The sequence below is a fragment of the Manis javanica genome, chromosome 6, assembly GCF_040802235.1.
Source record: "Manis javanica isolate MJ-LG chromosome 6, MJ_LKY, whole genome shotgun sequence".
NCBI lineage: Eukaryota > Metazoa > Chordata > Mammalia > Pholidota > Manidae > Manis > Manis javanica.
The window spans coordinates 135,504,533-136,081,248 of record NC_133161.1 but is presented as its reverse complement, the minus strand read 5'-3'; the positions used below and the strand labels follow the sequence as shown (position 1 = coordinate 136,081,248).

The 576,716-nt window shown below is 41.7% G+C and overlaps 6 protein-coding genes, 2 long non-coding RNA genes and 1 pseudogene across 21 annotated transcripts; 5 read left to right on the top strand and 4 right to left on the bottom strand.

The window, feature by feature from the left end:
* Positions 1 to 18,153: 18,153 nt before the first annotated feature.
* On the top strand, positions 18,154 to 82,479 carry BARX2 (BARX homeobox 2). Of its 2 annotated transcripts, XM_017667857.3 has the most exons (5): positions 18,154 to 18,649; positions 67,396 to 67,437; positions 68,473 to 68,773; positions 73,442 to 73,526; positions 81,506 to 82,479. In XM_017667857.3, exons 1-5 carry the CDS (start codon positions 18,463 to 18,465, stop codon positions 81,734 to 81,736), a joined length of 846 nt encoding a protein of 281 aa, XP_017523346.1. In that variant the 5' UTR covers positions 18,154 to 18,462; the 3' UTR covers positions 81,737 to 82,479. The 2 variants fall into 2 exon arrangements, with proteins under 2 accessions (XP_017523346.1, XP_017523347.1); XM_017667858.3 differs by lacking the exon at positions 67,396 to 67,437 and having other exon boundaries at positions 18,160 to 18,649.
* A 61,995-nt stretch (positions 82,480 to 144,474) lies between these two features.
* Positions 144,475 to 291,350, bottom strand: LOC140850013 (uncharacterized). Of its 3 annotated transcripts, none has more exons than XR_012132635.1 (5): positions 255,077 to 263,037; positions 247,745 to 247,844; positions 206,942 to 206,998; positions 147,509 to 152,675; positions 144,475 to 147,061 (listed from the first exon to the last, which is right to left on the bottom strand). XR_012132635.1 is itself a non-coding variant. In XM_073239486.1 (5 exons), exons 2-5 carry the CDS (start codon positions 290,992 to 290,994, stop codon positions 241,321 to 241,323), a joined length of 633 nt encoding a protein of 210 aa, XP_073095587.1. In that variant the 5' UTR covers positions 290,995 to 291,075; positions 291,289 to 291,350; the 3' UTR covers positions 235,725 to 241,320. The 3 variants fall into 3 exon arrangements, 2 of the variants coding, with proteins under 2 accessions (XP_073095587.1, XP_073095588.1); XM_073239486.1 differs by lacking the exons at positions 144,475 to 147,061; positions 147,509 to 152,675; positions 206,942 to 206,998; positions 255,077 to 263,037 and adding exons at positions 235,725 to 241,713; positions 263,044 to 263,171; positions 290,983 to 291,075; positions 291,289 to 291,350; XM_073239487.1 differs by lacking the exons at positions 144,475 to 147,061; positions 147,509 to 152,675; positions 206,942 to 206,998 and adding an exon at positions 235,725 to 241,713.
* On the top strand, positions 273,177 to 275,650 carry LOC140850014 (uncharacterized). The gene is made up of 3 exons (XR_012132636.1): positions 273,177 to 273,611; positions 274,836 to 275,043; positions 275,235 to 275,650. It is a non-coding gene; the product is annotated as an uncharacterized lncRNA (long non-coding RNA).
* Positions 291,351 to 291,437: 87 nt separating the features above from the next.
* TMEM45B (transmembrane protein 45B) lies at positions 291,438 to 319,489 on the top strand. The gene is made up of 6 exons (XM_017679982.3): positions 291,438 to 291,586; positions 313,813 to 314,009; positions 315,740 to 315,946; positions 316,731 to 316,915; positions 317,397 to 317,542; positions 318,578 to 319,489. The coding sequence occupies exons 2-6, from the start codon at positions 313,829 to 313,831 to the stop codon at positions 318,684 to 318,686; spliced, it is 828 nt and encodes a 275-aa protein (XP_017535471.1). The 5' UTR covers positions 291,438 to 291,586; positions 313,813 to 313,828; the 3' UTR covers positions 318,687 to 319,489.
* A 2,508-nt stretch (positions 319,490 to 321,997) lies between these two features.
* Positions 321,998 to 357,173, bottom strand: NFRKB (nuclear factor related to kappaB binding protein). 5 transcript variants are annotated; one of them, XM_073239484.1, is made up of 27 exons: positions 357,066 to 357,173; positions 355,975 to 356,011; positions 354,649 to 354,822; positions 352,187 to 352,388; positions 346,852 to 346,979; positions 345,994 to 346,168; positions 345,320 to 345,457; positions 344,694 to 344,767; positions 343,782 to 343,866; positions 343,232 to 343,412; positions 342,893 to 343,001; positions 342,538 to 342,664; positions 342,222 to 342,287; positions 335,401 to 335,480; positions 335,246 to 335,292; positions 334,306 to 334,366; positions 333,733 to 333,907; positions 332,765 to 332,871; positions 332,222 to 332,345; positions 331,932 to 332,011; positions 331,552 to 331,772; positions 331,162 to 331,450; positions 330,350 to 330,562; positions 326,977 to 327,744; positions 323,944 to 324,050; positions 323,057 to 323,192; positions 321,998 to 322,938 (listed from the first exon to the last, which is right to left on the bottom strand). In XM_073239484.1, exons 3-27 carry the CDS (start codon positions 354,781 to 354,783, stop codon positions 322,813 to 322,815), a joined length of 3,954 nt encoding a protein of 1,317 aa, XP_073095585.1. In that variant the 5' UTR covers positions 354,784 to 354,822; positions 355,975 to 356,011; positions 357,066 to 357,173; the 3' UTR covers positions 321,998 to 322,812. The 5 variants fall into 5 exon arrangements, with proteins under 5 accessions (XP_073095585.1, XP_017535467.3, XP_017535468.3 ...); XM_017679978.3 differs by having other exon boundaries at positions 354,649 to 354,804; XM_017679979.3 differs by having other exon boundaries at positions 345,320 to 345,421; positions 354,649 to 354,804.
* A 934-nt stretch (positions 357,174 to 358,107) lies between these two features.
* On the bottom strand, positions 358,108 to 450,864 carry PRDM10 (PR/SET domain 10). Of its 4 annotated transcripts, XM_073239481.1 has the most exons (23): positions 450,643 to 450,864; positions 420,449 to 420,509; positions 417,165 to 417,268; positions 414,640 to 414,804; positions 412,869 to 412,928; positions 402,448 to 402,673; positions 400,553 to 400,794; positions 398,899 to 399,102; positions 394,463 to 394,535; positions 392,362 to 392,479; positions 388,338 to 388,467; positions 387,599 to 387,841; positions 382,219 to 382,566; positions 380,654 to 380,809; positions 376,507 to 376,686; positions 375,503 to 375,613; positions 374,323 to 374,523; positions 373,515 to 373,658; positions 372,915 to 373,085; positions 371,527 to 371,664; positions 369,091 to 369,262; positions 363,114 to 363,217; positions 358,108 to 361,075 (listed from the first exon to the last, which is right to left on the bottom strand). In XM_073239481.1, exons 3-23 carry the CDS (start codon positions 417,231 to 417,233, stop codon positions 360,875 to 360,877), a joined length of 3,456 nt encoding a protein of 1,151 aa, XP_073095582.1. In that variant the 5' UTR covers positions 417,234 to 417,268; positions 420,449 to 420,509; positions 450,643 to 450,864; the 3' UTR covers positions 358,108 to 360,874. The 4 variants fall into 4 exon arrangements, with proteins under 4 accessions (XP_073095582.1, XP_073095580.1, XP_073095581.1 ...); XM_073239479.1 differs by lacking the exon at positions 420,449 to 420,509 and having other exon boundaries at positions 417,165 to 417,348; XM_073239480.1 differs by lacking the exon at positions 420,449 to 420,509.
* LOC118968816 (uncharacterized) lies at positions 449,943 to 453,106 on the top strand. The gene is made up of 2 exons (XR_012132634.1): positions 449,943 to 450,204; positions 450,863 to 453,106. It is a non-coding gene; the product is annotated as an uncharacterized lncRNA (long non-coding RNA).
* Positions 453,107 to 491,060: 37,954 nt separating this feature from the next.
* APLP2 (amyloid beta precursor like protein 2) lies at positions 491,061 to 576,198 on the top strand. Of its 4 annotated transcripts, XM_037000806.2 has the most exons (18): positions 491,062 to 491,267; positions 538,124 to 538,297; positions 539,171 to 539,294; positions 550,050 to 550,162; positions 550,941 to 551,137; positions 551,526 to 551,734; positions 552,844 to 553,011; positions 556,121 to 556,251; positions 557,259 to 557,333; positions 558,502 to 558,660; positions 559,465 to 559,593; positions 563,692 to 563,791; positions 565,225 to 565,377; positions 566,798 to 566,833; positions 569,628 to 569,716; positions 570,398 to 570,472; positions 570,776 to 570,931; positions 574,739 to 576,198. In XM_037000806.2, the coding sequence occupies exons 1-18, from the start codon at positions 491,163 to 491,165 to the stop codon at positions 574,838 to 574,840; spliced, it is 2,295 nt and encodes a 764-aa protein (XP_036856701.2). In that variant the 5' UTR covers positions 491,062 to 491,162; the 3' UTR covers positions 574,841 to 576,198. The 4 variants fall into 4 exon arrangements, with proteins under 4 accessions (XP_036856703.2, XP_036856701.2, XP_036856704.2 ...); XM_037000808.2 differs by lacking the exon at positions 552,844 to 553,011 and having other exon boundaries at positions 491,061 to 491,267; XM_037000807.2 differs by lacking the exon at positions 566,798 to 566,833 and having other exon boundaries at positions 491,063 to 491,267.
* LOC108387242 (small ribosomal subunit protein eS24 pseudogene) lies at positions 510,250 to 518,185 on the bottom strand (annotated as a pseudogene).
* Positions 576,199 to 576,716: the final 518 nt, after the last annotated feature.

Genomic DNA, 576,716 nt, shown 5'->3' with positions numbered 1-576,716 from the left:
TTACCTGAAGAAAACAAAATCCCTGATTAGAAAAGATATAGGCACCCCTATGTTTATTGCCACATTATTTACAATAGCCAAGATATAGAAGCAACCAAAGTGTCCATCAGGAGATGAATGGGTAAAGAAGTGGTATATATGCACAATGGAATACTATTTGAGCCATAAAAAAGAAATCCTGCCATTTTTGACAGTATGGATGGACCTAGAGAGTATTATGCTAAGTAAAATAAGCCAGGCAGAGAAAGACAAATACCATATGATATCACTTATTTGTGAAATCTAAAAATAAGACAAAACAAAATGAACAAAATAGCAGTAGACTCATAGACACTGAGAAGTAACTGTTGGTTGCCGTGGGGGTTACCATGGAGAAGTTACTTTTGGGGTGGCTGGATGAGTGGGGAAGGTGAGGGGGATAAAGGGACACAAAACTTCTCAATCATAATATAAATTGGTCATGGGGATGCTCATACAGCATGGAGAAGACAGCCAATGATTCTGTAACATCTTTCTATGCTGACAGATAGTAAACACACTAGTGAGGGTGAGGATTTAATAATACGGTTATTAAACAGTGGTAAACAAACCAGTGTTTGTTTACTTGAAACCAATGTAAGATTGTATATCAACTATACTTCAAAAAAATGTGGTGGCTTGTTTACTGAGATTTCCTTTCCCCCTACTTTATCTGGGTCTTTTCTTCCTGTGCCTTTGTTATCTTTGTCCTGTGAAATACTGATTTCACTCCAGGACTTTCCCTTCAGTGCAGGCCCTGTTCTGTAAGGTAGTCTTGCTGGAGTTGGTTCTGAGAATTACAGCGGCTAGCTCTCCAGACCTGTCTTCACCTTGCACTCCTTGTGCTCACCTTCTGCTAGGTTAAGCAACACTGCTTGGTTTCAGCTGCTGTTTTTAAGATAGGCCATCAACTTCCCAGGGACACCGGTTGCTATTTTGGTGTTCACCTGTTGTCAACTTGTCAGATACCCCACATTGCTTCTGTCTGAGTTCTCTCACGAATACACAAATACCCTGCTGCTCTGCTGCTATTGGTGGTTTGCCCCTACCACTTGCATTTTGCACTTCAAGAGAAAACCTTGTCACTTAGTTTCCCCGCAGATGTTATCCATGAATTTTGGTTTTTCTGCTAATGACTCCATTTTATTAGAAAGAGTGAAAAAACTATGCCTTGGTTATTGCAACATCTTTCTCCTGTTTCTGCATCCCTTTCCTGTTTAGTTTATGCAACAGTCAGATGAATAGTTACAAATGACTATACATTAAATCTAATCAGGTAGTAATGCTGGTCCCAGATGCATTTCTGGATATAGCAGCTTTTCAGGAGCAAATCAAGATGGCCTTTGGCTCCTGGTATGCAACTAATGACCAAACACACTTCCCCTCCTTCCACTCCTATCAAAAAACATAATCAGATGCAGTTTGCCTTCATATGCAGGAATAATAGTATTACCTTTACTGTACTGTCTCAGAGCCATGTCAGGTCTCCTGGTCTCTTTCAAAACACAATCTGGAGGAATTTGATCATCACACTTATTGACATTAATGACATTTATGTAGTTGCATCTGGAGAAAGGGATCAGGAAGCACTCTGGGTGCCTTAGTAAGACACATACATGCTAGAGGGTGGGAGCTCAAAGTACCTGCTACATCGGGGAAATGACTAGGGCCCTGGGGCATGGTGGGATATCCACTTTCAGGCAAGGCACAGCTTGCTGTACCTTGCACCACCCACCACAAATGGAGGTACGCAGTTTGTGAGCCACTTTGGATCACATGGTATGTGACTGTGTTGCTCTGACTCATGCATTGGGTAACCCTTCAGGTTGCAAATTTGGGGAGAGGAGGGTGGCCAGTACAAGAAGTCTTGAGAAAGGTCCAGTCTTCATTTCAAACTACCCCACCAATTTCACTATGAAATCCAGTAGACCTAAAATTATATTTCAGCAGACACTTTTGTGTCTGTCAGAAACTTTTGAAAAGCTCTAATTTGAGACCCCAAGGCAAGGCCACACCCTTTTCTGTGGACAACTATTCTCTGTTTGGAAATACCCCCTACTGGCTACTGGCCTTGACAGAGATGGAGTGTCTAACTGGACAACACATGATTACACAGCCTGAACTGTTCTCCTCGGGCAGAGTCTTAACTGCTTGCCTAAACTATAACATTGGGCCCACAGAGCAGCTTGTCACTGTAGGATGGAAATAGTATACGAGGCCAGGACCGAACAAGTCCAGAAGGCAGAAGGTTCAGTTATGTATTGCTGTGCAAAAAACCACCTCAGAATTGACTGGTTCAAAACAATGACTTATTCTTTCTCATGATTCTGTGGGTCAGGAATTCAGGGAGGACTTGGTTGGGTAGTTCACCTGCTCCTTGTTGAGCCTTCATGTTGTGAGGTTACTAGCTGGGCTGGGCGAGTTAATCCAAAGGAGTTTCACTCACGTGCTTGGCCCCTCGGGGCTCCTCCACGTGGCCAATCTCTTGCCACATGACTGGGCTGGGTCTCCTCACAGCACTGTGGTCTCTCAAGGCAGCTAGACTTCCTACATGGTGACTGACTTCCGAGGGAGAGAAAGTGGGTTCTCTGAAGCACTAAGGCCAGAACTGTCCCAGAGTCCCTGCTGCCAAGTTCTGTTGGTGAAAGTGAGTCAAAGGCCAACTCAGGCAACTCAGATTCATGGGATAAAGGGAGCAGACTCTACCCCTGGATGACAGAAACAGCAAAGAATCTGTGGCCACTGCAGCAAGCAGACTACATGGAGAGGTGTCTCAGATTCCCACGTGTCTTTTATCATCAGCTATTGCACAGGTAGCTTCCCCCAAACTCAGCGACTTAAAACAACAATCATGTGTGCGTGCGATTGGCATGTTGGCTGAGGGTTGACTGATTTGGGCTGAACTGACTGGATAATACGATTCATCTCTACACATCCTTCTTCCTCCTTCTGAGAGCAGTGACCTGGCCAAGTATATTCTGCTCATGGTGATCTCAGAAGTAAAAGAGTGTAAGTAGAAACTGGGAAGGTCTTGAGTCCACACAGACGGAACAGAAACATCACTTCTGCTTCATCCTATTGGCCAACCGAGTCGTATTGCTGAGTGGAAAGGTACAGAAAAATCACATGAGAGCAGCATGGATACAGGGAAAGGTGAAGCATTGAGGCAAATAATGCAAATTCCAACAGCCCTTGAAGAGAAGAGAGGTAGAGTGTGGGAAATGTAAGCACCAACCAGTTCTTGTAGTGCCTAAGGAGTTGAATTTTATTGCATGTGGAGGGTGATAAGCAGGGAAGGTTTGGATTCTGAAGACCTGCTTTCCCCTCCTCAACAACCCTTTCCACCTGATGCTCCATGAATGTGGGACTTGTAGCTCTCGGTGTCGCCCTGACGTCAGGCTGAGGCAACTTAGAGACTTCCACACATTCATGAATCCCAACTTAAGCTCTACTTTCTCAGGGGAACTCGTCATGAATTCCTCAGAAAGATTTAGCATTTCCTTCCCCAGTGCATCTTATAGAAACATATCTCCATCATATGACACTGTCATTGCTAGTTTACATGGTTATAATAGCTACCACTGGTTGAGTACCTTTGTTGTACTTGTTTTATGTACATAATTTCTAAACCTATGACAAATTTATTAGTTTTCTTTTGCCATGTATCAGATCATCACAAACTCTGCTGCTTAGACCGGCACCCATGTATTAGCCCGTAGTTCTGTGGGTCAAAGTCCTGCATGCAAAGGCTGGATACTCTCCTCAAGGTATCACAAGGGTGCATCCAGGTGGCAACTGAATTCTTATCTGGAGGGCCAGGTGACGAATTTGTTTCCAAGCTCAGTCTTGCTGTCACCAGAATTCAGTTCCTTGCAGCGGTAGTACTGAGGTCCCAGACTCTTTGCTGGCTCTCAGACTATCAGACAAGGACTGCCTGGAGCTTGGAGAGGCTGCCTGCATTCCTTAGCATGTGGGCCTCTCAATCTTAATGGCAGCAACAGCCCATTGAACTCTCCTTGGGCTTCAGATCTCTGCTCTGACCTTTATGCCCCAATTTAAAGGCTCATGTGATTAGGCCAGACCCACCCAGATTATCTTCATATCTTAAAGTCAATTGATTTGGGAACGTAACAACCTCTGCAAAATCCGTTTTGCCATATAATCCCAGGAGTGATATTGCACCGTAATCACAGTGACAGGCACTATCCAGGGTGCACACACCAGGGGACAGGCATCTAGGGGACGTCTTAGAATTTCATCACACCTGCCAAGGACTATTTAACTTTTTTGTGTCATCTAGGAAATACCCCTGACTTCATAGGGAAATGATGATTTGGCCCCTTCAGTTTTCTACAGGTCACTTTTAGACTTCTTCAAATTGGAAACATTATTGGTATGGACTGAAATCCATTCCCTCCAAATTCATATGTTGAAGCCTTAACCTCCATTGTGCTGGTATTTGGATATGGGACCTTTGGGAGGTAATTAGATTTAGATGAGGTCCTGAAGGACCCACCTATATGGTGGGATTAGTGCCCTTGGAAGAAGGGACACGAGAGAGCCCGCTTGCTCTGTTTTCTCCACTTACGCACACCTAGGGAAGCCCGTATGAGAACACAGCGAGGAGACAGCCATCTGCTGCCCGAGGAGAGCTCTCATGAGACACACACCCTGCTGGGACGTCGATGTTGAACTTCCAGTCTCCTGAACTGTGAGAAACAAATTCCTATTGTTTAAGCAGCCCCCCACCGCCCCAACACACACACACACACACACACACACACACTGTGGTATTTTGTTATGGCAACACGAGCTAAGGCAACAACTTCCACTGAGTATCAGCAAGGCCAACACTAGATAACACTGAGGCTGGCTCCCCTTTCTAGGATATTTTGTTCATTCTATAATTTGTCTAAATAAGCCAGCCAATGACTTTTAAAGGCATTTTGAAGCATCTTAAAATTGAGATATAATACACGTAAAGTACACAGATCTTATGTGTGTAGCTCCTTGGGTTTTTATAAAAACATCAATCCATGCAACTCCCCACCAAGTCAAGGCATGGGGTAGTTCCAACACTCAGTTAGACTCCCTCGTGCTCTGCCCAGACAATACCATCTGCCAAAGGAGACACTGTTCTGATTTATTTCACTGTAGATTGGTTTAGCCTGTTCCTAAAAATAATAGAAATGGAACCATACTTTATTAAGCTGACATGTCCAACTTCTATCAGCCAAAATTTCATCTATGAAATTCATGCTTGTGTGTCTAGCAGATGTTATGTGTCTGTAATTGCTGTGAAGCAGTTTGTTGTATGAATGAAACAATTTATTTATCCACTCTCTGGTTGATGAACATTTGGGTTGTTTCCACCTTTTGGCTATTAAGAATAATGCCACTATGAATATTCATATATAAAATTTTGTATGATCATGTAGTTTCAATTATCTTGAGTATATACTCACTCTGGTCCCCTGTTTTGAATTATTTTGGGTACTGTGTATACCTAGGGTCTGAATTGTTGGGCCATATGGTAACTCTATGTTTAGCTTTTTGAGGAACTGTTTTCCTCAGCAGCTGAAACATTTTATATTCCCTCCAGCAATGTACAAGGGATCTAATTTCTCCACATCCTTTCCCTTGCTATTTTCCATTTTCTTTGATCATAGCCATCCTAGTAGGTGTGAAACAATATCTCACTGTGGTTTCTGATTTGCATTGTCCTAATGATGAATCATGTTGAATATTTTTAATGTGCTTATTAGTCACTTGTGTATCTTCTTTGGAGAAATATCTGTTTAAGCTGCTTGCTCACTTTCTGAGTCATTTTTGTTGTTGTTGTTACTCTAAGAGTTTTTTTTTATTCTGGATATTAAATGATCATTTTTTACTTTGACTTCTTCATTTCCCCACATCAAAGTAACCCTAGAGTCTCATGAATTCTATTTTCTTAAAACCATGTCAATCTTTGCTTTTTTCCACCCATTACTTCAGAAGACCACTACTTCTCGTTGGATTATTGTAGTAACTTTTTAAACAGTTTCCCTGCCTCCATTCCTGCTTTTGTCGAATCTATGCTCTACAAACACCGTGGCCTGGGCTTCCAGAAGCACAAAAATGATTATTCTCCTGCTATAAATTATTTGGTGCCCCTCCATGTTTTCAGAATAAAATATAAATAAGTGACAGCTTAAAGATGCTTTATGATCTAGCCCTACTTTTCTTCTCTCGCTCTCTCTTAATACTCTCCTCTCCAAACCTATGCTGAAGCCACACTCAAATTCTGCAGGTCCCAGCACATGAGACACTTTCACTGGACTCTAGGCTTTGGATATTTTTCCATCTGCCTTGAATGCTTTCCCCATTTCTTTACCTCTTACTGACTCAGACTTTCCCTTCAGGTCTCAGATAGGACGACAGCTCCTCCTGAAATCCTTTCCTGATCCATCTTAAGACTGGGCTGTGTGCCCCTCTTTTGTGCTCCTATAGTTCCCAGGACCTAACCTTGAGAGTAGCCACCTGTTGACCCTCTTATCCCCAATACAGGTCTAGTACTCTGAGGACAAGATATGTGTATTGTGCACCATTGTATTTCTTTGAATCAGCACAGGGCCTGAGGCAAAGAGGATGGATGCTCAATAAATATTTGTAGGATAAATTTTCTCTGTATCCAATTTGTAAACATTTATCTCCATCACAAAATTCCAGTACACTGCCACAGTTAAGGCTATGCGATGCAATGAAGAGAAGAAAATCCTGCCATTCCAGAATGGGTCATTAATAACAATAACCTACCCCCAAAGTCAGTTATCTGACTGGCTGACAGTCCTTAAGAAGGCAGCAGCTTAATCACTGTCCATAGTTTCTTGGAAGCAAGTCATGTGAGTTGAAATTTTGTTTTGAGAATTTTGTTGAGGAGGGTGCTGTAATTATGTACAAATTTGATTTTCATACCTGGCAAGTCTGATTTGCTCCCGACAATCCACTGCAAGAAAAGAGGATAAGGAAATAGGTTTTTTAAATGAGAAAAATAGCAAAATCACGGGCAGTTTTGAATTTACAATTTATAGAGTCAGGGCTTTCACTCCTGGTAGGAAAAACTAAGTTCTTTCTATCTCTCTTCTTTTATGTTCATCCCACTATTAATATTTTAGCTTCTACAGTTCCCTTTTTCAGCCAGACCCTCAACTCTTTTTTCAAGAGGATTTGCAACCTAAGTTAAAGGAGACCAGGTGTCATATATAAATTTTGGGTACTGTAAATGCACCCAATCTGTAAAAAATGAATCTATTAAAATATGGTGTATGTAAAACTTAATTAACATATGCCATTAAAAATTAGTATGTACATATTCCTGAATATATGAGAGGTCTACCACCATAAGCTAATTAGATCTCTGAGACCAACTGACTTGGAAAGGTGGGCCTTTTCCGCATGGTTGAGGTCCCCAAAACTCAGTTGGGCTAGAGCTGAGTTATGTCAAGCAGTGAGATGGGGGCACAGTCCTGGGTCTCGTAATGGTGTGCTGTAGCCTTTCTACTTCTTGTATTACATGCTCTTTGCATATCCTCCCTTGTTAAATGTCCTTATTAAAAGAAGTAGACTTAAGCTCTGTAAGATTATTTTAGGTGGAGCTTTTGGTATTCTTGACAGTGAAATTATTAAGATTAAAAGTAGAGTTTAGGACCAAGCAAAGATGAAGAGTGTCCTTTGACTTTCTTCACTTTTTAAGGAAAGAATAGCAACTAGTGATACTTCTGACACAGAATTGAGCTTAAGGAGTCCACATGGTGGAGAGGAGGAGAGCATATCAGCCATTGGTAGAAATGCTAAATTGAATACCGATCAAAAGATACCTACTGAAGACCACGGGCGCTTCTCTGCGCAGGGACAATAAGACTGGGGTCAGTTACCAGGCCGCTGGGCGCCTCGCGGACACCTGTTCTTGATGCTGTGATCTCTTCTGCCAATAGAGGGCGACCTGATTCCACAGCACTAGCGCTCCGCTTCCTCTTTGTCCGCTAGAGGGCAGTGACCGCCACAGCGCCGCCCGGGAGTTGGCGCTCCCTTTGAATCCGCCGCTGATTGCAGGCATGGTCAAAAGCCAAGTTCGCCTGGACCTAACGCTCCGTCAGACGCCCGGGGCTTGATTGCTAGGGGGTGGAAAACGTGAGAGAACTCAGAGAAACCCGGCTGACAGTCCACATTCTGCATAATTATTAACTTATTTTCTTTGCCCACTAAATTTCTGTTAGCTTTTAACAGGTGATTGGGACTGTCTATATTTAGAGGATTGCCTGGTAGGTAACCAAAGCTGCAGGGCACATGAGATGGCTAGGGTTTCTACCGGAGACCTATCTTTGAAATTTCCTGACTTTAAGATGTTTTCACGTCAGCCTTCTTAATATTCAATTGATCTTAGTTTTATCAAGTGATTAGCATTTTTTTTAATGCACAGAATAAATGAAAAATAGACGTTTATAAGACTGGAATCCCATTTTTTTTTTATTTTTTGTTTTGGAATCCCATTAAAATAAATAAAAAAATAACTGGGATCAGTGAGGAAAAGTCGTCCAGTAGAAGGTATGGGGAACTTGGGCTCCAAACACCAAATCTGAGTTTGAGACTAGGCTTTGCAACTCTGAACAGTGTGGGGGTGCTCTCAAGTCAACCAGGGAAGCCTCAGTTTCCTCACCTGTAAAACAGGAACGATACATGTCCTTTTTCATTCCCAGGACTCACATGAATTAAGGTATTTGGAAATTTTCTACAAGTGTAAGATACTGTTGAAGTATGCTTTGTTTTTTTGAACTGTTTAAATTCTAACTTTTTTAACTTATCATTTTGGGAAAAAATGATAAAGTTTAGTTGTGAGACAATTCAAAGAATACTTAAAACAATAAAAAGAAAAACTATAGAAAGGAAAGTCTTTTGGAATTCCACTTTCCAAAAGTTTTGCCTGTTACTTTTTCAGGACATCTCTACGTGCACATATATGCATATGCACATATGAATAATGCATATGAATAATGTTTCAAAATTGAATTGTATTATACATCCTATTATTTAAATGCCTTTTCCCCCACTCAACATTGCATAATAATAACTAACATTTGTTTATCTTGAACAACACATCAGGCATTGTCTGAGCTTAGTATGTGAATCTTCATTTCATCTCACACCCATGGCATTGAGTGTGTTTTTTCATTGTAAAGACAGGGAACTGAGGTTCAGAAAGGTGAAATAATGGGATTTTTCCATTTCCTACAATTTTAAGAAATCTTACAACTAACATATTTGCTCTACTTACAGTTTTTTTCCACTTTTATTATTATCTCTTTAGCACCCTGTTTGCTAGACGGTAGCAAAATCAAGAGGGTTGCTTACTGAAAAATGTCAATTCTCACAGCCAAAAATCTCTGGGGGGAAAAGAGTAAACAGTTGGGAATTTTTAAACAAGCTCTTGTAGGAAGTTGTTATGTATACAATCATGTTTTAGAACCATAACCTTGGTTTAAATTCCCAGATTGGACTGATGGATAGATTTTGAATTTGAGACATAATGTCAAACTGCCCTCCAGAAATGTCATACCAGTTACATTACCACAAACAGTGTGTGACTAATTTAAGTTCTTTTGTTTAGGTCTCTCTGTGTTCTACAGTATTACCTTGTAAATTACTTCCTAGTTTGTCATCAGGACAGTAACCTAGTTATAGGCTATTTAGTGTGTATGCGTGTGTGTGTGTGTGTGTGTGTGTGTGTGTGTGTGTTTTCTAAAGCTTGAATTCCAGGTTGAGTGCTTTTCAAGGATGTTGACCATTTGAAGGTTTTCAGAAACCTATCTGCATGTTCTGTTCAACGATACCCTCTGTTTCATCTCTTCAATGCCCTCCCTCGTGTTCTGCTCCTTTTCTGGTCTCCAAGCCATTGTCTCTAGGGCTGTAAAACCTTACTTTTCTAAAATTACACTGGAAAAATGAAGGTATAAACTCTGCATAATTAATCCTCAGAGATGGAAAACAAATTCTGGTTCTTTCCAAAAGAAGTCAGCTGTGCTCTCTCCTCCACCCCACTGCTTGACCTCCTCGTGTATCCGATTCCTTGTCCAGAATATTTCCTAATTTCCAAAATCTTTTGATCCTTCCAGCTTCCAGTCTCTCCCATGACAAAACTAAAACCCCTACCCTTGGCTACATGAATGTCATTTCTTTACTGGACCCCAGATTTTATAAAACATGAGTCTCTAATACTTAGTACTGAAGTTCTAAATAAAACTCCTTTTCTCTCTTTAAAAGTATGTTCCTCCTACCAAGGAGACTGGATCGCTTTTGATTTCTTCACCATTGAAGTGAAGAGCTAATTTCTCTCCTAAGACTAACTCATTAACAATTAACCCTTAACAATCAAGCTACAGACATTTAACAAGTTCTACACAGACATCAGCCAAAGAGATCATATACTCTAGAATATTCAGTAGGAGGGTGAATCATCTCAGGCTTAATATAAAGTGTATATTATTTAGTTATGACAATAATTATTTCTAATTGTTCGTGGCTTAAAAAAAAAACTTCAAATATATACACAGAGAACAAAGCCATATAAAATTAGACATGAGTAGGTTAATGTCCCAAGTGGATATAAAGTTATTTTCTTCCTCTGGTGTATTTGTTCAAGTGAAAGCTTGCATTGTAATACAGATTTCTGAACCAAATCATTTCATAGAATGTTTCAGATCAGAGGAATTTTAGTTCTTCAGTGAGAACCTTAGTGCAAAAGGAAAATAAGGTAATATGGATAGAAGGTTGGGCTGGGATTCTGAATGAGACTCTCCCCTTCTCTGAGCATTTCTTTCTTTGTGGGGCTCTATGAGATCCATAAAGATAATATTTTAAAATTCTAAATATCCCCTGAAGAGATCATATAAGGGACTGAAGAAATAAAAATATATGTATTATATTTATTTTACAGAGAAGCATTTTGTGTAATAGCGGTTCACATGAAAAGCTACTTATTTACCTATATCTGGTAATTCAAATCATGTGTCAGATTTTCTTAAAATGAGGACACATACTTACAAGAATGCTAGTAAGTTCCAGGGGAATAAATATTCTGTGATTTCTAATACTACTACTTTTATTTTTCCACATTTAGCAAATACCAGGCTGGCTTAATTGTGGTGTGGTCTCAATCTGGAGAACATAGAATTCAAATGAGCACAGAATTGTCTCAAGGACACGGCTAAGGCATCTTCATACCCATGACGTTTTAGACTGAAGATCTGTCAGAGCACTTTCCAAACATTAACTGATAAAAATCACAACCCCCTGCAGGAACTATGGGCAGTATTCTGGTTTCAAAAAAGAAAACCAAAACCTTTTGAGCTGTATCCACTTACTTTCTACCCAGAGAAAACAACCCATTTGCCTAACAAATGACTAATTTGACTAATTCCCCCCCACCCCCACCCCGTGGCTTGGCAGAATCTTTTATTGAACTGATTGAAAAGACCAGATGTTTTGGCAGCTTATGCAGACATAATCTAAGAGACTCAATAATTGACTTAAGTAAACGTATCAGGATGTGGACTGGCAGTAGTATTGGGGATTCTCTGTTCTGTGATGACTTCAAATCCCTTTTAAAAGGTCAGGCTGCTTGTGTAATTGAAATGCATTGAGACTGGCACCATTTCATTATTTACTTTGGTAATTTATAGCCTATTTAGATCCGAGCATCCCCTTAACTTTTGAAAGTAAGCAAGGAAAAGCTTCAGCATTAGAGATCTGTAAAACTTGTCCTTGAGGCTGTCTGCTCCCAGTAAAATGACATATATTTTCTCTGCATCAAAATTCCCAGATGAAAAAAATGTAAGCAAAACTTCATTTGACTCAGGTTACCTAGAAAATGACACGATTGCATTTGCCTTAAGTTTTTGAGCATTTTATATGAGAATGTTTAATAACAGAATTTTCCATATTGTTTTTTGATTCTCTGCTTTGAGCACATTTGCTATGTAATCTCTATTGATGATGTAAGCATTCTGACTAGCTCACAGAGGACGTGTTTCTCTTAAGAGCCTATCACTATAAGAAAGATTTTAAATTATAGTTTATTTTAGAAAGGGAAACAGTCTCCATGTCTTCCCATGCACGAAAGCCTGCCAACCTGGGCTGAGCAAGGGCAGAACGACCCTACAAATGTTTCATTCCGGATGGATACTTTCCTCTGTTATCTTTCTTTTCCCTTCTCTAAGATTAAGAATTTCTCTTGAATTTGTTTAGTAAACAAGATTTTCAACCATCTCTCTTTTCCCTTTTTTTCATTCCCATTTCCTACTTTAAAAACGAAAGTTTACAGAGTATGGCACACAAGCACCCGTCTACCTTAGACCTAAGTAGGTGATTAGCACCTGTGCCCAGGAGTTTATACAAACTTCCTCTTTCTTAAGAACCTGGAGAGCAGAGACCATCACCTTCTCTGATTGGCACGCTGCACTCAGTGCTTAGTAAATATTGTTCTGTATTAGCATAACAACAATCACGCCAGCAAATTTCTTTAATCATACAAAGCTCTCTGTGAGTGTTGTTTTTTTTTCCATGTGTTCAGAAGGCAGGCTGGCTCCATGAGTCTTTGCCTGCGTTGGCTGACACAGGAACCTTCTTGTCCTTGATAACAGGCGATCCGAATGACCTACCGACTGCTTGTCCTCTTTGAAATCCTGCTTCACTGAGTTGCTGACTGGTCCTGTGTTAAGAGACAGTTACAGAGAATTCACATGAAACCCAACCGAGGCCTGCTTGAGGCAAAGGAGAGAATAAAAATATTTTATGACGTGATTTGGATGAGATGTCACCCAGTGGGTACAGGATCATGGATTTTTTTTTTCCCAGACCAAAAAATTGTAGCAACTATAAATGAGCCAGTCTCTTGTGAAGTGCTGGTTAGAGTGATTGACGCCTGCAGATGTGCCCCGTCCGTGCCTGTAGGTATCAGATGTAAAGTACCCCTTAGGGACTCTTGGTGGCCAGGGTCATTTCCTTTAGTTAACAATAGTCCCGTACACCTACGCCTGACCTTCCCTCTCCTTAATTCTTAGTTGATCCTGGATTTTGAACACCGAGAAAAGCCCAGCCCTAAACAGCAGCAGCTCTGATGCTTTTTAAAATGCAGTTTTATTTTGTAATCTTTCTTACAGAAAATTGCTTTTTTAAAAAAAATTTGAATTCAAGGGAAATGTGGTGTGAAGATTAGTATTTCGTGAATTTTCATGTGTTCAGAAGGCAGACTGGCTCCATGAGTCTTTGCCTGCACACAATCTTCCATGGAACCCTCCAGCAAACCTCAGAGTTGGCTATCATCACCCCATGTTATGGATAAAGTACAGAGATCAGGAAAATTACTAAGTGATTAGGCTGGGGATGGATCCCAGGTTTGCCTGGCTCAAAAGTTCTTTCCTCTTACCCTGGACAGCCATTACATACTACGTCATCTTCTCTCTGGTTGCAACTTTCTCATTAGTGAAGCGATATCATGTAGAAGAAAATCTCAAAACCAATGATGCTCCAAACTTCATTATCTGTTTTCACAACATTATAACAAAATACAGGAGAGAATAAATTTTATCTTCCTGGATATATCAACTGGGGGTAATTCAGGCTCACAAGTTATTGGCAGAAATAGGACTGTTTAATGTCAGGATGGCACCAGATAAAAAGGAAAATAATCAGCAAAATAAACAGTTTTAATCTGCATACCAGGCTTCTAAAACTTTGGAAACATTTGGCTGGTTTACTGCATTTTCACTCCTCATGTAAATTTCAGTTCTCTTTAGATACAGCCCTTGTCTTACTATTTTTTTTTTTCAGTTTAAACTTTTCCTCCAGAAAGATGTTTTGAGAAAGGATAGAAGGACCTATTCAAACCTATCCCAGCCCATCTGTCAAGTGCAATGCATTTGTGCCCTCTCTTAAAAAGATGCTTTTCAATGCATGAGCACAGTTTTAGCAAATTAATATCATCATTACAAATAAGCTAGCCTCCTGGTACACCTCCTTTAACTTGTTTTGCAAAGCTGCTGTGCTGGGCTCCACACACAGCAGTTTTGGCATGGCCTGGGGCCCAGGGCCCAGGGGAATATTAACTTACAAGGCTTTCCCTATTTTGCTTTTACATGTCTGAAACAATTTCAAAACTTAGCGACTGAAACACAAGTTATTAAATACACTTTACTAGGGTGTAAGAAGTGTATTCGTTCCCCTTCCCCCTTTGGAGAATAGATGGTCAGGAATGAATTAGTGTACTTGTAAGACTTATTTCCTGGCTGCTTCTGAGTATCTGCATGGACACATAGACCAAGATTATAAAAGGATAAACTAAAAATCAAGCTGCATTCATCTGGGGTTAGATCCTAGATGCAATTTAAAGGCAACCCTAGGCTTTAAAAAAAACATTTGTTTTATTAAATTTTATGCATTCTGGTTGGGTGAGACACTGGATGTGAAATGAAATGGGAAAGAGGGGATTCTTTGGTTTCTAGTTGTCAGTGCCTCCTAACTTTGCAAGGGTATCCTTGTCCCCTTCTTTCTGGCTGGGCTGTATTCCCAGGAATCAGGGGCCGGATGGGAGGTTCATCTCCTGAAGCCTTCTGGAGGGTATGAATTTTTATCCCCTTCCATGCCTGCCCATGCGTGGCTGGGTATGGGTCTGTTCCTCTGTGTGGTGGTCCTCTTGGGTTCAGGGGCAGACACTGCCTGGGTACAGTCACAGGACGCTGGGAAGTGTCTGTGGCTCTCCAGCAGCTGGAAAAGGTTTGAGTCTCTTTGGCAGATGTTTACTGTTCCAGCCACTTCATTAATGTTGGAAACGTAAACTCCTGACTATTCCTGACTGAAGCCCCACTTCATGATTGACAGCTGGTGTGTGCTTCCTCCCACAGAAGCCCTTAAAAGTCTGAGAGCAGGAAAACGGGAGTGAAAAGAGGGAGATGGGAGCAAAATGAGAATTGGGGTAAATGCCATTGCTAAAAAAAACAAAAAAAAATCACGGAAGAAGAGAGGGAAAGACTGGCTTAAGGAGAAAGACATTCAGTACAAGTTCAGATTTGATGTTCCATGATGTGCTTGGATCTTTCACACACATTATATAATTATACCAGCTTTCATGCATTCATTTATTCATGACACCTTTACTGGGAACCTACTAGTGCCAGGTGCTGTGCTGATATTGGTGACACTAGGAGTTCATTGTCCAGTGGGTGATACCTACATATAAGAGAGAATACAGTAAAGGAGCCACTGGGATAGAGGTAGGAATCAACAGCCTGGGAGAGTAGAGAAACTTTCACAGAGGAGGTGACATCTGAGATGGGTCTTAAACTAGATTTCCAGGTAGAGAAGGAGGCAGGGAGTAGGGTGCGGAGGGCAGTCCCATAAAGGGAATGGCTTGTATAAAGGCATAGATTATGAAAAGCCAACCTTCTGAAGTAGTTATTATGATTACCTTTTATAAATGAAAAACTAAGCTCAGCTTTGCTTATACTCAGCTGAGATCTGGAGGCTCCTGTCTCCACTACACCTGGGGCCTTGTGCCTGCAGATCTCCCCTCTGAGATTTCTTTTGAATTTCCAAACGATGGAAAATCCAAGCAGTTGAATCAAAGTGTGTTCCTTCTTTTAACTACTTAAAACTCTGCTGACCGCAAATCAAAGGCTGGTCTGCCTGCCGAGAGTGAGAGCATTTGTGCCCATGGTCGAGCGGGAGCAGGGAGGAGTGAGGGGGACGGAGGGTGAGGCCGCAGAGGTCAGGCCCGTTCCACCCAGCCAGGCGGCAGGACTTCGGCGCTGTGCTGGCCTGGGAGCTGCAGAGCCGCGACGCAGGGGGCACAAGAGCGCGGCTCCAGATCTGGTTTTGAAGAGCGGGAAGGAAGAGAGGAAAAGGGGAAGGAGCAAGGAAACGGAGAGATGTAAAGAAAGAGAAAAACCCGGATGGAAGATGGGGTGAAGATGCGGGAAGGAGGAAGAGAGAAAAGGGAAGGGCAAGTTCCGCAGAGAGGAGGACGAAGGTGCGGGGAGCAGTGGGGGCAAGGGAGAAATTAGAGGGCGAGGGAAGGGGAGGGTGGGGGGAAGAACCTGAGAGGGGCAAGTCAGCCAGAGGGGGAGGAAGGGCAAGTTCCGCAGAGGAGAGGAGGACCAAGGTGCGGGGAGCAGTGGGGGCAAGGGAGAAATTGGAGGGCGAGGGAAGGGGAGGGTGGGGGGAAGAACCTGAGAGGGGCAAGTCAGCCCAGAGGGGGAGGAAAGAGGTTGAGGGAAAGCGGGCTGCGCACAGACAGGCCCGGGAAGGACTGGTGGGGAGCGCCCGTCGCGATCGCACCGCAGGAGTCTCCTGGCCGGCCGCGCTGCCCCTGGGGTCGCCCCGCGCCGCGCGCTCCCGAAGCCCCCCAAACACTCAGGGTCTCCGCGGCAGCCAACAACGCCACACTCTTCGGGGAAAATATAACCGCGCACCCAGGAGTGATCTTGGCGCTCGCTGAGCCGCAGGTCCTGCTCCCCGCGCGCCCAGCAGACCCCCTCGGTGGCGGCGGCGGCGGCGGGGCTGGGCCGGGCGCGGTCCTTCGCCCAGCGCCCGACAGCGGACGGGCGGCGGGGGACCGGTCATCCAGCGCGGCGACCTCCGGGCCTTGCGGCGGGATGCGCGCCGCCGCCGGGACACCTGGCCTGGGCTCCCGCGGGCCCCCCGGCTGCCTCTGCTCGGACGAGGAGAAGAAACGCAAATCCTTAACAGAGAGGCGAGGTGGAGGGGGGAGCAAGTCAGACACAGACACTTTGGGAATAAAGTCCCTCAAAAACGCATGGTGGGCCACATCTAATTCGAGGCTCTGATTCGGTTTATTACTCTTTTCGCAAAGCGTCTGATCATTAGTTCTCCAGGTGTGCCCCTTCCCTGGGAGTTGACCAGCCCGCCCAGGCGCGCGGTGGCCTGTTCCCGGGGCGACCGGAGCACCGACTCCAGGTTCTGAGCGGGACGGTTGTCACCGGCCCCAGACTCGGTCTCGAAGACGGCCATCCGCAACCACACAGTCTCCCAATCATGTGTTTTCCTTCCGATCCCGCGCGCGCCAGCTCGGAGACAAAAACGTGGGAACGCGGCGCCACCGGGCTGTTTCCCCCGACCGCCGGGCGCGGTAGCAGGCGGGACCCTGGCAGCGGGAGCCGTCGCCGGGGCGGAGGCTCTTGGGGGACCCCCTCTCCCACCCATTCCAATTAAAAACGAGTGTTCGTAGACAATGAGCGGAACACACTCGGTGGTCAGGAGCCCAGGGAGAAGACGGCAAACTACCCAGCAAACATGGGTCTTCGCGGGCCCGCGGGTGCTCAGCGTGGGGAGGGACCCGGGCGAAAGCCGCGCTGCCGGGAGCGTCTGGCCCCCGGAGACGCCGGGAGTGGCGATGTTTGCCCGAGAGCCGCCGGCGCTCCGGAATCGCGCTGCACTGGCCCCTCCGGCGACGCAAGAAAAGTTTGTCAGGGAGCTAGAATATAAAAAACGCATGCATTTAAAACACTTAGTGAATATTTTAATTTTTACAGTTCATTACTGGGATAACGGTCAGGGCAAGGGTTATTTATGATTTGTGATATCCATGGGGAGGTTAACTTCGGCGCGCACGCCGGGTCCTCGGAGCGGCTGGCTCGACGCGGAACGGGCGGGGAGGCCGCTGTCGTGGGGAGACGGCCGCGGGGGTCCACGCGGGGAAGGAGAAAGGTACGCGGGTCCTCGGGGGGCGCGGGCTCTGTGGCCCACAGCCTCGGGAGTCTCGTCGAGGAGTCGATTTCGTTCTAGTAAGAGACCTAGCGTGCCCGCTCCCCGGTTGCCGGCGTGGGAGACTGCGCCGGGGAGGTGGCGGGACTGGGGCGGAGGACGTGCGCCGCGGCCGCGACCGCCAGGAGCCCGCCGAAGCGCGGCGGGAAGGCGGGGTGGCGCGCGCACCGCGCGCACTCATGAGCGCGCACACTCAGCACACACACCTGGAGCTCGTCCCGGGAGGGGGGGCGGGGAGGAGAGCCAGAGCGAGTGTCTTAAAATAGAGAGGCAGGCAGAGCAGCGCGAGACGACAGAGGCGGGAGGAGGCGAGCGTGAGCGGCGGGCACGAGGCGGGCAGGCCCGCACCCGGGCTGCAAGGCGGGCAGGGCGGGGTGGGCGCCGACGCCCCTCGGCGCTACTCCGCACCCGGCGCTGCAGGAAACGCGCGCTGATTGACAGCTGCGCTATCCCAAAAAGGCAAGGCGAAGATGCTGATCGGCTGGTGGGACTAGACGCGCGGCCGGCGTGCCGGGTGCCCGCTCCCCTCTGCGCGCCTCCTGAGCCCCGCCGCCTCCCGGCTGCTCAGGCGGAGGCCCCCGGCGGCGCGCCAGGCCCCGCGGCCCCGGCTGGCGGGCGCTCGCCCGGCTCACCATGCACTGCCACGCGGAGCTGAGGCTGAGCTCGCCCGGCCAGCTCAAAGCAGCCAGGCGGCGCTACAAGACTTTCATGATCGACGAGATCCTCTCCAAGGAGACCTGCGACTACTTTGAGAAACTTTCCCTCTACTCCGTGTGCCCGTCGCTGGTCGTGCGACCCAAGCCCCTGCATTCCTGCCCGGGTAAGACGCCGCGCCGGGGCATTGGTCGGGTGCTGCGGCTTTGGAGCCGGCGTAGGGCGCTTTGCCGTCTGCGTCGTCACAGCGGAGGGCGAGGGGAATGGGCCCGGGGAGGCTTCTCCTTTGCCTGCGCAAGGGGACTGGACTCCTTCCCGACGGGCATTGCCGAGGCGTGTGCCACCTGGGGAGGGCCAGGCGAGGTGTCAATCGCAAGGTTGGAAATGCAGCGAAGGCAGCGCGCCCCTGGGAGCGGGCGCCACGCCTGCCGATCCTGCACGCAGGGCCAAGCTTCCTCCTTCCCAGAGACGCCGTGGTTTTCGGTCAGAAAGTTCAAACACTGGACCTGATTCAGCGCCTAAATCATTGTTTCGGGAAGCGGTGTTGCTTCTCACCTTGAGTTTAAATTCTCCAACCTCCTCCGGGCTCCCCTGGGAATTTGACAAGTAAATCCTGAGCTCACCGAACTTTACTTAACAGGATCTCTCTCTGGGGAAGTAGCTCCGAAATATGTTGCGGGCTGAAAGGTCACCTCATTTTGTTTTAAGTGACTAAAAACAGCAGTGGTAACAATAAAAACACCCCTCAAATCCGATTTCCTTTCCACAAGAGTTAAGACCAATAGGAAAGATAAAAGGCAGTTATAAATACATTGAACAAGTCGTACGTAGATTTGTGTAGAAAATAAATTTAAAAAAATTTTTTTAAACCTTGCATTAAGAGAAGCTCCACATTTCAGAGTGTACTGGCTTTGTAAGGATTTAGGCTACCGAAATGTAGGCATAGTAAAAAAAAAAAAAAATTATTGACTGTGCTTTCAACCAAAGGTATTCCCAAACCAAAAGAACCTTTGAGGTTATGTCTGCTGCATGGGTGGCATGAAATCATTTAATTAGAGTCATATTGAAAAGGTAAAGGGAAGAACTAGTAGTGTTTTTGAAAGATATTTTTGGAACATTCAAGCCAGAAGCTTCTAGTGCACAATCTTGGAGGCCCCTATTTTCTGTCAGTTCCATCAGTTAAGAACAATAAGTTAATACGTTTGTAAATTCAACCAGTAAAATTTTCTTAAAACCAAGTTGTTCCTTCATGTATTTGGTTATAAAATGAATACTACATATTCAGTTTTACCTTTGTACAATAAATTGGGCCTGACAGCTCATATCAAGACTTGTAAGATTGAATTGCAAAACCAAGAAATATGCGAAACAAGAAACATAAGAGATTTTAGAAACAAAATTGATATCCTCGATGTGAATATTTTTACATTTGTCTGTCATGTGTGAATGCTTGGTTGAATAGTCTGCAGGTATATTGGATAGGGGAGGTAGGCTGAATCTTGTTTGAGCATAATCATTTGCTAAAATAACTCAAATGCCTTTGAGGAAAAGGAGGGGACCTGTTTTAAATCACAAATATCAATGCATCCTGCTAAGACATTGCATAGTACAGGTTCCCAGGACAAAACAGAATAGCTTCTCTTAAACACCTAGATAGAGGGTAGTGCTGGCAAAATTTTTGTGACCACCCCGCACATTGACTTGAAAGTCACTTTTCCTGGCTTTTAGGAGTCACAGAATTGTCTCATAGAAGAAAACATGCCAGAAAAAGAGTAATAAACAGCCTCAGAAAACAGTTATCCAGTCATCAGCTGAGGCTGAGTAAGATATGTGTTTCATTGCACCTTGTATGGGAAATAAATCAGAGGAAAATAAAATGATTCATTTGTAGTTTGATCACTGTTGAAAGTGAATTGCACATATATCACGTACTAAAAGTTTTGCTCAGTCTTGTGCTTTTGAAATTCATTGATGGTTTGTGGGAGAGGGTGGTTGTCAGTAATGGTTTTCTTACACTATCACTCTCGTGCTTGCTTTCTTGAGATTGTTCTTTTGAAAATGCATCATGATTTTGTTCTAGTTGAGATTTAAAATCTAGAAACTGGGATTTGCCCGTGGAATTAAACCCATAAAAACTGGCTACAATAGTCCATACTTTCAGATTATACACCTTCAGTGGGTTTACGTTTACATTTAAAGCCTTACATGTTTAATCTCATTAGTGACTTCTCAAGGGTTTTGCAAATAACACACTTTCAAAGTATCTTTTGTTGCTTTTAACAGTTATATTCAAGATTTTAAAATCTTAGCTTGGATGACCTTGTTAATCTTGTTTTATTAATTTTTAAAAAGGCAGTATGTTGCTGGAATCTAATGAAACTATATATTTTTTTCTTTTTTGCTGGATAGAGAGAAATGTTTAGCATTTTTGATGGAACCAATGCAAAAAAAGTTCAAATCAAATGAAAGCCATATATTGGAATTAAAATTATTGAACTTCCTCATCCTTTGGTTTTGCTGTCTGAACATTAAAATAACTAACAGAAGTGAAATTTGTTAGGTAAAATAATGAAGACTAGGATAAAAAAAGTTACCACCCTTCACAGTAAGTACATAAAATAGGGGTGGAGAGAAAGCTACCGCATTTATTAAGCCTCTACATAATTAAGCCGTCCGTGCTTAGATTTAGAAATCCAAATGTCAATTTATGATACAGAATCTCCTTAGGCAAAAGAACATGTATTAAGGTAAACTAAGAAATGGAAACATCAGGCAAATAGTCACCTGACAGTAATTCATTATTAGATACTCTAACCTTGATGAAATACTTATCTTAAAAAAATTACTGTTTAACATGCCCTTTCTTATTATAAATGAAGTAATTTTAGTCTTAGAAGACTATCTGTATATTTGTTTGAGTTTCTCAGTAAATCTCCTGCATCATATAATGGACATTGAGAAAGGAAATCCTTTCCTTTCAAGCCAAACTAAAGGAATGTTTGTCATTAAATTTAAAATAAAATTTAAAAACCTAAGTCTGAAGAGATCCTCCATTTGAAAAAACATTTGTTATTCAGACCATTAGTGAGGTGTAAAATATGTTTAGAATTAATTTAGTGTATAACATGGTCTTATTTTAAGATCTGAAAATAATAATCCCCACTAGGAATGGAAATATATTACCATTTAAAAATAAGTAAAAATGTCTTCTAATATTAGAACGTTGCCAGTGATTGAAGGCCAAAAGTGAGGTACAGTTTATGATATCATAAATTCTATATAAGTCTTAAGTGCATTGTTTTATTTTTCTGGTTGTGATTAATGTTTCTTGGTGGAAGACCCACTTGAATAAGCCTGGCTTCTCAGGGTGACAGTAAGTAACTTGTTTCACAAAAACAAGGATGTAACAATTTACCCTGAGTTTTCATATGAGTGTACTAAGAAACCAACCTACTGTGTTATTTATAATTTATTATGACTATACATACAACCTAGAATTACCAAGACTTACACATTACATATGTGGGGAGATGAATGTAGGTATTTGGACATTTTACCACGTGCAACCAGTATATGACTTTTAATTATTCCACTAAAACGTGTAGTCTTATTTCTTTCCCCATTTCTGGCAGAATGGTTTACTTTTATCTCTCCATGACCTTCAGTGGCCAGTCACACAGCTGACCCTTGAGTTTCAGAGCTGGAAGGGATCATGGAGATCACAGTCTCCCAAGTAGAAGATACTTTTTTCCAAAGTGTTAGGGTCACATGAGTGATCGAACACAGTTTCATTCCACCCCACACACTGCTGTCCTTCTTGTTAGATCTCAGAGATAAGGAAGACTTTTCCAACTTGGTTGTACACCCGGAATAAATCCGTGCGGTCACACCCAAGGGACAGTCAACCAGCCAATTAAAGGGGGCACTTGGGGAAAGGTGTTTATCTTGGGAGGTGACATTGAGAACATTTTATCCTTTGGTGGGTCCGAGAGAAACAAGTTCTTTAGGGTGGCGTCCTTGGGCTCATTTTTATCACAAAGATTGGGTGTCATCCCAGTGAAAAACGAAATGAGGTGTGGACGTGTATAATGACTTCTTTGGGAGTTGAGGAGCTGGCTATTGCTTCACGGAACTGGCTCCAATGATTCCCCAAATCTCGGCTCAGTCTTTTACTCTGAGATCAAAACCAACAGGATCTTGAGAACCCTGAGAGTTGGGCCCTGGAATGTTAATGGAGAAGTGTAGACTGGGGTTTGGGAAAATGATCGTTAACAGCAAGCGTCTGTATTTCTGCCAGAGGCAAATAGGCTTTTATTAGCAATTACTCATAACTGCTTCTCCTGTTCCCATTCTAAGGGTAAATAAATGGAGGATGCACAGGATACCGGACTCGAGTCGGCAGGGTCAGAACCTATTGGATGCTGAGCTCTTTGGGGATCCTAAGCTGTTTCATTTTCTCACTCCTTAAATTTTCTTTCTCCTTTGTTAAACAGAGAGGCTGAGGGGCTCCGTAGGAGTCAGTTTTTACTAGTGAGTAGTTCATTAGCAGCTTCTCTGGTTCTGATTTTTATAGTAACAAGTGGGAAAGTGATTAGAAATTTAGTTCACAAGTTAAAGTGCCTCTGCAAATGTCTATGATCTTCAGTATGATTTAATGCAAAAATTTCCTTCAGCAAATATTTATACTTGCTTGATGATGGTACTGTTCTTGAGTCCATTATTTTTAAGTTTATTTTAAATCTTGACTAACATTGGGATATTTAAAAAATTTCTCTAAACCACTTGTAGAACCACTTCCAAGCCCTTCTTTGTTGTTTTCAGGAGTATATGATAGACAGTTTGGAATTGGGATATGGGAACATTATGACAGTTTAATACTTTTGCTGACCATCTGGAATTTTCTCTTTTGAACCCTACCTAAAAGGTGTTGTCACCAGCAAAACTGTCATATTAACCTTGTTAAATACAACACAAACGAAATTGTGTATATAGTAGCTCTTTTATGCGGCCTATCTGCTAGTGTCCATTGTGGGTTGTACTTCTGGACTGAAAATGAATTTTTGATACAGGTGTGGATAGTGTAAAGATGCCAGTTTTAACATAACCTCAGGAATCTAAGTGAAGATTGTTAGGTTTACTATGTCCCAGGAATCTATAGGAAAAGCAGTAAGGATTGTGAAAATCTGTTTAAATTCTAAAGAGATTGAAATGAAAGAAAAGGAAGGAATGGGGAGAAAGAAAAAGTGGGTTTCTCTGAAACTCTTGAACCACTGATTCAGGCTTGTGAGTAGCCTGTGTCCTTCAGGGCAAAACTAAAGTAGCTTCTGAAATTCTTTCAGTGCTTGGAGAGTGAATGGATTGAGTTGATGTCACTTAGGCACATGTTGGGCCCCTTCGGGAAAGAGATGCAGAGTGTGGGCCCTGCCCAGCATTTAGCCTTCACTGTGGAGAATTGAATACATGTTAAGCCAGAAGCATTTTTAGGTGTCGTGTGCACTTTGGAGGTCAGGGAGGAAGAGGAACAGAGATGAGAAGGTAGGCCGCTTGATCTGAGGCTCCCCCGTTTGTATTAAGCTGACATGCTTTTGCAGGTGTTGTGGGCCTACCCCTGCCTTGCTGGCCATTAAGTGAAGAGAATCGGGTCCTGTGGCTAGACCTGTGGACGAACCCTTTTGGAATATGAGCAGGGAACTGCAAGGATTTGGATGAGATGTGATTTCCGCCTCGTTTTTTCACTCTCCTGTGGGGAATACTGTCTTGCACTCGGCTTGGTGCTGTTGGTGGTTTTAGTGTGGCACCAAAGGTGAAGGCCATGCTCACAGCTGGGTCGGCTGTCTTCCAACAGAGAATTTCCCAAGGTCCCCGGGTGCTCACAAAACTGTCAGGACCCACCCTGCTGCAAGTGGCATACTTCTCTGAAGCAGCATGACAAAGAGAAAAGAAAAGGACTGAGGCCATTTGGGTGCGGGCTCTCCACATGCGGTGAAGGCCCTCTGTGCTGCTTCGAGGGTGTCTGCCTCCGCCTTAGCTGCCTGTGAGTTTGGAATGGTTGTGTAAAGATTAGAATTGACATTAGAATTTATTAATAATGGGGTTCAGATCAGGACCTTGCACAAAATAAGTGGTTCCAGAGAGTTTTTTTTTTTTAGCCAGAAAACCTTTGCAAACCCTCAGGATTCAATTTATTTTTATTGCAGCTTAATGACAATTAGAAAAAGAAGTCTTGTTGAAATGAATGCTCTAAATAAAAACACAGTTAATTTTCCATTACGGTGTCTAATTACTCATCATCACCAGGGCATTTTTATATGGCAATTTAACTTCTTAAAAGCGGAAACTTGGCACACATTTAAGGAAGAAAGCAGTGCATCTAGATAGATATCAGAAGATGGTCTAATTATATTTGGGTTAGTTGACTCTTACATGATTGCCCTGAAGAAGCTAGGAGGATAGAGGGCTTGTTTCTTTAATCACTAAGGAAAGTCTCTAGTTTCATTAGTGCCAGTTGAAATTGAATACAGAGGGAGATAATTCTGAACCTTAGGTGGTGTACAAGTACATCTGAAAAGGGACCCTGCCAGTCACCAGTTGAAGCTGATGTCAGGACTACTTGATAGGCTTGGAGGACAGCTATCTATGCTTTCTTACTCCCCTGGCAGAGTTCACAAAGATGAGCATGGCCATTCTCCAAAAGAAGGTCAAGATGCAACTAAATAGAAGCCAATCTGGGAGGATCTCAACACAAAACTAAATATGTTAAGCGTCCAAGCAGACAGAGAAGCTTAAGTGATTCCTTTCCCTTGCATCTTTTTAGGTTACCAAGGTGTCCTTAGGAACACGTTCTTCTGGATATTGGGGTAGATAAATATTTTCACAGTGTGTATTGAAAAGTGTTGCCTGCCACCTTGGTGATATCAGTGTACTTCTTGGTCATTAGTAAAAAAAACTCAAGTTTGGAATAAGTGATATGATTGCCTTTTACTTCTCTTGAATTCAAGGATTGTTTATAACATATGGGGAAATGGAGTGGTCTTGGACCTGGTGGAATCTCATGAAGTTATGGCTGCATTTCCATCCCAGGAACACCTGCCAGGTGCCTAATACTGAGTAACTTGGTAGCCTCCACCACCCACTCCTCTCTTCCCAGAGTTCTTTTTCACTCTGTAACTTAACCGTTGTTGAAATTTAGGATCACAGATATTTCACAGTTGAGATCACAGTCGATCACAGATATTTCACAGTTGAGGTCACAGTCACTTTAGATTGAAAGAAGTGTAACTTCAGTGTTTAGTTTAAACAATATTGAGGAGAATCAACTGCACATTCCTCTAACTTATAAAGAGCAGAGTCCTGCTATTACGTCTTTATATCATGGGGAAACAGCCTGGGCAAGGACAGTTGCTGAGACTCCTTTTCCTGAGCCCTACAGTATTTACTCCAAAGGGAGCCACAAACTTGTTAGAAATGCTAGAACTACTTTATACCCTGCACCTTCTTATTAAATAGTGGCTGTTTTGGGAGTGCTAACATGCACTAGGCTCTGGACCAAGTGCTATATGATCAACTTCAGATCATCCCTAAGGGGTAGGTATTATTATCTCCACTTTACTAATGGGAAGCTGAGAAGTTAGTAACTTTCCCAAAGCCACAGTACAAATAAAGATCTCTTACAAAGCAATAAGAAAAAAGGCAAGTAGAAAAATTGGCAGTTTGTAGAAATGAAGATCCAGATGGCCAGCACACATGCCTCACTGGTAATCAGGAAAACACAGATTAAGATGTGCTACCATGTCTTAGCCATCAGATAGGCAAAAATGAAAGAATCTGCAGTATCAGTTGACAAGGATGTACAGCATTTGATGTTGTCATACACTGACTGTGGGAGTATTTTTTGGTTCACTTACTATGGAGGGCAGAATGGCAACACCCAATAAAGCTGCAGATATGCACATATCCTGCAACTCAGCAGTTTCAGCTCTGTGTTTATGCTTTGAGAAATTACTGTATGTGTGCAAAAGGATATGTGTATCAGAATTATCATCTCAGCATTGTTTATGATAGTGAAACATCTAACAGAATCTAACTGCCTTTCAAGGAGAAAAGGATAAAATCATATGTACTATATTCATGCAATGAAATTCTATACATAAAAATTCTATATGATGAAAATGAATGAACAGATTCACTTGTATGAATATGGATCTGTGTTAGAAATATGTTGCTGAGAAAAAAACAGTTGTAGATTGATACTTACAGTTTGGTATCATTTGTATAATTTATATATTCAAACTAATACAAATGTAAATTATTTAGGGAGGCAAGGGCATGGAATGGGGAGAACTACCCACAGGTTTTTATTTTCCTGTGTAATAATTTATTTATTAAGGAAAAGAAAAGGCCTAAAGTTAATGTCAGTGTACTTTGAGCCAATAATTAAGATTTGACAAAGCTTGGTCATGGGTACATAGGTGTTTATTACATTATTATTTGTGTTTTCTGTATGTCTGAATTTTTTATAATACAAACATTGAAAAATGATAGTACGGGGGACCTAACATATCCATGAAACTCTTGACCTTGTGGAACTTTTGGTGGCTTTCTTAATAGGTTTTGTGTCCTGGAACAGGAGTTTTTTAAGTGCAGAGCCGGTAAGCAGTCTCACTGTAAAGAGATAAAGACACTTTGTAATGAGATACATGTGGACACCTCACACTGAAACAACCACTGCAGCTTCTGAAATTGGCTTTTGGATCTCGCCTACCTCCTGTGGCTACATGGAAATTTATTTATCACCCAGATAACTGCTCTTCCCCCAAGGAATGCTTTGGCATATGAGTAGATGGGCACTGATCTGGGCACTAGGCCTGGAAGGAACTGCTGGTGACGTATTTGTTTTTTCCAAATACACAATAATCATGCAAGCAAGAGTTGTTAGTTTTTTCCCCCCTTCTTTTAACTTATATTTAAAATCACAATAAATTGCCTTTTTTGCACTTGGTTTTATATTATTTGCTGGTATGATACACCACGCTTGGCTTTTGACCAGCGGTCCACTGCTGTGGATAATTTAACTTAAAAAAATTGCCTAGGGACAGCTGTGAATACCAAAGAATCTAAAAATGTTAAATGTAACTTCTTACCATGGAAGAATAATGTTGATATTGGCATATAAATTGGCTGAGTTCTCTTTATATTCTGTAACCATGATTTAATTTTTAAACTTTGTTTGATGTGTGGTATCAGGGACTGTTAAGAAGGATGAGAACTCTTTCCATGGTAGTGGCACAAAGAGCTGCCTGTTAGGCATAAGGGGTTATCCTATGGTTTGGAGAAGTGAACCCAGACCACATCACTCTACAGTGACAGCTATGGTGGCAGGCACTTTGTTCAGCCAAGACATCTTTCTTTTCTCTGCAGAATAGTTCCAGTGTAGAAATATTGCCTTAAGACATTTTGATGAAAATGTGGCCCTTTGAGACCTTTATCTTTCTGTGTCCCTTCAGAGTGAAAGAACTTCTCACGGTGGATGAAATAGTTTGTAATGTCAAGAGTTTGCCAAAGCATGTCCCCTGTCTAGATTACCCCTCTTTGTCTAGCTACATACATAAGCAGGAAGGAAATAAACCAAAACACTCCAGGACCCACACCCCACCCATGTGACCCATAGCCAGTATCACTGTACTTCCTTTAGTGTTTGATAGTACAGCGCTGGTCAGCAAGAATTAATGACCACATCTAGAGGATTGTGACCAAATTGGACATGACTGAAAGGACGGTGGATCTATCAGATTTATTGCCAGTGAACAAACTTTAATGTGGCAGGAACAAGTCCTTCTGCATTTTATTTCACCTACGTAGATGCACGTGATGTCTGGGGTAAATCGAGTGAGCTGAAACTGTCGCTGTGTCTGATTCCCGTCAGCATTCTGGACCTCTTCAGTGAAATCTTATTCGCCAGAATATGGACCACCTCAGCTTAACGCTGTGAATGGAGGAAACATATCAAGAAAGATATTCCAAAGAGCTGCCATGTGACTGTATAATTAAGGGACAAGGTGGAGGGACTTACTCCTGTAGCCCAAAAGAGTCTGTTCACTGGCAACAAATCTGACAGATCCACCTTGAATCTTCTCTTTGGAACGACTTGGGAAAAGACAAGTGAGAATTTAGGATTTATGATAACTTTTAATAAGCTTCACTGACCAAGAGTGAGGAATATATTTTAAGAAAATTTCAATCCAAGTCCTTTCTTTTTCATGGCTGAAGATTTATTGAAATAATTGGTACATCACCCCAGAGGAGATTTTTGGGGAGGAGTTGTTAATTTTGTTATCCCTGGATATCATGACAACCCATTATTGCTCTGAGCACATTAGACAGCTGTGTTATCTTAGAAGCATGCTTTTCAATCCTCACTGGAGAGCACAACACGAAGCATCATTCTACTGGAGTGCTGACTTTTTTTTTTTACTGGGACATTGAGTCTTGGCAGTTAGAACAGTTAGCTGCATAAACAGAAAGTGTTTCACTTTTTAGGAACTGCAAAATAGAAATAACAATAATTATAAACGGTAACTGTGCCAGGCACCAGGTACCTGTCTACATGAAGGCACTTAAGCTAAATGGAGACCCGATATGAAGTTGTTATTATCACTGCTTTTCAGGCAAGGAAAGTGAAATTTGGGGAAGTTAAGAAATGATAACAAGGGAGCTGAAAGTATAGCATAAGGAATATAGCTAATAATACTGTAATTTCCTTGTATGTTGACTGATGGTAACTATACTTATAGAGAGACTGTACTGATGTATATAATTGTCAAATCACTATGTTGTACACCTGAAATCAAATAATACTGTATGTTAACTATACTTTAATAAAAAAGAAAAAATAAATGGTAACAAGGTCACATGAATAAGTGGCAGAGTTGAGACTGGGACTCAGGTCTGCCTCTTTCATTGTAAAGCTCCATACTTTATATAATCAAATGAAAATTAGGAGTCAGTCTGTCCCTTTCCACATGCTATATATAAAGCAAAGTCCAATGAATGTGCCTGCTGATGGGAATTTATTTTGAACCTGTCAACTCCTTTACACATATTTATAATCATTTAACATGTGCCAGTCAGTCTTTCATTTCCTGTGAGTATTTGGGTTTCTGGATGATTCCAGATGAATTCTAAGATGCAGAGCTTTGGAGGAAGTGAGGTGGTTGGGAGACTGTGTACCTGCTGCTGTCCAGCTATGTGGTTCTGAGCTTATCTCATGGCATCTGGATGTCAGTGTCCTTACCTGTGTGACATCCCCACGGCTCTTGGGTCACTGTGCTTCCAAGAGCTGTGTGGTTCTCTGAATAAAGCTCTTCTACGGGAGTCAAAGGTGCAATTCTCATTCATTCATTCATTCATTCATATATTATCATAAACCAAAAAGAAAACACTCAATCATTAAATGCTAGCCAGTTGCCTTGGGAGGTAAGATTTGAAATATTTCTCATGAACTACACATTATTAAATTCGATGGAAAAAAAAGTCCAGCCATTTGCTTGGCATCATTTAAAAGAATAAGAGACTAATTTTTTAACTGAAGTATCATTGATACACAATCTTATCTTGGTTCCAAATGTACAGCACAGTGGTTCAGCAATTACCCATGTTATTAAATCCTCACCCCCTCTAGTGTGGTTACTACCTATCAGTGTAGAAAGATGTTACAGAATTATTGACTATATAGGAGACTGATCTTTTTCACATTATATCTAGTTGGGCTGGGGTGGGTTCTGGGCATCTCTATTTTAAAAAAGAGATTGTAATGAAAACCCTATGATTGTAATGAAAACTCTGGTTTGGGAACCATTATACTGTAGATAACAGCTTCAAGATGAGATTGATGTAATTTATATGCCATGACTCAAATATATGAATCCATTTAATGGAGGGATCCTCATGGATGGATTTGTTTGCATTTTATTGTCTCTGTGACCTTAGGCAAGTCTTTAAACCTTGCTGATACTCAGTTTCCTCATCTATAAAAGGAAGATAATACTAACTACCTAATGGGGTTAGTCATGTAGGTTAAATGAGATAATGTATAAAAAGCTCTTAGCATACATACTTCCTGGCACATAAGAGCTCAGTAATTGATAGCTTCTATTAAAAATAATTATCTTATAATAATAACCTCATCTTGGTTGACTGAACCACAGCCCTTTAGAGAAAGATCACTATTCGTGGTGAATTAAACTCAAGAAAAATGTCCTTAAAAAACTACTTCATTCTGGGGCATTCTTGTGAGTTATGTCATTGCACTAAGCTGCCTTTTAAGGCTGCTTGCAACCTGGGTGGTCTGTGAGCTGTTTAAGTTCAAGTCTTCATGAATAGGTGTGTTTTATTTCCCCCACCTTTCTGTTCTATAAAGTAAGTGAACTCAGAGTTTTGTAAATGCATAAATGAGTGGTACAAACAGGTCACCACAACAGCATCACAAGATGTGCTTTCTTTTTGTTTTTTACAAGAATTGCTCAGGATTAATTACCCTCAGGTAATGTTACATCATGCAGCTGTGTATCTCAAAAACTTGTAGAAAAGGGGCAGAATTTCTCAAGTGAAATTTCTTTTCTCCTTTGAAGAGTAGAGTTAGGGATAGGTTTTTTTTTTTTAAATATGAATATTCTGATCCTCTTATTTTAGAGTCCTGAGAGGGAAAAATAATTCAACTAGAAAAATAATTCAATTTTTTCTAGTTGGTGGTGTGGAAAAAGGTCACAGTGTAGGGATAATCATTGTCCTACCATATTATCAGGTCTTTGACGGAGCTCCAAATGAAGCTCTTATTTTACAGCTTTTAAATGCTGGTGGGGCTAGTTTATGATAGCATTCTAAGTGGTAGTGGTGACCATTGTGTGGAAGGGGCTGCATGGACAAGGGTTCTATGTGGATTTTTTCTGAAATTGTGTTTCTCAATGAGTTATGGGTATCTTAGGAAGTCAAGTTCAGTATCTGCTTATGAAATTCTTTCATTGGAGAATCCCCTGCATAATATGAGAAAAATTCTCTTTTTCTCATTCCAGCAGGAGTTCTCCCATTCCATGATGTGAGGGAAGCCCCAGTGAATGGGGCAGTATCTTCACCCATCTATTTATAATGATTCCTACAAGCAATCGCTGGTGACATCATCTGGGTCCAGTGGTTGGTGAGGCCAAGTGGAAGCAGGTGGCCCAAGACATGTGGTGGTGCCATCATGGCTACCACGGAGCAGAACTGATGTGTGCAGAGAACTTGGTGCCCTAAGTTCCTCAGAACCATTGTTGAAACAGGACTCAGTTGGAGATAAGATCTTTGGCAGCTTGCTGAGAATATTCTGTTAAACCTATGAATCAGAGAAGCAAAGTATACATGTTTATATTTGGTAGGAGGGGAGTAGGCAAGCATGGGTGAGGGTGGGAGATGAGTAAGTATGTTGGCAAAGGGTGGAAGAAGAGCCCCAGGGGTAAGGAAACAAAAGTTACTCTGCTGAAACACAAATCCTTAGACGCTTGTTTAGCATTTGTTGTCCCCAGCAGGAAAAACAAATTTAAAAATGAGAAGAGTGGAATATTTTACTTTGGAAATTGCCCTTTGAGTATGTGCTTATTGTCAGAGGCGTTCCTCATAACTGACAGTAGTCGATGACTTCTGATTGGGCAATGGCCTGCCCAGCCACACATGTTGCCTAATTATCATATATATTAATGATTCAGAGTTTCATCATCCTGGGTCACAAAAGATCATTATTATTAGAGTGTAATGTAGTAATAGTATGCATGCAGGGCCATGCAGGAAATCAAGTACTTGATGTAAAGAGGCAATGTGGGGGCAGAGTTCACAGTAGAAATGCTGCCAGAAAACTCTCTCTTGGGCCCTCCACTTACTCATTCTGTGATGTTTCAGTACCTCACTGTCTGCTTTTGCTAAAGCATTAATTTAAAGCTTGGAAAAATAAAAGTGCATAGAACATGCGAAGACTTAGTATGAGGGACCCATGCAGTCTCAGCCTAATCATACACAGTTTGACCTGTTTTTGTACTACCATGGGCTAAGAATGGTTTTCACATTTGTAAATGGAAGAAAAGAAACTAAAAGAAGAAGAAGAATTCACGCATGTGAAAATGACACCAAGTCCAAATATCATGGCCGTAAAGTTTTATTGGGGCACAGCCATGCCCATTATGCAAACTGGTTTACATACTGTGGCTTTCATGCTTCAGCTGCAGAAGCGAGTGGTTTTGGCAGAGATGGGATGGCCCACAAAACCTAAAATATTTACTATCTGGCCCCTTACTGGAAGAGTTTGCAGGCTCTTGAACTAGGCTATTGGAAGCAACATTCCTCAGTTGTCAAATAAGGTTATTACTGATCCACAGCATATGTCATTCTCGGAGGCAAAAATACCTCCTTTGATTCATCACAGACCAGGGTATTGTTGTCATCCTGTGACGTGTGAAAGGCATGGGAGTTTAGTGGGGAATTTTGCAGGGACTCTCTAAAATTGATATCAGTCTCTTGCTCTCAGGATAAATTTCCAAACCTTTCTAGAATTAACGTAAGATTTTTCTGGACCAAGAAAGGGGTTAAAAATATTTACAGTAAAGGGTTGTGATTGGGGGAACTTTTCCCTGCTGTCCCAAGCCTCTGACGGTTTTCCTGGAGGAAATCTGAGGATGACAACCTAAAGAGAGGCTGGGAGTTTGAAAATTACTGACATATTTCAGTTTGAAGTTTAGGTGACATTTTATATTCTTCTTATTTGACTAAGTTGTTGCCCATCCCCTGAAGTAATAGTAATAATAATAAAAGTTATGCAATCACTTGGCCCCAGCTCCACCCAGAAGAGTTTGCATAGCTGGGTGCTGGGTGAAACACTTAATTGTGTTTCACACAATTATTAGATGTACATTCTAGATGTATTAGAATGTACAGATGGTACATTCTGCTGTGGAAATGCATGTCTGTGTGTGTGCCTGTTGGAATTTTCAACTAGCTGGACAGTGGCTATCAGGCTTTTCAGGAAGGATTCCCTCCATGCTTCATTCACACTTTTCTCATTTAGGCTCTTGGGTTAGGATGAGGCTTCGTGCCTGCAAGGCAGGCTTTGAGCTAATGAAGCCCAGTGGGATGTGGGAGGTTGCAATTAACCTGATTGGGCTATAATTTGCTATCCATTGTTGGATTTGTCCAGTCACTAGGCTGAGAAACCTTCAGGTTTAGCCTTTACCGCCAAAATGTAGTTGGAGATGGGTGTGTGCATGTGGAAGGTTAAGTCAGCTTCAGAGGAAGAAATTACTGATGTCGCTAGATAAAATTCTACCTCAGGAGAAGTAGAAGTGATACATGCTACATCTGAATTTCTTACTCCAAATCAGAGGTGAAGTTTACCAAATGACAGTAATAACAATAATAGACAAAGTAAATATAAAAACAAAAATACGTAAAAGAGCAAACATCTATATAATCCTTATCAAGTACCAGGTATGGCTCTGAATGCCTTTCGGAAATTAACGTATTTAATTACTACCACAATCATATGAGATACTATTATTATTCTCATTTAAAAATGAGGCAACAGAGAGAAGTAGAGAGATAAACCTCTTCTTGGGTGGGAGAGTATGGCAGAGAAGAAAATAACATTCTAGCCTGTAGAAATGAACTACATTAAGGGATAATCTCTGATTTCTACCATGTTAGTAGAGAAAAAGAAAAATCCCTGCTAAAGAAGTATGGGTGGGTGGGTGGAGGAGCAGAAGGGAAATCCAAACCCTGTCACACACAGGGAACTCTGTTGCTTAATTTGGAGCTTGGAATCTTGAGGAATTTCCTATTTTTCAAAGGGTGGTACTGGGTACAGAGTAAATGTTTCGCAATATTTTTAAAACATTTATGATTTTCTTTTATTATGACTCATTGGACTTTCCTTGCCTCCTTCTTTATTTCCAGGCTATAAAACTACCCCTAGAATGATTCAGAAGCAGTAAAGTTCTTACATGGCCTAAGACTTGGGGGATGTGTTCGTGTCCAAATTTGCAAAGTGAATTAATGATGGATGCAGCTCAGTAGTTTATCCATGATGCCCCACTGCCTTAGGTACCATACCAGCACAGACATCATTTAAATAAATTTTGTCTTATTGATAAAATTTTTAAAAATTAAATGGACTTCTAAAAGAGTTAAAAATGGAAGGACTAAAACAGATAAAACTATAAAATATATGTAGGATATAAAGGATAACAATACAATGAATACTTGTGTACGCACCACTCAGTCCTAAGAAGAACATTTCTTCTGAGGGTGCCCTGTGCCCTTCCCTGGCACCGCCTTCTTCTTTTCCCCCGTAGAGGTAACCAGTACCTTAGTTCTCTGCTCATACCCTGTTTTCTCTGTAGTTTCACCGTATGTTTATTTCCCTAAATCATTTATTATTTAGCTTTGTTTGTTTTTGAACTTTATATAAAAATAGTCGTGCTGCTTGTATTTTTGGTGCCTCGTGTTTTCACACAGCATTGCATTTCCAAGATTCCTCTGGGTTATGTGGAGCTGTGGTTCGCATAATTTTCCATTGCTGTGTAGTATCCAGTGTAAAAATATACCACAGGATATTTGCCCATCTTGTTGATGGACTTTGGGTTGTTTCCAGTTCTTATTATAGATATTGCTGCTTTGCACATTCTTATAAATTCTTTTTTTTAAATCAGTCATCAGGAGGAATATGACTCATTTAAATAATTTTTCTATGAAAAGAGTAATCTTACAGTTTATTGAAAATTCTAATAGCTATTCTTTGTACAGATAGAGGTAGCTTTTATTTTGGGATGAGTACTACATAGTAAATTTACTTTTAAGTGCCTTTCTGGTTAATTTTTTTTCCAGAATTGACAATGATTTGTATATTTTATTTTCTAAGTGAATCAAAGCATATATTGAAAAAAATCACTGGAAACTGTCTGCCCAGTTTTATAGTATTAAGTTTTATAATATAATAATATAAAAATACTAATTTTGATTAGATTGTGAAGTACTGTCTTTTCTAAATTAAACATTAAATAAGCTTTTGCAATCCAGAGCAAAAACAAAAAATGTTGCATTATATAGGTAAGATGGTCTTTGCCCCAGTCTTGTTTATTTGTAGACTAGAGCAGAAATTTTTATCTGTAACATTTTCCACCTAAAAAAGATAGAACTGAAAAACTTTTTTGAAATAATCTCTAGTTGCACAAAAGCACAGAGGTTTAAAGCAGGTAAGACTCTATAGTCCATTTTGTGTTTTTGACTGGAAAGCAACCCAAAACCCAGAGTAATTAAGTTACTTAACTAAGATCACAGTGAGGCCTGCTATGCCTTTTATTTTATTTATTTATTTTTCTGCTATGCCTTTTCAGTACAACTTCTCTAAAAGTGGTTATTTGAATCTGTAGCTTTATTTTTAAATTAGAAGCCACATCTTCTTTTCAAAATAATACTTTCTGCTTCAGTGCATCTTAAATTTAGTATTTTTTAAAAGATAAAATCATTAGTAATAATATCTGTCTTGACAATTTGAGATTTGATTTTTCAAATTGCTTGCCTCTACCCTGTCAACAGTGCAGACCCTACAGAGATTTTATTTAGTTCCCATAGCCTGGTTTCTGTCATTGACAACATTCCCATTGTTTCACAGATGAGCAGCCGCCAGTGGTGTTCAAAGTAATGCACTAAGCTTGAGGGATTCAGTTGTAGGGTCAACAAATAATGGCACAGGCATCTCTTCCTCAGCTTGTCCACAAATTGTCCTGGGCTTTCTTTCCCTCTTAAGGAAGTGGTGGCTTTGCAAGGGAGACCTTAATGAGGTCGTTGGATTAGACTGGGTTAGTAGGCCGTGAGTTCCGAGCATTTAGGGTTTGGGTACGAGGCTTTTAATGTTCTTGGAATCTCCCCTGGCTCTGCAAACACACCCCTCTAGGGACACATCCAGCGCTTTCCCTCTGCCGCCAACCTGAGACAGCTGTGGTTTGGCGTGGGAGAAATGGACTCCTCCCCTCCGATCTTCATGGCCTGGTGCCTCTGCCAGGGGAGTGGATTTTGACTTTCTTCTCCTTAGGGAGAATCTCTGAAAGCTTAGAATCTGTTTCAGGAACACAATAGGACATAGAGTCACACCGCGCAGATTGAGTTTCCAGCTCTGCTCCTCCCTTCGTTGGTGGCTTTGGACAAGCTGCTATACTTTTCCCAGCCTCTATTTCCTCACCTGTGAAATGGGTACAGCACCAGTGCTTCTGGGTGTGCTGTGGAGATGGCATGAGTGAAATCTCCTGAATTTTACATGGACAAAAGATTTCATTTCTGATATGAATTTTTAAAAAGAATATAAACGTATATATTTATGATATATATTATATATATACACATAGGTTATATGTAATATGTAACCTACATTTCTTATGCTTCTACATCAGAAAGCCAGGGAACACATCTCCAAGAAGCCGGAGCGATTGCTAGATTCGTACCATGCCCCAGGCGCCACCACACCCAGCTGCCCTCTTTGCCTGGGCTCTGTGGGCTTAGTCAATGTGCGGTATTGAAATTTTTTGTTTACTTGACTTTTCTCTCCTGTGGGGCTCTGAGCTTCCATCAGGCAAGAGTGGTATCTTATTCATCTTTATGCCCCTAGCATGTAACATATTTTTTGGCAAATAGTTGGTGCTCAAAACAGGTTGGTTTCGAACCTTACTGAGCTATTGATATTTGTCTCTGCCCCGTCTTTCTTTTGGTACTTTGCTTACAGTCGGCAATCTGATTTCCTCTTGCTCAACCTCTCCCAGTTTTCTCCACACAATTGAACTTTCTCCTGTCTAGGGATTATTTGATCACCTGGATTCTACACCTGAAGTTTCCAGATGTTGCTGCTCCTTTCCCTACTCACATTTATTGATTTATTTCCTGTTTTTGTTTTTGTTTTATTTTGTCTAAGAATTTATAACATGCAGCTGTCACACTTGGGTAATAGACTTCATTATCTGGAATGGTCTGCTGCAGCATGAGCATCCTTAACTTTAAGTCCTTACTTATCTATATTATAGTGTTGGCTGTTTTTTAAATTCTCTCAGTTCATATTGCTTATACTTCACCGGGAGGGATAATGATTCATTTCAAGTTGATCTATAAGACTCAAGGGTAACCTGTTTGGGTGGAGAATAGGAGTTCAATGGCAGCTGCTAAACAGTGTATAGCAATTCCTCACAGGGCTTACACATGAAAAAGGAATGGGGGTAATAGAATATGCTGGAATTTGATGAGGACACTGAGTGCTGCAGGACACGGGATTTGACCTTGCAGTTGTAGACTATGACTTTGCCTCCTAAGGCCAGAGCTCCTAAATCTTGAACCCCATGACACCCTAGAAGAAAGACTGGTGGAATTCCCAGGAAGGTTCCAGCGCAACTGGAGGAGTTTTACTCTCTGTGATCCCACAACATCCATTCCTTACTTCCTTAGTTAAACTTTAGTAAAATAGAGATATACAGCTCTTCCCACCTTCATGTCCCGTAAAATGGATGATCAGAATAATAATGGCAAAACCTTTTAGAACTTTCAGAGGTGTGAAAGTGCTAAGAAACTCAAAGAATCAAGTTATCAAATACATACAGCTGGTTTTAAGCATCTTTTCATGTTCATTCTAGCAGATACTGGAAAATGCCCTTAAAAAATATCATTTAAAGGTGCTGATAAATTTGGCAATAAAATTATCAACCAATTTGCTTGCCTCTTTTTGCGCACAGGAAATCGTATAGATGGCTGTAATGTTTTGAATTTTATACAAACCCAGATTCTGAACAAGTCAAAAACTTACAATGTTTACATTAAAAACCATCATGAATTAAATTTAACCCTTAAATGATAGGTGAGTCACACTCAACTTTATGACTAAAAAGAAAAGCTAACAGCCCTTTATTGTTTCAGTGAATGTTAACTGGAAAGGACTGCTGTGCACTCACCCCCCAGATGTTATGCTTGGATTGGACAGATGATAGAGATGGAGCTTCAAAGTTCCAGCCTTCATTCTGGGGGGAAGATGCAGATAAGTGAGTACAGAGTCACCAGTGCAACATCATCTGGCAGATTCCTCAATGGAGGAAGGTTGGTGTGCTGCAGGGCACCTAACCCAGGCTGGCGCTTGGGGTGGCAGTTAGGGAAGGCGGCCTCCTAGCTGAGGCCCAAGAAAAAATAGGCAAGCTGAGAGGGAGAATCTAACAGAGGCAGGATGTTTCTAAAATTAGTTCCTACTCCTGAATGCTACAATGAATATAGTTGAACATGTTTTGATGGTTGAAGATTTCATGACCTCCAGGGTAATTATTTTTATGACCAGTCTTTATATAGTGTTGCAGATGTAGGTGTATGAAATAGTAGTAGAATATTAATGAAAACACTATCTGAAATGCATCTTTAGTGGTTGTATTTTAAAAACCAACCTGCATAAACTCAACCTAATACTTGTGTAATAGAAGGACACTGTAAACCATTAGTGTGAACTGTGTTTTTGAATCACGACTTATTGTTGCTTCATAAATCCATTCATTTTCCTCTTTTTCATCACTGCTGCCTTGGAGAGTCAGGACGTTAGCCATGTTTCTTGATGAAATTAGGGCTTTGAGGGTTGGAGGTTCATTTGATGTGCTGAGTTTACTTTTAAATCTGTAAATGAGTCCCTCAAGGAACATGGGTAAGTTGTTTCACTTCTTTTGAACTGGTTATCTTTTGAACAGAGATATCATGCTTATCAGTGAAGTACTTATCAGTGAATATCAAATAGGAAACTTAGGAAAACACAGAATATGATTACGTACGTACCCCTGTTTGCCTGATCCCAGCAGATGCTCAATACATGTTTGCTGAGATAAATTTAACCATTCAGAGTTCATTGTAAAGTGTTAGAATCCTTATTGCAACAGGTGAATTTCTCACTGGAATTTCAGAGCCTCGTGTTATTTTTGCTTCTGGTTCATTCATCATTTGGTTAGCTGAGTTCATCAGAATCTGCATGGGAGGTCAGGAAATGTTTCAACTCACTTTGTACAGAACCCAGGTCAGCACCACTGACAAAAGCTGAGTTTGATTTCATTCTAATACTTGGGTTATGAAACTTCAAGAGAGCCAAGTGACCACGATGGGGTCTGTGTGAGAAGAGACTTAAGTAGCTATGAGTTTTCTTGTTCCCAAAGGCTTGGGATAGCTGGGTTTTGTTCCTTAGTAACAGAGCGGCTTAGAGAAAATAATGCCAGACTACTTTACCCACCATTTAACTTACGATTTTGGGATTGCATTTCAGCCATAGGGATGCTTTTAGGAAGAGAAAAAGCATAACCACTTTTGTCAATAACTATTCAAAGAACATCACAACGGACTACCTCTGTGAGGATCCGTATACCTCTGTGATGGTCTGTGTACCTCTGTGAGGATCCATGCACCTCTGTGAGAGTCTGTGTACCTCTATGAGGGTCCGTGTACCTCTGTGAGGGTCTGTGTACCTCTGTGACGATCTGTGCACCTCTGTGAGGGTCCATGTACCTCTGTGAGGGTCCGTGTGCCTCTGTGAGGGTCCGTGTACCTCTGTGAGGATCCGTGCACCTCTGTGAGGGTCTGTGCACCTCTGTGAGGGTCTGTGTACCTCTGTGATGGTCTATGTACCTCTGTGAGGATCAGTTCACCTCTGTGAGGGTCCGTGTACCTCTGTGAGGGTCCGTGTACATCTGTGAAGATCAGTGCACCTCTGTGAGGATCAGTTCACTTCTGTGAGGGTCCGTGTACCTCTGTGAGAGGCCGTGTACCTCTGTGAGGGTCTGTGTACCTCTGTGAGGGTCCGTGTGCCTCTGTGAGTGTCAGTGCACCTCTGTGAGGGTCCGTGTACCTCTGTGAGGGTCTGTGTACCTCTGTAATAGTCTGTGTACCTCTGTGAGGATCAGTGCACCTCTGTGAGGGTCCGTGTACCTCTGTGAGGGTCAGTGCACCTCTGTGAGGGTCTGTGTACCTCTGTGAGGATCTGTGCACTTCTGTGAGGGTCCGTGTACCTCTGTGAGGATCAGTTCACCTTTGTGAGGGTCCGTGTACCTCTGTGAGGGTCCGTGTGTCTCTGTGAGGGTCAGTGCACCTCTGTGAGGGTCCATGTACCTCTGTGAGGGTCCGTGTACCTCTGTGAGGATCAGTGCACCTCTGTGAGGGTCCGTGTACCTCTGTGAGGGTCAGTGCACCTCTGTGAGGGTCTGTGCACCTCTGTGAGGGTCCGTGTACCTCTGTGAGGATCCGTGCACTTCTGTGAGGGTCCGTGTACCTCTGTGAGGATCAGTGCACCTCTGTGAGGGTCCGTGTACCTCTGTGAGGGTCCGTGTACCTCTGTGAGGGTCAGTGCACCTCTGTGAGGGTCCGTGTACCTCTGTGAGGGTCAGTGCACCTCTCTGAGAGTCCGTGTACCTCTGTGAGGGTCAGTGCACCTCTGTGAGGGTCCGTGTACCTCTGTGAGGGTCAGTGCACCTCTGTGAGGGTCCGTGTACCTCTGTGAGGGTCAGTGCACCTCTGTGAGGGTCCGTGTACCTCTGTGAGGGTCAGTGCACCTCTGTGAGGGTCCGTGTACCTCTGTGAGGATCTGTGCACTTCTGTGAGGGTCCGTGTACCTCTGTGAGGGTCTGTGTACCTCTGTGAGAATCAGTGTGCCTCTATGACGGTCCCTGAATAGGCTCAGTCTGCCAGGATTAGCCCCTCAGTGCTGTATTTTTGACGTACAGAGCCTCTGCACTGTAGGATCTCCTGGAGTGCAGGTGACAGACAGCTGATTACTATTCCCTTAGGAAGACGTTCAGATCAACTAAGAGAGGCCAAGGCATGAGGACAAGTGGTTCTGGGGAGTCAAGAGAACAAGTTTGACTTTCACCTAGCTGCTGCTTCTCTTGAATCTGGAGAGCAGGTTCTTTGACTGGAACCACAGACCTCTAGAGCCAGAGGGTACTTTTGGCAGCTCATCTAGTAAGACCTTCATTCAGCAGAGGAGAAATAGAGGTGTAAGTCAGCTCAGAAAACATTCATTGGATGCCTACTCTTTGTCACGTTGAGGAGCAGCTACAAAAATGAATTATCCCCTCAAAGAGCTTACTGAGCAGTAAAGGGATACAAATATATTGTTAGTCAACTTAACACTGTGGAGCCACTGTAAGAGGTAAGCATGGACGCCCTGTGGGAGCACAGAGGAAGGCATTCAGCTCAATCTTTGTAGAAAGCATCAGAAAAAGGTGGGGGGAGGTTTTAGGGGTGAGAACCCCTTAGCCAAATCTTACAGGATGGATGAGAATTAGCCAGGGCAATGAGACTCCAGGGGGTGAAACTGGGGGCCTTCTAGGAAGAGGGGGAAACATGACCAGAAATAAAGTGGCTGGAGACAGCAATGTATGTGTCTGGGGTCTGTGGGCAGGGTGATATTAATAGCACTGTGGGCAGGGTGATATTAATAATAAGTGCAAAGAGAAGTGTGAAAAGGGCAGGTTGGAAAGGAAGGGGTCCACCGAGGTTTATGCTGCAGGCTCTGGAGAAGCACACATGGGTCTAAGCAAGGGGATCACAATTGCATTTGGGTTTGGGGAGAACCATTTTGGAAGATGACTTTGACAGGGACAAGGCCAAAGACAGGAGAACCAGGTAGGAGGCTCTTGCCTTCATCCAGGCAAGGATGAAGAGCTAGGGCAGCAGTAGGAGTGGGCCAAGGATGGGGCCTTGGGGAATCCCAGCATTTAATGGGCAGGAGAAAATTAGGAGCCTGTGCAAAACCCCCAGACACAGATGAAAGAAACTCAGAAAAGAGTGTCAAGAAGAAATTTCAGGAGTAAGTGATCAGTGGTGTTAAATGCAGCTGAGGGAATCCAACTGACTAAAGACCAGAACGTGTCAAGAGCAGCACCGCTAAAGTGGTCCGTGGGCCGCCAGCAGCACTGGGGAGCTTGTTAGATTGCAAACTCGCCATTTACACTTCAGAGGCAAATCTGGATGTGAAAGTGGTTGTTATGACCTTGACATCATTTTCATTAGAATGGTAGGGACAGACTCAACATTGTAGTAAATTTGGGGATCAGCATGAAATGAGAAAGTGGAAATATTATACCCTTACAAGAAACTTGTTTAAGATAATGAAAGAGAAATCGTTAAGACGGATGTAAGTTAAGAAAACCCATTTTTTAGCATGGCGGAGACTTGAGCTCCTGTTTTTTGGCTTAAAGGAAAGTAGAAAGATTGAGGTTTTTGATAAGGAAAGTAGATGAAGAAAAAAATATGTTGAAGACATAAATATCCTTACATAGAAGTGTATGAACAATGTAAAGTAGTGTGGGATGACAGGAAGTGGCTGCTGCCCTGGAGTCGTGACGCTTGGCTTGCTGTTCTGGCTCTGCCTTACAAGGTTCTTTGAGAAATGTCATTGTGTCTTTGTGTATTAATGATAGCCTACAGCTTTTTAAGAACAAACATGGTTTGAATTCTTGGGTCCTTCACTGTTAGGTGTCTTAATTTGGGCAACTCATTTAGGCACTCTAAGCTTTCGTTTCATCACCTCTAAAAAAGGCCTAATACCCCCTATATAGGATTATTATGGTAATTAAATGAGAAAGTGTGTATGTAAACATACTAGTACAGACCTGATAAGCAGATTAAGTGAGTTGATGATAAAAATAAGATAAATCACTGATAAAAATCAGTGTGTGACTCGTAAGGCCATTTAATGTTGGAATGTCATAGTTTCTCCATGTATAAAAAAGGGCTGATAATCCCTCGTATTTATAGGATTTTTACAAAGAGAAGAAAAACGAACTATTTATGAACACTTTTATGAAATTTAATGTTTCAGAATTTAAAGGAAATGCTTCGCTATGTTTGTAAATACTGAGATTTTAGTGATCAGAAGTTACCTGGTTGGTTAACCCCTTTTGTGACAGGTTCTAGCAGATTCTTTAAAGGAGAAACCAATCGATCAGTCAGGCAACAACTGCTAAAACAATGCCTAAAGTATGTAAGGTAACATTCTAGACACTGAGGAGATCCAAAACTAACAAACAGCAACAACAAAAATCTAGAGCTTAAAATCTATCGAAAGACAAGACGTTCCAGCAAGGAGGTGATTGACAGCAAGTGAAGCGCTCGAACAGTGCACAGTGAAGACGCAGTTCAGGGGAGAAGGCAGTTGCATATCACTTTTTTATGCAAATGCACAATGGAGAAATTGGCACATAATTAGGCCAGTGGTGGAATGCTAGTGGTGCCCTAGGAATAATGTGTCGAGCTGTCCTTGAGCTCAAGTGGCCTCCCCTGCAGCTCTGCTGCTTTCTAGAGCTCTGAGCTCCAAAGGTTTCCTCATCAGGAGTTGGCTGTTTGGAATGGTAGTCACTGCCAGTTACTCACTTAGGAATTGTTTCCTCTGTTGCACTCCTTGTCTACCGGATAGGTGGTGGAAGTAGTAGAAGTGGATATGTTAGGGCAGTGTTTCAATCTTAATTTTTATCATGGAAATTAGGAGATTCCTGCACTGTCTTCACCAAAAGGCTGTCTGCAGTCTGGATCTCTCTCTGGATGTTATTCCCAATTCATCCATGAGGCTGCTATTGGTTTCTCAGACTTCAGTTCCAATGGCAGCCTCTGTTCTTGGGTGGCCATGTCCCAACATGGCCTACTGCCTTTGGCCATGGTGCACACTCAGCACTCGTGTTTTGAGGCCCCTGGTGATTGTGCAAAACATATTCAGCTACCACATTGTCCATTTTATGTTTACCGTATACTGACTGGCATTTCTCACTGTAGACTTGCTGTGGAACTGGGGGTGCTTGGCCATGAAGGCAGTAAGTTAGCCTCTACCCTGTTTCTTGCTAAGGTAGTTTTTGTTGCTACTACTACAAGCAGATTTTGTATCACATGCCAACTTGTACTTTTCTGAAGCCACAGCAAGGTTAGGAGTGGTCAGGACAGCACCAGAATAAGGGTCAGGGTGTTGAACCAGGAACCCATTCTGTATAATGGTTTGATCACAACTTCTATGGGAGATAAGCTAGTATCCATTTCACCCTGAAACTTCCCAGAAGGATAACTGCCACGCCTATAGCTACACATGCTGCCACACAGCTATTTTGTTGGTAGTTTTGACTGTATTGCTAATCCTGAAGTAAACCCGGTCTGATTGGAGACGGCATATGGGAAGGCCAGAGGCTGACATGGTGAACAGTGCCCTAGTCACCGGTTACAAGGGCAGGCCCGTCTCATGCACCAACCAAAATGGTGCTGGAATAGATGTCACTCTAGCGTCTTGCTGCAGGTGGTTAGAACCAATTAAGAGGGTGATACACAGTAGAGACAGCGAAATAGAACAGAGAAGGTGTCAACTTTTTCCCCTTGGTCCAAGAGAGAGGGCAAGTGTTTGCCATTTGCCTGCTTCCTGCCGTCTACTTATAAACCCCTGGACACCTTCAGCTTGTCAGTTAACTCTCCGGGCTCTTGTCTCCTTTGATTATAAAACAACAGTGATGGTCCTGCTCCCTGACAGTAATGTTGTCTTACTAAACGTGGTGGGAAATGCTTTTCTCTTTGGAGAGCCTAACTATTGGTTCATGTTTCATTCCCAGGAAAACACAAAGCCTGTCCATTTGGTGTGAGCTGGGATAGGAGGATTCCAACAGGTGCCATTGTAAGCTTTCTGGTGGCGGAGCCATTAGGAGAGCACAAGGCTTGTTTTGATCTTGGCTCAGATGGAAAGCTTTAGTGGAATACCCTCTCAGGCTGGGAAAGGGACTCTTTGATCTCCCTTTGCCTAATAGGCAGAACCCTCTTCTCTGTTTCCTCTAAGGACAAAAATAAACAGAGAAGCTGGGTTCGTGAACAGCTGCATAAACAATGCAATTTGGAAGTATGCAAAAAAATACGTGGGTTATATATACATTCATACATATATCCTCTTGATCCATGTTTTGTCTCCTTGTGACCATCACTTGATCTGAGAGATTTCCTTCGGATGCAGTGAAATCCAGTCCTTTGATGCTCTGAGAGGTTTAAGGCCTCAGAGCATTTGAGCAGAAGCATTTCTTTCCTCTGGACATGGAGCAGTTCTGAGACATTCCAACTGCAGTATAATAAGACAGCCCTCTAATATGCCAGGGGTATGCCACTCACATTCCGGAGGGTAGGTAACTTGAGTTGATTGTCTAGTACAGGTGATGAGTTTTCTCTTGGATGGTAAGAGTCTGCAAGTCTGCATTCAAATTCATCTTCTTTCCTGTGCCCCTCCCTCCCAAGAGACCTTTCTCTTGACATGTCTTGTGTATTTAATAGGTCACCGTTTGCCTGCTCGCAGGCATGAACCTCTGGGGTGTCTTTGCTTTGTCTCCTCCACTTCCCACTTCTGATCAGTCTCCGCAGACTGTGTAGCTTTTCTTTTTTGTCTGTCTCTTCATTGGCATCCTATGTTCAGGCCATTATTACCAGGACTAACGTAACCATTTCCTAATTGGTAATATGACTACATTTGAAAATGATAAGTAAAAACTGCTTTGGTCATGCATATGACAGAAAGGAAAGCTCAGACATAAGTTTTAGGCTCCCAGAACATAGAGGAAACAATGACTTTCACAAATGGAGGCTAAAAAGCTCAGAAACTCTGTTTCACACTCGAATTCTAGTCCCTGCTTGTCTTCCCTGACTTTCCCTCCCTCGCCTGTCTTGTATGTTTTTGTCTTGATACCTCTGTCACAATGCACTCCTCTGCATGGAATGCTTACATTCCTTCCTAGTGCCGATCAAAATCCTCTGTTGTGCAGAGAGCTCACGGCCGTCTGCTTCCCTGAACATTTCAGGTAGTTTTTACTCCCTCTACTGAATTTCCAGATGCTTATATTCTTCATTCCACATTTAATTGAATGCCTTGCTTTATAGGTACCTATGGACCTATGGATGTTACTTGAGAATCTCCTGACTCAAGTGTAAATTCTTGGACAAAAGGATTCATTTTTCATTTTTCCTTAAACATATTGGTTACCTACAGAGCATAACATCATGCCTCCGTAAGATAGCTACTCAATACGTATGTTAAAAAAAAAAGAGTGATAACAGCACATTCATCTGATACCTCTGAGTCCACTGTTTTTTTTCCAGCTTTACTGAGGTGTGATTGGCAAATAAAATGAGAAATTTAAAGAGTACAACATGGTGATCTAATATACACATACATTGTGAAAGGACTCCCCCATCCAGTTCATGAACACACCCATCACCTCACATATTTACCTTTTGTTTTGCAAGAACATTTAAGCTCTCTCTTAGCAAATTTTTTTATGCCTTCATTTCTGTTTCATTCTTGGAAAATGGTTTTGACAGTTACAGAATTCTTGGATGATAATTTTTTTTTCTTTCAGAACTTTAAATATGTCATCTCACTGCCTCTAGCCTTCATTTTTTTTAATGGAGGTACATACAATAAAATGCACAAATCTTAGTGTACAACTTGATGAATTTTGACATGTATATACACTCATATAACCATTGCCCAGATCAAGATATCAAACATTCTCATGAATTCTCTTGGCAAATTTCAATTATGCAATAAGTGTGATCAACAGTAGTCACCACGTTATACATTAAATCTTCGGAACTTTTTTATCTTATAACTGAAAGTTTGTATCCTTCAGCCCATCTCTCCTGTTTCTCCTACCTCCCAGCCCCTGGCAACCACTTTTCTACCCTCTATTTCTGTTAGTTTGACTATTTTTTAGATCCTACATGTAAGTGATACCATGCAGTATTGGTCTTGCTCTTTGTGCCCATTATTTTAAGCAAATATTTAGGGAAATCTTCATTCACAAAAATAAAAAAGTGTAATTTAATTCTCACCATAATCTTATGGCATAATTATTACTTTTGTCCTCATTTCAGAAAAGTAGGGCTCAGAAAGATTAAATAATTCCTCCAGGACCACCCAACTTGTCAGTGACAGAGTTCAAACTCAAACTCAGGTCTGACTCCAAAATGCACACCTTTATTCCCGGGCTGTGTTGTCCCTCAGGTATCCTCCAGGGAGAGACATGGTGAGTAAGCTTGATTCCTCCTTCCCAGGAGCTTCGGGCTGGTGGGGAAGAGGGGGGTGTAAGCAGCAGCTGCAGAGCCATGAGTTGGCTCCCAGTGGAGGGGAGCCTGTTGGAGAAGCGCTGCGGAGACACAGAGGAGCAGCCCTGGCAGGGGCATGTCACGGGCGTTCGCAGGCTGCATCTGAGATGGCACTGTCAAGGGGAGGGGACATGCTTTTTTCTCTGTGCTGGGCTCAGCAGCCTCAACAGAGACTGAATCTAAAACTGCTTCTTAAAGCCTTAGTCCAGTTAGTCTGCATCTCATGGTAAACAATGGGATTTGCCCTAAGTCTTTGGATTTTTATGATTCTGGGGTAATAGGTAAGTCTGTAAAATGCATAAAATAGATAATGATGAGAGAGAGGTGGCGGGAGGCAGAAAGACTATTGGAAAGAGACCATTGCAGAGATTACAGAAGTATCTACAGGAATTTTTAAAAGCCAGATAAGAAAAAGATGCAACTGTAAATTTCTATTGTTTTCAAGTATTCAAGCTATGGGGGAAAAGCCAAGGAAGGACTGAGTAGGGGTCTAATGAGGGAAATGAAAAGGTTGTTCTAGATTTTGCTGGGCACACACCTCTTCTCTTTCTCACGTTCAAGTGTAGACTCTGTGAGTCCTAGAGCTCATTGGATGGGACCTGAAAAGCCCCTTGGTTGAAGCTCCCACAGAGCACAGAGCCTTCCTTCACAGAACCCCTGCGGTGGTCCCAGCAGAGGTCCCAGCCTCTGCTCACACACGTGCAGTGGGGAGGAAGGCCCTTGCTCTGTAGGCAGCCCATCCCTTTGTCAGTGCCTGGAAAGTTGAAGCCAACCTACTCAAAGTCTTCATTTCACACTCTGGAGCCACACATTAGAAATCTAATTTTTCAGGTGAAGGCCTCTCAAATATTTGAACATAGCTTCTTATAGCCATGCCAAGTCACATTAAGTCCAAGCCCACTACATCCTCAATTAACACATGTGATGGACCTAAATACAGCACTTACTTTGTGTATTGTGCTATTTGCTCGGGATACAAAGAGGAATGAGACACTGCTTTTTCCCCTCTGGGAGCTCATGGCCCAGTTCTGTTAGAAATTCCTGATGTAGTGTTGTTTCTTATCACTATCTCCTCAAAAGTCAAGTCTCATTTCAAGGATGGTTTCAACAACTGAACCCAGCACCCTACATACAGTCTGTGTCTTACACTTCTGGTAATGAAACCTTGGCTTGGGCTGGCTCCCTTTGAACTGTGATCATCTCTGGTCCCACCTGTCACCCATCCCTGCCCACAAACAGCTATGTAGTCAGACATTTTCCATGTAATTAATTTATTCATTCGGTTAACTTTGAGTATCTACTGAATACCCAGCATTGTACTAGACACTGCATCTAGGAGTTCTGGACTAAGATGACATTTTGGAATCAAGCTGTCTAGTAGGAAAGCTACAGAAACACACAGAAATCACTCATTGCTGTGATAGGAATGTATGCAAGATACCAGATGATTTTACCCTCTCTGGACATGGAAGAGGGTAGGGAGAGGGATGGGGAAGAATTCCTGGAGGGTTTGTTACCTCTGTGGAAGCACAAATACACGTTACCCAGGTAAGGAAGGAGAGCCAGGCTGACAGAGCCGTGCCTGCAAGGCTATGGGGTGTGAGAAAACCCAGGAGTATTTGGAGGCTGACCTGAACGATAGGCTCCAGGATGAGGACGGAAGCTGGGAAGGTGGGCAGAGCTTTGCATGCCTTGCTAAAGAGTGGATTTTCTCCCGAAAGCCCTGAAGGATGTATTTCTATCTGTTGATTTCAGTCCATTCCAAGCTTGAAAAATCCTGCTTATATCATGCAACATACTACTTTTTTGTGACATGAGGATTTGTTAAGACTATCTTGTTTCTAAACTAATTTTGGATAAAATTATTGAAGAAGGAATAATAAAACAAAGGCTGAGCACCCTAACATGCCCTGGAAGGTAGCCGTTAGCCACACTGAGCATGGCTGGTCAGGGAGCAGTGAGCAGGTCTTGCAAAGCCTGCTTCACCCTGTAGGACCTGGCCCTTACCTGTCTCTCCAAGCTCCTGTTGTGCTTCATCCACTTCCTCACTGCTCTTCCTGGGACATGCTAAGCTTTTCCCTGTTACTGGTCCTTTGCTTATGCTATTCCCCTACCCCAGGATACTCTTTCCATGACTGGGAAGAGTCTTCTCAACTCTCAAATCTCTTCTAAAAGGTCTCCTCTTCAGAGACTCGTCTGTCTAGCCTCCCATCTCCCAGACCTCACCGGGTATTCTCCATCACTCAGCCTTTTTATTTTTTCATAGTACTTAATCACAAGTTGTGATTATATAGTTGTTTGTTCAGTGTATTACTGATATACATTTGCTTCTCTAGATTATAAGCTAAGAAGAAAGTCCATGTCTGTTTTATCTACCACAGGCATTCAGTAAATGCTAAAGTGCCATTAAATGAAAATGTTTCTATGTGAACACCCACTGAATATGGGGAACATGAACCCTAAGAAATGGGTAATGACCTTTGTTACCCTCAGGCTAATCAAAGGGGAGGCTACTTCACTATCCAGAATCCAGAGTGATGTCTGCATTATAGACAAACCTGAATTATAACAAGATTCTTTCCAAGTACATTCTGGACAGGCATGAAATAGGTCTGTAATACAGCAGATTTCATAATCTCTCCAGTTGTGTGATGGTGACCCTCCTCTTGAGCTGAGAGTCTATAAAGAAAGGCAAAAACTAGATATAAATGAGAGTAATACAATGGAGTTATGTTCTGTAAATAGCCCCTTAAATCTTTGGGGTGCCGTGCTTACATGGAAGTTCTGTAACTGAATTGTGGACTGATGGGATAGGTAGAACCACAAGAATGGTAAGAACTGAGATGAGGCTCATGTAAGGCAAAATTCAGAGAAAATGGTTTTATTAACAGAGACAAGACAGGAAGACAGGGGGGCTTCCTCATTGTCCCTGAGCACATCAGTCCGTAAAACAACAAGAATTTGTTGATTTGTGGTTTGTACTTGGTGACGAGTTACTTCTCAGCCTTGGCCACGTGAAAGAATCACCAGGACCCAGCAGAGGTCAGATAAATCAGGACCTCTTGGAGAGGGACCTGAGGACTCATATTTTTTAAAAGCTCCCAAGGTCATTTTAATTTGCAAGTGGGATTGACACTCATATGAATGAAGTCTCTGCAGATGATAATAAAATAAAAATAGGGCTCCTGTCCTTAAGGTGCTTGATTGGAACTTAACATTTAATGCTGAAAACTTAAAGGTTAATATAAGGTGTACCCAATAAGTGGCTTACAAAATTTATGTAAACAATCTTGGACTAGAAAGATATTTTTGTGATTGAGATAGAGAACATGAATTGAGCGCCAAAAATGTACCTGGCCCAAAAATAAGTTCTGAAGGAGATACAGAGAAGAATAACACTGAAGAAACTTCAACTTTAGACAGAGGGCACAAAAGTAACAAGCTTGAAGAAAAAGTATTTACTTCTAAATTATGATTGGAAATTTTAAGGGCACTACGACTGTGAAGAGGTATCCTTAGACAGATATATTTGGGAAAAGTCTCTAATTGCAGGTGACATTTGAATTTTGCCTTAAAAATCACAAATAATTAATTTAATATAATTCTTTAAAAAGCAAATAATGAGGATACACTTCTTCCCAGGCACCCTGCTCAGCACTTGACATGGCTCATCTCATTTAATTCTCACAGTATACTTATGAGCCATGTGTTATTACCTCTGGTCTGCAGGTGGAGAAACCAAGGCTTATCGAGATTAAAGAGATTGGTCAAAGGTTACCCAAGTTATTCAGTGGTGGAGTTAAACTCAAAACCAGGGCTATATGGCTCTTGAGCCGGGCTTATAACCACTTTATGTAGGACCAGTGTCCGTAAAAGAGGAAGGCCACTGTAGGCAGAGGGTGTTTCTTGCACATCTAGTGAGGTAGCAGGTTAGGTTGAGTAGACAGTTGATTGGAAAGGTGAGCTGGGGCCCAGTTCAGTATGTTAGGGGTTTTGATTGCCCTTCAGAGAACTTAACTCTAGCTGCTGGACACAAGTGTTCCTGAAAGTTTTTGAGGCAGGGAGTGCAATGATGAGAAGAGTTTTTAGGAGGACCTTAAAGCCTGAAGACATGGAGACAAGTTAAAAAGATATCTCAGCGGTCAAGTCATGAAGGCTGAAGGGCCTCAACAAAGTCAGTGACAGTGGGACAGGGAAGGGTGGGAAGGGTGTGCGGCACTTTAGAGAAGGATACCGTTCTTTACGTCCAAAGATAGCAGGGCACGTGGGATTGGACAGCAAATATGTCAGGGGTTATTTAGGTTTGAGATCAGCTTGAATTTACTTGCATGCAACGTAGAGAGGTTTTGGAGTTAAGAATGTATACTGTTCAGGTACTTTAAAAGTAAGGGCAAGCAGTGACTTTTCTAAAATTAGGTTCTATCTATCTTTAAGGATTGTATGACCTTGGATGCAATTCAGTTCTGGATATTATTTCATTGAGGCCCTGTGATGAAGCTACTTGATGTGGTTTACCTAGAGCTTCTGAGGTAAAGGAATTATTGCACAAGTACCATCTTTGATTCTAATGTAGGACTGGTAATATTTGTCAGCTTGCCGGTGAGCCTTCTTTCTCACTCCCCTCCTTTCTTCTCTTTAGTATTAATTCTAGCTATGAGGTGGGGCGCAGATCTTTCTTTAGCCACCTGAGCCCTTTCTCTGTGGAATGAGATCTCCTCCAAATCTGGGCTGGGAAATGGCCACGGATCCTTTTAGGCTTCCATCGTGCTGTGGTGATGCCAACGCCGGCCATTCGCAGGAAGGACAGCAGGACAAAGAGGGAATGACTGAGTGCTGGGGCTCTGTTGTGATTGATGTCCCATGCTGGCCTGAGAAAGCCCCTGCGCCTTGAGTACATGAATATCCTCGGATGTGAAAATACTACCCGAGCGAGGTGTGCAAAATTCAAATGCATTACCACTAATGATTTTTAGAAGGGCTAAGGAGTGGAGGCCAAAATAATTAGAGTGAACAATAGGGCTGGCAGCTAGGCTCCCAAATAATGAGATAGCAATTAATGAATGGGCTCATTGTTCTCTTTGGCCTAGGGCATGAAGCATCTCATTTTAAGGCATGGTAAGTAGGACAATATTACTCATCTATACCTCCATTTAAAACTGTTATTTTGATTTTATTTTACTTTCATTTTTTTAATGCAATAGTAAATCTTTTAATTTAGAAATTAGATGATCCCCACCCCCACTCCATTATAAACCTTACAATGAGGAGTGGTTATCAGTACTGAGTTGCTTGATCAGTTCACCCCCTATGACAGGCCCCAGGATTAAGCTTTTACTAAATGATTTGATGGTGGTAATGATGATCAAGCCGAGTTGTAGGTGTGCTCGTGTTGCCTGGTAAGACAGACTCATATTTTCGATGACTTCGTTGTGTGGGGCCAGGCTAGCCAGCTGCTCTCCTTGTGGCCCTTTTCCCCTTTTGGACCCAGAAGCATCAGGAAAAGCCTTTCACCTTATTGTTTAGCAAAGCCTGCAGGATGTCATGGGAAATGTTCTCACCTAACTGTTCTAGGCAGCAAGCTTCCCTTCCAGAGATTTCGACGAAGCAGTGGTGGCGGCCCTGCCAGGTCTATCGGGTACAACTCGTATATTAAGTGCATCTTCCTGCACCTTCAGCATCACCACTTCTCAAGATGGCCAGGTGCTTGCAGGCCATTTTCCAAATCACAGAGCATTGGTTCCTGGAATCTTTTTGCACTTTCTTCTAACCAAATTGTTCAGAGTTGTAAGCTGAAAAATGAACGTATCCTTCATTGCACAAGGTATGTTTAGGCAGGACATCATCAAGACTTGGATAAATAAATTTCTTTCCCCTTCCCAGCTTTCCCTTGTATCCATTCTCCTGAGGAAAAGAGGCCTTGTTAGGTCTTCTCTGAAGCCATAGATGGCCCCAGATGTTTCTGAAATGAATAGGTCTCCTTAGTCCTGCTGATTTCTCTGTATCTTCCAATGATAGTGTTTCTTGAGGCTTCTTACCATGGGGTCTGACATCACCTGGGCTTTTTGCTCCCTTATTAGGCTTCTCAGAGTCCATGCCCAGAAGGATCCATCCACTTTCAAAGGTGTGGATTTTTTAAGAGTCCCCTGTCCTTTGTTTTATCTTTGTCTTTTATGGGAAGGATTGGGTTCGAGGGGCTGGCCGTTTTCCATGTGGGTGCTCGAAATGCAAGGCTTTCCCGTTTGGTGTGCAGGTGGGTTCAGGGCCAGGGGCTGGCACAGAGAATAAGGCTGAATGGGTCTTTTAAATCCTCCCACGGTGACTGTGAGCTCTGCCTCCTTTTCTCTCAGTGTCCGGGAATCATGCCTGTGTCTGGGTCCTAGACTGACAGGCAGGTGGGTGATGCCCAGTGGTCACTGTGGGGAGAGTAGGGTGAGGTTAGGGGTAGAGGTTGGAACACTGGTTAAGAAAAACTAGCAAATGTGAATATGTCAAAAAGTAGGAACAGTACAGGGATATGGAGAAGTTTGGCAGGACAGCTTCTACAGAAATTATCAGAAATTACTCAGGAGAAAAACGTTGGTTCAGTATTTCTAACTGATAATCTTTGGCCACAGTGCCCAAAGAATTTTGAAACTAAGGGTAGAGTAGATCATCACTAGTTAAGAATAAGAAATTGTAGGGTCCGTCAACTGTACTTGGAATTGATATGGTGGGACTGATGATTTCCCCCTTGAACTCTGCCCAGCCAGAAGCCCTAATCAGTAAATGAGTGGGTTAGCAAGGTGTTCACCACTAGTTTAGATACAGTTACTACCTTAGGAAAGTGGCAAGTTGAACCTGACCCTGATAACTTCATTAGAGGCCTAAAAATATAAAAGACCAACTGTGGTTCCTCGTCTCCTCTGAGGATGGATGGTTTCCTCTGAGATTTCCGTATGATCTAATTTGGCTGCTGTTGGAGGCTATTCTGGGAGGCTTTTGGAGTATCCTCGGAGTATGTCTTTCCAATGTCTCTATTTGTGCTGTGAAAGACATTACAACACTCCAGCCTTCCGCCAGCCCTTTGCTGAGTTGTGGAGAAATCGTGTGGACACAGCCAGAGAGGGACAGACTTGCTCAGCCCTGTTTCCCAGGACGACTTCTCCTGGAGTAGCTCTCTGCTCATCCTCTCAGATGTGTGATGAGAAGGGAAGGCAGGATCTGGCCTGAAGGGACCTCAGTGGGCATCTGGATGGAGAGCCAGAGAGGCTGGGCCACTAGAAAGGAGCCATGGAAGCCAGTCAAAGGAACATGTGCCTACGGGGCAAACTGCTCATTGAAGCTCTTCTCTTTGGGGGCCTAGAAGTTGCTCTTGTCAAAAGTCCTGTTTCTGTGCCGCATCTGCTTAGCAGAGATGGATACACATTGCAGTGCTTGGAGGGATGCGGGCCTGTTGCAGGATCACGTGGAGTCTACCCTGGTAGTTTCCCTGTGTGGGACCTGGGTTCTGAAATGTCGACAGCAAGAAGGAAGGCGTTCGGGAAAGAACTCTGCTAGCCCAGAGGTGCCCTGCCAGATAATTACAAGAACCTACATTTGTACTGCCCTTTCTGGTTTATAATAGTACATATATAAAATGAAATATGTCAGTTAATTTATTTACATTTTCATAATTTTCCATTTTCTGCTTATGTTTCAGCATCTTGTTCTAATATCCATCTTAAGTAGGCCAAAGAGATCCTAAATTTTAAAAACATACACTTATTTTCAAAATCTGTACTTTGAATCAATCTTAGTAAAACTCTACACTGCAATTTATTGACCTTAATTTTTTTTCAGTTGATACAATGACAATGTTTAAGCCTATAATCCTGAGCTCAGAACCTGCTGAGGAGAGGGGGTACTTATTTGTTTTTGCACCTACTTTTGGGCAGTCTTTGCTAACTTGTTGCCATCTGGGGAAGTAAGTAAGACTAAAGACGGGAAACCCAAAGCAATACTGATAAATCTCTGGGAATAATGGTTGCAAGTTAAATACAAATGACTCTGTTTCTCACATAGTCAATGGGGAAATGGCTCTTGGGCAAAGAGGAAATACCTGCACATCTGGCTACAAATCTGAGTTCTTTGCCCATGTGTGTGGCTTGACTCAGCTCTTTGGTCTTGCTAATAGGGTCATTATTTCTGTGTCATATGGATTTCAGCATGTCACATGTTGTTCCCACCCAGGCTGTATCCCCAAGAAACACAACTCGGTCCTTTTACCTCGTCTGGACTAAACCCATGGTGCCATCTTTCTTCTAAGCAGAGCACAGCGTGTCCAAAAAGGACCTCCATTATCTTTCAGAAATCTGTGAATGTCACTGGTTTTCCTGTATGTGGGGATATACACAACCTTTTTTTGGTGGACATCCTTCTGTAGATTTAAATTTTCTTCACTGAAACATAATGTTTTCTATTGGGAAAAAATTAATGTTATTCAAAAAGAAACAAAAACATGTCCCTTGCCTGCCTTTTTCTTTTGAGAATTGGCCACTGTGTCATGAAAATTACAGGTCTTTGAGATAACTATTAACTGTCCTTACACAATATGAGCCAGCACCAGGCATAACTCATTAGCACCCCCTGGAAGAAGCAGAAGATTTTATAACTATGAATGTGCATCAACTGTCTGCAACACTAGAATCTCGGGAAGGAAAGTCCCTGGTAAGCTGGATGGTACAGTTTTGGAAGATAGCATAATATTTAAAAGAGCATGGCTATGAATCAGATTTCTGATCAGATTCCAGATATATGCCCTAGTCACCGGATAATTTTTGTGAGGAGTTAAATAGGTGTGTATGTGCAAAGCCTTGCCCCCTAGTAGTGCTCAGTGAGCTTTCTTTCCTTTGGCCTTTCTGTCTATGCATTACCTTGAGATTAGGGGGGAGATTTAAGAGACATGAGTTTGATTTAGTGGCTTGTCCAGCCTTTCTTCTTTTGGAGAGACTGACCCTTCCTAAGGCCCTTACCATCAGGGAGTTGTTGCTTTCAATGAACAAATTGACACCACTGTTGCGGATCATTGAGTTGTAATATAATCAAGGTCTACCCTCACTTCTCTCCTCCTAAATGTGTATTAGCCTGATTCAGGAGCAAATTCCAAGCAGACGTCTTTCAAATTGGCTGATAATATATCAGATTATTAGCTGTTAATCTCTAATACATTCAGCTTCCTAAACTATGTACCACATGATTACAGCCAGTATGCAAAACTGTGGAAGTTCCTCCAGAAATGAAAAATAGAACCACCATATGACACAGAAGTTCCACCTGTGGGTATATAGCCAAAGGAAATAAAGTCATTATCTTGAAGAGATAGCTGTACCTTCATTTTCACTGCAACATTATTCATAATAGCCAAGATAGGGAAACAACCTACATGTCCACTGACAGATAAATGGGTAAGGAAAATGTATGATCATGTATGTGTGTGTGTGTGTGTGTGTGTGTGTATATAATTGCATATACAGTGAACTTCTATTCAACCTTAAAAAAGGAAATCCTGCCATTATGGAGGACATTACGCTAAGTGAAATAAGCCAGGCACAGAAATAGAAATACTGCATCGATCTCACTTATATGTGCAGTCTAAAAAAGTTGAATTTAGAGAAACAGGAGTGGGGAGATGCTGGTCAAAGTGTTCAAACTTTCAGTTTTAAGATGAATACACTCTAGAGACCTAAAGTACAGCATGGACACCAATATTCATGAACACCTAATGTATAGTTAATAATCATGTATTGTGTACTGGAAATTTCCCAAGAGAGAGTAGATGTTATGCGCTCTTACCACCCACACGCTCAAAAGGCAATCGTGTGAGGTGATGGCTATGTTAATTAACTTGATTGTGGTAATTATTTCACAATGTATACATATATCAAATCATCACATTGTACATTATATATATATATATATGTACAATTTTTATTGGTCAATCATGCTTCAGAAAAACTGGGAGGGAAAACAATATTTCAAAAGCCCAGAAACTTCCAAGGTAATATTTACCAAGTTTTCTCAGATTATTAAAATCTAAGTGCTTTAACACTGGGTTGCAGAGTTAAAGAGTTAACCATAAAAAGAAAAAGTAGACCACACAAAGGAGGGCAATAAGTGGGGCCAAGCAGTGCTCAGCATTTTGGAGGATCTTGCCCAAAAAGGCAGTACAGTGACATGAACATAACATTCATCTTCACCTCTAGAGGTCTGGGCTCTGGTCCTAGATCAGACACGGACTTCCTCTGTGACTTTGTTTAATACTGTCTGCTTCACCCATCAAAGGCTAGGTTAGAAAAAAATCATCTTGGTGTTGTTATTCAGTGTGTCATTCACTATAAATCACATAGCTCAAAGTCTTAATGGTGCATGGTGAGATGTGTGCAAAGATAGTCTTTTGCCTTTAGTAGTTACAATCTGGATCACCTATGGGGATATCAGATGAGTAAATAGTTTATCACTCACTGCCTTGTGAACTGAGAAGATTTAGTAGTGCTGGAGAAGGTTACATATGTACATTAATACTCTTGTTCTTGGCACACACATTTAATTCAGCTGTTATTCAGTTGATATGGTGTAAAATATGGGAAGTACACTTTGGGAGACGGGTATAAGGCAGAAACTTTACAGTCAAGTTGAGAAATGTAAGAAAGACACACAGTATCTGAGTGACGTAATTGCTTATAAACTTATGGTATGTTAAAAGGCACCTTAGAAATCATCTAACTCCCTCATTTACAGAAGAGGAAAACTGAGAGCAAGAGAGAGCTCATGTGGACTGCAAGCAGGCTCAGTGTCATTGCTGGGGGTAGAGTGGGATCTTAATAGACTCAGGCTCAGTGCAGAGAAAGCAAAGGTCTTCCTGCAGGAGGGAGCAAATGTTTTTGATCCTGGTTGGCCAGTTGCATAACCATGGTTCTCATGATTCATGTTGACTGTGTAGTAGAATCTTATAGCTGTTATTACTACCATTATCCTTTATTACTGTTTTCCCTTATTACCTGCAAGAGTAAGACTCAAACACGAGGAAATACTGATGTCTGCTGTATAAATTTTCTCCTACTGTTGGATACACTGGCTGCCGTTTGATCTTAAAGGTGGAGTAAAAGAGAAGGGGAGAGGAACTCATTCATTCTACCCAAAGGTCCTTCCATCAGATACAGAACTTCTCTTTCCTCCTGTCTTTCATGGGGTACATTTCTCCAAAGTTTGAGTCCTTTTTGCAGTGTAGTTCTGTGTCCCCTGACCTCATTAGCTCCATAACCTTAAAGGTATGCTTTTATCAAAAAACAAGGGCATACCAGGAAAAGGAGATGTAACCATAGAAATGACATGACCGCCTGCATGCTTCTGAGACCTCCTGATGAAAATGCCTGTAAATGCCATCATGGCAAAGGGAAATATCCTGATCACTGACTGTGTTTTGTAGGCCTTACCAGACACTGTTTGAAGTGCTCGGTTTAATGACTCATCTCCTTGTTGCAGCAGAGAACTCTTCCCACTTGTCCCGCTCAGTGGAACCAGTTTCAACAGCAGAATTTCTTTAGGTATTCTTCAGTAAGGCCCAAATGCCATTTCAACTTGTGTTCTTTTGTTTTGCTTAAAAACACTTTTTTACTGTTAGTGTTTGGCAAATTCGTATACTTTCAGTTCTTCCTTCTTATTCTCTACTCACTTCTGACTGGAGAATCTCAGCTAACGTCATCCTTCAGGGGCATCCTGACAGTCTGTGCTTGGTGAAATCCTCCTGCCAAATGCTCCTTATAGCATCTGAATTACTTCTTCTTAACTCTATGCTATCCTGGCCAGACTGTAAACTGGGCAAAGACCTGGTCTGCCCTGGGGTACCATTTTATCCTCAGTTCTTGGCACGGTGTCTATGCTAGGTATTCCATAATTCATTAAATTGCATTCAGATGTTATTCTTTGATATTCCACTTTGTTTCTAATCTTTGCAACTAAAGGCAAGCTATAGAGAGCATATTTAAAACAGGATTAGAATGCATAGGAGAGGAAGGAAATTGAACTGGATTTAGAAAATTGCATTTTGGCATGAGATGTTTAGAGTTTGGCAGATGATTCTCCCTCTGGGTAATCAGGAGTTGCCTGTGGACCTATGGGGCCACTTACAGAAAGGTAATCTCCTTTTTGGTTTTTCCAGAAACTTTTCTCAGTGCCTTGGCATTATGCACATTTTCCCAGCCTGCCTGGGGAGATTCCTATACCATGAAGATAGGTCTGGAAGTATCAGATAAGGGGGGAATGTTTCCAAACTAATGTCAAAAGATTTCCTAGTGAGTAACCTGGCTGAAAGTTGATCATTCTTGAAATTCTCCTTGGCCACTTTCATTGGCTCTGGGCTACTTGGTCCGGAGGCCACCATGTCTGTCTTGTTTCTTGGTTCTATTTCCTTTTCCTGCCCCATTGATGAAGGTGGAGCCCAATGCCCAGGCCTCCATTCTCTGTTCTTAAGCCTTTCCTCTTGGGCAAAGAAGTCTAATTTCAATCCTCGGACTCTGGGTCTGTGTAAAATCTGCACTCCAGTCTCAGAGCCCTTCTGGGAAGCTCCAGCTGTAGACTGTCCCTGTCTGTTAGGTGTCCCTGCATGGGTTTCTAATTGTTACCTCAAGCTAGGTGAGCTTCCATAAGCCTTATCTTTTCAACCAAAATATTCTCACACAGCAGAGGGGCTCCAGTTCTGCAGTTGCTCCTGGAGCCTTTGAGTCTTCCCACACCTTCTCTGTGTCTGCCCCTCCACTCCTGCCCCGAGCTAGTGGCTTTCCAGATCTGGTGGCCCTTTGATGGCACGTCTGGGATCCATTCCTTCCTTTCCTTCATAACCCAGCTTCTCCTCTTTTTATGACTAGAACACAGCATTCTGTCCTGAACTCTTACGGTTCTTAGGCTATCCAGCATTTGCCACATGCATGTTTTCCTATTTACCCTTTGTTTTAACACGTCATTTCCCCATTTATTAGTGTTCTGAGGGCAGAGATGAGGCATGGTTCTCTTCCTGTTTCTAGCAGAACAGGGCCGAGTAGCTGTTTGGTAGATTCATCGTTGATGGTGACAGTGAACCAGAGGATTCCTTCTGGTCAGATTCTGTCCAGGTGACACTAGAACCTTCATTAGAAATTGTGAAGCAAAAGGATGAATTACATCAGCACAAGAGAGCAGGGTTGTGAATTCTTAGTGAAGAGAGGCATCTCTAAAATACGGGAAATTGGTGCATTTTGAGTGTTTGAAAAAAGTAGTACCTTTTCGGGGTATGTTCCTTCCTTGTTTAAAGCTATTTTTTCATAGTCATTATCCAGTATTACCCTTCAGCAGCCTTATGGAGAAATATTATTATTGCCATCTTACAGAAGAGAAAACAGAAGCTTGGAAGTATGGTTTCACCGGGGTCGTAGAGCCCAAAGGTGTCAGAGCCACATCAGGGGTCCTAATCGAATTCAGGTAAAATCAGTTCCAGTAAGGCATGTACTTAACACCAGGAAGAGGCACTTTTTTATTTTTGTCCTAAGGAAGTTTAGTGAGAAATAGAAGGGTAAACAAGTTAACTCTTACTACAAGGTGCGAATAAGTAAGGGTGAAAAGTGTGCACAAAGATAGGGGTAATTAATTCAGTCTTTGTGCTAAACAACAGCTGCTCCAGGAAGCTTTCCATCAGTGAGGGTTTATGAGGTATGGATGGAAACAGGTGTGGGTGGGTGTAGAAAACAATCACCAGGAGGAAAAAGACAATGCCATCTCCAGTGTGTTTTTCAGTTGCGGGAGATGGGGAGCAGTGAAGGCTAGAGGGTGGCTGATGACCACATTTAGGTGATATGACAGCCTAGGCAGCGTGGGAAGGTCCCCAAACTTGTCTATTTGGGCTGTGAATTGCTTTCACTTAGTTCCCAGTGTAACCTGGTGGTTCCGTGGATGCCCAGTTTTGGTGACACTGTGGTAAGACTGAGCTTGTCTCTGCAAAATCAAGAATCTGAAAAGATGGCATGATGCAGTCAGCCTACCAGAGTTGCTCTGATGTCCTCTGCTTATTGTCCAGACTTCCTTCATTTTTCTAAAATCCCAAGATATTTTCTCCTTACTCCCTTTATGTTTTTCAACCTTTGTGAACCTTCTTAAGGTTTTATTTAGCTAGAGGCTTATTCCAGAGTTTACATTACGGCAGCCTCATGTGGATTTCAGAATAAATTTACTTCATATGTTTCTAATTTATTTTAACTTAATGCATCAGAATGCCCCCCTTTTTTTAATGATGTAGGTAGCTAATAGCTAAGGCATTTTGCCAGCTGTTGTGCTGGCCTCTTAAAACATTGTCTCTTTTTTTCAGTCACACAAAGCCACAACCTGTAAAGGGTACATCTATTCCATTAACTCTTGCTGGCCTAGAACCTTGTGTATCACAAAGTTAAAAGACCACTCAGAGCCTCTTGGTATTTCCTTCCCCCCACCGTCCCCTTCTTTCCCATGCTTACTGTGTCATCCTTATAGACACACAACATGGAGCTTTCAGCTCAGCCTTTCCTTAGCCCATTTCAACATAAGACAGGGCACATTAATTTAAACCACCCCATACCTGCTTTCGCTGAGGTTTTTTTAGAAATTGATTTTGGTTCCATCTGTGTCCTAACTCCATCCTTTTTTGCCAATGAAGGGCCCCCACCAGTAAGATGGCGAACTTCCGGCTTCTCTTCTGGGTCCTCGGTTCCCGACGGCGCCACCTGAAGCCCAATCACCTCTCGCCCCCCTCCCACTCCTAGCACCTAGCCAATAGCTACCAGCCCCATAGAAGTGACCCCCTCAATCAATTCATGCCCCTTCCTATATAACCCAGCGCCTTTCCCTAATAAAACGGAATTCTCCGGTGAATTGCTGCTGTGTGTCGCTCCTTTCCTTTCAGCCAGCAATTACCCCAGGAAGGGCTGTGCTGCAGTCCTCTGAAGCTGTTCTGTGTGTGAAGTTTTTACACAGGTGTGCATACCCAAGGTAATTAATTGTAGAGTCTTTAGAATTAATAGCTTTAGAGGGTATCTGGCCAGGTCAGCCCTTCCACTGATTTCCTTTAGCTCTCTTGTTGCTGTCAGTCTCAGTGCATAAGTATCTATGAGGGCATTTCAAGACTTCCATTTGGCAATTCTGGCAAATCCACTGGCAGATTCTGGGATTGCTGAAATCACATATCAATGTACAGATGACAAGATACACAGGCACAGTTCACAAGTCTGCTTTCTTGATAAGAAAACTCATCAACTTTACGCTCTCTCACTGTGCATTAAGCATCTAACTGAAGGGAGGAAAGAAAAGGGAGCTAATTGTAATTTGAGTGTTCATTGGGTTCTTCAAATACATCAATGCATTTAATCCACACAGTTATCTACAGGGGAGAATTATTATTAGCCCTGCTTTATAGAAGAGGAAATTGAACCAAAGAAAGTTCTGGTAACCTGCTCAAGATCACTCCATGACTCAGAACTGGAGGTCGTATTCTTTGCCCAGTGCAGAATTACCAGTGAATTTGTAGGCATGTGAACCAGTGGGAATAATTCGGTGTGGATGATTTTATGTGTTTTTCCCAGGAAACTCGGATGAGCTTCCCAGTTGTTCCACTGAGTCTCTCAGGTTATCTAAATGTATCTGTGCCCACGTCTTGTGTGTGTTTGCTGTCTGTGTCCCTCCGAAGCTTTCTGCGGGTATATAGGTCACACATTCCTGGAACATAAATCAGTCGAGCAGGCAGCTTAGAGATTCTTATCCGCTTAGACCTTTGGCCCTTGCTTGAGTCAAGCGGAAATGTGGGTGTGGCGAGTCAATATGGGGACTGGAATGCTGGAGGAATGGAGAGGCCCACAGGAGGTGTGTAGGACAAGAACTGTTCTTCGGGCATTCTGCTCTGAAGTTCAATTACAGCTGCAGCTGGAGAGGACTGACTTTTGCTATGAAGGAGAACTTACACTGAGATGTGTGCCTGGAATTGGCAACCCTGGACTCCGCCTGTGGCTGGCCCTCGCACGTTCACATGCATGAGTTTTACAGGTGATTTTCAGCATCAGTGTGACGGCTACTCAGTTTAACCTACAAATGTTGATCTCCCTTAACTCCCTGGGATGTCCCAAGGCCTCAGCCTACCCGTAATGTACTCAGGTTTTCTCATCCAACAACAGATCTTCAAAATGGCCAGCCATTTAGCAGGGAATGATTTCTAGGTATACAATACACAAGGTTATGTGATAACCACCCTACAGCAAAACACTGGTTAGGGGGATGGGTCAAAGGAAAACAACTATTAGGAAATACATTCATTGAGGTCATGTTTACACTCCCTTTGTCAACGAAGAATGTGTTTGCTTAAACAGTGCCTTTGCTTTGCTAGTCATTACTCCCTCTCAGTAGCAGATAATGTGCTTGAATCTCACAAGTGTATGTAAATGATCCAGTGTGGCAGGCAGCTGTCTTCAATCAGCATTTCCACATAGTGATAATTCTTAGGAAAAGAGAAAGACGTGCTTAATACATAGCATTATACATGATCTGCCTTCTCAGGAACCCCTAATGTGTGCATTAATTTATCATTTCCCTCCTATTTTTAAAACCGAAATTGGACTTTCAGCCAAAATATAAATATATGGCTGGATGATCTCGTAGTACCTTTGTGAGAATATGAAATGAGGGTGTGCAAGCGCTTTGGGAAATTAGAGCCATGGGCCAAGGCTGTTTTGTTGGAAATCAGGTCATATATTAAAACAAGAAAAGACAGCAACCAGCTGGCAAAAGTATGTTTTGTTTCATTTTGCTCCCCTTTGGTTTGCTTTGCAGGAGACTCAGTACTTTGTAGCACATACATTATCTACCCTGACTTCTTTTCCAGCCATACTTGTTCCTTCCTAATCTCAGAGATACATATCAAATACCAAAAACTCAACATAGGGCCTCACTGCAATTATATTTATTTATAATGGAGGTCCTCCTGAAATTGCCAGACATTTATCAGCGTCATAGTGACTCTGTGTGTGCCTCCAGTGTCAGCCAGGGGCTCTCAGGCACTGGGGTAGAGTGCAATTTTGTCACTGAATTTGCATCAGCACTGAGTCAAAATTCCTGAAACTCTAGACTTCGGTGAAGGAAGTTGCCATAAATCATTATCATTCATCAGAAGTTTTTTTTTTAAATGAGAGTTTCCAGTAGGTTTAAACTTTATGGAATCAAATTGCATACATCTCAAAAGCCATATAAAAATAACAGCAATGCCTTTCAACCTCCAGAGGACAGGATCATCAAAAGAACAGTCTTTCCCTAAATTAACCTGTAAGGTTAGTGTAATTCTAATCAAATTTTTAGTTGGATTTGCTTTTTAGAGAGCAAACACACCTACCATGTGTAATAGCAACCTGTCGAACACAGAAATCTTGGTTTCCCCTGATCCTGCTCTTTGCCCTTCTTATGAACTGGCACCATCATTCCTCTAGTTGCTCAGGCCAAAACCCCAGACCTCACGTGGCAGCTCTCTCTCTCTCGGACCTGACTCAGTCTTTTCACAAGTTTTCAGCTGTAACCGTAAAGCACACTCCGACTCTGACGACTCTCGCTACTGCAGGTGCTGCCCCTCTGGCCCATACTACAGTCTAGAGTATTGCCTCACCTCCTAAGTTATGTCTCTGCTTCCATGTCTACTCCTACAGGCAGTCTTCCCCTGCACACTAGCTGTAAGGATTTTAAAGACATAGATCAATCATGTCCTTCTCCAGTTCAAATCTCACCAATGGCTTTTTCTCATGTTATGAGTAAAATTCAAGTTCTTTGCCCAAGACTATGAATCATGCCCAACCCTACATGATCAGACTGCAGCAGATTTCTCCAGATTTGTATTCTGTGGGACTCTCCGCCATACTCGCTCTGCCTTTTTGCTTTTCTTTAAACACAAGCTCATTCCCACTATGGGCTTTGCATGAGCTGGTTCTCTGCCTGGGGTGCTTCCCTGTATTTCCTCAAGGTTATCCTCTCCATTGAGTCACTTACCTGCTGAAATGTCCCCTTTTCCACAGAGGCTTTGCCATGACTTCCCTCCTAAAATACCTGCCCTCCTACTTACCTGCCCCATCTTCACAATTGACTGCATTCTTTTTTCTTCGTTGAATATATCACTACCTGGCATTAGATATCTACTTGTTTTTTGCTGTCCACCTCCCCAACCAAAACGTAAGCTCCACAAAGGAAAGATTTTATATTATTCTCTGCTATATCCCCAGCTTCTCGAATGAAGTACAGCCTATAGTAGATGCTCCATAAACGTGTATGGCAGGGTCGCTTACAGGATTAGGTTAATACATGTAGATTCCTTTCACCCTAGTTTACTCCACTCCTCCAGAGGCAATTGCTGTTAATAGTTTGGTGACCACATTCCTGGACTTCAAAAAAGTGTATTTATAAATGCAGATATGCATAAATATTTTTTTAATATTATGCAAATTGTTTTATGCCTTTATTTTCTCTCAATGTTTTAGATATTTTCCCATCTAAGATTATATATAGTCTGTGTATCAGTTTATATAGATCTTTTTAATAGTCACATTGTAGTCCATTCTATAAATGTACCACAAATTATTTAATCACTTTCCTATTGATATGGAGGTTATTTTACCTTTTTCACTATTATAAACAAGGCCACAGTGAATATACTTGGACATAAATCTTTGTGTATGTGGACACATTGGTCTTAAATTATAGAACTGCCCGGTCAATAACTTGGTAGATTTGCTTAGTTTTATCTTCTAAGAGACAATACTGTTTTACACTCTCACCAACAATACATGAGTGCCCGTTTCCTCATATCCTTGCCAACACTAGATATTACCACTGCCAAAATATTTTTCAATGTTACACACAAAAAATATCTAACTCTCTTACAAAAGAGAAAGCTGAAACTTTCATGATTAAAAGCCTTATTGACAGGTAACTAGCCACTTCCTGCATCGGTAAGTCCTGAGTTTCTAGATTATAAACTAGCCTCATCAATACAGACAGTGCCTTTGAAAGAAATGGCAGAATTAAAGGAGTAAAGTGATTTGAGGTGAGAAACATCTTATGTCTGTATAAGAAGCTTTCAGATACTTTTTTTCAAAAAGTGGCATTTCATAATGTATATGAGGAGATCCAAAACCACCAGCCCAGGTATCCTAATTTTCTTCCTATAAAATATCATTCCCAGGTGATTTTGTTTTTCCTTAAAAAGAATCCCACAACCCAAAGCCTCAAGTGTTAGCCTTGGTTGGCAAGTTCACGAAAGTCATAGCCCTTGGTGATTTATTCTTTAATAGCTGTGGTTTCTGCTGGGGAGGTGGGGGTGGGGGTGGGGAGGTTCACTAGAAGTTGTTGAAGAACAAGTGAAGTTATCTGTTTTAATAACTGATCAGGGTCCAAAACAGAAGCGTGGGAGTGAAAAAGAGGAGATGTGCCAACTGGGGGAGGGAGCGAGAATACAAGGAGCACATGCGGCTTCTGTGACTCCGAGGGGTTTACACCCAGAACTGGTGCTTAGCTCTGACATTGCTCTTGCAGGGGGTTGTCAGAACTGGGGCCGAGTCCCACACGGCAGCCCCTGGGGCTTCTCTCTTATCATCAGCTATCAAGATGGGCTTGGGATGAGAGGTACTTTTGTGGCATAAATATATTAAAATTTGAATAATTCTTTTAAATTATGTGCTTTTCCTCACTCCACAGATGACAAAACTGAGGCCCAGAGATATAAAATGATTTACAAAGGTAAATGATCATGACATTTGAAACCTGATACCATTGAATCATGAAAGGGAAGAACTCTTTTACTTGAGATTTGAAGGCATAACAGATTCTTGGACAAAAAAGTACTTCTAAAGTAGGAATGGCATCTATATTAGGTTTGTCACTATACCCCCACCTCCCACGCCCGTGGCCAACACTGTTACTCAACCTCAGCCCTCTTGTCTCATCCAAGCTCTGACCCAGCCTGATAATCCTCAACACAGTGCTGTAGGCCGCCAGTCATTAATGGATCTGAGTTTTTGTGTAAATTAAAAGTTCTTTGGTCCCATCTTCTGAATAATGTATCTATGTGTGTTGTGATTCATGAGGTGGTGATAAGAGCGCTAGACTTTTAGCCAGAAGAACTTGGTTTGACACCTGAATATTTTTGTTTCTAGCTTTGTGATCTTAGGCAAGTCACTTCACTTTTCTGGGACTGTTTCCTTGTTTCTGAAGTAAAGGAGATGAGTTAAAAAATCTTTACACATCCTTCCATCTCTGCAAAATGTTAGGACTCAAGGTATATAGACCTCTCACAAGGAATTAATAGTTACACAACCATATCCATATATTTTTATAAAGACATAGGTGATTCTCAGCAAGCTTGCATACTACATGTCTGTTTTGTGTTTCCTAAGTATGTGTTCCTTGCTTTTTATGACTGCTTCTTTTCATCTAATAAGTCCCATGGGCCCATATCTCTGAAACCAGAATTTAGGGGGTTAAGAGGGAGAGAGAAGAGAAAGGTTTACTTAAAACCAGAGCAATTGCAGGACCTTCTTGCTGGCTGTGGAGGGCTCGAATGCTCATACACCAGGGCAAGCAAATCTGCACGTTTCCTGCCCACTCAGCGGTTATAGGTCTCGAGTTGTTTATTCTTCCTCTTCTGCCATTTGTACCTCCTTCTAATCACAAGCACCCCAAGTCAGACCCATCTCAGCGAGTGGTCCTCTGAGGGTGCTCAGCCTCCTTGCACCCCTGCTCCTCATGTGACCTGCCTCCCTGTTTGTCTTCCAGGCCCCACTTCCCTCCGGGCATATCCCCTCCTCTCGGTGATCACTCGACAGCCCGCAGTCATCTCCCACCTGGTCCCTGCCACCCCAGGAATTGCCCAGGCACTGTCCCACCACCCGGCTGCAGAGGCTGCCTCCACTGAGGCCTCAGGGGCTGAGGTTCTGGGCAGCAGCGAGTCGGAGACGGAGCAGCCGACACCCCGGCAGAAGAAGCCCCGCCGGAGCCGTACCATCTTCACCGAGCTTCAGCTCATGGGCCTAGAGAAGAAATTCCAGAAGCAGAAGTACTTGTCTACCCCAGACAGGTGAGGACTGTCCGCAGTTCAGGCCCTTGAGAAGGGGAGACTCCTGTGCCCTTGGTGGGGATGTGTGGCTGCGAGGCCTGTACCCTCGACGCTGTAGCAGGAATCTGTTCCTTGGCTCGTGTGACTTCAGCCTTGGGTCAGCAGAGCCCCGCCCACATGAACTCATCGCACTTCATCCCCAGGAGCCTGCCTGTGGCTGAATCTATACTCCTCACTGTACCCTCATACTTTAACTCTGGTCCGGCATAACAAGGGGAAGCTTAGTAAATGGTTGCCCAGGCTCTCGGCTGGGAAATGGTTGGTTTTTAAAGCTGCTTACATGTATGGTCAGGTGCCGTGGGACTCCCATCTGGAACTGGGGTCCATGGTCTTCTCAGTCTTCTCTCTACTGCCCACCTCCCAGCGGGCCCAGTCAGCTGGCCTGGCTCTTGCATGGAAAGGGCTGGATTGATTCAGTGGAGGGGCTGTCCGACGTCCTGGCAAATATGTGGCTATTAAGTCAGAACACTTGGCTGATACTGAGGAGGGCCTGGATGAGTGTCCCTTCTTTAAACTCCTTTGAGATCCAGATGAGAAAGGCTGTGACCCCTGCTTTACCCGGAAGTCCCAACACCTCACCCCCTTTCTTTACTTTTTTATCTTAACTGCAAAATAGGTCAGAGTGTGTGTCTGACTTTGTTCCTTCAAACTCACTGTAGAGATGGTTAAGCTAATGGTGTGATTCTATCTATTGGGAGGATTTTCCGGGTCTGTTTTCTCTGTTGACCTTAGTCCTGTTAAAGAGAAAGGGAAGAAACTCAAATGCATCTCTTAAGCTGTTCAGTAGAGGTGTGATAAAAATTCATGTGAGAGCGGAGTCTGCAAATCACTGACCCAAAGGGAATTTGTCTGCCGATTCAGTCACCTGAGAGTTCATCAGATGTTTGTGGAGGGTCTTCTGTGTGCCAGGCACTGGGGCAGGGATTACGGTTCCAGTAAGTAGTAGACAAGCTTCCTGCTCTGGAGGAGGTGGTGCAGAAGGAAACTGCAGCAATCGCTACAGCACAGTGTGCTGGGTGCTGGTGCCAGGATATGGCCCAGGGCCACAGGAGCACAGGGATGTTGCCGAGTGCGTCAGATGGGGTTAGGGAAGGCTTCACAGAGGGGGGCAACATTTAAGAAGAGCTTTGATTCCAGGAGAGAGCAGGCATTCCACAGAGGGAATGCCACACAGAAGCACAGAGGCATGTCTCACTGGGCATGTTGGGGGAACTGGCAAGGGCTTGGGGAATCGCCAACTTAAGTTATGAGTCGGGGTGTGGTGGGGGAATGAGGCTGCAGAGGTGAGGAGAGCTCAGTTTGGGAAGGACCTTGTAGGTGTGGCCAAAGAATGCAGACTTTGTTGATTATGCTGTGAGCAGCCATTAAGAGCTGGAAGGGACATGGCCTGATTCACAATAGAGACTCCTCGCTTTGGTGGCACCATAAGTGATCAATGAGAGAGAAGAAATGGAGCATGGAAACCAGTTAGGAGAGAGCCCCAGGACCGTTGCTGAAGATCTGAATTGAGGGGGAGACAGTGGGAACAGAGAGGAGAAAATGACTGGAGACGAATGGACAGAATTGACGTTGGCATGAGGAAAAGCGAAGAATTGGGAATTGTGTGGTTCCTGGATTGGGCCACCAGCTAACAAGGAATGCCATTAAATAAAATTAAAGGCAGAGGACAGGGTGGGTTTGGTGGGGGAAGAGTACATTCTGCTGTGGACATGAGCATTTGGGGTGCCTTCGGGGGGGACAATGTAGACAGCTCTGTGAATTAGGGATTGATAATTGGGATCTCCAGTTATTAAATGACTTTAGATGCTCCCAGCCTACAATGGAGAGCCTCATGAATGTGGGTAGCCAGATGAAGTGGGCACCATTATTTATGAATTGTGTGGTGGTATGCCAAAAGTGCTTCAACATGCAAGGGTAAAATCTAGACTTATTTTCTAGAAGTCAGAGAATTTTTTAACAGAAATGTTAATTCCTAGTAAGCCTGCTGGGGCTTCCTGATACCTGCCCAGACACCTCTCAGGTAACCTACACAGGACTGAGTCACTTGCCCGGGGAGGAGGACACCATGTGATTGGCATGGAAGCGGCCTCTTTAACCCACCCTTTGGGATGTTCCTCACCTCCGTACCTACGTGACCAGGGCCATGACACTCCCACCTCCCACAGCTCTCTCCCTCCTTCTCTTTGTTTGTTTCTCCAGTTTCCTAGGTGACCACAGTTAAGTGAAAATGCAGGGAAGTGAGAATTTGTAACGGTGGCAGGTAATGAGAGAAAGCTGATGACAGTGAAGTGTGTTTCTGTGGCCAGAGTGAGTCAAGGGTGCATTTTTCCCAAGTGAGCTAACCATTTACTAACATACAGGCAAAGCTGTGAGCCAAACTTTCCGCTGACTGTCGCACCTGATGGCCTCAGGTGAGCCGGCAGGAGGGCACACTGGGAGCAGGGGAGGACCTGTCCCCAGGGAGGTCTGGGAGACCCGAAGTCTGTGGGACGGCCCCCTGGGCTCTTGGTTCTCAGTGAATGACTGCTTGGGAAGCAGTGCTTTGTTAGCAGGAAGAGCAAAGTGGTACTGGCACAGGGAATTCATTAGCTTCAGTCTGCTAATCGTTTTCAATAAAACTGTCAGCTTGCAGTCGCCTTTTTACTGTGACAACCAGATATATGTGAATGCAGATTTAAGGCAGGTTCTCAAGTTCCTTGAAGGAAGACTTTTTATTATTAGAGATTTAAATTGTGATACTCTGGGCAGAGCAGGGGGCCAGACAGCTGCTTCTGGGGTACCGAGATTTAGCACCTGAACCTTCACTGGTGAAACCCGTTGTTCTCCCTGATGGTGAGATCTTGCTCACCCTGCCGTAGGTGCACCTGGGAGTCCCTGTGGCTCATGCTTGCAGCTGTACAGGCTCGTGTGAGATAATGGGGTTTGCATCCACAAATTACAATTCACAAGACCCTGGGGGCCTTGAAAAGTGGTCACTGCTCCAGCTGTATCAAGGGTGCTCATCCCAAGTCGCTGCTTTAGAAGTCCACACTGCTGCAGTGATCAGTGCTGGAGCCACAGGGAGGCAGCTAATGCTGGCTCAAGGAGACACTTCTTCCAGTGCTCAGACAGAACTGGGGTTCTTACCAGTATAGGTCAACAGTTAACGGTTTTCAGGACTGAGGTTGAAAGCCTAGTTTCCTTTCTCATTTCATTTGCTCCACTAGGGTTGTTTGTTACTCCTTGAGATGTAGTATCCCTACATTTTCTCCACAAAAGCCTGGGCAAGAGCTCCCCTTTAACAGATCTAACTTGTACGAAAATATGGTAGGTGGAAAGGAGCCCCTACGTAGGAAGATGCACACAAGTCAGACCTAGAGAGAGATGAATCCTGGCTCTGCCTTTTACTGTAGGATCATCTACCAGGGGTCAGCAAAGTTTTTCTTGTGCAGGGCCAGAGAGTATATACTTGAACCTTTGTGGGCCATATGGCCTCTGTCACAACTAAACTCTGAGATTGTAGCATGAAAGCAGCCATAGACAAAATGAAAATATCTCTGTGTCTGTGCCTGAATAAAACTTGATTTACAAAAACAAGTGGCAGATGGGATTTGGCCATGGTTGCTGAGAGATTCTAATCTCTCCAAGCCTCAGATCTCTCCTATGTAAAGTGGGAATAATTATACCAACTTCATAGCATTGCAAAAGGAATAAGTATGATACCATATGTCAGGGGCTTAGCACGTGGCTTGGGATGGTGTGGTACTCAGGAAATGGTTGCTATGCTGTTGGAATTAGCTCCAACTGCACACTTCCCAGGAATGGCTTTGACATTCAGGAATTTTCAGAAGGTGACAGATAAATGCAGAGCCATGGTTAGCAAGAGAATGGGAAGAAGGAGCTATGGATTTGATCTTTTGTTTTTTTTGAAGGTGGCATTTTAACAGTTTAGGAGACTTAAATGAATCAACCAATGCATCAGAAAGTATTTGGAACCCTTGTTCTGGATTTAGAATATGATAGGCACTTTTGTGGTTATAAAAGCAGTGGAAGGCATACTGTGTTCTTGCAGCTGAGTCAGGGAGGCAGAAATAACTCATGTACAACAATTAGAGAACGGTTGAAAACTTGGAGCCACCAGAATGACAGCTGACCTGTGGGAAGACACAGAGGAGAGAACCCGGCCATCTGGGGAGGCCCAGGAGGATCACCTGAGGGGGTTGGCACTTGCGCTGGACGTGCAGCAATGAGAAGGTTTCCATAAGGAAGATACGGCTTTACCTTTCCTTTCCAGTAAGGATTTTGGGTCAGAGTCTTCATTTTGTATAGCATCACATCAGAGTAAAGACGCTGTCAAGTCAGGAAAAGGACTTTGCAGTCACAGCTCAGAAATCCTTTGAGGCACAACGTGGAGAGTAGATGTTTCCAGGATGATTGCCCCAGGTGTCCTGAGATAGGCATCTGTTTCTTCGCTTCCTAAAGTTTCATCCGCCAGATCCTTAGAAGGAAAGTAAAGCTCTTTTGGGAAGAATTGGTTTAATGGGGGAAGTTCAAGTTTTGATAGCAGTGCCTGGAACTAGTCAACAGAAATCCCATACCTACCTACCTTTCTCATCTTCCTAATCCTTCCTTTGTGTCTTGTGCCTCTAGGTTGGACCTGGCCCAGTCTCTGGGACTTACTCAACTGCAGGTGAAGACTTGGTATCAGAACCGCAGGATGAAATGGAAGAAAATGGTAAGAAAGAAGAGAGTGAGTCTAAGCACACGCCCAGCATGATGGGGACAGCTCTTGCTACGGGAACAAGTAGGGAGGCAGGAGGAACCATTTGGTGGTTTGAGCTCCAGAGAATGGAGGATCTTTTGTGAGGCTGGCTGGGAGGGAGGCATTAGGACAGTTGGGTAAGCCATTCCTCCTGACCTGGATTTCCCGACCACAAAGAGATTCTTTCTCACAGTTTCCTTAGAAATGTAAGTAAAAGAAAGCCCACAAGCTTCTCAGTTGCTAGTTTTAACCCCACCTGCTATCCTTTTCAAAGAACTTCCTTCCCCCTCCCACGAAGACCTAAGAATAGAAGTCTTTTGTTTATGATGACATATAGAGCACATCTGTTTCTGTAGCTGTGCGTCCCCTAATGCAATGATTCTCAAACTTCAGTGGGCATCAAAGTAACCTGAGCTGCAGGTAAAAATGCAGAATTTCAGGCCCCTCCCAAGATTCTGATTCCAGAGGTCTGTGACAAGCCTGGGAATGTGCATGTTAACAAGTGCCCAGATTCCTCTGATGCACATGGTATAATGAAAAGGTTTCCCTAATATGCTCTAGGGCCTGCTAATGAATCGTTCCATCTTTGGTTTTTAAATGGACTTGTTTGAATAAACATCTATCTAAAATAAATAAGTAAATAAACAGCTCTACATTTGGAGGAACTCAATTTCATATAGTTCACTTAAAAAAAAAATAAGAGCACTGTTAAATCCAATTTTCTCAGAGTAGTTGAGTGTTCCGTTTCCAGTTCTGTAAACCACAAGGAACAAGGTCAAAGCCCAGTTAAATGAGGCTGTGTGGGAAAAGAGGTTGGGAGGAAGCCCTGCCCCATTCTTCAGAGACCAGGTATACCGTGACCTCTGATCTGGGCCTTTCTCACCTCCCCGCTGACTCTTAAGGGGCCCTTTCTCCGATCGTATGGACCACGTGGCCCTAGCTTGCCTGCATGACATTCTAATTTGCTAGCCATATTTCCGAGTGTTTCCAGGACTGAAATATGAAAAATATGAAGAATATGATGTTTGTCACAATCACCAAATAACTAAGGTCCTCCCCTCTCACCCCCAGTTTTCAGAAAAAAAAACAAGTTAATAGATATTTTTAATAGATACTAGATACTGAGAGATTTTCTCTGTATTTTTGTCCAATAATGTTTTTCCTTAAAACTTTGGTTCTTGCTATTGCCTGCTAACAAGAAAATAGATAAGTTGTAAATGAATATTAATGGAAAAATTAGAAAAAAAGCCAACCAGGCAGCATGTATTCTAGTCCCACAAGGGAATTACTTGGCAAATCTCATAATTTCCTCCACGGGGACCAGACTCTGAGATGGAAGGAGTTTCAGATGGAGGCCGTTTTGCTCAGGAAGTGCTTTTGAAGTGACGTGGAGATACCAGTGACATGTACAAACACACATATACTGGATGAACCAGCAAATATGTATTTAGTGTTTCTTGTGAACCATGTCTTGTCCTAGGTACTATAGGAAGTGATGAAATAAATATAACCCTGCCTTCACGAGATTTATGATCTATTTGCAGAATCAAGGTCCAGGAAGCAGGTGGGAGCACATTATAATTAAGTGCTGGTTTAGAATAGATTTAAAAGTCTGTTAATGTTCAGAGGAGCTGTATTAGGGAAGGTTGCAAAGAAGTTGAAGGTGAAGGATAAATGGGTTCATTAAATGGATAGTCATTCCAAAACCTCTAGATTGCTGACACACATGAAAGTGATGGTGGAAGTTTTTTTGGGGCTTGATCTCTTAAAGACCATATTCAGGAGTCAGGAACACCGGGCCCTGTTCCCATGCCTGCCCCTCCCCGCCTGCCTTTGGGCAAATCCCTTGGCACAGCAAGTCCGTTCCCTGCTTTCTGTGCAAGTTCCACCACCCACCTCCTTCCTCGTCAGCCATCTCCACCAAAATCAATGCCTCCTGAGTGGCAGAGGCATTGTTTAAGTTGGTTATCAGAAATCTTTTCCTGAGTCAGACGATTAAGAAGCTGACGGCGGCCATCTTCCCAGCCCCGCCCACAACACCTGCGGGACGCGCATGCGTGGTGGCGCTGATGTCACCTATTTTTCCTGCAGGGGGCGGGAGCTGGTACCGTGGTTATCAGTCACTGACCGTAAACCAAAACGGAGACTATTGCCCACCTGCACCATAAGGCATTCCCCGGGCCAACCCAGTTCAGGTCTGTTTGAGAAAAGAGTGCACCATGGTTCCCCTTAGCACGTATTCGTTGAGCCCTTGCTTTCACAAGGCAGTGGAGATGCGAAGATAAGACATGAAGCCATCCATTAAAAACTAAAACTAAAAAAAGATATACTCATTCGAGGGGGCAAGACTGACCTGCAAACCAGTAATTATATATTGTGATCAGGCTGCTGGCGGAAGCAATTACCAGGTTCAGAATCAGGATAGAGAAGGCAGGGCTTCACGGAAAGGGTGTCATCTAAATTGGTTTTAGTGGATAAACAGAAATGTGCCAAGTGAAGGTGGGTAGTGTGTCACAGGCAAAAAGAAGGGACAGAAGTACCTCGGAGCACTCAAGAGTATTTCAGAATGCTGGAGACGAAACGTGAGGCATGTTGTTGGGTGTAGGTCTGGATTCTGACTCCCCCAGAACAGTCAGGCGTTGTTGTGCATCTATTGCTTCATATATTTTCCTGGTAAAACTCTTCCAAGGCTCTCTCTTCAGGTACTGGGGAGGAAAAGAAAAAGATAATTGGGTAATAAAGATGTCTCAAGGCTAGTAACCTAATTGGAACTGGAAAAAGATTAGCACTTGATTCTCAAGAGTTATCCACACGGCTGCCAAGGAGAGCGCTGCCAAAACTAAGATAGCATCTCTGACTCGTTTTTACTGGTCAGCATGTGTAACCTATAGCGGGGTTGAGAAAATTTAATCGTGTACCTTAGATGGGACACTCAGCCTCTATTCCATTTCTGTTTGGCTTTAGTTCCAGTAGGACCTACAGTGTTCTGCAACAGGCTGAAAGTACGTCATGATGCAGTGTTGTTTCTCAGCTCTAAAATACAATTCTGTTCTGGGACAGAATCCAAATGGATACCACCTTCCTCTCTCCGGTATAGAATTGGGTTGACCACCTACCATGCACATCACTGAAAGTCTCCAGATAGTCAACAATTCTGTGAAATTGCTACCCATTGCTGCCTATGTAATCTTGAGCAGGTTACTTAACCTCTGTGTTTCCTCATCAGTAAAATGCCTAATACATACCTTATACATTGTGGTATTAACTGAGCTAAATAAAGCGCTTAAAACACTGCCTGCCAAATAATATGCAACCAAGAAATGGTAGCTGCTGTTCTTTTTATTATTAGCTGATCCACAAAATTCATGTCTCCAGAGAATTCAGAATTTTGGAGGCCAGGAAAAAGAAGCTGAAAATGAATTCTACAGGTCTCTAGGGCTCTGAGCTTTTGTTTCAGTGAAAGCAGTCCTGGGTATTTGTCACTTCTCAATCCCAGCTCACCAGGCTTCCTGCTGTGAGGACCTCAGCAGTCAGGGCCCTATGTGGAACTGTCCATTTTCAGGCAGAGAGAGTCTGCTAACCAGTGTGCTGAGAAGAGATTTATGCTAGAGAATCTGAACTTGCTTCATGGGAAAGAGTTTATATGACTGTCACTGTTCCATAGTTACAGATAAGACAGAGAAAAAGGAGCAAAAACCACCCTAGTTAGTGAGTCTGCTGGAAGATTGGATAATTACAGACAAATACTGGAATCAGAAATTACAATGGCACATTTTATGTATCCTTTGCACGTTATGCACAATGAGATACTAGTAAGTGTTAGAGTTGAGTGGTCAAGGGTTATGTGTTCAAATCCCAGCCCTGCAGTTCGCTTGCTTTTTGTCTGAATAGGAAGGGAGATAGAAAATTCCTCCCTGAGCTGATGTTTAGTGCTCTCCAAACTGCCTGTCTTCCACCTAAGCTCATTGGGAAGGAAGCAAAGGCCTCCTGACATCTTCAGCAATAGTAGATTTGAATGTCTAGCTTTACAGTTCTGAAGGGAGCTGGCAGCAGGCCTGGCTAATAAAAGTAGATGGTGTGCTGTGCAATTCAGCAAGAGGCATGTGACCTCATGTGCAATGGGTTGTCTGGACTCTCTGGACCAAGGGGACTAAATTGACGCCAGGAATAATTGGGGAGGAGGGTCTTGGCAGAAGGGCCACAGGGTGCATGAGAATGTGTAGCTCCTGGTGTGGGGTGGTTGTGAGATAATTGCATGTCTCAGGTGTGCTGGAAGGCAGGGGGCCAGAGGTCGACTGTGGAAAGCAGCCAACAGAGTGCCTCCCGCCTGCCTGATTATTGCCGGCACTGAAATGTTTTATTCCATTTAGAAAATGGTCTGATTGTTTTAGTTTTTGTGTGTGCTGTAGGACAACAGCCAGGTGGGGTCTATCCAAGCTGTGTGGGTGGTGGTCTCTAATTGCTGGGCTAGACTTTCTTTTGCCAATTAGGTGGCTTCCTTAGACCTGCCCTTTTATAACTTGATTACTACATGGGGTGATTTAATTTTGTATAACCTCTTTCATACCGAGTGGAGCCGCTTTCAACATGTAAATTCCATCTTGGCACATTTTAGGTGCTTTCAACAGCCCGTGCTTAGACTGAAATAAAAATCAGATACTGACTTATGTGAAAGAAATCTAGGGACGTCTTCCCCCAGAGGTAGAGTCTGTCAGCATTTGTACCTTTTTAGAAGTCCCCTTCATATCTGTGTGTTAGCTATTTGGGTGGAAAACACAGGGGCTGAGCAGATTACCATCTAAATGGAGGTGTTTATTGAGAATGTAGGGTTTTCCTCATACCATACACAAAAGTTAACTCAAGGTGAATCATAGACCTAAATGAAGGAGCTAAAACTATAAAACGCACAGAAGAAAATTTAAAAGTATTCACAACCTTGGATTAGGCAAAACATTCTTTAAATATGACACCAAAAGCACAAGCAACAAAAGAAAAATTTAATTGCATTTCAACAAAATTAAAAATGTTTGTACTGTGAAGCACATCATCAAGAAAGTGGAAAGACAACCCACTGAATGCAAGAAATTTTTGCATGTAATAACGAACTTGTATCCACAATATATAAGGAAATTTTACAATTCAGTAATAAAAAGACAACCAAATGTTTAAATTGCAAAGGATTTGAATAGACATATCACCAAAGAAGATAGATGTACAGCTGGCCCATAAGCACATGAAAAGATGCTCAGCTTTGTTAGTCATTGGGGAATTGCAAATCAAAAAACACAGTGAGATACCACTTTACACCCACCAGGATGGCTGTAATCAAAAAGATATAACAAGGGCTGGGGAGGGTATGGAGAACTGGAACCCTCATATACTGCCGATTGGAACATGGTGCAGGTGCTTTGGAAAAACAGTCTGGAAGCTCCTCAAAATGTTAAACAAAGTTACTATATGACCTGAAATTCCACTTCTAGGCATAGTCCCAAAAGAAGTGAAAGCAGGGACTTAAACAGGTATTTGCCCACCTGTGTCATAGCAGCAGCATTCACAATAGCCAAAAAGTGGAAACAACCCAAGTGTCCATCAGTTGTGAATGTGTGAAAAGAATGTGGTCTTATCCATACAAGGACTATTAGTTGGACATACAAAGGAATGAAATGCTGACACATGTTATGTGGGTAACCCATGAAAAATATTATGCTGAGTCAAAGAAGCCTGTCACTAAGCATGACATATTGTATGTTTCCATTTGTATGAAATGTCCAGAATAGGCAAATCTGTGGAGACAGAAAGCAAATTGATGGTTGCCTAGAGTTGAGGGAAGGGGCTGGGGAGAAATAGGGAATGGCTGGTGATGGATGTGGGGTTCCTTTATGGAAGTGATGAAAATGTTCTAAAATTGGGATTCTGGTGATAGTTGCACCATTCTGTGGCTATACTAAAAATCACTAAATTGTTGCTATAAAAGGTGTACAGTACGTGAATTACATCTCAGTAAAGCCAACTTTTTTAAAAAGAACTTTAAAAAAAGAATAGTTTATCAAGTTACTACATTCATTGATACAATTCAGCACCCAGAAGTCCTGGGCTTCTCTTAAAGGAAAGCGATGTAGTCATTAGCTCTTCAGTGACTATATAGAAAGTTACTTGGAAGTTATTTACTTGAAGCTGGAAGCAAGGGGTAGATGTAGGATTTACCTCCAAGGAGCTTCTGTTCAAATGGGGAAGATAAAATTAAATTACATATATATATATATATATATATATATATATATATATATATGTAAGTAGCAAAAATATGCCCCACTCCTAATTATCTGCGCTAGTCCAGGTCCTCCTGAAGCACTTCTCACTAGCTGCCCAGGAAATCCACAAGTGCGCCAAGCCAGGGTTCAGAGCCAATGGAGGAAGGACTGTCTATTAGGTTCCAAAGTAACATATAAATGTGTTTTAAATCATCCCTGCCTACTTCATAGGATTCTTGTGTAAGTCACAAGTTGGGATAATAAATGTGCAAGTCCTTGGAAATCAGCCAAGGTCGTTCTGGGTACTATTATTTTGCTTTATATCTTTTCTCAAATCTAGGGAATAGCTTGTTGAGAAAGGTTCATTCATTCAGTATCAGTTGTTGAGGGCCTGCAGGGACTGAGGGGGAGAAGCAGGCAGTGACAGTCATTTATGAAAAGTGCCCTGATGGAGAGTGGATAGAGCTCTCCGAGGGCATTTAACTTAGACTTGGGAGATCAGAAAAGGCTCCCAGGAGAGGAACTGTCTAGGCTGAGCTAACTAGGTGAGGAGGGTGGAAGCATATTCTTGGCAGAGGCAATCTGCCATTCAGGAAAGTTCTGGCCCTTTCCTGTACATTTCCTGTTAGTCACTTTCACCATCACCCAGTGAGATAAGGGATTATTATCCCCATTTTACAGATTAGGAAATTGATGCTCAGAGTCTTAAAAGGACTCTCCCAAAAGACAAAACTGATGTGTAGCAGAGTTGGAATTATTCTAGTTCGTCTACTTTGAAAGCTAGAACACTTTTCTGTTATCCTCTGCTACTTCTTCGAACAATACAATGCATGTTTTCTAACACTTTTTTCTGATCACAGAAATACTTATTCATGATCATTGTTGGAAAGTTAGAAAATATAGGAAAAAAACAAAGAAAAAAATATAATTATCCATGATCCTGACACTGCAGACAGGGTGGTATATAGTTATCTAGCCTCCAGATTGGATTATGTTGGTTTTTAACCAACATATTTTCCAACATATTCACCAAAATATGTTAATATTTCCCATACCAGTAAACATTTTCCTACATAATACTTGTAATGGTTATCAAGTACTTTATTTTGGGGATATACTATAATTATCTACCCAGTCATGTGGCAGAAACTTTGGGGTATTCCCCCATTGCAATTTTTGCTATTATAACCAATTTTGTGATGAGTATTTTTGCAGATCAATCTTTGTCTTGATCTTTGATGACTTCCTTAGGCTTAATTATCTAAATTATTAGAAGTGGGATTTCTGTGTCAGAGTATGTATATTTTAAGACTTTCAATTTGAATCCTCAGACTGCCTTTTGAAAAAGTTGTACCAGTTACACTTTCTCACTGGAGTGTGTCTGTTTTCCTGCTCGCTACACAAACTATCTTTTTCTTTTAACTTGTTAACTTGATAGATACCTCAGTAGTATTTTCATTCTCATTTCTTTCCCTGTTGTTGAAGTTGTATTTTTTATGTGATCACTTTATGTAATGTCAAAATATATGATACTGACTAAAAATGCATCTAACGTGTAAAGAATGAAGACCTCCTTGTAGCCTGGAGGTGACAGATTGACGGTACTGCTGGGAAGGAACGGTGCAGATGCTATTGAGCAGGAAAGTGCGGGGACGGAGTGAGTTATTTCTTAGATTTAATGACCGGGTTTCTTCCGTGTAGGTTCTTAAAGGTGGGCAAGAAGCACCTACAAAACCCAAAGGCCGCCCCAAGAAGAACTCCATCCCCACCTCAGAAGAGATTGAAGCTGAAGAGAAAATGAACAGCCAGGCCCAGAGCCAGGAGCTCCTGTCACCATCCCAGGAACAGGAGGCGCCCTGTGACCCTCAGGAGCCCCCTGGGCAGCCCCAGGCATTGCCAGTAGCCCCTGTGGAGCCCCCACCGTCAAGCTAAAATAAAACTCTTTGGGTTCAGTGGGCATCTGGGAAGCAGGGGTAGAGAAGGCAGGGAAAATAGGGAGAGAACAGCTTCCAAAGCCCGGTACACAGGGAGGAGAGGTCCACCGTCTCCCTCCCGCCATGGGTGTCAGTGGCATTTTCATCACAAGCGTTTGAGGGTGACTTGCTTGCCTTAGGCCTTTCTCTTCCTGAGAGTCCGCTTTCGCCACGGGATGCCCTTGATGAAGGGAGACAGTGCCTTGGATCTGCCTGAGCAGCTGGGGTGAGAGCCATGGGCTGGGCACGAGAAGCTGTCCGTGCGGCAGGCCCCACCCTGCTGGGGAGGAGGGTGGCTCCAGCCCTCTCCCAGCCGGCCTCTGGGCAGCCAGTCAGCAAAGCAGGGAGACGCGGTGGGGCCCAGGCAGTGTGCCTGGGTTCCTTGCTGACTCAGCACTTATTTCTGTAGCTTTCAGAGAATTTACTGTTTGGGGTTGGTTTTTTTTCGCGGGGGGTGGCAGTTGGTAAGGGCAGGCAAAAAAAGAGTTGGGGGAAGGGACTGGTGCATTATTGGAATTCTTTCTGAATAAAATTAGTTTGTTTGAAGACACGCGTGCCTTTGTACCCATGGTAGGACGGTCAGGTGACCCAGGAGCCACTAGGCCTTGTTTTTCTTGCTTCATTAATGCCATCCCTGAAGATGCAATGCAGATGTGTTAAGATAACTATTATTTTTTAATGAAAATAAATCTTTCGAAAGGACTGAGTGTTTTGTTTCTTCTTTTCTGGGGAGTGTATTTAGCCCTTTCTGAATACGTCCTGTGCAAAGAGAGACCCAGAGAGCTAGCCCAGCGTCCTGGGCTTGAATTTCTTCAGCTATAAAATAAGGTTGGGCCGTGCCCACCCCTCCCACCACCTGCTGGCAGAGCAGCTCCACTGTCAGCCACTTCATACTGTGGGCTTCCAAGGGTGAAGACTTTTACTTTTCTGAAGAGATAGTAAATGAATAAGCTTCAGAACTCAAATTATATAAAAAGTCTTGCCTCTCCCTCCCATTCCCCCTACTTCCCACCCCCAGAGGTACCCATTGTCATTGGTATCTTGTGTATCTTTATTTATTAAATATCCGCTTGGATGATGGGCCCTGCAACTTTCAACAGAGGAAGATTTGAGACCTAGCTGTGCTTTGATTTTAAGTTTAAAACGATGTCCCACCTGTAATAAGACCAGGAAAGAGGTCGGCTCCAGGCTTCACAAGTGAGATCTCTGACTCCTTTCTGGTCTGACTGTCGTGCCGAGTGTCCCAGGGGCCTATCCCACAGGGGGTTTGTTTATCGCCAGCTCCCCAGCGTGCCCTTGTGATGTTCTACAGGCGGCATGTCCATCTCGTGGGCTGTCAGTTATTAATTACACAGTAACTGCCCCATCATGGCCTCGGAAAATATAAAACTGACCTTAATAACGGCCTCAATTCGGAAGTAAAACCTGTTACTCGTTCTGCAAGACAAAATTAAACAGGATCTCCTCGTGTTCCCTTGCTTCTCCATTAATTCAGGCGATCAGGAAGTGACTGCCGTTTTGACTTTGCTAAGGCAGCACCTTCATTCCCTTGGCAAATGAGATCAGCAAGGAGAAAGCAGTCTTTTTCTTAACTCTTGTGAATAGACAAAGGAGGTAAGTATTTGGCCTCTGAGAACCAGTTTGCTCAGACCGCGCCCAGCTGTCTGGGAGGCTTCTCCTACTGTGCAGGCTGAAAGCTGTCTCCTTCACCTCTAGCCCACCCCACGGCAGTTTTGTGATCTGCCTACCAGGTGGTGACACAGTGAGCCAAAGGGTGCGTGCAGTGGCCAAAATAAGCAGGTGGGTGTGTGCCAGTTTAGTCTCCCTCCTCGGGAACAGTTCTGTCCCATCCACCCCAGCCCAGAAAGACCTTTCATTTGGGTGCTGCTTTCCCATCTTGCTCTGGGCTCTCATACTCTCCTCTTCTGGGGTGTCTGATAGTGACTGTCATTGCACAGATGTGGTGGATACACACACAGAGGTTTTCTGAGTCTGGGTTCTGGACACTGTTTCTGACTTTCAGCCCTTAGTCCTTGGCCTGTCATTTCTGGTATTATTTCTAGGGGTTGGAGGTATTTCAGTGAAGGGCTTAAGACCTCAGATTACCTTTCTTCCTGTTTTGGAAGCCCTGAGCCAAAGGTCACATCCACTGACAAGCTCTGGGCTTGTCCCCGGGGCCGCAGCTCTGTGTAGCTTTGCCCTGTGACTCAGGCATGGACTGTGGCTGGGCCTTTCAAATGTGAGTTGCAGATGACAGGCCAAGGCCAGCTCTCCCTCCAACCCCATCTTCCTTTTTCCCTCCAGTTCCCAAGACTTTACTGGCATCGAGAAACCATCTCCACGTATTTTCTATGAATTGCGATGAAAAGGAGGTGGTTCTGTGCAGCCATTCAGTGACCCCCAAGCCCAGGGTTTTCCCTGTGCAGATTCCTCACTTTCTTAGCTTCTTTCTCGAGGCCTCTTGACTTTCCTTTTCCCATAGGCACCTTCTCGTGCAGCCCTGCTAAACAAAACCATCGTCGCCCTCCTCTGGCATCCAGGATGGTTCCCCTTTGAGGGTTCAGGGCCTTGTTTTAGGGTCCAGTCTCCTGCTGCCTTTTGGAGATTTCCAGAGGAAGGGAGAGACCCGAGACAAACCGGCCATGGAGCGCAGCCGGCCCCACAGACTTCGGCCCTCCTCTCTCTGGCCACGTCTCCTCTGTGAGGACTGGAAAGCACTTTTAGCTGGTGCTGGTCCTCAAGCTGTGAAGTGGGCTCATTTCTTCTAGTTTTACAAGAATCCCATTAATCAGAGAGGCTAATTGTCTCCCTCAGTCAGGCAGCTGGTCAGGAGCCACGCGGTGAACCACATCCAGGTGCCACAGGGCCTGCCAGGGGCCTCCGTCATTAGCAGGCCTGCTCTCCCTGGACAAGCTTCCCACAGCAGTACGCACCCTGCACTCCGCTTTGGACTAGAGCAGGGATTTGGAAGGTGGGGGTGCTCCCCTGGGACCTACCACAAGGAGGGGCAGCTGCCTCTGCTCCCACCACCTGACTCTTTGGTGTTAGAAAGCAAGGATTCCTTAGCAGGGGTCCGAGTGTGCTTGCCTACTGATGAGTTTGTGCTCTGGGTTGCTGTGCCCTCCGACTTGCTGCTGCAGAGTCTACGGAGGGGAGCTGGGACACAGCAGCCAGATGGACCTCGTGCTGTGAGCTGCTAACCCCCAAACTCACTGAACAGATCTGTCAGAAGCCAACCCTCACTGGGCTGGTTCTAAGTTTTCCTTAGAGATTTCTCAGTTCTAGAACATTTTACAGAGGCACTTTGGGGACCTCTGTGATCCCCTCCGCCCCTCCACAGGCGTTTACAGTTGCCCTGCCCTCCACAGGACCTTTCACCTTCCTTCCACCTGGCCTCGCCACGCCCTGGGCCGGTCATAGGCTGGGGCTGGACTGCAGGCATGAGGCACTTTCCTCAATAGGGTGTGCTTTGTCAGCCTGCTCACGTGTTGTCCACTCAGCAGAAAATGAGCAGGGACCTCGCAGGACCAGATGAATCGCTTCTCCCCAGTCTCTGCTGGGGCAGCCCCTAGGGGACTGCCAGATCGCCCTGCACTTTTCTGTCGGTGTGGCGTGAATCTCACCTCCGCCCCCCATCGTATTTGAAGGGCAGGAAGTATTAGGTCAGAGAGCTGAAATTAGCTTCGAAAAAAAAAAGCAAACTTGTTTTTCAGGATTTCTATGCACTGAATGTCTGTTTGCCTAAAGCCCGCAGGAGCTGCGCCTCTGTCCGGGTAAACAGCCCCCTCACTCCTCTCCTGTTGGCTGCCTTGGCTGAGCATCGTGTCTTCAGGCACAGTCTTCCCTCTCCTCTCTGACTCCGCCACGCTGCCACGAGGCTGTGCCCAGACTGCTCTGTGCTCCGGAGACGTGTCCCTTTTCCCACCTGCCCAGCTCCCCTCTCCCTTACTCTGCTCAGCATAGAGTTTGAAGCCACCCCTTCCTGGTGAACCTCACCTCTTCTCCAGTCTAACCTGTTAGATCCTCTCCACCTCTTTCTCCTAATGCACCTTGGTCATCATCACTGCAGTCCCACCGTATTTCCAAAGACACGGTTTCGTTTTGTCTCCCTATCAGAGCCTAAATTCCTTGAGGCTATTTTGCAGTTGACATGTTCTGGGTTCCTTCTCCTGTGCTGAGTACTCTGAAGGCCTTAGACAGGCAGCTAACAATCTGGAAGCTGCTGGTCTTCCTGTGGGCCTTTCTTGGAAGCTCAGAGGCTTTGCGTCCTCGGCAGTGTGGTGGGGACAGCTCCCTGTCACAAAGCCTTGAGGCCCCAAATCGTGAAGCGACTCTGCTGGTCACTGCCGTTGTTAGAGCCACACTCATCGACTGCAGGGTTGGGCCTGCCAGGACTTTTCAGAGACAAGAGAGAAGGCAAAATACCTTTATCACCTGTGAAACATTCCCATCACCCACAGAAAACAATGCTGGGCCCTTTCCCCAGAGACAAAGAGGACAGAGGGTGGTGGGAAGCCCATACTTGGAGGCCCTCAGGGCCAAGGGCTAGTTTGCCCCCCACTGTGCTAATTCCTTTTGGGAAAAGGGATTGACAGGGCTCTTAAGATGCCCTCAGAAGATTCTCTCTCAAGGAGATGACAGGCAGTATTGTAGCAGACTGCCTGGCAGGAGGACCCTGCTACTGAGGCATTTGTAGAAAACAAACATAAAAACCCTGCCTAGACCAAAGTTGTATTTGGAGCTAGTGGCTGGTTGGTAAGGCTGTTGACCTGGTCATGATGTGGTATTAGGAAATGGCTGAAGGGAGATGAGTGCAACCTGGAGAAGGCTGGGAGGACAATGGCGGGAGGTTGCAGCTGTACTCAGGGGCTCCGCTTTGAGGATTAGAGCCAGATCTAAAACCAGTGTTGGCCACAGTTCAAGAGCAGGTGTTTCTTTGACCTCTGTCTTGTGCCTAGCACTGTACTGGTGCTGGGGAGGGGGCACAGGAGGGAGGCAAAGTAATACATCCCTGCCCTCAAATAAACTAAAACCTTGTTAGAGAAACTTCTACTTTAGGGAGTTTGGGACATGGGCAGGGATTCCAGTGAGGGTTTTGAGGCATTTACACCTGCCCTTATTCTGTGGGTTGGCGTTCTTTCAGGGCAAGGGAGGGAGGAGATCTATGAAAGATACATCTCTAAGCATGTCCTCACCAGGCAAGGCCTGATGAGAAAGGGTTGATATCTTAGCTTGGCCCCTTGCACACCTGAAAGGGTGATTAACACTGGAACAACAGGTGTTTGCTAAATTCACCTGAACATGCTCTAATCCCAGATTGTCACCCAAATCCTGGGTGGTTTGGGGCAGGCAGAAAGGTCCCGGTAATACATCTGTAATCTGGGTGCGGATCCTGAAGGGGAGGTGGTTCAGCATCAGCCTGTTTCTGCCTCCTTGCGATTTGCACTTGATGTGTTCTTGCCTCACCACCAGCTGGTGGATGCAGTGGCCTTGCCTGCCTCTTCTGCTGCCCCCTGTTTGTGCCTATCACCTGGGCTCCAGAGTAGCCTCCACCTGGCTGCTCTGCTGCTGGCCTCAGTGTCTCCAGGTCAGCAGCTGCCCAGAGGGGATGGGCCCACGCTGCCTGCTGCAGGGGGATGGGGAAGGACACTGTCGTAAATTAAATAATTGTGACAGGCTCCTTTCATACCTGACCTCCTTCCTTTCCCAAACCCTTATCCCTTCTGTTTATTTTTGTTGCAGATTTATTAGACACAGAGTTAAGTGCCCATTTAGCTCTGCAAACTGTCATCACGTCTGCTTTATGAATAAGATCATTCACTGACAAAACCCTTTAAACATTTTTTAAAAAGAAGGTGGGGAGGGATGGGGGAGAGAAAAGGAGGAGGAAATAGCGCCCCAGGTCAGTGAGGAGGCCAAGAACAATCGAAACCCAAGCCGAGGCCTCTCCTATAGCTTAAGAATGTAACAAGGGCCCTAAGAGTTGCCTTGAATTCGCCCTGTTCATCAAGACATGTGTCATCTCCCCTGCAGGACTCCGGGGTCCAGAGTTCACTCCTTTGTCTCGGCCTCCCGAGAGCGTACCTCTTGGGGCAGGCTGAGTGGCAGCCATGCACCTGCTCAAGATGGTTGCCAAGAACCTCAAGGCATGTCGGGCCTTGTCCTTGCCTCTGGGATCCTCACTCAATGTCCTTGATCTGAACCCTTCTGGTTCTACCAGGGCTTCCCTTCTTTAGGTGGCCTTTCTTCCCCAGCACCTGGCTCCTCAAATACATACCTAGCTCTGCTCAAGGTAGTGAGCCCCTGATTCAGTGTCTTTTTATGCACTCTGACAACCAATCCACCAGGCCCTGGAATAAGGGTTGTTCCCATCAGCACATTTAGTCATCTCAGCAGCCCTGTGAGGCAGGCACTGTTACTGTCTCCATGTCAGAAATGGGGAAGCTGAGGCCACGTGGTGAGTGACTTGCACAGTCACTAACCCAGCTGGAGGACTTCTCACCGCGGAGCTGGGCCTGTGCCTGTTCGCGGGAAGGCCGAGCTGACTGAGCCTGGCTCAGAGGAAAGCACTGAGGGAGGCAGACCTCCTTGTCCCTCAGCTTGCCCTGTTCCCAGACAGCTGTACCTGGGGGTATCTTTCACAACAGGCCCTCATGGTGTGAGGGGCAGATGTACATGACAGTCAGTGCCTCAAGAGTGAATTCTCAAGCCCTCCGTCCCCCCACTCATACCAACAACAAGTGCCGGCCCTCTGCCACCTCCTATTGTGTGTCCAGAGGCTAGGGAATAGTCAGGACTGTTGGAGTGTACTGTCATTTGCAGTGACCTTAGAAAGGGGTGCTGGCATCTGGAGGAACCTAGGGGAGGGGTCACATCTGAGGCCCGGTAGTAAGACAGCATCCTCACTATGGAGTGGCAAGCAGAGGTACTGGCTTCCAGGGAGGGGGCCCAAGTAGAAGCCTGTAGACCCTTGGTAGAAGCTGCTGACATGATGAGTCCTCGCCCTGTACGTGAATGTTGTGCTTTCTCAGCAGATATCTGAGTGACCTCTAGGGCTTAAGCCAGCCTTGGAGCCCTGGCTCTGGACCCAGATCACCATGCTTCCGGTCTCAGAGGCCTCTGAGCTAATCTTCCTTTTCCTGCTTTTCCTTCTCCTCCTCTTTCTTCTTGGTTTCTCTTTCAGCTAATTGTTTCTTTTTATTTGCATTTTGTGTTCAATGCAAATACATTCCATAATACGAGAAAGTCTCCATGAATCAAAACATAGTTATGCAGATGCAAGGTACTATCAAAGCAGATGTTCAGCCTGCACAGATGAAGCAAGGAGTGTTCGCTCACACATACAAAAGCCGTAGATGTGTTGGAGCTCGTTGTTTCGAATTGCTTTCTAAGGATGGCAAACATTTGCTTTTGTTATGAAGGCTACTGTGCCTGTTTGGACCTTGGAACACCAGTGTGTGGTCATGGCAATCAAAGAATTCAATGACTGCATATTTCTAAAGAAGGGTTTTGTATACAGAGGCAGCTGTACAAGACTTACTTTCCAAAATCAAGCCAGTTTTGGACTCTTTTTCTAACAATTTAAAATACCAGCTGATACAGAGTATGTTCCAAAGGTAGCTAGTGTTACTCATAAAGGTGGAAAACATTTATTTACAGAAATAGCATAAGAGAATTTTTGTGAGCTCAATTCAGATGAGTTTCCAATGTCCAATTTACCTTATTTTTTACTTCTTTCAAAATTTATGAAGTGTTCAAAATGGATCTTCTCAATGTTTATATATTATTTTATAAATGCTAAAATAAAAAGCACAAATTTAAAATTATTTAGGGGTTATATTATTCCTATAGCTAAAAGAATCTCTTCTTTGGTGAATGGAAATGTATGAAGGGAAATGCCCAACTTGTAACCTTTTTAGCTTAGAAGCAATATTTCATAATTATCTTTGGATTTGGGGTAGATCCTAACTAACCCATTATTGCCCTGGCACATGTCAATTACTTGCAGCAAGTTAAGTGTAAAACCCTGGAGAAAACAATTTAGTTCCTAAGAGAATGGAGAGATCTTTGCAATAGAAAACTAACTAGAGTACATCAGCAGTAAATTACTGTTGCTGAAACAATTCACAGAGGATTTATAGTAGAATCTGGAAGTTCCTTCCATTGTACTCCTAAAAAAACCCATGGAGGCTTCCCATACTAGCTAAAAATTTTACAGCCTTATAGATTTAACAAGCCACAGTGAAAACTGAGTCTCCATTCCACATTCTATTCTTTCTAGATTAAAGTGAAACCTTTTCCTTTTATTTCCAAGGTAGTTTTAGGTGTCCATATTTCCATAGCTATATTTAATAAATTTAGGTCTCTTTTCAGTCTTGTACAAGAAATTCCATCTACTGGATTTAACACTGGCATCCACCACCCAGTTAAATCCTTTAGATGTTCTTCAAACCAGTCATATTTGGGATTCTCAATATTTTCTGAATCGTATTTGTGTCAATAAAAATAGGGAGTGAAATTTGGTAGAGTTGGTAAGGATATTTTGATTCTTGACTTCTTTTCTTGCCATTCTGGACTTCAGGAAACAGCCATCTCAATTCTGAAGATGGGATAGGGAAGCATAGCTGTTTTTGAGCCAGAGCCAAAGCTTTAAGTCTGAGCATAAGAGCTGGCTTGTCCTTTAAGTCTCTCTTTATATATAGACTTCACTTCTATCCCTTTGTTACCACTTGCAATTTATTTGTAAATTGGACACATTGTTTCCATGAATGTTAAACTGACATCAGGATGAACTCATGATGTATTTTTTAAAAAGTGTTTCCTATCTCTGCCTTTGGAAAAGACCAAGAAACAGTGGTTAACCCACTGGCAATGAACACTCGTGGCACCTAGATGATGGTCTCTAAATTCTATTTCCCACTGAAAGGAACTGGGACTCCTTGAACTGGTTCATTCCAGGTCTGGGCAGAAATCACATAAGTTTGGTTTGGAATATCTTGTTGTGCCAGAAGGCAAGAAACTATCAAACACCACCAGGTCATGTTAAAAGGATGGAGGGAACAGAGGAGATAACTTGAAGAGGAATCCATGACTGAAAATGGGACAATGCTAGTGTCATTAAGAATAATACACGTAATGGATTGAAGTACATCAAATATGTATAAATCCATGCATGCAGCATTTTCAAAATAAAAGAAGTTTTATGCCAGGAAACTAACTCATGACTATGAAAACTGGTAATTAAAGGTACACATCAAGCATTTACCCTGTATGAACTCCAGGTAACTAAGTGATCGATGAGGGAAATTTGTCTTTATAGAAGATGGTAAGTGAAAAAGGGATGATTGATTTTTTTGTTGTTTAATCTTTACTTTCTCTTTTATTTTATGTGTTTGTTTTAAGTAGGCAATGCTTGCATGGTAAAAGACTCAGAAGTACAAAAGGCATAGGAAGAAAAGTAGATTTCTTTTCACCACTAACTACCAGGACCTCCCACTATTTATCTTTTGCACTATAAACTCTTCCACTGGCTGACCTTGCAAAGTACCACCTGCCCCATCCTCCCCCCACAAAAAAAAACAAGAAGTGGTTACTGCTGTGACTATTTCTTTTCTAGGGAGGAAATTTCTGTTTTATTTCACGAAAATCAAGTGGTTTAGGAAAGAATAACCCTATATCATGGGGAGCATTATGTCCTTACCCAGGAAAAATCTTCTTTCTAATTTAGTGGTAACACTCCATTCCTGCTGAAACTTAAAATTAATCATCTTGCCTCCAACTACTTATATCTTTCTCCAGTTATGCTTTTTAACCCTTCCATTTTATTTAATTTTTAAATTGACTCATACCATTATATTAGTTTCAGGTGTACAACATAATAACTCAATATTTGTATATTTTGTGAGATTAACATCCATCATCATGCATAGTTAAAAACATTTTTTTCCTTGGGATAAGAACTTTTAAGGTCTACTCTCTTAGCAACTTCCAAATATGCAATAGAGTAAAATTAACTACAGTCACCATGCTGTATATCACATCCCCATGACTTATTTTATAACTGGAAGTTTATACCTTTTAACTCCTTTCAGCCATTTCACTCACCCGCCACCCCACCCCAGCTCCCCACCCCTGGCAACCACCAATCTGTTCTCGGTACCTGTGAGCTTGGTGTTTTTCTTTTTTCTTCCCTTTCCTTTAGGGTTCACATTTGAGTGAGATCATAAGGTGTTTGTCTTTCTCTGTCTGACTTATTTCACTTAGCATAATGCCCTAAAATTCCATCTATGTCGTTGCAGATGACAAGATAGGAATGATTGCTTTAGGATGTCACCATTCAGAACTTCACTGAGTTAGTGAATCTGGCTGAACATCATCAGCGTAGGCTAGTATCACACACACAGACATAACCACACATTACATAGGTTCTGATAGAAGTACACACCACTCCCTATGAAGGGCTCTTGCAAAGGAAAAAAAATCAAGCCTGAACCTGATCAAACTTCTACATCAAAGCATCAATTTACTGGAAATAAAGGGGCAGATAATGCGGCTCCAAGATGCAATCACCAAAATCCAGACGATCTTCCCACTAACACACCTACATGGACTTTCTTACCTGCCCCCCACCCATCCCATCAAGTCACCCGCAGTATGACTTCATCTTCAAGTCACACCGTGAACCTTGTCACCATCCCAAACCTACCCACCTGGAAAATGACTAACTCAAGCATGTTAGTGTCTGCTCTCTGATCACAGCTTTCAATTCTTCCCATTCTTAATTCAAGTGTTTCCCTACAACTATCCTAAGAGGCCACCAGACCTCTATTCCAGAAGTTTATTGTCTCATAAAATATTAGCTTTCTCTGTTCTTCCTTTCACTCCTTATTCACCTTAGATTTCATGCTCCATCAGGACCCTCAACTTCCTTCCTAATTATCTTCAGTCAGTGCTGTCTAGCAAATTCTCCACCTCCCCTACTTGCTCGATGTGTGCATGGCATTGCTGATGGAGAAATACCCTGGAAGAGCCAAGGGGTCCCACTGTCCAGTCATACTGAGTAACCTTAGCGGAGCCCTCAGCACTTCCCCGAAACCATTCTTCATTTCCTCAACATGCTGCGTTGCATCTGCAATGACTATTTCCAACTTTCTCCACTTGACTCTCGGCAGATGATTTCACTTCCAACTTTCCATTAAAAAAGAAGTCATTAGCTGGGGATTCCCTCAGCTTCCTACTCGCAAACCTAAAAACCTGTCCTCAGCGCCTCTCTCCTCCCCACTGTTACTGAAGAAGTGTCCCTACCCCTATGCAAAACTACTTCTTTGACCTGTGTTTTGCACACCCTCCCTCCAATTTATTTATAGATCACAACCTTCTCATTTCCTCTTCTTCAATCTCTGCATCTATTGCCCAGGTATTATTATAAATAGTTTTACTGAAGTATAATTGACATGTAGTAAACTTCACATAAATTATATAATTTGACCAGTTTTGACATACATATATACATGTAAACCCAATACCACAATCAAGATAGTTTTAATTCCTGTGGCTTTATAATAAATCTTGAAATCAGCTAGCATTCACCCTCCAATTTTTTTCTTCTTTTGCAAACTGTGTTGTATTATTTTAGGTCCTTTGCATTTCCATATGAGTTTTAGAATCATCTTGTTAGTTTCTACAGAAAAGCCTGCTGAGATTTTGGTTGGAAACACAAGTAATCTACAGATCAGTCTGTGTTGAATTGACATCTTAACAACTTTGAGTTTCCCCACCCATGAATGAAGTATGGCCCTCCATTTATGTAGGTCTTTCATTTCTTTCAGCAATGTTTTGTAATTTTTAGTGTACAAGTTTGATTCATTGTTAGTCAGATTTATCCCTAAGTTTTTCATAATTCTGATATTATTGTAAATAATCAATGTTCTGCTGAACATTCAAGGGGGCGTCTGCAGTTTGTGGGATTCTCCCCTAGAGCAGCATTCTCCTTCTTGGTATTCTGTTCTGCAAACTCAGGTGCCTTGGTTCCCCCAGACTCTTGGCTTTGTTCCTTCAACTGAGGGAATCTACCAAGTGTTGCCTGAATTCCCTGTCCCTGAACCAGAGCCTAGAAACTCTCTCAAGGCAATAAGCTGGCACAATCATATGGCTCACTCCATTTATTTCCCATTTTCCAGGGTTCTCTGTCTTTGTTTCCTATACTTTGTTTCATGTATTCTGTCTGGTTGTTGTTTCAGGCAGGAGGGCATATCTGTCACTGCTAATCCATCTTGGACAGAAACAGAAATCAATCTTATAAGTAATTAAGTATCAATGATCCCATTTTAAGAAACCAACGACCTTTCTGCAGATACCTTTATCTCCAGCTATTGACCATGTCCTTCCCCAGCCATGTTTCCTGGAAGAGTTGCCTGTATTCACAACTTCCATTTCTTGGCTTCACATTCATGGCCCAGTTGACTTCAACCAGCTTCTGTGCCATCACTTTACTCACTGGGCTGCACTGAGGACAGTAAAGATCGGTGTCTCTAAGCTGGTAGACAATTCTCAGCCCTCTCTGTGCTTCACCTGGCCACACATTTGACCACCCCCTCATTCTTGAGTCCTTTCTCTTAGACTTGAAGACACCGTATACTTCTACTCTCCCTCTTCCGGCATCTCTTTCATGTGTTCCTTTGCAGGCTCATTCTCATCTAACAAAACCATTAAATTCTTGCATCTCTCCAGGCCCTACACAGGTCCTCTATTTTCTTTATAATCTATATTAACTCCCTATATATAATCTATATTAAAGCTAATATTTTATAGACCATCTCATAAAAATGAATTGCCTCACCTATACTCTAGCTGTCTACTCGACATCTACACTTTGCGAAAAATGTCATAAACTCAACATATTAAAATTAAACTCACGATTTCCTCCCAGACTTGATCTTCCTTTCTTCTTGAAAAATAGACAGTAAAGACAGATTATGCTGTGTCTCTGTGAATGGTGTTATCATCCATGTAGGTATACAGGGCAGAAAGCATTCCTGACTCTTTCTAGTCCTTCATGCTCCTTATCCCGTATGTTACCTCTCTCCCACCACTTTTTTCACACTACCGTTTTCTCTCTCCTGCATTTCTACGTAGCTATATAACAGCGCTCCCTGCATCTACTTTTTTTCCATTTGCATCTACTTCAAACTGCACCCTGGGTGATTATGTTACTCCCTTGCTTAAAACTCTTCAGTGGCTTTCAGTTGCTCTTAAGAGACCAAACTCCTTAACACAGCCTACAAAGTCTGGCCCTTTCCAGCTCCCCCACCCCCCTCCTACCCTGCACTCCAATGATACCCGTCCCATGGGTATCTTGAGGTGAGTTTTTTCCTTTCCTATCCTTACTCTCAAATTCTCCTCTCTGTGCTTTCTGGTGAACAGGACCACAGTGCACTCAACCAGCCTTATCAAAATCCTGGGAGTTATTCTCAACTCCTCTCTCTGCATTATGCTTCTACAGCCAAACCACTACCAGTTCTGTCAGTTGTTCCTAAACATTTCAGTTTCTGGTTGGCACATCCACCCTGATCCAGGCCTTCATCATCTTTCACTATTGCAATAACCTGCTAATCTATTGCCTGGCTTCTTGTCTCACCTCTTTCCCATTCATTCTTTACTCTGCCCTAAAAGTGATCCTTCTAAAATACATATCTGGACATGTAACTCCAGGATTTAAATACCTCTATGACTCCTGACATCCTGCAAGATAATGTCTGGACTCTATGTGTGCTCCGCAAGGACTTCACAATCGTCCCCTTCCTATCCTGGATTTACATACCTCCCCTACCCATGCCCACTCCTTAAGGACCACATTCAACAGCCACACTAAACTACCTGCAGCTCCCCTGACATCTGTGTAGTTTCAGGCCTAAGTTGCTAATCAGCTGCTGAGTCTTAGGATACTAGGCTTGCTTACAGACCTGCTGAGCTCCACTATATTTCCTAATGATTTGTTTATGTGTCTATGTCCTCCCTCCAACCCCCACCAACACTGTAAATTGTTCAAGAGTAGGAGCTATTTTTCACTTTCAACTTCGTTTCCCAAGAGCCTATCCTGGTGCCTGGAAGTGTTTGTTGAAAGAATGGAAGGTATAGGTGACAGAGATAGGTTTCTAAAGAGAAAAGCGGTGCTGGTGGAAGGTGCACAGCACGTGGGAAGACCATCCGGAGGGACCATCCACTTCCTGGTGCATCATATCCTTCTAGATCCAGTCACTCATGAGATGCAGCAGCAGTCAGTCCATACCAGCACTCTGGTCCTGCTTCCACCAAATACAGGCCCTACAATTGTGCTTGTTGAGACCTGTTTTGGGGTCTCAGTTTCCACATTTGTAAAATAAATGAGTTGGACCTGCTAAATCTCTTTGCTCCCTTCCAGCTCCGCAAGTTTGTTTTCCTGCAATGAGGACAGAAACGTGGCAGGCTCCGATGACTCACAGACAGGAACGGTTAGAAAGGTGAACAAATTGCAAGTGAGAAGAAGGAAGGAGGCATACGTGCATTGAGAAAAGCTTGATTATTTTCCCTGAAGAAAGCAAAAGAATGATGAGGCAAGAGAAAAAATGGTTTGAACCAAGAGAAGATGGACCTACAAAGGAATTAGAGATTTTGAGAAAAGGAGGAGAATTGTAGTCACTGGAAAAGATGGAGGCAAGGTTAAAACCAGGAGATCAAATGGAAGAAAACCCAAAAGTTCTTGGAAGTCTAACTGGCCAGAAAAAAAACACAGGATTACTTGACGTTTGTTGCAGAAACAGCAAGGCTTGAAGAGAAGAACAAAAAGTAGGCTCCTCCTTTATGTCCCAGACAGACTAGTTAGTATGTTAACTAAATAACAACCAATAGATGTCGTGTGTCATGCCTTCACCACTAGGTGCCCGCCTTGGCGTTGTTCCTCCTGGTTAACGCCCAGAACACTGCAGATAAAGAATGAAGGGTCTGGTTACGGAGCTAATTGGGCAGAGCCAGGTTTCCATGAGCGGCTGGACCATCGTTAGTGTCGCTACCATTACTTACAGATTTTACACTAATGAAAGGGAATAAGATAAGTCAAACACTCAAAAGTCAAGAGAAAAAGAATAATTAGTTGAGGAAAAGTTGATTTGCACAGAGTGCTTCAGGAAACATACCCAGTAAAGTAAGATCACTTTTCATTCTCTCTGGGCCACACTAGCCACCTCCGTTAAAATGAAGAAGTCACATCAAATGGATCTTGTGTGTTTCCTTCTGTTCTGGTGTTGGATGACTGTAATTAACATAAACATGATACAAGAGCAGTTGGTCACTTTCAGAGCTTGCCTCTAGACACCCAAGTGTAGAGCTGATTGGGTAAAAAAAAAAAAAAGCCTTTAAAATTTGTAACCAGATACTTGGACCGCAGAATTGCTTTACTCTGACAGTTACCACCTTCATGAAGCCTTGCAAGGCTTTGCCGTTTGTCTTTCTTTTTACTGGTTTGTTCAGAACCAAAACAAGAAGGATGAGAATATAAGGACTTTCAAAGTAGCATAAACGTGAACATAGTCGCAGGAGGAGAAAGGAGTCATTTTCAATTTTCAATCCTATTTTCTATGAGTTCATTGTGATAGCCATTTCATTTTACTTTCCTGCTAGCCAGTCCTTTTCAAATTATACCATGATATTTCTAGGTTTAAGGCAGATTTGAAATGGATATCACATTGAATAGAAAAACTGACAGGAAAAAATGAGAACCCTATGTGTTAAAATAATAGATTTAAATCACTATGAAGCCAAAGGGGAGACCAGCAGAAAGCTGGAAGCATCAACAAGAGGGGAACTGGAAGATGGGGGGTCCCACCGGCCTAGAGATGATCCTCAGCCTTCTTGGGCTAAGCTTCCCTCTCCCTGATTGTTCTGCTGAAGGGGTTTCCCTGAAGCTCCAGGTCGGTTCACTTAGCAAGACCCTCCAGTTTCCTGTGAACTTAAAGCACTAGGTCTGCCTGTTAGTCTGACTCGGATGTACACTCTGGGATCTGGGAGCATGTCTGCCTTGCTCACTTCTGTGTCCTAGAGGCTGAATAAATATATTCTGAATGACTGGAGGAGGGATTGGCTGTCTGCTGCCATGCAACTTTTGGCATGCTTCAGAATCACCAAGGAACAAGTTAAAAGCACATGTAAAAGCCAAGTATTCATACCTTCCAGATTAAAATCTTCGGAGGGTAAGGTATGGGCATGTGGTTTTTGTAGAGACCACAAGCTAAGAATGGCTTTATACTTATAAGGGTTTGATAAAAAGAAGGAGAGGGAGAAAGAGAATGAGAAAAATATGCAACAGGGACAATACACAGCCTGGAAAGTCTAACATATATACTATCTGGCTAATAACCGAAAAAAATTGCCAGCCATTCTAGAAAAATCACGGTCTGGAGATTGAGACTACGACCTCGGAACTTGGCAGACCTAGCTGTATAATTGTAACACCATGCTTCAGTTTCTTCATCTAAGGGGACTGATGATAGTAAACACTCAATGATTGTTATGAATATTTTTCAAGTGCTTAGAAAAGTGCCTAACACAGAGTAAGTGCCATGTGTGCTTGATATATAAGACAGAAACTACAGTGAGACCCTGTGATGAATAATTTTGTGTGTCACCTTATCTAAGCTATGTGCCCAGTTATTAGGTCAAACACCAGTCTAGACATTGCGTGAAGATATTGTTTAGATGTGCTTAAAATTTACAATCAATGGATTTAGAGTGAAGCATATCCTACATAATGTGGGTGGGCCCTGTCCAATCAGTTGAAGGCTTTAAGAAAAACTTAGGTCTTCCAGAACTAAGAAATTCTTCCTCTAGACTGCCTTTAGATTCAATACTACATCAACTTCTGCTGACATTGCCAGGCTTAGGGGTTGCCAGTCCCACAATTGCATAGGCCAATTAGTTCTATTTCTCTACAGAACCTTGAGACCCCAGATCCCATGCACAGCTCCCACTTGACTGACTGCTAGGGAAAGAGTTGGTTTTCCCACCAGCCACTCCCCCCTCCCTCCTGCCCACCTCCCACACACATACATTTTCCTTTTGCTTCTGCCTTCTTTCATTGTTCACTTTGTGTCTCTCTCTCTCATGTTGGGGACTTTCTTCATATATCCATAATCCTTGTCTACTTTTATAAATGCTGCCCTAGATGATTGAAAACTGCAGATACGGTTGTGAACTGGTGGGCTTTATTTCCCTAGTGTTTTTCAGGCATGGACCTGGCCTTTTTCCTGGGGATCTAATACTTGTCATTGTTTGACATGAAGCAGTTTATCAAAGAAATAATATTCCAAGAATTTAAGTACATTAATTTATAAATTAAGGAAGTCTACTGCAGGCCCAGCACATGAATGAAAAAAGACCCACATCAAAGCAATTCTCATGGAAGTTTAGAACACTGAGAATATAGAAAAAATGCTTATATGTATTTCCTTGAGCCTGTTTGCAAATATTTCTAGAACAGACACCTAGAGCTGCTAGTGTCTGCTAGTATTCACATCTGCAACTTAATAAATATTGCCAAATTGCTCTCCTAAGTGACCCAACTGACAGCTGAATGAGAGTGTTATCAGATTTAATATTTTGCAATCTAATTAATGTGAAATGGTATTTAATTGTTGTTATAATTTTCATTATTCTGTTTATTAGTGAGGTGGGGCATGTTTTCACATGTTTATTGTTCAGATTTATTTTTCTGTGAACTGTCTGTAAACATTCTTTGTTCATTTTTCATACTGATTTGAGTAGTTCTTATATATTATGGATACCAATCCCTTTTTAGTTATAATGTGTTGCAAAATTCTTTTCCTGGTTTGTAGTTTTTCTTTTGTGTTTTTAATGTTCTCTGTATTTTCTTCTATGCTTTAAATGTTTCTTTTCAAAAAATTACTCTTTCTGCTTTCTTTGTGTGTATCATGTAAGATAGGGATTCAGTTTTTCTCCCGTATAGATTGGCATATTCATTAAATAGCCATTTTTCACAGATTTGTAATGACACCTCCATCATACACAAAGCATATATAGATAGATAGATATACATATATCTGTGTCTAGGCTTTCTCTCTCTCCATTTGTCTGTTTTCAATCCTTGTGACAGTACCATACCAACATCATTTAATTATTTGGCTTTTTAGGGAGTAAATCTAGTAAGATTAATTCTTCTTTCTAGTCTCATCTACACAATTATTTTAGATATTTTTAAATATTAAATTTAGAATTAAACAATCAAGTTACGTGAAAAAAACTATTGATAATTCGATTGAAATTGCATGGAATTTGCACATTAATTTGGAGAATATAGTCTTGTTTAAGTTCTTTAAATTTCTTTCGCTTCCTTCTCATAATTTAAAAAATAGTTTTCTCCACAAATGTATTGTGTATCATTGCTAGAATTATTCCTAGGTGCTTCATCATTTTTGTTGATGTTGCAAATGATATCTCTTCTTTAAATTGTATTTTCCATTTTTAAATTGTTGGTCTGTAAGAACACTGGTGATTTTTTTTTTTTTTTGAGAGGGCATCTCTCATATTTATTGATCAAATGGTTGTTAACAACAATAAAATTCAGTATAGGGGGGTCAACGCTCAATGTACAATCATTAATCCATCTCAAGCCTAATTCTCGTCAGTCTCCAATCTTCTGAAGCATAACGAACAAGTTCTTACATGGTGAACGAATTCTTACATAGTGAATAAATTCTTACATGGTGAATAGTACAAGGGCATTCATCACAGAAACTTTCGGTTTTGATCATGCATTATGACCTATAAACAATCAGGTCAAATATGAATATTCGTTTGATTTTTGTACTTGATTTATATGTTGATCCCACATTTCTCCTATTATTATTATTATATAATAATAGGAAGTGGTAGGTAGATGCAAGATAAAGGTAGAAAACATAGTTTAGTGCTGTAAGAGGGCAAATGTAGATGATCAGATGATCAGGTGTGTGCCTATGGACTAAGTATTAATCCAGGCTAGACAAGGGCAGCAAAACATCCACGGATGCAGAAGATTTCTCTCAAAGCAGGGGGGGTGAGGTTCTGAGCCTCACCTCTGTTGATCCCCAAATTCTCACCTGATGGCCCCCCTGCGACTCTGCCTGTCTTAGGTTGTTCCTCCCTTGAGGAATCTTACCCGTCTCTGGCTAACCAGTCATCTTCCGGGGCCATACAGGGAAATGTAAAGTTGGTAAGTGAGAGAGAAGCCATATTGTTTGAAAAGGTTAGCTTTTTACTTCTTTGCAGATTTATGCCCTGTGGCTTCTATGCCCAGCACTTGTCTCGAGGTATCTTTACCACCTGGAGGAATTCGATATGAGGCACGAATTCTATTTAAGGGTTGTAATTAGGAAGGAAGAAGAAAAGCTATAGATGTAGCATATGAAGGAAACATGGGAGGATTGATTATTTCTTTGACATATCTTCTTGTATAGTACCTTAAGTATGTATAGGTTTTAAACTACTAACTAATTTGCACACACATATTAATATAATAGGAATACGGTGACATAAACAAAGCAAATCTATAATTACCATCCATCTCCAGTGAAGCCAAGAAAATCATTTAGACACCCTAGGCATTTGTGAAAATTTGTCTATGATATGATGGATATTGTCCAACTGTACTTGAACCATCAGACAAATTAAAGCAGCCCATTTCTGGGATCTGTTCACATCCCATATGTTCTTTTAACCATAGATAGTCTATAGTCATGAGATTTTGGAGTGCTACAACTTGCACCCCTCCCAACTCCTAGTTGAGTTCCAACAGTACAGATCCCGTCAAATTCGTTGTCGCACTGTATGCACATGCCAGCCTAGACATCTCCCTCCTCATTCCTATGGCAAGTCCAGGAGACGGTGGGCTGGATGCAGCCACAACCGCAGCATCGTCCGGATCCCTGTGGAGGCTTTTTGATGATCATCCCCCGGCACAAGTCCTCCAGAGAGTGCTGATGCCGGAAGCTCCTCCTCATATCGTATCTTAGTTCATTTTCTGGGTATCCAAGCTAGGCCTTGATCTTCTGCATAGAAACAAACAGACCCTTTGCCCACACTTTGACATGCCCTCTATACCACTGTGCAGAACTCATTGGAGGTCAGCACACAGTAACTGCTTTTTTTTTTTTTAATTAAGAGAAAGGAATATTATCAGAAAAGAGTACCTCCATAGCTGATCATCTGACACCCTTTAAGTGATCAACATTAAGGATATTTAAAGCATGCGTTGATCTTTGATTTACCAATAGTTTTATCCTGTCGAGGAGTAATCCCCCTTTTCTTTCTTTCTTCCTTTTTTTTTTTTTTAATTTTTAATCTACACTTACATGAAGAATACTATGTTTACTATGCTCTCCCCTATATCAGGTCCCCCCTAACAACCACATTACGGTTACTGTCCATCAGCTTAGCAAAATGTTGTAGAGTCACTACTTGTCCTCTCTGTGTTGTGCAGCCCACCCTCCAGAACACTGGTGATTTTTGTATATTAATTTTATATACAACTTTGCTAAAATCTCGCATTAGCCCTGATATTGGGAATATAGATACTCTCAGGTGCTCTAGAGAGACAATTGTATTTTCTGTGAACAATGACAGTTTTATTTTATTCTTTCCAATTTTCTTCCTCCCACGGTGCCTCCCACCCTTGCTCCTTCTAGCCTTTTCTCCCTCCCTCCTACCTTCTCTGCCTCCCTCCCCCTGCCCTATACCCCTCGTTCTTTCTTTTTGTATTCCTGGGATAGCATCTCAGTGCAATACAGCACTAAAGTAATGACAGCAGGAATTCTTGCCTTCTTCACAATTACAAATGGAATATTTCTAATTTTTACCACCAAGTTTTTGCCATATACTCTTTATCAGTTTAAAAGGTTTTGTTCTTTTCCTGCTTGCTAATAATTTTTTTCTTTTTGGCAACCATGTGTGGATGTCGTATTTCATCAAATGCTTCTTTAAAGGGGGATGACTGTACAATCATATATTTTTTTCCTTTCATCTGTTAATGTGGTGAATTAGATTTATAGATTTCCTACTATTAAACTATACTTGCATTAGAGAGAAGTCTGCTTGGATATGGTGTGTTTGTTTATATACATTGATGGATTTGATTTGATAATATTTTATTTGGATTTTGCATTTATTTTTTATAAATGACATGAGCCTATATATTTTTTTAATTTTATTAACCTAAAAATATGTTATGTCTCTTTCTCAATTTTTCTCCTCTTTAGAAATTTTATGCGAGCTAGAGATTGTTTCTTAAACATTTGAAAGAAATTGAATGTAAAATCCTCTGAACATGGTCAATTTCTTTGTGCATACAAATTTAACTACTGAATAAATTAAGGTGACTATAGGTTGATTCATGTTCTGTTTCTTTTCTTGAATTAATTTTTAAAATTCTATTGTCTGGAGAAATTGTCCATTTTGGCTAAGATTTTTTCTTCTGGTTGTTTTAATATTTTCACAGCATTCTCCTAAAATGAAAAATTATTTTTTATCTGTAGTTACTTTTAAAATTACTAATACTATTTATTGTATTTAATTTTTTACTCTTACCTTCGTTGTAGTTTCTTCTTTTTTCCCCTCTGTGTGTCTATGCATGTGTATTTAGTCCTTTGATTATTTCTAACTTTTTATTTGTGTCTTTGGTTTTTAATGTTTAGGATATCTTTCACTTTAATATATGCATGTTAGGCTATGAATTTCCCTATAAGAACTGCCTTATCAACATCCTATAAGTTTTGAAATATGCTGTATTCCTTATCAGTTAGTAGTAATTATTTTATAATTTCAATATTCATTCCTTCTTTGACATGAATGTTTTAAATGTTAGAAAATGAGTATGTTTCAAATATTGGAAAATACTTTTGCTGTTGTCAGAAAACATGGTTTTGTGATGTTGATTCTTTTGATATTTGTTGAGATTTGCTCTGCAGTATAGAAGTGGTCAGTTTTTAGAAACACTGTATGTGTAATTAATAAGAAAATATTTGTCTATTAGGTGCCATTTCTTGTGTGTTTTACTTAATTATATTCTAAACATCCCAAACTACGTAGATTTTTTCTATTTCATCAGAATATAGCTATGTTAAAATCTCCCACTACATGAATTTTTCTATTAATCCTTGTCATTCTGTTCATTTTAAAAATGTTATGGAGGCATCTGTACTGTGGGCCACCAAAATTCGTATGTTGAATTCCTAACCCTCAGCACCTTAGAGTGTAACTATATTTGGAATAGAGTCTTTAAAGAGGTAATTAAGGACACGGGAAAGGCAGTATACTCAGAGAAGACAAGTAATGATTCTATAGCATCTTACACTGATTGGCAGTGACTGTAATGGGGTATGTGGTGGGGACTTGATGATGGGGGGAGTCTAGTAACCATAATGTTGTTCAAGTAACTGTACATTAACAATATCAAAATAAAAAATATAAAAATAAATAAATAAATAAATAAATAAATAGAGGTAATTCAGTTAAGATGAGGTCATTAGGTTGGACCCTAATCCAGTACAACTGCTGTCCTTCTAAGAAAAGGAAATTAGGATATAGACACATACAGAAGAAAGAGCAGGTAAGGACACAGAGAGGAGACAGCCATATCCACGCCAACGAGAGAGGCTTCAGAAGAAACCAATCCTGTTGACAACTTGACTTTGGACTTTCTGTCTCCAAAATTGTTGAGAAAATAAATGTCTGTTGTTTAAGCCACCCAGTCTGTGATACTTTGTCATGGCAGTCCTAGAAAATGAATACAAATACATACTATGTTACTAGACTCATAGATGTTCAGAATTGTTATATCCTACTTTGAACAGTCCCTTTTGTTACGAAGGCCTTACCTTTTATCTCTACCTTTTTTTCTTAAAGTCCATTTTTTTTCTGATAGCAATATATTTATACAAACATCATTTTAGTATTGTCTAATACATGTTTTCCAGTCAAATGTTAATTTCAACTTTTCTGTGCCCTTTTGTTTCTGGTATGTTCTTATAAAGACTATTTTTTTAACCCATTATTTAGTGGTTTTTCTTTAACATCAGTATTTCTTAGGTCCTCAAACTAAATTAGGAAGTTCCCCAGGGAAGTACGGCCTTTATTTTTTATTTGATGCTAGAACTTTAGATTGAAACTATTCAGGAACAGAGTAATATGAAGAAATGTTGAATTTTTCAGACTGTAGAAAAAAGCTGGTTATTTTTATGGGCATGAACTTCTAAAGATGCAGTCTGTGGTTGGGCCACAGTTTTAAATGTTGAGCATAAATATTTTTAATATGAGTTTCTATAATTACATTTTAGATATTATTCATTTACTATGACATTTATTTTTAAAATAGGTTTATGTTATTGCATCTGGAGTATAAATAGTTGTTCTGTACACTACAGAAGTGTTTTAGAGAATAGCTAGAAAGTAGATATGATGTTTTTGACTGTCATTATATCAACCAACAAGATAAGTTGGGCAATTTCTGTTCAAGACAGTTTCCTAGGGTTTTGGGAGTATAAATCAACATTTATTGAATTTCTTTAACCATTCAACAGGATTAAACCATTCAACCAGGCCTCAGGATTTGCCACTGTGAGTCTAATTACCCAGTGCGAAAATTTTCTACAAGTCTTCCAGGTCCTGCCCCTCTAGTATGTCCTACCCACCAATTTTCTCATTCTCGGGGCCTCTGCTCTGCTTCCCGCCCTTGCTGGCTCCCGCTTGTACTGTTTAAATGTCCCTAGTGGTTGCCTTGCCTTATCCTTTTTAACACAGCATGTATGCTGGAACCAGACCGCCTTTTCTTTTCCAAGAAATGATTGTATAAACCAATGATGATAGTGTGTTCTTAACCAAGTATTATTGTTAACTAAGGTATGTACAAAAAAAGTAGTAATTACATAAATTATAAAACATAATAAATACCCATGAATTCACCATCTAATCTACTTGCATCTGCTATGTGTTCCTCTCCATCCCAATCCCTCTTCCTCATCCCTGCCCCCTTCTAGAGGTAACTATGTCCTGACTCTTACGTTTTTCATTGCCTTTCTTGAAAAAATGCATAAACATATATGCCTAAGCAATACATTATTTACTTTTGCTCTTTTTGAGCTTTTCATGATGTCATATTCTATATGGCCTTCTGGAACTTGCCTTTTCACCTAATAAAATTTCTCCAAGATTTAAACATGTGGTGGTACTTAACTATAATTATTTTCACTACTCTGCGTTAATGTAATGCAGTAGTCCCCCTTTATTCACTGGGGATGTGTTCCAAGGCCCCCAGTGGAAGCCTGAAGCTGCTGATACATAATCCTATATAAACTATGTTTTTTATTACAGTATATTGTTATAATTGTTCTATTTTATTATTAGTTATTATTGTTACTGTTACTGTCTTACTGTGCCTAATTTATACATTAAAGTTTACCATAGGTATGTATGTATGGGGAAAAAAACATAGCATATATACACAGGATTCAGTGCTATATATGGTTTCCCCTGTGGATAAGTGGGAACTACTGTAAGGGCTCAAGTTTTATATAGTCCTGGGGCATGGAGTAAGGGAAGGAAGGAAGTAGAAGGCAAATAATTCCTTTCATACAAATGACAAAGAAGTTGTGCACATCACTTCCACTTATATTTGACTGATGTGAATGTAGCCATATGGTGAATCCTAGCTGCAAGGGAGGCTAGCAATTGTGGCCACTGTTTGAGAGGCCATGTGCTCAACTAAAACTCTTGTTACTATGCAAGAAGTGGAGAAAGGATTTTGGATGACAACTAGCACTCTGATCTTCCTGACACCACAGGTTTTGCTCTTCACTCATATATACTACAGCTTCTTAGCTATTCAGAACATGGAATAGCTTAAGAATTGTGTGTATTAGTTGATTGGTGGATGTAACATCGTTGCAAAACAATGGACTCAAGCTTCTGCAGGGCATCTTCCAGGGTTAATATAATTATATTTTCCAGAGTTTGTATGCTGTTGTGTCCAAACAATGAATCAGCTATTGTTTCAATTTGCCATAAGAGTATCAATTAACCCATGTGTATTTTTCCAAATAGAAATAGAAGAAAATCAGAAAATGATCTTTCAACAAGAGGTTTCACTTAACCAAAATTTCCATGGAGCCATTTAAAAAAAATTCTAACCATCCTCTAGGAATCTGTCCTTACATTCACAGGGGGAAGGCAGACTTAAAACATGAGGAATAAAAAAAAAGTGATAAAGAAATCTTGGATATTTAGCTTGGTAAAGGAAAGACAGTGGGTGGAGATATGACAGTTTCTTCAAATGTTTGAACATCTGCCAAGTTGAAAATTTGGATTCTTTTTTATGTGTGTGCAACTCTAGAGAGTAGAACAAGACTGGGTGGGTGGAAGGGAATGGATCCACCACTCAAATGAATTAATCAGAATAGGTCAACTTGTATAACAAACTCCTAAATTTTGGTAGCTTTATTACAAAGAAAAATATTATTTCTTGCTATGGCAACAGTTCAGTGGAGTGCTCCTGACTGGGTCATTACTGTAGCAGGGATGTGCAGGGACCCAGACTCCTTCTAAGAAGGCTGCATTCCTTAGGGCTCCATGGTCCTCCTCTGCATACCCTCTGTTTGGCAGCAAAACCAGGAAGAAGCATAGCTGTGGGAGATTAGAAGTTTAATGGACAAGTCTTAGAAGTGGTGTTTGTTAGTTCCAACCACATTCTATGGGCTAGAACTCAATTATAAGGCCAAACATGATTGCAAGAAAGATTGCAAAATGTGGTCCACCCAGTAATACGAGGAAATATGTTCATTGGTATTTACCCAGTCTGTGTCATGGACTGACCTTATAGTCACCAAATACTTTTTCAACTTTCTTCCCACACACAGAATATATTCCCACCTTCTCAAAGAAAACAATCCAAAATTTAATTCTGCCATGACAACCTGCTCTAATCCATTGTCCCTAAATATTGTACAGACCTCTGACAGATCCATTTGAGGCCTCCTGTGGTTTGAAAAATCTATGAACTAAAAAGATGAGTTGAGTTGTCTGCTGTCCCCAACCTCCTAACATCCACACGTACCTAATAGACTATGATGGAATGGCAACCGGATAACCTCAGTAGTTACCCTACTTGCAAAAGGAAGAACAGGAGACACAGCAATCATTGGTCTATAATAATTGTGAAAGCATGCTCAGCAGGCATTATGAAATCCTACAGCAGAGGGATGGAGAGGGAGGCATGTTCCTTGCTTAGACTTGATTCTGCTTTGGGAGAGTCTCCCTTGTCCATTGCCCCTGAATCCACCCAGGGCAATGTTCTCCATGTCTGCCAGAGGGTATCTGAGGTCGATCTTTCGTGGATCTTTCACAGGATGTCTCCTTGGGGGTTGTAGAACCTTAGTACCTCATTCATGCTGATGTAAGTTTTGGGGGCCAAGGATTACTTTGAGGCTTTTGAACAGTTAGCATGGGTTTTTAGTTTCTTTGGTAAAATAATAACCTTAAAAGTTTACTGGGCTTCTGTTCTATTTGTTTCTAGTCAGTTCTGTGTACTAGTAACTATACCTAAATTTCTTTCCTGAGCAGAATTCTAAACCTTGATTTGTTTCTTTGCTTCCTCACAAAGCTTATTTGTTCCTGTGAGGCTCACTGAGCTAATAGGCTTGGGTGCAAAGACCACAACCCTTAATCTCATCTTTGCTGAAGGCGAAGTGTTTCTGAGTTCGTCTCTCTTGCACCATGTGTCCAACGCAGGCAATATTTTTACCAAATATTTTGCCATTGTAAATGCTTTTCTGAGCCTTCAGTATCATTTTTGTTGCTGCTTATCATCTCACTGCTAAGCTAGTGTCACATATTTTAGTATTTTTTTCTTTTTGAGATGGCATCACTCTCTTTCAAGGTACCAGGTCTTTTTTTTTTTTTTTGCAACCTCCAAATTCCTGGTACTTAGCACAATGAAATGGATTGCTTGCTCATGCAGTGGTCCAGTGTGCATATTCCTAGTCAGGTGATTCTCCTATGTGTTTTTTTCTCCAAGCTGAGCCCCTGGGACCCCTCATTTTAGGGGATCTGCCATCTCCTATTGCCTCTTTGAATCCTCTGTATCCAGCTGGGGGATGAGGGGCAGAGAACACAGTAGAGATTTCAGTGGCTAAAACCTAGAAGTGGGACACATTCCTTTACCGAGAGAGTCTGAACTTAGTTACATATCATATCTAATTGAAGGAAACCCAGGAAATAGAGTCTAACTGTGCTTCCAGAAAGAAGAGGAAATGGGTTTGCTGAGCGTCTAGCCCGATTGCCAAATCAAGGATGATTTTCATAATGCTTACAGCTATCTGAAAATGATAGTACACCGTCACTGAAAGTTCTCAGGAGTCAGATAACCATCCATCAGATCTAGCAGAGGTGAAGATACTGGGTAGAAAGTTGGACAAGATTGCGGTTGAGTCGCTTTCAGCTTTATGACCGGAGAAGACTGAAAGTCAACTAATACCCACAGGAAGAGAAGATAATTAACATGTTCACAAATCATGGTCCTGTTTGCCCTTCCAATCTTAGGCTAATTAGTTGTTTAAGTAAGGTTCTCACGCTTACTGGTGAGCCTGGCTAGATTTGAGAATTTCAGACTTACTTGAGAAATGTGAGTTAGCCTTTGTTTATTATTACCTATAATCAAGCCAAAACACTCACTTAAGTAATAATTGCCTCTACATATGAAAATATAAACTAAAGCACAGTGAATACGTTTGCTAATTACCAGCTTTTGTTGAGCCTTTAGCCATGGCATTAACATGGCCCCGGGAGTGGAGCTGCCTTAACAGAGCAAGCAGTCTTTATACGAGCCCATCATCACAAAATGTTAGAGGGCATTGTAAACGCAAAAAGATTATCTTTCACCCCTCCAAGGATTCAAGGAACTCCTATTTTTTAAGGGAGGCTTTATCATCACAGGTCTCACCCTGAATTGTCTTTCAGCAAACTTCCTTTGTCCCTGAAAACTTGGTCATTATACTGCTCAGCCATTAGAACCCCAAAATACTGCAAAAGGCATATGTTTATAAAAGGAATGGAAGGAGTTACTCACATTTTTACAGTGTTCTATATTATATATAATATTTTATATTGTTGTATATACATGCATTTATATTATAAAGCATATTCATTCTTTCTGTCATTCAACAGTTATTTATTGAGTTTTCAGTTGGACCAGACAGTGCATTAGACACTGGAACTTAACATGAGTACGATATAGGGTTTTTCTCAAGGAGCTCTTAGTCTGGTAGAGGGATATAAGCATGTAAAAGATGGGTTAAAAATCTCTACAAAACACAAGAGGTCAAAAGGGTGAAGTGATTATTTCACTTAGGGCATCAGGAAGCTGAGAACAGAGAAGTTTCATAGAAAGGATCATGGTTGAGCCGAGTAAGTCATCTTATCTACTAATTCAAACAACATTCCTGGGAGGCAGATATTGCTCCCATCATTCAGACGAAGAAAGTGAGGCTCTGTGAAGTCATGTGACTTGTCCAAGTAGAGCTGGGAATTTAATCCGGTCCCCCCTCCAAAGCCCTTTCTGCTCCACTCCATTTATGCAATCTATGCACAGGTTGCTAATTACAGACACACAGCAGAGGTACAGAGCCCCATTTTAGAGCTCAGCTGGTACTACTGATATTTGCTCTTATTTCCTTTTCCTTTTTCACTGGGTTATTTAAGTTCTGATTGGGGACAAGGCTAGCTAAATTCTCTCTTGAGGACACAAGGCTCTTTGGGGCTGGCGATGCTCATGCATCATCATCGCCCCACAGTCACATGGCCTCCCTCCCCTCCCTTGGTTTCCCATTCACAGAGCTCATCCCAGGCCTTCCCCCATGCCCCTGAACCTGCAGAGCCGCCTCCTGCTCTGACCTTCCCTAGTACTGTTGAAATGGAGTTGAACTGTTCTTCAGTTAATGACTCTTAACCTTTGTTCCCCACCTCCCCCAGTTGTAGGCCACACAGGCAGGGACTATCTTACAGTGTCACTCATACTCCAGGACCTGGGCAAGGGTTGAGCCCACACTCAGGCTCAGCCACATAAGGATCAAGCTGATGGCTTTTTCAAGGAGATGCAAAGAACAATATCCTTTTCTCCTGATGTTTTACAATATTCTTATTGAGCAAAATGTAGTTGGCAGCCTACATTGAGCCCTTCAATTGTGTGTGTGTGTGTGTGTGTGTGTGTGTGTGTGTGTGTGTGTGTTGCACATGCATTTGTAAATCTTGTTGGCCTGTAAAATCCAAAAGTCTAGTGACTGGTTATTAAGTCTGTGAGATATAAGAATAATTTGAGGCAATAAAAAATAGATTTCTGGGCTTTGTCCCAAAACTAAGGAACTAGAGAATGAGAGCCCAGGGAATCCATTCTTTTAAAAAGACCTGGAGATGATTCTGATATTGGGTGGCATTTAAATTATGCTTCAAATGATTGAAAGGGCTTGGGCAGATGATTATGGAGGGAGAGGAGTAAGAAAAGGCCTTTAGAGAAAGAAAAGTGTGAGCAAAGGTTTGGAAGTAGAGAAGCAAGCTTTCGGAATGGCAGGTGGACCAAATAGGATAAATATCCTATAAAAGGGAAAGGCGGGCTTCTGGTCAGAAAGGTAGGTGGTGGCTAACTAGTGACAAATTTGAGGACTATACCAAAAATTGCACAACCTCCAAGGGAGGATGGGACAAGAAAAGGAGATTTCCTGACTATTACATAGCTTTTAGTTATTTTTAGCAGATCACACATTGTACTTTCCATTATGCGGGAAGCTATGAATTTTTTAACCAAAAGATCGAGAACAGCTCATGGGAACAGGAGGATCCCCTGGAGGATTTTAAGAAGAGCGCTGGGTGCCCAGGGAGATGAGGCAGGGAGCACTTGAAGGCAGAAAGACCAGCAAGGAGGTGCCTGCATAGCTCCAGGATGAGGTTGAGGACTTGCATGGAGGTGAACAAGTTGATGTCAGCGCCGTATGTTGTGGTCCGGCTATGACTCAGCTTCTCCTTGCACCTCTTCTTCACATGTCTGTCCTGTACAGACCCATCCAAGCCCCCACGTCTGCACTGAATTATATGCCCCCACAGCAGGGATGTGCTTCCTGCTTCTTTTTGTGCAGAACCCTGGCAGAGAAGCTGGTAATACAGTTTTTTATGACTGTGCCTAGCTAATGTGGATCTTCCCACATAGTCCTCAGGCTTGAAAAGATCTTCCTGAACATAGAGATCGATTTCTTAGTATCAAATTACAGTCCTGAATGAATTATGGTAGAAAAATGGGCCAAAGAACAGCCTAGTAATAACTCTGAGGGATCAGATTTAAAGAGGCGGCAATCCTTTAATCCCAGGCGATTTTGCTTCCCCTTGTACACCCAGGAGTCCTCATCACCAGGCAGAAGAGCCCTGGCTGCAGCCCCCGCCACCTGATCCCCAGAACAGGCAGGGAACATTAGCTGCTCCAAAGGTGGGCATGATGGATTGGCTACTGGGGGTCAGGTGGGGCTGGGCCCTGTAATTATAGCCACAGCTTGCCTGAGCCTCTTCTGGGAGTGATTGGTGTGATCAAGATACAGACAACCCTAATCTGATCTTGGCATAGAGGCAGTGTGACATTCACCAAGACTCTTCTACCCAGAAATTCTGCTTTATAAATAGAGAAACCAGTAGGCAAAATTGTAGCAGGGGTCACTGAGGCATATTGCATGGTGATAGAGAGATGTAATTTCCAGGAGGGAGGAGCATTCTTGGAACCATGTGGAGACTTCCTGTCTTAGGCAAGACTATGTTGGGCTATGGCTTCTTTTCTATCACCTGCACTTCCATTTTAGTGGAAGGAAGTAGTATATGGATATAAAATCTAAAATGAGGCTTTCACTGATCTCTAAAGCTCAAAGATCTCTGGGAAACTGAAATTGTGTGTCTATGTATATTAACTCATAAGTGTGCACCACGGGTAACTATGGTCACCAATTGATACTTAATATCAATTATGATATAGTGTACTGAATATTAATTATTTGTAGTCATCCTACAACTTTCAACTCCTCCCTACATTTTGGTAACTTACCATAATATGAATCCTTTCTTCCCAAGGTAGAAGCCAGGAAATTCACAACTGCAGACCTCACTCAGCTACAGTACTGTCATATGACCTAGGTTCTGGCAATCAGACACATCCTCTTGAGACCTGGGTTCAGAAGTAAGAAATCTGAGGAGATAGCTGCACATGAGCAATCAATCTTAAAGCAGGTGCAGAAAGATCAGCCTCCAGACTTTTAGGACTGGCAGTGGTAGAGTTTCTGGTTGTAAACTGTTAAAAGACCAAGTGGCTGGACCTTGTTTCTGGCTGCTTCACCTTCGGTGTCTGACTCTCTTGGCCTCCAGGATATTTGATGAGTTAGCTAATATTCTTAAACCTTTTTAAGTGCCAGAATAGCTTCTGCTGTTTGCATCGGAAGACCCTGCAGATGTACTGACTGGTACTTGGAATGGTTACCAGCAACAGACCCTCAGGGAGATGGGAACATGGCAGCTGGTTATCTGAATTTGAAGGCAAGGCAGTGGTTATTTAGTTCCAAGTATTAGTGTATGGGAATCTGGTAGCCCATGAAGAATAGTGATGACACAATTACTTAAACAATCACCTGACCTACCTATCAAGGCTTCGGTGGCCTCCATGATGGAGAACCTGAGGAATGCAAGTACTGTGGGCTCACCTTGCTGCTTCTAACTCTCTTGGAGGTTTTTAAAGGTAGATAATGATAAGTCAAAAGTTAAAAATTTTAGCCCATCCTGCAATCTTTCTCTGCTATCTCTTGCAGCCACAGGACTGATGTAACTGAAATCAAACTCACAGTGGGATGGTGAATTACAAAATAGGTTGAATTCATAGTTCTAAGAATATTCTTATGTGAATATTAGGACACTGACTGAGAAAGAGGGAGACACAGAGAATTGGTGATGGGGATAGTTAGGAGCATTCAGTTCCCAAAGTCATAGCAGGAAAAGCTTTCTCCCTTCTTCACTGAAGCTGTTCCTGCCTTGACTAAATGCCTGTAATGATGTCAAGGATGTTATTTTAGATGTAACATTTTGTCCTCATGCACAATGCTAACCACCTCTCATTGCCTCCAGATCTATAACTAAAGTCAAATCCTAGGATATGTCAGGGGGGCACTTACAAAGTCAGTCTGGGGAAGTGAAGTCTTACATGACAAAATACTAATAAGGTTTTACTAGTTTATATTGTTAAAAATTGGGAAATATACATGGTAATAGATGATAAAAGGCTGGATGAGGTTGGAGGTAGAAATAGAATTTTAGATAGGGCCAAATTCATTAACATGGGTTCACATAGTGGGGATTTTGGATTGAATGTGCACAGCTCAAATAGATGGTAGTAATTTTAACAGTTCCTCATTTGATTGGTTAAAATTTAGTCTCAACAGGGCCTACACCAAATGGAAGTTGAGATAATAGACATTGTTAGGGAAAATATAGAAAGAAAGAAATCCCAAGACTTCAGGAAAGAAGTCTTGGAGTGATTTAATTACATGTGACCCACTCACAAATCCTTAACTATGTCCTTGAAAGATCCCAGAAGACACTCCATTCTCTAAGATCCTGAGATATAACATTAGTGAAGGAAGCACCAATAGACTGGTGTTATATCATAGCTGCTATTTTCTGTAGGCTGGGGAACTATGTGGAAAATGTTACCTCATCTTTCTGATTGACTGAGATATTATGGGAATACTGTGGTGGCAGAAGTCAAATAGCAGAATTTAACCAACAAGAGGCAAGGCAAAGTTGGCAGCCATGTCAGTCAAAGTTCAATGGTGGATAATAAGGACTTTGACTTCTGGCCAAGATGGGAGAGCAGGGACCAGATTTAGCATCCCACCTGAAATTTCTAAAAAATGAGACAAAATATAAGAAATAATTGTTTAGAAAATTGAAAATTGGGTAGTAAAGATAAGTTATCCCCGGACCTGAAAAACAAACAGGGCAACCCCTATAATGATATCAATTTATATCCTGGAAAGAATTTCTGGGAAACTGTCCCTTGGTACAGAAAAGGAGGGGCAAATTTCAGGCAGAATTTGGTGATGTCCCTGAGTGGAAGACAAAGCTGGAAGTGTAAAGAGAACAAGATGATTAGAGTTTGCAAAGCAAAGTACCAAGAAGAAGGAGTTGCATGGACAGAAAGAACTCCGCAGATCAGCAGCAGATCCCCCTTGAGTCTGAACCAGAAAAAAGATTAGTGAATGCATGTGAGGAAACTACCCAAGGCGAGGGAACGAACCACATTAAAGGATTAGAGTGAAGAATGTTTGGAGTTCACACAGGGCTGAGAATAGTTCCTATTTTCATCTGTCAGAATGGAAAACCTCACAATTCATGGGACATCAAGTAGAGTATTCAGAAGGTTTTGCTTTAGGGGTGGGAAAGATTTAATCCTAAATGCTGCTCTGATGCCAACAAGCTAAACAAAAAAACAACCTTGAGAGAAACACTATTTCCAAATAATTTAACCAGATTCTACAGAAAAATTTTAGGAATATAAAAAATATTTAGCATAAAACATAGTAATATATACAATGTCTGCCATCCAATAAAACCTTTACCAGACATACAAAGGAACAGGAAAATATGACCTGTAATGATGAAAACAAAACTAGTTAAAAGAAGCTGACACAGAAATGACACAGATGATGGAATTAGAAGACAAGGTTATTAAAACACTTGTTGTAACTGTTGTAATGTAGGAGATAAAAAATTCATTAGATCAGATTAACAGCAAATTAGGTATTGCAGAAAAAAAGATTAGTAAACTTTTGGACGTTGCAAAAGAAACCATCCAAAGTGAAACATTTTAAAGAAGAAGACTGAAAAAAATACATCGCAGGGGTGGGTGGCAGAGAAAACATTTGAAGAAATAATGGCAGGAAATTTTCCAAATTTGAGGAAAACTTTAAGTCCACAGATTGAGCAAGTTCAACAAATCCCAAACACGAGAAACATGAAGAAAAGCAAGTCAAGAAATATTCTGGTTAATTACTTAAAATGTGTGATAAAGATAAAATCTTTAAAGTAAACAGAAAAATGTCATTATGTACAAAAAGGCAGACAACAATGACTGCAAGTTTCTTGTAATCAATGCAAGCCAAAGACCACAAAACAACATTCTCGGTATACTGAAAGAAAACAACAACTTTCAACCTAGAATTATACACCCAGCAAAACTATATTTCAAAAATCCAGGTGAAATAGACTTTTTCAGAAATCCAAGAGCTGAAAGACTTTATGAGTACCAGACCCATCCTACAATAAATGTTAAAGAAAATATTCCAGGCAAAAGACAAATGAAATCTGATTGAAATCAGTATCTACACAAAAAAATGAAGAGCACTGGAGCGGATGTGGAGAAAGCGGAACCTCCTACACTGTTGGTGGGAGTGTAAATTAGTTCAACCATTGTGGAAAGCAGGATGGAGGGTCCTCAAAAAACTAAAAATAGAAATACTATTTGACCCAGGAATTCCACTTCTAGGAATTTACCCAAAGAAAATAAGATCCCAAATTCAAAAAAGCATATGCACCCCTATGTTTATCGCAGCACTATTTACAAAAGCCAAGACATGGAAGCAACCTAAGTGTATATCAGTAGATGAATGGATAAAGAAGACGTGGTACGTATACACAATGGAATACTATTCAACCTTAAGAAGAAAACAAATCTTACCATTTGCAACAACATGGATGGAGTTAGAGGGTATTATGTTCAGTGAAATAAGCCAGGTGGAGAAAGACAAGTACCAAATGATTCCACTCATTTGTGGAGTATAACAACAAAGTAAAACTGAAGGAACAAAACAGCAGCAGACTCACAGACTCCAAGAAGAGACTAGTGGTTATCAAAAGGAAGGGGGTGGGTGTTTTGAGAGAAATCTTCTGCATCCGTGGATGTTTTATTGCCCTTGTCTAGCTTGGATTAATACTTAGTCTATAGGCACACACCTGATCATCTACATTTGCCCTCTTACAGCACTACACTATGTTTTCTACCTTTATCTTGCATCTACCTACCACTTCAGCATTTTATTAAAAATAATAATAATAATAATAACAATAATAAGGGAGAAATGTGGGACTCACATATGAATCAAGTATAAAAATCAAACGAATAATCATAATTGACCTGATTGTTCATAGTTCATGATGCGTGATCAAAACCGAAAGTTTCTGTGATGACTGCCCTTGCACTGTCCACCATGTAAGAACTTATTCACTATGTGGGAACTTGTTCACCATGTAAGAGCTTGTCCGTTATGCTTCAGAAGATCGGAGACTGTTGAGAATTAGGCTTGGGGTTGATTAATGATTGTGCATGGAGTCCCCTATACAGAATTTTATTGTTGTTAACAACCATGTGATCAATAAATATGAGAGATACCCTCTCAAAAAAAAAAAGAAAAAAAAAAGGAAGGGGGTGGGTAGGGAGGGAGGGATAAGGGGATTAAGGGGCATTATAAGAGCACACATAATATAGGTAGGTCACGGGGAAGGCAGTATAGTGCAGAGAAGACAAGTAGTGACTATAATATCTTACGCTGATGGACAGTGACTGCAGTGGGGTGTGTCAGGGACTCTATAATATGGGTGAATATAGTAATCACAATGTTGCTCATGTGAAACCTTCATAAGATTGTATATCAATGATATCTTAATAAAAAATGTTTAAAAAAATGAAGAACACTGAAATGGTAACTATATGAATCAATAAAAATTATTATTTTCCTGTTTAAATTTCTTTAAAAGATAATTAGCAGGAAAAGCAAAAGTAATAACAATGTATTATGGAGTTTATAATGTGTACCAATAAAAGTACAGATAAAAATTTGAATCTATAGATGATTGAAGAGGCCTGGAAATGGTAACTATATAGATAAACATAAAGGACTTTTTTTTTTCTTCTTTTTAAAATGTAAGTGGCTATTTAAGCAAAAACAACAATGCATGACAGAAATTACAACATATGTAGAGAAAAAAATGTATGCAACACAAAGGCCAAGAAGAGAGAAATGGAAGTATGTTGCAGTATAATCTGAAAGAGGCTACAAAAGAGGAAAAATTAACTAAAGATCAGGTGGAACAAACAGAAGAGAAATAGTAAGATAAAATATTCAATTAATTGTCAATGATCTCAGCTCTCCAATTAAAAAGCAGAGATTGTAAGATTGGAATACAAAAAATTAAGACCAAACTATATGCTGTCTTTAAGAAATCCACTTCAAACACACAACTAGGTTAAAAGTAAAAGGATGGACAAAGATATACCATACTGACACTAATTCAAAGAAAACTAGAGTGGCTATTTTAATATTAGACAAAGTAGATTTCAGAGCAAAGAATATTACCAAGGGTGAAATAGAGTATATGTGTTATGATAAAGGGGCCAGTTCATCAAAGGACATGACAATCCTCAATGTTCATGCCTCTAATAACATAGCTTTAAAATATATGAAGAAAAACTAACAGATGCAAGAGATAGACAAACCTCAAGTATAGTTGGGGATTTTTAACATGCCTCTTTCAGTAACTTATAGAACAAGTAGACATAAAATCAGTAAAGGATAAGTAACACTTGAACAACACTATCTAGCAAACTTTTAACAACATACAAGGATTTATACAACATTCATCCAACAGCAGCAGATTACACATTATTTTCAAGGGGATACAGAACAAGATAAAGCATATTCTAGGTCAAAAACAAGTCTTGATAAATATAAAAGGATTCAAATAAAAGTTTGCTGAGGAGGAGAATTTCCAGATATTTGGAAACTAAATAACATGTGATTAAATTGCCCATAGAAATAGAGTAAATAATCCTAAAATTTGTGTAGAACCAGAAAAAACTCCAAATAGCCAAAACAATTTTGAGAAAGAAGATCAAAGCTGAGGCATCACAAGTCCAAAGCAGTATGGTGCTGGCATAACAACAAACACATAGATAAACGAGACAGAACAAAGAGCCCAAAAATAAACCCATGCATATGTGGTGAATTAACTTATGACAAAGGTGCCTAGCATACACAATGGAGAAAGAATAGTCTCTTCAATAAATGGTGTTGAAAAACTGGACAGCCACATGCAAAAGAATAAAATTGTACCCTTATCTTTCACCACACATAAAAATGGACTCATAATGGATTAAAGACTTGAACATAAGACATGAAACAATAAAACTCAAAGAACTTGCATATAAGACCTGAGACCTCAGTGCGACCCAGGTTGGACTTCTGAATTAAAGAACCATAAAATAATAAGTTTGTCTTGTTTAAGCCATGAAGGTTGTGGTGATTTGTTATAGCAGCAACAGAAAACTAAACCAGGGCTCATGGAAAGCTCTGAAGATGGAGTAATATAGACTCTATGAGCTCTTAAAACCAACAAAGCAAATAACCTTTCCAGGACAAAGCTCCTCAAGAAGAAAATGGCAGAAGAAATCAAACTGACCAGACCAGAGACAATAGGAGCAAAGGAAAAAAGAAGACCTAGGTAAAAGTGGTAAGGGTAGCAAATAAGATTGAGTTTATAAGGCAATTAAAAATCACTTGGGGAAATATCTATTAATGTACATAATTTTCAAATCATTATGTTGTACATCTGAAATAAATATAATATTGTATATCAACCGTATTTCATTAAAAAATATGTAGAAGAGGAAATTTTAGAGCCATGAAGCCAGAAAAGCTATCTTGAAACACTCCTCCAACCTAAACCTAGAGAAAAATTATGTCACTTAAAAAGAAGCAACAGAGTAGCAATCCCACATATAATTATTAGAAGAATCAAGAGAATAAGGAGTCCAAAGACACCCCTGCCATCAATGAAAGAATGCCAGAAAGACATATCCATTAAACAGATGAAAATGCTAACCTAAGCCGAAACCTACACTGAATCCTCTTCCTAACACTGAACCCTAAATCTAACCCTACCCATAACCATATCCTCACCTTACATGCAGTGGGAACACCAATCCTAACCCTAACCCCACACCTAACCCCTAACCCTCACCTGTAACCTCACTCACACAGAACTGGAACCCCAAACCTCATTCTAACCATAACGCTCACCCTAAACCCTAAATCTAAATCTAACCATAATTTTTTAGCTCATTTCATAATGAGCTAAAAAATTTTTAAGAAAATGATAGTCTCTATGAAAGAACGACTTAAACCTAATTAGAACAAGTTAGAAATGAAGTGCTTGGAGAATGGGAGATAGGAAAATAAGTTGGAAGAGCAGAATTGGCAATAAAAGAAAAATCATTTCAGGAGTAAAAACTGTAAAGAGCAAATAAACTGAACAGATAATTCATAAAATGAAATTAAAAGGTTTCAAAAGGAAGTGCTTAACAAGAGAAGACAGGCAAAGAGTAGCCAACATACAGATAATAGAAGTCTCTGAGTAAGAAAACTGAAACAATGTAACAGAACAAACGGTAAAAACTAATTTGAGAAAGTTCTCCTGAAATAAAAAAATTTTAAACTACATATTGAAATAACACATTATGCACCTATGAAAACTGACCCAAAACAATCAACTGGGTCTGATAGTGTCTGATATTATTAGACTGTAAGTTGAGAAAAAGGTTTGACAAAGTAGGTAAATTATGGGAATATATAAGATATAAGAATAAGAAAAACAGATTGTTATTAGAATTTTTTACTGTAGCTCTTTATGTCAGAAGATACAGTAATGTGTTTAATATACTCGAGGAAAAATATCTAAGTCAAGGATTTCATATCTAACCAAATATACTTTTAAATGTGACAGCTTCAGACAACTGTTAGGAACACACAGGAACTTAGGGAATATTAGCTCCTATGTGACCTTCCTAAGGAATCTACTAGAGAATGAACTTTGACAATAAAATGACTAGAGGACCATTGGTATAAGTCTGGTGTTCAATGGGACAACAGAAACTCCAGGTTTCTGTTTTCTTCTCAGCAAAGGCCTTGCTTGAAGGGGAAAAACTGTTGGTGAAAATCTTATTCACACCAATGTATTGTCTTTTCTTGGAAATGTCGGTTCCTTGAGTTGTAGTTGATTTTGTTTTTCTCCAGTGCCAAAAACAGCTTTGTTCTTTCTAAATCCAACTTTCATTGTTGTTTTTACTGAAATAGTTGCTCCTATAGACCATACTTTATCATAGTTTGACAAAGTGTCTGAATTTGTAAGTGTGAGTATGAACTGATATATTTTATCTTGAAAGTTTTTTCCTATCACTGTCCACCAAAAGGGCCTAGAAACAATGACCAGCTCAGTATTACCCTAGTGCTCAGGTTGTCATTTCTAAATATTATTTCCTACTCTAAGGAACCATTGGAGAAATGATTTTCCCAGGCAGATAGCATTATTTACAAAAGATGAGCCTAGGATATTTTGTCAGAAAGCTAGAATGCTGTCAAATACTATGTCAAGAGGACTCTGGAACCACTCATAGATGGGACAACTTGACTAATGGATTAAAACACATGACAGATGTTTAAATCCATGAGTACATACATAACACACCTGACTGGTGCATTTGGAGGATGCCAGTGAACCAAATCATTGTTTGGAAAACTGGCAAATAAAAGGAAAATATCAAGCATTTATCTTGTCTTTTTTTAAAAATAAGAATTGTGCCTCAGATCAACCTAAGAGTCAACTAGAGAGAGACTCTCCTCATGGAATTATAAGGACTAGTTAATAAGGAAGGAATGATAGAATTAGAATGGAATCCCTATTGAATTAATGTATCTACACAATAATCACCAATGGCTCCTGACATCACAAAAGGATAAGCAGACGTGATATATTCCCTGAAGGAAGGCTATAATACCTTCTATGAGACAGTCTGGTAGAAAAAAATGAATATATGTTTGATCAAGCATCTGTTTTACAAGGAGTGCAGGGAAAGAGAAACATGCAAATAATTCCACATGATTTCTTTCTTTCAAACCACAGAAATTACAAAGTAAAAAAGATAGAAAAGGAATCTACAGCTCAAATGAGATTTTTAAAAGACATCTAAAACAGATTTGAATTTGCTTGAATTCAAGCAAATGAGCTGAAAAAACCAGCCAGCTACAAGCAAATACAACAAAAAATTACAACATTATATGGACACTGATAGGACATTTGATAATACTAAGGAATTATTTTGAATATTTTGTGACAATTTAGATGAAATTATATAAAACCTAGGCTTTGCTTCGAAATAATCCAGAGGAAAGTGATAAGGAAACAGGTTATATATGAAACAAGACTGGTCATGAATTGGTAATTGCTGAAGTCCAGTGCTGAATGTGTGGGAGTTCACTGTACTATATGTACAAATGTTTGAAATTTCCTGTAATAAAAAGATAAAAATGCAATACAACTTCTTCCAGAGTTTATTTTCTAAATGGGAAGATAAAGGTATAATTGGATGACTTTAATGCAGTCATCTATGAGCCACTCATAGATGGATCAATTTGACTAATGGATTAAAACATATTATATATGTTTAAATCCATGGGTACATAGTAAAACAAACCACACCTTATTGGTGCTACATGTATATGCATATCTGCTATAAGAGCTATGTGCTTTGGGAAAGCTGAGGGGGCGAGAAAGAAGTGTGGGAAGTAGGGAGGAATTAACAGTTAACACCTTTGTGTACCTGGCACTTTCCATATGTTAACTATGGCAAAAATACCGAAATTAATGAATCTCCATGTAACACTTTGTAAATCACTTTTAAAAATATATGTTTATATTAAGTATTTTAGTTGCCCTTTTATCAATGAGGAACTGAAGCTCACCAAAGATAAATCATGTCACATGAGGAAAGGGTTATGATCTTCATTTTGCAAGGACAGTGAAAAGCTTATAGAGGTTAACTTGATAAATATTTCACATAACTTGTAAACAGAAGACCTGCAGTGTGAGCATGAGATTCTCTTATTCTAAGCCCCTTGCCAAGAATTTTGCTACAGCAGGAGGGAAAGAGGAAGCTGGGGGTCCTTTACTTACAAATACTGGGTAAACTCGGCTCTGACATTTCAGTAAAATTGAGTCAACTAGAGGGTAAGTGAGCAGCCAGCTGGGGGAAGAGTACCCAGCAAAAAAGTGCCAACAAAATATCAAGACACAACCACACTTGGCATATTTAGGAAATTGGGAAAAGAATTGCATGGCTGGGTTCAGAGTGCAAAGAAGGTGGCTTTGGGGGATAAGGCCAATAACATGGGCTGGAATTAGATTTAGCAGATCCTTGAAAAACATGCTCTTTGTTCTGTAAACAATGGGTGGTTGTTGCTGGATGTGAAGAAGATCATTCTGGAAGGAGTGTGGAGCAAGGACTGGAAAAAAAGAGAGACTGATAACAGGGAGACAGTCAGGGGACTATCGCAAGAAATAATTCAAGCAGAAGAGAATGGTGGTTCAAACTCCTTAGCAGGACATCTGTGCCGGGCCACGTGGCCTTGGGTGCTTCTGAGAAATGAAGTTAGGCCTCACCTCCCTACCCCCAGGTTCTTGACTGTATCTGCCAGTGTGCACAGGACTCTTTCTCCCTGAAGAAAATTCACCCATGGGAAGAAGCAGGAGGCTTGGGGAAAGAAGAGGGAACAGTGAGGAGAACCGCTGAATGGCCTCAAAGCTGTCTGTTAGACTGGTTTGGAAACTCTGGGGAGAAAATAGTAAGACTAAAAGGTAAAGGAGCCATTTCTGCAAGGAACTCTGGGAAACTCCAGGCACAAGCTGTGACCAAGAATGGCATAGTGGGCAGAGAGAAGAACTTTCTCCCCAACTCAGAATAGTACCTTATACCCTTGGGTCAACCATGCCCATTCTTACTGTAACCGTTAGTAACAGAGCCAGGAGGGGGAGGGGGAGATACTGATGAGATGTCTGCACTCGTTATGAGCATCTATGCCAAACCTGAAGAATCCCAGCCACCTGGGGTGACTTTGGGAAGAGCTGGGTTTCCTCGTGGCAGGTGAGCGTTCAGGCCTGGGAAGAGCAGTGTTCACATAAATGTGTTCTCACTTGCATTTGTAGACCTGTGACACCTTGGGACAGTTCACTGGAGTAGAGGCAGAAAGGTTTAGAAAGTAGGAAATGGAATCATGAAGTATTTTAAAGGTGGAACTCACAAGGCTGAGTGACCCACTGGGTGATCCTTTTATCCAGGAAAGGCTGAAGGTCTGCCTAGAGCACACACATATGAAGTGTGTCCCTTGGTTACTAGCTATGGACATCCGTGCCTCAGACATTTAGGCTTCTTGAGTTGTCACTTCCTGTCCCTTTTGAGTCTTGAGTTGTCCTCATTTCCAGAATCAAATCTTACCCCCACCCTCAACGCTGGCTCCTGCTGTCATGCACTGGATTCCACATCTTCAAACCCATCTTCCAAAAGGAGATGTACTCAGGCATCAAACTGAAAATAAGTCTTCTCTGCACAAGCCACAAGAAATAGTCTAACTAAAACACTACGGTCTAAAAAAGCTGGAAAGGAGGAATTAGAAGTCTACTAGGTATGAAATTGGAAGAAATTTCTGTCTTTTATTAGTTTGTTTTGAAAAGAAATTGAGGAGGGGCCATAGGGTGAGCATTTGGTTGTTTCATGCCACCCAGATGGTAAAGCGACTTGTTCAAAGACGTGTCATGCTTAGCCCTACCTGCAAGTAAAGGAAGGATGAAGCAGAGCCTCATGCTCTCTGGCGTAACATGGGCTATGTCCTCTCTTTCTTATTGGATTCAAAGCCAGTTAGATGAGACTGGACGTGTCAGACATCAAGTCACAGTCCACCTTTCTCCAGCATGTTTGATGATTGGGCCTTGCTGGTATGTCTCTGTGGTATCTAAGCTCAGGGCAGCTGATGAAGCTTCCTCAGCTTATCCAGGCTTACACTGCGGGTCCCCAAAACACCAAGAAAGATAATTCCAGTTCCCAATACTAGGGTTTTTCCCACTGGAAAAATAAAAACCCAAATACCCACTAAGCCATGGTTTTGCTTTTGGTTCTAGAGTTCTAAGCAAAATGGTCCTTGTCCTTGAGAGGCTTACAAGGGGGTAGGGAGTCAGGCATGGAGATGATACAGAAAGATGCAGAATTAAAGAATTTTATAGCTAGGAGGGAACCTGGAGATCATCAGTTCAACCCTTCACTAAAGAAGAGGAAACTGAGCCCCAAAGAGATTAAGCAACTTGCTCAAGGTCACAGGGCCAAGAAAGACAGAATTCAGGTTTCAAGCTGGAGTGCTCGGTACAAAATTCTTGCATTACATCATTACCACTAACTGAAGAAGTGCTGTATACTAAGTACTTTGTAACATACTCATGACACCTTCCTGAGGTAACTACTACAAATCTCATTTACAGATGAAGAAATATAGTTTAGATAAAGGTGAATAAACTTTTCTGAGAGCGTCCAATAAATAAATAGTTCCAGGATGTGAACCCATCTGGGCCACCTGACCTCAAATTCATCCCCTGAAACGCTGCTCTTTGCAGTGTCCCCTGCACTAGATGCCTCTTTCTGGTATCCTGATAGTGAGAGCTCATAAGCGATGGAGAATAAAACACAAGCCATGTAAGCTTCCTGTCTCATTGCCTTTCTTAAGTCTGGTTGTTTTTGTAGCCTAACCTTAATGTCACAATGTCGTAAGTCCTTGACAGTTCCTGCTTGGAGAAGGGGAGGGCTAGGGCCTGAAGCAGTGAGGACCTCCATTTAAATACTCCTATAACACCCCCAGGAGTCCAGAAAGACAGAGTCCACTGAATTTGAGTGAATTGGGCTGTGGTTGAGCACTGAGCACTGTGTGGGAATAGCCTGAAGCCTGCAGATGGACTTGGCCTCTCCACTGGGCACCAGAAACTAAAGAAATTTATTTCAGAGTATTTTGTGGACCAGAGAGCTTGGTGGGCCGGGAAGAACACAGTGTTTTGATTGAGTCTTGGCTTTGAATTTATTTCCGACCCAAGCATGTGCCCCTTTTCTGTACATTCAATGGTCTATGCAATGCCTCAGGGGGAGAGGCATCACTGCATGCCAGCCGGAGAGGACACAGTCAGAGCAGAAATGGGAAGAGTCGGGGGGCTTCCTTTAGGAGGTGAGTCTTATGAAAGACTTTGAAAGTGCTCGGGCACTCTCAGCCTGGAAAACACACCGGTGTCAAGGCTACCCCCAGAGCCAGCCAGCAGGTCCCCAGCACCCAGCACCTGTCACAGAAGCCTCCACCTCCTCTGAGCCCATCCTCCTTGGCTCCCACTCTAGGCCTTTGGGAAACACTGACATTAAAAAACAAAGGGATTCTTTGAAAACCCTGGGAGGCCAGAAAGAAAGGCACAAACTAGACTCTCCATCTGCCTGCTTGGTTGTTGTGTAAGAGCTGGAGGGGGAAAAGGAGTGGCCAGGGCAGGGTAGCTCACAGTGGCCACAGTCAGTCCCAGCGGCAGAGAAGCCAGCTCTGCTGCCAGGCTGGGCCCCTCCCACAGGTCTTCCCTGGGCCTACACAGAAGAGGGCTAGAGAGCCGGAAGAGGGTGGAGGCCTCAAAAAAAATTAATTAACACTATCTATTTTTCTTTCTTTTCCTAAAGGTAATCTCTTAATCCTAAGAACCGGGATTTATGTGTGCCCTTTGGTCTATAACCAGACAGGGAAGAGTCAGGAGGAATCCCTCATGTTCAAGGCTTCAACTATTAGATTTCCTTTTCTCAATGGCTCTTTGTGTAGCAATATCCTATGAAGTGAAAAAGGCCTTTAGCCTCCGACTAAGATGAGGTAATCATGGCAAGGTTTGCCATCACCAGGCAAGCCTTGACGTGGAGAGATTTGGGAACTGCAGCGAAATTGGCATTTCAACACAAGAGTTACCAAGGGAAAGGGGGCACTGTTATTGTTCTCAGCGGCTATTCAAAATAACTTTATCCCGTCTATAGATTTTGGGCAAATCACTTTACCTCTTAAAACCTCCATGCGATGTTGGACTTATTGAGACACTGGATCTAGTGAAGGCACAATAATATGTTTCAGTGCTGGAGGAGACACTGCGACACTGGACTTACGGAAACACTGGATTGCATTCTCTAATGTAGTGCATCCCCAAGGAATTTTCAAAAGAAATCTAGGCTATATTTAATTTTTGCTTTCTGTATGACTTAAGAATTAACACCCCTATCCATTCTACCAGCCAAGCTTGCCTCCTTTCTCTTGACAACTGCATCCTCATCTCATCTAGATGGCTGTTAGAGGAACTGCACGTTCTCACCTGACGCAAGAGAGGTCAACAAATATCTTCTCCAAGATTATTAAGTTCAAGATCCAGATAAGGGAAAGCACGTTCTCTCCTATGGGTGAAGCTGCACGATGAAGAAGTCAGCAAATAGCAAAGTCAGTCCAGTGAAAGGAAAAGACAAGATGGAGAGAAGTGGCCTGAAATGGCAGAGGCTCCTTCAGCGGGGGTGTGCTCCTTGTACTGGAGGGTAGTGGTAGCAAGGGCTGGGTAGTGGGGGTGAGGGTGAGACTACTAAATAGCTATATGCTTCCTTGGGCTGATCTTAGCCATACAAGGAAGGATGGCTGCCCTGGTGAGCTTTAAGCCTGAGTCTGTGTGATTCTAAGGGGTGTCATAAAAGGTGAGGACCAGTAAATGTGAAAAATGAGAGCCATCTCAAGAGAAAGGACAGGGTGACAAGGAGAGTGGTGAGTGAGAATGGGAGAGAAAACTGAGCTAAATGGGACAGGAGAGGAAGTAGTGTGGATTGAGATGGAGGACAGGTAGGAAATGGAGGAAATTATGCCTTGGAGAAGCTAATGACCCCAAAGTAATGCAGTTGCTAAAGTAGCAGAGCCCAGATTTGAATTGTTATCTATGTAACTCTGAGTCTATGTTTACAAATCATCTGGTCTAATCCCTTCTTATATATACAGATGAAGACATGAGGTTTTAAGAGGTAAAGTGACATGCCCAAGGACACCAAGATATTCCAGTAAAACCCATCTTAGAACCACCAAATCCCAGTTAAATTCTCCTTCTAGGCCATTCATTGTTTCCTATCACTTATCAAAAAGGAAAGGTGAAGTTACTGAATCCTTACAAGGCTCTGAAAGAGCCTCTTCCTTTATCTGTGTCCCTCATCTCCATAAACTAGGGAGGATACTGACAAGGTGTCACAGGGAGTATGAGACACTTGGAAAACACAAATCCCTCTATTAGGAGACTCCAAGCCATTATTTACTTGTCAACTTAGGAGAGTAGGGCAAGATTAATTTGAGCTCAAAGGATCAGGGTGAAAACAAGGTGTAATTATTATGATGATGATGATAATCATTTATTAATCTTCAGATTCTATACAAATATTACTCCACCCTCAAGTAGCTTACCTGTTATAATAGGGGATAAGCCAGTGGTGATGGTGGGATGGGAAGGAGAGAGGTAACCAGCACAGCAATGGACAGAGAGTAGAAAACCAAACTGAAGAAAGCATGATGCTTTGCTAGTGAAAGAAGGTTGAAGATAGTCTGACAGGCAAGAGATTCTATATTAAGTCATAAACTATTTGAATTAGGGAAATTTTTTTCAATGGAGCCCAAATTTTGCATTTTAAAGAAACTAAAGACAATAATGTTAAGTGACTTCCTAAGATAACATAGCTTGCTGGTGACATAACTTGAGCTAGAACTTTGATCTCTTTGCATTTAATTCTGTGCTGGTCCTCTGAGAGCCCACATGGGTGACAGAGAATGCAGCAGATTAGTGAAGAGAAAGACTAGAAGATGTTGGGATCTAGACCAAAGGGGCTAACCCAGTAGGATCATATGCCTATCTCTGTTTTCCATCTGCACCTCCCCCAATGCATTTCAAAAAAATGAGAGAATCCAAGTATGGGTAATTGCCTTTAAACCTCCATATCTGGGGCTTCTCCAAATTAAACTGGCTTATGAGAGTAGTAGAGAAATTGTTGGCTCACAATAAGGTAATGTGGTATTACCATTGGAATTTTTTTTTGTTTTTCTAGAAGTGAGAATCCATATAAATGAAGAGCAAAGTAAAAGACACCATGAATGCCCTCTAATAATTGTGCACCTATTATATGCTAACTTCCACACCATTTCTCATTTAAATCCCAGAACTCCATCAATCCCACAAACATTTATTTGTGACCTACTATGTGTCAGGCACTGTGCAGGGCCTTGGAGGTTTACTGGTAAAACAGAGCTTTGATGCTTGCCCTCAAGGAGCTTCTGATCCAGTGGGTAACATTAACAATAAATTAAAATTATGTAACTAATTACAATACAGCTGGGGCTATTAAAGAGGAATACTCAGTAAAATATGGCAAACATTCTTTTAAATTCATAGCTGAGCTTGCATAGAATTAGAGAAATTTCTAGGTTCTCGAAGCAAAAAATAGAGTAAAAACAAGATTAAAAAGTATACACCAACAATTTCTCTACTACTCTCATAAGCCAGTTTAATACTTTGCCTGGGGCATGCAGTGGGAGTAGGGTACATAGGGCAGAAAGAACGGAGGTTATCATCTCAGTAATCATGGAGCTTAGATTGAAATGTCCATACTGATTCAAGAAACAGAACCACTTGGCACTTCCCCAATGGCCAAGAGTTAGAACTGAGACTCATGTAATCTAGGACATTCACAAGGTCATACTACTAGATAGGCTAAAAAAAAACTCTGCCAGCAAGTAAGAGAAGATAAGAACATTTATCAGTCTTAGCTTGGGTCCTGGTGGAAGGGAGTAAATTCCCATGAAACTCCATAATTACAGAAATGTGGAGAATTTGGAGTTTTAAATATGCATGACCTTGAGGGAGAAATTAACAAAAAGGTTGGTCCCAGGATAATGTACTTGGCAAAAGCATACAGAAATTCCATGGAAGGACACAGACTGTCCTTTTCACATCAATGTAAATATAGATGTAGTCCAGGCTTCCACAGATTTTCTACAAATAAAATAATATTGAGATGAGCTTACAATCTAAAATTACCAAATACACAAAGAAACAAGATTTTGGAAGCATTTTTTTTTTTTTTAGAAAATCACACCTACCCAACAAAATTAGACTCTTAAAAATTTCAGTATTAACAAAATTTTTAAGGCCATAAGATAAATAGATTTAAAATTATTAAAGACACAAAATGAGGATTGAAAAAGATGGGACAAAAAAAGGTGCTTTTTTAAAAACTAGAAAAATCTGAAAAGGAACTTAATAAACATTTTAGAAGTAAAAAATACAGTATTGAGATTAAAATGAATTAAGTAGATTAGAGGCTGCTGAAGAGAGAATTCATAAACTGGAAGATAGGGTGAAAATTAGAGTAAAAATTTTAAAGAAAATGAAGTTCAGAAAGATAAAGCAATGGAAAATAGACTAAAAATGCCTAGTTACATCTATTATGGGTTTTAGAATGAGAGAATTGAGAAAAAAAGGAAAGAGATTGTTCAAAGACAGTTTCCTAGAATAGATAAAGATATGAATTGTCAGATATAGGGAGCATAATGAGTACATATGATTAAAGAAACTCCATACCCAGATACAATGTAATAAAACACAAAGACAAAGAATATATTTGAAATGGAGTGAAAGACATAGAAAAATGTTTTTAAACAGAGAGAAAGATAAGATACTGTCAGAGGAGTGACATGTAGACTGACAATTAAATTACAACATTAACCATGTGATGAGAGAAAAATCATCATAAACCTAGAATCCTGTATCCAATTAAAGTATCATGAACTAATGAGAGTGAAATTAAGATATTATCAGAAAAATGAACACTGAGGATTGATCATAAAAAGAAACTCACTGAAAGAACTATTAAATTGTGCATATGATAAAGAAGGAACTAAATTTAAAAAGTACCAGAAGGAACTGAGCAAAGAAATTGGTGGGCCTGTAGGTAAATAGATGCATTGACTAAACAAAATGGGAAAAATAATAATGGTTCATACGGTAGGGTATAAAAACAATGAAACTAAAATATTGGGCAACAATGACATACAATATGAGAAAATGCCGTTGGTAGCTAAAACACTATATTCATACAAAATACTAATAGAATTAGAGTATATACTTTATAAATCAGTAAGGTATAGGAAGGCAAAAAGAAAGTTGAATTAACCCAATGGATGGCAGAAAATGAGGAGACAAATCTAAAATATGAGTGGGAGGAGTCAGTTTGGGTGTGAGGGTACGGGGAAGAGAGAATTGAGGTGAGGCTGGAGAGACAAACATGGGCCAGATCTTGCAAAGTAGATTAAGAATTTTGATTTTGACTTGAAAGATAGATGTCCTTTTTTAAAAAGGGGGAAATTGACTCTCAGCAGTTAACTAATGCATTTAACTTTACACTCCTAAGTGAATGACGGAGCTGTTAAGGTATGTCCAGGTCCACCGCCTTCCCTCATTCGACCATGCTATTCTATAATTGTCATGAAGGCATCCAGACACCAAAACATCTGACTCAGCACTGGTGGGGCCTACAACAATAAAATTAATCAGCAACATTTACTAAGCATTTACTATATGCCACAGACCAGAAGGACATAATTTATTGCATTAAATCCCCACAATTATGAAGGAATAATCATTATTATCCCCATTGTATATATTTGAGAAAACCAAGACATAGACAGTAAAATGTCTAACCAAGCAAGTGGCAAAGCAAGCTGTGAACCCAGATTCATCTGTTTACATACTATGTGGCTAGAATTTCTGGCCCTGAACAAAAAAGAACTCATTCATCTTTTCCAAAAGGCATTTCTTATTATTAAGTACTTTTACAATAATAATCTGAATTTAATCTTGCTCCACTAACATAAGAACTTTTTATTCTTCTTTATTCCTATCTAAATTTTATGCATATAGACACATTGTTTACATAGTTATTAGCACAGTAAAATAATTTTGTGTGTCTCCTTTCTGTACAGTGTAAAATATTCCACTGAGTTAAGGTTCATTATGTGCTTCATTACTCCTTTCTTGTTAGACATTTAATTGCACTCATTCCCTTTCCTACAACTTGAACCTCTCCCTCTTAATTAGCCCTTTCCTCTCAGCATATTGATATGCTCTCATCTCTCCTATCCTATAATTAAATATCCAAACCCTCCATATGCCCTTCCTACTGACCCATCTTTCTCCCTCCCTTTCATATCAAGTTTTCTGAATAAGCATCAACTGTTAGCATCTCCACTTCACTACTCATTCATGCCTCAGTCTTCCTCAATCTAGTTTCTTCCTTCCCATCCTCCACTCTCCTTGAGCAACCTCATCCATGTGCATATCACAACCACTGTCTTTGAAGGTGAACCACACCCAGGCTTCTCCAAAGATCAGTCCAGGTCTTGGGGTGAGACTGAGGTTGAAGACTAGTTTACACAACCTGGTAAATTTCTCCAGCAGTGTACAGCGATCTGGGAGAAGTAAGAGGAGAAGGTATGGTTAGGATTGATCCTGGTTTGGGCTTTGCTTAACATAAAGAAGGACAAAGCTGGAAGGGAATTGAGAGTGTCGGTGAACATGGACACTGAAACACCAAATTCAAGGTTATACACAGACAAAGTAGTGCATTGTGGAGATTGCATTAAATCCCCACAATTTTGTAAGCTGGGAAGGAAGAAAGTGAGGTCAGTAGTGGCTGCTGGACAGGACCCAGAATAGAAGTCAAAGGAGTAAAATTAAGAGCAAGCTAGAAGGATACAAGATTCCACTGAGTTAAGGTTCATTATCCCAGAGTGTAGTGCATGATATTTAAGATCTGACACAGAGCAGTTTGGGGGCCTAGAGGCTAAGGTGTACACACAGGAGTGAGTAGCTGAGGCAAAGGGGAATCAAGGACACCCAGGCATTCACATAAACACAAAGGCCACCCAGAATGACAACATGATGTGAAATAGGAAGACTGGGCCACAAGCCAAAATCCTCAACAAATATGGGGAGGGACCAAGAGGTGAGTCAGTACTTGTTGGTGATAAGGCAGGGCAATAATACAGCCCAGCTGGGAAGAATAAGCTGCCGAGGGGCAGGTCTGTGCACAAAGATGGAGAGAATCCTGTGGTCTCCTCTTAGACCACACATGGAACAACTCTTCCCAGCATCTTAACATTCCATATCCTTCACTAATATTTCAGTGAGGATCACCATTCCTTACCACTGGTACAAGGCAGAAACCTAGCAGTCATCCCAAACATCTTTCTCTCCCCCACTGCCATGTCCAATCCATCACCAGGTCTGGTTAAATATCTGTTAAATCGCTCTGGAACACACCATTTTCCTCTATCTCCTCTATCATCACCCAGACCATTTCTGCTGTAATGAGTGCTTCCTGCCTGGCCTCTCTGATAATATCTGGTCTCCATGCTACTCTCATGGCAATATGCCTCTCTCCTTCAAATGCAATTTCAACCAGTCACTGCCACCCTGACCCATAACACTCCCTTTCTTCAAACTCTGGTGGCATTCTGTTGTTGTTCTACGGATAAAACCAAAACCTTTCACATTCCCCACAGCACAGCATCTGCTACCACCTCCCCAGTCTCATGCTGTACCTTGTCCTCTTCTCTCTCCAGTTCTTGCCTCATTGGCTTCCTTTCTCTTTGTTAAATGCACACCATGCAACTTTTGCACATGCTGTTCTCTCTGTCCTGAATATTGTTCTCCACTCTCAGCTCAAGCACATTCAGGCCTCCCCTCCACGTGGTCTTCTGGTAACATGGACCTCCTCTTGGCAGCACTTTCCACTGAAGGGAAGATTTTTCCCAGTTGTGGGTTTATATGATTGATACCTGTCTCCTCCTGCTAGAAGGCAAGCATGATAAGGACAGGAACTCTCTCTGATTTTATCACCACTTTGTTTTCGAGTCTTCGTGTGGAGCCTGGCTATGTGTAGTACATAAGACCCCCCTTCAAGGAAGAACTTGCTGCCCATCTGTGGGAAACATAGCCAGCAGATGGTCTCCAGCTGCAGAGAGTGGCATCTCTGAAGGCCATACCCTCCGCAGGGCAGTACGCATTTGCTGAGTGAGTGAAGCAGGGTATAGGGAGTTGAATGACCCCAGAAAGATATGCCCATGTCCACCCCCAGAACTTGTGAGTGAGGCCTTGCTTGGGAAGAGTCTGCAGATGTAATTAAGTTAAGGATCCTGAGATGAGATCATCTTGGATTTAGAGAGACCCCTAAATCCAGTGACAGATGTCCTTGTAAGAAAAAGACAGAGGGAGACTTGGAACTCAGACACACAGAGGAGGCTGTGTAAAGACAGAGGCGGAGAGTGGAGTGTTGCAGCCGCAAGTCAGGGAACACCTGCAGCCACCCAGAGCTGGAGGAAGCAAGGAAGGATCCTTCCCTAGAGCCTCCGGAGGGAGCGCAGCCCTGCTGACACCGTGGGGTAGGACTTCTGGCCTCCAGACCTGAGAAGGAATACATATCTGTTGTAATTTTTTAAGGCCTCCCTAAGAAAGTAACGCATAGGGGCGTTTGGGGCACCATAGCGTGACTCTGATGAGCAGTTGCTGCTCCAGCATTCACTGCTGGGTTCCCGAGGTTCTGTCGGACCTGAATCACATTCGGCTTTTTCTTCCACCCAATCCTGCTTTCTTCCTTCCTCCTTTAACAGATTCTGATCCCTAATAAACACCCCAAACTCCAAACTGTGTCTCAGTGATTTTTGCCAGGGAACCTAGCATGATACACTATAAGAAGATATTTGTTAAGTGAGTACATTAAAACACAATGAATTTCTGGCAAGAAATAGGTCTTACACACATTTACAACCTTAAAGCTTAGCACGGTGCCTCACACATAATACATGCTTAGTAACAATTTGTTATATGAAGGAATGAATGCATGAACATCTAAATAGATTGAATTGATTTTATAGAGTGAAATGAGTTTTGGTAAAATACTTTTTGTGTATTTCTTGTGAGCCTCCATTGAGGAAGGAAAGGAGGCAGATTGACTGATTTTTGCTTGCTCTGTCATGAGCTCAGCTACGCACTGTCATCGGGCCCCCGTCAGGGTGGGGTGGAGAGGATGCAGCCCCCCTGAAGGACAGCTTTTCCCCTTGAGGGCAACATTTTTGTTCTCACAGAGCTGAGACTCTCCCTATCAACATGCAGAAGTAATTTCACCACCCTGCCCCCAGCCATTCTGACATAAATCCTTATGGATAAACGCTTTTTGTGTAAAGAGCAAAAATAAAACAGAAAAGACAGGTTCATACACGGCAGTGGAATGTGGGTAAAGGAGAAAGAATTGCCACTGTTTTCAACAGTTGAAAAGTCTCTGTGAAGGAGATGGGATTTCAGAACCACGCTGCATCCCTGCATGTTGCATCCCTTAGAAGTCATCTATTGCAATGCCCTATTTATTGATGAAGAAACCAAAGCTCAAAGAGAGCAAGTGATTTTGCTGAAGGAGCTGCTGCTAGGTCAGGGGCAAAGATGAGGCTAGAACCTGAGCTCTTTCCAATAAATCTTAATGCGGCAGCAGGAAGGAAGGGAAGGAAGAAGGGAGGGAGGGGATCCTGGCAAAATGAACAGGACTTGAGCATACACAGGGGGAAGGAAATAATCAGGTTCTAGCTAGGTGCTTTGGAGGGATTGTATCATTTATTCCCTTCAACAGCTACGTGAGGCAATGTGTGCTGTCTTCATTCTATCACCGAGGATGGTGAACACTGGGAGCACCGGCTGAGTTTCCCAAGTAAACAGTGGAGCTCGGATTAAACTCAGTCTGACTCCAAAAACCATACCTTTCCAGGCCAGCATGGTATAAGGAAAAAGAGGAGATTAAAGTAGAAATTTGAATGATGGGATGGTGATAGGTGGGTTATGTAGGGGAGACTGGAAGGGAGAACAGGAGTGGGTTTGAGTAACCCAGGGACCCCCAGAAAAGACTCTTGATGCTCAGAGTGATAGTAATAGGCTTCTGGAAGCTGTATTTTTGTCCTCAAATGTCTCTAAGGAGAGAGAAGAAGATGGCAGCAGTATCTGTGCGTGGAGTTGGAGGTAAGGGTTGATGTTAAAGACGGAACACTGCATAGGTAGAAGGGCAACAATTACCCCTGTGGGGAGATAACTGTCACTCGGCAATATGAAGGGCACGACTCTGGAAATGGTGATAAATAGGGAGATGTGGAAGGTGGTATAAAAGAATGGGAAAAAGTCGGGTGAGTAGAGCAAAGGGCCATGTGGAGTTCCAAGTGATGACTGAGGGATTTCCTCCTTGACACGTTGGAGAACAAGGCATGCTTCTCATGGTGACAAGAAAGCTTCACTTGGAGATGGTTTCAAAGTGGCCAGAAAGGGCCTGAAACAGGAGGACAACATGTTTGAATCCAGAGTGATGAAAAATAGAAAGACACTGAGGGTTGCTGACCAATGCAGTAGAGTTTTAGAAATCTTAAGAGTCAGCAGGTAGCAGAGATGCTTTCATTCCCAGCTATGATGGAGTAGCTTCTATCAGGCCAACCCACCTGGTAAGAACAATAAGAAAAGGCAGACAAGATGCAGACTTTCTTTTTTGAAATGGTAGTGGAGGAGTCCTATTTAGCAGTCAGGAAACCTGAGCTCTCATCTGTATGATGTTGAATAAGCACCCACTTGCTCTGGCCTCAGTTTTCTCATCTGTAAAATGGCTGCTTGGGGCCCAGGTCTGACCCAGGATCTTATCACAAATGTCATGTGTGCTTTAAGTGGGAAAGCCTTGGTCTCTTCTGCCACAATCTATACTCATGCATAATTCATCACTATTTGTAAAATATTTTCTTAAAGAGAGGACATCAGCAATCCTGACATACAAAATGGGGCTACACAAGTCACGTGATTAGTTGTGTCAGAGGCAGGTGCTATGGTTTCACAACTTGTACTTCATATGTCCAAGTCATGCTTACACACTCTGTACAGATTCTGTATAGAAACCTCTTCAGGCACTGTATGTGCACAAGTTCCCCACAGAATACATACACCCACGTGTGCAAACAACAGCACATATTTACACATCACGTGCATGCACAGATACATGCACACATCCATACATTCAGGGGAGTTAGGGAATCAGCAGTCAAACTCATCTTAAGCTGCCAGTGGCTCAGAGAAAGTGACTGAGAGACAGTGGTCCGTGAATATTTTTTCATTTCTTCATGGTCCAGGTTTCCTGAGCAAATAGTACCGTAACCTGGGTTACAGGATGATGGAATGGTCAGACATGCCTTGGAAGTTGGAGGTAGTGAATTGCTCTGCGGAAGCAAGTAAGGGCATATCTCCGCAGAGCTTGCATTCCAGGCATAACAGACCCAGAGACCTTCCTCTCTCCCCAGAGAGATCTGCTTATATTCCAGAGCAAAGGTCTCTCTCCTCTGCCCTCTCTCTCTTCCTACCTCTCTTCTCCCCCTCCCTCTCCCTCTCTTTCTTTCTCCAGATGCCTCAGAGAAGCTCTGACTCACAGGCATACCCTATTATATTGTGCTTTGCTTTATTGCCCTTGGGAGAAACCATGTTTTTTACAAAGTGAAGATCATGACCTGCGTCAAGCAAGTCTATTGGTGCCATTTTTCTAACAGCATTTGCTCACTTCATGTCCCCATGTCACATTTTGGTAATTCTTGCCATATTTCAAACTTTTTCATTATTTTTCTTATCAGTAACTAGTACTTACTTCTAAGACATTATTCTGAATGATCCATTCAGATAAAAAGTTCTGTTTCTGACTGATACATTTTCACATTATTCAGCATATTCAGTAGGTACCATTAGCAGGCACAGCAGATGACAGATGATACACAAGGAACATAGAGTCTCATAGGAGCTTTATCACATGTGGTCCTAGGCTGAGAGGCCCTTCCTTATACTTCTTGGTAGGTGGAGTATATGGCATTATTATTATATTTGTTGTAGCGATCTGCGATCAGTGATTATAACTCCCTGAAAGCTCAGGTGATAGTTAACATTTTTGAGCAATATAGTATTTTTAAATTAAAGGACATACATTTTTTAGACATAGTGCTATTGCACACTTAATAGACTACAGTATAGTGTAAACATAACTGTCAAGTACACAGCGAAACCAAAACGCTCATTTGACTTGCTTTATTGTGATATTCGCTCTATTGCAGTGGTCTGAGTCTGAACCTGCGATATCTCTGAGATGTGCCTATAAATACGAGGTTCCTCTCCTGTGGTACAAACCTCACTGCACAAGCAGGTCAAAATCTAGCCCTCATCACACTGCCCTGTGGAAACTGAGGCATGGGAACGGGCGCCACTAAGATGCTCTGTGAATAAATAAGAAGTCTCCACTTGGATCCAGAGATCTTGCATCAGGATAAATAGACATAGATACAAAAAGAAAGGCTATCTGTCCTAAGCCTCTATTATGTGTTTTTCTAGAGCTGTCTGCACCAATAATAATAATATCATTATTATATGTCATTACATAATATATATAATACATATAATATATATATATATCATTGTATTATATATTATTATAATGTATATTATAATAATAGCCACATTTACTGAGTGCTTACTCTGTTGCAGGCGCAGGATTACAGGCTGTACTTGCCCAAGGTCACACACCTGGCCAGTGGCGCAGCCCTGGGGAATGGGTGCCTTTGCCCAGGGCAATGCTGCATTCGGTTGGCTGCCTTACTGTGGAGCAAGGCAGCAATGGGTATTTTGGACAAAGCACAGGTGAACAGGCTTCTTAGCTGCAGGCAGGAGTGCCAAGTCGCAGACAAGGTGTACAGAAATGGGGGCTTGCCCTGCGGGACATGATTCCCCACTAGCTAAGCTGATGGCCTTTCCCATTTTCTTGCCATGGGGTTTGCCTGTTATGAGACTAATTACTGTAACAGTCCTCCATTTCCAGGAGAGTGAAGATGCCACGCCTGCCAGATGGCTTCCCTTGCTGCCCCGGGCCAGTCACAGATTAAGGAAGGACCCATCAGCAAGAGCCGCCCACTGAGCTGGGCTCCTGGGTGTGGGGCCACAGCAGGACCTCAGAGAGGCCTTGAGTTGGAGAAGTGGGATGTGACAGAAAGAAAGGAGAATGGAAAACAGAAAGAACGGAGCATCCTGCCCTCCAGCCCCACATGTGCCCTTTCTCCACGCCTCCCTCTCCTCTTCCTTCTAGGAACAGCGATGCAATGCAAGGCATCGCCTAAACTCAGTAGGCATTTGTCAAGCCCAGGGCCCTGTGCTGGGCAGTTACTGGTCCCAGCGTGCACAGAATGCACTCTCGCCTCTGCACTTGTGCTCACGCTGTGCTTCCCCTTGCTTCCTCCCTTCCCCTAAACCAGTCCAAACTGCCAGGACCCTCTCAGTCCTGCCCCTCTCTGAAGCTCTCCCTTCTCTGAATTCCCTAACACTTTCCCTCTGGCATGGAGTTTAACACAGGTTGGACCTCTAGTCTAGATTCAGTCCAGCTCTTCAGTAAGGGCAGTATGTATAGATGGCCTCATCACTGCTGTGCTACGTGCTGGTAGCTAATAAAACTCAGCCCCTGGCCCATCGAGTTTACAGTCCAGCGGGGAAGACACATTAAACAAAGAATTTCAAGTAGGAGTGCTAAGACAGGTAAAGACTGCTTGTTGGGTGCAGGGAATGAAGGAGTTGATCTGAATCAAAGGAACCAAGGAAAGCCCACCAGATTATGAATTTTCTTACTCTTGAGTCACTGTGAGTGTAATTCTTGTCCTCTGTAGAAACTGCATATGCTTCAAGAACATATGTGAGTTAGCCCACGAGAAATCATGAGAAAACACTGTCTAGTTTGAACAAGACCAAAGTGAAAAGCATCTACAAAGAACTCACCATCCGCCCTTCCCTAACACATTCGGTCCCTGTTCTTGCTGAGCGCACCTGAAGTAGGAGTTAGGAGACTGGGGCGGAAGAAGACATACATTTCTATAAACTTTGCTGCTCCAGTTTGTTGCTTTGCTTCCTATCTTAGCCTCCTCTCTTGGAGCTGCCTGGCATAGGCCTAGGAGGAATCCTAACCCCAAATAAAGGACGAGTGCGGGTCCCACACAGGCCTGCGTGGTCACTCAACAGCAAAGTGCCAGGATTCTTGAAATCCAACAATCTGAGCAGATGGGAGAAATGCTGCCTTTCTTCCTGAAAAAGTCAACAATTGACTCACCTGCATAAAATGAATTTCATTCAACTTTATGAAAAATCATACTTTGTGCTAGGGAAGTGTGCAGGCACTGGAAGGGCCCACAGGGGCCTGGGATGTGGTGAGCCCTCAAGGAGTTTACAGGTGAGTCAGGAAATGAAGCCCCTCAGAGAGAATAATGCCAACAGTGTCCCATCAGTGGGTGTGCCCCAGGGGCCAGGCGCTGAGGGCTTTGAGTCTGTTGGCTTCCCCCTCACCGCAAGCCCTCAGGTAAGGGGGTAAGGGATTAAGGTGCCCGTTTTCAGCATGAGGGTACTGAGATTTTGACTTGCCCAGAGTCATAGCAGGCTAGTTGCAAAGGCACCATCTAACACCACTTCTTTGTTTAGCTGTATTTTTCTTTTTCGCTACAGCATGCTGGCCACAGATCAGAATGGACTTGTGTCACTTTATTAAGTAGAATGATATAAGTGCTGCGCTAGCGAGTCAGAAGGTGTCACAGGAATACAGGGGGTTGGGTGGCTTCAAAACAGAGGGGTTGGGAAAGCTCTTATATGAAGGTAGCGATTTGGGGGTATTCATTTTTGTTTTGTTTTTATTTTTTGGATCCAGAGAGTCTTTAGAGATGAACTAGTCCAGCAGTTTCCTGGGTGTGTTCTACAGGGCAAGATTTTCTTTTAAAGTCTGTATGTGTGTAAGTTTTAAAAGCCTGGGAAAGGTTGCAAATCAGACCTCCTCTTAGTGGCTCATAATGCCCATTAGCAAATCAAAGTCTCTGAAAGGTCCTGTGGTAAGGAGATCTGTTTAATCCAGGGTTTCCCAAACTTCCTTGACCATGTCACCCTCTTCTGAAAAATGCTTCCAAGGGATTCCTATTGTTCAGAATATCCCAGTAGTCCAATCCCATCATTTTAGGAGAGAGGAAAGCAAGACCAGAGAGGGTGAGTGCTGAGCCTGAGATTCCAGAGGGTCAGGAGTCAGGCTGGGCTGGCTCTGAGAGGTCTGTGATGGTCGGGTAGATTTGGACAGCTGCAGGGACCTAGGTGAGTCAATTCATGGAGGCAGGGAAGCAGTCCTTCAGTTTGGGGAAAGGTGTAGAGCCTTGTTTGGCCTCTGTAAAGTGCCAGAGGAGCTCACAGAGGGATGGTATAGGGCACAAAAGGTAGGGGAGGGTGCTATCCTTTATTGAGTAGCAGGGAGCCACTGCAGGTTTGGATGTGAAAGAGATGTGATCAGACCTGGGCCTTAGAAAGTTCCAGTGAAATGTGTGCCCTACAGTGGCTGGGTGAGGAGAGACTGGGGGCAGAGAATGAAGGCAGGCAAGAGGCAGAGAGGGCTCTGTGAACTAGACATGGATGGTCTCTTCCATTCCAGAGAGGAGACCAAGGCAGGAAGGTGAAGCTGTGCAGCCCATGTCACAGAGCCAGCCTCAAGCCGAGCCGACAAATTGCTACCATAATGATTTTCCCACTGTAAGTGTTATAAAAATCTGCTACAATTTTTAACACCTTTACTGGTAGATATGTGATATATAAGTCACACACCACACAATTCACCCACTTAAGGGATATAATTCAGAGGCTTTTAATACACATTCACAGAGATGGACATCAATCACCTCAAGAAGAAACCCCATGCCGCTGAGTTAGCATATCCCTGCCTCTCCGCACCCTCCAGCCCTAAGCAACCACAAATCTGCTTTCTGTCTCCAAAGATCTCCCTACTCTGGACATTGCATGTTAATACCACCACATACCCCTGGCCTTTGTGATTGGATTCTTTGACTTAGCATAATGTTTTCCACGTTCCTCTGTGTTGAGGCATGCACCATTCTTCCTCCTGTATTCATTCTTCAGTACTTCATTCCCTTTTATGCCCAAATAATATTCCATTGTATATCCTGCTCCGTTTTACTTGTCCACTCATCTGTTGAGGGGCATTTGAGCTGTTCCCACCTTCTAGCTATTATGAATGAGGCTCCTATGAACATTCACGCACGCATTTTTGCATGGACAAATGTTGTCATTTCCTTGTATATATACCTTGGATGGAATTGCTGGATCATATGGTAACTCTAGGTTTAACATTCTGAGGAACTGCCAGACTGTTTCCCAAACCTGCACCCCTTCACAGTCCCACCGGCAGTGTGTATGGGCTCAGTTTTTCCACATCCTCTCCTCCACTTGCCGTCATCTTCCTTTTTTATTTTAGCCATCTTAGAGGTAGTACCTCATTAGAGGTAGTTTTGCTGTGCATTCCTTAATTGGCTAATGCTGTTGAACATCTTGTCACATGCTCATTTTTATATATGTCCTGGGGAAATGTCTATTCAGATCCTTTGCACATTTTTAATTTGTTTATTTGTCCTTTTTTATTGATTTGCATAAATTTATCATGTATTCTAAATATAAGTCCCTTGTCAGACATATGATTTATCAGCATTTTCTTCCTTTCTGTGGGTCGTCTTTGGTGTTCTTTGAAGAACATAAGTTTTTAATTTTGGGGGAGTCCAATCTGTCTATTTTTTCTTTTGTTACTTGTGCTTTTGGGGTCATAAAGGAACCGTTGACTAAACCAAGGTCACAAAGAGGTAGCCAGTATCATTTGTTGAAGGACCTATTTTTCCCCATTGAATTGTCTTGACATTGGTGTTGAAAATCAATTGGCCATAAATGTAGAGATTTATTTCTAGACTCCCAATTCTATTCCATCAATCTGTAAATCTAGCTTTACGCCTGGGCCACACTGTCTCAATTACTACAGTGTCGTAGTAAGTTTGGAGTCAGGAAGAGTGAGTCCTGCAACTCTTCTTGCTTAATATTATTTTCACCATTCTGGGTCTCTTGCATTTCTGTAAGAATTTTAGAACCAGACTGTCAGTTTCTGTAAACACTGCAGCTGGGATTTCTATAGATTGTGTTAATTTACAGGTCATTTAGGGGATTACTACCATCTTAAAAATATTAAGTCTTCCAATCTAATATGGGATGTCTTTCCATATTTCATTCCTTTTTATTGCAGAATACCATTCCATTGTAGGGACAGACCACATTTTATTTATCCATCTGGGTTGTTTTCACTCCTTAGCTATTACGAATGTTAAGAATTCATGAAGCTATGAAGGTTTGTGTACACGTTTATGTGTGGATATATGTCTTCATTTTTCTTGGGTATGTATCTAGGATGGAATTGCTGGGTTATATGGTAACTCTATGTCTAATATCTTGAGAAACTGCCAGACTGTTTTCCAAAGCAGCTATGCTATTTGACATTCACCATTCACATCCTTAGCAATTTAGGAGAGTTCCAATGTCCACATCCTAATTAACATTTGCCATCCTCTGCCTGAACCATCCTAGTGGGTGTGAGGTGACACATCATTGTGGTTTTGATCTGCATTTCCCTAATGGCTAATGATGCGGAGTATCTTTTCATATGTTTGTTGACTGTCCCTTCATTCACTTCAAGGGCTGTAGGCAATGAAGAGCAGTAGGCAGCCCAGGATGGTTGGCTGGCCACATTCAGCTTGAGGCATCACCATCTAAGCACAGTGAGCGATGCCCACTGCCTCTCTAGTGCAGTCAGCTGCCCAGAGCATGCAAGGTATGGTATTTGAAATGCCCAAAGCAGCTCTCTTTAGGCACAGGGCCGCAAGTAGTCCCAACAAGGTAGGTGGAAAAGCCCTGAAATAGGAAGTGTTTTTCTTCTAAAACAAGCTATTTGCTCAGCTGCTTCCAAAGGAATCTGCCTGTTTCTTCAGTGTAAGACAGATAACGCATAAAACCACATGGATCTTTGAAACCTTGAAGACAAACAAGTGACAAACACATGGCATCCCGGAAGATTCTGGTAGGTGCATCAGACCCAGGCTTGTCAGAAAAAGAGGTCCAGAGAATGGGTACTGCCTCTGAGCGTTGGAAGAGCACAGAAAGGAGGCAGGTGGTTGCCTGGACACTTGCTGGGCCCCCAGGAGGGCTCTGCTAAACAAGAGGTCCAGCTCTGCTCTCAGAGCCCCTCGATGAGGCTGCCCAGAGAAAGTGCCAGTCGTGAGGTCCCTCGGACACCATCAGCCAGTGCTGCAGCCCAGCCAAAACCAGCTGTGGGAGGAAGTGCAGAACCCAACTGTTCCCTTCTCTGCTTGGGAATGTCCCAAGGCCCAGAGGGAAGCTGTGGGCTGCGGCTGACAGGGTTGACCACAAGCTCTGTGTTCTTGGTTTGCGTGCTGTTTGCTTATGTGTCATTCATAGAAAGTGGGTGTCCAGGGAAAGTGAGGCAGCAGCCCACCAAACCCCACACTGGAGGGGCCTGGCTTTTAAGTGACCTCAGTAATGTGATGGACACTCAGAGGAGAGAGACCAGGGGGTGAAAGTCTTGTTATGTCATGGAGATCTTAAAAATGTTACTTCATTTGGATAAAGAGAAGACATAAGAAGATGCAGTAACTGAAATTGCTTAAAGCAAAGCTGTTACGTGGTCTGGGAACCAGGTTATACGTGTTTGTCTCTTGGGGGCAGAACCAGGAGCCACTGGCAGAAATGACACTGGCATGATTTGAATTCATTCTCAGTAAGAACTTTAAGAACATGAACAATCTGAAAATGGAACTGACCACCTTTAGGGAACAATTTCCCTGATGTGAGAGGTGCTTAAGCAGAGGTTGGGCAATTGTTTATAGAGGATGACGTAAGGACATTCAGACATGTGAACAAGGGCCCAGTGGAGCCTCACAACCTCTGACTCTGAATCCACTTAGGCTGAGCCATATGGAAGTGCACCTTTTCCTCTCTCTGGCCAGTTAGACCTCTTTAACTTGAGAATAGTCCAGTCCACTCCCGGTCTTCTGCAGCAGAGGAAAACCACGGTACTACATAACAGCTCAACTAACAGCAATTTGCCAAACCGACTGGATTTGATCTTACTCTATGTTTAGTTTGGGAGCATCTCATAATGCTTTATTTAGACAAACAGTTTGGAGATTTTTTTTCTTACTCCATCAGATGCCACACTGTGTAATGATGTTACAAGAGATCAACTATCTGTTCATAGCAAGACCTTCTGGTATTTCTGACAACTAAACCATCCAGCCCAGTCTGAGATGGAGCTGTGCTGGGCTGAATTACCAGCTAGCGGAATGTCTGTTTGGAAAGGTATGTGCTAAGGGACCACTGGGCTAGATGAGCTGGATAGTGTTGGAGGCTACTCTAAAAATAAATCTTGCCAGATTGGAACCTTGTGGAATTCTTCAAACCCTGTGGAACAGGGAGATGCTGCTTGAAATCTTTCTCAGAACATTCCCTGGACCTGAGTCAGACTCATTCACGAACAGCACGTATTCCTGCTGCAGACCCTTCCAGTGCAAAGAGCTGCTGAATGGGTAGATGGAGTAGAAAGTAGAAAGACAAGGCACACACGGGTGAGCGGCACACACAACTTTTATCACTGTTGGTTTTTGAAACAGAAGTGAACTTGATCCATAAGAACAACAAAAACTCAGACTGAAAAAATGGTGCGTCAATTTAAAACATAGGTTTTAATTGGAAAGAAAGAATTTCCTTCATCCTTGTCCAGATTGCTGCTGTCACTGGCATTGCACAGGGAAGCTATAGGATGTAATGTTTAAGAGAGTGGGCTCCAGGATCCGGCTTAAGTGACAGGCTCTGTCACTTGCTGGCTGTGTCACCTATGGCAAGTCACCGTACCTCTCTAGGCTTCAGTTTCACATATGTGAAAAAAGATGAGGATGGTAACAGACTCTACCTCATGGGGTACTATGAAATTTAAATGTAATGTATTTAGAATAATATCTATTTTATGGTCAATACTCAATAAAGGTTATTTTTTATTATTATATGATACTAACAACAGCTAATTTTTCTCACAAAAAGAAATTAAATCCCAGGTCAACTGGAGGGACAGGTAGGACAGTGAAGGTGTGGTCTTTCCTGATAGTTTGAATGAGAAAGATGTAAAATCAAGGTATTCAATTAAAGCTGTAGTTTTCAAGACTTACTACTCACTAGAATCAGCTGAACAGCTTTTTAGACCAATAAACACTGGCTGTATCCCGGCCAGTTAAATGAAACATCTGGAGTGAAGCCCAGGCCGCACATGTTTCAAAAGCTCACCAGGTGATACTGATGTACATAGTAAGGGGTGAGAATCGCTGGACTAGATTCTTGTCTCTTAAAGTGTGGTTCAGGGATCAGCATCATCGATATCACCTGGGCAGGTGTTAGAGCTGTAATCCAGGCCCTTCATCACCCAGGATCTAGTGCATCAGAAGCTGTATTTCAGAGGGATCACCCGGCAGTTCCCAGGCACATTGCCGTTGAGGAGCACTGGATTAGATGACTCCCAAGGTCACTTCTTGCTCTGAACTAGGTGTCCAATAAATGCTAAGTGAAATAATGGCATAGGTATCTGACACCTCCGAGAAGTCCTGGGCAGGAAAGGCCTTTGGAACCTGAAGCAGTGGGGAGGCCGTCAGAACCAAAAACGGATGTTTTCCCCAGCCATGGAAATCTTGACAAGAGCTCACCTGTGCTCACAGCCCAGGTAGTGAACAAGCAGGGTACCCCCAGCACTCATGCTTCTGGGGCCAGTGGGTGAAGGGGAGTGACATAGACTGATAGGAACCAGAGACAGAGAGCAAAGAGGTAAGATAACTTCATTTTCCTGAGTTCTCAATGAACTTTGGTTTTGACAGAATTGCAGTGCCATGGATGGCTCATATGAGTCATACCCATTTGGAACTGGCAACCTCCAAAGCAGGGTGCTTACCACTTACAAAGGAACCCTTATCTCCCATTTACTGTCTGTTTCCCTTGCTGTTCTCTCCCTTTCTTAACCACTAGAGCACAGCTTCACACTCCCGTTGACCCCAGTTATTTCTGTCTTATCATTTGACCCTCCAAATCCACCTCCTCTTACCCTGAGTTTCTTAATCACTGAGTCACAACCTTGGTGAGCAAGGCACTGTTCGGTGTGATAACAGCCATCTCAGGAGCCCACGGAAGTCCACTATAAAAAAAAAACATCAAAAATTCAAAACAAAGTCAAGGATCAACATAATCTATTAACTATGCAAATGAGAATTCACCAGAGCTGGTGACAAATTCAACAAACCAGAATTTGATAACCTGGCTAAAGAAATCCACTACAGGACAAAACCGGGTTCCTTTGTGCAAGGATTTAGCCCTCCACTTTTTAAAATTGCGGTGAAAATATGTAACATAAAATTTACCATTTTAAAGTGTACAGTTCTGTAGCATTAAATATTCACACCATGTGCAACTATCACCACCATCCATCTCCAGAAAAGTTTCATCTTCCCAAACTAAAATTCTATACCAATTAAACACTAACTCCACACACACACCGCTCCCAGCCCTTTGAAATCTCTAGCTTACTTTATCTCTATAAATATATTACTCTAGGTACTTCATGTAAGTAGACTCGTACACTTACGTCCTTTTGTGGCAGGCTTACTTCACTTAGCACAAGGTTCCCAATGTTCATCCATACTGGGGCATGTGTCGGAATCTGAGTTTTACCCAACATCTTGCCACTCTGGGAGACAAGGAATAATTAATCTATCCAAGCAAGGTCATTCTGTGTTGTGGGGCGAGGTCATCGGAGGCATACAATTAATTGTCTCTGCTTTGTTAACAACAGCAATCAAGACAAGAAAAAGGATCTTAGAGGAGTCTGAGCTTTCGTCTGTGAGTATAATTGGAAAAGATGAGAGAAATGGAAGGAGTCCATAAATAAGAGATTGGGGTCAAAGCCCCAAGGGTGGGCACGAAGCTGGTGGGTGTGCATTTGTGTCATGAGAAAAATTCCTACTAGTTTAGCCTCCTAAATTTCACCTGCTCATGTGTGGAGCACAGGGTGCTGGCCGCCTCTGGGTAGCACCGTTTGTTCTAGAGCACTGGTCTGCAGATGCCATCCATCCCCTCGGGCAATTCCTAGTCTTGGTGGGCTGCTGTCACGGGTTTGCGGCTGGACCAGTTGCTGACTCCAGTTGGCTCAGACCCCACTCCCTTCCCTCCCTACCCCCAGGGCTCTGCTCACTGGGTCACCCAGAACTCAGCCCAGGCCAGGGTGACAGCCCCAGACTTCAGGGAGCTGCCTTGCGGGAGGGAACAAGAGTGGGAAGCTTAGGGTCCTAGAATAAGATGTCAGACCTGGAAGGAACGTTTTCTGGACACATTCTGAGGGAACTGGGGCCCAGAAGGGTGGCATACCTCTCCCAAAGTCACACAGTGGAACAGAGACAAGAATTCAAGTCCCTGCTGTTTGCCCAAGCCCCAGTTTCGTCTTCTAAGTTGTGATCACCTCAGCAACAATGCGTTCTCATTTTCTCCACCTTGGCCAGCCTCCAGGCTCTGCAGTCGGCTCAGTACCACTGCCACGTCTCCAGAGACCGAAGATTAGAAAACCCCTTTCAGAGGAAGCCCTGGAAGCTGCCCCCATGTCCTCATCCCCTGTTAGCCCCACCCTCCCCAGGCTGTGGTCCTCTCTGACCCTCTGAGACCCCTCTTCCTTTTGTTATGGTTGTTTACTTTTTCAACTAAAACTGCTGTGAGGCCTCAGACATACCAAGTGTGGTGCAAAATCTCAACTAGAATAAGAAATGATGGAGCAAATTGAATGTTGCCATTTAGGACCTGGAATCCCTTTCTCACCTGAGAAACCAACTCCAGCCCCGCCCCATCCTCTTTACAGACCTTTGTTTCTAGGGCCCCTGAGCTGCTGTCTTGTTTCCGTGAAATGACTGAAATGCCCTAGCAGGGACAGTTTAAGATTCGAAATCACTATGATATTGACTCAGGCAAGTTCTTGCCTTCGGAATTTTGGACTGATCTGGGCAAAAATGTTTGAAAGTTCCAGCACACCGTCTTTAATCTCTTTAGCGCGCATCCGGCTGACAGGCGCTGCAGCAAGCCCAGGGGCGGGGGGCCTGGGCCCCGCTAACACTTACAAGGGCAATTTCCTTCGCACCTGGAGATGAGATGGGAAATCACAGTTGTCAGTCCTTGCTTTGAAAGACGGCAAGATGGGTGATAAAGTCAGAGCTGCATGTGGAGAACGGACACATTCCATCCCCTCCGGGGGAGGGAGGAGCCGCGCAGGGAAACAGCTAGCAGGGAAAAGGAGCACACGGTACAGGAGAGACCCGGAGGCCTCTTGAATAGTTCACACCTCTCAAGGGAGAAACCGGGGATTAAAGCCGTCAAAACAAATCAAACTGCCTCTCCCCGCACTTCCCCGGAGCCTCCGTTGTAGGCATGGGCTACCTCTGCTATCCTCGTGCGCAGAAATTGTTTGGAAGTTCCAAATCTTTGCCTGTCCTCCTAAGAGTTAAGTAATCAGCGTTGTGCCTGTCCACGCTGTGCCTGTCCCTTATTTCCACGTATCACAATGACTCTCCAGCAACAACTCCAAGTATTTGGACCTGGAAACTTCCCTTCCGACATAGAATTGCCAGATCTTTATTTTGTCAACTAAAGTTACTAAAGCAAAATGGCATGAAATACAAACAACTATCATCTCTATGACGTTTTTTAAAAGACATTTTAATATCAGATAAATAAATAAAGCTCTTTACGTAGATCTTAACTTTCTCTTTGTGACACGGTGCTTAGCATTTGGACCCAGGGAATAAAGGCCTAAAGCCTTTGGACAACTTCCCTCCCTACCACTGACCCCGATCTGCTTCCCTCTGAAACGTGCCCATTTTGCTGTCTCAACAAAGCAACGTATATACTACCTCTTCTCACGCTCTACACCCACGCTGGTAACTCTTGCTAATCCTGGAGCTCCTCTTCCTCAGAAGCCTCCCCTTCCTCTGCAGGCAGTCAGCCACCTCTCCTCTGTACCTTTATGATACAGTTAATCATATTGCATTATCATTGCTTACATTTACACCTTTACCTCTCTCACTCTGCCAACTCCTTGAGGGCAGAGGTGACCCCTCACCCTCCTCCTAGTCCTAAACAGGCGGCAGAAAGTCCCCTCCCCAGCAAAGGGCTCAGCCCCTCACTGGTGGAGGAAGGAATGACTGACACATGGGCCCCTCAATTCACCAAACACATACCCAGGACTGTGCCGGCACTGCTGAGGCTACACCAAAGTAGAAAATAAGGTCCTTGCCCTTGGGGAGTTTACTTTTAGGGAATTGGGTAAGTCAAACAGACTTCAATGAGACAATGTAACCCGTTTGGAATTGGTGTGACTCAGACTGTGGGCATAATAGCTGAGTGGATTTTAAATGAAGGGAAGTCATCTCAGGGTGGGGTTTGCCAGAGATGGTTTCATGGAAGAGTTGAGTTTTAATCTGGGCCTTGAAAGAAGTATAGAATTCAAATTGGCAGTGGAAAGCAAGGATAATCAAGGAAGGGTAAAGAGCAGGAGGGAAGGCTGGAAGGAATTATGCAGTGGCAGAAACAAGCCGAGCACCAGGGTTAGAGCATGGTGTGAGAACAAAGGACCCCAAAGGGGGAGTTCCGCAAGGGACGAGGGGCGCCGGCTGGGCATATGAACTCGGACTAGCTAATAGGAGAAACTCAATGCCAAGCACAGTAATGGAATTTTATTGCTGGAAATAAAAGTTTATTTTATTTTTATTGGAAAGATTAGGCATCATCCAGTCTGATTCACTCATTTTACAGATGAGAAAACTGAGGCACGGAGAGGAAGCATGCCTTTGTCCAGATAGCAGGAACAGCAGAATCAGTCATTAAAACAAATGCAACGACTAACTTGATAAAACTCTTAGGGCATGTTGAGCATTGCTCTAAGCACTTCATATGCACATCTTACTTAATCCTTAAAACCACTCTGTGAGGTATGTACTGTATTTATCCCCATTTTGTGGATTAGGAAACTGAGAAGTTAAGCAGCTTGCTCAAGTTCACAAGGTAACACGGACTAAAGGATGGAGTCAGCACTTTAGAATTGATCTCATAGGGTGCTGGTGCAGTGGAAAGAACATAGGATTTGGAATCAAAGGTTATGCCTTCAGATTCTGGCTCCACCCCAGGAGTCATGTGACCTCAGGCAAGTTACCTAACCTTGCTGATCCTCTGTTTCCTCATTGGTTAAAGGCAATAATAACCCTTACCTCACAGGATTTCTGTGGGGATTAAATAAGCTTATATGTGTCAGGTTTCTGGCATATAATATGTGCTCAGTAAACATTGTTTCCCCCATCTCTTTCCTCTCAGGAGCCTTGACACCATATCTCTGGTCCTATGACTGCAACACCCCCACATGGCATGTCTGCCCACCCCCACCTCTGCACACTGGGCTTCCAGGCTCAGTGTCCAGCCCTGGAAGTAGCTGTGGGGTGACATCAGGGCCAGGGGAGGAGGAATCTGGTTTTCCTGATAGATTGGCACCATTCTCACTTGGCTCTGGAGATGCCAGCAGCTTGGGTGGCGGAGCAAACTGCTGCCTGCTTGGATGAGGTGTGGGAAGCCCACAGTGAATGAGTGGAGAGACACAAGCTAAACCTTTCCAGTCTTTTCATGGAACAACTTCTCCCTGACCCATGCCCTTGGCTTCCTAGGTTTCGTGAGTTCCTAACTTCATCAAACTTTTTTACGTGCTGAGCTGTGCTACTTAATTGTTTAACAAGAGGCCTCCAATCATACATACAGGGAGACTATTTGGTAGAAGTCAAGCAATCGTAGCAAGAACTCTTCTCAAACTAGGTTGCCCAAGATGGAGAGATAAGATGCCTATTTTCATTCCTGCTAAGGGATGGGATAGGATATGCATTCCTCCATGTAAATTTTAAGTGTTTAGGTCATTTCACAGGTTGTTGGCCTCTTGGTTGCAAAGCACCACCATCTATCCCCTTAAGTGTTAGGAAGTCTGAGCACACCTGGAAGTTAGCGTTTGGGGTCTCTTAACGTGAATTAACCGGTTATCAAGTACCTTCGAAAAAAAGGTCATTTTAGATGAACCAGGACCTAACAAATCTGAGTGTCATGGACTACATTTTCTATTGGATGTAAGTGAAGGTGAAAGGCTCAAGAAAGTGTCTGGCAATGGCACTTCATGTTTTGGAAGCAGCCGCTGCATACAAGGCACTAGACTAGTGCTGTGCAGGTTGTGTTGCTTGGTCTTTCCAACCACCTGATGGAGCTGATGAAACCCAAGCCCTGGGCCAGCCAGTCCTCAGCCTTTAATCATGAACTTTAATCACAGTCTCACCTTCTAGCTTATACCAAGGCACATTGACTTCTCAGCCTTAATTTCCACATCTGAAAGCAGGGCTAATGGCACCCCTCTCCTAGGGGAACCACAGGTGCAGTGAGGAACACAGCACCCTTCCGGCTCAGGGTGGGTGGCATAGGGTTGGCAGGTCCTGTGAGCAGGAACGGTAGGATCAGTCTTCAGGGATGGCGAGGACTCACTTAGTTGGCTCAGAAGCTTGGGAAGGATTTGCCTTTGCCTTGTTGCATCTGAGTCTAATTCAGCTGAAAAGAAGGGCAAGCAGTTTGTTTGACTCTGTAGGGTTGCAGAAAGCATGAGGTTGCCTGGGGTGGAAGTCAGGAGCCCAGGGTTCTGCTTCCAGCTGTACCAGGGCTATCTTGTCCAGGACCCAGGCCCTCAGTTGCCACATCTGTAAAATAAAACCGCTAGACTTGGCACTCTCGAAGCCTCCTGCCCTGCGAAGAACCTGGTGCTCCAAAATGTAAATTAATTTATATAATCTTAACAGTCCCATCCTGCTTTTCAGAGGTGACAGGCAGCTTAGGAGTTGCAAAAAAAAAAATTCTCAAACAATTTCAAAACAAAACAAAACCAGTACAGGTGCTGCCTCTGGGTCGGATAGGTTTTCCAGTTCTTGCCCTTTGTACAGGGAACAAAAACAAGAAACTTTATTTCCTTTTCTTTTTTTTTCCTTTTAATAACACACACATTGTCTTTCTACCTGGCTTTTCATTTGGGCTATGTGCCAGCAGTGTGGATAAGATCTTTCAGGAACTTTTATAATGTCACATACTTAAGCAAATTGGCCAAGTGTTTGTAGCAACCGGCACCACAACAGCACCCTGAGGTTTCAATTAGTGAGAAGCGGCCAGGCAACCTCAGCAGCTTTGAGCACCGTCCATACAGGAGGACCACTCCAGAGAGAGGAGGGTGGGGTTAGATCTGCAGAAAGGACAGATTCTGGAGCTTTCTAGGCTTCAACGTGCTGCTGCTACGTCAGACCACACGGGTCAAAACCATTCCATCTCTTGAGTCTGGTTTCCTATCTGTCCAGTGAAAGGGTGAAGCAGACCCATTTCATGGGTCCCTGGATTGCTATGGGCCACACACTGGGTTGGCTGCCCACTGATCCAATTCCATTTTCTATCATATAGACTCCAGATTAGAGGCCAGGTCTCAGAAACCTCTAGTCCAAGGACCCACATGAAGTCAGGCCCACATGTGCGGTAAATAGGCAGGGCCTTTAAAGTTAGAGCTGGATGCAAGGCCTGGGGCATGGACCAGCGCCACCACTTACTAGCTGTGTGGCCTCAGCAAAATACTTTGCTTCCTTGAGCCTCATTTTCCTGATCTGTAAAATAGAGATAGCCGGCCTGTGTTCTGGGCACAGTCTCACTTTCTTGCTCCATACAAAGCCCCCATCTCAGTGGGTAGTTTGGGAGTTAGATGATTATATAAAGAACTGCCACAGTGCCTGATACTCAGTCCACGGGCTTCACCTTATTCTATCACCATCATCTAGGATATTTCCCAAGTGGCATTTATGGTGGAGGGGGGTTGATGGTGGGCAATATTTGAAAAGTATGTTCTGTGGTCAAATTAATTAGAGAAGTACTCACTAATTAAGAAGCAATGGTAGACAAGCCTCACCCCCGCTTCTGCAAGACTTCTCAAAACTCTCATGGGAATGATGACTTTCTAAAAGGGGGTCATGGTGCTCATTATTTCTTAAATTGATTTGTCTATAGAATCCCCTTTGGTTGTGGTCCATTTGGGGTCCATGAAATATCTTTGGGAAATCCTAATGAAGGCCTAGAATGGGAGAAAAGGGATCTCAAAGAGAAGCACATGGTGAGAGGTGATGAGCAGGACATCGAGGAAGGAGTAAAAGGAAAGGACTTGAGGAGAAAGGACATGGATGATGGCAAGCCCTGGAGGGAGCCCCCAGGCCCACCCCAGGACACGAGCACCCAGTGTGACCTCCGCTTCTCAGAGAGCTCTCCATCACTGGAGCTTGTTCTGAATCTCTACACAAACCATAGAGGGAGCCAGGCCTGATTGTCCCCATTTTACAGATGATGGTAGCCAGGCACTGACAGCAGAAGCTTCACGCCCGGGATCACGTAATCAGTAGGCGGTGCATTAAGCCCAGGTTCCCTAACTTCAAGTTCTAGAGTCTCTGTGTGAGTGAGAATGTTGATTCCAGCAGGCAGATCATTCAAACTCCACTTACCCTGAGGGAGTTTAGTAATTAAGATCAATTTTGGCTTATTTTTGGCTTTAGGTGTCACCTCATTGTTTTTATTTGCAGCCTCTTTCCAAACTTTACATTCAGAACATTGTAAAGATTTACTCTGTTGAGAAGCATGATTGGAACCTTACCAAAAAAGTTTAATGAGTTTTAGATTTAGTTGAACCAAATTCCCCCTTCCTGCCTCTCTTTCTCTCTAACACCATCCCTACCTTAAAAGCTCAGTGGCCTTGAGTACCGTCTCCTGAGCTCAGGTAACCCTCCTAGCACCCCATGACCTCACTGCAGAAATTGCTGAAGTCAGTCTTTTCCCTTCGAAGTCCTTTGCGGGTAAGGAAAAATCCCAGGGGCCTGTAAATAGTGCAAGAAACAGCATCCACCCAGTGTTCTATTTAGCTTGGATGAAAAATGTACATGGTGACAATGCAAAGTGCCCTGGGCTGCACCAGGGCACAGCTATGTTCCTATACCTCATCACTTGTTCATTAATTACTATGCTATATATAGAGTGGCATTGGTTGTGGAGCTAGAGAGGGTGCTGTGGGTGCTGTAGGGCTGTTGTTCTCTCTCCCGCTGTGTTTGCTGAACTAGAGAACCCTCCCTGCCAAGGGGTGAGAGGCGCTGGCAGTAAACACCCCAGCCAGGTGGTGGTGATCAATTAGGGGCCAAGTGGGAGTCCGGCGGTCACACCCAGGCTTCTCAAAGCCAGCTAGGGGCACCTGGGAAAGCATGTGGAGAAAGGCCTTTCTCTCCTTTCTCTTTTATTGGCTGGCTTCTGTTTTTTGTTTTTGTTTTTACTGGGCAACCAAAATCAAACAAAACCAAAAGGCTTGCTCTTAAGTCCAAGACCCTGAGAACTGGGACTCTTCCCCTCACTCAGTCATTCAAAGATCACTGATCAAAGCTTTGCTGGGGACACAGCACTGCAGGTGAAGAAGTTAAGGGCTGCCCACCAAGAGCTGGCAGCCAGCTAAAGTAACAAGACCCTTAAACCAAGTGTTTTGAGTGAAAAAAATAAGACAGGATAATATCTTAGGATGCTGTAATGGACATTGTCATTTTTGTCTGCTTTTGGGGGGAGCTCTCTGTGACCTTCCACAATTCAGAGGGTCCAACTGGGGTGGGCCACCACAGGCTGCTCTGCCCCAGCCCCTAGCACAGAAGCAAATGAGCAAGCCCCTCTTCTACCAAGGATTTGCTTATCGAGTGGGGACAGAGGGAGAAACTGAGGCACCGAAAGGGCTTAATTTCCCCAAGGTTGTTGTGTGGTAGAACACCGAGTGCTTAAAACCAGGTCTGTCTGGCACAAAGTCTACCCTCTTTTCCACAGTGTCACTTTACCCTCCAGGAAATGAGGAATAAATAAGTAGAACCCAGAGGTCACCATTGGAACCCCCCTGAGAACCTGCCAATGCCAAAAGATTACCTCAAATGTGCTGCCACAAAACTAAAAGGCGAGGGGACCATTTGAAAAGGACCCAGTGTAGTTCCTTAGCTCTTGATGAGGGGAAGCAGCCTGAGGGCAGAAACTGGCCTCATTCCTCTTTCCTCCCTGAGACTAGCACCTGTCATCATGCAGCCTGTTGCCATGCCATCTTTTCTTGGACTAGCAAAGTGGGAAAGCCCATGTGCTTTCAAGGTTTAAATCCTTCCTTCACTGGAAAAAGCTGCCTTTTTACCTGGAAATAATTTAAAAATTGATCCCTATCTCACCACCTAAAACCAACACCAAATGAAGTAAGAATATAAACATCAAAGAAAAATCTGAAAACTTTCAGAAGAAAGGCATAAGTGAGTATCTTTATGACATTGGCATAAGAACAGGTTACTCAATGAAGACACAGACACTGTTAACTATCAAAGGAAAAGATATGTAAAATGTGACTATTGAAAGTAAAGGGTTTCTGTTTGTCAGAAGAGTGTCCAATGAAAGGGAAAACACAAGCTACAAATTTGAAGAAAATATTTGAAATAAGATAGCCAACAAAAGATCACTTTCAAAAATATATAAAGCACTCCTACAAATAAGAAAAAAATCAAATTAATATGGGCAGAAACAATAAAGAAGCATTTCATAGAACGAGAAACACATATTAAACCAGTCAGTACAACCTATGGATATGAAGGAGTTAATGAGATGAAATGAAGCAACATTTTAGGTTTGCTTCAAGTTTAAATAAAAGTTGAGTTTCATTATTTATATTTTTAAAAAGAAATATAGAGAAAGCCTATAAAGAGATGCCCACCTTACCAATAATCAGGAAATACAGATCACATTTCATCACCATGAAATGCCAGTTTACCAATCTACCAAGTCTGACAAAACCAAATGTTGGATGTCAACAGGGTCTCACACATGTTGCGGATGGGAAATTGGAAAACCATTTAGCAATAGCTTATAAAGTTAAATGCTTGTGTACCCTGAAAACCTACTAGGTAGATGCCCAGTTTCTGTAAGTATATATCCAAGAGAAAATTTAGCACATGTATACCAGGAGACATAAAAAATAATAGTTGAACTTATCAAAATAGCAAAAACTGTAAACAATCTAAAGAACCATTGAAAAAAGAATGCACAAATAAATCATAGTATATTCATAAAACGGCATGAAAACAAAAGACCTACAGGGGTACTCTTTCACATGAATGAAACTAAGTAACATCATGTTGAATGAACAAAAAATGCAAGTCCCAGAAGACCACATACAGTGTGACAGATTTTTTATCAAGTTTGAAAACTATACAAAATTAAAAGTAAACTAAGCCAAGCTAAATAATATACCATTTAGACACACATATGGCTATGAAAAAAAAAAACTTTTTAAAAGAGGCTAGGAAATGTTAAGCATAATATTCAAAGTAGTACTTATGTCTGGCAAGGAGATGGGGGTAGGGAAGAAGAAAACTCACAGGGACCTGTAAGTTACTGGTTATATTCTAGCCCTGGCTTGGGCAGTGGGTTCAGAAGTGTTTATTATATTACTTAGCATGCATGCATACATACAATACAGTAAAATAAATGATGACCTTCAATGTGCCAATGGGGATAATGTGCCATGAACCAATGGTTATGACAAATCCAATTCTGTGAATCTAAAATCCAACTAATCAATCAATGAACAGGAAATCATGGGCCCATCACATGCTAATTATATGGCCCAGGTTAAATTGCCTGACATATCTTAATCTCAGTTTTCTTGATGGTGGGGAACTAAAATGCATGGGCTATTATAAGGATTAACTGAATGATAAATGGGAGCTAATATATTTTTATAACAGCTTTACTGAGATACTGAGATGTAATTTACATCTCATACAATTCACCCATTTAAAGTCTATAATTTCATGTTTTTTTTAGTATATTCAGAGCTGTCTGACCATCACCACAATTTTAGGACATTGTCATCCTCCAAAAAGGAACTCTGGTACCCATTAGCATGCACACCCCATATACCCAATCCCCACGACCCAGCCTCAGGTGACCACTAATCTGTTTTCTTCTCTGTGGATTTGTTGGCTCTGGACAGTTTCCATAAATGGAATCATACACTATGTGGGTTTTTTGTAATGATACCTAATTATTTTTATCTTTCCCTAGAGCAGAAATTCTTAGAGTGTAACTCTGTGACTCCTTGTTGGCCTACAGATATTTGCAGCTTGGCTGCCCATTTTAGTGTTAACTATAAGCATGCCATCAAGATAATTTTCTTTTAAGTGATTAATCGCTATGTATCATCTAGACATTGTTGTCTTATTCAGGTTTAACAATGGCCTATGAGGTAGGTGTGGAGAAGCCAAGTCACTTGGTGAAACTTACGTGGTCCTCACTGGTTCCAAGCAGGCATGGGTGCCTGGGTCTGTCCAACTGCAGAGTCCAGGATCTTAATCACTACCCAATAGCACCTGCATATGTGATGGAACACTATTCCTTTTGAGGGGCAGTGGGATATAATCAGCTTACTTTTTATACAATGTCTTTTTGTTGTTTTTCTAGGGAAGCTAATTTGCAGTTTCTATTAGAATAAGAAGGGCTAAGCGTTTGAGGTATTCTTTGGCTGGCTAAAGTCATCCAATATTGAACACTTTTTCTAGAAAAACTTAGTCATGGGAAAAGTGGCTATTATCATTCAAGAGAAAATGTGCCAATGAATGAGTAGTAAACTGTTGACTTAAGAGTTGGTGAAACAGAGGGCTAAGTCCTGAACGACTAGTGTTCAGGTGAACGTGCACTTCCCTGTGCCAAGGGTGCTGGGAGCATCAAGTCAGAGAAACGGGAGCTGCTATTTCATGGGCATTGGCATCGACTTTTTCTGAGTGTCCAGCAGCTCCCATTGCTTACAGGAAATATCAAAGAAATGAGATGGGGAGACCAGTGCCACCTAATTTGATTTAACAAATATATTTATACTACTGTGTATATTGTGACTTTGCTAGGCCATAGAGATTCCAGAATTTCCATAAAGGAAGGGTGGGTATCTTTGGTAAAGGACTCAGGAGGGTATTTTTACAAAGCAGGGAACACCTTTCTCTTTGATTATACGTTTATTTGGAGGAAGAGTCGTTGCTTTTGGAAGTCATATATTTCCACAGAAAGACACAAAATTCATGGCCCCTTTTTTCCTATTTAGCCTCAAGGTAGCTTAACAGGGCACGATTAAGCAAAGCTAGTCATCAAACTTCCCTGGACAGCTCTGAAACCCCTGGGGTTGGGTTGAGTTTTAGGTGAAGGTTCATGGTGGTGTCAGATGGGTTCCTGCCATCTCATTGCCGTCCACACTTGACAAGACTATAGTTTCACTGCACTCACGCTGACAGCCGGGGGCAAGCATTCACGGTTGAGGCCTGAAGAAAGAAACACCTGGCTGGGATTACCTGCAATGCCACCGCTAACTTTTTATTAAAAAGCTTCATGATCTATTTCCAGGAGAGCAGGTTCTTCAAACAGAGCCCAGGCTCTAAGGGTCCATATTTCTGTCCCTGTCCTCTGGCCTCCTTCCCACTACCTATTTCAGAGATTTCTAGCTTTTTCCACTTTGCTGAGCACCACAGGCTTCCTTTTTCTTCCCATGTAAAAGGAGAAAATGGAAAACAAGCCATTGCGTTACATGGCAACTTCAGCCCAAAGTGGCACAACAATTCTCAGTCTGCCCCAAATCCAAAAGGCAGGAAAGACAGGCTGAATTGAATCCTTACTTAATCAGGGAAACAGCCCTTCCACTCTTGAGAAAAAATAAAATAGCCTTAGAAAAAAACTTGGTAAGGTGGCTCATTCCTGGTGATAGGAGAAAATCACACATGACAGGTGTGTATCCATGCAGGGCTTTACATTGTTGCCTCGGTTTATTCTCCCCTGGTACAGGTTGGGCTGGAGACTGGATGGTAGCTTAAAGCAATAAAGATGAGGGTATGAAAGAACTATGTTACTCTGGGGTGACCCAGGGCTTTTTTTTCCAAAAGCCCCATGAAGGCAGGGATTTTGTTGTTTGGAACTTACCAGATTCTCACTAAAAAATTATTAATGAATCCTTGAAACCCAGTATGGACCAATGATGGGGGTCATGGGCAAACCTGTTTCCATCTGCTGATGGGATTTATAGTGAGGAGAGAAGGTCTATGGTCAGCCCTCTCACTTCTGCCCCCAGGAAGGCCTTTGCACCCATCACGGCCAGCCCCCCACTGCCCCTACTACTTCTCTGAGTATGGCTAACTATATAATTGTTATTATTAATTGTCTATTCTATGCCAGACATCATACCAGGCGATTTACATGTATTTCATATTTAAATTGCACTTCACAATAACTCTGTGAGGTATTATCATTCCCATTTCATAGACAAGGAAATTAAAGCTCACAGAAGTAACTGGTTCACAGTCTGTTCATAGTTAACAAACAGCAAAATAGGGACTTTTAACATAGATTTGACTGACCCCAAAGCACAGTGTATTTAACTACAATACCAAAATATAAAGGGGAGAATGATGTCTATTTCTGTGCTATTGTTAAGAGGCTCTAAAGGGAAACCATGTGACTTGTTATGAAGAGAAAATTATCCTCAGTCACTTCCAACATGAGTCAACCATTTCCATTTTAATGTGATTATGTATGTATTGATGTTATGCGCTACTACTGTATTCTTCTAGAACTCAAGTTTGTAAAACATGATCAGACATTTCTACACATTCTCACTAATTTGTATATTCTGTTAGGCATAGATGTCTTATCTTCTCTGAGAACAGGAGTCACGTCTTCTGATGTATGCTTTATCATACTTAGAAGAGCATTAGCCACTGTGTAAATATTCACAGAAAGATCAAGCATCTGGCACTAACCTTCAAAGAATTAAAGACTATTTACATAGTTCCTTGGTGCAACATCCTTATTGATTAATCATTGTAGAAGATTACTTACCATATTGTGCCTATCCTGGAAGTGATAAGTCACTTCACCACATAATTACCAGATTACATTATAACGCATGAATCAGGTATTAATGCATCCAATGATTTATATACCCAAATACCAGGCTCCTAGAAGAGAGACGGCATGGCATGGTAGATAGGCTTTGAATATGAAGTGGCAGGTGGTTTCCTTTGTCTGTGAAGTGCCAAAGAGACTAGAAATCTGCAGAAGATGTTGATTTGCAAATGAACACATCTTTCTCCATTTATTGGAGGGCAAAGGAAGAACTGGGAAGGCAGGGCAGCCTTTCCTCTCTCTCTTCTCCTGGCCCTGGGCTAAGCTCTCAAAATATGTGCCAATGGCCCCCTTAATTAACTAATGAGTTAATTCAATTTTGACCCACTTTTCCTCCATCTAATGATCTGTCTCTCTGCTCACCTTTCCAGCGAAATACCTCTAGAGTTGCTTATATGAACCACCTCTTCTTTCTCTTTCACAGCTCCCTCTTGAACCTCTGAAACTACTTTTGACACGGTCACCAGTGGCCTCTGAGCTGCCAGATTCAGGTCAGTCCCCAGTCCTTAACCTGTCAGCTGTAGTTGATGGCCAATCAGTCTGTCCTTCAAAAAACACTTTCTTCGCTTGACTTTCACAACAGCGCTCTCACTTGCTGATCCTTCTCAACATCTTCCTTATCCCTTAACCTTTAAATGTTGGAGATTCCCAAGGTTCAGTCTTTGACAGTCTTATCCAGCCCTCCTTCTTTACATACAATTTATAGATCAACAATCCCAAATTCATTTTAGATCATTATTATGGCCTAAGTCTGACCACCCCCAGAATGCCAGACAGGCTTACCTACTGTTTGCTCTAAATCTCCATTTGGACATCTACTAGCACGTCAAGCAGAACTTGCCTGAAACTGAACCCCTGATCTTCCCCACCCACCCCCAAACGTGCTTCACTCATTATCATCTCTATCTTAGCGGATACAACTCCATTCTCTTGATTGTTCTAACCAATACCTTGGTGCCTTGCCTGACTCCTCCAGTTCTCCTACATCTTTTGGGAAATCCTGTTGCTCTATATTCAAAATACCCCCAGATTCTGACCACTCCTCTTGATCTCCATAGCTGCTGCCCTAGACAACCTCCTGTTATTGTGAGCCTAGATTACTGAAGTTGTCTCCGTACTGATCTTCTCACTTCTACCCTTGTCCCCAGTCTACTCTCGTTAAAGCAGCCAGAATGATCCTATTAAAGCCTGAGTCTGATTATGTCACTGCTCTGTTAAAAATCATCCAGTGACTTATTGGTGAAAGTCAAGCCCTTACAAGGGTCCGCAACCCCGTGTGGTCTTGTCCCCCATTACTTCTTACTACTTGTTTCCTTACCACTGTTCCCTCTGTTCATTCACCTCCAGTTTCACTAGCTTGTTGCTTTTCTAAACATCGCAAACCCACTATACCTCAGGGCCTTTGCACTTACTGCTCTTTCTACCTGAAATGCTTAGTCATGTTGCTTGCTCTCTAACTTTCAAGTCCCCGCTTAATTGCCACTGCCTGAGGGAGCCTTCTTGTCCAAAACTATATTCCTTCACTCTTTGCCCTCTTCTCTGACTTTTCCTTCATTGCATGCGTCACCGGTTCATACTTCATGTATTTATGTACCTGTGTGGTCTGTCTGGCCCTGTTCATTGTAATCTCTGTGAAGACTGGAATTTGGAGATATTTAGTTCACTGTTGTATCCTGGTTTCTAGAATAGTCCCTGGTGCTTAGTAGGTGTATAATAAATATTTACTGAATGAAAGGCTCACTTCTTGGAGGAAGGTGAATCTTAAAGAACAGGTAAGAAAACCAGGCAGGTCAGAATGGAAATGGGTTGGGCCCAGGAAATAGCCCCTCAAAGCCACAGAGGCCAGAGGGAGCTTGGCAGATTCAATAATTTACAAGTAGTTCTGAATGACTCTGAAGGACCCTCTCTATTAATTCCCATGTACTTTCAAGTATCTCTTAAAAAGTGAGACCCTCATTCCAGGGTTAACAGGCCATTGACAGACTTGCTCTATGGAGAAGGTCTTGGAATCTGAGCTAATTGCCTTCCCTTCCTGGCTCAGGAGCCCCCACCTGAGGAGCAGAAAGGGGGTGGGGAGCATGGGAAGGGAGGAAGTGAAGGCAGAAGAGGAGAGAGGAGCTCTCAGATGAGTCCTGTGGGTTCATAATGCCATAAAGGTGGGTCCAGGAGAGCCAGCCAGGTTTGGCAGTTAACGGGCCTTGCCTGGGTGACTCAGCAGCCTCCAGCATGGCAGCCAGGCAGAGTCTGAAGGAAGCATAGCTCCCCAGGGCCTGCGGAGTGAGTTATAAAGAGCTCACTGAAACACATTGCAAAACCATTCACTGTCCCAGGAAGATGCTTCAAACCAGGCTCAGAACTAATCCAGAAAGAGGGTGTCTTGATCCATCTTCACAATGCATGTGAACAAGTCACCCAGCATCTGCCAGGAGGCCTCAGTTTCACGCAAACTGGTAAACTAACCCAGTCCCGCTGAGTGTGTGGCCCATTAGCAAAGGGCCACTGGCTCCCAAAGGCTCTGGGATTAGATACTCAGCCACCACAATGAGGCTGCTTCACGCTCCTCTGGATTCTATTACTGAAGCATCCCCCAGTGCTTTCTCAGATGGATTATTTGTCCCATTACATGGATGAGGCTCAGAGAAGCCAAGTCTTGCCAGCAGCCACCCAGCAAGTCAGTTCCTGATGTCAGAATTGAGACCCAGACCTCCCAGCTCTATTGGGTGGCCACTGAGGGACTCCATAGGACACAGAGGCCATGGGGAAGCCTTTTTGCATGGGGATTGTGGTGGATAAAGGGGATGGAGCAGGCGTGGGCATGGAGAACTGCAGATCCAAGCCCAGCAGGAAAAATGGCTCAGGACACACATCCTACCTGAGGTGTATCAGTGGCATTTTCTTTATAAATAAAGACATCAGTGTTGAGATTAGTAGTTGTATAACTGTAAAATATTGGAGTTGGAAGGGGGCCGGGGAGAGCATCATTCCAATTTCTTTTGTTTCCTGGTGAGGAAATGGGGATCCAAAGAGGCTAGCTCGCTGGTCAATGTCACACAGTCGGTCATGCCAGAGCAAGGATCAGAGCCCATGTGTCATAAGCACGGGCCCTGTGCTCTTTCCCGGTGCCATAGTCTTGTTCTATGACAGCACCTTGAACCTAAGCAAATCACTGGCCCTAACATTAACCGGTTTCCCCTGTGTGCCGTCCTGCCATCGGAACTGGAATGGCATAAAGTAACCAGAGGGGCAGGGCTGGTGGGCACAGCTCAGACCTGTAATCTAAGACTTAAAACCTCCTGAATCACCTAGTCTTTTAGTCTCAGAGCCAAAATTAACACAGCCAAGGAAAGAAATGCTGGAACATCTCAGGGAGGCTCTTGAAGAGCCAGCCTCTGAGGGCTGGGAAGCCAGTCTCACTGGCGAGGTCAGGCCCACACTGAGGCCAGTTTCTAAGGGAAACGTGTCTGGAACAGGGTTCTCAGGCTTCTTGCCTGGGCCTTCCATTCCACTGAGCGGTGATCACGGCTCTTGGCAGAGGTGGCAGCTGCCAGTGGGAGGCTGTCCCATCACCCACCCACCAGGTGTTCTTCCCAGAGCCACAGAGCCTGGCAGGGAGAGCACAGCCGGGGTGCTGGGATGGGCAAAGAGGCGCAGCTCTCTCTCCCCTGCCGGCCAGGTGTCAACAGATGGGATGTGGATCTGCCCCTCCCTTAACAAATAAATAGAGTTTTATGGGCTGAGTAATCCCACATGGGTGAAGTCAGTTATCCCAGGTTTTCTAGCCAGGGTCTAACCATCTCAGTCCTGGACCACAGAGTTCGTTGCCCTTCTTGTAAGGAGCAGCGTTTCTGGAATACTGGCCACCCCCTAGGCCACAGTGCATGATCCCCCACTGGAATTACAGGGACCCACGTATTCCTGGAGCTGCTGCTGGTCCTTTAAACTCCCCCAAATGTTTTACCCAGTTCCCACCGTCTTTGCTTGTGGTTCTGTGCCAGCAATGTGCCCCACTCAGCCCCGAAAGAGACAAGAGTGACATTGCCAAGGAGATGGCTTGTTAAGAACCACACCAGCCCCACACTTTTCATTCTGCTCCTAACTCCATTCTGACTCAGTGAAATGGGCCAGGAGACAGGCTCTCGGGCCATTTCCTCCTCTCCTCGAGTCCCTTCCAATGCCGAGCCTTAGGTGAGAGGGCAGACTGGTGGGGTCCTGACAAGCGAGAAGGGGGCACTGGCAGGAGGACAAAGATGACGTAAGAAGTCAAGTCCTTGAGGTCTGCAGGACTAACCATGAATGAGAGACTTAGCTGAACCATGAGTGAGAGACAGAGAGAGAGACAGAGAGAGAGACAGAGAGAGAGAGAGAGAGAGAGAGAGCTTGTGGCGTCAGCACGGGGAGGGCGCACTAGACGAGGAATCGGAACCACTGGGATCTGGGCACTTGCTTGCTTAGGTGTCACTGAACCTTCCTGAACCTCAGTTTCTTCTCTCACCTCCTGACTTCACTTAATTATGAGAACTAAATGAGTTAGAATACATGGCAGCCTCAAAATGTGGATAAATAGTCCACCACCATGAGCCCGCGCTCGGCTCCCGGGAGCCGTCGCCGTGTTCGCAGCTTGGCTGGCTTAGCCACTTCTGCCCACTGCCGAGTGCCCCAAGAGAGGGTAAAGGAGATGGGTCCGGGGGTGCTCATCTGCCCTCCCTCTTTCCTATAAACATTCTACCAGCACTGTGCCAGGCACTGTCCAAAGGAAAAATGGACAAAAATCCCAATTTCAAGGAAGAACAATAGAACTAAATTGTTCTATTGTTCATCATCAGCTAGACCCAGCTGATGATGGCGATTGCCTGATGGAGGAGGGACAACCTTCAACTTGCACCTGATTGATAAATACCTATAATGGTAAAAGATCCTTCTGGATCTTTCAGGCCTGAACACCCGCTGAGAACCTGGGCACCCAGCAATCCAACCCCCTCTGCGTGGTCACCCACCCTTCCCACTGCATCAGAAGAGCTGGAGTCTTTGACTCACACAAGTCTGTTTTACTATGGGGTCACTTTAGGGCCAGCCATCAATCCCCAATGCTGCAGAAGCTCACTTCTGACTTAGTCAGAACCTCCAGATTTTATCTACTAAGCAATGCACTGGCACTTTTCACCAAGGATGTCTCCCGGGCCCTTTAGAACCTCATTAAGCTCCATGATTTAATGGCTCTTCTGTTTAATGGAAGCAAAGCCCTGTAAGTGGCCAGAGCTGCCAGGAACTTGGTAAAAGAGTGAAACTTTACGCGCAGGTCGGGGAGCAGCGGCACCCATCTCCCCCTCCCCCGCTTCCCCCGCGCTTATCTCAGGCTTGTTTTGACAGCTCACAGAGCCGGTACCGCAAGAAGAACAAGAGTATTGCTCCTTTCCTTTTCGCGTCTTTTGCTCCAGCCCATCGTTTGCCGCAGGGGGGAGGAAGAAACAATCAAGCATTGTCTTGTTCTGGCCGGTGTGTCAGGGCCTCATGGAATAAATATTATTTGCCTGGGAGGGGAACTGGCTGGGAGACAGCACAGAGTGTAAAATGAGGGCTGGGGGGAGGAGCAGGAGGGCGGTGGTGTTTGGGTTTGGTTTTATTATGAGTTTAATCTTTTTCTCCCTTAGGTCTGCCGATCCCGCCCACTCCCCCCACCCCACCGCCACTGAACAGGCCATTAAGCATGAAGCCAGTGGCGTTCAAGGCCTCTGCCATGAAGAAACCAGAGATTTTCTGCAGCATGTGCCCTCAGTCATTCTCTGTCCAGCGCTGGGTGAGCAAGAGGTCCGTGCTCCAGGGACCCTCACAGGTTGAGAAGACCTTACTGGAGAGTTCTGCCTGCCCTGGCAGCCCTTTGGCACCCCAGATGTCTAACCCGATATGGCTTAGGGCTCTCTCCCTTAACTCTGGGGCAGGTATTATCAGGACAGCAGCCCCCGCTGTGGGTTTGGGGAGATTGGGGCCCCAGATGCTCCAGTCAGTCTGCATTTCTTGAATCCCTGCTGTATGCGGCTCAGCAGAAGTTCTTGCATGCTGCATTTCACTCCTCTTTTGTGTCTTTTGCATCTAGAAAGCCTCACATCTCTCTGGAATAAAGAACTAAAAACCAACCACTGACTAAGACACAGACATTTGAGGGGCTGTTGCAGAAGGGCCAAGCAGCCTGGCCATCTCAGAAGGAGTAAGTAAGAAGCACAAGGGCCTCACTACCCTGTGACAGCTACCAAGCACGGGGGGGTGAAGGGGTCTCTGCGATGCAATCAGAAGGTCCCCACCTCCGCAATTACAAAGCTTCCCCTCATCCCTCAAAGCCATTTGCTTTAATAATAGCAATTCATGATTGAAAGCTTCCTGTGCACCAGTCATTGCACTATATGCTTTACACATACCATCTCGTTGAACAGAATGGGACCCCTATCAGTCCCGTTCCATGGATGGGAACCCGAAGCTGGCCAGGTGCAAGTAACTTGTCCAAGGTTACATTGCCAAGAAGGCTTCAGACCCACCTCTACCCACCTCCAAAGTCTTAACCACTCAGGGGCACTTCTCAGAAATGGGGATGGATTTGTGAAGACCCTCCCACCCATGCACACAGCCCCTTGTCAGCCGGGACACACCTGTATTGGGAGGTGGAATGGGACACATCTGGGACAGGGGAAAAGCTGACTAGCCTCAGAGAATGGCAGCCACAACCTGGGCTTTTCAGGTCACATGCCATCTTCACAAGCTGGGGACCCTCTGTTCCCAGAGGGCAAAGCCCCTGTCTGTGCACTTTACTTAAGTGTTTTTGTGTACATAGTAATTCTGTGCTTTGCTCGAGGCCGTGTACAGTTAGGGATTTGATACATGTTTCTGAGGATGATAAGGATCTCACCATCGCAGCCAGTGAAGTAAACATTGGCCCCCTTCTCCCAAGGAGAAACAAAGAGCCACAGCCGTGCGCGCAGGCCAGGCCACTGTGGGTATGGGCACAAAGTGTGAAACGCAAGGTCGCAGACCTGGCTCTGCATCCTGGCTCAGCCACACCCCAGCCGGGTGCCTGGAGCAAGCCAGCTGACCTCTTCCCAGCCACATTTCCCTAACCATGGAGGAATGTTGCCACACCTACCCTCCAGGTTATTGTGAAGATTCAGTGAGAAAATGCCCACCCAGCTCCATGCCGGCCAGGGTAGGTTTCCTCATGCAGTGCATCTTTCTTTCAGTGGAGCAGTCATCATTCAAGCATCTTGACCCACCTCTGCCTTGGGGATGTTCCCACCACCACACGCTGCTGGCACCATAGCAGGCTGGCCAGTATAAGGCCCGGACTCAGGTCTACTGTTGTCTGTGGCACTACTGAGACCAGGCTGGAACTTCCTAATGAGATGTGACTCAAGTGAGGAATAACAAAAGGGACAGAAAGTATCGCCAGGGTTGCTCTGCACCTTGTGGCCCACCTCTGTCCAGCCCATCCATCCCCAAGAGGCACCCCCCAAGTGGTGTGCAGTCCTCAAGGTCCAGGCTGAGGAGAAAGAGGCCAAGGTCCCAAAACTCTCTCTCCCACCCCAGACCTACTCTTAGACTTTATACTTCCAGTCTGAAGAAGGCCTGCTTCCCAAATGATAACTGGAGTTAAGTCTTCCCTTCAGAGGGACCCCACCACCTTACATTCAGGAGTATGGGCCCACCAGGATAACCGTATCAATTCAACACATAAACCCGGCAAGTGTCCAGCAGATGCTCGCCTGGAACCGCAGGGGAAAGAGAAGAAAGAGGATGTTTACTGTTGGAGCTCTACCCTTACACTATCTCATAGCATCCTCACAACAGCCCTGTCAGGTATTTTTGAATCATCATTCCTAATCTGCATAGAAAGACAATTTTCCTTGGAGAAATTATTGACCAAGGGCACACTTGGCTGACAAATGGCAGACCTATTTCTCCAAAAAGAAACTACTTGCCTTCTGCTTGTTTTTGCTTGTTCTATTTTCAATTTTAGACCAATGCTTTTGTGTTCTGTGTCTGTTTCCATTTCATCAAGTTATCCTCAGTCGCTGCCTACCACAGGCCTTGTAAAAGAAGCGGTGCCTGGCCTAAGTAGTCCTTGGATGCCGTAGTGTGAACAGAGAACACAATTCATCTCTGTCTCTTGTTCCCAGGTAACCCAGGTGGAATCTTTGACCGTCTGGAGGAACCAGGCAGGCAAGCCAGTCAGTATGGGGGAGTTGCTGCTGGCTGATTAATAGCTGAAAGCCCAGTAATACCACCCCCAAGGTCTTGTAGCAAAAGCTCTGTGGCCCACATTTTGCCAGGTTTGGAAGGTGTCTGATCATTAGCCAAACGAGAGTTTCCAAGTACAACTTTGTCCCGGCACCATGCTGGAAACACTGGGGTGTGTAAGGGAAACGTCCATGCCATGCTTCCTGCCCTTCTGGAGATCTTTCTGGCTCGTGGAATAAGACCAATAAAACTAAAACAATGAGAGAATCATGAAAGACAATGGTATAATACAGGGATAGATTTGATAGCACAGAATGAAAATGTTGGAGTAAAGGGAGACAGATGAAAGCTTGAGGGGCAGGAAAAGGCTCATGCAAGAGGTTTGGTAGCTGGGCCTTGATGGGTGTGTAGGAGTTGCATTCATGGAAGGGAGAGTGGCATTCCAAGTGGCAGAAACTTGTTAGAGAAATCCAGAAGGTAGGAAAGAGCCAGGACTGCTTATAGGGCAGAGGTGAAACTGGCATGACTGGAGAAGACAGCATGCATTCTAATTCCCAAACTTACCGACTGCTTTGCAAGAACCAGGAAAAATGAATCCTTATTGGTGATACAAGTAGTTGAAGCTGACTAGTTTGTCCAATTCTACCTCCCACATTTATAGGTATACCTGAACTTTGGCAAGTCACTTAATCCCTTTGAAACTCACTCTCTTTCCCTGTGACATGGAGATGCTAATGCAGGTCTCACAGAATCAGTGTTGGACTTTAAAGAGATGATGTGTGCAGGCTCCCAGAGGTGAGTGCTTATAGGCAAGGCCCCAATTCCCCTCAAAGTCCCAGCAGGAGCACGCAGCACAGGTTCACATAGAGAAGACCCCAGCCTTCCCAACAGCCTCAGAGGTTGCTTTGTTTCTTTAGCCCTCCAACTAAATTTCAGGCAGAAAAATATAGGGTTCTTTTTGCTCTTGGAACTCACTTCTGTCCTGCCAAGGGGAGAAGCCAGACTCTGTATGAGTCTCTTGCTATTGGCACTGATCCTTAGGAGGTGTAGGGGGACACTGCCTGGGGCCACCTGCCCAGAAAGCATGACTGTACCTGACCTTACGGGCTGGGGTGGATGCCTTCTGCCTTGATGGGGACCTTCACAGCAGGCCTGTCTGAACGGAGCCCGCTGTCCTAGGGGCAGGTGGCACCCTTCTCCTGTCTTGCCCCTCTCTTCTTTTTCCTCCTTGGGAGGACAGGAAGGTGAAAACGACCTTGGAAAAGCTTCTCAGAAGTGCTGACTGACCGAAGGAAACGAAGGTGGCCTTGTAAGGGGTTGCCCCACATTGGGAGCACGTGTGAAAGGTGGAGCCTGGGAAGAAATGAGGGCTCTGGAGAAGCTGCAGTGGGCAGTTGCTAGGGTTGGAAACAAACAACAGGCTGAATGTGTTTTGGGAGGAGGGAACGTCTAATCAATCAGCCCAGAGGGACAGGCCTGCATCTCCTGATGATGCTCTTCAACCTGGTTTCAGGCCACTGAGTCCAAGTTTCTGCCACAGACCTGGGGCTGAGGCTGTTTCCATAGAGCCTGATAATTGTTTTCCACCTGTGCCTTGCCCAAGAGCCAGGGCTGAGTGCACCTTCCCTGTCCCCTCCCGTCAGGCCGGCTGCAGAAATAATTACTGAGTAGGGAATAATCAGTTCAGAGAGGCCAGAGAGGTCGAGGCCTGGGCCAGGCAGGGAAACGCGGGCCTCCCCAGGGCGCTGCTGGTGGGTGGGGGCCAAGCTCTCTGGAGGGAGCTCCGCCTGCCCCCACCCCCGCCACGAGCCACGGGGGCAGGGGGGCGGGGGGAGGGGACGCCGGGCAGGTGTATCTCCATGGGAATCTGGCTCCTGGGGCTCAGTGCCCGCCTCCTTGCTTCCTCCCCAGCCCGGGTTCGCTGTGTAGCACACAGCCGACTGCAGGGGCATTGGGCCGCTTCTCTCGGGAAGGGGGCGGGCTGCCGGGTGCAGGGTTCCAGGGCGCACTTGTGCGGTGGGCGCCTGCACCTCTGCCCCGAGCCCTCGGCATGTGAGGTTGCAAGGCAAGGGACAGGGTGTGTGTGCGTGAGTACGCGTGTGTCCGTGCTGTGCACTTGCGCGCGTGCATGAGCATGAGAGGGGTTGTAGGGCAGAGCGGCGTTACATGCGTCTGTGCGTGTGCACGCACTTATGTGTGTGTGAGCATAAGAGAGGGCAGGGCGTCTGTATGGTGTGCGTGCGGGTGTGCTTGAGAACGCGTGTGTACACACATGTACGTGTGAGCGCGTATATGAGCCCGTGTGTGTCAGTGAGCGTGAGGGGGCCTGTAAATGGGAACCGGAGGGAGCACGCTAATAGAGAATTCTTAGCAGCCTAAAGACGGCCTGAAGCCACTGGATAGGAACCCCTAGGATGTAAGCTCCTGACAAGGGATTTGTGTGTGTTCACTGCCCATTAGTGTTCCTGGTGCCTAATAAACAGTTGTTAATGCGGGGATCTCGGGAATGTTGGGAGGCCATTCTGAACTGAAGACCGTGAGAACAAGGCCACTTCTCACCTGCTTGGATTCTGGGCGCCAGCCCGAGCTCTCCCTCCCAGGCAACCCTTCTCCACTCTCCCTCCCAGACAACCCTTCTCCACGTCCAGGTCCTACCAAGTTTCCCTGCCCCTGCTCTTACACCTTCTCCCCTCGACCTGTACCTCTCTGTGCCTGCCTGTTAGCCCATAGCTGCCACAGAGCCGGAGAGAGGAAGACAGAGGAGCAGAGAGAGCTCTTGTGACAGAGAGCCCCCTAGGTGGCCCTCTCCTCTTCTGGAAGCGTATGCTGTGTAGGCGACACTGGGCTCGGTCTCTCTGCAAATCCACAGTGGGAATTTAGCCTTTGAGCTTCAGTTTCCCCACCTGAAAATAGCAGCAGTTAAATTAGCCTGGTGGAGTGGCGGTGAGGAGTCAAGGAGACAGCAGAAGGGAAAGTTCTGGAACACGCGGTAGGTCCTATAGAGATGTTAGTTCTTTTCCTGATGAGCAGGCAGCAATCTGGGAGCGCCCTGTGTGTGACTGGGGATTGGCTATAGCTGGATCATCCCCACCAGAACACCCCTCCTTTTTTCACAGGACGCCTTGAGGGGAATTTAATGGTTGCTGAAAACTGAGGCAAGCTGCACTTCTAAAACCTTTAGTTATATGCTATGAGTCATGTATTCGGCTGGGGCCTCCTCACACTCAGGAGGGAGGTTTTCCAAGTAATTAAACCATCACATTGGGACCAACCTGAAGTGCCCCCTCTCTGGCCTTTCCACTCAGGAACCTTCCCTTGCCAAACACTGCCTCCACGACTGCCATGGCGGAGATTAACAAATCCTTCCTTCAGCCGTAGGAGACACCACTGTGAAAATCTAACGCTGCAATAGCATTTTCATCACCAAAGGAAGGATCAGATTTCACCCTTCTCAACCTGATTTAAGGACCCACCAGAAATAACAATCTTCACGGAGTAATTAGGAAATTATCTTCTTACAAATTGGTAGATGACTCCCTTCCTTTCCTTGGGACAAGGTGGAAAGGGTGTTGTTTTTCTTTCACCATGGCAAAGCTGCTGTGATTAACCACACCACCCGGGTAATTGTTCACTTGTGGGTAAGCCGATAGCTTGCTGTTCCAGGATGCACCTGCCAACGCACTCCAGAATAACACATTACATCCTCTGTGCAGCCCTTCCTGATGAAAGGAAAACTTCAATCATATTTAGTTAAAGGAACTCTTTAACCTGGCCTGTCAATACCCTGGAGGTGGAGAATTACACCAAGGTTAAGAAAAGGTTTCCTGGTACTAACTAGACACAAATTTATTTGAAGGGATTGGGTGTGCTCAGTTAGTGCCTGATCAATACTTCCTATTTGGGGCTTACTAAAATACTCTAAAAGCCCCAGGAAGGATTTTCATTTGAAAGTAAAGAGAAATCCCCAACTGTAAGGTTTCTAAATCCTGCTCTCTTTTAATTTAGAAATCTTCTAAAACTTTATTGGAAATAAAACCAGAAGTCCAAAGGTAAAAAATAAAATTAGTATATGTCTCATTCTTCCTCTATGACATTCTATCCCACTCCTCCCCTGCTTTCTCTCTCTCTCTCTCACACACACATACAGCACAACTAACAGACTTGACATACCTCTCAGAAGCATAAACAGTCTTCTGGAATTTTCAGTATGCTAAACAAAGTACTAAAAGGTGTGTGCATGTATTTGCATATCTTCTAGCACTTCTGTTTAGCATTTGATATACTCCAAAAGCTCTTACACATTCTCCCACTAATGCAGTCATAAAAAAAAAAAAGACCGCTGTGTGGCAGCTATTTTTATTATCCCCAGTTTCACCAAGAAGGAAACTGAAACTAAGACTCAGGAAGGTGAACTGCCTTGGATAATACCATGCCATCAGGGTACACTGTTGGGCCCACGTGCCCTCCCAGGTCATTGAAAATGACCAGCATCTCAGTTGGCTTTGTGTAAAAAGGATTTCATTAAATTAACACTCTATAGTAAACGGCTGTTAGCAATTTCACATGCTGCCCTTTCCAGAAGTATTTGCATTTAAATAGGAAATTATTGCATAATCCAAATGAAGAAACCTCAATGGTATAAAACTCAGGCCCCAGCAACAGGCTAGTAAAGGAAATAAACACAAGGGCTCAAGATGAATCAGGGTCTCCTGAGCTACAAAAGTTGTCAGAAGTTTTATTCCTCGCAGCCTCTGCAAACCTCTAGAGATGCCTCTCTGCCTGCACCCTGCTGTCCACTTCCAATCTGCTCTGTGAAGTGCCAACTGCTCAAAGCAGCAACAGAACAGTGGACTCCCCAGCAAAAAGGTCCCCGAAGTGTGCTCCCAGGGCTAGTAGCATCTGCAGTAGCTGAGAGCTTGTTAGAGAGGTACATCCTCAGGCCTTGCCCCAGACCTGTGCAATCAGAAACTCCACTGGGGGGGTGGGAGGGACTCAGCAGCCTGGGTCCTAACCAGCTGTCCAGGTAATGCTGGTGCAGATTTGAGAACCACTGCCGCACAGCCTTAAAGAGGATGCCAGACACCTCCCCCAGACGACCTGACCCCAATAGGTCCCTTACAGTCTAACTACACCCACGTAACACTGACTGTTCCCTACATATTTCTTTTTCCTGTTATTTTGAATGGCATTTCTTCTTCTCTGTCTCACAAACTCCTATGAATCACTTAAAGCCCAATTCAAAGATCTCCCCCTCTGAAGACTTCACCTGTCTTCTCCCAGCACAGTTTCCCTGTCCTACAGCCCCTGTACATATCTCAACAGCACTGTTACAGCATGTTCTTTTGGTTTCTCTGCATTGCCCTTATAGTGGATTGTGATAAGGTCAGGGACTTTGTCTTATTCCTCTTGGGATTCCTAGCACCCAGCATTGTGCCAGGAATACCATAGGTGTTTAATAAATATGTATGGAATAAATGAATAAGTGAGCCCAACTATTATAACAAGCACATTGAGTAATCAAGTCAGAGACTGGCCTGTGGGCACCTGGTTGCTTGGGAGTCTAGTCTGACCCCCAGGCATCCTGACTCCCAGCCCAGGATAGTAATTGTTTAATTTGTTTCACTTAGACTCCAGTGTCTTTAGGTAATGTAATTGTTGAACAAGAAAGTCGTTTTGGCTACTTTGTGACAGTTAATTATGCCAAACACACAAAATAGCTAAGATTCTTCCCTTCAGGCTATGACTGTTCCTTGATGAGGTCACAGGCTCTCAGCTATCTCCGCATCTCTCTGTATTTGTATTTATATAAGGAACCGACCTATCGCAATGGTATCTAGACCAACTATTAAACCATTTATAATGCCCAGGAACCAATTTGTGGCAGCCAGCAATTAGCTCCATTCATCTTTTTAATTTTTCTCTCTTTGAAGTTTAATAGATGATTATTATGTAGTCTTTACTGCCTCCAAGTCTGCAGGCAGTTTGTAGCCTAAATCTGCAGTTTAAGATTAGACTCTAGAGGGAAACTTGGATATAATCTGAAGTGACGCTCTGGGTTCTGTTTCTGAGTCTGCTGCTTTACCTGGGTCTTCTTTCTCTATGAAGACAGGATAAAAAGGTTAAGGCATGTACCCATTTGTCATTACTCATGAACTTACTATGCTTTGTGTATTGAGGACGTGCAGAGGACAAGACATGGTGACTACCCTCACAGAGCTTCTAGCCTCCTGCAGGAAATGACCACCTGGTGTGATGAGTGCTGTGATAGAGGAGGCACAGGGTGGGAAGGATATGTGCCTGAGGGCTGAGATGGCGGCAGAGTGCTCCAGGCAGCAGCAGCTCGGGAGTAAGGAGAAGGCACTCATGAGGCACTGAAAGTAGTTCCTGTTTGCAGTTGGCAGTTAGTTAGACATAAGCAGGAGAAAAGGGCCAGCCCATCACCAAGAAAGACTCCTCCCTGACCAGCCCCTAAGCCCTCCTTAGTTCTCAGTTCCACAGTGAAGGATGCCTGGCTTCACAGGAGGCCCAGACAGTCAAGGTCACCTAGATTGTCCATGGGGCCAGGACCACAGGGGCTTCCCTGATTACAGGGTCTGCATAAGATCCAAAGACCTTGTCTGAAAGTAACCCCATTTTATTAAACTCCCAACTAAATCTGATCAGCATTGTGGTTTTGACCACCCTGTGGGCTTCACTTAAGTACTTGTGGGTAAGGTATCTACGCACTGAGAAAAAGGTTATATAACCTAGAGCTGTCAGTCAACCTGTCAATCAAATGACATAAGATGCAGGGCAGGACTTCCTACCATTTTAAGATAAAATAAAAGCCAACCTAACCCTACTAGCAATGCTGTTTCTGGTTTCCAGACAGCGTGTTCTCCATACTTACACTTTGCTTAATAAACTCCTGCTGTTTAAAACTGTCCTAAGTCTGTCTCTTGACTGAATTCTTTCCTTTGAGAAGCATTTGCCTGTAATAGTTCCCATGGCTGGACTCATCGTGGCAGACACTGGCACTGCATGTTGGGTGGGATGCTGTGATATCCAGGAATGCTTGAGAGGCCCAGGCTATGAATGACGGAGATAAATTACAGTCCAGTACTAGGATAGAAGGAGACAGTAAGAAGCATAATTTTTCAGCAGTGTCTTCCTTGTGAGTGATGGTCACAGCCACCAGTTTGTCCAAAATATACTTTATATCAAGGGAAATCTATTTCTTCAAGTCATTTGTGGCTTTGGGGACTAAGGAGGTTGCAGATGACAGAGTTGTGAATAAAAGGACTTGAATTCTTTATGATTGCCAACCTTTCTCTTTTCTAACAGCATCTTCCCCAGAGCTTAAAAACCATACTCGAGTCTTTCATCCTAAAAAGAAAAATTGGCCTCACTAAATAAAACACTCCCTCACCCTGTGATAGTTGCAAGATATCTCTTTACATCTTCTCTTCCTTTGATAATCAGTTCCTCCAAACTATGTACCTTGCCCTCTGCCTTCATTCGCTTTTCCAATACATAGCCGTGTCCCTATACTCCACAGAACCACTATAACAGAGGTGATGAATGGCCTTCAATGCCCATATCCAATGGACATATTCATTCATTCAAGAAGACTATTATGTATCTACTCTGAACCAGGCACTGCTGCAGGCCCTAGGATATGGTGGCATAAAGACATTTTAGTAGACTCCTTTTACCTCTTAGATCTCTGTAGCATTTGCTGTCATTGAGTTTTACTATCCGGAAATAGTCTCTTGCTTTCCATAAAATCAATCTCCTGTGGTTCTTTTTTATATTATTATTATGCCTTCTCAATCTCCTCTGTGGATTCCTTTCCCTTTTCCAAACTCTATGTGCCATGCCTCCAGGCTGCTCCTCCTGAGTTTCTCATCTCAATGAATCCTGACATGCAGTCACGAAAGCTGAGTGTGATACTGGACTCATTTTTCTAGTTCCTATGTTCCCTATGCCTATGGCCTCTCTCTTGGTTCAGGACCTTCATCATCTCTCCTGGAACACTGCCCCCAGTGTCCTTTTCTCCAAACTGATCCCATCCAACTCATTTTCCAGGTTGCTGTCCCAGTGATCTTCCTAGGTTGCAAATTTGACCATATCCCTCCCCTGTATGCTCTATCTCCTCTAGCAGCAGTTCTCAAAGTATAGAGACCCCAAGACATTTTTAGAAGGTCCACAAGGTCAAAGATTTTTTTTATCATCATAATTAGACATTATATACCCTTTCACTGTGTTGACATTTGCACTGATGGCACAAAAACAATGGTGGGTAAAACAGCAGGTGCCTTAGCACAAATCAAGACCATGGAACCAAATGGTACTATGTACCAGTAGTTGTAGTCTTTGCACTATTCACTCACAAAGAAAAAAAGGCAGTTTCACTTAGTGACCCTGATGAAGCAATATAAAATGTTAGTTTTAATAAATTACAGCCCTTGGAAAAACATCTTTTTAATATTCTGTGTGTTAATATGTGAAGTATGCATAAGGTAATTCTGCTACATGCCAAATTATGGTTGTCTTAGGGGAAAGCGTTTGTATGATAATTTGAGTTACAAGCTAAACTAGCCATTTTCCCCAACCTAACACAATTTTTATTTGAAAGCATTACTAATGGACAATCTATTATTCAGTCCTGGGTATTTGGCAGGTATGTTAAAAATTAATGAAGCAAGCTTGTCACTTTAAGGAAAACATCTGACAGTGTTGCTAATGACAAAATTCAATATTTCAAGGAAAAATTAGAATTTTGGAAAACATGCATCTGCCACTCTGAGCATGACAGCTTCCCAATACTTAACACCGTTTCTGATGAGACTGATGGTGATGTTAACAAATGTGCAGGGTTTGTCTTGGATCTTGTATAATGAGATGTGTCAACATTTGGCAGATTTACATAACTCAGTGAGTCAATATTTTCCAAATGGCCAATTGTCAATGTTACAAAATCATGCATAAATAAAAAAAGATGTATTCAGTGCAAGATGGACCAATGGATTTTAATGTAACAGTTTGAATGGCCATTAATATGTCTTCAGATTCTCCATTGAAACTAACCTTTAAGAAACTACCACCAATAAAATTTTAGTGTAAGATTAAAGAATATCCATAATTATCTAAAAAGCCTATTAAAATGGTTTTCCCTTTCTCAACTACATATCTGTATGAAGCAAGATTTTCTTCATATACTTCAACCAAAATATTACATTGCAAAAAAAAAATTGGATACAGTATGAGAATCCAGCTATCTTCCATTAAACCAAACATGTCTTACAAATTTTTTGTCTTGGACAATACAAATATGTTATTTATGTTAATACGTAATGGGCCTATTATTATTTTTAGATGAACAGCAAAAAAGTAACCATTCTTAATTTCAACTTTGGATATAATAAATATCAATATATATACTCCACATAAAAACAAACCTTTTGAATCCTCAATAATTTGTTTAAATGTAAAGGAATCTTAAAGCCAAAAGTTTGAGAATTGTTGACCTGCAAGATTAAGGTCTCAATTTCTTTTCTTTTCCTAGGCATTTTTTTAAGCTTTATTTTAATTCTACAGATTAATATGACTCTATTCAGTGTTAAAATACTGACAGCTGATAAGTTACAGTAGTTTTGGAAATGATTATGACAAAAGCTAAATCTCAAAATTGAGAAATGTTAATCCTTAAAATAAATGATGATTTGCCCTGCTGATTAAAGAATTTTTTATTTTGATGTATAGACCTGTTTATTAACCTGTTGACAGTTCCCCAGTGTTAGGCAAATGGTTTGTTTCTGATTATTTTTGTTTCTACCAAAGCCACCTTGGACATGCTTGGACATGTCCCCTTGGGCACTTGTACAAGCAGCTATCAAGAGGAGATTCCTGAAAGGGAGATTTCTGGGTCACAGGGTGTGTGTTTCTTCACCTTAACAAGAATGGCAAAGTTGTTCTCCAAACTGGTTGTACCAACATATATCACCACTAGCAATGAAGAAAATCTTTGGATTTCCCCAAATTCTTGTCAACACTGCATGTAATCGGACTAAAATTTTTTTGGCTAATGGCTGTGAAATTACCTTATTGTTATTTATTGAAATTTTTCATTTTCCTAATTACTAATGAGGTAAAAATCTTTCTAAAACCCACTCCTCACAGAAGGATTCCTCTTTTGTGAACTACCCTTTCAGAAATATCCTTTGTTTTTCTTTTGAGTTGTCTGTCTTTTTCTTACTAATTTGTAATTCTTTATATATTCTGGATACTAACTCTTTTCTGCTATATGCATTGCAAATCTCTCCTCACTTTGCATGACTGGTCTTTTAACCAGTCATGGAGTTGGCCTATGGAGTCTTCTATCACACAGAAGTTTCCATTTTTAGTATAATCAAATGTATCAATCTTTTTCTTTATAATTTAAGCTTTTATGTATTGTTTAACAGATTCTTTCCCATCTCAAGTTCAGAAGATATTGCATATATTTTTGTCTAAAACTTTGACAGTTTTGCTTTCACATTTAGGTCTTTAGTCCTATAATTAGTTTTTCCGGGGGGTAAGGTGTAAAGGATGGGATCTACTTTTATCTTTTCCCATATGCGTAATCAATTGGTCCAAATCCGCTAATGGAATATTTCATCCATCCCATTTGCCATTGGCCTTTTATTTTTTGTCATTGGTCTATTTCAAGGGTTGGCAAACTTTTCCTGTGTTTTGGACCAGGGGGTAAATATTTTATGATTCGTGGGTCATAGACTCTCTGTCACAATAGCTCAGCACTGCTATTATAGTGCAAGAGTGACTAACAATGTGACTGTGTGCCAAAAAAACTTTGTTTACAAAACAGGGGGCTAGATTTGGCACACAGGCCATAGTTTGATGACCACTAGTCTATTTGTCTACCCTTTCACCAATCTGAATTTATGTGTAGCTTTGATCTTTTATGTTTCTATTTGGTAGAGTCAGTGTCCTCTCCTTCTTCAAGATTGTCAGAACTAGCATTGACCCTTTTTATACTTCCATATAAATAGGTCTTAGAAATTCCATCATAACCCTTGATTTGAAGGGATGAGACGTTTCTTCTATTTTACTCTTCTAACTTCTTGACCTGGACAGTTAACTCTTTGATGTCTAGTCTTTCTTCTTGTTGCACATTTTCATTTAGCTCTTGGCGTATCTACAGTTCACAGATTTGGTCGCTATTGTTTTCATTGTTGCTGTAAGTACTTTCTAACACCCATTATGATTTCTGGTCTGAACTAAGCATTATTTAGAGGTGTGTTTCAGTTGTCAAAATGTAAGGGAGTGATGAGATTTGTCTATTTTTTAGTTCTTAATTTCATATTCACTCACATTGCTCTTGGAGAATCTGGCCTAATTACATACACTGGATGGGGTTGGGAGTTTTTTTTGTTTTTGTTTTTGGTATTTATTGAACCTTACTTTGTGGCCTAGCACATGATAAAATTTTATAAATATCCCAGAATGTTTGGGAGAATGTCCTCTAGCTGTTGGGACTCATGTTCTGTATTCTTTCATTTAGATCAAACTTATTGCTTGTAATGTTCTAAATGTTCCAATATGATTATAGATTTCTCAATTTTTCCTCCTAGTTCTGTACATTTTTGCTCTTTATATATTTAAGGCTATGTGACTGTGTGCTGTTGGGTTTCTGATGAGGTCTCCAATAAATAACACCCTCTTTCCTCCCTGAGTCTGAGTACTTTGGTGGTGGTGGTAGGAATTGTTGAGCAAGTTTATCTTCTCCCAGTCTGGCTTGTATTTTATTTATTCTACAGTGTCTTTGAAAAAGCAATCTTTTTCTATTTGTAAAAGGTCCAGTTTGTCCATTTTTTCTTTTATGGTTTGTGCCTTTAGTATTCTAAGAAATATTTGCTTGACCTAAAATTACGAAGATTTTTCTCTTAGAAGGTTTTGGTTTTAGGTTTTATATTTAGATATCTGATTAATTTTCAATTTATTTTTACATATGGTGTGAAATATAGATTGATGTTTATTTTTTTCTCAAGTGGATACCCAGTTATAGCACCATTTCTTAAGAAGATTTTCCTTTCTCCAGATTTGCCTTTGCATCTTTGTTGAAAATAATTGAATTTATATTTGTATCTCTATTGCTGGACTGTCTATCCGTCCTATTAATCTACATGTCTGCTGTCTTGCCAGTACCAAATATCTTGATTATTAAAGGTTTATATTAAGTTTTGAAACTAGGTAGTATATCTTCCAACTTTGTCCTTTTTAAATATTGTTTTGGTTATCCTAGGCCCTTTGTATTTTCATGTATGTTTTAGAACCAGTTTGTCAATTTCTACATAAAAGCTTGTTACAGTTCTGATTGGGATTGTGTTGACTCTATCTATTTAGGGAGAATTGTAATGTCATTAATTTTGAGCCTTCTAATACATGAACATGGTGAGTCTCTCCACTTGCATGGTGGTCTAATTTCTTACAGTTTTTGTTATATTTATTCCTAAGTGTCTCAGCTTCTTTGGTGCTATTGTAAATGAAACTTTTAAAATTTCATTTTCCACTTGTTTGCTACTGGTATACAAAATTACAATTAGTTTTCGCATGTCAACTTTATACCTCTGACTTTGCTAAATTCACTTATTAGTTCTAGGAATTGTTTAGTAGATTCCATTGAATTTTCCTTGTAAACAATCATATCATGTGCAAACAGGGACTGTTTTACTTCTTCCTTTCCCATCTGGATGTCTTTTATTTATTTTTATTACCTTATTGCAATGGCTAGGATTTCCAATACAAGGCTGAATGGAAGTAATGAAAGTGAGGTCTTTGCCTTGCCCAATCTTAGTGGCAATTTAGTCTTTCATCATTAAGAATGGTGTTAGCTGCAAGTTTTTTGTAGCTGCCCTTTGTCGGATTGAGGAAGATCCATAGTTTGCTGAGTTTTAAACATCATTCTTTCAACACTTACCAGCCTGTGTTCTTTTATAAAAAAGGACCCTCCTCTTTCTTACACTTCTATCTCTCCTTTAAGAAAAGAATGACTATTAGCTTGTAAATTATTTTTTGATTTGTTGTAATCTATTGCCATCTTTCTGATATTTAAATTATCCCAGTTCTGGCCACTGGGAACTTCTTCATGTCAACTCTTGTGTCCTTTTAATATGATCCCATTAATCTTTGAGCATTTCCTTGCCTAATAGCACAATAAATGTGCCACGTTCACCTTGTGCTTTCCTTGCCCCAGAGAGTCACTCATTTCTATAAGCAACTGCACCTTCTTTTAGTGAGGAGTGATATTTAGAAACCAAGAGGGCGTTGCTAAGCATACTCATTGCTACCTTAGAGGTCATCACTTCTAGATACTTTCAGAAGACAGAGGTAATATGCATGCAGACACACACACACACTTTACATCAGTAACTCCAAATAAAATCCAGTACTACAGGTTCCTCCTTACCTTCACCTACTCCACGTTTGATCCTCCCTCCTCCTAAACACCATGTTTTCCCAAACACAATATTTTTACTCTTCATTTTATCCCCTATGACTATGGGATGGTGCATGGGGATGGTAAAGGGAACTCTAGTGAATCCCCTCAGTTCTAGATATAATTCCTCCTTGTCCTCATTACGTAGAAAAAAAAAGTTTCCTTTCACCAATTTAAGCCAATCATTCCAGCCAGTAGAGTAGCTTCCTTTTCTGAGACCAAAAGGCCCCACATGGCCACTGGGATGTCTCAGCTTCCCATTTAACCATTTTTCATGGTGAAAATATTTCTGTCTTGGGCATTATGATCACCAATCCCACAAAGACCCAGGATGTGTGGAGAAAAAGCAGAAAGCCTTAAATGGGGTTTTTTTAGATATAAAAGTAAAAGTGGCCCTTCCATCTCCACCCTCATTTCCTGGGTCCATGGATTCTGGCCTTGGAAGATGGCCTATAAAGAAGCAATATAGAGTGCTTTCTGGTCCTGCGCTTGGACAACATCTTAGCCTTGCAAAATGCTGTCCCAGTTGATTCCATACATGACCCTTTCTGTCATTCTACCGAGCGTGAAGGTGACGGGCCATGTGACAAGGCCTTTGAAATCTGAGGCTATGAGCACTTTGCCACTCTGTTCACTGTAAATATTTTCTCTTATCGAAGGTGTTTGGAATCCCATGCCAATGAATGAGGTATTTTTTCTGTCAATGAATGGTTATGCTGACAAAAAAGATAAATCTATATCTGTTCTTATAAAAACAAATCACTGCCATTCAATGATGGAAGGTATCTAATGTAATCAGCCTGCCATCAGGTGGCTGGCTGCTGTCCCTAGATAATGGAGCCTTACTGGGGACTCAGTGTTGCTCTTCGTTATTGGCATCATTCACCAGTGGTGGTAGCCAGTGCATCCTTGGTGAGGAAAAGTACAGCTCCTTGCATGCATGGATATCCTCCCTCCTGCCACCAAGCTAACTATTTTTCATGGGCCTGTTGAGTAAGCACCAGGGCAACGGGGGAAGGAAGCTGAATGGTAGTCACAGGATGGGCCCACAGTCCACTTGATTATTGACTGCCACCTCCTCCAAGTGGATTCATGCTCTAGTACAAAAGATCCACCAAATCTGTCTCCCACATCCTGTTAACAATCTTCCAGTCCTGTCTTTCCAACTCCCTGATCAGCTGATCAGCCTATTAGTAAGCGCCCTTAAATCGGTGGAGCGTCACACTCCAGCCATCCTTCCTTCCACACAGAGAGCAACCAGATGTATTTGCAGATATTCTGCCTACCGAGGGGACTTCCCCTCACCACAGTCTTTCAGGACATTCTTGCATGGTGGCACTGCCATGCAGGAGCTGTCCACTTCTGGCCACTGCCACTAAACTGTGCACACCTATTTTACAACTGGGCCTGAGAACCAGTGTGGAGATCTTGTTAGTTACTAAGCATGCTTAATGTTCCACCACACATTCAGGGGTCAGGGAAATAACAATTGGGTTCTTGATTTCACTGGACCCACCAAGGACTTATTTTCATTTTTAAAAATTCTATTTTTTCCCTTTTCTTTGAAAATTGTGTTTTCTTTATAGCTTCTATCCTTCCTTTTATCTCTATAATTATTTTTCAATAAAGGACAGTTTCAATAAAGACAGGACAAATAAACCTCTGCCTAAAACTTTGCCAGCTCTTAGTCGTGGTAAGTTATTTCCTTGTGTGTTTTCTAGTTTTTATTGTGGGTTCATCTTCAGTGGGACTGTACCTTCTTGCAAGTCCTGTACAACCTGAGTTAGGGAGCTGTTTCCTCCAAAGTGGTCCTATATTTGCTTTGCCAAATGAGCTACAGTTATTATTGGCCAAGTTTCAAATTTAATTTCTCAGCCTTGGGATTCCTAAACCAGATGATTCAGTAACATTTAGACTCCAATTCTGTGCATGGTACAGGCTTGGCCTCTAATTTCTCATAAAGGAAATGTTCTTTCCACTCAGTATTCTTGAAAGCAACAAGCTCTTTGCCACCCTCAGAGACGGCCTTCTTTCTTCACATGTTTGCACAAACTTAAGCTTGATTCCTGGTCTGAAGCTGCACCATCCTTCCAGACTCCCTCATCGTTCTCCTCTCCCCCAGCCTCTAGCCTGCCCCAACCCCTGCCGTGGCAATGCCAGCTGCAGGGCCTACAGCTCAGCCTTGCAGGGTTGGTTTGCTTTCTGTTTGTCTGTGGCACCTGAAGACTACCTTGGTTTTTCTTCTCAGCATATCTCTGTTTTTATACATTATTAGTTATATGTTACCTATAATTTCTAGAAATTTGTAGTGGGGGAGGTGTTTTCTTGTCTCAGCTCACCAGATTTCCAGAATCAGGACTCCTCCCTAATCTTTCTCTTTCAAATAAATGCATTTTAATTCATCTACATTCATCTTGACCTTACTGAGAACCTAAAATATGTCAATTCATTGCTATCTATTAGAAATAAAGAGCTGAATAAGACTCAGTCCCTGCTTTTAAGAAGTTTGCAGTTAAGTGGAAAACACAAACATATTGAAAAATTACAATTCGATTTGGTAAGTGTATTTCCATTTTACAGAAAAAGCAGAGTAGAGGATGGATTGAAAGGAAACATGTCAAGATTCCAAAGGCCACTAAAGTGATTATTTGATCAAGGGATTATGGGAATCTGTACTAATATTTCCATGTGGAAATTCCTTCCATTTCTTAAGAAATGTTATGTTTTACTAACTCCTGAACCTCCAAGTAATAATAATGGTAATCAGTTGAGAAGTCAGAGAAATGAAAGTATTACAAATCTCCGATAAGAATTAGAGTTTAACTATTAACATAAAGACATTGCTGACTCAAAGAAATCTACTCAACATCAAGTCAAAAGCAAGAGCAGGGAACAGCCACAGAATCAAATACTAAACTGACATTTCTCGGAACTGGGGCAGTAGCATTAAGAGAAGCAATCATGAGGTAATTGGTGAGTCTGGCCTATAGCTGTCTACATGGTATATGATTTTGTGGTCCTGTCTGCTAATAATAAGTCATTCTTGCAAATAAAATAAATGTTAATATGTTTATAAACATAGTATACTTTATAAAATTTTATGAGTGGTTTGCTAAGAAATACCACATTTTGTAAGTCAAATAAGTCCCTAAAGGGGCAATTTTGGCATCCAGTTCTGCAGGGTGCTGTTAACCTTGTTAGAGATATCAATTTTACATTACTTGAATATTTCCAAGTGTTTGTTGGCATCTCTAGGGTTCAAGTATTCACATAAATCACAGGCGTTTGCAAATACATTGACAAAAGAAATACAAAAAGAAGAATAGATTAATTTTGTTATATAATGCTGTAATAAGAGACCAAAAACTGATCTCAAATTTGAATTTTAAAAAAGCAGTATCTACTTCAATGGCAAAACAAAAACTAGGGCAAGTGGATAAAATATTTAAATTATTAAAGTTAAAATTATTTAAAGTTAAAAAAGAAAATGAACTTATTTGAAGCATCATGCTCCCTAATATCCAGTTTGAAGATGCTTTTGAACACATGTTCAACCAACTGATACAACTAATGTCAATGCAAGATGAAAGACATTTTTCTATATCTGGAATGCTTGTGTCACAACAAAGATCTATTGGACAGTGAAATTCATGCTTGTGTGCCTTATAATTTAATTTTAAGATAATATTTAAATAATTATTAAATAAAAATATTTCAATAATAAATATTTGTTATATTATCTTTCAATTTTTAAAATGATTTTTACTTGACATATCTATTAGGTTAGTGTTCCCTTCTATTAATTTTATCTTCTAGTTATTTCATAATAATTTTCAATGTCTGTATTAGGCAGAGGTCATCTTTACATGTTAATGAAATACATGATTTTATCACAATATTTTGGTTCATAGTAATAATAATTAAGCATTTATTATTATGTCTTTTTCTTCTTCACAGAAAACCTTTCAAATGTTTAGTATAACCCTATCACTGAAGAACTATTCATTGTTAATTATTGTGGCCAATCTTTGCTACTTAAAAACACATAAAGAAATGTGGAGACTTAGAATTTGGGGAATTCTAATGTCTTGCTTCTGCATCACAAAAAAAATTATCATTTGTCAAGAATTTGGAAATACTGGCCTGTACTGAGGTAGCCTTAGTGGAAATAGAGAGAAAAGCAAAGGAGAAAGAGGTATTTAAGAAGTCAGGATTCAGTGGCTTATCAGCTGTAGGAATGGGAGAGAAAGGAATCTAGAATAATGTCTGGTTTTGATGACTTGGTTGATGAAGACTGCAGGAGGCAAAGCAATGTGGGCTGGAGATTTTGCTCGAACATAGAAAGTTCCAGGAGCCTGGGCCATTCTGCTGAGGACGTTCTCCTGTCCGGAGCTCAGCAAAGAGCTTTGTTCTGGAGATGCAAGCTTGAGGCTCAGCAGCAGACAGACAGGTGTTGGAATCATGGGCAAGTCAGTATTTGTTTCCAACTGTTTCAGACTTGTTTAGTACATCTAAAATATAACAGGAGAGGTGGGTGTTTGGGAGCAACCTGGGATGATTATTTTACAGCTTTCCCAACCCTTACACATTATCTTAGTCATTTTGGCAAAAAAAATATGGCAGCTGGTTGTGGCTTTCAGCCTCTAGAACTTACAGAGTTACAGATTTATATACCTCAAAAAGTAAACCTGAAACGCCTTCTGGTTTTACTTTAAACTCAAACAAAATTTTAGTTGGGGGGATAAATCTTATTTACACTTTCCTTTTCCTTTAATTACAACAGGATTTGCACAAATACAGAGGAAAAACTGTTGAGACTAAATCAACTAGAAAATACTACACTATGGAATAAGAGATGAAGAGAGCTCAGCAGAACAATGGCTATAGAAATATAAAATGGCAATCTTGTGTGCCACAAGTGCCTCATTCTATCATTTTTTAAATATTGAACATTTGTGACTGTGTTCTTGATCTTCATGCTACAGTGCTTAGAGTTCAAAGCAAACGCTCCAAAGTTAGACTAATTAAGGTCTGAATCCTGACTGCACTGCTTCTGTGCTTTGTGACCTGAGGTGAGCTGTGTAATCCCTCTAAGCTTCAGTTTCCATACATGTGAGATGAGTCATCCGAGACCACTCCCATCCTATAACTCCTCCAACGGTCATGTACTCAACATTCCTCCCATCTGCTGCCATGTCTCCACCCGCACTGCCAGGACCCACGTGCAGGCTATGGACGTTTCATATAAAGACCATCACAACAGCCTCCTAATTGGTCTCCCACATCCAATCTTGCTCTCTTGGAATCCGTTCTTGATCCTATAGCCAGAGTGATCATTTGAAATCATAAACCTGATCATGTCACTCCACTATTTAAAAGTCTGCAATTTCTCCCCATGGCCCTTGAGGTTTACCACTCATCTCCCCACCTCAATGGGGCACCTACCAACACTCTCCGAGCTCCCTCTGGCCTCCGGTTCTTGGCACAAACTGAAGACAACCTTCATCTGCTCCACTCTGCCCTTGACTCTCTAACCCCCTTTCCTACTTCAATTCTCAGCTTGGAGGCCACTTTCTCAAGAAGTCTCCCTTCTACTACCACCCCGCCAGCTCTGGATCAGGCCCCCACAGCAGGGTCCTTGAACACAACATACTTCTCTCATTCATTCTGCTGTTCCTAATTTTGCATTAAATTACTCAAGAATTACTTAGTGTATCAGTTAGGGTTTTATCAGGAAAAGAGAAGCTACTCTGTACATTCCAAGTAGTAAGTGTTTTAAGATGGAAAAGTAAGGCTTGTGCAACCATTGGGGAAGGGAAGATCAAGCAAGTCATCATTAATGCTCTCGGCCTGCAGTGTTGAAGCCTATGATTTCCAAGAGCTCATCTGGGAAACTACAAAACTTATGAATGTCTAAGTTGCTCCCGTAACTATTTCAGCCTGAAGGCTGTTTGAAACCTGAATTTCTCTGTTCATCTGCTATATCTGCCTCCGGAGACTATGTTCTCTCCACCTCTTCCCACTCCTCACATAAGTGCCTCTCATTGGATGATCTGTCTTGCAAACACACAGAAAAGCAGTTCTGAGAAATGGAGCTTCTCATCTACAAAGCAGGAGGACATCAGGAGGGGATGTCACTGATGTTCAGTTGACAACCCAAAGTTCAGCACACTGGTCCTAGGACCACCAAAAACAGTTATGTTAATGACGTTGATGATATGGAACTTAATATTTTTTTCCCACAGGGCACCAATGCCCATTTTCCTGTAATATCCCAGGAACTAAATGGTAATGCACATTCAATATAGTCCATACAATGAGGGTTATGACTGACGCTGAGTTGTTTATGTACTTTTTTATGACTGTTAAGTGCATAGGTGAGTCACATCCTTGTATACACATAACCCATTAAAACCAAGAGGCCTCCACAGACCTGTGAAAAAACAGGGCATTCATTTACTCTTAGATTTCATTCCTGGCAGAGGTGCCGTAAGTCAAAATGATGTAAGCTGAATCAGATTTTCCAGTAGAAACTAAGCCACAGGCATTACCGACTTTTTATCGAAAATACCCACAAATGTCACAACTAACTAAATGCAAATTATGTACACAAGTCAGTATAAAGCTTTGCAAAATGTATAGACAAGAAACAGGGCAATATAGAAGCCAACCACTGTAATATAAAAATCAATTGTACCTTCAATATCTTTTAATGATGTTTGTTATATTTACCACAACAAGTAAAAAGTGAAGTGGCATTTCTCATTTCTCTAGGGAATCTTTGAGTCTATTCTAATAAGAATCTCCAAATAGGACTCTGAGCAAACTTAGGAGGTTGTGATGGTTTCTGAGAAATAAATCCAGGGATGTATGCTTCTACTGCCAAGTTGTCAGCACAAATGTGCTTGCAGCCAGCAAATGTACAAGGCAACATATAATCAGTCTCTTGGTATTTGAATTCCGTTTTGCTTACCGAATTGCAGCTCTATAAGCACTAGCCACTTATTACCTGGTACACTATCTTATGCTGGACATGAATTCTTTTTTAATTTTGCTTTTAAGATACACACTCTAACCTTTGTTTGCACTGAACTTTCCATCATTTAATCTCCTATTACATTGCTTCACAGTGTCAAGGATGCTCTGTTCCTGAAGAGGAATTATAGCCAGACTCACTAATATATGTCATTATGTTGGTTCTGAATCCAGAAGTAATCCTTTTGCAGCTATAGTTGAATTGAATCCTCAAATGGAGAAATGTACTTCCATTTAAAAAACAAAAAAACTGGAAGAGTGAATAGTTATAATATTTACAAGGTAAAGAGCTGCTTCTTTTCTCCATAAACGTACTGGGACATAGTCCAAATTCACAGTATTCTTCAGAAGCGGCTGCCTTGGTCTAACCTTACCTGGAGCTCCTCTGTGAACTGCCGTTAGAATCAGTGTAATCAAGGTGATTAGCCTCACTCACTTTATAATCACAAGACAATTTCCATGTGTTTGAAGCCTTTTCTTTCTCTTCCTCCACTGTATCTGCTGAAGTCCAGTTTTTCCTCCCACTTGGCTGCCTTCATGCTGAAACCCAACAGGAGAGGCCTGTGGAGGGGACGGGGGGGAGTGCCAGGGCACAGAGATGGTGGAGGCAGACAAGGCTGCCTGGGACAGGGAAGGGAAGCTGCTGGGGGCACCTCAGCAAAGCAGACCCAGGTCAGCGTCACAGCACTGAAAATGTGACATGGGTGCTCCCAAATTAGGGCACATTTTACCAGGTCCCCCGTCACTTCAGTGTTCTCCTCCGAGAAATGAGTGGACTAGAGTAGTCAGTCCTTCTCCTCTAACATCCTACGACTATACGTGTATTGTCTGCATGTTCAAAGAACACAGGAGTTAGGATTTACTAGGTCACTAAATGTAAATCCCTCAGAGGCTTGTGTGAATTTAGGTAGAGTGAGAAGATTTAATGTATCCATTTGAATTCTGATACCATGTGGATCTGGTTGGAGACATCTTGGGAGGGTCTCCAGAGACATCTGAATCCTGATAGGAAGAATCAACTTAGCAGCTTGTCAGTTCCAGCAGCCACATGCTCCACAGCTCTGGGAACTGCTGGCCCCCATCAGATGAGCTCGTCCACTCTGCCTCCACCTCCTTCCTGGCACCACCCCCTCTCCTCCCAAGTTGCCACATCAAGGCAACCCTGTTGACTTCCTGGAATTCCCTCCAGCATGGAAACTTTCCTAACTTACTGGCACAAAATACTGATTTTTCCTGCTGAGAGCTCTGCCCTGTATCGAACCCCAAAGCCCTCACCCCACCCCGAATGCATCAAAAGCCCCTGAAGTGAAGCCAGGATATAATCAACATCAATATTGGACTCCAGCGCTCCTGAAGGCTGTCCAGGGTTTGTTTCCCCACTGTGGGTTTGTGCCGTTTAATTTAGATTATAAACTCTTAGAGAGAAGATGCCGCATCTGTTTATTTCATCTGGTTTGGCTCTGAATTTGTGTGCTTAACAGGTTCTGTTTGGATTAACTGTTGAAGGAAAATGATGGCTTCAGGCTTAATAGAGGTTGAGCACAGCTCAATCATCCTCCAAAATTATGGCTGTGGAAATGATCTGGGCAGGCATTCCTTCTGCAACATTCTGTAATGTAAAAGTGACAACGGTCCCACAGGGACTGGTGGGTGAGCCCTGCTGTCCTAGGCTACAGACTGGCTGTCCTGGGGTCCCACGTTTGAGCTACTCTCCTTGTCTGCTTCATTTTCCTCCTCCCAAGAAAGGAAGGGCCCACCTGTGCTTGTGTGGATCTTCCTTCCGGGATCTGGCTGTGCTCTGGAGATTTTTCAGGAAGGGATGGGCCAAATCACCTTTCCTGTCTGAGATGCTCAGATTGCTTGCCAGTGCTTCTGGGTAGAAAAGGACCAGTGTGTGGGTCCCTACTCTGCAGTGAGAGAACATGAGGTCAGGGAGGCACAGAGGAACTCCCTCTGGGATTGTAGTGAATAGATGGAAGGGATGAAAATAAGATGAGCAAAAGGCCCCAGCTGAGGGTGGATGCGTGGACAGCTAGCTAGACCTAGCAGACCTTAGTATCTAAGCCAGCCTCTTCGTTTCATAGGAAACTGAAATCCATAGAGGAGCAATGGCTTGCTGTCTTACACTACTTAAAGTCCCCCTGCTGGGACTCAATCTTTGTGCTTCTACTAGAGATATAATCAGGCTAATTCTAAAACAACAGCATTTCTTCCGGGGTCCCAAAGAGCTAAGGAACACTGGCAAGATCAATATTATTACCCTACGTCCATACCCAAAGTTCCAACCAATTAAATCAGCCAATAATAAGTGAATTTCAGCTAAATAAATAATCACAAAGTATATGTTTTTAATTCAAGGCCAGTGAGGTCACAGAATAATCTAGAAGAAGGAAAAAGCTAAGTGAAAGCACATACTGTAAAACACAACTGGAATAATTGACTGACTATAAGAAAGAAAAACAAATCTGAGACTATGTCCACAAAACCCAAAGGAGTATCTCACTGATGGTAAACAAAACATATACATTTTTCTCTGATTGTGCTTTTATGTTTGTATCCTTTCTGGTGATCATTTCCAACCAGCTGGTCCCATGGTTCATGAAAGCCCAACTTTAAGACAAATTTCCTAGCCTCCACTTCGAATATTGGCACCCCTCAAGCCCTCTTCTACAGCAATTCTGTAGTCACTGCTGTGAGGGAACATGTGGTACACTCCAGCTTCCTAGGGAAATGGGCTGTGGCTTGTACTGAGAAGTCTGAGAAAAGCTTGTAGATCCTCAGATGTTTGCAGTGCTGGGGCCAGGCTACAAGCATAGGAATGGTCTCCATGCTGATATCATTGACCAACATGACCCTCAGCACTGATGGAAACCCCCTACAGCTGGGTGACAGAGAATGGGAACGCTCATGAAATTCCCCCAGGGAACTCAAGATTCCTGCTTTGAAAAAGAGCACAGGGATGACTCGGCCCCTCATCTGACTGACCAAATGGCATGTGCAGAAAAGCACCTTTCCCTCCGCCCGGGCTCTGAACAGAGTGTGCTGCCTGCGGAGAGCTGACTCTAGGTGCTGGGCAGAGAGAGGCTCAGGATCCACTCGCCTCAGGTGCAGAACTTGAGGACCTCCAGCCCCAGTTTTTGCTGTCTTGCTGGGATGGAACAGGGCCTGTAGACCAAGGCCTCCTCCATTTGTCTGCCCTGTGTCAGTGTTTGCTGAGTCCTGAAGTCAAAGGCAAGTTGCAACAGCGTGGAGACTTTGGCAAAAGGCTTGTTCCCCCCTCGCCAGCTCCCCACTTTAATGAAACAATCCTAGGGTGAGGTTGGCCCTAGGAATTATGTCTCTGACTCATATTGCCTTTGCTCTTTTCACACACTCAGAATGCAACACCTGAGTACCTCGTAGCCCTGGGCAGAGAGAGGCCAGGGTTGGGGCAAAGCCCTGCTGGGGCCTACTCCCCAGCTCAGTACAAACAGGGAGGCGTCTCACCCAAGCTGATTTCTTTCCTCACCCCAAGCTATCTGGGGACACCATTGCCACACACTTCATGAAGAAGCCTCAAACTGGTTCTTGCTCTCAGAGGAGGGAATAGGTCTACTTACTCTTTTTTGTAGTAAAGCATATTTAATAGAAATAATAAAATAATCATGACATTTCCCTTTCATTGCCGAAACCAGGAAAGAATATCCCCCCTCTGTCAAAGTCATCACTTTTTTATCACACAAAAATGTATTTTTTTGTCACTGCATTCATAAGTAGAAACCGAAGTGGATAGAGAATTCAGCTAAGCAAGGACGGAGGCAGTTGGCTTGGCATCTGCATCTTCAGAGACGCAGACTAACCTGAGTGACACAGATCCTGGCCCAGAAAAGCAGCTGGATTGTTTGGGGGCATCTTGTCTCATGTTTCCTGTTTGATCATCTGCAAATATTCACCCTCTTGGCACTGAGGGTTCAATGATGATGAAGACATCATGCCCACCTTCAAGTAACTCCCAGTTTGCTCAGGGAGGCAGACACATAGACAGCTTCAGTGGGATTGGTAGGCATGGAGGCAGTCATGTGTGGGTGCTGCTTGTCCTCTCCCAAGAACACAGGCAGTACTGCACACATTATGCACACATGGGTGCGCATGTGTGTGCATGCATGCATGTGTTACACACACGTGCTCTCTCGGGACATTAGCTCTGGATCGTTACAGATCCTCATTCATGACTGGAATGGCAGGAATATTTCAGATGGAGAAACTAAAGCTCCGGTAGCATGGCGAGTGGGAGAGTTTGCACAAAAGCCACCTATGTTCTGCCATTGTCTTGGAGGTGTTCTCACTCCTGAAATTTCACAATGCCTGGGCCCACTTCATCTGAACCGAAAAGTGAGTGTACAAATCCTATAAAATGTGTAGCACACTGCCTCCGTGTGGCAGCTGTTCTGCCCTCTCACGCTCCCCAGAGAACACAGACAAACTGTCAGCTATCCAGGGCTCAGGATGCCTAGTCTCTGCCCTGTTCCTTGACTGGTCATCTGTGACCTTGAACAAGTCTCTGCCTTTCTATACCTTGGATTTTCTTTGAGTAAAATGTGGAAATGGGGTCTTAGCGGAAGGTGAACTTGGAGTATACTAAGATGGTGATGCCAGGGGGCAGTCATTCATTAAGTTGGTCATTCATTGCATCTGCATTTCACAATTACATTTGGATGTGTATTATGTTGTTAATATGTCAGGGCAAAAGTCATGTCTGTCTGTGCAGGAGACAAAGATGAATGAAATGTGCCTGCCCTCAAGGAGTTTGGCCCGATGTGAGACCTGTATTAATCAATTAACAAAAATCTCAAGGAGGAATGACAAAAAATGCTCTAATAAATGGGTATCAGTAGAATTTCTAGTGACAAGCCTGCCTGCATTGACTTGAGCTTTTCCCCTTATTTCATAGAAATGCTGGCTAACTAAAAGAACAAAAGAGAAACTCAAACTCAGAAAGAGTAGAAAGCAGAAGCTAATATTTTAATGCCTGCATACAAGCCCCAGGGGCTGTGGACTGGTTTCCACATCTGTACTCTGCATAGTAGAGCTGGTCTTGGGCGTGCATAAATTTGGAAACTAGAATTGAATCCCCTTCATAAAGCCCAGTGACTTGGAGGGTTCCTAGTCCCTGGAAAGGCAACTAGGAAAACTTCATCCATCAACCAGTGGAAGCGGCAAGGAATCTTGATGTCCACATTAAGCTTTTTTGTTTGTCCAAAAAGCAAAATAAGCAAGTGATCATCTAAGAGAAGGCAAAACTCCAGGCCTGTGCCATGTTAGGGCATGGGGTTTAAATGTGTGCTGTGCACACATACAGGAGCCCTAAACCAGCACCTCAACATACCATAAAACACACATCCTAAACCATTGAGATCCCTGTACCTCCAGCAGAAGCATCTGAAAAGTCACTCTGTAGAGGCACTTAAGCCAGAGTAGCAGGATTTCCCCATGGGCAAAAAAAGGTGGGCTAAAGATAAGTTTGCAACCAAAATTTATGAACCCCATGAAGATACAAACAACCATGGTAGGTGATGGGGTACATGGAGTAAGCAGATGAAACAAACAGACTTAGCCCCTCACCAAATAGAGATAATTACAGTTTGAAAAAGATTATAATGTATGGATGTTTAAACTGATCAGACAGATAAAGGAGGGAATGGAGGCTACAATGACTGCAGAAGACAGCTGGGAAACATAAAAGCAAATTTAATAAAGAACTGCATGATACTTTTACAAGTGAAAAACATGGTCACTGAGAATTAAAAACTCAATAGTCAAGTTTAATAGCAGGTTTGTTTAGTATGACCATCTTGGAAAAGAGGGCACTATAGTTTTGAAAGTTGAGCATTCGTGTATTCTGTATCTCAGCAATTCCCTGTCTTGGAACATAACCAGGAGAAACCCAGGAGACAGGAATAATGATGCTTATGGGAAACGCCTGGAAGCAACCCAAATCCTATTGACTGGAGAGTAGGTAAATCAACTGTGATGGTCACATCATGACACAGTGCAATGTTATAGTGCGCGCAAGACAAATGAAGTACAGCTATATAGGCAGCAAGGTGCGTGCCTCTTAACAATAAAATTGTGAATGGAAAAATAGGCCCCCGAAGACTATTTCAGAATACAACCATTTTTATAAAGTTACAAAGTTTCCTAAAGTTAAAAACCAAACCTGAGTGATGTGCTTTTTAAAAATAAATGTATTCTTTAAATATGATTTAAAATTTTTTTCTAAAGCGAAGGAATAATAAGCACAAGTTTCAGGGTAGTGGTTACCTTGGATGAGAGGAAGCATTGAAACAGGATTGGGAACACACGTAGGTGGATTTATGTTATCACTAACATTCTGATCCCTTCCTTTTTATATTATTAATAAATAGATACTTATATAAACATACATCTCTTTAACATCCCAGGAGCATAAAACAGAGACAAAAAAGCATAAAATAGAGAATAAGAGGAGACATTTAATATTTGTTATTATGACTGAGAACTTTCCAGAATTGAAGAAAAACGTAAAACCCTAGATTAAAGAACTATACCAAGTTCCAAGCAGGATCAATAAAAGCCAGTACAAACAGACATTTAGTATTGATTCCAAAGGACATCAAAGATGAAGAGAAAACCTTAAAAGATAACATACCTCTCCCCAAAGGGCAACCAAAAGGATAAAGAAAAAAATACCAGTTTTAAGAGGAGATGATTAATGACCCCATGACAGAGGGAGAGGGTCGCCATGAGGAAGAGCATGGCAGGAGACAGGCATTTTGAGTTGAACCTGAAAAATGTGTAGGATTTCAGGGGACGGAAGGAGGAAGGAAGCATTTCACCCATAGGTAGGGGCATGAACAGAGGTTTAGAGGAGGAATCTGGTGGTTCAGCCCCTACAGAGCTTCCCCTGGAGGCTAAGAGCAATCCTGGATATTTGGAATAAAAAAGGCCCCAGCTTTTGATCCCACAATCATTAGTGTACTTTGCCACGTATGCTAGTATGGCACGTGGCACACCCAGGCAGGGAGAAGGCCTGCTCAGGAGCCATCTGGAAGGGTTCTTGCTGTACCACCCACTCGGAGCACTAACATCTTCACTGCAGTAGATGACTGTGGCTCCGTGTGACCAAGATTCGGAATATCTGAAGGGGTTTTTAGGCTGGATAAACCCAGCAGAAGGGGGTAGATGAGAATGATTGAATTCATACGACTGAGTGAATTATGGATAATATGCTATACTTTACATAGTAAAGGTTATCTCTATAATAAACTTGAAGCAATATACTTCATTTCTATGTTTCAGTTCATTGCACTTCTTTATCCCTGTTTCATCCCTTTATCTCTCTGCATGTGCAATTTCAATGACCCTTCAGTTCACTAAGTGTCTTTAGCTGTGTCTGATCAACTATAGATTTTAAAACCCTCAGGTACACAGTATCAGATTGATGTCAGTCCTTGGTTTGTGATTCATTCCAGTCCCTCCTCATTAAGGAACTGGTGAAAGTCAGCCTGGTTTTTCTCAACTTTATTCATGTCCTCTTCTTTCTTCCTCCTGACCCCGCCTTACCTCTTTTCCTTCTCTGTGTCCCATGAGACTCCCATTGGTATGAACTGGACCTGGCATTTCTATATAGTAGATAGTTGACTAATCGCAGAAAATTATCATATTCCGTCTGCCACTTTCTAAGTTCTCAATTTAAATAAACACAAATATAACAATGCATTTTTATAGTTCCAGGTTTTGCTATCCTATTTTAGAACTGCACACTCATGTGCAAGGCTAGAACAAAGGGAGTTTGGCTTTTAGTGTGTGCTTTGCATTCCCCTAGAAAGGCTTCTTCCTCCTCTGATTTGCTAAGTGGTGGTGAAAGAGGTTCTACGGGGGTCCTTGATGGATAAAATTGACTTTCAGGATGAGCACCACCGCATGGGAGTCGCTGACCATTCCAAATAACAGGTGCATTGCATCAGCATCAAGGAAGCCTCCGACGGGAAGGGGAGTTCCTTATATAGCGTGACACGAGGGCCTGTCCCCAACAGATCTCTTCTGCCAATGTCATTTCCTCCTCTTCTTCAGGCCTAAAATGCCTGCTACTTGTGGAAGCGGTGAGGTTGGTGGGGGGGGCAACCAAGAATCACATTGTAACTTTATACTGTTTTATGTTTTAAATTCATATACAGTATTACATTGGTTTCAGGTGTGCAACATAGTGATTCAACAACTACATACATGCACATCATTGAGTGCTCACCACAATAAGTGTAGGTCCTGTAACTTTACATTAAAACTTTGTTATATCCTATTTATACTAGGCTTTTTTCAAGTTAGGTCTAATAGAAGCTGGAATTTCAGCAACTCTAAGTACCTTTAAAAGAGATGAGCCTGTCACAAGAAAAACAATTCCGTACACTGACCAATGTTAACAAGACTTACTATGGCGATCATTTTGCAATATATACAATACTATGCTGTACACCCGAAAGGGCAAAGCTTGAACAAACCATAAAATGTAAGACCTAAATGGGACTTCAGAAATCATGTAATTCTAGTTCAGTCTTTTCAGTTAACAGATAAAGGAAGTGAGGCCCAGACAGGCAAATGATGTATTATCCATTTCATGTCTTTCAGGTCTTCATTTACGAATATGTTGTTAAGGATTTTGGGCTCTACCTTCTTGGGAAATGCTCTTGTTTCTTTATCTTGTAATGTCTTTGTCTAATTTTGGTATCAGGGTGATTCTGATTTTTTTTTTATTTTGGTTTCATTAATCTACAATTACATGAGCAACATTATGTTTACTAGACTCCCCCCATCAGTCAAGTCCCCACCACATACCCCATTGCAGTCACTGTCCATCAGCATAGTAAGATGCTATAGAATCAGGGTGATTCTGATTTTATCAGAATAAAATGAGGTGGAAAGTGCTCCCTCTTTGTCTATTTTCTGAAAAACTTGTGTTGAATTCATAGCATTTTTCCTTGTTTGTTAGAATTCATATATGAAATTGTTTGGGCCTGGGGTTTCTTTATGGGAAGGTTTGTAGTTACAAATTCAATTTATGTCATAGCTACAGGGTTATACATATTTTCTATTTCTTTTTGGTTTCAGTTTTGGTAATTTGTGTCTTTCAAGGAATTTGCCCATTTTATTTATATTACCAAATTTCTTCTGATATTATTCATAATATATCCCCTTATCATTTTACTGCCTCCAAGTTCTGCAAGGATATTCTCTCTTTCTTTCCTGATATTGGTAATTTGTATCTTCTCTTTTCCTAGCAGTCTAGCCAGAAGTTTATCAGTTTTATTAATCTTCTCAAAGAAACTACTTTTGATTTCATTGAGTTTTCTCTTTTCTATTTCACTAATTTCCACTTTTTATTATTTCCTTTCTTCTATTCACTTTGAATTTAATTTGCTCTTTTTCTTGCTTTTAAGTGACAGCTTAAGTCATTTTATGCCTTTCTTTTGTAAGATAAACATTAAAGCTGTAATTTTTTTCTAGGCACTATTTGACATCTCACAATTTTTATATATTATGTTTTCGTTTGCATTTAGTTTAATTTGTTTTATAATCTTCTTTGTGATTTCTTCTTTGACCTGTAAGTTATTTAGAAGTATGTTGCTTGATTTTCAAATATTTGGGGAATTTTTCAAATACATTTTTGTTACTGAATTGCAATTTCAATTCTGTGATCAGAGAACATGATTTCAGTCCTTTTAAATATATCAGGAATTAATCTTGTAGTCCAGCATGTAATCAATTTTGATTAATATTCCATATGTACTAAAAAAGAATGTGTATTCTGCCACTGTTGGATGCATTGTTTCAGAAATGTTATTAGGTCAAGTTCATTGCTGGCACTTTCCGGGCTTCCACATTCCTACTACTTTATTGTTTTATCTATTACTGAGAGAAGAGTTCTGAAATCTCCAACTGTGAATATGGATTCATCCATTTCTCTTTTCAGTTCAGTAGGGTTTTACCTAATGAATTTTGAAACTGTCATTAGGTGCATAGACATTTAGAAATATGTTTTTTTAAATTAATTTGCCCCATTATTATTATTATGAAATACCCTTTCTTATCTCTGGCAATATACCTGTCTTGAAATCTACTTTGCCCATTATTAATATAGCCACTCCAGCAATCTTATGATTAGTGTTTGCATGATATATATTTTTCCATTATTTTATTTTTAACCTGTTTTTCTTAAAAAATTTCATGGAGATATGATTGACATACAAAAAGCTGTGCATACTTAATGTATACAACTTGATGAGTTTGGTGATAAGTATATACCCATGAAACCATCACCACAATCTATGCCATAGATATATCCATCATCTCCAGAGGCTCCCTCCTGCCTTCATTATTATTATTATTACTATTATTATTTTATGATAAGAACACAACATAAATCTACACTCTTAGCAAATTGTAGGTAACAATATTGTTAACTATAGGCTCTGTGCTGTGCAGCAGGTCTCTAGAAGTTATCCCCCCTGTGTGACCAAGGCTGTATACCCTCTGGCTGATACCTGTCTGTTTCCTCCTATTCCCAACCTCTGGCAACTATCAGATACTCTCTGCTTCTATGAATTTGATTATTTTAGATTTGTCGTGTAAGTGATGTCATGTGGCATTTGTCCTTCTGTGACTGGCTTCACATAGCAGTGTCCTCCAGGTTTATCCCTGCCATCACAAATGACAAGATTTCCTTCTCTTTTAAGAATGGACAATATTCCGTTGTATGTACCGACCACATTTTCTTTATCCACCCTTCCATTAATGGACGCTTGGGTTGCTTCCCTGTCTTCGCTATTGTGAATGATTCTGCAGTGGCCATGGGAGAGCAGATATCCCTTCAAGGTCTTGATTTCAGTATCCTTTTTTTCTTTGTATTTGAGTACATTTCTCACAGGCAGGATACAGTTGCTTCTTGCTATTTTTTTTTTTGAGAGGGCATCTCTCATATTTATTGATCATATGGTTGTTAACAACAATAAAATTCTGTATAGGGGACTCAATGCACAATCATTAATCAACCCCAAGCCTAATTCTCAACAGTCTCCAATCTTTTGAAGCATAACGAACAAGTTCTTACATGGTGAACAAGTTCCCACATAGTGAATAAGTTCTTACATGGTGAACAGTGCAAGGGCAGTCATCACAGAAACTTTCGGTTTTGATCATGCATCATGAACTATAAACAATCGGGTCAATTATGATTATTCGTTTGATTTTTATACTTGATTTATACGTGAATCCCACATTTCTCCCTTATTATTATTATTATTATTATCTTTTTAATAAAATGCTGAAGTGGTAGGTAGATGCAAGATAAAGGTAGAAAACATAGTTTAGTGCTGTAAGAGGGCAAATGTAGATGATCAGGTGTGTGCCTGTAGACTAAGTATTAATCCAAGCTAGACAAGGGCAACAAAACATCCACGGATGCAGAAGATGTCTCTCAAAACAGGGGGGGTGAGGTTCTAAGCCTCACCTCTGTTGATCCCCAATTTCTCACCTGATGGCCCCCCTGCGACTGTGCCTGTCTTAGGTTGTTCCTCCCTTGAGGAATCTTACCCGTCTCTGGCTAACCAGTCATCTTCCGGGGCCATACAGGGAAATGTAAAGTTGGTAAGTGAGAGAGAAGCAATATTGTTTGCAAAGGTTAGCTTTTTACTTTTTTGCAGATTTATGCCCTGTGGCTTCTATGCCCAGCATTTGTCTTGAGGTATCTTTACCACTTGGAAAAATTATGATACTTGGTAATTTCAATATGAGGCACGAATTCTACTTAGGGGTTGTAATTATGAAGGAAGAAGAGAAGCTATAGAAGTAGCAGATGGAAGAAAACATGGGAAGATTGATTATTTCTTTGACATATCTTCTTGTAGTGTAACATAAGCGTGTATAGGTTTTAAATTACTAATTAAATTGCGTGCACACATTAACATAATAGGAATACAGCTACATAACCAAAGCAGACCTACAATTACCAGCCGACGCTTCTTGCTATTTTTAACAAGTCTGACAACTAGTGTTTTATTTGAACTATTGAAACCTTCAGTCAGTGGGCAGCACAGGGAAAAGCTAACGCCTCCTTCTCCTAGCATTTGATTGTCTTCTCTGGTCTGTGTATCAATGGTCCTAGCACTTGATTTTTATCCTGAGTTTCTCAACACATATGTCCAGGTGCATTGATCCAATGGCACAAATGACAATATCTGCCTGCCTGAGTACACTGAGCCCTAGAAGTTCTGGGAACATTAGCTGCGAACAGCTCCAGCTGGGCTCTTTCTTGTTTCTAGCTGGTGCTGAGGAAGGGATCCCAGCCGGATTTCTCAAGGCTAAGAGAGGCTCAGCTTCTAACCAGCTATGGGCCATCTGGCAAGTTTTTGACATTCTGGGTATCACTGTCTGGCAAGTTTTTGACATTCTGCATATCACTGTCATCAGTTATGATAAAATGAGTTGATTGCACCCGAGGCTCTAAAGCCCCTCCCAGTTCTAATCTTCTGCAGGGCTATTAATTCTTCTTAGGGATCGCTATAGGCAAACAGCAGGCAGCGTGAACTAAACTAGTTCTGAGAACCTGTTAAGAAAAGTGCTGCGGAGCACTAGTGTAGAATAATGAGTTGGACCTCATCCACCCCGTTTCAACACAGGCTTCTTTCTCCTAATGATTTCGGCTCAGTTGCATCTGTGACAACAAGCCCTTTCCAAGGTATTTTGAGGTTGGCACCAGCACATCACTGGGGATTGGCTGGATTGAGCTCAGTACCTCCTTCTTCCCTTTTTGTTCTTCCTCTGTCCCCACCCTCCCCACCCCAGCTCCCAATGTAACCGCATTTGCATTTGCTGAAAAAGGCTCTAGGAAACAAGTCCAGGGTCCTTAGGCCCTGATGTGGGACCTCTAGGAGACTCAAACTCCCCGAGAATCTTTAGAGCTGCACTCTCAAATATGGTAGCCACTAGTCACCTGTGTTTACTGAGCCTTGGATTATGGCTAGTCCTAACTGAGATGTGTCATAAGCATGAAATACATACCAGATATATCTTAATCAGGAGATGGTTACATGAGTGTATACGCATGTCAAAATTCATCAACCTGCACATTAAGATTTGTGGATTTTATTGTATGTATCTCAATAAAAAGAGAAATACACAACAGATACATGACTTAGTATGAAAAAATGTGTAAAATATCTCATTAATGATTTTTACATTATTAGCATATTGAAATAATACTTATTATATATTGGGTTAAGATATAACATTAAAAGTTTTCCTGTGTCTTTTTATGTTTTTAAGGAGCTCCTAGAAAAATTTGAATTATGAATAAGGCCCACCTTACACTTCTGTGGTCTAGAGTATTACATTTAATACCTTTTAGTGATAGTAATAAATTTATTTATAAAGGGAAATATCCTGTAATTGGACACTCATTACATTAAATCACTTTAGCTACTCTATTGGTTTTCTCACCCCTCTCAAAGAATTAAAAGAAAAAAATCAGTCTTCAAAGACAAAAGGAATAAATATCACAGTTCTCTCTTTTTTTCTTTCAAATTACTGGGGTCTTTGGGTAAAGGAGTGATAGCAGGACACTGGCTATATTAGCAAAGAGTGAGCCTTTGGGTAAATTTTTGTTGTTATCCAGGACAGGGCAATGTGGCCGGAAGCCAATTGTTCATCTAGAAATGAATTGCAAAACCACCTGTGTACATCTGTACACCTTTAGCTTCCCCAGCTGCACTTTGCTGAGATTAAACACACAGACACACATACACAACTGACATTATATATCAGTGTTAGGCAATTTTCCTCCTGGCTATTTTTTTCTCTATTACTCTTATCAGTATTGGTATTGTCCCTCTTCTTTCTGTTTCTTGCGAACTGGGTGAACCAGGGACTTGTTTCCTTCACACAGCAGCTGCTTCAGAAATAACAGGATTTGCAGGAAAAGAATTTGTGAGCTAAATCTTCACCTTGAAGTGTTTTGAAGTGGGCAGGGGGCTCTAGGGTATGAGAGTAGCAAGAGTTTTCAGTATTCTGGCAAAGAACTGTTTGGGGTAGAATAACTTGTCTCCAGGAAGAACTCTCAAAATGAGATGTGTTGTCTGTCCTTCATTTTGTGCAGGAACAGTGTCCTGGGTGTGGCAAGGGCAATAGTGCATAGTCAGCTGGCACCATGCCCTGTGAGATACTGTTCTCTCCTCCATCACAAGCATCCAAGACGAGGCAGGCAGGGGTTCCCCGGGTCTTGGAGGAGACACCAAGACATTGGTTGCTGCCTAATACCTCTGTGTGTGCAGGGGAGGCAGTGCGTGGAGAATTTCCCCCAAATCTATGGCTACAGATAGAAATGACCACTCCTGGTGAGCAGCAGGCCTTACTACAGGTTCTCACCCTATGTCCTGGGGGCTGTTGCAAGAGCCTCTGTCTGGCTGCTCTGCTTCCAGTTCAGCCCACCTATGGAACCACTACATTAGAGTCCGAGGGGTCTCCCAAGACACTGATCTGACACCACTGACCCTATCATGCCCAAAACCCTTCAAACAACCCTCTGTAACTTCTGGGAAAAGTTTGAATCTGCAGCATGTCTAACATGGCCTTCCACATCTGTTTCTTTTCTAGCAGCATCTCTTATCCTATACTGGCAGCCCCCCAAAGACATCTTTCTCTCTTCTTTCGGAACCTTTTCTGACATTATTCTGAAATAATTCCAGTTCAATTTTACAGATACTTATTGAGCATTTATCATGTCTCGGGCACTGTTCTGAGGTTACAAATGTGGAAAGGACAAGGCCCTGACCTAAAGAAATCTGTAACACCTGGAATGCTCTTCACTACTCCATCTGTCTGGTGAAGAGCTCAGCCTGTGTCACAGCAGCCTTGCCAAGATGAACTGTCCCCATGCCTGTTTCTGTAACAGCTACAACAGGGCTGCACAAAGTGCCAGTCCACTATGAGGAAAGGAGTGTGTGCCAGAATTTGAGTCAATGCACCGCTGCTTTTTCTTTGAGACTTGATTAAAACATCCTGTCAGCAGAACTGAATAATGTATTTAATGATGCTCGCCAGTGATAAACACTTTGAAGGCCAACCGCAGGGTGTCAGACCCCAGAAGGAAAAAATAAAGAGAATAAGAGAAAAGGTAGAACTTTGAACATAAAGTTGCTGAAAATTTGGAAACTATATAATACAAAAGGAGTTGTAGCTAGTGGGGTAGAACTTGTAGCTAGTACGCCAACAAGGAAAATAAAGTGGAATCATAAAAAATAGCCCATAAGAGAATATAGTCAATGATTCTGAAACATCTTTCTACATTGATAGATAGCAACCACACTAGAGGGGATGAGGATTTGATAACATGGGTAACTGTTGAACCACTGTGTTGTACATTTGAAACCAACATAACATTATATATCAATGATACTTCAATCTAGAAAAATAGTCCATAAGAAGACAGAAAATAAAGGGGAAAAAGAACAAGGAACACACAGATATGAAGTGAGTAGTCTAAATAACCCAATTAGAAAATTTTCAGAGATCATGATATTGGATGAAAACGAAGAACCAACTATATGCCACCTACAAGAAACCTACTTTAAACATAAAGACACAAAGGAGTTAAAAGTAAATGAATGATAAAAGATGAGCCATAGTAACACTCATCAAAATAAAGCCAAAGTGGGTATATTAATATCATACAAAAAAGATTTCAGAGCAAAGAATATTTCCAGGGATAATGAGGGGAATTTTACAATGGTAAAGAGGCTGATTCATAAAGACAACCTCAAATCTTATGCTCATTCCCCTAATAGCAAAGCTTCAAACACAAAGAAAAAACTGATTGCATTGCAAGAGAAATAAGAGTCCACAATTACACTTGGAGATTTCAACACCCATCTCTCAATAACTGATGGAACAAGAAGACAGAGTCAGTAAGCATACAGAAGATTTGAACAACACTCTCAACTGACCTGACTTACATGACATTCATAGAACATACCGTCCAACAGCAGCAGGACATACATTCTTGTCAACATTTGCCATGTATGTAATGGTAATGGGCCATCAATACATTTCAAAAGATTCAAGTCATAAAAATGTCTGTTGTTTGGCCACAGTGGAATTAAATTAGAAATTGGTAACAAAGTTCTCTGGAAAAATCCCCAAATATTCGTAAACTAACTAATGGAGTTCTAAACAACCCATCAAGTAAAATAGATCAAGTGGGAAATTAGAAAGCATTTTAAATGGAATGAAAGTGAAAAAAGCAACATGTCTAAAGAACAGAATACAGCTAAAGCAGTACTTAAAGGGAAATGTGCAGTACTAAATACCTATATTAGAAAAGAGAAAGGTCTCTAATCAATTACTTCACCTGCTACCTTAAGAAACAAGAAGAAGAGCAAATAAAATTCAAAGTAAGAAGAAAGTAATATGTAATAGAGCAGAAACATATAAAATAAAAATAGAATATAGAGAAAATCAATGAAACCAAAAGTTAGCTCTTTGAGATGATTAATAAAATTGACAAACCTCTAGCCAGACTGATTGGGGGGGGGGAACACATCACAAATTACCAATATAGATAAGAGAATATTATGAATAACTTTGCTGAAAAATTTGCATCTAAATGAAATGGGAAAATTCCTTTAAAGAAACAAACTACCAAAATTCATTCAAGACATAGATAACATGAATAACCATATATACGTCTTGGAGAAATTAAAACATTACTGAAAAACTTTAAAGAAAAATACAGGTTCAAATGACTTCACTGGCTGAATTCTATCAAACATTTAAAGAAGACAGAATAAATTCTACAAAAACTCTTCCAGGAAATTGAACTGGCAAGAATACTTCCAAGTCCTTCTTTCAGGTGAGCATAACTATGATATTAAATCTAAGATATTACAGGAATCAAAAACCAGAGAGCAATATCCTTGATGACCTTAATAAATCACACAAAACAGATGCAAAAATTCTAAACAACATTTTAACAAATAGAGTTCAAAAATACATAAAATGGGTAATGATCACACAGAGCTTAACCCAGGAATGCAAAGTTAGGTTAACATTTGAAAATCAATCAATGTAATTTACCATGCTGACATATATATTTTTAAACCATTTGATTATCTCAATATATGCAGAAGAATCTTATAAAATCTAGTATCTTACCTGATAGGTAGGAGTCTGTCTATTAGGTGTGTTCAAGGAACCGCAAGGTCAGTGTGGCTGGTGTGGAATGAACGAGAAAGAGAAGATGAGGCGATGAGAGAGGTGGCAAGGGTTAGATCATATACGATCTCCTAAAGACTGGCTTTTCCCTTTCTCAGTGACTTGAAATGCTTTGGGGGGATTTCAGGAGAGGAGTGACATTGTTTCAATTTAGATGTTAACCAGATGGCCCTTACTGCTGTATTGAGAACAGGGATGTGAAGAATACAGAAATCTGGAGACATTTGTTTTGCAATTATACATGTGATAGATGACAGTGGTTTGACCAAGGGCTATGGAAGTGGAGGTGGTAAGAAGTGTTAGGATTTTGGATTTGGTGTTGAAGGATTGCCTGAATGCAAGGTATAATAAAGAGGGACGAGTCAAACATGAGTCCCGCATTTCTGTCCTGAGCAAGTGAAAGACTGGAATTACCATTAAGTATAATAGTGAAGATTTTAAGAGGAGCAGGTGCAGGGGAGGGGGGTACTGAAGATGAGGAGGTTGGTTTTGAATATATTAAGTCTGAGACGTCTATTAGACACGCAAGTGAAATGTTAAGTAAGCAGTAAGAAATACAAGCCCAGAGAGTAGGAGAGAAGCCCAAACTGAACACAGGAATTTGAAAGTCATCAGCTTATGAATGCTAATAACACCACAATAGAGGAAGAGATCGCCGAAGGAGTTGGTGTAGATAGAGAAGAGGTCTAAGGACTGAGGGTGTGGCCACCAACTTAAAAGTTGAGGAGGTAAGAGCCTCTCTCCCTCTGGATATTAGCCCTTAGGGTGTGCCCAGCACTGTTTCCAGCACTTTGCACTTTATAGCTCATTTAATGCTCACCCTGTAAAGTAAGTACTATTATTATTACAATTTTATAGTGGACCAAACTAAGAAACAGAAAGTTTAAGTAACTAACAAAGAATAAGAAATCATACTGTAAGAATAGAAACCAGCAACACTGAAGAGAAGACACCAGGGCTCAGATGCATTGCAATGAAAACTAAATAACACAGATTCACGTTACACACAGGCATATGGTGTGCACTGACAGCTGCTTACAATACATTGTTTAAAGGAATAAAAGTTACAGCCACTCTACAAAGATGTTAAAACAAAAATAGGAAGAAATGTTGTCTAAGTAGATGAGTGAAGGATTCATTCTTAAAAATAACATAACCCTAAGAAACAGGAATCCAAAATACATGCCCTGTACTTCAGAGAAAAGTAAGGAAAACATGAATTCAATGAAATAAAAATAAGCGATAAGATGAGACTACAAAATGAGATGGAAAATGATCATTACAGAGCTAAGAAAAAAGCTGAGGAGCAAAACAATTATGAAGCTAACAGTAAGAGACAAAATTAACATATCTAACTGCTAAATTCATCACATCCAGTGAAAGCTTGGATATAATTCACAGAAAATGCACAGGAAATGACAAAGTTGAAGAGCCTACGAGGAAGATAAAGATTTGGAGAGTTGCTAATGATCTAACACATGACCTTCGTGTCCCCAAGGGAAATATCACAACATATGAAATAGAAAAAATATTTTCTAATATAAAAGAATAGGAAGAAGAATTGTGTCAGGAAATCCAAAGGATACATTGGGATCTGGGAAAATGATGCTAAATGCTCAACTCTGAGACACATCTTGATGAACTTGCTACACTTCTGAGTAAAAGAAAAAGGTCTTCTGTACCCAAGAACAAAAAGTAATTCACTTAAAATGGTGAGGAGTAGGGTGGGAGAAGGCAATGAGAATCAGGTAACATTTCATGCAAGAAGATGGTAGAAGAAAATCCATAAAGCTCTGAGGAAAAGCAAATGAACACAAGAATTTTCCACCAGACAAGTTGTTGTTAAAACATTAGACAATGTCAAACATATAAAAACTCAGGAAATATAATATCACTGAGCAATTCTTATAAATGAAAATGAATCACACTCAACCAAGAGATGAATCAGAAATAGACTAGTATGGGCATCAAAATTTTCCTTATAGAGGGCACTTTACTTAGAGAAAACATACTTTGATAAGCTTCTAGAGATAATATTATTTTCTACCTTAACGGACTTTTCTGTGTCTGTGATATTATCGCTACTGTTATTTACTTACTATGTTTTTTAAGGTAATTCACTTTTTTTAGAGTCATTTTTGAAAAAGGAACCTTGCTACCATAAGCCTGAAAGAAAAATTGGCATCGCTTACAATAGAAAACAGCAAAAAATAAAAATAAATTCAATGAAACCAAAACAATGCTATTAATTGATTGATCTAACAAAAACTGTTGCCAGTTTTCAAAGAGATGAGCCTGAAGCCTGCTTTCTCTTTGATAAAAAAGGATTGTTGTTACAGGTTATATGCCTATTCCCACCAAAACGGAGGCTTTCTCTTTAACTAACCTTACTAACAGACAGAGTGTAATGTCTCATCGTGTGATTCAACTTAATTTAATCCCATGTCCTTTTATCACATTAAATCTCTCATTTTGGGAAATACAGATAAAGGATGAGACCCTGTAAACAAAGCAAATAAAATATCCTGCTTGGGAAAGGAAGAGAAAACTGTTTCACTTGTCTTACAGGAGAGATAGGAAGATACAAAGGAAAAAGAAGCAAGAATGGGTGCATTAGTTACCTAGGACGGCCATAACTAATTGTCACAAAGTTGGTGGCTTAAAATACGAGAAATTTGTTCTCTCACAGTTATGGAAGCCACAAGTCCCAAATCAAAGTGCTGGCAGGGCCGTGATCCTTCTAAAGTCTCTAGGGGAGATTCCTTCCTTGGTTCTTCCAGCTGTTGGTGGCTCCAGGTGTTCGGTGGCTTGTGGCCACGTAACTCCAATCTCTGCCTCTGTCTTCACATCACCTTCTCCTCCTCACTATGGGCCTCCCTTCCGTGTGTCTCTTACAAGGATACCTGTTACTGGATCAGCGCCCCGAAGTCCAGGATGACCTCCTCTCAAGATCCTTAATTACAACTGCAAAGACACTTTCTCCAAGTAAGGTCAAATTCACAGATTCCACTAGGGTTGGAACATACAACTATCTTTTGGAGGTCCTCATTGAATCTACTACAGTAGACAAGGAGAAAAAAGAATCAGTGAGATGCTTTTTTTTTTTTTGAGAGGGCATCTCTCATATTTATTCATCAAATGGTTGTTAACAACAATAAAATTCTGTATAGGGGGGTCAATGCTCAATGCATAATCATTAATCCATCTCAAGCCTAATTCTCATCAGTCTCCAATCTTCTGAAGCATAACGAACAAGTTCTTACATGGTGAACGAATTCTTACCTAGTGAATAAGTTCTTACATGGTGAACAGTACAAGGGCATTCATCACAGAAACTTTCGGTTTTGATCATGCAATATGACCTATAAACAATCAGGTCAAATATGAATATTCGTTTGATTTTTATACTTGATTTATATGTGGATCCCACATTTCTCCCTTTATTATTATTATTATTTTTATTTTTAATAAACTGCTGAAGTGGTAGGTAGATGCAAGATAAAGGTAGAAAACATAGGTTAGTGTTGTAAGAGAGCAATTGTAGATGATCAGGTGTGTGCCTGTAGACTATGTGCTAATCCGAGCTAGACAAGGGCAACAAAACATCCATGGATGCAGAAGCTTTCTCTCAACACAGGGGGGGTGAGGTTCTAAGCTTCACCACTGTTGTTCCCCAATTTCTCACCTGATGGCCCCCCTGCGACTGTGCCTGTCTTAGGTTGTTCCTCCCTTGAGGAATCTTACCCGTCTCTGGCTAACCAGTCATCTTCCGGGGCCATACAGGGAAATGTAAAGTTGGTAAGTGAGAGAGAAGCCATATTGTTTGAAAGAGATGCTTTTAAGATGGGAATTTATTTGAATGAAATTCCCTGGTGGCTAATCAGCAAAATGATCAATCCTTTCAGCATGCGGATGTTGAATGTTCCTTTTCCAATTATTAAATTGCTAGAATGTACAGCTTCCTTTCTCTTTCTCTAAATTTTCTGTCATGCTATTACAAACACACACCCACATGCACAACTTTTCAAACTCACCTGTTGTATGTGTGCATGTATATTTTTATCTCAAGTGCACTCGTTTAAGTAGATCATATTCTTCCTTTCATGAAATGCTATCATTTGTCCATGCAAAACCCCCTTTTGTCTTAATCTGTTTTTTATTTTACACAACATTATATTTTTGAGACCTATCCACATTTTACATGTATCTCAAGTTCATTCCTTCCAAATACTAGCAGTATTCCATCATAGTCATACAATACATTTTACTACTACTAGGCTTCCCTAAATGACATGTCCACCTGTAAGGGATGTCTATCTCTCCACTACGACAGTCCAATGTGATAAACATACTCTTGATGTCTCCTTCTGCACTTAAATTTGAGTTTTCCTACTGTGGAACTGCTTGGTTATAGGATATATGCACACTGAAGTTCAAGACAGCTAGCTCTCCAAAATGTCTGTGCCAATTTACTCTTTCACCAGCCATGCATTAGGGTTTCCATTTCTTCACATCCTTGCCAGCACTTAATATTATGTAGCTTTATAATTTTTGCCAATCAAATGAGTGTAAAGTGTCACTTTATTCCTTTTTATAGGTTTGCATTTCTCTGGTTATTAGAAAGATTAAGCATATTTCCATATACCTACCAGTAGGTCGTGTTTCCTTTTTTGGGTATTGCCTATTCACAGGCTTTTCCTAGTTTTCCATGGGTGTCTCTATTTTTCTGGCTGATATGCCACATATCAGTCCTTTGTTACTTTTAGAAACAGCAAATATCTTCCCCCTTATCAGCTTTCTGTTAATGTCGCATAGCATCCTTCATTGAACAGAATTCTTTCTTTTTATTGTGTTCAAATATATCAATTTACCCCTTTCTGTATTGTGTTGGGGGAGGACTTCCTTGACCCCAATGTCAAAAAATATATTCTTCTAAATTTTCTCTCATTAGCTTTGTAGTAAGACCTTTTATATTTAGATATTTGTTCCATACAGAATCTTTATTTTCCTATGTGATGTAAAGTATGAGTTCAAATTAATTTTTTGCCATTGGAAGAGCTAAATTTTCCAAAACCATTAACCAAATAACATGTTTTAAAATTTTTTTGAAGGATTTTGGTCTTTTGAAAACCAGTTTCTACTCACAAAATAATAAAGAATAAAAAAAGGAGATATCAAACTGAGCAAGGATATGAGTTAGCAATTCATAACAACAAATGCAAATAGCCAAAGACTATGTTCAAACTCACTAGTGAACAAAGAACTTAAAATCAAAACAACAGTGAAATATTTTCAATCCTCAAGTTGGCAAAGATTTAAAAATTAAAATACTGCTTGGTGTTGGTAAGAAAATGGGAAAATGAATATTCATAATCTACCAATGGGAAAGTTGGTAAAAACATTTTAGGGGGATATTTTGAAATATTAAATACCCTTGCCTGTGATTACATTTTTATTTACAAAATTCCTTTCAGGAGAATGTAATCTATGGAGAAAATCATAGCAATGTCCATGCAATCAGAGAGTGCTTCATGAAGGAAGAAGCTCTAAACTGACATTTAAGGAAATCTCTGTCGTGTCACAGAGGGACCACAGAGACTATGGAACAGAAACTTCATTGACCACAGGCAAAAATATAAAAGTTGCAAAAATAGTTTGGAAAAGTCATTATACAAACAGATGACTGATGCCCCAAAACCCATCCCTGAAGAGGAATAGAATCTGATTCCCAGAGTTACCAGTTTTCACCAACTAGTTTCCAACAAAAAAAAATTACAAAGCAAACAAAAAAACCCAGGAAGATATATGACTCATTCACAGGCAACGAAGAACTTGACAGAAACTATACTTAAGGAAAGCTGGATATTAAAATTACTTGTCAAAGACATTAAATCAACTGTCTTAGATATGCTCAATGAGCCAAGGGAAACCAAAGACAAAAAACTAAAAGAAATCAGGAGAGTAGTGTACGAACAAATAGGGAATCTCACTAAAGAAACAGAAATTATGAAAAGAACTCAGTAAAAATTCTGGAGCTGAAAAATATAACTGAAGTAAAAATTCATTACAGGAATTTGATGGCGGATTTGGGCTGGCAGAATAATGAACTGGCAAACTTGAAGATAAGGCAACTGAAATTATCTACCTCTGAAGAGCTAAAAGAAAAATAAACAAATAAATATGAACAAAAGCTGTGGGAACACCATCAAACATACCAACATCTGTAGCATCAAAGCCCAGAAGAGACAGAAAAAGGGAAAGAAAAAATAGTTGAAGAAATAATGGCTGAAAGCGTCCCAAATTTGATCCAAGACTTGAAAATAAACACATCCAAGAAGTTCAACAAACTGCAAGCAGGATAAACTCAAAGAGATCCACACCAAAACACTAGTCAAATTGTCAAAAGACACAGAGAGAGTCTTGAAATCAGAAAAGAGAAGCAATTCATCACATACAGGCAATCCTCAGTAAGATTAATGGCTGACTTTCACCAGAATGAAGAAACCACGGAGGCCAGAAAGCTCTGAGACTTTATGTATATATTTAAAGGGCTTAGAGAAAAAACACTACCAACTAGTATTTTTTCATATCTGCCAAATTCTGTATCTGGCAAAACTATTCTTTGAGAATGATGGAAAATTTAAGACATCCCCAGATAAACAAAAACTGAGGAAGTTAGTTATTTGAAGACCTGGTAAAACTCTCTAGGCTGACATGAAGGGACACTCAAAAGTAAAAAGCAATATGAAGAAATAAAGAACACTGATAAAGGGAACTACATAGACAAATACAACAGTCAGTATTATTTTACTTTTTGTTTGTAACTCCTCCCTTTTTCCATATAATTTAAAAAGTAAATGCTTAAAACAATAATTATAATCTATGTTAATGGGCATACAATATATAAAGATATTATATGTAACAATAACAATATAAAGGGGAGGGACAAAGATGTATTAGGGTAAGGGGTTTGTATTCTATTGAAACTAAGTTGGTATTATTCAAACTAGGTTGTTAAACTTTAAGAGGTTAGTTGTAATCCCTAAGGTAACCACAAAGAAAATAACTAAAAAATATACAGAAAGGGAAAAGGAATCAAAATGATGTACTATAAAAAATAAACAATCAACTAAATGCCAAAAAAATTAGTAATGGAGAACTTCGGGAACAAAAAGCATATAAGACATAAAGGAAACAGCTAACTGGCAGAGCCAAGACTTTTGTTATCAGCAATTACTTTAAATGAAAATGAATTAAACTCTGTAATCAAAAGGCATGCATAGGCTGTGCTATAGACCGAATGTATACCCCCAAAATTCATATGTTGAAACCTAACCTATAATGTGATGGTATTAGCAGGTAGGGCCTTTGGGAGATAATTAGGTCATGAGGGTAGAATCCTCATGAATGGAATTAGAGACTCCAGAGACTTAAAAAGAGACTCCAGAGAGCTCCCTCACCCCTTCCACCTTGTGAGGGCACAGTGAAAAAATATTGCCTACAAACCAGTGAGTGGGTCCTCACCAGATACCAAATCTGCCAGCACCTTTAGAACTGTAAGAAATAAATTTTTGTTGTCTATAAGCTACCCAGTCTAACATATTTTGTTATGGCAGCCCAAACAGACTAGAACAGGCAGATGAACAAAAATCATGATCCAACTACATGCTCTCTACAAAATACTCACTTTATCTAAGGACACAGATAGGTGGAAAGTGAAAGGGTAGACAAAATAGCCCATGCAAACAGTCAGAAATCAAAAGAGAGCTGGTGTGGCTATACTAATATCAGACAAAGTAAACATTAAGTCAAAAACTGTTACAAAAGACAAAGAAGGACATTACGCTGATAAAAAGATAAATTCCCCAAGAAGATATAACAAGCATATATGTACCAAACCTTAGAGACCCTAAATATATGAAGCAAACATTGACGGAGTTGAAGGGAGAAATAGACAACTCTACAGTAATAACTGGAGACTTCCATACCTCTCTTTCAATAATGGATAGAATACCTAGACAAAGGAACAATAAGGAAACAGAAACCTTGAACAGTGCTATAAACCTACTGCACCTAGTGGACGTACAGAACACTCCACTCAACAACAGCGATGCACATGGAACAAGTCTCCAAGATAGGCCATATGTTAGGCCACAAAACAAGCATTAATAAACTTTGAAAGATAGAAATCACAGGAAGATTAAAGATGGCAGCTTGAGAAGCGAGTTAGAAACCTCTTCCCCAAACCACATATAATATGAAAATATAGCAAACACAACTAATCCTGAAAGGGTGACAGGAAAGAAGATTACGACAGACTGCCTACATCTGGGGAAAAGAAAAGCTCTCACAGAAAAGGGAAGCTTGTGAGGATGTAAACTGAGAGAGAATATGTGGAGCAAGAGTGGAGGAGATCCACCAGAGGACCGAAGAGAAGGGACTTGCATGATGGATGATGTTGATGCTCAGAGACCTGGAACGACACTATGTAGCAGTCATGGCAAGAAACCGGGAAGCTGAAGAGATTCAGAAGGGACTTTTCCCCATATAAAATGAAACATATACATTACCTGATGTGTTTGGACATACTGAACAAAATTTATAGTTTTCTTTGAGAGTATGAGGATGAATTAGTAATAGGTACATAGAAAACCAAGCAAATAAAACAAATGAGGCAATCATGAATGCCAGGAAAAATAAACAAAGAAAATTGTACAATAATGAAAATGCTATTATAGTGCACATATATATAGATGACATATATACATAAGGTCTATATATAGATTCCTCTATTAAAAAATTTATTTAATCATAGTAATGTAAACACTGAATATTGATTTAACCCCAAATTGTGATACAACTATATTGAAAAGATGGAGAAAGAGAGTTTGCAAGAGGAGACATATATAACAGAGATAAAATAGTTACCCTTCAAAGTAGGATGTCAATAGTTATTATCTAAAATGTTTTTTTGAAAAATCAAGAAATACTAGTTTAACCCATTTCTATTTAGAAAGTTAAATACTAAGAGAAAAAACTGACAGACTTGAATATTGTGGCTGTTAGAGATCTGGAATCAGGGGTGAGGAGAGGTGGGTTAGAAGACTTCTGTTTTTTGTTTTTCTCATTAAAAATCCTGTCCCATTATCTGATTGTTCAAATCATTTATGCATATTATTAAGCATTGTATTACATAGTTATTCAGTGAAGATTATGAATACTGCATATAGCATGAGTGAAAATAACTGCCTGAATCTTACTTTCCAATTAGAGCATATTACAGATTCAATAAATACTTAGTTTTAAGCAGCTTAGAAGAAAGTGAAGATAGTGTGCTAGAAAATTATGATGATGATATAAAATGTGGTTCTAAGGATGACAAAAACCCTGATGTTGGAAATGCTCATGAAGAGTTTGAATAAAATTGTTTAATGAATATATATGAGTAGAAAACATTGTAAAATAATATTAAATAATATGACATTATAAGTATATATTTGTAAATTTTAAAAAAAGATAGAAATCATATAAAATATCTTTTCCAACCACAATGGAATGAGATTGGAAGCCAATAACAAGAGTAAACTGGAAAAATCACAAATAGGCATAAATTAAATAACACACTCTCAGACACTGAATGGGTCAAAGAAGAATCACAGAAGACACCTGAAAATATCTTTAAAAAACAAAACCAAATACACAACATACCCAAACTTACAGTAGACAGTGCTAAAGAGGAAGTTTATGGCTATAAATACTTACATTAACAAGGAAGAGAGAGCTCAAAAACCTAACCTTACAACTTAAGTAAGGAGAAGAACAAACTTAAACTAAAGCTTAATCAGCTTTCAAAGGAAGGAAATACTAAAGATTAGAGCAGAGATAAAGCAGAGAATAGAAAAACAATCAAGAAAATCAATGAAGCCAAGAGTTGGCTCTTCAAAAGATCAGCAACATTGACAAACTTTTAGCTAGAGTAACAAAAAAAAAAAAGAGAGAGAGAGAATATGCTCAGATTACTAAAATCAGAAATGAAAGTAGGGACATTATGACCAATGTTACAGAAATAAAAAAGATTAAAAGAGAGTACGATGAACAGTTGTACACCAACAAACCAGACAACCAAGACTAATTAGACAAAAATCTAGAAATACTACCAGGACTGAATCATGAAAAAAATAGAAGAATCTAGATAAACCTGTAACTAGCAAGGACATTGAATCAATAATCACAAACCTCCAAACAAAGAACAGCCCTGGAGCAGATGGCTTCACTGGTAAATTCTATCAAACATCCAAAGAAGAGTAAATACTAATCCTGAAACTGTTCTAAAAAGCTGAAGAGGATGGATACTTCCTAACTCACTCTATGAGGTCAGCATTTTCAAGCTAAAGACACCACAAGAAAAGTGTGGACAAGTATCCCTTGTTAATACAGACGCAAAATTCTTCACAAAATATTATCAAACCAAATCCAGAGCATATTAAAAAGATTAATCACTATGAACAAAATAGATAAGGTGACTTCATCAAAATTAAAAACTTGTGTGTGTCATAGGGCACCACAGAAAGGGAGAAAATATTTGCAAATCACATATCTAATAAGGGTTGAAAATCCAGAATATGTAAGAATTCCTACAACTCAATAACAAAATGATATTCAAACTTGGTCAAAAGACTTGAATAAACATTTCTCCAAAGAAGATGTATAAATGGCCATTAGGAGCATGAAAACATCTTATCTTCAGTCAGTAAGATGTAATCAAAACCACAATGAGACACTACTTTGCATCTACTATGGTGACCATGATTTTTTTGTAATAGGAAATAACAAAGGTTGGCAAGAATGTAGAGAAATTGGAACCCTCATGCATTGCTGTTAAATGGTGCAGCCACTGTGGAAAAGCTTTAGTATTTCCTCAAAAAGTTAAATACAGAATTACATTATGACCTGACAGTTCCATCCTGAATATGTACGTTTTTTTTTCATTGAAAAGAGGGATTCAGTACTTGTAAGACAATGTTCATAGCAGCATTATTCACAATATCCAAATGGTAGAAGTAATCCAAATATCCAACAACTGATGAACTGAATATAAAACATGATAGATATGTACAGTGGAATATTACTCAGCCATAATAATGAATGAAATTCTGATACATGCTGCAACTTGGATGAAGACATTATGCTAATTGAAATAAGTCAGACACAATAACACAAATGTATGATTCCATCTGTATAAAATACATAGAATAGAGAACCTTATAGAGGTAGAAAATACACTAGAGGTGTCAGGTAAATGGGGAGTTATGGGTTGGTTAATGGATACAGAGCTTCTTTTGGGGGTGATGAAGAATTTTAGAAATAGTGGTGATGGTTGTACAACATATGAATATAATCAAAAGCACTGAATTGTAGCCTTAACATGGTTAAAAAGGCAAATTTTATGTTATATATATTTTACTGCAATAAAAATAAATACATAAATAAATAAAGTGATGGCCCTTCATGGCAATAAGAAAGAAGGAATTACTGATTCATACAAGTTAGATGATTCTCAAAAACATAATGTCAACTGAAAGTTAGATGCAAAGACATTAAGAGAAAAGGGAGAATATGATTCAGTGTGGTTTAGGAAAATAATCCTGGCAGAGGCTGGGAATGAGGAAGAATTGAATACAAAGGGGCAAGGGGGAACTTTCTGGGGGTGGTAGAAATATACTTTGTTTGTGGTGGTGTTTGCATGACTGTTTATATTTATCAAAACTCACTGACCTCTACACCTAAAAATAATTAACTTTACTCCATGTAAATTTTGCATCAATAAATTTGCTTTTCTAAATCCCTTTGCAGAAAGGCCTTTGCATTCGGAAGCTGCAGATCCAGTCCAATCCCAGCACTTAACATGCTCCTGCAATTTGATTCTCTTCTCCAGGGCAGCCCGAACAGCCATGCCCACTGATTGCTGTGAATTTGAAAGCCCTTGGCTTGATGATATTTTTTATTTCCAACAAGTGTCCAGGTTGGGGTCATTTCCAGCTGTAGAAACCTGGCTGCTGGGGACCTGTAAGCAGGCAATGGGGAGGTGGAGGTGACAGTCCACCGGAGGCAGGAGACTCATGGAACCACGGTAAGGCCAGAGCTGGGCAGGGAAACAGAGAAGGAGAGAGGAGCCCCTGGCACTCCTGTGCTTCCGCTCCTACCCCTCTACCCAGGAAAGGGAAATTCCTCCTTTCCTATAATCCTACATCAAAAGAGTTTTTGGCAGCTGCTCCAGCAAACAAATGGGGAATGCATGCTCTCTCCTGGCTGAGGCGCTTGTCTCTGACCCCTCATAGTAAAACAGATACACCTCTGGTGATTCTGGTGACAGGCAGGCTGCCCTGGCCTTCCCCTGATGGCCCGTCACTGACGTGGCACCCAGATCCTGTCACACTCCCCAGGAAAGGACACTGCCCGCCTCGTCCTGCTCCCCTCCCTGGGGGGCTAGTCCAGACCTGTCCCTGGCTTCCTCTCTCGGTCCTAATCCTGCAAGCCCAGCAGGGGTTGCTGGGGGCAGGCCATGGGCGTGCCTCGCCATGGGAAACCGCTCTACTGTAGTCCCAGCCAGGAAAAGTAAGTGCCTTGGACAGAGTCGTACTGGGCTCCTGCAGGCGTGGCAGAGACTTCAGCCATTTCTCCCAATGCCAGTGGCTCTCACTTCCAGATGCACTCGGGGACCCTGGGTTTGCCCCTGGGGCAAACTGGGAAAGGACAGCAAGGAAAATGCCTTAGCCAGGGAGCCATGGCATTTCCTGCAGCGGACGGAGAAAATGATGAAGAGCTTTCCTGACTTGGTCTGCATCTAACACCATAAGCTTTAGGAGGGACATCTGAAACATGCCAATCCCATCATTTCATCTCGCTCCTAAAGCAAGTAGAGCCAGAGAGATTGCTTGATTTTCCCAAAGTGTCACAGCCAGACCTGGAGTTCCAGCACTGGAATGAGTTCTCCTGGCTGACCTTGTCTAGATTCAAAACCCCCCAGTGCCTTTATGTCCCCTCTGAGGCCCCACGTGGTCTGCCATCTCCCCTTCCCAGAACCTCTCTGGCTTCCCTCTTTCTCCTCCCCCTGCTTCCTCCACCACACCACACCAGCTGGTCCCTGACACCCCAGGCCTGCTCTACATCATGTCCCCACATCAGTGACATTAGCCCCTAGCAGTCCCCGAGTCTCAGCTAAGTCTCACCTTTTCCATGAGGTTCCCTGGGCCTCCTACTTAACAATTCAAGCAGTCCTCCGTGCCCCACTGGTACTCCTCTCCCCCTTACCCAGCTCTCCCTCATCTTTCTCAGGGCCTCCCACCTCCTAACATACCCTTCAGTGTCCTTATTTCTGACACTTCCTGCTGTTGTCTGCCTCTTGCACCAAAACATTAGCTCCACACGGCAAGGTGCCATCTGTTATGTTCACTTCTGTGACCCCAGATTCTACAGGGAGGCCTTCACTCAACCCATATTTTCTGAATTAGTAATGAAATAAGCTTTTTAACAGTGCATGTGTACTATATGTTCACTTCTCTTCCCTCCCCCAGCCCCAGGAGGCTTAACTCACCAAATGATACACCTGCTTTTTAAATTTATACCTACCAATAGCAATGCCTAAAACTGAAGCCCCCCTCCCATGCCCCAACATTCCCTGTCCAGGAGCCCAGGGGGATGAAGAGGCACCGTGTTTTTGAGTTAGAATGGGCTGGCACCCCACAGCGGTGGTGCTGGCAGAGATGGAACACTCACTTGTTCATGTGGCATCACCTGGCCGCTGTGCAGCTGAGCACCCAGGGGCCCTGCCACAGGATGCAGAATACCTCCCTCACTTACTCCTGTTAGAGATGGCGCTGCTGGTGGCTCAGTCATAAATTCTAGCAACTGTTTTCAGTTCAGGATTTGCAATGGGTCCGTGGTTCAATTAAAATGTATAGTGTTCTCTTTTGCTTTGTTTGGAGGGCAGCATAGTAAGTCCGTATTATCCCATTGCTGCTTGGTATTTGGTAAGCTTATCTGATTGACAGCAGCAGATTTGGAGAAGGATTCACTTGAATGGGGCTCCGTTCAAGTCTTGTGATCCCCCAAGTCTTGTGAGCATCAGCCTTGATTTTTACACACATTCTGTCTTGTCATCCCCCATCGACCTGTAGTGTAGGTGTCATCCCCATTTTATATTTTAGGAAACTGAAGCTCAGAGAAGGCAAAGGACTTGCCTGGAGTCATGGCCTAGGAGATAAGGCAAAAGTTTCAAACTCATGTTCTTCCTAATACATGAGGAGTCCTCTTCAGGGCACCCAATATACACTTATTACCAGAATAAATAATTGAAAGCATAAGAATCTGAAAGACTGAAGCAGAGAATAGGTAAGTCATAAGGGGAGGGGTCAGAAACAAAGGTCAGAGCATAGAGAACAGACATATTTGGGACACAGAATGGGCAAATGTCAAGAACACTCGAAGGAGATGCTAAAAAGAAGCAGGTGTGGAAGGAAAGAGTGAAGGCAGAGTTGTGGCCCAGCAGTCCACTTGGCTACCCTGCTTGCTTCTTCCCTAAGTATTGCAGGGTCTCATCTCATGTATGCACTGCTTTTTGTGGCTCTCAAAATGTTTCTTTAGAGCCTCAGTACAATCTTGTGGGATGGTGTTATCTTCCCCATTCCACAGATGAGAAAATTGAGGCTCAGAGAGGTCAAGTAATTAGCTCAAGTCCACAGAGCCAACTTAGGGGAAGGCCAGAGACTTCATTCAAATACTGTGATCCCCCAAGTCCAGTCCTATTACCCTTCCTAAATAAAGAGAATTACTGCCTCATTGTAACAATAAATAGCAGCCACAGTCAGAGAGAGAGGGGCCTAGGGAGGGACACTAATATGGCTGGAACACTTTCCATATTAAGTCCTGGAGGGTAAGGCCTAGGACTATTTACAGATTTTACAGCACCCAGCTCAGCTGACCATACTATGGAGTATTTGTGCTGAATGGCCCCTGCCAGGTGTATTACTAGATATAATACTATAATCAATATTGCAAAATGTTCATACTACCCAAAGCAATCTACATATTCAATGCAATCCCTATCAAAATTCCAATAATATTTTTCACAGAAATAGAACAAACAATTATAAAATCAGTATGGAATCACAAAAGACCCTGAATAGCCAAAGCAATCTTGAGAAAGAAAAACATAGCTGGAGACATCATGCTCCCTGATTTAAACTATACTACAAAGCTATAGTAATCAAAACAGTATGGTATTGTCATTAAAAACAGACACACAGATTAATGAAACAGAACAGAGAGACCAAACAAAAATCCACACCTATATGGTCAATTAATCTATGAGAAAGGAGCCAAGCATATATAATGGGGAAAAGAGAGTCTCTTCAATAAATGGCATTGGGAAAAATGGGCAGCCACATGCAAAAGTATGAAATTAGACTACTATCTTATACCATACATAAAAATTAGCTCAAAATGGATTGAAGATCTGCATGTAAGACCTGAAAGAATAAAACTCCTGGAAGAAAACAAGCACTAAGCCACTTGACTTCAGTCTTGACAATGATTTCTTGGATTTGACACCAAAAGCAAAGGCAAGAAAATCAAAAATAAGCAGGTGGGATGACATCAATCCAAAAAGCTTCTGCACAGCAAAGGACACCAACAACTAAATGAAAAGGCTAACTATGGAATGGGAGAAAATATTTGCAAATCATATATCTGATAAGGGGTAATTTCCAAAGTATATAAAAAATCCATATATCTCAATAGCAAAAAACACTCTGATTAAAAAATGGGCAGAGGATATGAAAAGACATTTTTCCAAAGAAGACCCGCAGATGGTCAATGGGTACGTGAAAGATGCTCAAAATTACGAACCATCAGATAAATGCAAACCAAAAGCACAATGAGATATTACCTCACACCTGTTAGAAAGGCTATTATCAAAAAGACAAGAATCACAGTGTTGGCAAGGATGTAGGGAAAAGGGAATCCTTGTATGCTGTTGATGGGAATGTAAATGGATAAAGTCACTGTGGAAAAAAAGCATGGAGTTTCCTCAAAAAAGTAAAAGTAGAAATGCCATATGATCCAGCAATTCTACTTCTGGTATATATACAAAGAAAATGAAAGCACTAATTCTACAAGATATATGCAGCCCCATGTTCATTACAGCATTATTTTCAATAGCCAAGATGAGGAAGCAACCTAAATAACTGTGCACTGCTGGATGAATGGATAAAGAAGACGTGGTACATATGTACAATGGAATACTCTTCAGCCATAAAAAAGAATGAACTCTCGTCATTTGCAACAACATAGATGCAACTTGAAGGCTTAGTAAACTAACAAATAATGTATGATCTCACTTGTACATGGAATTAATAAAAAAGAAAGCTTATACGTGGAGAACAGGTTGGTAGTTGCCAGAGGTGGGAGGTGGGAGGAATCGGTGAAGGGGATCAAAGGTACAAACCTCCAGTTATAAAAAAATTAAGCCATGCAGATGTAATGTAAAGTGTAATGATGATAGTTACTAATACTCCATTGTAAATTTGTAAGTTGCTAAGAGAATAGATCTTAAAAGTCCTCATCACAAGAAAAAATAATTTATAATTATGTATTGTGATGGATGTTAACTGGACTTATTATGGTGATCATTTTGCAATATATACAAATATTGAATCATTAGGTTATATACCTAAAACTAATATAATGTTATATATCAACTATACCTTTACACCCTTGTACCTTTATTCAAAAAATATCTCCTGGCACTTTCCACAGAGAGGGAAGTGAGAGCTGAGCATCCTGAACTGCTGAGGCACTGGCGCATTGCCCCTAAACAGTAGAGTCACACTCTCACATGCCACAGCTCACAAACTCTGGTCCAAGAAATCATTTTAAATATGCCTGACCTTCAAACAAATCCAAAGAACCATAAATGTAAACACACACACATGGGGTCCTCCAAGAGGTCTGAAATGCCCCCACGAAGGGAGGCCTGGGGAAAGCACTGTCCTCACGCTCCGGAGTTGCCTCTCCCGGGTTTTCACATCTTCAGGTGCTCGTCTCTCACTCCCCTCCCCCCAAGTGGGCTACTTGCCTCTTCCCTCGGGCTGCTGGGCTGCCCAGCTTTGCTGCCACAGAGCCCAACAATCAGGCAGATTCATCCACATCAAGTTGCTTGCATGGTAGGCTAGATAACAGAGAGGACACCAAACGGAGAGGCAGGAGACCTGGAGCTGGTGCCGCTGACTTTGGGTGGGTCTTCAAGTCACCCCTCTGTGCACACAGTACTTGCCCTCCAGAAATATCAGGAGATACATCAGACCTGTATGCACAGGCACTTACATACTGAGAACAGCAAAATTAGCTCCTACTGGTGATTTTTAAAGGATGCCTTGAAGTGAGGATGTTTCCCAACCTGAACTGATTAATTTCCAAATGATAGAAGTTTTAGTGACTGAATCTCTGTGAGGTAGAGACTTTGGTTCTATGGAACCTCCTTGACGTTTCTCCAGTCACAAGCTCACCCACTTTGCCAAGATGTGGAGATGGGTTTGGAGGGAACCTGCCCTGTTCTGTTCTTTCCCCTCTGAGACAGGCCCTGGGAGTGCCGGCCAGAAGCTTGGGGCAAGGAGCCCTTCCTGACCCAAGGGGGACTCGGATGCCCTCAGCCGCGGGGAAGGAGGTGGCTGCCACCGCTGAGAGGAAAGCAAACTCACTCAGGGCTTTATCACAGAGTGCAGGTGCAAGCTGGAAACGGAGCCCAAAATAGTTTGCATCATTCCAGGTTTGGATTCTCCATCTCACGTTGCACCTTCAGACCCTGCCTGACGGCTGGGAGAACTGTGTGAAAGTAGCTCCCTGGTGACCCTAGGGAAGATAATGGGGCTAAACGCAGAGGCCCCAAGGCCGGCAGGGTCACCCCACAAAAAGCTCACTTTAGGATACCAGGACTGGCCTGGCCAGAAGTGCTCCCTCCCACCTCCCTGTGTAGCATGACTAGGCACCTTATACCCTCCTGTGACCTGGGCCTCTGGAGACAGATGTTGGCTCCTCTAGGCACTGACAGAAAGGCATACGCTTCGCACCCTTTTTTCTGCGAGGTACTTGCTTATGCGAGGCCAGACACAACCAGGCCCCCTGGTGGTCAGAGGGGTCATTTGCAGGCTGGGAGGGTTCAAGGATTGGAGGAACTTACTCCCCACGTGGGAAGGGACTCCAAGGCCTAAAGGACACCGAGTTGCACTAATATCACTCCCTCGGGAGGCTTGCTCTGGTCGGACTCTGTTGGGGTCTCCTTATTACAAGACATCATAACAGCAGCGTTTTCCTTCACCATGTGCCTCCCAAACATAATTACATAGTTACTAGTTTGCTGATCTCCTATGCCCACCGCCATGAAGAAAGCCTCGACTGCCACTATACGTTTGAAAGGATGTGTAAACATCTCAGGCCTCCCAGCCCGCTGCACCCAGGCAGTAGAGTGGAGGAGAGGGTGTTTCAGGCAGAGCCTCACCTGAAGGGGTGCAGAAGCCCGGAGTGGGAAGGCAGCACCTCCGGTGGGGACTCAAGAGCCCCTGCTGGGCAGTGCAGGCAAAGGGAAGGGAGACCAGAAAGCCTCCTGATCACTTTGAAATGTCAAGCAAGGGATGGATTAGGGGAAGTGAGGGGCTGTGGAAGGATTTCAGGAGAGTGTGTGAGACCATGAGGTTTGTTTCCAAGATGATCTCTTTGACAGCGTTATAGAAAGAGGGCTGGAGAAGAAGCATCCAGAGGCAGGAGGCTGTGGGGGTGCCACTGCCACAGTCCAAGCAAGACACAACGAAGGCCCAGAGCAGGACACGGCAGTGGGGCTGGAGCCCGGAGGATGGAGTCAGGAGAGAGAACAAAGCACCAGGCGCTCAGTTGGGGGGCAGTCAGAAATGCACAGAAGCCAAGCAATCCAGTTCCTCCTGCCCCGTCCTCACCTCCAGTCCTCACTCACTGAGCCATGTCCCATCAGAAGTCAGAGGCCCTGCTCTTGATCAGGTCCTGTATATCTCAGCGGTTTTCTCTGACACAAGGGATATTTCCGAAACCCTAGAATATGCTATATAGATCATCTCATTGGTAACAATATTGTAGATAGCACATGACAGGCACTTCAAAATTTGAATAAATGAATGACTAAATGAATTCTTCACAAGTTATCCTAAGATAGCTTCTGACAGTTTTGTCCTTGGTCAAAAGAGAACCTCCTTTCTTCCCTGCCCTGCTGTGAGCCTGTGTGCCAGGGCTTGCTGGCCACCCTGGCTCACCTGTGAGGTGCAGTGTTTTCTCCACTTGCCTCGTCTGGAGGTCAGAACTGCAGACCTAGGATGGAGGTCGGGTTCTAGAGCTTGCTTTTTCTGTGCAGGGGCTAGAAGGATTGAAAGATAGGGAGGTGGAAACCCATAGATTTCTAACCAGACTCTGACTGCCCTGAGAGACAGTGAAAAGTTACTCCTCACTTCCTAAATGATCAACCATTGCCTGGAGATGACTGCATGACCTTCAAGCAAAAGCAGATAGCAACCAAGAGCTGAGATTATTGAAGAGATTAATTTCCCCATACAGGGCAATTTTCCCCCCTTTTTTAGCATAGGCAGCAGTTCAATAAATAATTAATGCTTGTTAATCTTTTAGCTATTTCTCCTGTTGTAAAAAATTAATTGGTCTTCCATCATCTAGTGCATTGTAACACAGAGGTATTTGGCCCCTGTCCACCACCTGCTGAAACATGCTCCTACTGATACCCATTGGTGTGTGGCGGTTACACTCGGCAGTCATGCCCAGCTCCCAGGTTCAAGGCACGGAGTGAGTGCACAGCGCTGTTGCAGGCACCTGCAGGAGAGCCTTGCATAAACACTGCCTCTTTCTTCCAGAAAGCTTGAGGAGCTTGCAGGCACTCCTCACATCTCCTCCTGAGTTGCTGAGACTCCCGTTTTGCAAAAGAGGTGGAGCAAGATGAATGATGGAGTCAGGGAACAGCTGCCTATGCAAAGAAAGGAGAAAAAATTGCCCTGTACAGGGAAATTTATCTCTTCAATAATCTCTCTCCAGGCCTCAGACTAGGGACATCAAATGTCTTAGGATCTCTTTCTGAACTTTGCCTCTGAGCTGTGCAGTTTACCTGAGCAGGATTATGAAATCGATAGGAGAGAAGATGGGGAGGGTCAGAAACGGAGGGAATACTCCCTTGATGGCTTCATTCCTCCAGTATAAGTATTACATGTTTCCCTCTTTTAAATCATAAATCAATTGTACTACCTCCTCCAGGAAATTCTCCTAGATTAAACCAGTCCGACTACCCCTACGCCAGTGCTTGACTCACACCTTCCCACTCAGTGCCCTTGGGTAATTATCCTAATGACAAAGTTGTGTTGATAACTAGTTTGCCTCCTTTGTTTTCTTTTATTAGAATGTAAACCCTGGTAGAGCAGTAGTCGTGTTTGTTCTGTATCCAATATAACCAAGCACTGTGCGGCTGCGGAGTCTTATAGGAGAGACGGGGGCATCTGCTGGAGCAGCTGAGAAGCTCCACAAAAGCAGACCATGGATCTGCGCTTGGAATTGTCCCTTTTGGAAAAGCCATGACGCTGTTAGCCCATGGGTCCTGGGGACATGCACGTCAGGGGCTCGTTCAGGTTTGAGTCCCAGCCCTGACACTTCTGCTGTGTCTGAGTAATGTCGCTTCACCTCTCCCAGCCCTGGGATCTCATCTGAAAAAATGCCTTCTTCAGAATGCCGTGGTAGGGATGCCATGAGATGAGGAGTATAGACAGTGTTTGCAAACTGTGGAGCTCAGAGTAGGTATGAGGATTTCTTGTTACCACATCTGCCTGGTCTTCTCTCTCTGGCACCCTGACCTAGAGCCATCTCCAGACACCACCCTGTGCCCTCCTCGGAAGCAGCCTGAGCCTGGATTCCAACGTGCTGCTTCACCATCCCTTCCTTCTGGTGTCTTAAGGTAGTTTGGTGATAGAATAGTATAATATCAGAGCTGGAACAATCCCTTAGGGTCAGCCATTTCCCCACTCCTTAGATAGAAAAACTGAGGTCCAAGGGGCTGATGCAATTGATGTGGGCTTGCATGGCTGCTCAGTGTAGCTCTGCCCCAGACCCCGCAGTTCCTGACTCCATGCTGCGGGACAGGGCATTCCTTAATGAAAGCACTTTCAGTACATACTTGCCTTGTGCAGAATCTCTGCTAAGCACTTTCCACGAATTATATAATGTAGTCCCCATACAACTCCGTGGGGCCAGTACAGTTAGTATCCTCATTGTACAGACAAGATAACTGAGGCACCAAAGGCCACCAGCTAACAGTGTGGAAGCCAGGTCTCAGGGAGTGCAGAGCCTGTGCTCTTAATGCACTGCACTCTGCTGCCTCTATACACTGTCTTCTCCTAGGCTGACTCTCACTAGGAAAGAAACCCTGTGAAAAATACAGTGCTGGTACTGACAGAAGATTGATTGATGCAATGCACTGATCAAATGAATAAAGATATTAAGACTAACGGAGCCACATCTTTCTCTATCAGTAAAGGGAGCTAGAAACAAAAAAAAGGGAAAATATTAGAATGAACCTTGTAGTTTGGAGCTGGAGCTGGAGGTACTGCTGTGAATTCATGGATTTGAACACATGCTTAAAGGAACAGTGACTACATGGAGGAATTTGTTTCTTGGGGGAATCCCATTTGTTCTGGAGGTATGGAAAGTCTACGTGCAGGGAAAACAATCTGTGCATCCTAAAAGATGCTGGACAGTGGGCCCTGCCAGCCCTCCTGCCCATCTGAGAAGGTGCTCCACCTAACATCTCTTCTCAGCTCAGCAGCAGTGTCCAAAGCTCACCTTGCCCCTCCTCGTGGGGGCTGTGTGCTATCCCTGAGAACCACTCACAGTCTACATCTTAGACCTGTGGTTCCCAAGCCACGGCGAGTATGAGGATCACTTGGGTAGCTTACTGACGATAGAGCCCTTGGGTGCCATCCCAGAACCACCAAATCAAACTCAACCAGGTGGGGCTTGGGAAGCTGCATTCACGCTCAGCTCCCAATTCATTCTTGTTCAGTCAGCCCATGAGTTACGGATCAGAAATGGGAGCCACTGGCTTAGAAAGTGGCAAAGACTCCTGAGCATTTGTAGAGCTGAACAGAAAGCCTTCACTCTCCATTAAGGGAGGAAGAAGAGAGGGAGGAAAAAATGGCAACTTGACATAACTAGGGCATCTGTCTTTCAGGCATCACAGATAGTATCCCATCTAAATTCATTTTCCATCAACCTCTGCATATCACTCTGTGTTGGGTACTCTTCCCACGGCGAGTGACTCCAGACTACAGCGCTGAATCATGGCTTTCAGAAGGGGGAAAAGTGGAGTGAACAATTCAAAAATTCTGCATGGCCTTTAAACGCCTCATGCCACCATTCCGTACCATTAGCAGAATTCTACTCTGTCCATCGCCTAAAACATTTGCCCATCCGAAGTCAACAGCCCAAGGCTCCTGAAGTCCAGTTGGCTGCACCAATGCAAATGGGACTTTTCCAACAAGTCCCCCCAGACTTCCCACCACAGTTATCTGCTGGGCAGATATTTGTGAGGAAACAGCATTAGAGCTTTGGAATATTCAAAGATGGGATTTTTGAGGTGGCTTTTTGTGGCTCACTGAGTACCTCTCTTCACTCTCAACATAAAGAGGGGGGCTGTGAAAGGAAGGCAGACAGAAGCGCGGGACCAGAGCATGAGGCTGGAGTGTGAAGGCGTATGCATGAAACAAATAAACAGCCCTAATAGCCCAAAGAACAGGCATCTCTGAGAGAGGATATCGTAAGGAAGCAAGAAGCTGAGGGCTACATACATGTTTGTGCCTCTGGAGATCTTGCCTGGTCATGAGATTGTGGGGTTGGGGGGCATTCACTTTTCCACACTCTCTGCATGACCCAATGGTTCAGATACCATCCCCATTGGTGCTGTGTCCACATACCTTACACAGTTTAAAAGGGACAGGGCATGGTCCAAGGCAGGGGAGGGTGGGAGAGATTGCAAGCCTGTGTACACCCCTCAAGCACCAGCATATTCTACCTGCATTTGGTAATCCCACTGAACACAGAGTCACTCTCGACCAGCTCTGAGTCCCAGCCCTGGTTCTGTCACTTGTTTGCTGTGTGACTCTGGATAGACCTCAGAGTCTCTGTGAACCTTGAATCCCTCACCTGTAAGTTGTAGAAAGTGTGTCCTGCTGACTTCACAGGTTTCTGTGGGTGAGGCAATGCACAGAGGCCTTCATCAACCACAAAGCATTAGCGAAACATAACATGCTATTGTTATGATTCTAGGTAGACATAATCCCCCTCTGTGTCCTGCCTCTTGCCCTCTGCAGGCTGTTCACCTCTCCTCCCTTCCATGGGACCCTCTGTGAGCCAGGGACGGTCTCTCTCCACTGCAGTGTTTGCCCACGAGCCCATCTATCTGAGTCGACCATGAAGAGGCATGTGTGACTCTTATCTGGGGCCCCCAGCCCAGACACATGAGTCCCATACCACCGAGGGCACCACACATCATAGGGGAAACACCTTGGCCACATCTTATTTTCCTCTTGCCCAAAACCACAGAGCCAACCAAACTATCAGAGGCATGAAGTTCTCCTTGGTGAATGGGGTTCTTGTCACTCTTTTGTTAGTTGTTGGGGGCATAGCTACTGCTGTGCTTTTGTTTATCCAGCTTAAGGTTCTTTTTTCCCCAAGATGTTTTTCTTGTATTCTATCCAGAACTGACTTGTTAAGAGCCCAAGACTGCTAAAGACAGCAGGGCCCTGCCAAGGACCTCCTAGTGTTTACTCTAGGAAAACCCATAGTAAGGGAGAACTTTAGTACGCCCAGTTGCTGAAAGAGGGAAAAGGCCTTTCTGATCCTCTCCCTATGCAGGCTCCAAGTTCCTTTCTTTCTCCCAGAGAGAAGATCATGGATTGTGAAATGCCTTAATGGAAAAAACAGCCACAGGGCACCAGCTCCACGGCATTGCATCCAAAAGCATTACGTCATGAAAAGTTTCTTCTCCCAGGTACACACAGGCTGCCTTCCAGCGCTTATCCCGAATAACTTTTATAGGGAGATGGGGCTGAGGAGGTAGGTTAGCAAGCTGTTTATAGCCAGGGAGATGCACAATCCCCCAGTTCATCCGGAGCCTCTACGTTAATAAGGGGTCATGCCCCAGCCCTAAGACACCGTGTTTTCCTCTCATCGGTTTCTTACAGTCATCCCTTTTTACTCATGTAGAGGGACTTTTGACTCAAGATTTGCTAAGTTGGCATTTGCATTTATCATATTTCACAAAGTCTTGAATAGAGCAAGCCCTCTAAAGTTGGGAATGAAAACAGTATTCTTTCTGTATAGGATACACAATGGGCTGGGCACCCCAGGAAGGGGTAATTCACCTGGGAGAGGATGGTGAGACACAGTGGTGAGACCCGCTAGTCGGGGAGTCGCGGTTCCAGCTCCATCAGGACATAACAGCTCACTTACAGGATCTGCGTCTCCAAGGTTCCACCTAGTTAGAAAACTCCGTGAGTCTCGGAAAGGACTGGTCTTGTCACTGTCAGCCTGATGGGGCTAAACAGAGCGCAGTTAAGCCTGGTGGACACTGGCACCTTCTCAGGGTCCAAAATTTCATGACTCTTCACAAAGGGGAAGCACAGAATGTGGCTGCAGAGTAGCAGGATGGAGAGGTAGGTCTAGGTGTGCGGAGAGGCAGGGGCAGGGGACAGGAGACAGTCATTTTCTACAGATGATTTGAGAGATAATAAGTCCAGGGATTAGCCACGCAGTTTAGGGGCCAGCTGAAATGACCTGGAGGGAATCAGTAAGAAAATCAAGGGAAGGGGTGGAATCTCAAGAGTGAGGTCACTGCCTACTCACCTGTAACAGGGAGGATCATTGGTAGCAAAGGATTCGGAGAGAGCCATGTGGGTAAAGGTAGCTGAGTTCAGGAATGGACCTGAGCGGTAAGCGCGGGCCTGCCTTACCGACGTGAAGATCGCCAGGTTTCAACAAATTCCAGCTTTTTGTATCAGATGCTAGGTTGATTCTTATAAGCATATTACGAAGTTGGCTATAAAAACACAACAGCTATGGCTGGATTTTATGCAGCTTTGAGAAGCTAGGATCAGCGATAGGATCCTAGCTTTAATAGCCCTCTAATGCACGGCCAGATCCTTCTGGGGATAATGTCTGTAGCAACGGGGAATTCCCAAAATCCACTCAATCCAGCTTCTGCCTAAATATTAATATCAATGCTGTGATGATGTGATATAGACATCATTAATAAGTTTCCTGGTTTCAGCACTCTGGCAAGAGTAAGGAAAGTCTGGGAGTAGAACAAAGTTCAATTGCTTTACTTCCCACTCTCACACTGTTCTGCAAATAGTCCTCGGCATCTACAGCTGGAGAACCCAGGCTTACTCCCAGGGACCCTCAGAGAAGGGAAGGATCAGGCCTCCTCAGGGGGCTGGAGCTACTGCAACACTAGACCTAGGAGGCAGCTGAGCCAAACAGTGGTCAGTTCGATGCCAAGAACAGCATCCACATTTTGGTATTTTTTGCAAAGAAGGATATTTCCCTACATAATAACAGCGCAATGTAAAAATCAGGAAATTTGCTCATATCCATTATTATCATTGAGTCCCCATACCCCATTCAAGTCATGCAAATTTTCCCAATAATGTCCAAGACCACACATTGCTTTAGTTGTCATGTCTTCTTAGCTCTCTTCAATCTGGAACATTTCCTCAGTCTGTCCTTGACTTTCAAGACCGGGACAGCTTTGAAGATTACATGACAATGATTTTGTAGAATGTCCCTCCATTTGGATTTGTCTGATGTTCCCTCATGGTTACACACAGGAATGCCACAGAAGTGATGTGTTCATCTATTTGATGAGATGGGGCCTGATTACAGTTTGCCTTATTAGAGTTGATGTTAACTTTGATCACTTGTTTAAGCTAGTGTCTACCAGGCTTCTACACTACAAAACTGCTCTTTTTTCCCTTTATAGGTATAAGACTATTTGAGACTAAGAAAATACTCCATCCTCATCAAACTTTCACCCACTAGCTGTCACACTCATCAATGTGTCTTGGCTGAATTAACTACTATGATGGTTGCCAAGTGATGATTTTCTAATTTCATCATTCCTTCTAAGTTATTCCTTGGCATTCCACTGAAAAGAAAAACTTTCTCTTCTCTTCACTTATATACTTATTCACTTTTTATTCACATATATAATGACATCAGTTAAGACTCATGGGTGGTATTTTATTCAATGGGATAAAACATTATTTGTTTTCCTGTTCAAATTGTACCTGATTTGGTCATGAGGGGCCCCTTCAGGCTGGCTTCTATGTCCTTCTGACCAGTTTCCATCATTCTTTCTGCACTTCCTTACTGTCCAGCCCAACAAAATATTCCAGGGTCATTATATCCTTTCCCTGCCACACCCATTATGTCCTTTCCCTGTCACTGTTCCCAGGATCTCTCCATGGAGAGGATGTGCACACACACAGAGTATATTTAATCCGTCATAACAGAAACCAGATCAGTGGTTGCATGGGGTGATGGGTATGGGTGGCAGAGAGAAATGATAAAGGGGTACAAGGAAACTTTTGGGGTGTCAAAACTTATCAAAATGTACATTTTAAGTATATGCAATTAACCACATGTAAATAATACCTCAATAAATCTATCCAAATTTTTTACATCCTGAATTCACATTGTGTGAAGAAAACAATACTCTGGATATCGAATGCTTCTGAAGTGTTGTTTAAAGGAAAATAATGAGTAGAATTTTTAAGTCAAGAAATTCATCTTAAGTTCAATGAATGCAAAGTAAAAGTGATGTTTAAAATTCTCTAAACATTTTTATTGGATTATGACATAGAAGGTGGAGTTTGATTTTTTGGAATTTTTTATAATGTTTCACAAATGGGAATGTATTCTGAATAGATTTTTATTCTACATATAAATGAATTCCCTAAAATGATGATAATGAGTAAAATCAATAACTATGTAAGCAAAGTAATTTGCATGCATGAAAAACATTTAGCAATATTTTTGGTAAACTTTGTGACAAAAAATATACTTCAAATACACTCTTTTAAAATATGTTATGTATCCTTTAACCCAGTAATTCCACATCTAGTAATTTATCCTACATAAGAAATCAGAGACACCCCCAAAAATATATGGATTAGTACATTTATTACAATGTTATTTTTAAAAGAATTGTAATCAACCTAAATGTTTGATAAATTATGGTGCAATAATACAATAAAACTCAAAATAGACATTAGACTATTATAGAATATATAATGACATGAAAAGTGTTCATTATATATTTTAAGTGAAAAAAACAGTGTGATATTTCCCCATTTCTGTGGAGGGGTAATAAATAATCAAGCATTTTACACATATGCATATGTATATTTTTCTTAAATATGTGTGTGCATTTTTTTATATATGTAGACACATCAAAGTGTTGACAGCTGTTACTTCTGAATGGTAGAATTGTATTTTTCTCGGTGGTTTTCAGTATTTTCCAACTTTTATCCAATTAAATGTATATATATATGTATCTATATAAGCCCATCATCCCTAACCTATAATTCAAAAATCCAAAGAAGCTTTCAAAATGAAAATTTTTCATAAAGTTAGTGCAAACCTGTTCAGCACAAAACCTGGCCTGAACTGAAAAGAGCCTTTACAGACTCTATAATTTATTAGTTTTTACATAGCCTATCTGTATCCCATTTTGTGTGGACATGCTTACATTTCACTGACCAATGGATGCTGCCCCAGAACTCCTGGAAGTATTCCATAATATTCAGTATATGAATCATTCTAATAACCAAAAACATCTGCACCGCAGAGCATCTGTCCCCAAGAGTTTCAGATAAGGAATTACAGACAATATTTTGTGATTAGGAGGAAAAGGGGACAGGAGGGAAGGAGGAAAAGAGAAAAGGTAGGAAATGTTTATTATTATCTGGAAGGAATTAAAAAGTCCTGGCCCAAGCGCCAAGGGCAAATTAAATGTACTAGGAGGTTAAAATGTGACTTGCTTGTTTCTCAAAGTTCTTCAGCCAAAGGCCCCCAGAGCACACAGTTGTGTTTGGTACTTGTTCAGGGAGGGAGAAGGTTTGTTACTTGTTCAGAGGAGGAAGCAGAGGGCGTCTCAACAAGGCAACTGTGTTACAAAGAACTTGCAGGCTGGGCTTTCATTGTGATTTGGGGGAGTCTAAGGGAGGAGGGGCTCACTCTCAAGGGGGTGCTGGGTATGACTGGGGAAAGTGATAAGTCATACCACTCAGGAGAGGAGATTGAACCGAGGGTACACCTGTAATTGGTATGGGAGCAACAGTCATTTATTTTGACCAAGAGAGGGGGAGTTTGGCGTTTTGTGTGAAGCGCAGTGATTGTGTTTGTCTGGGCGTAGACACAGTTACCAAGTGACCTAGCTCTGCCTCCACAACCATGGTGTCAGAGCTCTCTGAGGGCCAATAAGAGGATGAGGCAGCCCAGCCAGCTTCCAAATGTCAGGGGCTATGCATTTGTCTTCTTATCTCCGTGTCAGCTGAGCCCCAGAGCTGTTAAAAAAGGGTAGTGTTAGGGGCTCCACATTTGAAAGAGGGGAGATGAAGCATCAGTGCAGAACTCGCTAAGCATGTTCCAAATACCAACCCAGGGACTCTTAGACCTTCCGCCACTTGGGGCTTGAAGGGTGGGCAGGTCGGAGTCTATCAATCTATTGACGACAGGATTTCATTAGGCAGGTAGGACGGACTCCTCACTGTCAGCCACAAACCATGACATGCCTCAAGGGGCAAACCTCAGAAATCTCTAAAGGTGAGAGGCTGGCTGCAGAGAAGGGAAGAAGGCGGACAGGGAAAGAGCCGTGTGGGGCCCGAGGACAGGGGAATGGCCTGGAACCCAGCCTAGTACCACCTTCAGGGCACAGGAAACCACCAGGTGAGGGGCCTCAGAAGACACAAGGGGCCTAAGCCTGCCCAAGACCCCCGCACAGAGGCCCCCAGAAACCACAGGCACTGGGCCCCACAGAGCCAGGCCTGGGGCAGCTGCCACTCCATAGGCCATGGGAGCCAGGTCACGATTGTCACCTCTCCTGCTCCGCATTCTCCACCACCAGAGACTGTCAAAAGCAGCTGAGCACAGACAAAAAAATGGAGGAAAAGAAGAAAACAGCGAGGTGTCCACCTGCATCCCTCTCCACCCCAGGCCCACAGTGGGGACAAAATGAGCTTGGACAGGCCAGAGTCCGAAGCCCAATTTTAAAATGTTTAAATTTTAAACTTTGCAGTACCTCCAAAATGAGATTTTTTTTTTAATATTTGAGAGGGACAAGAAAGTTACAGGATCTACCAAAGATAGCAGCAAGGAGAGGAAAACGAGGTTCAGACAAAGGCCGTGGTGAGAAAGAAAAAGCCTCTGCCTGTACCCAACACGCGTTCATTTGAGAAGTCATCACGTATACACGGTGCATGAATATTCTTTTAATTAAAAGACTTGCTGTTCAGAGCAGTTCAAGGATTCCAGGAAAAAAACTGACAGTAAGTACAGAGAGTTCCTATATACTCCCCCACCACATCCACCCACCGTTCCCACTATGGGACGAGCTTGCAATAAATACCATGAGACCGAGGAATCAATATTGATACAGTATTATCAACTAAAATCCATAGTTTACATTAGGGTGACTCTTTGTGTTGTGCATTCTGTGGGCTTTGGCAGGTGATGAAGATGTGTATCCACCATTACTGTTATCATACAGAATAGCTTCATCGCCTTAAAAATCCCCTGTGCTCAACCTAGTCACCCATCTCCACCTGTCCCTAGCTCCTGGCAACCACTGATAGTCACACTTCCTCAAAGCTTTGCTCTGACACCATGATAGAAGGAGGCACCGCTGGTTCACTTCACAATGTGTCTAAGCACAGACAAACACAATTGCTGCGCTTCACACAAAATCCCAAACTCCCCTTCTCTTGGCCAAAAGAAATGACTGCTGCTCCCATACCAATTACAGGTCATATAGTGAAATCATACAATGTATGGTAGCCTTTTCAGACTGGCATCTTGCCAGTAGTAATACTCATTTAAAACTCCTCCATGTCTTTTCATGGCTTGCTAGCTTACTTCTTTTTATCACCGAATAATACTGCATTGTACATATTCCAAATTTTGTATTCCACAGTTTGTGTATCCATTCACCTACCAAAAGACTCATGGTTGATTCTAAGTTTTGGCAAGCATGAGTAAAACTGACGAAAACATTAGCATGCAGGTTTTTATGTAGACATAAGTTTTTAACTCATTTGGGTAAATAACTAGGAATGGGACTTTGGATCCTACGGTAAGACTGGCTTTGTAAGAAGCTGCCAAACTGTCTTCCAAAGCAGCTGCACCATCCTGCACCCCCGCCAGCAGTGAAAGAGATCTCCTGTTGCTCCACATCCTCATCAGCATTTGGTGTTGCCAGCTTTTTGGATTTTAGCCATTCTCACTGTTGTGCTGGTAAAAATTCTAAGCCAACTCTCCACCAAAAGGAAAGCCCTGAATTGCTTGCTGATTTTCACTGTGTAAATCCACCCACCATGGCCCATTTCAGGGAACCAAAGTGATGTCCCTGTGCCCAGGGTAGGGAAGGGGTGTGCAGGTATGTGCCCTGGCTCTCGCACACCCCTACCTGTACTGACAGTCACGCACAGAGGGCACAGCCATGCCTGGCAAATCTTATTGTTATTTCTTAGACTGGATGGCTATGACTTGCTCATTAAGGATCATATAAGCATCTTCCTCTACAGAACCCAGGCTTAACCAGGCTGACTGCTGTCTTAATGACAAAGATGTTAAGGGTGGTAATCACTAAGTCATTTCTATCAATGCTTGGCACTAACAGCAGATCCTCCAATCTCTATAAAATCATCCCCCAAGTCATCCAGAATGGTTTATGCCAGCAAGACCAAATCCTTGCCACACTATACCTTTCTCTGTTCACCTCCTGCTAGAGAGCCATTTGGGGGAACCTCCTTCTTCCCTTTTCTCCCGGAACCTTTTCCTCATTTCTCCCACCGTGCTGAACAATTTAGTTGGTGACTATTTGACAGTATAATTTAGATGGAAAAATACTAACCTAGAAGGCAGGAAAAACCCCTGTCCCCTCACCCAGCCTCTTTCTTACTCTGGCCCTATGCTACTCAGCTCTGCCATAACCATTCTGGGGTCATTCTCTTTATCTCCACAGCCAGTGTGGGGTTTTAATAGCTTCTAAGAGGACACCTGATATAGGTGTTAAGCTTTCCAAAATAAGACAATTGTACGCACCCAGGACTATTAAAACCCCCATGAGGTTCAATTACATAACCAATTCCTCTCTTCCTAGAGGCTTCTTTCCTAGTCACCAATGATCGGAGTTTGTAATGATCGTTTGATGATTTAGTGCACAGCAATTATTCAATTAAAGCTAAATTTAGCCTTTCTTTGTGAGATTATGCTTTGAAGTGTAACCAAGGCTCGGCAAGAATGGAACAGGTGCCACATGAAGTCAAGCAGGGGTGTGGGAGCAGGGCTCTTGGGTCCTGTGCCCAGTCCTGTCCCATTAATCCTAATCCACTTGTATGGAGGGGAAACTTCAGTACAATTAGCAGACAGGATTAGCAGGGGTGATCATCTCAGAAAAGTGAAGTAATTTGTCTAAAAGGAAAGCAGCTCCCCAGCCAGTGGCCTGCTCCCTGCTGGCATCTGTTCCCTATTCTGAGCACCCTCCATTCAGCCCAGGTCTGACCTTGGGCAGATTGTGCAACCCCTTGAGGTTAATGTCCCCATGTGTTACCTGAGACCACATGCCTTTCATGATGGACAGGTGGTCTGACTCAAAGAGTACAGCCACAGGCTGGAAGCAGCGACATGGAATTTAAAACCAGTTTGTCACTATTAGTGCAATGTGACCTTGACTGAGCAAAGCACTTCACTTGAACCTGTTCCTCTCTCTACTAAATAAGGATGATAATCATCAACATCGCAGGCTAGCGAGTCACAAGATGCCCACTGCAATGCCCCAGCCCACATTCTGTTAACCCTGACCCAAACCACAGTTCCTTGGCATAAAGAGGTCCAACGTCCTCCCCACAGTTCCTGTGAATTCCTGAGCTTACATCCTCATGATTCTCCTGCCTCCAGGTGCCCCACTGGTGCTTGTGACCTCTGTTCTGTTCAACCCAGATGTGAGTCTACCCAGCACAAGTGTCATGAAAAATTCACTTATACAAGCATCTTGTGAATTCAGATCAAATGAATATGGAGAAAGTGGCTGTGGAGTGGGGGTCACATTGGGCCCCACGTAGCCTTTCATCACCTCCCCACTGAAACTCCCTACGACAACGCACAAACCCGCCCTGTGCTTGTGCACCAGATTCCAGCTTCTCTTTCAGATTTTTTTCTACATTTCAGCTTCTCTCCCAAAGCACAGATCAAAGAATTTCTCCCAACAAATCAGCTTTCTCCTTCTAAGGGAAATGCTGGTAAATAAACTTCTCTCCATCTTGTTACATTTACAGCACATATAAAATGCATTTCATTTGTAGGGCACTTTACAGACCATCTCATCTATCCTCACAACAGCCCTGAGAAGTGTAATTTTACAGATGGGGAAACTGAGGCCCAGAGATGTTAAGTAGCCAACAGTGTGCACCCTGGCAAGGTGGGGGCCTGAATTCAAAGCCAGGCTGATGCCAACCCCGTGTTTGCTTCCACCACCTGCCCCTTGGTTTCCAATCCTGAGGATGCTGAACACCTGCTCTCAGCAAGACCTTGGCAAGCTGCCCCGTCCCTGCTGGAAAAACGGAAATCCTTGTTTCTACACCACCCTCTCCCCAGCAGAAAGCCTTGTTCTCTGACCACCATGGAACCACCAACAGTCTTCCAAAGGCCTTTCTAAGGAGCAGCAGGAAACGGCTTAAAAGAGAACTCAGCTTTCTCTGGCCTTTCTCCTTCCTGTATTTGTTCTTCCTTGTCTCTAACCAACCTCCCTGCTCCATCTTCCCTCAATGCCACAGATCCAAGCCAGACATCCATGCCTGACAGCAAAGAGGAACGATGTGGTATGGGACACAGACGGAGAGCAAAAGGCAAAAAGGCAACCGCAGTCCCAGCCAACAGGAGAAAAGCTCTGCAGATACCATTTAGGGAAAGATAAAAGTGGAAGTTAATAGTGGGATGGAAACAGAGTGCCCCTAAGTACATATTATAGGTAAAACTATTCCAAGGTTGACAATGAATTCTCAGGGAACAAGGATAATGAGGAGAGAAGTGGGACTATAGCTTAGCAAAATACCCCTCAGAAATCTATTTGCCTTTGGAATGCAGAGTGTCTCTTACAGGACTTTCAGTCTCTAAGTTTGGCCCAGGCTGCTAATAAAATGCAGTTGTAACCTCCTGAGCACACTCCAGTCAGCTGACCGTGGTGGGAGGTGGCAAAGAAATGTGGTGGGTGGTCTGGATAAATCAGCCTTGGATTAAAGATTGGCTATGGATAATATACAAAATAAATCCGGCAAAAAGTCGGCAGTTGACAAAACTACCTAACGCAAGGGCTGCGCGAGGGCCAAGGGAGAAGGCTGAAGGCACTGTACGGAAGTGAAGTTTGTGTTTAGATTATACAACTCCTTACCTTTACCCAGCACCTTAAATGCATCCAACGATTGCATGTATGTCATAGTTGACCCACCTTGTTTAAATGTCAGCCCTACCACATGCTTTCCTATGACTTTATGAAAATGACTTTCTTCCCTAAGTCTTGGGTTTCCCATTTGTACAACGGAGGTGCTAATGATTCCCGCCTCCTTGAGCTGTGAGGAGGACTAAATGAGATACCCATTCATTCATTCAACAGATATTTTTGAGCATCTCCTACATACCAAACACGGATCTAAGCCTAGGGAAAAGCATTCTCTTTGTGAACCTTTCTCCCTAGTCCGGGAGACAGAAACTTGACATAATAAGTGAGTGTTGTCTATTAGGAGGTGATGCAAGCTAGGAGAAAAACTGGGCAGGTGAGTGTGACCTCAGAGCACTGGACAGACACCAGCAGTTACTGCCCCTCTCCCAGCAACCCCCTGTGGACACAGGTTTACACCTCGAGTGTCATAGCTGAGTAACTGGAGGTCTGAGAGGCTAATACCTTGCCCAGGGCTGCACAGCTAGCAAAGGCAGCACCGGGACTCAGAGCCCCTCTGCAGACTCCTGCTCCAGTGCTCCCTCCCTGCCTCTTTTGAGGCTCCCTGCAGAGGAGACAGGAAAGCAGCTATCCTAGGACTGGGGATGCTTGGAGGGGACTCACCCACAGAGAAGCTGCTGCCACCGCAGCGCGGACACCTCCCACCCCGCCCAGCGAGCCGCCAGAACTTGCCGCACAGAGCACTCCGGGGCAGCTGACAGCAGGGGCTGGCCCAGGCTCCGAGTGCCTGTTCGGAGGCCTGTTCCAAAAGGAGCCTCCTGGACAAGGGTTCCCACGGTGTGGAGGCTGTCAGGGTGCCAAGGGGAGAAACGCCAGCTTGTTTTATTGACTTTCCACCCAGTCGAGTCCTCCAAGCCTGTGGTTAGGAGACAATGAACAGAAGGCAGAGAAGTGCCTGTGCAGGGAGCCCTTGATGGCACCCCTTCTCCTGGCTGGGCAGCCGCAGTACATGATGTCCATCCCCCAGACTCTCCTGGACTTGTGAGCAAGCTCCCAACACCAGTCCTGCAGATGGGCAGGAACAGACTTCCTGCACACACAGTGCAGAGGGAGCCCATCTGGGCTGGAGCACCTACAGACTTCAAAGTGGGGGGCAGGGGCAGCAGTTTCCATTCCAGGCCACAGCTGTATGGGGCACAGCCTCATTATGAGACTCTACCGCCCTGCTTCCCCACAGCCGGGGCCAGCTGACTCTCACTATAGGCCTGGCCCCACCTGCCTCTGGGAGTCATCTGAACACACTGGGAGTCAGCGCTGAGGCACCCTCACTACCAGGCACCACTGACACCAGCCAGGCACCTGCCACCTGGCTTCTGCTTGTACTGCTGATGACTGGTCTCTGAATTTTTCTCCATGCCTTAACAACTTGCTGATCCCTCTAGGAATCCTGATGTCTCTAGTCTTGCTCTTTCCGCTCTCCTCTCCCATTCATTCAGGTGTCAGCCTTGTGCGCCTGGCGTCTAAGGCTCTGAGACATCTTGACAAGCTTCCAGATGCTGCCTGCCTACCTTTTAGGTCTTGGAACAGCACAACCAGAGCTGACATACCCCCTGGGTCCCAAGCGCCTCCCTGTGACTGCTGTGGAGGCCTGGCCACCTGACATCATGCTTACATGGCCAGATAGAAGCTCCCCCAGGACCTATGGTCCTATGTGTTACCCTCATACTGTTTTCCCCACCCCAGGGAGCAGAACTAAGCCCAGGTCCGAGCCTGCATCATACCACTGCACCTAACTGGTCCCTGCCAGACCAAGATACGTGTTTGAGTCTGGGATTCCTAGCTCTAAGAGAGCAGTACAAAGATGGTGTTGCATATTCTCTTTTGTAAATATCTGTTTTTAAGCTTTTATCACAAAATTTCAAATGATAAAATGTGCACATAGTAAAAATCAATAACTCTGAAATGGGTAAAGGGGGTCAAAATGTACAAACTTTCAGTTATAAAACAAGTAAGTCATCAGGATGTAACGTACAGCATGGCAGTATAGTTAACCATACAGTATTGCAAGTACGAAAGTTGCTAAAAGAGTAGATCATAAACGCTCTCATCGCAAGAAAAAAATCCATGACTATGTATGATGATGGATGTTAACCAGGCTTATAATTGTGATCATTTTGCAATATACACGAATCTTGAATCATTACATTGTGTACCTGAAACTAATATAATGTTATATGTCCATTATACCTCAATAAAAAAATTAATTGCTCCCCCACACTCCTCCTTAATCACAATCCCCAGAAGTTCCCAGTCTTGGCCGTTTGATAGGTATCCCTGCACTCTTTAACACACACACACACTCCACAGAGAATTCTTTTACACCAACAGGAACATATACAAATTGTTTTGAACCTTGTTTTTTTCAGTATTATCAAGGACATTTTTCCTATTCAGGACACTTAAAGCTAACTTCTTGCTTTAGTGGTTTTGCTGGAGTGTACAGTATAGTGATGTCCTATGTTTAATCATTCCCCTGTTGACCTACAGTTAAATCCTTTCCATTTATTCACTACAACAAACAATACTGCAGTGAACATCTTTGTGCACATGTCTTTTTGTATTTTTGTTTTTTCCCAGGTTAGTTTCCAGAGATCTTTGTTATCCTGTTTCATTTTGCATTCTCTGATCATTAGTGAGATCAGTGTATTTTCATCAGTTGGTTGGCACTTTGCATTTCTTCTGTGCATTTCTTGCTTACATACTCTGATGCCTATTGTTAGATTGAACTCTCCAGCCTTCCACTTCTACAGACCCTCTATTTCAGCCACTACTAACTCTAACCTTCCATTGCATCAACCCAGAGTGGAATCTACATTTCTCATACCTAGTTTGGCTCTAACAGGGCCATGGTAAAAGCCCACCTCTCTCATAGAGCTTCCCAAACAGAGATTGAAGAACCTGCCACCCGCTGCTCATCTATGCTCCCCTCCAAAGCCACGCAGAGCCTAGGTAAGGAGGGCTCCACCATCATGCAGCCAATGACGAAAGCGCAAGGACATCTGTTATCACACAGGGTGGATGGCCCAAATGAAAGGTGAGGGTTTCAGCCAGGGACTGTGGAGAAACATGAGGAGGGACTGGAGAAAAGCTGGGAATGAGCATAATGAAGCAGTTTTGTCACCAACCCTTTGCAAAGCCCTGAGTGGTGAGGACTTGTCCCATCTCTTCTTCCCCCAGCCCCTACTATGTGGCAAAAGGTGATGAGTGGGCTACATAACACCATCTGTCCTAATTCTCTGATGCTGTGTTACTTTGCAATACCCTGGGAACCCACTGGGAGATGATGTACTTGACCTGGGGAAGACAGGCATGGTGGTATTTGGGACAAGGGACAATCCCAAACCCGGGCAAGCCATGCATCAGCCCCTCCCCTGCAGCAGAGATGATCATAGGCCTGAGATACTCCATCAGCTTGAGGCCCATTCCACTTCCTCCTCCCTGCTCCCCGTCAGAAGCTAGTCAAGGACGACCTCCTGCTGCACAACTTATACTATTATTACAGAAAATGTAAGCGCTGAGCAGCAAGAAAAGGACTACTGCCATACCCTCCCATACAAACCTCATCTCACACGGCATTCTGAAAACTCCCATCCTGTCCTTCATGGCCCCCTCCCCTCAGAACCCTTTCAGAGGCCATAGCACTGCTCTTACATTGAATGATCAACTCTCCTTGGACCACAGCCAAGGCAGATGCTTGGACAGTAACCTTGGCCTTGTTCCTGGGCCGAAGAGGTAATGGGCTGACACTCCATTACCTCTTCAGAGGAAATATGTGAACTTCACATATGAAAAAGCCACTCTAGATCTAGAAAATATCTAAAGAAGGGGAAGAATTAGCGTATGAGTTTTCATGTGCCATCCTCAGAATACCTGTCTTGACAAATAAGGAAACATTGATGTCCCCATTGACAAATAAGGACATTTGAATCTCAAAGACATTAGGGAACTCGCGGAGGTCATATGACTGGTGAGTGGGGAAGCACAGATCCAAGCCCAGGTCTTCTAATTCTGTGCCCAGAACTCTTTCCATCACATGATGTTGATTATACAATCTAACTATCTTCCAAGTGGTACGTAATGAGCAAAACGAATTTGTTTTTCTTTCCTCATCTCTCTATTCCCATAAATAAGCAACCCAACTGGGCAATGGAGAAGGAGTCAGAGCGAGGATGGGGCAGTTGGTCTACAGACTGAGGGACAGCCCACACAGCGGGTGTTACACCAGCGGGGATGCAAGTGCGCCCTCAGGGCAGGATGATGGACAGAAGGGAGGCTGTCTAAACTGTCACAACGTCCCCGCCAACCCCAGGGCCCCTGCCTGTGCTGCCTTTAGAATCAGGGACACCCACACAGCTGAGGTGAGTAGGGAAAAAGCAACCAATTCAAACACAGAGACGAGCTCCCAACCAGCCACCCTGAGACGGGGAGAAATTACATGCCCCAGTTAGACAGGAGCTAGCCACCTCAGGGTGCAGAGAAGCCCTCCACCAGCAGGGACCGGGGCTGCTGGCCTGAGTCACACCACTGAGTGGCAGGCAGTGGTGTGCTGGTAAATGTTTAACAGCTAGTTCTCCAGGAAAAGGAAAGCCCTGAATGACAGCAGCATTCGCTTGATTTCCGTGGTATACATTTTCACCCTACAATTTCAAACTCGCATGTGACGTCACCGGTGGTAGAGCTGGGAAGAGATGAGTGCCAGAGGCTCCGGGAGGGGCATGGACCAGGAAAGGGGGTGGTACACCACGGAGAGGAGGGACTGTCACCTCACATGCCCCATATTCTTCTCATCTGTCCTTCGCTACTTGGGCAAGATCATACATACCCATAGGTGATGAGGGGGCAAGAGGGTGGCAGCAGACAATGTTCTCTGTTGTTTGAAAGTTCTTTTCAAAGAGAACAGTAGATTCTTTTATTGTCCTTCCTACTCCCGAGCCCAGAGCTGAGCCAGCTTGAGCTCTAAGAGTTGACTTGGTGAAGCCCTCCACCTGAATCTTTCTAGCAGAAAAATCTAATCACATCACTCTCCTGCTTAATATCTTTTACTAAATATCTTCCACTTCTCTTCTTTTGACCTAAATTTTAGTGATAATGAGTGTCTTGTAGCTGCTCCAACTGACCACTGCATCTCCACTTTCTACATTCCCATGTGTCATTCTTCCTGCCTGGGACTCCCTCCCTCCCCACTGCCCCAAACTCCATGCTAGTTCCTCCAGTTAATTCCCTTCCCCAAGGAGGGAAATCCTTAATTTCTAGCCCTGATGAGATCTTGATGCCCTAAGTCATCAAGATCCCATCTCCTCCACTGAAGCACGTCCACCTGCACAGCTGTTGCTACTCACTTGTTGTCCATCTTCCCCACCAAACTAAAGTCCTCCAGGGCAGGGACCTTCTCTGCCTTGCTCACTGCTGTATTCTACTCTATAATGGTGTTTGGCACACATAGGCACTCAGGAAATAGCTGTTAAATGAATCCCCAACTTCTAATAACTACTGCATTCATTACATTTTTTAAGCACCTCAATATGCTAAGAACTGAACTAGGCCCTAGAGATTCAGAATCAGTAGGCACCGTGGGTGCTGCAGGATGTGCCCCACTTCTCCCCGTAATACACTGAGCAGAAACAAGAGCCGGGGAGCCAGTGCCCCCCAGTGGGGGAGCAGCCGGGGGCAGAGTGGGAAACAAGACGAAAACTATGGATTCCAGCTATAAATTATACAAATGCTGGGCATTAAAAAATTATTTTAACACATCAAATATTAAGTCATTCGTATGCTCTGCAATTACTTTATCTGTCATCAGCACACTCAAGCTATTTGAAGCGGTGACAGATGGAAAGGAATCTATGCCAATTTTTCCTGCAGGTGTGCATCTGGGCAGGAGGGGAGGGTTCTGTACGTGCAGGAAGGGAGGGGCAGGGGAAGGGTGACTGAGGTTATGAAACTGGAGCTGATGTGAGAGGCTTGGCAAAAAATAAAAATCACAAATTTGCATCCTGGAGAGCTGCAGGGCACTGCACTCCCTGGAACTCAGAGTGATAATTAATTGGGCAGTTCAAGGGAGGCGAAACAGCATGTCGCCCACATTACAGAAGGGAAAAATCAAGGCCCAGCAGAACTAAGGCATTTCATATGGCAGAGCTAATGACCAGATCCAGGAGCCCCAGCTCCTCTCACCTTGTTTTGAACCTAATCAGTTAGGCTAATCAATTAATTCTCTGAGTGCAGCAACCTGGAGAAATCAGGCAAGTGGGGATGGTGGGGAGAAGGGGGTATAACATTGCCTGAAGACTAGCGCTCCCCAGAGGACATCAGGAGGGATGGAGGGAAGATCACACCCAAAATGTCTGATCCAGACCAAAGGATTTTCTAGGAAGTTTCCTAATACAAGATAGAGATCCACTATGGAAGGGATCAAATCGTACATTTAAAACCAGGCTGATGCAGTACTTCCCAGCTCTGAAGGGGTACTCTGGCCAGGTGACATTACACGTTTGCCCATATCCACCTCCTCCCCACCGCCTCCCGCCAATCCCCAGAGCCTCGGTTCAGCTACAGACCCAGTGTCCTGAGCTGCCTTCTGACAAGTGAGAATCTGTCGCCCATTCCAGGAGGGGGCTAACTGCCCTCCCCTCCTGCGACCTCAGCAATGACTTCCATACCTGGCCACCCAGCAACCATGTCCCCCCTTCCACAGTCTGTACTTTGTCCATTCACTCTGGTTTCAGATCACACTCCCTTAATTCCCAAACTTTGATACCTGAGCTCACTCCTCCCCCTCCCTTCCAACCCTCCCTCCTGAATCTGGACAAGTAAAATGACCTTGTAGGTAAACCGAATCCCCACCTGTACCCCCTTCCCCCTGCTCTCACACACACACACACACTCACTTGGTTGCACGCTGCCAACTGTAAAGGCAGATTCACTCTGTGGAGCTCCATCCCTGAAGCAACGCCTGGTGGGCACAGGATGATGCTGGTTTTCTTCCATCTGCTCAGGCGGAAGAGGAGGGAAATGACTTAGAGCCTCACCTAAAGAAATTAAGGTTGATACGCAAAAATCTTCCAGCTGAGTTGTATAGTTCAGGCTTAATGACGTTCCGAAAGTACCTTTTGCAAGTGATTGTGGAGAGATTGTTCAGGTCTGGAGAAGGCTTGGTAGGGCCTTTCCTGGCAGATGGATTAGGGGTCTTCCCGACACCAGGGTGCTCTCTGGCCGTGACGGGGCAGTGGGCCATTTCACTGAAAGTCACGTGCCAGAAGGCCCAAGTGCCAAAAACCAGCTGACTTTCAGCAAATGGACTTTCAGGGAAAGACCCCGGGGCCCTAGCAGGATGATGGCCGTGAAGGCAGAGGGAGGATTGGATGGTAAGAATGTTCAGAATCCCATCGCTTTGACTTGGTTTAATAATAGTGTTTGACTTGTTAAGTTCAGCACCATTAAAGCTACGGAAAAGAGTTTTATGCTTCTCATGAGAGAGAGAAATTTTGTTCTTGGAGGACAACCTGCATCTTTATTAAAGCAATGGATGGACTGAGATTCCTGCTTAATTCATTCCTTTGTTGGTTCATTTCTACAAGAAGTGGGAAGTCATTTCCTTCTGCACGTAAAACACTCCCCTGGGCCTGGGATTATGAAGATAAATGAGAGGACCTGAGCCAGTCTGCAGGGGCAGTGAGCATGGGGGCAAATAATGACCAGCAGGTGGGCAGAAGCCTCCCCACATAGGCCAAAAATGCCCCAAGTGGCTTATGACTGAATAACAAGGAGAGAGTAGTAGGGGCTGATCAGGCGGCAGGGGCAGGGACAGTCTCAAGGGGAGCCCTGGGCACTGAACTGAAGAGTCGTCCAGGTTTGCTATAAGGGGATAGGAATCCACAAGAGAACTTTAAGGAGGGGAGAGACACAACTGGATCGAGATCTGGGGAAATCTCCCTGTGAAGGATGGACTGGAGAGAAGGCCAGCTGTGTCTATAGGGAGGTGGCAGAGGAATTCAGAGACTATTGCAATAATCTGGGTGGAGAGGTCTGTGTACTGGAATCTACTCCACACTGGAGATAAGAGTGTGTTACACAACTTTGAATCCAGTGACCTTAAAATTCATAGGATTTCAAGTAGAAGTTGAGAATATAATTGACCTAAAAATGCAATAAACCCGGGTGGTGGAGGGAGGGATAGGGAGTTACTGAAAGAGAGAGAGGTTCAAAGGGATGAAGAGTACTTTAAGAAAGAATTTAAGGGAACCAGGAAGAACCAGGGCAGAAATATCCTCCCAGTCCATGAAGAACTCAGAGCTGTATTCCAAAAGCATGTCTGGGGACCCTTGAGTGTCTAATTCTAAGGAGTCCCAGGTAGGGGGGCCTCTGGTCTGAAGGTCATCTATGCCTTGGAAGACACTCCTCTAGAACCCCCAGCCCATGGGGTTCTGTTTGCTGGCTGGCTCTGCCCAATCCCTATGTGGGTCATGAACAGAACTGACCTTCCTAACTCAGCGGCTTGGCTCTGACAAGATCTCTGCCCCAGGAGGCCAGGCTCCCTGGCAGGCACTTGCTCCCTCGCCACACCTGATGCCAAGACAGAATGATGCATCCTCCTGAATGGATTGGGCTGAATTGGGAGACCAAGCCCTTGCCAGTCAAGTATCAACAAGGCAGTTCTAAACCTGCCAGGCTGGGTGAGTCATCCCCCTTATAAAATAAAATGCCCCAATAATTAATACAGGACAGATTAATTAAAGGAAGTGGGAGCATTGCAGGGCCCATTATGAACTGGGTGATAATTATTAGCAAACACAGGAAGAGGTGTACTAAGTGTCCCTGACTCCCGCTTCATTGGCAATAAACTAAACCTTGAAATTAACTCCTGCTTCACTGACAATAAACTGAACCCTAAAATCTCACCTCTAAAGGTCAGCAGGAAGCAGTGGAGCCCATGTGACTGTAATATGCCAGGTTGACAGCACGTGCTCGGCCCTCTGCTTGATCATTTTACCCATGTGAGAATTTTCTAAGCACCTCTGTCCCCTGGTTGGTTACAATTCTAGCCTTCCAGAAAGAGCCACTGGCTACTCCCTTCATTTTCGATGGAGAGAGCAAAAATAAAGGGACATTAATCCCATAACAACCAAGCCACTTGTTCAGCCAATGCCTTCCCTTGTTCAGCCATCATATTTCCCAGGTCTGGGGCAATTACTGCAGCTCTCTGACATTGATCACATTTATCAAGACCAAATTTGAAAGACTTCTGGATAAAACTTCGTGGATGATTGGGAACAGGGACCATATCTAACTTAATCAGCTCTAATTTTTTTTCTTTTACCATCTGACTCACCTCCTCATAAACCACATAAATTACTGATCTACTCATTAGCTCCACTCTCTCTCCCCAGACCACAAACACAGCTGACTTTCCTAATTCAGCACCACACAGAGAAGGTCTCTTGCCCAGCACTGAGGACCTGGCAAACAATGGCCCCCTCACCATGCCCGATGTCATGAGACAATGTTACATCCTCCTGAATGGATTGAATGGAGAATAAGCCCTCCCAAAGGGTCAAAATATTGTATTTAGTGGTGATTACCTGTCATCTTCACTAAAATGAAAAGGCCACAAGGAAATTTTGTCTTTTTGACAGATATAGTCCATGAACCTAGACCAGTGCCTGGCACATAGTAGGCACTCAATAAATATTTTTCTGAATAACAAATGAATAAGATAATGACAATAAATTTCCAGGAGCATACTGTATATGTTCTGTAGAATTCCTGGACTGAACTAGTGCCCAGTCACAACAGCATGTCTATTCCCATCTGCATCACTGTCCACCTACTGTGGTGGGAAGTACAGGGCAGAAGGAAAGGACATGGGGCCACAGCAGCCTTGGTACCATCCAAGTTTATGAGGTTGTCTGTGGTCCTTGCGAACCTGCTGGAGCCTGTAAGGAGACTAGACGTCACTCAGAGAGGAGTGCTTCACATAACTGAGGCTTCTCATGCTCCTTGGCCGGAAGCAGCCATGCGGTTATCTCTCACTAGGAAAAGAGCACCCTCGTCTCCCAGGTCAATGCTTCAAGTGGAATCCCTGCTCTGCCATTATCTCTGGTGAAAACAGCTGGGCTTCAAAAAATTGACAGACCCCAGAAGGAGAAATTGTTTACTAAATGGAATTGAGAGACTTTGCAAGCATTCCCTGGTCATAGACACCATTGCATTTCTCCAGGTCTCTGGTAACTGGCCAACTAGAATGTCATCTCTTCCTTTAATGAGACTGAAATTACCAGAATATTTTAGTTGTGAAGCAAATAGGGCCCCTGACGAAGAATGGCAGGTCTCTATGGTTTCCTGCCCACACAGAGGCAGCAATTTGACTCAGTGGGGAAAGAGGTCCCACTGGAAGCAAGTATGTCTCCATATCATCTACACTGCTTGAGGAGAGCACAGTATTATTACTTTTGCTTGTTTGTCATTGAAGCCACAAGTTTGGGTCAAAAAAATCCTAAGTTCTTTAGCTACAACCCAGAATGACTGCCTCCTAAATACGTCCCAATCCCCTCCATTTCTCCCAAACCACTCCTGCCCACACTTTCTTTCATCTGGATGACCACGACCACTCTTAACTGGCTTCTCTTACTGCATTCTGCTCCCATCCAATCCATTATCCACTCCTGCTGAAAAGGTGTCCCTGAACCCCTTCCCTAAAACTTTCCAGTGGCTTCCATTTTCAGTAGGGTTGAGTTCTGCCTTCTCCCTCACTGCCTTCAACCCGCCTCTTCACTTACTAACTGCTGCTTATCCTTCCAGCCTGCTGCCTTCAGAAGAGCGTCTCTGATCCCCAGACCAGGTTACACCTCCCCTGCTATCTATTACCACCTGTCTGGATTTAGCCTTCATTAACACTTCCCAGGGACACCCAGCCCTAGTCCGTCTCACTTGCTCACCACTGCTTTACCAGTCAATGCCCAGCATATCCCTGCATCAATAAATGTGTGCTAAATGAAAACATAAACTCATTTTCAGAATAGCTATGAAGCTCCGCCTTCCTGCTACCTCCCCAAAACTCTTGTCCACTATTAGCCTTGGTTCTAAACTCATTTCTTATCTTTTATTCAATCCCAGTAAACCAATTCACCTGTTGTGCTCCCCCATGAAATACCTTTTCGTCACTTTTCCTTATGCCCTCACTAATTCACCTCATATTCCTCCCCTTGCAGTAAATTCCATCCCACCAAGGAACTCACAAGTTCCCAGAGACTTTGTGAAATGCTGGTGTGGCTACTAAACTATAGGGAGGGTTGGCACGCCCCCTAGAGGTGACGAGGAGGACTTTTATAAAAATCATACGGCCTCTTCCTGGACGCCGCCGGTCAGCGATCTCCAGAATTTCCAGATTCACTAGATGTAAATCTGGAAAGACTGTTAGGAGCTAGCCTCGCTGCCTACATTTACAGATGGAAAACTTGACCCATAAGAGCTTGACGAGGAGCAATATTGAAAATACTGGTTTGATCTTCCTCTCGGTGAGCCCCCGGCTCTGTCCCTGGCGTTCCCATCCCACTCTAATTTCAGAGACGCAGCCAAGGCAAACCCCTGGGGGTGGACACAAATCTGATTTCCTTTCCTCTCTACCAGGGGTGAGACTGTAACTGTCACTAATGACAGTTTGTCTTACAGCCAAAGAAACAGGTCTAAAATACCGAATGAGAGCCTAGGTCCATTTTGTGGGTGAATATCCAAGAACCCTATTCCTGAATCTCTTTCCCAGAATTACGTGACATGAAACAGCATTGCAAAACCTCATTTTCAACCAATATCAATCACTTACATAATAAAACACCTGGAACACTCTGGTCAAACTTAGTAATCATAGGAAATAAGAAATATTTACTTAGCACCTACATAATAAAATGAATGATATTTCCAGATTTTTTTCTCACATCAGATGCAGCTCTACTCCACTTCTGCAAAGTTTGAAGTGAGATGATCCTAGTCCACTGTAAATACTCTGGGGCGATATTAGAGTTTGAGAAAGGTAAAGGGGAGCTGTGATTTTAATATATATTAATGTGTAGCAAAATGGTAACTGTGCAATGAGCGTAGACGTGGTGATTCATGGGCAAGAGACTTTGCCATGAGGAGACTTTCCCTAATCACACATGTTGCATGCTAAATTGATCGGATTGCTTTTTCTAACACAATGCAACTGTGAGTCAAGACAGTAACTGTTTATATAGTTTGAACCCTCAGTAATTCATGTCAGTTTTTCTCAAAGTGTGATCTACAGACCACTAAGGGGTCTCCAGAACTCTTCTGACGGGCTTCAGGGTCAGAACTATTTTCAAAATAATACTAAGATTTATTTGTCTTTTCCACTGTGTTTGCAGTTGCATTGGTGGGTAAAACTGCTGGCGCCTTAACACCAACCACAGTGGTAACACCAAGCTTTACTAGTGGTCACTGCATCCTTCTTACTACACACTCACAGAGAATCAAAATGTCAGTTTCCCTTAAAAATGTTCTTGATGGAGAAGATAAGTAATGACTCTATAGCATGTTACTATGCTGACAGATAGTGACTGCAATGGTGGGGGACGCAGTGGGGACTCGATAATATGGGTCAATGTTGAAACCACAATGTTGTTCATATGAAACCTTCAGAAGATTGTGTACCAATGATATTTTAATTAAAAAAAAAAAGAATTTCCTTGGTGAACAGTCAACTCAACCCTTAAAGACTTTTCTAATGAAGTCAGTGTTGTTTTTAACAAATGTTGTGTAATGAAGTTAGTCAAGATCTGCCTCCCTCAGTGAGAGATTTGGAAGATCTGCCTGACTCAGTGAGTCACTCTCTTCCACGTGACCAATGCATGGTGTTACAAAATCACTCAAGGACAAGCATGCATTGTGATTGTCTGATGTATTTTAATGTAACAGAGTATGAGACTCATTGACACTGTTTCAAATTCCACACTGCAACTACCCTTCAAGAAAATTACTACATCAATTTTTCGTGTAGGAAAATACCCATAATTCTCTATGAAATACTCCCCTTCTTCACAACTATATATCTGTATAAATACAGATTTTCTCCATAGATTTCAACCGAAACAACACATCACATGAGAAACAACTGTCTTCTTTTAAGCCAAACATTAGAGAGGGTTGCAAATATGTAACAGAGTGCCACTCTTCTTATTTAAATATCTTTGATTTGGAAAAGAGAGGGTTTGTTTTTAATAAAAATCACCTTATCTATGTTAATATATAATGAGTTCATTAATGTTATTTTCAATTAATCAATGCTTTGTAGAATTTCTTGGTTTTAATTTCAAATATATATGAATAGAAATATACTTCTCTCTTGTGCTTAATTCCACAACAGCTGTAATAGAGGCCAAGCTGTACCACCCCCCTACTGGATCTTTCAGTGGATTCCCACTGCTATGAGAATACAATCCAAACCCTATTCTGCAGCCAACAGAGCACTGAACAAGGCCCATGACCTGGTTCTCCCCACCCCGTGCCCCAATGCAGCCCCTGCCCCCAATGCAGCCCCTGAGCGTTCCATTCCAGAGCAAATGGAGCTTGCTCTCGCTTTGGGCCTTTGCACTTCCTTTATCCCCTTGCAGGTCCTTGCTTGGTGGCCTGGTAAGCATGCCAGCTACGGCCACTGCCTCAGGGCCTTCCACTAGGCATCCTTTCCAAAGCATCACTGATGTGTGGTACCCATAGTCCTTGAAGCCATTGCACCACTTTGTATTTTTATGGCCATGTTTATAGTCTGCTTCCCACACCAGAATGAAAGCTCCCCGAGAGCAGTGGCCTTGTCTGCCTTGCTCGCGCCCACATCCTCAGTGTGTGCAATTAGGCAAGTCCTAGGATCTCGGTATTCATCTCTGAATTAATAAATCTTTCCTGGGCCAACAGATACCTTAGAAAGGGAGAAAGAATGAAGAGGAATTGAGTGCGAGGACTCTGGGCAGGCACATCAGTCAAGAATCAAGTTCGTTATAATGTGGTGGAAGCTTCATAAATTGCTCTGCCTTCTGTAAACATCTTAAAAGGGGACTCGTGAGAACTCTTCTTACTCTGACCCAGGAGCATGCAATCCCCCTTTCTCCTGTACAAGTTCACATGCCCTCAACCTCAGGGACATGTGCACACGCATGCTAATATGCTGATTAATGTGTGTAAACACACATTCGCCCACACAGGCATGCACCCACCTTCGTACACATTTCTTCCTCTTCCTTTCCTGAAATGCTGTCCTTCTCATTCTTTCTGCTCCTTCCAGATCTTTGAGTCACCACATTTTTTTTAATTAAGGACTTGTTTAATTCCTTGGGTGCTCCAGGTGCTCAGGTCATGACAGAGTGAACACTCGTTTCTCAGGCAATGTTTTCTCTTCTCTTGTCAGCGTTCCAGTGAAGCAACCCCGTGTCCACAAAAAGATGTCCTCCCTCCCAGAGCAATTAATGGGCTTGGTTTTAGAAAGCATTTTACATACCAGTGCAACTTTTCACTGAGCACATCATGAAGTTAACAAAAGGTAACAAAATAAAAGTAGAAATAACTGAAACGCCAACCAGTGTTCCGTTTGCACACCCCATCCTTGCACCGGAGAGGCCTCCACACCCAAATCGCTGAGGCAAGTGACCACTGATTGACGCCATGGCTGGATTTAGGAAGTCACCAAAAGGCAAGGGAATTTGTTCACAACAGACTGCAAATCTTTACCCAAAACGTTTAAAGTAATGTGATTCTTTTCTGCACATCGGTGTAAAGGAGGGGTCAGGAAGCTAACATAAATGGGAGACTTTAGGCCATGACAGGCATGTGTTGTGTAAGGCACGTGAGTCGTGGGACTCTGCTGAACCGGAACCCCGCACAGGCAGCCACACTCAGGGTCAGTGATTGTTCCATGATGAATACAGATTGTGTGTGGCCAGACAGGCCAATTTTGCAAGAGAAGTTACAGTAACTAGATTTTTATTTAAATTCTCAATTTTCAATGGTACCTCATAATCTTTAGAAGCATTTTTAATAAAATGTTTAAAACCTATCTGTAGGTCAGATTTGACCAGAAGGTCACCCGTTTGTAACTTTTGTTCTAGAAGTTCAGAGAAAAAGAGGTCAAAAGCCATGGGAAGGAGGTACGAGGGGACAAAGAAGAAGAAACAAGCTGTTAGCAAAGATTTAAAAACGCAGGAGTGCGAGAAACACTGGGCTTAAGGACAACGGGCTTGTCTCTGACTTAATTTCAATACTGTCAGAACCCAGCCAGGTCTTTTCTGGGCCACCTGGTGAAACAGGAACATGAAGAACTTGAGGTTAGAAAAACGAGGCCCACATGTACCAATCAAAGAGACTTGAATTGCTTAGCCCCAAAGGTCCCAGGGAGAAAAAAGCTGGAAGATAATTGAAGAGTAATTTCACAAAGCTGGAAATGTAAAAAGAATAGCCATAGAGTCTTGAAGAACATGAAAGATATCCTGATTCCCAAGACTTCGCAGGGAGGGACAGGCGGGGACCCTTCCCGAGCTTTCCACTGCCAATCTTCTAACGGAGCACTGCCTCTGAATCCCCAGGGCAAGAGGGAGACCAGGCATCCTTTGGCAACAACACACACATCAGAGCTGCTGAGAGAGGCCCGGGGAGGTCCCTGGGATGGAATCCAGCCCCAGCCGGCTCATCTTGGGGCTGGATAGGAAAACTACACCCCCTCAGTGCCCCCTGGCTTTGGGAGACTGAGGGACAGCTGAAGAACGTTGGCTTTAGGGAGTGAGTGCGGTCTCCACTATCAACTTTTCTTTCCTATTTTTCTTCCCCGAAGCAGGCTTTTCCCTACTCAGTGATCTGACTTTTCTATTCCTTGTCTTGTTTTATTTTCCAGAAGAGAGGATGAGGAGTAGGGGGGAGGTGAGAACCCCAAGCACAAACATTCGGGAATGTAGGAGCATCTGCCACTGAAAAACAGTATAATATCCAAAAGAATTCAAAACAGGTTTTCCAGAAAAGATGGGCATGAATATTCATTGCTGCACTGCTCAATCTGGCCAAAAGGGGGAAACGACAGAAACACCCCTCAGATGAATGATAAACAAAATGTGATAGAGCCATACAATGGAATATTACTCAGCCATGAAAAGAAATGAAATGCTGATACATGCTACAGACCTTGCAGATGTTTTGCTAAATGAGAGAAGTCAGACACAGAGGTCACATATTGTATGATTCCGTTTATATACAATATCTAGAATAGGCAAATCCTTAGAGGCAGGAAGTAGATTAGAGGTTGCCAGGGGCAGGAAGAGGGGAAACTGCTAATGGGTAGGGGGTTTTCCTTAGGGGTGATGAAATGTTTTGGAACAAGATAGAGGCAGTGGTTATACAATATTGTGAATATATTACATATCCCTGGACTACCTTTTTTAACTTATGTTCTCTGAATTTTACCTCCATTTTAAAAATAAAAGTCAGCATAGTGTGTTGGCTAAGTTCTGCCCATCTGTTTAAGAATCCTGACTCTGCCATCTGCCAGCTGTGTGATGTTGGGCAATTTGCTTAAGTTCTCTGTGCCTGTTTCCTCATCTGAAATTGGGGATGCCAGAATTTCTTTCCCCACAGCGTTGTTAGGAGGAATAAATGAGTTAATATTTGTAAAGCACCTCGACCAGGACTTTCAGGTTCTGCATGCCTTACAAATGTGTTTAATGGATCTGTGAACCCCACAGCCCACTCCCAGAAGGCTGCCTGGACCCAGGGTGAGTCTCTCCACATCTGCAGTTGTTGGTCTCACAGGACGGCCTCTCTGGGGACCTGGTATCGAGTAGGGCCTGAAGTGGAGCTGGGTGGAATGAGGATCAGCCTGGGGCATTGCTTCTTTAAAGATTCTCATGCAATGAAAATGACGAAGAGCCTCCAGTTGGGACCCAAATTATCAAATGCCTTAGGGTATGGGACTCTTAGTGGGCACAGCTTTGTTTTTAAGGACTGGTGAGATTCCTATGAAGAAAGGGAATATGTAGGACCATTGAAGCCACACACGAATACTTAGAGGCATGAATTACCCCAGCTGGAATCCAGGAGGCTTGAGTTCACCCACTCCAGCCCCCTTCCCAGGCCGAGTAGGATGAGGCAAATTAGGACAGGGGCCTGCAAAAGGACAGACAGCCAGAGTGACCCCCTTCGCCGCCCAGCCTCTCGGAGTCCAGGCACGTGAACACCTGGAGGGCATTCTCTGCTGATCTTCACCCAGACCAGCAGGGCTCAGTGGCCTCATTGTTGGGTTTGGGGTCATGTTTTCATTGTGTTTTATTTTGCCTTCTACATGAAGTAGTTTTATTTCATTTGGGAATAGGTATTACATGGATACAAAATGAATTCTCATGGAAAGGGATACAGGGAAGCCTCACTCCCCAGCGACAGCACCCACCCCCAGCTAGTCCCTTTCACTAGCAACCTGGTGCCCTTGCCGAAGTCTCTTTAAGAGAATATAAAAATTGATGTTTTCTTACTTTCTCTCTTACATACAAGAAGGATAGCTTGTTGTATCCACTCTACTGCACTTTGATTTTTTTCACTTAATATGCCTTGGAAATCAGTCACCAGATACTGTCCTCATTCTTTTTTATAGTTGTATAGTACTCCACTTCAGGGAAGCACCTTAATTTATTTAACCATTCCCCATTTCATGAATATGTGAATTGATTGGTTCCAGTTTTTGGCTATTAAAAACCATGGCAATTAAAAAATTTTGCACCTCATTATGCAAGTGTACAATAGTTTATAAGGTAAATTTCCAAGGGTGTTATTACTGAGTCAAAGGTTACATGCATTTGTGATTTTGATAGATATCGCCAAATTATGCTCCATTTTACCTGCCAACATTAATGTTAGAGAATTCTATTTTCTCACAGATACACCAACACAGTGTGTTATCAAATTTTTGGACTTTTTCCAATCGGATGGATGAAAATGGTATATCAGAGGAATTTTAATTTGCATTGTTCCCATTACAAGTCAGGTTGAGTATTGTTTGTATATATCAAGAAGCCATTTCTGTTTTCTATCCTATAAACTGTCTGTTCCCATCCTTCACCCATTTTTCTTTTGAGTTTTTGCTCTTTTTCTAATTGGAATCTATATCTATCATGAAGATTAGCACTTTTCTATAATTTGAGTTGCAATATTTTTCCCAGTTAATAATATTTGCAAGTGGCATTTTTGCCATGCAGAATTTTTTATAGTGTTTAATGTATCAATCTTCTATGGCTTCTGTGATTTCTAGATTTTGAATCATACTTAGAAACACATTACCCATCTCAAGGTTAAAGACATTTTTCATAAGAATTAGCCCAAGTTTTTTTTTCATCTAATATTTTTTGGATTTTTTTTTTAACATTTAAATGTTTGGTCTGTTTGGAGCTATCTTTTTTCAGACTTTGCTCCCATGGGGATGGGGATTCCTTGTGTCCTCTCTTTCCATCCAGCCACTCTCATAACCCCCCTTTCATCTGAACCTGAACTTGGCCCTGGCAGTTCACTTAGACATTACAACAGCTGCCAGCAATGTAGACTCTAGGGCCAGGAGGCAACCCCAAGGCACCTCCCAGAGTGATTCGAATTTCCACACGAATCGGAGCTGTCTGGCATGAAATGAGGTTTGGGGGAATGGAAGGAAGCAACTGAAAGGAACCCAAGAGCAGGGACCCCAAAGTTGGTTGCTTCAGCCATTTAAAATTCTTGGAAGCACTGAACAGAGTCACTCGGAAAGGGAGAAAAACCGACTTAAAAAGCAACTCCAGGGTTTCAACATGTGTTCTTCGTTGGTAGAATTCAGGATGAGGATTTGAAGGACCCTGTGGGAGTATCCTTTCCTGCTGCCCCCTAATCCTCTCCAAATCGCCCAGGCTCTACAGCTGTTGGTTAGCCAGATAAACTATTTGTTCAATTATTCTTGGCCTCGATGGGGCGGCCGGCCTCAAAGGCTTCTGGCTTCATAATTCGGGCTACTTCAATCAGCCCAGGCCCTCCTAGGGCTGCCTAGAGGAGACAGGGCCCGTTTGAAGAGAGCCTAGGGCAGCTTTCCTGTCCACTCCCTTTTCATCTGCACCCAGACGGGGCTGAGGCGCTGACACCTCCCCACGGACCCCGGTGTCGGGGAGCTGAGTTAGCTTTGGGAACAGTGCCAAAGCCGAGAATCAAGGCGATAAAATAATTACAGATGAAAGGGAGATTAGCAGACACTGTCGAGACAAATGCTTCCAAAATGGCTCCTAAAATCTCAGGCAGCACATTCTCAAAGGAGACGGAGGGACAGCGGCTGTCTCCATGGCAATGGGGGACAACAGACGCCGGGCTGGGAGCCCTCGCTGCAAATGTCAGGCCCGACAAACACCAGCCCCGGGGACGGAGATGACAGACCGGGTCACCTTTGCATCATGGAAATGGACTGGTAATTAACACAATTTTATTTTCTCCATTCGTCTGCTCTCCCTCCCCCTTCCCCTGGCTTCAGTAGAGTCCCACTAATAAATGGCTAACAGCTGTTGAGAGATGGGTCTAGTCTGGCGGCTGCTATGAGAAGTATTCTTTTGGGTCTGATCCCGCATGGCTACAAAGTCCTCATCAGGGCTGGTATGCTCTCTCTCATCAGCTAAATTCTCATCCTCCCTCCTCAGTTCATTACTCTCCGGTTTGTTACCATTTCCTCAAAACTTTATTTTGCTTTCCTCATGAGATCCTGAGGCAGCACTAAGACGTGGCTTGGGATAGTGGTATACTTACCTACACCCCATAATCTCCATCATTTCAAACAAAATCTAAGTATCAGGAATGTAATTGCTGTATAAGTCCCCAAGCCCCGTCCTTCCAAAGAGACTGCTACACCTATGCACTTTCTATGCAAAAATTCTAGTACTGCCAATAGTGCATGCTGTTTATATATCATGATAAATTCTGACAGTCTCACATTCCAAACCAGCATAGGCATTCCTACAAAGTACTTCCCCTAGAAGCGGTGGTCAGGAATCTCAGCAACATAAGCAAAGAGTATGAAGAGGTACTTTTTAAATACTCATCAAGAGACCCTTCTTGAAATAATGCACTTGTCATATAGTTACTGACCTGGAGTCAAATAAACCAGACACAACCTCAACTCAAATCCATTCACAACAAAACACCTAGTGTGCACAAGATTAAACTGTGAGCTCCCAGAGAGTAAGAACTACACAAATTGCATGTGTGTTTATCTCCAATGCCTAGCAGAATACTCAGAGCAAGCACCAAAAGAAAACCAGGGATGTTCGATTAGGGCAGGGTACTCAAACTTTTAACATCATGTGTCCTTATCAGTAAGTTTATAACAGGCTTCCCCCATATTGGCATGCTTATTTAAATAATGTGACCTAATAATACAGTGAGCATGAAAGAACATACAGAAAATTTCAAACTAAAAGGAGCGAGATTAAAAATACATTCAAGTTCTGAAATTTTCTTCTTATACTGGATGGATCATCTTGCCCTCCACTTCAGAGAGCTGTTTAAAAGATACACAGTTTCTATACTCAAAAGACTTATGGTCTAGTTTTAAAAACACACTGGAACTTCTGTAAAAAATATGAAATAAAGGCGCAGAGCGGGAAGTGATTACCCAGTTCATGGATGGGCTTCACGGAGCCTAAGAACCCCATGGAAGCTGAATGCTAGAGTTAATAGGTATGTGTGTATGGGAACGTTTTTCTAAGGAAGGATCCTAAGCTTCCACATGGTTCTGAAATGGATCAGAACACTAAAAAATTACAGAACAGTGGCTTAAAGGGAGGAAAGAAACCAGGGATGCAGAAGCGTCCTCCCCGAAGATGCTCTGCTTTTGCAGTCCAACAGCTGGTGGAATACAGCTCCAAAAACTACCCAAAGAGATTAAGATATTTCCTAGGACAGAAAATTTGTCTTTAAGTTACTGATTCTTCACCCTCTTTTAGCAGTGCCCACTTTTCAAATGAAATCTGACATGGGCCCACATATATAAAAGTGATCAGGGTGAAAATCTCTGGGTGAAGTAGAGTTGACCGCAAGCCATCATTCCCTCACCATCCCCAGCCCCTGCAGCCCCACGCTGGTGACTCCAGAAGATACAGGTCTCCTTCAAATATGGCCAGAAATCCCCGCACTGGCTACTCTTGAGTCTGTGATCTAACAGATTTCTTTAATTTCCTCTTCAGTCAGTTTGAGACCCAGAGTCCCCACTAGCTGTTCTTTCTGAAAGTGTAGTCCACGATCTGCCCTCGTCAGAATTACCTGGTTTGCTTGTTAAAGATGCAGGTTCCTGGGCATCACCCCAGGCCTACTGACCCATAATCACGGGGCATGAGGTCCCATCGTGTGCAATTTCAGCAAGCTCCTCACATGATTCCTATGAGCCCCTGAGTCTGGGATCTACCACAGGGCTCTTGCCACGGCACCACACTCAGCCAGGGACTCCTACCAGCTGGCCCTTAACTGATGAAGCACCAAAACTGGCTCAGTTTCACTTGAGCCTGCCCAAAAGCTAAAGATAGAGTCAGAAGGAGAGGGAAATTCCAGGACTGTGTGTCCATGGCTCTGAAGTGACCAATAACTGAGTGTCCTCTGAGGTGACAATCCCCTTTCTCCGATCTGGATGCACAATGGCAGGCATTTTTCTTTAAATATAGTGCCTAATACTTTGCAGACTTCTGGAACAAGGGAAGCTCAGAGGTGTGGAATTTACCGACCTGGAAGTCACTCATCTGCAGCTATGGTGCAGGTGGACCCAGCAGGGAGGCTGAACCCCAGAGCTGGACCGTTTGTTCCTGGCGGCATTCCATGGAATGGGAAAGCCCCGGAACCTCTGGCATTTTCCCCACAGTTAAAAACACAACAGTGACCTCAGCCTATGTATAAGCTACTTGGTGAACTGGCATTGCGGGAATTCCCCTGAGCTAAGTGGTAAAAGCTGTTCTGACACAGGAGCAAGAACACTTCAGAGAGCTGCAAATGGCGGGGTGCAAAGTCCTAAAATCTGTGCTCTGTACTCTGCCCTCCTCTAGACCCAGATCCAGTTCTGCTTATTTGAGGAAGCCTTCTTCAACTCACACTTAATTCAACTGTCTCCTTCTTTTGAACCCCTAACCCTTATATACCAGGGGCACATATTTTAGCACAAACTTACTCGTTTAGTATTTTGCTTTTGTCTTCACATCTCCACATCATGAGCCCCGGGAGAGCAGAGACCGCATCGGATCCTCTCCGGTGTCCCTCCGTGCCATCAGCATTCCACACAGGCGCTTCAGGGAGCACCTGTGGGACATAGCGACCACACTGAAGGGAAAGCGCTGGGGGAGGAGAGGGTGACAGCGAGCGTTCCCTGAGCACCGACGAAATGCCAGGACATTGGAAGCATTTAACACGTATTAATCTGATTTTCACCACCCTTTGAGGTGAATCCCACATTTCAGAAGCAATTATTTAGTTACAGAGAAGGTAAGTGAATTGCCCAAAGTCACACAGCTACCAAGAACAGTGCCAGGATTTGAACCCAGGGAGAGACTGTGCTTGTACACACGCCCTAATCCTGCACAAGGGAAGTGATCCCCTGTAGACATGTGAGAAGATGGGGTCAGGGAAAGAGAGGAAGTATATGGCTCTTTGGAAAAAGAAATTAGACTCCAGAATCCTTACCCCAGCTCAGCTCATTTCAGAACAACCAGCAGTATAAGGCTGTGAGCTTTCCCAGGGTCCCAGCTCTGCTCCCGGCTCCTGACAAGCCTACCCAGAGGGCAGCTTTTCCCTCTGCTGCATCATCTATGGCTATGGCCTCCCCTTTCTGCACCTCCCAGAGATCCTTCCTGCCTCTGCATGAACTGAGCAGGGGGTGGCATTTGTCAGTGGACAGTAGCTCCAGATCAGGCACCGTGGAGTCACTGTTGGGGAGTAAACCCCACCCAGTCTGCAAGTGGAAGGAACTCTCAGGGCCCCAGAAACACAGCCCCAACATTCAAACAGTCCCTCACCCCTGCTGCCCTTTGCTATAGACTTTCTCTCAAATGCTAAGGAAGCAGATTATCTGATGTCCCTGAGTCCCACCCGTGCAGCCCAGTCCCAGCTGGCCATGACCACAACCACCTGAGGCACTCCCAGCTCTGGTCCAGGCCAGGAGACGAGGTGGCATTTCCAGCCTTTCAAGAAGGGACCTTGCCACTAGAGCCTGACGGGAAACTTTCAGTGAGAGAGAGGGAAGGATTTCCTTGGAAGGTGGTGACTACTAAACGGATCGACCATATGAAGTCACAGTGAACTTCTTCCTTTGGTAATAATTTTAAAACTTAAAGATGTTCACGGATATACACAGCAACCATGCATAAAGCATCAGACCAGTTGTCCACAACATAAAATATCAGTATGGTTCAAAGAGACACTGGTTTCGTGTGGTTTTCATGGAACTCTCCACATTACGTAAGTTCTTTCTAAATGAGAAGTGAAGCAATGCTTTTATCCCTTCATTCATTCCCTCAACAAACTTGTACTGAGTGCCTGCTGGGTGCTGGGCTCTTCCTCGGGCTGCAGGCTGAGATATGAAGGTGAATATGCCCTCAGGGAGAGGAGGGCCTAGAAGACACAGACAGGCAAATAAATAAGTACCATGAGAGTGTCAGCTTTCTGGAATGGACGTCTATAAAGGGAATCGATCATGAAGGCGTCAAGGAGGGAATGATCAGATCTACCAAGGGCATTACTGGGCAGGGAGTGCTTTTGGAAATCTGAAGAGCACGTAGGTATTCACAGCAAGAGTAGATGCAGGGAAACAGGAGCCATGCAGCAAGAGTGAGGATGAGGGGAAAACAGAAAGTTAATCTCGGAGAGGTGGACAGGGGTCAGATCACAGATTTAAAGAATCGTTCCATTAACTCCACCTGTGTAAGCACTTCCATCTGAAGTAGCCAAGAACTTGATTCAAAGTCCCTTTTTGGTCTAAATTATCTGGATTCTTCAAGGGAGGAAACAAGGTATCCCCTCTCAGAAGAGAATATCTGGCCATGGTGAGACCCAGGCCCTGGGAGACTGGCCAAGGGGCTGAGCAGGAAGCAGTGAGTGAGCCAGGCGCCCCTGAGCCTCCATGGGGCCTGCAGGGCCAGCTCATGTCAAAGTCCAGGCTGCTTCACACACCTGGTCCTGCCTAAAGTTCAAGGATTTCCTTTCTCCACTTCTCCCCACGGTACTCAAATACTTTTCATACCGTAAGTGTTAACTGGCCCCAAGTTAGGTGATTTTTCACGTGATCACTTTTGGATCTAGACGTGTGTTTTCTCTGAATAATTCTCTAAGGTTGAGCAGAGGTACTAAACTGAGAGCAGCAAAATACAGAGATCAGCACTGTTACTGCTGGGCCAGCTCACTGCCAGGCCCCATGCTAATGGCCTTATGTATCTTTATCTTATTTAATGCTCACAACAAACTTACAAGCTAGAATTGCCATCCATGTTCCACAGGTAAGAACACCAGCCTCAGTCTTCAGTGAAACTCTGCAAAAGTTGTGATCAGGGACTCAAATTGAGGTCCGCTTGACCCAGACTCCTTCCACTCCATTACTGTCCCTGGGACTCACACCAGGCACAGAAGGTTCCATTCAAACTTCTAAAAAGGGAGTTCAGAGATTATAGCACTCTTTTCTTCTCCCCTTCTTCCATCACACCTGGAAATGGGGCAAAGGTTCAAGGAGGCACCATTTCTTAGGTTCCTCCCTGTCCAAAATTTTATTCACTCCTGTGACATTGGGACTGGTCCACTCGCTACCTGATTCACATCCTTCCATTTTCATTACTGGAGATTCCCTCTCCCTCCTGTCCCTTCCTGAGAGAGGGGGACTTCCTGGATGTCAAACACCTGTGGAGGTAAATAAAAGACCTTTTGGACTCCATGAAACTGCTGACTTCACAGCTAAAGCAACTTGGGAGGGAAGGCACCACTAAGCCCCCAGTGCTCTTTGCTCTGACTGAGGCCAGTCGGAGAGGATGCCTGTGGAAAGGATACCCAGGCTGGCAGCATTCACCTGCAACAGAGTCTCACATCCCTGGTGAGACCGATCTGACATTTCTACCCCTTCCTGACGAAACCTCCAGGGTGCTCACTCGGTGAGAACAGGGAAAGGGGCTGTGCCCCTTTTCCCCTTGAAAAGAAGGATTGGCCAAAGAAATGCATGTTTGCATTAAGTGACGACATTTTCACAGGATCCAGTTTTGTTTCTCAATGACAGGTTTCTGCTAACAGACAAATACCAGGGTGGCTGGGACCCTTCTGTGGATCAGCATGCCTGGCTTGTTCAGGATACCCATGCATGCCTTGACTTTTTCAAAACCTGGCGTCCTCGCGTCCTCTCACCTTTCAGAGTGGTAAGAGCCCAAGAATCCAGGAGAGAATACTTCTGTGAAACCATCTTAGACTTGGGATGTGTAGGATCAAAGACAACCTTGGAAGATGAAGAGGAAAAGAAAAGAGTTGGGCTTTCTCCCAGTGACAGGTACAGAGCGGGTCTGCAGTTTTGTACTTTTCCAGGAGAGCTGAACATAAATCTGCCTCATGGTAGAACCTGGTCCAGAAACGTTTTCATACAGAGCCCTCTCTGGGCTTCTTTTTTTTTTTTGTATCATTAATCTACAATTACATGAGGAACATTATGTTTACTAGACTCCCCCCTTCACCAAGTCCCCCCCACATACCCCATTAGTCACTGTCCATCAGTGTAGTGAGATGCTGTAAAATCACTACTAGTCTTCTCTGTGTATAAAGAATATCTGGTACATATACACAATGGAATATTGTTCAGCCATAAGAAGAAAACAAATCCTACCATTTGCAATGACATGAATGGAGCTAGAGGGTATTATGCTCAGTGAAATAAGCCAGGCAGAGAAAGACAAGTACCAAATGATTTCACTCATCTGTGGAGTATAAGAACAAAGGAAAAACTAAAGGAACAAAACAGCAGCAGAATCACAGAACCCAAGAATGGACTAACAGTTACCAAAGGGAAAGGGACTGGGGAGGGTGGGTGGGAAGGGAGGGAGAAGGGGGAGAAGAAGAAAGGGGTCCTTACAATTAGCATGTATAATGTGTGTGGGGGGCACAGGGAGGGCTGTGCAACACATAGAGCCCTCTTTGGATGGAGACACAGGGAAATGGGACTGCTGAGGTCCACACTGGGGGAAAAGAGCACACAGACACTGGTGTCGGCCCTGCGGTCAGGGATAGAGGGCACACTCTCTGGAGTAATACTTGTCCAGGAGCCACATGGCGCCTCCTGGTGACAGAAGGTGTGGATGTCGTTGCAAAATGGTGGAAACAGCGCCACCTGCTGAATACTCTGATAACACGCTGATTTGCCAACTCCTTTCGGCACTTCAATTTGCCTACTTAAATTAGTCAGTATTGGGCCTATTTACTGAAAGTGTACTAGTGAAATGAAAAAAGAAAGTGAAAGTACAAGAATACTTGCTTACTGGAACAATGGGAATCAAAGAAAAGTGGGCAGCAATTACTGCAATTTGTGCTGCCTGTCTGTTCTGAGGCAGCATGTGGCAATGAAAAAAGCAGGAATTCCGGAATCAGACAACTGAGATCAAATTCCCAGTAGGTTTTTGAACTTGGGAGACTTATGTAACATCTCTGAATTTCAGTTTTTCTTACCTTAAATGGGTGGGAGTTTACCATGTTCCCTTGGCATTATAGCAAAAGTTAAATGAGATAAATTAAAAATGAGATGTGCATAAAGTAAATCAGGTACTTAAAAGAATAACATAAAAAACTTGGCATAGAAATTCTTTCCTAACTGTTAGGATTGAGAAATATTCCTGAAATGGATGTATCACATGAGAAGATGGCATCTTTGAGGTTTTATGAAATAGTCTAGATTTTCATTTTTCTAGAGTAGTTAATTCTAACCCTTCTCTAAAAGACAATCTATTTCTGGTCACAGGGCCCAGAAACAAAATTTTACTGAACGGAGGTTCCACTAACATTTCTTGAATGTCAGCCACATTCTAGACACTTTCAGAGATGTTCTTTTACTCTCACCAGTAAAATCTAAAGCTTCAACATCTGCTCCTTCTTTCCACCAGAAAAGTCTTTGCCAAGAATATTAGAACCTCCTGCTTTCAGAGCCTCCCAGCTACTTTTAAGAAGACTCAGAAAAGCCCAACTCTGGAAAGAACCCAAATGTCCATAACAGAATGATAGCTTACAATCCATCCCCACGATGAAATACTACACAAAACAGGAAGGACAACCAGCCAGATAAACGTAACAATATGAGTGACTGTCAGCCAAAAAAAGCCAGACCAAACATATACATACACACATATACTGCATTTTTATGAAGTTCTAGAATACAAAAGTTTAATCTGTGGTAGTAGAAATAGAACCGTACTCTGCACAGGACTGGGGTGGGGACTGACTATAAGGAGGCACTGGGGAACTGGGAGGTGATGGGAACATTCTAAGTCCTGATTTGGGTGGTGGTTACACAGGCAATGGTGTACTGGAGCCCACTGGAACCATCAAGAGTGTTGATTGTTAGATTTTCAGCAAGTTTGCAAACCAGTTGACAGTGGAAGCTTGGAATCCACCATGGTGAAAGGATTTATGCTACCAAAATTCAAACACTACAAAACAGGGTTTTTTTAATCCCACCAGAGAACCAGTTGTTAAACAATATATGAACAAACCGCCATACACATCTGTCAAAGCTCATCAGACTATACATTTAAGACCTATGTATTATACCATATGAAAAGTACACCTCAGTAATGGGGGGAACTCTCTCTGCTATCAAAGTGCACAGAAGAACACAGCTATTGACCCAGGCTGAGCACTTGGTTGAGAGAGGAAGATTGCTGGCCGCTTTCCTGGAGTTGACAAGAAAACCTTAAGGCTTTCTGTTTGGTCACAATGGATCCAAAGCAAGAATCCAAATCAAAACATGTGGATCTCAGAGAAGAGGTACAAGGCCAAATCAACATTTTTATAGTAGCCGCAGAGGTGATAGATCATCAGCCTCACCTTAGTGTGGAGGAACTGGAGCCCCATGTCGGAATCTACCCCCCATCCTCTATAATCATATAGGAAGATCCTCTGGTAAAGAGTTGTTGAAGTTTAACACATGTAGTTCCTTCATGTTCTCTCTTTAAAATCACAGCCCCCAACCCCTTACTCCTAGAAACCACTGATATATTTTCCATCACTGTCTTCAGAAATGTCATGTAAATGACACACAAATGAGAAATTTACAATATGTAAGCTTTTGAGACTACGTCTTCCACTCAGCATGCCTTAAAGTGCCATCAGTTGTTCATTATTTCTTATTGCTGAGTAGTATTCCATTGTATATACCACAGTCTATCCATTCACCCACTGAAGGACATCTGGATGTTTCCACTTCGGGGTAATTATGAATAGAGAATCAGTAAACATTCAGATACAGGTTTTTATGTGAACATAGTTATAATTTCTCTAGGGAGTGGAGTGTATGGAAAATGTATGTTGACTTTATAAAAAAAACAACCAAGCTGTTTACCAAAATAGCTATACCATTTTTCATTTCCACCAGCAATGTATGAGAATTGAAGTTGCTCCATATTCTTGTCAGCACTTGGTATCACCAGTGATTTTTGTTTTAGCAATTCTACAAGATGTGTAGTGATATCTTATTTGTGGGTTTAATTTACAATCTCCTAATACCTAATGATACTGAACTTATTTGTGTGTGTTTATCTGTACTCATATATTCTACACACAAATCCTCTGACAGATATGTGATTTGCAAATATTTTCCCCCACACTACTAGGTTTAGTGCTTTCATTCTTTTAAGAGCACCTTTCATAGAGTAAACGTTTTTAATTTTGATGAAGACCAATTAGTCAAAAAAATTTTCTAAGAACTGTTCTCCTAACTTTAGGTTACAGAGAATTTCTTCTGCAAGTTTTACAGTTTTGCATTTTACATTTAGATCTATGATTCACACTGAGTTAATTTTTGTATAAGCTGTGAAGTCAGTGTTCTTTTTCATATATTTACTTTGCATATAGATGTCCAGTTGCTTGAACATCATTTGTTGAACAAATGATCCTTTTCCTACTGAAAAGTTTTTGCACCTTTGTCAAAAATCAATTGGCCATGGTTATGTGAATCTCTTTGTGGGTTTTCTATTTTGTCCCGTTGACCAGTGTGTATCTACATGCAATACCACACTGACTTGATTACCACACAGCTTTACAGTATGTCATACAATCAGGCAGTGTGATTCCTACAACAATATTCTTATTTTTCAATTTTGTTTTAGCCATTCTAATCCTTTGCCTTCCTGTGTAAGTTTTAGAACCAGCTTACCTATATCAACAAATGTTCTGGTGGGATTCTGACTAGACCTGTGTTAAATCTATAGATCGATTTTGGCAGAATTGACAACTTTTTTATGTTAACTTCCAATTCATGAACATAGTATGTCTTTATTTATGCAGGTCTTCTTTGAGTTCTTTCAACATTTGTAGTTTCCAGTGATATTTTTGCCTAGGTATTTCAGCTTTTGAAGCTTTTTAAGTGGTATTATTTTTTACTTTTGTTTTCCAATCACAGATTTCTGGTTGTGATAGTTCATTTTATATCAACCTGGCTAGGTCTTCATACCCAGTTTTGGGTCAAACACCAGTCTAGATGTTGACTTGAAGGTATTTTTTTAATGTGATTAACCTTTAAATCACTAGACCTTGAGTAAAATAGATCACACTCCATAATGAAGGTGGGCTTCATCCAATCAGTTAAAGGTGTTAAGAGAAAAAAACTGAGATTCCCCCAAGGAAGAAGGAATTCTGCCTCCAAATAGCCTTCATCCAAGCTGCAACATCAGCTCTTCCCTGGGTCTCCAGGCTGCTGGCCTGGCATGCAGATTTCAGACTTGCTAGTGCCTTTATGTACACACACACACATCCTATCTTTTCTGTGTCTGGAGAACTCCAACTAAAAGATTGGTATATAGAAATATAATTGATTTTTTAATGTAGTAACATTAAATCCTAGACCCTTGCTAAATTCACTTACTAGTTCTAGGAAATTGTTTTTGCAGACTCCTGAGGACTTTCTACATGCACAGTGAAGTCAACCATGAGTAGGAAGCATTTTATTTTGAATAAAAAGGTAGCATCTCTGTGAGATTTTCTTTTTAGGTTAGAAAGTTAATGTCTCTGCTCCTTTTGAGAAACATGAAAATTCTGAGCGAATGCAATAGAGACCAAGTTTTCTCAATTGCGAGGTGGTAAGGAAGGGGGATTCAAACAGTAGATTAGAACGAATAAGCCAGACAGTGGGGCAGGAGGCAAGTGGAAGGAAAAAGCTCAAAGACAAACCTAGCCTCTTCCACAGTAAGGGCAGGAAGAATCTGAGTTTAAACTGAGCCTGGGTCAATCACAGGATCCAAGTAAGTCTGCCATATTGACAGGAAGCCCAGTCTCTGTAAGGTGCGGGTAGGGGTGTCGCTAAGTTTTCTGAGCTGGAACTCATTATAAGAAGCAGCAGGCACTGCAAGCTTACACAAGAGCATAACCTTAGCACATTCTGAGTACAACAGAATTTTCACTTAAAGTCTATAAAATTCTGGGGCATAAGCACTCCTTCTTGGGAGCCCCTCTAAACTGTTAAGTCCAGATGAGAGAAGATCCCCATAGACCAAAACAAAGCATTGGCCTCAGCACCCAGCTGAGCAGTGGTGGAGCAGCTCTGCAAAGTGCATGCTCCTTGGGCAGGGATGCGCCCAGCCCCTGTGACACAGCCTCTGTCCTGTGGTAGATAATACGCACATGAGCACATGAAATGCTCCCATAGCAACCTAAGATTCTGATCACCAATTCCAGCTTCGATTCTGCACCCAATTCCAACGTGGGGGCAGGGGGCTGCCACGCCAATCAGTTCTCAGGCACCAGGTGGGTGTCCCACAATTCAACTCAATTCTGACACTATCTACATGGAGATAGTGTCAGATACCGCAGGTGAAGGGCTCAGTGCTACAAGACTGTCCCCCTTCATGTGCCAGTTGTAAGCCCAGGTTGTCACCTGTGCTTCTGACAGCCCACCTACACATCAGAGGTTCCCACAACCCTGTCCTCAGGTTTAACTAATTTGCTAGAGCAGCTCACAGAACTCAGAGAAACAGTTTCTTAACTAGAGTGCCAGTTTATTATAAAAGGATAGAACTCAGGAACCGCCGAGGGGAAGAGATGCAAGGGCCAGGTACGTGGCAGGGGCACAGAGCTCCATGCCTGCCCAGCACCTCTCCATGTTCACCCACCCAGAAGTTCTCCAAATCTCACCCTGATCTTTTGGGTTTTATGGAGGCTTCTTTACACGGACATGGTTGATTAAATCATTGACCATTGGTAATTGATCTCAATCTCCAGGGCTGAGGAGGGACTCAAAGCCCCAACCCTTTAGTCATATATTTGTTTCCCTGACAACCAGCCCCATCCTTAGGTTATCTGGGGGCTCCAGTCACCTCATTAACATAACAATAGACCCTTTCTTTGCTCTCCACACGGGAAATTCCAAAGAGTTGTAGGTGCTCTGTGCTGGGAATGGGGATCAAGATGAAATATCTATTTCCTATATAAATTACAAGAGCCCCAGACACTTGGTGCATACTTTGAAGAGGCTCTAGGGACCCTGTGAGGTCATGGAGGGTCAAGACGCAGTGATATTCTGCTTCCATAGGCCTGTGACCTCAAAGGAAATTTTTAATGGAAAGGGGTATTTCACCTTTGTCGCCTTAGCACTCATCTGCCCCGTCTTTCCTCACGGCACCTGCCGGGTCTGCGTTTGCCCGTTTCCACAGATCTAGGAGCGGCGAAGCTGTCCATCTAATGATGGGAGGTTGGCGTCCAACTCCACCTCCCGCCTGCTAATCACCACGATGCCTCGCCCCCACGCACTTTTCTATCACCCCACAGAAGGTTCTGAACCCCTGTGCCCACGTTCTCCCAGGCTGTGGAAATCGCTCTTCAAACTATATGCCCATTAGTGGCCCTGGGCATCCACTCCTTTGCCCCTTCCCCCTCCTCCGCTCTCTCCCCCAGCTCCACTCACCCTCCAGGTTCCCTACACCCTGCACCCGATCCTTCCCATGCTCTCCCCTCCTTTCCCGATTGCCCACACCGAGACTGTACACCCGCCAGAATCCATGCTACACTGGGCCCCTCGGAACCTCCTGCGCCCAGTCCCCGGGACTTACTACCCGCCCCCGGTGCCCTGGCGTCCCCCCCGCTTCCCGACAGCTGGGACCCTCCTGGATCCCTTCTCATCACCGAGCTAAGCCAGTGTTCCAAACAGCGGCCTGAACAATGATGACAACTGTACAGTTATTTTGGAAGTTCTGTGTAGCCAAGACACAGAACAGGGCAGAAAGGACAGTAGCGTGCGGGGCAGCGGGAGGCTGCAAGGGCAGCTGCTCGTGCGGATGACCTCAGAAGCCGGGGCTTCTCCCAAAGGATGAGCAGTGGGGATAAAGTCGAAACCAGTCCTTAGCGTCCCATCCCTTAGATTACAAGGACTATAAAGACACAGAAGTAGCTTCCTTTACAATTAGCTTTACTGTGGACCAGGACCCAGGCCTGGATTAACACAGGTCAGGGCCTATTCTAGGCACAAGCACTCTTCAAACTGCAGTTTTCCAAACAGCCACGAATGGAGTCCAATTATACATGGTAATGTATTTCTTCTTTTTGTGTGTGTGTTAAACAAGAAAAATTCAACAGAGTAATTTAAAAGATCAAATTTACTTTATTGAAGAATTCATGAACCAGAAACCATCCCATCTAATAAATAGAAACTACATCAAGCTACAGCAAAGGAAGGGTTTTTGAACATAGAGAGGGAGCAAGTAAAAAGGAAATTATTATAGAATTCATTGTTTTAGACAAGGTCACTTTTCTAAGGTGAATGGAGGAGGTTTATCAGTAAATTTCCTGGTGCTGACTAGGAATGTCCAGGTTGGCTGGTTAAAGATTACATGGTGGGGGTTTGTTTGCAGTTGTGGGGCCCTTAATTAAGTGACTCTATTTGGGGCCTGTGGTTTTGTTTTTAACATTTTAAGTTTTATAAAACATACATATAGAAACTTACATAAATCACACAGTTGCAGCTCAATGGATTTTCACCAGGTAAACACATCTGTGAAAGCAACACCCAGATTAAAAAACTGATTAAAAACTCCAGAACCACCGAGACCCCACATCAGGTCACTACTCCATCCCCAACCCCAGGGCAGCTTCCATCTTGAGTCCTAACATTGTACATTAGTTTTCCTGTCTCTTGAGCTTTAGATAGTAAAATCAGAGACTGTCACTTTAATGCTGGCTCTTTTCACTCATGTGTGTGAGATTCATCCTTTTTGTGTATAGTTTTAGTTAATTCATTCTTACTGTTGTACAGTATTTCATTGAGTAAATATACCACAATTTATTCATCCATTCTACTGTTGGGCAGTTTCCAGTTTGAAGACATTGATAATAGTAGTGTGAACATTCTAGAACATGTTTTCCGATAAACATATTCATGCATTTATGCCACATGTACACCCTGAAGTGGGACTGCAGTTCCGAGGACTATATTTCAAAGAAAAGAAAACAAAATCAAGTTTGATATAGATTTGATTGTTACAAGAAATGAATCCTGTGATCATAGTGAATCCAAGTTCACCACAAGCAGTCATTGGAGTGTGCTTGTTTTAGGACAACTATAATATCAGGAGACACATACAAATTGCAAGGAGATGATTCAGAGAAACACTAGATTTATTTAAAATTATGGGAAAGAGCTCTGAAAAAGATCATACAATCATTCAGATAAGTAAGGCTGATGAGTGTGGCAATACTATCTTCAGTGTACCTGTGTAAGTTCATGCAGTTACTATTCATTCTTACATGCAGAATTTTCTGACAGTGAGAACCGTGAATCATTGGAAAAGGAGACACACAGGAAGTGAGGAGGTTATGGTATGTGCATGTGGGCTCTAAAATCTGCACTAGAGTTTTTTTAACAAGCCTGGATGGAGGGAAGGAGGCAGATGAGAGTCTACGATCTGAAGGAAAGAAGATTTCATGTCACCATTCTCTGTCCTGGACCCTCATCCTGTGTGTGAGTGGAATAGTTTCATTAATGCTATCAGATGCCCTCACTAGGATATGTAAAACATTTATGAACAATTTTATGTCATCCCACTTTCTTTGAATTAGGTGACAGAATTAATCTTCCCATTTGAAAAACAGAAAAGCAAAGCCCCAAGGAAATCTGCATTTTCTAATTTCAGTTTCAATTTCTGATTTCAGTTTCCTGCAAGTTCTGTCCTAGTAACCGATGGGATCCAACCTGTGAACCAGACTGAGACGGGCTCATTGCCCACCACCAGGCAGTGTGGCTGAGCCTACAGCACCACCTTGTGTTCACAGTGAGACAGTGACATTTTTTACGTCTCATTCAGTTACTCCGTATTGAGTGCTATTCCTCACTCATCATGACAGGTGCAGGTCATTCAAAGATGAGTGGGACGGTGTTAGAGTTCAGATTTTAATCACTAGATGGCTTTGGACAACTTAGTTGACTCAATATCCGAAACCTGAAAATGGAGATACTCATGCCGTTTCTCAGAGGAGTATATAAGTTAAGCAACGTAAGTCATATAAAATGTTTGTTAACTCTGTAATCACTCCACACATGGTAACCACAAGGCTGGATCCCTTGAAGAGCTGACATTCCTACTGGGGAGGCAGGCATGTAAATGGAAAACAGAAAATACATGATAAATAATGAAATGGAAATGGAAAATTTCTCCATCAATATTTCATCCACCCTGATAAGCATCAAAGCTAATATTGCTCTCACATGTGATTTTTTGGCAGAAGGTGGTAAGACTTCTTGGATCTCAGTCAAAAACATCAGTAGGTGCTAAAATAATAGTAAGGGACCTCCTTTGTGTCCAAAGAACTTCCAGATATAGGTTATCTAGCATCATTCCGTTTCCAAGCTGTATTTCTCAAGTCTCAGATGCTACATATTAACATGATGTCACATATATGCAAAGTAACATTTCAGAACTTTATTTCATCTATAACAGATATTCTCTAAATTCATGAACCTTAGAGGGTTAATTTCAAAGCATATAGTTGATAAAACAGCATAGCCTCTGTCTTTGCCACCCTAGCAAAGCCTGTGGAAGTCGAGGTTTCTTCCAATCTTGCCTATCCCTAGCAGAGTTCCTGGAGAGTTCAAGAACGATCCCTATAGTGTCTAGACACTATCAACCACATACTTTGCAAGCAGCTCCTCTCCTCTGGTCAGTTGGTTCTTCTCGTTGCTAAAGCTACTTCTCCTGTCTTTCTTGTGGCTCACTTTGCTGATACTAAAATCTCTCACCTGGCCCCCTCACTTGAGCTCTACTGTAATCCTGAGGCTGGGACCACCAGCTTCCCCATAGAACTTTTCTTTTCTAGTCACCATCACTGCTTCTGGACTGAGCCACAGACCCTCGGCTAAGCCGTAATGTGAGAGTGGGTGCCTCAGTCCAAAGTGAGACTGGAGGCTGCTGCTCCAGAAGAAAATGGCCACTTTTCTTCCTTTTTTGCTGCATCCACAAGAGGGAGCCTCGTGCCAGCCTTTCCAGGCAGAGCCGTAGTCCCCCAGACACTTCCTCTTTCGTATTGTAGGTGCAGCACACAGTGAGGTAAAATTTACAGTGTCTTGCATCCAATCAAAAATTATCACGCATACCAACACACACACAGAAAAATACCACCCATAATAAAGAGAACCACCCCAGAAATGACACAGATTATAGAATTATAGAATTAGTGGGCAAGGGCATTAAAATAGTCAGTATAACTATATCCTCTATGTTGAAGAAGCTTGAGAAAAAACTGAACATGTTGGAAGAGACATGGAAGATTTTTTTAAAATACCCAAATTGATCTCCTGAGAATAAACTACAATGTCTGAGATGAAAATACACTGGGTAAAATTAACAGCAGATTAGACATTGAAAAAGATTAGTAAACTTGAAGACACAGAAACATAAACCATCCACAATGAAATAAAGAGAGAAAAAATACTGAAAAAAACATGAAAAGAGGACCAGTATACTGTGGGGCAACTTCAAGCAGTCTGATATATGGAAAAAAAGACACTAGAAATGCTTCCAAATGTAAGAAGAAATACTCTAAAATGCCAGAAAGCCATCAGAATTCTTAAATAGCTTAAGTGGAGAAAAAAAAAAAATTAGTTTGATGCCCATGATCCCAACATGTAAGTCTTTGTGATGCGATCTCAGGTTCTCACTCCTCAGAAGCCCAGTCTGTGGTTAGGCTGGCACAGCTGTCACCCCAGGACTTAACATCACATTGCTCATTGATTAATTTTTAATAAAATAAATAATAATATGACCAATAAAGGTTCATTCCAGGAATAAAAACAGTGTTCAACTATGGGAATCCCATTAACAAAAATCATTAAATTTATATACTAAAGAAGAAACCCACATGATTTTATGAAGAAATGCAAAGAAAGTTTTTGCCTAATATTTAATAGCATTTTAAATAAAAACACTAACTAAAATAGGAATATAAAGAAACTACTTAAACATGATGAAAACTGTTTACTAAAACCAACATTAGATTTCTCCTTTTAATCATGATGGAATAACAGAGATTGGATTTATCCTCCCTCCTTAAACAACCAGATACTGGACAAAATATATGAAATAAAAGTTTTCAGACATTGCACAACAGGCAATGCAGGGCAGTGACCCCCAAGAGAAGGAAAATAAATGGATGAGCCCTAAAAGTGCCACAGCTCAGCACCTGGAGAAAGTTTCCAGGCTGAACACAGAAAGGGGAGAAACCAAAATGGAGCCCAACATTCTCCCAGGGTTAGAGAGACAAGGTTCAGGGCTTGAGCAGGGCAAGATGCTGAAAATTTGCAAGGCAAAGTAGAGAGGGGGAACTGAAGAAAAAGAAGGCCCCTGAGATCTGCAGAGGGATCCCTCAAGTCCTGAGCTGAGGACTATGATGCGCATGTGTCAGGAAACTCCCAGGGCTGGGAAAAGAACACCAAAAAGGGGGAGGCACATCAACCCTAGGAGCTCACTTGGGGCCACACACCATGCTCTCACCAGCCAGGGTGGAAAGACTGCCTAATACCTGAGACATTGGAAACAGGTCTCAGAAGCAATTTGCCTCAGTAGCGCCAAATTAGCCCTCAATCATAAGTTGTGCTGCCCTATCCTGTCAAAGCTTAAAAGCAAGCCTCAAAAGAACCAAACTGACTCCAAGTAACCTACTGCATTCTAAACCAAGCCCATAAAAATGGAAAGGAATTTTAAAAATCCAGCACCTGGTAACATAAAATGTATAATGTATGGCAACCAATCAAACATTACCAGGTATGTAAATAAGTAGAGCAATGATTTATAACCAGGGAGAAAAAAAAAACCAATCCACTGATCCAAAAAAAATCTATCCAGAAGAGCACAAAGAACACGCATTAACTATATTGTAGTTAATGTTTCACACTCTTTCATCATCAGGGATTTTAGCAGCAGATGCTAACTCAAAAATTTAAGAATTGGCAGATTTCCTTTCTCTGAGTTTTGATGCTAATAAACTAAGAGTTACTAAGAAGAAAGAAAAACAAAAGCCTGGCTGAGAGATACAGAATTCTCTAATCTTCAAAATTTCAAACTCTAACAGTTTAACCTCACACTAAAGAAATTAGAAAAAGAAGAACAAACGAAGCCCAAAGTCAGTAGAAGGAGGGACATAATAAAGATCAGAGCATAAATAAATAAAATAGAAAAAAAATCAATGAAACAAAGAGCTGGTTCTTTAAGAAAATAAATGAAATAGACATACTCCTAGTCAGACTTACTAAGAAAAAAAGATAGTACACACATAAACAAAATCAGAAATGAAAAGGGAATAGTCACGCCAGATACCATAGTAATACAAAGAATTACTAGAGAATTCTATGATAAATTATATGCAAATAAATTGGACAATCTAGAAGAAATTGACAAATTCCCATAAAAATACAACCTTCCAAGACTGACCCATGAAGAAACAGAAAATCTGAACAGACCAATTACCAGCAATGAAATCAAATTGGTAATCAAAACACTCCCAATAAACAAAATTCAAGGACCAGATGGTTTCACTGCTGAATTCTACCAAACATTTAAAGAAGAGCTAATATCCTTCTTAAAGTATTCCAGAAAGTAGAAGAGGTGGGAATACTTCCAAACACATTCTATGAGGCCAGCATCACTCTAATACCAAAACCAGACAAAGACACTACAAAAAAAGAAAATTATAGACCAATACCCCTGATGAACATAGATGCAAAAATCCTCAACAAAATATTATCAAACCAAATTCAAACATACATCAAAAGGAACCACAATGTTGTTCATGTGAAACTTTCATAAGATTGTATATTGATGATACTTTAATTTTAAAAAATACATCAAAAGGATCATCCATCACAACCAAGTGGGATTTAATCAGGGATGCAAGGATGGTATAATATTCATAAATCAATCAATATTATAGACCATATTAACAAAAAGAAGGGTAAAAACCACATCGTCATCTCAATAGATGTTGAGAAAGCATCTGACAAAATTCAACATCCATTTATGATAAAAACTCTCAACAAAATCAGCATAGAGGGTAAATGCCTCAACGTAATAATAAAAGCCATCTGTGATAAGTGAACAGCTAACATACTCTATCGTGAAAAGATGAAAGCTTTTCCTCTAATATCAAGAACGAGAAAAAGACATCCACTCTCACCACTTTCCTTCAACATAGTACTGGAAGTCCTAGCCACACCAATCAGACAACACAAAGAGATAAAAGGCATCCAGATTGGTAAAGGAAGAAGTTAAACTCTCACCACTTGCAGATGACATGAAAACCCTAAAGACACTATCAAAAAAACCTATTAGAACTAAACTAAATTCAGCAAAGTTGCAGGACACAAAATTCATACCCAGAAATCTGTTGTGTTCCTAAATACCAACAATGAAGTAGTAGAAATAGAAATCAGGAAAACAGCTCCATTTAAAATTGCATCAAAAAGAGTAAAATACCTAGGAATATACTTAACCGAGGATGTGAAATACCTGTACTCTGAAAACTATAACACACTCATGAGAGAAATTAAAGAAGATACAAATAAATGGTATCTATACTGTGTTCATGGATAGGAAGAATTAGTATTGTCAAAATGGCCATCCTGCCCAAAGCAATTTACAGAGTCGATGCAATTCCTATCAGAATACCAATGGCAGTTTTCAATAAACAAATAATTCTAAAATTCACAAAGACCCTGAATAGCCAAATGTATACTGAGAAAGAAGAACAAAACTGGAGGTATTACTCTCCCTGACTTTAAGCTATACTACAAAGCTATAGTAATCAAAACAGTATGGTACTAGCTTGAGAACAGACCCATAGATCAAAGGAACAAAATAGCACAGAAATAAAACCACTCATATATAGTCAATTAATACTCAAAAAGGAGCCATGAATATTCATGGAGAAAAGACAAGGGGGAAAAGACACCCTCTTCAATAAATGGTGTTGGGAAAACTGGACAGCTACATGCAAGAGAATGAAACCGGATTACTGTCTAACTCCATACACAAAAGTAAACTCAAAATGGATCAAAGACCTGAATGTAAGATATGAAACCATAAAACTCTTAGAAGAAAACAGACAAAAATCTCTTGAACATAAGCATGAGTAATTTTTTTCCTGGACACATCTCCTCAGGCAAGGGAAACAAAATAAAAAATGAAGAAGTGGGACTACATCAAAATAAAAAGCTCTGTACAGCTAAGGACACCATCAGCAGAACAAAAGGCAATCTACTGTATGGGAGAATATCCTCTTAAATGATTCATCTGATAAGAGGTTAACATCCAAAATATATAAAGAACTAATGTGCCTCAACACCCAAAAAACAAATAACCTGATTAAAAAATAGGTGGAGGACCTGAAAAGACACTTCTCCAAAGAATAAATACAGATGGCCAACAGGCACATGAAAAGATGCTCCACATCACTAACCATCAGGGAAATGCAAATCAAAACCACAATTAGATAGCACCTCAAACCAATTAGAATGGCCACTATCCAAAGACAAGAAATAAGTGTTGACAAGAATGTGGAGAAATTGGAAACCTCTGCACTGTTGGTGGGAATGTAAATTGGTGCAACCACTGTGGAAAGCACTATGGAGGTTCCTCAAAAAACTAAAAAGAGAAATACCATTGGACCCAGTAATTCCACTACTAGGAATTTACCCAAAGAAAACAAAATCTCTGATTCAAAAAGATCTATGCACTCTTACATTTATCACCACAGTATTTACAATAGCCAAAATATGGAAGCAACAAAAAGTGCCTATCAACAGATGAATGGATAAAGAGGTGGTACATATACACAATGGAATATTACTCAGCCATAAAAAAAGAAATCCTGCCATTTGTAACAACATGGATGGACCTAGAGGGTATGATGCTGAATGAAATAATCCAGGTGGAGAAAGACAAATGCCATATGATTTCACTTATTTATGGCATATAAAACAAAGCAAAACAAAATGAACAAACCAACAGTAGACTCATAGACACTGAGAAGTGACTGTAAGTTACCATGGAGAAGCAGTTGGAGTGGGAAGGAGGGAGGGTGAGGGGGATAAAGAGGCACAAAATCTCAATCATTATGCAAGTTGATCACAGGTTTGGAAATGCAACATGGACAAGATAGTCAAATGGGTCCATAACATCTTTCTATGTTGACAGATAGTAACTGCACTAGTGGGGGCAAGGATTTAATAATATGGGCAACTGCTGAACCACTGTGTTGTATAATTGAAACCAATGTGAGATTGGTTTATATTCAATTCTTATATTTGATACTTCAGTTAAAAAAAGAAAAGTCCTAGTTATTCTTATCCTTTTTGCATTTCCATATTTGTTTTAAAATCAGCTTACTGTTTCTCACACACAAAGCTTCCAGTGATAGACTGAGATTGCATTGAATCCATAGATCAGTCTGGAGAGGATTAAGTCATTATTATACTAAGTCAGTATATGAACATGGTATGTCCCTCCTTTACATAGGTCTTGTTTAAATTCTCTCAATATTGTTTTACAGGTTTCAGTGTAGATGTCTTGGATGTAGTTTATTAGATTTACTTATTTATGATTATTACCTGAATCAGTTATTCCTTAGAAATTGCCAAATGGTAATATTCTAATTCTATTACTCATTTTGCACTTACTAGCTAGAATTTTTCTTCAAATACTCTCCTATATCCTCTAAGACTGTTTAATTTCCTTTCTATACAGTTCATACCAGAAAAGCATGATTAATGACTAGTACTTTTCCTTTAATTTTATTTTATTTTATTTTTTAAAAATTTTGTTGTCATTAATCTACAATTACATGAAGAACATTATGTTTCCTAGGGTCCCCCCTTCACCAAGTCCCCCCCACAAACCCCATTACAGTACTGTCCATCAGCATAGTAAGATGCTGTAGAATCATTGCTTCTCTTCTCTGTGTTGCACAGCCCTCCCCATGCCCCCCCAACATTATACATACTAATCATAATACCCTCTTTCTTTTTCCCCACCCTCATCCCTCCCTTCCCTCCCATTCTCCCCAGTCCCTTTCCCTTTGGTAACTGTTAGTCCATTCTTAGGTTCTGTGATTCTGCTGCTGTTTTGTTCCTTCAGTCTTCCTTTGTTCCTATACTCCACATATGAGTGAAATCATTTGGTGTTTGTCTTTCTCCACCTGGCTTATTTATACCCTCTAGCTCCATCCATGTTGTTGCAAATGGTAGGATCCATTCTCTTCCTATGGCTGAATAATATTCCATTGTGTATATGTACCACATCTTCTCCATCCATTCATCCACTGATGGACACTTAGGTTGCCACCATTTCTTGGCTGTTGTAAATAGTGGCTTTTGGGTGTAGAGTTCTATAGATGTCTACTGGTCCATCTGTTCTAGTGTGTTGTTCAGTGCCTCTGTGTCCTTACTTATTTTTTGTCCGGTGGATCTATCCTATGGAGTGAGTGGCGTGTTGAAGTCTCCTAAAATGAATGCATTGCATTCTCTTTCCTCCTTTAGTTCTGTTAGTATTTGTTTCACATATGTTGGTGCTTTTGTGTTGGGTGCATATATATTTATAATGGTTATATCCTCTTGTTGGACTGAGCCCTTTATCATTATGAAATGTCTTTCTTCATCTTTTGTTACTTTCTTTGTTTTGAGGTGTATTTTGTCTGATACTAGTACTGCATCAACTGCTTTTTTCTCCCTGTTGTTTGATGAAATATCTTTTTCCATCCATTGACTTTTAGTCTGTGCATGTCTTTGGGTTTGAGGTGAGTCTCTTGTAAGCATCATGGAGATGGGTCTTGCTTTTTTATCTATTCTATTACTCTGTGTCTTTTGATTGGTGCATTCAGTCCATTTACATTTAGGGTGATTATTGAAAGATATGCACTTATTGCCATTGCAGGCTTTAGATTCGTGGTTACCAAAGGTTCAAGGTTATCTTCTTTAGTATCTTATTGTCTAACTTAACTTGCTTATTGAGCTATTTTAAACACTGTCTGGTCATTCTTTATTTTTCTCCCTTCTTATTCCTCCTCCTCCATTCTTTATATGTTGGTTGTTTTATTCTGTACTCTTTTGTGTTTCCTTTAACTGCTTTTATGGGTAGTAGATTTTATTTTTTGCCTTTAGCTACTGTTTGGTTGGTCTGCTTTCTTTGCTGTGATTTTATTTTCTCTGGTGACATCTATTTAGCCTTAGGAGTGCTTCCATCTAGAGCAGTCCCTCTAAAATACCCTGTAGAGGTAATTTGTGGGAGGCAAATTCCCTCAACTTTTGCTTGTCTGGGAATTGTTTAATCCCTCCTTAATATTTAAATGATAATCGTGCTGGATACAGTATCCTTGGTTCAAGACCCTTCTCTTTCATTGCATTAAATATATCATGCCATTCTCTTCTGGCCTGTAAGGTTTCTGTTGAGAAGTCTGATGATAGCCTGATGGGTTTTCCTTTGTAGGTGATCTTTTTCCTCTCTCTGGCTGCCTTTAAAACTCTGTCCTTGTCCTTGATCTTTGTCATTTTAATTATTATGTGTCTTGGTGTTGTCCTCCTTGGGTCCCTTCTGTGTACTTCCATGGTCTGATTGATTATTTCCTTCCCCAGTTTGGGGAAGTTTTCAGCAATTATTTCTTCAAATACACTTTCTATCCCTTTTTCTCTCTCTTCTTCTTCTGGCACCCCTATAATGCAGATATTGTTCCTTTTGGCTTGGTCACACAGTTCTCTTAATATTGTTTCATTCCTGGAGATCATTTTATCTCTCTCTGTGTCAGCTTCTATGCATTCCTGTTCTCTGGTTTCTATTCCATCAGTGGCCTCTTGCATCTTATCCATTATGCTTATAAATCCTTCCTGAGATTGTTTCATTTCTGTAATCTCCTTCTGGACATTATCCCTTAGCTCTTGCATATTTCTCTGCAGCTCCATCAGCATGGTTATGAGCTTTATTTTTAATTCTTTTTCAGGGAGATGGGTTAGGTCTATCCCCTTCTCAGGGTTTGCCTCTGTGATCTTGATCTGTATCAAATTCTTCTGCCTTTTCATGGCGATAGAGGTATTTGTGGGGAGCTGGCGGTGTGTTGGCTAAGGGAAAGTCCCTTCTTGCTGGTTTGTGGCCTTCCTCTCCTATGGGAACAGTGACCCCTAGTGGCTTGTGCTGGGCAGCTGCATGCAGATGGGGTTTCTATTCTTGCCCAGCCACTGTGGAGCTCCGTGGCTGCTGTGGACGTGGCCAGCCTCAGGCTGCTTCTCCAATATGGCAGAGCCGCGTCGGATGGGCAACAGGCAGGAGGCCGTTTATGTCCATGAGGGGCCTCTGAGCTGCACTGCTGCCCAGGGGATTAGTTCCCTGGGATTCCCAGCTGCTGGGCTAAGTGTCCCAGGATGCTTCCGTCCAGCTGTGGGTCCCTGTCCCTTTAAGACTTTCAAAAGCACTCGCTTTTCTTTGTCCCCAGGGTGCTGGCTGCAGGGATCTGCCCACAGGTCTTACTGTCCTGTTTCCCTAGTATCCAGGACCCCATGCATGCACTGTGTCTGTGCTCCGGTGCGGATGGCTAGGGCTGGGTGTTAAGCAGTCCTGGGCTCCCTCTCCCTCCCCGCTCTGACTCCTCTCCTCCCGCTGGGAGCTGGGGTGAGGGGAGCTCGGGTCCCGCCAGGCTGGGGCTTGTATCTTACCCCCTTCATGAGGTGCTGGGTTCTCGCAGGTGTGGATGTAGTCTGGCTGTTGTCCTGTGTTTTCTGGTCTCTCTTTTAGGAATAGTTGTATTTGTTGTATTTTCAAAAATATATCTGGTTTTGGGAGGAGATTTCCACTGCTCTACTCATGCCGCCATCTTGGTTCCATCTCTAGTTAATAATTTTTAAGCAAATGAGTTGGTACCCACCAAACCTCAAAGCTATCTAATCAGTTTTGGTTTTGCTGGGAAAGGCAGTCTGATGGACAGTCTTTCGAACCCTGACTCAGCCCCATAGGAACGGGCCTTGGGCCATCCTTTCCAAGAGACAAAGAGCCCACACAGCTGTACAGGGCTGATAGCCTTGTGGAACATCTTTCCCTGACTCAGACTCAATGTGCGTTTCTTTATTCTGTTTCAGTCTGTGTGTCAATCTCTCAGACACACCCCTAGCTTTCAGTATTTCAGATTCCACAGGGGAGGAGTCCAAGTCTTTCTGCTCTGCCACACGATGGGTGCACACAGACCAACAGCCCTGCGACGGCTGCCAGGGGTGGAGAGGGACACCGCTGGCCATGCGGGACCAACGCACACCATTGCAGGTGATCTTGCTGTCTCTTCTCTATGTGGGTAAAGCGCTATTCCATCCAGTAATCTACTGTGTTGTGTTGTCCTTGGCAATTCTGATACCAAGATACTGTGCAGCAAGCAGATATTTGGTTCGTAGTCTTGGTGGCTGGCGTTGTGATGGGTTTTGCTATTCTCCATATAGCTGGAGTCCTCCCCCAGGACTGGTAATGGGTTCACTATGTTCTGCTTGACAGTTTGGCACACTGAGCAGGATCACCAACTTTGGCATGGTGGAAACACAGGGGTTTGTCAGCCCCATTGCCCCAGGGCAAGAATGATGGGCAGACTGAGATGCTTGCTCTCTCTGGCCATATGGGGATAAACGGGATGTAGATAATCTCCCAGTCAATAGGGATGAGCTGGTGTAATGGAGGAGGGCAGAGAGAAAAGAGGTGGATCCTAAGAAGAGGAGGAAAACTATACCCTGGCTTTTGCCACCCTTCAAGTCCCATGGTGCCCCAGAGGAGTGTGTGGAAGAAGGTCATCAAGAGGACATGTTGGAGAAGGACATCACTGTTGACCCATGAGCTGGACCCAGGCAATAAAAGACTCCTCAGCCCCTCCCCTGTCCTCGGAATGTGAATTCCACATGCTTTGCCCGCACACAGAAGCTGCCCCAAGGACACAACTTTGAGGTGGTCATGTGGTGGTGAAAACATGACTGTACCCAGTTACAGGCTCTATATAAACTTCTAAGATTCTGGTGGATGGGTGCAGAGATCTGTACATCTTGTGCTTCCAAGACAAGCCTGGTGTGTAAGTTCCCTTGCTTATTTAACCTGACTTCTACCAGTGTGAGTGGGCTGCCTCTTTCTTCAGTCTTTCCATGCCCTCCACATATGGAGGCCAGTTTCAGATTACATCTGGGAATCTCCCAAGGTGTCGAGACAACAGAGTGACAGGTGATTTCCACGGGAATTAAGTGGGTCCTGAGCAGAGAGCTCCACCCAGTCCAGGTCACTTGCCAGCTTCATATAAGATCTATTTTCATTCAGTGCAAAACCACTGATGGTATTGCTGAAAATAAAACTGTTGAAATGAGATCCTCCTCTGGGAATGAAATATAAAGACTGAAGGACAAATACAGACAAAAGCCAGAGGAATCTCATACAGCCTTTATGGTGTGTCTATTTGGTAAGGGGATATTGCAGACCCAAATGTCTGAGGCTGAATATGCTAAGGACAGGGTCAACGTCTCCAGGTCTCCACTGTGGACCAATGGCCTTATACCTCTGTCAGGATAAAAGGGTAAAATAGGGGAATTCAGACTTTTATGGGGCTCTGGGATACTGGTGCCCACATGACAATATTTCCAGGTCCCCACAGGAGTAAGATTAAACTGTTGACATTGGAGAATTTGGGGGTGAACACAGTGACCCATGGCAGACAGGTCCTCATCTGCTTGTGGGTGGGGCCCTTTGGGTCATTTGAGTTACCAGGAACCATGGTTCCAGTGTAGAATGCAAATAGGCATTAACATTGCAGCCATGTGCATTACTGGACACTATCACCATCATGAAGGGAATGTACCCCAATAAGCACTGGAGCCACTGTGGTGGCCAAGTGCATTTCTACCCCTCCAGAAATGCCCAGGCCATGGTGCATCGTCGAACAGAAATAATTCCACATACCAGGTGGGGAGAAGGATATTACTTTGTTAATACAGGCCTTGCTGAAGACAGGAGAGTTATAAATCACTCTGTCACAATTTAACAGCCTGCTTTAGCCACTCAAAAAGGCCTCCAGAGCATAGAGACTGACAGCAGACTCTCACAGGCTGAACGCTAAGGTTCTGCCCCTGGCTGCTGTGAGACAGCAGTAACCCACCCTGGAGATCAGTATGCTGTCATTGACTTGGCTAATCAGGATAAACCTCAGGACCAAATCACAATCACATGAACAGCCTGCTGTATATTTCAATATGTTCCATAGGAACACGTCAATTCCCTTGCAATATGCCACCAGTGAGTGGGGCTTGACCTTCAAAGAGCCCAGGTTACCACAAGAGTTTGGTCCTTCATTACATCCCACCAAAAAACAGGTGAAGGTGGCTCTGCAATTAGTCGCTGACATGATGACTAGTGGGACTTGAGCTATAAGTCCAGATAAAGTCCAGGACCAAGCACAGCAGGTGCAATTTCTAGAAGCTACTTGGGTGTGAAGCCAAAGAAGTATATGAGATACAGCGAAGCAAGAATTGTTGGCCTTGGCATCACCAATTAATAAAAAAGAGGCCCAACTTCTGGTAGGCCTCTATGGATACTACAGGTAGCATATACCCCACCTGGGTGTTCTTGTGGCCCCTAGTTAAGGTGACCCTAGTTAAGGCCACCAATTTTGAATGAGGCCCTTTGCAGCAGCAAGTCTTGGAAGCTGTTCAAAAAGCTGTGGCCTCACCACTGCCTTTGGGGCCTTTGGAGCCTACAAGTCTGGACACCATGGAACTATATTGCCCACAACCTCCACAGATGCTGACTGAAGTACAGCAACAAGAAACTGCCACTAGGGCATGCTGGCCTCTGGGATTTTGAAACCACAGATTTCCTGAGGCAGCCACCAGATGCACTCCTTTTGAAGAATAATTCCTTGCATGCTGCTGGGCAGTGGATGGAGACTGAGCATCTCAGAGCCAGAGCAACAAACATGACACTATGACCTGAACTACCCACTCTTACTTGGGTGATTACAAATCTCACCAATAAAATTGGACAGGCTCAAGAGAGATCAATTATTAAATGGAAATGGTGTACCGAGGTCCAAGGTCAAGCCAAACCAAGACCCCAACAGACCAGTGGCCTCCATGAACAACTACAAACAACTAGCAAGCTTACAGATGGGACCGAGCACCCCACAGGAATGCTCTGGCAAGGCATGTTTCACTGATGGCTCTGCAAAACTGAAAGCAGATAGGGTCCACACAGCTATGGCCACCATCCAGCCAATAGAGACTATCTTTTGGCTGAGACTGGATATAGATGTGCTCTCAGTGGGATGAACTACATGAAGTGGTAATGGCTGTGCAGACCACCCATACCACCACACTTTGCTACATTTTCTCTGACTCACGGGCCATTGCCAATGGCCTAGCCATCTAGTCAGGAGATATACCATAACCTAGTGGGATTTATTCCTGACATGCAAGGATAGTTCAACACATGAAAATCAATCAATATAATAATCCACATTAACAGAATTAAAGGGGGAAAAATCCATATGATCATTTTAATCAATGCAGGAATAAACTATTTTATAAAATTCAATGCCCTTGCATGAAAGTAACACTTAACAAACTTAGAAGGAAACTACCTCCACATAATAAGGCCACATATGAAAACCCACAGCTAACATGATACTCGGTGGTGAAAGACTGCAAGCTTTTCCTCTAAGATCAGGAACAAGACAAGGATGCTCAACTTTTTCTAAGTTGACTCAACATAGTATTAGAAGTTCTAATCAAAGTAATTAGGCAAGAAAAAGAAAGAAAAGCATCCAAGGAAAAAATAAAATGACCTCTCTTCACAGATGACACAATTTGTATGTTGAAAACCCTAAGTATTCCACACACACACACACAAACTGTTAGAAGAAATAACGAATTTAGCAAGGTAGCAGAACCAATGCTCATATATCAAATATCAGTACAAAACCAACATTCAAATATCAATTGTATTTCTAACAAAAATCAGTAAAGGAAATTAAAAAACAATTCAACTTACAATAGCATCAAAAAGAGTAAAATACGAAGTTGCCCGTATCACTTCCACTTGTAGCCTACAGTCTTGAGCTCAGTCACAAAACCTATCTTAGCTAAAAGAGAGCCTGGGAAAAATAGTACTTATTCTGGGTGGCCGTGTGCCCAATCAGTGTGAAGATGGCCAAGGGAAGATTGGCTAATGGGCACTCCATGATAAGATCTCCAAAAGAACAATTATGGCAGCAATATCTATAAAATTTCCTGTTGAATTAAAATGGCACCCTTGTGTTTACTAGGTTCCACCTATAACTGGATCTGTTTCTAGATGCTAATCTGCTCCACTGCTGTATTAAAATGGTTTTATAATCATTAGCTCTTCTTGTTGTATTAATTTATTACTATTGGCATATCAATTTATCTTTTGTGAATTGTTTGACTTAAGCTATTTGATTTATGTTATTTTTACCGATCAAATTAAAGACAGTCAGACTTAATTGTAAAAACAGGTTTTTACAATATCCTGTAACTGGGATATTAAAATTTGAGGTAGAGATGATTTTCTTAGCTCCAATTTTTCAATGTTCAGAAGCATCTCTACCCATCAGTAACCACAACTAAGAGATCACAAATTTGTTTCATCACAGCCTTAGAGGAAAAGAAAACATTACTAAGGAGAAAGCATGACCATGGCCAGGATCTGGTGACAGGGAACAGCATTTTCCCAGGGTAACAGACATCTAGAACCCCACCCTATCATCCATTTCAAAAACAACGGGTGTGAGCAAGTGCCCAGATGAGGCCTGATAGGTAAATGAATCCCCAAGGTGATGGGAAATGAAAGCAGTACTCTCCCAGCTCCTCCCTCTGCCACATTATCCATCTGAAGTGTGTGAAGTGTGGGGCTCAATTAGCCGTTTAATGAGAGCAGTGCCTCTGCCATCATCTCCTTCACCAGGCCTCTTCACTTTGTTTTATAGGGGAAAAATTTGCTCAGCTTTATGCCTGATCCTCAAAAATGCCTTCCTTTGACTTTATAGGAAAGAAAAGCTATTTGATCAAAAGAAGCTGCACTTGGGATCGCAACCCCTCCCCCTGTGCTAGTGTGTATCTTCTGCCTTTCTTTAAAACCTAAATACAGCATCCCTTCCAGGAAGCCTTTCTTGGTTTTCAGTGCCCTCAACAATGGAATAGGCTGAAGGCACTTAAGAGATGGAGAGGTGAGATTCTCAGCCCTGCCTCCTACGGTCCCGGGAGGAGCCTTTTTCACAGGCTCTGCCGTACTCTCCCCAGAGTCTGATAGTAGGTCTGAGATGGAGCCTTAGGTCTGGCATCCTTTTAACTTCCACAGGGGGTTATGAGAAACTGTTCACCTAGGCCAGCCCCTTAACTCACAGATGAGGGCATTGAGACTACTGCGAAGTCCTGCGATCCTTAGTAGGAAGGCGCTGCGCAGCGTTATCTCCAGCACCTAGAACTCGGTCCCGCCTAGGAAAGAAAGGGAGGCAGGAAGGAGTGACTGCATCCGTGTGACACAGAGCTGAAACTAGAAGACTGGATTCTGGCCCAGGATGCGACACCAGAGTCTTCCTTTGCTGAAGGGTGATCCGTGACTACTTCACCCCACCGCTAGCGAGGGAACCAGGCTAGGACTTGAAACAGCCTGTGCTCCGAGTCCCCGCCGCCTCCCAGGCCCCTTACTTGCTGTGCATCACAGGAGGTCACGGTTGGTTGGCGGGTAGCAATCTACTTTTGGGTGCCCGGAACCGGCCCCAGTCGGAGCACACGCCTTAGGGCGTATCTGGGATCAGGGGCACCTGGGCGGGAGTGTCAAGGGCGTGGAGAGAACTGCGAGCAGGGACGGGAGGCCCCGCGCGCCCGCGGGGCGGGGCGCTCCGTGTGGGCGGCGGGCGGGGCCGGGCGGGACACCTGCACAGGCTGGTGGCTGCAGCACCCGGCGTGCGGCGCGGGTAGCTTCCAGCTCGGAGGAGCTCGGCAGGTGAGACGGCCGCTGCGGGCAGGGGCTCGGACGGAGGGGGCTCGGGCAGGGCAGGGGCTAGCGGGGCTGAGGGCGCAGCACTGGGGACGCTGAGCTGGGGTCCCACGGGCTGGAGGCCGGCGCACCCTACCGCTCCCTCAGGCGGCGCGCTCTGTCCTCCCCGCGGCCCTGGAATGAATACGCTCCATCCCCAGCCCGTCGGGTCGACCGTGTTGCCGGCGGAGAGGAGTTTCGAGGTGTGAAGCCCCCGCCTTCCGTTGTGCCCCAGGATACGGGGACACCCCGCCGGGGATGTCTGACCCAGAGGCCCAGAGCTGGCCTCACTTCGCTCCACACAGAGGTGGGCGCTGAACCCCTCCTGTGTCTCCTCGACAGCGCCAACCCACCAATACGCCGACCAGAGACCTTCCTCAGGCCGGGGAGCCTGGAATCTAGTAACAAGAGGCGATTGATTGATAAAAGTCCCTGAGCCATTATTTAGCTTCCACTAATAGGCCTGTGGGTAGAAAAGGATGTCGGGGAGCAAAGCGGTTAGGAAGTTTATGCCCCACCTAAAGTAGTTTTTGGTGACCCTGCCTGGTGCCTGGTGCCTGGTGCAGAGGGGATAGCCTCTGGAGATGGGATCTAGCCCTGGCTGTAAGAAAGATCTGTGTTTCAGCAAGGGAAACCAAGCATTTTGTGAAATAGATCGTTTAAAAATTTTAGCGAGGCACCTGCTCTGAAAGTCACAGAAATTACTATTTCCTTTACACTCTCTGCCGCCCCTTCCCTCAGGGCCATTTGCTTCCCATCCCCAACCACTTGCCCCATTGCCCCCCCCCCCAACCCCTCCCCCACCCCACCCCCCCAGCTCTGTTTGGCTCATAAAGTGGCACAAGTATTTTACCTGTATGTTTACATTCATTTTAATAGGTAGCATGGCTTATTGTTCATAAGAAACAGGTACTGGTTTTCACCAGATGTGCAATGCATTCAGCATCATCTGGGTTTTGTACTGTATTAAACAGTGCAAGGGAGAATGATAATACACTCAGATGGGGCCAGAGGCGCTTCAGACGAAGTTCTTCCTGACTGAGGGTTCATGGGCTTAATAATGATGCAGTTACCCTCTGTTCTAGAGTTTCTGGAAAAGATATGGAATTGATATGAAGGCTTTATTGAACATGGTGCCTTTATTTTACGAGAGGAGAGTGCCTGACCGAAGCAGAGAGGGAAGCAGTATTTCTGGCTCTGCATTATTTGTTGTGGTATTACCAGAGCCAAACATTCAATTTCCTCTTTAAAGAGCTTTAATTTCCTCTCACTTCTTCCATGGGAGGTGGAAGCACTACCACCACTTATCTCATCCTGCACATTTTCCTTATATTCTCTGGGCTCCTCCCTCACCCTTCTGGTGGATTTGGGTTGTGATGGCCTGGGTGAAGCTACTGAATCTCACATTTGGCACCAGTTATGCTATTTGAGGTCTTCCCCATTACATCCCTGGTTATGTCTCTTTCCTAATCTTAGCAAAGGGCACTCTGAGGTCATCAAGATTTGGCAAGGGCTGGGGGGCAAAGGGGTGAAGAGAGACTTCTGCTTTCTTATTTCCCCACCATCTTCAAGTTAACATTGGCTGTCATGCTTAGTTGGTCAGTATAGATGTTATACACTGGTTATAATCAAAGGATTATCTCTTTTTCTTAAACGCGTTTGCTTGTTGAAAATGGATGAAGGGTAGATTTACCATAATTAGATCCACTCCCATAGCCAAAATCCTGGTTATTGCAAAACTTTTTATAACTGTGGGTAAGAGCCTGGCAGTCACTTCTGAGTCATTAACTAATGAATACATAGGTAGATTTCAGATCTACATTTCTTCCTATAGACAGGTCACTGGCCAAAAGCTAGACTTTTCACAATACTGTGTAATACTCAATGTGAACATTAGAGACCACAAAGCGCTAGAATACCCACACGGCGTTTGAACTCAGCTTCCTTTTAACCAGCCAGCCCTCTCCCCCTAATCTTTACTGGGGCTAGAAACAGAAATGATTTGAATTTCAGCTAGTTTTGATCCTCTTGTCTGTTCTCATTTGTAAAAATAAAATAGGTCACAAGGTGCACTATTGGAAGGAGAAGGAAACTCAAAAGAATTATCAGCCTTATGTGATGAAGAAGTAAATGAAGATATCAGAGCACACTCATGTATTTCCCTTGCAGAATTTAAATATTATAAGCCATTATCCATTATCTTGCTGGCAGCCAATCATAATGGGGCTTTACAGAGTATAAAGTGATTTCCATACTCAGCAGTGAGGTAAGAGTAATAGCCTATATCATAAATAAGGAAACTGAAAGAGATTTGGAGTATCTGTCCTGGGTTACCTGCTGTCAAGTGGCAGAGCTGGGACTCAAACCAGAACTTCTTTCATAAAACCACAGCTCCCTCCAGGGTGGTTTGTTTTGTTTTGATTTGGTTTTGGTTTTTTGTTTGTTTAATTTTGGGGTGGGGAGTTGTTTGTGATTTGTTTTTTCTGAACATTTATTTATTTTCTGACTTGAAGTATTAGAATCTAAATTCATAAACCATCTAGTGTGGTATTATTTCATGTCCATTTTTGTTCAGTGTAACCACAAAAATATTTAAGAGCTGAGGATAGCCTTAAAGATTATCAAGCCCAATCTTTTTGTTTTTTTAAAGAAAATTGGATTCAGAAAAAGAAACAAACTTCCCCAGAGTCTATGTTACTTCCCTAAATCTACTTTGCTGAAGAATTACACCTAAAACCTAGCTCTCCCAATGTGGTCTCTTAGCGATTTCCTAGATGCATGAATCAAGTGGTTTAGTTTGATTTACTCTGTTGCTTTATGGTCTGTGACAGCAAATCATCGCTTTGCTGAGTCCTGGACTTAGATATCTGTCGATTCTTCCACCTGGACTATATGGTCCCTGAGGGAACGTGCCTTATTTGCCTGGCCCGTTGTATTATTCATAGCACAGTGCTCACAGCAGGCATTCAATAAAATGTATTCAATATCTATCAAACATTTGAACACATATGCTATGTCATTAGCACTCCATTCAGCTACATGTAACAGAAAACCCTACTACAGTGACTTGATAAGGAAGGAGTTGTTTTTTCTCAAATAATCAGGTGTCTGGAGGCTATTTCCGTGGCTTATCCTTCTGTCTCTAGCAGCTTTCCAGGGCTGAGATAAGCCGCTTCTGCCTTCCTGCTCTTCCATCCTTAGTGTACTGAGGCTTTCGTCCTCACTCAGAGACAGGCACCTCTTCTACACCAATCAGAAGGATCATACTATGTTTTATGAGTCATTGAGTCATTGGGTCATTGGCTCTTTGTTTTGTTATTACTTTTGTTTTTCTTCTTGCTCTTTCATTTACTAAAAAGCAATAGGTAAAGTAGTGGGTCTAGGGGAACTTCTTCAAATTACAGATTCTGAGCCCACCTGGTAAAATGCTCATGATTTAAGTCTGGGAAGTGTCTATAAATCTGAATTATAAACTGGCACTCCAGGTAATTTGAATGCAGCTGGTCACAGGACCACAACTTGAAAACCACTGACTCTGGGGTAGTTTAGCAGACACCTGCATTTTATTTCCAGCAGCTTTCTGTCTCACTCCTCTTGAGAATATCCCTTTCCCTTTGAATTTTCTATTTTGGTCAACGTAAGTAAAGATATAGTCTAAAAAGTCGTAAGTTCTACATGGGTCTTTAAAGAGTCTATCCTGAGCTGCCTCTGTAGAGAAACTGCTTTCCAAAACTATTTGCCAGTATATTTCCACATTACATGCCAATACTGGCTATTTCTTTCTCTTTCCAGTTCTAGTCTATGGACAACCTACCTGGGAAGATGAGGATGTAGTTCTAGAACCCTGTTATTCTATCTCATATTCACCTCCCTTTCTTGCAAGGTTTTTTTATATAGCAATGTGTAGTGTTTAAATGGTTGTGACTATGGAAGTATTACTCACAACTGAGCCATATTATGATAAACCATGATTTTTACACTTCCTTTCTTGTCTAACTTTTTCTATCCCCCAGAGTAAGTAATTGCTACATTTTCTTCAATTGCATAGTTTTTAGAGTACTTGTTAACAATTCCTGTGCAAACTTTGACAGGATGGTAAAATTCCTCTCAATAGAGTTAGACATCAAAAAGTAGCCAGTTTGACTTTTTTCTTGGAAACACCCGAGCTCAGCAGACACACCCCCATTCTCTGGGACTGGTTATTCTCTGCACGCCTTGTTATACTGGGAGCTACCCTGGCTACTACCCTATGAATGGTACTGGATTCCCATTTCTCATTTCTTGATTTTGCTGGAGCACAGCTTCTGGAGAAAGGGTGCATGAAGAAAGAGGCAGATTTATCCCTAAGCTGATGAAGCTCATGGGGTGCCTGTCCAGACTGCAAATTGGTGTAAGTTGTAATGTGGGTAGGTAGAGCCTGGTTTCCATCAAGAAGCATTTTGGTTACATTTTCTAAAAAGATTTTAGAAGACAGAGTCCGGAACCTCAATGGTCCCCTTGTGTTGTGGTTTCTTTTCTCAGTGTAAATAAATATTCACTTTCACACCCTGTTTTGCATGTGTAATTTAATGACTTTTTCTTAAGGAAGCTCCCAAAATTATGTAAGATTCAGGCCCCACAAGACCTGGCTGCTTTTTGGGACCTTGCATGTTTAAGATATCATTTTTCTTCCTTCCCACTTGATTGATGGTTTGCCTAGGCATGGACCTTTACTGGAAATAATTTCCACTCAGAATTTTGAAAGCATGGCTCCATTTTCTTCTGCCTTCTTACTGCTGTTGAGAAGTTGATGCCATTCTGATTTCTGATCCCTTGTATTTTGCTTTCATCTTTGGAAGTTTGTAGGGTTTTTTCTTTATTCCTCATGTTCTGATGTTGATATTGGTTGCTTTTGTTTTTTTCCAGTCATTGTTCTAGGTACTTTAAAGACCTTTCCAATCTAAAAATTGTATTTTTCAGTTCTGTTGGTTTTCTTCTGTTACATAATTTCCACTGTTGTCTTTCTGCAACTTACATTAAATTGTTTAGATGTGGGATCTCGTGCCTCTGTCCTCTAATTTTCTCTTCTGTTGAAAAAAATCTCTCATCCTCTAATTCTAATGAATCTTGCAACCCTTCTATTAAATTTTTACATTTCTACCATCATATTTTTAATTCCCAAATGCTTTTATTTGGGGGGGGCTTCCAAATGTAGTTTTTAAATAGCATCCTGTTCTTATTTTGTGGAGGCAGTCAATATCTTCTCATTTGTCTCTGAGAGTATTAACTCTGTATTTTTTTTTCTGCATTTAGAAAGTTTTCTTCGGCTGCCTACAATGTCTGTTTATTTTCAAACTCTTTTCTGCTGTTTTTGGCTCTGCCTCTCATGTTGGAAGCTTTATTCCAATGTCCATGTGTAAGAATGGGGCACTAACCTGCAAGCTGAGTGTGGCTGTAGATGGGCAAGCTTCACTGCAGGGTGTTAGGCAGAGCAGGCTATTTCCATGGCTTATCATTATGTCTCTAGCAGCTTTCTAGTATAGTTTCTCATTAGAAAGGCCCCATCTCTAGCCATCTATTCCTTTAGAGAAAAGAGAGCCATTAGAAACTTGATAGATAGGTAAATAGATAGATTCATTCATTTATAGTAGAAGTTCTCGCTTTGAGGTAGGTAAGGGGTAGCCTAGGGCTTGAAAATCAGAATTTTGTTCCTGACCCTTCCCCACTTTGAAATACCTGAGGCTTCCATGCACCTCTGTGCTTCTCTGTGCATCTTTTGTCAGCAGCATGGAGAAAGTCAGAAGCTTCCATGGAGACTGAGTTCTTTTCTTTTAAAAAAGAAAAAGCTCTGAGATCCTGGAGTAATGAAAGGCCCATGAACATATGTACAATTAATTGTTATAAAATAACCATTTGCAAAACATTTATTACCCACCTACAATGAAATACTTACTAATCCAGAATAAATTAGAGCCTTTGGAGAAGTTCCATATTATGCCTCTGTTTATCTTAACAGGTTATATAGGAGAAGATTAATTAAGATGGAAAAGTATAATTAGCCTAGTATTTTTCTTTAAGAGGTTCTATTGGGAAAGTATTTTCCTAATACCTCTAGAGAATGTCTTGGTTATAGGACTTGGGAGGGATTTCTGCCCTTGGAGGTCACTCTCCAAATCCATACCATTTTTTCCCTTGTGCAGCCTGACAGGTGATAATCAAAACTGGGGGCCGACTTGTCACTCTCTTTTTTGCTGGGAAAGTTTTAGATCACGTTAAGCCACCACATAGTGTGTGTTGCAGAAAAGATTCCTGGTTTAGCTTTCAAAGACCTCCTAATTGGAAATCCCAGGCATTAGATACTGGATTTCCTACCGTCGGCTCTTCCTTCTCAGGCACCTTCAAGGCTGCAAAGTCCTTGAGGGCTGGGGTCCAGTCTTGTTGCCTCTGTTTCCCCACCCAAACAATGCCTGATACATAAGAGGCACTGGATAAAAGGAAGTCCATTAGCCATTTTAAACTAGCCTTGCTGCGTGTCCCTTGCTGTTCCTGTTTCTTTTGGGTCTTCCTCTTGGATGATACCACCTCATTCTCACATTTGATGTATGGACAAGCTGTAAGAAAATAGACTGGCAGAATTTCAGACTACCAGGACCCCAGGTAGAATTTCCAAGGGCAAAACTCCCTATATCATCTTACTAAAGATGTAATCATTTCTTATGTGATCACCCAACACCCACAACTAGTTCTCTGGCCACCATTTTATTTGGATGCCTTTTGTCCCTCCTGTCCCTGCCTTGCTGACACAAACCTTTGCTTCCGTCTGCTCACTTTGGTCTGGCCCCAACTTTGATCCAAACCCTCTCATTCTGTGCTAACGTTGTTTTCTGCCTCTTCTCCCTTACCTTTACCGTTGGGGATATTTTATACAAAGCAGATGATGTACTAATTTTAGCAGACCCATTCTGCCTATCAGCCAGGCACTTTGTCAGAATTAAACCAGTCCCAGGATGAAAAACCTCTCTCTTCTGGCTGTTTTTGAGATCATTTCTATGCTTTGGTCTCACTGGAGCTGTGTATTTTTATATGAAAGGCTCTAGAACAAGAACTGTGTGAGACAGTGATCTGTAGATGTGTGTTTCTCAGATGCTACCACTCGCCACAGAACTTGTACTCCCACATGGACGCTTGGCTGAGAACAGCCTGGCATAAGTTGAAGTCTGCCTTAATGCTAACACATTTATGCTACCCCCCCAAATTCATCTCCATCTATTTTAACATGAAAATCATTTTTCCTAAAATCTTTAGGTAAAACTGACATCCCAGGATGCTATGCCATGTTGGTGCTATGTCAGATATCCTTTGGGAAGAGGGGCTTACCCGTACACCAGTCTAAGAGACATAGGACTAGATGATCTTCTAAGGACTGATCTAGCTCTAAAAATTATATGAGCAAGTCATGGTACCAGCAACCTCACTAATGACTGGGTTTTGGAGATAGTTCTCTCAAAATTCAAGATTAAAGCTAAATTGCATCAGTTTGGTTCAGATCAAGAAGTATTATTAGATGTCAAGCTTTGTATTTGGCCATGGGAAGTTTGACCTGAAGCAGGTAAGATCTCTGCTCTTGAGGAGCCTACAGTTTAGTGAGTGAAACATATAAATGTGTAATTCTAATATGACATGGTAGGTGATAAAAATCAAATTATGTATAAGGTACTATGGTAACAGAGGTGGAGCATATAGCCCAACCAGGTAATTCACAGAAGGCTTTCTAGAGGAGATAAGGACTACCTTTTGAGAACTGAGTAAAGGTAAGCCAGGTGAAGAAAAATGAAAAGGATATACTAGGTGGAGGAATGAGTGAAGCATACACTGTAAGGTTTGTGGCTGGGAAAAATGGGAGATGAGCCTGGAGAGACAGGCAGAGCCATGTCCTGGGTGTGTGCAATGCAAAGGGGCGTGGGCCACATCCATGTGGAGGTTAGTCAGTGGAAAAGGATAAATGCTATAGTGGTGTAGTCAGATCTACATTGTAAGTAGATGATCTGGCTGCAGAGAAGGAGGTTTTATGGACAGCAGGTCTAGAGGCACTGCATTGGCCCAGGCAGAAGACACAGAGAGCGTAAATGAGATTGTTGCAGGAATCGAGAAGAAAAAGAAACACCAGAAATTTGGGAAGGGAAAATGAACAGAAATGTTTAGTCCCTTAGGACACTGTGACACTGTGAGACAGAGTGAGGAATGAAGAAGAGTCTAGGATGACTCCAAGGATTCTGTCTTTGAGAATGACCAGTGCTAAGCCATGGCCCACGTCTGGGATACAGAAGAGAAGCTGATTTGGCGAGGAAGAAGATGATGAACGTTTGGGACATGTTGACTTTGAGGTGTCTAAGAAGCATCTCTATTTATGTGCACGTCTATCGGTTCAGCAGACTGTTACATATGCAAGTCAGTCTGAGGGAAGAGGTCAGGGCTAGAGATAAAATCATGGAAGTTATCAGTGTGCAAGTGGTGATTAAACCATGGGTGTGTATGAGTTCCTGCAAGAAGAAGGTAGATAAAAGAACAGTGGACCAATGACTGCTGCATTTAAGAGGCAGACAGAAGAAGAGGACCCCTTCAAGAACAGGAAGAAGACTGCGGACAATGAAGAGAGCCAGGAGAGAAGAGAATCCCAAAAGCCAAAGGGTAGTAGATAATTTCAGAGATAAGGGGCTAGCTGACAGTGTCAACTACAGAGTAGCATCGAGAACAGAGGAGAGGTCTATCAAGGTAACATTTTAAAGATTTCCATTGATGAAACAATATGGAGGGCATTTGGTGGCATCTATTGGCACAATTTCAGTGTGGTGGTGAAGAGGTAGGACTAAATGGAGGTCTTCCCAGGTTTTTTCCAAGAAACTTCACTGCTTTTGAGAATGATTACATTACACAATACCACCAAAATTCATTTCTACCCAAAGAAAACTTCATTTAAGTGACAATCGACTTCAACAGTTAATGACTTTTCAAATAATTTTTAGTATTAGAAATTGGTCTTTTTAGTTATCTGTAAATAAACCAACCATCACAGGCATTTTTGGCTACTGGCTAGGGGGGATGGTGAGGAAAACGTCCATGTGTCTTGACAACATATATATAAAGCTTAAAAACTTGCACAACTATGTGTTGTTTGAAGATAACGTATGTAGTAAATGTGTGAGGTATATAGTAAAACAGAAGCAAGTGAATGCTAACCCCACAATTCAGGACAGGGGGAGTGGGGGCACATCATCAAAGCGGATCAGCAAGGAAGCTCCAAGGATGTTGGGAAAATTCCATTTCTTAAGCTGGGTCATGGGACACTGTTGTTATTCTTTATATCTTTCATATACATTAGATAATATTTTTACATTTGAAAATGTAAGTAGGAAAAGAAATACATGGTGGTTCTTAGGAGATCCAGGGCAGATTTTTTCATTTCTTTTTCCTTTTTCTTTTATTATTTTGTGTGAAAAAGTCTTGAGCCTGGTTACAGTCAAAGGGGGAAAAGGCAATAGAGGGTGAGAGAAGTTATGATTAATAGAACTGGGGCCCGTGGGGCACAGGGGAGGATGTCCTGAAAAGCACGAATGGGGCTTTGGCCTATGGGAGTGGTGGGGCGCAGGAGGTGGGGCGCAGGAGTCAGAAGAAAAGAATGGGTGTGCATAGGTGCGAATCTGCAGGTTAGGAAGAGGAAATTGATGTGATTGATGCCTCACAGTCTGAATTATGTTACTGGAATAAGTAAAAAGGGTTTACCCAGAGTTCAGTGAACTCAGATTTGAGGCAAGCAATGAGTTTTCAAAAACCAGTCTCTCGGAAATGGGAGTAACAGCTTGCACGTGAAAAGGACTGCTAAGTAACAGGGAGGCCCCACGTCCTTTTGGTCACTGACTAGGCAAGTTCACTGATAGTAGAGAAGGAAGGAAAAATGTGTTAAAATTTTTCTCCCTGTTGTTTGAAAAATAAACTAACTTTTGAAGTCCAGAGATGCCCCTTCCACTTCAATAAAGGTCCAGAGATGCCCCTTCCACTTTAATGAATGCTGAAGTGGCAGCTGGTAACTGCTTCTCTGTTGGTGTCCATAACTGGTTCCACTCCCCCTCGCCATGACTAAACTGGCTCTAATGCCTTTTCGTTTTTCATTTCATTTTTGTGATGTGTTAGCTAACAGCAAAGACAGAAAGGGATTTTAGAACTAGGAGGAGCCCTGGAGATTACCTCTTCCAAACTACCAATGTAGCCAACAAAGAAATTATATGATCCTGAGGGATTACATCTCTTGCTCAAGGTCAGAGTTAAGTTCAGAGCAAAACTTGAACTAGAACCCTGACTTCTAATTCAAAGGCCAGGATTCTTTATTAGATCTTAAGAAATAATGGAATTTCAGTCCAAATTTGTTCTTCAGTCTTTAATTCAGGATTCCAGTTAGACTGCCTTCTTGTCATGACAATTTGAAAGAAGAAATCAAGGAAGGCCCAGCTCAAATGCCAGCCCCTCTGTGAAGCTTTCTCAGAGTCTCTGGTGGCAGTGACTTTCTATTCAGTGTCCCCAAGGATTGCTATCAGTGTATTTCATGACATGCAATCTTTCCAAGTATGTAGCTCCCTACCAGATTATAATTCCTCAAAGGTAGGGATCATTTCTTATTTGTTTTATTCATGTATTTAATAGGCTTACACAGGGGGAAAAAAGAGCAATAATGAGACCATCTTTTGCTTAGGAATCAGACTGAGCTGGGGGGTAATCGAGCTCTCTTGTTTATGGTAATTTTATTCCATAGCATCATGAATTTAATGCCAGGAACAAGGTTTAGACTCTTGTTCTGGTCTTATTCCTTCTGACCATGTTGTTCCAAGGAACCACCTACAGAAAAAATAACAATGACAGTAGCAGCTGTCAAATTTTGAAAAAGGTGATGGACACCAGAGTCACTTACGTAAGGCCTCTTGAGGGGCTGTTGCGGAGCAGGGACACACCCTGCCTGAAATTGAGGACTCAGTCAGACACATCATCCTGTGGGCAACAGAGGACTTTCAACACTGAGCCTTGTGCTTATGTCTGCATTCTATCACTAAGCAGCCCATTCAACAGGGAGGGTATCAACCTTGTTATTTGCAGAGTAACAGAAAACGAGTCAGACAGGGTTGGTTGTATTTCCAAAGGAAACTAGGATCAGAAGCCATCTTAGTGTTCTACTGGTGAGGACAGATTCAGGAAGTATAAATACCATGTTCTGCAGTAAAATGATAGGCTATATTCTACTTCCCTACTGACCAAACACACATCCCATTCCTATTAAAAAGATACATTCAGCCACTGCGCTCCCCAGGATTTGGTAAAAGGTCAACAGTGATTTCTATTTCCCCCAGAACCCCCACTGGAGGCAGCTACTAAAAGCAAAGGACAACAGCCTGAGTTCAATAATTTTACTTCTCCTGCGAGATAAGTCCAGGTTTCTTCCCTTATTAATTGTGGGAATAGGTATTAAGGGCACCAGAGTATGAGGAAACTCACATTTATTAAACACTTATTCTAGGTACCTGCCAGACATTTTCAGTTAATCCTCACAAGATCCCTCTGAGGTAGGTGCTATGTCCATTTTAGGAGGGGTACTGAGATTCAGAGAGGTTAAGGAATTTGCCCGATGTCTTACCAGTAGAAATGGCAAAATAAGGGCTGAACTTAGCTCTGACACTTCATAGTTCATGTTCTTTCTATTATGTGACTAAACTTCCCCCTTAAAGGAAAGTTTAGGAACCCAATTTCCTTTTTCCTAGGGAAATCTAGGAAATAGAATGTACCCAAAATAGTATAAACCTTAACTTACATTTTTTTATAAACTAACCTTCCTCAGGCCCATTTGTGTGTTGGTTTATATCCTTTCCCAGAGATTCTTGGGCACAGAGGACCACAGTCTCTGATTGATCTGACTTTTATGTATACTGTCTTGTTTATTCCCAATCTAAGACAATTTCAAGATTTAATGCATTCTACCCATGGAAGAGAATGACATTTGGTTTTTCTTGGTAAAGGAGGTAGGAATGATAGGATAAAGAGAATAAGCAACATAATCTAGTTCAGCTCACACTATATGGGTGATTGGCTTCAACTGCCTGTCTTTGCATGTACTATTTGTTCTGCCTGGAACCCCACCCATACTACCTGTTAACTTGTTTTTCAGGGAAGCTTTAGTCACACTTCCCTCTATAATCTATCTCCTATTTCCCCCAAGCTGAAATAGAGTCCTCCCTTAATTATCATAACACCTTATTAAAATATTTAATAATGTGTTGTAATAGTTGAATTACTCTTTCTTTCCCACAGTTTGACCCTACTGTAGGCAAGGCTTTGAAGACTGAGGAAATCCATTTTCAAGAATAGAAGGGTGAGGGCACCAGGACAATTCAATGGGGGAAAGGAAAATCTTTTTAACAAATGGCTGGGACAACTGGATATGTAAAAGAATGAAATTAGATCCCTACCTTACACCATACATAAAAGTTAATTAAAATGGACAATAGACAACAGCTAAAACTGTAAAACCCTTAAAAGAAAATAAAGGCATGAATCTTCATGACCTTTAGTTAAGAAATGGTTTCTCAGCTAAGACACCACAAGTACAAACAACAAAAGAAAAAATTAATCAAACTGGACTTCATCAAAATTTAAAACTCCTGTACTTGAAACAATACAATCAAGAAAGTAAAAAAAACAATCCACAGAAAGAGAGAAATTATTTTCAAATCATATATCTGATATGGTATTTGTGTCTATAATATATAAAGAACTTTTACAACTCAATAAAAAAACAACCCAATTTAAAACAGGCAATGGATTCCAATAGGCATTTCTCCAAAGAAGCTATACCAATGCCCAATAACCACATGAAAAAACACTCCACATCATGATTCATTAGGGAAGCACAATGAAACAAAACAATGAGATACACATCATACCCACTAGGATGGCTAAAATAAAAGGTGGGCATAAGTATTGGCAAGTATGTGGAGAAATTAGAACTCTCATACATTGCTAGTGGGATTGTAAAATGGTGCAAGCACTCTGGGAAACAATCTGGTGGTTTCTTAAAATGTTAAACGTAGAGTTACCCTATGACCAAGCAATTCAACTCCTAGGTGTATGCCCAAGAGATATGAAAATATAAGTACACACAAGAATATATTCACAAATGTTCATAGTATCATTATTCATGACAACCAAATAGCCACCAACAGATGAATGGATAAACAAAATGTAATATATCCACACAATGGAATATTATTCAGCAATAAAAAGAAATGAAGTACTGATACATGCTATAACATAAATGAACATTTAGCACATTATGCTAAGTGAAAGAGGCAGAATTATAAGATTCCACTTATATGAAATATCTAGAATATGCAAACTTACGGAGATAGAAAGTAGATTAATGTTTGCCAGGGGATGAGGTGTTAGAAGAAAATAGAGAATAACTGCTAGAAGGTGTGGGATTTCTTTTTGGGTGGGTGAAAATGTTCTAAGACTAGATAGGGGTAGGGTTTCACTACTGTGAATGTACCAGAAATCACCAAACTGTACACATTAAAGGAAATAACTTTATGGTATATGAGTTATATGTCAGCAAGGCTTTTTTTTTTTAAGAAGAAGAGTAATAGCCAAAAATTTCTAGAACCATCTGAGGGTGACTTTCAGATTCATTAGGAAATAAAAAGTAGGAACATTTAGTAAGGCTTTTAAAACCTTCAAAGTATCTTTTTTTATATACCTGACAGTTCTTTTTTGTAGTGATTTAGTAATTAAATCAATAAAAGCATATAGAAATGTTGATTTAAAAAATGGGTAAATAAATGTGTTACGGGCTGAATTATGTACCCTTCCAAATCCATACTTTAAAGTCCTAACCAACACCACCTCAGAATATGACTGTATTCAAAGATATGATCTTTGGTGTTTAAGAGGTAATTAAGCTAAAATGAGGTCATTAAGGAGGGTGGTAATCGAATAATTCCAGTGTCCTTATAAGAGGACACATCCACACAGAAGAAAGATGATGTGAGGATACGGGAGAAGGCAGCTGTCTGCAAGCCAAGGAGAGAGGCCTCATAAGGAACCAACTGCCCACACCTTGATCTTGGACTTACAGCCTCCAGAACTATGAGAAAATAAATTTTTGTTGTTAAAGCCCGCCAGCATGGGGAGCTTTATTACAGCATCCCTAGCAAACCAATAACTGGGGTATATGCACACAATGAGATATTCAGCCATGAAAAAGAGTAAGTAGTGACACATGCTACAACATGGATGAAACTTGAAAACATTGTGCTAAAACAAAGAAGCCAGTTACAAAAGACCACATAATATATGATTCAGTTTATACAAAATGTCCAGAGTAGGCAAATCTCTACAGACAGAAAGTAGGAAAGTAGGTTGGGTGGGACTGGGGGAAATGGACAGTGATTAATGGGCAGGGGGGGTTTCTTTTGTGTCTGATGAAAACGTTCTAAATTGACTGTAACAATGGTTGCAAGACACAGTGGACATACTCAGAGCCACTGAATTTTACACATTAGGTGAGTTGTACAGTATATAAATTATATCTCAATAAAACTATTTTTAAAAAGTAGGGGTGTGAGGAAAGCAAGGAAGAAAACTCCTAGGGAAGCAAGCTCATGCTGCACAGCCCGTTTTGAAGGAATGCTGTTAGTCCATTCTTGGGTTATGTGAGTCTGCTGCTGTTTTGTCCCTTCAGTTTTTTCTTTGTTCTTATACGCCACAGATAAGTGAAATCATTTGGTACTTGTCTTTCTCTGCCTGGCTTATTTCACTGAGCATAATACCCTCTAGCTCCATCCATGTTGTTGCAAATGGTAGGATTTGTTTTCTTCTTATGGCTGAATAATATTCCATTGTGTATATGTACCACATCTTCTTTATCCATTCATCTACTGATGGACACTTAGGTTGCTTCCATATCTTGGCTATTGTAAATAGTGCTGCCATAAACATAGGGGTGCATATGTCTTTCTCAAACTAGGTTGCTGCATTCTTAGGGTAAATTCCTAGAAGTGGAATTACTGGATCCAATGGTATTTCTATTTTGAGTTTTTTGAGGAACCTCCATACTGCTTTCCACAGTTGTTCAACTAATTTACATTCCCACCAGCAGTGTAGAGGGGTTCCCCTTTCTCCACATTCTCGCCAACATTTGTTGTTTGTCTTTTGGATGCTGGCCATCCTAATTGGTGTGAAGTGATATCTCATTGTGGTTTTAATTTGCATTTCCCTGATGATTATAATGTGAGCATCTTTTCATGTGCCTGTTGGCCATTACAATTTCTTCTTTGAGCTGTTTCTTTTTCATGCCATGTGTTCACCATGGATTATTTGGGGCTCTGCTCCATGTCTCCTCACTTTGAGATCTAGGCTTATGGAAGAGCTACCATTATGAATGATGATAGTAATATGGTAGAGGGAAATGTGTTCTGGTGGGTCTTGAACTAGCAACAACATGTTGCAGCCCAGAAGTAGCACACGTCACTTCTGTTAACTCACAAAAACACTCAAATACAAAGGGGCCACAAAATATTATCATACTATGTACCTAGAAAACAGCTAGAAATGTTTAATGAATAGTATTAAATGTCTTCAAAGTAATCTTCTATATTGCTTTTCCTGTTCCCTAATATACCCATATGCATATACATATGTATACATATATGCAGGATGTTATCATTATTGCACAAAATGGAGCTGTAAGTGGTCTTTTCCATCTTGCTTGTCCCAGCCAACATTATCTCATGGAAAACCTCCCAGTATAGCTGGCATAGCTCTGATTCATTCTTTTTAATGGTTGTGAAATATTCCACGGTGAGGATAAACCATGATTAGATCAAAGGTGTGATTTGTGCAGGTCTGTGATATTTTAAATTTTGTATCCTGTCATCACAAATTGGGAGAAATTGGCTTCAACTCTTCCCCCTGCCATGAAAATCATGTCCTTAATTCTCCGGACATTAGTGCTGGTTGCTCAGCCTGGGCACTTGAGGAAGAAAACCAAATTCACTTTTATTGCTCCTTTTTTTGATTCTCTCGCTCATCTAGACATACCCCTTCCTTCACTATTCCTACTTACCCCATCTAAAATATGAGCTTTATTTAATATCAAAAGGTGCTGTATCACGCTTTATTTTTAACTACAGGCCTAAGTCACTGGACATAATTACTCCTCTCCTCTACACCATATCCTCTCTCCACTTCTATGGCTTGCATTCCTCTTTCCTTGCTCCCCTCTCTTCCTTACATTTTTTGTGCAAAAATTTGTTGGAGGTAAAACTGCACTCTTACTTTTAGCTCTTTTTTCTCTTTCTGACATCTTCAACTTGTCTTCCAGTTCACTTACCTCAAATGAAAAAGAATGTAGATTCCAGAAAACAGTTAAAAACAAGGAGTATCAGGAAAAGCACATCAAACCTCCTACTCAAATTATGTTCTTCCCCGTGATCTCCTTAGACATGAAATGTTGCCCAAACCACTAGGCTTCTTAGTTACGAGCTTTAGCTCAAAGCTACTACCTCTCCAGAATATTCAATCCTCCCTTCACACACCCGTTCTATCTCATGTGACATCAAAAAAGAGTAAATGTATCAAAAGAAGAAAATTAAGGAATTTGTCCTTGCAGAAACACTTTCTGATGTTTTCCTGAGTTTTCATTAGATTGAAATATTTTATAGCGTAACAGCCACACCATTCTAAGAAGCTCATCCCCTAGGTGTTTAATTTTTTTAATATTTATTTTTTAATTACTTCTTTAAAGCTAGACTTCTCAAGGACTTGGCCCATTTGAATGATGTTACCCAAATTATTAGAAGTCTAAGTTTTTATTCTATTTCAAATCAGTTATTTTGTCCCTCATTAAAACTGACTCATATCTCTACCACATGTTCTGTAAGGCAGCTAATCTCATAAACTAACCTAATAATTTGTTCATGGAAGAAATCTACCTCCCCCTGTTCCTCTGCCCCATCAAGTCAAGGTACTCAGTCTTCCAAATAGTGTAAGTACATTTAAAGTTTCTATAGACAAGCTGCAGGCCCTAGTATCCACTGATGTGAATTTTAAACCAGGTAAAAGGAGAGGGTGGAGCTTGACAAACTGGTACAGACTACACAGAGGCAGACAAGGATTCTGCCTTTATTGACAGTACTGCTTCTCATAAAAATGCAGAAGAACAGGGAGGATTTGCAAAGCTGGTTTTTCTGCACTTCTGGCTAGGAAAACTAAGGGGTTTAACAAGCTTGACATTGAAAAGGATCTGTGTCAAACACTAAATGAAAATGGAGATTTTTTTTTTTAATGTTGACCAATAGAGGGTTGAGAAGAGGGCCCTTCAGTTATGGCAACATGCAATTCCTTTCTGTAAAAAAAAAAAAAACAGAAAAACAAAATAATGTCTAAAACTAGACAAAATTACCAAAACCAACCATTTCAGGGAACTGAAAATTGGCCAAAGGCACACAACAAATTGAGAAGCTATTGTGACTTTATCAAATTAAAGAGAGTCCCAGGAAGTATCTGATGGTGACTTTGGTACAAAAAACTACTAGGGAATTGAAACAGAATTTATTACTTAGAGGTCCTGGAACAGGTACATGGCACACCTCAAGGCCATGTGAGGTCTCCAAGGCAGGGTGCAGGTAGAGAAAGTATGGCAGGACCTAGGGCCCATGCCATTATTAGTCTGTAGGTGGAGGGCTTTGGAGTTCCCAGGTTAAACCTGGATTGGCCAATTCAAACCAAAAAGAACAGGGGTTTGGTAAGCCTCTTGGGTCTCCTCTAAGGGGTGCACAGGAGAAAGCTCTGGGAGATGAAGGAGTCTCATTATTTCAAAGGCTATTGGGGGAGTCATATTAGGAACTTACATTTACCTGTACAAAGAATTAAAAGAAAATACATAGAAATGACTCAACAAAAAGGGAGTTTTAATATAATAAAAACTACAGAATATAAAGAATTAAATGGCAATTCTAGAGTTGAGAAATACAATTGAGAAGTTAAGAATTCGCTAGATGAAACTGTCAATAGATTTTGAGATAGTGGAAGAAAGAATCAGTGAACTTGAAAATAGATCAATAGAAATTATCCAACCTGAAGAGTAGAAAGGAAAAAAAAAAAAGACAACTGAATAGAGCCCCGTGGGACAATGTTAAATGTCCACACATTCATGTACAGGGAGTCCCAACAGAGAAGGGCAAAGAGAAAAAAAAAGAGAGGGAAGAGAGAGAGAAAAGGGGAAAGAGTCATTTAAAAATAATTGAAGAATTAATGACTGAAAACTTTCCAAGTTTGATAGAAAATACTAAACTACAGATCCAAGAAGCTTAGCCAAGACCAAAGTAAAAGACACAAAAAGAACCACATGTAGGTATAGCACGGTCAAACTGCTGAAAGCCAAAGGCAACAAAAAATCTTGACAGCAGGACAAAAATGACCCAACACATACAGGAAAATAGCAATATGACTAATTGCTGATTTCTCATCACTAACATTGAAGGCCTGAAGCCAGTGGAAGACCATATTCAAAGTGTTGAAAGGAAAAACTGCCAAGTAAGAATTCTATATCCAATGGAACTATTCTTCAACAATGAAGATGAAATAAAGATTTTTTTTCATCTTTAGCAAAAGAAAGAATTCGTTGGTTACAGAACTGCCTTATAAACAATATTAAAGGATATCTTTCATGTTGAAAGTAAATGAGATTAGGGATCTATTCAAATGCACAGGAAGGAATGAAGAGCACTGGAAATGGTAAATATGTAATTAAATATGAAAGTATTTCTATTTCTTGAAAAATAGAAGACTATTTAAAGCCTTAATTGCAACACTGTTGGTTTATAACAGGTATTGTATATATATATATATTTGAAATGTATGTTTATTCATTGTTGATATGTGTGTGTACATGTGTGTGTGTGTGTGTGTGTATATGGTTAATACATATCAACAATGCCATGATGGAGGAATGGGAAATGGAGCTATTAAGTGAACAAAGCTGCCACATTTTACCAGAATTAAGTTAATATTAACCTAAAATAGATGGTGACAACTTAAAGATGCATACTGTAATTCTAGAGCAAGCACTAGAAAAACTTAAAATATAGCCAATAAAAGAGGAATTAGAATAATACACCAAAATCATCTGTTATACAAAAAAGCAGTAAAGAAGGAACAGAGGAGCCAAAAGTCATGAGAGACAAGTAGAATTTGAAATAAAATCACAATACCCTGTGCATTAGCACATCCCTAAAAGAGAAATACTTAGATGCAAATCTAACAAATAAAGTACAAGACCTATATGAGGAAAACCACAAAACTCTGATAAAAGAAATCAAAGAACTGGAGAGAGATAATCTACATTCATGGGTAGGAAGACTCAATATTGTCAAGATGTCAGTTCTTCCCAATTTAATCTATAGATTGAATGCAATCCAAATCCAAATCCCAGCGAGGTATTTCAGGGATATCAACAAACTGATTAAGTTTATATGGCCGAAGAGCCAACAAAATATTGAAGATGAACAAGACTGGGTGATTATGAGGCACCAATGTGGGTTCAGCCTTGATGAAAAAAAAATGCACCATACTGGTGAATGATGTTGACAATGGAGGAGACCGTGCATCTGTGAAGCCAGAGGGTGTGTGAAAAAATCTCTGTACTTTGTTCTCAATTTTGTTGTAAATGTAAAACTGCTCTGAAATAGTCTTAAAAAAAGATAACATGAGGGGCTCTCTTGTCCCCTCCTGGCTAGTGTCAGGAGCTCTGTCTGTCCTCTCACTGTATCTCAATAAAAGTCTCCCTGGCAAAAAAAAAAAAAAAAGATAACATGAGACGTAGAAAACAAATAGCAAAATGACAGATATGTAAATTAACCACATCAATAATTAAGTATGAAGAGACTAAATAAACCATTTTGATAAAAAAGGCAGAGCTTGTCAGCTATGCAAATTATCAAACTATCTACTTTTTGTGCATATTTTGGGGAAAACTAAAGGCATATGAATGGAAACAAACAAAAAAATAATAAATGGCATCCAAGAAACAAGGGATCAAAACAGAAAAAAGGCAAAGGGAATTTGGAAGAGGGTGCTGGAATGCTGCAGGATGAGACAGGGCTTTGGAGGCCCTGTAAGAGAGGCCTCTAGGTATAAAATGGAATCTGATTATTTGAAGTTTGAATATTTAGACATTAACTTGATAGACATTTCACAAATCTGTTAGCTCTTCCATGGAAAATTCAGTGATTAATTTATGGGAAACTAAAATGAAAAATAAGGCAACTATTAACTCCAGAATAAAAGAAAAATGTTGAAAATGTAATCCATGATACACAATTTCAATCAGCATTCATTCATTCATTCATTCCACAAATATTTGAGTGCTTAGTCTATGTCAGGCCCTGTTGTAAGCACTGGGCTAACTGCAATAGCAGAATAAATCTCTGTTTCAAGGAGCTTACATTCTAGTGGATGGAGATAGGTGCTTAAAAGAAAGAATCAATATATATCACAGTGATTCATGCTTTGAAGAGAATTTACAAGCGTACCTGGGCTGGAAAATGAGAAGTGCCTGCTATTTTACATAAAGTAGTCAGGGAATAAAGTTTGAACAGAAACCTGAGTAAAGTGCAGGAGAGAACTCTTGGATCTGTGGGGAAAATGTCCAACAGAGAAGAGACAGTGCAAGGTCCTGAAGCAGGAGTGGACTGTACTCGTTTAACAGAAGGACCATGTGTTGCAGGGGTGGAGAGGTAGGAGATCTAAGAGATCACCCAGGATCAGGTAGGGTCTGTTGGCCCTGGTAAGGACTTTGAATATACAGAGCCATAATGAAACTAATGATTTAAACAAGTGAGTATGACGTGACTCTGTAAACACAAAGGGCTGAAGAGAAGGGAGAGGTCGTGAGAGCTCAAGGAAGCAGGCAGATAATGCCTGACAAGACAAACTCACAAGTGGCAGCATGCACAAATTAATGAGCATTATGGAGATAAAATCCAGAAGAAACAGTGGAAAGAGTTTAAAGTAGTTTCACTAGGAGGCAAGGAGGGAGGGAGCATAGGGCTGCTGCTTTTCACTATAAGCCTTTTAAATACTATTTGATTTTTTTTTAACTATTAACATTTTCTAAAAGCTTGTTAAAGTTCTTGCTGAAGGGTGGAAGCCTCGGATGTAAACCTGTCAGACGTGGAAGTCCTGACAGTGTAGCCAGTGATGGCGGGATGGGCTCCCTGATGGCCGAGGTTGGACTAGGCTGTGCAGACCACGAGCACTTTATGTTCCTAGGCGCTATCTTCTCGAACATCATCAACTATTTTTCTCCCACCCTACATATTCTTTAGGTCATCACCCAGGCCACAAGGGAAAATAATCATTTTCTTTTTGAATCAATTCTACTGAACACTCCTCAATTTGATCCTATAGTCTATTCTACTGTAAGTAGGGTAATGGCAAATCATGCCTGAAATCTCTTTTGGAATAAGGTGGTGTGTTTATATAATTATTTTAACTTTTACCAAACTTGAATTATATTGGACATATTCATTTACATTAAAGTGCTGCATCAGATCTGTAGTTTTTCAAATTATTTTTCAAAGTAGGTGAAGAATGACATTGGGCTTTCACTTGCACATCTTTCATTACGAGCCTTATTATCAATTTGTATCATTTTGTGAATTCTGTGCTGATATCTTTTGGCCATTCTGCTATGGTCTTTTCCTTACTAATTCGTAAAGAGTACATAATGTTATAACCATCATAACTACTACAAACATCTTCCTGATTTGTTTGCCTTCTGATGCTTTTGATATATAAAACGCTTATGTAGGTGGGCATTTTTCTTCTCTACTTCCCGCCTTTACATTTAGGAAGGCTTTTCTCCCAAGATCAGTAAATATTGCCTACCCTCCTTTGTCCTTTTATATTACCCACGTCTCTTAAATCGTTAGGGCCAGTGATATTCTCATGGACATGTAACTCATTCCACAAACAATACTTCAATGACAACAACATAAAGGCTTATTTTATGAGACTGAATGGATTCTTCTTACTTAATATGGCTTATGATTTGGAATTCTCAGTCACATACTGTTTTCTTCATTCAGGCACCTAACAGCTATCCCCTTATTTTTTAGGTGTCCTGGAACCCTGATGGCAAACTTCAAGGGCCATGCTGTCCCAGGGAGCTTCTTCTTGATAACTGGACTATGGTGGTCAGTGAAGTATCCACTGAAGTACTTTCACCAAAAGGGGAAAAGCAGCAAACTGGCCCATTATTCTCAGCGTGTTGAGATCATTGAAGCTGCAATCAGAACTTTGTTTTCAGTCATTGGTAAGAAGCGGGTCATCTGGCCCAGGGGAATCTCCCATCCAACCCAGAACTTTTAACCCATTTTTGGACCCCATGAAATGGACATTTCCACTGGCAGAGATAATGGAACAAAGATTTGCAGTTGGCCACTAAGTATTTTATCATAACATCTACTGTGTACAGTGCTTTGTAATTTTAAGTTAATAGCTCCTTACATCATAGTGCATTACAAAACACTACCAAATAAACTACATCCTTTGCCCTATAGATGTCTATGAAAACGATAAAACACACATAAAAACAGCAAAAAAAATTAGAACAAGCTCATGTACATGTTATGAGAAAGTACTAAAGAAGTTGTTTTAGAAAAATCATCTCCCCACCCCCAAACCCAGTATGTCTGTCCACTAGACCCTCAGTAGTGAACACCCAAACTCATTGGCATATCACCCATTCCCAAATCTCAAGCAATTACGGGGGCAGGAGCAGGGGGTTTACAACAAAATCCATCCCCTCTTGTCGTCCCTGGCGCACCACCGGCGGCCCTCACGGAATGAGCAGGGCAGGGGGAGCAAGCTCTTCCTTGGGACCAGCACATCACGTGAGTTAACAAGGCCCCTTACTCCTCAAAGGCATTTTGCCACTTCCCATCTTTGTCCACAGTTCCTCTGGAGGAACTAACGCGGTGACAGTAGCTTCTGTTGGAGTACACAAGCCTATGTAGCTGTTTGCCCGGTGCAGCGGAATTTTCCCATTCACGAGTCATTCGGGCATCAGAAAGGCTTTCTTATGTCTCTGGAACTGAGAAGGAAAAGGGACCATGTGCTTAATTGCTAAGGACAGCATCAACTTGGCCTAAATGAAGCTAGAAAAATTGTATTTGGCCTCTTTGCTAGATGAAAATAATACTCATTCGATCATTCTCTCTTGAGTTTCTGCCATGTGCCAGGAACTCGCTGTTCTACGTACTGGGGATACAATGGGGAGCTGATCACAGCCCCTGGTCTTACAGGGCTTCCATCCCAGTGTCACGGGGACTTCCTTTTCTTGGGTTGTTTCCACCAACTCCTTGATCCTTTACACATAAATTCATACAGGGATTGGGTTCGTAAAAAAAAGTTTAGGGAAGAGGGTCCAGAATGTTGCCATGGAGAATTTATTTTAAGGTCTAAGTGCATCAAGTATAAAGGCACCTTCCAGAACAGGTGAGAGAGCAGAGGGGCCTCAAGCTGGGACAAGGACCCACAGCTGGGAGCTCGCTTGAAGCCTGCTGACAGAAACCCGCCTGGGAGCTGCTCTCCCTTAGGAACGCCCACCTGTCACCGCCAGGGTCTCTCCTCAGATGCTCTTATTTCCGACGCAGCTGTTTCCTTGAGGTTCCTTTCACTGCTCCCTTGGCAGAGGGCGCCCAAAGACCAAGGTATCAGCCACATTCTCACTTAAGTGATAGGGCCTCACTTTCACCTCAGCTACCAAGTTTCCTGAGCACCATATGGCCACATTTCTGTTGCTTCCTCTCACTGCCCCCAACCCCAAAGGAACAAAGGCAAGAGGTCTGAGGAACACAGGCTCCTCAGCAAACCCCTTTCCACACTGAAGCGGCTGCATCTGTGGCAGCAGAACCAGTCCACTCGCCCAGAGGCCATCCCTGCCCACATCTGATCTTTAGTCCTCACTTGGGTTACTTTTTTACATCTCCTGCCTGTTGTGGAGCTACTCCTCTTGCCAATCTCCACTCTCGTTTCCTACAGGCATCCTGGGAGAGCAGTTTGTCCCAGATGGGCCCCACCTGCACCTGACACATGAAAACCACTGGGTGAAGCTGATGAACTGGCAGCACTGCACCATGTATGTCTTCTTCATGGCCTCAGGCATCACCGACATGCTCACCTGTCTGGTCACCCACGTGCCCCTGGGTGTGGACAGGCTAGTTATGGCCATGGCAGCATTCACCCAAGGTAAGCTGGTACGGATGGAAAAAAAGCAAGACTGTCAAGTTGTGTTTGAGGGATCAGGGTACAAAGATCAGAAATACTACAGTGTAGTAACTCTCCCAAGAAAATCCACATCTCAGACTTGAAAACCTGAATCAGCACATGAGGGCCTGAGGCAACAGTGCACAGACTCGCCCTGCCACCACCACGCATGTGCGTGCCTGTGCACATTTCCACAGGGACTCACAGCTGTCCCACGCCTGGCTGAATGCCACCATGCAAGAGGGTAACTCCCATTGGTTAGGGAAGAGACACTGCACTCCACCCACACCTGGCATGTTATAGTCTGGATGCCATCACTAATCTCAGGACACCACCAAATGGCCAGGCCAAATGTAGCTATTAACTGGGGTAATGAAAAGCATGTTGGAATCCAACCCCCTCGTTAGCTTCTGCTTCAGAGTTTAATGAGGAAAAAAGGTTGTGAGACCAAAACTAAATTTCAGGTGCACACAGTTTGTCACAAGCCAGCAATGGGGCATTTACTTATCCTGTACTGAATCCTCTGAGGATTCTATAGATTTAGATACGTCCTTTGCCGTATATGTCCTTTGTGCTTCACACACACAAAATAAATTTCATCTGCATGTTTGATGCCCTGTAATGTTATATAAACTGACTTCCTGAGTGCTGAAAAGTCTAGCTTTGAGACCGCTGTAGGAGGGAATTCTGATGGAAAAAGTCTGGAACAAATCCTCTTAAGTAAATACAAGCCCACCCCTGGAGGTTGTCGTTTGCTCTGCTGCAGGTTTTCTCTTGCACTACCACGTGCACAACCGACCACCACTGGACCAGCACATCCACTCACTCCTGCTGTACATTTTGTTCGGAGGAGGCTTCAGTGTTTTCTTGGAGGTGATCCTTCGGGACAACATTGTGCTGGAGCTTTTCCGAACCAGTCTCGTCATTCTTGAGGGCACCTGGTTCTGGCAGGTACTGGTTCGAATCAATTTGGATCTGTATGGATTAGAGAGTCCCACTAAGCATGTCCAACACCCTGAACAGGCTTAAGATGGCCCCTTTCCCTCCATGCTCACCCCATGACTTACGTGACTCCACCCATGAGGATCCTGCAGTGCAGTAATGAGCATTATCTGTGGTGTGTACATGACGAGCAGATGAACCCTTTCCTTCCCTGCCCTCCTCACTGGAGGATACATTTGCAGGCTCCACTTACTAAACTGTTCACTTGAAATGTGGACCCTTGAAATTTTGTTTTAAATACACCTAATGCTAAAACCAGAATTAACTTGGAGCAATGTTCCTATGCACAAAGGCCCTTCTATAGTTAACAGAGGTATGGGAAATACGAGGTGGTGGTGAATACATGAATGACTTTGGTAGCCACAGGAAGGAAGTTAGGTTGCATCTCAGGATGCATTAACGGAGGCCGATTCTCTGTGTAATCCACCAGATTGGGTTTGTGCTGTTCCCACCTTTTGGAGCCTCCGAATGGGACCAGAAGGATGATGCAAACATCATGTTCATCACCATGTGCTTCTGCTGGCACTACTTGACTGCCCTCTGCATTACAGCCATCAGCTACTCTCTTGTTTATTGGTATGACCGAGAGAACATAATTTTTGTCAATTTTCCTCCTAATCAACCCTCTGCCCCTGAAATTTATTACCCTGCATCATTTTTATTCCCAGTGGCCCACCTTTCATAACTAAGCAGTGCTAACTTCTACCACTTAAAGGGTTGCCAACTGTATGCCAAGTTCTGTGCAAGGTACCCCACCCCATAAACAAGGGCAAGAAGGCTTTGGGAAGTTAAAGGACCTGTCTGGTCACAAAACACTGTCAAATGCAGTTAAGACAGATCTTAAGCCTGTGGTGTGAAAGGAAAAATACTGAATTAGGCGTCAGTACTAGATTGCAGCCCCTGCTCTGTCCTGGGAGCATTGTGAACCCATCACTTCATCCCTGAATTTGCCCTGCCTGCTCCCTGGAGATACTGTGACAATCAGTTAACACACCATGGCAGCAAGTGCTCTCACAAGTGCTCTGTGTCCCAGGTACTCTCATAAGCACTTAAAGCATGTTATCCCATTTAATCCTCATCACTTTATGAAGGATGTACTGTAGTGTCTTACAGATGAGGAAACCAGAGCCTCCAAGACTGAGTATCTTGATCAAGGTCACCCAGTGAGTAAAGACAGAGGCCCAGCTCTAGCCACCAAGAGGGAGAGACTTGTAGCACATTGTATTACTAGTTCTATTGTAGCTGCCTATCTTTTTTTCCTAGCTCCTTCTTTCCCTATCCAAAGCAGATACACTTTACCCAGGAAGAGTTCCACGCAGACCAGAAGGAAGGGAACAAGGCTGCAGTTTCTTTTAGTTCAACCCTCTGGTCAATGAACCCACACACTGGAAAGCAGGAGACCCAGGCTTAGTCCTTGTTATGACACTAACTATTAATCAGGAGTGTCTGTATGTACCAATTGCTACCATTCAAAAAACCAGATATGTAGACAAGTAATAACAGTATTTGATATAGATATGTAAGAAAATAGAGTAGATGCCTTCATATCCTTGGGTGAGAGGAAAAGGGAAATTTGGGGGCTAATTTTTTCTTGCTATTTCTCTATTACAGCCTTTTGAGTCGGTCAAAGAGGCACAAAGGAGAAATCATTGGGATTCAGAAGCTAAAATCAGATCACACTTACCAGGCGGCCCTCCTGAGTGGCTCAGATGAGGAATGAGCAGAGGCCACCAGTCATGTCCGTTTGGCCACAAACAGCTTGAGTGCAAAGCTGTAATTCATCTCCGTCCTAATGCTTGTTTTGGTCTGCTCTCAAGGTTCTGTACATTTACTTGACTCATTCAATTGACTAAAGGCTGGGTTGGTGTTGTATCTGTCATAAAGAAAAATGAAGCCAGCCTTTGTGTCCCAGTGTGAAGAGAAATCAAGAGACTCACAGTTTCAGGATAGGAAATGGTCTCATGTATGAATCCAGCAGAACTGACTGCTTTGGATGACTTACTCCCTTTTCTCTCAAGAAAGCAGGTATTTCTTATCAGAAAGTAAGTGAATGACAGTGCCTTTATTTTAGAGACACAATTCTAACATGTATTTTTTAAAAGTAAAATAATTTGCAAGCTTTGGTGTTTCAAATATTACCTGTTAAACGTCTCATAATTAATCAAAATATTCCAGAGTACTGTACTACCTCAGTGGGTAAGTGATGAGGTTGGACCAAAGGTGACTTTTTTTTTTTAATCAGGAAACTATTAGTGGCCCAGCTGTGACCTAGAACTCAGATGTTTTGGCTCCTCTTACCCTACTAAGAGGATACTGACAGGAAATATGAATAGCGAGGTAGAGAAATGTGGAAAGCCTTGAATTTAGATACAACTGAAAGCAGAGGATAAGAATCCTGCAAAGACATGAATCTGGAAGTAGTAATATAAAGTCTTGATACTCTTTTTTGTCTTAGTTCTGGATCTGTTTTTTCTTCAAACTTCCTTCAACAAATATTTATTAAAAATCTACTTTGCAGCAGCACTGAAATGGTTGGACTGATAAATTAGGTGTTCAGCAAGGAATTCAGTCTGATGCAGAGATAAGCCAGCAGTTACACTCGACTGGCGTCATACGCGGTGAGCACAACTGCCAGGAGACACAGAGGGGAAGAGTAGGGAGTCTGCCTGTAGAAAGCACGGTCAGGCACAGAGCACAGTCTGAACGAAGGCAACGTAAGTGTGAAGGAGCATAGGGAGTCTGGAGTTCTATAAACTGGTGAAAAGTGGGGATGGAAAAATTTGAAAGGTGTTATAGACCAAACAGTACCATCCCTTTGTTTAGCATTTCCCATGGCCTTCAGAGAAGTTAACTATCCTCAGGTCACACATCCACTAAGTCATATAACCAGTCTTCAGGACTCAAAAGCCAGCTCATTTCCCCTCTGCCACTCACACAAATATGGTAGATCATTCATATGCAGCACTGTATGCTCTCTGGAAGAAACAAGATACTTAAGTGAAAGGTAACCATGGTTAGCCAGCATTTCACAGTTGAAGTCACATCTGAAGGATTAAGAATGAGCTCTCTGAAAAGCCTGACTTATAATTAGAAGAGAACCTGTGGGTCTCCTTTCAGGATCTGCCTTGGTCTGCCTGATGAGCAGGAACTGAACACTTCACTCAGCAAGTACTGCTGGACCTATTGTTGGCAGTTAATGTATATGTCCTCTCCTTAAGGACTGGAGGTGGGAAAAAGGAACCTATTCCCACTTTTACTTTCATGGTAAAGATTTTTAAAAGCAGGGGGCAGCGGGATGCAGTGGCAGGGTATTTAAAGGAAACGTATTTTCTCCAGTGTGAGGGTGTTGAGTTATGAATACTATGAAAATATTAAAATGTATTTAGATGCCCCATTCACAGTGTGGGTTGAGATCCCTTCCTGAAGTGATCAACCCTGACAAAACCATTCTTGGATGTGGTATTAAAGTATAGACCCATCACAATGCCATTCACCAAATCTAGTCTTAGAAACATGGTCTGAATAATTTTACAGAGGTTCAGAGGTTCAGCGGCTGCCACAGTTCTTCTGGAATTATTCCCCCAAAACATCCACCACAGCTACCACATGTCCACCAGAACCCAGAGGTCTGCATCCAAGGAACCATATTTGGTACAAATGCTGGTGATGTCACTTGAACAACTCCAGTGAGGGCTATCATGCTACAGTACCCCACTACAGGCTGGGCAGCGCTAAATTACACTTACCAGGGAGTCGGCCCTACATTGGCATCCTGTGTGGCCCTAACTATTCTCCCAGGGTGTAAATGTCTGTGGGCACCAAGGAAACAGGCAGGGGACTTCACAAAAGTGTAGGGTAGGGCTGGGGCTGAATGTCAGAGCCATTTCTATGAAATCATTTGTTAAGTAAATTGAGAAGGGGTTTGTTTTAAGCAGGAGTAAATACCTGAAATAGGGTCCCTAAAATTTCTACTTTTTTCTCATGCAGAAACTGTCACATGGACTTTCCATGTGAAATGACTCTAGGAAACAGTGACATGAAAATATCAAAGTATTACAACACATAGATGTACCTCCTATACTTAAGAGCCATTTTTTCCCCTTCATTGCAGCCTATCTCCTTTACGAATCTTACTTCTGTGCCAGTCCTCTCCTGCCCATCAAGTTTGACCTATCCCAGCCAATTCACCTCTGCTCCTTGGAGTCCAGGCTCACCACTCGTAACTGCACTGTCCCCAAGTCTTACTTACCGTGACATATCACGACCATCCTCCCCCTAGGGCAGCAGGAAGGGTACTTGACTTAGAAGACTGGGTTCACATCTCCATTCTCTTTAATTTCAACTCAGACACAGCACTTCCTCACAGTTAAAACAGGAATGAAAGTGTCCACAGACCTGCTTTAAGAATCAAATGAGATGTCTGGAAAAGCACCCTGCAGGCCAAGAGGCCACACTAACCTTCTCTCCTCCTTGGCAGCTTGCCCACTCACTCCACTTGTGCCCAGCCATGCCCTCTGAACCAGGCATCCCAACTCCACTTCCTCACCCAGGACCCACACAAGATCATCACTGCATTTCCAGATTCAAGGCCCATTTTTAATAATGTGGACACTTTCAAGAGAGAGAGGGAAACTCTGCCACTGCAGAAAAGCTTTGCCACCTGACCCCTGGTCCAATACAAGAGAAGCACATACTGCCAACACCAGTGCTTTCATCTCTTAGCACATTTTAAAATAGTGTTCTGAGCTCTGCCTGTAGCTTGATGGAGGCTAAGAAGAATGAAAGAGCTATACAACTCATTAAATGACTTGTAAATCCAGACTGACCTCTTCTGTGGGTGGTGCTGCCTCACAGGCACCCCCTTCTCTCCCTGCTCTCTCTACTCAGGAGCAGAAGTGAGCAAAGTTTTACTTAGAGGGCCACATAAGGAACAGTGTAGGCTTGAGAGCCACATGGTCTCTATGGCAACTCCTCAGTTCTGCCTTCTAACTGAAAGCAGCCACAAGTAAGGTATCAACGAATGGGTGTGGGCTGTGTTCCAATAAAATTTTATTTACAAAATCGGGTACCCAGCCCAAGGGCTGTGGTTTGCGGAATATACAATCTGAACCGCAATACAGTGTGTGCCGCAAAAGCAGCGCCTGCTGGCATCCACCTCCTCCACCCACTGGCTTAATAAGAACACAGCTGGCAAGTAAAATATGGACCATAAGTAAGATCCTGATACCCATCTTTAAGAGGCAGAGCCAAACTAATCCCATCTGTCCCACTCAGCTGCTCCATTACTATGTAGATCTCAAGTCAGCCACCAACTTACTAAGAATCTCACTATTTTCTTGCTCTGGTCAAAGAATAAGTAATCCGTTTAGAGGGGCTAAAGCCCAGGTACTTATTTGATGAGGATGTACAATAGATTCTTTAAAAAAATAAGTCACATAAAAATTTTTGGACACAAAATTCCTATCCAGACCACTACTCACAGAAGACCTAAAAAATACAATTCACTTATAGAACAAGGCTCATTCACTGTCTGCTCATTCATGTACTCCAACTGTAAGCCCTCCCTCGATGTCATGCTCTCAGGAAAGAACCTTGGTTTGTGTGACGCAACTCTTAATACAGAAACTTCTGGATCCACGAGGAACAGACCTGGAGCCATGGACTCTCCTCAGTGAGCTCCACTGTGCAGTGTGGTGGCAGAATCCAAGCCACTGTTGCCATCATCCCACTACTGGCCTTCCTTAGACAGGCTTAGAGTAATGATGCCCCTGCCCCCATTCCCTTCCTTTCAGCCAGAAAGGCAGACAGGCACGAGCTTTGATGGAAGCCATCTTTCCCACTCGGAATCACTGTTGTTCAGGTGTCTGTTTAGGAGATGGAGCTGTGGTCACGACAACAGTGGACACTGCTTTGGAGGAACCAGAAGCTGTTCCCTGTTGAAGATGGGAAGCAGGAACAGTCTGAATGCGCACCTGTTTGCAAACAGAGAATGCTGGTCAGCAGATTGCAAATGGGCTCCTCAGTTGAGAACTAACAGCAAAGGAAAGACAAAGAAGCCTGGTATGACCAGTGGTTTGCCTTAGACCTTACCTGTGTGGCCTGACCTTGTTGCTGAAGCTGCTGCAACTGCTGGGCAGTAAGGAAACTAACAGGCTTATTGCCAGCAATGAGCTTAGTACCCGCTGGCATGGTGGTGAGGATGATATTGCGGCCCAACCCACTGAGGCTGTGGAGGGAAAGCAGGAGTGAGGCATAATGGTAGGATGGCATGCTATCAGGCCATGTGTTCAAAGAAAACAGGGAGATCTGGTGCCCAGTGAAAATGCCAGCATTTGGCCTGAAACAGAAACCAGCTGAGACCACCTTTCTTTCAGCCTCTCTGCTTCCCATGATGTGAGAAAGAACAAACCCAAAGGTACCCAGGGCTTTGACAGAATGGCTCTGACATCCATTATCTTGTTCAGCAAGATTAATGGACAATGTTCCAGGGAGGGGTGTGCTGACAAGAAACCGTCCCCCAAAGCAGCTACCTGGCGACCCTGACAGACCTCTTCAGATTTCTTTCTTATTCCTGTTTCAGTCAGAGCCCCAAGAAGCCCAGGCTCCCAAGTAAGCCCTTATTCTCTGAACTGTCACCCTACAGGGTTCAAATGTTGACATGAGGCCTTCCCTAACACCCCCACTGGAATGGCACCTGAGCTGAGTCCCCTTACTTGCTTTTGCTCCAGAGTATGTATCATCACCCCACAGAATACTTTATTACTTCTCTGCCCACTCCACAATATAAGCTGGAAGACAGCATGGATTGGTCTGTTTTAATCATTGCTGTATCCCAGCACCTAGAACAATCCTAGGCACTCATTATTGTTGCACTAAAAAGAAGCTACCAGAGGAGAGCCCCAAAAAGACGAGCTGCCTTTCCACTGTGTGACAAGGCGCCACCCAGGAGCCCTGCCCACCCTCACCACAGCACTTACTTAGCTCCAAGGTTGCCTTTAATGATGGGGGCTGTGACCACACTTTTGCCCTTCATAGGCTGGCTAATCACAGACAGTGGAACTGTGATCCGTGTAGGCAGTTTCCCCTAAAAAGAAACAGCAGTGAGGCTTATGGGACAGAAGGAGATAAAACCATCAAGCATCACCCACAGGGCTCCCAGAGCTGAGGAGCAGGCACTGATGTTTTCACTCCCTGTGTTCTGCAGGGCCCCCATGTCCCTGAGCTGTGGGCCAGGCAACCCTCATGAAACTGCTAATATGCTGTAGTTAAGTGTTCAAAGTCTGTATTTCGGCATCGTCTCGTATGTTATCCTCTTTCATGTTACCTAAAGCAGCAGCAAGCACATAGAACTGCCATCATCAGGATCAAACTGTGCACCTACATCATGAAGGAAAGTGTATGTTCCCTAAAGCACAGCAACAGTCTGAGTCTCATTCTGGCCAAAAGAATAAGCTATTAGGAATAAACTCTACCCTTGGAGGGTGGGGTCTTACTCATCTGTGTACCCCCAGTAACTGGCACACATTAACTGTTTGAAGTAAACGAGAGGAGGGATAGAGGCTCTTAAGAGTTAATACAGTAAGCTCGTAACTACTGCTTCATTGGAATGCAGGCTCACTGGTGGGAAGTGCACAGCACGGCACACTCAATTAGCAACAGGTCACATTCTCTGGGTACTTTCCGTTTCTCCCAGAGATAAGAGAGGTTAGTTAAGGAATGCTAATGATAAACTCAACCAGGTGAAAAGTCCAACCCCAAAGCTAGTTAAGGCCTGAAAGGAACAGAAAAGCTGAAAAGGCCTGGGCCCCTGGGATTTCAGGATGGCTGAGATTAGGTCCCTGCATCACCTGTTTTCATGCCACTTGGTTTGTAGCCCGTGGCTGACAACATTTATATACAGTAAAATCTTGTATTTTAAATCTTATTTTTAAAAATTATTCAGGAAGGATGGTTGATAAGATGCCAAGAAAGGCACTGACATTTCCTGTGGGCAAGCTAGTCCTAAAGAAGCCAGGCGCCCACAAGTAGCAGTACATCACTGGTGCCCACACCAGACTCCATGGTTCACTCCCAAAATGTAGCCCATCAGAAAGCCCTGGAAGTGCCAACAGGCAACACAAGACTTCAAGATGGGGTCAGCAGGTAGACTTACATAAGGCTTTATTTTCTTCTTAAGATCACCTGAGTTGCTTAAAACATTTCAGATTACCAGTAAACCAACTGGAAGTGTCCCTTCACAAGCAGCCTAGCTAGCCGACTAGGGAGGGAAAAAGCACCCTTCAGTACTTCCTGACCCACTGGATGCTCTCTGGTTGTATTTATCCAGACTGATTACTAACAAGAGAGATGTGTTTGGATGCTACCTTTCTGCATTAGGAGGAGGATTCAGGAGCAACAGCGATGGGTCAAGTAAGCGCTGTTTCCCTGCCTCCTTATTTTAACTTCTATGATAGAAGAACCTAAACAAACACTTCCTTTTAAGTCACACTATATTGAAGGGTTTGCTGGCTGGTTGATTATACTATGTCCTTCCTCATCCATCACTCTGGCTTTTATCTGAATGATGACTATGTAGCTTGCTCAGAAAACTAAATTATGCTTTATACTGTCTATAAGTATCCCACTATACAGAAAACAGTGCTCCTTATCTGGAGACTGGAGAATAAACACACATGTCCCCAGAAATGCAGCTAAGGTGACATGGGCAATTTGGTTTGTGATAAATGTAGTATTTCTAGTTAGTAGGGAAAGAATACACTAGTCAGTGATGTTGGAATAATGTGAAAAATGTAAAATGGTATCTCTGCCACATGACAGTGACAAAACTATATTTCAAATAGATAATCAATTATACTTTTAAAACTCTGAAAATATTAATGAAAATGAAGGCTATTATCTTTAAAATGTCAGGGTTAAGAAAAGCCTAAGACGCAAAAGCTAGGAACCATAAAATAAAATGTTGGTAGATCTAATCAGATAAAATACCTTTAGAGCAAAAGGCTCCATATGCCAAGGTTAAAAAATGACAGACTGGAAGAAAGTTTTCTACACATACAAAAAGCTAATGCCCAGAAGATATAAAGGGCCACCTCAAATAACATGAAGAAGCCAAATACCCCAGAAGAAAACCGGCAAAAAAGATTTATTCACCACTGGAGAGCACACACAAATCTCCATATGAATGGATGCTAAGATTACTGAAGCCAGAGAAATGAAACAGGGAAAGAACTGTAACACAGGGATACTGGGAAGACCCACATAAAGTTAAAGATGTACTGTGCTATCCAGCACTGGCTCGGTGTGGGGGAAACGGGACTTGCTGGGGGGAGTGTAAGCTGGCATGGCCTTTTTGGCAGCACAACTGGAGTATCAAAACTTTCAGTATACCTCCCTGACCCAGGCCAGGAACATCCACCAGGAACACACACGTGTGCATACACACGTTCACTGGGCACTGGCTTTCAACAGCGCGTATGTATGCCCGAACAGAGAAGCACAGTGCCCTGTGGATGACCACGGTCTTGGCAAAAAGTCACTATCTGGAGGACGTAGAAAGGTCCTCAAGACATATTTTAAATAAATAAACCAAATCACAGAACAATGTATATAGATTAAGGTCCTCTCTTATAAGGATTCTTTTTTTTTTTTTAACTGTGTGTATATAGATGAAAATGCTCAGGAAAAAGACTGGAAGGATAAATGCCAAAATACCAACAGTAATTAGTCCTCATGAAGAGAGAATTACAGGGTGGTGAAAGAAATTGTCTATTTTACTCTAGGTACTTCTATGCAGTTTTAACTTTTTATAAGAATGTATGCATGTACTGCACTTTCAAAACTTCATTTCAAAATTAAAGAATTCTTTGGCAAATAAGCATTTTTGGGTGACACGAAGTGATACAGACAGGGCTTCCAATTTGTTCCTAAAAAAAGAGAAGTTTCCTGGCTCTTAGGGAGCTTTACCAAGTCTCCTAAGCAGAAAGGACTTTCTTCAGCACTCAAGTACTCACAGCCTGAGACGTGGAAACAACTGTTGTGCTCACAGGGACCTGCCGCACAGTTGGGGCCCCGGTCCCAAGGCTGATGGGGGTGCTTGCAGCCCCAGAAGCCACGGCCACGGTCTTGGACACAGCAGCATTCATACTGGGCAGAGACACCGCTGAAGAATGGACAGTCCCAGACCCACTGGCCACAGAGGACGCTTGCTTGGCATGGGCTGCAACGGTAATAGTCTGGCCTGCTTTGGGAGGCATCACACCCAGGCCCTGCACAATGCGGATCGTGGCAGCAGGTTTCGCTTCTGAAGAGGCCACCGTGTTTTTCCCCTTTTGGTCGGCCACACTCACACCAAGAGCTGGCATTAAGCGAAAAGCTGAACTTGAGGCTTCGGTTGTTTTGAGGTCAGGAGCCACTTTGACCACGGTGGTGCCTGCAGGAGTGGGTGCAGGGGTGCCGGCTGAGCTGGCCGCAGTGGGGCCATCGGCCGCATGGGCTGTAGCCGAGGTGACGTGGAAGGTAGCGGAGATGCCTTTGCCCCCAGGGCCGCTCCCTGGCCCAAAGAGGTCCTGCGTCAGTTTGACCGTGGTGACTTGGGACTTGGCCAATGTGGCCATCATGTCCGGAGTGATTCGCAGAACTGTCTGGCCTTTGGCATCTGTGGTGATGGAGGAGGGTGGCAGACGCAAAACATCCTTACCCTGGATACGGAAGTTAGCAGCTGTGAGTGGCATGCTGTTGCTCGTCTGGGGCTTCACCCCCAGTTGCCCTGTGATTGCTACCTGCATGAGGAAGAAACAGCACTGACAACGGGATTCACAGACTGGGTATGCCGTGTAATGAGGTAAACCTCCATTTCTTGGGTATGTGTATTTCACATATTTTCCTAACTTTAAATTTTGAAAAATAGTAAATGTTCACAGAAGTAGAGAATAGTATAATAAATCCATGTATCTGTCATTGAGCTTCAAAAATAATCACTTTGCCAATCTTTTTTTCTCTCTCTTTCACCATCTTTTGGGGGGAGGTGGTGAGAGGGGAGTTGGAATATTTTAAAGAAAACCAATACACAGTTGACCCTTCCACAAAACGGGTTTGAACAGCATTGGGTTTCCCTGTATGAGGATTTTTTTTCAGTAAATATATTGAAAAACTTTTTGGATTTACAATAATTCGAAAAAAGTTTCTTTTCTCTAGCTTATGGTAAGAACATAAAACAGAATACACAGTAACACAGCAAATGTGTTAATCAACTGTTTGTGTTATCAATAAGGCTTCAGTCAGCAGTAGACTGTTAGTAGTTTAGTTTTTGGGGAGTCAGTAGTTACACGTGGATTTTCCACCTCATAGAGTTTGGTGCCTGCAACCCAAGTTGTTCAAGGGTCAACTATACATCATTTTGGCAATCAATACTTCTGTACACATCTTTAACCTAGAAAAGGACTTCTTAAATTAAAAAAAAAAAATTACCTATAATATTACCTGAGAGCATATTAATCACATTTCCTCAACTGTCTCAGAAAGGTCTGTTAATAGTTACATCAACCTTCACTTTGAGAGCAGTACAATGTCATGGAGCTTAAAAGCCTGGGCCTAGAGCCTGACTTCCTGGGTTCACACACCAACTCCTCTAAGGCCAATCTTTCCCACGTAGTAGACACAGCCCTTCTAGCCTCAGGGTCTTTCTCTGTTGCATGAGCAATTCTCCCCTCTTTACTGGACCACTGCCATCAGAATGCAAACATGCTGTAACACTTCCCACCCTAAAAAGCAGCAAACCCTGTTCTCCTCCACAGCTCCCTCTCCTGCTCCAGCCCAGTCCTCTGCAGTCATCAAAAGCAAAACTGCTCTAAAAATTACTTATATTCACTGTCTCCACTTCCTCACCTTACATTCTCTTTTGAACTCAACCAATCCCAAATAGCCACCAAACTGGCAGGCCACCAGGCACCCACATTATTTCTGTCTGTTGAGTGATCAATTCTAAGGCCCACGCACACACACTCTCTCACCCCAATGTAGGTGCTGACTTCATGAGCACACTTTTCTCTGTTATAGAATCTCCACACCTCAGTGTTTCCTTCTGTCAGTAAATGACATCATGCTGCACTCAGTCAAATGCCATGGCGTCATTCTCCACTCCCTTCTCTCAGACCCTACGATTAAACCACAGGAAAACCACACCAGCTCCACTTCAACCCTGTACTGAGAATCCCAGCACTTCCCACGGACACAGCACACCTCACAAGGAGTCAGCATCATCTCTCACCTGACTGCGGCCAACTGCCTCTGAACAGGTTTACTCTCCCCATCATGTCCATTCAATGAGGCAGCCAGCAGTTTCTTTAAATGTCAACTCGATCAAGTCATTCTGGCTTGCTATCTTTCAATGGCTCCCACTTCATTTAAGTTATTAAATCAGAGTCCCACAAGATTTAACCATTGGCAACCTCACCTCCTAACACTTTCACATTCATTCACAAGGCTTCAGCCACAATAGCTTTCCTGTTATTTCTCACTCAGGCATTTTCACTGCCTATCCCTATGCCTGGAAGGCTCTATCTCCAGATAAACTTAACAGGCACTCTCTTCCCTCACTCATCTCTAATGCCATCTCCTCAGAACAGCCCTCCCTGATCACCCTGGTTGACAGGCACACTGCCACTCTACCCCCTCCCGATTACTGATGCTCACAGCTCTTATTGTACTTGACCTCAAAGGGTGTGTCTGTCCCCTAGCTCTATGAGAACATGAACTCCACAAAGGCAAGGACTTGGTCTGTGTAATATACCAGGAAGCCCTCAATACTTTGGAAAGTGCCTGGCACACAAAAAGCACTCAGTAAGTATCTGTTTAATGAAAAAAATGTTACTTTATCATTTGGCTTCCATGTCTTCATCTGTGAAATGGGGATAACACAAGTACCTACCCTGTGGTGTTAGGATTATTTAATATCTATAAAATGTTCTGCACAGTGCAGACACATGGTAAGCACCCATCAGTATTCATTGCTATTTTGCCTAATAATTCCTTGAAGTTCAATGATTATCAATGCATATTCACAATTAAGAAAGTAAAAATGTCTTCTACCTTTACTAGTGCTAAACTGAAACACCAATAATAAGTTATACCATAGGATTTTAACTAAATAAGTTCACGGAGAATCTACTCCAAATCCAGAAGCTCAGCTACTAAATGCTGAATAATTATATGGAAAGAAAAACAGAAGAAATCTCTTTAGCATCTGTAAAGCTTGAGCTGCCCTTGCTAGGAACTCATACTTGAAATATCCATGAACTAAAGACCAAAGGTCACAAATCACTCAGACTCCACTGTCCTCTGCTTTCGGACAAAGGCGTCAGATCCACTGAAAACATTTCCGCCTACCTGCTTGATAATATTCTGTCCTGTGACATTCTGAATGACGGCAGCTGTGGAGGCACTTGGGGCAGAGGTGCCAGGAGAACTCGTGGCTGGCTTGCTCACAGGGCTGGCTGTGGCAGGGAGGCTTGTCACCGTGAGCCCTGCCTGCCCAGGTCCAGGTCGCTGCACAGTGGCTGCCGCAGTCTGAGCTTTGACTGGAACCGTGGCCACTGCTGTCTGGTTCAGAGTGCGAAGCCGAGAGTTTGGTTAGGCACTGACCCTGCAGACAAGCTCGCCACCACCTGGGAAGCACTCTGCTATGAGCACCACTGATCAAACATGCTTAAGCTCCCTGCTCCCTGAATGGACACTGTAAAGTTCTTCCATTTGTGTAGAACATCTAAATTTCAGAATGCTTTCACATTTAACATCACACTTTATTCCTACACACTGGGGACAAGTACTGTACCCCTTTCACAGTAAGGGAAACTGAGGCAGAAGACAAAACTCTTCTCTAAAATTACACAACCAGTTAGTGGCACAGTCAAACTAAAGGCACAATGGAAGGAGCCTGAAATTTAGCATCAAAGGTCTGGATTTATGTCCTACCTCTACGAGAATCCTGATGTTACAATCCTAGGTAAACATTGAACTTCTCAGAAGTTCTGATTCTCAGCATGTAAAATACAACTTATAAAAATGCTTATCCAACTTTGCACATTAAATGAGCTGCTGTGATAAACATCATCATCAGTAGCAATACTCTAGACTCCTCGGTCCTTACCCAGAATGCCCACTGGACTCACTGGGCCATGTTGGGTCTGCTCCCCATTTACCTGGGGCATGACTTTGGTCTGTGTAACAGTAGCTGGAACACGAATCTGTGGTCCTGCTGGCATCTGTGGCCCTGCTGGCATCTGTGGCAGTGTCTGTGTTGGCCCTGCTGACTGCTGAGTAACAGCAGGAAGGGAAGGCTGGGCCACCACCCGCACCTGGGGTAGTCCAGCCGAGCCAGAGTGGCTCACAACACGGGCAGCAGCCTGAGAACTTGGAGGAGTCTGGCTGGAAGCTGGGGAAAGCATTGTTCCCAACTGTGGTATTGTGGGTGAAGACACCAGAAGAACACTAGAGGGAAAACCGTTGGGGCAGACAAAAAAACAAAAACTCAGAACACGCATACAAAAGGAACTTGGAGGGAGAAAGCTGGAGCAGGAATAGAAACTTACCCCGAGCTTGACTTAGCTGGTTCTGAGGCAGTAGTGGGGCCACTTTTGTTCACTGATGGTATAGGTGGAGGGGAGATTGGTGTGGCAGGCAGCGCTGGAGTGGTGGGGGTCACAGGTGTGACTGGGGTGGGTGGCATGCTGGAGTCACTGAGGCTCATCTGGCTCTGCTCAGAAGGGCCGCTGCTGAGAACCTTTACTGAGCTCTCCTTGCTGCTGGACTTCTGCGGGCCGAAGATAGAGAGAAATTCATGTGCAGACATAACAAAGGCCCACTAAGGGCAGGCACGGCCCCCACAATCCCTGACACACTGCTCAGGGAAGGCCTGGCTGTTGTCATCCCCAAAAACCTTTAAGGCAGGTGCTCTCAGGAAGTCGCTTACCACCTTGGACGGGGGCTTGGGTTTTTGCTGAAGGGCTTTCCTGGCTTTTGCTGCAGCTGCTTGTGCTTGGTGAATTCGCTCTACGAAAAAGAGTTGTAAGCTTCAGCACAAGTTTAACCTCAGCACAGTAATGCAGGTGCTTTCATTAAGAGTCAAGGCCTTGCTAGAGGGCCAAGTCCTGCCTCTAAAATCCTGTTGGGCCTGACTGCCAAGGAAAAGAATAATGGAATTGGAGTACAAAGGCAGAAGCGTCCCTGGTCTAGCTGGACACATGCCCAGAGGTCTCATACCAAACTCTTCCTCGCTTCGGTCACGATGCAGGTAGATCCACAGTTTGCATCCAATGTCATACTTCACACATGGGTCCTTCTCATAATGCAGCCGATCCAGGGCACCACTCACCACTGTATTCACCTAAGAAACAGAACAAAGCAGTAAAGGACGAGTCAGACTCAGACACCAGGAAGGCCCCTGGATGCAGGTCACAGCTGATGGATACATCACAGCACAGCCTGGAAGTTGCACTCAAAACTAACTCAGTCTAACACTTGGCAAAACAAGAAGGCCTGTCAGATTCCAGAGTAAGTGAGTTGCCCTCACCTGAAGGAGACAGTGAACTAAGAAGCTTTTGGAGGAACTAAAAAGAAAGTCTGGAGTCAAATTCATGCCTCACTAACAGCAAGGGTCTCAGATCAGTGTTTGCATTTCGGGATATACTTCATTGCTCTCTAATTTCATTTTTTTTAAATGTATGCTATAATATTTTATATTTCCTTCTAAGTTTCTGAAACCCATTCTGGAACAAAACAAAAATAATCTCCTCTCCATCCTACCTGAGTGCTGGTGACGTCTGGTGCAAGAAACTGGGAGTCCTTTAGCAATTCACAGATCTCTGCCCGAGTGCCTTCTCCATTTGGTAGCCGAGCTGCAGCATCCCGAACTGGTGACATGAGAAAATGCAAAGTCCAGGAGTCATGCAGGGCTCTGCTGAGGAACACTGTCCCACTACCTGCTTAGGCTTGTCTACCTTTCTCAGGCTCGGCGTCAGGTAGACACTGTCCTCTGGGGCAGTTTCCTACACACTCTTCACACTCTTCACACTTTTGGCCAAGACTGAAGGTCTATGACACCTTATAATTCAGTGGGTCCAGGAACTTCAGTGGGAAAAAAATAATATCTTTAACTGAAATTTAGCATTTCCTTCAATTATGAACAGGTAACAAACCATATATTGGCAATGCAGTGACACTGGAACAAAAATAAGATTATTTTCATTATTATCACTGCTGCAGACAGTTCCTCACTATTTGGAAATTACAGGGGCTCTAAGACTTGCTGCTGTCTTGTCATTTAATATAACAGACACATATATCTGCATCATAAATTTGTTTTAATATTTTGGTAACTATTTCAAGTAACTATTTTAATGGTTTCTTTTTAACTCTATTCATTTTTTTTTTTATGCATTTAAAAACATAATTCTGAGAAGGGGTTCACAGGTTTCACCAGCCTGCTGAAGACATTCATGGCACAAAAAAAAGCTTAAAAACCTCATGTTCATAGTCTGGAGAAGGCAAATTCCCTATACTTAAACTGTGAACAATTCCTGAATGAAAATAATGTGAGCCCAGATGTGAAGGAAGAAATGGATTCCTGGCATTAATCTCTGGGGCTAGAACTCCCCTTCATGTCCCAAATCCAAAGCTTCATAAAGCTACACCTGACTGTCAAAACAGGGGGCAGGGTGGGGAATTTTAATTAGAGAAAAAAGGATCCCTGACAGTAGAGAGATAGCACATACCAAGAGACAGGATGGTGACATAGGCAGGCCGGTCTGAGCGCAGCAGGGAGTGCTCCCGAGCCTTGTTGAGTGAGGTCTCCTTGTCAAACACACCCTTGACAGGCCCCACTACAGACTCAAAGCCATGCATGCGAAAGGTGAACGCCTTATGGGGTTGGCTGTATCTGTAACGCTCCTACAGAGACAAAAGGGATGAGCTCCTAAGTCAGAATTTGCGGGATTCTCTCTAGAGCTCCCATACAAAGAGGGATCAACCTGGAGATATTAAAACAAGAAGAAGCAGTGATTCCACTAGGAATACTGGCCAACCATAGTAGGAAAAGGATGGTCTCCAAAACCCTAGTCACTAACAAGGTAAATATAAATATATTTTGCTATCTGGAGAAAAGGTCATCAAAACTTTTCTCAATCCCTTTCCTCACACCATTTCCACCCCCAACAAACAATCCCAACCAACAGAATATCTAAGGTTAATGGTGTGAGTGTCCTCCACAAATGTGGACTCAGGATTGTGCCTGGAGCATCTCTCTGCATGGCCTCATCAATGCAGAGCTTGCTCTAGCTCTTTCTTACCTGCTCCTGAAAAGCCCGCTTCTCCTCCCCTGTGCTAGGCCGTACCACATAGTCAGTTCTTCTGGAACATAAAGAAGTTTGTGTTCATCACCCCTTCTCAAGCACACAGAACCATTCCCTTTGTAAAGTGAACCCTTTATTGGTGCTCTATTCTTGCAAAGGCCAAAAGTTCACTTTCTAGCTCCTACCAAGTAACTTCTGTTGGTATTTCCAAAATTACTTGATTTTTAGGAATCAAGAAAAGTACTGAATAAGTGGGAAAGAGACTGGTGTTTTTACATACTGATTTCAGTCTCGTTGCTAAGCCCAATCTAATGGCAACAAAAAATTCAGCCTTAGAGGAACAAAGAACTTCAAATCTGTAAGATGACAAGGGTGGTTTTTCTGCTTCCTAGGGAAAGTACCAAGAATGATTTCAACCCCCCATTACATAAGGTAAAATGTTTCTGCCACATTCCACATGGCCCTCTGTGCCGCTGTTCATGAATCTAACTAAAGAAATATACCATAGCTTTAAATCAGTAAAATACTTAGGAATATGTTTAACCAAGGAGGTAAAAGATCTGTACACTAAACAGTAGTACAAGCCTTTGATTAAAGAAACTGAAGAAGAAACAAATAAATGGAAAGATATCCTCTGTTCGTGGATTGGAAGAAAACTGTGAAGATGTTCACATTAGCCAAAGTCATATAAAGAGTCAATGCAATACCTATTAAAATCCCAGTGGCATTTTCAGACACAAAAATGCTAGAAATGCTACTTTATAATCAATAATTCCCCTACAGCCTAATCCTCTGGCATGGTACCTAGATCAGTGGACTTCTGGGGTCTCTAAAGACCATCACAGCTCTAACATAGTCAGAATTATCAGCAAAACCATGGCAGTACCTTATACTACAGTTTCAAAAGACAACACCCACCATCAGACATTATACTCACACCCGAGGAACAGGTATTGTGGCATCTGAACTGTCTTCATTTTCTTGCTGGAGAAAAGGAAAACATTAACAGGTAAATGGACTAAAGAATTTTGGTTAATTTAAGAGCTCTGGAAATCCAGTAACAAAAGATCTGGCAATCCTTAAAAAACATACCTTACAAAAGGCCTGGTCTTTGGTTTCTAGCCAAAGTTGGAAGAGTACAGCTAATTCCTTCTCATTATCTTGGGAATGGCCTAGAAAAAGAACAAAGTAGCAAAAAAATACCAGTAATAAAATGACCTAAGGTGTTCCTCAGACCACTTCTGCTCATTTGCTGTATGTACCATACGCCAGGCAGAGAACCTATCAGGACTTACAGCAACAGTTCTTCACACCTACTATCCCCTCAGCCTGTATAATGGCCTTCCATTCACCGTCTGCCTAGACCACCACTCTTGGGTGTACCCTAATTAAATCAACCATTTGACAGATATTTTCTGAGTAGCCACTGTGTGTCAGGCACTGGATGAGAGGCTAGGGTTATTCAGTAAATTCTGTGAACTCACGAAAATTCATGGAGTCAAGTAAGGAAAGAGCACATACTAAATAAAATCTAAAAGTGGCAGCTGTCACAAAGGATGTTATGAAAACTCACTCTAGGAAAGTTATCCTATCCTTGGGGGTTCAGAAAAGGCTTCTTCTGGCTGGTGGGGGCACAAAGACATGCTACATGCTGGCAGAGCAATAAGCTCTAAGGCAGGAGAAAAGTTTGCCACCTGACCGGCCTAGAAAGGGAGGAGCGCTCTCCCGCTGTGCCCTCCTCCCTACCACACGGCAGCACTTAACAGGATAGTACCCGTCCCTGCCCAGACTAGAAGCCACAGGGACCAACACTGCCTCCTTCTGTATGAAGCATGCAGCCCCCCAGGACCTCTCTCCCGACAGACTGCAGAGGTGACACTTGCCAAGACTCCTGTGTTCATGGTCCCTGCATGGAACGCCCATCCCCAGAAGGCTCCCACTGCTTATCCGCCCTTCGGCTCCTCTTACGCCTGCTCTCCTTGCAGAAGGCCAGTCCACATGCAGCAGGCAATTCCCTGACAGCCCCTGCTGTGAACTGTGCCTCTGCCTGCCCACTCCTCCACCTGGTAGTGTGTTCCCTCACAGCCTCCTCCGGCAAGGCTGAGCTCCTCCTCCTGCCTAAGCTCCTCCTCCAGACTATTTCTCCCCGGCTCTTCTGGGAAATCAAAATAAAACAAAAGCCTGGTCTCTGTGGCTCTTACTATCTCACTGTCCCCTGCCCCTCACAGCTACCACCCAGCGCTCCCCATCACAGAGCGCTCGCCCACACTGCTTCTCACAGTCCACTTCCTGCCATCCTGCTGGGTAACTGCCATCTCCACACAGATGCTCCACCAGATACCCTAACCCCACAGTGACTTCCCTGCCCTCCACCTCAGCCACTTATTCCCACAGCCACAACTGGACTTTTGTTATTACCTAAAGCTGCTCCATCTTTAAAAATGCCTAATCCCATGTTTCTCAACCCTTGCTGCACATAATAATCACCTGACAACTTTTAAAAACGCCAAGGCTTGGGGAGAACCAAGATGGCGGCGTGAGTAGAGCAGCAGAAATCTCCTTCCAAAACCACATATATTTTTTAAAATACAACAAATACAACCAATCCTAAAAGAGAGACCAGAAGATACAGCCAGACCACATCCACACCTGCGAGAACCCAGCACCTCATGAAGGGGGTAAGATACAAGCCGCAGCTTGGTGGGAACCAAGCGCCCCTCACCCCAGCTCCCAGCGGGAGGAGAGGAGTCGGAGCAGGGAGGGAGAGGGAGCCCAGGACTGCTGAACACCCAGCCCCAGGATTCCGCACCAGAGCGCAGACACAGTGCATGCGTGGGGTGCTGGAAACTAGGGTAACAGGACAGTAAGACCTGTGAGCGGGTCCCCACAGCCGGAACACACGGGACAAAGAAAAGCGAGTGCTTTTTGAAAGTCTTAAAGGGACACAGACTCCACAGCTGGACGGAAGTGCCCTGGGACACTTAGCCCAGCAGCTGGGAATCCTGGGGAACTCTGGGTGCCCAAACCCCCACAGCGCAGGTCGGAGGCCCCTCACCACCATAAACAGCCTCCCGCCTGTTCCCCATCGGACGTGGCTCCGCCATATTGGAGAAGCAGCCTGAGGCAGGCCACGCCCACAGCAACTGCAGAGCTAAATAAACTCCATAGCTGCAGGGCAAGATCAGAAGCCCCATCTGCACGCAGCTGCCCAGCACAAGCCGCTAGAGGCCGCTGTTCTCCCAGGAGAGGAAGGCCACAAACTGGCAAGAAGGGACTTTCTCTTCCCCAACACACATGCCAGCTCCCTACAAATATATCTATCGCCATGAAAAGGCAGAAGAAATTGATACAGACCAAGATCACAGAGGCAAACCCTGAGGAGATAAACCTAACCAGTCTTTCTGAAAAAGAATTAAAAATAAAGCTCATAACCATACTGATGGAGATGCAGAGAAATATGCAAGAGCTAAGGGATGATGTCCAGAAGGAGATTACAGAAATGAAACAATCTCTGGAAGGATTTATAAAAGGAATGGATAAGATGCAAGAGGCCACTGATGGAACAGAAACCAGAGAACAGGAACGCATAGAAGCTGACGCAGAGAGAGATAAAAGGATCTCCAGGAATGAAACAACACTAAGAGAACTGTGTGACCAATCCAAAAGGAACAATATCCACATTATAGGGGTACCAGAAGAAGAAGAGAGAGAAAGGGATAGAAAGTGTATTTGAAGAAATAATTGCTGAAAACTTCCCCAAACTGGGGGAGGAAATAATTGATCAGACCAGGGAAGTGTACAGAACTCCCAAAGGAAAGGACCCAAGGAGGACAACACCAAGACACATAATAATTAAAATGGCAAAGATCAAGGACAAGGACAGAGTTTTAAAGGCAGCCAGAGAGAGGAAAAAGGTCACCTACAAAGGAAAACCCATCAGGCTATTATCAGACTTCTCAACAGAAACCTTACAGGCCAGAAGAGAATGGCATGATATATTTAATGCAATGAAACAGAAGGGCCTTGAACCAAGGATACTGTATCCAGCACGATTATCATTTAAATATTAAGGAGGGATTAAACAATTCCCAGAGAAGCAAAAGTTGAGGGAATTTGCCTCCCACAAACCACCTCTACAGGGTATTTTAGAGGGACTGCTCTAGATGGAAGCACTCCTAAGGCTAAATAGATGTCACCAGAGAAAATAAAATCACAGCAAAAAAAGCAGACCAACCAAATACTAACTAAAGGCAAAAAATAAAATCAACTACCCACAAAAGCAGTTGAAGGAAGCACAAAAGAGCACAGAATAAAACAACCAACATATAAAGAACAGAGGAGGAGGAATAAGTAGGGAGAAAAACAAAGAATGACCAGACAGTGTTTAAAATAACTCAATAAGCGAGTTAAGTTAGACAGTAAGATACTAAAGAAGCTAACCTTGAACCTTTGGTAACCACGAATCTAAAGCCTGCAATGGCAATAAGTACATATCTTTCAATAATCACCCTAAATGTAAATGGGCTGAATGCACCAATCAAAAGACACAGAGTAATAGAATGGATAAAAGAGCAAGACCCATCTCTATGCTGCTTACAAGAGACTCACCTCAAACCCAAAGGCTATAGGAACAAAGAAAGACTGAAGGAACAAAACAGCAGCAGAATCATAGAACCTAAGAATGGACTAACAGTTACCAAAGGGAAAGGGACTGGGGAGAAAGGGAGAGAAGGCAGGGATAAGGGTAGGGAAAAAGAAAGAGAACATTACAATTAGCATGTATAATGTGGGGGAGGGGGGGGCATGGGGAGGGCTGTGCAACACAGAGAAAACAGGTAGTGATTCTATAACATCTTACTACGATGATGGACAGTACTGTAATGGGGTTTGTGGGGGGGATTTGGTGAAGGGGGGACCATAGTAAACATAATATTCTTCATGTAATTGTAGATTAATGACAACAAAATTAATTAATTAATTAAAAAAAAAAAGAATACACACAACAGTTCTATCCAGTAAGTTTGTTGTCTTATATGGGTGCAGTTTGTGGTATCCCAAAACAATTCCAATAGTAACATCAAAGATCGCTGCACTGATCACAGATCACCAAGAAAAATACAGTAATAATGAAAAAGTTTGAAATGCTGAGAGAATTCCCAAAGTGGGACACAAAGACATGGAGTAAATAAATGCTGTTGGAAAATGGCATGCTGGACGTGACACAGGGTTGCCGCAGACCTTCAGGATATAAAAAATGTGGTATCTTTGAAGCACAATAAAGAGAAGCATAATAAAACAAGGTAAAAAAAAAAAATACCAAGGCTTGGGCCCTACCCAGACCATCAGAACCTCTCTGGGTAAGGCCTAGGCACTTTTAAAAGGTTCCCCAACCGATCACAGAACAAGGCCAGGGCTGAGAGCATTTACACTAACCCAGCCATTCTGTGCCCACCCATTTTGGCCAGTCACCTAGACGTCTTCCTTGTTTGTTGAACTACTCCCACCATGACATCACTCTGACTCAACAGGACTGCTGTCACCTTGCTCCTCAGGTCCCCTCTGCCCCCTCCCCATTCAGTTCAGAGTCCAGCATTTCAATGGCCCTCTTACCAACAGTTATACCTAATACCTCTGCACTTCTACCTGTGTGCCATTCCAGTCTAGCAAAACTCAAATTCTCAGCTATCCATTCTCCATGCTTCAGCTCAGACAGCTGAGGGCTACCAGAGAAAAACACACAAAATGGTAAAGAATACCGCTGTAAATGAATGGTGAGCAGCCTCTGCAGGCCATCTGCCCTGCCTGACAATCTCATGCTGCCCGGTCAAGCTAGCTTCCCATGCTCCATGCTACCTACTTCCTCACCCTCACCTCCCTCCCCACCCACGGAGACCTCACCTTGCTCACCTCCTACTGTACACAAAAGCCCTAAGACCAAACTCCCTCAAACTTCCCACACTAAAACCTACAAGCCTAATACAGTGTATCCATGGGTACATTAAGAGTCAGCAAACTGGCCCCATTTTTGTAAACAAAGTTTTATGGGAACACAGCCACACCCTTTCATTTACACAGTCTCTGGCTGCTCTGCACCAGAAGGGCAGACTTGAGTAGCTGCAACAGAAGCATCTGGCCCACAAGCTTAAAATAACCTGTTTATCTGGCCCTATAAGGTTTGATACTCCTGACGTGAGTATCCCATGACAGCCGTTTTCAAGCCCCCAGCCTGTCGGGTGTCAGAAACAGCATTGCATCAGCTATCATAGGCTGCCTTCAGCTCACCTCCATCATTGACTCTTGTCAATATGGAATCACTCTTACAAGGAATTCACCATTTCTTCGTGTCCACAAATCCACAGCCTTTACATTACTAAACCTTTCAGTAACAATAAAGCTAAGGCCCACTCCCTACTTCTCGACTCTCGCATTCCTTGGCTTCCAAGATTCAACTATCTCATGGTTTCTTCTTGACTCTACAGTCACTTCCTCTCTGCTCTCCCACTCAGCCTCCCAACCTAGGAGCTTCTCAAGGCTTAAGTCCTAGGCCCTCTTTTCTCTTCACTTAACACTTTTTCCCTAGGCCTTGGGCTTTGCTTACTGTGCATATGCAATAACTCTCCACCCTGATTCTCTGACCTGGATTCTAAACCCATCTATCCTACTGCCTGTTCAACGTGTGCACTTAACTACCTCAAAGGCAGCTCAAACTCAGCACGTCCAAAACTGAACTCATGATCTGCACCCTGACCCAAGTCTAGATGTCTAGCTATCTACCTCAATGAAGGCACCTTCATCTACCAGGAACAAGTCTAGCAGGAGCAATGCCTGACAATACTCTTATTTCACTCCCAAATCTAGTCCATAACTGAGTCCTGGGGCTTTCACCACCTAAAACTTTCTCAAATTTATCTTTCTTTCTAGGTCCAGAGTGTCTTCATCTCTGCACAGGCTTATATGGTCTCTCTGACCTGAACTTGCCTGGCACCACGGCCCACACTGTTTTCTTCACCCAGATGCTCTTCTCCCCACCTGCCTAGTTCCTTCCTGATCATCATTACTATCTCTGCTCAGATATTCCTTCCTCAGGAAGGTTCTCCCCAGCTCCACATTATACCACAGCCTCTTTATGTAAGTTTCTATCCTTTCTGCTACTTGTCCCTTGAAGAATATGTAAGTTTATTTCATTTCAATGAATATTTGTTCCCCAAACAAATCTTAAACCCCATGAGGTGAGCAGGTTAACTTGCAAACTAATATATCCCCAAGCACCTAACACAGTGCCTGACACTAAGAAGCTGCAGGAATGTTAGGAATGAGTGAATCTACTCCTTTCACAACCTTCTCTTCAACTCTCTCTCTATGGACCATTGATAAAGAGAAAGGTCTGTGAATTTCAGCAAGAAATCAACACTGAATTTTCCTCTTACCACTACCAGCAGGTAATAGTCATCACATCACCTCAGACATGTCACTACAACTTACACAGTAACCAGGACTCATAAATTTAAGTATCCTATTCCTTAGAAATAGCTTTTTCAGGGCTGCCCAACATCCTACGCACACTATCCTTAACAGCAAAGCCCACTTTTAGGAAAGAAAAACAACTATATCATTTTAAGTTAATCTGAACCCATGGGTATGGTTACACAAGTGTTGATGCTATTGTAAATACTCTAGTATTTAAATCTAGCCAGTACTGGGGTATGTTATATAGAAGGGCCATTCACTTTAGCTTCAGTGAGCCAAATCCAACTGGAGGTTGGGGGAGGGTGAAAGTACAACAGAGGACCTGATGGACTCTTTCACTGAAAAATATTGCCTTTTTCAACATTCTAAGGGATTGTACTGACTGGAAGGCAGGAAGAAATTAAGAATAATATCTGTGTTATGGGCAGGTAATATGAGTTACTTACCAAGCAACTTCCACTGTTGGGTTTTCTCTTTGAATTCAACAAATGGAGAGAAACTGGAAGGCACAGCTGTAAGAAATGGATCACATACAGAAGTCCCACAGGTCAGAGAGAATGCTAAACTCAGGATAACTGACAGCCCTGGACTCTGAGGTTACTGTGAATGTTTCATGGTGTATCAAGAGAGCAGATGCATCCGAGGCATGGTATTATTATGCAACTCCGTAATGAATTTAATCAGTAAAGCTGCAGTCTACTATGAGAATTAATTATACAAAGGGAAAAAATAATAATGACCCTACAGAAAAAAGCACCTTACCACGGCTTTCTCCAGCAAGATACTGCAGGGCTGGTAACACCAACTCTGCCCAGTTGGGGGCCGCAGAGAACCAGCTATTGAGGGAGCTGGCTGGAGATGACTGCCAATCCAAAACTCGCTCCTCTAGCTGAGGGAAAGTAAAGGCAGAACCCAGTTAGACTTCTACTCTACACCAGCAATTCTACATATAAGCCTGAGCTAGCTGGAGTAGATCTGTCCAATTTACCCAAGTCATAAGGCAAGTTAGCTGCAGAGCTTTGGGAAGAAGCCAGATTGCTGCTTCTCAAGCTATAGACCATTCAAGATTTCTACAATGTGAACACGTTGATGTACACCTGACTTTTCCAAAACTTACCATAGGAAGACTAGCCTGCCCCTCTAGCAACAAGATCTCTAGTAGAAGAGAGAAGAAGCTGGAAGATATTTCATTGATTCCAAGGCAAGGTTTGAGGTCTTCAAGAGGCCTGATAAGGGAGGAAAAATAAAAGAACTACCAAAAGACCAAAATCACATTGTTTTAGGTCCCCCAAGTCTCCTAACAGTCATAAAAAAGTTCAATAAAGGACCACCCTATACCCTCTCCCCAACAGGACCCCTGGAATTCAGGGCTAACAGATTCAACACAAACCAGCTCACATCACACACTAGCACTGGGTACACCCCTCAACTTGACCCTTTTCCCCTGCTCACTTACTCCTCCTTGATAGCAGGGACTGCCAGCGGAGAGGGAGCCTGAGCAAGAGCTGGGACCCCCTCAGTACTGCTTAAGGGCTCAGCCAAATCCTCTGCCTCAGATTTGATCATTTTTATTTTCTTCTTCTTCTTTTCCTCTTTCTCTTTCACCTTTTTTTTAAGGACAGCCAAGTCATACAGGGCTGTGAAGAAAAAGCAACATGTCACACCACTGCATTTCCTCTCTCAGGAAGTAAAGGGTCTTATCTGCATATTATTTTCCCAAGGTCCACCAGGAAAAAAACAGAAAGTCTCACTAATAAGACATTTTGTTGTTTTTAACCAAACCCAGTAAGAGACTTACAAGTTAATCTTAACACTTACTAAAGAGCCAATGACCTATTGCACTGATTTTACATTCATTTTTCACCTATAAATCCATAAGAAACAATAACAAAACAAAAGGTTATTAGCAGGACAGCAGCTGTGGTTTCATTTGTTTTTACATGTAGACAGGCTGGTATAATTAATACCATCATCAGATGATGGCTCCGTATAGGGGATATGATTACCTGCTAGAGACCCCTTCCTGCCAGCATTTACTCGATTCATGATGTCATTGAGAGTCAGTTCGCCTGTCAAAAGGTCTGGGTGATCCTAGAGGTGATAGTCAGAGATTTGTTATATGGGCCCAAAAAGGAGTTACAACTACTGGTGCTTTTGCCAATGTACCTACCAGATACATTTAGACAGTAGATGCACTTGGGGAAATCATGTTGAGCTAGAAACTATCGCTCTTCATAACGGAGCACAGGAGAACCCAGTTCCAACCTTTCTATTATTTACTGTATGTCATTTACAGCTTATAAAACTCTTTTGCATTCCTTATGTGCTGCTCTTCAAACAGTCTTGTTAAGTGTCATATTTTACAGTCTGAAATGGGGTCAAGAGAAGTTAAGGGATTTGCCCAATATTACAGTGAGTGGAAGAGAGGGACAGAACTCAGACCCAACTTGCAGTGTGCGACTCTTCCTATCTCACCACCCAGCCTCAGGGAGACTGCCTTTTTTTTTATTCCACTATGCTTGCTCTCTGCTGCGCTGCTCTGATATTACCTTGATTCAGTCGAGTGGAGTAATAGAAATGATAAAAACTGGGAAGAGCACAGGATCTGACTCTTGGCTCAGGCACTTACTGGCTACAGGGCACAGGACAAGCTCCCTAACCTCTCTGAGAGCTGGTAAAATGGATATAGTGTCTCATAAAGACAAAAGTAGATACCATGTTAAACTTATAAAATGAAAGCATCTGTCTTCACACATCTTTGGCATTAACTAACCTCTCTGGTTGCTCCTGCCCCCTAACAATGACAGGAAAGGAAGCATAAATAATGCAGTGACTACCTGTATCTTCCTACAACAGCCAATCCAGAGACACTAGACAGAAAGCCACTAATGACCTCCCCACTCCCACCCCCGTCTTACTGGTTGATGTTTCCGCTTCTCATGGTGCTTCTTTAACATTATCTTCAGGTCACTGTCCCCCAGTTCAATTTTATCTGAGAGAAAATGAACCAAACCACATGGACAAGGTCATTCACTAACACGATGCTCAAATTTAGGTCTTTCTGGTCAGTTGCAATGTTCAAAACGTAAGATATTTCTGAGTTTCCCTTCTGATACTGTGCCCCCCAAGTACAACAATCCAACAACAGTCACAGGATCAACTCCTCACCTTTTCCATACATTAGTCCATAACAATGACTTCATTTACTTAACTGCTTTAAAATACATCAAAGATTCTTACTGAAGTGTCCTTTAGTATTGCTGTTTAAGTTCTGCTTTTATTTTAGCCCAAAATACCACCTGATCATCTCTAAGAAAAATTTTCAAAACAAAGGAAAGGAAGGCCTACCTACATGTTAGAAAGCGGAATTGTACAAAAACTTATCCAAATCTCCTAATTCTAAGGAGTGCTGCTTTGTCTTCCTGGCAGGTAAGACTGGTGCTCACCTCCCTCCATGGGAGCTCAGCTCTGCATCCCAACCTCCCGAGCACGGACCAAACCACATGGACAAGGTCATTCACTCAGTCATCAGCTCAGTTCTCACCTGCAGTTTTCATATCCATGGTTGAAAGCGTGGGCACCACCCTCAGGGGCACCGCAGGGCTAGGAGAATGCGCTGGAGAGCTCGGAAGCCATGAACTGAGATCTTCAAAAGAAAATTGTTCTTGTAAATCCAACGTGGCTGTGGACTCCAATAGGGGAGATTGGGTAAGTGGCCATTTGGGTTCAACAAGGCTAAGCCAACAACATGGAGGCCAGGGTTCCACCATTCCTTTCTGACCCTTCCCCAGACGTACTGGAGCACACTTAGGTCATTTAAACGGCTTTTCCAGGAAGAGAGACTTCAACTGAGTGATGGGGTCACATTGCAGCAGGCCAACAGTCACTACTGCTCTCCTGTAAGGGAAAAGCAGTTCTCTCAAGTGGCACCAGATAGGCCTACTGCGGAGAGCCCCGCTGTGCAAGGATTCATCTCATCTAAACTCAAATGCCACTTAAGCATTAAGAGCTAAAAGGTCTATAGCCACACCCCACCTAACAGGAAATGTCCCATGCCCAAAGATGCAGGAGTTCTGAGTCCCAATATCTACCCCCAAGACAGACAACGGGACGGCTTCTTTGCTGGGAAGATAAATGGCTTCCACTGGCACAAGCAAACAACAAACTGCTGGTATAAATTCATCAGCCCAGCTACTCCTAGAGCGCAAGGACACTCACCCTCTTCATCAGACGACAGGTCTGTGTCACCACACTCCTCCTTCACTTCCCTCAAGACCTTCAAGTAGCGCTGCTGGGTCCGCCATTCCCGCTCCTCTGCGGTGCGGGATGGTGAAGGGCGCTTCTGCCGGGAGGGAAGAGCTGGACCACTCCGTCGGGCCATCTCCAGTAGGTCCTAGGAGAGATCAGCAGTGGTATATTGGCAACATCCAGAGCTTGTTCTGATATATTCTCTAAGCCTACATTCTCTTTTCTTCATTTTTAACAAGCTCAATTCTCTCCCTCCAGATCACAAAGATGTATGTACATGAGTTAACATCCAAACAAAAATGGCCTATTTTGATTATTGCATGGAAAAAATACTAAATCTGAGTGTTGAACTGGTCAATCCAGAATGAATACTTGTTATAACAGCCACCCAAATATTTCCATACTGAAGCTTAAAGCACCACTTAGAGCCAAAACAACTTTGCCTCGAAGAATTACCAGGCTGGTCCAGACCCAGGGGACTTTGAGCTTGGTGTACTACATGTCTGTTGGGGCATTTGGAGGCCTGGGCACACTTGCACTTTCAATCCAGAGCAACCTGGCTCCCCTTAACCCATGATGGAAGCATTTGTTTTGTCTTAGTAAATACTGAAGCTACAACACTTTTAAGAGGTACCTTTTGTCATGCTTCAACAACTCAGCACACAATATAAAATTGGTAAGAAAGGATGTACAGTAATTATGTCACAACTTAACCGGTAGCATTTTTTCCTTAGTGATGTCTTGTATTTTATACCTGACCATTTCTTGAAGTCATGAAATCTGTGAATTCACTGCCCATGTTCTGTACCAGTTCCCAGCATTACTTACACTCCGGGAAGCCAGTATCTGCTTCAGCAGCCGATGGAAATATTGCTGCTGAGAAGTAAGGTATCGCTTGTACTGTGACTTGTAGCATAGCTGCCGATACTTGACCACCTCAGGGTTAAAGTGTCCATCTTAAAAGAAGATAGGTACAACTCTATGTACATCAGTCAGTAAATATTTAATGCATGCTTAAAATGTAGTAAACTTTATACTAAATTAGAATACAGTATTATAGTATGGGGGGAAAGATAATCTATATTTATGTGGAGAGACAGAAAACAGGTGAACAATATCCAACCTTAAATAATATTCAACTCTCTTAAAGACCACAGGAAATTAACTTGAAACAACTATAAAGAGTAAGGAGACTTAAATCAGGAATCTCTGAAGAACAATACATAAAAGGAGGCCTGATTAAAGCCAACTGTGGCAAAATGTTAAAACTGAGAAATACCGGTAAAAGTTAACAGATGTCTTGTATTACTTTCTAACTTTTCTATGTGTTTAAAATGTCAGAATGAAAAATTGGGAGAAAAATTAAGTAAATAGAAATTTAAAATATAAGTAAAAATGGGGAAAAGGCAGAAGGAGAAGCATGTGCTAAGGGTATGCATCAAGAAATAACCTGGCATGTTCCAAAAATTGAAGAAATGTCTGTATGACTAAAGCAGAGTGGGCTGTAGCTGAGGAGAGGCATGAAATGTCCTGGGATGGTGTGCAGAGAGCAAACCACACAGAACCTCATAGGTCATGGAAGTTTGGAGTTTGCAATTTATCCTACGTGCAATGGAGAGAATTTGAAGGGCTTAAAGCAGAGAGAAATAAAAACTGGTAGCAAGAAAGAATAAAAACTATTGCAGTAATCAAGGTAAGAGATGGTCAACAGCTTCCCTCCACACTCAGAAAAAAAGCCGAAGCCCTAAGACGAGCTGCAGGGCCCTGTCCTGTACTATCTCTAGTCTCATCTCCCAGTCTCCTTTTTGCTTTCCCTACCCCTGCCCCACTGGCCTCCATGCTATTTCCTGCACAAGCCACATACCTTCTCAAGGCCTTTGTACTTAAAAGTACCCTCTGCCTGTGATGCTTCCCACTAACACCCAGAATTTCCTACCTTCATGAAGTCTCTGTTCAAGTGTCACCTCATCACCTGACCAACTACTAAAGCAGCCCCTTCCCATCCCTCTAGTTCCATCACCCTTCCTTATTTATGATGCTCAGTATCAACAAACATTTGCTTGTTTATCATCTGTGTCTCCCTATTAGAATGTAAGATCAATACCATCTCTTCAGAAACTCAAAGAATGTCTGGCACATCTTAGCTGATTAGTATACAGTGATTATATGGATGGAAATAGAGACTTGAAATATATTTTTGAGGGAGAAAAGATTAGACTGGCTGACATTTCAGTTGCTGGGGTGGAAGGAGAGCAGTGGAGGAGTCACCTGAGCACAGGACCGGCCACTGACACATGGACACACATGGTACTAACAGAGATCGCTGGCCTGAGATAAGGAGAGCTGGGAGAGGTCTGTTTGGAAATGTCAGATTTGAGAGCAGGTAGGCTATGATGACAACTGAGAGACAAAGGTTGAGAAACTAATCTCAGAAAGCTAAAATAAGGGGTTAGAGTACATGGTATTGCTGTTTTTCCAACCACCCTAACGATACCCAAGATAACTAATAACAGCAAACACTTAGAACAGTACCTGACACATAACTGCCACTACATAAGGGTCTTACATATATTTCTCATTTAATTTTTGTTAACAACCCCACACAGATTTAAGAAATTGAGGCAAAGAGAGGTGAACTAACTTGTCCAAGGTCACATCACTAATGAAAGAGGAAATCGGGTTTGAACCTAGATAGTCTAGCTCCAGAGTCCAAGCTCTTAACCATCATGCTATGCCGCCTATTGCTGGGAAACAGGACATCTGACCTTCAAAAACAAGCAGAGTTTAATGCTACTGATGCTGTCTGATATTCAGAAACTGGGCTATATTTTACCTCTTTGCGTTTACTCTTCTTTAAAGCCATGTTCCTTCAGTCTTTAGTTTCTCCCACTTCTTGACAGCATTAAATGCTACATTTAATTTTTTTTAATTAAGTTAAATTACTTAAACCATTAAAATACTATTTGGGGCATATTAAACTAAAAAATATTATTAAACTCATTAATAATTATGTTAAAATACATTATTAACTGCTTTTACTGTTCTAAACATAGCTACTAGAAAATGTAAAATTGAACATGTGGGCTCATACAGTATTTCTACTGGTCAGCACTGGGTTTGACAGCAGTGAGTAAAGGAGACCACAGTGTCAGATGAAGCTGGGTAAGTGGGCAGCAGCCAGATCACACAGAGCCTTTTAGGCTAGGACTTTTAGTCCAGATGAAGGCAACTGGTAAATGTTCTGAAAGTGAAGTTTTAAGCAGCTCACTGCAGTGGCTGTGTGGAGGGGGCTCCTGAAGCAGCTGATGCAAGAGTCATCAGCGGAGAGATGGGGAGTGAGAACAGGTAAGAACACACGTTAAGACCAGAACCTAAACACAGACAGGAACAGGGAGTGAAGAGGGGCTAGCAAAGAAGCAGGGTGGGGGTAGGGTCAAAGACACAGGAGGAAATTAGGACAGGGAAATATCAACAATGCCAAGGGGAAAAGTACAAGACAGAGGAAGTGCCTGAGGCACCAGATGCCACAGATGGACAGAGAGATCTAAAGCATCTGCTGGCTGGGATATTACATGGTTCACTGAAGAAACAGGGAGCAGGAAAAACAATGCTTACTGGAAAAACTGGTGAGATAGGAATAAGAGCTACTATTAGATGATGCCATGTCAGTGTTAAGTTTTGTATTTAAATACAGAAAATTTCTGTATTTCCTGTATTTCTCAATTTGATCATTTGTGGTTATGTAAGAGATGTTCTTGTTCTTCAGAGATTAATGCTGAAAAATTTAGGGGTGCTAATGTCTGCAACACTCTTAAAGGATTCAGAAAAAGTAATAACAATAGTAGTAAGGACAGAAATGATAAAAGAGTAAATGTTAATAGTTGGTGAATCTAGTGAAAAATATACATGGGTACCCACTATTAAAGTCTTGCAACTTTTCTGTGGGCTTGAAATTTAAAATGAAAAAGCTTGCCTGGGGGTAAAAAAAAAGGTCGCTGGTGGCAAGAACAAATAAGGGAGCAGCCACAAGGTAACAGGGAGGAAGCTGTGTCAAAGACAGCTACGGACACCTTTCAAGGAGCTTGAAGACAAAGGAAAATAACAGAGGACAACAAAAGGGACGGATGGGTCAGGATTTTTAGTATGAGCCCCTGAACACATCTCTAGGCAGAAAAAGAGCAAGTGGAGTGAACACCCAAGAGTGTACACCCAGGTGGACTGAATACCCAGGATGGAGAACACAGTTCACTGAGGAAACACATCCCAGAGGAGAAAAAAGATGAAAGTATCAAGAGCAAAGGTTAATCTTAAATAGAGGAAAAAAATCCCTCTTCCTCTGAGATTCATAGAGTGGGCCAGAATGGAAATGAATAGTGAGCTGGGACAGGGGATGAAGTGGGACATGGGAATTTATGACAACCCTTTCTTTTGTGAAATAGGAGGCAAGGGAGTTTGATAACCATTTGGAACTTAAGGAAAATGTGATTATTTGAAACAGAATCAGGAAAGATAAGCAAAAAGTAAAAGAATACCAAAAAGGCAATGACAGCCCCATTAAGACTGGGAGCCCTAATAACCATGGTGACGCAGCTGTCTGCAACAAAACTAGACGAACCACCATACTGGTCAGCATGATATATGCAGAAATTCCTGCCTTGACATTCCTTGTTTGTATCCTTACCAGATTATCATATTGGCAAAAGATGCCAGCACATCAGACAGTACTAACATCACATAAGGTCCCTGACAAACCCCTCAAACCAAGCGGGCGCTATCAGAAGAGATGGTTTACACTCACCTGAGCCTCCTGGCTTTAGTGAAATAAACATTTGCCAACTACGCAGGGGAATTCTTCTTTAAACTAACAACCCACCAAAGGAGGACTGCTGATTTTAAGCCCTAAGGATAACGAGAGGTCTTCAGTGATCAGCTTGTGCCTCAAGTCTTTCCCAGCTGCCAAGTATCCAGTTTAACAAAACGTGAGACGTCCTGTCCTTTCAGAGCCTCCCAACAAAGCAAGGTTACCCAGAAAGAGGGAGAGAAGAGGCTTCCTCTGCTCCTCTCCATTGGATTGAGAGGAAACTGTGGCCCCAAACCATCTGGCAACCTCCGTGCAGTAACTCAGGCAAAGACCACCACCAAGGCCAGAACTACTGAGTAATGACATTACTACATGGTCCCAAAGTATCATCCTACTGATTGCTTCTTAATTACGAAGGGAAAAAGAACGCTGACAATCCGTGGGTCTGCCGGACGCCACTTAACCAAGCGATTAAATGCATCACTACTAACGATGGGAAAACCGACATCATGTGCCTCCTGAGGTGATGGGAGAAGTTGCACTTCCCTTCTAGGATTCTTGGCAACAGTGTTTAACCCAAACCCAATTATGAGGAAACAAGAAGAAAGAAAAGAAAAATTCCCCAGAACACAGGACATTTTACAATTCAAGCATCCTGAGCTCTTCAAAAATGTTAACACTTTGAAAGACAGGGCCAAAAAGGCAGAGGGCCCTGGAATCGGGGAGCTAAGAGACATGAGATCCAAACACAATGCATGAGCTTTGACTGGATCCTGTATCTAAATGGCTACTACAAAGAACATTATGGGAGCAACTGAGAAATTTGAGTATGAACTATTCTACGATATTATTTGATCAATGTAACATTTCTTGGGTGTGTTAACAAGACTATCATTACATGGGAGAAAGTCCATGTTAAAAGATACATACACAATAAAGTTCTCAGGGGTAAAGTATCATGCTTTCTGAAGAAAAAAAGTGTGTGTACCTGAATCACACACATACATCTGAGTGATATAGCTTACCATAAAATGGTAAGCTGTTTCTAAAAATTTTTAAAGACTAGTGCCTCTAAGATGCTAGTGATATTTCATTTCTTGATCTAGGTGGTGGGTACATAGTTGAATTAATATTATAATAAATCACTGACCAATATACTCACGGCCTATGTATTTCCTGTATAAGCTAAATGTTTTGTTAAACAAAGAAAAGGAGAGCCCGGGCAGCAAAGTGTTGCACCAAACCACTCCCTACTGGGTATCTGTGCGTGAGAATAAACAGAATAAAACAAAGCAGTATTCACATTAAGTGAATGTGTTCCCACCCTCCACACTCTCAGAAAAAGAATGCTGAGCTACACACCTCGGAAAAGCTTCTGGGCAATGTGCAGAGGGTTTCCAAAGCGGAAGTTCTCCCCTCTGAACAGGGCTAGGATGAGCTGGTTTTGCTGCTCAGTACTGTCTTCTGGAAAGCGAGGCAGAAACTGCTGGAGGTGTTCGCGTTGAGAGTCACTCAGTACTTCTTGCCAGGTTGAGAAGCTGACTACATCAAAGAATATCTCAGGCTAAGAGAATCAGGAAAAGGCAGGAAAAAAGTAAACAAGAAAAAACTAAGTTCTTATGCTTTTCTGTGAGTGGTAATATATACATAGTATAAAATATTTAAATGTACAGTTCAGTGGTATTAAGTACATCTACACTGTTGTGCAACCATCAGTACCTCCCAGTTTTTAAGTCTTTTAAACAAACAAAAATCACATGGATCTTTACTTAATTCTCAAAACTCAAAGATTAAGAAAGACTACATAAACCACTTTCTTACACCCAACAGTAATAATCCAGAGGAAATTGTTCTCAGTAGAAAGAATCCCATTTGGAAACCATTTCTGCCAACAAGGAACATCTGAATTCAGGTTAAAATGAGTGTCAGAGAGAACTTGAGGAGTTGAGGTCACTTACTGAGAATGAGGAGAGCAGGATGGAGTTCATTTTCAACTTAACAGTTATATAGTGGCTATCTGCTGTGTGCTAAGTACTAAGACTACTGTACATAATTGTCTTATATTGTCTGGAGAGGGAAACAAGTAATTACAAGAATGCTTACCAGAGCTGAGTCATATTTACGACAGTAAGGGATAAAGAAAAAGACGTTGAGACAGGAGGGTTAAAAAACCACAGAGCAAAACCATAAAAAAAAGAATAATTAATACAAAAGAAAATACAGCAGTTACTTGTAGGAAGAATGGAGAGATGAGCAGGGAAGGGTACACAGGGACTTGAATGGTATTGGTAGCTTTCTACTTCCTCACCTCTGTGGTTTTATATAGTCTTCTCCTATGTAATACACTTCACTATTTTATTAATTAAACAAAGAGTTCAGACAATGTTTGGCTAACACAAGGCACAGAAGGACAAGGAAGCAGCAGACAGCAGAAAAGAGAAGCAAGGGACCAGTGTACATGTTAAGTACCTGTGACTTTATCCTACGGACAATGGAGAGCCACCCAAGGACTGGAGCAGGAGAGAACCCAGAAATCCAACCACCTAGTAGGTGTCTCCACATGCATGTACCAAAGCACCTCAGGCTCAATGTCCAAAATCTTCCCCTGCAAACTTACTTTTATACACTGCTTTACTCGTAGTATCTCAGTGTTTGGCATAATCAGGTACTTACTAAAATAAGCGTTTGCTGATTAAATGAATGACAGAGAGATCTGAAAGAGTAATTAAAGACAATACAGATAGGAAAGGTATTATGGCAGCTTTAGTATTGTTACTTCAGGTGGGAGAGGGAATAAGACACAGGCAAAATGGTGACTTTATCTACAATGATTTACATCTTATGAGAGGAAAATCTGAACTAATGTGGCTAAATGAAATTATCGCCTAAAACTAGATGATGCACAAATCAATGTTTACTCTGTAACATTCTATCCTGTCTACATGTCTAAAATATGACAAAATAAACAAGATAAATAATCAAATACAGTTAACCCTTGAACAATGTGGGAGTTAGGGGCACCAATTCCTACAGTTGAAAATCTGCACGTAACTTTTGACCCCTCAAAAACTAATTACTAATAGCCTAGGGTTAAACCAGAAGCCTTACCAGTAACATAAACGGTCAATTAACACATATTTTGCATGTTATATGTATTAATACTTCATTCTTAAGAAAAGTAAGCTGGAGAAAAAATTTTTCAAATTGTCACAAATCTTCAAATAATTTTTCGATATGTTAAAATAAATCCACATATAATTGTACCTAGGCAGTTCAAACCTATGTTGTCTACAGGTTAACTGTTCCATTGCACATAGTGCCTTCCTTGCACAGCACCATGTTATAAATAGTAGCCACCTGAACAATAATGATTACACAGCCTGTCTGTGAAAGAGCTCAAAAGCACACTGATATCCTATCCCACAGCATGTATTATTAACTGATCAGAAGATTACCTTATGGACAGAGATAATATGTTTGGGTTTTGTTTCATGATTCACAACATGGGTAACTATTTCAGTGTAAACATAAATGAAACTTTGCCCTTAAAATATACTTAACTGCTCAAAATTATCCTGTTAAAAATAGGACTTATATCATATTATCAAATTATGTTAACATGTTAGCTTATATTTTCTTCCTTAATCAGAATACTAAATAGACTTCACATTTTTTAAAAAAAAGACCATTCTGGCTGTAATGTAGAAAATGAAATTGAAGAAAGGACAGAAGACTGAAAACTTCTAAGTATAGAACAGGTTTAGTATAGTGCTACAGGGAGAAGCTGACAGAGAGGAAAAGATGATGATAGTGTTATTACTTACATCCTCTAGAAGGTCTTCAGGCAGACTAACCCTGGTGACCCCCAGGAGGCAGTCCTCCATAATACGTGTGCCATGGCCATCTCCACATGGACCCAGTTCCAGCGGATCCGTCAGCATATGGTCCAAAGAATCCATTGTTTATGTTACACAGGAAATCTAGACAAATATATGCAGTTATACCGCAAGATAGAAAGGCAGAAATCTCAGGGATCTGGTTGACACTAACACCCCTTCAGAAAATATTCTGGCCCAGAAATTATTCAGTATCAAATCTTTAGACCTTACCCTTATACCCTAACTTCTCCCTTTGTATACCATTGCATTATCATCTGAATTTTCAAAATCTTACCTAGTAGGTCTCTTTACTCAGACTATTTCTATAGTAACTCCCAAATTTATAGAATTTCTTATATCTTCATTTTATACATGAGCAAAATGAGACTCAAAGATTAAATGATAAACAGATCAGAGTTCACGATTTTAGACTTTTTAGACCAATACTCTAAAATAATTTGACAATCTTTTTTTTTAACAATTCTTTGTTGTTCTTTCACACACACACAAAAATTCACTGCAATTCCACATAGACTAGTAAAACTCAGACATTAACAGTAAGTTTTTTAATGAAGGCCTATTAAGTGCAAGGCCCTTCAAATATCTCACTTACTTCTTTCAATTGTGTAAGATTGGGTTAGTATATCTATTCTACAGATAGTAAAACTGAGAATCAAAGTAGACAAGTAACCTTCCCAACTCCAAAGGTAGAACTGAAACTCAGGTCTGCCTGACTGCAAATCCATATTCTTAACACTATACATAATACCTCCTGTATAAACTCTCAATTTAAATCCTGAAAAGGGAACATCTTAATATGACTTTATTAGTTCACATAAACTCCAGAGGTTCCAAGCACCTGAAAATGATGGCCAACAAACTCAGGGACCAATCTGCCTTTAGATGGTCCATCTGGTATTTATAACCATGGAAATGTAATGCTATTTTTCTCCTTCCTGTAATAACTAAAAGCCGCTGGTCACCTTTAAAAAAGTACACATTAAAACCATTTTGAGAGCACCTCATAAGACTGATGGCTGAAATCAAGTGTAAAGTTGAGGCCACAGAACTGAACAAAGCTAACAGGACTATGAGAAACTTGAACTCCATTCTACAAACATTTTGCTTAACTATCTCCTAGGCCTACCAAATGGACTAACAAGCGCAGTAAAATGGAGAGAAAAAAATAGACTTAAATCAAAACATCAAACTTCTAGCTTAGTCCCAGTGACTTTAGGCGTATCTTACCTCCCTAGGTGTCAATTTCCTTACCTGAAAAATGAAGGTCCTTATTTCCAATCCTGGAATCCTGCAAAGCATAACCTCCAAATGAGTGACAATTTACATGACTTAACATAGTTACACAATGTAGCGACGTATTGCCTTCTCATTTCAAACCTCTCAAATGATAAAGAACAGACCTGTAATACTACACAAGCACCTTCCCACAAATTATTTCAAGTTATCTTGAAAATATTCCAATTTATGTAAAAATACTGAAGAGAAACTAGCACTGAAGGAAGCAGCTATGTGGTCCCCAAGCAACTGCGCCCGATCACCTTTTCCCACATGGTGAATTACAACATCCTGGACATTGCACGTGCCTAAGTAACTGAAGCAGGTGAGAAAGCACATGCATATGCTGAGAACCAAACTTTAAAACAGAAAAAAAAAATGTACAAGCAACCTGATGCTTAGAATAGTCCTCTTAACAGAACTGACATAGAACGGGGTAATAGCTGCAAAGCCAGGGTTCCATCTGACTCTTAGGAAGATCCCCTCTGTTTCACAACTTGCTCACAAGTTTCTTCAATTACAGTGGATGTGTAGCTAAATTTAATCTATTTGGGTGGCAACCTTTGCCCTGTTACTATTCTGAACAGGATCTCAAAAATGCAGGCAGCTGCCAGAGGGCTGGAACCCCGGAAGCAAGGATTTCTAAAACTTGTGGCGCCCTGAACCTCTTTACTAGACTAGGAAGGCCTCTCCCAACGGCCTTTCCTCTGCACCGGGGTTAACCTTCCTTTCTAGACCCTCCCCAACTCAGAAGCTAAACCCTTGGCTCCTTCCGGAGCAACCACCCGCTCCAAACCCTTCGCCCCGGCAGCCAACCCCTCCCTAGCCAACCCCGCCCCAGCCTAAAACCTGGGTCCCGCCCCTCTAAACTGCACCTCTGCGCCCACCGCCCCTCCCCCACGCCGTGTCTAACCCTAACCCCCACCCACCCAGGCCTGCCGGCTGCCAACACGCCTGCTCCGCAGCCCCTGGCGCACAGGGACGAAGACCTGAGGAGACCCAGCCGCTCCCGCCCTCCGCTCCCCGGCAACACTTTAACCCTTTCGCCGCCCCGGGCCCGCCCTCACCTGAGCCGCAGGCGATGGTCTCCAACCCGCTGCGCTTCTCGGCCCGCGCGCTCCGGGACGCGCTCGCTCCCGCCAGGCGACTCCGTGCGTGCACGCTGCGGAATCCGGCGGCGGAAGGGGCGGGGCTCCGCAGGGGCGGGGCCCGGTAGTGCCGGGGGGCGGGGCTGGAGCGGAGCTGACCAGCACCGCCGGTCCTCCCGACGTGGTTTGATGTTAGCATGTGGGGCTCACCTGGGTCAGGAACTTCCGGAGGGCTCGGATGGTGTGTTTACCTGGCCGAGAATTGAGGCTCCAGAGTCCATGAGTGAGTGAATGAAATGTTATTAGCTAACGTTTGCCGAGAGCATACCCTGGTCCATGCACTGTGCTAAGCACTGTCTATCCCTATCTTTGTACTACAGCTGTATGCTCGGTGCACGATTAATACCGTTTAACAATTGAGGTAACTGTTTCTCGGGTTTCGGTGAGAAGGTCGCGGACTGCAGGCCTGTGCCCCTGGTGTGTCCCTATTTATCCCCCCCGTCACCTGATACTCGACATCCAGAAAGAAGTACACACAATGAAGGAATACATTTTAAACTTAACTCGATGTCCTCTTAAGAATCATGGTCCCTTTTTTCTTACTCGCTGGGTCATACTTAGAACTGTTCCAGACTACTTACTCCACAGCTACTCCCATCGGTCGTGCAGAGACCATCCTCAGTTTCCTCAACTGGATGGAAACTGATGTTCCTCCTTTGTAAAATAGCCGTTTCCAAATAAAGCCCAATCTCTGCTCCCCTGCTGGCTGCACGCCTGCCCTTTGTTCCCGTTAGATCAGATCGTTGAGAGGTTTTTCAATTGGAAAACCACCGAGTAAAAGGGCAGGGGAACATCATTCCGTAGTTGTCACCCAGAAATTCCCTTACCTTGGGTCCCCGGCCAGACCATGTGAAACCAGAGTCAAAATACTACAAGTGTAACATTAAAAAAAAAAAAAAAAAAAAAAAAAAAAAAAAAGATCTCAGTAGCTTTTGTAACTCCACACATACAAACCGAGATGTTTATTTAAAAAAAATATTTATTAATTTTTACACCTGCTGAATAGCACAAGACTATTAACACTATAACTCACTGAATGTACAATAAATGTTCACATTTAAATAACAAGATAGGGTCAACATTTCAACCTGTGGGTTGGCTTCAGCATTGCATGAAGTGCTTTTTAGCCCTAGATATCTTAAGAGTTTTTTGAAAGGATAATTCCAAATCAGAAAACAATTCAAGAAGATCAAAATAGTTTTTTTTTCCAGAGTAACAGGAATTTTACATGATGTAATATTTATTTATGTGGGCACAAGTCAAACAATAAAAAACTGTATGTAACCTCCAAAATTTTCACATTGCACTGATTGAAGTCTACAGTGCCAATGTATTATAAGAGGTACCGCGATATAAACATTGGCTACATACATTTTTTTCCAAATTGGGTCTTCAGATAACTTATACTCTGCCATCTCTTCAAATCCAAGTCCAACTTGAAAATCTGTTACCTTCAAATGAATGTGCAGAATGCCCAAAGCACTGTTTTTTGGCTTGACTGGCACCTGAGTCTCTGCCTGATAATATACAAATTAGTTTTATAGTCTTTACTTATTCCGTAAAAGGACAAAAACTTTTCTTTTAATGGGAAAGAGACAAAGAGGTCCTTCCGCAATATTTTCTTCTGTGCATTTTAAAACTTGAAATAACTGGCATAAAATGAACATTCCATTCAGTGATTGTTTTCTACTTTAATCAGCAAGTTATTCCTGAGGAGAGGGGAGGTACCTTGCCAGTTCAACTTAAAAAGGACCCAACAGGGCCAAGTTGAAGGTATAAAAATTAAACTGGACCTTTAGGAAAGTCTACTATTCTTCACCTAGCTCATCTTTCTAGAGTGGACACTAGGATATTTACAGGCATTACACTGGGCGACTTTGGGACACAGAGTCTCTATTTTGTGACTCAGAGTCAGTATGTTCTATTGAAACTGTTGACATTACCTCTTTGTTTACCAAAGATATAGAGTCCATTTTCAGTTTATACACATTTACCAAGTAACTTTCACAAGTTCTCTTAGTGTACAAATTTTCAAGAACAGCTAAATGAATGAGGTTTCAAAAATAAAGTGCAAAATCTACATATTAGTAAAGTTATTTCAACAGAATTGCTTACTTTTCAGAAAGGTATTTTTACCATAAAGAAGCTACTCTACTTTTTAGTTTATTGAACCAGTCTTTACCCATAAATGTAAATAAAATAAATCAGTTCACTTCATTTCCAGTTGAAATTAGGTCTTTCTCTTCTGGAGTGATAAATTCTGCACAATAATTACTCTAAAAATGTGTCAGTATGTCACAAAAGGTTGTTAATACAGACTGGCTTCTGCAATGTCTTATGCGTAAAATTGGAATGCACAGTAAAAAAAAAGGGAAATATTTTTCCCCACTGAACTCATAGTTAACAAGACTCCAAACAAGAACACATATAAGAAAAACTCTCATTGAGGCAGATTTTTTTTCCCTCTCCCAACTAACAGTGTAATATTCATAAAGATTGGATTTCCTCTAGATCCCTTATAATTACCCTATGTATTATAAATGGTCCCCACATTTTTTCCCTTAAGTGTAAAGGTGCACATCTTACCAAAAGGTCCAGATGAATTGCAATATGTTTAAAGTTAAAAGTGTTAAGAAATCAGAAGGGCCACCTTTCCATCCAACCTTAAAGAATGTTCATTTTAAGACAGCATGAGAAGTACTAAAATACACTGAACACTGTGAGCAAGAGCTAGATGTACACCTGGTAAGAGCAATGAACCCACCCTTTACTGAAGAATGTTTGACAGATCCTGCAAGGCAGGACAAGGTTTCAGTGCTTTTCATTTTATATATCTATATCCATATATAGATATAGATATATAATTGTTTTAGTAATTTTTCTTGGTACCGATATCTCCAATACCTCCTTCTTGATACAACCACAACCAGAAAATGGGAGGCAAAGCTTTAATGTAGGAGCTTAAGTTTTGCTGACCTCAAGCAACCCTTTCTCTTACATGGAGCCTGCCACTGTGAAGTAATAAAGTAAAATCTATCCGAACGTGAAGTTCTAGCCTAATCTGTTGAGGGCCAGCATCCACTGATACCCATAGCCCAGCAACAGTTTTTCCCAAAAAGGCAAGTTTTTCTTTTTAAATCAGCATTAAACATTTCAATGACAGTTTTTCCTTCAGAGCATTACTGTCAAACCTTTCTTCCATCATTTTTATTTTCATACACAATTGGCTTCCTTCATTAAATTACTGAAAGCACAAACTCACAAGATGAAGCAGTTCTGACCTAATACATGCCCAGAAAATGCTCCTGCTCCTTTGGTGCCATGGCTTGGAATGAAGCAGTCCAGTGGCCATGGACTTGGCACATCTTTTCTTCACCTTTGGTACAAACACAATACACCACTTAATATTTCCACAAAGGAAAAGTAAGGCTTATCAATGTGTTAAAAAACCAACTCAAGAGCTAAGCAAAGTTTCTCCATCTTGAAATCTGCACTCCTCTGAAAGATCTCCATTCTGTGGCAGAAACTCCGAGGGTTTGAAGAGTCAATTTGGTAAAGATGACACTGATAAAATAAGTCCCGGTGTATGTCTGAGTGCCAAAACCATGGTTTCCGAACTCTTGACTGAATGATAAACCTTAAAAAAGAGTTCCTCGTGTCAGAGGCTTTCAGACTTATGAACGAGGAAGGACATGTTGTGATGCTTGATTCTAGCTCAAGGACGGATTTTAAGGTTTAGTGATATGCACCTCGCTGCTCCCGGTCCCGTTGGTGGTGGTGGTGATGATGTACTGTGTGGGCTGCTGTTGGCTGGTGGTCTGGGGGTCCAAGTCACTGGGTGTGGCTGGCTGAACCTGGACTCCCCCAGAGAGGGCAGAAGCTTGTTTTTCCTCCAATTCTGGTTGACTTTCTGATAACACATAGTGACCCTGAAGCAGGAAGAAAAGGACCTTTAGGAATCTAAGGCCTAAAGTGGCAGGGAGAGAGGGAGAAGGAATATGAAAAGAAATGTTACAAGGGGACATCAAAGTAGGTGCCAATGGGAGATGCTTTACCTAAGTCCTTTATAGAGGACGGTGCAGCCACAGTAATTGACTGACTACACAGGTAATACCAGGGAGGACCTGAGTTGTTTACCAAATGATAGAGTGAAGGACTTCAGGTACAGAAATTTGCATTCAGATGGTGACCTACATGGCAAAGGAAACATGTGCTGTACTGCTCCTAAGAATTTAGAAATTCATAAAATAAGATTGCTATCTGTCCATTATTAAGATTAATACAAAATGGATTAAAGAAGAGATATTTAAAGTCTCCTTAAAGGGGAAGAATGGCCCCCAAGACAGGGAGTCAAGATCAGTGGTTCCCAGACTTCAGAATTTCAAAGACCAGCAAAATTTAAAGTAATAATAAATGTTCCCAAATTTTACTTTACCAAGTAAAATCATTTGTAAAATGCTACTGTCTAATAAGTTGAGTGACAACACTCAAAAGCATGGGAAGAACATTCTTAGAATAAAATCCCTTATAATGAATAAATTTAACTTTATGAAAACATACATTGTCTTTATCTTTCCTCATTTTAACTTTATAGAAACTTCATAGAACTGCAACTAGCTATTTTTATATGTTAACATTTTTAAATAATGAAATAATGAACATGTCCATCTGAATGGAGACTGGTCCATTACATAGGCTAAGAAAAAAAGATATCATAGAGGAAAACTCAAGCAGTAGCCTTTCCAAGCCATGTCCAGAAAAAAGCCATGGCCAAATACCAATTTGATTATCTAGGGCTTTATGTTCTGAGTGTCCACTCATAAGAACTGTGATTATGATTTGGTTTTCCATGTTGGGGGTCCTCTACCTGGAAGGGGCTGGTTCTATGGAGTTCTAGGTAGTCCACAAGTGTGCTTCAAAGAATCAATGTACATTATATTTGTGTGTGTATATATTGTGGGAGGGGGATGGGGAATATCCTCGGCTATAATCAGGTCCCCAAATGAGTCACTGGCCCCACAGGAAGCAAAATTTCACTAATCATGCCAACAAGACTATTCCATTTTACATTAGTTATTGTTTTCACTGACAATAGAGTTACTCTGGATTTAGATATCTCTCTTAAGTCTAGTTAATGGGAGTTTGCATGCTAAGAAATGGGTGAGCTCTCATATGCTTTAAGAAAAGAAATCAGGTTTTTTAGGCCACTAGATTACCCTGCTACTCTTTGAGGCCTTTTGGGAAACAGTTTTCCCATGCGAACATCCCAATATCAATATCGCTAGCCACTTCAGAGTATTTTTCTTAATTTAAATTTACTTACTCTGTCTTCTACATAACATAACATAACATAGAGACAAGCCAGAACAGACTAGTGAAGATAAAATCATAGTAGCACATACAATCAACATTGACCTGCCTAACCTAAATATAACAAGATGATTTATGGCAATGTTTTTCACCCTAGGGTGGATGAGTTGTTTAAAATAGTTTAGAAGAGCTCCCTAATAGATTCACTATATTATGAATAGATTCATAATATTATATAAACTATACTCAGTTGAAGACCAGTTGTCATGAAAACTCATTTTCTTTCTAAGAAGCACATAAAAAGGTGATCAATTATGAATCTATATGTATGTGGATCTAGGAGGCTCATTACAGTGACTAATAGAATAGGTATTATTACGCATTTGCTAGAGCCCAGCTTCCTATACAAGGCATTGAGGATACAGAGATAAAGACCAAGACTCAGCTTTCAAGGAATTCATCATTTACTGGGAAGGGATTGACAGTAAATTAATATTTAAACTGTGATAAGGATTATAATGTAACACCACAAAGTGTTACGGGAATACAGGGAAGTACGTCTAACTCAGATATGGAAAGCTGGGGAGTAGAAGAGAGGGGAAGGGGAGAGTGGTGCACGTGATGGGCAGCAAAGCCTTCCTGAGCAGCATGGCTTACCGGAGTAACCGCCTTCACTTGGCCGGTGGTGACAGGTGCCGCCACAACACTGTCTGTAATCACGAACTGACCTGGGGGAAGCGTCATCATTTGAATCTCAGATGCTGAAACACAGGAGACATCCATAGTTCAGTGGTCTCAGACTTTAATAAAAGTGTTAGAAACAAATACCTAACCAGTGACCACATTCCCCACTGAGACATTTTCCATGGATTTGCTTGCTATGAGTCTCATCAGGATGATATGGTGGTGAAAGCATCTCTGGTAAGACTCTATGAGGTCAGTATAGTTACCAAGTACTGGAAAAAACATTTCCTCTGCTTCAAATGTGGCTTCTGGATATCCATAAAGACAAATATTCAACAATTTTTAAATCTTGAAATAGGTTAGAAAGATTTACCTGTTAGCTCAGTATTTTTATCTTTTACATTAAGATTTAAATTAGTGGCACAGTGTATCCACCATTACTAGTAATCACAACTTAATCTAACTTGAATTTTATTTCACCACCAGTGTTATAAAAGCAAATTAAAGAGAAAGATCACCCTAGCACCCAGTGGATATTTTCTAAATAATATTTTCTACTAAAAGGAACCAAAGATTCTTTGGAAAATGCCTGATTCTAGACCAGGGACAGAAAACACAGGATGAGCCTAGAAGATGGTGTCCACTAGAATGCAAGATGCTATAAAAGACAACAGGGTCTTGTGGAAAAGATGCAGGCGCCAATTTGAAGATGCTCCCATGAGCCAAAGACAGGATCATCTCAGCATCAATACAGATAACACTGCAATGGTTTGAAGCACATAAAATGTGCAGAAATTCAAGAGTACATAATAACAATACTAAGACACACATAACCAGCACTGGTCACCTTGACTAATACTGGGAAACAACTCATTTTTAAAACTGGCAACTAAAGGAGATGGGCCAGGTATTTAAAGCATTTACCCTACCATTTCTATACATATTGTACCTCAGAGTGACCTGGTAGTTCAGGTAAGTTTGTTTCCTTTGCAGCAGTTTTCTAGTTAATAAGTGAATAAAGAATGATAGAATCAGAATGCAACAACTTTGCAATCCCCAGGAAAGTAGTGGAGCAAAGGAAAAAGAGATAGAACCAAATATCATGTGCCTCGTGATAGGAGTACACACCCCAGGTATGAAGTGCCTTGGGGGAAAAAACTGAACCTGACCCTGATCGGGCCTCTAGATCTAATTGCCAATTCCTAGGAAATCAAAGGGACAGAAGAAAGCATCTTAAATGATAATATAGAGATGCCAATAGCAAAATCCAGAGTGTAGGAAATTCTATAGGACAAATGACCCAATTTCTTCAACACATAAATTTCAATATAAAAGAGAGATCTGGGCGATGGTTATATGAGTGTGTCTCATGTCAAAATTCATCCAGCTATACACTGAGATTTGTGCATTTCGTTGTATGTACTTCAATAAATAATAAAATAAAATACAAAATAAAAGGGAGAACTCTCAACAAAATGGGTATAGAGGGCAAGTACCTCAACATAATAAAGGCCATATATGATAAACCCACAGCCAACATCATACTGAACAGCGAGAAGCTGAAAGCTTTTCCTCTGCAATGGGGAACAAGACAGGGATGCCCACTCTCCCCACTGTTATTCAACATAGTACTGGAGGTCCTAGCCATGGCAATTAGACAAAACAAAGAAATACAAGGAATCCAGATTGGTAAAGAAAAGGTCAAACTGTCACTATTTGCAGATGACATGATATTGTACATAAAAAACCCTGAAGACTCTACTCCGAAACTACTAGAGCTAATATTGTAATTCAGCAAAGTTGCAGGATACAAAATTAAAACACAGAAATCTGTGGCTTTCCTATACACTAACAATAAACTAATAGAAAGAGAAATCAGGAAGACAATTCCATTCACAATAGCATCAAAAAAAATAAAATACCTAGGAATAAACCTAACCAAGGAAGTGAAAGACCTATACCCTGAAAACTATAAGACACTCTTAAGAGAAATTAAAGAGGTCACTAACAAATGGAAACTCATCCCATGCTCCTGGCTAGGAAGAATTAATATCGTCAAAATGGCCATCCTGCCCAAAGCAATATACAGATTCGATGCAATCCCTATCAAACTACCAACAGCATTTTTCAATGAACTGGAACAAATAGTTCAAAAATTCATATGGAAACACCAAAGACCCCGAATAGCTAAAGCAATCCTGAGAAGGAAGAATAAAGTGGGGGGGATCTCACTCTCCAACTTCAAGCTCTACTACAAAGCCACAGTAATTGAGACAATTTGGTACTGACACAAGAACAGAGCCACAGACCAATGGAACAGAATAGAGACTCCAAACATTAACCCAAACATATATGGTCAACTAATATCTAATAAAGGGGCCATGGACATACAATGGGGACATACATCTCTTCAACAGATGGTGCTGGCAAAACTGGACAGCTACATGTAAGAGAATGAAACTGGATCACATCTAACCCCATACACAAGAGTAAATTTGAAATGGATCAAAGACTTGAATGTAAGTCACAAAACCATGAAACTCTTAGAAAAAAACATAGGCAAAAATCTCTTAGACATAAACATGAGTGACCTCTTCTTGAACATATCTCCCCAGGCAAGGGAAACAAATGCAAAAATGAACAAATGGGACTATATCAAGCTGAAAAGCTTCTGTACAGCAAAGGACACCATCAATAGAACAAAAAGGTATCCTACAGTATGGGAGAATATATTCGTAAATGACAGATCTGATAAAGGGTTGACATCCAAAATATATAAAGAGCTCACATACCTCAACAAACAAAAAGCAAACAATCCAATTAAAAAATGGGCAGAGGAGCTGAATAGACAGTTCTCTAAAGAAGAAATTCAGATGGCCAACAGACACATGAAAAGATGCTCCACATTGCTTGTCATCAGAGAAATGCAAATTAAAACCACAATGAGATATCACCTCACACCAGTAAGGATGGCTACCATCCAAAAGACAAACAACAACAAATGTTGGTAAGGTTGTGGAGAAAGGGGAACCCTCCTTCACTGCTGGTGGGAATGTAAATTAGTTCAACCATTGTGGAAAGCAGTATGGAGGTTACTCAAAATGCTCAAAATCGAAATACCATTTGACCCAGGAATTCCACTTCTAGGAATTTACCCCAAGAATGCAGCACTCCAGTTTGAAAAAGACAGATGCACCCCTATGTTTATCGCTGCACTATTTACAATAGCCAAAATATGGAAGCAACCTAAATGTCCATCAGTAGATGAATGGATAAAGAAGATGTGGTACATATACACAATGGAATATTATGCAGCCATAAGAAAAAAACAGATCCTACCATTTGCAACAACATGGATGGAGCTAGAGGGTATTATGCTCAGTGAAATAAGCCAGGCGGAGAAAGACAAGTACCAAATGATTTCACTCATATGTGGAGTATAAGAACAAAAGAAAACTGAAGGAACAAAACAGCAGCAGAAGCACAGAACCCAAGAATGGACTAATAGTTACCAAAGGGAAAGGGACTGGGGAGAATGGGTGGTAAGGGAGGGAGAATGGGTGGTAAGGGAGGGATAAGGGCGGGAAAAAAAGAAAGGGGGCATTACGATTAGCATGTATAGTGGGGGGGGCACGGGGAGGGTTGTGCAACACAGAGAAGACAAGTAGTGATTTTACGGCATCTACTATGATCTTACTATGTTGATGGACAGTGACTGTGAACGGGGATGTGGGGGGGACTTGGTGAAGGGGGAGCCTAGCAAACATAATGTCCTTCATGTAATTGTAGATTAATGCTACCAAAATAAAAATTAAAAAAAAAGAATAAACAAATAAGAATAATCAAGATTAAAAAATAAATAAATAAAAATAAAAATAAAAGGGAGAGAGGACACATATATTAAAAAGAACTCAAAAAACATAACCAATTGCAATATATGACCCTTATTTGGAGCCCAATTGAACAAATCAACTATTTAGAAAACATTTATGAGACAATCACAGAAATATGACCACTGATTAAAAAATTACTGCCATTTTTATTTGATTCATTTGCAAAGTATAACAACAAAGCAAAACTGAAGGAACAAAACAGCAGCAGACTCACAGACTCCAAGAAGAGACTAGCAGTTACCAAAGGGAAGGGGTTCTGAGGAGGGAGGGTGGGGAGGGAGGGAGGGAGGAAAAAGGGAAAAGGGAATTAGGGGCATTATGATTAACACACATAATGTAGGGGGGTCACAGGGAAAGCAGTATAGCACAGAGAAGACACGTAGTGACTCTATAGCATCTTACTACTCTGATGGACAATGACTGCAATGGGGTGTCGGGGGGGACTTGATAATACGGGTGAATGTAGTAGCCACAGCACTGCTCATGTGAAACCTACATAAGATTGTTTATCAATGATATCTTAATAAAAAAAAAGTATTACTGCCACTTTTTTTAGATGTGATAATAGTATTGGAGTAGTATTTTTAACAAAATACATTCCTTTGGTTTTAGAGATACATACTAAAATATTTATGGATGAAGTAACATTGATTGTCTTATAGTTGGAGGACTGGGAGAGAACGATGGGGGGCGGTGGGGGTACAGATGACAAGACCAGCCATGAGTTGATAACTGTTGAAGCTGGATAATGCATACAACGGTGTTCATTATACTATTCTATTTTTGTATGTTTAAAAATTTTCCCTAATAAAACATTTTAATTCTAGAATCTTCTATTCAGGTTAGAATGCCAGCTCATACTATTACTGCCATGGCTGCCCACATCATCCCATGGGAATTAAACTTAGTAAAAATGTCAGTCTATTTACCAGGATTCTACTGGTATTTACCATGAGTAGGAGTATTTCCCTGACGAGCAACTCAACATGGCCTCCGTTGTGACCACCAATATTTAAGAGACTAGACTGTAAACATAACAAAATGGTATAATTTGAGCCTAATTCCATACCAAATCTACATAATACAAAGATCATCACAACAGAGCCAGACTCAAAAAAAGAAATCAGTAGTAGAAAAAAGATCAACACTGGCCTTCTGAACTTCTCAGCCCCATTGCTCCTAGTTCCTACTGGGGAGGTCTGTCTGTTACCTCTATTCCTGTTCCTTCCACCTCTTCAGTCATAAAGTCTCATACCTTCCAGCTCAAACCCAAGCCTGTTACTCCTACCAAAACTGTTATCTGCTCTGGCCTCTGGCCACCAGCCTTTTAAATGCTCATATAGCACTAACCTCAGGGTTTGAAAGAAACTACTCATGTATCTCTCTCTACTAGATAATGATCTCTTTGAGCCAAAGACTATCTTACTAGGAGAGGCAGTAGAGGGGGTGGTTCTGAGTGTAAGCTCTGGAGCCAGATTGCCTAGGTTTCCAATCCTCCATTTACTCGCTATGTTCCTGGGGCCAGACACTCTGTCTCTAAACTGTCTTGTCTGTAAAATGCAAATAACAGTTGTACTTATCTCATAGGTTGCTGTGAATCCTGATTGTGATATACATCTGGTTTAGAATCATTCCTGGCCCAGTGAGATCTTCATGAAAGCTAGCTAACATTACTTTCATGTGGTATTACTGATTTGAATGTCAGTGCCATCCTTTGTATACCCAGAATCTAGCCCAGTGACTGATATATAGGTATTCAGTCAATATTGGTGGAAGAGATGAATCATTATCATCCACATATCCTACATCCATCTATTTTACTATTTAAACCACCTGCCTACTTCTTCTAGCAGTACTCCTGGTGTCTCTGAAACAGGTGGCTCTCTGAGATCACAACGCTGCCTTGAATTTTGTCATGAAACTCATTCAAGAACATGCACTTCAGAGTGTAGAAAATGGCCAATCATCCTTTAATCCAGAAAACCTATTATAAAGCTGATGAAATTATGGCCAATGGCTGCAGACTCCCTATGACATTATGCCCGGTTCTTGCTTACAATAGCCACGGAAGGAATTCCAGGTGTTGGGCAGGTACGTGTGTTGGACAGAGGAACCCTGGGACTGCTGCTGGAGAGCCTGGCCCTGAGCAGAGGTGCTGCCCTGTATGTGCGAGGGGCTGAGCCCCTGCGGAGACTGCTGGGAGGAGGGACTCAGTGGCTGCCCAGATACCTGGAGAGAGAGGGAAAGCAAGGGTAGAAAATTATGGATTTCCAGTATGTTCAGACTCATGAATAAGATTAATCAGGCTAACATGAATTACAATACTGAAGTATCACTGCAAAAATAATAATATTTTAAATTAGAATAGAATTCATGAACAGAGATCATAACTATGAAATCTTAATTAGTGTTCAAAGGGTTATGTATAAGAGTATTCAAACACTAATTTCAATAGCTTTCTAGAAAGACAAATGAACAAAAGTACAATTATATTCATTACATAAGGCCAAGAAAAATTGAGAGGCTGAATAACTTGCCTATGTCAGAAGGCTAATCTGTAACACAAACTGAAGTAGGACTCAGAGTCATCCCTTGGAAGCACAATGAATAAAAACAAGTGTACATGCCAATATCCAGCAGAGAGGCTTACTCCTGTCTACACCATCGGCTGCCATTCACACCCTCCATACTCCTGTTCAAACTACCTTCCCAACTTTTTTTCTAAATATCATTTCCTATAAACAGTTTTCTATAAATATACCACAATTTCCCACCTCTGTGTCTTTACTCATAATGCCTTCCCCAACTACCTTGTCAAAATCACACCCCTCCTTCAAGACTTAATTCAGACACCACTTCTTCTACAAAAATATCCCTGATCCCCTGTAAATATAATCTTTCCCTCTTTGAAACTCCCATGCTTAACCTCTATGGACACATTCTGCTTAGACCCAGGCAAGAGGAACCCCTGCAGGGATCTTGGTCATCCTTAACCAGCTGTGTTCCTCCTCACATAAGGCCACATGGAACCATATCCCTTTTAGCCACACTTTGGGGCCCAGAGCCCTCCCACCTCCTGTGGAAATGGCCCTACACCCACTTCCAGAACCTGCCCAAGTCTCTTCCCTGGGTCTCTCCTCCACAGGGTCTGGTCTTCTGGATGTGAGCTCCTCTAACAGTATTTAGGCACCTGGGACAGAGGGATGGCCAAATGGGACCACTATTTGCAAGGGTGGAAGAAGCTAAGACATGGGAGTCCAGATGTCCACGTGGTTAAACACAAGGCCCTGTGATGGAGCCTGGGTAAGAAGGAAAGGACAGCAGTCTTGGGGAAGGTTGTCCCTGTGCCACTACTTCCAACAAGGAACTTGGAGGGGTCCCTCCTAGCCCTCCAGGCTCTGGCTCCTTTGAGAAACTTAAAAGTGTGATGCAGGTGGGGGTGGGAAACTCGGGGCCCCTCTTAGATAGAGGCTGCCCATCTCAGAATGGGGGAAGTAATGGGAACCCTCTGGCTAGGAGTGGAGGGCCAATCAGGTGGCAGGCAACAGAGCCCCCCACCCCAAAGCACCACAAGAAATAGGAAGGTGGAAAAAAATGCATGTTAACCTATGGATTTCCACAGCAACTGAATGGGGCCTGGAGCCAGCACAGGTGGGAGAAATCCTTTCTCCCGCTTCACCCCGGCCTGGCAGCTGCCGATGCCACCCTTGCGTTTGGCAAAAAAATGCAATTAATTTTGAATTGGCAATATCCATGTTATTTAGTATCAATTGTTACTTTACATATATTTTTCAATGTTGTCATTACAAAAGTATATGTGTCAAGTAGGAAGACAAACCATATTTTATTTAATGGTTTGTTAACTTGACTTGAAAACTTTAACTACTTAGACATAAGGCATGTAGGACTTCATTTATGCTCTTGTCCTGGAACCTGTGAATATCAGAGGTGGGCCTACATGTGTCCTTTATGGTTCAGATGCCTTCATTTCCTAACCTATTTACCTGTACGCATGTGTTATCACCCTACTAGACTCTAAGCTCCTTCAGGGTAGGACATTGAAAAGTTTCATACAATGCAAGAACTTAACACATATTTTTTGGATGGATGGAGCTATTCTATCTCAAAAATAGAATCTATCACACAAACACAATAGTATCTCATAAAGTCACTTGCAAAATAATAGACATAGCTTAGCAGTTGCATACTACCATATAACCCTTCAAAAGAGGAAGCAAAGGCTAAGGTTATCGCTAGGATATCAGATCACAGGGCTCCACCTGGGCAGGGGAAGCTCATGCAGGTGTGACCACAATACCAATACAAAAATTGGAGGCACAGGTAAGACTCTTTAATTAAGGTCCAAAAATAATGGTATCATTTCAACAGTCAGGGAGACTAGGGCTAAAGATAAGACTGTATCTCTTCACTCTTATTAACTCCTCAGGGTCCCTAAGGTGCCATGAACCTCTGTGAATGTCTCTGAGACACACCTGGGAAGCCGGGGCGGACACAGTGGGCTCGGTGACTTGGATGTGCTGCACCTGAATGGCGTGCTGGGTGTAGGCCTGAGGGTCGTGGAGCTGGCCGACGTCCACCGTGGACTGCTGGGACTGATGGGGGGAAGTGGCCTGGAGCGGGCAGAAGCCGAGCACACATTGATTAAGGTAAAGGGAAATCCTTTCAGAGACAAAGTTTAGTTAAAATAATATCCCAACAGGAGAACAGGTGGACTTTCTGATCTAGTGCTTCTCTCCCAGAGAACCCATGCCTAAGCCAAGCTGATAAACAGTAGAGGAAAATCAGTTTTTAGAATTATGCTTATAAAGCATAAGACACTAACGCTGTTTAATTCTGGAAGAGAAGAAAGTAGAGGGAATACAGCCCCTAGTCACAAGCTGAATGAGAAGCTCTCAGGAACCAAAAATCCTTTTCCCTTAAATTTCAGATATATTTAGTGACCTACCCTTTATTAGTTAAAAGAGATCAAAGAAGAGAATTTGTTTTTAGGTTGTCATTAGCCCACTAGAACTGTGCTTTCTAACCTTTTATATATCAGACATCTTTGAAAATCTGGCTAAAGTACAGACCCTTTTTCCAGAATAATGTATATACACATCATATTTACAGGTAACTTCAAGGATTCATAGATTCCTCCAAAGCCTAAAATTAAGAACTCCCCCCCCCCACGCCGCCATAAGAAACACAAGATAAACAACAGTCAATGATGAGGGCAACTTCCAATTTCCTGCGCTGGTATTTGTTTTAAATTTTCAGAGACCAGCTTATTTCAAAGCAACAAGTTTGTTCATTTGTGCCTTGAGTACACTTCCTCAGCCTAGTTAACTGAAACAATAGTTCTGGGAGGATTCCTTCTTTGAGCTCCCTCATCAGTAAGAATGAGCTCCTAAGTATCTGATAGAAGGAACTAAGTATCAGTACTGACAGATATTCAAAATTCGAAATCATTCTTTACAACCTCCTGCTGATACAAGCCATGTGATGCACAAGTAGGGACTTATCAAGTGGCTCCTCACCAAGTGGTTAACCTGGGTGCTCAAGGATCAGGTTTCAGAAGAGGCTCAGAAAGAATTCACACTAGGACTGACCTGAAATGCACAGGATGACAACCCATGCTGGAGCCTAAAATCTTCAGTCTTCTAGCAAGAAATCTCTTACCTGGCTAGGTCAGAGTCATTGATAGATTGGAGGGGGGAAGTTTTACGACTGCCTTAGACTCAGAACTTACACTGCAGAAGCACAATGTGAAGGGTCCAACTCCAGCTCTGAGAAGTGGGTACTTCTGTTGACCCCAGCTGCCATATTGGCTAGTGGCCATATGGTATCATGAAGGCAAAGAGAAATAAATGCAGTACAGTACCGGAGCCACTTGTACCACTTGAAGCTGTATGTGCTGAGGTTGCTGAAGACCAGATGTGGACTGTGACACAGGAATATACTGGATTCTCTGGTAGTCCCCTTGTGGTGTGCGGTAATCTGTTGTTAAGGTCTGGGACAGTTCTGTCATGGCTTGGGTGAGCAGGTCCGTTGTCTAGAAAAAAAAATGTTAGTTGGAACACTACTGCTTGTAGCTATTTCAGTGCCCTCATATGCTACAAAAATTTAGTTTGTCTCACTGATGGATCATGCAACTGCAAATTAGCTCTGAGCTCAAAGTTGTCAAGATGGTGGAAGATTACCTATACATCTATATCTGTCTGTCTGTGTCAGGCCCACTGGGTTACCCTAGAGGTTCTGACAATCTTGCAGCAAACAAGCAGCAATGAAGATTTCTTGCTTCCCCTTATACAGAGAGCTTTGGAAAGCATCGACCAGGAGACCCAATTATAAACCTAATGCCTTTTATAGAAAACCAAAGGATAAAGGGTTATGTTTGCAGACAATAAAATAACAAGATAGACATGGCTTTGGCACGGAAAGCTATGGTGGGCACTGTGGGAGAGACCAGGCACGCACTCACCACCACCGTCTCCCCAGTAGCACTGTCTGTAGTTAGAACTGCTGGAGTAGCGCTGATCACAGCTGTTGTCAGGGGTGTGTGTAAGGTGTTAGGGAGCTGAGCAAACTCTGGGTGCTTCTTTCGAATGTGTTGTACCATCTTGGTCTGAAAAATTATGGCAAAAAACAAGAATAACTACTACAGTTAGTTATTTTCAATTCTATCTCAAATGCAAACCCTCCAAAGGTTCCTAAAGTCTTTGATGTTATGCCTTAAAAAAAACATCAAACAAACAAGAGCAACACTGACTCTGTGTCTCCCAGAAGCCGCACAATGCTATGAAAGGGAAAAAAGAAGAGGCTGAAAAGAAGTGAAAGACTCATGTGACCCCAAACTATCAGGCAAGGTCAGAATACCTCGCGCATCGCCCAGTCCCACCAATCCCTAACAGCAATCAATCACAAGCCTCCCAGAAAAAATGACCCCCTTTTCAAGAACTATCTTTTCAGTTCCTACATAGCACTTCTGTAACCCTGAGCTCATAAAGTATGAGCATAGAATATTCAAATGTGAGACCCCTATTAGGCCAAGGAAAAAGGAAACCAATCTAGTGCTTGGGCTAGCGATGGCAATAACCCTGGGGAAAGTCTCCCATATTCTCTGCCCCCTCCGTGTTTACTGCCACTGTCCCCAACAAACAGCTCTTAGCCAGATGAACTAGGAAAACGCCTCCGTCAGTCCCCCACCATCAGAGCAGATTGGGAAGCCATCTTCTCTTGCGAGATTCGGTGAACAGCCTCAGTCCAGGGGGTCAGAGCCTTTCCCATACCTTGCTGCTGTACTGTTTGGAGCAGTGAGGACAGCAGACAGGAGGGGTGGCTATTGTGCCTGTGAGCTGGGTGTGGGTGCTCAGCATGGGGTCTGGTTCCCCAGGGCCTGCAGGGCGGAGTTTCCGAATGCTGGGTGGGAGCTCAGCTCCAGGATGGTTCTTCAGAATATGAGCTTTTCGCTTGCTGGCACTTTTATAAACCTGCAATTTCGAATGCTTTGTCATCAAAACGGTATACAGTTACACTTTCTTGCTTTAAAACAAACTATCTAACAATTTCATTACCAGAAAATGAGAAAAGGCATTCAGGTAGCCCAAAATAAAATACATTAATAGATATACTAAAGGATAATAGGGATATAACATAAGGTAGAATAAGCATATAATATAGATAATGCTAGACATCTTCCTTGAATTGATATATCTAAAATACTAATAATAAATACCCTTCACCCTAAAGTTTAAAGGATGGATATACAATCATAGAAAGAGAATTGTTTCTAAGGCCAGTTCATTCATTCTCTGGCCTGTCCGTGAAAGCTTTCATATGATGTATGTAGTTGACTACTAAATGCGAAAGAATCCTCCAAAATGGAAAGTTTGATTAGCAACTAGTTCCTATAGTGGTGAATCTATGCTTTAAGAATGTTTCTTATTTTTAAGATGGTATGGCTACATTGTATAAAGGAAACAATACTACAAATGAAACAAAAAATATATATTCTGTTTCTATTTCTGTTTTTTTTGTAACTGCCAGAAAATTAAGCACAGAATAGTACAAATAGAGTAATCCCTCACAAAACTTTTTCACATCCTACTCAGTCTTCTAGAAATCCAAAATCTCCTGAATATTTTACAAGGAGGATGATAAACTCATTTTAGAGCTTAGGAATTTAAGATGAATTCATAGTGCTTGGTAATAAGCCTTTTCTTTTGTAACAAAAATCACAGAGAAGGAACAAACAAGAAAAACAAAGTCAACCAATTCTGAAGAAAAAAAAAATTGGCTTAAAATGAGGCTGCACTTATAGCCCCTTCTTGTCTGAATGGAAAACTACTGAGAGACAGGGAACCAGCTGTTAAGGGTGACTGAAAGATCCCAGCATTTATTTATACACGCAGACAAAGTACTGTAAGCAGGGCTCCCAGAGGGCACCCTAGTGCGGACAGGCTCCTCTACCTTATCACAGTACTGACAGAAGTAATCCCGGTTGGGTTTTATGATGGGTAGAGTTAGCTCTGGCACCTCTTCTATCTTCATGTCTGGGTGCCTCTTTGATAAGTGATTTACCTAAGGGGAAAAAAAGCAAATGAGAAAAAGAATCCCTATTACAAACAGAAGCAAAATGCCTCTGATAGTGACCCCCAGAAGCTGGAATTTGCTCAAGCTGTGCCCCATAACAAAAAGGCACTGGGCCAGCCCCAGCATCACTGGGCCCATGTGACACCAGGTATTAACAGTCACTGCTAACAGAAGTGAACGTAATTCGGCAAACTGCTGAAGGTGAACTGGGTCACTGTGAACACCATTCAGTCTTTGATAGGACTGCTGTTGGAAAAAGGAAAATTACTCTAGCACGAATTTCTTTAGTGAATTCTCCTGCTACACACCTGTCTTTTATTATTTAGTGCTGCAGCCTTGCTGCAGACATTAAGTGAGATACAAAGATCCTGAATTTTAATGTTCTATGACTTTAGCTCCTGGCAGAAATGTATTTTGCAAAAACTGCAATAAAGTCAAAATGAAGTGAGAGCAGTGAATCAGTTATGCTGATGGTTCACCTAACCTGGGTGCACATACCCTGCTGTGATGGAAAGTTTCCTTCTATTGCTGTTTCATATCTGGAAAAGAGAGGCATTTAAGGGAATAATTGGGGAGAAGGCAAAGATCCCACTGAAAGTATGCTCAGGAATGCAAGAGAAGAGGGAAATAAAATATGACAAAAGCAGAGGTTTCAGAGGCTAAAGTAAAAGAAAACTAGCAATGAAAGTGACAGAAAAAGCCTTTCAAGAGGTCACCAGAAAAGACCTGTGACACAGAGGGCAGGGGCAGCTGGACAGAAGGAACACCAAACTGGGAACTGTTTGCCTCCGTTTTCTCCCCTAGCCATGGACAAAACCCATCCCACAGATGAAGCAGGTGGGTTTGGAGCACGTTGGGAGTGGCAGCTGATTGGCACTGACCAGCATGCCTCGCCTCCGGAAGCCCATCATGCACAGACGGCACTTGAACGTGAAGCTGTCGTAGTCGGTGGATGTGATACGAGGCTTGAACGTCTTGGATCGGCCAACACGGTCAGCTTTCTTGGCCTCCCTCTCAGGGTTATGCATCCTCTGCATATGCTCCCGTAGTTTGTCTTTCCGCTATTTAGAGAGAATTTTGGAAAACGCAGGGGCATGGGGAGTAGGGGTAGAAATTTTTTAAATGAAGGGATTAAAAAGAAAATGAGTAAGTTAGCAGTAACCACAACAGACCAAGATGCATTCCATCAACTGGGGTGCTGGAGCAGCCAGGGGCATGGCAGAGTGGAAACTATTCTGTTCACTGAGCCTTGGTTTAAAATGACCGTTCAGTTTGAAAGCTACACACTGATTTTTGATAATAAAAACTTTACATTTTGTAGAGGAGATCAAGGGATGATGGATTAAGTTTGGTTTTAGCACTACAAAACAAATTGATAATAAATGGTAGGTTATACTGGATTTACAAAACCATGAGTTTACTCAAATTCTCATATGTTTTAGCAAACATAATGTTATTCCTCTACATCCCAAATGAATTTAAGTATCACTCATCTTATGGATTTAGAAGTTCAAGTGAACAATTACACTGTCCACTATGGATGGAGCACGTCTTCTAGGTCACAGCTCTTAATCTGATGATTTAATCTAGTGGTACATGTCGCTGTGAGTCCACAGAGAGAAAATTAAGCAGAGCCCATACTGAAAAAATACAAATTCCACAAAATGCTAGCTCCCTTTCCAGGGTTTGGATATATGATTAAACTGCTATTGGTCATACAAAGATTTTTAATCTTTCTACTGGACCAGTTCTTCCCATATTTTAGCACGGGGACATTTATCTAACCACTTCATTTTCAGCACATTTACTTGGTAACATTTCTTGAGTGCCCACCAAGTATCAGCAACCATGCTGAGTTCAGAATTCCAGTGCTAGGCCCTCCACCTCCCTCCTCCTTCTAATATAAGGTGTACGATCCAACTGCTCTTTCTTCCTACCCCACCCACCCCCATTCCTGGAAAGCCCAGGAGAGGATTTCACAGCTTCCCACTCTGCAGTAAAATCTGGATTAAAAACACTGTCCTACACGTAACAGCTTTTCTCTTTAGTCCAGATGCAATGCTAAAGCTCACCACCTCAGGCTTCTGTTGCATTTCTACTTTTTCCTAAGCACCAATATTCACTAATTTCTCCTCACCTATTCCCTTTCAGCGGGCCAATTTATCTTAACTGAATCATTGTATAAATCCCAATGCTAATACTGCAAATGCTAATATTAGGCTGGGCTACTCATATGGGGACAGACATGTCTGTCTAATGCAAATCTCCTCAAGGCCTTTCCAGCCTAACAGCTCCAAAAGCAAATTCATTACCCCGGTTCCTTCCCCTGCCCCAGGCTTACTCCCATATCAGTAGTTTTCCCAAGTATCTGGCCTCCCAAGCTACCAGTTGCAGGTCCTTGATGTTCACTCTCCACCCTTTCATACAGACATGGATCCCGTCTATTCTGCCTCCAACCCTGTCTTGAATGTGGGCCCTCTCCTCCATGCCCACTGCCTGGGCCTGAGCTTAGACCCAGTTCTAGAATGCCATGGGCTCATTTTACCAAAAGTCTAAGTACCTAGCATAACGAGCTGGCTTAATTCTCTTCTCTGACTTCATCTCACCTTGGCCTCTTACCATGGCCTCCACCCACTCTAACCCTCACCATCTGAACGGGGTCTCACCAAGCCCCTGCGGCCCCCTCTGCTTGGTGTATCTTTATCCCTCCCTCGTGCCTCATCCTATCCCTTCTTCTAGCAGGCTAACCCCTTCCCCACCCTTTAGTGACTTCAGAAGTGTCACCTTATGTATGAATAAGGTGTTTTGCATTTGTTCTTCCCTATGCCCCAAATCAGACTTACCCTTCTCATAGCATTTTCTCCTTCTAGTGACAATCATTTTCTAATGTCCATGTCTAATTTTTCCATTCAGTTATGAGCTACTTCAAGTGAGAAGGTCCTACCTTGTCTACATATGCTGCCCTCACAGAGCTTAGAGTTAGTAGGACAATTCTGATAAATTACAGCAGGTGCTATGACAGGGCCGCAAGTAAAAGGTCCTATGGGAATACATAGGAGAAGCACTTAACCCAGTGCAGGGAGATCCAGAAATGCTCCCACATGAAGTGACATCAGCTCAGTGGAACGATAATAGAGTTTGTAAGTTTGACTCAAGCAGAGGGCAGGGAAGAGAGGAAATGCAAAGGTCCCAGGAGAGACAGTATGCCACACTTAGGTAACCCTGAGCAGTTCAGTACAGACAGAGAACCAAAGGGCAAGGGGAAATGGAGAGGTAACAGGGAGCCAGGTCTTATAGTGCCTTTTAAGCAATAAACACTTTAGAATCTGTCTATGCAAAAAGCTATTAAAGAGTTTTTCAAAAGGCACATGATGTTAGATTTATCCTCCAGAAAAATTACTCTGATTATAGTCTGAAAAATGGATTGAAAGTGTGTGGCGGTTTTGTACTGTGTTAAATGTGGCTAAGGGGAACTACATTTACGTGGGCCCCCTGCCAAGTGCAGTTCCAAGTTAGACTTAGCTGAGAGACAGACTCCAGGCAGACTGGAAAGTGGAAATGTGGCCGTGACACTCCAGGGGTTGGGCACAGAGGTGCCGGCACAGCCCGGCTTATCCTCGCTCTTCCCACTTGGCCACTGGTTCCCTTCCCTCACACCAACCCTGCCAGCCAACTCCATGCCCACTGCGGGCAGCAACCTGCTCTCTTTCATGGGCCCACCCTGCGTTTGGAGGCATGTGGGTTCCCAGAACCCCAGGAAACTTCCCCCCATCCACCCAGACCAGGGCTTCTCAAGGGTTAGAGAGTTTCCTCTGATCCTTCTGCCAGACCCTTACTTATCTATCTTCTTCTGTAATCAAGCTCTTATTACTATAAGGAAATCCCTTATTCCATAATACTCATAGTGGTTTTGCTTCTCTGATTGAATCATGTCTAATATTGGATGAAAATAAAGGGGAAAATGAAAAAAAAATAAAGAAAGAAAAAATAAAGGGGAAAAAGGAAGCAGAAAGGTTTTTTATAGACCTATTGTTAAAATGATATCTGGCACAAAATAGACAATTAAAAAATGTTGGATGTATAGCCAACCAGTTCACGTCACAAGACAGGAATCCTTTTGGACATAATGCTTTGCTTGTTTGTTTTGAATTAACAAACAGAAAAAAACCTACACCCATTTATACTTTTCACATTTGTGTTCTCTACAGAGTTCCAAATCATGCTGCTATATATTGAAAGCCAACAAGATGATATTCTGTAACATACCAACTTAAACTTTGAAATTCACTTTCTATTTCTCTTTCATGTCTCCATATTCTATATAAATACATCCTGTTAAAATTATTTCCCCTCCTCAATCCATTTCTGATTCTTTTCCAGTTTTGATGACAGCGTGACTTACAATCACATTCAGAAGAGTTTCTCTCAGTGACATCTTTGCAAAAATCATATGACTTCCAGTGAAGCATATTTTATTATTTTCATATTTTTTTGTTTAACTCTTATCTCCGAATTCCCCATGAGTTTTTCCTTTGCTTCTTCTAAATTCCAGGCCGGTTATTGATATTATTTTTTATTTTAATTTTTGAAGTCATTAACATTCCCCAAAGTAATCTAAGCCCTCTCAATGTTCTATAGATTTCTCACCTCCCTTAAATGACAGTTCTGTAACCTTCAGAGCACAATTATCCAGCTCTGACACTTAATAAGTGCTCAGTAGAAATCTCTTGATTTGGTAAGTAAATGGAAAGTTCTCTTAGAATTCCTCATGGAAATTTAGTTCTACTCATTACACATTTGGATTCTTATTGGAGATACATTACTACTCCATTTGAATTATTTGGGGAAGTTAAAGTGTGCTCTTTCCTTAATTTTGTCATAATAACTAAATCAAACATGAGACACAAAATGCATCTCAAGTCCAGTTCTTTGTAAGGAGGTGATAAAACTGATGGCAGCACTTATCCTTAGACTGACATAATCACAGGGGCCATGAGAACAACCTTAAACTACGCAGTGCTTACATACTTTAAACTGTTTCCCACATGTAGAGCACAGGAAATCTTTGCGGTCTGAATGTCGAAGCATATGGAGTCGCAGTTTGTCTGGACGACAGAAGGCCTTGTCGCACTCTGTACACTGGTAGATCTTTTCTGAGTGGAAGCTTCGCACGTGTTTTTTCACCTGGCAGTGAAGACAGAAAAAGTCAGGGGCGCTAGACACCAAAGGAAATAACAAATGGCAGCTTATCAGCGCCAGAGGGAGCCAGGCGCATTACTATGAGTTTTCATCCACCTGGCAGTGTAATCCAGTCCGCGGTGATTGATAACTGGCCTCAGAAACACAAAAGAGCCCCGTCACGAAGGACAAAACAAGAAGCCAGAAATCCTTACAGATCTTAACCTCTCGTAGGACTTGAAATGGAGGAAGGAGTGCCTGCTTAGTCAAAGTGCTGATCACATGCAACCTATTTTCCTTTTTTTTTTAAGATTAAAAGCCAAGTTACTTTGGATTTAAATAAATCTTGCTAAAAATTATCTATGGGAAGACAGAAAATAATTCTTTCTCACTTTTTCTGTTTCCAACGTAATTAGAAGCAATTTAGCCCCTGTTAGTAATTGGTCCTTTTATATCTTTCTATAAAATTAGGTTCTGAAGAATTAAAGACAAGACTCGGGTGATATAAAACACATTACCCATTTATGAGAACACTACAACATCAGCATCATTTCCCCTTAATTGGAACTCATTCCCTGTACTTTTAGATAACTTAAATAAATAAAGGAAAACAACTTCTGAACCATCTTTGCCATAAATATCCAATGAAGAGGATCTATGTATGGGAGCTAGGTAGTGAGTCCTATAAAACTATTTTATTAGACATTTTGCTTCATTATTTTTGGAGTCTTTTTTGCCATTATATTCTGCCATAAAGAACTTCTCTAATTGTTTGTGTGAAGTGAGAAAATTACCAAGACACTAGCAAAACTATGACTAAATCCTAGTCTCCTTTTGCTTTGGTAATTTAAAATAAAGAGAGTATTTTACCAAATATTTAGATGTAATTATTTACTGGCTAGCATAGAACAATATCATCACTTGAAGTCCAAATGAAATCATGAATATTCTGGAATTGATCCTCATTTTGCTCCAGAATATAGTACAGGGAAGAAGGTCAGTGCTTGAAACAAAAAATGTATTATATACCAACTTCTTTGTTTTCTTCCAAAATGCATGACCTTAGTAAAACAAGACAGGAAACTACAGTGGTAGGAAGAAATGTTTCCAGACCAGGAAATGGGAGTATGTCTACTATGGACTCTAATTTTGAGTAGTGGGTATAGGCAAGGATTAACAAAGTGATTTTAAAAATCATAACCAGATCTGGGAATTTACTTATAATACAACTTAAACGTTTAAATGCCAATGTCTGATGTGAACAATTAACGGTCGATTGAAGAAACAGCATCCTCAACTATAAAGCTGTTTTAAAGAAAGGATGAAAGAAAGGTAGGCAGTCTCGATTTTCCAAAGATCGAAGTTTCTTTTACCAAAGAAGGAAGTATATGAGAATCTCAACAGTAGACACTCACCTGGATAAAATCTGGGAACCGTTTCTTACAAGTTGGGCAGGTAAAGTAGCCATCATTAATATGAATGGCCACGTGATCTTTCAACAAATCAAGGCGGTCAAAGGATTCTGGGCAAAAAATGCAAGAGTAAGTCTTCTGGTCTGAATGGAGCTTCATGTGACTCTCTAAGGAGGAGCTGCTGATGAAGCCCTTGTTGCAGAGATCGCAGGTCAAGGGGCAGTTCCCCTCCCGCCCGTGGAAGCGCAAGTGCTGGTCCAGTTTGTCCTTTTCACGGAAGGCCTTTCCACACTGCAAACATTTAAAGGGCCGGAAGGACTTCCGAATAAACAGATGCTGAAGAGCTGCATTCTGAAAGACACACACAAATAGGATTATTTAGTGAGAAAATCACATGTACAAGTGGCTTGCATATTTACAGAGAAAGAGGATGATATTTGCAATCACACACTTTCCATAGACATTAAACTCTAAGACACACAGTTGAAAGAAGGTTTTTCTGGTGAAAACTTTAAAAATGAAGCCATGCCCAAAGAAGTTTATCTTGAAAAGACAAACTTTTTTGTGTTTTGTTTTATGCCTATGTATGCATCTTTTCTTTTGAAAAGACTGAAGTAGCATTCAAAAAAGTATTCCCCGTAGAGGACTTTTATAATAAAACAAATCCTAGAATAGAGCGGAATATAAAGTGAAAATTCAGAAGAAATGACTTGGGATAAGTCACACATGCATGAATGAGCTTGGAGCAAGCCAGCCAAATGTTATTTGTGGAAGTCCTTCAAAAAAGAATTTAAAGCTTGATTAAAATGTTTAGCAAAAAAAAAAAAAGATAAAAAAAAAGAACTGAGTGTAGCACTTGCCAGGGACTGGGGAAAGGAGGCAGTGGATAGGAGCTTTCTTCAGAGGGTGATGAAAATGCTTTGGAATTAGATAGTGGTGATCATTAAACAACTTTGGGAATATTCTAAAAACCACTATGAAAGGGTGAATTTTATGGTATGTGAATCATATCTTAAGAAAAAGAACTGGAAGAGAAACAAAGGATACAGATTTATGTAAACATGTTTGCTCAGGAGATGAGACACATGAGCACATATCATAAATGTAATATGTGCATTTAATCACTTCCTACTTAGAAAATGCAAAGGATAAGTTCTCAATGTAGCTAGTTAGTTCCATTGGTTAGAATGCCATGCTAACAAAATTAAGCTTATCACTTTGTTTCCTGTCTAGGCCAGTCAGTTTTGCTCTTTTTTCTTTTTCCTTTTTGTCACAGATAACACTTCTAATGCTGATTAGCTATCTTGTCAATTCATGCAGTTGTTATGGGGAATCCAAGTGACAGACTGGATACTCAGTGCAAATTCACGGCTACTATTGGGAAACTCATGCTCCACTGAGCAGATTAGCAGAATCAACTTACAGAGAATACAGAATCAGTGTTTTAGTTATACTATTACGAAGACTCATTCATAAGTTTCTCAGAACACCAGCAGGAAAGCTCTAGATAGCAAGGAGGGAAAAAAGAAATCCCTCAAAAAAATAAATCCGTGACTGGGTATGCTTAGGTCACTAGAACAGGAATAGCAATTGAATGATTAATGGAAATCAGAATGCATTATTTGGGCAATGGAAGAAGTCCAATGAACAATGCTTATACCCTTAACTTCAATTTACTTACAAGCAGCAACTTCTAAATAAATTTAATGTGAAATAAGCATTTAAGGGAAAAACAAAATAATAATTTTTCATTTAGTGAAAATTCTGAACTTAGTTACTATGTAACAGAAAACTTCCATCTCTGGGCTGCTCAAACAGGGCTAGGAGAGATATTTTACCTACTCATTTATTTTGAGTAGATATTTAGGAATTCTGTTGCCTTTCCAAGTTGACTGGGTCTGCTTCAGGGTTGTACCTTATTTTACTCTCCTTTGTATCTAGATTCTTAAAAAATAGCTTAGCTCACAGGAAGAGTTCAATAAAAGTTTGAGAATGAATGCAATGTATTTCATATGAAAATCAAAAATAAATATTTCAAGATCTTTTCTATAGACCTGCAGAGAGCTTTAAGAATAGACCTTTTCAATTAGCCACAGAGCTTTCTTGCACTTCATTTTCCTGCTTAGCAGTTGCTTAGCAGTTACTTATCTTTGTACTCTATCTGGACAGATACTTATTCTACATAAAAGATCTCATGATTTGGCTACTTTCAAAGCCTTATGGAAATACTGCAAATAAACAAGTGCTGTCCTGGGGTTTACGAATTCAAGATTTGGAGTGTTTTTGCGTGTAAGAGTCATTTCCTTGATCCAAGTTCAACAAAGTTTCCAAGGGCAGACACAATGTAAAACAATCAATCTTGGTCCCACCAGGGATTACGTTTCTCCAGGGGTGCCAAATCTAGGACTCAGTTTTGTTTTGGCCCATTTTGCTCACAAGTCTTCTGTCATTTCTGATTAGTATGAGTGTCCTCAGACACTTGATTTAAACCAAACAGCCACCTAGCCCACCTGGCTCCACTTTCTTAGTTCTATCTACAAACCTTGTTCTTATCATCTTTTTAATTTCCATGGAGCCCTGAATATTGTTTAAGTACTCACAAACTAGATCGGATTTTTCTGATTTAATGATCCTAATGTAATCCTCATATTACAAGGTAGTGTAAGTGCTGAAACTGTTCCCAGCCCTTCACCCACTTGCCATTTTTCTTCTAAGGTATCTTCTATAGTTCAAAGCTACAGCTAGTACACATTTCTAGAAGAAACTGAAAATGGTGGAGGCAGCACAGATGGGTCCATTATGGATCTTCTGATCCCCGAGTGGCCATCAGTCAACCACACCATACTATACAGTACATGAGCTATTCAAAGGGTGCCAAGTGATGTCTTTTCTAAAATCTGTGATGAGGGAGTCAACTCACACTGAAATGAATTCTGAGACAAGAGATTCTCTTTAGACAATGACAATTAAATGTTTCTGAAGTTTGATATTAATAGCTAAAGGAATCTAAGTTACTGATCAATTTTCATATTATTTTGATCCTGACACTAAAAATAAATCTTTCATGTTTGTTGACTTTTTTTTTTTTACCAACTTTTCTCTGGCCCATTTCCTCCCCAGCTTTCCAAGCCTTTGGTGGGCTAGCCCCACACAACATACCTCACCCTCCACTATCCTTCAACTGAAACCCCACATTAACATCAGGCTAGTGCATGCACTGCCCCTAACCATACAAGCCCATGCCAGTGCCCTGGCTCTGATCTTATGGCTGCCTCCCTCTGCAACTGTCTACCTTCTTCCTGTCTCTCTTTCAAGGGCCAATTCTCCATGAACTATGCCCTGACTCCTTCATCTTTCTTTAGCCCCTCACATCTCCAAGTTCCTGAAGCAATTACAGGCTACACTTCTGCATTTAGCACTAACTATAAACCACCTTACATTAACATGTCTCCCTAATTAGACTGTAACTCCTAGGGGATGGAGTGCGAATGCTGTTGTGTCCTTCACACAGTGCTGAATGTAGTTAGAAAAGGGTACCATTCCATAAGTCACTCAAACTGTTCTAGAGCTGGAAGGGACCTTGGAGATCTCTTAGTCCTACCCTTCATCCTGTGTTTGAGGACTCTGCAGCCCACAATTTACTTATTAATCTACTTGAAAATAAGTTATTTTTCATGAACGAATTTGCATTTACTATAGCAACCAAACTGTAGTTTCCACCGGGATTTAGTAAGTACAGGTTGCAAAGAAGAGCAGGTCAGGCAAACACTTAAATAACATTCTGTTATGTGAAACACAGGAAACAAACCTACCTGCAGCTCCAGCTGAGCAGGCAGCATTAGAGGAGAGAAAAATAGTTACATTACCAATGGGATTGGAAGACTTCCCTTCAGTTGGTCATTACCAATCTGGATAGAAAAGATGAAAAAATACATAGCCCTACTTTTTAGAATGTTCACGAGGAAAAAAAAAAACTAGCTCAACTAAGACTGACCACCAGAAGCCACATGTACGTGGCTTTTGCTTTGACACAAAGAAGCTTGTACCTAAACCAGTAACCCATTCAAGAACACAAGTGCAATGACAGCTAGACTATGTTATATATATCCACAACTTCACTACACATGTGGACTTATGTATTTTCCTTCAAAAAAACTAAATCTAGTAAGCAATTTCTCTGGACTTAATGAAAACTCAGAATGGCCAAAGCAGAAAAAACAGTAATAGGGCAAGAGTATGAAATGCAGATTAGGAAATAATATAGAAGGTGGATGGGAAGGAAGGCATTCATTCATAGCTTTCTGCCTTATTTATGTATGGTTATATATCCTTTTGAAATAATATATATGGAGCCACAGGATTGTTTCTACTATAGGACCTTCACAAAGGTTAGCCTCAGAGTGCTGAGAACCCTTCAATGCTATTTATAGCTATCAATGTTTAAATGTATTTTTACATGAAGGAATGGACTAGACTATTTTTCAAGGTCCCTTCTAGCCTATAGGCAAGTAAGAAGACCAATAGAAATACAAGCTAAAATGATCATCCTGTTAGAAATTATAAAGCCTGGGAAGTTACACAGAAAAGCTCTTTTATACACACATAAAGTACTGATAAAAGTCTTTTTGTGCCCTGCTGCCAACACACGGGTTTAAGTGATTGTTTTCTGGATGTAAATTGTCAACACAGGCACTTATCCTACAAAACCATATTGTTCTCTACATGTATCCCCTGCAGCTCCTAACTCAGACTCAAATGCTGTCCACAAAATAAGAGAAAGCATGTGTGGCCTGGAGACCAGGCAGACCCTGCAACCATGTGGCCCAAAGTCAAGAAGCAGGCCGTGCAGGTGAGATGCTGACCTACTCCCTAACCTGGAAGTTAACTTCTAGCTGTGCCAGTGTGTGGACTATACCTGCCGTGTCAACTGGGACACGAGTCCCTCTCCCTTGATGAGTAATGACTTTGCCAGTCTCCCCTTGGAAACTGTAGATAAAAAAATTCAGTTCTCCAACATTAACTCAAGAGCTATGATTAGGCATAGATTAGCCTGGCTTAAATGCAAACAATTATTATAATTAAGTATGTTATTTCTCCATATCCAATCTGTGAGTTTAGGGATCCAGAGAGCTATGCTGCTTTAACTATACTAGTCCAGAAGCTGCCCAAACCAGGCTTCTATGTCACTACTAAACAGAAAGAATCTAGGACCAGTCATTCCAGCCATGGCACACAAAGACACTGAGAAATAGTTCATACTTTCCTCCAAAATAAGGGGATTGATTTGAAAGTGGGTGATGAACAGGCTGGAAAACATAGCCCCTAAAAAGCTGGTTGGCTGGAGAAAGGCAGTAAGTAGCGAGGCGCTCTGCTTCCCACTTACCCGGATACGTTTGGCCCTGCGCATGTCGTCAGCCGTCAGGGTGCTCTGGGTGGGCAGCACAGTCTCCTCGTGCTGAGGCTGCAGATGTAAGCTGTGAGTCTCCGGCTCATGCTCCAGAGCAGATTGGGTTTCCTGTGGCAGCTGAGGGATTGGGAGAGTGGTCTGCTCTGGCTGATCCAGCCCATTCAGAGTAGCTGGCTCAGCCTCGTCAAACTGCTCCTTGGTGGAAAAATGCAGCAAGTCCTGGAATGGCAATAACCAGGAATTACTTCCCTACCTAGGTAGAGGGTAGTGCTGGAAGGGTCATTAGCTAAGATTAAGAATGGCTGCTTATTTTTTAATACACTCAGAAAATATATTCTCCTTCTGGGAAAATTAATTAGGTAACTATGCACAGAATATAAAAACCATGAGCTATTCCAGATCAATTGATGGGGAAAAGCCTGTGACAGGACTCTTCCAGAATATTATCATTTTAAGTGTTTAAACAAAGTGAACAGAGTCCCCAGTAATATCTCTGGACTATCTCAAATCTTTAGGGCAGCCAAGTTGGGTTTTGTTGTTAAGTAACATTTGAAAAGACACTCCTTTTTGCCTTTCTCTAGCCACGCCTTAGTAAGCAGGCAGCAAAGCGCTGACTGGACAGGACGCTCAGCCTCTGGCAGGTGTTCGCACTCAAATCCAGTAAGACAGCCCTCTCAGCAAGCACGCAGGGGGCGCGCGTTCCCTCCCCCAGTACCTGCGTCCCGTCATCACACTTTTCCCCATTTTCGCTGGCTATTTCCAAGCGGATAAATTTTGGAGGACGCCCTGGCCGTCGACCCGGGCCAAATCGCCTCTTGCCTCGTCCCCTTCCTCTGCCTCTCGTTCTGGGGACAAGAGATTGGGTTATAAATGGTCACGGTTACATAATACTACACAACAAATATTTCCCTAAATGATCCTGATTAACTCCAAATCTTGATTTCCTCTCACTTTATTTTTCCTGATTCGTTTTTCTAATGGAAACCATTGTTTTGACAATATATGCTTTGTAAGTTCCTCAACTTTGCCATCTCTGTACCTCAGAGGGATGTCTTAAATTTTTCAGAAAAAAAAAGGAGCTATAAAAATTCAAAGTTCTATTTCACTGAATCTATATTGTCGGGACTCAACCAAGAATTAGGAGAAGTGCGAGTTGCAGTGCTCCAAAATCGTGCGACTATAGACTATCTACTGTTAAAAGAACATATGGGATGTGAACAGTTCCCAGGAAGGTGTTGCTTTAATTTGTCTGATTTTTCTCAAACTATTCAAATTCAGTTAGACAATATCCATCATATCATTGATAAGTTTTCACAAATGCCTAGGGTACCTAACTGGTTTTCTTGGTTTCACTGGATATGGCTGGTAATTGTAGGTCTGCTTTTGTTATGTATCTGTATTCCTATTCTGTTAATGTGTGTACGCAATTTAATTAGTAGTTTGTTAAAACATATACATGCTTATGTTACTCTACAGGAAGATATGTCAAAGAAATAATCAATCTTCCCATGTTATCTTCCATCTGCTACTCCTATAGCTTTTCTTCTTCCTTCCTAATTACAACCCTTTAGTAGAATTCGTGCCTCATATCGAAAATTACTGAGTATCATAATTCTTCCAAGTGGTAAAGATACCTCAAGACAAATGCTGGGCATAGAAGCCACAGGGCATAAATCTGCAAAGAAGTCAAAAGCTAAGCTTTTCAAAGAATATTGCTTCTCTCTCACTTACCAACTTTACATTTCCCTGTATGGCCCCGGAACATGACTGGTTAACCAGAGACGGGTAAGATTCCTCAAGGGAGGAACAACCTAAGACAGGCACAGTTGCAGGGGGGCCATCAGGTGAGAAACTGGGGATCAACAGAGGTGAGGCTTAGAACCTCACCCCCCCTGTTTTTAGAGAAATCTTCTGCATCTGTGGATGTTTTGTTGCCCTTGTCTAGCTTGGATTAATACTTAGTCTACAGGCACACACCTGATCATCTACATTTGCCCTCTTACAGCACTAAACTATGTTTTCTACCTTTATCTTGCATCTACCTACCACTTCAGCATTTTATTTAAAATAATAATAATAATAATAATAAGGGAGAAATGTGGGATTCACATATAAATCAAGTATAAAAATCAAATGAATAATCATATCTGACTTGATTGTGTATAGTTCATGATGTGTGATCAAAACCAAAAGTTTCTGTGATGACTGCCCTTGCACTGTTCACCATGTAAGAACTTATTCACTATGTAAGAACTTGTTCACCATGTAAGACCTTGTTCGTTATGCTTCAGAAGATTGGAGACTGTTGAGAATTAGGCCTGGGGTTGATTAATGATTGTGCATTGAGTCCCCTATACAGAATTTTATTGTTGTTAACAACCATTTGATCAATAAATATGAGAGATGCCCTCTCAAAAAAAAAACAACAATTCAAAGTTCTGACACCACTTTGTTACTAAAAATTCTGAAAGCACAAACACATCTCTGAAATGATGTGAGAAATACAAACCAGGCATAACACACAAAGCTACAGTGTCCCTGGAAACCAGTTTCCATTCTTTCCTTCTCTGCCCCTTGCTTCACCTTGTATCCTTCCAAAAATGTGGCTAGATTCAGAAAAACTTCCTTGTTTTACTATAAGCCTCTGGGAGGTCAGAATAAATTTCAAAACAACTTTCCATAACATGCCTGATAAACATCAAATAAATTTTATCCCCTTAAATAGATTTCTAACACACAAAAATTGCTTACTAAAAGGAATTCAGAAAGTAAGTCATTAAAAAGTCTTTTAGAAGATATGTGTGGGAAATCATATAAAATTCATCAGGCCAAGCTTTATTCTAACAATTTAACAAAAATTGTATATTTTTCCAAGAGCTTTTAAAAGGTTCTTTATTCAGAAAATTCTACCTGGGCAAATGTAGAGAATACCATAATAAGCCCAAGGTTCCACTGTCTAATTTTAATACTTATCAACTCTTAGCCAATTTTATTCCATCTATAACCCCACTACTTCCCCTACACATACCTATTGGATTATTTTGATGTAAATCCCAGGAATTTCATCTGTAAATGTTTCAGTATGTGTCTCTAAAATGTAAGGACTTTTATACATATACACACACACATACACACAATACCACTATCACACTTAAAAAAAAAAGGAAACTGATAGTTGCTCAGTATTATAAAATCTAGTCAAAGTTCAAATTTTCCTGTGTCTCAAATTTCTTTTAACAGTTGACTAGCAAACACTTTTATCTTCAATGTGTCACTCACTAAGCTAGGCACTAAAGTTAGCAAGTTACGTGAGACAGATTTTACCCTCAGAACCTAGCAGAGCTGCAGGTATATAAACCAAGTTGCAGTATCTCATAGAAAGTGCTAGAATGGAGCCATGACCAGTTTTAGGGATACCCAGGAGGGAGTGACTTAGTTAACTCTCTCTGTGTCTTGCACCGCCTCAGACATTTACTCCCATGGTCACACCCTGGGCCTGGCCATTCTCAGTAAGGGCAGAAATCCTGTGACCCTGCCCCCCCTTCACGCACTGTTCACTGTGATACTATCTCCTGTCTAGCTCACTTCCCCTCACACCTGGATCAACAATCCTTCCATCCCACTACCCCTCCAGTCCAATCCTCTGCCACCTGTTTGAAGTCCTCCATCCCCTTGGCCTTTTCCCTCCCCTTCCTCCACACATAAACCCCAAAGCTATTCATTGCAATTGCTGCCATGCATATGCTCTTGATTTCCATCCCCACTGATGCCTAAACACTCTTACTATGTTGTGTGCACTTGGTAAAGCCACACACTGTGCAACCCAATTCCCTGCCCGCTCTACAAAGGCACTCTTGCAATAAATGGAGCTGGAAAATGACACACAGCTATGCTAGTGGTCTCATTTTAATTCCATGACCAAGAACCTCAAGTGAGCAATTAGTGTTTCAAGAAATCATACTGTACTTCCCTAGAACATTTATTTTCCCACTTCTCTAAATGCCGTTTCACACCATCTCCTCTCTTTTCAAATCAATCCTATAAAAGTTGGCAGCCCTATATCTGTTCCATTGGTATGACCCTATTCCAAACCACAGTCATTCTTCATATGAACTGTTGAAATAGCTTCTAACTAGAGTCCCTGTCTTCACTTTTACTCCAGTGTAAGCTAATGCGATATTTTTATTTTTATCCAGAGTGATGTTTAAAAATATAATGACATCACAATAAACCCTGATCAGAACCCCTTAAAGATTTATTACATTTAAAATCTAAATTTCTTACCATTACTCATAAAGCCCACCTGATCTGGCTCCTACCTACCCCATCCTATATGATTCTCTCCCATCTATCTTCTTTACATAGTGGAACTAAACATAGGATTTAGCTTGATGAAAGAATCCTGCAAAAAGTTTGAAAATTAGAGATGCAGATTATTTCAATGGTGTATGCCACCTCAAGAATTCCTATTCAGAATATCTAGTTAGGGAAGCTCTAACTAAGGTGGCAGGCTCTCCTCTTGCTAAGTATTGGTTGTAACAGAAAAGAGAAATAGTAAATGAGGAGCGCGGTGGGGAGAATGACAGGTAAATTCCCTCAGCAGCTGTATATGGTTACCTGTGTACACACAGACACACACACACACATACACAGAAAAACATTCATTAGTTTACAAACAATATAGAAATGACTCTGGACCTTTAAAAACTAAGTTTATGAAACCTTCCCCCTCATTATACCTGCTAAACACATCTAGTTTCTCATCATGAGAATTGAGATGCTGTTGCAACTGCTCCGAGCTTACAAACCGGCGGTTACATTCATAGCAGGGCCAATTCTTCTCTTGCTCTCGAAGAACTGCAGTCACAGGGGAGAAATCATAAAGGCCAGTGACACCAATGAAACACCAAAGCCCAGTGCGTTAATAAACAAGCAGTGTCTGCTCTTTGCATTACTGTTTTGTTATAAAATCAAAGGCTAAAGTTTGACCCAGTCACTTTTAGGATCTTATTTTCTGATATATTCATGTAGGATCAATGGAACAAACACCATCATACTAAACTTTCCCCCCGCCCCTCCCCCTACACACACAGGCAGCCTTATCACACTGGAAAGAAAGTGCTACAATGTTAATCCTCACTCAGAAAACCAAGGATTCAGATCTAAGTCTCATAATCTGAGGGTACATTTTATCACAAATAACTTGAAAATCAATGCCCAGTATAATCACTTTAACAAAATATTTAGATTACATGCACATCCTATGACCCAGCAATTCTACTCCTAGATATATACCCAACAGAAGTACATACATATGTTCACTAAAAGGCATGTAGGAGAATGTTCGCAGCTGCATTCTGCCTAATAGCCCAAAACTGGAAACAACCCTGTTGTATAATAAAGAATTTGGCTGGACTTTTGTCCCTGGTTCCTGGGAAATAACCTCTACATCTTTGGAATTTCCCAAATAACAGGAGTGTCTTTGTGATGCATGGTGGTCCGTGATCATACCTGGGTTTATGCTAATGAGATGACTCAGGATGAGGGCTGGCTCTGCCAAAATACTCAACCATCCGATTACAGGGTTGGGGCTTCGAGCCAGGTGCTACAGCCAGGGAAGGGAGCAGAAAATGGGGAGCAAGTTCACTCCCATCGCCAATGACTCAATCAGTCATGCCTACCTGATGATGCCACAATAAAAACTCTGGACACCAAAGCTCAGGTGAGCCTGCCTGGTTGGTGATCACACATCAGTGTGCCAGGGACATGATATGGCTTAAGGACATGGAAACTTCACACTTGAGACCCTCCCAAACTTCGCCCTATGTGTCTCTTCATTTGGCTGGTCCTGCTGTGTGTCCTTTGTAATAAAACTATAATCATAAATATAGAGCTCTGTGAGTCATTCTAGTGAATTATTAAGCCTAAGGGGGTAGTGGGAACTCCCTAAATTGTAACAAGTTGGTCAGAAGTGTAGGTGGTGTGAGAACCCAAAGCTTGCAGATGGTGTCTGAAGTGAGGAGAGCCTTGTGGAAGACTCTGCCCTTCACCTGTGAAATATAACCAAAATCCAGGAAGTTAGAATCACACTGCATTGCACAACCTAAATTCCTATCTACAGTAAAATAGATAAATAAACTGTGGCACACTTATATGATACAATACAAGTAGCAATGAGAATGAGCAAGTTTCAGTAATACACAACAATAAGGATGAATCTCAAAAACATGGTATTGAGCATAAGATTACCAGACACCAAAAGTGTACATATCAGATAACTCTATATGAAGTTCAGCAATGAGCATATTGTACCTAGGGCATTGGAAGTCAGGAGATTAGTTGCACTTGGGAGTGGAGTTGGGAATTGGAAGAAGGCACAAGAATTGGAAGAAGACTTCCAGGGTCCTGGTCACATTCTGTTTCTTGATCTGAGTCCAGGTAACATAGGTACATTGACTTTGTGAAAATTTCTTGAGCTGTACACTCATGATTTGTGTACTTTTCTGTATGTGGATTATACTTCAGCAACATTTGTATTAAAAACAAAGTCAATGCTTGCAATTGTTGTGTCCTCAGAGATGATTAAATCTAGATAGGGATCATCCTCTGACCTTGGTTCTATTTTAATATTTGACGGTTTCATTATATTAAATACTATTTTCCAGCACCCATGAAAGAAATGTAAATACATCATCATCATTCAATCCTAGAATTGGGGATGTGTAGCTCTACCATCTGCAATATCACCTTAAATATATTGAGATAGAAAAATTAGTGCATAAAGATACAACATATACAACTTAGAATTCATATACATATAATATAAAAAAGTCCAATCACCTTTCCTTTCTTCCTCAGAAATGTCATGAATTTTCTGGTTCACAAACTCAGCGTAGGATGCAGCATACCACACCTGTGAGAACCAAGCACATCATGAGAAACTGAAGGACATCACCAGATGGTCTTTGCATGCTTAAGTTCTTTCTCCTGCTTACACAAAACAATTCAGGCTTTTCCACAGCCCATGGAAAACAGACAGACAACAAAACAAATCACACAGCAAGCAGACCCCTCTAACAACCATCTGCAGATGGTCAGTCAGGAAGTCCATTCGCCAAGACACAACTGCGTATTTTCTTTTTCCTTTTTTCAAAAATCGTTTTTGTTACTAGAACAACTTCCCAAGAGATAATATTAATAGTCTCTTCAACGACATAAAGCACAGCCTCTTCTGATGTTTTTAATCTGTATTTAAACACAGGTTTTTACCAGCTGTAATTATAGTGGCTTCCACCCCAACATGTCACCAAACGGCCCTGAGTAGGATGACCAATGACTCTTTCAAACGCTACCACACTCTCCTGAGTCTCTTCCTCCCTCCTACCCCATTGGCTGCTTCTGCTCAGTCTCCTGGTCTGGCCCCTCTTCATCTCCCTAACTTCTGACTATTGGTGTTCCTCAAAGCTAAGTCCAAGTCCAGGGCCTTGTCATTATTCCCTAGGGTGATCACATCTGTTTGCAACCAACTCTATGTTAATGACTCCCAAATTAACATCTCCACCCAGCCCTTCCCTCTCTATTCCCTCTACAGACATTCTACTGTGCACCTGATATGGGGGATGTTTCACAAACAGCTCAAACTTAACGTGTCCAGAACTGAATTCGAGATGCTTCCCTACTCATACCCCATACTCCTGCCTATCTTTCCCATCTCAATAAATACCCTACCTTCCATCCAGCTGCTCAGACGTGAGACCTAAAAGGTATCTTTGCTCAGTTTTCTTCGTATTCCTTTAGGAAGAACTGCAGATGGCTCAGATGTTCTCCAGCTCTACTCCTCCCACCTAGAAGCATGCCAAGAGGAGCTCTCGCCTGGTTGTCTAAAGAGCCTCCTCTTTTCCAGTCTTGCTCCCTCCAAACTATTCTCCCCACAGAAGCCAGACTGATCTTAAAACATGATCAGAATTCATCATTCACATGCTTAAAAGCGAGCCACATCTTCCCATTTCATAGTAAGCCTGAAATGCTCGACAGTGGTCTCCAAAGGGCTCTGTGATCTCATCCCAGCTCTCCCTTACCTTCCCTCCAGCCAAGAGGGCCTGCTTCCAGTTCCTCAGCATGCTGAGCTCCTCCCCACCCAACCCTCGGCCTGTGCTGTTGTACCACCAAGAACAGCTGGTCTACCCCCAGCCCCTCCCCTAGTCCTATAGTGCCAGCCCCTGCTCACCCCACAGTTCTCAGCCTAATTATGTCTCTCCAGCAAGTTCGTCATTACTCAGCATATCTACACTGGTCTCCTTCCTGTTATCTGATCTTTTTGCACTATTGGTTTCTGCCATAGCACTTAGGACTATTTGATACCACTTGCTTATGTACAGCTCTCTGCCCACCTCCCCTCTACAACACAAGTTCCTCGAACACAGGGCACCAGTCTGTCTTTTCCTGGTGTCTGAAACACAGTAGGAGTTTGGCACATTAATCGCCAAATTAATTAATCATATATAGCTGTTATGGGACATCATTTTAACTGTACAGAAATATTTATATTGAGAGACATCACTTTTAACTGTGGAATAGTATTCTACACTTGTATTTCACTTGACCATGACCCTGTGGTTGGATTCTTAGGTGGTTTATCATTTTGCTGTTGTAAATTCTACCCTGTTCCATCAATTCCAAGATGTATGCTTTTCATATTTCTACATCTCAGAAGTCAGAATTTGTCGCCACATGGCATTTTATAATTCATGACAGTCTACACTCACTGCCCTGAGGTAGCTGTCACTGCCTGCTCATTGCTCCTGCGCAAACCTGGCCAAGCTCTTTGCATTGGTCTCACCCCATTCGGTTATGTGCCCCACTGGGTTGTGAACTCCATGAGTTGTTCACTCTTGCCAAGCAACTCAAATGAAGGCCAAAAAAAGAAAAAAAATTGCCATCTCCTTCCTAATAAATAAAAGAAATTTCAAAGCAATGCAAGACTGGTGTGATCATCATGCAGGACCTCTTGTTAAGGCATCAAACACCAAATTGCCAGGAACTTCCTACTGACTTGCTGGAAAAGCACTTAACTTCCACGGACATGTATTTCAATTGAGGAAAAAGACACATATGGGTTCAGTCACTGGGAAAGCACAGTGTCAAAACTTGCAGAAAGGCCAACAGTGGCTTAGAAAAGCCACGTATTTTAAAAACACTGCATCGTCATCAACACTTTGATGGCACAGAAGATGACAGATATACAAAAGTACAAACATCCATGGCAAGGTAAAACAGGATTCAGTTTGTTAAAAAGTCAAACTACACACAAATCAATTTATACCTTAACCAACTTGTTTTGCCTGTATGTGCCCCTTTAGGCATGCATAAGTGTGATGTGATTTCAAAATTGTCTAAATAAGTAAAAAATAGCTCTTGTGATAAGTATCACTATTTTAATTGTTATAAATGAGCACTGTAATATAGCTTAAATGGCATGTTTTTTCTTGATTGTGTGTAAAATAATGGTACATCTTAAACATTTGCATAAATGTAAAACATGGCATTACAAAATGCTAATGCATCTGGCTCTATCTTTGTTTATAATTACTTTCTCAGAATAATTTTCAAGGATTGGGTTTACTCAGCCAAGAACATTTTTGCTACATACTGCCAGAAATATTCTATAAAATACTGTGATTCTGTAACAAATGTCTCTATTTTTAAAACCTTCATATTCAATATACTATATCCATTTATTTTTGCTAATTTAAATTAACAAAAATAGTAACTCATAGTTATTCTAAGGATTTTTTAATTATCAACATTGAAAACTTTTTTAAACATTTCTTTTCTGTTTGATTTCTCTTCCAAAAAAACTCTATTCTTGGTATTTATTTGTCCATCTGGTTGTAGTGAGACTTGAGGTGGACAAGTTTGTCTGTTTTTATACTTAAGCCTTTTAATGTGTATTACAAATATTTCCCCATTCTGTTGCTTCCTTCTGTTGTTTTTATTGTTCACTGTACTGAACTATTATATTCTTATTTAATGGTTTCTGTCTTTACCTCTATAGTTTAAGCTATTGCTTTAGAAGGAAAAATAATCTCCCCTCCACAGTTAAGAAATATTCTCTTCAGTATCAAGAATTTACTGGCATAGATGGGGTAAGATATGAATCTCCTTTTACATATTTTCTTTGGGGTTTATAATTATCTAGTTGATAGTTTCAAAAACAGGATTTATATGGCTTTTGACCAAAGTCTTTGTGTCCCCTCTAAAGAGGTATCAATTTCTCACTTTACCACATTGAGGCATTGTGCAATTCAGTTGTTCATGTACTGATACAATAATTCTCAGCTATTTTACATTTACATTAGGAAGCTGTAGAGTACTTTGAGCCCCCTCTTCTAGCCATGTTCCTAACATAGACTTTTTCTTAGAAAAGGAATTTTCCTTTAAAATCATAGCAGGATTTTCATTATGTTAAGAGTTACTATTTAGACATACTCCTACAGAGAATTATTCCTCAAAAATATATTCCTGAAATCAGAACTCGGTGCACAGAAATATTTGGGTAAAATCAAGTATCTGGATAAAGAAAAGAAATCTTACCTGTACATATGAATTCCATTTTACAAGATTTCCTGTTTCTCAACTAATTCTTCATCAGAGTGTACAAACGATGTTAACTGACCCCACCTTTAATCATTCCATCACAAATACCAGTCTGCTCCCCAAAACAACTACACTTGATCCTTGAACAACACAGGTTTGTGCAGGTCCACTTACATGTGGAATTTTTTAATAAATATACTAAAAAAGTTTTAGGAGATTTTCAACAACTTGAAAAAACATTTTCTTTTCTCTAGCTTATTTTATTGCAAGAATACAATGTATGATATACAAAGATGTGTTAATCAACTGTTCATGTTATCTGTAAGGCTCTGGTCAACAGTGGGCTATTAGTAGTTACATTTTGGCGGAGCCAAAAATTACATACAGATTTTTGACTACATGGGGGAGTCAGTGACCCTAATGTCCACGTTGTACCCCATCATTGCTGGGCCTATTGCCTTTACATAGACTTTAAAGTCATAAACCCAAAAGTCACATATTTTTCATTCTGTTTCATTTACAGGATATTATAGATATATATAGTACATAGCAGTTACTTAAAAAGTAAGTTATAAGAAAAGAACCATTTCTGTAAGAATCCCACTTTGGAGGGAAGAAAATAAGAAAAACATTAAACAATCACCATTCCTAGCAAAGGCGCCACTGGCCCAGTGCTATACCTTAAGTTCCTGCTTGGGTTCTACGTTCTTTATTGTTGTGTAATACACATGGTGGCCATATTGGTAAGCCACCAGGTTCTGTTCCAGGTGATTCTGCGCTGGACGTACAAACATCATCCAGTTACAAAGGGTCTCATCAGACAACTCAAACCAGAGGTCTTCATGTAAGTCCCTGTCTTTTCTGTCCCCTTTATCAAGAGAAACCTGCAACCACAAAGAAAGTAAAAAGCCATACCAAAAATAGACCAAACCTTTAACAGGGTATACGTTAATGTAATAATATACAAAATACTGTGCCTTAAATTAACCATATTCCTGATTCTTCCCCTTGTATCTACAAAGACACAGAAATTTTGTCTTGCCAAATGTAAAAGGAAAAGGACACTTTCTGAAGACTCCCCTGTAGGAGAATGGCCTGGCAAAATCTAAAAGTTAAAAACTTGATTGTATGTATAGCTTCTGTCGATGTTTCATCATTAATTAACACATCAAAAAAAGCTACACATAAGCCAGAAAATGCAAGCAAAATACTCTCCAGTTCATTACAACATGCTTCCTTTTGAGATTCAACTGCATTCATTTATAATGTATGGCCTGCTGATAGGTATTTCCCTTTACAAAGTCATATTTTTTCTTGGAGGTCTTCAGCATCCACCAAAGAAAACTTCCCCATGGCAGAAACTGATTTCCCAAAAAACACCCCAAATATTCTCCCTTCCCACTGCCCTTTCTTGGTTCTCCAGAGTGGCTCTCCATGAATCAGACAGCAGAGGGACTGGACAGAAGCAGAAGCATCAAATGTAAAGAATAGAGATCAGAATAAAGATACTTTCAAATACGGTGAACTTAAAAGATTCAACAGGACAGACCTGTTTGAAAAATTGAATGTGGTTTTCCTGAAAACATCTTTGGCACTTAGCAGATTACCTAAGTCTATATAATTCTCTTTGTATTACAGTCAAAGTTAGTTTGGGGGTGGGGGGGAATAAGCTTTCAAAGCCCCTATTATGGGCTGAAATTTATCCCTAATAAAATTCATATACTAGGTAGAGCCTAACCCCCAGTAATTCAGAATGTAACTGTATTAAGAACAGGGCTTCTAAAGAGGTGATTAAGTTAAAGGAGGTGATTAAGTCATTAGAGTGGATCCTAATCCAATCTGACTGGTGCCCTCATAAGAAGAGGTGATTAGGACACACAGAGCGATACCAGCAGCACCCTTACAAAGGACAACCTCATGCAAAGGCAGCAAGAAGACAGCCATCTGCTCACCAAGGAGAAGGGCCTCAGGAAACCAACGCTGCCAAAACCTTGATCAAGACCTTCCAGCCTCCAGAACTGAGAGAAAATAAATGTCTGTTGTGGAAGCTCCCCAGTCTGTGGTTATTTTGTCCTAACAGCCCTAGCAGACTGATACACCCACAAAGAACTACACCACTCAGAATTACTCACAGAATGCCTGAGAGGACTGAAATGGCAATCTCCATTTTATTGGTGAGATAGAAAAAGTTTCTGCTCAAAACAAATTAAGCATAGAAAGAAAACTACTAGCAAACAACTGCTATGAAATTGAACTGAGAGAATCAAGTAGGAAGATGCATGGCTCTCTCAAATCATTAAGAACAAGAGTGGGCTACGACAGAGCATAAATTACCTTTAGATGGATATAACAGTCCTTCAGCTCGGACCCCCTGACGAGGGGCCCCTCCACAGGGCCAAACTGGGTGCGCTTGGGAATACGCCTTTTGGAGAACACTCCTCCGAGGAACCTGTCGATGTAGAGGACCAGGGGCAGGCTTGCTCGCGCTCTGGTGAGTACAGGCCGGTTGGGGATCGGATGCAAGGGGCCATGCTTTGGGCACACTGAGGAATGGGCATTGTTACACTCTTCACACCCTGCAAAGAAAGAAAATCTTCAAGTCAAATCCCTCAATGGGACATATTCTCAAGTACAAAGTTCTAACCTGAAAAATCACCAAATTTAAGTTTTCAAGCCAAAATCCAGTTAATTCCCACAACCAATACAATCCTGTACTTTTCCTCCAAAATCAGGCAGCATTAGCTTGTGCCTGCCAAAAATAATATGCAGGCTGTGACTTATTTCTCCACTGGATATCAGTTCGGAGAGTGGACACTAAATTTACAAATCAATTATAACATGTTTGAAAAGAAAAAAGAAGAGCTTATTAGCTAAATCTTGCAAAAACTGATGAGACAAAATACGTGAGTTTTATAGTCTGTAAACTGTATCTCAATAAAGCTGTTTAGAAAAATTAACCTGACAACACTGTTTAATTAGTTTCTTCAAGGGAATTATAGCCAACTCATTGTCTGGGCATGTCTAACTCAAACAGAAAAAGTGCTGTAGTTTGAGATTTCAGTGCATACTGAGTGAAGATAACGCTTAACTGAGTGAAATTACCGTTTCATCCTTCAGTCGCTTAACTGACACAATTAGCCCAGGGTTGATAGGATGTGTATCTTCTGTTCATTCTAGGAGTGATCAGTTTGCACTGTGCATGCACACATACTCCTTTCCCAGCAGCACCCATCTGTAAGCTACCTAGAATTAGGTGTGCACAGCCACAAAGCAGAAAAGTGACTGGACCACAAACGATCATATTCATGAACCCTAACAAATTTAACCAATTATGTGCTACCCAACTTTGGCTATGTATATAGGAATTTTCAATTAGGAAAATAAGTATTTTCAATATCTATACTTCTCCAGTAATAGAGAGCTACTTTACATGTATTTGATTAAGGAGTTGCCTTGAAAACATGAATTGAAGGAAAAACAAAGTGAGGAAGTTCTCTATTGGCTGTGGAGATGGACACTGGCACCAGGCAGGTCACCCCTACACAGAGGGTCCCAGGAGAAATATGGGGAGACCACAAAGCTCCGAATATTCTGGGTAACTCAAATAAGTGAGATAAGAACTTTGCCATATAAGCATGGAAATTGATGGAAAGAAGCAATGATTCAGAAGCAAGAAGCAGGAAACCCCATCCTCCCGAAGGCAGTAAGTGGTATGGTTAATGGGGTGCACGCTGTAGCCAGCCCACCTGGGTTTGAATTCTGCGTCCTGCAACAACGGAGTATGACCTTGAGAAAGCCATCTGCCTCAAAAGGCTGTGGAGAGCACTAAACCACTTAGAAAATGCAATGCACTAGTGCCTGGAATACGAGGCATTTCTAAGGGGTGATTATGAGAGAGGTACAGCGGCAAAGCAAACTTGCTCAGGTTGAGATGGCTAAGTAGCCCAGGCCGGGACACGGTTACCCCAGTGGTTTGGGAGCTCAAGCGCTGGTATATCAGAGATACTTGGGCTCGATGCCCTACGTGACACTGGGCGGCTGCTCTTCTGAGCTTTAGGTCACTCTGCTGAAATGGGAACAAGCAGGACAGTGTCCGCGCCTCCCTCACAGGCAGTCATGTGGCTGGAGGGGGGTGGCACCCACAGGGTGCAGCACAGCAACCACCCGGCAATCTCAGCAGAAGCTCACTGCATCCTGCGCTCACACTCATGGGGAACAGCCCGACTTACACAAGTCGTGTGGGTCGAAGGGCCGTGGTGGGTCTGGCTCCCAGTCCTCCAGGTCCGTGTCTTCGCCCTCGTCCTCCTCCTCTTCTTCAGTCTCCTCATCCTCATCCTCATCCTCTTCCTCTTTGGCATCCAGTCTATCCATAGGGTTCTGCAGGGTGGCCAAGGGGTCTGAGCCATCCACGCTCTCAATGGAAGGTAACACCTGGTTATGCACTGGCAACGAGGCCTGGACAAAGTTCAACCATGAAGTTAGTGCACGTTCAGTTAGTCAGCTGGTGCACATGAGCACAAAATACAAGGTCTGGCTGGAAGACACTCTCCACACTAGCTCCCTTCAAGGCCCTGCAGAAATTAGTTCCATCTCGAGGCTGTTATGAGGAGTCCGCCTTTGTTTTGCTGTTTCTGCCCCACACCTGGGCAAGCTGATATGAAATCCAGGTGTTCCCTCCTTTGGTGCTGGCAGGAATGTCAAAGCCCTGCCACACGCCCAGGAATCCCATGCTGACCCCACACCTTAACCTCAAGAAAACCCAGACCAATCTCCTTTCCTTGCTCTCTCAGGACATTTCAAATCTGCCTGAGAGGCTTGCCCTGTCCCCCGAGAGGATCCAAATACCTGAGTAACAAACCTTTCCATACCCTCCCAGGGTGTGTGTGCTATTACCAGTCTCAGCATCTGAACTCAGCTTTGTTTGGGGGGTCCCTCCTACCTTTTAAGGGTGGCCACATGGTGCAGGTAATGATCTGACCTATCTTCAACGGCTCCACTTTTTTTTTTCTGTATCTCCTATGCTGTACTTTCACCCCTGTGATTAATTTATTATATAACTGGTTGTTTATGCCTCTTTATCCCCTTTACCTATTTCACCCATTTCCCTATCCTTCTCCCCTAAAGCAACTACTGTGTGTTCTCTGCGTTTATGAGTCTACTTCTGTTTTGTTTGTTTGGTTGATTGGTTTGTTTTTTGGTTCCACATATAAGTGAAATCATATGGTATTTGTCTTTCTGTGACTGACTTAACTTCACTTGGCATAATACCCATAAAATCACTTCACTTCCAAAACTAAAAATAAAGTGCAACACCACTTGGTAAAATTCAACAGTTAACAGCTCTGCTTTCACAGATTTCAGAGAGGTTAAGGTTTTTAAGAATGAGGTGCCTATTTGTTTCATCATGTTGAAGTTAGTCTTTGGCACATAATATGCAGTTTGGGTCATGTATTGGGTTAACACTACCTTACCAAATACACTGGCAGAAAATAAATGGTACCTGAAAAGGTTCTCTCACCTAAATAAGTGTCATGTGGCTATCTACCACCCCAGATGACTTTTATACAATCTGATTTCTCCTGCCCAATTATCACAATGACTAATACTCAAGCCATGCCCCCTTTCTATTCAAAAATAAAACAAGTTTTTTAAATACCTTCTCCCCTTTTGCCTTTTCCCACATGTTGTTTTCCTCACCTAGAATGCTCTCCCTCAGCAGTCTTTTAAACCCTATCATGTTCATTTCTCTGTGAACCATCTATGACTGCTCTGCCCTGACTCCTCTACTGATGCCTTGTCACACTGCTGTCATAGAACCTGCTCTACAGCGTCACTCAAGCCTCTGCTCCAACACTTCATCACCTCACAAGACAACCTAAATTATTTCGGAATAGTTCAGCAGTTGTTTCTGTGGAATCAAAATCTCCCTTTGCATATCTTCTAAGCCTCGGTTTGGGACCTGTGTCTTTCTGAGATAGAATAAGTCTAACCCTTCTGCCACATGACACAGTTCTTCAGATAATCAAGACCAAAAGCCCCAGAGCCATTCAATCATTTTTCACATGGCCAAACTTCCAGATCTTTGATCATCCTGTTGTCTTCATTTATTTCTCAGTGGATTCCCACATTTCTTAGGACTACAGCTTCAGATTGCATTAGCATTTATGACAGCCATCGTTCTAGAGCTGACCCATTTTGAACTCACAACTAAAATCCCTGAGTCCTTTTCTCCTCTGACAGAATGCTATAAAACCAATTTTCTCCTCCTCAAGATTTAAATACCTGATTTTAACTTATGGGGGATTTTGCATCTATCTCCAGCAAATTCCATTTTATTACTTTTTCTGTTCTTTCAGTTGGCCAAGGTCTTTTAGAATCTTATATGTATATTGCCTTTAGAATCTTGATTCTGACATCTCACACATTAGCTATCCTTCATAACTTTGTCTCCATTGCCAAACACCATCTATTTTCAAGTATGCATTTTCATGTGAGTCCATTTTAGAGTCACACAGCTTTGGGTTAAAATCCTGTTCCCACTACTTAGCAAGTTAACAGACTTCTCTGAACCTCAGTTTCTTTATCTGTAAAATGGACATAGTAATACATACCTCATAGGTTATAGTGAGGATTAAATGGATAATGTGCATATGAGGCCAGCAGGCACGTATCTACTACTAAATGAGGCATTTAGTAAGTGCTTTATATTAATAATAATATATTATTATCATAAACTCTTGGAAGACTGAGATGACATCATGTACTTCCTCTACAACCCTAAGAAACTGCTGAGCATGTAGCACATATTCTACGAAGATTAATTTGTGGAAATATATTTGGCCTTTTGGGAAATGACATCAATCCCTTTAAGCATCTAAAGAACTCTGCTGTTATTCACAGGGGAAAAAAAATCCTTTTTCAGTTGTGCATCTGGGTCTAGGAACTTCTTAAACTGTATAAAAAAACAGCATTGAGTGAATCTGACCTGCTGTGGCATCTTAAGATTGTTGCCCAACATTTGAAACACTCAGACTCCAGAAAGCAGATAAAATCAGTTGCCCTCAAATAGCACACTTGTATTTTAACATGATTTCATTTAACCAGGAGCCCAGACTTTTATATGACATTCCATGTCTGCAGTTCAGAGCCTTTTAGGAGCTTTATATGGGAGGACAAAATTCTAGAAGTGGCTTCTGCTTCAGCTTCAATAAATATGGAATAAAATGTCCATTGAAGTGAGGACTGAACAAGGAAAAGAGCAATGAAAGGGTGTTTGCCACCTCCCTCTGCATCCAGACCTGATCCTGCAACGAAGCTATTTGGTTCCCACGTGTTACCCATATTGCCCTTCATACCAAGCCATTAAATTTTATGCCAGTTAGGCATGAATGTTATCACACACTGAGCAAACCAAAGCATTTATCTACCTCTACTCCTCATAAATTCTTTTTTCCTTTTTGCAGAGCCAACCTAAGAGAATGAATTAAGCAATTCCGAGTTATTCCAGTGAAGCTGCGATGTATTTTTCCCCCAACAGATGCTGCTAGGAAGACTGTGGTTAGGCAGGCTTACTACTGGCTTCTCGCCACTGCTGAGGAAGCTGACATTAAAATAGTACCAGCTTCCCTCTTCTCAGTTCTGGGACTCTCCTGTGGCAAAGAAAAGGCTTAAACACTTCAGCATTATCTCAAATGACTGCTGCTAAAGGAAAGGTTGAAGGAATACCAGGATCAAGCAAACCACTATTGAAAAGGGTTAATGATAATCATTTCTAGGTAAGAACTGTTTATTTCTAGATAGCAAAGACTTTACCACACAGTAGGCATGCATTTCACACTTAGTTAATTAATAATTCAAATTCAACTGACATTTACTTAGAGTTGGGCATATATTTTAATTCCTTTGAGGTCCAGTAACCCTTTAAGACCAGCCAAGTGACCACACAGCACCAAGGGGTGGAGATGAAATTCAAATTCTGACTCTGCCCTGCTCTTTCCACTACATCACAATGGCCCCTACAGAGTTAGGTCTATTCAAGGAGAAGGTAAACATCGCACACACCTTGAATACCAGGGCAACAAGGTAACCACACCTGCTCCCCAGGCAACAGCCAGGCAGTAAATACTGAGCAACCTGTACCAGTTTTACTCAGAGGAAAAGAACAGGAAACAAAAATATCTTAATCCTGTGCATCTTGTCATGCACAATAAAGCATGATAAGAGGAAAAAAGAATTCGTTACACTTATGGTGCATTTTCTCTTTCCTACTTAATATCACCCTCCGTAATTATTTCTGAAACTACATAATGCATCTCAGGATACAATTTATCTGAGAAGTGAAATATGAGACTGCACTGGACAGCAGTAAACACAACAGAATGCTTCTGGATTCCTACTGAGACCAATTATCAGTGCAGCGTATTTCCTTCTCAGTGTGTGGGGAGCCACACATGCTCACTTTCAGAAACAAAGAGGAGACAGTGCTTCTAGGTCTGGAGAGAACCAGTGCCCTTCTTAAGAATAAGGGAATGCCTATATGAAAAAAGCTTCAAATGGGTTTTGCACACCACTAAAAACAATAGAAAATAAAAGCATCTATCATCTGTGTCAAACCCTCATTCCCACTTTCTATCTAGAATTTATCCAGGTCACAGAATAAACTGACACTCTCTGAGGTGTCACAGCTCGAAATAAAAACCATGCTGATTGAAAGAAGCTGCAATAAAATTGTTTGGCCAACAGTTATCCTGTAATGTCAGGGTTCATAGAGCTGTATGAATATGACTTTGCTTTATATAAAACAGAAACAAGCAGACTGTTTCTGGAGACTGGAGAAGATGAAGGGCCCTTTAAGGAGCAAATGGCAACAAAACTTCAAATTAATACTATTGAAACAACAAAATACCACTGTGCTTACCAGACTGGCAACATTTTTTAAATGCAAATTTACCCAACGTGGCAAGGGTGTATGGAAATGGGCATTCTCCTATATTGTTGGTGGGAATATAAAATCTTTCAGGATCTGAAAGCAGTTTAGAAAGTCTTATCAAAATAACTTTCCTACTTACAATGATAAATTTCAAACATATATTAAACAGAGAGAATAGTAAAATAAACCTCACAAACCTACCACTCAGTTTCAATATTATCAACTTATGGTTAACTTCATTTCAGCAATTCTCACCCATTTTCCCCTCACTAGGTTATTTCAAAACAAAACTCTGACATTATACACTTTCATCTGTAAACAGTTCAGTAGATATCCCTAAAAGAAAAGGACTTTTACATTTTATATATTATCATACCTAAAAAATTAACCATTCCTTAATATTATCAAATACCCAGTTAGTGTTAGGATTTCCCCAATTCATAATTTTTTTACAGTGGGTTTCTTCAAATCAAGATTCAAACAAGGTCCACATATTGCATCTTACAGATATGCCTCTAAAGTGTCCGTTAATCTGTAAATTCCCATTCCTCTCCTCTTTCTGTGCAGTTATATGCAGAAGAAACCATCCATTTGTCCTATAGAATTGTCCAGTCTGGACTTTGCTGACTGTATTCCTGTGTGTCTTTTAACTTGATCCACTTTGTGTACCATGCTTCCTATAAGCCGGAAGTGGAATCTAGAGACTGGGTCAGATTCATGTTCAAATTTTAGGAGGAAATTTCAATAGGGGAACATAATACCAGAAGCCTATAATGAATGGTTCTCTCTTTTTAGTGATATTAACCATGTCCATAAATTGATCCATCCATTACAAAATGCCTTATCAGCTTTCTCCTGACAGTTTCAGACTACTGTTAATGATCATTGCCTAGATCCATATTTCATTAGGAAATGAAAAATGGTGATATTTTAAGCTAATCATCCCCTTTCTATTTATTAGTTGGGATGCTTCTATAAATAAATTTCCCTCATCATGTAATTGTTTACCTCAGTACAATCAGGGAGACAGGCTGGATTCCTTCCCTTCACTTACCAGTTTTCCAAATAAGGTCGTGGTCCCCTAGCATCCCCAAATAGTGACCCATAAGTTATTTTTTTTTAATATCAGTGTGAGCTTGGGAATTTTAAACACATTTAATTTCAATCTATTGTAGATATTTTCCTTTTATTCCTATATATTCCTTTTATAAATGGTCCTATTTTGGCACCTTCAAGTTAGACCATGAGTTCTTTCCACAAGACCCCAGAACAGTTTTACTAGCTTCTTTGCATTCTGATAAGACAAGATGTTTCAGATACATCGTGTATATTTCTTGCCCTAGAACTATGATCTGCCATTTCTTTAAGTAGCCCTGATTCCTTCTACTGGAAAACTGTACTTAGAGGCCACAAAGGCTCATTGCTACCGGAGTAATACCTGTCATCTAAACCTTTTCAGGGGTCAGAATTAGAAAACAAGTTTCTCAAGAGAAAATACATCATGAGTTCATACTGATATTCTAATTCAGATTTAGGATTCTGTGTTTTTATTTAACTTTTTTAATTTTTATACTTGTATCATTTTTTATGCTCACAAAAAGCCTTTGTTCTTAAGTAACTTTAAATCTGAATACCTTTAGTGTCTATCACTTCTCTTTGGGTAATTTATTCTAAGGAAATAATCTAATATATTTATGACAATGTTTTTATAGTAGCAAAAAAAATTAGGAAATAACCTTCATATAAAACAACAGATGGAGAATATAAATAATAGTACATCTCTCTAACAGAGTATTACACAGTCAATAAAAATGATGGTAGAGATTTTTAGAATGCTATAAAAAAGAAATACATCATTAAAATGAAAGCTAATTTTTTGTTTTTAATTTTTAATTGCAATGTAATTGACATGCAATATTATATTAGTTTCACATGTACAACATAATGATTCATAAAGCTACTTTAAAAGAAAAAAAATCAAATACTCTGGCTGAAAATACAATGGACTATTGAATAAATATGCAAAACCCCAAACAAAATATTAGCACATCAAATCCAAATCCAGACATATATGAAAAGGAATAGAGTTTATTACAGAATGCAAGCCTGGCTTAATTTTTAAATATCAATGAATACAATTCACCATATTAACAGAAAAGAGAAGAATCTCAACATTTTATAAACATTTGATAAAAACTGACATCCATGAATAATCAAGATCAATAATAAACACTCATTAAAAACTAGAAATAAAGGGAATTACCTTAATCTGAAAGAGGATATTCTTTTTATAAAAATCCTGCACTAAACATCATTCTTAATAGTGAGCGTTTCCTCTGAAAGCAGGACAGATAAGAGGAAACCTACCAGCACCACCTCTATTCAATAATATATGTGAGATCCTAGTCAGCAGACAAGGGGGAACCAATAAGAGATAAAAATAAAAGAAGGTTTGGGAAAAAAGAAAACTGTCACTATCCACAGACAAAATGGCTGTTTACCAAGAAAATCACAAATAAAAGTTAGAAAATGAATAATTTTTAAATTACACCGCTTATAATACCATCAAAACACACTGAATATCTAGGACTAAATCTATTCAAAGATGTGTAAGACCTCTATCCAGCAGATAATTTTTTAACTTTCATTTTAGATTCAGGGATATAGCATATTCACAAATTGGAAGACTCAATATTATAAAGATGACAACTGTTCACCAACTATCCCCTAGATACAATGAAATTCCAATGAAACTTGCAGGTTGATTCTAAAATAGAAAAGCAAAGGGCCAAGGAACTCTTGAAGAAGAAAACGGAAGAAGGCTCACTCGTGGTACTCAGTGGCATATCTGTAAAACTGAATAGTATATATCAATAAAAACTAGAAGGGAAAACCCCCAGCTTCACCCCACAACATGAATGACTCTCCCAAGCATAATGCTGAACAAAAAAGCCAGATAAAAAGGAAATCATACTAAGTAAATTCCACTTACAGAAAATAGAAAACCATGAAAAACTAATCTCTGGTGTCCGAGGCAGGAGAGGGCTCCCCTTTCGGAAGGGAAGAATTGGTGAGGAGGGAGCATAAGGATGGCTTTCAGGAGCTGGTAGTGTTCTACCGTTTAACCTGAGTGTTGGTTATGAGGAATGTTCAGTTTGTGATGCACACTGTACTCTATGCTCACAATGTTTTACACTTTTCTGTAGGTATGTTACAATTTAACTAAAAAGTAAAAAAAAAAAAATAAGGAAACATGGTAGACTTTAAAGAAATTGCACAAACAACATGGAAAGAACAGACACAAAAATGATTACAGAGAATGTGTTAGATGTGGAATGCAAAGAGTCAATATACTCACAACTAATGTGAAAAAGTGAGCATATCAAGTAAAACTGAAAAGACTTTCTATGGCCCTAAAGGTGAAAATTTTTCCAAAATAAAGTCTTAACCTATACATCAAAAGACTTGACCTACACACCATTAAAAAAAGTAACCTATAGACATCACTAAAAAAGTCTTAACCTGCATGCACATCATTAGACTTCGAAGAAAAACTTGAAGGATTACAAAAGAATTAAATAGGTATTAACATGGAAAAGCAATGAGGAAAATAGGCAAAATCAGACTTCGGACTTCTACAAATCAAATGTCAGTAGAGAATGAGCAAAATTTAAGTAACTGTGGTTACTGAACAGAACATAAATATGTTAGTTCCAATAATAATGCAACTAACACAAACCAGTGGAGAGGAAAGTAGGAGGAGGTGTCAGTGTGCTGACAAACCAAGGACAGAGCCGGCCTGAAGCTCAAGGCCAGCTAGGAGAACAGTGGCTCCAACCTCTTCCAGCTTCACTCAATGCCTTTTTCTTCTGTTAAAGTCAAGTAAATTTAAGCTAAAAATATTTAGATTAAATAGCATTTAGGGCACAATGCCATTTTCCCCCTGCTTGTTTACCTTTGTATGTCTATCTTTGCATGTATAGTTACCAGTTGCTAAGTTAATGAGGATGTTTCTGGGCAGAATTTGTTTGGGGATTTTTAATGTACTTTTTTTTTTCATATTGTTTCAACTATTATTATTTTTTTTGCTTCAACTTTTTTTATTATTATTAAGGTATCATTGATATACAATCTTATGCTCAGGTTCCACATGAGCAACATTGTGGTTACTACATTCCCCCTATTATCAAGTCCCCTCCACACACCCCATTACAGTCACTGGCCATCAGCATAGTAAGGTGTATTTTTGCTTCAAATTTTAACGAAAAAGATCATTAGTCCAAAAATGTGTGTATGAATTAATCACCTGTGAAAGTCACAGGCATTTCATTTTATTTTTTCCTGCCAAGTTGTAAAAACAAATTGCTTGATGGAATCAGTAAGTATTCACAGAAATGGGCATGATTTGTCTTGTCAAGAAATGCCTAATTACTACAAAATTATCAAATAAATTATAATTTATTTAATAACAAAATTATTAAATTATTAAAATAACTCTGCTATACACTGTATCTCCCCAAAATGAAAAGTCTAAACCTAACCCCCAGTGTGATGGTATTAGGAGGTGTGGCCTCTGAGAGATGACAGGGTCATGAGGGTGGAGCCCTCATGAATGGGTAGCACCCTTACAAAAGAGACCCCAGAGAACTCCCTCACCCCTTCTGCCATGTGAGGGCAGAGCAAGAAGATAGCCAGCTGTGAACCAGGAAGGAGCCCTCACCAGACAACACATCTGCCTGGGCCTTGATCTTGAATTTCTGAGCCTTCAGAATTCTAAGAAATACATTTCTGTTGTTTATAAGCTACCCAGTGATGGCACTCTATCACAGCAGCCTATACAGATTAAGATAAATTCTCATTCAAGTTCACACACACCACAAAACTGTAGATCACTACCAATCAGGAATAAATTTAAGGATAACTTATATGACAAAGACTTCTAAGAATTCTCTCCAGATTTCACAAATAATATTACACAACTGTTATTCATTTCTCAGATTTTAAAAATGAGAGCCTCTGATTTGTCTACTAAAAAATTTTAAAAAGCAGAAAGTGCTTACTAATGAGAATTTACTTGAAAACCAGTCATGACTCTCAGTGGTGCAGCTAAACAACAGTCATATTAGCCAACAGGAAAACAAAACTATTTGGATCCATAGTGCCTTTAGAGTAAGACTGACAATATCTAGCTTCTGCACCTTGTCACTTTCACAACATGGAAGAAAATAAGGAAGAAGTCCCTCAAAGTCAAATAGGATATTTAGAAACATGGATAAAAGGAAAGAAATGTTTTAAAAGAAAACCAGGAAGAAATCTTAATTCTTCAGAAGCAAGAATAAGGAAGGATACCACCAAATATATATACAATTTAAGCAGGAATTTTTCTCCCCAATATTTAAAAATAGAACAAGTACAAAATGTTTCCAAATTTCCACAAAAAGACAGTTATAAAACTCAAGGCTATTCTTTGTAACTTGAACCAATATAATGTTGATACACTTGTTTTTTTATTACCAGCCTATTCCAATATGCATTCATTGGAATGTGTTAATGTTATGTTTTGCTCTGTTTTCATTAAAGGAAGTGGAGAACATTCTTAATATGTAAGAAACTGACATCCAGAGCAGGCACAGTACAGAGCAGTGAGGGGGCATCCCAAGGAATGGTAGCATTCACAGTATTATTCCCCAAACAACAAAAGGCAAAAAGGCATCTCTTTACCTGCTGGGCTGTAGCATCCTGTTGGACATAAGCTACCTGGCCTGGGTCTGTAAACAGAGTCTAGGCAAAAGAAAAAACAAAAAACAACTTAACCATGAATCTTTAAACAGCTTGCATACACAGGAAGAATTATCCTACTGCTAAGCACCAATTCTTGCGATTTAACTCCCATACAGCTAGTAATAATCCTTCATTAATATAGGAGATAAAAAGAGTAATCCTACATGTAGTGAAAGCCTTTCATTCAGATGGCTCCAAAGAGACTGTAAAAGCTAACTCTCTCAAATGGCTAACATATTTGATGATTCTACTCTTAAGCAAAGCCTCTCTTGAAGTTGAGTATCACAACCAATTTAAAAGGCATGTCATGAAAATGTAAAAGACATGTCATGAACAAGGGTGGACACGTCCACACATAATATTACGTATCACAGCAGTAGGCTTGCAGTTAGATGAAAATGGATGGAGACATACAGACGTTCAAAAGACTATTATAGAAATACAACTATAATACAGGAATACAACTCAAATATAAATGCACATTCATTTTCAGAAGAAAAGGAAAAGAAAAATAAATTCTATTTAATGTTCCATAGATTCTCTTTTGAATAAAACCAGTAAAGTCATAATGAAAAAACTTCTCATTATAAACACATAATAATTTGGGTCATGGAACAGCAAAGATAACTAGAGAAGAAAAATATTCAAAATTATTTTACCAGGGCACCACAGAAAATCTCCAATCCAGGAAAACATTCTTTTCTCTAAAGCTTTTAAAAGACTTTAATTTGCCCAAGACTTTATTTAGTAAACCTATGGGAGTAAGAACTATGGTTAAGTTTTGATTCCAGAGGAATGTACAAGAGAATTTCAGCCAGTTGGAAGATTTCTTAGATTTGATGTTTAAAAAAATGACCAAAATTCATTTAGTAACATAATAATAAAGTTGGGGACAGGACATTCTTTATATAAACTGTCTGATCTTATTTAATATAGGTAGGGATCTAAAACAAAGCAGAGGCATGCTAAAATTATCATCTGACTATTTGACGATTTCATCTTTGTATACTTTTGAAAGGTGTTATTAATTAGGTGGACCTAATTTCTTCTTGGGAGAGATTTGAGCCTCTTGGTTAAATGTTGCATAAGGGCAAATTTTTATTACCAGGATCCCATTATAAAAGTATGGAACTTATTTTTTAGTATGTTTCACAGTGTTTTGTACAACTGTGAAGTGCTAACATGGAAACTAACAGATACTGGGAATATTTGTGTCATGCATTTGGAAACTAACACTCCGAGTCACTGGCAAAAAATAAAAGTAGCTCTAATTGTACTTTTGCTCTTATTACAGCCCTACAAATCAGTAAATTACTAATAAATAGCAGTTAATAAGCTAGGAAGACCTTTTACTTACACATTTAACTGAAATAATCTGTGTGTTTTTTACTGATCTATCTTTGATTAAGCTATACAGAACTAAATGCCATTTCTGGGCTGGTTCTTGATATTTAGGAAAAATAACAAGTTAATAATCTAGTCTGTGGTCACTAGGGACAAGAACTAAAAAAAAGGCTAGTGTTCTAACTCCCATTACATTTAATTTAAATAAATACACCGTATCTTCTTCTGCCAAGTTGGTTAAAACCTCCTGAGAGCATAAATCTTTTCTGAGTATTTCCTGCAGTGCTAGCACCCATCACAGTGACTGGCAGTCACTGCTGAATTAACTGATTAATAAACAAACTGTAAACAGTAATCCTTCACATGCCTGCGCAGCTTCCACAGGATGGATGTAAACCAGTGTGTGCTCCGGACCATCGACGGAAGTGTAAGAGGCACCATCTGCCGTGTACACCACCTGCTGGGGCGGGCGAACCTGGTCATCAGTGTAGACAATCTGAGCCACAGTCCCAGCGTCAGGAACAAAGTGCACCTGGGGTAAAAAGCAGCAAGTATATAGCAACTACCCTTGCAGAAGAAAACCAGTCTCACAGAGACACATGACTGACTCTGCACAGCACACACTTGCACTTGTAAAGCATCAGCAATGAAAGGAGAATGGGAATTGACACAGCTTCACCCTAGCTGAGCTAGTGACCCAGAGATAGGCTCCACGGACTTTGTCACTGGTGTACTGCTTAATATTAGGAAACAAATATAAATTCCCCTTTGCCTCGAATGTCCAATGCAGGTATTTCTTTTAGGGAGAAATGAGGGACTGGTTAACTGATCTTGGAAACATGACTAAAGATTCCTGATTGACAACATTACCAAAATACTAATTATTTTGTAATGTGAAAAAAGATGTCAAGACTTATAAGCCAATTGCTCTCAACACATCATAAAAATCCTACTTTATAATCAATAGTACCTTTCAGCAGACACATTTCTTTCCTACAAGTTCTTTCATACTCTAAGGCTGTACTGGAGTAAATGTTAGCTAAATCAATGAATGTACCAGAATTCTTCCTTGTCAATTAGGTAAAGATACAGTACTTGTAAGGGGTTTGGATGCCTATTTCAGTTGTCACCAGGGTAAATAATTTTCTCTCTCTAAGAACTAAAGCAGGAATTGAATTTTGTAAAATGCTTTCTCAGGAGTCAGTTTTGGAGGTTTGAATTCCTGAAGGCTGGAGCCTGGCACACTGCCTGATGCCTCATACTGAAGGTAAGGAAGCAGATGGCTAACGTACACATTTGGGAGAGAAATAATTTATGTGCTGATACCGAAGTTAGACACTCTTAGGTTGGAATCCTTACTCCTGTACCACCTTGGCTTTGTAACTAACTGTTTTTACTTCCGTTTTCTCCAGTGAAGAATGGTAGATCCCAAAGATGACATAAACTAGTCTAAACCCCAGAAAGAAATCTGATGAGCAAATACAATCAAGCACCACAGAAATTAAACCAACTTCTGATTCTACATTCAGTGATTTATCCAGCTTCTATACAAATTTGACTTGTCTATAAGGATAATTTTTATATTGAAAGCATTAGGCTTATAACATATTTGTGCAGTTTTAAGTGCTACAGAAATTTTGTGACTTTGATGTGTTCTTGAAGATCAAAACCTTAGACTAGTTTCAATGCTTCAAAAAGGGAAAAAAAGTTTCCTCAGAAGAAGAGTTATCCAAGCTTTATAACTTGGTCTTCATCCCTAAGTGTACTGCTAAACCAGAATTCCTGGCTGGGAGAAGGGAGAGTTGGAAAGGGGGGGTGCAGGAGGGGTGCTGAGCTCTGCTGTCTACTGTCTGTTACCTACAAATGGGGACCTTTTTTTAATGGACTACATTTTTGTTTATAAATTAAATATGTAAAAATATATATATAGCTACATGAAAGTAGCCTTCAAAACTGTCTCCGTGAGAAACAAAACAGCGTTCTCCATTATTCTGCAAGAAGCATCTCTGGAAATTTTTTTCTAAGTATTCAGACTCAAGTTTTTTAAATCATACCATGTGATGGATTTTATTTACTGTAACATTTATTTTATTGCTTAAATTAAATACAATGTGCACATTTAAATGTTTCAATGTTAATTCCATGATTTTGATAATAATACTATGGCTATACAATTTCATGAAAAACTAAATTAACATTGTGTATTTACTAGAATGCTTAAAAATTGAATTTCACACTTTGATCACAAATAAAATGTGGCTCCATGTGACTGCTGATTCTTCTCACAGTTCAAATCCAAACCAAAAATATAGAGATTTGCCTTTGTTAAGAAGAGTCAAAGGAACTACTGCAGAATCAGTGTAGCTCGTTATGGTTGCAAAACAAAAGACAAGAATCATCAATTGCAGCAGCATTTGAGTAAGTGACTAACCTCCAGAGCTGCTGACTCAGTGGAACAACTTTCAATTAGAGGTTTACATTCTGAATTTGAAAGACAAGAAAAAGCCATTCACTGTACAGACATACCTTGCACTTCATTACAGATGAAGAATCAAAACCCTATACTGGATAACATAAAAGAAACACACTACAATTCGAGGCGTTCAGCACCAATAACTAATAAAATAAAACAGAGTATTGAAACAGATTATGAAGTAAGTTGGAGAAACAGCAGATAAGCCTATGGGGGGGAGCTGGCTCTTCTGAATCACAGCAAACCACACTAGCTTGGTAGAGCGTTCAAAGTGCTGAAACACCCTGTTCCTACATACAAGTCCTGCTCCTTCTCAGCTACTCATTACCATTCGGAGGCCGCTGTGTCTTTAGTGTCCACCAAACTGTACCCAACTAGAAAACCGCCATTCATACCAAGCCAGAAAGACCACTGTTCACCTGTGTAGCACTCTCTTCATGCTCTGCAGATGTAGGCCACACGTGTGAGCTGTCGTCTTTGGAGTCCATCCTTTCCCTCCTGGACAGCTCCACGTCCTGGGCACCTAGAGCAGCACAGGGTGGAGAGTCATCTGTTTATCACGAGTGTGCTCATGAAAGGAAAAGGGACCTCTCTGCCATGGGCCTGAGGAAAGAGAGGAAAAGAACTGAGACTTTAAATGGATGGATACATTTTAATAAATTACAGTTTCAACCATGGAAAGACAAAAAGCTTTGTAAATGATAACACACCTGGGCAAAAAGATAAAAAAGGAGAAATTACTTGTAATAATGATATAATGCATTGCATGCTTGAAATGTTGTAGGCACTCCTTAAGCTAAGTGTAACCCTCATTGCAACTACTAGAAGTAGTTGTCTTCCTTCTCCCAGTGAGGGATGAAGTTCCCAGATGTCAAACGCAGGTACATGATGGATTCTCATGCAATCCTAACTGCTACTCAGTCCAGTGCAGCTCTCTCCTGCACACTTGCTTAGACACTGACTTCCAACACCACCTACTCCAAATGAACAGCAGAATAATAAAAGTCACAAAAAGAGGAAAAAATGGCAGGCAGAGGGGGCTGAATTTTCTGGGCCTCAATTTGGTGAAGACAAATTTAAGCTTGTTTCCTATTTGATCAAACAGTGATTTGTGAACAAATCAGAAAGCCTTACTAAACATTAAAGTGCACAAAATCTACATCTTGAAACCTTAGTCTTTTCCAAAATTGGCATTTTAAGGAAATCTATCTTCCCTTTTGATGATGATAAAATGGTGACGTGAGATCTGTCATTTAATAAGGCACCTGGGCAGACATGCCTGATAATGCCTCCTCCCACCGTCCCACTGAAGCAGCATATACAGACAGCAAAGGTAAAACTGCTCAGAACCCCATTAAACTAAAGGTAAGAAAGACGACTGACCAAGACCCAGCCAAATTTTTCTCCTTTATTAATGGAAATAAGCTGAGAGGCATACTCTTAGAGAACTCCAACATCTGAACTAGAATTAAGACCCAAAGAAGAAAGAAAGAAAAGATACTGGAACATCCAGTGTCAGGGCCTTACTCTGGACATGGGAGCTGCCTTATCCAATCTGCGGGGGAGCCTCTTCTGAGCCTGGGGGAGCTATGCCTGCTTCACCCTCAATGCTACCAAACTCACCCACCTGAAACCATCGTGCCACCCACACACTCACCTGGCATACACCCTGCTCTTCTTCTCTCCATCAAAGGGTGCTGGAAACAACTCCCATGTACACCAATAGGTGAATGTATAAACAAAGGGTCATGGGGGAACTTTCTGGAGGAATGGAGATGGTCTCTATCATGTATCCAAACTGGAGTGGCTGTAACACGGGGAATACATCTGCCCAAAGTCATCAAGCTATTCAATTAAAATATTTCATCATGTGTAAATTATACCCAAATAAAGTTGATTTAAAAAAAAATACCATCCTTACACAACAGTACTATTTCAGCATGTATAAAACGATATTCAGGGTGAATTGAATAGTATGTGACATACCTCAAAAAACAAAGCTGTGATGTTTTTTAAAAAGGAACAAATATATTAAGAAACCCAGGAGTAAATGTCACCAAAAAATATAAAGATCTATATGCAGAAAACCATAAAACTGTACCAAAAGACATAAGAGGCTCAGTATTACAAAATCACAATATGTTCCATATAGAATCATTTTTGGTTTTTTTCTATTTTAAAATAATTTCAGACAGAAAAGCTGAAATATGCACAAAGAATTACCCTGTCTTCACTATGATTCCCCAAATGTTGACATTGTCCCATGTTGACTATTATTCTTTCTCCCTTTCTCTTTCTCTTTCTTTTTTCACCTGAGCTATTTGAAAGCAAGTTACAGAAACAATGCCCCTTTAGTACTAAATTCTCAAGGGTCTATTTCATAAAAATGGGACGTTTTCTCACATAACCACAATACTACTATCAAAATCAGGAAGTTGACATTGAAACAGTATTATTATCTAATTATCAGACTGTATTCCAATTTAACCAATTGTCTAAACACCTCATTTTCTGGCCCCGGATGCACTCTGGTTTCGCACACAGGGCACTCAGTTGTCATGTCCCGTCGCCCCCACCACCTCCTCAGCCCAGATCTGGGACCATCTCCCTAGTCTTTCTCACTCTTCCATGACCTTGACATTTTTTTTAAATGCACAGGCCATTTACTTCCCAAAATGTTCCTCAATTTAAGTTTGTCTTATATTTCTTCATGGTTAGATTCAGGATATGTATTTTTAGCAGGAATACCACAAAAGAGATGTTGTGTCCTTCCTGTGTAAGAATTTGAGGCTTCTTTTTTCAACTTTGTTCACTGTGCAAATACTTAAGAGCATACTCTGCTGGGTACTGGGATGTGGTAAGGATCAAGGCAGGCCCATTCCAGGGACTCTGGAACCATACAGGGCCCAGAGTGCCCTTTGGTATTTGTTTGCATTTCTAGATAGGTGCATATTATTTCTTTTCTTTTATTTACATCTTTTTTTTATTTACAAGTAGTAAATTCAGTTGGCTCAAAACTCAAAAGGCATAAAAAGGTATATAGGAGACAATCTCCCTACCTGGAATCCCTGAGCCACACTTCAGAAGCAACCTATATTACCAATTTCTTGTCTACTCTTCCACATATGTTATGCATATACAAGCAAAAATACAAATACTCTCTGCCTCTCCAACCACAAATAGCAGACAATTGGCTCTATACAAAGTAGCATATCTTCTAAATCTTGTCTATTACACATGATACCATACCTTTTACATTGTTCCATATCCATATATCACTTCCTCATTCTTTCTCACAGCTGCAGCTTTTCATTGTGTGAATATATCATAATGTATTTAATCTCATGTTAATAAGTCTTATGGTTATCAACAAACTTTGCTATTTTTCAAGCTTTTGCTATTACAAGCAATGCTGTAATGAATAACTTTGGTCATACATTCTTTTATATGTGCTTTTTTCTTGAATTCTTTTGAAGTCTGTGAGGGAAGATGGTGATTCAGTTAGTGGCTATATGACTCTTAGGTCATTATGAGTTTCTGAACTCCAACACTGGCACCATCTCCCTGTGCCTAGTGTGAGGCACTGGGGACACAGGCAACTGCTCTGATCAGTGAACAGGTAGCACTTGGTACAAAAGGCACAGTGGTTAAGGGCTTGGGCTCTGGACCTGGATTTGGGTAGTAATTCTGAAACTTAACTGACCTTGGCAAAATAGAGGTTCTCCAAATTCCTCCTCCTTCTCTGTAAAATGGAGATCATAAGGCTATTGAGAGAATGACACAAAACAGTACATGTGAAGTGCTTAGCACAATGCCTGTTACATAATAAGCCCTCACATATTAGCTTTAAAAAAAAGGTTTTCAATCACATTGCATTTTCCTAATTGTCTGCCTCCACATCTCAACTCAAAGTACCTTCACATAGAAGAACGTCTCTGTTCATGAGAGTAACTCTAGATCCGGCACATGGCAGGTACTTGGTAATCTGTGGTTTAAAACTACTGGTGTACAGTGGGAAAAGAGAAGAGGACATCTAATCCCAACAGGGCATTTAGGGAGGACTTCTCTGAGATGATGAAGCTGGCAGGACGAACAGAAACAAGTAAGCAGAAACAGGAAGGGACAAGACATTTATTCCAGACTGAAATATATTTTTTTTAATTTTATCAAAAGAAGGAAGTAGACATTACATGACATAAAATGCCAGTAAACTACATAAAACAAGGATAAAATGGGGGTGGGCGGGAGGAAATAACTACTTAGCAGATATGGAGCAAAATAATTCAACAATTCACCCTTCACATAGGAAACTCCGCCAGGAAAATTTAGCAATAAAGATGTGTGAAATACTGCCCACAGAGGCAGTTGCCAATCATTTTCAAATACTGTTAGCAAATAAAGAAGCCCAAGATGGCAAAAACTCCAATTTAAAAAGTATCTGGCTGGAATCCAGAACAGTAATACAGATGCCCAGTTAGTTGTTCTTGTTTTTTAAGATACAGTTCTAAGACCTTTCGAGCATCGGTAGCTACACAACTATTTAAAACATGAGTGTGACATCCTGAATTTACTGTTTAATAGATTGCTCAAGAAAATTGAATTTTAGGAGTGACTCCACTTCTCTGCAAGTCACTTTTTATCACCTATCATCAGCATCTCCATCTGTAAAATGAGAGTACAAAATGATTCCTAAAGTCTATCTTAGCCTCAAGCTTAGCTAGGAGGCAGCGGGGTATAGCAGAAAATCCACAAAATCTGAACTGAACCCCCTGGCTTCCAGAGTGGCTCACCTGCTCACTAGTTATATAACCTTGGCCAAATCACTTAAATTCTCTGTGCCTCAATATCATATGTAAAAGGGAGATAATAATTACCTCCTAGAGTTATTGTGAGGCTTACATGATATATGTAAAAATTCTAGGCACAAGATCTGGCACACAGTAGTGCTCAATATGCCATCTTTCCTATGTTACAGATGAGCTGTACAAGCTTCAGAATTTTCAAAACATTTCACATTTTTTCAAAACCTAGCAATTTGTCACATAAATACCCTGCATGAACTTTTTTTGGGAGAAAAGCTTGTCATGTTTGTTTTCCTTTTTTATTATTATTTGGTTTTCACTGCACAATTCCTAAAGCCCTATTGACCTTGACATACAGGAGACGGGTAGGAAGAATTCCCAGAGCTACTTTGGTGCTGTCCAGTGGGCAGTGCTGACAGACTCTGCCAGCTAGACGGAGACTTCTTCCACTTCCTTCCCTTTTGCCTCTCGTACAGACCTGGAAGAACCAGAGACCACAAACTGTACCCTGTCTAGAAAAAGGTCCCCCACCTTCCCTGCTTTACCTATTCTCCAAAATGTTACAAACCATCATTATCAGGAAAAGAAGGACACACTTGCATTTCTATCCTCTCACTAAGGACTTTCTTCAACAAATATTTATTAAGTGCTTAGTATGTGCCAGGTACCATTCTAGGTCCTTAGAAAACATCAGTGTATCCAAAAAAATCCTTGCCTTCTTGAAGTTTCCGGTCTAGTTATTTTTTCTTGAATAGTGGTATAGAGCTAAATGTATGAACATTAGAACCAGACAAATCTGGGTTCTATGCTCCCAAATCTACTATGTGCTTAATAGCTGTGACATCAGTAAGCAACAAACCGATCCTCAGTCTCTTTATTTGAAAATCCAAATAATCTGCCCAGTGTGGTGGTTGTAAGAATTAATGATCTGTATTTCATCAAGTTTATGATGCACTACTTTTCCACATTTTAACATTTCTGAACTAGAGATCTATTTGACAACAGCAGTGTTCTGCGGTCACTATCATCCAGGTGGCAGTCAGGATGTGGATGCCACTGCCTGCTTACTGTGACCTTACTCACAGCCATTCATTAGTTCTGTCCTCACTTCACTGAGCCGTGTGTTGTTGGCACTAGACACCCTGAGTCTGCCATTTTAAATGCCTTCAGAAAGATTACACTATAATTTGACATTGAAACTGAAAGGCATGAGAACAGCAGCTGGGCATGAATTTGATTAGGGAAGCAAATATCCATCATTGGAAAAATGATCTTAACAACCAAGGCCTGTGGGACCTGGGTATGGAAGACAGCAATGTGGAAAAGCTGCATTATGCACTTTGTTACTGAAATATGTGAAAACACAGTCCTGCCGTGGCCCAAGTAAAAACCAGGAGCAAAACTCCCAGAATGGGTACTAGCTGCTTGGAGGAGATGCCTGGAGACAACAGTATGCCCTCTTTTAGGACGTGCTGCGTCACCAACACTCTTGAGAACAGAGAGACACATCAATGACCCTGAGTCAAAAGTAATTATGAAGAGTTAGATTCTGGAAGTGATGAAATTTTGGGGAACACTTTAATAAGTTTACTTCACTTATAGTCTCCTTTTATGTGTGCACTGGAGTGATATGAAAAAAAATCTATGTCCAAATAAACCTAAAAGAGCTCTCTCAATAAGTGTATAATAAAAATTCTAAGTGGCAAGAGACTTGTATGAGAGTTTAATTGGCAAGCCTTTTTCTTTTGTAATGATAAAATAATTGTATATCTACCATTAACATCTTAGATTCAATAAAACATGGTTAACATTTGGGATCAAATGGCATAATGATGAATATTCACGAAATGGTTAGCAATTTCAAACATACAAAAAGGTGAGCAAAACCCCTGCTCTGTGGAGCTCACAGTCTCATGGTGGAGACAGAGAGCCCACTTCCCAGCTCCCCTGGAGTGATACTTGCATGACAAGATTAACAGTGCAGAAGAGTGAGGGGAAAGAGGAAAGAGACAGATATCTGCTTTTCCAGCCAGTTCGCATGCCCAGCCCTCCTTGTACCCCAGAGTTCATCCCAGAGCCAGTCCTCCTCATCATCCACCAGATCCTCTTTCAAAGGTAGATGTGTATCTGAGATAACAGGTTGAACTACAAATAGTTTAGGTTGAAATTTCACTTTAAAATGTTGTTAGACATAGTGATTACATTCCACAGGATTACTGGTGCAATAGTAAAACTCAGAAATGTTAAGAATTCAACAGAGGTTCCCATATTGGCCTGGCACCTTATATGCCAAATATGTCATTATTCATATGGAAAGAAGTATAGTACATGCCAGACAGTACACTTTCAAATAAGCTTTTCTGGCTCCTCAAAGACTAGCATAAACCACTGGCTCCTGCCCTGAAATCCAACACTAGACATTCCACAGAAAGAAGTCAGACAGAGATTGATGGATTGCAAAATGAACATGAAAACTGCCAGAAAGAAAACGGAAGAGGGTTTTCTGGGAGGGAGCTGAGGATGGACTCAGGAGGCAGAACAGAGGGAACCACAGGGAGGAGGCAGAAGGTTTCTCTTCTCACCCTGACGTTTCCCTGAGCCCCCACTGCCCACGCTTGGACCCATCACCACTGCAATGCAGAAACACAACAGCCAGCCCAGTGCTGCCAGAAGAGAAACCTCAAGGCCGCACAAGAAGGCTGGGTGGACAGGGATACCAAGAGCCAGGAGACTGGCCAGCTGCCTCCCCACAGGCCGAGGGCAGAAGGGTGTATGTACAGAGGTTCCTCTGTGGCAAACAGGGTGTGGCTGGGCGCAGGGCTCTCTGGCCTGATGTACCAGTAATTGCTAGTATTTTGTTGTTTAATCTTTCACTTTCCCTTGAATGAACATGAACAGCTATATGGTGACTTTTGCTGACCCCAGCATAAAAAAGAGATCCTTCAAGAATACTTATATAGAAATTAGTCTCCATTTAAAGGAGTGCTGTTTGAGCTTACTTTAAATTAGTTGCCATAAATATTACAGCCCCTGGAATAGGAACTTGGATTTGCCACACTTATATTAGAGCAGGCTCTGTAGTCAGACAACCTGCTTAAAATCTGGGATGTGCCACTTACAACTTTTGACAATTTGTTTACTCTCTGAGCTTCAGTTCCTTCATCCATAAGGACAAAGAAATGAAGTCTATAAGATATTTAATAATAGATAACAACTGTAATTAATGTACAAAATGCAGTGGGTCAGGCCTATATGCTGAAGCCACGTGCCTGTATTCCAATCCTGGCTCCCCCTTCACAAACGGTTGACCTTGCATAAATCATCTGACCTCTGTGTGGCTTGATATCATCATCTACAATATAGGAAAGAACAGGATCTACTTCATAGAGTTGTAAAGAGGATTAAATGAGTTAATATTTGCAAAGTACTTAGAATACAGTCTAGAATATGGTAAGCACTTTATACGTTAAATGAAAGAAATAATGACTAGGGTCACTTCTAAGCCACAAACTAAAAATGGCAGAGCAAGAGGAGAAACAAAGGGAAAGAGAGAGGAGTACAAAAGGGGAAATAAGAGAGGAAAGAGTAAGGAACAGAAGGGATACAGTGTTCTAGACAAGAACAATAGGACTGGAAGGAAATGGAGGGGGCAAAGTAATAAACAGTGGGGTGTAGGGAGCACCTAAGAAAGAAATAACGAAACATGCAAAATGAGATGGAGAAGAGTGAGAAAAAGGAGAAAGAAAAATAAATCAGATTGTTCTGAGCTAACTGGATAAGAATCAGAAGTGAAAGGGGAACAATCTAAGAGATGATTCCCTGAGAAAGATGTCCTGAGGTAAAACAAACTCCGACTTTAAAGTCAGGTTGGGGAGGACACCCTAACAGGCACCCGCCATTCTTGGGCTGGAAAAGTACAGCGACCTTTTGAGAACAATGGAACCCTGATAAAATGCCCAGAACACTGCTCCCAAAAATACCACCGGTTCCATCAACAGATGAATGATAAACAACACAATGTGGTGTGTATATATATATAATGGAATACTACTCAGCCTTAAAAACTAAGGAAATTCTGACACATCCTACAGCATAGATGGACCTTGAAAACATTATACCAAGTGAAATAAGCCAGACACAAAAAGACAAATATTGTGGGACTCTAGTGATATGAGTTCTCTATGGCAGTCATTCATGGAGACAGAGGTTACCATGCGCTGGGGGTGGAGGGAGGGTGGGGAATGGGAGTTAGTGTTTAATGGGTAGAGTTTCTGTCTGGGATGATTTAAAAATTCTAGAAAAGGTCTAGATATGGTAATGGTTGCACAACATTGTGAATGTACTTACTGTCACTTAAAAAATGGTCAAATGACAGATTTCATGTATATTTTACCACAAAAAAATTTTTTTAATAAAAACATGCCACAGATGACCCCAGTAGTGATTACCAACTCACCCTGCCATGGTGGTGATCAGATTCCACTGGACCCCTTCCCATCAGGACCATGAATAAACCCCATGGCCACACAGGAGACAAATGGGGCTCCTCCCATCCTTGATGAACCCTGACCTCCACCGGTCCGTCCTCCCCAGCCAAACTGAACCCGTGCTCCTCCTGTCACCACAGCAGTCACTCCCACTTAGGTCAAAGGAGGTGACCCTCAACACACCCGCTTCTGGAGCTCCTGACTGCCAATCAGCTGCTGGGCAGCTACTATCTAAAGCACCTACAAAAGCATGTGGCACACAGTAGGGGGACAACAAATAGCAGTGATTGCTATTATTGCATATGTCCTGTCAACTCTCTGATCCATTCTTCTCACTGCCAGGTATAAATACCTCATAGGCATAAGAACCTCTTAGTCTTTTCTGGGGAATGGAAAGAAGGGAAGGGAGAAGGGAAGGCCCTTGTCCAGTGTACCTTCCCCTTGAAGGTCCAGTCAGTACAGGTGCCCTGAGGACCTATTTCTGTGGCTCCTTTCTTCCCCACCTCCCAGTTTCATAACTCACAGACTCTCAGGTTCTGGCTCTAGATTTATTTCTTGGATCTCTGTCTCCTAACTGGATTCATCTCTGGTTTCACACCACATTTTTAATGCAAGGTTTGGGAAACTTCCTGTCCCACTGGCTCATGAGAAACTACTGTCAACCACAGCCCTCTGGTTTGGCATTGTGCCCCTCAGGAACGCAAGCATGCCCAGGAGCAAGCATGGGGACAGGCTACACGGAGAGCTAACACGGACTCAGTGCCTACCATGTGCCAGGTTTAAGCAATTATCACATCAGTTTGTTCAATTAATTTAATGTCCACAACCCAGTAAAATTGTTTAAAACCCTATCTTCACAATTCAGAAAACATAAGAGTACAGAATCATAAATGAGTGTTCTGAACAGCTGATAATCACTGCAAGACTGAGGTGTTAAGTTTCAGAGCTACAAAATTAGACCAATAGAATGAAAATAAAGGGCTTCTGCTATGTTCACTCATTTGGAATGGCAACTAGAGATTTTATACGTAACTGATTTCTGGAAAAAATTAGTCTAGAACTCAGAAGAAAAGCAAAGACAATCACTGAACTTAGTTCTAAATAGTGAATAGGAACTGGCTGCGGAAGTAGCAGTGGGCAAATAACAAAATTACACAAATTTCAGCACAAATTCCCCATTCTTGCTGAGATGGGGAAGCCCAAAAAATCCATCACCTAAGTTTCCCAATTTTAAAAATCCACAACAAATTATTCACACTGAGAGAAAGTGGAAGTGGGAAGTTAAAAATAACAACAGTCCTTGAACCTTGCCTAGCAAGCTTTTTTCCACGTGCCCACGCAGACACTGTCCCTGTGCTCTTCACCTCAACCACATGGCAGGGCTAACGCAATACTGGGCTGCCTTTTACAAAGGAGGAAGTGACTGCAGAGGGAGGGGCCGCAACTTTCCCCGTAGGTCTGCTCGGCTTGGCCGTCAGTGCTGGGTTCTGGGTCCCTGTTATCAGAACCACTCTGACTCCAGCTAAAGGGCTACTGCAGACCTACAAGCTAGGCAGCGGTTACAGGACTAAAATAGCCTTTTTAATTCCACAGGGAAGTAAAATAACCACAACTTTAGTTAGGGGAAATGTGCCTAAGGAATTAAAGGTTTCTGAGAAAGTAGATAATCGGAAATGAGGCTTTCAGTGAATTTTAGAAATAACAACAATAAGCTTTTGAGTAGATTCCAAATAAAAAAATCTGTTTTTAATTAAGTTTCTAGATTTGGAATATTTCCATATAGACAGACAGGTCTACTAGTAAAGATAAAGAATGAAAAAGTGGTAATAATGGGGCCTTCCAGGTACTTCTATTGACGTCATTCACGTTTAACATTTGTTATAAATGTTAACAATGAAGCAACAATGAAATGTTCAAGATTGCAGAAAACCTCCTCCAGATAAAGTGTTATGCTATTGAAAAAAAAAACGCAAGTCCATAAAACCCTTCAGAAACTGGGTAAGTGAGCAGACAATGGTAGATAAATTCCAGAGTAAGTTACACTTTTATGAGACTGAGCTATCTGTTACAGTCTAAACACCCTTGTGAAATATATCCTACAGAAATGTTCCTAATTTGTTTCTGGCCATCATCAAGGACAATGCTGTATAGCCAGAGGAGAACTGAACTAAGGTGAAAAAAAAAAGAAACAAATTAGAAAACATAGGATGACAAACACAATCAAGGACTGAGGTATCTGGAGCAGCTCTGAAACGGTGACCTTGGCCTTCTTTTTCCTCTCCAGTTATATGCCCTCCGCCTTTCCCCTTCCCATGCAGAAATCCTCACACCAGGCAATGATTCCCCCTACTCTTCCAAAGAAAAGAAAAACCTAGGCTGAGTCTTGTTGGGGGTCTTAGCCTTAACGATTCTACATCAAAATCCTTGAGAGTACAAAAGCCATCAGTGCTTCACGTGAGTTCTAAAGAATGATAAGCCTTGATGTTTGCTTTTCCTTTGTTCAAAGGAGAACTGGATGCTGGCAGAATGTGAAAGCAATTTCAAAGAGAAATCTATCAGGAGTCCTCTATTCTGATCTCACGAGATTTTAGACGGAAAACTCAGAACAGCAGAGTGTATCACAGGCCTACACAGAAGTGCACGAATCATTAGCATCTGACTTGATGGATGTTCACAAAGTGAATGCAAGTGGATCGGGTACACGGAACACCACCAGGGCCTGAAAGCCTCAGGGCGCCCTCCCCCAAAGGTACCCACCACTTCCTCCACCAGCTGCCTACCCTCTGGCAGGTGCAGCAGGACAGGACACTCCGTCCCACCTAGCTGACTCCAGGCTTGTCTGCAGTCTCTGTAGAACTGACTGTAAGACAGGGCTTGATCCTAGGTGTGACCTTCCAGGGACTGCAACAGAGATTCTGAGGTGCTTCCTATGGAGCCTCTTCTTTGGTGGGCCCTAAGTTCCAGTTTTTGTCTCCAGCAGTACAAAACTACTAAAATCCCTACTTTTCCATCAGTTGCTTTGCTTGACTGGTAGCTCTTGACCTGCAGCGCTAAGCAGCGAATACTCGAGGGGAAGCCAGTGCTGGGCTTCAGGCTCACTCCTCTGGGCCTGCTTTCCCTCTGGGATGTTGGGCACCCAGGTAATAACTGTCCCTGTAATCTTTCAACTAGAATTTTCTCTCTCCAGTCCCAAGGGATTACCTAAAGCTCTGCAGGCTTCTCTGTCTCCCAGAGGTCCTTCTGACCAGCTTCCCAGGCTCCTGGGCCATCCCAGGAATCAGAAAATGCTCCAAGGGGAAAAGCGGGCTACACAATGCTGGGCTCATTCCCATAAGTGTCCTTTCTCTCCTGGATCTGACCCCTTGAGACCTTGGCTGCCTTAGTAGGAAGCTGAGGGCAATCCCAAAGGCAGGAGACTGTGGAAAACACTTCCCCTTGCAACTTACGACTGTGTTTATCGAAACCTGAAGAACTGTCTACGCCACTAACGGGCAGATCCTGGTGAGAAAAGCACTGTCATATGGCATATCTGATAAGGCAAAGTGTAATCAAGATGCAGCCAGAACCACTGAATATGTCATTACTTTATCAAGGAGCACAAAGTAATGAGAAAGCTTTAAAATAGAAACAGTTTTTAAAAACAGTGTTGTTATTAAAATGTAATTCTCCTAACTTTGTAATCAGAGATATGACAGTAAACATTCCTTCCATGTACATCGCAGGAAGGAAGCATCCCCGTCCTCCCAAAGCCCAGCCTGGCCACTGCTCTGCTCTGGGGCTCCTGTGCCCCCAAGTGCTTCACCCTGACTCCTCTCTTGTGTCACTTTTTCCCTCCCACTTGGATCAGTCACATCAACAAATATGCAAGGTATCTCCTGTCTTTATTAAAAACAAAGTGTGTGCACTTTCCTAAACATGTTATATTTTCATAAAATGTTCACATTAAACAAAACTATTAACCCACTTCTCTGCTCACTGACAGCAGTGTGGGCTGCTCCTTCTCAGACTCAGTGAAAACTCTGAGAAGCCGTCCACCACCAGCCCCTCCACTGCTTCACTTCACATCCCCCCGACTGCAGCTGCCCCAATGAGGCTTCCATCCCCACCACTGCCCCAAGATGCACTTGAAATGCCTGCCGCCAAGCTCAGTCTGAGGTTCTCATCTCGCTTGACTTCTCCACGATGGTCACACCCTCCTTAAATCCCTTGTCTTGGTCCCCTCACACCAAATTTCCCTGGCTGCCTGCGTCTCTCCAGCCCTCCTACGAAGCCTCATCAGGTGGCTGCTCTCTGAAGGCTGCCCCACCCAGCTCTCTCCCAGTGCACCTTCCTTTTCCCAGCTTCATATGCTCCAGGGGCTCATTCCAGATGTTAGGACTGTTGCAGTAGCTCTGCCTGATGCATTTCACCAACATCCCTGCATGCTCACCTCCTCCTATTCAGATCTCAGGGTCAGTGCTACTTCCTCAGTAAGCTTTTCCTGTTCACCCCTTCACATGACTCTCCTTTACTACTCTGCAGAGCATTTATCACCAATTAAGTGATGGGTATACTTATACAGTGTCTGCCCCCCACCCCCAGAATGCATGACAGCACCCTCATCCTCGGCACCTAGAACACTCCTGACACCACCTGCCAGCAACAACTGTTCCTTGAACGAATGTATGGTACAATCTTCTCCTACCTCGGGAAGGAATTTGTTACTTAGCAGAAACCCTCTTAGGATGAATTCTCATAAATAAGAAAAGTATTACTATTAAGAATGATGGTTCACAAAACAGCATTAGACTTATAGACACTAAGAAGTGACTAGTGGTTACCAAGGGGAAGACGAGTGGGTGAGGGGGTGCAGGAAGGGGACTACTGAACTACTGCAATGGACATTTGACAAAATAATAAATAATAAATAAATAAATGGTGGTTCACAACTGCTTTCACAGTTAAGAAACTAGATTTACCTATGGTATCAATATTTAAAGCCAAACTTTAATAAGCTGCAAAGAAAAAAACATGAAGGGGGAGTCAGCAAATTATCTATGACATTAACAAGTACTATAAAGTAGTGAACCAGAATATTCTAAAGGAACCTGAACTCACACCAACTATACAACTGCAAAGGTACATGGAACTCAGCTGCTCCCAAGTTACACAAAATCAAAATCAGTCTTTGGAAATGTAAAGAATACACTGGCATTAAATATGGCATCAAAAGAAATTCTCTGAGAAGTCAAATTATAACCCAAGGTACACATTTGATGTATAACTGTAAAGTTTCTGAAGTTTTCATGTCCATGACCTTGTGTCATGCCTAAGACAACAGCATAAGAATAGTTCAGATATCCCCATCCCCATTATACACAGAGGTATGACGTTCTGGTGGCCTACAACTGACACACTTCCTCTTACCCCACCTCTACTACTGCTGCATGAATGTGGATAAGAGGCGACAGAGCTCCAGCCAGAAAGCCTGCATTCAGACTCCTCAGCTACTATCTACTCACCCGTGACCAGGGGCAAGTTACTCTTGTTTTTTAAGCCTTAATTCCCTCATCCATAAAATGGGAACCATAATAGCAATAACTCTATTCACTAAGACATAACTATGAAATAATAAGGTGAATCTATGAAATGAAATAAAACATCCTACTGGCACATAGAAAAAAGCTGTGGTTGTTGTGCTTATTAATATAATAAATATACCCTCATTAATCCACATTTATTCCTAGAGTTAAAAGGAATAGCACCGCAGGTTCTTTACCCGCTATTGTGTAAGCAGAACATACTTGAAATTCAAATCACATAGATTATAAACACTCTACTAATAGTAAAGTTTTGTCCAGCTAAGAAAATGTACTATATATTGTAGCTTCAGAATAAGAGTTAAATGTAGCTTTTGCAGCCTCAATTTCAGCAAAATATTAACCTGTATCTTTTACTGTTTGGAGAGCTCCAAACATCTAGGCAACATCTTCTATGCCCTGCCAACAAACTGTATAATCATTTTTGTTAATGATAGTCTCATTTCTACTATGCCCATTTGCACAGTATATTTCAATCTTTTCAATTTCATTCAAAATTCTGGTATAGACAGCAAGTGCTGGTGCGGATGTAGAAAAATTGGAACCCTCAGACACTGCTGTTGAGAATGTAAAATGATGCAGACACTACGCAAAACAGTCAGGCAGTTCCTCAAACGGCTAAACATAGTTACCAATGACCCAGTGATTTCTCACCAAGTTATAATAAACTCAAGGAGAATAAAACATATGCCCACATAAAAACTTGTAGTTTTTATTCATAATAGCAGCATTATTTATAATAATTATAAAGTAGAAACAGACCAAATGTCCACAAACTGTTGGGTGGATAGATAAAGTAGAATATTATTGTAGGGAAATGGAAGTTCTTATGGCCACAATCCTCCTGTGACCCTAATCTACCTGATGATGTAATTGGCCTACTGCTAGGCTAATGCTTACACACTTGTTGGCAATGAGCCATTATTGTCTGAGTTGCTATATCAAGAGTTGTTCACCCAGAGCTCTTCCTGGCTCCTGGAGGCAGACATGGAAGCAGTTTGCAGACTTGCTAGATGAGGCATGATTCCAGCACTCGACCTGCCACGGTGAGAACAAAGCTTGGTATCAACCCTTTTACCCACAGTGTTCCGTTGCTGTTATTTGGTCCCACCGAATCCAGAGTGAACTTGCCTGGGGCTAAGACCCTTCAGTAAGACAATTATTCAGGAAAAAAAAAAAGAGTGAAATAGTATACATGTTACAATAAGCGTGAAACTAAAACCTTACTTTGCTAAGTGAAAGAAGCTAGTTACACAAAGAACTGCACATTAAATTATTTCACTTATATGAAATACATGGAATAGGCAAATCAATAGAAACAGAAAGTAGGTAAGTGATTGACTGGAGATTGGGATGAAATGAGGAATGAAGGAGTGATGTAAAAGGCATGGAGTTTCTTCTGGGACTATGAAAATATTTTTAAATTGACTATGGTGACAGTTGCATAATTCTGTGCATATACAAAACCCTTGAAATATACACTTTAAGTGAATGAACTGTATGATATGTGAATTATATCTCAATAAAGCTGTTGTTTAAAAAAAAGAGATGGGCATTTAAATCAATGCAAACCTTCTAGGAAGCAACTTGGCAATCAGCATCAAGAACCTTTACATAAAGACAGACAGAGAAATATTCACTACTAGCGTAAAATATAAGGGCATTTCTGAGGAAAAAACTTGAGAACGTTCCAGAGGCAAGAGAAATTGAGGACATGCTTGGGGAATGCTAACTAGAAGAGACAAAAGCCTCAAAGAGTAGTTAGGAGAACCTATGAAAGACTTCAACTGAAGAATTGCAATTCCAAAGCTAAGGAATGGTTTTATCAGAATCACCTAAGAAGCCAAGGCGAAAAGGCAAATTTGAGAGTCTCATCCCTGGAAAATTTGATTCAATCAATTGCAGAGGTAGAGGGGAAAATAGGAATCTTTGTCTATAAACCTCCACAGGTGATTCTGATGTCAGCCAGATCTGCTAACTCTTACCAACGAATAAAGAAAAATATTTTATCATGGCAATAATGTGTGGAGAAAGTAAAGGTTCCTCTGGCCAGGATTCTCACCTGGCCCTGGTCGGCTTGCTCACTATACACATGGACTCTATATAAAGAGCTCTGCCCAGTGCTCCAGGCTGCAGGCTGCGTGGCTGCAGGAGAGCAGAGGCTGGAGTGGCAACGTGGAGGACAGAGAGGCCCAGAGGCAGAGACCCGCTTACTGCATGCAGATTTGCTCTGAGTACACAGGATCCAAATGATTGACCTGCCACCCTGGGAATAAAGTTGGGTATAAACCCTTTCACCCCAAGAACATTCCACTGTCAATTTTCAGTCTCAGTGAATCCATAGTGAACTTGTCTGGGGCTGAAACCCATTGGAAAGGCATAATGCTTCTGGAAGATCATTCAGAATGAGGAACTGATAAGCCAAGACCTGCCTTTGTAAGCATGGGGCAAAGATTAGAGCTCTGAATTCTTACTCCAACGTAATGATATTAACAAACACTCATACACAAACTTTCACTGCTCAGAGTCATCACCTTAAAAAAAATACTTTATTACTGTCTTGCCTGAGGGTTTCAGCCCTGCACAAGTTCACTCTGGATTCAGTTAAGACCGAAAAATGACAACGGTAAGTTCTTGGGGAAAAGCATTTATACCCAGCTTTATTCTTGTGGTGGCAGGTCAACGCTAGAATCCCATCTGCCTCAGGGCAAGTCTGCATGCAGCAAGCCAGTCTCTGCCTCCAGGCCTCTCTGCCACCTTGCAGCCCCAGAGTACTGGGTGGAGAGCTTTACATAGAGTCAGTAATAACTTACCACCTACACATGTGCAAGCCTACACCTGCACACACTGCACATGCGCAGTGAGCAAGAAGACCAGGACCAGGTGAGAATCCTTGCCATGGAACTTCCATTTTCTCTACAATTACTAAACAAAAAATTAGCAAGAACCCATACACCTTTTTCAAAATATGCAACTTACCAGCTTCCCTAATATGTCTGTGGTATGTATGTCTTAGAATTCTGAAAAGGAGGCAGTGGATGTTAATTTAGCTGGTCTTCCTTTGAAGACCAGATTACTCTCACGAGCAGCTGATTTTCCAATTTCCCTTTGCCACATGGTAACAAGAAAATCTGTTCTATATTCTTACCAGGAATATTTGAAATAAGCTTTGTATGTAAACATGGATTTATGAAGAACATTAGAAGATGGCAAGATTGATACAAATGACTCAAGAAATATTGAGCACCCATGTGTTTCAACTATGGATAATGTATTTACATAACTCCTAGCACATTCCCGCCTGCTCCCTTTTTGAACAGTAGTGTTCATTTACAAGACAACTGGCAAGGGTACAAATACAATCTGTGGCCCTGGCACACCTATACACAGAAAGCTATCTGGCCCACATATCTCAGACTCTTTTGTTGAATTAGTAATTGCGGTAACTAAGTAGGAGACTTGCAGGTGGGTCTTCTGAGGCCCTGAAAGTCTTTCTTACGCGTGCTTCTGAGTGGTAACTATGACTCAACAATCACACATCCAAGTTGTTAGGATAAAATACTGGTTAATGTACCTTCTCAAACAATATGGCTTCTCTCTCACTTACCAACTTCACATCTCCCTGTATGGCCCCGAAAGATGACTGGTTAGCCAGAGACGGGTAAGATTCCTCAAGGGAGGAACAACCTAAGACAGGCACAGTCGCAGGGGGGCCATCAGGTGAGAAATTGGGGATCAACAGTGGTGAGGCTTAGAACCTCACCCCCCCTGTTTTGAGAGAAATCTTCTGCATCCGTGGATTTTTTAAGGCCCTTGTCTAGCTTGGATTAACACATAGTCTACAGGCACACACCTGATCATCTACAATTGCTCTCTTACAACACTAAACTATGTTTTCTACCTTTATCTTGCATCTACCTACCACTTCAGCATTTTATTAAAAATAAAAATAATAATAATAATAAAGGGAGAAATGTGGGATCCACATATAAATCAAGTATAAAAATCAAACGAATATTCATATTTGACCTGATTGTTTATAGTTCATAATGCGTGATCAAAACCGAAAGTTTCTGTGATGACTGCCCTTGTACTGTTCACCATGTAAGAACTTATTCACTATGTAAGAATTCATTCACCATGTAAGAACTTGTTCGTTATGCTTCAGAAGATTGGAGACTGACGAGAATTAGGCTTGAGATGGATTAATGATTGTGCATTGAGCATTGACCCCCCTATACAGAATTTTATTGTTGTTAACAACCATTTGATCAATAAATATGAGAGATGCCCTCTCAAAAAAAATAAATAAATAAAAAATACTGGTTAATATAAAGAGGCATAATCTAAGCACTAAGCCGTTTCTTTAAATTCAAGTGCTTTAAACTTTTAACTGAGGGAAAAAAGAATTTAATATTAAATATTGCTCACGGGAAATTATTCTAGAGCACAGTTTTCTTATTTTAATATTATATATACAAGAGAAAACAGTATAACTAGCTATTCTCTCTACCTCAACTCCTAAAACACACAGCCTTTTGTTCAAATAGGCTGAACCATGGCACGGACCCAGGACTAAGAGCAAATTGATACTAGTTTGAGGTAATTGTCTTTATATCCAGTTCACTCCCCCTTGAACAGATTAGCTTGGGCCTCACCTACTGTTCATTTTCAAATTGTCATTCCTCAACCTGAGTCCCTTGTTTGCAAAGTAAAATATGAAACACACAATGTTCAAAAACAAGTATTTGATTAGCAAGATGGTGAACCCAGATAAATGACACAGTGAAGCAGTTATTTGCCTTCCTACAAAGTCTCTTTTACTGGCATATAATTAAGACATGTAATCTACAAAATTTCAGCACCCTCCATCTTAATAAAGGCCATCACCCATTGATCTAGTATTCAGAGTTGTCTTTTACTAGCCAGGAAGTTTCTTTAACCATTTTCTCAGTAGAGTAGTGGGAAAATATTGAATGTGAAGGAAAGTAAAAGTTCTTTATGTTTACAACTGGAATGAATATCACCTGTCTTACCTAACTCACAGGTTCATTATATTAAGATAAAGCAGGATAATGTTTGTTATAGTACAGTAAAATGGTACAGAGTGTATTAGAAATGTTAATAGCTATTTAAGTTATGATCAACACAGGCTAAGGATTAGATCATGAAGGTATTTATCCAAAAAAGTTTTCTTTCCAATTAAAGAATGTCTTATTATATTTTCAATATCAAACAATTGGTTTGGGAATAAATATCTCAACTATAAGCTAGAGTTCTCTCTTAAATGATGTATTTCTTAAAAATGTACATTGCAACTTCAGATTGAAAGACTTCTAAAACTATGTGATTAGCATCTTCTTTCATATAGAGAGACAAAGTCATGGCACCATGTTCCTGTTCAGAAATCTCAGCCCTATCTACCCTTTGCAACACCTAACTGGACCATTTCATTCAGATGCAGCCTGACATGTTGGGTTCATATGCAAATTCAGTGAAGGAATTAAATGACACCACTAAAGTGGAATCCTTTAACAGATGCCACTCTTAATTTTTAATAATCTGCATAATCATAGCCCATACTATTGGAAATACATATTGTGGAAATTCAATGTTACTTAAGTAAACACTTGTGGAATAGTAACAATTACAGCTATTGTTGCATACTGACCACCTATCACATGCCAGATATTGTGAGATATCCTTTCAATAATTGATCTCAATTAATCCTCATCCTAACTGTGGGGAAAGTTGGGGCTCCTATGGCCAGGATCCTCACCTGAACCCAAACTACTTGATGATGTAACTGGCCTGCTGCTAGGCTACTGCTTCCACACCCGTAGGCAATTAGCTACTATTGACAAGTCACTATACAAAGATCTCCGCCCAGTGTTCTGGGTGGAGGCAGAGGCAAAGGAGTATTACAGACCTGCAGACTGTTGTATGTAGACATAATTCTAGTGCTCGACCTATCACCAGGAGAACACGCTGGGTAATAAACCCTTTCACCCCAAGAACATTCCATTGTCATTTCTTGGTCTCACTGAATCCATAGTAAGCTTGCCCAGAACTAAAACCCAATGGCAAGACAATTGGCAATGTCCACAGGATTCACTGTTCACCAAGGAAAAGAACAGGCTGCCCTTACGGGAGGGATGCTTCAGAGGGCTGCCCCTATGAATGGGAAGACAGTCAATTGTCCCCTAATATGTATGTGGTCTGAGGTGGCTTGCCTCCTAGAGGGCTGGGTCCCACCCTAGGTCCGGAGGCAGGTGGGGGTGACACCTGAGGCAGTAGGGGTGGCCCTTGATGGTACAGTAAGTAGGTCCTTTGAGAAACAGAGTGCCCATGAGGCAGCAGGGACTGTGGGTTGGCTGCTTCTCACAGTATTAAAAAAGTCTACAGATGAGAAGAACATGCTCCTGAAAGAGGCACAAGAAATTGCAGCATGAGAATGCAAGCTGAAAACTGCTGTGGATTCATTGAAAAGTGAAATGGCATTGATACGAGAGGCAGCACAAGAACGCTGGCTGCCACGTGCTGTTGAGGAGGTAAAAAATTTTATTGGCGACTGAAATGGCATCACTACGAGGAACTAGGGAAGAGGTAAAGGCCATGAAGGAAAAGGACGGACCCCTGTAAAAAAGCGCATCAAGAGGCAGTATGAGAATGTGAGCTGCAAAGTCCAGTGGAGGAGGTAAAAGATTCCTTACAAAATGAGACAGCAGCACAGCCAGGAGCTCTGAATGAGGGAGGCAAAGGCCATGGAGAAGGATGTGCTCCTGAGGGAAGCACAGGAAGAAGTGGCATGAGAACATCAGCTGCGAGGCATTGAGGTGAAGGTAAGAGAGCTATTGAAGACTGAGCCAGCATTGCTGCGAGGCACTGTAGGAAAGGTAAAGGGTGTAACAGAGGAGGCGCTTAGGGGAGGGGAGAGAAAGGTGCCATCAGCCCAGGAAATGAAGGAGCTAGAGAAGGATGAAGGGGTGGGACCAAAGGCACTGACTCCTCCTCCTCTATTGAAAGCACCCCCCCGTGGTTGTGAAGAAAATAGACACAGCAACCAAGGGTTCCTCCAGGAGAGGTGCAGCCCCCTCCCCAGGTCGTGGGGCACTCTATGCTCCAGGCGTATACTCAGGCTGAACTGGTGGATTTGGGTTCCCAGTTTCAACAGAAGCTCAGGGAGTTGATATCAGCTTGGCTCCTGCATTTGTGGGACTTAGGAGTGGATGGAATTGTTCTGTCTGGATCAGGATGGGAAATCTGGCTTCCCTGACAGTTCATCCTACCTTGAGGCAGCGATTACAAAATGCACATCAGACCGCAGGAAATCATTCCCTCCTCAATTGGTTTATGGCTGCACTTCGTGCTGTGTGGCCCAATCAGGGTGATTTACCATCCTCCTCTGCTAGATGGCAGACATGCTGAGCTCCAACAGGTGTTATGGGAGCTGGGCATTAAAAATGCCATCTATAGTCCAGAGAATTACAGCCTTGCTGGCTACAGAATCCATCACTGGAATGGCCCCAATAAAGATTATAACCACCTGTCTTGCCAATGGGTTTCAGCCCCGGGAAAGTTTGCTATGGATTCAATGTGACCAAAGAAATTGACAGGAAAACGTTCTTTGGGGTGAAAGGGTTTATTACCTGGCTTGTTCTCCTGGCGGTAGGTTGAGCACTAGTGTCTCTGCTTCCATGCAGAACACTGGGCCAAGCTCTCTATATAGAGCAATAATAGCTTATTGCCTAAAGGTGTGGAAGTGGCAGCCTAGCAACAGGCCACTTACATCATTAAGTGGTTTAAGTTCAATGAGGATCCTGGCCATAAGAACCCCAACCTCCCCACACTCCACCCCTCCAGGATTCTCACCTTACAATCTACATGCTTTCAATCTTCCACAATGGTCCCTGTGCGAGAAAGGTGGAGCACTGTAACCAGATTCCACAACAGCAACAGAGGATAACAACAACTTAGAAATAATAACAAAAATTAAGATACAACAAGATTTTGATACAGGTAATAAAAATTATAATAATCCTCAAGCCAGCAGAGGTTCCTAATAACAAAAATTATAATAATCCTCAAGCCAGAGGAAGTTCCCAGTCCACAAATATTTTAGGGGCAATAAGACACATGTTTTAATGACACCAACATAGGCAAATCTTGTCCATCAGGTAGGAAGTATGCAAGACAGTGGTGCTGTGATAGGACTGCAGCAGGAAGGGGGTCCCTTCCAGGTCTAGTATCCTGTACTTTTACTCCTTTCCCCATGGGGGTTAATGAAGAGTCTATATATAGTGCTACTGGAGGTGCATGCACTGGCCATAATGATAAAACAAAACTCCCCAGTAAGATGCTCCTACTTTCCGGCCGTTCAGGATATACTATTGTGACCTTTGGGGGCCACTCTGCTGTTATTCCAGGAACACACAGGAGGCCAGCTTCCAGGCCTTGTCCCCAAGGTGCTAGGAGAGGCAGCCATAGTTGGTCCATGTGTTGAAAGGTCCAAGGCCATGTTCACTCAATGGAGTGCAGTTGGTGCTGGCAGCAAGATATTATTTTGGTGGCCAAACCTTGACTTCAACCATTCTTTCTTGGTTTCTACTTGCAGTTGTATAGGGGAGGCAGCCATATGTGTTACCATGTCTACAGGGCTCAGAGCTCCCTTTCGGGGTCTCTTGTTTAAATGCTGTGGACGGTCCATAAGCGGACTGACCATCCCCGCAGACTACTGGTGTCTGACTTCAGTCCAGATTTTAACAAGCCATTGTGCCTCTCTATCATGCCTGCTATAGTAGGATTGTATGGAACATGAAACTTCCATTTGATTCCCAACTGTTGTACCCATTTTTGTAGTGCATGTCCAGTAAAGTGGGTGCCTTCTAAATGGCCAGAAGGTAGGAGCATCTTACCGGGCCGTTCTGTTTTATAATTATGGCCAGTGCATGTACCTCCAGCAGCACTAAATACAGACCCCTCAGTAACCCCCACGGGGAGAGGAGTAAAGATATGTTATACTAGACCTGGACAGGACCCCCTTCCTGCCACAGTCTTATCACAGGACCACTCTCTTGCATGCATCCTACCTGATGGATAAGATTTGCTTATGTTGGCATCATTAAAGCATGTGTCTTATCTCCCTTAAGGTCTTTGTGGATTGGGAACACACCCTCACAAAAAAAACTGCTACTCACTGGGGTGCATTGAGCTCCCTATCAGTACCATCACTAAGTGTGAGTTATGAACTCATCTGAGTAGAACTGGTTTTGAATACAGCTGAGATAATCTCCTCAGATTTGAAGATTATTATAATTTTTGTTACCTGTATCAAAATTTTGTTGTGTCTTAATTTTTGTTATCTCTATGTTGTTGTTGTTATCCTCTGTTGCTGTTGTGGAATCTGGTTACAATGCTCCAGCGTTTTCCACACAGGGAGCATTGCAGAAGATTGAGAGAGTGTGTAGACAGTAAGGCGAGAATCCTAGATGGGTGGAGTGTGGGGAAAGTTGGTATTCTTGTGGCCAGGATCCTCATCTGAACCCAAACTACTTGATGATATAACTGGTCTGCTGCTAGGCTACTGCTTCCACACCCATATGCAATTAGCTATTACTGACTGAGTCCCTATATATAAAAAGCTCTGCCCAGTGCTCTGGGTGGAGGCAGAGACGAAGGAGGATTACAGACCTGCAGACTGTTGGATGCAGACTTAATTCTTCTAGTGTTTGACCTATCACCGGGAGAACAAGCCGGGTAATAAACTGTTTTACCCCAAGAACATTCCGTTGTCATTCTTTGGTCTCACTGAATCCATAGAGAACTTACCCGGGGCTGAAACCCATTGTTAAGACAATAACCAATACTTTTTTTTAACATGTCCAACTTCATAGCACTGATAAGTGGATTTGAACCCAGATCCCTCTTACTACAGAGCTTGGATATCTTTTCCCTTATCTGATGCAAGTTTTCATCCAGGCAAAGCTGCAAGAATCCAAGCTTGGCTTGGACATGCTGCCATCGCCTCGGTCTCCCACCAGATGATGCAATCACTAAGCCTGGCTTGATCCCAAAGGAACTCAAGGAGGTTACAATTTGCCGAACCGACAGATTTAATTAAGCAAATCAGTCAATACCCAGATAGTTCAGGTAACTACAAAGCCATGGTGAAGAACACCCATTTTGAAAAATTCAAATAATAACTTTTAAAAACACAGCAATATTTATTAAATGCCTATTCTGTACCCAGCATTGTTTTAGGAACTAAAGAACAGAATGGATGGAAGATTCTATTTTAATATTCAGTAGAGAAGGAAAATATAAATAACATTATTCACTGCCCCCCAAAAAAGCTACCTGTGTATACAGAACAGAACATAGCAGCCCTCAGATGTTAACTGAATCATTCACATTAGGAAAAAAAATTATTCCAAATATTTTTTCTGGGTCTCTCTTGTGTATGCATTTCCATAACTGAAATTGCTGGGCTTTAGAGTCTGCATATCTTTGACTTTTTAGGTAATGTCAAATGTTTTCCAAAGTAGTCATACCAATTTATATTCCTACCAGCCAAACATGAATGTTCCTATTGCTTAACAGCTTCAGGATTTGGTACTGTCACCTTTAATTTAGGTGTACAGTAACTGTAACTGGCATCAACTGGCAATGTGGTTATAATTTGCATTTCCTTGATTATTAACAAGGTTGAACACCTTTTCATATGTTTATTAGACATTTGCCTGTTTAAGACTTTGCCCATTATACTATTACTCAAAGTAACATCTTATTTAAGAAATTCTTCTCTACACTCTGGTCATGAATATATTCTCCTGTATTAACTTCTACACGCTTTACTGCTTTGCCTTTCATTTGCTATGCCTTCTGGGTTACAAAGCAAGTGTCTGAATATGTGGGAGACTCTTTCCAGACTCCTTATGGTATTCTATTGATCTAGTAATCTGTCCTGGTACCAGCATCTTATTGTCTTAAATATTACAGTTCTTCTTGATCTCCAGTCGAGATGTTTCCAACTTTTTTTTCAAGAGTGTCTTTCCTTTTCTTAGGCATTTGCAAAAATTTTAGTATCAGCTTGTCCACTTTTTTGTAAATTTCCTGGGATTACATTAAACTTATAAGTCAGTTTCCAAAGTATTGACACCTTGTAATACTGAATCTTCCAATCCTTGAACCAATGTTTTTCCATTTACTTAGTTTTTAAAGTCACTCAGACTTTAGAATTTTTTTTCTATAAAGGTCTTATATGTATTTTGTTAGAATTAAAATATATCCCTGACAGTTTATAACTGTTGAAAAACCAAGCATATGGAAAAAGTTATGATTTTTTTGAAATGGTGTATAAAAAGATACAATTTTTTTCTTAAACCTAGAGTTTTGGACAAGAACATATAAATAGGAATACAAACTTCCTAAAAATTTTTTAATGAAACAAAGTTCATCAAAGCAAAATTCCTACTAAGTACTTTCATTTTAATTCTAGAGTTATTACTTTGCAATTATGTCATATCTCATTTCAACTGGTTTAACATCCTTGAGAAAATTTGCATGCCACATAATCAACGCTCCTACACATCTACTGGTCATAGTTCCTTATAATTATCAAAGTATGAGGTGCTTAAAAATGCAGAATACTTTCAATTTAATAACTTCAAGAGAAGATGAATAAATGATGAGTAAGAGACTGAAGTCTTATTAATATAGACAGCTTGCTCCTAGCCTTAGTTCCCACCACTCTCATCCCATTCACTAAACTTCTGTCCCCTTTTTCTCATGTGCAAAGTAGTCACACACTGCTCTGTTAATGTCACACATTAAGGTTTAAATGTAAACAGGTGCCTTACAAAGGTGACTTAAAAAATTTATTCAAACACAAAGCAATAGTCAAAGGAGATATAGCTATTCTGCTGTCAGAAGGACATTATAATAAGGTTGCCTATTATATCATGGTTTGTGGCAAGACTGTAAATGACTCCCAATAAACTGGCCTCAAAACCTTTAAGCAATGCAAAGAAATAGTAGGATTTAAATACAAAAATAAAAATTTTGAAGAAAAGGGAGAAACACCTCAGAAATTGCTTTGAATATCTTAATTCTATCCACTAACCTTTATGCTTCCAAATTTTTAGAATCCAGTAAGTAAAAGACATTTGTGTACTGCATTCTATAAGAGGGGGCTAAAATATATCCATAGCTTCTAAGAATGTATGTTTAGGAAGCAAGAAATAAGCACAAATAATTGTCACATTATACAAATTATACTTTTATAGGCACTCAGTAAATTATTACAAAGCAATACAAAAAATCCTGTAGAACATTCAAAGATAAAGGTATCTTACTTTCAAATAACATGGTCAACAGGGCCTCAGTGAGGAATGTGTGCTTTCAACTTGCCCTAGTACAGGGCTTGCAAACTACAGTCCAAGGGAAGCTAGCACCTGGTTTTGTATGGCCTGTGGGCTAAAAATGGTACTTATATTTTAAAAATCGTTGAAAAGACTCAGAAGAAGAATATTTCATGAAGCAAGAAAGTTACATTACCTCAATTTCAGGGTCCATAAAGTTTAAGTGGAACACAGCCATGCTTTCACACTACAGGGTCAGAGCAGAGTAGCTGCAACAGGGACCGTGTAGACCACAAAGCTATCTCGTTCTTTTTTTATTTTGGTATCACTAATATACAATCACATGAGCAACATTATGCTTACTAGACTCCCCCCATTATCAAGTTCCCACCACATACCCCATTACAGTCACTGTCCATCAGCATAGTAAGATGCTATAGAATTACTACTTGTCTTCTCTGTGTTGTACAGCCCTGCCCGTGCCTCGCCCCCACATTATGTCTGCTAATCGTAATGCCCCTTTTCCCCCCTTTCCCTATAGTAACTGTTAGTCCATTCTTGGGTTCTGTGAGTCTGCTGCTGTTTTGTTCCTTCAGTTTTCGCTTTGTTCTTATACTCTATATATGAGTGAAATCATTTGGTACTTGTCTTTCTCTGCCTGGCTTATTTCACTGAGCATAATACCCTCTAGCTCCATCCATGTCGTTGCAAATGGTAGGATTTGTTTTCTTCTTACGGCTGAATAATATTCGATTGCATATATGTGCCACATCTTTATCCACTTTATCCACATCTTTATCTACTGATGGACACTTAGGTTGCTTCCATTTCTTGGCTATTGCAAATAGTGCTGCAATAAACATAGGGGTGCATATGTCTTTTTCAAACTGGGCTGTTGCATTCTTAGGGTAAATTCCTAGGAGTGGAATTCTTGGGTCAAACAGGTATTTCTATTTTGAGTTTTTTGAGGAACCTCCATACTGCTTTCCACAATTGTTCAACGAATTTACATTCCCACCAACAGTGTAGGAGGGTTCCCCTTTCTCCACATCCTCGCCAACATTTGTGGTTGTTTGTCTTTTGGATGGTGGCCATCCTAACTTACTATGCAGTTCTTTACCAAAAAAAAAAATGTACTGACCACTGCTCTAGAAGGATGGATGGGATTTTGTTGGGCAAAACAAGGCAGGGGTGGGCAAAGAGGAATAAACACTCCATTTGAGAAATGAAAGAGTAAAAACATGAAGGAAAACCCCAGAATACTGTAGGAATAGTGGGAAGAACAGTTTGGTTAAAGTAGAGTGTCCAAAACTGTAAACAGCTTGAACCATTGATTACTATGTGCTTTGCAATTGAGCCATTTACACTGCGGTAGTAAGAGATAACAAGCATTCTCATACTGAGTCGGTGACATGGGTTCTACTATTATCTAATGGGGATAATAACTAAGGAACTAGTTAAGTGATTTGACAAGAAAAAGAAAAACCACTAAGACTTAGAGAAATTAAGTATCGGGGCCAAGATGTCAAGTCAGTCAGTTGAGCTATGTAGAAATCCAGACCCCTTTGCCCTATAAGCCCATGCTATTAACACCATATCAAACCCCCAGGCATACAATAAGAGGAAATACATCTGCAAAGACAAGTCAGGGTAAAACTGTCAATGTTTACAAATATAGGTATAAAATCTGTAACTATGATTATTTCTGTTTAAAAGTATAGGCGTTCCGTGAGCAGGTTCAAACCAAAATGTTCTACACTTACAATCAATTGTGACCTTTTCTTAAATTACAGGAGGAAAAAAAATTGTGAGCTTAATTTTCTCAATTTCAACTTTCCTCCAGAAATATCTGTTAAATCTTTGAAAAATGGCACATTATAAGAAATCAGTGAGTAAGTCACAGACTAAGTTTGGGATTAGCTGACTATGCTTAGCTCAAATTTTTAAATGGATTATGTGATCAACAGATGTCACTATTAAGTTCAAATGACTAACTGAATATATCAATTCAATAATAGTTAACTTAATTATCTGGGTTTTAAGATTAAGGTATTCTTCAAAAGAATAACAATGCTTCTATGAGACAATCTTGAGCACTAAAACAAAAGCAGATACATCTAAAGCCGCACTGTTCAACAGAAATATCAGGCAAGTCACACATGCAAGCCACATAGGTAATTTTAAATCTAGTAGCCATGTAAGTAGAAACAGGTGAAATTAATTATAATAAATTTTATTTAACCTGGTATATGCAACATATCACTTCAACATGTCATCAATATTTTAGAAATTGAAATATGCTGTATTTTTTTCCAAACTAAATCTCAAAATATCTGGCGTGTGTTTCACACAGTAGCTACATATCGCTACTGACCACCATATTGGACAGCACAGATCTAAAGGACAGCGTTTGTAAGATCACAGCAGGTAAGGGGCTGTGGATTGCAACCAGTCAGACCATGGAAGTGAAGGTCATGGGTAAAGAAAGAGGGCATTTAGCTCCAACATTCTGGTGAAATAAATGAAAGTCCAACTAAGAAATGAAGAACACTAACAGACTTTTAGCATACAGTAACCTTTTAGCAATCTATGTTTGGGCTTTTGTGTACTGCACAGTATTGATTTCATAATTGTTGTTGCCACATTCTAACCGGTTGTGCTGTAATTGTGATTTGGGATTATCCATAACCATACTCCTCCCTCCCCATTTCCTCACCAACCAATTCTCAAAGCTATTTCAAAGTTATCCAAAAAAAACTGTCTTGCCCACGGGTTTCACACCTGAACAAGTTCGCTATGGATTCAGTGTGATCAAAGAAATGACGGTAGAACGTTCTTGTGGTGAAAGGGTTATATCCAACTTTGTTTCCACGGCGGCAGCTCAATCACTGGAATCCCATCCAGTCAGAACGAGTCTGCACGCAGCAAGTCAGTCTCTGCCTCTGGGCCTCTCTGCCCGTCTCAGTCTCTGTCTTTGCTCTCCTGCAGCCTTGTAGCCCTGACACCGTGTGGCCCAGAGCACTGGGCAGGGCTCTTTATATAGAATCAATAATGATGCATTGCCCACATGTGTGTAAGTGAGCTAGTCGTCCAGGACCAGGTGAGAATCCTGGCCACAGGAACCTTCACTTTATCCACAAGAACCTACTTCCAGGTGCTCTCCACAAACTAAAGAGATTTAAACTCTACACAGGGAAGCCACTGAAGGATTTTGGAAAGGGAATGCAAATAATGTGCCAGTACTAATAGTGAAGTATCACTGTCATAGGAGCAGCTGTGAAAAATAAACTGGAAAGGCACCATTTCAGAATGTTCCACCCTTGTCTTCAACAAGGATTATAATATTGAGAATAAAAAAAGGGCTGAGGCATTTGCAACAACATGGATGGATCTAGAGGCTTTTGTGCTCAATGAAATAAACCAGGTGGAGAGAGACAAATACCATATGATTTCACTTATTTGTGGAATATAAAAACAAAGCAAAACAGTGAACAAAATAGCAGTAGACTCATAGACAGTAAGATATGACTAGTGGTTACCACAGGGGAGGAGTTAGGGTGGATGGGAGGATAGGGAGAGGGAGATAAAAGGGGTACAAAAATTCTCAAGCACAATACAAGTTGGCCACAGGGATAGCAGTACAGCATGGAGAATATAGCCAGTGATTCTGTAACATCTTCCTATGTTGACTGATAGCAATTGCACTTTTGGGGGTGAGAATTTAATAATATGGGTAACTGTTGAACCATTGTGTTATGTATTTGAAACCAATATAAGATTGTGTATCGACAATACTTCAATTTAAAAAAAAGGGCAGAGGCCAGATACCCTTTAACAGTGATTCAACTAAATCACGTAAACAGTACAAAGCCAGAAGAGGAAGTAGGCTTCGACAGAGGCGGCCAAAATAATTAGGTGAGATGCTCCTGTCTCACCTTCCTGCCACTTCCCAATACCCAGGAGAATTCCAACAGGACCATTCGGCAAAGATTTGGTTTATATTTTTCCTGTTTCTTAACTCAGAGGCTCTTTCTAAACACCAGACCAAATTCTCATTTGCTGCTCTATGAAAAGTACCTATGATAAACTTAAACAGTAATGAAAATAAATTCTGCTGTGAAAAAAACATATAAATTGCTGGGCAGGGTGTGTCTACACTTACAGGGACAGAAGAGGGCTGGGAAAAGACTGCATATTTCAGTGGTAACAGGTCAAAGTGCATCAGAATTTTAAAACAAACCCTGACTAAACAATTCAAACACTGCAATAACAGGATGTTGAATAGTTGATCATTTTTATCGAATGAAATTATGCAATTACCATGAGTCTACCAGTTCCTTACAATTATTAAGGAAAACAAAATTATAACTTAATATTTCTCAATTCTTTGATCATTTCTGCTTGTTACTCAGAAACCTATTCCACTGTTTAGGCTATCCTATTTAGGCTATGCTTTTAAAAAGTAAAATTATTTTAATTCTTTTGGTTCAGGGGATTTCATGATGCCCTCTTCAGGTAACGGGGTAAAGGGGCAAATCATCAGTGAAGTCATTAGGTACTGATCTACATTTTTAAAAAAACAACAAAAGAACTAGATACAAAAACCATATATCCTGATGCCAAGTTTATAAAAATGTTTTATATGCACACACAAAACAGATTTGAAGCACACCAAAATAATCAGCTGGGATTACCTCTGGTAACTGCACTTGAGGTAATTTTTACTTTTTATACTGTTTCTATATTTTCTGTCTCCTACAATAATCATGCATTATTGTTAAAACTAGAAGAAATAAATTTAGACAAGTGGAAATTGATGCAATGCCAGTTAATTTAGGATTATATTGGATAAATACACTATCTCTTATACCAACAATCTCTAAGTAAAACGCACTCAGGACCCTCGGTATGATCACGACTACATTCACACGGACAATACACCATACACACATTAATGTGGTGAAGCATGCTACATTAGAAAAATGAAAAATGGCTTATTTAGGAAAGAGTTTAGCACTTACAATAAGTAACTCAGCAGAGCCAAGACCAGGTGCTCAAGGAATTAATAAGAGGAGTCATAAGGTGGGGAAAATGTCTGGTTCAAATTTTTAAAAATGTAAACCTACAACTAAATTGTTTCCTTTAAAATGGCTTTCGTGTCAACTTCACTTTTCTCTAAAAAGTTAACCAAGTTACTTTCTAAATATACCAGATTGAATCAACACTGCTTCAAACACGGCTTTGGCCCCAGCCAATCCTTTTTTCTTCCCTCCGCAACATTCTAGAGCAGTATCTAATCGTGGTTCATCAACGTAGAAGCCACTGCGGAGATGGGGGCAGAACAGATGCTAAGTACCAAACAGGCTACCTTCCTGCCTTCATGGCACTTAGAGCAAACGGTGGAGTGAGGACAAAGGAGCGGGTCAGGAAAGGAGGCCACAAAACTGTCACGACTGATTTTGTTGCTTTTAATAAAAGTACTGTTGAGTGTAAAGAACTTTCAGGGGGTGATGAGCCAGGCACGATACAACAGGCGAAGGCGCGGTTAGGTACAGGGCTGAGCAGGGTGGGACTCCTCGATGACAGCATCAAAGCCCGCCCTCCCAGTGCTTAAGGGTACACAAACATTTGACTGAGAATTGAACTCCAACAAATCCGGCAACAAGGTTAAACACGCACTCACACAATATTCAACAGCACTGCGTTCCTTTCACGTAGTGGAGTACCGAATACCTGGCAACCTACTTAAAAATGCTTCATGAAAGCTGCTGATCGCCTGGAAAGTATACACCATCCACGTGCTCCCAAAAGGCCTTCGGCTCAAGCCTTTGCAGTCAAAACCAAGCGCAGGCTGACCTCGGCCTCCGCCCTGTCCACCCCGGGACACTGTTTACCAGCACGGACCCAAACGAGCCAACCCCATGCCCCAGCAAGTGGCCTCCCCGGGTCCTGGCCACGCCAACTTGTAAATAAAGGTCGGGGAGGGCCAGCAGTCCATGGCAGGTGGGCGGCGCGGCCTCGCAAGACAAAGCAGGGAGCCCCATTCGAAGGAGCCTTCCCGACCGCGGGCTCGCTGCCCCGGCCCGAGGCCCGACCGCGCCAAACCCCAGGTGCCCGGCCGGCGGAGACAGCCCGCAGCACCCGGAGCGCCAGCCCAACCGCCGCCGCCGCAGGAGCGCGCTGGGCGCCCAGCTGCCGTCCCGGCCCAACCAACGCGGGCAGGGGAGGAGAGGTGCGCGCGGCCGACGGAGCGTGCGAGCAACTCGAGGGTCGCAGGGGGGAGGCTGCGCGCGGGGAAGGCAGGAGCGAAGAGACCCCGAGGCCATGGCTGGAGGCAGGGCCAGGAGGGGCTCCTTTAGGGGTTTTTGCCCCTTTCCCCTTAGAAGGTGCAGATGGTTCGACCCCCCACCCCGACTGAGGTGCCTTGTCCCAGCCCCGGCTGGACTGTACCATCGGGCGGTGCCGCCGGGATTTCTCCCCCCCACCACCACCATCAATTCTCCCCCCCCCCACCCGGGTCCGCGGTCGGTTGGCCCCGGCCGGGCTCTGAGACGCGGAAAGAGCTTGGCGCCATTTTGGGTGGGACTAAGGAAAGACGAAACACCCTCCCAGTCGATGGGGTACTCTGGACGCTGTCTTATCCAGTTCCCTTAATCCGTTAGGTACTTACACGACGTTGGGTGAGGGGAGCTGGAAGATCAGCGGGTCCCCGATCCTCTCTCCCTAGGGGTGATGGAAATCAACCCCCCCCGCCACCTCCAGGTGGTTCTTCCCGCCGCAGAGTGGGAGCAGCATAAAAGGCGGGGTCTCATTAGCATAACCTGCCTGGCAACCTGATCCCGGCGTTATATGATTGGTTGAACTCTGTAAACCCCTTCTCTTGTCTATAGACGAATAACGCTGGGGCGAACTGACAGGCCCAGATTTAAGACTCATGACGAAGATCCTGAGACGCTTATTCTGTCGGCAGAAAAGTCAAAAGGAGATTCACACAATGGCCCAATGACTGAAGGCCTCTTTATTTCGTACGCTGCTGTTCATTTAAAATCCAATCAAAGAGCGAGTCTCGGGCCGCGCTCGCATACGTTTGTATTCTAGCCAATCAGAAAAGCCGACTCTTCGGTTCAGGATCAACCGGCTCAGAGGGACCCGCGGCCAAGGCAGGAACAGTTTGGCCTCCGTGCGATAAGCGGACGGGATGGACTGCGTCGGAGATCCTGGCCGGCACCCCCGCACACCCAAGAGTCCCTGTGTGCTGAGAAGCTGCGCCCAGGGGTGTGGCAGGACGAGGGCCGCAGGCGCAGAGGCGTGCCGGGGCTTTGCCCCGGCTCACAGCGTTGCACCTGAAGCGGGCCTCCCTGGCGGCGCTCAGCCAAAACCGCCACACGCGGCGACCCCGGAGAGTCTGCGCCGCCTGGGCCTCAAGCTCGAGTCTCGCCGAAGTGTGCACCCTAGGTCAAGCGATCCTGCGGGAGCTGGCGGCGCCCCTTTCACCTCTGACCCAGTGGATTGTGCGTGTGCTCAGCCCCTGCCAAACCCCGGGGCGCCTCACTGCGTCTCACCTTTCCCGTTTACCATTCTGGAATAGGAAGTGATTTCCAGAAACATGAAGCATTAGTCAACACTGGTTTACCAAGGACTTGACTTACTCATTTCTTAACCTCAACCTTCCCCAGCCTACCATCCCATGAAATTACCTTCTCCAGGGGCCATCAAGTGCATAGAAATGAGCTCAAGCTTTGGAGCAGACACCAGCTTCTAGTTACCCAATACGAATGGCAACTAGATCCCAGGGGATCTTGAACCTTTGGACCTTCAGGGAGCAGTTTCCCCTTCCATGACATCTATCTTGCAATGTTGTTTTGAAGATTAAATGAGAATTACGTATAAAATACTTAGCACGCTAGAGCTTAAACAAATAGAAATATTAATGGTGATAAAACATACAAAGTTGCCAAACTTGGCTAACCAAGAAAAGAATGTACAGCTAAGCAAAAGACTTGAGAGGAAAAAACACCCATGGGGGGAAAGCTAAAGTTCAGTTAACAATATTCTCTACTGTTTTGTTAATTTTAAAAAACTGGAAACAACTTGAAAAGAATAGTAGAACGCTACATTTTTAAAACTTCAAGACAGTTAACGGCCTTGTAAAAAACAACTTGATGACTAAAGCTTGTCTTTTTTCTCCATAGGCTCCTCTGCAGGCAGCACTGGACTTAAAGGTTATCAGTAAACACTTGTTGAATTTAATTGAAAAGAAAGTGTAAATTGGAGCCTGATCTAAACTGGGGTCTCAATAGTGAGAGACGCTACTAATTCTTCACCATATATGTAGCACATGGAAGTCAGTGTCTTCAGAAAGAGCCACTCAAATGTTCCCATTTAGCATTGTGAGTACACAGACAATGCCAGAAGTTGAACAGGTCCATTCCTATATCCCTTGGCATCTAAAGAAAATACCCCATTCTGAGATTTAACAGTATATCCTCTCTGATGGATTGGGAGGTCCCAACTGAAGTCTGCTGACCAGAAATGACACCAGGGAGCTTGCCATGAGGATTGGAGCTATCTGGACTGCAGAGCTCAAGTTACCCTAATGGACTTGGAGAAATGGTCTAAAACTTTAGAGTGCACAAATATTACAGGAAGACACCACCCCAGGGATTTTTTATTCTAAAGGTCTGGAGTGAACCTCAGGAACCTGCATTTTATGTACATTTTAAAACTAATTTTTAAATGTATATATAGTAAAATTCCCTCCTTTTGGTGTACATTTATTGATGATGTAATGGGCACCAGTCACTGTCCTAACAATGAGGATAAAATGGGGAACCAAAAAAAAAAATGCTCCTTTTCTCATGGAGCTTATATTCTAGTGGAGGAAACAGAAGAAAATTAATAAATAAGATAATTCCAGGCGATCATAAGTGCTATGTAGAAAATAAAACTGGAAAATCCAAAAAGAAGGAGGATGCAGGCAATTTAAATAAGGTATCAAAGAAGTCCTTTCTAAGATGCTAACATTTGTGTGATGAGATAAAAGCCAGCCATGCTGAGATCTTGGAGAACATTTCGGTCTGAGAGAATGGCAAATGTAAAGGTGTGAGAGGAAAATAAAACATGGTATGCATGTATTCAGTCGTTCTTCCATTGAATAAGTATTCACTGAATACTTATGATATGCTGTTCTAAGTGCTTTGAGACTTGCCATTTAACAATATAGATGAAAGGAAAAACACCACACACAAAAATCCCTGCCTTTAATGGTGCTTTCACTCTAACACAGTGAATAACCGTAAGCATTGCTGGAAAATATGGCCAGGATTATAGCAATGCAAGACGACTTGAAGAAATAGGCAAGGGCCAGATCAGACACAGTTTTAAAGGCTATGGTACTGGTGTTGTTACTGTATTTTAAGTGCAATTTAAAATAGTTGGAGGTATAAAGCAGGGGTATTGCAACTTCTTTAAAAAAAGTAACTCTAGCTACTTGGGGGAGTTTATCTTGTGGGAGGGGGTGCGAAATAAGAGATAAGGAGGATAGGGGTCTGCAGCAATATGCTCTAAGCAAGGAATGATAGTGATCTTGACTGAAGTAAGAGTAGTGTAAATAGGGAGAAATGTATAGACATCAGATCTACTTTGGAAGTAAAGTCACAGAACTTAACGGATAAGATAACGGGATGGGGTGGGGGTTTCTAGTGGTGACAAAAGAGTGATCAAGTATTATTTACAAAGCTGAGGCTTGAGGGACCAAGTAAGGGTTGATGCTTTAACCAGGATTGGTAAGACAGGAAGAGAAATTAGACAATTAAGAGTTGAGAGTCTCACTGAAGTCGTGTTAAATTTGAAATGCCTTGTAGAAATCCAGTGGGACATACTGTATAATCAGTTGGAAATCAAGGAGAGATCAGGGCTACAATATAATCTTAGGATTCATCAAACTATAAATTGTATTTAAATACGTGGCATGAATTCTAATTAGATAGGTCAGCTAATGAGGATTAGATGAGGAAAAGAGTATAGAGAGCGAAGGTAAGAGGAGCTGCTGGGGAGTTGCCGATTTTAGAGGTGAGAGACAAGGGGAGCCAACAAAAGAGACTGGGAAGGCTAGAAAACAGGAGAACAGAAGAGTAGGGTGCCTGAGAAGCCACGGGAAGAAAGTGTTTCAAGTAGGAAGTAGTAGTCAGCTGCAGCTAATGTTGCTGAGAGGTAAAGACAGATAACCTGTGGGTCTGGAGAGATGGAGGTGGAACTAGCTGGTAACTTGTCAATAGCAGCTTCAGGGAGGGTTAGGGAACTAAGTAGGAGTTGCCTGAAGAAAGAATGGGAGGTGAAGAGTGACATCTGTTGCCACAAGAGTAGTGGATAAGATGGGCCAATAAAAACCACTAAAATGCTGTACATGCTATTTTTGTGAGTTTAAAAAAATGCATCACAGAGCTGGTAACAGTGAGGAATCTATCCACAAAGGTTAAAAACAAACGTCTGTGAGTAAATAGACCAAAGAATCTACAAAGAGTCAATGCGTAAAAAAGGGAAAGCTCATTATTACAAAGGAATGCTGGGAAAAGAAAAAATATCACTTGGCAGCAACCATAACAATTTTTACATTTTGTCAAGCAACAATCATCAATGTGTGCTAGAGCTAATGAATGAAATTTTGATGGTTTGATATCAGTGTGGTCTCAAAATACCTCCCCAAAACATACTTATTAATTACAAAGAAAAAAATAATAATTTTACAGTGGAGAAATTTGGCAGATGCCATCACAGTGATCGAAGGCGCCATGCTCAAGTATAGGTCAGTAGGTCCCATGTGTGTCTGTATATGATGCACTGAGGACACCATAGTTCACTTCTGCAATATGGCTGCCAGAAATTAATAACCTGACTCTAATGATAAGGAAACAATAGGCAAACCCAGACTGATGGGCATTCTACAAAATAACTGTCCTTTACTTGACTTAAAAAAATTATTGTCATAAAAGACAAATCCTCCAGTCTAAAAATGTCTAAAAAGACATGACAATGAAGTACAGTATGTGCCCCAGATTGGATCCTGAATCAGGAAAAAACAATTTTTTATGCATATCAAAGACATTAGTGGAACAATTGGTCACAGTGGAGTCAAATCTGTAGATTAGATAATAATATTATATAAATGTTAATTTCCTCATTTTCACCTTTGTATTATGGATATAAAAGTAGATCCTTGTTGTTAGGCAATATATACTGAGTGAAGGAGAAATGTATTTGCAAATTAGTCTCAAACTGTTAAGAAAAAGAAAAATAATACACGTTAACAGATAGGGAACCTGATGATAGTTGTATGGGAATTCTTGCACTATATTTGCAACTTTTCCGTGAGTTCAAAATAAGAAAACAGAAAATAGTCGTCATCGTCCCCCTCCCCAGAAAAAGGCCAGTTGTTTGGCTTCATATCTGCACTGTAAGGAAGGGGAATGTCTGATTTTGGAACTGGGTGAACTGCAGAGAAAGAGTCAAAGAGTCTGTGACTAGGTCAGAGTTGTTTAGAGACTCACACATAAGTGGGATGATTCAGGAAGAAGCCTAAGAGGGTCCAGGAGTGGAAGACTATGAGTATAACTGGGTGTTTGGCATTTGCACTGGGTTAAATAGTGCCATCCAAAGTTCATATCTGGAACCTATGACATTATTTGGAAATAGGGTCTTTGCAGATATAGTTAGTTAAGATGAGGTCATAGTGCATAAGTTGGACCCTAATTCAATGACTGGTCTTCTTATAAGAGAAAAACAGACATAGACACACAGGGGAAGATACATGAAGACAGAGGCAGAGATGGAATATGGTGCATCTACAAGCCAAAGAAAACCAGATAGCCAGCAACCACCAGAAGAGGGAAAAGATCTTCCCTAGAGCCGTCAGAGGGAGCATTGCCCTTCCAACACTTTCATTTTAGACATCTAGCCTCCAGAACTGCGAGAGAATAAGTTTCTATTGTTTGAAGCCCCCTAGTTTGTGGTACTTAGTTATGACAGCCATAGGGAATTTAAGACAACTTTACAAAACAAGTAATAAACTGTGGGTGCAAGATCGTGAGCTTATGTTGATGGGGGGAGGGTGTATTCAAATGTGAGTGGATGGGATTGTGAGCATTTATGAGAAGAGCAGTTTTGTATTTATTTTAAGAAAGGAAAAGGGTAAGAAATTGAACAGATAAATATTTTAAAATGTAATTTTTATATAAAATATGACACACTATGGGGGGAATAAAATCAGCTTTTCACGTTTTTTCTTTTAAGAGATTAAATGACTGCAAAAGAACCTGCTGCTATTGGGTATCTGCTTTTGTTTGTCACCCAGGCTCCCAGAGATCTTAAGTCATGAAACTGGATATTATCTTCAGTTCAAATGGCTAATTGTGGATGTTGGAGAAGGAATTGTAAAAGAGGTGATGTCCAGAAGAAGATTTCAAAGTTAATATGCAGAAAGAGAAGCAGCATGAAGAGTTTGAGTCAAATTGCATCTTTCTCCAAGAAATACAGGCAGGGAAAAAGACAGAAAATGTATAAAATGGAAAAGTACTTTCCATCAAATGTTGCTACTTCAAGAATGGAGTATGGATATGACTCAGTTAAAAATTTTGGAGTATAAGTTAGATTTCAATGTGAGGGAAGCTGTGTAAGCAAGAATTATTATGACTATGATGAGTATGCAATGATTCATCCTATTTGTAGTAATCTCAAGTAAGGGTAATCTTTGTAAGAAAAGTCCTCTTTCAAAAATATAATGTTAACAGATACATGAAAATTAACACAAAAGAGAAACCATAGTATGTAAGGACTGTTGGAAAGCCTCCAATCAAACTAAGTCTCCTTGAGAAAAATTAAAAATCCTGGAGAAAAACTAATGAATGAACATGCAAAAACCTTTAGCCTGAAGCATTACCCCAGATAGCATAGGAATGATGTAGAGAGGGCATTCATGCATGTGCCAAATGTGGTCAGGTGTTCTCTTTCCTTTTTTTCCCAGTCTTTTCTTGACTCTCATTCCTCATTCTACATTTAAGAGCCCATTTGAGAGGAAATCATATAAAAGTGATAAATGTGGAAATTCCTTCAACTGTAAGAGAAAAATTTGATACTCAGCATTCTAAGGAGAAACCTTGTTAATATAGGAAAGCTTCGATTCAAATGCCAAGATTTATTAGATGCAAAAGAAGACACACTGGAGAGAAACCCTACGTGTACAAAGTAAGTGGGAGAGCCTTCAGTAGTGAGTCAAATCTCACAAAGCATGAGAAAATTCATACCAGAAAGAAAGCCCTGAATATAATCAACATGGAAAAGTCTTTAGCTAGAAGCAATACCTCACTAAAGATCAAAACATTTGTACTGGAAACTCTGAATGTAATGAACGTGGAAAATTTTCAGCCAAAAAACCTCAGTATTCAACAAATGATCCATAAAAGAGAGAAATCTTATGAATGTACTAGGTATGACAAAGCTTTTATTCAGAAATCAAGCCTCCTTAGACACTAGATAAGTCCTACTGGGGATAAATCTTATGCATGCAATGAAGGTGAGAAAGCATTCAATGGCAAATAAAAATTCATATTTGAGATATGCCTTATAAATACAGTGAGTGTGAAAAACTTTTCAGGAAGAAACTATACCTCATTAAATATTACAACATTTATATAGGAAAGATACCAATGATCGTACTCAGGACAGAAAAGCCTTCTCTCAAATCACACTGCTTGTTGTATAGGCAAGTACCCATACAGGTACTAAACAAGAATGTAAATTGTGTGGAAAAGCCAATTCTCGATTTTCAAACAATGCTGCATATATGAGAACCAGTACTGAATGGAATGTCCATTAACTTGTGAATGGATAAACATATTGTGGTATATCTATACAATGGAGTGCTACTCAACAATAAAAAGAAATAAAAACTATTGATATGTGCAACAATATTAATTAACCTCAAAATAATTATGCTGAGTAAAATAAGCCAGACCCCCCCATCCCATAAGAAGTACATTCTTCATGAGTCCATTTATATAAAATTCTAGAAAGTGCAAACTAATCTGTATGATAGAAAGCAGATCGGTGATTGCCAGGGTTAGGTGGTGATGGTGGTGGATTACAAAGCTTCAAAGGAAACTGGAAAAGGATAAGTATGTTCACTTTCTTGATTGTGGTGATAGATTTTTGGATGGGTACATATTTCAAAGCTTATTAAGTTACCCACTGTAAACATGTACATTTTAATGTATGTCAGCCATACATACCTCAATTAAGGTGTTAAGATTATTTTTGGAATTTCTGACCTAAGGCAAGAAAAATTTTGAACTAGTTAAGAATTTGAAAAGGAGAATTTAATCTCCATTTGTTTATATTATTAGGGTTTATCAAAGTCTCTTAGGCTATTTAGGTAAGCATAATATAAAAAATACTGAAAGACTTAAATATAAAATAAAATGATAAAAATCTTCTAAGACAATCTAGGATACTTTATGTGCCATCTCTTCTAGGGACTCTGTAACCTTCTTCACCAAGATTTGAAACCAAGAAGCTATAATGGGAGAAAAAAATCTATAATGGAGAGACAATAGCCATATTTTAATTACATATAAATAAAAACTTTGGCTATATATACTATAAACAAGGTCAATAAACAATATATTAAAATCTTTCCTGTATAGAGAACAAAGAGTAATTTCTTATGAATTCATAAGAGACAAACAACCCAATGGTAAAATAGACCAAAAGAATTAAGAAAATTTCAGGGAAGAAAAAATCTGAATGCCAAAAACAAGATTAACAGATGCTCAAACTGTTAGTGTCAGGGAAATGGAAGTTAAAGTAGTTATTAGATATTACTTTACACCTATCAGAAAAAAATTAAAAAGAACAGTAGCACCTATTGTTGGAGTCATATGATGTTAGTGGCATTATGAACTGTTCCAGTCTTTTCAGGATGCAGAGTAGTAACATCAATTATATAATCATTTAACTCAGGAGTCCCCATCCTGGGAGTCTATTTAGAAGAAAAGCACCAACATGAGGTGTTTAATACACCATTTTCCATAATGCCATTTAAATGGAAACAGTTAAAATATAATGGTATGTCTACATTATAGAAAAGTATGCAGCAATGACAGAGAACAAACTGTAGTTATTTCAGTGGGCTAGGAGGGATTTCAAAGAAATACTGCTGAATTAAAAAGGCAAGCTGAAAAAAGTATTGGTCAGGATTCAATTAGAGAAACAAACCAAGAAAGAACATATTATTGCAGGAACTGGCTTACACAGTGTGGGAGCTGGCCAGACAAACTCAAAATGGGTAGGGCAGGCCATCAAGAAGGGCAGGCTGGTGCTCTCTGGCACACGTTGAAGCTGCTGTCTTCAGGTGGCGGGGGAAGGCTACACTATAAAAAACAAAATACAGCAAAAATGAGCAAGTGGGACTATATCAGGCTGGAAGTTTCTGTACAGCAAAGGTCACCATCAATAGAACAAAAAGGTATCCTACAGTATGGGAGAATATATTCATAAATGACAGATCCAATAAAGGGTTGACATCCAAAATATATAAAGAGCTCATGCACCTCAACAAACAAAAAGCAAATAATCCACTTAAAAAATGGGCAGAGGATCTGAACAGATACTTCTCCAAAGAAGAAATTCAGATGGCCAACAGACACATGCAAAGATGCTCCACATCACTAGTCATCAAAGAAATGCAAATTAAAACCACAATGATATCACCTCACACCAGTAAGGATGGCCACCAACCAAAAGACAAACAACAAATGTTGGTGAGGTTGTGGAGAAAGGGGAACCCTCCTATAGTGCTGGTGGGAATGTCAATTAGTTCAACCATTGTGGAAAGCAGTATGGAGATTCCTCAAAAAACTCAAAATAGAAATACCATTTGACCCAGGAATTCTACTCCTAGGACTTTACCCTAAGAATGCAGGAGCCCAGTTTGAAAAAAAATATGTATCCCTATGTTTACTGCAGCACTATTTACAATAGCCAAGAAATGGAAGCAACTTAAGTGTCCATCAGTAGATGAATGATAAAGAAGATGTGGTACATATACACAATGGAATATTATTCAGCCATAAGAAGAAAACAAATCCTACCATTTGCTACAACATGGATGGAGCTAGAGGATTTTATGCTCAGTGAAATAAGCCAGGTGTAAAAAGACAAGTATCAAATGATTTCACTCATATGTGGAGTAAAAGAACACAGAAAAACTGAAGGAACAAAACAGCAGCAGACTCACAGAACCCAAGAATGAACTAACAGTTACCAAAGGGAAAGGGACTGGGGAGGATGGGTGGGAAGGGAAGGGAATGACAAGGGGGAAAAGGGGGCATTACAATTAGCACAGATAATGTAGGGGGGGCACAGGGAGGGCTGTACAACACAGAGAAGACAAGTGGTGATTCTATAGCATCTTACTATGCTGATGGACAGTGACTGTAATGGGGTATGTGGTGGGGACTTGATAATGAGGGGAGTCTAGTAACCATAATGTTGCTCATGTAATTGCAGATTAATGATACCAAACAAAAAAAAAATCCAGGATATAGCATAGAATAATATTTGTGGATTTAATTAAATCATAAATGTGCACATAAATATATAAAGACATTTAAGAACTAATATGCATAATATTTAGCATGTATAAATAGGTAAAAGAATATTCATTGCTTGTTAATTTTCTATATCATAAAGAGAAGTGAAGGTGTTGTTTTTTTTGTCAGGAAAATGGACATTTTTATTCCTTGTTTACACAATATACACACTTTGTAAACTGGTAAAGCACTTTAAGAGAGCAATATGGCAATATGTGTTACAATGGTATATGTGTATATAGTTATATAGTTAGACTCACCATACCACTTCCACAGCTAGGAATCCATGCTAGAGAAATTCTAGTACCTATTACTAAAGTATAGGTACGAAATATTAATTTTAGTGCTATGTAAAAAAAATTGCTAAGTTCTTAAATGTCCATCAATGGAAGAATATTTAAATGAACTATGGAATATAATATGACTATTAAAAGAGAAAGAAGGCAGTCTGTGTACAGTGACATAGAAGGACCTCCAAGGTAAATTGTTACATGTAAAATGCAAGTTGCAGTACACCTCATGTAGTATGACCCACTTTACGAATACCTTAATTTGTTCAGGCTATTAACACAATGCCACAGGCTAGGTGGCTATAAACAGTGGAAATTTATTTCTCACAATTCTGAAGGCTGGGAAACCCAAGGTCTAGGAACCAGCAGACTCCATGTGTCCAGTAAGGGCTTACTTCCTGGTTCATAGAGGGCCACCTTGCTGTGTCTTCACATGGTGGAAGGGGTAACTGAGTTTCCCTGACATCTCTCTTTCTTTTTTTTAATTGAAGTATCATTGATATAGAATCTTATATTGATTTCAAGTACACAACACAGTGGTTCAACAGTTATCCTCATTCTTAAATCCTCACCCCCATTAGTGCAGTTACTATCTGTCAACCTAGGAAGATGTTACAGAATCATTGACTATATTCTCCAGGAAGCATTCTTCTTAAATATCTATTTTAAAACACAAATAATATCTGTATTAGAGGGACAAACTACTATAAACTGGATGGTTTAAAACCATATGCATCTATTCTCTCACAGTTCTGGAGGCTAAATGTCCAAAATCAAGGTATTGGCAAGGCCATAGTCCCTTAAAGGCTCTGGGAAAGAATCCTTCCTTGCCTCTTCCTAGCTTCTGGTGGTGGCAGGCAATCTTGGCACTCCTTGACTTACAGGGTCATCACTCCAATTTCTGCCTCCATCCTTACTCGGCTGTCTTCTCCCTGTGTGTATGCCTATGTCTCCAAATCTTCCTCTCCTTATAAAGACAACAATCACTGGATTTAGGGCCCACTCTAATCCAGTAGTTTCTCACCTTGATTACATCTGCAAAGACTCTATTCCCAAATAAGGTCACATTCACAGGTACTGAAGGTTACACCTTTAACATATCTTTTGGGGATATACAATTCAACCCACTACAGTATCCAACTTATGATATTTGACTGAAGTGTTTCCACTGAAAAGAGATAATAACAATGCCACATTTATTGCAATTATTTAACTCTGCCCTGGAAGTTCAAATCAGTGAAATAAAATATAAAAGAATTATTGAAAAGGAGAAAACAAAATAAGCTTATGTGCAGAAATCCAAAGGAGAGGTGTTGATAAACAATTGAATCTATAAGAGAGTTCAAAATGGTGACCAGATCCAAAATAATTAAATGCAAATTAAGTTTTCATAAATAGTAACAATAATCATAGGAAGCACCATAGAAAAATATGTAGGTATGGAGAGTTTACCATGCACTTAGTTTTGTCCTTCAAGAAATGAGGTGTGTAAGATGATTCACTTAAGAAGGATTTTTCTCAGGTTCTAGGGGGTGGAGGTTCTGCTCCTGGAACACATGACCAGCTTTACCACTTGCCAAGGTTACTTTTTATCCTCTCTGCACTTCTCACCCTAAGCAGGAAACACACTGGGTGATCTCTGATTCTCATTTCTCTGATCACACCCATTGGTTCCAAAATGGTTTGTGTAGCAGCCCAGCAGCCCCCTGAATGCTTTTACTTGTGGTGAAACCACTAGAGTAGCCAGGTTGCTAGTTGTTTATTAGAGAAGGTCACTTTCTATGCAGATGCTGAGAGCTGTACAAAAGGCGCTCCGTTTTTAAATAAACTGTGGCCTTTTGCCAACTTTCCCTCCTGTTTATGATTTGGCTTCACCTCTAGCTGAGCAATGATGGGGAAAATGACAGAAGGGCATGACAGCGGTTAAAAGAGGAAGACAACTGCTGGTTTTGAGCCAGTGGTAAGAAGAGTAGTATGGGGAGCAAAATGTAAAAAAGAAACAAAAAACTTGAGTAGAGTGGGCTGAGAAGATGTGAAGGACCAATTTTCAAAAAGATAGCTGCTGGAAAACATTAAAGAAATACTTTCTAAGGATTTTCACCAATGAAACATTCAGAGCATCTCTTTTTTGTGCATGCTCTCTGCTGGCAGAGCTTTCCTATGGATGACGGCCCCAATAGATGTAAATGACATTGCAAATATACTGGCTGGCCACACAGCAAACGGGTAAATCTTATGCGGAATGGGAGAAAGGAAATGGAAAATTTTTTAGAAAACAAAACCCCAAGCCAAATATGGCAAAGATTAACATCCACAGAAACATTGTTCTCAATATTTATGGGTAATCCATGAATAATCCTCAGAAATGGATATTGCTGATGCAAATCAGATGAAAAAAATTTGGGTGGATTTTTCCAGCACATATGGCAATATAGAAAAGTAAAACAGTGATATTGTTACCAGGACCATAGATGAATCATTTTAAAGACTGAGAGGAAACTTAACGCTGTTAGTTAGAGAAATAATCCTCTTAGTAAGGACCACATTTTTCTGATTATTGAAAGTTAGAGATAGTAAGACATGAGGAGAAAAGTCCATAGTACTTTACTGCCTACCATAAAACTTGATGCTTGGATTTTTAGTTGGCTGAACTTTTTACTCCTTCTCAGCAACCATTAACAAGAGACAGGTCCTGGATAGATTTAAATTTAAGACCTTTTCCCTTCCTCAATAGCGTTTTTTATTTACTTCTGTGGTCATGGAATGCAAATATTCTTTTAACTTTTCCTTATCATATTAATAACCAACAGAGAGCTTGAGAATTAAGCAGATTCTTTTCTTTCAAGGCTTCTTTTCCAATTCCAGTACAGCATCCAATTTCTTTTCATTTTGGTCAAGACAAAATCAAAATTTTTTTAAGTTTAAGTTTTTAAATCTTCTCACCAGGAAGAAACATTTATGACTAATACCTACAAATGCAATCATTGCTGGTGACTAGGCTTCTAGAAAAAAATAATTTTTAGTTTTGTTTGTTCACACAAACGTCACATACACATGCAAACATCTCAACTATTCAGGTTGAGTTCATGCCCTAGTCATTAAGTCTATTCATATGTGAATTGTTGAAAAGTAGTGTCCCCCCAGGTTAGAGAAGAAAAATAAAGAGCCTAGCTTTTAACCTTAAGATTCAAAATCCAAGACCTTTATGCAAAGTACCATGTTCAAATTCATATGTACATTTTTTTTCTGAGAGATTTCAGAGTTTCCAATATATACCAATGAGTCCAAAGTCCCATAAAGACTAAAAGTCTGTGCCATATAATAATTACTAAAAACTAAGGGACTTCTATGTTGACTTTCATAGACTTTCTTAATTGATTATTTCAGTGCTTCCCAAATTTTAATTCACCTACAAATCAGGGGGGCATCCTGTTTAAAATGCAGATTACAATTCAGAAGGTATGGGGTGCATTTTCTAACAAATTCCAAGTTGATGCTTTTGCTTCTGGTCCATGGCCCACACTTTGAGTAACAGCAAGAAATAGAACACACCCAAAATGGGCCCTATGCAGAGTTCAAAAAATTTCACCCATTAATAAGATTCTAATACTTTATTTGTCAATATACCCTAATGTTCAAACAAAGACAGGAGAGTAGATGCTTAAAAGAATTGACTTTTGCGACACTTGGAATAAAGAATATTCAAGAGATGAGAAGTTGCCATCATTCCCCACTATTTAGAGGCTGGAGCTGATTCTTCTCAGATGTCATACATCATGGAAGCTCTCTGATTGAATTCTTTATTATTGTGTTTCTTTCACCTCCCCCACTCCATCCATAGAATTGGTTCCATAGAAAGACTTTAATAAGCTTCTGTTTATTCCTCAAGTGCAGACACTGATAGAAATTGATGATGATCCTAGTCATTAAAAAAAAATGATTGTTTCATTATTTTCAAGACTGTGATATACTGCCTTGTCTCTTTCATCTTCAGGGATATAAACAGGTTTAGAAATAGACAAAAAAAAGACCAAAAAAAACCCCCACATTTTATTATTTCAATAGGGATAGGATCATCTCTTACACATTCACCTTATTTTTCTTCTCATCTGCTTATTATGATTGACTTATCCAAGATTATCAATACCTACCTGGAAGTGTGCCAACATCTGAACCTTAACACAAAAGATTAAACTAACAATTCCCATTTCTTGTTAGTATGTATATTCCATGACCCAAACAACTATGTGATCAAAACCTTATTTCTGTTTGACTCTGTTCAAGCTCCACACTTCATCATTTCCCAAGTCCTATTAAATTGTCCTCTCTATTGTTCCTAAAGCTTTCCAGGATTTCAAATGAGAAAGAAAATAAAGAACTATACAAGTTTTCTTCCCTCCAGCCCTAACCAAAAACTGCAGCTTCCACTCTGAGATGGAGAGGAAAAGACAGCAGCAAAGAGGAAAGAGAGGTAACCAGAGAAAGGAAAGGAGATACACAGTGTGTTCTGATATTGCACATACCCCCTGGAAGTGTGGAGTAGGACCCAAGCCATTTTTAAAATAGTGTCATAGAGTGCAAACAGTTAATAACATGGGCTCTGCTGTCAGACCTACTTCTAACATGCTTTCTTAGCATTGTTATGCCTCATTTCCCTCAACTATGAGATGAGGATAACATTTCAGGTTGTCTACCAAAATATCCATTCCTCCTTCTTGATTAACAAAATTTCATTTTGTGATCTCACAGCCTCCCTTGCAACTAGAGGTGACCATGAGACACAGTTCAGCCCACAAAGATGTTGGTAGAAGTCTTTGAAAAAGAGATATCCATTGTGCTTTCTCTCTGGGAGGCAGATGCTGTATCTAGAGACATATCATGGTGTCACGGGATTATGACCATATGGTACGTGGTATTACAACCACGAACATGAAAAACAGATGCTAAGAATAGTGAGGAAAGGAGATGGAATGAGCCTGGATTCTAGCAACCTGATTGAGTCACACATAAAACTGGACTGGGCTCCTTATTAAATGGAACAAATAAAAAAAATGACCTGACTTATTAAAGCTCTCGTGGTAAAGTTTTCTATTACATGTAACTTAATCCTAACTGATAAACTATTCCATGAGTTATTGAGAATGTTAAGTGTGAAAATGAATATAAAAATAGTTAACATGGGGTCTAGCACATAGTAAGCATTGCAATAAATGTTAGTAGTTACCACTGTTACCATCATCATCATTATTAATTATTATTATTATTCCCCATAGCTCCATCATTCTTACCCACCTCAAGTACAAGGTTGTTGCATTCTACTTTATTTTCACTTTATTTCAAGGCACTCATTACATCTGGATTATAATCAATTTATCAAGTGTTTTACTTGTACCTGAAATTATGAATTGTTTTAGATAGGCAGAGAGATGGTATGGGGGTCTTATTTATTGATGAATGAGAAAATGGTGTCAACACAAGTTGGAGAGGTAGGAAATCCGAGTACACCAAAACTCCATGCTTTTCTGGAGGATTCATGGGAGATGAGGCAGAAAGACAGGTTGGAGCCAGATTGTCAAGAGCTTTCCACTCTGGTTAAAGGAGCAGGCCAAGAAATTTGTAGTATATTTTCCCGTAAAATCTTCAGGACACTGTTTGTTTTTGCTTTGACGCAGGAACCAATACAATTTAAAAAGTCAGAATGCTGGTTTCGTTTGCTTACTTAGCTGGATTAGTTTGCTCGGCTGTAACATGAGGCAGTTGAAGCAGTTCAGATGCTCTCAAAGACCTGTGACCATTCTAAAACTCTAAGAGTCATTGGAAACTGTGAAAATATTCTAACATCTAAGCTTGAGTTAAGAGCCCCAATTTCAATATTTGCCCTGATGTATTCTTCCATTCATTTATTCTTTGTTTCAACAAAGTTAACTTATGCTGTTCACTTTGTATGGAACTTGCAGCTACCTCAAGCCTCACAGGAAGCCAATCTCAATTATCCATAACCTCCAGAATAATTTTCCCCTTAAACTTCAAGCATTGATAGCAGCGACCAACTTTCACACGCCTTTATCAAAACCGACATGGGTACCCATAAACCTCATCTCTCTCCAGTGGGCTTTCTCCATCCTTCTCCATCTCCCACATGACGAGAGGTTCCAAGCAAAGCAGAACATGAACTTACCAATCAAATGTGATTTCATAGTACAAATGGTTTAATACCTAATAAATGTATCATTCTTGTTTTTAAAAATAAGTTATTATTTTTCAATTACAGTACAATGCCCCTTATAAAAGAAAATAGGTGAAATCTTTAAAAAGAGTCAGAAAGTAATAACACCACCATCTGAGGGGAAAGGTGTTAACTGTTTGGGATACTCCTTCGCCAGTTTTTGTGTGTGTGTGTGTCTTTTACTTAGTTGTAATCATTTTGAATATGTAATTTGTCTAACCTAATGATGTAGAACAACTATTTTCCATGTCATTATTTTGGCTCTATATGTAACTTTTTGATTTTAAGTAATATTTTAAATCTATCGTGAAACATTTAAGACATACAAAAAGATGTAAGGAATAACAGAATGAAAATCCATGTGCCCTCATAGAGCTTAAAAAATAAACCATTAGTGATCTTCTGTGTCACCGGCTTCATTTGCAGTTCCCCTGCCTTCTAGCATAGGTAACTACTTTTCTCAGATTTGGCGACTATTCAGTCCAGGCATTTCTCTATACTTTTACTACATTTGTGTGTATCCCTAAGTAGTGTGTAGTATTATTTGCATGTTTCAGACTTTACATAATTAGCATGATACAATATATATTCTATAACTTGCTTTTATTTTCTTTTCAATTCTGTATCTGTTGAAATGACTTCATCCAGGAAGTCATCTATGTCAATTCACATTTGTATCATATTTTATCAAATAAATACAAAATAATTTCTCTTGTGTTTTCCTACCGTTGAATATTTAGATGGTTTACAACTATGCATATAATTGACAAATCAAAAACTCTAGAGACAGAGAGATATTTGAAATGAAAGGCTTCACTGAGTCATTACAGATACAGCCAGCAAAAGGACTGAGTTCTGGGCCAGGAAGTTTCTGCTTCACCAACAGCAAGGCCAGTTGACAGAAACAAGTTGTTTGTGAGATTCAAGAAACAGGGGACATTTATAAGGGATCTCAAGGAAAGAAAGTTCTTTAAATTTACATTGGCTACTCTGATAAGGAAGGTGGGCTAAAGCGAAGTGGGGAAGGTCCAGAGGTAGGTGGTTAATGCATAGAGAACGTTTGTGAATTGGCTGTTGATGATGGTCAGACCCTTTTCCTGGACAAGGGGATTGTGGGGCTTCTGGGACCTTCTAGATGACTGCTGAAATGACTTCATCAGGAATGTGGAGTTTCTGGTTAGCTGGGGTCCACAGCTATTGATCGATTAACATCCCTCTGGCCCTTATGTCACTTAATTTTAGGACATCTCAGAATTTTTCCTTATCATAATGTTGACAAATATCTTTCTGCATATTATATTTATTTTTTTCTTCATAAAGGCTTATTACCTTGGCATAGGTCCCAAAGGCGAAGTTACCAAAAAGCATGAACATTTTTAAGATCTTTGACACATATTGCCAAATAGCTTTCCAAAAGGATTATAATAATTTTATATTGTCACCAGAAATATATTAATTCCCTGTTCTGTTACATATTCACCAGCCATGGATGATAAACTGATTTTTTTCTTTCAGGTCACCTAGATTGTTCAGCAAAAGGTGGTATCTTGATTTCTGGTGAAGTTGAAATTGAATGACTTTTCCATATTACCTTTTAGTCATGTTACCTCTGTTGTAATCTTGTCTTTTATGCCTTTTGCCCATCAGCACTGAAGGAGACCATGTTTTAGCTCATCTTCATAGCTTTTATATAGCAACATATTCATTTGTCAAATATGCTACAAATTTTTTCTAGTTTTTTTTGTAGATGGTTTAGCTTTTATATAATGCCTGTAAGTATATCATCAAAGGGTTTCATAATTAATTCTTATATGTCAAATTGCTTATGTGAGTGGCCATACTCAGAATAGAATATTTTAATGGTAAAATCATTAATATATCATTAAACTTACACATGTACGTGCTAATCTGAAATTGGTTCAATTTTAAGATTTTTTTCTTGGTTTTAACTCATCCATTTCCCAGAATAGCACTGATGGAGCTGTTAAATGTTGACCCCCTAATATTTTGTAAAGTGTGAGCAGTTTTAATAGCCTAAGGAGACCTTTCTTTTTTTTTTTCCTTTATTTGTTTTTATGTTTTCCTAAGAAAATAATTAGCAGTTAAAGTTTAAATGACCATTAAATCCTTTCAAATTACATTTCACTAAATGGCCTCATGTTAGGAAAACAGCGTTCTTGCTACTGCTTTTTGAATTTAACATTTTAAAACGAAGATTTGACCTTTACAAAGTTTAAGACATAGATTGAGTGAATCATTGGTTCCTCTCTAAGGAGATGTCCTTGATTTACCATTACACCTTCTCTATTATAAAAATTAGTCCTAGGAGTTAGTAGAAGTCTCCTTTGAAGACTTATAGAATTAATATAGGTCTTAGTAGGTCAAAACAACTATCAGCCTACCAGGTAGTATTTATTATACACTGCTTTATGTTCAGGCCTGCTGCAGGTGCTAGAAAATATAAGGAGAGTGAATAAGTGGTTCTTTCAGGCAGAGCAGGGAGGGAAAGAGAATAGCAGATTCCTGGGACAGGTTACAAATGGTCATTCATAACCTGCTAAAGAATATGAAGTTTTTCCACAGCCTTAAAGATTTTTTCTTTTCTTTTGGCCGTACCGTAAATCACTGGGCATCCTTAAAGGCACAGACATCTATGGTATTACCTTTACCATATTTGCAACACCATGACTCTAATTAAATAATAAAATATCATTTCTCTTTGAATAAAAAAATGTGTTTTAGAAAGGCCATTCAGGAGATTGTGGAAAGTGGACTGCAGAGAGATATGGATGGAGGATAAGCACTGGGAGATTGATTAAAACAGTTCAGGTGAGAGATGATGAAGGTCTGGTGTTACAAGACATTCTGCTGAGCTCTGCAGGAAACACAAAGCTGAAGGAGATGTGGCCCCTGCTGTGAAGGATGAATGAATGAAAATGCCAAATGCTATGCTTGTTTACCGTAACATGATGCCCCTGGAGACACTGATGCAGAAAGACATGAAAAAGAGAAGATAGACTTTTATTAAAGTCCTGCTGAAGGTACAGATAATAAATAGTAATAATTCTTGCTTGATCTTTTCAATTTGACTTTGTTGTCTCCCATGTCATTATGTAATCAATTTATACACCGTGCTGCTTGCATTTTGGTCAACCATAGGGACCAAGGCAACATGAACAATGCAGTCAGCAGTTGCCTGGACTTGTTAATCAAATGGGATTTTAGTGATTACTTCCTGACTCAGAGACAAGAAGAAAGGAAAAATCTCTCCTTATTCTGTGGCCAGCCAAGTGATTACAAGACTGTCGAAGTCCACTGTGATGAGGACCTCTTTCCATTGCCCAGCTTGCTCATATGCTGTGTCATCCATTAAGCAGGACTGAAGTCCTAAATTTAAAGAAGTGAGTCATGTAAATCATTTTCAGGGCTAGGTATGCAGGACCAGGTGGCAAGAAGACGCACCTCCTTTCCTAGCCCATGGGGAAGTCATCCATTAAGCAGGACTGAAGTCCTAAATTTAAAGAAGTGAGTCATGTAAATCATTTTCAGGGCTAGGTATGCAGGACCAGGTGGCAAGAAGACGCACCTCCTTTCCTAGCCCATGGGGAAGTCATCAGGCTCCATGACTCACCTGATCTCTTGCATGGCTGCCTGGAGTGAGCCAAAAGCAAGGCTAGTGCAGCACCCTCCCCATCTCTGCCGAAGAAAACAGCAGCACGGAGCTGGTCCCATAGAAAAACAAATGGGATTTGGAATCAGATGTGGTTGAATACTGACTTTGTCAAGGTCGTGTCATCTCCTTGCAAGGTATATCTTTCAGGGTCAGTTTTCCCACCTATGAAATAAATCGTGATTACAGTGTTGCTCATGTGAAACCTTCATAAGATTGTATATCAATGATACCTTAATAAAAAATACAATAAATAAATAAACCGTGGTTATATGACCACACATATCTAAGCAAAATAATATGGGTGCAACGACTGGTGCTCTCATCCTTTGCTGGTAGGAATGTGAAATGCTTCCATCTCTTTGGAAAACAGTTTGGCAGTTTCTAAAAAAATTAAACATAAATTCACCACACAAGCCAGCAGTTCTACTCCTAGGCATCTACCCAAGAGAAATGAAAACACATGTCCACACAAAGATTTGTGTGTGAATGTTCATAGCAACATTACTCACGAGTGAACCACAAAAACATAATGCAAATCAAAGAAGCCAGACAAAAAAGATCACATATTGGTAATCCATTTCCATAAGGAAAGGCAAAATCCAGAGAAGATAAACCTATAGAGAGTGAAAGTGGGGTCGAGTTGCCCCAGGGTTGGGGCAAGGGGAGGGATACTGTCTGCAAGTAGGCAGGAGAGATCTTTTAGAGGTGATGGAAACGCTCTAAGACTGGATTGCAGGGATGAATGCACAACTCTAAATCTACTAAAAGTCATTGAATGTACCCTTAAAAGTGTATAATTTTATGGTATATAAATTATACCTCAATAAAGCTGTTTTTCAAAACCTACCAGGCATGTAGTAAATATTCAATACAATAGTGAATCACTAACATTTAATAAGCATTTATCAGTAAGCTACTTTCAACAGATTACATACATACCTTACCTCAATTTAACTCATTTCTAATACATATTCTAGGTTTCACAAGCTTCAGTTTTTCAAATACCACTCTCACTATTTTTTCCATATCTACTCACCATCTATAATTATCAACCAAATGTTTTTCCTTAGATAAATTATTTTTAAAAATTACATAAGTGCATTAAAAATATAAAACACTACTACGGTAAATGGAAAAACAGTATTATTTGTCATAAATAAAATATACTGTGAGAATAAACACAGGTAAAGCCAAATGATCTGAGTTTACAGACATGATGTTACCCAAAAGAAACTAGCTTTCTCTGCTTCAAAAAGAGGACTAAAAATGTAAGAAAGGTGACTTAGACACACTAGCACCAAAAGAAAATTTCTCTTTGATGTAATTAGAACTGGCAACTGGGATTCTGGGCTGAGAACGAAGGTTTTTTGTGCCCCCTGCATTTAAACAGAGCTGAGAACAACTGAGGCCAGATACCCTCTTAGGGTTTATTAGAGGTGGGCTGAGCCTGCTTGTGTTCCTTTATCATTATGGCCCTATAAGGCCATAAAAGCAGATGCCTGCTGAGAGGGGCTGGGGAGATGGCGTGGGTGAATCAGCAGGCCCGACTCCTCAGGCCTGGGCAGGAGTGAGGAACTGGAACTTGGCAGATCAGGCAGGTGACTCCTCTCAAGTAGTAAGGGCTCTGAGGGAACCACTCAGAGGCCAGGACTGGTGAGAAAGGAGGTGGCATCTCCCCGCCTCCCTGGAAGCTGGAATCAGTCCTGGCCTGGAGCTGCTACCCCAGCATGGGATATGGGGACAGAGGCCTTTGGACAAGCCTGGGGGTGTCCCCTGGAGGGTGGATGTGTACACCACCCAAGTCATTCCTACACATTCCCTTGGGAATGGGAGCTGAGGGACAGTTGAAGTGGACAAGCCAGAGTGAGCCTCCAACATCTGTGAACTACGCAGGCCTTTGACTAATATTTCTTCATTTCCGTACCCCCTAGACCCTGGCAACTGCCGTTTATTCTCTGTTTCTTTAAGTTTGACTCTTGTAGATACCACATGTAAGTGAAATCATACAGTATTTGTCTTTCTCTGGCTGGCTTATTTTACTTAAAAGGATGCCTTCAAGGTCCATCCATGTTGTTGGAAAAGACAGGATTTCCTTGTTTTTTTATGGTTGAATAATATTCATTGCATGTATATATCATGTTTTCCTTATTTTTTTAAACCAACTTTTCTTGATCCTTAGACACATAGGTTGTTCCCATATCTCAGCTACTGTGAATAATTCTGCAATGAACAGGGGGTACAGGTATCTTTTTGAGATAGTGATTCCATTTTCTTTGAATATGTACCCAGAAGTGAAATTGCTGGATCATACCGGTATTTCCATTCTTTAATTTTTGGGGGGTACCTCCATACTGCTTTCCATAGCGGCTATACTGATTTACATTCCCACTGACAGTTCTAAGGGACTCTTTTCTCTACATCCTTGTCAATGCTTGTTAATTCTTGTCTTCTTTCTAGGCCATTCTAACAGGTATGAAGTGACATATTGTGGTTTTGATTTGCTTTTCGCTGATGATTATCAATGTTAAGCATCTTTTCATGTGTCTGTTGGCCACTGCATATCTTCTTTGGAAAACATTGTGAATTTTAAAACACATAAGATGCTCTATAAGTTGTTGATGAATATACACACATGTAGGAAAAGTATTTCAAATGTGTGCTATGGCTGCTCCTGGAGAAAAGGGGGCAAAAGGAACTGGGGAAGGTTTCTCAGGGGGCTTTAGCGATACCTGTAGTGTTTTATTTCTTTTTTTCAAAAAGAGAATTATTCAAAACAAACTGAACAAATAATGAACAACTATTCAACCTGGATGGCAGGCACATGAAGAGAAGAATGCTTCCTATATTATTCTCTGTGCTTTTCTCTTTTGAAAAAAAAAAAATTCTTAAAAATGTCTCAGCTCAACGCTGCAAGTCTGGAGAAAACAGAAAAGCACAAGGCAACAATGAAACCCTGACTGAAAAAACCTCTATCAACAGTCACTGGTACGTGGACCTTCCATCTTTTTTATTCCTTTACACGTAGAAGTGCTGTTTAAATGCAACTGGATCACTTTATGTCATGACACCTGAGTCGCCTGCTGGCAGCTGGGTTAGGTTGCCTTTAGGTGTCAAGCAGCAGTTCTTAGACAAATAAAGCCATTCTTGCCACCCGTTTATTATTGAAGCTTCTGGTTTATAAAATTGCCCTTTCCAAAAGGTCTGTTTGTGTATAGTGTAAATATTTAGTTCAATCCACATCCATGTAGGCCTGCCTGGTGTTTGTTTTTCATTTACATTTCACTGTGTTACATAATGCCAAATTCATCCACCAATTCACTCCATGCAGTTTGGGTAAAAAAAAAGGAGACTATGTTTTGCTGCTGTATAGATACCAAATGTTCAGGCAGTCAACCACATTTTTCTTTTTTATCTACTTGATTTAGAATTGTACATGTGTCCTCTACCTCAATATTAAGGGTATTTTTTTTTCTTTTATCCTTCCACTTTTCAATCACCTGCTTTTTACTTTGGGTTCACACTCAGGAGCTGATTAAGGTTAAGGTTTCAATACCCAGGCTGTGAAGAAATGTGGATTTGGTGACAAATATCTGGAAAAGCCACCTGAGCTACACTGTCCAGTATAGTAGCCTCTAGCTCCATGCAGCTATTCAAGTTAAAATTTATTAAAACTAAGTAAAATTTAAAATTCAGTTCCTCAGTCCCACTGGGCACATTTCCGAGTGCTTACTAGTCACGTGTGGCTAATGGCTTCTGTGTTGGACATCACAGGGACGGAACATGTCTGTACCAGAAAGAACTGTGGGAAGGGCTAGCCTGAAATTACATGGCTGCACCTCTGGGCATTTCCTGTACTTTCCAAATTCCCCACTTTCATCTTCTAAGCTTTGAGAAACTTCTGCAGGTGCAAGTTTGGATAAGGAAACTGGGAGTAATACAGGAATGATGAAGACCAAGCTAGCTAATTAGAGTCCACTTCACTCTTCCTCAGGGACTGCTATTTAGGGTACTCCACTCAGGCTTCTGTCCTGGTCTACCTGTTGGAGCTGTTGTAAGGTTTTCCAGTAAAGATCTTTTTATTTATTTATTTATTTTTATTTTGGTATCATTAATGTACAATTACATGAGCAACATTATGGTTACTAGACTCCCCCCATTATCAAGTCCCCACCACATACCCCATTACAGTCACTGTCCATCAGCATAGTAAGATGCTATAGAATCACTGCTTGTCTTCTCTGTGTTGTACAGCCCTCCCTGTGCCCCACCCCCCTACATTATGTGTGCTAATCTTAGTGCTCCTTCTTCCCCCTTATCCCTCCCTCCCCACCCATCCTCCCCAGTCCCTTTCCCTTTGGTAACTGTTAGTCCATTCTTGGGTTCTGTGAGTCTGCTGCTGTTTTGTTCCTTCAGTTTTTTCTCTGTTCTTATACTCCACAGGTGAGTGAAATCATCTGATACTTGTCTTTCTCCACCTGGCTTATTTCACTGAGCATAATACCCTCTAACTCCATCCATGTTGTTGCAAATGGTAGGATTTTTTTTCTTCTTATGGCTGAATAATACTCCATTGTGCATATGTATCACATTCACATTTTCTTTATCCATTCATCTACTGATGGGCACTTAGGTCGCTCCCATTTCTTGGCAATTGTAAATAGTGCTGCCATAAACATAGGGGTGCATATGTCTTTTTCAAACTGGGCTCCTGCATTCTTAGGTAAATTCCTAGGAGTGGAATTCCTGGGTCAAGTGGTATTTCTATTTTGAGTATTTTGAGGAACTTCCATACTGCTTTTCCACAATGGTTGAACTAATTTACATTCCCACCAGTAGTATAGGAGGGTTCCCCTTTCTCCACATCCTCGCCAACATTTGTTGTTGTTCCAGTAAAGATCTTACCAAGAGACAAGAGCAGATGTACCCATCTAAGGCTCCTTGCTGTGTTTATTCATGAAACAGAGTAAGGATTTGAGATAAAGGTAATAGGTAATTCAATTTTGTCCTTGGACAAACTTCTACCCACTGCATCCGTGTATTTTCTTCTTGGAAAGCAGACCAATGTTCAAATAATAGATGTAGGGTATGGAGAGCAGGAAATTGACTCCATAAGGTCTATATATGGTCACAACTCAGAACAACTCATTTTTGTGGAGGATGGGCTCTACTGACATAAATGGTGATGAGAGAAGCTAGCTCCTGCTAATCTTTGAATCAAGGAAAAATAGTCAGCAAATGAAATTTCTGATGATACATCTTTCCAAAACCCATGAGAAGATTTTTCTTACAGTTCTCTCCATTCTTTCTGTGATCTCACCAAGTGTACCATTATTTAATTTTGCACTGGATTTGTTCACCTTCCGTATTTTTCCATTTGGCTTTTACAGAAGTGTGTTCTATGGCTATTCTAGAATGACTCAATATACCATTTAAATTTTAAATCACCACATTTTATTAGAACACCTATAAAGTATTTATTATTTCAATTAATAAAAGTATGTCCTTTGCAATAATTGCCTTGGGGCATGAGTACAAAGTTAGAAACACTCAGAAAGTTACATAAAACTATAAAAGCCTTCAGCTGATGATGAATGTGCACTTTATGCATTAAGGCACTTTAAATAATTTTAAAGCAGTTTTCACAAAATACTCTGTTACGGAGAGGCCAGCTGAAGAAAGAAGAATGTCATTATTCTTCAGCTGAAGAAATTTGCCTCCAAAGAAAGGCAAATTAGAAGCTTGCCCAGGATTGGAGTGGGGAGGAAGTTATGTGAAGCAAGAGTCCTCCATGATTAGGCCCCTGTGGTTTTCTGTTCCTTCTTCCCTAGCTGGAATTTGGTAAGTAGATTCGCTCTACCAGATCTCAAAGTGCTAAAGCAGTGCAGAGGGAGAGAGGCAGTCACTAGGGCAACCAAATCCCAAACCACTTAGGTCTTTAATAGACATGGTCAACATGTAAAATTTAGAAGAGATTACGGCTGTTTGCTCAGACACTCCATGATGAGTTCAATCTCACACTTTCAGAGTTCCAGAGGGAAAGGAAATAAATCTGATGAGTTTTAATTTCATTTTGTGAAGCTTCCTCTGAATGCTAGGCAAATATTAACACCTTGTATGTCACAAGTATTCTCTTCAAGTCACTAGAGGTTAATCATCACTTCCAGCTCCTCGCCTTTGCCTCTTTGCAATAACAGTAATGAGCTCAGGAAGAGGGCCTGAGAAGGTTCTTTGATTTTATTCAGTCACACAGAATTATTAGGTACAATTAATCTCCCTTCTTGTGGAGCATATTATTTAGGGCAATGCTCAGGCCACTTGTATAAGTATAGCCACATGCTTACAAAAAAGAATATTCCTAGGCTCCACTCAAGCCCAGTGACTCTTTGGAGAGGGGTGCCAGAAATCTGGATTCTGATATGCTGTCTTCCATTAAAATTTAAGGTTGAAAAGGTGGAAGAGAAAAGGGTTTCTAGGCCTTTCACCATGAAGAAACAAGGTAAGTCAAAAATACAGCTAAATCTCTGAACCAGAGCAAAGAAAAATTAATAATTGAGAAATAACCCTGGGCAAAAAGCAAAAGTAATAGAATTTTACAGCTGTAAGTAGTTCTAGGGAGTCCAGAGAGGTGGAAATACCTTAGTGATTGTGTGTCCCTCCTTTTCCAAGCTATTTCCAGTTTCAAATATCCAGTACTATTGGTTGAGACCATCTGCAAGTGTTCATCTTCTCTTTATTTCCCTTTGTCATTGTAAAATGTGAAATAGAAATTTCTGTCCTATATAATATGTAATGTTTTTGTAAAGATAGATTAAATGAGATAACGTATGTGAAAGCAGTTTACAAACTATAAAGTGCTTCAGACATCATTAGGTCCAGGGAATAGTGAATTGTATTATTCTTTCATTGACTAATTCTTTGTCATTGTGGAAAAATATAAGTTACTAATTCATCTTCTCTTGTGTGAATTAGGGCCATGTCTTTGAACCATGAGTGAACTATATTATGGCACAATCTATTCATTCATTGTTTGTCTTTGCAACTGAATTAACCATGTGGTAATTTATACTGATCATGGAGATACTCAGATAAGATATGTTATTTAGAGCTCTTCACAAATGTAGACACAATTTAAATCCTCATCCCTCTCACCATTTTCCATATAATTTCTTTTCTTTTTTGCTGTTTGTTTGAAATTATACATTTTGTTTTTAAATAAGTAATACAGTTGCAGGAATCAAAAAACAAAAAGTATAAAAAGCTGTAATATTAAAAAGTCTCTTTACCCTACCCCCCATCTAATTCCCAATTACCTTTGTAAGTAATCACTGTCATTGATTTCTTGTATATACTTCCAGAGATTATTTTTATGCATACACAAGCAGATACAAATATGTATCATCCCTCCTTTTACTTTTTAATGTGATGGCAGCATACTCCATACACTGTTCTGAGCTTGCTTGTTTCATTTAACGATATATCTTGGAGATCTTTCCATAACACAATATAAAGTTTCATCAATCTTTTTTACAGCTACAGTAAATTCCATTGACAGCTGTGCTGTAATTCATCCAGCCAGTCTCATATTGATGAACTTTTAAGTGAATTCCAATCTTTTGTCATTATAAATAATTTTGTAATGAATAAACTTGAACATTCATTATTTCCCATTTGTGTGAGTATATTTGGAAGATAAATTCCATATGGCTTATTTTCTAGCCTCTGAATGTTTTGGTTGATTTTGGGGGGACTCTTTCCAAGTTATCCGCATCTTTCTTCAATTAGGGAGAAGAAAATTGCACACAATACTCTAAATTTTCGCAATGCTGAATATAGCAGGATTGCCTTTCTCTTTTGTTCTTGCAAATCATATCGGCCAGACTTGTAAACCAGTTTTTAAAAATGGTCTAACAACTGTTCTAAAAGGTAAAGTTTGTTGGAAATAATGACCTAACATTGCTGAAGAATATTAAATAGCTAAGTGCCATGATTTTTATTTTACTGCTACTTATTTTTATACTTCTTTTTCCTCTTTAACACATGTTCTTAGTTTTGGTTGCTACATAAATAGAAAGGTTTGATTAAGGTCAAGTCTGCCCAGTACATAACAATGAGAGCAATTATGAACAGGGATAGAATGGGAAATATTATTTTAATGGTCAAGTATGTATGGTGGCTAAATGTTCTGATTTAAAATATTTCATCTCATTATCTCATCATTTGTATATTTAGAAAATATAACCAACACACAAATATAGACTATCTTTGGCCCAGGAATTTGGTAGTAATAGTCTGTTAGTGTTTAAACCATCAGCAATCACTTGAGAATTTGTAGTTTTCCTTACTGTTAATTAATGCTCAGTGATTCAAAGTGACTAGTGACAGGCAGAAATGGCTACTAACTCTAAGGAAGTTTCAAGGTGTTTACTAAGCATACACAAGCCAAATGGCATTGCATTTATTTTTTATAAAAAATGGAACTTAAAAAATAAAAAGCCACATAAAATCCCCCAAATTCACTTCAATTGCCTCACCGTGACTTTCTCTTAGTCTTACCTATCCCTTTCTTTCCTCTCCTTACTTCCGGATTTCTTTTTGCCAGAATCTCTCAAGCAGGGATAAACTGACTTAAAAAAAAGCCCATGCATTTCCTCAAGGGAATGGCTAAAAAGGAGGTAAAAGCTTGAGGATCTAAGAGGTCATGGATGACACATAAAATAAATGGATGGTTAAAAGCTGACTCTTTTTTATTTTCATCAGACACCTCTCAACTCAAATTAGAATTGACTTACAGCTGAGTAAAGGAAAATAACAGAATTTAGGATTGGACACCCAAAAAATTTTTACGAAAAACTAAGAAAAATGGCTTGATGAAGATTTAGATAGCCATTCTTTGCCTATTCTTGAAGAATCCTTAGACCAGTCTGCACCCCTTGCCACTGGTAATTCATTCTCACAGATCATGAAAACTTCAACCTTAATGTATCTAGGGCAGCAGCCAAGAGCAAAAGATTAAAAACAACCACTACAAAGATGGGTTATTGCTCTATACATCAGTCTTTACAACTTGACACCATTACAGTCTTTTTATTTAGTGATGTTAACTTTATCTTGTGATATTCAAATATCACTTATCCTTCCCAAATAAGTCAGTTGATGTATTTGCCTTATAGTTTATCTGCCCTATAGTTCTCTGTGCATGTCACTGTAAATAATTTCTATTAGATCTGAAAGGTGTGATGGTCAAATCCCAATCTCAATGGTTCAAGGAATAGTTATGCACTTCTCCCAGGCTCTTCATTTAGGAGCAACCTCTTACTTCTCAGATTCATTTCCAGATACCTAGTAGTATGCATCTCAAAGGAAAAGATTTTTTTTCCTCACAAAGCCACAATACCATCATCACATCTAACAAATGTAACAAAACATCCTAAGATGAATCTTCATTTCAGAACATTTTATCATGGCTGTGTAATTTAGTGTGTGAACACATGCAAAGCATGGGTGGCACAAGCTTAGTTTTCAGAAAGGATCTGGAGCAAATCTGGTCATTCCCAGATTAGCAACATCTGAAGGCAGCATCGTAGGGTTAGTCACCCCTTGGAGACTAGCTCCTTGTCTGGGCTGCAATCCATCCCCAAAAGGAGGGAGATCCAGTTTACTGTAGTATTTCTGGAAACAACTCAAGTCTTTAGCAACCTTCGTCATATGAAATGGAATGAGGGATTTAAAAGCTGATTCAGAATATGCTTCTGGACTGCTGGACGCAGAACCCTTTTTATCTCCAAAACAGTACAGACATCTTCAAAAGTCCCTGTAGGGCAGGCATCTGGGAGCTGCTTTGAATGCTGCTGACTCTGCTTTTAAGTAGCATGCCAAAAAATGTGACCATGAACAGCTCCTCATAAAAAGTCAGTATAGAGAGGCACATTAAAGAGCCTCCAAAATTTGGACACCCGGTCACCTTTTGAGAGGAAAGCTATTGGGAGCTCACATAAGCTTATTCCAAGTAGCCATCTGTACAAGGTGGAGTGTTGTGGATGGAAATATGGGAAAGGCTCATTTCCAACAAGTGAATAGTAAAATATCCAGTGGCCTTTAAAAAGTAAGCATCTAGTCTAGTACTTAAGAGACACAGTTCTGGAAACAGGCAGACCTGGGTTCAGACCCTGTCATTTCTACCTATTTCCTCTGTAACCTGGAACAAATTATCTAGTGTCTCTAAGCTTCTGCAAGTATTAAATAAAAAATGAAATGACGCAATTTTCAGTTTCTCATATACCTTGATATTAGAAAGGATGTACCTCAAAGTACTAGTATGAATTTTCTGGTCTTGGGAGGTCTGTAACCCCATTGTCAATTGATATATTATCTTCTAGTTCTACATGGTGATCCCTCTTGAGTCTGGCTACTTTAAGACAGCACTTTAAGCGTTCTGGGTACTTCAAATTTCTGACTAGCAAAACAGGACTACCACACAACTAAAAATTCTACTTTAAGGTATATGCTCAAGAGAAATAAAAATACATGTCCACACAAAAACTTGTACACAAATGTCCATAAAAGCATTATTCATAACGGTCAAAAAGTGGAAACAACAACCTCAATATCCATCAACTGATAAATGGATCAATGAAATGTCATACCCATAATGGAATATTATTTGGCAATAAAAAAGAATGAAGTACAGACACATGCTATAGCACCATTGAACCTTGAAAACACTGTGCTTAGTGAAAGAAGTCAGTCACAAAACACCATATATATTATGTTTCTGCTTATATGAAAGTCTAGAAAAGGCAAATTATAGATGTAGATATAGATATAAAAAGTGAATTAATGGTTGCTTAAGGCTGGGGGGAGGTGAGCTGTGGGGGAATGGGAAATGACTGCTAATGTGTTCAGTGTTTCTATTTGGTATAACAAAAGCAAAATTGGTTATGGTAATAGTCGCCCAACTCTGGGAATATACTAAAAACCATTGCATTGTGTGCCTTAAATGGATGAATTGTGTGATATGTGAACTAAAGCTCAAGAAAAAAACAGAACAAACAGACAACCGGGAATAGACTTCAGGGTCCCACCAAGCTCCTCTCACTCTGTGAGGCTGTGCCTGAGAAGCTAGCAGAGCTCACTCACTGGTATTTCTTAACTGAAACAACAAGCCAGCCGGCCAACACTGTCAGCATGAGCCAAAGAAGGCGAATGTGGCATATTTGTCTTCCTACATTTGTACCTTCAGTGCCAAAGTTTTCAAGCAATTTAAAGCTGAGGGGTTTCATAGACTGCTGAAGACACATTCAGTGATGCACAGAATAACAAATAGAGAATGAAAATAAGGATCCCAGGAAAGACATGGGGAAGGAGGAAAGATGAAAACTGTGGCTAACCTGGCAGTAAGATCCAAACTAAACTGAATGTTGATGAACATAATGATTAACGTTGTTGATTTCCAACCTGGTATCCTTTTCCCAATTCTCCCTTCCTATTTGATTTTCATTCAGTTATCACCCCCTCATTGTGATAAGCCCCCACCCTCATAATCCTTAGAAGGCCCCCGTTGATATAAGACACTTAGCATATTTTATTTTCACCCCTCTTCCCACCCCATCCCTCAGTTATTGATCCAAGAGGGAGTTTGTGACTTACATTGTTCGATCGGAGAATCTCAGGACTCTTGTTTGGAAGGCTGGGGCAGAAGCTGTCTTTTCTTCTGGACCATTTCCTGTGCTGATGTAGCATAGGATCCAAAACTCATTGTTAGTCTGTGGATGAAGCTGCCACACAAGGAGGATCAGGAGAATCACAAAGATGTGAGCTGAAGTCCTGACTGGAGCCGTGCCTGATCTCTGCCTCTTCACTTACAGATTTTTCAAGTTATGGAAGTCAATGCATACTATTTTTGCATAAGCCAGTTTAAGTAGACATTTCTATCATTTACAGCCAAAAACATAAAAATGAGACAGCTCTAATAACTTCCAAACTCATATCTAAACTTAATATCTACTAAGATGCTTAGGACAATGCCTGGCACATAGTAAGTGCTATATAAATGTTAGTTACAGTTGGTTTTATCAGTAGAAGTGTTCATATTATAAAGTGGAAATAAGAATAATGACTAACCTATCTACTTAACAAGGCATTGTTCATAAAACAAAGAAAAACACAAGAGAAGTGTACCATTCTTCCTCCTATTACAAAAGTAATACATATCCATTATAGAACATTTGAAAAACCCAGAAATATATTAAGAAGAATAAAACAATCATTTATAATCCCACGGTCCAAAAAAATTAGTATGTTTAGTTTATTTTCACTGGTCGACTTTAAATGTGTAAGTGAAATTATTCTACATACACAATTTTGCATTCCCTTTAAAAAATGTACCTTACCTCATAAGCATTTTTCTATCATTTATTCTCATTTTGGATTATTTTCCTAAAATGGAGGCTTCCAGAGTTCTTTTGGACATGAAATGAGATAATGGAAGCCAAGGAAATTTGAAAATTGAAAAGCACTATACAAATATGAACTACTATTAAAATATCATTTTCACTTTCCAAATTTGCTCTTCCTCCTGAATTCTATTTTGCTGAATTGCACCAGCATGATCACCACCAGCATAAATAACCAACCAGAATTACCTACTGTCCTGTACTGAGTATTTATCATTTGCTGTACACTGGGCAAAACATGTAAGCACTTTATCTATTATTCCTATTAGTCTTTAAAAGATCCCTGCTAAAAAGATGGTATTACCCTATTTTGCACTGATGAAATTAAACCATTTAAGGTCACACAACTAGAAGTTGTAGAGCAGGAATTTGAACCCCGAAACTCATCGGAACCTCAAATCCCTGCCTTAGCTAATGTGTTATCCGCTACGGCACCCTGCCTTCTCCCCATTTCTCCTGTATCCCCCAAGTCATTAAGGGGGGCAGTTTCTAATCTCTATGTCACTCTTTTCTGCATTTCTACTTTCTCCACCCTGATTCAACTCTCATTGCGTCTCCCCTGGATTATTTTAATAATCCCGGGCTAGCCCATCCCCAATCTGTCCTCCCACTGACAGGGTGATCTTCCTTAGATGCAAGTCTGACCATCACTTAGTGGCTCCCCATAGCTGTTAAGATAAAGTTAAAAATTAGCTGAGCACCGTATTTCTCATGATCTCTCTTTTCTCTGTCATTCCTATACTGTGTCATTCTGCTTCAGGTTGCCCTGTCCATACCCAGACTGATACCTCAGCTTGGCTGACACTCGTCAGCCAGAGCCACCTTTGTCTAGGTGACTCCAATGTTTTCAAACTCAGTTAAGGCATCTTCTCCTCTGGAAGTTTTACCTGTTATAATACTTTTTAACTTTGAACCTTTATTTATCAAGCAAACTGAGAACAAGAAACACTTTATTTCACTTTATATCCCAAGTAAAGTACACAGCATGCTGTAGGTGCTAAATAAGTATCTGTTGAATGAATTATTATGTGACCTTGGTATTGATCAGGAAATGTTAGGTTGTATTAATAAAATACACAGTGTCCAGAAAAAGGCCATTATACTCCACACGGCATGTGAAATATTGTGCTCAGTTTGGAGTTCACATTGCTAGAGGCTGATTGGTAAATTGGAATGTATAATAGATAGTAAGAAGGTCACAAAATGGCTACATAAATGAGTCTGTTTATATTACAGGAAAGATTTGAGAATGGAGAGGGAGGGCCAAATGAGATATGACAGGCCACGTCAAATATGCAATAAAGATTAGTTCAAAAACAAGACTAACTTTCTAACCACAGAGTTGTCAGCTTCTCCACCATCCCATTATAGATGTTGTGGAAAGGACTTCTGTGCAGGGTAGAAAGATGGCCCAAACATCTTCAAATTATTTGATTTAGAGCTTTTCAGGGTGAATAATTTCACATCAGCTTTTCTTAAAGCAAGTACCATGTAGAAATCCTAAACAATAAGAACTTTAAGTGCAAGCAGTTTCCAGCACTGAGGATTTAATCATCATTTTAGATTTCCTGCACTGAAGGCAGAAAAATCATTCAAAGAAGCACCAAACAAGACCACTAAAAAAGATGGCATCATTATAAGAAGCTTAGAAAATAGCCATAGCATGGAGGCAGAACAGACCACGTACCAAGAATGGGATGGCTTCTTTTAAATAAAGACTCAGCAACCACAACAAATGAAGGGAAATAAAGAGTCAGAGCCACACGCAATAACAACTTCTTCAAAAGGGATTTGCAGCCAGAAGCAGTTTTTCTGTAGCACTAATATTGTTTCAGGTCCACCCTTTGGACCCAGCCACCTCCAAGGCCCTGGCAGGGACCCTGACAATCATACGTGTTTGTCTTACCAAGGACACCCAAAACCCAACATTGTATACATTTTAGGCCTTAAAAACTTTGCTTCTAGCCTGTAAACCAGTTTCTCAGCAAAATAAAACTTAGCGTATGTGCAGTGTGTTTAAAATTGTTTTTCAAGCACTGTATTTCAGACACACCTAATCAGATTATAGTCAGTTAAATCAATATTATCTTTGAAAACAAAAGATACCTAGATGTACACTCCAAGGCCAGATTCTTTGCCATGTCTAGATCCTGCTCTGGCACTATTGCATTTGGTACTCTGTGTTGATTTTTAAGTACTTGATCTTTTTGTCTACTTGACTTGTTTGAAAACTAGATTCTTCTAGTCTAGACCAGTAGGAGGTAGAAGACAGTCTTTACAAATTAACATATTAACTCTTAATTACCTAGTCATGTGATAAAGGTGTAAATCATGTAAGGTTAAACCTGTTCTGCTTCAAGCTGGAAGTCCCTGTGAGAAGTGATTCCACCTGTTCAACATCTGCCGTAGAGGGAACCCAGAAGCTTTTCAAGGAGGAGAGAAATATGGGACAGCTAGGTAACTTTCAACTCCTCTTAAGTCACATTTTTAGAGAGTAGCTTCTCTGTTCATTAAAGGAAGTGTGGTTTTACAGACTAACACAAAGCTACATTAAAATGCAAGCAAAGTGAATGTCCAGCTACTGATACATCCTCCATGCATCCACTGAAGGATTTTATTAGATGAATATTTTCTGCTGTCTGGTGGGAGTTGGTTTGTATGATGTGAGCAGAAGACCTTAAACCTCTGAGTCACACAAACCATGATTCAATTTCCTTCTCTGCTAGTTACTTGGTTTTGGTTGTGGGCAAGCTGTTTAACCGCTCTGAGCTTTAGTTTCCTCAACTGTGAAATGAGGATAATGTTCATCTTAGAAATCTCAAGGGTCTCACTTGCATTTTCAGCCTCTCCCCCTCCTCCAGGGCCTTCTCATCAATGATAAATAGCAACAAAACTCTCCACCCAGACCCTACAAGAACTCTTTTACTAGCTGGCTCCTTCAACAGGAAACATCTTATAAGAGACAACTGTACTTGTTAGTATCCCTCATGACCTCTTAAACCTTTACTTACTGCAGGTAGCTTTTTATCCTTACAAAGGAATGAACAGTGACCAAGTTCAAAGGTCTCCAAGTTCACGGGGGTCTTTTCTTAGCTCTCATTCTACTTGGCCTTTTCTAGCTTTTGACTCTGTCTTGCCAATGGGTTTCAGCCCCGGGCAAGTTCACTATGGATTCAATGAGACTGACAAAATGACAATGGAACGTTCTTGGGGTGAAAGGGTTTATACCCAACTTTATTCCCACGGTGGCAGGTCAATCACTAGAATACTGTCCACTCAGAGCAAGTCTGCATGCAGCAAGTCTGCCGCTGGGCCTCTCCCGGCCGTAAGTCTTCTCTGTCTCTGTTCTTGGCACTGCCACCACTCCAGCCTCTGCTCTCCTGCAGCTGTGCAGCCCTGCAGCCGTGCAGCAGCCCAGAGTACTGGGCGGAGCTCTTTATATAGAGTCCGTAACAACATATTGCCCACACGTGTGTAGTGAGCAAGCCGACCAGGGCCAGGTGAGAGTCCTGGCCACAGGAACCTTCACTTTCTCCACACATTCATAATCATATGCTCCCAGGCACCACGTGTGAACACTTTTTCATTCCTTCTTCCCTTCTCTACTGACTCCTGGAGCCAGTGACTTACCTTTTGCACTTGCCTCCTTTCTAACACTATCGCTATCGCGTCTGTTTGAGTTCTGCCCATGTTTACTCTTTTCCTTATCACAATAGGCTCCTAGTTGGCCTCCTTGCCTCTAGGCTCTAGCTTATTCCTTATATGGCTGTCACGCTCAATTTGTCTACAGTATGTCTTTTCCTACAGATTTCTGTCTCCTCAGTACCTTTTAGGTACACTCCCCAACCATCCTCCCTTGGTACTTGTTACAAACTCTGTGCTCCAATTGAATGAAATCCTCACATAGTCTCTGACATGCCTCGTGCTCTTCTCTGCCGTGACTTTGTCCACATTGTTCCTTCCATGCTTCTTATTCTCTCCCAATACCACACATGCACATCCTGTGATTATTTCCAGGTAATCTCTGCTATAATCTCCTCTATGATCCTTGCCTGATGTCCTCAGCCAGATGTAACCAACTTTCTCCTTCTCTTTATTCCCTAAAAAATGTAGGCAATTCTCCTCGTATGCCATTTATGACTTTCCCCCTTGTACTCTACTCCTGCATGCATATGTATCCTCTTTGCCAGATTGTAAAGCTCATTTAGGTATGCAAGTATTTTTTGAATGCCTATTAAATACAACCACTATGCTAGATTGTGGAGTACAGAAATGAAGAAAACATGGTTCCTCCCCTCTAAGGGACTCATGGTAGAACTAGGAAGACAGTAAAGAAAATAAATGATTAATATTTAATTTACAAGTAGTGTGTCAGAGGTGTACAGAACGTTTTGGGGAGCACAAAGGAGGTGCACCAACTCAGCCTTGCAGGAAAGGGGAAGGACAGAAAACTTCCATGAACAGGTGACACTTAAACCAAGTCTTAAATACTGAGTCAGTCATGGATGGGGTGGTAGGTTGGCAGGGGAGGGATGCATTCTTGGTATGGCATATTTAAAGGCTACCAGTTCTAGGCAAAGGACAAGGCATTTAACTGATTCATATAACAATGTTCAAATACCTGTGTTAGACTAGAACTATTCCATTATAAAGTGTTCATCATTCTGATTTGTAATGAGAGAAATAAAGGCAATGCAGTGAGTTGTGAAAAATTGCATTGTATCCCACTTCAAAGTTATAAAATTAAGACCATTCTTACCTTTGTTATTAAATGTTCTTTCCTTAGTGCAACAGTATTGACAACACACATCTGTGTCTTAATTTAACATTTTATTTGGAAAAATAAAACACTGGTAATCTTAAATTAGCTACGCCAATTAAAAAAAATTTTTTTTACTGGTCTGTGACATTCAAGAATCAAGCTCTTAAAAGTACCAGTGGATTATTCCCTGGACAGCTTTAAAAAATGAAAAATAAGCTGATTTCCTATGTCACCCTAGCCTTAGTGATTCAGAATGATTCAGAATTTCTGAGGTAGGAGTTCAGTAAATTGCCTTTTCATAAAACTTCGTGGTTGACTCGGAAAGCATCCTGATTTGGGAGCAACTATTCTAGCCTGGTTTACCTCACCCTGAATGAGTGTTGGATAAGTAAGTGTTAAATGAATATGTGGCACTCAAGTAAGTATACGTTTAGGGACATATACTTTACTTTTCTTCCCAATAATGAAATGTACATATCTTAAAGCGTACATGGAAGATAACTCTTTTAGGAGAAAGTCTGATTCTTAAGAAGATAAAAGAAATAGGAGGTTATTTTAGAGCTTTTAATTTTTGTGTACAAATGGTAATAAAAGGATTCTTCTGATGAGTTGGTCACTCACTTGAGCATGTTTAGGATGAAAATTATTGAGAATTGCAAGACTAGGTAAGCTCCTATCACTGTCATTTAATAAAAAGAAGTAACATTTTAAAGTCAAGAACATTGATGAACGGGGCAATATACCCTTACTAATGATTTTTCAGTGACCTGAAAGTGCTAATTAATTTCCTTTTAGGACCTGACTACTTTTAGATTGAAAACCCCCTAAGTCATTTGTCTGTATTTCCTAGTCCCATTCCATGATATTAGAGCTCAGTCTTGAGTATACAGTCCCAAAAGCATGAATATTGAGGCCATTGTTCTGAACTCAGATCATTTTATTTGCTTTGCTCTCAGGTATTTAGATTCATAGAAATTTAGAGATCCTTGAGTTCAAGTCCCTGATGATGTGGGCTAGGAAACAGGCACCAGAGAGACTAAATGCCTCAGCCCAGGCTCCACAATAAAACTGGGACTTACCCAGGCGCTTAATACTGTCTCCATATAAACCTTCATGGAAAGTTGCCTTGGTAACACACCCTTTATATTCAAGTCTCCCATGCTTTTCACTATTGTACATTCATTTTTATGGGGTCACACAAATTGGTTGGTGAGATAGGCTTTTTGTATTCACACTGGACCTAGAAGGAAAGAGTTCCAATGATGAAGGGCTGGCCCATAGTCATGTGGCTGTCGTAAGGTAGGCTGCCACAAGGAAGGACCACAGACTGGGGGCTCAAACAGCAGGTGTTCATTTCTCACAGTTCTGGAGGCTGGGAAGCATAAGCCCGCAGTGCAGAAGATTTGGTTCCCTGGCCAGGGCTCTTCCTGACCTCCTTCTCCCTGTGTCCTCACAGGTGTTGGTGGGGAGAGGAAGCAATGGTACCAATCTCATTATGAAGGCCCCCACCTTCATGATCTCATCTAACCCTAATAACCTCCCAAAGGCCCCACCTCCACATCACTTGAGGGTTAGGACTTCAACATATGTGAACTTTGCGGGGGACACAAATCAGCCCAAAGCAGCACCCAGCATAACTGGCTTTGATGACACCGCACGGACATATGCTGAGGTCTCCACTGTGAGGGCCCCCACAGTATGACAGGGGAAGTCTTGCCAGTGGCAGAAGAGAAATATGGAGGTAGTTAGGGGAGCAAGTGCCCTCATGGGAAACAGTGCTCTGGGATTCAGAAGCAGATGATATTATAGCCAATCGAGCAAAGGAAGAATGAAAATGTTTTCAACAGGTAGAAGGTGAAACGAGAACATTGCAGACATAGGAAGGGCTCTGGAATGGAACGGTGCGAGTTGTCTTTGGGGAAGGGGCAGAGCCTGTTTCCCCACCGGAACTGGACACGTCACGCAGTAAGGCTGGAAAATCCAGCGTTCTTCTCATTGCTGCACTGTTTACTCTGTGGACACCATTTCTTCCTCTTTACTGTTTCCTGGGTAGAGACCCTGTTCCGACTTATTTGTTTGAACCTAAAGGGCCTAGCAAGGGCTCCACAGAGGGTGGTATATAAATCAGGCGACTCCTGAAAGGAAGCCAAGCCCGCAGAGCCCTCCCCGTGGCGAGTCCGTGCCAGTCGTGAAATGGGGGAGCAGAATGTGTTCCCAGTTGAAGTGGAAACGCAGTGGAGCAAACAGGCAGACAAGCGTATCTCTTGCTAGTGATCTTAAACTGTGGAAGAAAGGAAAATGGTCTTTTCCTAAAACACACAAGGGAACCGGGCTTTCGGGCCAATACGGTCCGTGTACTGCTGGTCTCTAGTGGGAGGCAGCGAGGGTGCGGGTGAGGCCTCGGGAGCAGAGGTCAGAGTGCGGAGACGCCGCCCGGAGCAGGGCGAGGCAAGGGCGCAGCCGGCGCGGGGCAGCGCTGGGGGTCGCGGACCTGGACTGCCTCGTTTGGTCCTGCCTTTCCGCAGGGTGGGTCTTCGGTCAACCTGCCTGGGCTTGGAACAATTCATCCTGTTTTTAAAAATTATTCTGTTTTAAATAAAATAATTTTCAGAACCAAAAAGGGTGTACCTAAAGGAATTTTGAAAAATACCCCGCAGGGGTGGGGTGACGGGGCGTGCCTCTATCAGGAGGCCACAGGCGGACTGACAGGCGAGGCGCAGACAGATAAACGCGCGTGGTGAGGGAGCGCGAAGCAGCCCTGAAACCGGGCCGAACCGCAGCCCCCAACCCACCCGGCACACAGCCCCGAGTTCCACGGCCGCGGGGTCCGGACGGGGGCGGGGCCATCAGCGTTTTGGGGCGGGGCCAGGCGGGGGAGCGCGCTTGGGCGGGCGGGACATGTACGCTCTTCGGTTCCCAGATTGGGTCTGGGCTGAACAAGGGGCGGTGTTTGGGGGAGGTTCTGCGGATCGGCATTGGGCGAGGGGGGTGCAGGGCGTGTTTTTGTGAAGTCAGTTCCGGTTGGTGTAAAATCCCCGGGGCGGCGGCGAACAGGCTTCAGATGCTGGTGGGTCGCCGTTGGGAGAGCTCTTGAGTTTGGGAGTGTGAGGTTGAGAGCCGAGCGCTCCAGCGACCCGGCGAGGGATGGCGGCCACCGGGACCGCGGGCGCCGCGGCCACGGGCAAGCTCCTGGTTCTGCTGCTGCTCGGGCTCACAGCGCCTGCCGCGGCGCTGGCCGGCTACATCGAGGTGGGGACCCGGAGAACGCCGGAGGGCAGTCGGTTCGGCCCGCCGTGGGAGCGCGGCCTGCGGGCGTGAGGGCCGCGGGGTCCGGGACGCTCAGGGCTGGGGGCGCGGCGCGGGGGGAGGGGGCGATCCGGCGCCCTGTCGGGTCTGGCTCGCCTCTCCCGCCCGCCCCTGCTTGGCGCAGTGCTAAGCGCTGGAGGTCGGGCTGCTGCCGCCGCCGCCGCAAAGGCCAAATGAAAGGCATCGGGGCTGCGGTGCGCGGGGGTCGTCAGGCAGCCTCAGTCACCCTAGTCCCCATTCCGCCCGGGGCGCCACCGCATCCTCTGGGGACCCTGCGCGCTTCCGACGCCCACCCTGCTTCCCCCAGGGACAATGCGAGCCTGTGTCCGTGCGCCCTGCGGGCCCCGCCGGCGGCTCGCAGCTCCGGACGTCAGTACGGCTAGGTTCCCTCCAGGGGCGGCCCCGCGCACACCCCAGACACTGGGCACGGCGGTGGGGCCCCCCACCTGGAAGCAGTCACTGCAGCCTTTGTTGGCAAGGTGGGCTGGGCTGCAGGATGCGGGCGCTCCGGCCTGGCCCTCGCAGAGTGCCGCGGTGCTGGGGCGAGCGCCGCGAGAACGCTCCTGCACCACGCAGCGGGTGTGCCTTCTGCTTCCTGTGCCTCCCTCCGGTGGATTCACCGCCCTGGCATCAAGCCTCCGAGAGGAATTGTTAAATATAGCTGTTGGCCTAAGTCTCATAAACGAGGGGAAATCCCTCTCCGGTGTTTGTGCTGCTCCCTTTTGTAGTGGGTTTCAGCCAGCAGGGGAGGTAGCCGTGAATACGTTGTAAGAACTCTTGTGCTATTGTACTTTGGTATCAGGATTTAAGTTTTTCTGCATCTCATAACCGCGTAAATATCTTTGCGCTGCGAGGTGGTGGAAGAGCCTGGATTCACCGGTGATTTGGGGTGGTCACGGAGCCTGGATTCTCGGGTGATTGGCTCGGGTGATCGGGAGTTGACGCTGCAGGAGCAGGGCTGTCGGGGTCGGCGTCTGCACACTGCCGTTTCATCAAAACCTTTCTGTTCCTAAGGGAGCCAGTGGACTTTATTTTTACTTGCTTTCTCGAAATAGGGCTTGAACTGGTGGACTGGAATGTGTGTTTCTGGTGAGGCTTTTTTCTTTTCCCTCTGCACAGTTTTAAAAATTGCAATTGGTTTCTATGTATTTAGTAATTTCAGGGAGAAGTGAGACTGGATTTGATTACATAGGCATTGCCTGAGAAGTTTCTAATAAAAACCGCAAGTTAGAATGTGTTCTGATACAGGATGTTTAAACATTTCACGGGTAAAATAAATCTAATCAGGAACAAACCTCCTATGGAACGGCTTAAAACGTTTGAATTCATCCTGCTTAAAGCTTTATGATTCTTTAGGGGAAAAAGAAGGAAGTTAAATTTTAAGTAGAAATAGTTTATATATACACAAGCTTTTCGATCATGATTATTTTGGTTTCCACACAATGGTTAGATTTGTATCTGTGATCCCTAACTTGATTTCGTATGAAAGCAAGCTAGGTCAGTGGGATGAGAGGGGAAGGAAAAAAGGATTTTGTATGGAATACAGAATATATAGCTCTTCAATCAGGGTGTCAAAAACCATTGTTCACACTCTTACCTCACTTCCCAGGGGTATGAGGTAACTTTCAGGCACTAGTGAATTCACAGTAAAGGATTCATCATTTAAAAAAAAGTCATCCTATTAAATTTAAGCAGAATATTAACGCTTGTATGTATGGGTGCAGATAAAGAAAAACTCAATTATCAGTTGTGGCTTAAATTAGATATTTACTTGCAACTTTCTTCAGTTGAAGATTCTGGCTGGACAGGAGGTAGGAATCAGACATTTCCCAAAAATGGTTTTTAAAAGCTATATTTTGGTAATGTCTGCCCTTTAGAATTATAGTTTTGCCCACACTTACTAAATCTTTCAGAAGGTTTTCCTTTTGTCAAGCGGGCAGAATTTTATTCACATGTATATAATTTGATTTCATTTATTTCCTGCCAGGCAAAGGACTGCCTAAACCTTGATTTAGATGAGAATGGCCTAAATCAGGATGTCTTTGGGAAAGTTCTTACTAAGATTAACCAAAGGGGTTCTAGCCAAATCCTTGATTAAGTTGCTTGGCACGAAGTTATTGATTGGAGAATCTTTAGTGTTGCCTGCTGTTGACTGAATTAATCTCTTACACCTGTTTAAAATGAAAAAAATCCACCTCTGTACTTAGGGTCATTTCTTTTAAATCCGGGACAAGTTCTGTTGTGTGCATGCTCCCATTTGGCATTCTCAGACAGTATTTGTGCTGAAGCACTGCACTCTGTACAGTGGACATTGATTTCTGAGAGCTAAAACTCGAGTTCATTCTGCCACATTTAAAAGTAAGTGGACCATTTGATAGTTTTTCAGGAAACTCAAATTCAGAGTGTGACTACTGAGCTGGAGGATAATCTGAAGGCTTTGTGTTAGTATTTCGGATTAGTGGCATAGGGAATGTCTGATTATGATTTGGAGAGATTCCAATGCTTCTGATAAGAATATTAGTCATCATTCTATCATAACTCTTAAAAACCTTTTTGATAAGTATGATAAACTAAGTTTTATCAGTTAGATTCTTCTTTCATAAAAGGAATGTTTCATCATCTAAAATTGGGCTGTCTTAATGTAGCCTCATGTGGCTACTGAGCTTGTACACTGTGTGGCTATAGTGTGAATGAGGAAGGAATTTTCCATTTTATTTAATTTTGATTAATTTACATTTACATCTAAAAGCTAATAATTCAGTGATCAGAAAACCTTTTACTATGTTTGAAACATCTTGGTTATGTGAATCTGCTTTATTAACTGTACATTTTATGAAATCTAAATCCAGATCAAGTATTTCCTGTGAAAATTTAGCATCTGAATTGAGATGTACTGTAAGCTTAAGACACCCACCAGGTTTTGAAGACTTAGTATGAAAAAAATTTGTAAAACTCAGTGATTTGTATATTGATTACATGAAATGATAACATTTAAACATTGGTTAAGTAAAATTTATTAACATTAATTTTCATCTGTTTCTTTTAATTTTAATGTAGCAACTAAAAATGATTACATATATGGTTCACACTGTATTTCTACTGGGAAGTGCTAATATCTTGCTTCAGGTTGGTCCTGCATGGGTGTTTTATTAGCACAGTTCTTTTTTTATTAAAGTATCATTGATATACAATCTTATGTTGGTTTCAAATGTATAACATAGTGGTTCAGCAGTTATCTGTATTATTAAATCCTCACCTTCTCTGGTGCGGTTACTATCTATCAACATGGTAGAATGTTCCAGAATCATTGGCTATATTCTCCATGCCGTACTACCATCCCTGTGACTAGTTTCTATTGAGGTTGTGAATTATTGTGCCCCTTTCTCTCTTCACCCTTCCCGCCCTAACTCCTCCCCCTTGCTAGCCACTAATCCCTTCTCAGTGTCTATGAGTCTACTGCTATTTTCTTCCTTCTGTTTTAGCAGTTTTTTGAATATATTGCCTTCCCTCTACCAATAAAGTCTTGCTTGAAGTTGCTTGGCCCAGAATGATTTTACGTGTTTTTTAGGACAATTTTGAATGCCCTTTCTCTGTTATTTTTCAATTAAATTTTTATTTAGAAATAATTCCAAGCTCATAAAAAAATTGAAAAAATTGAACAACTTTCATGTTCTTCAGATTCACCAATTGTTGACATTTCCTCTATTCTGCATTTGCTTTATCATTCTATTTTTATGTATATTTGAGTAAGTTGCATACACCAATGCCCTTTCACCCCTGAAAACATAAGTGTGTATTTCTTAAGAACCAAGAACATTGTCTTCTAACCTTTCAGTTATCAACTTAAGGAAATTTAACATTAATAAAATACTTTGATCAACTCTGCTGTCTGTATTCCAGTTTGTCGGTTGACCCAGTAATGTCCTTTATACTATTCAGATACATGGTTATTTTTAAAGCTGAAGAGCTTTAGAATTCTTGGCAGTAATATGTGATGGGTTAGTGTTTTTCAAATATAGAAATCAGATTTTTAACTTACCTGAAATTATTTTGACTTTGGAAAATCAAAACAAAAATCTTTCAAGATTCTTTAAGTGTATTATTCACCCTTACTGAATTCTTGAGCTTTTGCATTTCCTTTTTAAAATAACAGAAGAAAAATTATAGTGGTAGTGCATATTCATTGTAGAAAATTAAAATATACAGATAAATAATAAGAAATGAAAAGTAATCTGAAATCATTTTCTGGGGAAATCTCACTGTAAACATTTTGGTGGTGTATATATATCCTTCTAGGTCTATTAGGTAGGTATATACCTTATATACAAGTGGCATATTGTATACGGAAACTGGTACCTAGCAATTATTTTGAATTGTTCTAAAAATATTACTGAAAGAATAATAAAATAAAAACTAGGGAACAATCTTTGTACAGTAATTGTAGTTTCTGTAGAGGGGGCCATTTGAGAGAAAATTCGAAATCACTTATAATCCAATTTTCATGAGCTGTGTTTTGTGAGATAAACTAGATTACCTTGCAGCTTAATTAAATTTAGTGTACCTTGATTTATGACCTAAGATGGAAAGTGAGCCATGTTGGTGCATTCAGATAGAAATGGTTTCCAGTCCTTTGTATCAAGTACAACTAATAATTGCTTTGGCTAAGAGAATTTTTCTTACATAAGCATCATGCAGTGTGTTTTTTTAGTGAAATTCTTTTAAGCATAACTAATCTATCTTTAAAATATGGCTTCTCATTTGTTCTTCATCCTGCAAGAGTTTATTGAACCACAGTTACGAGGTTTTGTGTTAGATGCTAAACGGTGGAGTAAAAACAAATTTGTGTGGTGCTTTTTATTTGGCAAAATGCACTTGCATGTGATTTCTGGGCCCCGCCCCCAGAGATTCTCATGGAGTACATCTGGGATTCTGTTTCAGATGCTCCCCTGGTGATTCTTATGTGCAAGTAGAGAAAAACAAAACTCCAGCAAACATAAAACCCCAACAGAACTTATTTGGGTACGTTATGTAAGTCCCCACACCATCTGGTGTGGGTATTCTTATCCCCACCTATAAAGGGAATCCGTAGAGGGCAGAGGTATAAATCCATCTGTCCGAAGTCTGTTGCTCTTTCATATATATGTTAGGGTGTTTCATAATGTTTCTCTTTTGGTTGCCAGTTTCTTCTTACTCAGGTCTGCCCATCTTCCCCATCACCAAAAAAGCTGATACGAATATTTTCTTGAAAAGAAACTAATTTTGTAGAAGTTACAATATATCATGAACCAGTGTATATCAAACTGTTAGCAGTGGTTATCTTTGAAGGATGTAATTACAGGGGAATTTGCCTTTTTACCTTTTCCCTCTCGGGGGAGTCTTGCCAAAATCAGGATGTGGGATGATTTGGAAGAGAAAAGGCTACCGGCATCAGGTTTACAATCCCTGGCCTAGTTGACAGACAAAACAAAAGGAAGAGGTTGACACAGTAACCAGTATGACTGGGGAAAAATTGTGGTCCAGAAGAAGCTAATCAGCATTTGGAGCGGGGCACCTCTGGGGTTGGGTAAGTGAGCAGCTCCTCTGCCTTCCTTTGCCTACTGCCTCTTGTGGCTGTAGAATGGCTCTTCACTTCCCCAGGGCGTACTCTGATGTGGTCAAGAAGACTTGTATACCTCCCTTTAAGAGTGAAGAAGCCTTTCTCAAAGCCCCCCAGCACAACAGCCCTAAAGTCTTACTGGACAGAATTGTATCTGATGCTTCCAGCCAAACCAGACCTCAGCTGGGGAATGGTACCATCCCTGCTAGGTGTAGACTTCAGGTTGGGTTCTGCTGGAAAAGAGGACTGTGGATGTTGGGTATAGAGGTGTCTACTTCAAGGGGGGGTGCGATGCATTTGGGAGGTTATATATCTGGGCTGGCTGGAAAGAAAAGCTCATTTATTCTTACCTAAATCATCTGTGAGTTAAAAGTTTGCTGGTGAAATTGGAACTGGAGGAACCTCTCACATAGTGGGTTTACTGGGATCTTGGCACTTCATTTTGAAGGATGTTGCCATTCAAAACAGAATGGCTGGAATGGTAAAGAGTTTGAAAAATCTGACACGAAACATGGATGAACTCTGAGGGGAGATATTTAGCCTAGAGAAGAAGAAAGTGTAGAAATTTAGTGTTGGTGGTGAAGAACATTAATTATTGTAGAGTATTTTAAGCTTTGTCTCTGGGAGGCTGAAAGGTAACTTGCCTAGGCTAAAGCAGAGTTTTTACTAGGACAAATGAGCTGATAAAAGTGTACTTCTCTTATTTTATTCCCTTTAATTATGAATCTTTCCAATATAGTAAAAATGTAAAAGATACTCATATATACACCACCCAGTTCTGTTAAATTTTAACATTTTGCATATTTGCTTTTTTTCGAGAAGTAAAACATTATAGATACAGAAATAAAACATTACAACAGAAAGGTCTCATTTGAACTCCTACCTCTCCTTATTAAACCTTTCTTTCCAGAAGTAGCTCTTACCTTGATTTGGAAATTTAGCATTTCCATTCATGTTTTAATGCTGAGAGACCTGTTCATCTCTTTGGATTCCAAACATACTTGCTTAGGCTCTTAGAATTGTAGTATGTATGTTTTAAATATCTGTCAACAAATTTTTTTTAATTGAAGTATTGTTGGTATGCAGTCTTACTATTTTAGTTTCAAATGTACTAATGTGAACACAATGGTTCAGCACTTACCCACATTCTCAAATCCTCACCCCCTCTAGTGCGGTCACTATCTATCAATGTAGAAAGATGTTACAGAATCATTAACTGTGTTCTCCATGCTATACTACTGTCCCCATGACCAGCTTATACTGTGATTGCGAATTATTGTGCCCCTTTATCTCCCTCCCCTCCCCACCAACCTGCCCCCCCACACCCCCATAACCACTAGTCACTTCTCAGTGTCTCTGAGTCTACTGCTGTTTTGTTCCTTCTGTTTTGCTTTGTTTTCCTATTCTACAAATTAGTGAAATCACGGCATTTGTCTTTCTCTGCTTGGCTTATTTCACTGAGCATAATACCCTCTAGCTTCATCCATGTTGATGCAAATGGCAGGATTTCTTCTCTTTTTATGACTGATGAATGGTCCATTGTGTACATCTTTATCCATTCATCTACTGATAAATGATTAGGTTGCTTCCATATCTTGACTATTGCAAATAGTGGGGCGATAAACATAGAGGTAGATATGTCTTTTCAAGTCAGGGATTTTGTTTTCTTTGGGTAAATTCCTAGAAGTGGGATTACTGGATAAAATGGTACTTCTATTTTTAGTTTTTTAAGGAACTTCCATACTGCTTTCCTCAGTGGTTGCACCAATTGACATTCCCACCAATAGTGTAGGAGGGTTCCCATTTCTCCAAATCCTTGCCACCATTTGTTGTTTCCTGTCTTTTGGATAGTGGCCATTTTAACTGGTGTGAGGTGATAGCTCATTGTGGTTTTAATTTGCATTTTCCTGATGGTTAGTGACATGGAGCATCTTTTCGTGTGCCTGTTGACCATTTGTATTTCTTCTGTAATAAATACTTATCTGCAAGTGTTAATTGAGCATATGCTGATGACTTTAGAAGGTATGAAATGCTAAGATATTTGAACTGGAAGTAAAGATAGCCCCATACTCATGCGGGTGCCAAGCGTAGAAGGTGCCATTCAGCCCTCCCTACCCAGCACAGCAAGTCTTTGAGTACTTTTGAGCTTTTGAAAATGTGGAAGACTACAAAAGAAAAAATTTATAGCTCAGTGTATTTTCATAAAACAGAAGTATGACCACTGTCACAAGGCCAAGAAATAGAACATTATCACCCTTGGTCCCTCCCCTCCATAGTAATTATTATCCATAAAATTACTTATTGCTTCTTTATAGTTTTACCACCCAAGCATTTGTCCCTAAATGCTATATTTTAATTTTTCCTGTTTTATAAATGGAATCGTTCAGTATGTATTCTTAAGTATCTGGCCTTTTTCACGAAACGTGTTTTTGAGAGTCATTTGTGTTGCTGAGCATCGCTGTGGTTCGTTTGTCTCCATTGCTGTGTTGTGTGGTGTTCCAGTGCATGAAGATGCATAATTTGTTGTACTGTTGATGGACATTTGGGATGTTGCCAGTTTGAGGTTATTGAGATATGTTCTCCCTGTTGCTTGCCTTTTTACTCTCTTAATGATGTCTTTTGAAGAAATTTTTAATGTCTAATTTACCACTTAAAAAATATTATGGTACATGCTTTTTGTGCACTATTTGAGAAGTCTTTCCCTATCCTGAGGACATGAAGTTATTTCTCTGTTCTCTATTAGAAACATTTTGTTCTTCCTGTCACATTTGGAGCTACAGCATACTTGGAATATATATTTGTGTAGATATGAAGTATTGGCCTTTTTATTTTTATGTTTTCCATATGGATATGTAGCCCATACCATATGGCTATCCAGCTTGCATCGTTTATTGTCAAGGTCATCTTTTCTCTTCTGTCCTCCCATGCCACCTTCCTTGTTAATTATTGTCTCTATATGGGTGAGTCTGTTTCCGGACTAATAATCCATGGATGTCTGTGCTGTCATTGTACTACCATGTCCACACAGCCTTAATAACTGCTTTATAAGATGTGTTATCTCCTGAGCAAGCCCTTCTTTCTTGGTTGTCTTCAGTAGTTGCTTGACTATTGAAATAACTCTTTTCCTTTCATATACAATTGATACATTTCACCAAACAGCCACTTGGAATTTTAATTAGGATTTCATTGAATCTGTAGCTATATTGGGGAAGATTGACATTTTTTGAGTATCAAGTCTTCCAACCCCATGGCACATAACCTTTATTTAGGTCTCCTTAATTACCCTCAGTGTTTTACAGCTTTCTGCATAGAGATTTTTGTACATCTTGTATTAGATTTATTCATAGGTATTTGATTTTTAAAAAAGGCTTGTTAAAAATCTTTTATTGTCATTTTGTTGTGGTTGTAGAAATGAAGTTGGTATTTTCAAATTAACCTTGTGTCCAGCATCCTTTCTAAGTTCATGTACTATTTCTAATAATTTATCTGTAATTTTGAAAATTTCTAAGTGTATTCTGTGAATTATGACAGTTTTATTTCTTCCCAACCAATTTCTGCAGCTTTTATTTCTTCTTGCTTTACTGCACTGACTATAACTACTAAAATATTCAAGAGAAGTGGTAATAGCTGGCTGGCATCTTTGTCTAACTCCTGATCTCAGAGGGAAACTGTTTTACCATTTATGTGATACTTGTAGGGTTTTTTTGGTAGATTCCACACCCTTTATCAGGCTAAGGAAGAGCTCTTTTATTCTGTAATTTGCCAAAGATCCTTGTCATGAGTGTTTTTCATACGGTTTTTTTTCCCAAGTAATAAGATGGTCACGATTTTTCTCTTCAGTTTTGATAATATGAAATGCATTAGTTTTTAAATATGTAAGCAACTTTTACATTCTTAAAATGACCCAAACTTAGTTTATTTTCTGGATTTAGTTTGCTGAAATTTTGTTCAGGATTTTTGCCTCTGTGCTCAAAAGTGGGTTTTATCTGTAATTTTTCTCTTTTATGATATACTTAACAGCTTTTAGTTTTAAAGGTTTACTAGCCTCATAAAAGGAGTTGGAAGGAGGAGACATTGCCTCTTTTTCTGTAGTCTGGAATATTTTACTTAAGACTGGCAGTAAGGTTTTCATTTATGGATTTGATTTATTTACTAATTGTGGGATTATTCATAACTATTGTGTGGTTACGTTTCTCTAGTAATTTATTATATTGGACTTATTAAATTGATGTTTTTGATTGATTGAAGTTGTTCGTTGTATGTTTTTACGGTTTTTGTAATGTCAGAACCCTCTTTTGGTCCCTGACTGGTTATTTTTCAAGCAGTCTTGCTAGGTGTTGAAAGTCTTTAAATCCTCAACCTTGGGTTTTGTTGGTCCTCTCAGCTGTATGTTTATTTTCCATTTTATTACTTTCTGTTCACCATTATTGCCTTCTTTCAAGTTTCTGTGGGTTTAACTTGTTCTTTTTCTGACAATTTGAGAATGACTGCTTAATTCAAATTTTTTCAGCTTTCTTTTAAAGCCATAAATTTTCCTCGGAGCAGGGCTTCAGCTGTAGTCCACAAGGTTTTTGTTTTATTTTTTAGATTTGTATGTAAATAAGTTATTTTTAAAAATTAAGATATAATTGACATATTGGGTAAGTTTACAATATACAGTGTGTTGATTTGATACATTTGTATATTGCCATATGATTGCCACTGTAACATTAGCTAATAACCTTTATCACATCACATAATTATGTCTTTTTTGTGGGGAGAATAATTAAAACCTAGTCTCTTGGCAACTTTGAAGTTTATAATGAGTTTTGTTAACTACAGTCACTACATTGTATTAGATAAATTAGAATATTTATCTACTGCAACTGCAAGTTTTTTACTCTTAAACAGCGTATTAGTTTTCATCTATAATATTTTCATCATCATTCAGTTAAAAAAATTGGGTTTCCATTGTAATTCTCTTTTTTTCTCCTTGGGCTATTTAGAAGTACATTTTTCAATTTCCAAAAATGTGGAGATTTTCTAGTTGTCTTTTTATTGTTTATTTCTAGGTAATCTGCATTGTGGTCAGTGAATTAGTGTGATGATTTCAGTCTTCTGTAATCTGCTGAGATTTGCTCTATAGTGAAGTTTTCATGGTGTTCATGAAGGGAATGTGTACAGGCACATGTTGGAGATGCTTCAGGTTCTGTTCCAGACCACTGCAATAAAGTGAATATCCCAGTAAAGTGAGCCAAATGAATTTTTAGGTTTCCCAGTGCATATAAAAGTTATGTTTACACTATATTATAGTCTGTGAAGTGTGCAATAGCATTAGATCTTGCAAAAATAGTGTACATACCTTAATTAGAAAATATTTTAGTGCTAAAAGAATGCTAACCATTATCAAGCTTTCAGGAGGTTGTAATTGTTTTGCTGGTGGAGAGGGTCTTGCCTTGATGTGGATGGCTCCTTGACTGATCAGGGTGCTGGAAGTTGGGGTGGCTGTGGCAATTTCTTAAAATAAGACAACAGTGAAATTTGCTGCATTGATTGACTCCTCCTTTCACAAACAATTTCTCTGTAGCATGTGATGCTGTTTGGTAGCATTTTACCAACAGAACTTCTTTAAAAATTGGAGTCAATTTTCTGAAACCCTGCTGCTACTTTATCAGCTATAAGTGTATGTATTATTCTCAGTACTTGTCATTTCAACAGTCTTCACCAGGAGTAGGTTCCATCTCAAGAAATCACTTTCTTTGCTCATCTGTAAGAAGCAACTCCTCATCTGTTGAAGTTTTATCATGAGATTGCAGCAATTCAGTCATATCTTTAGACTCTATTTATATTCCTAGTTCTCTTCCTCTTTCTACCACATCTGCAGTTACTCCCTCCAATGCAGTCTTGAACATCTCCAAGTCATCATGAGGGTTGGAATCAACTTCTTCCAAACCCCTAATGTTAATGTTTTGACCTCTTGCCATGAATCATGAATGTACTTAATGATATCTAGAATGGTGAATCCTTTCCAGAAGGTTTTCAATTTATTTTGCACAGATCCATGTGGGGAATCACTCTCTTTGCAGCTAGAGCCTATTGAAGTGTATTTCTTAAATAATAAGACTTGAAAGTCAAAATGACTCCTTAATCCACGGGCTGCAGAATGAATATTGTGTTAGCAGGCATGAAAACAACATTAATCTCATCTATCTCCATCAGAGGCCTTGAGTGACCAAGTGCATTATCAATGAGCAGTAATATATTTTTAAATTTATTTTTTATTGAAGTATCATTGATATCAATATGAACGATCATATTGATAACAATATGAAACAGTCATATTGGTTTCAAGTGTACAACAGTGGTTCAACAGTTACCCATATTATTAAATTCTCACCTCCCATATTATTAAATTTGTGTGGTTACTATCTGTTAACATAGAAAGATGTTATGGAATCATTGACTGTATTCTCCATGCTCTGCTACTCTCCCCATGACCAGCTTACATTATGATAAGAGAATTTTTGTGCCCCTTTATCCCCCTCACCCTCCCTACCCACTCACTCCAACCCCTCCCCCATGGTAACCACTAGTCATTTCCTAGTGTGTATGAATGTATTGCTGTTTTGTTTCTTCTGTTTTGCTTTTTTTAAAATATTCCACAAATAAGTGAAATCATATGGTAGATGTCTTTCTTCGCCTAGAGCAGTAATACTTTGAAAGGAATCTTTTTTTTCTGAGCAGTAAGTCTCAGCATTGGGCCTAAAATATTTTGTAAACCATGTTGGAAACAGATGTGCTTTCATCCAGGCTTTGTTATTTCATTTCTAGAGCATAGGCAGAGTAGATTTAGCATAATTCTTAAGGACCCTAGGACTTTTGGAATGGTAAATAAGCATTGACTTCAACCTAAGTCACCAGCTTCATTAACCCCTAACAAGTGAGTTAGCTTTGAAGCCAGTCATTGACTTCTCTTCCTCTTCAGTTATGAAAGTCCTAGATGGCATCTTCCAGTATAAGGCAGTTTGGTCTACACTGAAAATGTGTTGTTTATTTTTATTATTAGCTACATCATCTGGATAACTTGCTGCAGCTTCTACATCAGCACTTGCTGCTTATCTTACACTTTTCTGTTATGCAGATGGCTTCTTTCCTGAAACCTCATGAGCCAGCCTCTGCTAGCATCATATTCTCCTCTCAGCCTTCCTAGAATTGAAGAGAATTAGGGCCTTGCTCTGGGTTAGATTTTGGCCTAAGAGAATGTTGTGGCTGCTTTGATCTTCTATCCAGACCACTAAAACTTTCTCCATATCAGTAATAACTCTGTTCCCCTTTCTTATCACATTTGTATTCACTGGAGTAGTACTTTTAATTTCCTTCAAGAACTTTTCCTTTGCATTAACAACTTGGCTATCTGTTTGGCACAAGAGACTGAGGTTTCAGCCTATCTTTGCTTTCTACGTGCTTAATCATTCCTAGCTTTGACTTAAAGTGAGAGACTTCTCACTCTTCCTTTCACTTGAACACTTAGAAGCCATTGAGGGTTACTAATTGGCCTAATTTCAATACTGTGTCTTAGGGAATAGGGAGGCCTGAGGAGAGGAGACCGAGGAATGGCTGGTTGGTTGAGCAGTCACAACACACAGTTTTTATCAATTAAGTTTGCCATCTTACTGTGGATGTGGTTCATGACCCCCTAAAACAATAACAGTAGTAACATTACTGGTCACAGATATATGAACAAATATAATAATAATCAGAAAGCTTGAAATATTGTAAGAATTACCAAAATGACACAGAGCCATGAAATGAACAAATGCTGTTAGGAAAATGTCACTGATAGACTTGCTACACTCTACAAACCTTCATTTGGTAAAACTAGTATCTGCAAAGCACAGTAAAGTGAAGTGCAATACAATGAGTTATGTATTGTATTCTGCAGTTATTTTATATTTATATTCTGGTGTTTTATATAAATTCTAATCAGGTTTTCATGTTTAGATACTTATCCTTAAAGATTTTTAAAAATCTTTTTTCTATTATTGAGAAAGGTGTGTTCAAAAATCTCCCACTGTGATTTTAGACACTTTTTTTTCTCCTTGTAGTTTTGAGTATTTTTGCTTTGCTTATTTTGGGTCTGATGTTATTAGTTGCATACAAATTTAGAATTCTCATTTCTTCTTGAAGAATTGAACTTCTCATAGTTTCCCTCTTTATCTCCAGTAATGAATGTTTTATCTCTATCAATACCAATATCAATTGATGTTACCAGTTGATATCATCAATATCAATTGATGTTAATGATTTATTTTTCTTTTAACTTAGTAGACAGTAATTGTCTTTTAACTGAAATACTTAGTGTACTTACATTTAATGGGGCTGCTAATATACATGGGTTTTCATCTATCTTCTTAGTGTTTTTTGTTTGTTCTGCCAGTTATGTTTCTTTTTCTCCTTAATTGCTTTGAAATTGTGTATTATTTTACTTCTCTTTCTTATAACTTAGGAACATGTTTATATAGTCTTTTATTATTGCATTAGTGGCTACTTGAGAAATTTTGGTATCTTGCACTTATCAGTGTCTTACATTAGTTGGTACTTTTTTTTGTTAATTTTGCTATTATTAATCTACAATTGCATGAGCAACATTATGGTTACTAGACTCCCCTCATTATCAAGTCCCCACCACACACCCCATTACAGTCATTGTCCATCAGCGTAGTAAGATGTTATAGAATACTACTTGTCTTCTCTGTGTTGTACCTCCTTTCCTGTGCCCCACGCCCCCTACATTATGTTTGCTAATTGTAATGCCCCCCTTTCCCCTTATCCCTCCCTACCCACCCATCCTCCCCAGTCCCTTTCCCTTTGGTAACTATTAGTCCATGTGAGTCTGCTACTGTTCTGTTCCTTCAGTTTTTGCTTTGTTCTTATACTCCACAGATGAGTGAAATCATTTGATACTTGTCTTTCTCCGCCTGGCTTATTTCACTGAGCATAATACCCTCTAACTCCATCCATGTTGTTGCAAATGGTAGGATTTGTTTTCTTCTTATGGCTGAATAATATTCCATTCCATATATGTACCACATCTTCTTTATCCATTCACCTGCAGATGGACACTTAGGTTGCTTCCATTTCCTGGCTATTGTAAATAGTGCTGCCATAAATATAGGGGTGCATATGTCTTTTTCAAACTGGGCTGCTGCATTCTTAGGGCAAATTCCTAGGAGTGGAATTCTTGGGTCAAATGGTATTTATATTTTGAGTTTTTTGAGGAACCTCCATACTGCTTTCCACAATGGTTGAACTAATTTACATTCCCACCAGCAGTGTGGGAGGGTTCCCCTTTCTCCACATCCACACCAGCATTTGTTGTTTGTCTTTTGGATGTTGGCCATCCTAACTGGTGTGAGGTGATATCTCATTGTGGTTTTAATTTGCATTTCTCTGATGACTAGCGATGTGGAGCATCTTTTCATGTGCCTGTTGGCCATCTGAATTTCTTCTTTGGAGAAATATCTGTTCAGATCCTCTGCCCATTTTTTAAGTGGATTATTTGCTTTCTGTTTGTTGATGTGCCTGAGCTCTTTATATATTTTGGATGTCAACCCTTTATCTGATATGTTATTTATGAATATATTCTCCCATACTGTAAGATGCCTTTTTGTTCTATTGATGGTGTCCTTTGCTGTATAGAAGCTTTTCAGCTTGATATAGTCCCACTTATTCATTTTTGCATTTGTTTCCCTTGCCTGGGGAGATATGTTCATGAAGAAGTCACTCATGTTTATGTCCAAGAGATTTTTGCCTATGTTTTTTCCTAAGAGTTTTATGGTTTCATTACTTCCATTCAGGTCTTTGATCCATTTCGAATTTACTTTTGTTTATGGGGTTACACAATGATCCAGTTTCATTCTCTTACATGTAGCTGTCCAGTTTTGCCAACACCAGCTGTTGAAGAGGCTGTCATTTCCCCATTGTATATCCATGGCTCCTTTATCATGTATTAATTGACCATATATGTTTGGGTTAATATCTAGACTCTCCATTCTGTTGCATTGATCTATGGGTCTGTTCTTGTGCCAGTACCAAATTGCCTTAATTACTGTGGCTTTATAGTAGAGCTTGAAGTTGGGAAGCGAGATCCCCCCTGCTTTATTCTTCGTTCTCAGGATTGCTTTGGCTATTCGGGGTCTTTTGTGGTTCCATATGAATTTTAGAACTATTTTGTTCCAGTTTGAAGAATGCTGTTGGTATTTTGATGGGGATTGCATTGAATCTGTAGATTGCTTTAGGCAGGATGGCCATTTTGACAATATTAGTTAGTACTTTTATCTACCCGGACAAGAGAAGGACCTTAGAACACTTTATTTAATCCCCTCTCAGCATTTTCCCATTGTTGTTATATATGTTAATTTTATTTTAAACTTCAGAAGACATTTTACAAGTCATATTTTATATAATCAGATTAAGTTAGACCAATGATTATCAACTCTGGAGGTACACTGTTATCATCTGGGGAACTTTTACAAAACACAGGTGCCTGGGCTCCAATTCAGAGAGATTACATCAGGCATTAGTATTTCATAAAAACTCCCCAGGTAATTCAAATTTGCAGTGACATCAAGAGGCTCTGATTTAGATTTATTTATTTATTCTTTTTGTTATTCTTCATGCCTCTTGCATTTCTGACCCTTCTGGGATAATTTTTCTTCTTCCAAAACACAGTTTAGAATTTTCTTAAGGGTAAGTTCACTGATGGCATTCTTTCACCAAATACCTGTTTGTTTCACTCTCTTTTTTGCATATGTTCATTGGGAATAGAATTTCATCATTTTAACAATCTTACTCCATTCCTGATATTTAATATTATCAGTATTCTGATGTTCATTATTGTCAATAACTTACTGGGATTAGCTGTCAGCATAGTTGTTCCTCCTTTAAAGGTAATGTGTTCCCTTATCTCTATCTACTTTCAAGTTTTCTCTTTGAAACTTGTTTTCATCAATTTTGCTCTTCCATACCTATGTGTGAAGTTTTAAAAAAATGTATTCTGTTTGTAGGTCTTCTTGAATCTGTGGGTGATTGATGCCTTTCATCAGTTACAGAAAATTCTCAGCCATTGTCTCTTTAAATATTTAAATACCATTTAAATATTGCTCCTGTCTATTCTCTCCTTTCCTCTGGAACTCCAAAAACAAACATCGTAGGCATTGTCACTGTGTCCTCTGTATCTCTCCCTTCCTTGTTTGATAGATTTCTTCTGACTCATCTGTCTGTTTATTAATAATTTCTGCAGTTATATCTAATCTCTGAAATATGTCCCTTGAGTTCTTAATTTCAGTTATTGCAGTTTTCAGTTTTGTAATTTAAAATTGTTTCTAGATCACAGCTGAAATTCTCAGTTTTTGTTTTCTGTTTCTTTGAACACGGTAAGTTCAATGCTAATGTTATCCTCCAAGGAGCATTTCATTTGCTTCTACCGGGAGCTTGAAGACAGTAGCAATCCAGGGTCTCATTCTCATTTCATTTGATTTAAATGATTGGAAGCTGAGCTGTAGTCCCTGTGAAATATCAGTTTCTGGTTACCCTTCTAGGCTTGGCCCGCTTTGTGGTTTCAACTCCAAACCTTAAGGTTCTCCAAGTATACTTCGTTTCCACTCTCCCTACAGCCCTGGTCTCCATTCTCTTTCCCTGTAATCCTTCCGTGTTGTCAGAAGCTCTACTCAGCTGCTCTCTTCTGACTCTTCCAGCATTCCCAGAAAATAAAAAAAAGCCCTACAAGCTGTTCTCATGTCCCTGACCCACCATCTGCCCCTGGATACTGACCTGGAAAATCTTTACTTCTTTTTAGCTCCTTACTACCCTTCAGCAAGTTTTACTTTTCTTTTCGTTTTTAGTTTTTTAAGTTTTATATTGCTTTTCTAGTTGTCCTCATTAGAGGATAGGTCTGAATTACCTAATTGACCATAACTGGAAGTTTATTCCTTTGAAATTAAGTATCTGCTGGGAGCTTATAGAAAGAACTTAATGGGACTTCAAGTAATTAGAGAAGAATAGACAAGCAGAAATAGGGTAGCAGATTCTGGTGGTGATTGGAGTAGTTTTATTTAAATGATAGTTTTATTTTATGGTGCAACAACTTCATATAGTGTTTCACATGTATTCATTGAAACCTTAGAACAATCCTGTGAGGCAGAAACTAGTTATCCCTGTTTTACAGATGTAGGAACTGAGGCACAGGCAGATAAAGTAACTTGAGTAAGGTCAGTCAGGTATTGAGGAACTGACTTTCAGGTTTGTGCTAACTGGTAGAACAGATGTCCTGTGTCAGGTACCCGGGGATGGAGTATCTCAGGTGGACAGGAGGGCATCAAAGGTCTGTGGAGAAGGTTACCAGACAGTCAACATTTAGGCAAAAATTTGCAGTGGTTGGATGTTTTCCAGAAGTATTGGAACTATAATTTGAATATTTGGTTACATTTTGCCCTTATTTTATAAAATGAGTGAAAACAATGTGAAACAAGTGCTTATTTTATTGATAAGCACATTGTTTGATAGAGTTGGTGCCTATGTGGTACTTTCTAGATTGAGAGTTTGAACTTACAGGTGAACACTCGGTGAGCTCATTTACGTAGGACAAGTTAGGGAGCATTTAAAAGATGCTGGAATTACATTTTCAAGGTTTTTTCCCTAAATATACTGGAAGAAATTGTCAACAGGAATTTGCCTGTTGACAGATACTCTTTCTAGTAGCAGAACCCCCAAATAGCATGCGTATATTTGAACTTGCTCATGTTTCAGGTATAGATATATAAAAGCAAGTGTTTTTGTAGTTTTTAAGTCATTCCTTTATAATTGGATATTTACATTTGTAATTTTTCTCTGATATAAACAGTATGCAATGGATATCTCTTTATCCTTTTAGCTGTGTTTCAAATTGACATTTAAAAGAACCTTTAGATATAACTTGTTCAAAAGTTGAAGATTTCCCATGGTAATTGGTTCTTTTGAAGTTCTTCACAGTCATCATTATTAGCACACATTTATTAAATTGCTGTATGCAGTGCACTGTGGCAGAATAAATACCACCATAACCGAAGGCAGCATTCAGTTCCTAGGATGATAAATGAAAGAAGCCTTTTCGGTTGTTGTCAACACTTCTCCAGTCTTTTTAAATTGATTTTTATTTTTGTATTGAAGTATCATTGATATACAATCTTATGTTGGTTTCAAATGTACAACACAGTGGTTCAGCAGGTACCCATATTATTAAATCCTCACCCCCTCTAGTGTGGTTACTATCTGTCAATGTAGAAAGATGTTACAGAATCATTGACTATATTCTCCATGCTGTACTACCATCCCTGTGACCAACTTATATTGTCATTGCTACTTTAAAGTAGATTATTTTAATATAGCTTATCTTTTTTTAAAAAACAACATTCAGGGTTTATGTCTAGGTGATTTAACATATGTCAGCCACCAGATATAAAAATTTCCCTGAATTACACAACTTGATCCCCTAGTTGTGTTTTTAATGGTGGAATATCTATAACATAAAATTGATCATTTCAACCAGTTTTAAGTGTACAATTCAGTGGCATTAAATACATTTACAATAGTTAATGGTTGTAGAACCATTAACACTATTCATTTCCAGAATTTTTCATCTCAAGCAGAAACTCTGTGTCTATTCAGTATTAACTCCCTGTTCCCCTTTTCCTCAGCCCCTGGAAACCTCTCTTTGAATTTGCCTGTTGACAGATACTCGTATAAGTGGAGTCATATAATATTTGTCCTGTGTTGGCTTATTTCACTTAGCCTAATGTTTTCAAGGTTTATATATCAGAATATCATTCATTTGTAAGGCTGAATAATATTCCATTATGTGTATTTACGTGTTCCATTTATTCATCAGATGTTGATGGACATTTGGGATGTTTCTGCCTTTTGGCCGTGAATACTATTGCTGTGAGCAATGGGATATTTTTATCTGTTAGAGTTCCTGCTTTGGGTTCTTTTGGGTATGTACTGAAAAGTGGATCGTATAGTAATTCTGTGTTTAAAGTATTTGAGAACTGCTAAACTTGCTTCCATAGTAGCTGCACCATTCTGCAATCCCACCATCAAAGGTTCTGTGGGACCCCAACACAAGGGTTCCAGTTTGTTCATATCCTCGCCAACAGTTGTTTCTTTCTTATTTATTTTTTTGGTAATAGCCATTGTAATGAGTGTGAAGTGGTGTCTCATTGTGGTTTTGATTTGCATGTGTCTGATGACTAGTGATGTTACGTGTCTTTTCATGTTGGCCATTTATATATCATCTTTGAAGAAATGTCTGTTCAAGTCTTGTGTCCATTTTTTAAAAATTAAGGTATTGATATACACTCTTATGAAGGTTTCACGTGAAAAACGTGGTTACTACATTCACCCAAATTATCAAGTCCCCCCATACCCTATTGAAGTCACTGTCCATCAGTGTAGTAAGATGCTGTCTTGTGTCCATTTTTGAATTGGGTTTTTGTTGTTAAATAGTAGGAGTTATTTATATATTCTGAATATCAATCCCTTATCAGATAGGTGACCTGCAAATATTTCCTCTCATTTGTGGGTTGTCTTCACTTGCTTGATAGTGTCCTTTGATGCACAAAAGTTTTTAATTTTGATAAAGTCCAATTTAGCTATTTTTTTCTTTTGTTGTCTGGGCTTTTGGTGTCATATCTAACAAATCATCTCTAAAATGTCACAAAGATTATTCCTGTTGTTTTCTTCTAATAGTTTTATCTTTTTAGCTCTTCTATTTAGACCACTTTCAGTTAATTTCTGTGTGGCTTAAGGAAAGGAGGGTCCAATTTGTGGGTGACTATCCAGTTTTCCCAGCAAGAGTCATTAAGACTGCCTTCTTCCTATTGAATGGTCTTGCACCCTTGTCAAAAACCATTTGATCCTATATGCTAGAGTTTATTTCTGAGCTGTTATATGTATCTGTTTTTGTGCCTGTACCACACTGCTCTGATTACTGTAGGCAGCTTTGTAGTAAGTTTTGAAATCAGGAAGTGTGAGTTTTCCAACTTTGTTCTTTTTCAAGATTGTTAGGTTCCATATGAGTTTTAAGATTTTTTTTTGAACTTCTGCAGAAAACCCTGTTGAGATTTTGATGGGTTAGTAGATTGCTTTGAGTAGTGTTGTCATCTTAACAATGTTGTCTTCCATTCCTCAAATGTCATAGGTATTTAAAGCAGTTATTGTGTGGCTTCTTATAATTGACAGACTGTGATTAACTTTAGTATATATTATGAACTTTTGGGTGTTAGGTATTTGATAATTTTGTGCTTTTAAAATTAACTGCCATCCCTCCTAAATGATGCCTGGTACCTAACCTAAAGTAGAGATTAAAAACCTGCAGTCTGCAGACAGAATGCTGCCTGTACTTGTGTTTTCTTGGGCTTCATTGTATTTTTTTAAAAATTTTGTTATCATTAATCTACATTTACATGAAGAACATTATGTTTACTAGGGTCCCCCCTTCACCAAGTGGCTTCATTGTATTTTAAATTCAAACTAAACATCATCATTTCCAAATAGAATGGATTTTTATGTAAAAATTCATTTCCAGGTCTTGAAGAAATGGAAAATCTGGCAGCAATGCCGAAGCGGCAGCAGGCCCCCCTTTAGTTGGGAAAGACTGATTTCCTGAGGAGGCTCAGTGGAGGTTGCCATTTTTGTCTTTTGCCCTGTTACCTCTGCTCATTGTTAACATCTCTGTTATCTATAGGCAGAGAGAGAGTTTTGAAGCCTTGTTGAAAACAGGAGAAAGAGAAACTTGGATTGAAATTATCTCACAACAAATAGTTATTATTCATTGCAGACTCCAAATGAGCTAAAAAATCACATTTTATAACAGAATCTTTGATTGGTTGGCTGGACCCTGCCCTGCTTCCACCCCTTTTTGGGAGGATTTCTGCTGAATGCTGTATGTTTCTCCTTGCAGCCACTCTTTTTTCTTCTCTCATAGCAACTCATCAGAAAGTGATTATTTGAAGGTTGATTAGCTTCCTCAGGATCTGCATTAATAAAATATCCTGCTGAGCTATCATTTTGAAAGATTAATCTTTTGAGTTGATACAAGTCATTGAGACTGAATGTTAAGTGTTGTTTTTAAACAATGGAAATAGTAATAAGGACAGATTAAAATCAGATTAAAATGTTTTAAGTATTGATTTGAAAAGATTAGATGCAAAGCAGGGACTCAAACCTGATAAGCTCCCTGCCAGGCTGAGCTATTACATGTGGTTTTGTGTGTGTGAGTGTGTAGTGAGTTAACTTCTCATAGAATGGTACAAGGGAAAGGCATTTGTGTATCTGGTGCCAATCCCTATGGGATGACCGGATCTTCATTAAAATATTCCTATGGTGATCTGATATTATGAGAGCAGCATCTATGTCTGTCTCTGAAAAGCTTTGGGAAGTAAAATAGAACAAACTCCAAGTTGAGTTTGAGGTAATGATGGTAGCTTCAGGAAATTATTAAGAAAATGGTGTCATAGGTATAGCACTTCTAGCGTTCTTGTTATTGGTAACCTGTGAAGATACATTTCTTTTGAATATCACATCAGTGCCACATCAGTCTTTGGAATATTTTGGGGGTGTGGGAGAAAATGTTTGGAAGGAAGCAAAGAGACAAGTGAGCAGCAAGGTAAAAAGTGTACTGCACAAACATAGGTAAGATGACATCATTGTATACCACCATAGGTAGAGTCGTTGTTGGCCATCTTAGGTATTACTGAGACTGAGATACGGCTTCTGCAATGTTATGTAGGTAACTATCAGTCTTATATACATACGTTTGGAAATGTTCAGTGTTTTCATAGGGCCAGAGAGGTCAGTTTAACCTACTCTGAACACTTGTTTACATCCTGGCATTAAGTATAGAAATGAGTTGCAAAAATTCTTCCATTGAGCTACTTAACGGCTGTTCCCAAGAGACGCAGAGGATGGAGGAGTCACTCATATGCAATGAGTAATATGAATCACTCACATTTGGCTTTGGAGCTGAGTTACCAGATAGCATCATACCTAAATAAGAGCTTGACCTTGCTGGTCTTTGAAGGGTTCAAGGTGAACTAGATCTGATGACTTTGTAAGACTGTGAGAAGAAAAACAAGGAGGGTTTGAAGACAATGTGTGTGTGCTACCCAAGTTCTCCTATCTGCTGCACATTACCTCAGTGCTTAAATACTGAGGAGACCTTTTTTGTTTTGTTAGGGCACTAGGTATGTTAGCAGAAATAATTTCTCCTTGCAGTGTTTGGGTTGACATTTAAAGACTGATCTAATTTCTAAAGACATGAACACTTTACTTTTAGTAGAGTCAGTTTTCTATAAACCAGTTTGGATGTTGTTCTCAAATGATACTCAATTCTCATTGGGTAAATTTTTAAGAATTGTTAAATTTGTGTGTGTGTGCATGTGCACCTGGTCACACACATGTGTATGTGTATATATATATATACATATATATATATATATATATATATATACATAAATGGTTGTGGATTGTAATGATAAAATAAATAATAAAGACTAGGGAATACATAAAATCAGTTTGTTCATAAAATCTAGCCCATTTGTTCAGGAGAGGCTTCAAACAGTGGTGTGGACACATTGCAGAGTTTTCCAGAAAACTTAGCTGAAATGGGGAGTAAGAGATCACTGAAAATGTGTCTGTGGAAAAATGCCTGACTCGACTCCCTCCTTGATATGAGAGACATTCGAGCACAGTGAATTGGCGGTGAATCTCATCCAGACATGTAAACTAGAGAAAATTAAGAAGGTTCTTAGAGCAGCAAGATACTCATGCTTCTTCCTCCAGGGTTTTCCAGGAAAAGAAGACGTCATCTCTCTGTACTTAGTAGATTTAAGAAGCATTTTAAGAAGCCTGAGCCACTCTAGCCCATGAAGGAAACACTCCAGAAGAACCTTCCTGACTGAGATACTTAAGTTGACAACATTTCTGTTTCCTCTGTTTCTTTTTCTCTTTATTTTCATTTTTGTTCAGGAATAGATTCCCAACTTATAATATTACACCCACAGAAAATAAAGATACCATCATTGCACCTTTATTGTCGTTTAATGTTCAACCATCATTTAGGAACCAGATAGTAAGTTGGGGATCTCCTATATGACAGAGTTGGAGAATCTTTTCTTTTTTATTAGGATAATTTTCTTTACATGAGGTTGCCCCTGCCAGGCCAAACTTCCATGCGGGTGAGGACTTGTTACTTGTTCATTTTGTTATCTTGGGAGCCTACTCTTGTAAGCCCCTTACAAATGTTTTCTGACTTAAAACGAATTGAATCAGCAATTCCTATGTGATGTAGACATCCCATCACATATACTCTATGTGTTCTGGTTATTTTTATTGTCTTGGAAGACCTTTGGATTTTGTTCTGTGGTTGTCAGAGCCTGGGAGAAAGTTTTTTTCATTCATTTACATCTCAGCATTCCTTTAATATTTCTGGATCTAAAAAATTGAGGGGACAGAGAAGAGTGTCCCATCCACCTCCTCCGACCCCCCACCCATCCATCCTCCTGGCACTTGGGTAAAACAAGAACTTGGCTCTTGGTGCTTAGCGCGCTTGCATAACCCATACTGGATTCCTTTTAAGAAATGTCTCAACGTCATTTTCCTGCTAAATCCTCTTGGTTATTATACTCATAACCACTAGTTTCTTTAGAACTAGCCTGGCCTCTTCAGAGAAGCATGTGGCTGTTTCCCCATTTAACTGTGGGCAACTTGAGGGTTTCTCAAGGAACCATCCGAGTACTGACCCCACCCTTCCAGTCACCAGAAACTCTTGTTAGCCCTCCCAGTGGAAGAGAGGACCATGTATTTCTATGGCAGCTACAGGTGAATGAAAAAAAGTCATTCAAGTCATGTCTTCACCAGCACAGTATTAACTGAACATGGAACACAGCACTGTCCCATAGGAATTAAATGGAAGCCACATGTGTAATTTAAATTTGTCTACTTTTACAATTTTTAAAAAAACAAAATAGTTGAAATTAGTTTGAACATTTTATTTTATTTAACCCAATATATGAGATATTACCATTTCAAGAGGTATGATTATGTCATAAAATCAACATGTAATAAAATTAATGAGATATTTTACATTTTAAAAGTTTATGTACTAAGTCTTTGGAAGTTTTGCATATATTTTGCATTTATAGCCATATCTCAACTCAGCTGGAAATCTTTATTGGAAACACTTGATCTTTATTTAATTTTCGTAAAATTTGCAGTTGGTAAAGTAAACATATTCTCAAGTTGTCTGAAACACAATTAAGAGTTTCCAATAACTGTGAAGAGTTTTTTTTTAAAAGTGTTCTGTTAATATTTGTGTACACACTGATAAAACTGGCTCATGTTAATTCGAATTGAAATAGAAATATATGTAAGTTCCAAACTGTCATTTAAGTAAATCCACTAATCTGGTATGAACTCAGTACTGTTAACATTAAATTCAAAGGAGCACTGCATAAATTGAAAAGCAAGTCTAAATTATTGCTACTGATACTGCCACTCTTCAGATTTCTGTTGTAGTTTTCCTAGCTATGGAAATTTATATAATGCTGTTGCTTTTAATTAAGATCTTCTGCATATTCATGCTAGAAAATACATAGACACTTCATTCGTATTATAAAACATTTTCATTTCAACCTAAAACCTTTTTGTATCTGTATAGTAAAATCACAAACTTTTCCTTTCCTTGGGGAGAGAGATTGATCTCTGGTGTGTTCCTCATCTTCGAAGGAGACCCAAGATCTACTGCATTAGGGCCCCACTTTTATGACCCATTTAACCTTGATTACTTCCTGAAGGCCCTGTATTAAAAACAGTCACATTGTGGGTCGGGTTTCAACAAATGAATGGGGGTCATAGGGAGGTGGTCATAATTCAGTCCATAACAGTGGTGAAATACTTTTTTAAGTATTTTTTGAAAACCTAGACATTTTGTGAAATGAAAAATGTCTAAGTTCAGTTTAATTCTTAATGCTACTGACCATTAAAGCTGAAAGAAGACACCTGTCATTGACACATACACTTAAGGAGGATTTAAAGAAGTACTTTGCTATACCTTACTAAGTTACCACATTTTTCAGCCTTAGCATTAATTATGGAAATATTGTTGACATTTTTTAAAAAATTTTTATTAAGGTAAGATTGATATACACTCTTATGAAGGTTTCACATGAAAAAACAATGTGGTTACTACATTTATGCATATTATCAAGTCCCCACCCATACCCCATTGCAGTCACTGCCCATCAGTGCGTCAAGATGCCCGAGATCCACTATGTGCCTTCTCTGTGATACACTTTTCTCCCCGTGATCCCCCACACCATGTGTACTAAGCATAATTGTTGTTGAAATTTAACTAGTAAACTTCCTCCTCCTTGTTGTAGTTAATTAGTTGTAACTATAAGACAGTCGAAATGTTGCACTTTTATGTTTTTAACAAATGGGTAGACAACTTAGTAAAATTTTTTTTGCAAGATTTAAGATCAGTTTAGAAAATTGTCAGCTCAGCTGTCCTCATAGGTATATAGGTGACACATTTACCATTTTGGTAATAAAATAATCTAATATATAAATTTTATAATTAAGTGAAACATAATTTATTTACACATTTTATAATATTTATAAATTTTAATAATTTCAGGGCTGTTGCTCCATCTCTCTGTGTGGTTTCTTTGACAGATTTTCCTGGTTCTCCTTAGTTGTGGACTCCTTCTGTATGCTCATCAGATGTGGATTTTTTAAGTTAGTTCCTTAATCCTCATGAAAAATCCGTACTTACCACAGATAAAGTCACTGCAGAATCTTTACTCTTTTAGTCGTTCAGTCTCCAATTCACACCAGCAACACTGGCCTTTGCAGTCCCACTGACTTTCTTCTTCCTGTTCTTACGTTTGCTGTTTTCTTGAGGTCTTTTTTTTTTTCTCATGCAGTCCATATCTTGCAAGTCTGTGTTTGGGTTCAATGCCAAAGCCAGTTGTCTTACCACCATCAACATGGGTTCTGAATCCAAAAGCAAAGATGACATCTGGGGTGCTCTTGGACATTTTGGCTCATTTTTCTTGACTTTTTCTTGTAGGTACTGTTGCCTTCCCAAAGTGAAGGACATCAGTGACCATTTGTCTCTGCTGAGGCAGTCGGTTGGCCATGAACTTCCCGGTCAGGATGGTTGCTGTGTCATTCACAATGGCAGTGGATCTTTAAGCAGGCAGGGAGAAAAAGAGCAGATGTGGGTATTTCTTATGGTCTGTCCTCCATCTTTTTAACTGTAGCCTCCCCAGATGGTCCCACCTAGTCTCTGGGTTTAAAATTATTTCAGTTTGTTATTGAATTGCAAATTCATAATTCCAGCCTAAATTACCCTTCTGGGTGTCTGGACCTGTATTTCTGCCTGCTAAGTACCTCTACCACTGCCTCTTAGATAATCTCTGAGTACTTGAAATACAGCGCAACCAAATCTGGTCTGTCCATCTCTGATCCCCAATGCCCTCCCTGCCAGTCTCCTTGGTTATTGGTTCCACTATTCCCCTTGCTGTCAGAATTACAAAGTTGGAGTCATTTTGACCCTTCCTTCACATCCCCCTCCCAGCCTGCCAGTGTTTCTCTAGTCTGTCCCTTTCCTACTCACAGCCTTTGTTCATCACCTGCCTCCTGAGTGAATGCAGTGGCTTCTTAACTGGCCTCTTGGCTCTACCTAATCTTGCCAAGTCATACCCTCCCACCTTCTCAGATAGGCCGAGCAAGGTCGTGCCAGTGCTGGGGGAGGCCCAGGCACAGTTTCCTTGGACGAGAGGTTCTGAAGACTGCCCTCCACCTCCCAGGGCTGTTCCCCCCACCCCGTGTTCAGCCGTGTGCCTGCCTCCGTTCAGCTTTTCTCAGATTACAGTGCACTCACGGTTTCCACTTCCTCTCTCTCCTCATTCATAATTCATGTGTTTCACCATAGTTCTGTGTTTCTCTCTAAGACTGTTAGCTCCCCAAATACATGTATTCAGTCTTACTTGTTTACTCAGTGTGTTCATTTGCTGGCACTGCTGTAACAAAGCACCTCAAACCGAGTGGCTTAAAAACAACAGAAACTTATTGTCTGACTGCTCTGGAGGATAAAGTCCAAGACTGAGTTGTCTAGGGCGGTGCTCCCTCTGTAGGTCAGGTGCTCAGGGAGGATCTGTTCCCGGCCTCCACCTGGCTTCTGCTAGTCATTGGCTTGTGGCAGCATAACTTACTTTCCATGGCCTTCTCCCCATGCGCTTCTCCCCATGTGTCTGTCTCTTTGCATATCCCCTTTTATAAGGGCACCAGTCATATTAGATTAGGGCCCACCCTAGTGGGCCAGGATAATGTCACTTTAATTGATTGCATTGGCAAATTTCCATTATTTCCAAGTAATGTCACATTTGAAGGTAGTGGGCTTGGGCTTCAACAAATGAATGGGCGGGGAAACAGTTTAACCCATGGCATGTTGTCTATAACATGATTGTAAAATGAGCAAATGAAATCTTTGAATAAAGGATCACACTTTGATTTTCCTAATGGACATTATGTCTAAATTATCAAAAATAAAAGGTTATGATTTTGTTAATACTTTCCTATAAGTTGTTATACCTTCAGATATGCAGGTGAATGATTCTAGGTGTTCTAGTTCTGTCCTGATAAGAGAATGTAACTTAGTTTTTAATACATTTAATATCTAAGTAAACCAATATGGACAAAGAACAGGAGGGCAGAGATGAGATGTCTGTAAAATCTTGAAGTTTGAAAGCATATGGACCTGAGTAACTGAGCTTGTAGACCAGAAACCTAAATGAAAGATTGAAACCTAAGTGTGGGGGGTAGAAACCAACTGAGAACAAACTGATTTGCTGAGTAGAACCTGAAGGAGAGATAGGAGGCTGGCCTCGGGGTTTCTGAGTGCAAGCTGGTAATAGGGGAGGGGTTGAAGCTCGGTATGAGTAATGAGCCCAGGAGTACCCCTCCCCACTCTGCACCCCAGGAAGAGACTTCTGGTTCACTGGGGGACAGCAGGCTGCCTGGAGTACAGGGATGGAGAGGTGAAAGTGCCCCTAACCAGCCCTGCAGCCTCCTGATGGCCAGGATGGGGGCACTAGTTGGGACTGCCAGAGTCCTCTCTGGAGGAGCAAATGAAGGTCACTCACTGACAGGTCCTATCCATGCACAGGAAACTTCTCACCAGCTCTTTAGTGCACCCTTCTTAAATATTGAATTAGATGGCTTAGGGTCACCACACATTTCAGGAATGCCTTGAACACACACAAGAACAAAACAGATGTGGGAAGAAAAGCAACTTGAGGACAATGCAGGGAACAGGCAAATAACTTCAGATAAGTTCTTGACACCTCACAGAAGAGAGTGTGGTACAGCTATGAAATAATAGTTTGCAGTAAAAATAAGGCATTCAGAGAACAAGAATTCTTTGGAGATGAGAAACATGATACCAGAAATTTAAAAATCTAATAGGAATTGTTAGAAAGGGGACAGAGAAACTAGAAAGGAAAAGTTAAGAAGAGGATCAACCCAGGAGATCCCAGATGCAACTAAAGAACTTCAGACCAAGAAGAGAGGAAACAGGACTGAGTGTTTGTTACCAGGTTGACTTGGTGGACTAGGAACTCAGGCCAGGGTATGGACAAAAACCCACACCAAGGCACATTATGCTGAAATTTCAGAATATTAGACACTGGGAAGAATCTTAGAATTTACTTGCATATAGAAAAAAACACCTGCACAGTAGATTAAGAATCAAATTGGTCTTCAATTTGTAAGTAGCAATGCTGGAAGCTAGAAGACCTTAGATTCTGAGGGAAAGTTGTGTCCAACTTACAATTTAGTGCTTGTCCAAATGACCAATAAAGTGTGTGCATGAAATAAAAACTTTTTTTTTGAGAATCTGTCATCTTTGAAACTTAACATACACATACTTTTTTTGGCAAGCTGTGGGGAGATGTGAGCTACTAAAACAGCAAGTCAGAAGGGAGGAAAGTGTTGAGTAAGGAACAGGAGGTAGTGGCGAAGGAATTTTCAGGATGACTATGATCAGAGTTCTCATGTGCTCAGACCTAGAGAATCATCAGTGCAGGTGGGGCAGGAAAATGGCAGACCTGAGGGACAGCTGTCTTGAAAAAAGGAATCAGTACATGCGCAAGCATGCAGGTAAAAGAAAAGATGCAGTTGCTGACTCTAGGGGGGGAAATACAAGCCTAAGAAAGAAACTAATCATAGTACATTTTTATGTATAATGATGTAAATAGGGGTATTAATTTGACTAGTGGAACAAGGGGAAGTGGGTGGATGAATGTGAGGTATGGTGGTTTTAAAACCTTTTTTTAATAGGAAGTTGATAATTTCTGGACTAAAAAAAGGTACAGAAATAAAGCATGTTATTTAGAAATGTGGAGGCAAATAGATAAAAGGGCTAGAAGTGCTGCCTTCAAGGAGTGTGTTCCCGTTGGGTGGAGGACTGCTGTTCCAGTAGGAGATTGTGTTAATGTGGCTTTTCAGGATGGGGGATGTGGATGGATTCACTTGGCAAAAGCTAAAACATTTAATTTGTCATTCATTACAGATCTACTTACATGAAGACTAGTACAGTATAATCACTTAGAGATTGCTTCTGATAACCAAGTAATTTTAGTTTAAATGTCTTTTAAAAAAAAAAAACCCAAGAGCAGTTTTTAGAGGCAGTCAGTCTGTTACTTGGTGGCAAATGATTACCTACTATATTCTAGGTGCTGTTCCCAGATACAGTGATTAGAAAAGCAGGTGAGGTCCTGACCTTAGGAAGGAACATTCCAGTAGAGGGAGATAGACAAGGCAGGCAGGTGAGCAAGGTAGTTGCAGGTTGCTGGAGGAGGGACATAAAACACCAGTGGGTTGAGGACTGTCCTCAGGAAGGGCCATCAGGAAAGAGCAGGGAAAGGAATTCTAGGTGAGAGCCTTGGGTTTAGGTATAAAAGCTCCTGGCTGGTTTAGGGACACAGGACACAAAGTGGGTGGGTGATGTAGTGAGACAGGGGTTGGTCAGAGTTTGACCCTCTGGGAACAGAAGAGTGAGTGGTGGGTTCTGCCTGGAGGTGGTTTACAGTGCCATGTGGACAGCGGGCAGTGGAAGGTGTGAGTGAGCAGCTCCCTAGAGTCCCACTTGGTAAGTAGAAAAGGTGCTTTTGTGCTTTCCAAGGGGGGGGTGGTGGTGGTGGGGGTGGGGGTGTGTGTGTGTGTTCACATCCCCATTTACATCCTTTTTATTCACTTTTTTACTTGAGTATAGCTTTTCCTGCCTCTTTTATGCGTTTATTTAGTAGCTAGGTGGTTTGAACCCAGAAAGGCTACTTAATGGTTGAGGCAGCAAGCAGTAAACATTACCAACCAGCAGCTCATACTAGCTTTATTACTTTATTTTTTTTAATTGCTGATAATTACAATAATGCACATGGGCATGGGTCCCAGACAGGAAGAATCCTGGTTTGCAAGCAGATCTGGTATGAGCTGATAATACAGTCTGTATTTACTTTTTAAATTTAAATGCTACATAAATCACAGGAAAGATGCCTTTTTGATTTGCTTTGAACTTGGGGAGGGTGGAGCTCTTCCATATTTTTGTAATTTTCCCAGTTTTAATGGGCATTAGAAGTTAAAGTAATTTGTTACATCAAGACTGGCATTGAATATTGCTTGCATCTAATGAACGGTAAAATGCTCAGCAGAATAGCATGTGGAAATTGCCATTTGTATTTTAAAATGTGAATTTCCTTTCTCCCTGCCCTTTGAAAATAATTTTGGCAAATTGTCTTATTTTTTAGTTATAAACAAACATATGGGTTATTCATCTAAGAATTTCTACCCTTTCTTGCCTTATCAGAATCCCAGAACCTCAGAAATAAAGAGCTAATAAGCCTTTGGTTTTCATGGAATAATAAAACTAAGAAAACAATTCTTACATTAAGTTGCCAATTCTTAATATTATAGAGGAAATATTTTTAATAAACAGACTACCCATTTAATATTGCTGTCATTTTATGAAAAATATTTTAGGACAAAAGGTAGAAGGTAATCTTAGAAATCAGGGAAGTTGTTTCTCAAGTGAGGGCAGTAAGCAGTTGTGTACCCTTAGACACTCAAGTGCACTCACACACATGCACAGCAGATGTTTCTTATTTTTTTCATTTTCCAGGCCACTGAAAACCTGCTGTAGACCTTACTAGCCCGCTAATGAGTGTTAAGGAACCCCTGCTGTGAAAACACTAGTAAAATCCACTCTATATATTAAAACATGAATGTTTTCAGCTGCATAGACTTGTTTTCTATCTTTTCCCAGATATATTAAAGGAAGAGAGATCCAGTGGGATCAAATTCATATCTCTGTTCTTGGCTGTTTGTGTTTGTATTTACAACATCTAAGTCAGAGCGTTTCAGCCAAAGCTGACACTTTGCATAGTGACCCAGCTTGACCTTGGTAAAACCACTAAGTTGAGTGTTTATTTTACTGAAATAGGTTTCTCTGAAGAATCGAATATTTTTACAAGAGGTGTAATTTATTACATTTCAAGTATAGAAATATTTGAAATATGCTACAAAATTGCCTTATTTTTAATGATTGTGACTTAATGTATTTAAAATAAACAAAATATTATAGAGCATCAGATCAGCCAGAAAAAGACAAAAGCTCTAATTTCTGAGAATATTGGCAGGTTTGTGGTTGGATATTCCACAGCCTTCCCCCCACCCCAGTCATTTGTATTACTTCTTTACCATCTGTGCATCAATAAGAATTATCTAGAATGAACACGTTAATTATTAATATTTAATCAGTAGTTCTTCTGGATATTACTTGAAATCATTTCACTTTTTTAAGGTTTAGGAAATACATTCCTGTACATTCCCCCAACCTTGTACATGTTATTTATTTAGCACACTCTTAATAAACAACTGTCTAAGTAATACTGGCCAATGAGTTCAAAGGTTAAGCCCAAGTCACACCATTTGATCATCTTCTTTTAATACTCAAGCCTGCTGGCTTCCTGACCTCTGCGGTTAGCATGCCTTCAAAGTACAACAGATTGCTGCTTTGCTTTGGAATCATCAGATTCTTACTCAGTGAGGAAGCTTTGGTTCTAAGTCATGTCTCTTATGCAGCAGGAGTTTTAGGGAAGTGGAGTTCTGTTGAAATGTGAACCAAAGTCCAAAAATATCATTTATTGTTCTTAAGATTTGGGTAGCACCATATTTATGTTGCACAAAAATGAAAACTAAGGTGGAGAAGGAGAGATAAAGTAACTTCAGTGAGGTCACATAGCTAGTAAGTAAAGGGAATATCCCTCAAATAAAACAAATTTAGAGAAATAACTTAAGTAGTGCTCTTTGGGTCACAGCAGTGTCTCAGCAGTAACTGCAGATTCATCTTGACCTCACTTCCGTGCCAGCCGGAAGCTGGACTAGAGCCAGGAAGCCAGCAACTCCCGGTGATTTTCTTTTAAATGGTAGAGTAGTATTATATTGTTCATGTAAACTTTGGGTGGCTGAACTCTCACAAAATAAAATGTGGAGTATTAATGCAGCCTGCCCTAAGCATGTCCAAATTTAGTAGATAAAAGTAGGGATGTGCAGTCTTTTCTGGATTTAAGAAGGGTGACTGGTCACCTGGGGACTTCTGTGTTCATCCCTGCTTGCCCATAATTTAAGCTTCAGTTCTGTGTGATCACAGCCAGCGAGAATGAAGTCTTCAGGGGCCAGTGCTAAATCTGAGTGCTTGTTCTAAAAGCAACAGACATTGTGCTTAGTGCGTTAAGTGCATTATCTTATTTTAATGCCCACAACAAGCCTGAGAGGCATAGTACGTTAGTGGGCCCTCTTTTACAGATAAATTTACAACCTGATAATAACAGGCACCAACACGGAAGCACTCTGTGTAACAAGCACTTTGAGTGTATTAATTCATTTAGACCCCAAAGCAACACTGTGGTGTTCAGTTACTGTCATAGTTTTATAGATGAGGAAACTGAGGCCCAGGGAGTGAAGGTGACTTGCCAGAGGTGGTACAGCTAGTCAGGGATGGGGCTGGAACTCAGGCATGGTTTTTCCATCTCTTAAAGCCCATGCTCTTAGCCAGAATGTCATGTACTACCTCTGAGGTCAGGAGTAGAATGAGAAGACTTGGTTGGCCAAGGTATGTCCCTAGTATCTCCAAACCCGTGGAAATCAGTTTCTCAGAATTACTGCTTTATTATAGGTAATTGGAAAGAAACACGGGAACCAGTAAAGAATGTGTTCGCTGTTTTGCATCTTTGTTTTGCCATGAAACTATTTTGTGCATGTAGTTATTTTTAATAGCTTCTTTATAAAAGACTCCTAACTCTCATCTCTGAGACACATACAGAAAGACAGACCTCTCTTAAATCTTGAGGCTTGGATCCTTACTAGTATAATCCAGATGAGCAAATAGCCACTTTCTTAGAAAAATCTTCAGAGCCCGTCTAAATCATTTTCAATCTTGGTACCTCATTTATACGTTAGTATTTAGAGCTCTAATAAAATCAGGGACTATTGGTATAAATTACTATTTATGAAAATAGTACCTAACAGCTGGCATACGTCAGTGGAAGAATAATGGCCTTTTACATTTAGAGTTTCCCACCAAACCTAATTTACCAGTTTCTGACATTAAAATTAAATTCAAATGTAAAAAAAGGCCAAGGATTTTCAGTTGGTATAATGTAAACTGTCACTTTTAAGAGCAGGTTTTCTCAAGTTTGTTGCTAAAACTGGGAAATGCTTAATGAGAATCCTACTATTTCATTAAATGGTGGTGGGTTGAAATGTTTGAAGCTTGGAGTTTGTTTTTAATTGAAGGCTTCCCTTTACTGCTGCTGAAGGTACTCTAAAAGGTCCAAACTATAGTCATACTTCTGACAGTTACAGAAGTGGACTTTCTTATGTGTAGGCTCTGGGTAGAATTGTAGTAGTCCTCGCATTGGAGAGAAATCAGATTTAGTACATGTACACAAGGGTTTTACTACATTAGGATGGGTGTCCTTGTGTTCAGAATAAACAGTATGTTTTTCAGGTATCCGGCCTGCTCTGATTCTCCTTATTCCCTACCTTCAAAAGTATGGCTTCTCTTTTTAACCGATTGCAACCATGTAATCAGAGTTCAAAGTCAGGCCAGTGATGGACAGGATTTAAAAAGCCAAAACTGCTTTATTTTGAGCTAATTTTAGAGTTTTTTTTTAAATTGCAGAAATACTCCAGAGTTGCCCTCTGCCCTTGCTGTGCTTCCCTTAATACTGACGTCTGACCTAACCACCACCGCGGGAGATTAATGATGGCACAGCGCTATTCACTCACTCACAGACCTTACTCAAATACTGCTCCAGTTTTCCCAGTAATGACCCTTTTCGGGGATCCTGTCGGGGCTCCCAGGTTGCATCTGCTTGTTGTTTCTTCTTCATTTTTCTTGTCCTTCCTCACTGGTGCTCTTCCATGTCCTGTTGCTGGTGAGGTTAGTGTCAGTGTCTCCAGTGTGAAGTAATTTGTCTTCTCTTTTGTAGTGAATCAATATCTTGGGGAGATAACCTTGAAACTAGACTTTTTGAAAGTCCATTCAATGAAGTAAATCTTGTGCAGGTTTTTGGACACAGATTTAAGTCATTTTCATGTATGAAGTTAATTAAATTAAACCATGAAGTGCCATTCAGAATTTGGGCAGAGAGGAGTGAATGTAGGATATAGGATCTTTGTGTCCATGAATAGATTGTCATTTCACTGACCTTCCCTTTGAGTAAGAGTGCCTTGTCTTTTGCTATCACCAAATGCGGGTGGTACATAGATGCTACAAAGACGTGTTCCGTTCATTATTTGTTAGAACTAGAGTTGTGTTAACTTGCCTCCCCAGGGTGAAGCTGGATCACTTGAGCAGCTGTAATGCAACGCCTTCTATCCAAGGAAACATGATTCACTCAGTAATGGATAAATCCCTCCTCTTCAGAAGATGCTGCCTCCACTGCTGACACTTTGACAAACGCTGGAGTCAAATTAGGTTCTGGGGCAGTAGCTTTAGTGAGGAAGGAAGTAACAGCTTACATACTTGCTTTGGATTGGGAGCGCTGCCTGGGTCCTGAGCGGCTTTGTGAAGGGAGGAAGGGCTTCCATGGGCTCAGGGGTTGCATCTGTTGAGGTGATGATTAAAGGCCCTGATTTAAGTTAGGTTCAGACTTAGGTTTATTTATTGTTTTAAGCCATTTCAGGTTTTCAACTGAGTAGGAGCACTTTTTACCAAGTTGAATTTCTGTCCTTGGATAGCTAAGCTCTTTTCCCTGAGCCAAATTAATAAAATGGAATTTCTTATTAAGAATAAATTATTAAGTAAAATGGAAGCACTGGGCTAAGGAAAGCACTTGATGCAATTTGTTTTCAAAGCCTTTGAAAGTGCTGCAGTGTGCATACATCACAAGCACTGGCTTAAGTGCCAAAGCATGGGGCATTAATTTTCTTTTGTAGAGGATTCCAGGTTCACAGGATATCAGAAGTGCTGACTTGGCAGTGAAACCCCATTTGTAACATGTTAGAATAGGAAACAGATTGATTTATACGTTGATGTAATGGATCAAGGCACAGTGTGTGCTTAAGAAAATGGAGAGCCCATTAAATAAGAGCATTTTCAAAGAAAAGTACAAACATTACAGGAAAAACGATCCTTTTACACTGTAGGTAAGGTTGGGGTATGTTTGATTAGCTGATTCCTAGACATGGTCCACAGAGGCTTTTTATATTTCAGATGATACCTCCTTGAGAGTCTCTTATGACCACAAGGATTAATCTTTCTGAACTCAAAAGTGAATCACCACAGCATATTAGCTGTCTGGAATGGTGCCAGGTACTCGCCTTTTTCTTGGTGGTAACTGATGTGAGGAGCTATCACTGCTTTGCTGCTGCTTCCTGTTGCTTTAACCTCTGGTGTTTGAGATTCTCTTTAGGGAAGGTGATGCTGACCATCTCAGTACAAAGATCAAATGCACTTACCACTGATGTATTGACCTCAGTGGTTGACCCATAAACTGAACATTTATACAGTTGGAAGTCTTGTGGTCTTTTAGCCAACAACCATAATGAGTAACATGTGGAACATAATCTTTGGTGCTGATAAATGGCTGCCTGAACAGTTTGACCACTGCGCTGCTGTGGCTTGGATGTGCTCACCTAACTAATTGACACTTTCTTTCCTGTATTCATTTTTGGAATTTAAAAGGAAAATCGTTATACCCCTCCCACCCCTGGCCAAATTCTGAGAGATTAGGTATCATGCTGCAAATCATGTTTGTTTTAATACCTGTCTTTAAGTATACAAGATCATAGAATTTAGGAAATAGTCTTCAACATTTTTCCAGTTTAACTGTGGTAGTTCATTTATAGCTGGTTTAGGAGACACTTTCCTTTTGACATGTTGATTTGGCTTTCTTGCTTACATATTTATCATGTCTCCCTGGATTTTCTTCATTTATTTCTGTCTGGGCGTTTGAAGTAGGAAGGAAAGAACTTGGTGAGAGGTGGGGGAGGTGGGCACTTGTGTCCGTACACAAAGGTGTCCCTGAAATTTCCTTGCGTTGGTCTATGTACCCATTTTCCTCCACATTGTACTCCAAGCTTCTGGCCATAATCCCTAGATTATATCCCATAATCCCTGGCCACCCAACCCCTCCTCCGCAGTAACCACCAGCCACTTTTGTGTCCCGAGTCTACTGCTGTGTTCGTTTTGTTTTGTTCTTAGATTCCACAAATAAATCATATGGCATTTGTCTTTCTCTACCTGGCTTATTTCACTGAGCATAATACCCTTCTAGGTCCATCCGTGTTGTCACAAATGGCAGGACTTTCTTTTATGGCTGAATAATATTCTGTTGTGTTTATGTATCACATTTTTATCTGCTCATCTTTGACAGACAACTTTGGTTGCTTTCGTATCTTGGCTATTATAAATAATGTGGCAATAAACATTTATCTTTTTTAAATCAAGGATTTTGGTTTCTTCAGGTAAATTTCTAAGCATGCAGTGACTGGGTTGTGTGGTATTTCTGTTTTTAATGTTTTGAGGATCCTCTATACTGTTTGCCACAGTGGCTGCAAACAGTTTACATTCCCAACAGTGCACAAGGGCTTCTTCTTTTCCACATCCTTGTCAACACTTGTTCTTATCTCTTTTATAATAGCCATTCTAACTGGTGTGAGGTGATATCTCATTGTAGTTTTGATTTGCATCTCCCTGATGATTAGGGATGTGGAACATCTTTTCATGTGCCTATTGGCCATCTGTATTTCTTTGGAGAAGTGTCTGTTCAAGTCCTCCACCCATTTTTTTAATTGTGTTATTTATGGATTTTTTTTTGGTGTTGAGGCATCTGAGTTCTTTATATATTTTGGATGTTAACCCATTATTGGATAAATCATTTATGAATATGTTCTCCCATACTGTAGGTTGCCTTTTGTTCTGTTGATGGTGTTCTTTGCTGTATTTTTATTTTGATGTAGTCCCATTTGTTTATTTTTTATTTTATTGACCTTGCGGGGGAGAGATGTGTTCAGAAAAAAATTGCTCATGCCTATGTTCAAGAGATATTTCTTCTCTATGTTTTCTTCTAAGCATTTTATGGTTTCATGTCTTATATTCAGGTCTTTAACACATTTTGAGTTTACTTTTGTGTATAAAGTTAGACAGTAATCCAGTTTCATTCCCTTGCATGTAGCTGTCTAGTTTTCCCAATACCATTTATTGAAGGATTGTCTTTAAAACCCCACTGTATGTTCATGGCTCCTTTATTGTATACTAATTGACCATATATGTGTGGGTTTATTTCTGGGTTCTCTATTCTGTTCATTGACATATAGGTTTATTCTTGTGCCAGTACCATACTGTTTGGTTACCATAGCTTTGTAGTACAGCTTGAAGTCGTGTCACGTATTACTCTCACTTCTGTTCTTCTTTCCCAGGATGGCTTTGACTATTTGAAGTCATCTGTGGTTCCATATGAATTTTAGGATTATTTGCTCTAGTTCATTAAGAAAGCTTAATCTCCTAAGCGAAATATCTGTAGGATCATAATGTATTTCAAAATCAAATGTAATCTCCTGAGTAGAGGATGTCTGTGTAGTCCATCAGCACAGAAAAATGAGAGTTGCTTAGGAAGCACACATTTCCCATATATTTTAAAAGCCAAACGTACCCTTTCTGTTAATAGGAGAACCATTTTATGTAAACTGCTCTTTTTAAAAAGAATAATATAATATACCATACAGTCTAACCCAATCCCCCAAGTTTTAGCATTTAAAAAAGCTGTTTAGGATCACGGGAAGATGGCGGCGTGAGTAGTTCAGAGGAAATCTCCTCCCCAAAACATATATATATATGAAAATACAATAAATACAACTATTCCTAAAAGAGACACCAGTGGGTGCAGTACAACAGCCAGGATACATCTATATCTGCGAGAACTCAACATCACACGAAGGGGGTAAGATACAAGCAGCGGCCAGGTGGGACCTGAATGCTTCCCCACCCCAGAACCTGGCGGGAAGAAAGGAGTCGGAATGGGGAGGGAGTGAAAGCCCAGGACTGCTAAACAACCAGCTCTAAAAATCCGCACCTGGAGCGCAGACACAAGGTGCACGGGTGCTGGATATTAGAGAAACGGAAAAGCAAAACCTGTGGGCAGGTCCCAGCAACCAGCGCTCCTGAGACAAAAGAAAAGCAAGTGCTTTCTGCAAGTCTTAAAGAGACAGGGACCCCATAGCTGGATGAAGTCATCCCGGCACACCTAGCCAGCAACTGGGAATCCCGGGGAACCTTAGGTGCCCTAAACCCCGGGGAGGCAGCGCAGCTCTGAAGCCCCTAATGGCACTAAGCAGCCTGCCAGTCGTTCCTCCAACTGGCACGGACCCCGACACACCGGCCCAGTAGTGGAAGAGTGGCAGCGCATGCTGGGGGCAGTGGCATCGGAAGGGACCAGGAGCAGATCGCGTGCGCCAACGGCAGCAGATGGGACAAGGAGAGGCTTGTGTGAGCCCACAGCAGTGGTGACTGAACAGCCCGGGTGCGGCTCGCGCACACCAGAGGTAGTTGAGCCAGAGGAGCCCGGTAGAGGCCCGCACGGGAGAGCCCCGTGCACACCTGCAGTGGAGCCAGAGGGAGCAGGCTTGCTCCCAGCAACCGACCAGAGTCCCAGCCCAATGCACAGCCGCCCAGGCCAGACCCAAAGGCTGCTGTTGGCACACAGCTGCTTGGAGGGGCGCCACTATCACAGGAGCACAGCTGGCATGCCTGCCACTCCCCACAGGGCTCCACGCTGCTCTGACGGAGACCCTGCCCACAGCACCTTAGGGGACTAAACTGGCGGCTGCTCCAGCAGTGCGGGTAACCGACTCAGGCAGCGGAGAAGGGCAAGGTATCCAGTAAGCAGGAAAGGACTTTCTTCTCCCAGCTGACATACCCGCAACCTGCCTACAGCCACCGCTATCACCATGAAAAGGCAAAAAAATTTAGTCCAGTCCAAGATAGTTCAGACAATACCTGAGAGAGGATCTGCAGAGACAGACCTAACCAGTCTCCTTGAAAAAGAATTCAAAATAAAAATAAATCATAAACATGCTGACAGAGCTGCAGAGAAATATACAAGAGCTAAGGGATGACGTCCGGAGGGAGATTACAGATGTCTGGAGGGAGGATACAGAAGTGAAACAAACTCTGAAAGGATTTATAAGCAGAATGGATAAGATGCAAGAGGCCATTGATGGAATAAATATCAGAGAACAGGAACACATAGAAGCTGACGGACAGAGAGATAAAAGAATCTCCAGGAATGAAACAACATTAAGAGAACTGTGTGACCAATCCAAAAGGAACAATATCCACATTATAGGGGTACCAGAAGAAGAAGAGAGAGGAAAAGGGATAGAAAGTGTCTTTGAAGAAATAATTGCTGAGAACTTCCCCAAACTGGGGGAGAAAACAGTTGCTCAGACTACGGAGGCACACAGAACTCCCAAGAGACAGGACCCAAAGAGGAAAACACCAAGACACATAATAATTAAAATGGCAAAGATCAAGACAAGGATAGAGTATTAAAGGCAGCCAGAGAGAGAAAAAAGGTCACCTACAAAGGAAAACCCATCAGGCTATCATCGGACTTCTCAAGAGAAACCTGACAGGCCAGAAGAGAATGGCATGATACATTTAATGCAATGAAACAGAAGGGCCTTGAACCAAGAATACTGTATCCAGCATGATTTTCATTTAAATATGAAGGAGGGATTAAACAATTCCCAGACAAGCAAAAGTTGAGGGAATTTGCCTCCCACAAACCACCTCTACAGGGCATCTTAGAGGGACTGCTCTAGATGGGAGCGCTCCTAAAAAGAGCACAGAACAAAACACCCAACATATGAAGAATGGAGGAGGAGGAATAAGAAGGGAGAGAAATAATCATCAGACTGTGTTTATAATAGCTCAATAAGAGGGTTAAGTTAGACAGTAAGGTAGTAAACAAGCTAACCTTGAACCTTTGGTAAACACGAATCTAAAGCCTGCAATGGCAATAAGTACATATCTTTCAATGATCACCCTAAATGTAAATGGACTGAATGCACCAATCAAAAGACACAGAGTAATAGAATGGATAAAAAAGCAAGACCCATCTATATGCTGCTTACAAGAGATTCACCTCAAACCCAAAGACATGCAAAGATTAAAAGTCAAGGGATGGAAAAAGATATTTCATGCAAACAACAGGGAGAAAAAAACAGGTGTTGCAATACTAGTATCAGACAAAATAGACTTCAAAACAAGGAAAGTAACAAGAGATAAAGAAGGACATTACATAATGATAAAGGGCTCAGTCCAACAAGAGGATATAATCATTATAAACATATGCACCCAATACAGGAGCACCAATATATGTGAAAGAAATACTAACAGAATTAAAGGAGAAAATAGAATGCAATGCATTCATTATGGGAGACTTTAACACACCACCCACTCCAAAGGACAGATCCACCAGACAGAATATAAGTAAGGACACAGAGGTACTGAACAACACACTAGAACAGATAGACCTAATAGACATCTATAGAACTCTACATCCAAAAGCAACAGGATACACATTCTTCTCAAGTGCACATGGAACATTCTCCAGAATAGACCATATACTAGGCCACAAAAAGAGCCTCAGTAAATTCCAAAAGATTGAAATCCTACTAACCAACTTTTCAGACCACAAAGGTATAAAACTAGAAATAAATTGTACAAAGAAAGCAAAAAGGCTCACAAACACATGGAGGCTTAACAATATGTTCCTAAATAATCAATGGATCAATGACCAAATTAAAATGGAGATCCAGCAATATATGGAAACAAATGACAACAACAACACAAAGTCCCAACTTCTGTGGGATGCAGCAAAAGCAGTCTTAAGAGGAAAGTATATAGCAATCCAGGCATATTTAAAGAAGGAAGAACAATCCCAAATGAATAGTCTAATGTCACAATTATCAAAATTGGAAAAAGAAGAACAAATGAGGCCTAAGGTCTGCAGAAGAAGGGACATAATAAAGATCAGAGAAGAAATAAATAAAATTGAGAAGAATAAAACAATGGAAAAAATCAATGAAACCAAGAGCTGGGTCTTTGAGAAAATAAACAAAATAGATAATCCTCTAGCCAGACTTATTAAGAGAAAAAGAGAGTCAATACACATGAACAGAATCAGAAACGGGAAAGGAAAAATCATGACGGACCCCACAGAAATACAAAGAATTATTAGAGAATATGATGAAAACCTATAATAGCTAACAAGCTGGAAAACCTAGGAGAAATGGACAACTTCCTAGAAAAATACAACCTTCCAAGACTGACCCAGAAAGAAACAGAAAATCTAAACAGACCAATTACCAGCAACAAAATTGAATCAGTAATCAAAAAACTACCCAAGAACAAAACCCCGGGCCAGATGGATTTACCTCGGAATTTTATCAGACATACAGACAAGACGTAATATCCATTCTCCTTAAAGTTTTCCAAAAAATAGAAGAGGAGGGAATACTCCCAAACTCATTCTATGAAGCCAACATCACCCTAATACCAAAACTAGGCAAAGACCCCACCAAAAAAGAAAACTACAGACCAATATCCCTGATGAACATAGATGCAAAAATACTCAACAAAATATTAGCAAACCGAATTCAAAAATACATCAAGACGATCATACACCATGACCAAGTGGAATTCATCCCAGGGATGCAAGGATGGTACAACATTTGAAAATCCATCAACATCATCCACCACATCAACAAAAAGAAGGACAAAACCACATGATCACCTCCATAGATGCTGTAAAAGCATTCGACAAAATTCAACATCCATTCATGATAAAAACTCTCAACAAAATGGGCATAGAGGGCAAGTACCTCAACATAATAAAGGCCATATATGATAAACCTACAGCTAACATCATACTGAACAGCGAGAGGCTGTAAGCTTTTCCTGTGAGATTGGGAAGAGACAGGGATGCCCACTCTCCCCACTGTTATTCAACATAGTACTGGAGGTCCTAGCCATGGCAATCAGACAAAACAAAGAAATACAAGGAATCCAGATTGGTAAAGAACTGTCACTATTTGCAGATGACATGATATTGTACATTAAAAACCCTAAAGACTCCACTCCAAAAGTACTAGAACTAATACCAGAATTCAGCAAAGTTGCAGGATACAAAATTAACACACAGAAATCTGTAGCTTTCCTATACACTAACAATGAACTAATAGAAAGAGAAATCAGGAAAACAATTCCATTCACAATAGCATCAAAGGAATAAAATACCTAGGAATAAACCTAACCAAGGAAGTGAAAGACCTATACCCTGAAAACTATAAGACACTCTTAAGAGAAATTAGAGGTCACTAACAAATGGAAACTCATCCCCTGCTCCTGGCTAGGAAGAATTAATATCATCAAAATGGCCATCCTGCCCAAAGCAATATACAGATTCGATGCAATCCCTATTACCAACAGCATTCTTCAATGAACTGGAACAAATAGTTCAAAAATTCATATGGAACTGCCGAAGACCCCGAATAGCCAAAGCAATCCTGAGAAGGAAGAATAAAGTAGGGGGGATTTTGCTTCCCAACTTCAAGCTCTACTACAAAGCCACAGTAATCAAGACAATTTGGTACTGGCACAAGAACAAAGCCACAGACCAGTGGAACAGAGTAGAGACTCCAGACATTAACCCAAACATATACTGCCAATTAATACATGATAAAGGAGCCATGGACATACAATGGGGAAATGACAGTCTCTTCAACAGATGGTGCTGGCAAAATTGGACAGCTACATGTAAGAGAATGAAACTGGACCACTGTCTAACCCCATACACAGAAGTTAATTTGAAATGGATCAAAGACCTGAATGTAAGTCATGAAACCATAAAACTCTTAGAAAAAACATAGGCAAAAATCCCATGGACATAAACATGAGTGACTTCTTCATGAACATATCTCCCTGGGCAAGGGAAACAAAAGCAAAAATGAACAAGTGGGACTATATCAAGCTAAAAAGCTTCTGTACAGCAAAGGACACCATCAATAGACCAAAAAGGCATCCTACAGTATGGGAGAACATATTCATAAATGACAGATCCGATAAAGGATTGACATCCAAAATATATAAAGAGCTCACATGCCTCAACAAACAAAAAGCAAATAATCCATTTAAAAAATGGGCAGAGGAGCTGAATAGACAGTTCTCTAAAGAAGAAGTCCAGATGGCCAACAGGCACATGAAAAGATGCTCCACATCGCTAATCATCAGAGAAATGTAAATTAAAACCACAATGAGATATCACCTCATGCCAGTAAGGATTGCCATCACCGAAAAGACAAATAACAACAAATGTTGGTGAGGTTGTGGAGAAAGGGGAACCCTCCTACACTGCTGGTGGGAATGTAAATTAATTCAGCCATTGTGGAAAACAGTATAGAGGTTCCTCAGAATGCTGAAAATAGAAATACCATTAGACCCAGGAATTCCACTTCTAGGAATTTACCCTAAGCATGCAGCACTCCAGTTTGAAAAAGGCAGATGCACCCCTATGTTTATCACTGCACTATTTACAATATCCAAGATATGGAAGCAACCTAAATGTCCATCAGAAGATGAATGGATAAAGATGTGGTACATATACACAATGGAATATTACTCAGCCATAAGAAAAAAAACAGATCCTACCATTCGCAACAGCATGGATGGAGCTAGAGGGTATTATGCTCAGTGAAATAAGCCAGGCGGAGAAAGACAAGTACCAAATGATTTCACTCATATGTGGAGTATAAGAACAAAGGAAAACTGAAGGAACAAAACAGCAGCAGAATCACAGAACCCAAGAATGGACTAACAGTTACCAAAGGGAAAGGGACTGTGGAGGATGGGTGGGAAGGGAGGGATAAGTGTGGGGAAAAAAGAAAGAGGACATTACGATTATCATGTATAGTGCATGGGGGGCACGGGGAGGGCTGTGCAACACAGAGAAGACAAGTAGTGATTTTACAGCATCTTAATGCACAGATGGACAGTGACTGTGAAGGGGTATGTGGGGGAGGACTTGGTGAAGCGGGGAGCCTAGTAAACATAATGTTCTTCATGTAATTGTAGAGTAATGATACCAAAATAAAAAAATTAATTAATAAAAATAAAAAATAAAACAGGTGTTTAATTTTTATTTTGAAAGAACTTTTAAATCAGGTAGACCACAAAATTCCGTTATGGACACAACCATTAATATTGGCTTATCTCTAAATGCTGGCATGCCTGTGTTTTGTAGTGCCTCAGACTTGGCAGGAGTCTTCTAGTCATAATTCCTAAATGTTAGTTCTCACCTCTGATTTCTGAGCTGCTTGTGGCTATCCTTAAAAAGAAGTAGATATTTGCCAGAGAAAGGCTTTGTAGATAGTTGATTATTTTTACCTAACATAAAATAAAATTGTTCATAGAATCACTTTGAGTGTTCTGGTTCCATGACTGATGCCATCACTCGTTGAGTAATGCAGCCAGACCTGACGTTTTCCTCTGCCTCATCCCCTCACTAATGTCGCCAAGTCTGGCCCAGTTTGCTCTCTGTGGTCTCTCGAAACTGTCCGTCTCTGACCACACTTCCTTACCCCAAGCTACCATGACCTCTCCTGGACTCTGCAGCTCCAGCATCCTGAGCTGTTGCCCTGCACACACTCTCCTTTCCTTTGTGTGTTCTCCACCCTGCAACCAGGGAAAGCATCACCACTGCATTTGGAAAAGATTAACTTTGTGCTTAAAACCTCTCAGCATGTCCAGTGATAAAGGGCAGAGTCCTTTCCTGGTCTATAGACTATCTGGTCCAGTCCCTACATGCCCCCTACCTTCTCTAGCATTCTCCACCTCACAGTCCCCCTTCTCCCCAAATTCTCAAGGCTTTGCTCAGGGGCCACTTTCTCAGGAGCTTCCCTGATTACCATCGTAGTTAAGCCTGAGCTAGCTTCTTTTTCATATGCTGCATCAGCACTGTGGTCTTCCCATTCTAGGACATCTGGCAACCTGGTCACACTTCTGTGTGAGTATTGACTCCTGCACTAGACTGGAAACCCCAGGAGAGCAGGGGCTACCCTTGTGTCTTAAGCATTTAGCACTTTGTTTTACAAGAATAGTAACTGCTCAATAAAATTGTGTAGTTTGAGTGAGTTGAGTAAAATTACTGGAACTTAAGCCATTCTGTACTTTCATGATCTGATACATCAAAAAAAATATCAAGGAATGGAAAGTAGGATCACTTGTGGTAGAGTAGACCGCTGTTGCATTGTAGGTTCCCAGGTGGAAGTATCCCAGGTGGAAGTATCCAGGTGAGGTTTCCTAGTGACCTTTCACTTTCATCATATGCATCCAAAGGTCATTTTTATTCTGGCTTAACTACAGGGGAGAAGATTTGTTTATGAGGATAAAAATAGTGAATAATAATGAAAATTTTTAAAAGATCAGTTCATCACAAACCACTGAGTGAGTGTACCTTCGTGTCAGCCTTTTTGGAGTACCTGATCATTTCTCTTTCGGCAGTCTCTTGCAGCCAATGCTGAAACAGGATTTGCTGTTGCTGAGCCTCAAATTGCAATGTTTTGTGGGAAGTTAAATATGCATGTGAACATTCAGACTGGGAAATGGGAATCCGACCCAACCGGCACAAAGAGCTGCTTCGGTACAAAAGAAGAGGTTCTTCAGTACTGTCAGGAGGTAAGTGTTGCCAGAAAGTTAAACCGCTTTTTTTCTGGGTCAAGTTTGAGCCTGTTTACCTTAGAAATAAATATGCTGCCATTCTTCTCTTTTGACTCGACCAAATTGCTAATGACTGGAGCACCGGGCCTTTGTTGTTAAGTGTGTGAGTGATTGAGACTCTCAAATGCCTGGCCTGTGGCTGTCAGTGTTCCATTCCGTTCCTTCAGGAGGGTATACTGTGCCAGCTTGGCAGGTCCTGTGGAAGTGCATGCAGCCTGCTTCTCTTGGCTTCCTTCTTGTGGGAAGATGTGAAGCAAAACATGTCATGTGTATGCTTGTACTTCCCACTTGCTGACAGAAAGCCACTCGTGTTGTAAGTGATACTCTCAGGTTTGATTCAGCTGATACTTTGTGTCAAAACTTGACCTAGGAAAGGACATGAGATGTTTTAACTTCTCCGTGACTAGCATATATATAAAGCCAGTGTTTGAAGTATTATTCTATGGTTTTGTTAACAGACATTTTCATAGATTTGCTTCTTAAATGTTTTAGTTCATAAACTCAGCTATTTATAAGTACCCCATAAGTAGGCTTGATATTCTGATAGATGCATTTTGGACTTGAAAGATTGCTACTTTATTTTATATACTTAAATAAAGATTCATTTTTGTAAAGTGGTCAGAAATCTGCCTGTCAAAAGAAAACTAATAGTTAAAGTATCTTTTTACTTGATGAGTTCAGTTGGAACCAGGGGCAGCAGAGTGGAACTTAGATTCATATAGGATAACAGTGAAGCTCAGGACACGTAGGCAGTCATCCTTACCAGCAAGTCACTGTCCATTTATTTTGGATGAAGCCCGTTTATTGTATGTGATTTCTTGGCTCTTGCAGATGTATCCAGAGCTGCAGATCACAAATGTGATGGAAGCAAACCAGCAAGTGAGTGTTGACAACTGGTGCCGGAGGGACAAAAAGCAGTGCAAGAGTCACATTGTGATACCTTTCAAGTGTCTTGGTGAGTGTCCTTTAGGTGTTCTTGGTTACTTTTCAGGAAGTGGGGGGGGGTCCTTCATTTTTAAATATAATTCTCTCTTGACTCACCTCTATGTCTGTTCAGAGGCTGAGGGCTGCACGAGTTTATCATGGAACTCTCTTAAGTATTTACTGCTTTCTCGTGTCGACTGTTGACTTGTCTTCAGCGGTCACCAGCACCGCCTCTCCCGTCATGGGGGTCTTCCTGTCCTTTAAGGTGGAGCCCTTGCCGTGGCTCTGAATAGGCGTGCTGCGCTCAGAGCGGTCTGGCCGTGCCTCCCATCTTGAGGCTGACATGCCTCTTTCATTGTAGTGAGTGGCATGGAAGCAACCCAAGGGGAGAGTCTTCGTTCCTTTAATTCATCTACATACGTTCTGCAAGGTACTGACATTCGGTGGTGTTAACTAGACCACAGCTGAGTAGTTTTCAGGACAGGTGACTCACAGCTGCCTGTGCATAGTCGGGGTTGCCAGGGCTCGGCCCTGGGCCACCTGCCATGCTGAAGGGTGCAGGGCTGGTGAGGGTGTGGCTGTTTTTAACAGAGCTAACTTGAGTAAAGCTGTATTATTTTATTACCCAGAAACAGAGTTGTTGCTTCAAAAGTTTATTGAGTTAATGTGCTCATCCTAACCACTCATCACTGAGACATCCAGATTGTACTCACATATCTGTAGTCTGGGGATTCAGGAACAGATTTGGTCATAGATTATTAAAAGCACAAAACAATTAATTTTAGGTGATCCATGACAGGAGTAACATAGGTGGGTAATTAACGTAGACATCTTGGGTAGGTCTGTAGACATAGTTAATTTAAGCCATTAATTTAACTTATTCGCCTCCCTCCCTTCATTATAACCTTTCCTAAGATGGAAGACATTGCTTTTTTTTCTCATTTTCTCATATATCAAACTAACAGGGAGAGTCGGCGCCTGAAAAGCAATATTTAAAATACATAGCAATTACTTTGTTTTTAAAGTATTAGCAGGAGGAAAAAGGGACAATTGTGCGAATGCCTCACATCATTTACTTCAACACTGAGCAGCATGGAGTAATGTGAGACTTGGAAACATTTTGTGTGATGTGGGATGTTCTTCCATTTGACTCTAAGAAATCTCTGGGTGTGAAGTTTCATTCATCCTCTTTAAAATTCTCAAACTGAGTAAAGCAAGAAAATATTCTTGAGTATTTGTAGGTTACAGATAGTACTTGGAATAGTTTCTCCCTTTTGCACTGTTACCCCTACAGCCCTTGCAGCCTGCACCCACCCCCTCTCTTGTCTCTTGCTGGCTCCACCCGGAACGTGGAGCTTGAGACGTTGGGTTGGGGGTGGTGCTGCATCCCCCCACTTCCGGTCAGTCTTCAGATCCACCTGATCCTTACCGCTTAAATATGGCTCACATCCATCGCTCCCAAGCTGCACTGAGGCACCCTGGGGCATTGCAGCAAACTTGTGGGGACAGTGCAGGATATTTTTTATTTTCAAGGGAAATGTCTGTCAGACATCCTGTGAACACTGGCTGCAGGTATTCATGGTTTCAGCTTCACACCATTCCATTCCTTTCAATGACCTCATATCTTCATGGAGCTGTATTTTAGTGGTTCCTGTGAAAAAAAGCCACTGTCATACCAGAATCGCTGTGGAGGAAGAAACAAGGGTAAATGGTGTTCAGTCGGCTAGTGCTGGAGGCGCTCTGAGTACCCAGCAGGCACTAAAGAGTTAAGACACAAGTGCTTAGTAAGTGGTTGGACCTGACAACCTTTGGGTATTCTGTGGCCTGTGAGTGCTATGAAAAAATAACAGACACTTGGGGTGCTGTGACACCGGAGTCTGGGGACCTCTGGTTTACCTCCTGCATCTGATTCCCGCTCTTGTAGGTCAGCTTTTCATCCTTTCCTGCCTGGACTGTGACAACAGCCTCCACATGTGTTTCTCAGTTCTGATGTCCAATCAGTTGTCCTTTGATCTGAAATAAGGTTGAATTGTCTCTCCTGCACATAAAACTCTTCAGTAGCTTTTTGTCACCCAAAAAGTGATGTGTGATGAAGCTTCTAGAGTGGGTTCAAAACTGCATAGTATGGCCTCTTCCCTGTTCTCCACCCTCCCCCCACCCCCACTCTCCCCCCACCCCCACCCAGCACACACACCCAGGCTTCACACTTCATCAGCATTGCCATCTCATGCCCCCTGGCCACATACCATCCAGTTCTCATTGTGTGGAATCACTTTCCTCTGCCTACTGTGCTTGGGAAGTTTTTCCTTTACCTCAGGGGATGTTTCCTTTAAAGGAAGTTTTCCCTCCTGGTCTTACTTTCTAGCTAGATATCCAGATTTCTGAAATTCTCCTTGTTGATGCTCTTGCACCTGTCCTGTTTATATAGATTTCTCCAGCTACATGCTAAGTACTTTGAAAGCAGGGACCTTGATTTAACCTTTTTGTTCTCTCAGTACCATGACCGTGCCTAGAGCATAGGATACACTATGGTAATTAGAAGGTGAAGACTGCTACCATAGCTAGCACACAACAGGAATTTTATTGTACTGCTTTATTTTCCAAATGCTATAGTTGGAATTTTTCAGTGAGTTACAGATCCAAACAATGAAATGATATTTCATAAAGGACATAATACACAGACAAGACAGAATTTAGATTTTCTAAATTCAAGGATGTTCAATATAACACTAGTACAGTCATCAAAATCAGGAAATTATCATTGATCCAGAATCTAATCTATAGACCTTATTCAAGTTTCACCTGTTGTTCCAGTAATACCAGAATCTAATTCAAGATCACGTATTGCATGTAGTTCTCTCTATAGTCTTTCCTTGTCTTTCATGATCTTGACATTTTAATTCGACCATAAACCATTCAGTAACTTCTTTGCGTTGTGGTCACTAAATAAAGCATTATATAGTCTTGGATGTTACTTAATTCTAACAATTATTTTTGTTTATACCAGCATCCATTTGGACAACTTATCAGTCAGTAGATCTACCCATTGATATTTTTAAATAGATACAGTTGCCTGAGCCTAAGCTAGTAAGGGATCAGGTAACTGGAGTTTAAGAGGAGGAGGAAAGAAATACTCCCAGTTTTCCTTGTTAGCCTTTAAGAAATAGAAGATTTCAGTGTCTAATCAGCACCCTCCTTCTTTCACAGACTCCTTAGAAAGTCGTTTGGTGATAGTCTTTCAGAGTTGCCTTTGCTTTTTAAAATTAAAAGTAATTTTAAAATAATTTAAAGTTCATAGAATAGTTGGAAAACTAGTACAAAGAGTTTCTGTATGCCTTTTCCTCAGGTTTCAGATTTTCTAATTGTTAAGATTAGTTTTGCCATATTCAAATCATAATTTGCTCCCCCAGTCCCTCCAGCCCTCACCCCCCATTACTGGGTTTTGTTTTGTTTTTGTGTTTTCAGTCATTTAATTTATGGACATGGAGTCCTTTTATCCCTTAATACTTCAGTGTAGATTTTCTACATTCAAGGATGTTCAATATAACACTAGTACAGTCATCAATATCAGGAAATTATCATTGATCCAGAATCTAATCTGTAGACCTTATTCAAGTTTCACCTGTTGTTCCAATAATACCAGGATCTAATTCAAGATCACATATTGCATGCAGTTCTCTCTATAGTCTTTCCTTGTCTTTCATGATCTTGACATTTTTAGAGTACAAATTACTTGCAGTTTGGGTTTGCCTTTTGAGCCTGTTGGTGGATGCATTTTTGAGGAACTGTCATAGAAGTGTTTTCCTGTCTGCCTCATGTTAGGAGTTGCATGATGTCAGTCTGTTCCATTACCAGTGATAACTTTGATGACCTGGCTAAGATGCTGGCTGCATTCACATATTTCCTTATGGGCTCACTGTTTGGATTTGAGTAGTGGGATCCCCTTCATGCTGCTTCCTGTTGTGTCCTTTTACCATGTTCCTGTTATTCTTTGAAAGCTTCTTTACTTTGTGGTGCAAAAAGATGCTCCAGACTCATCTTCTATTTTCCCTACCCCATCCTGGAGTGTCAGTGTTTTTTCAAGAAGTCTTCGTTTCTTTTATTGCGTAATGGTATTTAGAAACCAATATTTGGTTGTTAGGTGTGCTTACTGCTCTTAAGATGTTATTGCTTCTAGACCTGCTCAGCAGACAGAGGTAAGAAATATATGTGTATGTGCACATACATGCACACAAATCTATATTCCTATATTTATAGGTATATTAAAAATAATGAGCTCATATTGGTAACTTCCATTTCATTTATCCTCAGTAAATTGTTTATCTGTCCAATGTGTTATGTAAATAATTGGTCTCTGCTTTTTAAAAATGAGTTTGTTGGTATTTAATTCATATAATTCACCCATTTTAAAGGGTACAGTGGAATGGCTTATAGTATAGTCACTGAGTTATGCAACCATACATAACTCTTTTAACATACACACTGTACTAAAAATTTATATAAAAAGTGAGAGTGCTGACATTTTTTTTCACTGGAGGTAACCATGTTAAGTCCTTTTGTACTTTCTAAGATGAATCCCCCGTGTTGAGTAAAGAGATTGTAGTGGTATGGTTAGCTTTAGCTCTGCAAGCCCCTGTAGGAGATTATTGCCTGGCAAACCCAGAGTGTAGGCAGGCTGGCCAGGAGGGTGAGGAGATGGGAATCGGGGAGCAGTGTGTCTGCACTCGTTGGGCTCCTGGGTTAATTGGTTTGAATGTCCCAGGGTCCTTAATTACCTCTATCCTCAGCACTATTTTTGTTCGTCATTGTGTTTGCTAGGCTGAGGGAAGGATGGTGCTAATTAGCATACTCATAATCAGTTGAGAATGAATTCAGTTCGCTGGTGGTGTTTGCATCATGTCTGGGGGTGTCTGTGGACATCTGTGCTCGAGTACCCAAATACTCGGGGTTGTGACTCTCAAACTGCTGTTCAGAATGTTTGGTGAGAATTTACAGTTCAATCTTCCCCCTCCTCAACATGACCTTACATCTTGTGTTACTACTAATTGCCTCCTGTTTATCTCTAAAAATTTACATAAATAAGTCAGGTGACCCAAGCAGGACAGAGTTGGGAATGTATGAAGAAGCAAAGCTGCTGGTATTTTGGGGGAAGGAGGAGTTAGTCATCTCTGACATTTATACATAGACCAGCTCCTGTATTAAAGAAGGGGGAGAGCTCTGTAGCCCATGACAGCTTGTATGTTTGGATATTTTTGGATGGAGATTTGAACAGGGAGTATTGCTGTGAAGGGTACTAAAGCAGCTTCTTCCCAGCAGCCTTCAGGTGCAGTCCTCAGCAACGAAGCAGCTCACCTGCCCATTGCAGCTGTCTGTCTGTGAGTCATTTTCTACTTCTGAATTCATGACAGCTCATTAGCAGTTTACCCCGTTCCTGGTGGACCCTTGTGCAAGGTGTATGTTTCTGCTCCTGAGAATTATTCAGGGTCTTTAACTTTTCAGAGCCCTGTCTGCCTCAGAAACATCTGCTAGGGGTGGCTGTTGGACCTCACAAAAATTTGTGCTGGGTGATCAGGTTGATAATCTTTCTTGGTTTAGTTTCATTACAAAACCTTGTAAATGACATGGTTTTCCATTTTGCAGCTGGAGAGTACCGTTGCAGTTGGTTTGTTTATGTGTTTGTTGGTTGGGGCCTTCCCCAAGTGATAAATGGCCTTTGTTATTTTGGAAGGAATTTCAGCAACTCTGAAAAAGCTCTAAAACCTGATGGCTGTCAGTGGCCCTACTGGGGGAAGGTGGTAGGAAAGACAGACAGAATCACAGGGAATGATATGGGTTGGACATACATCATGAATATAGCTTAAGTGAAATCCTATAGGTTAGGTCTTGCTAAATGGCCATATTCATTGATCAGCTTCTTAAATAGCAAAAGCAGTGTGGCTTTCTATGTTCAATGGCCTGGGAAATTGTGGCCATTGTTTATTATATTTCAACTGATTAAATTGAACTGTTTCAAACTTGGGTTGAAGTTTTAAAGTGAGACCAAACCATTTTCAGTGTTCCATAAAACAGAGTAAGACTGGTCTGCCTAGGTCAGTTTTTTTCTTAGACGCTCCTGATAAATAATTGTAGCAAATGCAAAAAGTAGCAGTGGAACAACAGAAATAATGCAGGGACTGAAATGTGTTTCTTAGTTTACTTGTTTAAACAGCGTATTTTTCAATAGAAGAATTTAGGGGAAAAGCAAAAACATTATTTCAGTTTCTGCACTCAGTCAACCATAACTAACATTTTGGTGTATAGATAAGACTTCTTGCTACACATGGGAATATGTGTGCTTTTAAATTCATTTCTTTGTAAATGGGATCATACGACATATGCTCTCCTATGTATTGCCTTTTTTTTTTTTTTTTAAGTTGACACTTCTGCATGCTCTTCTTCAGGATACATACATCTTTGAATAAAGGAGACAGACTTGGCCTTACGTAGTTAACCCAGCTGAAGGAGGAGGGGTTGGGGTTAAATGGGTTATATGGGAGTATGTTTACTGCTTTTGTTTATTTGTTTAATGATTTTTTAAATTATTTAACCATCATGGAGATTTTTCCATATTAAATCCAAACACAAACCATATTTCTTAGGACATCATAGGTACCATTATTCAACTAATACCCTATTGATGAGCATTTAGGTTGATTCCAATTTTTTGATATTAACAACATTGTAATGGATATCTTTGTTTGCTTAATTATTATCTTAGAGTATATTTTTAGAATTAGATTTATTGAATCAAAGGGTGTTTTGTTTTTTCATTTTCATATTTTGGTTTATTTTCAAACAGTAGTGGTGCTCTCTGGTTTTCAGAGATCAGATTGATTCAGTCATAGAGCAGCTGAAGATTGGTGGCATTAATTTTACAGTTTAACATGGAGTTAATTATTAATTTCCTGACATTTAAAAAAGTTTTGATCTTAAACTTAATTTTCTGAAATAATCCAGTCATACTGAAAAGCTGTAAAACAATGTAGTGGCTACGCATACTGATTTAAGCTCTTGGGCATTTGCTTTGTTTGCTTTGTCTCCATTTTATATTTTAATGAAGGGATTAAATGTTCCGAAGTTCCATCCTTCCATCCCTTTCCCTCCCTCCCTTGCTCTAAGGGGTACCCACTACCCCATTTAGCAGGCATCATTCTCATGTGTGTTTCTATACTTTTGCTACATACATAGGCACCTATAAATAATATTTTGTATGTTTTAAAACTTCTGTTAATGGTATTATACTGTACCTGACCTTTTACAATTTGCTTTTACTTTATACCATTTTGGGGTTTGTCTAAAGTGCGATATGAGTAGATTTAGTTAGTTCATTTTTAGCGTAATACATAGTATTTCACTGTATTTTATTTACTTTTTCACTGTATTAAAAAAGAAAACCCAGTTTGTTACTATAGACTATATATTTAGTAATGAAATGGCTGTTTTAAATTTTTTCTGGTGTTGCAAGTGTACAAATAAAATTGAGGTTTTACAAATCAAAGTATATTAACTGTTTCCTAACTACAGATGTCTTTATGAACTGTGGTTGTATAGTTTGCTTTGTCTAAAACTAGTTACTTTTACCTCAAGACTGTAGCAGCATTCACAGCAGAGTTCCAGCGGACACCTGCATCGCGCTCGGGACTTACTCTGTACCAGACTGTTATCCAAGCTTTTCATGTATTGTATATATCACATCATTGCATCCTCACAAAATACAGAAACGGCAAGTAAGTTGTCTAAGTCCAGTCTTCTAGAAAAGGTGGTGCTAAGACTGAACCCTGGAGTCTAACCCTGCTGCCTCATAAATACATCTTTTGTTGCATTTTGTCATGAATCAACAAACATAAAACTAGCCTACTCAATCGGCTGGTTAGCCAGAGACGGGTAAGATTCCTCAAGGGAGGAACAACCTAAGACAGGCACAGTCGCAGGGGGACCATCAGGTGAGAAATTGGGGATCAACAGAGGTGAGGCTTAGAACCTCACCCCCCCTGTTTTGAGCAAAATCTTCTGCATCTGTGGATGTTTTGCTGCCCTTGTCTAGCTTGGATTAATATTTAGTCTACAGGCACACACCTGATCATCTACATTTGCCCTCTTACAGCACTAAACTATGTTTTCTACCTTTATCTTGCATCTACCTACCACTTCAGCATTTTGTTAAAAAAAAAAAATAAGGGAGAAATGTGGGATTCACATATAAATCAAGTATAAAAATCAAATGAATAATCATATCTGACTTGATTGTTTATAGTTCATGATGCGTGGTCAAAACCAAAAGTTTCTGTGATGACTGCCCTTGCACTGTCCACCATGTAAGAACTTATTCACTATGTAAGAACTTGTTCACCATCTAAGAACTTGTTCGTTATGCTTCAGAAGATTGGAGACTGTTGAGAATTAGGCTTGGGGTGGATTAATGATTGTGCATTGAGTCCCCTATACAGAATTTTATTGTTGTTAACAACCATTTGATCAATAAATATGAGAGATGCCCTCTCAAAAAAAGAATAATAACTCTTAAAATAAAAAAAAAAGTCTAGTCAATACAGAATAGTCACATCAAACAATGTGAGTTGGTGGTTGGACGTCAGAATTGAAGTAATCTCTACTTAGATTGAGTGTAAGGATTGTTTCTCCTGGTAGAGGCAAATTCTAGTTTACCCTGGGGATTTTGTTTTTTCTTTAACTTCTTTAAAGCTTTGGTTGTTAAGTCTAGTTTGATGGGTAAAGCTTGTATTCATGTTCTGCCTCCCGGGAACCTTAGAGCCCTCAAGGGCCACACTGTTTCTACTTAGCTTTGTGTTCCTCTGTTAGTGTCAAATTGAGCTATTTGGCCCCCAGATTGCCCCAGGTGTACCGAGTGGGGTGACACCTGCCTGCTGTGTGTAAGACTGTTTTGGTGTGGGGAGGCTGTGTTTACTGCTCCAGCTTATGTCAGAAACACGACTTCCCCCAACAGGTCAGGGGCTTCCTTCACGTGCCACGTGGGCAGTGGGAGGACTGACCTCTCCAGCGCCCAGACACTGAGGCCTGAGGCTCAGGGTCCAGAAGGATGAGCCGGGAGTTTGCCTGCATAGACTTCCCATGAGTTCACAGTTCCAAGACCTTTCTCAGTCCAGATTACATTTAATACTTTTCCTTTTTTAAAAAAAAAACCTTGGAGGTTAACCTGCCTGCTTCCTTTCCTCCCTGCTACTTTCTGCAGCTCTTCCTGAGGTGAGCATGCACGTCACCCTCTTTGCCCCTCTTATAGCCTATACGCGGCACATGGGCAATGCATCAGTCACCTGGGCTGCTTGCTCAGTGCAGATTCCTGAGTGCCACCTAGACCTACTGAGTTGGAATCTCTGGGTGATATCCAATGACATTTGAGTTTTTAACTCTTTATTGTGGAATTTAGAAACATACCCAAACACCATTAACCCCCATGTCTCCATTGCCTAGCCATAGAATGGTCATCAGTTCATGAACCAGGCTTATTTTGTCAGTGGCCCCCTGATTATTTAGAAACAAATCACAGCATTTTTTCCCTGTAGTGTTTCACTGTGTATTTCTAAAAGATAAGGATTTTGTTTTTTAAACAGGTAAGTTTGTTTTTCCCCCAGCTTTTTATTTTTGATAAGTTTCAGGCCTGTAGAGAAACATGTGACAGTACCTCTATACCCTTTACATAAGTTCTCCAATTTTGCTTTATTTATCTCACTCTGTGTGTGTGTGTGTGTATGTGTTGCCTGCACTTTCTGTTGTTATTAAACCCTTTGAAAGTAAATAGGGGCATCATGATAGTTTAATTCTAAATATTTCACTTTGTTTCTCCTAAGAGCAAGGACAGTCTCCTATAAAACTGCGATGCGGTACTCTCATTTTGGACAGTTTTCCTAAATGTCCAAATAATGCCTTTTGGTAGCTTCCTTTTTTAAGGAATCAAACATTATATTTGATCTAGAACAATTCCCTAGTCTTTTTTTTTTATAATCTTTCATGATATATTTTTTTAGTCCAGGCCATTTGTTTAATAATATCCCTGAGTTTGGATTTGTCCTATTGTTTTATCATGGTTAGATTAAAATGACATGTTTTGGCAGAAAGACTAGAACTATCACCTGTGTAGGTGACATGTTCTTAGGATGTCACACATGTCGACTCGTCTGTTACTGAAGTTAGGCTGCTCCCCTGGGTAAGGTAGCCTTTGCGGGCTTCCCATTGCAAAGGCACCCGTTCCCTTTTGTGGTTGGTTAGCCCTCCATTGATGAGTCTTACTGGAATTGGCTGTCACAGTGGCAGTCTTAGAGGTAGCCGTCCTCAGGTGCACAGAGGGCTAAATGAGCCACCTGTGCTTGAGAAAGAACACCTAGCCTGAGTTTCCTGGGCCTTTTGTTACTAAAACCCATGTGGGCAGAAATAGGGAAGTAGGGGGCTAGGAATACTCATGTGAAGCCAGCGCCTGGGTGGGGCTTTGGGGCGATGGTCAGTCATGGTGGGCAGGATCCTATTCCTGTCTCCCCCCCATTGTCACGTGTGGCTACAGCCCCTGCAGGGGGGCCATAAGTGATTGGAGGCAGGCAGGCGAGGCGGGAGGGTACCGGGATGTTGAATGGTGAACCCCTGTGGCTGCTACCAGTCCGCCTTTGCAGATGGAGAGGCGCATTGGGTTATGTGCATTAGAGAATGCTCCTCTTTACTCCTGACTACCCAAGTGCCATAACAATGTGCTGTGAGGGTCCTTTTCATTTCTCTTTTCCAGTGGGTGAGTTTGTAAGTGATGTTCTGCTAGTTCCAGAAAAGTGCCAGTTTTTCCACAAAGAGCGCATGGAGGTCTGTGAGAATCAGCAACATTGGCACACTGTCGTCAGAGAGGTAAAGAGTGGAGAGAAAAGTCAAGTGTTTTTTCTTTTAGGAGAGAAAGTAGCATTTTCTTCCAAACCTCACCATGATTTCAAGATAATTTTCTATGTTTTCCCTTTATCTCTCAAAGTTTACAATTGCTCGTCTCTTTTAAAGATATTTGGGGGAGAATAAATGTTTCTGTAGGAAAGAACATGCTGACAATCCAGCTCTGGTAGTTAAGGATATTAAAAAGATTGTTAAGCAAGGATGCATCCTTGATCCCAAGAAGGCCATCCTAACCCTAGGGCCTTAGGGTAGAAAATGGCCAATTACAGCAAACCTGTGTCAGGACGTACTTACTGACAGTACTGGATGCTGTTTCACGCTGGTGGAGAGAAATGCCTTTCTTAATGCTTGTCCTCTGTGGTGAGGCTGCTTGTCCAGTTAGTTCCTTTCTTTGGTCAAATTCTGAAGCTGTGTCCTCCATAGGGAGGGATGTGAGTAATCGTCAGCTACCTTCAAGTAGCATCGACGGTCATTAGAAGAAACTCTCTTAATTTTTCCCCCAACTTTGGGCTTTTATTACTTTTGTCTTAGATGATGTTTCCCCATTGGAAGTAAAAAAAAAAAATTGTAAGTCTTTTAAAAATAATAGCATCACAACTTTTTGACAGAATATTTATGTGTCCCTGAAAGTATTACGCAGTGATTCGGCAAGGGCTGCTTCTGGATAAAGCTAGGAACTGGGGACGTGTGACCAGCTTTACTGTGGGGCTGGTTCTCACGTTGGTCTGTGCATTTCTTTCAGGCCTGTCTGACTCAGGGAATGACCCTGTATAGATACGGCATGCTGCTGCCCTGCGGGGTGGACCAGTTCCACGGCACCGAGTATGTGTGCTGCCCTCGGACAAAGAGTATTGAATCCGCTGTATCAAAAGAAGACAAGGAAGATGAAGAGGAGGAGGAGGAGGAGGAGGAGGAGGAGGACTATGATATTTACAAAAGGTAAATGCTGGTCCTGAATCTGTGAAGTCACATCGCTGGTGGCTGTGGGTTGCTAGACCCTCACTTTGGGATAGAGTAGAGTTACCCCCGTTCATGCTAGAGCCGAGCCAGCTTGCATTTCAGTCTAGCCGTGGCTGATTACGGACGGGCCAGTGGTCTTCAGCCTTCTGTTATACGGGCCACGTTGTTTCCTACGGGCTAATGCAGTCCTGTTCACGGGCTCCTCCCTTCCGCTCATGTAGCTGGGCCGAGGGCTTTCCTGACACACTTAAACGTGAATTGAGCTTATTTCCTGTCTCTGTTTTTGTTTCAAATAGGGAAGAGAATCATTGTTGGGCTCTGTGCATAGCGATTAGTATTAACCATCTTTTTTTATTGGGCCCTTTAGTGAATTTCCTACGGAAGCAGATTTGGAAGACTTCACAGAAGCCACTGTGGATGAGGATGACGAGGATGAGGAGGAAGGGCTGGAGGTGGTGGAGGATCGCGATTACTACTACGACACCTTTAAAGGCGATGACTACAATGAGGAGAGCCCGACGGAGCCCAGCAGCGATGGGACTGTTTCAGAAAAGGAAATTACTCATGACGTTAAAGGTAACCCTATGTAAAGCCGTGGCATTAAAATCCATGTGGTGGTTACTTAGAAATTTGGACTGCGTTCATTGCAGGTAAGTCCCAGAAAGAGAGGTGGTGCTTCTGTGCAGAAGGTGAACTCAGCTCTCTGGTGCTGTGGTGGTGCCATCGCAGCAGTGGGCGCCTGGGCCACTGCAGGGTGTGGCATCTGGGAGATTTGCAGGATTGGATCAGAACACTCGTTTGCATCGTAAGGACTTAAGGAGAAGAAGAGAGACAGCATGGTCTACCCTTGGACAAGATTGTTCCTCATTCAGCCTGAAATGTTCTGTCCCCAAGGGAAACCCTGTTCCTCAGCACTGCTGAAGCCCTGGCCTTCTAGAACGCCAGTAACTTCCTTGGTTCTTGCCCTGGGCATGTTCCAGCCCGTAGGCTGGCCCCGTTTGTCCATTGGAAGGATGTAGCTAGGAGGGTGGAATTTAATGACCTGCTGGTAAGGGATCAGGGCCAGCAATTTTTTCCTCTTGCCAATTTTAGGGAAAGGTTGTGACAGTTCTAGAACCATTTATTTACAGGCAGCCTAGTGCCGATGGTGTATTTGAAGCCAATTAAGATCTGAGGAATTATTTAGGACCCCAGAAGGGGGACATTATTTAATGAGTCTAGGAGTTCCTGATGTACCTTGGAGAACATAAAATTGCTCCCTCATCCCTTAGTTGCTGAAGTAGTGTTCACTATGGTTGTCACCACTCTGTTAGCCTCGTCACCTGCACAACAGCAGGATCGGCAAACCAGGCAAATATGTTCACTCAACACGTCAGAAAGTGAGGCTTGCAGCTGTGAGGTACGGAATGGCTCTATGTCAACCGCTACATCAATCTAGACTTGAGACAGCCTAAAAAACACTATTTTCTGTCCTTAATAACGTCTTCATTGCATCAGAACGGAAAGTGAACACGTCCGTAGAAGTGGCTGGCTTGAGCTGGTGAGGCAGGTGGCCAGCACATGCAGGTTCTGTCCAGCCTCAGCCTCCAGGGCCACCTGCTCCTCCTGCCCCTTGCTGGTGTGTAGCCCTGAGAAGCATTTGGAGCTGCCCTCTGTCCTGCTGACGTCTGACCATTTCCACACAGCTGTCTGCTCCCAGGAGGCGATGACGGGGCCCTGCCGGGCCGTGATGCCTCGTTGGTACTTCGACCTCTCCAAGGGAAAGTGCGTGCGCTTTATATATGGCGGCTGCGGAGGCAACAGGAACAATTTTGAGTCTGAGGACTATTGTATGGCTGTGTGTAAAGCGATGAGTAAGTCCCGCCGCGCCGGCTCCGTGCAGCTGCCCCGTCCTGTCCGGCGTTCTGTCTCCTTCCTGGCCATCCTTGTGACTGCATCTGTGTAGTGCTCCCTGCCCACTCGGGTGTTTGCTGTCAGTTGTTTTCCCTCATCTTTGTGCATCCTGGGTCTCGGCTTTGCTCTCCCTGGGTAGTTGTAAGCTCAGTTCTCTGTCCCTTGCTCACCATGGGCCTGGTGGTGGCAGTGGTGGTGGTGCTGTGCCTCCTCCCTGGGACAGCGGGCAAGCCCAGGGGCCTGTTCTTCCTCCCCTGCCTTGTAGTCCACGGCTCCCAGAGCACTTTTGTGTCGCTTGGGAAGGCAGCCTTGCCTTGGTTGTGTCCAGTAGAAAGACGCGAAAGCTGTGAGTTCTGCCCACACCTGTTTCCAGGCTTTGCCTCTCATTCCTGTCTTTGAACTACTCTGTCGCCAGCCTCTCTGATGCATGCTGGCTAAGTGGGACGCCTCCTTTCCGAAGAAGCGGTAGTGGGGATACTTGGGGAGTCCAGAATTTTGGACCAGCTTGCTTTGTGCACTCTAGGGAGCGAGCTTGGCAGCCAAGTGGAAGTAACTGTTTCTCCAGTATTTCAGCAGCACCGGGTCATTCAGAGCTTTAGGGAAGTGAGAGGGCTTTATTTAGTCTGCACGTTCTTTGGTCCCAAAGGAAATTCAGTGGCTTGACCGAGTTGGGTTTACTTAGACATAGGTTTAGACATAGAGACGAAAGGTTTTGCTGTTCTCCATGGTTACCCTGTTTCCTTTTTTAACACCTCCTTTCTCTTACCTTGTACTAACCCATGTGTTTGGGAAATCCTCAGGCTAGACCATCTTTCACTTGGTCCTGATTCTGTAATTTGTTAGAGTTATGAGGTGCTGGTATTTGCTCTAAAGAGTTTTGGCTGTAGCTTCTGATGGTGTTTCATTCAAATACCTTCATGTTCCTTCTTTAATCTCTTGCCAAAGATTTTTAAAATCTTAATATAATATGGTATAGTTTTAGCACTTCCAGTCCAGCTGCTGCTCTGTGGAGAAGCTATTTTTATTTGAAATGATTGAGAAGGTAAAAAAAAAATATGAGTCCTTAGGGAACTTTAGGGGCAGAAACCTTTTTATTCAGGAAAGATGTAGACAGAGAAGTTATTGGGCATTTCCTGCTTTGTAAAACTACTTAAACTAAGGGACAACAAAACACTGTTCTGGGTTTATTCCTGTGGAATCAAGGGTCATAAAGCTATTGCTGAATATGGAGGTTGCAGTCTTTACCCAAAGGTGCCAGATAGTGTTGTAAGCTACTATGAAACGGCAGTTCTTTAGAGCAGTAATGGGTTTGCAGTCTGTAAAATTGTAGTTTGCTCTTACTTATGGTAGAGGACGTGCCAATGTGTTCATGGACTTTTGGGGTCCCCAGCTGGAGTGCTTTGAAAGCCGAGAAGCATCACTGTTCAGGCAGTCAGATTTGTGTCCCTCCCTGAAGGGGACTGAGGTGGGCAAATGTGCTGGCTTTGTGAGTCGGTCGTTTCCGCATGGATAAAAGGATGCAGTTCTGGGTCTCAGCCCCTTGTCTCTTCAAAACCAAACCTCCAGTCCTGCTGCCCTTTTCCCTTTTGTTCCCAGGGGTAGAGGCAGCTTGTGTTCTGTATTATCTTTATCCAGCCCAGTGATTCTGAGGTAAACACTGTCTCCAGCACATAAGCCTTTAAGCTGCAGACATGCATTGCTGACGGCGACGTGCTTACTGGCACAGATGGACTTCAGTGCTTCCAAGTCTCGCAACTGAACTTTTGAGTGTCATGGGCAGTGTGGTTTGTGTAGCTATATATTCTGATTTAGTTAATCTGAAAACTGGCTGTCAAGATCCTGTTTAAACCTAAGTAGGAGCCAAATATTCTTGACAAGGTTTTAGTTGACCTTTTAGGTTTAAACCTAAAGAAAAGATGCTCTGACAGGTAAACATTGATGTGGCTGACTAATTTGTAGTTACATTCGTCAGTTATACAGTTGCTGTAATGTTGTATCACAGTTATGCAATACTGGAAATTAGGTGAATTTGTTTCTGAGTTAAAATTCATTGAATTTTGGCATTTGCTGTCTACTTAGCTCTAACATTATGTCATGGCCTAGTAAGGTGTGTGGACAACTTACATGTAATTTCTGTCTAGCCTGGGAAATCATGAGTGAATTGGACTGATAAAAGTTTCCATAGATAATTCTTAGTATGTTGACTATTAAGTGCATTTGTCATCTCAGTCTTTTCTATTAGGAGGTTCGCTCTTGTGCAGATACTCACTTGCTTGGGGTTGGTAGACTGCCAGTGAGGAGTGTTGATTCTAATGGGTTTGCTCTCGGGGTGATGGCTGGTAAGGCCCATGCGTATCATGGATTGCAAAGCCCAAAGTATCTTCACACTCTGTGGTAAGTCCTTGTCACACGTAGCAACTTTGTCCTTGTCAAATATAGTGACTTAGTGTTATTCCTGTTAGTCTTGTTATGGCAGGGCAGTGAGTGAGGGGTGGTGGTGGGTGGGATGTGGAGGGAACAGATCCTCAGTGGAACTGAAACATAAAAAAATGGTAGCTAGAGTGGTTTGGACATTCTCTTCCCACTCTGTATGCAAAGAACATTCCATTGAATTGGTTCCCCAAAGTCAGTTTTGATTAAAAGTAGCCAGAATCAAGGAGGAGACCTGGGCACTACCGTTCTTTTCCAAGTGGACACTGTGTGAGGGCCTCTGCAGGCCTGACTTTGCCCGCATCTCTGGTCAGATGCTGCCAGTGACAGTCACTACTTCAAGGTTTCAAGAACTAGGGAAAGTTTAGAAGAAGCAGTTTCCTTTTCTGCCCCTGGAGTGCTAAGTGGAGGCCTTGCTGGTGCCAAAGCTCCTGGGGGCTCTGACTGGCCTGTGGCTGGATGTGATGTAAGGCAGCCAGAGTGCTAATCCAGCAAAGTGGAATCTTGGCAGACAAGAGCACCTGTTCTTTGAGCATGGTCCTCTCTGCAGCTCCTGAGCATGGTTCCTTCCTAGAGCACAGTGCAGTGTCTACATAGGGCCTGACCCCCAAAGGGAACCCCTCTTGTCTTTTGTTTCAGTTCCCCCAACTCCTCTGCCAACCAATGATGTGGATGTGTATTTTGAGACTTCTGCAGATGATAACGAGCATGCACGCTTCCAGAAGGCTAAGGAGCAACTGGAAATCCGGCACCGCAACCGAATGGACAGGGTAAACCTTGCACTTGCCTCAGCTTTCGTGTTGGGCTGGGCATTGGGTAATGTGGTTTTCATAGTTGAAAAAAGGGGATGCCATCTCCCCCGACTGCCATGCTTCCTGTGTTAGGACAGGTGAGGTGTGAGAGTGTAAGTGGGGCTACCTTTTAGATGTGACCAGGCCTCCCTCCCCTTCCCACCCCCATTTTCACGAGAATGTAATCACTCTAAGTGCATGTCACGTTCCAGATTCTGCTGCTTACTTCCTGTAACCATTATGTTCCTGTTATTTTTCTTTGCCATTAACTAGCTCTAAAAAATTGTTTTTGTTTTAAAGAAGGAAACTATATCACTGTTGTAAATGGAGAGCTAGTATCATTTGCCCTTAGAACAAGGCAACTGTAAAAATATATTAGATGAAAGCAAACATGTGTTCATAGGCTCCAGCTAGCTAGTTGCCTGCTGTAGGTTCCAGTCTCAGGGGTGTTTGCTTTTCCATGAAAAGGTTATAGTGTTAGAGCAACATGAGCTCCATAGTGCCAATTGCCCCTAGACTTACTCAGAGGGATTGAAAGAAAATGGAAAAGGGAATTCCTTATAAGGTCTCAGTACCACCTGAAATCCCACACACCACCTGTGCTGGGCTTTTACTTGGGAAATACTTATTACTCTGTTCTGTCCACTTCACCTCTAAGAAGTAGGTATTATTAGCCCGCTTTTCTCTCCCCACCTTTTTTTTGTGAGTTAACTATGGCACAGAGACTTAAATAACTTGCCCAAGGTATTGAAACAACTTGGTTGTGGACTTGAGGCTCCTTTGGGGAATGGTTGAGGCTCAGGACCTTTTGAGGCAATAGTTCTGCAAATAAGCGAAAACAGCTCTGAGTTCATGGGGGTTCATATGATGCCATTTCCTTCTGCAGTTTCTTACCTTAGATCCAGGGCCTGGCAGTATTTTTAGAGAATGAGGAAATTGTTTCTGAGATTATTCTCTGGGTATAGTGGCCTTGACCTTTCTTCTAGGTAAAGAAGGAGTGGGAAGAGGCTGAGCTTCAAGCAAAGAACCTCCCCAAAGCAGAGAGGCAGACCCTCATTCAGGTAAGAAGCATTCTCCAGGGACGCAGTTTCAGCCTGACCCTGTGAAATATGGGCAGAGCCAGAAGATTCCCAGGGATTTAAGAGTTCCGTATCTCCTTTTAGTTGAGAGCTTATATGCTAAGGAAGTTTTAACTGGCCTGCTTTTGTTTTTCACCTCCCAACTGGCATTCTCTAGAATTATCTATGGTAGAAGAACCCAGGCTCCCTATCTGAGCACACGTAACACATGCCGGGCCGTAACCTAGGCTTGGCTGTGCTTGTTAATTCTGTTTTCTGGCAGAAGTCCTCACTCATCTTCATTCTTAGGCTGTGACTTGTTTCTCAGCAGTACTGAGTTCCTTTTTTACAGACTTACTGAAAAGTCAAAAGTCAATATTAACTCTCTGGTACCAGTTCATATCTAACTTTGTAAAAATGTTATCTTAGAATCTTACCAAGGACTGTACCCCCTTGTATAGAAGAGTATGTTGCCAGGAACCAGGGAAAGTAATTTGTCAGATTGATTTGGGTTTCATAAAACTGGTTACATTTTAAATCAGTTTTGTTTAGCTGAAGTCTGTTCTCATAATGTTAGTATTTTTTTGGAACACCTTTGCTTGTCAGATCACCTAGAAAATCTAGCAGTGTTAATTTCTACATCGTCTATATATTCTATAGAGGTAAGTTTAATTCAACAGCCTTCAACTATACCTTTAAACCTGGCCAGATACCTTATAGGTAACTTGCCCTTCGTGACTTCGGTGTGAATGACTCTGCATAACCTACTATATTTCTGGAATATGTTTAAAAATCTCTCTTGTTGGTCTGTGGTTTCAGGCTTTGGAAGTGAGTGCCTGGCTGCAGTGTGGAAAGGATAGCATCCCTTTCTGGCCAGGCCTTTGAGAAACCAAGCACTGGGCTTGCAGCACTAGTATCCAGTGACAAAAATGCTGAGGAGTCTGTCTCGCACTCAGATTTACCATGCTCTCATTAGATAAGGAAGTGATAAGTATCGTGATGGAGTCAGATACTAAGTACACTTGGATCTTGCCTTTCTTCTCTCTCAATCTGGGACCAGCTTGCACAGGCGTGGGGCAAGGAGAACCACAGCTTTGGGGTCTCTGAAGTTTCTTGCTTAGACTTCCTCCAGGTGCCATGAATTAATGTTGCTCCTGCTTTCTTCATTCAGCACTTCCAAGCTATGGTTAAAGCTTTAGAGAAGGAAGCAGCCAGTGAGAAGCAGCAGCTGGTGGAAACCCACCTGGCTCGAGTAGAAGCCATGCTGAATGACCGCCGCCGTATGGCTCTGGAGAACTACCTGGCTGCCTTGCAGTCTGACCCTCCGCGGGTGAGTTGTGTGCAGAGCTGAGTCACTGATGAATTATGTCCCCGGTGTTGCCTGCCCTACAGTAGAACCACTGTAGGTCACACAGGTCGGTAAAAATTGCATTTTTATGATAAGTCCTGGCAAGGCTGGAGGTAAGGAAAGAGGACTAGGAGAGAAAAGGTATCATGCTCTAGTGTCTGCTCATGTACTCTGAGCATTTTTATTCTACTCCCACATGGGCCACCTGTGATGTGGAAGTATCCCACGTCAGAAAAGCATAGTGTGAGGATATTGGTTGGTAGTGATCCAATTACTGAATTTTTGTAGTAGCCTTCCTTTCAAAGAAAAAAACATGCCTTCTGTGGACAAAGGCTTTTGAACCAATTCTAAAGGAGATTATGAAGAGAAGGGTTAAGTAATTTATATTGAAATCCTTTGGCTAGTGGTCTCAAACATTTTTACCCCTAACTCACTCACCTTGCTTTTGGGGGATGGGGAGTATTGGAAAGCAGAATATTTGTATCCTTCTTAAGTAAGCAAGTAAAATGTTTTCTGGGTGACACAGGGACTGCTTAACTGGTAACAGATGTGTCAGGTGCTGAGCTCAAGAAAGAGGACACACTGGAAGAGGAGAGTGGGCTAGAAATTCTGGAACCTACAGTTTTGGTACTTGAGAAGGTAGCTTCTTGTTACCTGGTAAACTTAAACTTTTCTAAGTACAGCTTTCATTCTCGTGCCTCTCTAAGGATTTTTAAGCTTTGTTTTCCTGCCCATTTTCAATTCTTTATAATTTCTGGATATTGAAGCAACTGTTCTCTCCTGCAGCCTCATCGCATTCTGCAGGCCCTGCGGCGTTATGTCCGTGCTGAGAACAAAGACCGCCTGCATACCATCCGTCATTACCAGCATGTGTTGGCTGTCGACCCAGAAAAGGCGGCTCAGATGAAATCCCAGGTACCCTATGCAGAGTAGCAATTGCTCGGGGACTGTTTCTTGTGGGGAGAGACTGCTCTGACCAGTGGCTGGACAGCATGATTGTTTGCTTGTTACCAGTCCTTAGAAAATGATTTTTGGTTTACAAAGTCACTAGGTACAAGAGCTGCTATGCAAATGTACTATTTTAAAAATATCTTCTCTATACTTGTTGAAAGTACTTTCTGCTTAAATGGTTTCTGAAAGTTTAGGAATGCATGATTATTCTGAAGAGATGAGTCAGTTCCTAAATTGTTCTTTATCTCAGTTTATTTCTGATGCGGGGTACCATTAGAATTAATATTTAAAATCTTTCTCTAGGCAGATACAGCAAGCAGATCTTAAAAATTGGTCCCCTTTATTTTGCATGTTACAGTTTCTGTTCAGACAGACATGTTTACATTCCTGGGTTTTGTCCCATGCTGGGTGCAGCTTTTCTTTACAGTCATCTTACAGGGTTTGTTTCTGGACCATCTTTCTAATTGGAATATTGTCCATATTTTGTTCTTTTCATAGAAATGAACTTGCCTGTAAGACTGCTGGCTTCCTGTTTTAACTAAAGTGTCATTGATATACAATCTTATATTGGTTTCAAATATACAACACAGTGGTTCACCAGTTACTGATATTATTAAATCTTCACCCCCTCTAATGCGGTTATTACTCTGTCAACATAGGAAGATGTTATACCATCCCCATGACTAACTTACATTATGATTGAGAATTCTTGTGTCCCTTTATCCTCCTCACCTGCCGTACCCACTTAACTGCTAGCTTCGTTTTAAACCAGGAAGTCTGAGTATTACTCCAGTATTATCTGAGTATTACTATAGTAAATACTATTAGTAGGTTAGCTTGTTAGTTTTTGTGGAGAGCCTTGACATGGCATAACTGATCTTCCTCCCATACATTTTTTTAAATTGAATATTGATACGCAATCTTTTATTGGTCTCAAATGTATAGCACAGTGATTCCACAGTTATCCATATTACTAAATTCTCACCCCCTGTAGTGTGGTTACCATCCATCAACATAGAAAGATGTTACAGAATCATTGACTATATTCTCCATGCTGTACCACCATCCCCGTGACCAGCTTACAGTGTGATGCAAATTATTGTGCCCCTTTTCCCCCTCTCCCCCGCCCCAACCCCTTCGCCTTGGAAACCACCAGTCACTTCTCAGTGTCTGTGAGTCTGCTGCTGTTTTGTTCTGTTTTGCTTTGTTTTGTTTGTATATTCCACATATAAGGAAAATCATATGGTATTTGTATTTCTCCTCCTGGCTTATTTCACTGAAGTAAAACCCTCTAGATCCACCCTTGTTGTTGCAAATGGCAGGATTTCTTTTCTTTTTATGGCTGAAAATAGTCCATTTTGTGTATTTACCACATGTTCTTTATCCATTCATGTACTGACGGACACTTAGGTTGATTTCATATCTTGGCTTTTGCAAATTCTTCCTCCCATATTTTAAATATAGTGCTGTGCTGATTGGGTGCCCAGCATAGGGGATATACTCAGCAGCACTGAACTCCCTGCTCAGCCTCTGTTGCTAATCTATTATGAGTGTAAGGCAATCTGCCCAGAAGTCCTAGGAATCTTACAGCTTTGACGGCTCCATTTGTTGAAAGTTTATGCTTACAATGTACATGCCAAACTGTACTAGCATTTGACTATGCAAAATTAAATCCTTTATGTACCCTTGAGCAGCTCACAATTAAGCACAGAATTAATTGGCTGTGATGAAGAATAATTGTCTCTAAACATTACAGAGATCACTTCATCAGTTGGACATTCTGGGAAATGGAAACAACGTGGGGAGGGGTTTGGGTCTCGTACCCACTAGGAGGCACCTGGGACGGGTGGAGTTCAAGGCTTTGCTTGAAAGCCAGGTGGAGTAGGAGAGAAGGAGAAAAGGCCATGCCCTAGAGAAGCTTCCAGAAGGAACAATGCATGTATCTAGATGGACAAGAGTTAGATTTTTCAGGTCTGCTTGATTTTTTTTTAAGTAATCTTTCATCAATTTTTTTGTGTGTGGAAAAACTAGACTAGTGTGTAGTATTATACGGTAGTAGAAGAAGAAGAACAAGTGAGACCTGGATCAGTGTGTTAAATTAATAACTTGGGAGTGAAGTTACCTGCTAGCACCATCAAGGTGCCACAGCAGATTTCAGGGGCAGTAGAACCCTCCCTCCCTTCTACAAAAAAACCCCAGCTCGACTGTGAAATTTATTGCTGTGGATGTCTTCTCTACATCCTTAGTTCTCGTGAAATTTAACTGCCAAATTACATGAGCCTTTTGCCTGTTCCCTATTCTGTTACCTAAACTCTGTAAATATATTCCTCCTATTATAACATGTGTATTTGGTTTGGGGTGTGAGTGATGTGGGGCTCTTCCCCCTCAGACTGTAGCTCAAGGGTTTGAGAGGTATGAAGACCCTGATGTCCAGGAGCCCACCCTGTCATTCTTGTCCTCCTGTAGGTATGCGACCCGTCCTCCAACAAATGGCTCCTTGGCTCATAGGAAGTACAGCGGTGTCCACACATGCTGAGTCTGGGTGGTGTGTTTCTGGTGCCATTTGCAGTTTGTCTCTAAGGCACTCACTCATGTGCTCTCTCATCAATTTCCTTGATTGAAAGACTGGCAAATATAAAATTAAATTGCTTTCATCCTTGCTTTTAAAGGCCAGAGAGACATCAATCTACAATAAAAGCATCTTTCCATTTAACTTTTTTTTTCTCATTTGACCCTTCATGTTAATGGCTTCAAGGCCACATAATCAATCCATTGGCTCAGAGCACCCCCTTTAGGGAGAACTGAGTAACTGCAAGTGTAGCCAGGCAGGAATAACCCTCCAGAGTAGCTTATGTAGCACAGCAACACGCCTCGCTGTGGTGATGGGTAATGGTAGCCCACATCACCTTTCCTTTCCTCCTTGAAAAGCTCTTAAGGAAAATGACCAGTTTTATGGCTTTTTATCCTTTTTTTTGGTAAAGAGCAACCTGGAACTTTTGTATTCAGAACAGCTATGGAAAACAGATGGCAGATAAGTCTTCCTTTATCACTTCTTAAAAATCAGGTTTATTTATACCTGAGTGCAAATTTTTGAAGGAATAGCTAATTTAGTTAATAGGAGTAAAGTAGTTCACTTACTTACCATAATAATCATTTCAAGCAACTGAGCAACGTCCATGAATGGCCCCCTCTCCCCCAAAATCTACTTTGTAGCTAGTGATTTCATTCTCTTTTTACCCCCATCTAATCTGGTCAGTCGTGAAAGTTGACTCCTTTACTGTTTCAGCCAGAGAAACCTTACTGAGTATCTGGCATTGTACAAGTTAGGGTTCTTTTTAACTCAGTACAGTTAAGTGCCTCATATGAAAATTTAGTCAGTAACTGGCTTGTGAAAGTTCAAAGCGCTCTCTGCAGGTAAATTCCCAGATCAGTGCCGGAGGGTGGGAGTCTGAACTTCCAGCACACAGCAGCCCCCTCATACCTGTGGTTCCCCTTCACGCGGTCTGGAAGTAGAGCCCCCTCCTGACACTCGGATCAGTTGTAGCCAAATGCTGTGTCACAGAGCACGTCATCCCCCTCTCTGCATCTCATCGTGTAGGCATTTTACCATCTCACATCATCACAAGAAGGGGAACACAGCACAACAAAGTTTTGAGAGACCATATTCACATAACATTTATTATAGTATATTGTTATAATTATTCTGTTACTGGTTGTCATTAATCTCTCAGTGTGCCCAATTATAAATTAAACTTCATCCACAGGTATGTATACAGGAAACAACAGAATCTAAGGGTTTGGTACTATCTGCGATTTCAGGCGTCCACTGGGGGTCTTGGGACATATCCCCGACAGATAACGGGAACCCCTGTACTTCAGTGGCCAGTGACTTTGGCGTGGGGATTAGTGCATTTCTTCTGAGCAGTTGCCTTGCTGGACTCTGTGGAGAAGACGCCCTTGCAGCTGATCTGTATGGAAGTGGGTGCTGATGTCCTGTCTGCAGGTGCCCTCCAGGCCCAGCTGTCTTGGTGACAAAGCCTCTCTGCTGTATTGCATTTTCAGGTGATGACACATCTCCATGTGATTGAAGAAAGACGGAACCAAAGCCTCTCTCTGCTTTACAAAGTACCTTATGTAGCCCAAGAAATCCAAGAGGAAATCGGTGGGTGCCAACTGTGTGTGTACTGTGGTCAGGGAGGACTGTCCTGAAGCCCAGAAGTGACAGAAGGGCAAGATTAGAGAAACAGGGACAGCCAAGGCCAGGAAGCAGGGCATTAGTATGGCCTCAGAAGTCGGAATTCACTGGTGCTTACACGGCAAGCTCAAGGAGAAACCCAGGACAGGTGTACTGGCCATGAGCCACAGGGCCTTGAGTTTCAGTGACCTTCACTCTGTTACCGGAAGAAAATCTAGGGTGTGAAATTGCAAGGTGGCTGGGGGAGCCTCCTCTTATGGTATCCCCTTAATTGCTGATGTATTTCAAGACAGCTATTTTACGCATCTTCTCACTTTCTCTCCCTCTCCTGGTCTTCTTCTTCTTCATTTATTTGACAAATATTTATTTTGTCTACTGTGTCATAGAGTAAAATGGTGCACAAGTAGCCAGTACCTCCTGGAGGTGACACTGTAGTAGGGGAAACAGATAGGAAAACAAGTATCAGATGGTGGTGAGTGTCATGCAGGCAGGTGGAGCTGAGGTGGCATTGGGGAGAGGCTGAGCTGTCAGGGACACTGTCTCAGGGACAGTAACCTGAGATCTGAGTGACGAGAAGGAGCTGTCCATGCAAAGACCGCACGGGGGAAAGAGCATTGTCCTCAGAGGAAATGAGTGCTGCCGAGGCCCGTGATCTGAATCAAGTGGGCCCATTTGAGTAGAGGGTGTGGCTAGAATGTAGCAAGGGAGAAATGAGGCCAGAGAAGTAGGCAGAGGCCAATATGTTAAGAAATTTTAGGAAAATCAAGGAGTTTGGATTTTATTCTAATGTAATGGAAGGCTGTTAGAGGGTATTAAACTAGGGAGTGGCAAGATCTGGATTATGCTTTAAAAAGAGCATGAGTTTTTAAAATAATTCTTTGTTTGTGGAGAATTTATTAAAATTCAACACCAGCTGGGAAGCGAGTTTAAGCATGTAGGAGAGGAGAGTCCAGGAGGGAGGTGCTGGTAGCGGGCACGGTGCTGGAGGAGGTGGGGGTGGGGGCTGAGCAGGCTGTGCTGATGGGCGGGCATGGGAGGCGAGGGAAGGAGCAGCTTCGGGATAACACCCAGACGGGAGGTGCCAGCTCCGCCGAGGTGGCATCCCCTGCGCACATGGGAGACTAGAAGCTGTCGTCAGACATCGAGTCTGGGCGTGGGTAGGCTCTTCGACAAGCCGGGTGCAGGGCGATAGGGACAAGATACAGGCTTGGGCATCACGATCTGTGGATGGTACTCATGGTACTCAACTGCTGCTGCACAGCGACGAGGGGGTGCCCAGTGCAGGGGTCCTGCTGGGCGCAGACTGGGGGCGGCATTGGTAGGAGGGGGTGTCCCCTGGGCTCCCCTCCGCTCATCGCACCCTCCTAAAACCTGGTTCCCTGCATGTCTGCCTGTGACAGACGAGCTCCTTCAGGAGCAGCGTGCGGACATGGAGCAGTTCACAGCCTCCATCTCGGAGACGCCCGTGGACGTCCGGTTGAGCTCTGAAGAGAGCGACGAGATCCCGCCGTTCCTCCCCTTCCACCCCTTCCAGTCCCTGCCTGAGAGTGAAGGTGTGTATGGTTGGCAGCTCCGCTGTTGGGCGGGCGGGGGTCAGAAAACCGAAGCTAGCTTCGGAAGCTGGGCTGTGAAGCTGTGTCCCTGGTGGAAGTCAGGCAGGGAAGGGAGACAGTTCACTGAGCCCCCCTACTGCAGGCTCCGGGCTGGCTGCCTTCAGCATCACCACGAGGGTGGAGTGTTGCTCCCACTTTATAGATGGTTTGCTTAACACCCACTGCTTTTCCTGGCCAGCTGCCTCCAGTGCCTGTGATGTGCACACATGGAAGTGAGCTGCAGTTCAGGTCACGCTTCATGTGTGTCACTGTTCCTAACAGTCTGGGGAGGTAGGTGATGAGTGGAGAGGCTCCAGAGGTGAGGTGGGGCATTGGGTGGGGGTAAAAAGCTCTGTCCCTCTCATGCCCAGTCCGCCGTGCTTTCTGCTATCCCTGCCTGGGTCTTGATGCCTCAGAGGGTCGCTGAAAGCTGTGGGTCTCACCGGAAATGAACAAGCTGCTGAGACTGATGCCCTGAGGCCAGGATGTGGAATCAGTTTTTATTTATTTGTCTGCTGCTATTGCTGGTAATAAAAAGAGAGGCTACAGCTATAAAGCCCTCATCGTGTGCCAGCTGGAGCCAAGCAAGCACTGTGCGTGGGTGCTCATTTAAACCTCAGAGTAACCCAAGGTAGGTACCAGGGGTGTCCCCGTTTCAGGATTCCAAGGTTTGAGGAAGTTAAGTGTCTGCCCAGGGTCACATAGCTTATGCCGGAGTAAGAATCTGAACCCCAGCTCCCCCGGCCCCGCAGTCGGGCGCAGCCACTTACCTCTGACCAGGTGAAGTCAGGCTGGCATGGGGGCCTGAGGAAGGCACCGGTGGAGGCATCCAGCCCAGCCCTCGGCCCTGAGCAGAAGTCTTCTAGTAATCTCAGAGGTGCCAGCTCAGTGCAGGCGACCTTCCAGTAATAAGGATCTGAGCGAGCAGTCAAATGAAGAGGTGCCATCGCATTCCTAAAACCTGCTCTTACAATCCCAGCCTCCCCTGGGGGCTCGGGCCATGCCGACTCAGCTCATTTCAGGTGGGGGCATCTTGGACACACCTGAATGGGAACGTTGTCTCTTTGTCAGAAAATCACCATCAATACCAACTCTATTTTTGTTATTTTCTAAGAAAAATGACTTTGTGGGCTAAGCTAAATAATTCGGGTCTCTCCCAAAATACCCAAGACAGGCCTACTTTTTTCTATGCTACCTCCCAGCCGTTTGCTGTGAATCTCGCTGCTGTTTTATTCAGAGGATATTTCAGGCATGGTTTTTAAGGAAGAATACTTTTTGTTCACATGATGAAGAAATTCTAAGATAGGAATTTTGAAAGAAGGCATTTTCTTTCTTAATCTCCTTTGTGCTGTTTTGTTTTTGTTGTTCTCCTTTCTGGCAGACACTCCGCCGGAGTTGTACCACCCAGTGAAGAAAGGTTGGTTTGTCACAGATGTTCCCTCTAAGACCTTCATTCCTTTCCACTTCCCCAGTGTGTCAGAAGTTTCCTTTTCTGTTTCATACCATCACCTGATGTTTTTCCACCTCATTTCTTCAGACGCGGCTGTGAGTGGAGCCAGCGTGGCCCTTCCTGCAGCCCCTGGCGTCCCGGGTCACTGGTGGTGGTTGTAAGGTGGCCATCATAAGCTTCCTTCTGGCTGTCCAGAGAATACAGAGTAACCAAAATAGATTTTTTTTTTCTGTAAAGCCTTTTAATCTAGGTAGACTTTTAAATGTATATCCAGTTTAAACAGGTTGGTTGTGAATTGCTAGTATAATTAAAATACGCTTAATTTATGGTCAGGGGAAGAGACATTCTCTTGCCTGTTTTTCCTCTGTTGCTCCCATTTACATCTTTCCCCCTTTCAGTGGTTCCTTGCCCTGTGTCTGTGCCCAGCTGTCCATTGCCAGTTGTCTCATGTCCCCAGATCAAAGCATCCCTCGCATTAGATGCTGGCAGACCCTACAGGATGTGGCAAATGAGCCTCCAGTTTTCAGGAGAAGCTAACGTTATGTAAATGTGATGCTGAGTGCTGTGCACACTTGACTGATGTGCTAAACACACCTATAGGGAGGGTGTTCCCTCGTTGATAACGTAACTGAAGAAGCCTCAGAGGTGACATGATTTGCTCAAAGTCATGAGTTTAAGAAGTTGAGGAATCAGGATTTGAACCCAGCTCCGTCTTCAAAGCACAGGCTGTTCTGTTTGTAAAATGTTGCCGAATGTCCCCAGGCTGCTGGGTAGACCACAGTCCTAGAGTCACTGTGAGTGAGTTCAAGTGTTTCATGTTGTTAGTGTGCGTTTTGTGAGCCCACTCTTCAGCCTGGACACATGGACTGTGGATGGGTCACATGGTGGGACCGGGTGGACCACTGTGCTTGTGCAGCTGCTTTTTCTCAGAACATGAGTGCCATCTGAATCTTCTAAAAGCCATATGTAAATATTTTGTTACCTGGATGTGCCTTTTCTTGGAGATCACTGTTACTATTCCCTTGACGAGCACCTCTTAGATATTTATCGCTTAAGATGAATTTTCTTGAAGTTTAACTGGCTTTTACCTGTTGGACTAATTGAAGCTTTTGCTCTCTTAAAGTTACTTGTTTACACATTCTGTAAAACCAATGGGGTTTTGGTCAGTGTTTTAAGAAATATGTGGGTTATACCACCAAAAAAATACTAGAGAAGTCTGGACTTGAGGCTAGTAGGTTCAATGTCATACTATTTTTCAAAGGGGATCATGCCCTGTGACCTTTAAAATTCTGAGGAGGAGAGAGTGAGAGAAAGTGATTGCAAGGAGCTCAGAATTAGACTTTACTAGGCTTGACCATCAGTATTCTTGCTGAGGCACCACCTTCCATACTCCTCTTTCTCAAATAGTCAAGAGTGTAGCATTGCTGCTTCATTGCCATTTTGAGACTACAAAAGCCAATCCTGTTTTAACTTCCCCTAGAGTCAAGATGTGAAATTCTTTAAAATGAAAGCTTTAGGAAAATAATGCGTCATTTGTGACTGCAATCTAATGAGTTAATGCATCAGCTGGCCTTCAAGATCAGTGCCCGCGGCAGTGTCACTAATTGCTGCATGTCAAGAACAAGCCTAGTTGTGAGCTGGAAAGCTTTGCCGGTGCCGGGGCCTCCTATCAGGGCCTGCGCTCTGGCGGGCCCAGGACGGCAGTGCTTTCAAGTACTCTCATCTGAATCTTACTCATTTGCAGGTGGTCCTTAGAATGCCAAGTGTGCTGTCAGGTTGATTTAGAAAAAGCTGAAGTCATGGACATCTGTATAGAACTGTATGTGTTATTATTAAGAAACTCAGGGTAGCTGGAAATCGCATGCTTCTTGGAGCTACAAATAAAGGGGACTGCTCCTCTCTTCTCCGTGCTGCGGGACTTTGCTGAGTGCAGTCATGCTGCACCTTTGGGTGCTGTCGCTTGGAGTGCCGTGCACAAGTGATGCTGGCAAGCGGAGAGTTCTTGCTCTGGTACAGAAAGGCACCTCCCATCCTGGTTTTAGATTCTCCCTGTCTGTGGAGTACTTCCTTCTTGTTCATTTCTCTACTTAGCATTGAAGATGTGACCATCAGTGATCTAGGCCCAGAGAGGATTATAGCCTAGTGGGAAACAGAAGAGAATCAGTAATTGTAAACAGTGGTTTCAAGTGTGGTAACCTGGGACTGTCTCCCAAGAGGAGCTGCAGCTTGAATCTTCTGCAGACAGGAAGGGTTTGAGGTCAGGGAAGGTGTTTTGGCTAGAATTGCTTGTGGAATAAACTATGATGCTCGAGGCAAATGTGGGAATCTTTTGCTGCCATGACAGTTTTACCATTCTAAGGGAACTGGGGGTGCTCAGGGAGTGGGCTGTGGGGTGCTGGGTGCTGGGGAATACCACACAGGGTATTGCACGTTTTCTGTGCTAGGATGCCTTTGGATTCAGCTTCTGTTTATCTTACAGTAAACACTGTCTTCTGTAGACTTGCATTCCATTTTTCCAAGTTGGATACAAGTAGGCACTCTTCCGTCCTTCACTATACTCATTGGTCCTCTGAAAAATGTCTGTATCATTCATTCTTATGGAGCACAGTTCATCCTCCAAAATGGGAACAAAGGGGCGTATTGAGGAGCAGGGGGAGGCATTGAGTGAGGGCTCCCAGCCCTCAGGAGGGAGTTTCTGCCTCTGTGACAGTGGCATGATGCCAGCCCATCCTGGAATCTCAGCTGTTCTCTCTCCACACAGGATCTGGAGTGGTGGGAGAGCAGGACGGAAGACTGATAGGTGCTGAGGAAAAAGTGATTAACAGTAAGAATAAAGTGGATGAAAATATGGTGAGCCATTTCCTCTTCTGCCTGCCCTTTTTTAATTCCAAGAACAACTTAGTGGCATTGCTTTAGATGCTTACTGGATGAACCCCCACGTGTTCATTTTCTGTGTGGTAGGAGATGGGTGGCTCCCGCTGCTTCACGGATCTGCTGGTTGCGCAGCATTGGGTCTGAGAGGGAAGGAAGAACTATTTTTTCAGTAGCAGTTCATCTCTTGCTATACAGTGGGAAAATATATTTGCAACTAAAGATAGGAATAAAATACGAAAGGCCATTTTCAAGTGAGCGGAGATCGAACTTGAAAGTGGAACATTCAGGTTTGGTTCTCATGCAGCCTTAGGTTTATACCTAATATGATGCAGTTTCTATCACTGATGTTTGTGGGTTATCCTCACTGTGATGTTTAAATGTGGCTTCTTAGTAATCTGTCCTGAAACCTGTCTCTACGGTAGTAACCTAAAGGGAAGTGCAGGTGGAAGCCCTTAAAGGACCAACTGCTCTGCAACAATTTCTCACTCTGATTATCTTGGTGTGTGGATTTCCAAGAATGTGACAGACCTGATTGGCTACTGGGTGCCCACCAGGTGTCTGTTTCCCTCCACCAAAGAGTAAATTGAGCCCGAAAGAAGCCATTTTGTTGGTACTGTTTTCCCTTCCACCCGGTTGTTGATTTTCATTCTGTTTCAGGTCATTGATGAGACTCTGGATGTTAAGGAAATGATCTTCAATGCCGAGAGAGTCGGAGGCCTCGAGGAGGAGCCGGTATGTGTTCAGCTCCAGACCCTAATGCTGGGTTTCGTGTCAGTCTCTCCCACCCTCTCAGTTCCAGGAAGAAATGGGAGAGATTGCCTATGTCTTAAGTTACCACAGGCCCCTTACCTCCATGTGTCCATTCTTTTGGATAAGAGCTAAAATTAGAATCTCTAAGGAGATTAGAAAAAGTAGGGGTTTCTTTCTGTGGACGGGTGCCTAGAAAGCAGGATCCTAGAAGCTCCCTCGAGGCCATCTTTCACACTGTGCACATGGTCACTGAGACCCTGGTGCCCGTCTGCTTTGTGATTTTAGGAACCCGTGGGGCCATTGCGGGAGGACTTCAGCCTGAGCAGCAGTGCCCTCATCGGCCTGCTGGTCATTGCAGTGGCCATCGCTACTGTCATAGTCATCAGCCTGGTGATGCTGAGGAAGAGGCAGTATGGCACCATCAGCCATGGGATCGTGGAGGTGAGAGGCAGGCCCCTCCGGGAGGCCCTGCACCAGCACAGGTGTGGTCTGTGCGTGTTGGGCGAATGTCTTCACTTCTCGGGTACTGCACATCAGTTAAATTACTCCTTGGATTATTAGGTCATATTTTGGAAGTTGCCCCAACTAAAATAAATTATGGTAATCCTATCACAAAGAGCTGTCGCCAGCTTTTAATATTAATTCGAGCTTTGTGAATGTGAGGAAATCATAACATGTTATGCCACAGAGGGTAAAAACTGCTTTCTCAGATTGTTTCCTTTTATGAGGTATGTTAGGTACAGCCGACCCCTGAACAATTGAGGGTTGGGGCGCCAGCCCCCTGTGCAGTCGAGAATCTGTGTATAATGTTTGACTCCCAAAAAATGTGACTACCAGTAGCGTACTGTAGATGTTATACATATGACTATCACTAGATATCAAAAAATGAAAAGATAATGTGAAGAAGAAATTTATATGCATTTGTAGGTATAATGGTCATGCATTGATAGGGAAGAAGTAACAGTATGATTGCTTCATGGTGATCTAGCCTGTGCATGGTTATAAAATTTTCAAGGCATACATCACTACATGTATTCATAATACAGTATTAGAGACATTGCTACATTTTTTAAAAACTGCTTACCTGTGATGATAGGCTGATAGTTTCTCCAATTATGAGAGGCAGGCTGTATGGAAATGTAATTTTTTGAGAGCAAAATTATAAAACAGTAAGAATGCTAGCACATTATTAATTTTACATTAAATACCATTCACCTTACACCTACGTAACAATAGCTATCCACTTCTGCGAGTGTTACCCGCAGTGTTTTACACAATGAGTACTTAGGTGGCGATGACGATGACACACAAATGTCTCCCACGGTCCTTGCTGGGCTGTTACTGGATTTTCACATGGAGACATTCATACACCACAGATGAGTTTATTGACCATATGGCATGGTGATTATTTACTGTGCGTCACGTGGAGGCAGATCACGGGTCCCTCCGGAGGTCTTCCTCTCGCCTTCACTGTGAGCAGGCAGAGGAGGGCTTGGTCGTGGTGTCTCGGGTGGAAGGTCAGGCGGGCACGCTCGCTGTAACCTGACGGAAATACATCTGTCTGACATTTTGCCTTTTCATTTCTCTAAAAACGTTACCATATGGTACTGATCCATCTTCCACCGTTGCTTTGGTTTCAGTGCCCAGTCATAGAAGAGTCCACATTGTAAAGGAAGTCAAAGCAGCCTTGAGCACTCGGCACCCTTCTGCCAGGGTGTCCGGCGTCAGTCTGTTCTCTGGCTCTGCCTCTCCTGTCCTCTTGCTCATCACCCACTGGTTCAGAAGCTCTCACCTCCTTCAAGACTCTCCTGTTTATTCCTCTGGACTGGTGTCTGTTAGCTCTTGAATTTCTCCCAATACCTGTATCTCAAAACCCATCACTCCACAACTTTTTTTCCATACTCAGATAATCTTCATGGTTTCCTTGGTTGGCTGTGCTGTAAATCCTGCAAGTCACGCCCAGCGTCTGGACAGTTTTCTCCAGCGGGAATTTGTGGTTTGGGGCCTGATGGCTTTCACGGCCTTTTCTCGGCTTCCATGACGTTCTCTCTCAGGGTTCTGTTCCACAGCAGTGACAGTCCTTTCCATGGAGCACAGTGTGTAATGAGTCTGCAAGGCCCCTGTGACCCCCTGATCTAGAGGCTGAATTAGAGACATTGTGTTTGGGGGCAAGTAGACGCTTTAACAGCTTTGTGTTGAAAAATGTTTGGTGTTGAGGTCATGGGGTTTTGGATGGCCAGGGGCATTGTCCAATATCAAAAGAAGTTTAAAAGGCAGCCCCTTACTAGCAAGGTACTTCCTGACTTCAGGGACACAGCGTCTGTGGGACCAAGCCAGGAAAAGGGTTCTTGTCCAGGCCTTCTTGTTTTATAACCGAAAGACTGGCAGCTGTGTTGGTCTTTTCCCTTAAAGGCTCGGGGGTAGCAGCTTTATCAGTAAGGGTGGTCCTGATCATAAACCCATAAGCCGCACTAAATGGTAGCGTTAGCCTATCCCTTCCTGCCGTAAATTCTGATGCTTGCTTATCTTCCTTACTAATAAATGTCTTTTGTGGCATTTTTTTCTCCCTGGAGAGAAAACTTCCATCTGCATTAAAAGCCTGATGAGGCCGATAGTCCTTGTCCGTGATCTTCTTAATGGCATCGGGGAACTCATCTGCTGCCTCCTGGTCAGCAGAAGCCATTCCTCCTGTTTGTTATCTGTTATTTTTAAGCCAAACCTTTCTAAAATTATCAAACCATCCTTTGCTGGTGTTAAATTCTCCAGCTTTAGATTCTTCACCTTTTGTTTTATTGTCATAATGACCTTGCATTTTCTCAAATTATATCCAAGTCTGTAGGTATGCCTTTCTTACAGAATTCCTGCACACACATAAAAACTGCATTTTTAATACAAGATAGAAAGCTATTTTGCAAAAGGTGCAAGGTTTTTGCACCTGCTGGCTTAGCAGCAGTGATGGTTTCATGAATTTGCTTTTCTTTTTCTAAAATAATGGTCCTTATGCCAGATTCATTTATGTTGATGGTGGGCAGTTAATAATAGTACAAACTTTTTTCTGTGAAGTCATAACTTTTTCCTGCTTCCTGGAAGCAGTTCCAGCATCACCATTGGCGCTTCATATGGGTTCCACGGTATCATTCCAGGTTTACAGTGTTGCAGTAAAGACGATGAAGAATGTAAGAACTGAGACAGATCACTTTTTACTTAGATACTCAGCTTACTGGGGAGACCAACTGGTCACATGGAGGTGGTGAGCCCCATGTGGATACTGGCAGTAGGTGAGCTCCCTGCAATTGCGGCAGGAGGCGGCTCCAAAACTTGCGGTAGTACAGTGTGTCCTGCAGCTAACTTTGTGTGAGTAGGATTTAATACTGCATCTTTACGTATGTTTACGTTTCTCTCGACTCCAAATAGCACTGTGGTCTGTGTGCATAAGTTTTGACAAGTCTTAACTTTCTGTAACAGATTTATGTAGTGTGTATGCATTCATGATATACCTTAAATTTTTTCAACATTTCCAGCCTGTGCAGTTCATCTGCGAGTTTTTTCAAATTATTGTAAATTTCCAAAAAATTTCTTAATATATTTATGAAAAAATCCACATACTCAGAGGGCACCATGTTCTTGGGTCAGCTGTATTTAAGAATGAAGCATATTTTCAAAGAACCAGAACAGGCTATTCCCATTTTGTTTTCTGACTGGTAATTAGAACTACTTACCACTTTTATTTTGGTGGGTGGTGGGAATGTTCAGAGCTTCTTGATTCTAGAGAGTAAATATGATAAGGAATATGATATGGTCTGAAATTAGTTCAAATGCGTGTCTTATTTGGTTTCATCTCCTGCTGGACGCTGATGTAGGTGTAGGGTTTCAGAGCTGGAAAACACCCTAGAGTTCATCTGGTTCCGCCTCTTACCTTACAGGGAAAGCTCCCCGAGGCTGTTCCAGGTAGTGGGTGAGTTGAGTCTTGGTTGTCACTGTGTTGCTAGGAAATCAGTTCACTGTTCTCTGCACTTTGAAAGTTTTTAGGACACTAGCTTTCAGCAGCATTGCCTCTTTGACCCTCTTTTCTTATCTCTCCTCCTCCTGTGTCCTCACCACCAGCTCTTGTTTGGTCTGTCCAATGAAAGCTGGACCCTGGGTGGATCTTGGTCCCCAGGGGCTTGCACAGCGCACAGCTCAGGTCTGGATGCCCTGAGCCATTCTGTCACGGTGTGTCACAGCGATGCTCACTGTTTGTTCCTCCAGGTTGACCCTATGCTCACCCCAGAAGAGCGTCACCTGAACAAGATGCAGAACCATGGTTATGAAAACCCAACCTACAAATACCTGGAGCAGATGCAGATTTAAGTGGGAGAAAGTGTGTGGCGCGGCCCCGCTTGGAGTGGGGGCTGCAGGTGGGCCAGAAGAGGTCCAGCATTTTGGATCAACTACTGACCAACAGTTATTTCCAGAGGATTTCATCTTACCTTCAGACCTCCTGGATCATTAAGACTATAAAGTACTACTGTAGAATCGTAATTTCCATTCTTTTAAATGGGTGAGAAAATGTTAATATAACAATATATGATATATAAACCTTAAATGAAATGAAAAAATGATCTATTGCAGATATTTGACTGATGTAGTTTTTTTTTTAATTAATCAGAAGTCCCCCTTCTACTGTATTGTCTCACACATGCTCTCTATATCAACGAGAAATGTTGATATTTCAATGATAGACTGTATATGCAGGCCGTTCATTCCAGTTGCATTGTATAAATCAACTCTTCAAGGCTCATTCACTGTCCTGGTTTTTATTTTTTTTTTAAAAGGCAGTATTCCCTTTTAAATGAGCTTTCAGAAAGTTGCTGAGAAACTAGATGATATAGGGAACTGTAATTGGCTGTTTGAAGCACATCATTATATCCTCTCAAAATTACTACAAAGGACCAGTTTCTTGGAAGTCTAGTGTCCCCACTGCTGGGTACCTTGGTATCTCCACATGAGTCCTGTCACCAAGGAGGTTAAAAGCATTTGAGTTCCAGCATCTTTTAGTGAGCCTAGTGTATACAGATTAGGGCATCGCCACTGTTTCCTTCTGAATCCAGTTCTTCCACAGAAGTTAGCCCGTAGTTTGTAGATGACTTTCTTCCACCGTCTGCCGTTGATACTAACTGTGGCTTCTTACTGCTCACCTCCCGTCCAAGTAAAGTAATGTCCACATGTGCTGTCTTTCCTTCTTTGACATTTCCCCACAAAGGCACTGACCCTGGCTGTGCACCACACTGTACCTTGACTTCACTGCCCCATTCCCACCCCCAGCCTCCGTACTATTCACGCAGAGACTATGGCAGAGGCGGCCAGTGGCCCAGGAGAGAACATGGGAGGTGTGCTTTGGGTGGAAGGAGTTTATTCCAAGTTGTACATTAAATGATCTGTAGACACCGTGGAAAGCTTTGAAAATTTTGTTTTCTTCACATGAGTCTTAGTAATGCTTGTATAGTTGATGTTGATGCTCACAGCTTTTTTCTTTTTTCTTTTCAAGGTTCTGGTAACCTATGGTGTATTTTTTTCTATTTCCCTGTGCCTGTTATTTTCTTCCTCCCCTTTCACCCTACCCATGTCTCTTCCCACTATGCACAGGTAAACTTCACCTACAAACTCCTTAATCTGATCTGTGGAGAATGTACAGAGTTTAAACACATCAATAAATACTTTAACTTCCACCAAGACTCCTTGTTTTATTGGGCTGGCATTGATTCGTAGTTATAGTTTGAACCCTCCTGCCTCCGGAATGATGGGTGTCTTCCTTCCCTGGAGGGTTGCTGAGCTGCCAGGCAGAGGCATGAATCAATCTACACAAGCAAACTGGACTCTTGGGCTTCGATCCCATTTATCATTTAAAAAATAAGAGGAAAAGTGCCTTTGACCTGAAGGCAAGTGTCTTAGTGATTTCAGTGATAGAATCTTTGATTATTTTTTAATGATTTCCTCCACCATGTTTTATGTTTTCCAAAATTCTAATTTTGTTAAGCCTTGAAACTCCCTGATTGCTGCTTTTTCTTTAGTTTTATTTTTTATGAGTTTTATTCTATAATCTGGGTGATTGCTTTGCCTTTATCTTCCAGCTTTTCTTGTAGATTTTATATGATCCTAAGTTTTATGTGAGCTGCTTGCTTTATCTTGCTGCTTATTTTAACATCCCTTTTCAGGATTACAAATCCATCTGAGTTTACACAGAGTT

Coding starts and splice junctions, on each gene's coding strand:
- LOC140850013 (XM_073239486.1), bottom strand. Junction 247,845..263,043: donor AAAAGCAAAATACTAAACGA/GTAAGTTTGTGC, acceptor CCGCCTGAGCAG/ATGGAAGAAAACCAGCATCA. Junction 241,714..247,744: donor AGTTGGCAGCGTGCAACCAA/GTGAGTGTGTGT, acceptor TCCTAACCACAG/GCTTGGAGGACTCGACTGGG.
- NFRKB (XM_073239484.1), bottom strand. CDS start 354,783: ATGGATTCTTTGGACCATATGCTGACGGATCCGCTGGAACTGGGTCCA. Junction 343,413..343,781: donor CAGGAAGGGGTCTCTAGCAG/GTAATCATATCC, acceptor TTTTCTTCACAG/CCCTGTATGACTTGGCTGTC. Junction 323,193..323,943: donor AAAGGCAACCTTGGAGCTAA/GTAAGTGCTGTG, acceptor TTCCCTCCACAG/CCTCAGTGGGTTGGGCCGCA.
- TMEM45B (XM_017679982.3), top strand. CDS start 313,829: ATGGCAAACTTCAAGGGCCATGCTGTCCCAGGGAGCTTCTTCTTGATA. Junction 315,947..316,730: donor CATGGCAGCATTCACCCAAG/GTAAGCTGGTAC, acceptor GCTCTGCTGCAG/GTTTTCTCTTGCACTACCAC. Junction 316,916..317,396: donor AGGGCACCTGGTTCTGGCAG/GTACTGGTTCGA, acceptor GTAATCCACCAG/ATTGGGTTTGTGCTGTTCCC.
- BARX2 (XM_017667857.3), top strand. CDS start 18,463: ATGCACTGCCACGCGGAGCTGAGGCTGAGCTCGCCCGGCCAGCTCAAA. Junction 67,438..68,472: donor ATATAAAATGATTTACAAAG/GTAAATGATCAT, acceptor TTTGTCTTCCAG/GCCCCACTTCCCTCCGGGCA. Junction 73,527..81,505: donor GGATGAAATGGAAGAAAATG/GTAAGAAAGAAG, acceptor TCTTCCGTGTAG/GTTCTTAAAGGTGGGCAAGA.
- APLP2 (XM_037000806.2), top strand. CDS start 491,163: ATGGCGGCCACCGGGACCGCGGGCGCCGCGGCCACGGGCAAGCTCCTG. Junction 563,792..565,224: donor AGAAATCCAAGAGGAAATCG/GTGGGTGCCAAC, acceptor TGCCTGTGACAG/ACGAGCTCCTTCAGGAGCAG. Junction 566,834..569,627: donor GTACCACCCAGTGAAGAAAG/GTTGGTTTGTCA, acceptor CTCTCCACACAG/GATCTGGAGTGGTGGGAGAG.
- PRDM10 (XM_073239481.1), bottom strand. CDS start 417,233: ATGGACTCCAAAGACGACAGCTCACACGTGTGGCCTACATCTGCAGAG. Junction 412,929..414,639: donor ATCCTGTGGAAGCTGCGCAG/GCATGTGAAGGA, acceptor TCTTTTGCCTAG/ACTCTGTTTACAGACCCAGG. Junction 361,076..363,113: donor AAGTGAAGGCGGTTACTCCG/GTAAGCCATGCT, acceptor TTCCTGCTTCAG/GGTCACTATGTGTTATCAGA.